Below are 576,716 nucleotides of genomic sequence, written 5' to 3'. Positions count from 1 at the left end.
TATAGCAACATGGATTTAAAATCGTATATGTAGCCCCTGAAAAGAAGTTTGAACATTCCTCATATAGCTAGTGACTATGTGCGTTTGAGCTAAAATTAACACAGTGGTTGTCAACCATATAAAACTGAAAAATAGTCAAGCGTTTAATGCACTCAACAGATTCCTCCCCCTGTTAGTATTTATTTTCAGTTGGTTTATGCCTTCATTAAAATGGCGAATGGAGGAATTTATTACAAACATGTTAAGCATCTATATAATAAAATCACCTACAGTAATTTCCAGTCATTATCAAATATTTTAATTTTAACTCTTCCATCAACTGAGAGCTTAAGCTCAGCACAGTGACAATAAAGACAAAAACAAAATGCTGTGGTTGCCTGAAACCTGAAATTAAAAATAACAGGAAAGGCAGCAGCTGTGGAGAAAGAAACAGAAGTAACAGGCTTAGTTTTCGTTCTGCGATCTGGACCTCAACATCAGGTGAATTTCCAGGTTCTGACCCTGCGTTGTGTCGGCATCTGACATAATTTTTAACAGGCTGATTGCTCATTGGCCAGGGTGTGCACTTGCTGTCCAATTAAGGACACCAGCAGTCTCCCACAACTGAAGGGCCAATAGGAGGCTCTCCAGCACTGAAAGATTGGCAGCCCCACAATCAGAGGTGAGAATTGCTGATGTGGATCGCAGGAAAATTGAAGTGCCCTCTGAAGAGTTTTTACTATTTTTAAATTCAAAAAAGCACAGTTGGCAGGCTGTCGTTGTGCAGGGGCAACTCCACTGGATAGCCAGTGGCTGCAGCTGTGGTGTTTGGCTATGGCAGGATGTGGTTTTCTTATCTGCCACCCTTGCTAGTGTTTCAACCTCAGTGGTGTGGACCTTTAATTGGCCTAATGGGTTACCTGCCACTTGCAAGCTAGTATCCACCAGCCCTCTGATCCTGCCTGACAGGCCCAGAGACTGGACTATAGCAGGAGACTGGCATGCCAGCTGGTAGTAGAAAATTGTGGGTCCACCCAGCTCCAGTCCCACTGCGTCAGGCAAAAATTCTGCCCAACATTTCAGGTTGATGACCTTTCATCAGAACCGAGAGAAGTTAGAGATTAAACTGTTCATAAACAAGTACAAGGGCAGATAAAAGGTGAGAAGGAGCAGAGGAAAGAACAAAGGGGAAGGTCTGACAGGATGGAAGGCAGGAGAGATTCAGCGACACTCTGGATGATGGTGCAAGGCAAAAGGAGGTAGTAATGGGACAAGTAAAGAATCAAAACATAGATCTAGAGAATAATTTAAATATCATACTTTGATATAAAATTGCTCTATTCACCGTAAAAGAAACAATTGCACAGTAAGCACGTTTGGATAGCTCTGTTGTTAGGAGTCACTGACTGCACAGCTAAACGTAAAGATTCTAGTAATTTGAATTTTCCATTTGAGTACTTGGAACAATTGCTACATCCCTTTTAAGAAAACAGCAGTACTTGCTAAGTATTCATGTTATAAATAGCTGCCTTAGTTTCCTCATTGGTTTTTAACATTTCTGGTTTCTCTATCTTTGTCATGATGGTTCTGAGGCTATCAATTCACCTTGAATTTTGAGGGTACAGAATTTAAAGCCAAACTTATACATGTAATTTAAAAATAGCCAAATGGACACTAAGCAAAAGATTATATGTCAAGTGTTCAGCTTTTCTACAGTGCAACATTCCCTCAATGTGTTGTTGCCATGTCAGCTCTGTTGTCTATGTATGACTGGCAGACAGAATCTCTTTCCTCTCACAGCGGGTACCCCAGGTTTTACAAAGTGGTCCCACCTAGAAAATCCATCTTAGAACCTTTTGGTTGTTAAAAAATACAAATAAATTAGGATAATAAAATAATAGCCCTGGAAAAATATAATGTATTAAAAAGGATGAAGTAAATGTACTGCCTTAGTTACTAAGGAAGAGTATTCTCAGCCTTTAGACAAACACAGACTTGAGGGAGTTGAATTCTCTTTCCTAGCAAGCAGGCAGGCCATCATCCTCCCCAAATAAATGCCACAGATCGAATTATGCCAGAATGGGAAGGAGGAGAGTGAAAAGGCTTATGATTCACATTCAATCTAATCAATAGAACAGAAATCCTGGGATATGCTTATTTATTTAAATATTTAATATTTAAAACACCTAAAGCCCAGAGGTAAGTGATTTACAACTCCTCAGACTATGAAATTGTTTCTATTCTAGACTATCCCCATCAGTTTAGAATACACAATAAATCAAATCTGTGTCTCATCATATCGGATACAGCTGATAGAACCCACAAAATCCTTTTCCAGCAAATGTGTTTTGGCAAGGTGGCTCCTGTTATTGTGCAACTGTTGAAGCGTTCACTTTACATCAGCACATAATTTGGACCAGTGCTACCCATTAGTTTTAGTATATTTATCATCCTTCATTTAACCGTTCTTCATACATTAAGAGTGGTTGCTAAATTTTAGATACACAGTAAGGCATCTTTGTTGAATTACGAAGAAAACAATGAATCCAACCACCCAGAGGGTGGTATTTAATGCAGGCAACGGGGTTCTCGCCTGCCGGCTGGAGAGGCAGTGAGAGTGCTGCCTCGCTTCTTTTGCAAAGGCCCGCTGGTATTGAGTACCTCTAAGTCCCCAGCAGCAGCCCTTCCCCAAGTTCAAGGACCCTTGGAGTGGAAATCCTGTGTCCCCCTGCCCCCCCACCCAACCAACCTGAAAGTGACCAATCAGAGGCTGGCTGCTGCCAATTGTGGGCAGCGCCACCAGGGGAGTGGTGATAGCTGCCAGTAATGCACCCACTAGCTGAGGATTGCCAAGGGACCAAGGCTATAGATATGACGGCGGGATGGAGGTTGCACAGTGAGGGTCAGTGGGGAGGGGGGTGGCTCCTGGCATGGACCCCAACCCAACCCCACCCCACCCCCCTCCCATGATGGGTGCTTTTGAATGAGAGATCCCCGCTGGGAGCCCACCAGCAGCCCCAATAGGATTTGCGTGGTGATTGCCTTGCCCACTGGCAGAATGAGGCCATTAAGTGGGCATCAATTGCTCATTTAACAGCCTCAATTGACAGCAGGGTGGCAAGGCCATACATGAAATTTCCCACCCCAGACTTAAATGCCTCACCTCAAAGCTTGCCTCAGGGGAGGGTGTTTACTATCACAAAAGATTACAGGAGGTACTGATGAGGAAGGCTATTCACTTCATCTGGCTCATCCTTCTTATGATTTCCCCCATTGCAGCATCCATTGCCTCTTGAATGACTCTGCAGAGTTTTGTCTTTGCAAACCTAAGCAGAAGACCATATCAGTTATTGATCACTCTTTAGAGAAGTTCTTCCTGTTCACTAATCCTGAATTTGCCTTTTACTGATTTGTATCTTTTCACCCTTTTTCCTATAGTCATGGTATATGGAGAACTGAGATACAATGGCTTTACCCTTTCTATCTTCCTTGTTATCTTAAAGTAATTAGATCTAGCTAAAGATCTAGCACAAGCACATGTATGATGGACCAAATGGCTTCTCCCTGTTCTATCATTTTTATGATTTTACAGTTTTTAATACCTTGAACAACATCCCATCAGCTCATTTTCAAATGCTGGTCATGAAAATAATTATTTTAAATTGCCAATAGACATCATTTTTCATTTCCACAAAATGCTAGGGACACAGCTGAAGACATAGTTCAGCAGGAAAAACTTTGAGGTAGGATAGAGTTAAATCCCATTTGTTTGATATTTGGGAGTTCTTAAGAAAGTAGGACTGTTTCACTTGTCTGAAGAATACTTATAATTTGGTAAGCAAATAGAGTCCAATCTGATTATTTGAAAAGATTTCAATATTATTTCTTATGACAGCACTGATGTACAAGTCTTTATTAATTCCTTCGGGCAAAGGTCCTGAAGGAGAAACTGGATCAGATAAACTTCTGACTGAAGTACCTTAATGACAGAGATACTGTCAAGTATTCAAAAGAGCCCTTGAGTTGCCAAATCTGGGAAAACTGTAGTATCAATAATAATTTGGTCATTCTTGATTATGAGACTTCTTGACAATATAGGAACTTGTGAGGATAATAAAAGATCTCCTCTGCAAAATGGCTGTCAAATTTATTGGAGTTTGGGATTACAACTAGAAAGTTCAGAGTTAATAAGGCAAAAAAGTTAAAAGTGAAACATATCATAGTAAACATACCGAAGGCTATATTGTTTTGAAAGATGGTTCAAAGTTGGGTTAAAAGTAAACATATTCCAGTCTTGATGATGGAATAGATCAAGTTTTTGTTTTTCTGATGTTGAGATAGGAGGGAGGCAGATTTATCCCAGGAAGAAGTAACTCAAACAAGAAAGAGACAAGGATGATTACTGAGAAGACTGAGTAAGAGAAACAGACCAATTAATAAACAGATATAATTCCATGCAGGGGAAGAAGCTCAGAGAACTGGAAAACTCAATTTCAGCAAGAAATTTAGCAGCTGTAATAAGTTAACTCTATACATGAATTCTCAAAGTTTTAGATTGATAAAGTAATATGAATTGATACTAGGGCTAGAAGGATTAAATTATAAACACAGGTTGCATAGATTAGGTTTGTATTTCCTCAAGTATAGAAGATTAAGGATTCTGATCCAAATAAATATGTAGTCACATAAACAACAAAGGAAACATTAAAAGTGTAATAAACCATTAAACTTAACTGTAAAATTAGTCATTGAATATTAGAAATTTCTGCAGGATGTTTTCCTCATAAAGGTACATCAACCTCTTGAGCCTTGGGTTTGATTACTGAAGCTGAGCAGTACGACAAATTATCTACTTATTGACAAAATAGGCAAGAACTGATATTTCAGTATATTCCTTCAAGAATAGCATTCTACCTGATAACAGACAAATAATAAAACGTAATTTGCATTTATTTAATGCCTTTCATATTCTCAAGCTGTCACAAAATGCTTCATAGTCAATGAAATATAGTCACTTTGTAATGCTGATAAATACAGCAGCCAAATTGCGCATAGCAATGTGCCACAGATAGCAATGAGATAAATGACAAGATAAGCTGTTTTTGGTGGTGTTGGTTGAGCAATAATTGTTTACCAGTCATTGGGAGAATTCTGCTCTTCTTCGAAAAGTACCGTGGGGTCATTTGCATCCTTCCGACAAGTCAGTTAGGCCCAAACTTGGGAATTCCAAGGCCTCAAACATCTGAATTTTTAAGGAAATTCTTGAATCATTTTGTTTTATAGAATGTCTCTTCCTTGATAAATTGGCTTCCTTGGCTTTGATTCTAAATCATTCAATGTTCTTCATGACAGAAAAATTAACAAAGTGCATTTGAGGCAAGAAAGATGAAAAATTAGGAACTAGCCTGCCTGTTTAACATCTGTATTTCACAATTGTTACATCTAAGAAGTTTGGAAACATGACTTTTTTCCTGAAATGTGGATAAAAGTCTGGAATACTCAGTCATCATCAGTCGCTTTAATTTTGTGCATCTCTTGAAGACTTATATTTGTGAGCTTGTTCCAGTACATTGCTAAACTGGGGCTTCTCTGTTTCAGATTTTAATGGATTTAATACTCTGCTGCTGGGATAATTTTCTTTTCATTGTTCATGGGATGTGGGCATCACTGGTTAGGCCAGCATTTATTGTCCAATTGCCCTTGAGTCAGAGGACATTTAAGGGTCAACCACATTGCTGAGGGTCTGGAGTCACATGTAGGCCAGACCAGGTTAGGATGGCAGATTTCCCTCCCTAAATAGCTTAGTGAGCCAGGTGGGCTTTTATGAGAATCAGCAATAGTTTATATTTAATTCAAATTTCACCGTCTGCTGTAGTGGGATTTGAACCCAGATCTCCAGAGCATTACCCTGAGTCTCTGGAATATTAGTCCAGTGACTATACCACTATGCCACTACCCTTTTAAAGGAGCCAGATGTTTTGATTGTAAATTTGGGAGCTGGCTTATCAATGTCGATCTCCCTAAATCCAATCTATATTCGGCCAATAAAGATGCAGTGAAAGAGACTCACCCAAAAGAGACAAGGCACTTCCATGCAAGAAGTGTAGGATAATCAGAAAATTATCCAGGGCCATTGTTGAGAATCTGGTAGTAGCTGGGTATAGAGCAACACTGGCAAAGATATTGGAACAGGTCACCAGCTCAATCTCTTATAGCAGGCTAGGGAGCATCTGTGGAGAGAAACAGACTTAAAATTTCAGGTTGATGATGACTCTTCATGAGAACTGATGAAAGGTCATTGACCTGAAACGTTGGCCGGAATTTTCTGGCCTCTCCCTCCAGCGGGATCTTCCGGTCCCACCGAAGTCAATGGCCTTTTGAATGGCTTGCCCCTGCTGCGATGGGGCTGGAAAATGCCACCTGTTAACTCTGTTTCTCTCCATAGGTGCTGCATGACTTGCTGAGTAGTTACAGCATTTTTTATTTTATTTCAGATTTCCAGAATCTGCAGTATTTTTCTTTTGTTCAATCTCTTAGTTGATGGAATAGTTTTGAAGTGTAGAAAACACAAAAAGAAAATCCATCTGATCAAAATTGGAGCTAAAGTTTAGATTTTACTAAATCGGTATCATTTGACTGAATTCAAATGAATTTACACTTGGAAAATCATTAAAAGCTCATTTGTAATATTGAATAGGTTAAGCAACAGATTATTCAATATAATTTTAATGCAAATATCTAGATTCAATTTATTTGCTTGGAGTACAGACATTCCCTGTTTCATTCCCCATTGTAATGCCTTCACCAATCAGAGTTGACCTGCCTGGTTTTAATTTGAGCAAAAGCTTGGCAATTAACAGCTTCCTGGTGCATTCTCCATGGCAATGCCTCTACCAATCAGAGTCCACTTGCCAACCAATTAGCATTCTCTTCTCATGGAGTATACATTGTTGTTCCCATCGCTATTGGTAATCTTGCGAACTGTCCTGATGAGTGCAAGACAAAAAGCTTTGACAGTATGTCTCTTTTTTCAGAAACACTCAATTTATTTTTAATCTTCTCCTCAATCTGGTGGTTTAAAATGATGGCAGATATTTTTTAGTTGAAGATGTCTACAATTTGTTGACTGAATACAGCAGCAATGGTAACCATGAATATGTAAAACTATGTTTCCAAGTTAAAAGGCAGTGATATTTTGTTCTGTTCCAACACATTCTTTTGATTCTGGCCTTTTTTATATTTCCCTTCTCTGCACTTCATAATCAACTGTAGACGTGTGCTTTGGAATACTTTTCCTGAATTCCTCTGCGTTGCTTACTTACTCTCCTTCAAACCTATCTCTGTGATTTTGCATCTTTAACCCTTCTTTGCCATTGCCCAGTTATTTTTACCTTGGTGTTAGGGATGTTTTATTATTTTAATATATTATAAGAACTGAGCATTTTGTTGTGCTTCTCTGCTGCACTTGCTGGAGAGGTGTAAAAAAGTAAGCAACAATGGCTGCTTACAGTTGAGCATGTATTGCAATACACAATTATATTAGAGGGGGATCAATGTAAGAAGAGATGTTATTAAGTGATACTAACTGTTTCATACATAGCACTTAAGTAGGTTAATTCTGTTGCAATCTGCATTTAGATTTTGGGGAAATATTTTTTGGCAATGATACTTTGATACAATAGTTGTGATCCAATAGTTGAATGTTACGACAGAGACTTCATGTTCTTTTTTTTCATGATGTTTGTTGTCTTTGTGTAAGGCAAATCTGATACACATGTACTTAGTCGCTCCCTTGTTGCAGTTTCTAATTACCCCAGAAGAATTTGTAGAGAACTTGCCAACTGGAGTTTGGAAGTGATCAGAGAGGGTGAGAATAAGGGAGCAGGGGTTGGTGTTGGTGAAACTGTATCTGTTTCAATCAAATCCACAACCATTGTTCTTTAATTAATTTTTATTAAAATTGAAATGGTGAAGAATATGCCCACACATTTTCTGCATTACATCTTTGAGCTATCATTGCTACTCTGAGGTAAATGGAAAACTTGGCCAATGCTCCCAATGGTAAACCTATTCCATGACTGCAGCAGTGGATTAAGTATTTCTAGAGTAGGTGCCCGGAACTGTTTCAATCATTGTAAGAAGGTCACTCAAGGGTGTTTTGCAAAGAATGCCCTGGAATGTGTTAATGTTTAGAAGGAGTTTTTCAAGCAGAACAGTTAGACCATTGGTGGAAATGGTTAAATTGGTGAATATCTGAAGCTGAAATGCAGAACTATTGAGAGTTGTGGCTTTAGCACATCGTTAAACTAAACAAGATAGATCAGATAGATGATTTCTTTCACAACTTCGAGATGTTCTAAAGTCCTTTGCAGTCAATGAAGTTCTTTTGAAGTAGAGTTGTCAACCTACTGTGGCTACAAGGGCAGGTCAGAGGTTAGGAATCCTGTGGCAAGTAACTCACCTCCTGATTCCCCAAAGCCAGTCCACCATCTACAAAGCACAAGTCAGGAGTGTAATGGAATACTCTCCACTTGCCTGCATGAATGCAGCTCCAACAACACTCAAGAAACTTGACACCATCCAGGCCAAAGCAGCCCGCTTGATTTGTACCCCTTCCACAAACATTCACTCCCTCCATCACTGATGCACAGTGGTAACTGTATGTACCTTTTACAAGATGCACTGCAGGAACTAACCAAGGCTCCTTAGGCAGCACCTTCCAAACCCATGACCACTATTGTCTAGAAGGACAAGTTCAGCAGATGCATGGGAACACCATCACCTGGAAGTTCCGCTCCAAGTCACTCGCCATCCTGACTTGGAAATATATTGCTGTTCCTTCACTGTCACTGGGTCAAAATCTTGGGACTCCCTGCCCAGCAGCAGTGTGGGTGTACCTACACCACATGGACTACAGCGGTTCAAGAAGGCGGCTCAACACCACCTTCTCAAGGGCAATTAGGGATGGGCAATAAATGCAGGCTTAGCGAGAAACACTCAGATCCCATGAATGAATAAAAAAACCCTAGAACTATAATTTCAAACAGTTTTATCAGAATTAAGTTACTTTGACATTGGGTTTAATGGAGTATTAATGTCATTGGTTCTTGATGCATGGGTCTCACATATGCTGGTCACAATCCCAAAGTAAACTTGTAAGAGGAGGCTCTTTTTTTCCATAGGTCTTGCCTCCAGTTGGCCTTTGAGTGTCCAGCAAATTTACCACAGAGCTGCTATTGTGAAACTATTATAAACCAGCAGTCCCAACATACTAAATCCAGTATAAAAACAGCTGATGCTGATTCTTTACCAATATAATAGGTGTAACTGTGCTGTGTTGATAGCCCCATTCTGATTGAAGATGTGGCAGTCAGTCATGTTAACAATAGCATCAAAAACTTCATTGTCAATCCTTCCTTTATGAGTCATACGCCAACATATTCAACTCCGCTGGGAGGTAGCAGAGTCTGAGTTAAAACAAAGATGAGAGCAGCGGGGGCGGGAACACCTAAAAGCAGCTCAGGTTACAACATCCTTGATATTGACAACTGTAAATTGTCTAAAAATTAATCTATGCAACTATTCATTAAGTTGTCTCCACAAAATTAAAGTGAATGAATTAGCACAAAAACATTAATACAAAGCTGAATGTATGAAAAATGTTTTATTATTTTGACCTGTTTTTGACTGAAGAGAAAGATTTGCAAGTTTTTAATACCTATTTTGGGACCCTGCTGTAAATTTGGTAAAGTGTGCTCCCAGGACATAACTGCAGGCCAACTTGACCAATTATCCTGAGTCTCTGACCGCAAGCAGCATCCAAAAGCCCAATTCGTATCTAAAGCTCACTAGTTTTATACTCATTAGGTACAAAGCTCAACTTTCAATGAGCTTTGGGTGGCATACCCTTCAAGATGCCAATTTCACACTGTTTTCTGGCACTATCCCAGTTTCTCAACCAGGTTGCCTTTCTTAGGGTGATCCTGCCTGCAAATGAAGACTCTGTTATGTTGTTCCTTTGTCATTCCATCACACAGGTTAGGACAGCAGATTTCCCTCCCTAAAGGGCATTAGTGAACCAGATGGGTTTTTACAACAATCGACAATGGTTTTGTGGTCATTGTTAGACTTTTAATTTCATATTTTTATTGAATTCAAATTTCACTGTCTGCCATAGCAGAATTTGAACCCTGGTCCACAGATGATTACCCTGGGTCTCTGGATTACTAGTCCAGCAACAATACCACTATACCATCACCTCCCTTGGGACTCACTTGGCGATTTTACTGCAGCTAATAGGTGTAACGCCCCACTATTGTGCCTGTAACTAGTAGTAATTCTATAACCTGTTGATATTCACCCTGTAACTAACTAAAATCCCCCTGCACTGCACAAGGTGCTGACTTCCTCTGCACTCACCCATTTTTAAAAGGCCTGTTCTCTGTTTCTCCTTGGACTCTGGTTCCACATGAAGGTCACAACGCTGCATTGGGAATCTCAGTTAGAGCTGATCTGTACTTGGACTCCACCGGTCAAAACCAGTGACATAGACCAACATGAGCCAAACTGAAAGATTGCGCATAGGGCTTGGTGTTTGCAGCACTTTTCAAGGGCACATTGTCCTTAATTCAGCTCAGCATCAACATTTCTGAACCACACTCAGACCTGATGAAGGAAGGTTTTGTCACATTTGTACAAATTACAGCACAAAGAGGAGAGTCGTTCCCCCGCCCCACCAAACACCAGGCTGGTTCTTTCTCCATTCCACCACTCCCCCCTCTGCCCCGGCACCACCTCCCAACCCCAACATAAGATCGTATTATATTCTGCCTTTTCAAATATACATTCACTTTGAAATGAAGGCCAGGATTTTACCAGCCCCAGGAGGTGCGGTGGGAGGCAGGGGTCGGACAGATGGGTTGGAGCGGCTCCCCAATGCGGTCCCAAGGTTGGGGCATTTTACCGACAGCAGGACCAGATGTGGAGAGGCTGCTCGCCTCAAGGAGGCCTGCAACTGATTTATACTGCAACTGAAGGCTCACACCTTCCAGTCTCCAGATTATCAGAAACCAGATGTACCCCATCAAGATGCATTTTGGGACCCTGCAGAAGTACTGATGCAATAATTCTGTGGGAATTGCCCTGGAAGTTTGAACTTCCCAGTGGGTAATTCCCCTGCTCCCCAGGAATCCTCCGAGAAAGCCTCCAACTTCGAGTTGCAATTGGAGATGTTGGATAGCTCTGATATACTTACCTGGATAGTTACCCAGGAAATGTTAGACAGAAAAGTCCTAACTCCTGGGTAACATACAACTGACACCTCCCCCAATTCTTCCCTTGATTCTCTGACTCCCCCGATGCCCCCCGACCCAACCTGACTATCGCCCCATCACCAAACTACGCCCCCCCTGTACAACACCCTCCACCCTGACCTGACTAGGCCACCTCCCACCCGACTCCCCCCAACCCACCTCAACCGCCTTACCCAAATTCCACACTACCCAGCTGCCACTCTATCCATCTGCCCCCTACCCACCTACACCCTATCCAGGTGCCACCCAATCCACCTACCCACCCTATCCACCTACCACTTTTCTCAGCTGCCACCCTACCCAGTTACCCACCCATCCACTTACACACACCCATTCACTCACACACTCACCCACGAACACACTGAGAAGCTTGGGGACCTTTAAACACTTACCAGAATACAGCAGCTAGTGCTGTAAAATGGAGGCATGGGTCCTGTGCAGATCCTCTTTGCTGCTCTTTGCAAAGATTCCTGCCTTGAGAGCGTTCTGCAGGATCCTCCATTGGAAGATGTAGCCTTTTCAACGTCTGCAGGCAAGTGGGTAGTTTTATTTTTGATCAGAGTCGGACACAGGGGTTTCGGCTCTGTTAGAAAATTTTGGGCCATAATTAAAGGCCATTTTACAGTGTTGGGGCAACCCCTAGCTAAATGTGGGTGGCATCCCAGTGACAGCTCAGAGGGAATGCTTTAATGGAACAGAGAAGGGGCAGGGGGTGTGGAAGGCAACACCAGGAGGAAGGAAAAAAGACAGTGAAGTGCCAACAACCTCCCCAGACCTGTTAATTTTTAATTGTTTTTAAAGACTTATCTGCTGCAGGCCCAAGGCCTACTGCATTCCCCGGCTGTGACCACCTCTGTCAGTGGTGCTGCTGAGGCTGCAGAACTGCCGGCACTGTGATTGGCTCGGCAGAATCAGGAGCACACCCGCCATACTTCATTGTAGGGCAGGCCCACAGGCAGCCAATTAAGAAGTTACCTGTGGTCAAATTACTGAGTAGGCCCTGCTGCCAACACATGTGGGATTGAGATCCGCTTTTTACAGGGTCATTAGTGTCCCCTGTAGAGGGCATGGAGATTAAGGTTTGTGGAAGACTGCTCCAGTCTTTAACTGTTCTTGGGGAAAAAGGAATTATGAGAGCTGGGAAAAAGAAGGTCCTGACGTCACTCGTAAAATTCAGCCTGTAAAATTTAGTCTGTACCTCAATGGCCACATACGCTAAAGTATCCCCAAGGTCTAACAGTCCTCAGTTCAAGAATTCCCCCTCCCCCACCCCATACCCCTTCCTGTGAGAATCCTTGGCTTCCATTCCCTCGTTCTACATTTGCCCATCGATAGAACTGATCTTTCACTATTTCCCTACACTAAGCCACCTGGGTTTCACTGACTCCTTTATTGATTGACTGCTCTTCTCCATGATGCTCCTGGCTCAGTGTGAAATGAAGCTCATGTGTCATGGAGCGGAAGGAAGTCAATAAGTTGATCTCCGCAGCTGCTGGAGGCATAGCTGGGAAGAGGTACAAGATTCCAGAAGAGCTCGGAACCCTACTCCATGGCCTCAGAATCTATGACACAACACTTTTATGATGAGCCCATAATTGTACATTCTAGAACACCTTTTTAAAAAATTCATTCATGGGGGGTGGATTTCGCTGGCTGGGCCAGCATTTATTGCGCATCCCTAGTTGCCCTTGAGAAGGTGGTGGTGAGCTGCCTTCTTGAACTGCTGCAGTCCATGTGGTGTAGGTGCATCCACAGTGCTGTTAGGAAGGGAGTTCCAGGATTTTAACCCAGCAACAGTGAAGGAACGGCGATATATTTCCAAGTCAGGATGCTGAGTGACTTGGAGGGGAACTTCTAGGTATTGGTTCCCATCTATCTGCTGCCCTTGTCCTTCTAGATGGTAGTGGTCATGGTTTTGGAAGGTGCTGTCTAAGGAGCCTTGGTGAATTCCTGCATTGCATCTTGTAGATGGTACACACTGCTGCTACTGTGCGTTGGTGGTGAAGGGAGTGAATGTTGTGGATGTGGTGCCAATCAAGCGGACTGCTTTGTCTTGGACGGTGTCCAGCTTCTTGAGTGTTGTAGGAGCTGCACTTATCCAGGCAAGCGGGGAGTATTCCATCACATTCCTGACTTGTGTACCTTGTAAATGGTGGAAAGGCTTTGGGGAGTCAGGAGGTGAGTTACTCGTTGCACGATTCCTAGCCTCTGACCTGCTCTTGTAACCACAGTATTTATATGGCTAGTCCAGTTCAGTTCCTGATCAATGGTAACCCCCCAGGATGTTGATAGTGGGGGATTCAGTAATGGTAATGCCATTGAACATCAAGAGGCGATGGTTGGATTCTCTCTTGTTGGAGTTGGTCATTTCTTGGCACTTGTGTGGCGCGAACGTTACTTGCCACTTGTCAGCCCAAGCCTGGATATTGTCCAGGTCTTGCTGCATTTGGACATGGACTGCTTCAGTATCTGAGGAGTCATGAATGGTGCTGAACATTGTGCAATCATCAGCGAACATCCCCACTTCTGACCTTTTGTAGCTATGTTCAGATTTAGGTTGCTAGCTTTTGCATTAGCTTTCATGTGGCCTGCCCTTCCTATGCTGGGGCATTTTCTAGTTCAGACCTAACTGTGGTATAGTCCCAGGTTTTATAAATAAGTTTGGCTATCCGTACAGCACAAATGTGAATAATAAATAGCAACCATAAAAAATATTACAAGTCAGTAACATATCCCAGACTCAAATTTCGCTTAAGTGCAGTGGTGCAAACACAGTCTGCACAGCTGTAATTCCATTTTCCAATGAGGTGATCAGGGCTTCACCCTATAAAATTGGAACATGCACGCAACAAGCCTATTTAAAGTTTATATAGTCCATTAGAGGCATGTGATTACAATCTAATTAAAACAATCAATCTTCAGAAAAGGAGACTTTAAAAGCAGAGTTGATGAGGTAAGTTAAAAAAAATTGGAAATGTGTGATCATTAGTCAGTACTAAACACACAAACATTTCTAAATGCTAATTTTTCTCTGATTTAATGGTTACATGATGTTAAATTTACCACTGCCACCTTTAGTATGTTAATGATCTTGTTGTGAAGTTGTATGGCATAGATATCTTTGAACCATAAAATTTACAATACAGGAGGATACAGATATATAGAGGTAGTAATATGTTCACCATATTCTGATAAAATAGTGTGTACAGCCACTGTCATCATCAGTAGTAATTTCTAACATTACAAATTTGTGCAATAACTTGCAACATGTATGCTGACAGTTTTTAAGCATCATTTTTGAATATAAAATGTCCTTATTTATCAAACTTTAAAATTAACAGGTTTAAATAACTCAAACTTTATGGGGATATGAAGAATCTTCAGATGTGCAGCTTTACTTCACAGATCCATTAAGGTAGTTGGAGCAATCTATTACAAGCTTCTCTTTTGAAAAGTGATGCTTTGCAGGCTTACCAACTGGAAGAACAGTGGAAGTGACTGAATAATGTGATATAGAGGAGCATTGAGACATCCTGACACTTTCATTTCCCAGAGCACTCTTTTCAAAACATACCTACTCTTCCAGACAATAACTATATACACTGTTCAAGTAGAAGCATGTTGGTTCCTTTTTCAGTGTGCAAGAACTGATAAGGAATTCATTCACTGATTCATTGTTGAATAACACAGTACCTGGCACAGACAGTGATTTAAGATGAGCTCTCCTCACTAATTCCAGGAAATAAATTATCAGAATCAGCACTAATAACTTGTCCAGAAAAATATTAACCATCTACAATAGCTATTATTATCACCAAGCCGATTGTATTGTTAATTAGATTTTTGTTGTTCATTTGATGATTGTTCCTTTGTTGGTTGCTGGCTACCATACACACTGACCTTGCTGTTACAGCATGATGCTCTGTGCCTCTAGCTTTCTTCTTGTTCAGCCAGGCAAGTGGTCATATGAAGTGATGTGGTTAAAGTGTATTATTTTCCAACTTTGCTCCCACAACCCCAAATGGAATGGCTATTCATCAGTGTCCTGTCAGAGAACTGATCAAATTTTTGTTTATGCAAAAGGGTTCAAATAGTACACAAACTTTGCAGTCAGGCAAGCCTTTAAAGTTTATTTTTAAAGCCTGTTCTTGAAATCCCTCTACCACCTCTTTTATTAAAATACTTCTTTTGTTCAAAGTAATGTGTTGGCTTTTTTGAAGATATGCTCCATAACTTCCGAACTGTACAACAAAATGATCTTTTTCCATGTATTGATCATGTCCAGGGAGTGCAGTGAGTGGCATGTGCAGCATTTGAGGGCTAGCAGGGCCAAGATATGTAAGTAAAATGTATCAGGGGAAACAGCAGGACCAGCAATTAGGGAACCAGATGATCCACTGGGTCTAAAACTGAATCTGTGCATCTTCTTCAAACCTAAGCCGCTGGTTCTCCAACTCAGAAACCAGCAAACCTCTCTTAGCTCTAAAAGTAAAGAGCTCAATATCACTAAAGCTCCCCCTCCCCTTTTTTCCACCTCTGGACCTTGGATTTTGGTCCGCTCCTTTCCATTCCTGACTTCATTCCAGTTCCTAATTATTCAGCTTTGGCTCACAGGTCTTGCTGTGCTCTCTGCCCCTCTGCTTTTGGGCCATGCATGACACTCGCCCACTTTCAATCTAGGACTCTTCCCATCCTCAAATTGCTCAGTGATTCCATTTCAAATTACAGACCATAACTTCTGCCTTATCCCTTGCCCATGCTCACATTCCTGTATGTTGCAATGATTCTCAGTATGCTAGCACTAATCGGGTTGTAAATCTGGTTTAATAGCTCCATCCCTTGGCAGGCTTTCGCACACTACCCCTTACAGATATTATAGCATCTCCCAGATAATTTTACTTCACCATTGCCATTTCCAACTCCAACAAGTGTGTTTCACCTTTTATCTTGCCAGAGCCCTTTTTAAAAGAATGCTAAAGATACATATTCATAAAATCAATAAAGAAACATGGACTGTTTTCACACTGAGTAAGTGAGGAGAGACAGGAGGAAGGGTTACCCTACAGAAAGATTGAAAAAAGAGTCAGAGATGGAAAGGCATAGAGACAACAACATGAGAAAGGACATGATAGCCATACAGAGAGGGGCAGGGAGAAAAGAGAAAGATTGGGCAACAAATACAACAAAGAAATACACAGGGAAGAGCAAGTAACAATTTGAAAATGGAAGATAAACAAGCTGTCATAGAAAAGATAACACAATTTTAAATCTTTAATTTTGTCCATGACTAACACCAAAAGAGAATTAGTTCTAGTATAATCATGACAGGTCAGCACTTCCTACCTGTAAAATAAAATTTCTAGAGGAATTGACACCTTAGGTAATTTATTTTAAATACTAGAAAACCTTCCAGTTCAATCCAATTATTTCATGTTGTATTTGTACAATGTTGATGTTTGACCTCATCCTTGCAGTTTTCTGTTGCCAGTTTAATCAACATTTGATTGAACATTGTCAGATTACATTAATACAGTGAAAATATAATGTTGAAAAGGGAAAAAAGTAGCTTAAGATAACTTCAGTAGTTAAAATTTGAATGTGGGTGGGAATGGTCAGATAATTGCTATTCATTCTAGGTTGGTAGGATTTGGCCATGACGTAAGTGCACCTGTGCTGTTATTTGGGTTCTGAACTGGTCTCAGTCACAGACTGAGGGCTGAAATTTGTCACAATTAATTTAGAATGTGAGAATTTTCTCAGGGTTAGTTTACAACCTGATGTCAAGAGATACAAAGAAATTCAATGTCCTTTTGGTTAGTTAGTTAGTCACAGTCTCAGTGGGGCTCAGACATTCGGCATTTATATTTTTTGTTGTCTCGACCCTGATAAACTGACAAGTTTATCACCATAGATTTAGAGCCTACAGTCTGTCATCTTCAGGCTATTTAATTCAGTGATTTTTCACAGCAGCTAACCAAAAACAATAATCATCTGAATTTGAATGAATTTCTGATACTATGATTGGGCCTGAGGTATGTGGGGAGGGTGTGGGGGAGGCAGGGGGATGGCTGTGGGAAGTGGAGGAGGGTGGAAGGTAGGCTCCTGAATAGTTTCAGTAAAAATGAATTTCCATGGAAGATATTTCAAAAAGGATATATCTCCACTGTACAAATGCTATAAAGATATTGATTCACTATTGCTTTCCAGTTTCCACTGACAGTAAAGATGTTGACTGCTTATGAATGGGAACTAAACCTATGACGTAACACTACAAAGAATGGTTCCAGTGAAACATGAAACAGACACCTATCAGACAGCATGTTATAGCATTGAAAATGGACTGGTTAGAATTAGGTCAGCCCTGTGGGGATGACATATCACTTAACAATGAAGCTTGTGTTCCAAACTCATGCTTTTTCATCTGGGGCCACATCTGTCAGCATTAAGATAAGGAAATTAAGTTTACAGCCTCTGAGCTGGTTATTTTTCTCTGGATACAGCCTTTATATATTCCCTGTAAAATGGCATTTTACAACTATTGGATTTAAGTAAAATAAAACAGAAAATGCATAGTATAGCTGTCAAGTCCAAAGGCAAATTTGTGTTTTGGTAGCTTTTATTTTTGCCTTTTATTGCAGCTGAAAACTGAAAGATAAGCAATCATTTTAGAACACTTAGAAAGCTGGAGAGGAAAAGGGATGATAGATACAACAGATGTTCCACCATACAGTGAAAGGTGATTGCTAAATCATCTGCAAACGGATTAACAGAAAACTGTTAGATGATATAAAACATCATTTCAGTGAGGCAATGGAAAACATTGAAAGAACAAAAGGTGTACAGAGTTAAGATGATGAAAAGTCAAAATACTAGAGGACTACTCAAATGGAATGGTGAGTAAATGGATTTAATTCGAGAAAGAGAAAATAAAATTGGAAATTCAGGAGCTTGCATTTATATGGCACCTTTTATATTCTTTTTACAACATATAAAGCATAGCAAGATTCCCACAAAAACAGAAAATGAGATTAATGAACATTTAACCTAATTTGGTGGCATTTGTTGGAGGATAAGTTTTGGACAGGTTATTCCTCTTCAAAAGCAAAGTACTGCAGATACTGGAAATCTGAAAGAAAAACAGAAAATGCTGGAAATACTCAGTAGGTCTGGCAGTGACTGTGAAGAGAGAAACAAAGTTAACATGTGAGGTTGTGATGAAAGGTCAGGATGGATGAGCAAGCTAACCACAGCACCATGGTGCAGGAAGCCATGGGACAGTGAAAAGGAATGCCGTTGTATTAGGGCATGGTATAGTTAGGAGGATAGACACTGTTTTCTGCAGCCGAGAGTGTGAGTCTCGAAGGCTGTGTTGTCTGCCTGGTGCCAGGGTTAAGGACGTCTCCTCTGGGATGGACATGAACTTGGAGTTGGGGGGAAGGATCCAGTTGTCATGGCTCACGTGGGTATCAATGACATAGATAGGACTGAGAGAGGTTCTGATGAGGGCATATGAACACCAGGTGGCTAAATGAAAAAGCAGAACCACAAAGGTAATAATCTCTGGATTACCACCTGAACCAGGAACAAACTGGCATTGGATAAATAAGATCAGTGAGTTGAATGCATGGCTCATAGATTAGTGGGAGAAATGGGTTTCAATTCATGGGGCACTGGCACCAATAATGGGGAAAGAAGGGAACTGCGCTGCGACTAGTGTCCTGACGAGTTGTATAGCTACGGCTGTACAGAGGGCTGTAAACTAAATAGAGTTGGGGGGTTGCGGGGGGGTTCACATGGAGGAAGATTTGGAAAGTTAAAGAGAAAAGACAAGGCAATAGTGCAGGATAGCAATAAAGGTAGTAGTAACCAGAGTGTGACAGGAAGGGACAGAGAAAAGTATATCGATGTGGTATGGTTATTCAAGAAAGAAGGAAGGGATAAATCAGGGAACTGCAGCCAGTCAGTCTCACCTCAGTGGTGAGGAAACTATTGGAAGCAATTCTGAGGGAAAGAATTAATCTATACTTGGAGAGGCAGGGATTAATCAAGGACAGTCAGCATGGTTTTGTTAAGGGGAGGTCATGTCTGACCAATTTGATTGAATTTTTCAAAGAGGTGACCAGGTGTGTAGATGAGGGAAATGCATTTGACATAGTCTACTTGGACTTCAGCAAGGCTTTTTATAGGGTCCCACATGGGAGACTGATAACGAAGGTAAGAGCCCATGGGATCCAAGACAATTTGGCAAATTGGATCCAGAATTGGCAGCGTGGCAGGAAGCAGAGGGTGATGGTCGAGGGGTGTTTTTGTGACTGGATGCCTGTGTCCAGTGGGGTTCCACAGTGATCAGTGTTGGGTTCCTTGCTGTTTGTGGTATATATAAATGATTTAGACTTGAATGTAGAAAGGCTGATCAGTAAGTTCGCGGATGACACGAAAATTGGTGGGGTGGTAAATAGTGAGGAAGATAGCCTTTGACTACAGGAGGGTATAGACGGGCTGGTCAGATGGACTGATCAGTGGGAAATGGAATTTAATCCGGATAAGTGTGAGGTGATCCACCAAGGTATCGGGACAGGTAGATAAGATGGTTAAGAAGGCATATGAGATACTTGCCTTTATTAGCCGAGGAATAGAATAGAAGAGCACGGAGGTTATGCTAGAACTGTATAAAATGTTGGTTAAGCCACAGCTAGAGTATTGTGTGCAGTTCTGGAATCCGCATTATAGGAAGGATATGATTGCACTGGAGAGAATGCAGAGGAGATTTACCAGGATGTTGCCTGGGCTGGAGAGTTTTAGTTATGAGGAGAGATTGGATAGACTGGGATTATTTCCCTGGAACAGAGGAGATTGAAGGGGGACATGATTGAAGTATATAAAATTATGAGGGACATAGATAGGGTAGACAGGAAGGAACTTTTTCCCTTGGTGGAGGGATCAATAACCAGTGGGCAAAGGTTTAAGGTAAGGGGCAAGAGATTTAGAGGGGATATGAGGAAGAATTTTCTCACCCAGAGGGTGGTGGGAATCTGGAACTCACTGCCTGAAAGGTTGGTAGAGGCAGAAACCTTCATAACATTTAAGAAGTGTTTGGATGTGCACTTGCGATGCCGTGGCATACAAGGCTATGGGCCTAGTGCTGGAAAATGGGATTAAAATAGGTAGGTACTTGTTTGACCGGTGCAGATTCAATGGGCTGAGGACCACTATGACTCGATGAGAATCCAATCATAAGAGTGCACCAGCAAATATGATCAGAGTAGGGGAAAATGGCTTTAAACAAACAGAGGGGAAGGACGGTGTAGATGAAGAAAGATTTAAAAATTCAAAGATAAAAATTGAGGCAATAGGAAAGTATATCAATGTGGGTAGAGACAAGCTGAGTGGGACAGGAAGGGACAGAGAGTTTAACAGTAATAGTCCATCAGAGAGTAAGGTTTATGCAGCGAATAGTAGTGAAAAAATAAAATTGAAATCACTTCATCTGAATGGGTGGTGCATCCGCAATCTGATCACTTTGCAGCAGAAATAGAGATGGTTTAGATCTAATTGCCAGGACAGAGACAGAGGGCGGAATTTTCCATGCCCATTGGTGGCGGGCATGTTTGGTGGCGTGAGTGGACAATATGGCGAGAAGGCCAAAAATTGGTTTCATGATGTCTTACAACCAGTTTGCAATCGACCGCTCTGTCTGTCAATGGCGGGCCTCGTTTCCTGCAGTTGGACTTCGGAAACTTCATTGTAATGCATCTGCGCATCATTATAAGCCCAGCTCACCAGAATCATCCTCCCACGTCAAATTTACTGCCCACATCATGAAAACACACCAGTGCACAACATGTCTTGACAAGTGTGATGTGCAGAAGTCGGGACTTACTGTCAGGCCCTTGCTCACATCGTGGATGCCCAAGGAACAGAAGATGTTGGAACCTGACAGCAACGGGACCCTGGAGGAACATCCGTCACATGCTGGGTGGGCTCTGATGGACATGGCTCCGCCGCGAGGCAGCTCATGGAAGGTAGAAAGTCACCATTGAGGGTTTGCTTTGGGACTTCAATGTCTTGGCATGGTCTGCAACAGATGATCATCGAGGGGGTGGAGAGGAAGGTCTGGCTGTGAGTGGGAGGGGAAGATCTACCTGGGGGTGGGTGTGGGAGCGGAAAGTCTAGGTTTGACTGGGAGAGGAAGGTACATTGGGGGGATGAATTTGGGAAGGGGAACGACGGTGTCAGGTGGGTGAGGTTGGGAGGTGGGATCGAAGGTGCCGTGGGGGAGAGAGTACGGGGAGGAGGGGGTAATGGCGGAGAGTACGGCAACGGGGGAGGTAGGTGTAAGTGGGAAGGAAGCTGGAATGGAAGGAGTTTGGAGGGGGCAAGGAGTCCAGGGGGGAGGAAGGACTCCAGATAGGGAAGGAGTAAGGATGGAGGAAGAGGTAAGGATGGAGGAAGGTGTCAGGAAGGGTCAAGAGTAAGGGTAGAGGAAGGAGTCAGGTCAAGAAGGGGGAAGGAGGCTGGGGGTTTGGGGGGGGAGTAGTAGTTCCAAGGGGGGAAGGAATTCCAAAGGGGGAAGGAATTCCAAGGGGGGAAAGAAAGAGTCCGCTCGGCGGGGGTGGGGGGATGTCCAGGTGAACATGCAAGGAAGGGGTCTGTGGAGTCGATGACTGCCTCCTGGGGAGAGAACTGAGGGTGGGCATGGTAGGAAGGAAAGGTGAGAATGACAGAGGGCAGAGTGAGGTGGTAGGGTGGGTGGGTGAGTGTGCGATGGTATTGGTAGAAGGGACAGCGAGGGTAGTTGGTGGTGACTCAGAGGCAGACACGGATCCTGGAGTTGGGAAGGAGGAGGTCAGGGAGGTTAATGTGGATGGGTGTTGGATTTTTGGGAAGGCAGGGAACATGCAGGTTCACCTGAGCATCCATGAAAGAAAAGGGTTGTGGCTGGTTGGTGACGCCGGGGGTGTTGACAGTGATGGGGGAAAGGAAATGGGTGATTGGGGGAGGGGAAAGGGTGGGGGAACCTGAAGAAAAATGTTAGACGCACTATGCTTGCAAATCTGAAAGTGAAATGAGACTCGTGCTGGGCATGAGTAGGTGCTGCCTGGGAGTGTGATCAGTGGGTGGGCGGAGATGTAGATCAGCTCAGATGGACAACTGAAAATGAACCCCAGCAGGCAGCATCGAAAATGCTCAGGACATTGAGATGAGAGTGACGGGGGGAAGGATCTGCATGCATGGGAGAGTGCTTGCACGAGGCTCTGAAATGCCCTGCCTCTCCCTCCAAAATCACATGTGGGCCAGCTGTGTGCAGCTGAATTGCTAATGGTAGAGGGGGGTGGGTGGGGGGAATGCAGGAGGATGATTTGTGAAGACTGTAAATGAAGCTGGAAGACACAATTACACATTATTCAGCTTATAAAGTGAAAAAATGTGTTCACCCATGCAAAAACTGATCAGAATTTCTTAACTTTTCTTGGCCTTACACTTCTAGGTGCTGCCCTGACACCGGCAGCAGGGGTGGAGACAGCCTGTGCAATGGTTGGCCCTGTTGTCTCTGATGACCGGCATGGGTCCTCTGGAAAGCTGAGGCCTTGGTGGCCCTGGCTTGCCTTACCTGTCCTCCTATAGGCCAGATGCTCCCTCTGTGGCTACAGAGGATGAGGTTGAGGGGGTCACAGGCAAAGGGTATTCAGAGGGAGCAGACAGCCTCTGATTACTGAGTGAATGACCCAGGGGTGTCCAGCTGTCACTCCTCCTGCCTTCGGGTGCCCAAGGGTCCTGGCCTGACTCCTTGAGGGGAAGGAGCACCTGGAGGGACATTGTGGTACCCCATTTCCACCTCATGTTGCCACTACAGGAACTCACCCATGGTTACTGTGATGGAGCGCAGGTGAGTGCACATCTCTGCTTTCTGCCACGATGTCCATTGCATCCGCCATCCTCCCCATACAGACTTCCATACGTGCACATGTGGGCACCACTTCATCAGCGAGCAGGCAGACCCACTCTTCCGACTCACGTGCCACTCTGTTGAGAGCTTCCAACAACTCTGCGTGATGTTTCCCTGCCTCCTGCTGACTCTTCATGATGAGTTGGAAGGCCAAATCCAGAGGCTTGTAATCTGACTCGGACCTCACAGATGCTTCTTCCCCAGCAGTCCTCCGAATGCCGGGGAGCTCAGCTGAACTTGTCTCCTGCTGCTGCGGACACATGTTTGTGCAGTGACCACCAGATTGTGAACCTGAGCCTGCTCTAGATCCAGGTCCCACTGAGGTGTGTGTTTCTGCGCTGTTGGAGGGTCTGGGTAAATGCTGTGATAGGTCTTCCAGGCTGCTTATTTCTAGCTCTTCAATGGAGGAGGAGTCCTCTTGGCTGGAGGTGAAGGGCTGGCTGGCTGAGGGTGTCAGTTGCTTGGCAGAGCTCCCTGTGAACCAAAGTAGAGATCATTAGTGCATAGCAGCAGAGTCAAAAGCAGGAGAGAGAGCACTCACAGTTGCGTGACAGAATTGAGAGAGGGATGATATGGCGCAGGATCCTCATGTGGGTGTTTGCCACTGACCTCACCGTCACCGCAGGCATGGTCCATGTCCTCACCAGTCAGCGTGATGGTAGGCTCCTCAAAGTGAGCGAGGGGCCTAATGTGGGCTGCTTCACCCCTGGTCTGGGGCTCTCCCTGCTGCTTTGAGCCAGCTTCTCCTGTATGAAAACAGATCGAGAGAGTGTGAGCAGGGCACATGGCACTGCATGGAATGTTTGTGTGGTGAGCGGAGCTATTGACGGGATGAGGACATGAGCTCCAGAGGATATGAGCCTGATGGAGATGTGAGGGTGTGTGCGAGAGTTAGTGGTGTTGTCTGTTGAGGTGTGAGATCCCTGTGGATGTGTGATGGGTTTGTGAGTGTGTGATTTGAGAGTGATGAGAAGAGTAACTTACCCTGGCGGAATGGAGGAGATCATTCATCCTCGTTCGGCACTAGGGGGTGGCTGTCCTCTTTTGCAGGGCATTGGCACTGACCACTGCTGCCACCGCCTCCCATGCTGGATTGGTGACATGGCCTGCAGGTCTTTGTCCAGAGCGGGGGTAGAGGACATCACGGCAGACCTCCATGGTGTCCAAAAGGTGCTCAAGGACCACGTCACTGAATCCAGAGGCTGCAGTCTTCTTGCCTTTCAGGGCCATGTCTTCTGTGCAGCAGTCCTGGGCTGGAAGCAATGAGAGGTGTGTGCACGGCTGCACTTTAAATATGGCACCCGGTGTGAGGAAGTGGCAAGGTGACAGTATGGCAGGCAAATACGAGCCTGCCCTTTATCGAAATGGGGCGTGTTTCCCGGGAATGCATGATTAATGAGGCGGGATTGGGACAACATGGCATGAAAAGCAACCATTGTGGCTGACGGGTAAAATGTTCCTTTTCCCGCCCACTTCCACACTTTGTGCAAATCTAGGATGATTCCGCCCAGAGTTACAAGGTGCCAAGGTTTGGAAATAAATATTCCAAGGCACACAACATTTCATAAAGAGAGGCAGGATGGAAAAGGAGGAGGGTAGCCCTGATATTAAAAGGTGACATAAGGACACTAGTGTGAAAGGATCTTGGATCAGAAAATCTGGAAGTAGAATCAATATAGGTAGAGATTAAGAACAGCAAGGGTCAGAAAACACTGGTAGGAGTAGTTAATAGGCCTGTAACAGTAGTTATATCATTGGACAAAGCATTAAACAAGAAATTATTAGAGCCTGTAACAAAGGCAATGTAATAGTTATGAGGGACTTTAATCTTCATATAGACTGGACCAGTCAAATTGACAAAGTTGCTCTGGAAGATGAATTTGTAGAAAGCTTTCATGACATTTTCCTGGAGCAACAAGTTGTGGAACCAACTAGGGATAAAGCTATTTTATTTCTAGTATTGTGCAATGAGGCAGGGCTAATTAGTAACGTCATAGTAAAATATCCACTGGGAAATAGTGATCATAATACAACTGAAGTCCACATTAAGTTGAAAGAAATACTCCAATCATAAATGACATACTCAATCACAAACATGGATTTTAAATTTGTAGCTAAAGTAAACATTGGTCCCTTAGAAGTAGAGACAGGAGAAATTATCATGGGGAATTAGGAAATGGCAAATACTGAACAAATATTTTGTTTCTGTCTTCACAGTAGAAGACACAAATTACATTGCAGAAACAGAGGGTAACCTAGGGGCTAATAAGAGGGCAGAAATTAAGGTAATTACTATCAACAGAGAAAAACTCAAGGGACTAAAGTCCAACAAATTTCCAGAACTTGATAGCTGTAGATATAGTGGATGTTCTGGCTATGATTTTCTAAACTTCCCCAGATTCTGAAATGGTCCCAACAGATTGAAAGTTAGCAAATGTAACACCGCTATTCAAGAAAGGAGGGAGAGAGAAACAAGGAACTAGAGGTCAGTTAGCCTGGTATTAGTCATTGGCAAAGTGCTGGAATCTATTATTAAGATGTCTTAACAATGCAATTAGAAAAGCATAGTTAGAACAAGTCAACATGGTTTTACAAAAAGGGAACCCTGTTTGACAAATATGTTAGAGTTTTTGAGGGTGTAACTAATAGGGTAGATAAAGGGAAACCAGTAGATGTAGTGTACCTGGATTTCCAAAAGGCATTGGCTAAAGTGCAACACAAAAGGTTACTACAAAACATAAGGACTCATGGAGTTTGGGGTGATATATTAGCATGGATAGAGGAATGGTTAATGGACAGGAAGCAGCGAATATGGATAAATCGGGCATTTTCAACTTGGTAGGCAGTGATTAGTGGAGTGTTAGAAGGATCAGTGCCGGGGCCTTGGCTATTTGCAATCTATATTAATGACTTAGATAAAATGACAGATTGTAATGTATCTAAGTTTGCTGATGATACAAAGCTAGGTGGGAATGCAAGCTGTAAGGACGACACAATGAGGCTGCAAAGAGCATAAGAAATTGCTTAGGTTTTGTATTAACTTTTTGTGTGGCACTTTAGCAAATAGGAGTAGGCCATTTGGCCCCTCGAGCCTGCTCCACCATTCAATAAATCATGACTGATCTGATTGTGACCTTAACTCCATTTTCCTGCCTGCCCCATAAGTCTTGATTCCCTAGTCAATCTAAAAGCTGCCTAACTGAACCTTGAATATATTCAATGATCCAGCCTCCAGTTCTCACTCGGGAAGAGAATTCCAAATGATAACAAATCTGAGAGAAGAAATATAGACAGGTTAAGTGAATGGATAACCAGATGGCAGATGGAGTATAATGTGGGGAATATGAGGTTATTCAATTCCTGCATAAAAATAGAAAAGCAGAATATTTTTTTAGAAGTTGTGAAACTTGTAAATATTGATATTCAGAGAAACTTGGGTGCACTCCTACAAGGAACGCAAAAAGTTGGCATGCAGATACAGCAAGCAATTAGGAAAGTAAATGGCATGTTCGCATTTATTGCAAGGGAATGTTTAAAAAATTCATTTATGGGATGTAGACATTGCTGGCTGAGCCAACATTTATTGCCCATCCCTAGTTGCCCTTGGGAAGGTGGTGGTTTTCTGCCTTCTTGAACCACTGCAGTCCATGTGGTGTAGGTGCACCCACAATGCTACTAGGGTGGGAGTTCCAGGATTTTGACCCAGCGACCGTGAAGGAATGGTGATATATTTCAAAGTCAGGATGGTGAGTGGCTTGGAGGAGGACTTCCAGGTGCTGGTGTTCCCATGTATCTGCTGCCCTTGTCTTTCTAGATGGTAGTGGTCGTGGGTTTGGAAGGTGCTGTCTAAGGAGCCTTGGCGAGTTTCTGCAGTGCATCTTGTAAATGGTACACACAGCTACCACTGTTTGTCAGTGGTGGGGGTAGTGAATGTCTGTGGAAGGGGTGCCAATCAAGTGGGTTGCGTTGTCCTGGATGGTGTCAAGCTTCTTGAATGTTGTTGGAGCTGCACTCATCCAGGAAAGTGGAGAGTATTCCATCACACTCCTCTCTTGTGCCTTGTCAATGGACAGGCTTTGGGAGCCAAGAGGTGAGTTACTCGCCACAGGATTCCTAGCCTCTGACTTACTCTTGTAGCCAAGTATTTATGTGGCTATTCCAGTTCAGTTTGGAGTACAAGAATAAACAAGTCTTGCTACAATTGTACGGGGCTTTGGTGAGATTACACCTGGAATATTGTGTACAATTTTGGTCTCCATATTTAAGGAAGGATATACTTCACTGGAGGCAGTGCAGCAAAGGTTCACCAGATTGCTTCCTGGGATGAGAGGATTGTTCTATGATGCGAGGCTGAGTAAATTGGGTCTATATCCTCTGGAATTTAAAAGAATGAGGCATCATCTCAGTGAAACATTTAAGATGATGAAGGGGCTTGGCAGGGTAGATACTTAGATGTTGTTTCTCTTGTCTGGGAAATCTAGAATAAGGAGGCACAGTTTCAGGGTAAGGGTTTGATCACTTAGGACTGAGATGGGGCACTTCGCCCAAAGGATTGTGAATCTTTGGAATTCTCTACCCAAAGGGTTGTGGATGCAACATCATTGAATATATTTAAGGCTGAGATAGACAGATTTTTGGTCACTCAGAGAATCAAGGGATATGGGGAGCAGGCAGGAAAGTGGAGTTGAAGCCCAAGGTCAGCCATGATCGTTTGAATGGCGGAGCAGGCTTGATGGGCTGTCTGGTCTTCTGCTCCTATTTCCTATATTCTTATGCAAGACCTGCTGAAATTTTCTATTCCTCTTCAAATATTACTTTGGGATCTTTTGCATCTATCTTGGCAGGCTTATAGGATGTCGGTTTACCATCTCACTTAGAAAATGGCACAATCAACATTACAGTGCTCCTCAGTACTGAATTAAATTGATGGCCTAGATTATGAGCTCAGGTTCTGGTACACGGACAAAGAAGTTTCAAATAAGATAATTATATGCTAATATACACTGCAATTTCAAGTCCCTGAAACCTAAGAAGAGCCTTTAAGAAGAAGTAATGATGTTTGAGCAGACCTTTTGCAAATCAGATAATACACTTAGCTTTTACTCACAATGTACTTTCTCTGCAGCTATCTACAGGCCATCTACATTACTGCCTTTAGCATAATTTTTCCAAGCTATTGACCAAATGTTACTATGCAGCTGCTTCCTTCCTTCTGTGTATTCTTGAAAATATGAATGGACCATTTACTTTGTTTATTAGATTAGGAGTCCACATTCTCTGAAATGTACTGTAATAGATTAAAGCAAATTTAACAGGCAATTAAATGAATCACAAGACTTCAACAGATTGTTCAACATGACCTTGTAAGTACTTTGCTGGTGCCATTCTTATATCTTTGGCCAAACGAAATGGGCTATAAATCTGTTAGTTCTCAGCTTAGAAATGACGGTAACAATGCAGTTGGTTATATCATGCACATAAATCAGGAGGCGTCTACTTCCTCTGCATAATCTGAGCATGCTGCAACAGGTCCAATTTCTACCCCAATGTGTTCCCCATCAGCACACTACATTCTAGACATAGAAAAGTGCAGGGTTGGAAAAGACTATACAGTCATTTGCTGGTCAGTTCCAAAAACAGATGGCACTCAATTATCCATTCCCTCAAATGTTTATTGAATTGTCCCATAAATTTTCCATCGTATCAACTACGACTGCTCCCACAGTTCGTTTTGCATGCTCAGTAACCTCTTTTGTTCGATCTAAGTAGTCTTTGCCCTTTTCCTCTTCTGAACTTGAAACATATCACTGATTTAGAATGTGTGGCAAACTTGAATATAATCTTATTTGATCTTAACTATTTGCATAAGAATCCTAAATGGTTAAATAACTTCTCTTTTGAACTTTCCCTTTTTAAGAGCAAGCAGAAGCTCCTGTACCATACTTATAGCTCAACTATCTTAAGTTAGGTATCATTTTGTTTGCTCATGTTAACTTGTGGGACAGAGGGCAACAACAAATGACCTTTCATAGGAATTATGTACTAATGCAAATAAAAAAATCACTGTACCAATCTCTTAACTCCAACCTATCTGATAGATTAATCCTTATCATTTCCTGCAATTTAAAGGAAAAAACAAATTCATCATCTATGTCCTAGAAGCATGAACACCTGAAATATACTCTATGAGCTCATGCAAACATAGAATAATGCTCAGAAAACAGGAAGCTTTATCGCTGCTATCCTAATATTGTGAAGGCACAACTTGTGAAATGAAGGAGATGTGCCAACGTTTCTTAGCAGCTTGAACACCTACCTGATGAGGAATGTTGTACCCATGAAGGTTAAACCATTCTAGCTACTACTCTGTAGTTTTGCATAATATTTCTCACATAATTGACATCAGCAACATTTCGCAGGCAGCTTTCAAAACCCTTAACTTATGTAAATTTAGAGTAATTATATATTTGCTGGCTGGCTGAATTAAACTGATCCTAAATCCTAAACCATAAAGTGAACCATAATATTCAAAGATAAATAGAATTTGCAATTTATACTGAGATGTATTGAATATAAAAGCAAGAAAGTATTGTTGAATACAAGACAAGGTACAGCATTGAATGCAGTTCTGGGGAATCCATTATTGGAAAGCAACTTTCAGACTTGATTATTCAAATGTCCTGTTGTCCAAAATGCAGCTGTACATATGTTGCCCCACACTAAACCCCACTTAACCATCACCCCCATCCTGTGGACCTGCACTGGCTCCCTATCCTCCAAAACATTTTAATACTCATCTTCAAACTTATCCACAGCTTCACACAATCTTACCTCTGAAACCCCTTCCAGACTTTCTCTCCCACATTTGTCAGTCACCTGACTCTGACCTAGTTTGCAGCTCACCCTCTATTGCCCACCAATGATGGGAGAGGTTTCAATCATTTCAGCCTCGTCTCTGGAATTTCTTTCTTAAAGCTACACAGAGCAGCCTGCATGTATATAGCATTTTGCATATCCTGTTAAAAGCACTTCTGGATTACTTTTAAAATGTAATCATTGTTGTGATGTAGGCAAAGGTATCATTTTTTTTTTTAGCCATGAAATGCTGACTTAAATTCTCGTCAAGTTTTCCAATGTAAATTAATTTATCTGTATTGATTTTCCAGTCCCGCTTTCACTTGGAAGTACCTGCTGAAAGGGATGTTTTTACCAAATAAGGCATCATCATGGACTGGTATCATACGTCACATTTTCTGTCATAACCACCATAACAACATTGGACATATGGAATGCCTACAGCTGTTCAGCGATGTTGAGGCTGCTGGAGACCTTTTAAAAGTTAAAAGGCTGCCACGGGGATTGCATTTGAGAAAGGGGTGATATAGTTGCATTTCCCTAATGACAATTTGCCTCGGGGCTGTCAAAACCAATATGTTTCTCCCTGGTCTGAAGGAGGAGGACAGTCATTTTAGATACTAATGTGCCAGAGTCATACAGCCACAGAAATTCTCTGCCTTCTGCCCCCAGGGGCTCCTGGAGCAAGCGGCAACCATGCTGCAGATCCCTGAAAAAATATAAAGTAGGCTGACCCTGAAACACTCCATGGGGTTAGAAGGGCAGACGTCTGCTGCAATAACATTGCATTGGTGTAATTGTCACAGAGGAAACAAATAAGTCTTTCGATGTAAGACAACATATAGAGAGGGAGAATATATGCAAAATGGGAGTAGAAGAAAGCTTTAAAGAGAAACAACAAGGACCATGTGTAGGTCTCTCAGATATCTATAGTGGGGGATCTGTTGCTGGTAGGCCAGGCTAGACAGAGGTGGCAGATTTGCCTCCCTGTTGGACATGAGTGTGCCAGTTGGGTCTTTATGATAGTTCAGCAGTTTTTATTGTCATTTTCCTAGTGCAGCCCACAATTTGCTGTTCTTATGACTCTGTCCATAACAAATTCTGCAAAGCAACTATATAAAGTTGCAAATTCTCACCCACTTTGCATAATGGCTTGTATAATCGATAAGGGACAAGAGCAATTGAGTCAAAGGATTTATTTCAGACCAGCAAAATTTTAAACCTTAACATCTTTAAAATGGAATAATCTTTTAGTAAAGAAAAGTAAAGCAAAGTTTTAATGAAAGATTTTATGAATTAAATAACAATGCAATTTAGTGGAGGTGCATCAAAGGATCATGAGAAACTGGCCTTCTGGCTGACTCAGTTATAGAGGCAATCTATGTGGCTTTTGTCAATACTATTGCAATCACATTTGGACGATGGTCGCTTTGAGAAACTGTTATATATATTTTGACACAATCAGAAATGCGCTGTTGGCCATCTGCAGATGTTTGACCCGAATATCTGCGTGTATGTGCCCCCAGCATAAGTTTTGGGATATGCCCTCAGGAAAGCTGCATCAGAGTATTCAGATTCAGGGGGAGATTCCCTACTTAGCATAAACTTGGTCAGTACCTGCCGGAACGGGTTATGAGATGTTGGGCAGATACAGCAGCATCAGCAAGCTATGAAAGACTTATCGCCTTCTTGTAAAGGAAACCAATTTCTGACAAGAGACACAGCATTTCTGCAGGGTTGTGGGCTAGGGAGCAGCTATATGGCCCAGCCTACACTGAAAAGTGGGCTGGTACACATCACACAATCCTAGAGTTCCAGCTGTCCAGTGTAACCTAGGCCAGGGCCAAGGAAGTTCCTGACCTGATCATTTCTTCCCCTAGTCATGCTCCATTCAATGTCAGGAGCCATGTTTGATGCAGATAGTAGTTTCACCCCAAACAGGCTCTCCACCTCCTCCCCAGAAACTCAAGGAGCTCTTCTCCTGACCCCATATTCAAAGAAAGTGGGCGCTGGCAACCACTGCTATCTCTCCCCAACCACCATCAATAGCCCCAGTCCCTGGGCCCCAACATTATCTTCCCAACCCAGTCACCATTACCTTCTTTTTCCACCAGACTCCCAACCACCATTACCTCTCTCCTCCACCCCCAAATCTGACCCACACCATTACCTCCAATGGCCCACAGTTACCTCCCCTCCCCAATCTTCACATTTACTGCCCTTTGGCCGATTGGATCCAAATAAAAAGTTACTCTCTTTAACAAAATTTAATTCTGGGCTCACGGTTAAATGTAAACAACATCTCAGAGCTAAGAATCCAACTTTTTCTATGTATGTATGCAGCATTTTAAAAACTTCAGCAAAGTATAAATACGCTGTTTTCATTCATTTCACAAGTTTGGTGTCTGTATTCTGTTAATGACAGAATGCAAGCAGATCCCAGCATCTGAAACACGGAAATCAAATCCTCTGCAGGCAAATGCACTTAATGTTAGGGATAGAAAAGGGAATCTGTTATTACTCGTCTCAACAAGACAAACACACAGCTGTATTTATACAGCAAATCTGTGCACAAAGCGTGTGTAATGAAAGGCAGAACAGCAGTGCTGGTTTCAGCAGAGGCCAGCAGTCACACGGCGATTGAATTTCAGTAGTTTCTGCACTGATGTGGGAAAATATTTCCTTTCCCTCCTGGCATTCCTACAGGGAGAGAGATCTCTATTAACTGAGGCTTGGGAGACACTGCTAAATAGAAAGCAATTATGTTGGTGATCAAGTAGCTATTCATACTGTCCTGATCAAACCTTTTGGATACGATTGACAGGAACCGAACTCTCAACTTCACCCATAAATAAAATCTCTGCTGCCTTAGAAAACTAGACCCACACTATCTTATATAGTTGTAGTTGCGGCTTGATAGGGTTAGTAACATAATCAAAAAATACAGCGATTCAGAGAAGCACAAGCGCAATAAGCTCAAATCTCATTTTCAATGGTTTGGGTCATCCAGCAACTTATGATACTGGATATATGCCAAATGCCAGACTGCCTTATCTTATTTGTTGTATCTTAGAAATATAGAAAAATAGAAGCAGGAATAGGTCATTCAGCCCTTCGAGCCTGCTCCGCCATTCAATATGATCATGACTGATCCTCTATCTCAAAGCCATACTCCTGCTCTCTCTCCATGCCCCTTGATGCCTTTAGAGTCTAGAAATCTATTTCCTTCTTAAATATATTCAGTGACTTGGCCTCCACAGTCCTCTGCGGTAGAGAATTCCACAGGTTCACCACCCTCTGAGTGAAGAAGTTTCTCCTCATCTCAGTTCTAAATGGCCTACCCTGTATCCTGAGATCTTATTGTAGGTCTGTCACTTTCTCTCATAAAAACTAGTTGCACCATGTAATGTAGAATATGTTATTTTACTGTGTGTAACTGGTGTGGCTATTTAAGGCTACAAGCTCTAATTGCTATATATGTGCAGCCCAAGGTCAATTACAAGTTAATTGCTCTTAGGTGGTTTTGGGTGACCATTTCTGTTGCTGAAGAAATTTCCTCTGAAATTGGCCAATACCATGTAAATATTTGGCATCATTTTAAGGTTTAGAAGAAGTTATCAGAGAATGGCCAAGTTTCTTTCCATTTCTAACACTCTAATGCAATATAGATATTTGCATGTGTGTGAAAGTGTAACATTTGAAATATGACAGATCCATATCCAAACTTTTATAATCTCTTGTGCCATTGTCCATGAGCAATCTGTGTGGTCTGGAATATGGTTGTGCTGCTTGGCTCCTAACTGGCCCTCCATGTAAATATTAGTTGCACACTTCCTATACACATTGATTTTATTTTCTGATCACAATTTTTGAGTTTTTTTCATTTCCATCATAACTATGTTAATTAGTGATACAAACCTCTGTAACTTATACATCAAGACTAGGCATCGCACATCCTTTATAATATTTAGCCTTGTAGGCTTCCACAATTAAGAAATGCTGTTGTCCTTCCACTAATGGATCTTCCCAACATTCTGTCCTGGATTTCATGGTCAGCAGCTGAGGGTCGGCCCTTCCACTGACCTCAAAGAAAACTGCCGAAAAATGTAGTGGTCTCGAAGGTGCAGGTTTTCCTTTTCTCAACATCAGATTGAATCTGGCATCAAGAGGATTTCCAGAAGCAGTGATGTCATCAAACAGGGTAAGCAACCAATCACACTGAAGTATTCTCACCCACAGCAAAGGAGGAAGTAAGATGTTCTGAATTATTGCCTTTTAATTAAAATTTTAGAGAATGAAATAATTGGGCCATATGCATGGGATTAAAGTAGAAACTGAAATATCATAAATGTAAAAATGCAGAGTTTTTAATCACAATGGAGAAATTTGACAAATATAAATTAAGTGTTTCAGGGACAGTGAGGTCATTCAGTACTAATTATGAACTTAGTACGCTGTTAAAATCCAGGTAGATCACATTCATTAAGATGTAGCTTTTTCATGGGTTTTTCCAGCGACACAAATAGTGTAAAAGGACAAGTTTTGATCAGTTCAGTTTCTAATTGATTGTACTCAGGGTTAAAGGAGAAAACAGTGCACCCCATAGGAAAGTGTAGAATCACTGACAAACACTTCTGGAATTCCATATTTAACCGTGTGTGTGCGCGGATTCAAAATGTTTCTGCAATGTTCAGAGCTTTCAGTTTCACCATCATTATTACTGCAAAACCCATGCCTTTATTTTTCTAACCCATTTCTTGCCTGGAGTATGCTAAGTGTGATTAGAGGCAAGTTACACACGCACAAACACACACATCCTGTAGCATTGTTCAAAGTAAATCGAAGGACATACTGGTTTATCCACAAAAATGTGATGGGGTAAACGTTGCAAGAAGTATTTGCGATACTAACAGGAAGTGCATGCAAGATTCTTAATGTATTATAGATCCATATATTTATGCTTTAATGCATTTCTGCAAAACTTAACTTCTGGTCAATTTTCCAGTATTAATTCCAAATCCACATTATAATGGAAACTGCATATTTAAATTTATCAAGGTTAAATTTTACCTTTATACCAGTGGCGATATGATAATTGAAATGGATGGAGTATATAAAATGGCTGTTGTATTTTACCCAAGTTAGAATTGTTCAGGTCAGGTTGGCTTTTATTCAACTGCATGAAAAATATTCTAGAGAAAGTTAGCAGCAGTGACTGAGGATGACATAGAAAAAACTATAAATGTAAAACTGAACATCGGTCATCGGAAACGTGAGCTCTGGTATCAGGTTTATACCATACCATTGATGAACTCTAACAACTAGACAACCAGGGGAATTTGTAGTAAACTTTAGTTGCTGGTAATAAAAAAACGTTCTGCTCTCCTCGAATACCGTCTTCAATTGACTCGAGCACACGATTAGTACAGCTAACTATAATTCTTTATGTTACCGAGAGTTTTTCTGCAAATGTTCTTTCATATTTTATTGACACAACTATTGCAAACTAACGCCAAGAAGAAACATGACACGCGTCTGACCATTTTCTAAAGTTTTACGATGACTTGGTGCACCGGTCAAACAAATTCAGTGATTTAAACTTCAAACTCTCTCATGTGCGCGATAGCACAGACGGCCAGTCGCCGGCGCTAAAGTAATCCCTTCAACAGGCGCCTGTTTAACAGCAGCAGAAGTTCGCTGCAGAATGCCGGCGGCTGCTATTCCTTCCCACGCTGCTCTGTCGCACGCGTGGGGCGCACAGCCTCGCTAGCTGGCGCCTCTTCTGTCTCATGTTTCTCCCCATCAGTGTCAGGAAACCTGCCCTCAGTGAACTTCTCCATCTCTCTTCTGCTGCTGCTGAATTTAAAATCTCGGAACAAGTTAACCGGGTGAGACCCGAGTTTAGGAATGACTATACTGTTGGCAATATTGTTGGACACATTGCATGTTTTTAGGACTCATTTGTCCAGTATTTTATTAGAGACGTTACCAAATTGCAAATAACCGAGTTAACGCTATCTCAAACATTTATATGACGCTGACATTAACTTCTAGGCTAATTTTTAGGATTCTTGTGGCACCTATCTCAAACCTGCAATGTAATAAAGCCCTTAAATGTGCACTGTTTTCACTAAAAATGGGTTCAAAACCCCACCCGGTGTACTGGCTCTCCTTAACAGCATTGCGGGTGCAGCTACAGCACACGGACTCCAGCGGTTGAAGAAAGCGACTCAACACCATCTTCTCAAGGGGCAATTTGGACTGGCCAATAAATGCTGATCTTGCCAGCGATGTCCGCATGCCGCAAAAAAAAACAATAAAACAAAACTCTGCATACGTACAGCGCAGGTGGCGGAATTCAAAGCATATTTATGACAGTCATATCACTGATCAGTAGAAATATATTTTAAATTTTGTTAAAGCAGATCTGATTGATTTCTCCAGGTGGCGGTTTGGAAACTCCATTGCAGTTCTCTAGTGGCAGTGTATTTTTGATTGTTCCAGAAATTGTGTCTGTTTAGAAACTTTCCGGAGCAATGCCTCTCTTCCATTTAAAATCAGTGGTCGAAGCTAAGAAATCTCCAAGTTGCAGTTCGATAGAAGCTGTACCTTCAGCACAAAGCTGGTCTAGACCACCACAGAAAGTAAATAGACTTGATGAGAGACAATAAATACATTGGCATTTTTATGAGCCTCTGTGTGACTCTAATGTGCTTTTTTTGCTGGTCACATCAGAATACCATATGCTTGGAGGCAAGGAAACTGCTGGCATATAAAAACAAATAGTTTTTAGATAGTAAATAATGTAAAATAAAAACTCAATGTGTTACACAGAAGGTAGAAACAACGTGTTGCACATACCATTAAATGCAAGAACAATCTGAGCATTTCTAGTAACATAAATAGGGTTTAAATAAGTTCCACTCTCTGGTCCTTACATTTTACATGGTTTCTGAGATTTGTTGGCACTTTAAATCTTGCTATCCCCATACCAGTAAATATTCTGTATAATACTATATCAAGGTAAATTCAAATGAGAACAATTCTAACTAAGATTTTAATTTTTTTTTACCCCTTGCTTTGATTAGAGCTGATGGTTCCTTTTGTATTGAGTGTCAGATTGCTGCAACAGGTGTGAAGGCATTCATTGGGTGTCTGGGATTATTTCTCCTTGGTTGTAATGTTTCACACACAGCTGGCATTGCTACTGCACAAAAATATATAAATTTACACTATACAGTAGTGTCTGGACACCTGAGGATTGGAATGGAGGTCTACTCTATTTATAGAACGAGAGATAACAGCTGATCAATAAGTTATTAAAGATCCCAATTGTGCTCCCCCCCCACCAATGGTTAAATTGGTAAAGTCAGTGTGTACCCGACCACAAAGGGTCCAAGTTGCATTCTGTGTTGCGGACGCTGGTCGCAGTCGGAGTGCAGGCACGGTTGACCCCTGTAACTTGGGAGGGCGCAATTCTATAACCACTGCGCCGATTCTATGTAGACACTGGTTGTTGCAAGTCATCAGTGGATCGCCAGACCAACTGCGAAACCCTTCATCAGAGGGTCTGCCAAGCAGTGATGAGTGAAACAAAACCGGGCCCGGGCGAGCTGTCAATCAAAGCGGTCTCAGGAGATTTGAGACCTGCTGTCGAGCTGGCAAACTGATACCGTGGGAAAGCGGCCCGCATTTCTAACCGCATTTTAGCCAACACGTCTCTCAGAGCAGGAAAGGCTTTGTACAAGAAGGCGAGTTGTTAAACCATGAAGAGATCTTTGGAATTCAGCTCCTCCGACAGCGAAGTGGACATTGAAGAACATAGGTAAATCGTGAATTAATTCATCATTCGCTGAATTGTAATTTAGATACTGAGCAGTTAATGCGATGCATCATAGTGGCAGATCATGATTAAAATGAGTGCTTTATTTAACAAGCTGCCTGAACAGAGATATTAATGACAATCTTATTCTAAATAGGAATATGAAAGAATCTGTGTTACCATCGACTTTCTCCCAGAGCCAAGCAAGAAAGAAAAGACGAGGAGTACGTTTACAATTTTCCTACATTACACTTTCCTCTTTCTGGCTGTGTTATCGAGAATATAACTTCTTGTACAATTGTCTGAAGTTGACCTTTCGTTTAATTGCAGATCGTTGAGAAACGTCGCAGAGATCGGATTAATAACAGTTTGTCGGAACTTCGCCGACTGGTTCCCAGTGCCTGCGAGAAACAAGTAGGAGGACTTAACCTTACTGTACTGGAGTAAGCAGGATGCACTGATAGTTTAATGGAGGGTACACTTAGTTTAGTACAGTGATAGATAATACAGTGACAGATTAATACAGTGATAGTTTAATACAGTATGAACTGTTAGTTTAATACAGGATACACTGAGTTTAATACACTGATAATTTAATGCACTAATAGTTTAATACAGGATACACTGATAGTTTAATAACGTGATAGACTAATACAGTGATAGTTTAGTACAGTATGAACTGTTAGTTTAATACAGGATACACAGTTTAATACACTGATAGTTTAATGCGCTGATAGTTTAATACAGGATACACTGATAGTTTAATTCACTGTTAGTTTAATACAGTGATAGTTTAATACGGTGATAGTTTACTATAGTATGAACTGTTAGTTTAATACAGGATACACTGAGTTTAATACACTGATAGTTTAATGCACTGATAGTTTAATACAGGGTACACCGATAGTTTAATACAGTGATAGATTAATACAGTGATAGTTTAATACAGTATGAACTGTTAGTTTAATACAGGATACACTGAGTTTAATGCACTGATAGTTTAATGCACTGATAGTTTAATAGACTGATAGTTTAATGCAGGGTACACAGATGGTTTAATACAGTGATAGTTTAATACAGTATGAACTGTTAGGTTAATACAGGATACACTGAGTTTAATACACTGATAGTTTAATACACTGATAGTTTAATGCAGGGTACACTGATAGTTTAATACAGTGATAGATTAATACAGTGATAGTTTAATACAGTATGAACTGTTAGTTTAGTACAGGATACACTGACTTTAATACATGATAGTTTCATGCGCTGATCGTTTAATACAGGATACACTGATAGTTTAATGTACTGATAGTTTAATACAGGGTACACTGATAGTTTAATACAGTGATAGATTAATACAGTGATAGTTTAATACAGTATGAATTGTTAGTTTAATACAGGATACACTGAGTTTAATACACCAATCGTTTAATGCACTGATAGTTTAATACAGGGTACACTGATAGTTTAATGTACTGATAGTTTAATACAGGATACACTGATAGTTTAATGCAGGGTACACTGATAGTTTAATACAATGATAGTTTAATACAGTGATAGTTTAATACAGTATGAATTGTTAGTTTAATACAGGATACACTGAGTTTAATACACCGATCGTTTAATGTACTGATAGTTTAATACAGGATAGACTGATAGTTTAATGCAGGGTACACTGATTGTTTAATACAATGATAGTTTAATACAGTATGAACTGTTAGTTTAATACAGGATACATTGAGTTTAATACACCGATAGCTTAATGCACTGAGTTTAATGCAGGGTACACTGATAGTTTAATACAGTGATAGATTAATACAGTGATAGTTTAATACAGTATGAACTTTTAGTTTAATACAGGATACACTGAGTTTAATACACTGATAGTTTAATGCACTGATACTTTAATGCAGGGTACACTGATAGTTTAATGCAGGATACACTGAGTTTAATACACTGATAGTTTAATGCACTGATATTTTATTACAGATACACTGATAGTTTAATACACTGATTAATACAGCAACACTAATAATTTAATACGGTGATAGATTAATACAGGATACTCAGTTTAATACAGGGTACACAGTTTAATACACTGATAGTTTAATAAAGGGTACACTGATAGTTTAATAAAGGGTACACTGATAGTTTAATAAAGGGTACACTGATAGTTTAATACAGGGTACATTGATAGCTTAATACACTGATAGTTTTATACAGGATACATCGATAGTTTAATGCAGTGATAGTTTAATAAAGGATACACTGAAAGATTAATACACTGGTAGTCTCACACAGGATACACTGATAGTTTAATACAGTGATAGTTTAATACAGGGTACACTTGGTTTATTAAGGATACAACATAGCTTAATATAGGATGCACTGATTGTTTAATACAGTGACAGTTTTATACAGGGTACAGTGACAGTTTAATACAGGATACACTGATAGCTTAATACTCTGATGGTTTCATACAGGATGCACTGATAGTTTAATACCATGACAGTTTAACACAGGGTACACTGATAGTTTAATACAGGGACAGTATACAGGATACACTGAGAATTTAATACAGGATACATTGAGAGTTTAACCCAGTGATAATTTAATATGGGGTACACTGTTTGCTTAATACAGGGTACACTGATAGTTTAATACAGTAACAGTTTTATACTGGATACACTGATATTTTAATACTGGATACACTGATTGTTTAATACAGTGACACTTTACTACAGGATACACTGATAGTTTAATAGAGAGATAGTTTACTACGGGATACACTGATAGTTTAACACTCAGTGCAGATTTTGTTATTGATTGGGTAAAAAACAGGACAAATTTAAAATTATTTGAGGAAAAAAATCTGATTGCACAGGGGTAAGGTGTGTACATTGGATTCCCCAAAACTGGCAAAATATGTTCACTCATCTTACAGGGGTCAGCAAAACTGGAAAAAGCTGAAATATTGCAGATGACAGTTGATCATTTAAAAGTGCTACATACAAGTGGTGGAAAAGGTGAGCACAACATTGAGTGTTTTTTTTTTTAGCAATTAAGTTGCCTAAAAGTGTGGGCTGAAGAATATAGCATCCGACCTGTTATTGTATTTATTCTGCAAATTTCACAGTGAGTGTTTTTTTTTTATGTTTGCATATTGCTAAGATTATAATATGGGAATTATTTTGTGAGGCTTTGCTCCAGACCTGAGTGAAGTCTTCCTGGCAGCAAGTGCAGTTAGAGGAGAGAGATCTACAGACCTTGAGCCCTAATGTTAACCTGCAATGAAGCTCCAGGCCAGGAACTTTGCCCGAATATTATGGTTGTAATGATGGTGAAACCGTCAGCGTTCGCCTTCTTTGCTCCGCTGAAGCTCCTCTCCAGCCTGAAAATGCGAAGATTAGTGCAGAAATCCAGAAGTTGTCAGAGCTTCTTGGGTTTCCCATAGGACATGCTGCTGAACACCCACCACAGTCACACCCCACCACCTCCCCCCACCCATCCCCCCAACCAACTCCCCCCCCTCCCCGCCACTGGGTCACTGCAAATCATCCAACTGACCAAAACTTGCTCCTTTATGCCATTAATCTCACTCTAAAAAACCTTGGAAAAGTTACACCTTGTTGCATGAGATGTGACTGGGTTTTCAGCTGGAAACTAAATTAGCAGTTCCTGCTAACCGCCTTCACTGGCCTCAGAATACTAATTTTCTATTTGTGGAATGTCAAATTTTTCCATTAGGGTAAAATTTACATTTTTAAATATAGTTTTTAAGAAGTGCATTTGATATTTTAGCATCTACCTTAATCCCATGTGCATGGCCCAATCATTTATTTTGCTATCTTTAACATTTTATTTAAATGAGGAAAATTCAATGCATTTTACTCCCTGTTTGGAGCCCATGAGAATATCTCAATGTGATTGGCTGCTTACACTGCTTGATGACAACACTGTTACTGGATTCCAGGAGATCCCCTTGACTTGGAGTCAGATTCAAACTGAAAGGGGAATCCATGCCACATAGATTGCTAAATATTTTTGGGCAGCTTTCTTAGAGATCATTGGTGAGCACTGTTGCTTTGCTGCTGTTCCCAAAATCCAAAACCTTGCCCTGCTAAATTATACCCTGGATTTATAGCCCAAGCGGACTTTGTGGTCCACTTGTGTGAAGCCTCCTGGAGAAAGCAAGTCTCACATTGCCCGAGTTTCACACTGTATGGAGCATAACTGCTTTGCAGTATTAAACCGAGAAACACCTGGGCATTTTTCAAATTCACCTAGAGTTGAATGAAAGTTTCAGAGGTCATGGGTATTCCTTTCCACAATTTTTAAACCATTGACCAGAAACTTAACTGGTCCAGCCAGATAAATAATGTTGCTGGGTCAAAATCCTTGAACTCCCTCCCTACTCACCAGCTTCTCAAGGGCAATTAGGGATGGGCAATACATGCTGGCTGTGCCAGCGATGCCCACATCCCTGGAGCAAAACTAAAAGTAATTTGTTTCCACTGAGATTAGAGGTTATATCTGCGCATCTGTGCCAAATTTGGTGGGAACTCCAGGCTTTAAATTTGAATAACTGTGTGGGAGCTCTGTGTATGTCTCTAAGAAGACAGAATGCTGTTGGAACCAAGCAGCATAAGCAAGGCACTGCCAGGTTGGAACCAATATTGTAGCTACCTGTCTGAGATCAGTAGTCTGACATTGGTAGCTGCAGTATTATTGCGAAATAAAAGCCAAATCTGTCAAAGAATACATTTGTAACCATTTGATTATCATTTCTGTGGTTAAGATTTGGCAGTTAAATGATCAGTTTACATGTAATTCCCATTAATATAATGTACAAAACAAGTAAAACAATATTAAGACAACCTGCAAGTATATCTATCTATGACTATAACATTTTGTTTTCCTACTCATTTGAAAGTATATTAAAACTGCCAAATTAGCATACTGTTAATTTGTTAGAGTGGGCAACACCTTTGTGATAGCTAATGTGGAAGATTGCCCATGTATGTCCTGTCCACAAAAAGCAGGACAAATCCAATCCAGCCAGTTAAAGCCCCACCAGTCTACTCTCGATCATCAGCAAAGTGATGGAAAGTGTTGTCAACAGTGCTGTCAAGTAGCACTGACACAGCAATAATTTGCTCACCAATGCCCAGTTTGGGTTCTGCTAGGGCTACTCGGCTCCTGATCTCATTACAGTCTTGGTCCAAACATGGAGAAAATAGCCAAACTCAAGAGGTGAAGTGAGAATGATTGCCGTTTACACCAAGACAGCAATTGACCAAATGTGGCATCAAGGAACCCCAGCAAAATTGAAATTAATGGGAATTAGGAGGAAAACTCTCCAATGATCGGTGTCATACCAGCACAAAAGAAAATGGTTGTACTTGTTGAAGGCCGATCATCTCAGTCCCAGGACATCACACCAGGAGTTCTTCAGTTTAGTGTCGCAGGCCCAACCATCTTAAGCTACTTCATCAATGGCTTCCTCCATTATAAGGTCAGAAGTGGGGATGTTTGCTGATGATTACAAAGTGTCCAATACCATCTGTGACTCCTCAGGTACTGAAGCAGTCAGTGTCCGTATGCAGCAAATCCTGGACAACATTCAGGCTTGGGTTGATAAGTGGCAAGTAACATTTGTGCTACATAAGTGTCAGGCAATGACCATGTCCAACAAAAGAGAACCTAACTATCTCCCCCTGACATTCAATGGAATTATCATCACTGAATTCCCCAGCTTCGCTATTCTTGAGGTCAGCAGTGACCAGAAACTGAACTGGACTAGGCATATAAGTACTGTCGCTACAAGAGCAGGTTAGAGGCTGAGAATTACATGGCGAGTAACTTGCCTCCTGAATCCCCAAAGTCTGTCCACCATCTCCAGTGCACAAGTCAGGAATGTGATGGAATGCTCTCTGCTTGCCTGAATGAGTGCAATCCCACCAAAAGAAGTTTGTTATCATCCATGACAAAGCAGCCTGCTTGATCAGTACCCCATCCACCACCTTAAATATTTGTTACCTCCACCACTGGCACACAGTGGCAGCAGTGTGTACCATATACAAGATGCTCTGCAACAACTCACAAAGCTCCTTTGACAGCATCTTCCAAACCCACCTCTACCACCTGGAAGGGCAAGGACAGCAGATGCATGGGAACACCACCCCTTCAAACCACACACAATCCTGGCTTAGAACTATATCGCTGTTCCTTCACATTCACTGGGTCAAAATTCTTGAATTCCCTTCCTTACATGACTGTATATGTGCCTACACCAGGTGGACTGCAGTGGTTCAAGAAGGTGGCTCACCACCACTTTCTCAAGTGCAGTTAGGGATGGACAATAAATGCTGGCCTTGCCAGTGACACTCCCATCCCTTGAAATAATTTTTAAAAAACTGGTGGTTATAATTATGATAGTCAGGTAGTGAATTTTATACAGTTGCTCAATTTGTGTGGTGTGAGTGACTAACCATTAACTACAGGTGTTTTAGATTATATATATAATATATATATTATATTGATTATAATTGAGGCTTATTGTTGTAAATACTTTATCTATTGCAAGCATGAACAGGCCATTCAAACAGTGGTTTACTATTGAACCCTAAAAGCTGCCATCAGCATTTATATGATGATAATCTTGGGAACTACATTTATGTTAAAAGAACAAAATATTAAAATAGACACACATGTCACATATTCAATCCCTGGTCTGTGCTGAGTTAGTTGGATAATTGTTAAAATTGTCTTCAGCACCGCTGGACTACAAAGCAGAAGACACTCCTGATTGTTATCCCATGACCTGTTGTAGAAAGTGCTTGATTGTCATCATGTTCACTAATTGAGATATTTATCTTCTGTTGTTTCTGATCCTGCCATATACTCTCCATCACTAACTAAAATACAAGCTTTACCTTCTGACTGGAATTCAGACTCATGTGGACTGACTTAAGTTGATTTAGATATTGCAGTAGTCTAAACATTGCCTTGATGTATTAACAGTAATTCTTCAGAGCTTGCAGTTTGTATTAGGCAGCCAAAGATGCCAATGTGATGAAGTGATTCAACCTGTTGCCATTCTTGTATGCATTTTGGTGGTTCCACACACAGGATTCGATTGTAGCATCATGATATGGATGAGACATTTAACTGAGATTCTGCCTGCCTTTCTGTTGGCTCTGGTAGACACTAAAGACCTCAAACACTATTTGAATTCCCCTGAGCTGCAGGCCAACATTCCTCCCTTAACCAATATCACCACCAAAAGGCTGATTAACTGGTCATTCAACTCATACTATCTGCAGGATGCTGCTTGTTCAAAATAGTAATTGTAGTTTAAAATATAATTTGCGTGTGAGGAGCTTTGAGATGTTTTCGCATGGTAAGATTAATTTCAATGCAAATTTTATAAGCATAGCAGAACTTGGGCACAGGGTGGAGTGGAATCTCTTGTGACTCATATAAACAGCTTTTATGTATGGTTGAAGTGCTATGGAATTAGTTTTTCTTCTATAAACTCATTTGAGCATGCCTTTCAACTTGCTGAACAATATACAGCACATGGCTGCATCCCATTGTAACTATGGAAAGGGTACACCAAACATTTGCTGGAATGATACCCAGAATGAAAGGGTGTAGTTATGAAGAAAGACTTAAAAACTGGGGTGTTACTCATGCTAAGAGAAAAAGTTAAAGGGAACCTAATAGGTCTTATCAGAATTATGAAGGGTGAATCATGGAAGATTATTTCCACGGATTGGCAAATCAGTAACAAAAAGTTTTAAATTCAGGATTATCATTAGAAAATGAAAAGGTAAGTTAAAAAATGGTTTCACACAGTGTGGTACTAGAACATGGAATGTTTCACCATTGAAACATTTGAGGCAGAAACTAACGTCTCTTAGAAGGTATTTGATAAATATTTAAAGAAGAGAAATAGAAAAGTATGTGGGGGAAAGGCAGGGAGATGGGATTAGATCAGATAGTTCCAACTGAAGAGTTAACACTGACAAAGGCACAACGAACTGAATAATCTCTTTGTGTGCTGTGATTTCTATGGGACACACATAATGTTCATGATGAGCAGTAACCAAATTCATTGTTGGGTTTAACAAGCATGAAATAAAACTTATATATTTTGCTGAAGCTTACTGTCAAGCAATGGTAGCAAAATTTTTAAAAATGTACTTTTGGAAATGTATCTGAGCATATGTATGTGAGATTTTATGTATGTGTAATATATATGTGTTCTCCATGGACAAATATCTACTGTCACTAGTCAGCTTTCTTATTAGACAGAAAACTATCAATCAATGTCCAACAAAAGAACAATTATATGGGATCTAGTTGTCACGGCAATTCCCCATTCTCTGTACTCGACCTTGGCCTTGACTACATCTCAATTACGTTTTCTTCATTCATGGATCTCACACTGTCTCAGCCTTGCTAATATCAATCCTCCTCTGTTATGTGGTTAATCCTCCCCTGAGTTCCAGCATGGTGTCCCTCCCATTCCCAGCTTGTATGTCAGCCCTTTCTTCTCCCTGCTTCAGACATTATGCCCCCTCCCCACCACCTCTTGCTCCACTGTATTCTTTCTCCTCCTCCAGTTCAGTTTTGAATCTTGGGATTCTCTCTTTAACAGCCTAAGGCTATGCTCATTTTTTCACTCCAGCATCAGACTCTCATCCTTCCCTAGGTCTGTTTCCTGGTTTGGTCTCTATCTCTTGTTCATAATATACAGAAGAATCAGACGGGCCGTGAATATGGCCCATTGATTTCCAAGATAGTTTATAGGAGGGCCGTTTTCTGCCTTTTTACTTTGGCCACTGGGAAAATATAATGCAAATTTGGGTGTGATTCCTTGCTGCGAAGTCACATAATTACTCCAGATATGGATATTTCTTGTTGAGGTACAATTCTATGGATGCCAGTCCCCTTCATTTACTTCACTTACTGTTTATATGTGAATCTTGACAGTGAGCATCTGCAGGCTACTTAGTCGCTACTGATCATTACACCCAAGCCTGGGCTTCTGCTCAATCGATATCCACAACAGCCAGCTGGGATGATTGGATGGCTTATTTCACCACTTTGTAATTTGAGGCCCTGAGGATAATTATAGTGTAGCTGCTCCTCAGACACCTGTTCTCTAAATAAATCTGTAAATCAGTGATGGAGTATGGTACAGCAATTTGTCATTGACAATTGAGTTTTACATCATCCTGCCTTTTAGTTTGTTTCAAGGTTAGAATATTGTCACATTGTAATTGATTTTATTGCAGCAAGATGTCTTGCAGTTTCTAATTTCACTATTTTGAATTAATAGGTTATTTTGAGACTTCGGCATTTGCCACAGATTACCGGATTCTGGGTTTTCGGGAATGCTTATCTGAAGTTGCCAGATATCTCAGTGTGACTGAGGGATTAGATCATTCTGATCCTTTGAAAGCTCGCCTGGTGTCACATTTAAACACATGCGCATCACAGAGAGAAGTTGTAATTGTCGAGAATAGCCATCAGCTCCTGAGTGCCGGATATCCTCACCAGCTTGCACTGACCTCTCTATCTCATTTCAGTGTTGAAGCTCCTGCACACAGCTTTCCTCCTGCAGAACAGAGTCATCACAAAGAGTCAATGCTCAGCAGTATCCATCTCGAACAGTTAAATAAATTGTCCCCCACAGGTTGTGTGGTCCCCATTCTGACAAATGCTGCACATTTGCCATCTTCAATGTTTTCAGTTTCTCCTCTGTCAGCCATACAGTTCCCATTTTCCATGGATCCTCTGCCTGTACTGCCAGCTGCTGCTGCCCGACCTCCAGTGCAAGCTGTAAAAAGTGGGAAACACTTCTGGACTACAGAAGTGGGGGCTTTTTAATTTGAATGTGTGTTTATTGTTTTAGAAGGTCAAATGACAAGATTTTACAGATATCACATTAAAGTTTGCATTATGCATACAATTTCATGTACACTTCATGATATGGTAACTACGGCTCTGTTAAAGTCAAACCTCTTTATTATAAACTCAATGCAAAGGAAAACAGATTTTATTTGGGATCATCTCATCAATCTTTGGCTTACTTTAAGGACTTTTAATGGTGCCTTAGCTGACAGCAGGGAAACATTAATTATAACAAAAAATTGCAATAATGAGTTTCAAATGTATGTAATTTATTATATATGACTGGAAAAGTCTTACTTTTTATATTGCATGAAGTGATGACTCGTGAATTATTAGAGTTTGATAAGAGCTACAATTAAGAGTGTTCCACAGCTCCATGTGTAATAATACTAACCACTGCAAAACAACAAGTTCCCAGGTTTGGTTCCTGTCTGAGCTGAATTACAATAGGCCTCCTGTCCCCTGAACTAGGAAAGGGAAAAGCCAGCAGTTTTCAAACTCTGAAGCCATGGGGGTGAGGTACCAGAGGGTTGCTGGTTACTATGAAACTTCCTTCTTGTGAAATACTGCCTTCATGAAGGAAGAAAATACAAAAAATTACAGCCAGATGTTAAACTAATTGCCTGGACTGGTATAAATACTATTTTAAGAGAGCTGAATATACCTACCATCTGACATTTACTAATAGGGGTTCCACGATCCTCATTGCAAACTTTGCAACGTCCAGTTGAGGTGTCTATCATTCACGTGTTGAGACAAGGGTACCCTCTAGTGTTCCACTTCCTTACTGCAAGTTTGTCAACATACCTGTCCCTATTTGGAAATTTAAGCTCAGCCATGTAGTGCAATTAATGTTCTGAGAGCTTGCTATGAAAATGTCCTTCCTCCTTGGTCAAGATTAACCCCCCCAATGTATGTAATGATTGATGATAAACACACTGTGTCCATTGGTTAAAGTTAATTATCACTATATCTAATGATGAATGTTAAACCCTCTCCCCAGTGTTTTTAACAACTAAAGTTAGTGCCACCATAGTCAATACTTGGTATGGGTGTATCTAAATAGCTACTGAATAAGTCTATCCCTGATATCACAGGAAAAATGATTTTCTTTTGTGAAACCACAGAATGGAATTGCACTAAATTTCATAGCACACATGCTATTGTGCAGTACCCAAATAATGTCTGCAATTTTTAACTCTCATGCACAACAGTGTGATGAAAGAATATTTATCTTAAATTAGAGGTACATGGGTGATATCTTTAATACCATCCATTGTATTTCTTAAAGTGACTTAGATACAGCGCATGGCTACAAATAATTGGGTCAAAAATTATATCAATCCTCTTTATACTTATGTCCCGACATCACCATGCGTCAGTCCGATCTTCAGTTTGGCGAGCACGCACTGGAGTCGGCTGTGCGCCAGCCGAACTGTCAAAGGCCTGTTAAGGCCATTATTTAACTAATTGAAATGAATGTCAGGGCTGCCCGTCCAACCTTAAGGTTGGCGGACAGACGAAGAGCCCAGGCGGCCTTTGCATTTCTCACGAAACCTCATCCACGGGCGGGATGAGGTTTCATGAAGGGTTTATAAATTAAAGTAAATTTTTTATTAAAATTCATAAACATGTCCCAGCTCATATGACACTGTCACATGAGGGGATATGTTTTTAAACATCTCTTGAACTGAACTTAATCTCCCTGAGGCACGGAACTACCTCAGGGAGATTCCTGCGCTCTTTTGCGCGCATGCACGAAAGAGCACAGGCCTCAACTCTCCGTCCTCCCCCCTCCCACACAGGTAGCGCTGAGCGCTTCCAGGTGCGCGTCACGCTGGGCAGGCCTTAACTGGCCCGCCCACGTAAAATGGTGGCACACAGCCGATCGCGGGCAGTGATCGGCTCTGCACCCGCCCGCACCTGCTCCTGACTAGCCCTCCCGACGGGGGAGAAAATTCTCCCCAATGTTTCAGGTGAAGTTCTGATGAAAGGTCATCAACCTGAAAAGTAACTCAGTTGCTTTCTCCACAAGCCTGATCTGCTGAGTATTTCCGGCATTTTCTGATTGTAGTACTGGTTTGAGCCTGCCTGACTTCATTCCACACAGGATCTTTACAGCCAGCAGATAGAGAGACTTTCATCCCAATTGTTGAGGCTGGATTGGAGCCAGATCCTGGAAGTGAAAGTCCAGTATCTACGCACTGACTGGCTCTGCTAAATTTTTTTAAAAATTGTTAACTCCTTGAACTTGAGAGGAAATGAATTCTTTGTTGTTACTGTGGAATGTGTGACATTTTTTTTCTGGATTGCGATCATTTCAGTGCGCCAATTGACTGAACTTAAAAAAATACTCATGCAGTGGCACAAAATGGTACTTTACACCCGAAAACAGATGCATGTCATGCCTCCCTAGGTAACAGCAGTACACACACACAAAATTATAACTCTCATATTTTATGGGGAAAATTTCATTTCTCCAATCCCAACATCAATATTAATACATACACAAAGCAAATATTGGCAAACTTTCAAATGCTCCCAATAAATATTGGTTCACTCCCAGGGACTCCCTGGAAATGCTGATATCTATTCAGGAACTCCCTCCCCCCCCAATATTGCCACACTTCCAGCAATATCTTGAAATATTGATACAGTCCTGGCTTTTTTTGTTATATCTGAGTTTGTCAGGCAAAAAAACCCATTATATCTCAGATTTATCGGTATGCAGCAACAATTGTTATTAAAAAACAAATGTAGAAACCTGACGATCACAGAGACTGGATTTCCTCACATGTCCACTAAGTGCTACATCAGGGCTAGTACTGTGGCCTTCATAGCCTAGGCAACTCAATCCTATTTGTGCTGACATTTCTTATTTTGTTGTGGGGGGACCTTGTTTGAATTCTGTGGATCTGGAGGTTTGAAAAGGCCTGTTTGCCTTCTTTGTGGATAAGTCCTAAATGAGTATATCAAGATAAGTCAATATCAGCCATTTGGGATATGTGCTATAGTATTAACCTTCATTGCCCACAAAAGCAAAACCTTGCCCTAGTCTAGAGATTTCAGTTCAAAATGTATGATTTAAGGCCCAGTGTTCAAGAATAACCTGCTGATCAATGCATCCCCCTTCCATTCATATCGAGTATATGAGTAAAAGTTCTATTTTCTGACAAAACACAAATATTCATGTTGTAGGGTAAATCTTATGAATGTGTGTTACTGGTACATTCCTGGAAGCAGTCTACATTAATCAAGTGGTTATTTTTGAATGTTTCTAAAGCATTTTCTTCTAAATAAAAATGATCTTGACAAAATTCATCACATTGTATTTTATTTAATTAAAAAATTACTATTGTGATATTGTGGATGAGTAGTCAGTAGTTTGGACTATCATACTAATGCATTGAATGTCACCAATGGTAATTTCTAGGCCATGGGCTTTAAATTTCTTCCTTGATGCATAAATTCCTTTATAAACTGTTTATTCTTTTGTGGGATGTGGACATCACTGGCAAGACCAGCATTTGTTGCCCATTCCTAATTGCCCTGGAACTGAATGGCTTGCTAGGCCATTTCAGAGGGCAATTAAGAGTCAACCATATTGCTGTGGGTCTGGAGTTACATGTAGGCCAGGCCAGACCAGGTAAGGATGGCAGATTTCCTTCCCTAAAGGACATCAGTGAACCAGATGGGTTTTTATAACAATCCATAACAGTTTCATGATCACCATTACTGAACTTGCTTTCAATTCCAGATTTTATTGACTGAACTTAAATTCCATGGTGGGATTTGAACCCGTGGCCCCAATGCATTAGCCTGGATCTCAGGATTAATTAGTCCAGTTTCATTACCATTACACCACCATATGCTGTTTTCAAAGTTATTCAAAAGTTTAAAAGAAATAAATGAATTAACATCAGGCTTAAAATAGCTCACAAAGAACTTTTAGCCGACCAGTACACAAGGTCAAAGTAAACCCAGTGATGTTTTGTACATGGAAATCTGGTGTACGTAATTAAGTCTAGTTATTGTAAAGTTTCTAAAATAAATGGATGCTCAGTTTGTAATACAATATTCCAGTTCCCATTTGGCATCATATCATCTCCTAATGGTAGTGGTTTTAGAACAGACCTAGAAACTAATTGAATGGAAGATGCCAACATATTTGGCACCTTGATACTTAATACATTTTACAAAAAGAATGGGTTGTGCACTATGGCCCTGACATTTACTTGGAGGCGCAGTGGGTGTGGGAGTCCGATATCGCATGGGAAATGGAGCAGTTCAGCACGTCTGTATGTGGCATGTTAGCACAGCGCCTCATTGCACGGGATTTTCTGTGCCCGCTGGCGTCAGGCATGCTCGGCGGCATGAGCGGATAATATGGTGAGAAGGCCAGAAATCGGTTTCAAGACATTGTGAAACCAGTTTGTGATCGTCCGCTCAGCCCATCGATGGCGGGCTGTGTTCCCCACTATCGAACGTTGGGAACCTGATTGTAATCCATCTGCATATCATTATCAGGCCAGCCCACCAGAATCATCCCCTCCACTGTTGGATTGTCCGCCCACATCGGTGTGATTGCACGCCGATGCAGAACACGTCTTGACAAGTGTGATTTGCAGAAATCTGGGCTTACTACCAGGGCTTTGCTCACCTTGCAGACATCCAAGGAGCAGAAGATGCTGGATCCCGACAGCAACTGCACACTGGAGGAACGTCCATGGCATGCTGGGTGGATTCTCATGGACATGGAAGTTGGAAAGTCATCGTTGATTCTCACAACGGATGAAGGTCGAGGGGGTGGGCGAGGAAGGGCTAGGATCGACTGGGAGAGGAAGAGGTGTCAGGATGGGGTGAAGTTGGGAGGCGGGAAATGAAGGTGTCAGGATGGGGTGAGGATGGAAGGGGGAAGGAAGGTGACGGGGGAGGTTGGGAGGGGAGGTGTGTATGGGGGGAGGAGGGGGTAATGGGGGAAGACAGCAACTGGGGAGGTAAGGTTAAGGGAGGTGGAAGGTGTAAGGGAAGGAATTTGGTGAGGGGGAGGAGTGTGGAGAGGGGAGGGAAGCAGTGGGGGGGGGGGGGGGTGGGAGGAAGGAGTGCAGAGACAGGAGGGAGTTCAGTGGGAGGAAGGAGTGCAGAGAAGGGAGGGAGTATGGCTGGAGGAAGAAGTAAGGTTGGAGGGAGGAGTCAGGAAGGTGGAAGGACTAAGGGTGGAGTAAGATGTAAAGCTGGAGGAAGAAGTAAGGGAGTCTGATGGAGTCAGGAAGAGGGAAGGAGTAAGTGGGGGTGGAGTCCGGGGGGGCGGCGGGGGAGAACCAAGGGGGGAGGGAGTCTGGGGAGCGAAGGGGTTCCAAGTGGGGAAGGGGTCCAGAAGTGGGGGGGGATGTCCAAGTGAATGTGCAAGGGAGGGCTCTGATGAGTCCATGACTGCCCCCTGGGGAGAGAACTGAGGATGGATGTGGTAATGAAGGTGGAGGAGGGAATGGTGAGAGAAAGGTTGTGGCTGGTAGGTCATGGGGTGGAGGTGGAGGTGATGCTGCAGGGGTCAAAAGTGATGGCCAAAGGAAATGGGTGACTGGGGGAGGAGAAAAGAAAAGGGAGTGCACGGGGAACTGAATACACACCATGCTGTCTAAATCAAACGTGAAACGACCTCGTGGTGGGTGAGATCAGGAGCTGCGTGGGAGTGTGATCATTGGGTGGGTGGAGATGCAGGTCAGCTCAGATGGTCAGCTGAAAGCGAATCCCAGCAGGCAGCATTGGAAATGCTCAGGACATTGAGGTGAATGTCATACGTGATGGATCAGCATGGGTGGGCTCTGAAAGGCCCTGCCACACACACACGTTTCCCTCCAGAATCACTCGTTGGCCAGCTGCTCCCTCTGCGGTGACAGAGGCTGAGGTTGAGGGTCTTACAGACAAAGTTCGAAGGAGAGGACAGCCTCTGAGATTCCTGAGTGGATGACCCAGGGGTGTCCAGCTGCTGCTCCTCCTCCCTTCGGGAGCCCCAGGGCCCCGGCCTGACTCCTTGAGGTGAAGGGGCACCTGGAGGAACATTGAGGTGTCCCGTTTCTCTCTCATGTTGCCATTGTAGGAACTCACCCATGGCACCTGCGATTGTGTGCAGGTCTGCACACTTCTCTACGTTCTGCTGGACCAGGGTCTCCATGGTGTCCGCCATCCCTCCCATGGAGATCTCCATGCATGCACATGTGGGCACCAAGTCATCATAGAGCAGGCAGATGCACTCTCCAATTCACATGCCACTCTGTTGAGAGCTTCCAACAGCTCTGCGTGATGTTCCCCCACCTTCACCAGATTGATTCCAGAGATGCGGGGCTTGTCTTATGAGGAGAGAGTGAGCAGTTTAGGCCTATACTCGCTAGAGTTTAGAAGGATGAGAGGAGATCTAATTGAGATATATAAGATGCTAAAAGGGGATAGACAAAGACGTGGAGCGGATGTTTCCCCTTCTGGGGCATTCTAGAATGAGAGGCTGTAGTTTTAGGCTAAGGGGTGGTAGATTTAAATCAGAGATGAGGAGGAATTACTTATCTCAAAGGGTCGTGAATCTGTGGAATTCATTACCCCAGAGTGCAGTGGATGCCGGGACGCTGAATAAATTTAAGGAGGAGATAGACAGATTTTTAAGTAGTAGCGGGTTGAAAGGTTATGGGGAGAGGGCGGGAAATTGGAGTTGAGGCCGAAATGAGATCAGCCATGATCGTATTGAATGGTGGGGCAGGCTCGAGGGGCTGAATTGCCTACTACTGCTCCTAGTTCTTATGTTGTTATGTTCTTATGTTCTGCTGACTCTCCACGCTGTGTTGGAAGGCTAAATCCAGAGGCTTGTCATCTGACTCAGACTTCACAGATGCCTCTTCCCCTGCTGTCCTTCAAGTGCCGGGGAGCTCGGCCGGATCTGCCTCCCCCTGCTGCGGACATGTCTCTGTTCAGTGACCACCAGATTGTGAACCCGAGCCTGCTCTAGACCTAGGACCCACCGAGGAGTGTGTCTCTGTGCTGATGGATGGTGTGGGTAAGCGCTGTGACAGGTTTTCCAGACTGCTTATTTGTTCAATGGAGGAGGTGCTCTCTTGGCTGGAGGTGAAGACGTGGATGGAGATGAGGGACTGGCTGGCTGAGGGTGTTGGTTGCTTGGCAGAGCTCCCTGTGAACCAAAGTAGAGATAATTAGTGCATGGCAGCAGAGTCAAAAGCAGCAGAGAGATCACTCACAATTGAGAGAGGGATGATGTGGTGCAAAATCGTCATGTGGATGTTTGCCGCTGACCTCACCGTCACTGCAGGCACAGCCCATGCCCTCGCCAGTCAGCATGATGGCACACACCTCAAAGTGAGTGAGGGGCCTAACATGGGCCACTCCACCCCTGGTCTGGGACCTCTCCCTGCTGATGTGAGCCAGCTTCTCCTGCATAGAAACAGGTGGAGAGAGTGTGAGCAGGACACATGGCACTGCATGGAATGTTTGTGTGGTGAGCGGAGACATGGACAGGGTGAGGACACGAGCTTGAGAGGGTATGAGCCTGATGGAGATGTGAGGGTGTGTGTGAGAGTTAGTGGTGTTGTCCCTTGAGGTGTGAGATCCCTGTAGATGTGTGATGGGTTTGTGAGTGTGTGAGTTGAGAGTGATGAGAAGAGTGAGTTACCCTGGAGGAGACCATTCATCCTGTAGCAGCACTGGGTGGTTGCCCTTTTTTTGCAGGGCATTGGCACTGACCACCGCTGCCACTGCCTCCTATGCTGGGTTGGTGATGTTGCTGCCCATCCTGTGCCAGAGTGGGGCTAGAGGACCTCACGGCGAGCCTCCACTGTGTCCAAAAGGTGCTCATGGGACACATCACTGAAGCGGGAGGCTGCAGTCTTTTTGCCTTTCGGAGCCATCCTGTCTCCCATGCGGCAGTCCTGGGCTGGGGGCACTGAGGGGTGTGCGCACAGCTACACTTTAAATGTGGCGTCCGGCGTGATGAAATGGCGAGGTGATGGCATGGTGGGCAAATGAGAGCATGTTTCCCGGGAATGCATAATTAATGCGGCAGGTTTGGAACGCTACGGCTTGAGAAGCTGCCACTGCCGCCAGCAAGTAAACCATCATTTTACCCACCCGCTACTGCACTTAGTGCAAACCTGGGACAATTCTGCCCATTATTAATTTACTTCCAGGTTTGGCATTGATTGCACAGCTATAGATGTGATATGGACCTGCATGTCATGATCTGAACTCCAGTACTTTTAGGAACAATCCAAAGATACAGTTTGAAGTAGTTAGGAGGTTTGGCACAGAGACAGTAATTTCATAATGGACTCAGGATGCTCAAAGGCTGGGCCTTGCTTGAATGATACCTTGCTTGATATACTGCTGGGGTTGTTGAAGAGCAGGAGGGAAATAATCTTCCCAGCAACAGGAAAAATCTGTTACTGACCCAAAGAAAGTGTGGCTGCAGGTGGCTGTAGAAGTCAGCAACAACATTGTGCCGCAGTCCTTGATTCAGCGTAGGAAGCTCTTTAATGTCACAGCAGTTCAGGAAAGGTAAGTACAATGGTACTTGCACAAACATACTGCTGCGCATGTCACCCCTTCTCCTCATTTGCCTTGTCAAACCTATTTCCTCACATCATCCCTCACACTAATTTAACTTGCAAGTGCACCCATTGTTTTCCTATCCATGCACTTCCTCAAATCCTCATTTATTCAACAAACATTGTCACTCACAATTGAGCAATTTCATATCTCTCCATGTAGCAACCTCACTGGCTGGGGGTTGCTAATCATGGCTGAGATCATGGTAATACAATGGGGCAAGGAAAGGAGGCAGGTTCCAAGGATTACCTCAACTGGCAAAGGGATTGAACCCACACTATTGGCATTATTCTATACCACACGCTAGCCATCTAGCCAACTGAGTTAACCAACTCATCCCTGATTGTCACTCCCACCAAATGCACTGCTCCATCAGGTGAACACATGCCCTTACATTCACACACGAGTCTATTCTTCGTCTGTTTTGAAGAAAACACATAACACCAGAGGTGGTCCTCCATAGCTGACAGCAGAGGAGGAAGTGGGAAAGGTCAGTGGTAATTTAATTGTTGGAGGCGGAGAGCCAAGACCTCCCAGATACTTGGTGACACAATTAAACATCAGCAACCAATGTGTCATCTAACACTCAATCATGTTGGCTTGATTTGAACAGTGAGTGAAAAATAATCATCTTCATAATGAGAAGTTGCAACATACTTAACATGTCAGTACTAATTCATATCTTTTCTTTCCGCCAGCACCTTCATATGTGCAGCAGGAGTCTACGAATCTCATGGATGATGAATCCTCAGAGAAGCTGATTCCTTCTGAGGTTGCACCATCACAGGCCACCTGTTTACCATGCAGCAGCACAGATACTTACACTTCAGTGGGACCAGCTAGACAAGTAGTTGGGTTTTCACCTGGTGACTTACACATCATATAAGTGAGCAAGAACAGATGATAGCGGCAGGGACAACTTTGGAGAATGTCGGAGAATGCACCTCTCTCCAAGTTCTGCTCAGCTGGACACAGATGCTGTATCCCTGGGGACCATCGCTGAAAAGGATAATCATTGAGCAAAAGAAGAGAATGTGCAATGTACTGACAGGCCATCCAAGCATACTGGCTACGTTTACAGAGGGAAGCAAGGAGTCCACCTCAAACATGAATGGGTATTGCTGGGCATTATGATAATGTCTTCTTGCATGGGTAGAGTGGTCAACTCCAAGGACCATCAAATGCTGCAATCAAATGAGTTCATCCACACCCTAACTACAGCCGTGTACTCTCTGGAGGCCAACATGTCTGCAATGTTCCCTTCAAGCTGGCTGGAAAGTACTGTGCTGCAAAATACCCTCTATTTTTTTTTGTGTGTTGTATGGCACTTTAAAATTTTGCACAGCCATGCACGAACAGTAGCTTAAAGAGGCCAACTTGTGCTTGGCTTACATGGGGATTTTTGTATTGCTGAATGGCCACATGGTGGCAGAGCTTAGAGAAAGCATTACCGTGCAGTGAAACAAGCAAGTGGCGCACAACTAATGTTCACTTTCAGCTGCATATGTGCACAGCTAGGTTGCGCAACCACCACAACTTAAAGAGAACTTAAAGGGAAAATTGCATGTCTGCCACCTTAAATAGGATGATAGCAAACTTAACCTTTTCCCTGCAGTGCTGCACTGATATGCACCAAAGTTCCCTGCAGCAGTGAAGCATGGCTGGCCCAAGAGACGAATGATGGCAAAAGGGAACATAGAAGTGAAAACTCTACGCAAAGTGCTTCCACTCCTCATCTATTTCACTTCTCAGTCAGTCCCTGACATATTGCCTGGTGTCCCAAAAGCTGAGTCTGTCCTTGAAAGGGTGCTGGTGGAACTATCTTTAGTGGGGCCTTTAGTTACTACAAAACCCAGAAGTCATCAACCAAGAGCATCTTGTCAGCTTGCCTCTTCATCTGCTGAAGCCACAGGTGTGGAAGCACATGGGAGTGTTAGGACAAAGAACGGCAAAACAATGTAGTTACACAAGGCTAGGCATGTGGATGAATAGGAAGTGTTATGCTGTGAATGTGTTTTTTAGTAGAATTACATACATTTTATACTTTTGCACCACTTACCCATATTGCCCATTTTTGGTTGTTGAGTGTAAGACACCTTTTAACTTAGTTGATTACATTAATTGACAGAGACCAATTGGGGATGTGCAAAGGATTGGTCGGTTGTTTGCTGGAATGCTTGGTGTCAGCTACATTGGAGGGGGGCACAGGAAGGGTGACAGTTGCATGTGCTTCTGACATCAGCCTGCTGATGGCTTGTTTGATTGCGCATCTGGTGATCATAGGACATTCATTGTAGTGCTGTTAGGCTTCATTGACCAGGTTTTGGTGCGTGTCATCAGCCAAATTTGATGTACCCTTCTTTCCTCACAGCTGCCACTTAACAGCAGTTGCAAATCCAAAGACATCAGGGAGCTTTAACTGCCGCAAAAGCATTATGGCAGCTCCATGGGAATCTTAAGCACGCCTGCAGAAATATCTTCTAGCTGCACATCAATGGAGTGGAGGCCCTTGTGGTTCACAAATATTCCTGGTTGACCTGTATGAGTGCAGATTGACACGTGAGCAGTTGATGACACGCTTCCCTAATGGGAAGTCAATCAGATCTGCAAACCCAAGTACCCTCATTCTGACTGACATCATTGGAGGGAAAGTTGACATAATTGCTGGCCCTGGCAAAAGAGTGCATCAGGCACATGTGTTATGAGAGCAAGGTTTTGTAAGATGGTTATGTTTCAAACTGTCTCTTTAATCCAAGGTAAAAATAGAGTAATGAAGAGGCCTAATCTTTCTGCCTGATGAAAGGCCTATGTGACCTTGTTGTCATGGGGACTGGGGGCACAGGTCAAGTCCTATTTGAAACCCAAGTGTTAGCTTTCACATCTGGACACTAAGTAAGGAGCAACTAACTTTGCTATGAGCAGACTTACAGACTCTCAGGCAGTCAGATTCAGAGACCCTGGACAGAGAGAGAGAGAGAGAGTCCCAGCGAGAGAGTCAGGGGAATAGCAGTTGCTGTGAAAAACAGGGAAAAAGATTGTTCTCTGTTAGCCACCAGGACGAATGTTGGTGGGAGCTTGTTCTCTGGTCAAAGAGACAGGACTGGTAGAGATTTGACAATGGCATGGCCGGGGAAGGTGTTTCCAGAGTGGGCCTTACTGCTCGAAGTTGGTTCGGGAATCCTCAGAAGACTCAGGGAAGCGACTTTTGACAGACACTGGATATTATGACTCAGTGAAACCAGAAGAAGCAAACCCATTGGAGCCTGGAGGCAACTTTGGACTGGTCCCTATAAAGACTACAACTCTGCAGTGAGTAGGTTACAACCTATAAACATGGAGTGGGATTTTTGTTTGTGTTAGGAAGTTGGGTTACCTTCTCTATAGCTTAGTTTAGTTGCCTATTAAGTAATGTTTAGTTTATGTTCATTTTAGTTTATTTGTTAGAGTAAAAGTCTTAAAATGTGAAACCTTGTCATGTGATCCTTTGAGTCGATTACTGGAAATTCAGATCTTTTTAAAAGTTATCGGTTTCTATGGGGATCGTAAAACCTGTCTTATGTATTTATGGGCTGCTGGCTGGGAGATCCTTGGTATATATCCGCTGGAGCCCTGGATGGATCTGTGCCAAAAGAATTTGAGGGAGGTGGTGACTTTGACAGCCACTGGTAATGTATGGCCACCAGGTCCAGCAGGGAGTGGGTCCTTAAGGTGTCAGGTGTCTGCCACTACCTGATACAATAGCCTGAACCTCTTGAATCACTGCTGTTCAATGTGTCAAGGATACTCAGCCTCCGCCTGTGTGGTGGGCTGTGCCTCCTATGAGCAGCATCGCTCTCTGCTGCTCTGATCTTTGCTATTCAGCTAAAGGTCTGATACTGCTGGCACTGCTGCTGCTACTGGTCTCACTGCTCCTTGGCTGAGGTCCAATCCAAGGCAACCAAGGTGCCACCCATCCTGATGTGACTCAGAAAACCTCTAAAATGTAGAAAGTAAACAGCAAAATTACTGTGAACAAACCCTTTTCCACTAGTGGGTAAGGAAGCAGCTGTGAGTATTGAGTATTTTATTGCAGTACTTCCATGAGCTTTAATCAGCTCCCTGAATTGCCTCTGTGTTCTCACATTGCTTTCACTGGCAAGTTTCAGGGAAATCCTTGGAAATTATTTTAAAATTAAAACTGCATTGAAATATCATTCTAACTGAGCATTAATATATGTTACCAGGCAAGCCACCTCTCCAAAGTGGTTTGTGTGTAAGCAATTTAACACGTCCAAGTTAATTGTGTAAGTCAGAAAGTTGGAGCTCCCAATTTTGCAGCTTTTAACTCCCATCTACACCATGCACGCCTCCAGGTTAAAATTTTCCTCCTGTTTGCTATATTTCCTACTTCATGAGGTTGCCTTTTACTAATTCATCTTCAATCTTTGATTGATGTCCAAAAGCAACGTTCGTTAACTTTGTGCTTGTGATGCTATGTGGCTAAAATCACATAATTTGTCTTGTGCACCGACAATATTAAAGTTAGATGATTTAATTATTTCTATGTGGGGGTGGTTGTGGGGAGGTGTAATTTGTTCATTATGTTGAGAGATGTCAGTTCTGTGGAATGGATCAGGTTTTGTATTCAATATTAACATCCCAGACTCCTGGATAGAATGCAGCACAGCTTAGGTAGTTTAGTTTCCATACGTTATGCATTACTCTCTAGCTGAGGCGATGGACAAAAAGCCTTTTATCAAATGTTTGCTTATAGAGCTCTGTAATCTTAAAGAAACTTCACATCACAATTGACCACTGAAACAAGCATGATACAAGCAGAAAGTGAATTATCTCCAATATTTTCGCCTGCTTGACACCTGCTAATGTTAACTTTGCTGTCAGATTAAAAGCAGAAATCTTTCTATTCATATCTTATCACTCACACATTGGTATGCAATTATGTTGTGCCTCCATGCCACCAATAAAGAGATTTTTAGATTATCTTTGGTAATTAACAGTACCTAAAAAATCACCTTTTCCAGTAATATGTTCAAGAACCCTATTTTTTAAAGATATTTATTATCTATACTCAGCCTCAACTTTGAGAACTGTTCTATCTTTTTGCCAATCAAGAGCCAAATAAGGCAGTGGGGGTATAGGTCAGGATAACAAAGTGATTTAATCCATGACGGCAGAAATGGAGAGGCTTCTTTGACAGCACAGAGCCTTGCTAGATGCAGGTGGAGTAAGATACAGAGCCTTTCTGTTTCTCCCCCTTTCTCCCTGCTTCACTTCTCTTCCTCCCTTCTCCACAACTCTTTCTTTCACTGTCATTCACTTTTGTTTCCCTCTCTCCTGCTTCACTTTTGTCTCTCTCTCTGCTCCTTCACTTTTCACTCTCTTGTTGATCTAACAGAACCCAAAGGCATAAGTTGGAGTTGTTGCTGCATCACAGAGAGTGGAATGGAGCCAGGGTTGGACAACAGACATAACACAAAGAACAGGAGAACAGGCTGGGGCCTCAGATGCTTCAGAGTATGTAATAGCATCCATCAGGAGCACATAAAAGATTACATGAAGGAAGAAACAGTCCATTTACGTGTGCACTGAATATCAGGATGTACGTAAGTCTCTCATCGACATAATTGTATCTCTCTATATAAGTAGGTCTTTGGCCTTAAATGACTAGATTACATAAATTACATCTCAATAGTAGCAGTATTTTCGCATATATATTAACCTAATCTTCATGGTAATTACACAATTGCCTACTTCCTGATGGATTCTGTCTAACATTGAGTACATATTTCACATTTATTTCCTGCCATTCTTTCCGCCACTAAATGTTTGCCTGTCAAATTAATGAGTTGAAGGTTATAAAATTGCATAGCACCTACAACACAGAAACAGGCCATTCAGCCCAACCGACCTATGGCAGTGTTTATGTTCCACACGAACCTCCTCACAACCCTCTTTTTGTAACCCTATCAGCATATCAGAAATCAAATCGAAAATGCATGTCTAATAGATAATTTAATGTATTTTGAGGAGACTGTGCATATAGCAAACATACCTGAATCATTCATACTGAAGACATTCTGGAATAAAAATATTGACTGGCTTGGCATTTTAAATTGCAGGGCCCCATTATTTCTAAATCCAGTTCTGTTCTGAACAGGCTACCAAGGTTGAAGACAAGAGGGGTAATCGTGCAAGCCTGCCATGCTAATGAATATAAATTGGGAAATTGGGGCCTAGCGTCATAACCCCTCAGACCTGCAGTCCTTTGTAGTAAGCCTGTACCCTGTTAATGGAGTCTTGTGAAATTATCACTTATTTGTTATTCTCAGATACTATAGAGGACATTATAGATTTTTTCAGTGATTCAGCCTTTCTGGACAGGAACATGAGTCGGAGTGCTAATATTTTATCTTTTTTTAAAATTCTTTTTCATGGGGCATGGGCGTCACTGGCTAAGTCAGCATTTTCTATTGCCCATCCCTAATTTCCCTTGAGAAGGCCTTGGTGAGCCACCTTATTGAACCTCTGCAGTCCATCTGGCGTAGGTACATCCACAGTATTGTTAGGGAGGGCGCTCCATGATTTTGACCCAGCGACAGTGAAGGAATGGTGATATAGTTCCAAGTCAGGCTGATGTGTGGCTTAGAGGGGAACTTGCAGGTGGTGGCGTTCCCATGTGTCTGCAGCCTTTGTCCTTCCAGATGGTACAGGTCGTGGGTTGGAAGGTGCTGTCGAAGGAGCCTTGGTGAGTTGCTGCAGTCCATCTTGTAGATGATACACACTGCTGCCACTGTGTGTCAGTAGTGGAGGGAGTGAACAGTGAAGTTGGTGGGGTGCCAATCAAGTGGGCTGTTTTGTTCTGGATGGTGCCAAGCTTTTTGAGTGTTGTTGGATCTGCACTCATCCAGGCAAGTGGAGAGTGTTCCATCACATTCCTGACTTGTGTCTTGTAGATGGTCGACAGGCTCTGGGCAGTCAGGAGGTGAGTTAATCTCTGCTGAATTCCCAGCCTCTCACCTGCTCATATAGTCACAGTATTTATATGGCTGGTCCAGTTCAGTTTCTGGTCAATGCTTACCCCCAGGATCTTGGTAGTGGGGGATTCAGCGATGGTAATGCCATTGAGTGTCAAGGGGCGATGGTTAGATTCTCTCTTGGTGGAGAGGATTCCCCCGATTCCCATTGACTTCAGTTTTACGAGGGCTCCTTGATCCCACACCCTTTCAAATGCTGCTTTGATGTCAAGGGCAGTCACTCTCACTCACTCACCTCTTGAGTTTAGCTCTTTTGTCCATGTTTGAACCAAGGCTGTAATGAGGTCAGGAGCCAAGTGGCCCTAAACTAAACTGAGCATCAGTGAACAGGTTACCGCTGACTAAGTGCAGCTTGATAGCACTGTCGATGACACTTTCAATCACTTTGCTGAATAATAGACTGATGGGGGGTAATTGACTGGGTTGGATTTGTCCTGCTTTTTGTGGTCACGACATACCTGGGCAGTTTTCCATGTTGGTGAGTGGATGCCAGTGTTGTAGCTCTACTGGAACAGCTTGGCTCAGGGTACAGCTAGTTCTGAAGCACAAGTCTGCAGTACTATTGCCGAAATATTGTCAGGGCACATAGCTTTTGCAGTATGCAGTGCCTTCAGCTATTTCTTGATATCACATGGAGTGAGTTGAATTGGCTGAAGACCGGCATCTGTGATGCTGAGGACCTCTGGAGGAGGCTAAGATGAATCATCCACTCGGCACTTCTGGCTGAAGATTGTTTCAGCCTTGTCTTTCGTACTGATGTGCAGGGCCCTTCCATCATTGAGGATGGGGATATTTGTGGAGCCTCCTTCTCCAGTTAATTGTTTAATTGTCTAGCACTTTTCATGACCAGATATGGCAGGACTGCAGAGTTTAGATCTGATCCATTGGTTGTTGGATCACTTAGCTCTGTCTATCACATACTGTTTTCACTGTTTGGCATGAAGGTAGTCCTGTCTTGTAGCTTCACCAGGTTGACACCTCATTTTTAGGTATGCCTGACGCTGCTCCTGGCATGCCCTCCTGCATTCTTCATTGAACCAGGGTTGATCCCAGGCTTGATGGTAATGGTAGAATGGGGGATATGATGGGTCATGAGGTTACAGATTGGGTTGAGTACAATTCTCCTGCTGCTCTTGGCCCACAGTACCTCATGGATGCCCAGTTTTGAGTTGCTAGATCTGTTCAAAATCTATTCCATTTTGCAAGGTGGTAGCCCTACATAACACGATGGAGGGTATGCTCAGTGTGAAGACAGGACTTTGTCTCCACAAGGACCGTGCAGTGATCATTCTTACTGATACCGTCATGGACAGATGCATCTGCGACAGGTAAATTGCTGAGGATGAGGTCAAGTAGATTTTTGTCTTTTGTTGGTTCCCTCACCACCTGCTGCAGACCCAGTCTAGCAGCAATGTCATTTAGGACTGGTGGACATACAGATCATACCCAGGGATGGTGATGGTGGTGTCAGGGACATTGTCTGTAAGATATGATTCCGTGAGTATGACCATGTCAGGCTGTTGTTTGACTAGTGTGTGGGGCAGCTCTCCCAATTTTGGCACAAGTAAGTAATGTTAGTAAGGAAGATTTTGCAGGGTTGACAGGCTGGGTTTGCCATTGGTGTCGTTCTTGGTGCCTAGGTCGATGCCGACTGATCAGCCTGGTTTCATTCCTTTCTGTAGGCTTTGATACACTCAGTTGTTCAAAGGGTTTGGTGTCACAAGTAGGCCAGGCCAGATAAGGACAGCAGATTTTCTTCCCTAAAAGGTATTAGTGAACCAGCTAGGTTTTTATACCAATCAATGAGAGTTCAATGGTCATGATTATCGAGACTAGCTCACTATTACTGAGACTAGCTTTTAATTCCGTTTTATTAACTGAATTTAAACTTCACCAGCCACTGTGAAACTGTTGGGATTTGAGACTGTGTCCCCAGACCATTAGTCTGGATCTCTGGATTACTAGCCCGGTGATATTACCACTGTGCCATCTCCTCTAAAGTGGATTCAAGTGATTCTCCCTATCATTGTTTCAAAGGATCCCCAACAGAAAATAGTGTGAATGTACCAGTAGTTCTAGTGTTGTACCATGAGATGTCTCTGAACTACTGTGTGTTGCAGTAAATAGGAATAGTGATTGTAAGTAAAACCTTTCATATGTTTGGGGATCACGTGACAGTACAGACGAATTAGTCCTAAGTGCGGGTAATCTTAGGGGTGGAGCTTTCTAGTTGTGGACCTGGTTCAAGCATGTAGCTTCATCAGGAGCTCTGTAAATAAAGTTTACTGTTTCTAACAAGAAACCTGTCCGGTACACCAAGTTTATTACAATTGGCGATGAGGATATACAGTTCCGATACTGCATGTTGCCTCCTGAGTGTGAGTATATCGATTTTTAAAGGAAGAAAGAAAAGTATACTCACTAATCATGCCACTCTTTGGCAGAATTGACCTGTATGGCTCGCCCACGGAAGACTGAAGCCACTACATAGATCCTAGGTTTCTACTTTGTGGTGAATGGAATAACAGCATAGGAGAAGCAGAAAACAATTCTTCCAAGTGTCTGCAGGAGCAAGACATATAACCTCATCCATAGTCTGATGGCCCTGAATGCGCCAAACTCCAGATCCTTTAACGAGCTAGCTGGTAGACATAGTGAAGACACATTTTCAGCCATCAATGATTATGCAAAGATTCAAGTTTAACTCCAGAGTAAGGGCTTCAGGTGAGTCAATCGCAACGTATTTCACGAAGTTAAAGCAGTTGACTGAGTACTGCGACTTCGGAGATACTCTCAATGACATGTTGTGAGATCGTTTGGTTTGCGGCGTACATGATGATGCCATTCAGTGCCGTTTACTTGCAGAAGTTAATATTGACCTGAATCGTGCCATGGAAATAGCACTAGCAATGGAGAGTGATGAGAGGGACTTGCAGGCTTTGCAGAGTGTGCAACATGGCGCCATTTTTCAGTTAGGGCGGGAACCTACTGCCAGGCGTGGCGCGGAAACCAGGGAGACATCCGCGAAGCAGGAAACAGTCACTACCCCTCGAAAAACACAAAGGAATACTGGAAGCATCTCATCAGCGATTCAGAAATTAATTTGTTATCGACGTGGGGGCAAACATGTTCCAGAAATCTGCAGATTTAAAGAGGCAGAATGCCACCACTGTCACAAAAAAGGGCTTGTTATGAAGCAATGCAGGGCAAAATAAAAACAGTCAATCAGGAAGCAGACCAAGATGATTGAAGTGCACAATATAAATGAACCAGGAGCTGCTGAAACTGATATCAATTCCCTATTAAACCTCAAGGCAGTGAAAACTGAACCAATCACAATCACCCTTCAAGTAAATGGGAAGCCTCTAGTCATGGAGATTGACCACAGTGGTGGGAGAACACATCTTTAAGTACCTAAGTGAAGGTACCCAGCCACTGAATCTGGAAAAAGCCATGGCTCAGCTGAAGATGTACACTTGAGAGGCAATACAGGAAAAAGGCATCGTCTCTGTACCTGTGTGCTACTGGCAACAGACAGCCCAGCTGCCAGTGATTATTATAACAGGTGAAGGACCTAACCTCCTGGGCTGTGATTGGTTAAGAGAGTTTAAGCTCAACTGGTCATAAATTTTTCAGGTTAGAACAGGAGGAATTCCTGAGTTGTTAAAAAAGTATGACAGCGTATTCTGTGATGAGTTGGGTAAGATAAAAGGCCTACAGGCAAAAATATATGTGGATTCGCAGGCAACACCCTGATTCTTTAAGGCCAGATCTGTGCCCTACATCCTAAAGGAGAAGGTGGAAGCAGAATTGTGCCACTTAAAGGAATTAGGAATAATCCAGACAGTCCAATTTTCAGAACGGACAACACCCATAGTCCCTGTGGTGAAACCAGACCAAACCATTCACATTTGCGGAGACTACAAATTAACTGTGAACAAGACTGCTAAATTAGATAAATACCCTATTCCAAGGATTGACAATTTGTAAGCTAAGCTTGTTGGAGAAAAATCCTACACCAAACTGGACTTGAGCCATGTATATGATTATAATGGTTTATAACCATTATAACCATAACACGCACAAGGGCCTGTACCAATATATGCCCCTACCCTTTGGTGTATCATCTGCCTGTGCGATTTTCCAAAGAGCCATGGAAAATCTACTACAAGGACTTCCCAAGTTGTAGTGTAGCTGGATGACATCCTGATCACAGGATCAATGGAAGCTGAACATATGGCCCACCTAGAAGAGGCTTTAAGGAGATTTTTGGAAGCTGGTGTACGACTGAAAAGAAGAGAAGTGTACTTTCCAAGTGACTGAAGTCATTTATTTGGGTCATCGAGTGGATGCCCAAGGGTTGCATCCAGTAGAGGAGAAAGTCAGGGCAATCAAGGAGGTGCCCTCTCCTACCAGTGTCACTGAACTCAAGTCTTTTTTGGGCATGATAAATTATTACGATCGCTTCTTGCTAAATTTGTCTACAGTTCTCCCCTTTACACTTTTTATTGGAAAAGAGCAATAGATGGACATGGAAGGCGCAACAAGAAGAAACCTTCATAAAAGTCAAGAAACTTTTACACTCATCATGTCAGCTACAACTTATGACTCATCAAAAGAATTAAGATTAACCTGTGATGCATCTCCCTACGGTGTAGGAGCAGTATGGTCACACTAGATGGAAGATGGTTTCGAAAGGCCAATGGGATATGTCTCCAGAACCTCTCTACAGCCAAGAAGGGTTACTCACAACTTGAAAAAGAAGGCTTATCAGTAATATTTGAGTGAAGCAGATAAAGAATTGGACAAACCGGGATCCAATTTTATCAAGATTCCAAGAGCAGTCATTGCAAAGATTGTCAAATGCACCAGTCTCTGAAGACATAAGACTAATCTATGCCCATAAAATGGAACTAAGTTGTCAAAATGGAATCTTGTTGCGGGGAGCAAGAGTTGTTGTCCCTTTGCAAGGAAGAGAGCCACTCATGTCAGAGCTTCACAGTGCACATCCAGGCATTTTGAAGATGAAGATCTTGTCGCGGAGCTACATCTGGTGACCAAGTATAGACAGGGATGTAGAAAAATTTTTTAGGTACCATGTTTTTAGTGATCATCGACGTGCATTCTAAGTGGATGGATGTGTATGAAGTTAGATCACTGACTTCATGTGCAATTATTGAAAAGCTGCTCCAATGTTTTAGTGTACATGGCCCACAATGTTTTGGATAATGCCACTGCTTTCACTAGTATGGAATTCCAGAGATTCATGAACTTAAATTGGATTAAACATGTCAAAACAGCACCGTATCATCCCTCATCCCGTGGGTTACCAGCAAGAGCAGTACAAACTTTTAAAACAGGAATGGAGAAATTATCCGTAGGAATGTTAGAAACACAAATTTCACAATTTCTTCTCAACTATCGCAAGACTCCTCATGCAACTACCGCTTCAACACTGTCTGAATTACTGATGAAATGCTGCTTTCGTGCAAGGGTGAGTCTGGTGTTCCCTAACTTAGAGCGGAAGGTAGAGAAGAACCGGAGTAGTCAGAAAGTGAATCATGATATTCACAGATCAAAAATTTACTGTGGGAGAGTCAGTTTTGTGCAAAATTTTGGAACTGGGCCTAGATGGGTTCCTGGTATCATTGGGCAGAATCGTCCCAGATTTGCAGTGTGCGGTAGCGAGTGGATAAAACATTGCTGGCCACAATGGTGGGTTTTCATGCCGTATCGTCCCAAACTCACCACAATACTTATGCATTCCCGGGAAACACGCCATTTTTATGGTGGGTGGGCTCTCATTCACCCACCATGCCATCACCTCGCTGCTTCATCATGCTGGGCGCCATATTTAAAGTCCAGATGCACGCACATATCTCAGTGCTTCCAGCCCACGACTACTGTGGGGAAGATGTCCATGAAAGGCAAAAAGACTGCGGCACCCATGTTTAATGAAGTGTCACTGGAATACCACTTTGGACACCATGGAGGCCCGCCGTGATGTCCTCTAACCCCCATTCTGGCCGCAGGATGGGCAGCGGCATTACTAATCCAGCATGGCAGGCGATGGCAGCAGTGGTCAGTGCCAATGCCCTGCAAAAGTGGACAGCCACCGAGTGCCACTACAAGATGAATGGTCTCATTTATCCTGCCAGGGTAACTCACACTTCTCATCACTCTAAACTCACACGCTCACAAACCCATTACACATCCACAGGGATCTCACAACTCAAGGGACAACACCACTAACTCTCACACACACCCTCACATCTCCATCAGGCTCAAATCCTCTGGAGCTCACGTCCTCATTCCTGTTCATGGCGCCGCCCACCACACAAACATTCCATGCAGTGCCATGTGTCCTGCACACACTCTTTCTATCTGTTCCCCTGCAGGAGAGGCTGGCTCACATCAGCAGGGAAAGGTCCCAGGCCAGGGTGTGGAGTGGCCCACATTAGGCCCCTCACTCACTTTGAGTAGCGTGCCATTGTGCTGACTGGCGAGGATGTGGACCCTGCCTGCGGTGACGGTGAAGTCAGTGGCGAACACCCACGTGAGGAACCTGCACCACATCATCCCTCCCTCAACACAACTATGATCTCTACTTTGGTTCACAGGGAGCTCTTCCAAGCGACTGACACCCTCAGCCAGCCAGTCCCTCAGCTCCATCCATGTCCTCATCTGCAGACAAGAGGACACCTCCTCCAGTGAAGAGCTGGAAATAAGCAGTCCGGAAGACCTGTCAGAACACTTACCCACACCCTGCACCACTGCAGACACACCCACCTCGGTGGGACCTAGATCTAGAGCAGGCTCGGTTTCACAATCTGGTGTCCGCAGCACGAGGAGGCAGGTTCAGCCGAGCTCCCCGGCACTCAGAGGACTGCTGAGAAAGAGGCACCTGTGAGGTCCGAGGCAGCTGACGAGCCTCTGGATTTGGCCTTCCATCCCATCATGGAGAGTCATCAGAAGGCAGGGGAACATCACGCAGAGCTGCTGAAAGCCTTCAACAGAGTGGCAAGCAAGTCGGAGGTGTGCGGTTGCCTACTGTCTGATGAAATGGTGCCCACATATGCATGTATGGAGGTCTCCATGGAGAGGATGGCAGACGCCATGGAGACCCTAGTGCAGCAGAACGCGGAGATGCGTGCACTCCATCACGGTATCCATGGATGAGTTCCTGGGGTGGTAATGCGAGAGGGAAACGGGGCACCTCGACATTCCTCCAGGTGCTCCTTCCCCTCAAGGAGTCAGGCCGGGGCCCCTGGGCATCCGAAGGGAGGAGGAGCGACACTAAATGCCCCTGGGTCATTCACTGAGGAATCTCAGAGGCTGTCCTCTTCCTCTGAGTCCACTTTACCTGTGAACCCCCCACAACCTCATCCTTTGTCACCACAGAGGGAGCAGTTGGCCTATGAGTGATTCTGGAGGGAAAACTGTGTGTGTGGCGGGGCCTTTCGGAGCCTCGTGCAAGCACTCTCACACGCAAGCGGATCCTTCACATTTCACACTGTCCTCAATGTCCTGAACATTTTCAATGCTGCCTGCTGGGATTCGCTTTCAGTTGTCCATCTGAACTGATCTGCATCTCCGCCCACCCAATGATCACACTCTCATGCAGCACCTGATCTCAGCCATTACAACTCTCGTTTCACTTTTGATTTGGACAGCATGGTCTGGTTTCACTTTCTCGTCAGCTTCCCAGTCTTTTCTCCTCCGCCAGTCACCCATTTCCTTTCCCCCATCACAGTTGACCCCAACCCGGCATCACCTTCCACCTCGCCTCCGTGACCTACCAGCCACAACCCTTTTCCTTCTAGGATGTCCAGGTGAATGTGCACGTTCCCTTCCTTCCCGAAAATCCCACCCTCATCCACATCCACCTCCCTGATCTCCTCCTTCCCATCCCCAGGGTCTGTGTCTGCCTCCAAGTCCCCACAAACCACCCTCACCGACCCTTCTATCGCTATCGTCGAACCCTCACCCTCCCACCCTATTGCCTCGCTCTGCCCTCATTAATTGTCACCCCTCCTCCATACCACACCTCCCCTCAGTTCGCTCCCCAGTAGGCAGACATGGGCCTATCAAACCCCTCCCATGCACGTTCACCTGCACATTACTACTGCACACACCTTCCCCCCACCTTGGAACCCTTCATCCCTTTGCACTCCATCCCCCCAGAATCCCTTACTGCCCCGGAACCCCTTCCCCCTGGAACTGCTCCCCCCGCCCCCAGTCCTCCTTCCCCCGCCACTTGGGCCCCCCACTTCCTGACCCCTTCCTCCACCCTTACCTCTTCCGCCACCCTTAGCCGCCCCTTGACTCCTTCCTCCACCCTTACCTCTTCCGCTACTCTTAGTCCCCACCCTGTTCCTCCAGCCTCACTTCTTCCTCCACCCTTACTCCCTCCCCTCTCCACACCCTTTCCTCCCCGTGGACACCCTGCCCTCTCCGCATCCCTTCTTCCCCCTGGACACACTCCCCTCTCCGCACTCCTTCCCCTCTCAACACTCCTTCCCCTCTCCACACTCTTTCCCTTACACCTACCTCCCCAGTTGCCATCTTCTCCCTCGTTACCCCTCCTCCCCTGTTCTCCCTCCCCTTCAACCTTTTCCCTGACATCTTCATTCCCCCCTCCTAACCTCCCCCCTGACACCTTCATTCTCCACTCCCAACCTCACCCCTCGACACCTCTTCCTCTCCCAGCCGATCCTAGACCTTCATCTCCCGCCCCCTCGACCGTCACTGGTTGTGAGCATCAACTGTGGCTTTCCAACTTCCGTGCGCTGCTTTGCAGCAGAGCCATATCCATGAGAATCCACCCAGCATGCCATGGACATTCCTCCCATGTGCTGTTGCTGTCGGGCTCCAGCATCTTCTGCTCATCGGATGTCTACAATGTGAGCAAAGCCATGGTGGGTAAGTCCCGACTTCTGCATGTCACACTTGTCAAGGTGTGTACTACACTAGCATATTTTCCCACTGACATGGGTGGACCATCCAGTGGGGGGGATGATTCCAATGGGCAGGCCTAATAATGATATGCTGATGTATTACAATGAGGTTCCCGATGTCTGATGGTGGAGAATACAGTCCGCTATTAGCAGACTGAGCGGGCGACCATGAACTGGCTTCACGCCCTCATGAAACCAACCGCACTAATATGTCCGCTCACACCATGGACACTGGCGGGCATGGAAAATCCTGACCATTGTCTCTGAAACAGGACCATTGTCATACCAAGTGGAAGTGGAAAACCAGATTGTTTGAAAATATGTGGATCATTTACGAAGTAGAGAGACGCTTCAATAACCAGTTACTCCACCTGAAATTGATCCCTGAGGTGCCAGATCGACATAGAATAGACATACCCAAAGTCTCTGTTGAAGCAAATAATTCTAAACTGCCTTTGTCTAAGGATGTTCCTGATGCAGCAGTTCCTGATCAAGTCAATCCAGTGGAAGAATCAAGTCTACCCGAATCAGAAAACCACCTCAGAGACTTAATCTATAATTGCATGAATTGTGTACATTTGTATATGGATTATGGATTAAGATATTCTTGTAAATGAGAGATATAAAACAAAATTAAAGGGGGAGGAATGTGGTGATTGTAAGTAAAACCTTTCATACTGTTTGGGGATCACGTGACAGTACAGACGAATCAGCCCTAAACACAGGTAAACTTAGGTACGGAGCTTTCTAGTTGTGGACCTGGTTTGAGCATGTAGCTCCATCAGGAGCTCTGTAAATGAAGTTTACTGTTTCTAACAAGAAACCTGTCTGGTACACCAAGTATATAACACTAGGTATGACAATAGATCTAGCAGCTGAAAAACTATAAAGGAACTAATTGAATGAACAAATACAGTTAAAAAAAAATCAAATTTTTTGTCATATGCTTCAGGGAAATCATGCAATTGCGATAGTCATCGCTTAATATCTTTGGAAATACATTGGAAATGAATAGTGTTGTACTTCTTTTATGAATCAAAATTACAAAACTAGCTGATTAACTTAAACTTTTGTTTCTTCTCGTTTCTTTAACACCTATTGATAGTACTGGAACAACAGGAGCTGACCCATCATTGGGAAAAGTGGTTAGGAAAAGTTACTCCCTACAGTGGGAGGAGCTAAATTAACATCAGCAGATAATACTGACACTAAATCTCAAGACCATTTTTTGCTTATACTGCAGCGTATTTTGGCAAAGTTAGTATATCTTAAAGGAGCATGAGCTGATTAGGTTTTCAAGTAGACTGTGTGTAGTGACAGGATCACTGCACCCGGCCGAAAAATTTCAAACATTTAAGCAAAAATGACCATAAAAGCAAAACAGATTTCAGAAGTGCAAACTCATTTCTGGTATTCAGTTTTGCAAACTTTAGTTCTGGGCAAAGTGAGTAATTTCTGGCTATTTCATAAAACAAGCTGGTTGCTGCTTGGTATTAATCTGAAATTTTGGTGCTGCAACAACATCACTTCATGACATCATGAGTTTTTAAATCAGGTCTGTCAACACCAGCTCACTCAATTCCAGTAAAAATGCCAATTATTACAAAGATTGTGCAAAGTCTAAGAATTCATCTCAAAAAGTATAGTAATTAGCAAGACAAAGTATCACTAAATCAAAGTCAACCAGTAACAAATTCAAAAAGAACAACTTATATTTTTATATAAACAAAATACTACGGATGCTGGAAATCTGAAGTGAAAATAGAATATGCTGGAAATACTCTATAGGCCTGGCAGCATCTGTGGAGAGAGAAACAGGGATAATGTTTCAGATCTGTGACCTTTCATCAGAACTGCAACAAGTCAGATATGTAACATGTTTAATGAAAGTACAGAGGCAGGGAAAGTGGGGAGGGGAGAAAACGATAAAAGATTGGAGATACTAAATGACAAAAGGAATGATGGTGCAAGGCAGAAGTGGGGTAGTAATGCAATATGGAATCATAGAATGGAATCATAGAACAGTAACAGCAAAGAAGGAGGCTATTCAGCTCATCATATCTGTGCTGGCTCTCTAAAGGAACAATTCACCTAGGACCATTCCCCCGCCTTCTCCCCTAGCCCTGCACGTTCTTCCTTTGCAGATAATAATTCAATTCCCTCTTGAATGCCTTGATTGAAACTTCCTGCACCACACTTTCAGGCAGTGCATTCCAGATCCTAAACACTAACAGCATAAAAAGTTTTTCCACACGTCACCATTGCTTCTCTTGCCAGTTACCTTAAATCTGTGCCCTCTGGTTCTCAATCCTACCACCAATGGGAACAGTTTTTCCCTATCTACTTTGTCTAGACCCCTCATAATTTTGAATACCCCTATCACCTCTATCAAATCTCCTCTCAACCTTCCCTTCTCCAAGGACAATAGTCCCAGCTTCTCCAATCTATCCATGTAACTGAAGTTCCTCATCCCTGGAACCAGTCTTGTGAATCTTTGCTGCGCCCTCTCCAATGCCCTCACATCCTTCCTAAAGTGTGGTGCCCAGAACTGGACGTAATAGTCCAATTGAGGTTAAACCAGTGTTGTATGCAGGTTTAACATAAATTTCTTGCTTTTGTAATCTATGCTCCTAATGAAAAAGCCCAGGATGCCGTTTGCTTTATTAACTGTGCTCTCCACGTGTCCTGCAACCAAAGAGGACATTGTGCAGAACATTTCACAGCTCCCTGGTGGTCTAGTGGTTAGGATTCGGCGCTCTCACCGCCGCGGCCCGGGTTCGATTCCCGGTCAGGGAACATTTGTTTTTGCGTTTTTTAAACATTGGTGTGATTCGCTTCATCAGTCTGAGAGTCGGAGGATTTCATACTTAAATCTGAAGAGAGAAGGAAAAAATTAAAACGTGTTCACTTCATAGACGCGTTGTGTGTTTCCCAGAATTATCTCTCTTTGATGCCCAGAATCGATGTTAACTGTTATCTTTTCTCGCTTCTAACTAAAATGCACCGGGCACGAGCACGAGCTACAAAATAAACCGATACTTTCGAAACAAATACAAACATTATGGAACATATGAACAAATAAAAACGTCATTCCCTGACCGGGAATCGAACCCGGGCCGCGGCGGTGAGAGCGCCGAATCCTAACCACTAGACCACCAGGGAAGTTGTAAACTCGCCGTCATTCTGTTTCCTGGAGGCTGTTTGGCGCGATCCCGTCCGTGCCGCTGACGGTGGGGGGGGGGGGGGGGGAGGGGTGGCAAGGGGGTGAGGGGCCGGAGCCAACTGAGCTGGGTGTCTATTGGCCGGCTGTTATGATTGACGCCTGGCCAAGCAGGGGGGAGGCGGGGCCAACCAGGTTTATATAAGCGCGGGGGTGCAAAGGAGCGCTTCATGAGTCTTATCCGAATAGTCGATATTTTTTGTTGTCGAGAGCGATTTGTGCCCCGGTTTACGGTTTCAAATGGGTCCTGTCGCCTAGCGTTTACTTTCTTCAGTCATCGCACTTGGGTTCCTGTTTGGTGTTTTTAAAGGTACGTGGCTAGGGTGAAGGGCCCGGGCCGGAGGGGCGCTCTCTGGGCTGGAGCACACCCCACCTGCCGTCTCCTAACCGACTGTACCCGGCCCCTCTGGGCTCTGGCCGCCGCGGCCTGGGCGACCCAGAAGCTCCTGCTTTTGTCCTCCCTGTCAGGCTTCTTGCCCACCAGAAGGCCTGTAAGGGTGCGGTCCTGATCCCACTGTTGGCCCTGAAGTTGCTCACCTCCCACCTCAGCAACTTTTGTTTTTCCAGCCTACTCAGCCTTGCGATTGACAGCTGTGCTGTGCACTCAGCTGTTGCACTAGTGTTGGTCATGATGTATAGAAAAACTGAGCTGTCAGATTGTCGTTAAGTTTAGGAAAACACACATGGCGGCGATAGTTTGCAGGCAGTTTTGAACACACGGGCGTTGTTAACTTAACAGTGACTCCCCTAAAATAGGTGACACTCTAGTAATGTTATGCTCTGAATGATGTTTGGCCGTCTCTAGGGTTCGTAGGATGCTACTTGGGCCAAGAATCTGTTTATAACTTGCAGACTCTTAACAGTCCCTGCTTAAGCCTGCCAGAATTTGCAGCTGAACAGATATCTAGTAGCTTGAATAATAATAATAATCCGTCTTTCCATACTTCGATGGAACTTTGTTTTTGTAAAATTGTTTCCTGGATCAGGATTAATCCTGAATGCCATTTTCTCCAAATAAATTATTATAAAATCTCAACTAACGTTCAGTTACTGAATAACCTATCATGATTTTTAGGAATTTCCTGTGGTACTAATTGTGGATAATTTGGGTTATCGACTGGTTGTGACATTTGGCTGTTAAGCAAGTCTGCTATTTTAAGGCAACTAATCAGGTATAGATGGGGGAAAGGGTATCAATAGCTTTTGACTAAGTTATATGTAGACTGTCAGATACTGATTGAAATTTGGACTAATTTCAGTTCAATCTGTAAACTTTTCTGTATTTGCAAAATTCTTATGTTAATTGTTTTAAGTGTGCTGAATATTCTCAGACTTTTAGTCTCCTTTTTATATAAAGACTTAAACCCTGTGACTGGCTTAGATGAAAGTCAGTCAGATTTTAGACTAAAATATATTCATCCCTTGGTAGGAAAGGCTTTATTTAATAAAGGTGATCTGCAACATGGTCTAGTATGTGACCAATCGGGCTGGGCACTTTCTCTACACTAGAATGGCAACCTGTTGAACAACCAGCTGGGTTTACTGTTAGAATGCTAATCTGTCAACCTTAAAAATACTTTTTATTGTTTCCTATTGCTATTTCAGGGTTATCATCCAGATACTAGTTTGAAAGATTGCAATGGCATCCATTCCTTCAACTGGCTCCCTTGCAGCAACCCATGACTATTACAGGAGTAAGTAATTCTACTGGAAAATGAGCCTTTTTTGAGGTTGGAGTAGAAGGAGGAACTATTAAATTACAGATAGCTGATTGGCAGGTTGCAATTTGGGCTTATGTCCAACAAAAGCAGCTGTAAACATGATGAGTAACAACTTGCAATAAATTCATAGCAATGATTTTTTCTTTTCCGTGAGCTTACTAAATTTGATAACTGTTTTCTGAACTGTTTCTATAAACCGCAAGGAGAAAATAATTTTAATACTGTTAATATCCAGCAGGATTGAATCTATAGTTCAAGATTTTTTGCTTCAGCAGTTGTCTAACTAGATTATAAGCATAAACTTAACTAGGGCATATGTTTCAAACTGGGGCCCATGAGGAGAATTTTATTTTTTAATTAGCCTATTACTGTTATTGATAACTGGTATATTCCATAATTGCTTTATTGCTAAGATAGTGGCACGCCCCTTTTAAAGGAAAGTGATTTCTGAAAGTCTTGTTGTTATCCCTGCAAAAAAAAAAAAATTGGTTAATGGTTACATTCTTGAGGGCAATGTAATTTTTCAGTTGAAATTATTTTGCTGTTTTAACAGGTGGTAATGGTCTTCCAAGGTCCTGTACATAACTTTGTTCCTTTTCTGCTGGCCTGCTAAATGGGCTAACAACTTTTTTAAATAATTAAGAATTTTGTATGCACATGATTTCAATTCACTAATTATAGTTGGCATACTACACATGAAAATTAACTTTGCTAACAAGCAAGCACTGTAACTTTATCCCTAAAGTTGAAAGCTGTATTTCTAAAACATGGCTTTGAATCAGAGGCCCCTCAATCCCCAGAAGGTCCAGAGCTGGGGAAATCCTGAAGGGCCTTTGCTCTTGCATTGTTATCTGACTTTTCCATAGTTTCTGTATTAGCTTGTATTTGTAGTATTTTATACTCATGGGAATTGTTCCTTTTTTGAGTAGGGTGATGCCTTTCAGCATTCAGGAAAGGGTACATGTTTGTCAAGGCAAACTTAAACTATGTTCTAAACATGCTAGATAGGCTGGGAATTGAATTCCAGAAGCTTACATTAGTTCTACAAACTATTATGATAATTAAAATACAAATCTCTTTTGCCAGGGCGCCTTGGTTCTGCTTCCAGTAATAGTTCATGTGGCAGCGCTGAACACATTGGAGAAGTGATTCCACACCATCCAGGTAAGAGGATTTCTACTAAATACTTGCATAATGCAGTGTGTGTGCCCTTGTCCTTGCAACAAATCTCCTCTTGGATTCCACTCAAACCATTTGCAGATAATTTAAATTATGCTACCAATAGCCCAAACTGCTTTTATCTAACTAGTTGGTCTTGTGGTGTTGATCAGATTTCATAAAATTTAGCCTTTATGTGCTTCAGGTGATTATTGAATCACAATGTAATCTGGTCACTTTTTTAGTCACATTTTATCTACTGTTATATTGAATTAGTATTTGTAGTGAATGAAAAGTTGGGATACATTGGCTGGAGCATAGGAGTTTTTAGCAAATTAGGCTGTGCTTCTGGGAGTTACAGAACTGAGGGTATGGTCCCACCACAGACAGCAAGCTACATTATAGAAATGGGCATTTATAATAATGTGACCAGTTTGCAGTCAAGTGCAGGGAGAGCTGTAGTTATATTGGGTTGTTTACATAGGCTTGCATGTCCTGTTCATCACCAAGACACAGCATCCATGGTTAAATTATCCAGTGTCAATTGTGGGGGGGCTTCAGTATTATTGTAACTTGTGCTGCATTAATTATCTCTCAACCTGCGCATCTAGAAGTTTAGTCCTGAAATGGTCAGTGCTCATTTACCTTGAACCTAATTGAGTCCATGCCATGGAAGCAAGTTATTGTCAAGTCTTAAAACTTGTGTAGCATGCACTGTTGCTATCAAGAAATAAAGTTTGAAATTAGTGTTTAATTTAGTTGTCACTAAACCATACTTTCCTTTATACATGGCAGAGCTTTCAACAAAGCCTGTGCTTTTGGACATGTTTTGTTTGGCCTATATCAGAACACAGCAGATATTATTAGTTGGTAATTTCATGTTTACAGGATTACCAAAGTCTACAGCGGGCCAATGGTGGATCAGTTTTTTCTTTGGGAAAACTCAGAACCACCCAGTAATGACAACCCTGTCGGAGTCCTCTGAGAGGTAAGATATATCTGTACAATATAATCAATAATAAAGGAAGGTGGTAAAGTACAAACTAATTGTGTAATGAAGAATGATATCCTATCATTTTCTTTCAAAGATATGTCAAGTGTGTATAATAAATGCTGCAATAATTTTCTTTGTCTTTCCAGTGGCAAGATAAACTGTATCCTGCCTCAAATGGTGAGGAAACGACATGCCAGTGAGCCCAGCAAACCAACATCTTAATAATTTGGCTTCAACTTCTGAAGAAGACGCTAGGAATTTCAGGCGTTCCAAAATATTAATGTTTAAAAATAATGGCTGCTTTAAGTTTCTAATACTTTTTTAATAAAAACTATTCCTTGTTTTTTCCATGTAATCAGTGGGAATTGTTAAGTGTTTTGCATACTTGAGCATCTAATAATAAATGAAATACTTTAGCAGCCCATCTGTCTGGGTTTACATTCACTTTTTTCTTTTGCTGGCTGACCTTGCCAGCCAAACAAAATCAGTAAGTTCTAGATGAATATCACATTTATAGACATGCAGTTAAAGCTTGGCAAGATGATAGTAAGCTTCTCAATAATTTGGCAAGTTCTAAAATCATAACTGCTAATCAATGACAGGTTACTTTTAAAGTGAAATTAAAATTTGGTAAGATGTAAAGATATGCAAGTGATCTGGAAGTCAAACAGTCTAACACTGCCAATGCAGTGAAGGGGTAGAGCAAGCATACATATGAAAGATGACTCCATGTCTTCAGACAATGGCCTGGAAATTCCAAGTGCCTATTAATTATAACACCCTGATCATCCAGTGCAAATGATGAGGTCCAAAGAGCCCTATTTGACCTCTGACCTAAAGTGCTGCAGGAGAACCTTGAACATGAGTGGTACAAGATTGGGCTGCTGCTAGTGCTGCAGTATCCCATAGATAGATGATAGCCTAATGCACCTTGATCAAAATAATGTGTCAATTATGACTTTGATTAAGGCTGTTTTGGTGCTGTGTTCTCAGAAAGGATATGGGGCTAGATCATGGGAAGTCAAGGAGGTTTAGCTTGGGCAAGGAACAATGAGGCAGTTGACCAGATCGTATCATGACCAAAAAATCTGCAATAGGAAAGTGAGTCTTCCAATCGTTAGGTTATAGCTTTACTTTACCTAGGATTGTGCACTATCATATGGTGGAAATGGCTTATAATGGGGTACCTAGTTTGGTGCTTGAGTGGAGAAATGAGCTGCCTCTTACATAGAGATAAAAACAAAAAACTACTGCGGATGCTGGAAATCCAAAACAAAAACAGAATTACCTGGAAAAACTCAGCAGGTCTGGCAGCATCGGTGGAGAAGAAAAGAGTTGACGTTTTGAGTCCAATGACCCTTCAACAGAACTGAGTGTAGTTAGGAGAGGGGTGAAATATAAGCTGGTTTAAGGTGGGGGGGTGGGGGGAGAGAAGTTGAGGGTGGGCCCTTTTGCTGCGCACAGCCCATTTGTTACACCTCAATTTCTTTAAGATTCTTTTACGTGTGCACTTTAAAAGGACCACTGCTTATACACAGCCTGTTTGTCTCTGCTGCACCACTTTCCTGATTGTTGCACACTTGTGCAGCTTAAGAGGTATATTGAATACCAGATACATAAATATTTAGCTGCTGTCTCCCAGAATAGCTGATACAATTTTAAGTGCTTTTATGGTGGGTTTTTCAGTTCATTTTGAACCGCAAGACCAGCATTGCTCCTGATTTTTCCATCTCACTGAGCGCAATGCCTGCTGTTTGTCAAAAGGTCAATGTGAGACAGCACCAACAAGGCTTGAGAATTCTTGATTACCCTCAGCAATGTTTAGCTGCAAGTCCGTAATCTGTGTGTTGGCTGCAGGATCATGAGGCAGTAGTGTAGACTAGGGCCACCGTGGTGTCAAGTGTTCTGGTTGAGTTTCTCCATGAGGTTCCTGTGAGTTTCTGGACCAGGTTCACTCTGACTTTTTCTTTGTTTATAATTAGACTGGGGTGTAAAATGTTGAATAAATGTGAGTCAGTCATTTTACATTGTTTACTACTATACATGATTAAAAAACATTTTGCATGTCAGTTTAGCTCAGTAAATGAATCTGTTTCCTGTAAGAAAGACAGAAACTCAGGCCCTAACTAGGGTAAAGATAATCACCAGCCTCTTCTCCAGTTGTCTTAAACCCCTCTCACTTCATCAATCAATGCAAGGAGCTAATGGACTTTTTTGTCACCAGGCTTGATCACCCAATCAGCTGCCCCTGCCACATCCCCCCCTTTTACTAGCCCACTGCGCCAAGCTTCAAGCTCCACCTGCCCTAGCTCTGAACTCACATCTTTCTCTAGTTTCTCTTCTGTCTCCCCTCATGTCTCCAAACTCATCATGTCCATTTAAACCACCTCCTGCTCCCTTGGCCCTGTTCCTACTAAACTGCCGACTGCCTAATTTCTCCTACTGGTCACCATATTACTCGATATTGTTGACCATTGTCTCTCTTTGCATTGTAATCCTTAAATCTGCTGTCTTCATCCCTTGCTCAAAAGCATCTGTTGACCCCACTGTGCTTCCAAACTGCTGATCTATCTCCAGCCTCCCTTACCTCAAACCCTTGAATGTGTTGTCTCCCAAACCTGTGCCCATCTTTCCTGGAAATCCATGTTTGATTCTCTCCAATCAGTCTTCCACCCCTGCACAGTACTGAAATGGCTCTTATCAAAGTCACAAATTATGTTCTATGTGATTGAGACAAAGGTGAACTTTTCCTCTTTGTCCTTCTTGACCTGTGTGCATCCTTTGATGTGGTTGACCACACCATCCTCCTCCAATGTTCCTTTATCATCATTCAGCGGGGTGGAGCTGCTTTTGCCTGGTGCCATTTTTATCTATCTAATCATATCCAAAGTTCTTTTTTATTCGTTCACGGGATGTGGGTGTTGCCGGCTAGGCCAGCATTTATTGCCTATCCCTAGTTGCTCTTGAGAAGGTGGTGGTGAGCTGCCGTCTTGAACCACTGTAGTCCATGTATGTTCTGTAGGTACACCAACAGTGCTGTTAGGGAGAGAGTTCCAGGATTTGCAATGGTTTCTTGGCAACTGTTTGAGACTAAACCAGATTGCTTGCAACGTTGATGCCATATTTGACCCTAAGTTGAGCTTCCGACCATGTATTCGCACAATCACTAAGATCATCTATTTCCACCTCTGTAACATTGCCCGACTTTGCCTCTGTTTCAGCTCATCTGCTACCGAAATCTCATTCATAACTTTGTTACCTCTAGACTTGACTATTCCAACATACTCTTGGCTGATCTCCCACATTCTGCTCCCTGTAAACTTGAAGTCGTCGAAAACTCTGCTGCCCACGTCTTAATTTGCATCAAGTCCAGTTCCCCTATCACCCCTGTGCTCACTGAGCTACACTGACTCCCGGTCAAGCATCATCTTGATTTTGAAAATTCTCATCCTCATTTTCAAATCCTTCCATAGACTTGCTCCTCCCTATTTCTAATCTCCTTTAGCCTCACCATAAGACCGTAAGACATAGGAGCAGAAATTAGGCCATTCGGCCCATCGAGTCTGCCCTGCCATTCAATCATGGCTGATAAGTTTCTCAACCACATTCTTCCGCCTTCTCCCCGTAACCTTTGATCCCCTTACCAATCAAGAACCTATCTATTTTGGTCTTAAATACACTCAATGACCTGGCCTCCACAGCCTTCTGTGGCAATGAATTCCATAGATTCACCACTCTCTGGCTAAAGAAATTTCTCCTCATCTCTGTTCTAAAAGGTCTTCCCTTTACTCTGAGGCTGTGCCCTCGGGTCCTAGTCTCTCCTACTAATGAAAACATCTTCCCCATGTCCACTCTATCCAGATCTTTCAGTATTCTGTAAGTTTCAATCAGATCCCCCCCTCATCCTTCTAAACTCCATCGAGTATAGACCCAGAGTCCTCAAACGTTCCTCATATGTTAAGCCTTTCATTCCTGGGATCATTTTCATGAACCTCCTCTGGACCCTCTCCAGGGCCAGCACATCCTTCCTGAGATATGGGGCCCAAAATTGCTCACAATATTCTAAATGTGGTCTGACCTGAGCCTTATAAAGCCTCAGCAGCACATCCCTGCTTTTATATTCTAGTCCTCTCGAAATAAATGCCAACATTGCATTTGCCTTCCTAACTGCCGACTCAACCTGCAAGTTAACCTTAAGAGAATCCTGGACTAGGACTCCCAAGTCCCTTTGCACTCCAGATTTATGAATTCTCTCCCCATTTAGAAAATAGTCTATGCCTCTATTCTTCCTACCAAAGTGCATGACCTCACACTTCCCCACATTGTATTCCATCTGCCACTTCTTTTCCCATTCTCCTAACCTGTCCAAATCCTTCTGCAGCCTCCCCACCTCCTCAATACTACCTGTCCCTCCACCTATCTTTGTGTCATCTGCAAACTTAGCCATGATGCCCTCAGTTCCTTCATCTAGATCATTAATGTATAAAGTGAAAAGTTGTGGTCCCAACACTGACCCCTGCGGAACTCCACTAGTCAGCGGCCGCCATCCTGAGAAGGACCCCCTTATCCCCACTCTCTGCCTCCTGCCAGACAGCCAATCTTCTATCCATGCTAGTACCTTGCCTCTAACACCATGGGCTCTTATCATACTGAGCAGCCTCCTGTGCGGCACCTTGTCAAAGGCCTTCTTGAATTCCAAGTAGACAACATCCATTGGGTCTCCTCTGTCTAACCTACTCGTTACCTCCTCAAAGAATTCTAACAGATTTGTCAGGCATGACCTCCCCTTGATGAAACCATGCTGACTTTGCCCGATTTTATCATGCACTTCCAAGTATTCTGAAATCTCATCCTTAATAATGGACTCTAAAATCTTACCAACGACCGAGGTCAGGCTAATCGGCCTGTAATTTCCCGTCTTTTGCCTCACTCCCTTCTTAAACAGGAGGGTTACATTAGCCATTTTCCAGTCCTTTGGGACCCTCCCTGACTCCAGTGATTCCTGAAAGATCACCACTAACGCCTCCACTATCTCTTCAGCTATCTCCTTCAGAGGTCCAGGCAATTTATCCACCTTCAGACCTTTCACAACCTTCTGATATCTGCATTCATCTAATTCTGGCCTCTTTAGCATTCCCAATTTTAATCGCCCCACCATTGGTGGCCATTCTTTCAGTTGCCTAGGTCCTGAGCTCTGAAATTCCCTCTCTGTCTCTTTGCCTCTGCACCTTGCTTTTCTCTTTCATGACACTCCTTAAAACCTACCTCTTTGACCAAGCTTTTGATCATCTGACCTAATATCCCCTTAAGTGGCTTGTTACTTTTTTGTAATACGGTTTTATTATGCTATCGGCACTATGTAAATTTAAGTTGTTTCAAAATGCATCTTAAGTTTGTGTGTCAATGTAAAACTGGAGCGGATTGACTTTTGACATGCCCTGTCTGGTGTTAACAGAATGATAATGTCCTCAGGATCTGTAGCCTTGTGTCTTGTTAACAATGTGGCTGCCCCATGTTTAAAAGGGACCTACTTTTTGAATATGAAAATCAAGGATCCACGATGTAATCAAGAACCCAATTGTCATTTTCAGTTGGAATAAGCACTGTGCAGGCTCAGATCAAATCCAGAGGCAATGAAATTGAAGATGCCCAAAGGTAAGTTTAAAATTAGTTTTGTGAGACTCGAAACACTACAAAAATAAGCAAGGTCACTGCTGTCCTGGGACACCTGTTCCTGCAATCCTGAGTTCCAGGGTAGCAGCCAGAGCAGTCTCAATCAAGTGAGCATCAGGGCACCTGTTGGGCACCCTACAGCTCATATAGTCCAATGCAAAGTCTCCTTATTTTGAATGTGGATGACTTGCTGGCAACAAAGTCTAAATCAACTCTTGGGAGTGCTGCATTGTTTGAAATTGTTTGGTTGTGACATTAAACTGAAACCCCATCTGCCTGTTCAGTCAGTTGTTAAAGATTCCATGGCAGTATTTGAAGGAGAGCATGGAGTCTCCAGCCAAACATTCCGACTTCAAACAACACAATCACAAACAAATTAACTGCTTGCTGCAGTTGGTGGGATCTTTCTGTACACAAAATTACTTTTGTATTTACCCACATAACCAAAATGTACAGTGTGTTTCATTCCTTACGAAGCTTTTTCAGAAGTTTTATAGACATGATAAGCTGTTATATAAACAACCTTTTGTCAACTTAAATGAATCTATTCCATGATTTGTGGATTAAGGAAATCACACAATACTAACATGTTTCTGTTTAAATTTTGTCAAAGATCCATATTCTAAACTCCATGTCTATTTGTACACAGTATTGCTTATCAGCTGAAATACCACATGACTTGTTTTAATATAATGGAATTATTTACTCTGGTCTGAGTATCTTAATCAAATATGTTTTCTGCATTGTGCAAAATCTTCTGTTAATATGTTCACAGGAGAACTGTTGATTCTGTTTGGAAATTAAGACTAAGGTTACCTCAGTGCAACATCTTGGTTTACTACAGGAATACTGGATACTGAATCCTCAATTGTATTTTGATAAAATTCCAAATGGCTCATTTGTCCCACAGCTCTGAGTCTGCAGCATTTGTAATGCTCAGATCCTTTGTACTTCAATTATTTGGTAAAATGGGTGCCTAGCATAAGTGGCTCAATGGTGGAGGACTTGCTAAATGATTTGTTCTAAGAAGTTTACATTATGTTATTGTGACAGTTATATTTATTATTTTGAGTGATCATTTTATTTTTGTGAGCCCAGTGTCTTAACTTTTTTTAGGCGTTGAATGTTAAGTTTTTTCTGGCTAGCTTGCTGTTTTGGCTTTAGAACAGTGCCATTCTAAAGTCACTCTGTTTCTATGCAGTTCCCATTTCAGTTGGGGAAAGAGCTGGAGGAATAAGGGCATTACTGTAGGCTTTGAATATATCCAAAGCTGCCACCAAAATAGCTCCATGTTGGCCTTTTGTGGTAAGCCTTGTCTTGTTGATCATTATTTTCCTCGTTGAAGCATTTCCCCAGTACTGTCTCAATTGTGGAAATACAAGTTATCCTGTCATTATATCAGATGCTAATCTATCAGGTCCTATTATTTCCTAGATAAAAACAAAAAACTGCGGATGCTGGAAATCCAAAACAAAAACAGAATTACCTGGAAAAACTCAGCAGGTCTGGCAGCATCGGCGGAGAAGAAAAAAGTTGACGTTTCGAGTCCTCATGACCCTTCAACAGAACTGAGTAATATTAGGAGAGGGGTGAAATATAAACTGGTTTAAGGTGGGGGGGGGGGGAGGGGAGAAGTTGGGGAGGGGTGTGATTGTAGGGACAAGCTAGCAGTGATAGGAGCAGATAATCAAAAGATGTCACAGACAAAAGAACAAAGAGGTGTTGAAGGTGGTGATATTATCTAAACGAATGTGCTAATTAAGAATGGATGGCAGGACACACAATATATCTCTGAATGCAAAAATTATGCCTGAGATACTGTTGGTGCATTTTTATGCAACATTTTGCAACTTTTTTCATATTGAAGCAATAATAATGTGGTACAATGGTTGTATAGTGTTGGTGTTCAATAAATAATATTATGTATTAAGCTTTTAGTGTTCATGCTTTTTTCCACACAGCATGTTAATGTGTGTACCTCACTAAGCAGAGACTAAGTCCTCCCACAAAATGGACTGGAATGAATAATTGGATGATAGATTATTCCCATACACTGATTAATTGTGAGCTAGGAAAAATTGAGCAGAGGCTTGGAAATAGTTTGTCTCATAAATCCACTTGGCCCAGAAACAATGTGAGAAGGAGTTGGAAATAAAAATAGATGATAGCTCATGGTGTCATCATTTAACTATATCTGTATAGTTTGTAAAGATGGATACCAGCAGAACACTGTAGAATGTGATCTGTAGTTGATTGTTGCAAGTTAACTTACTTAGTTGGTAGCATTCTTACTTTTTGAGTCAGGCGATTGTGGCTTCAAACCCTAGTCCAGACCTTGACCATGTAACCTAGACAGAGACTTTAATATGGTGCTGAAGAGTGGTGGATTGTCACAAGTCATCTTTTAGGTGGGATTTTAAAAATATATTTCACAGGATGCAGGTGTCGCTGGCTAGTTCAGCATTTGTTGCCCATCCCTAATTGCCCTTGAGAAGGTGATGGTGAGTCACCTTCTTGAATTGCTGCAGTCCATGTAGGTATACCCACAGTACTGTTAGGAAGGGAGTTCCAGGATTTTGAACCAACAACAGTGAAAGAATAGTGATATAGTTCCAAGTCAGGATGATGTGTGGCTTGGAGGGGAACTTGGAGGTGGTGGTGTTCCCATGCACCTGCTGTCCTTGTCCTCCTAGGTAGTGAAGGTGTGCATTTGGAAGGAGTTGTTGAAGGAACCTTGGTGAGTTGCTGCACTGCATCTTGTATATGGTACACACTGCTGCCACTGTAAGTCAATGGTGGAGTGAGTGAATGTTTAAGATGGTGGATGGGGTGTCAATCAAGCGGGCTGCTTTGGCCTGGATGGTTGCGCTTCTTGAGCGTTGTTGGAGCTGCACTCATCCAGGCAAGTGGAAAGTATTCTATATCATCCTGACTATGATAAATGAAGGCCTGTCTGCCTGTTCTGTCAGTTCAGTTAGGCATAAAAGAGCTAATGGTACTATTTGAAGAGCAAATTTTCTACCTTAACCAATTCCACCAAAGATTTGCCTAACTGGTTATTCACCTCCTTGCCCAAAATAGCTGGTAATATTGCTTACTTGGCTGTCTGGCATTTTTTATAAACCTGGTTTTTCATCAGCTTGGAGTTATGCTAACCTGGATGTAGACAGTGTGAGACTACTAGAGATGGTCTTGGATATCTTGGCCTTAATGGGCTTGGCAATCAGATTTCCCTGCATTGATGCCAAAGCAGTAGCAAAGCAATACAATTTGATAAGATGCATTGCCAGGCCTGGTACTGAGCTATATACAATATTCCAAGTATGCTCTTTTTCCCATCTGGAGCAGCAATCCAGGTGCTTTCATGGATCTGTGCATCATTGAATTAAGGAGGGAAAAATGACCCAAGATTGTTTTCATCCTGATTGTTATCCAGTTACTTTTGCTGGAAAGTCTGTTTGGCCAACACAGGATGGGACTTTAATGTGATACATTCCATGGTCGATTAGTCTGCACTTGGAAAGGTTATATGTAGAGCAGTGTTGTCTAATACTCTTTCTACTTGCCACATGGCAAATCGGTCACAGACTTTTTTTTGAGTTATGCAGTACTGAGTTGTGTTAAAGTAGCAGTGATAAGTCTGATTATGGGTGTCACTTACTAGACCGTTATTTGTCTTCCATCCCTGATTGAACAAGGAAGAGAATCCAGTGACACAGAATGCCAACTGAAGAACTTGGTATTGTTCTGCTGGTACTTAGCAGTTTTCACAAAACAGGTGAGGTACACGAATGAAGCACAGTGCTGCAATGACTGCCAATGAGGGTTGAAATGTATAATTTTGGCAAGCTGGGAAAAATGTGTTCAACTTTCATCTTAATAGATCTGTTGAAATGAGAAATTGAAAGGAATAGGATGCTATTGGAGTATAAGGAGAGATTACAGGAGGTTGACCATAAGCAAAATGCCCATTAAATGTATGAAACCGTCAGGTGACCAAATGTAAACAAGGCAAGAGTCAGAACACAAAAGCCAATATTCAGAAATGCGTTGATTCTTTTCTCTTCCTGAGTCTTCTAATATACCAACTCTGATAAAATAGAGACAGTTTACTCTCGAAGAAATTTGTTTTTTTAAAAAAATAAATTAGAACAGAACATTCAATTAACAGATTGTCACCACCCTTTGAGAATGTATACAGCAAACTTGCTTTACAGAACAGTTGGATTGCAAAACCCTTTAGAAGTTGTTCTGGCTCTGGCAGTGAGTGTATCAATCTGACTGTTTAAAACCTCAAACCTAATTTCAAAAGATTGTGCATTTGTTTTATGAATGTATATATTTTGTATGGTGACCTCATCATCCAAAGTCTGGCAAGCATCAAAATCCTATTGGACAACATTGACATAGGGAATGGCTACTAGATGAAGAGGCAGTGGGCTACAGTCGACCATGGGGTAGTAACCAGTATGAATCAGTCCATTCGGGGTACAAAATTAGGGAGACAAATAAGATAAAGATAGCTGACGGTATAATACATTATTGAAATAAGAATTTTTATGTGATTGTTATTCCAGCGTGTCCTTCAACAGGCATGAGTTACCCTTTGCGCTTAGTAACCTTTGTTCCAGATTTAGAGCTTTTGTCAACAGCTGGTTGTACGCATGCACGGCGTCAGCATCTTCTGTTCTTTAAACCCGTTTGCCAAATGAATATGGAAATGAAGAGAAATTAACCGAAGCGGGCGGAGAAACTGACGAGCAGCGCCGCAGCTTGTCGCTGGGGCAGTTTCACATAACCATTGGCTGATCGGGACAGGCTCCATACTTTAAACCAATCGCAGAAGACTGGATTTAATAAACTCGGTGCATGACATTTTGAGACTGAAAAATAAAGCAAAAAATAAAAAAAAAATAAAAACGGGAAGGGAGAAGCTTACATTGCATGTAAAAGAGAATCAACACCACAGAGAGAGAGAAAACAAAAACTTCGGGAGCCTAATTTTAAATGGGTGAGATGTAGTTATAGAGAAACGATCGGACGGAAACCACGGGCTTAATTAGTAATCACGAATTGTAGCTCGATTTTATAAATGCAGACCGAATATCGCACACCTACATGGGGGATGTGCTCTCCAAAATGGGGTTTGGGGAGGGAATTCGAAATTGGATCCAACTGCTCTACACTAACATCAGTAGCGCAGTCTCAATCAATGGGTGGGAAACAGATAGCTTTCCGATTAAATCTGGAGTCAGGCAGGGCTGTCCTCTCTCGCCTGTCCTTTTCATGTGTTGCATAGAACCCTTTGCTGAGTCCATCAGGAAGGATCCAGGCATAAGAGGAGTGACGATCCCAGGCAGTGGAGGCACTCAGGTAAAAGCCTCCCTGTACATGGACGATGTCGCCGTCTTCTGCTCGGATCCGCTGTCGGTGCGCAGACTGATGCACATCTGCGACCAGTTCGAACTGGCCTCGGGAGCCAAGGTAAATCGTGGGAAGAGCGAGGCCATGTTCTTTGGGAACTGGGCTGACCGATCCTTTGTCCCCTTCACTGTCAGGGCTGACGGCCTGAAGGTGCTGGGGATATGGTTCGGAGGGACCGGGGCATGCGTTAGAAACTGGAAGGAGCGAGTGGCTATGGTGAAAAGGAAACTGGGCATGTGGGAGCGACGCTCCCTCTCCATTGCGGGAAAGAACCTGGTCATCAGGTGTGAGGTACTCTCGCTGTTGCTGTACGTGGCGCAGGTCTGGCCCATTCCAGACTCCTGCGCGATGGCGATCACTCGAGCCATCTTCCGCTTTGTCTGGAGGTCGAAAATGGATCGTGTCCGCAGGGACGCGATGTACAAGCCTCTAGATAAAGGGGGAAAAAACGTGCCCAACATCGCCCTCATACTGATGGCCACCTTTGTGTGCGGCTGCATCAAGCGGTGCGTAGACCCTCAGTACGCAAACACCAAGTGTCACTACGTGCTGAGGTTCTACCTGTCCCCGGTGTTGCGAAGGATGGGTCTGGCCACGCTGCCGCGGAACGCTCCAAGTAGTTGGACCGTGCCGTACCACCTGTCCCTGGTGGAAAAATTTATGCAGAAAAACACCTTTGACCACAAGTCCATCAGGCAGTGGTCAGCACGTAACGTCCTAGAGGCCCTGAGGGAAAAGGAGAGGGTGGACCCTGTGGGATGGTTCCCCGAGCAGACTGTCAAAGTCATTTGGCAGAATGCCTCATCGCCAGAACTTTCCAACAAGCACCAAGACGTAGCTTGGCTGGTGGTGAGAAAGGCCCTCCCCGTCAGATCCTTCCTACACGCCAGGAGGCTCACCCCCTCTGCACGTTGCCCTCGAGGTGGCTGTGGTGGGGAAGAGACCGTTGTTCACCTCCTTGTGGATTGTGCCTTTGCAAAGAAAGTCTGGAGAGAGATGCAGTGGTTGCTGTCGAGGTTCATCCCGAGCAGTTCTGTGACACAGGACTCTGTGCTCTACGGGCTGTTCCCAGGGACACACACCGAGACAAACATCAACTGCAGCTGGAGGATCATCAACTCGGTGAAAGACGCGCTTTGGTCTGCCCGAAACTTGTTGGTCTTCCAGCACAAAGAGTTGTCCCCGACCGATTGTTGCGGACTGGCACAATCCAAAGTCCAGGACTACGTGCTGAGGGACGCACTAAAGCTTGGGGCAGCTGCCGCAAAGGCGCAATGGGGAAGGGTCGCTGTCTAAGACCTTTCTACCACAGCGCACCGAGAGACTGGGAACTGTTTAGAGCCCCTCGGGCTGTACAGATCAAAATGAAAGGCTGTAAATGATTGTAATACTGTTTGTACTGATGCACCTGGTGATACATTTTGTAAAAGTTTAACCTGGGTTGTACCCTTGTAATGTTGTTTTTGAAATGGTTTGGAATGTGATTGAAGATATTTTATGAATAAAGTATATTTTTACAAAAAAAAAAATAAATGCATTAATCAAGTAAACTAGTCACTAGTGATTGTAAAGGCGTATTTGTATGTATGTAATATTGGCCCCTCTTTATATTAAGTGGCTATCCTGCTGTGGATTTTTATCGTCAAGTTCTGTTGCTCTTTCAATTGATGTGTTTTTTTTTATAGTTTGCAGCTGTTGGTTTGATCCATAACTACTGCGCCTCCTAGTTGCCTGCTGGCAAAGAACCAGCTTCACAGATGTAGGCTGTAGTGTAGCTGTTTTTTCCAAGGCTTTCTCACATTATACAGATTGGAGATTCGTGTGGGATATGCTTTTGTTCACTTTTGTACTGTATGTATGATAAGTAGAATTGTGTTGGAGTGGAATTGCCTCGGTTTTTAATTTTCCGGTGACTTCAGAACGTTTGCACTTCGATTTCTAATCCTGCTATTAGTGAAAATCAGAGCTTTATTCAAAACCATCAATTAATATTTTAATTTTAAAAAAAATCTTACGTTTTGCACAATAAAAACAGAAAATGCTGGAAATACTCAGCAGGTCATGTGGAAAAGAGAAACAGAGTTAACGCTGATGGCCTGAGTATTTCTGATTTTCAGCATCTGCAGTATTTTGCTCTTACACCTTGTTTTCTTTCTAGCTGGGGTTTGCTGGGGTCAATGTAATGACAATAGAAACCATCCTATTAGCAAGGTCACTGATAAAATGCGTCAACTTCCGTTTCATTGTAGGTGACTCCAGGAATTTTAGCAGGATTGAATCCCGTTTCCTATGGAAACTATAAATTGCTGGACAAGATATCGAAGCAAAAGCAAAAGCAAAGCAATCACAGAGAACGTCTGATAAAGGGGCAATTTACTGAAAATAAATGCTGGCTGGTATTTTGAAAAGAAGCGAGTAGACAATTGGGCCAATGAAGGGACCAAGTGGGGTCAAGTTTCTGATGCCTCCGGGATAGAAAACAGAAACTAGGAACAGGAGTAGGCCATTCAATATGATCGTGGCTGATCCTCTATCTCAACTCCATATTCCCACTTTCTCTCCATACCCCTTGATGCCCCTAATATCCAAAAAATTATCAATTTCTTTCTTGAATATACTCAGTGACCTGACCTCCACAGCCTTCTATGGTAGAGAATTCCACAGGTTGACCACCCCCTGAGTGAAAAGTGTTTCCTCATCTCAGTCCTAAATGGCCTACCCCGTATCCTGAGACTGTGGCCCCTGATTCTAGACTCCCCAACCAGGGAAAACATCCTCCCTGCATCTAGTCTGTCTAGCCCTGTTAGAATTTTATACATTTCAATCAGATGCCCTCTTATTCTTCTAAACTCTAGTGAATAAAGGCCCAGTCAAACCAATCTCTCCTCATACAACAGTCCTGCCATCCCCGGTATCAGCCTAGTGAACCTTCGCTGCAGTCCCTCTACAGAAAGTATATTCTTTCTTAGGTAGGGAGACCAAAACTGCATGCAATAATCCAGGTGTGGTCTCACCAATGCCTTGTATAACTGCAGTAAGATATCCCTACTTCTGAACTCAAATCCTCTTGCAATGCAGGCCAAAATACCATTTGTCTTCCTAACTGCTTGCTGCACCTGTCTGTTCACTTTCATTGACTGGTGTACAAGGACACCCAGATCCCTTTGTACATCCACATTTCCCAATATATCACCATTTATATAATACTCTGCCTTTCTGTTTTTCACACTGAAGCGTATAACTTTACATTTACCCACGTTATACTGCATCTGCCATGTGTTTGCCCACACACACAACTTATCTAAATCACCCTGTAGCTTCCTTGCATCCTCCTCACAACTCACAACCCCGCCCAGTTTTGTGTCACCAGTAAATTTGGAAATATTGCATTTGGTTTCCTCATCCAAGTCATTTATATATATCGTGAATAGCTGGGGCCCAAGCACTGATCCCTGCGGTACACCACTAGTCACCGCCTGCCATCCGGAAAAAGACCCATTTATTCCCACTCTCTGTTTCTGGTCTGTCAACCAATTTTCAATCCATGCCAGTATATTACCCCTGATCCCATATGCTTTACTTTTGCCCACTAACCTCTTATGTAGGACCTTATCAAAAGCCTTCTTGAAATCCAAATACACCACATTCACTGGTTCTCCCTTATCTATTATACTAGTTACATCCTCAAAAAACTTCAGTAGATTAGTTAAGCATGATTTCCCTTTCATAAACCCATGCTGACTTTGCCTAATCCTGTTAATGCTTTCCAATTGTTTTGTTACCATGTCTTTCCCCACTGATGTTAGGCTAACTAGTCTGTAATTCTCTGTTTTTTCTCTCCCTCCTTTTTTAAATCGTGGGGTTATATTTGCCACCCTCCAATCTGTCGGAACTGCTCCAGAGTTTATTGAATTTTGGAAGGTGATCACTAATGCACCCAATATTTCCAGGGCCACTTCCTTTAGTACTCTAGGATGTAGATTATCATGCCCTGGGGATTTTTCAGTCTTTAACCCCATTAATTTCTCTAGCACCATTTTTTTTACTAATACTGATTTTCTTCAATTCCTCCCTCTCATTAGACCCTTGGTTCCCTAACATTTCTGGGAAATTATTTGTGTCCTCTTTTGTGAGGACAGAACCAAAATATGTGTTCAATTCTTCTGCCATTTCTTTGTTCCCCATTATAATTTCCCTTGTTTCTGACTATAAGGGACCTACATTAGTCTTAGCTAACCTTTTTCTTTTCACATATTTATAGAAGCTTTTACAATCAGTTTTTATGTTCCCTGCAAGTTTACTGTCATACTCAATTTTCCCCATCTTGATCAATCTTTTGTACACTTTTGCTGAATTCTAAACTGCTCCCAGTGCTCAGGCTTGCTGCTTTTTCTGGCAATTTTATATGTCTCCTCGTTGGGTCTAATACTATCCCTAATTTCTTTTGTAATCCATGGTTGAGCCACCTTTCCTGTTTATTTTTGTGCCAGACAGGAATGAATAATTGTTGTAATTCATGCATACATTCCTTAAATATTAGCCATTGCCTATACACCGCCAACCTTTTTAGTAAGGTTCTCCAATCCATCATTGCCAACTTGTGCCTCATACCCTCGTAGTTCCCTTTATTTAGATTCAGGGCCCTAATTTTGGATTAAACTTCTTCACTCTCCATCTTAATGGACAATTCTATCATTTTATGGTCGCTCTTCCCCAAGGGACTCTGCTCAACAAGATTGTTACTTCACTACCCCACCCTTCCTGCCATCCATCACTCAAACCACAACCTTGTGCTCATGTGTCGTTTTCATTTCAGATACCCAAGTAGTTGAACCTGGCCACATTTTGGAGAAACACCAGGAAGGCAGCGATGGTGAAGACACAGCATTGTCACTTGATTTTACAGTCGCAGCCACCAGCTCAGATATTGACATTATGTGTACCTTAGAGGATAAATTAGAGCTGGAATCTGCACATGGTGAGATACCAGGCACATGAGTGGATAGCAGACAGGGCAGGGGACAGGGATAGCTTAGGTGCCAGTCTGTCGGAGGACAAGGTCACACAAGGGCTCTCCTGCAGAGGATTTAATTGTGGACTTTGATGGTGCAACTTACAGAAGAATGCCAATGGGCCTGGATAACAAAATGCTTGGTTCAGTGGTCATGGTCAATGTCAAAGATCATGGAGGAGTCCAACACCTACTTGATACAGAGTTTTGTGCAGGTTGGACTCCATCCTTTCCAGCATAGAAATAGGTGTCTAATTTTGTTTGCACAGTTGTGGACCCAACCAGGATGTTGCATCTGTTGTCCAATGTTGCAGCTTCTATTTCAGCACAAGAAGAGGCCACCTTATCTCTGAGTGCTGCAGTGGAAGCTCAGGTTACTGTCATGTAAGGTCAGCTTGATACCATTGTGTCTGTGGATTACTCTGAGCAATGAGGTTTGCAGGATATCATAAGAGTCCAGCAATGTGTCCTCCAGCATATTGCAAGGATTGCTGAGGTGCCACCCCGGGAATTCATTTATAAATTTTAATGGTGGCTTTTATTTATGCAATGTCATCAAGTAGGCCCAGCTTCAGGGAATCAAGGAATCAAATAAAAAATTCATAAGGAATTGCTTTACTCAGCTGGTGGTGAGGTCAGAATGACTGGCCTTGATGTCAAGGTAACATTTGACCATGTGTGACACAAAAGAGCCCTAGTAAAATCAATGGGAATCAGGGGAAAATCTCTTCACTGACTGGAGTCATGCCCAGCACAATGGAAGATGGTTGTGGTTTTTGACAGCCACTCATCTCAGCCCCAGAACATTGCTGCAGGTGTTCCTCAGGCCTGTGTCCAACCATCTTCATCAATAAGGGTAGAAATGGGGATGTTTGCTGATGATTGCACATTTGTAACTGCTTGGACAATGAAGCAGCCTGTGCCATCATGCAGCAAGACCTAGGCAACATTCAGGCTTAGCTGACAAGTGGCAAATGACATTCATACCACACAAGTGCCAGGCAATGTCCATCGCCAACAAGAGAGAATCTAACCATGTCCCTTAGTGATCCACATCATTACTATCACTGAATCCCCTTCATCAGTATCTGGGGGTACTATTGACCAGAAACTTAACTGTCACAGAAGTACTGGGGCCACAACAGCAGGTCAGAAACTTGGAATTCTGTAGCGAGTAACCCATCTCCTGACTCCCCAAAGCCTGCCTATCATCTACATAGTACAAGTTAGGAGTGTGATGGAATACTTTAATCTCCACTCACCTGAATGAATGCAACCTAAAAAACATAATAGAAGGTCAACACCTTCCAGGACAAAGCAGCCCACTTATTTGGCACCCCATTCACCAGCTTAAACATTCACTCCCTCCACCGCCACTGCGCCATGGTGTCATTGTGTACCATCTACAAGATACATTGCAGCAACTTGCCAAGGTTCCTTCCAAACCCACAACCTCTACTACCTACAAGGGCAGAAGACACTTGGGAACACCACTACCTACAGGTTCCCCATCCTGACTTAGAAATATATCATCATTCCTTCACTGTTACTTGGTCAAAATCCTGGAACTTCATCCCGAATAGCACTGTAGGTGTACCTACACCACAAGGATTGCAGCAGTTTAAGAAGATGTCTCACCACTAGCTTCTCCAAGGCAATTTGGGATGGTGAATACATTAAACAAAGAATGTGGAACTTGTTACCATAGGGAATGATTGAAGTGAACAGTATGGATGCATTTAAGGAAAAGCTAAATAAGCACTTGAGGGAGAAGGGAATAGGGGGTTATGTTGATAGAGTTAGATGAGAAAAGTTGGGAGGAGGCTAGAGCTGAGGCTAAACGCATGAACTGGTTTGGCCAAATGGCCTTTTTCTGTGCTGTGGATGCTATGTACTGTTATTGAAAATATTGTTGACAATAAAAACCGGTACATGTCCCTAAAGGGCAAAAGCTCCACTTGTGTGGTTAAGCAACCATGGTCAACCAATCAGGTAAAGCTACAAGAAGAGGTTTACACAAATGCAAGTGGAAATATAGCAAGCAGGGTAGGTCAAGAAATCAGGTTTACAGACCTGCACACCTGATTCACAGCAACCTACATTTTATTTTCAATATGTATGAATATATAATTGCATTTCACTTTCCGTTAGTTTCTTGCAATTGAAATAGCAGAAATCAAAGTGCTGAGTGTGGGAGTTCTTTTAAAGGTTCCTATAGCGCTCCACAATTTAGATGAGGAAGACAAATTTATGAGAGGTCATCTAACTCAGGGCTACATCTGCACCTTACATCATAACCCCAGTGTGAACATTAAAAGCACTCTGACCATTCCACATTGGCATCTCAGAGGAGATCTGCCTTCACCAACTTTCATGAAAAAGGCTCCTGGTTGACCCTGGCAACTTCAAGTAAAAGGATGACTCGGTCTCACTGCAAAGATCACTACAGCAAAAAATTTTTAAAATACATCAACGGCAGGATCTTCCGGTCGCCGACGTGTAAATTAACGTGGGATGACGTCGGGTGGAACTCCCGACATCACCCCGCGTCATTTCCATTTTCAGGTCGGCAGGGGTGCAGCTGAGTCAGCTGCGCACCCGCTGACCTGTCAACGGCCTATTGAGGCCATTGAAAAAGAAATTAAGTTCGTTAATGGACCTGCCCGTCCAACCTTAAGATTGGCAAGCAGGCTGGGAGATCTGGCGGGCTTCAGAAAAAGCATGAAACCTCATCCATGGGCAGGATGAGGTTTCCTGAGGGTATTTAAATTTTTAAGAAAGGTTTCAATAAAACTTATGGACGTGTCCCAACTCATGTGACAGTGTTACATGAGGGGCCATGGCAAGGAACATTTTTAAACATGTTTATTAAAAGTTTTAAATCGGAGCTGATCTCCCTGAGGCAGCACTTAACCTCAGGGAGATCTGTGCGCTCTTTCGCACGCATGCGCGAAAGAGCGCACTCTCAGCTGAGGGAATTCCACCCCCCCCCAAAATCCACAGATGGAGCGCATAGCCCTTCCTGGCCGACGTCACGTAAAATGATGGCGCGCCCCCAATTGGGGGCATCAATCAGAGGTGTGGCTGCCTATGCCCTCTCCTGCACTTCCCCCCTGACAGGGGAAAAATTTCCCCAAATGTTTTCAAGACAACCCAGGAGACATACACCAGTCGGCAAATTTACGGTCCAAAAAAGTAAAAGCAAATGATAGGCATGATAGCAAGGGGCAATATCTCCCTCACTTTCTATTTAGAAAGGAGGCAAAGGAGGGTATAGAACTTTTTCTTGGAAACAGAGGATGGGAAACTGAACTCGTCAGCATCCCATTTTATGCACTAGTGAGCTCTTAGAGTTCCAAAAAGGCACCATGGCTTGCTGGAGGCCATAATGGAGAGGGTGTGAGCGTGTATGCCGTGGATGCCTGCCGGAAGTGTGCAGAGCAGCTGATAGTGCCACCATTTTGGAGCTCAACAGTCCAACCAATGTCCTCTCTTCATCTTGCAAAACAAAACACTCATTCAACGGTAAGAAGGATGTGATTAATGTGTAAAATAACCAGCAAGTTCAGGCAAGGAAGAGGTACAATGGGCAAGATTTTACGCCGGCAAGATTTTACAGTCCCGCCAAAGTCGATGGTCTTTTGAATGGCTTGTCACATTTTTATGGCCCTGCCCCTGCTGCGACGAGACTGTAAAATTCCACCCACTGAGTTACAAAGCAACATTCTTGCTGATTGGTTTACACCGCTGCACCATTTTTTTTCACACGAGCAGCATCTTGCCCTGAACTGCTCTGTTATTTTTAGGAACTTGTGTGGATTTGCACACTAATTGCCCAATAAACTCACCGCAGAAATTTAGGGCTCATACTTAACAGCCTAAGAATCCTTGAACGATGTGATAATTGTTAATACAATGTCAACCAACCTCTCCCACCACAATGAGGGAACTCTTTAAACTGTTGAGTATCATTCCCACACATTATAAATACTTTTTCGAGATTTAAAATTTTTAAATGTTATAATTTCTGTCCTTAATATTTTTCTTTTTTCTCTTTCTTAATCTAATCTTGCTTTCCCTATCTTTTACTTCTCATCCTGTACCTGATTTGACTCTAATTTAGCCTCTTTCTCTGTTGTTCCTCTGTTTCTTTATCAATCTTTAAATCTCATTGGTTAAGGAGGTAGGCTGTTGGCCTCATCAGTCACTTAGGTCCCAGACTAGGGCCTGAATTTTCAGCCCGGCGGGCGGACACCATCGGCTGGCCCGGGATCAGCTGGGAAACAGACCGCCAACCGCGATCAGCCCCCGATCGTGATTTCACGCTAGCTGGCCAATTAATGGCCAGCCAGCGTGAAGCACGTGCTGAAAAGCTCAGCGCTGCTGAGATGGGGGCGGTAGGAGGTTGGGCGATGACATCAATGCAGGTGCGAGCGAGTGCTGAGAGAAAGCTCCCTGAAGGCAGAGAGCTGTCTCACGGAGCTGCAGACCTGAAAAAGTTCCAATAAAGTTTTAAAAAGCAGAAAAAAAGTGTCCAAGCATCACAATCAGGCACCTGAAAATGTAGGTGATAAAAATGCTGCCCACAGAGTTTTACCCTTATTTTACTTCATAACGGAAACCTCATCCTGCCCTTGGATGAAGTTTCGTGAAAAATGTAAAGGCTGCCTGGCCGATTCGCTCCTCTGCCAACTGTAAGGTTGAACAGGCGATGAAAAATAGCAGGCAATTGTGCCGTTAAGGGGCTTAGTTGCCCTCTTAATTGTTGGCGGGTGCGCATCTGACTTTTGCACACGCCCGCCAAGCAAAATATCGCACGAGTGCACGATGACGTCGGGTCACTTGCCCACCCGATCGATGTAAAATTCAGCCCTAGATGTCCATTATCAGGGTGAGTTTTCAGCAACTCAGGACAATAACATTTTGAGCTGAAGGGTGCACAATAAAGTCTAATGCACAAGCCATGAGATGCCCCACTCAACAAGATTTGGTCCATTGTTTCAGAAAACTGTCCCCAGCACACTCTGGAAATTGACTATCTTTACTACTTGAGCTATTCTGCTGTTTCCAGTCTATGTGAAATTGAAAACTTCTATTGTAACCACATTGTTTTTGCTACATATTTCCTTACTTTCCATATTTTTATATTCGCCACTATGCCACTACTAGGTTTGTAGATAATTACCACCAGAGACTTGGATCCTTTGCTGTTCCTTAGTTCTATCCATAGTGTTTCTACTGTCTGATCATTCTTACTGAAATCTCTTTTTTCTACTGCTGCAATTGTGTTTTTTTTTCAAATTGCTAATCCCTTTCCTTTCCCAATTTTCCTGTATTTTCTAATCCTGAAGCCTGGAATACTTAAATCCCAGTTGTACTCAGCTTCCAGCCGAGATTCTGTAATGGCTGCTAGCACTTAAACTTTAAGCTGATTTTGTGCTTCTCACTTATGCTATGTGTGTTTATTTACAGAAATGTTGTTTAAGTAACTGTCCCCAGCTTTTCCATCTGCTCTGATGGTACTTTTCTTGCACTTTCTGATTTACCACACTTTTGTTGCTGGTATTCTGTACATTATAATACATGTAATTTAACATGTTTTTATTTTTCACTTCTGCTTTTGTAATGTATATTTTACTATTACTTCCTGTAATCATTTTTGTTCTTGGTGTGTTCGTGCTACCTTTGTAGTACCACTTGTTGTACTCTAACCTTTGCTTTCATTCTTTTTTTTTTGTTACCTTCAGGTTACTATTATTTCCACCTACACCCCTCCCACCCCCACAACTCACTTTTATTGGTTTAAAGTTCTTTCCGTTATTTATCTTTTCTTTTAAAACCTTGGTTCCAGTACTTCAGCCTGTCCTAACAGTACAGCTCCTTCTTGTCTCATTTCTGGTGCCAGTGTTTCACAAACTGGAACCTCTCCTTCTCACTCCATTCTTTCAACCACATGTTCATTTTCTCGATCTGTTTCTCCCTGTGCCAATTAGCATACGGTTCTGCTGGTAAACCACCCTTGAGGCCCTGCTTCTTAACTTAGCACCTGGCTCCTGGTACTCCCTGAACTGGACCACCTCCCTGGTCTTTCCTATATCATTGTTTCTGACATGGGCCACAAAGCTGGTTCTTCCTACATCCTTTCTATTCCTTACCCTGACACTGGGTGACTCTCATTCGTGACTGCAGGGGATACACTTTATCCTCCTAATTATCAAATCCCCTATAACTACAATCTTTATATCCTACATTTTCCCCCAACCCCACACCATCTCTCTGGACTGCAACCTGCTGCATGGTGCCTCGGCTAACATTATGGTTTACATTCTCCTCACAGCTTTCTTCCTTATCCCCATGTAGCAAGCACACCCTACCTGTTAGGAACAGTTTCTGCTGTTACTCTTCCTCTGCTTCTGCTAATTTCCTCTTATCCTGCTGATTGTCAGCCACACACTCTGTTTTACTCTATGTGGCACGACTATTCTGGAATAAACTCAATATTCTTCCCCCTTCCTTATCTGTTGGAGTGTCTCTAACCCACGCTGTAGCTGAATGACTCTTAGCCAGAGTGATCCAAGGCATATGCAAGATGTGTACAGTGGATCATTGTTGGATGAGAGTAGGTTGACTGAATTAATTCTGTAAATGCCTCTCAAGGACAATTGTTTTACAATACAACAGGCTTCCAGTGCACTGCATGTCAAAATTTTAATCTCTTTCAAACACTTTAAGCATGAGGTTTTCCAGAAGTTTATGAAGATATATGACTGCACTGCTTAACTAAATAAAACTTAAGCCTTTACATTGGAGCTGATAAACAGAGAAGAAAGATTTAAAGGTCAAATATCATTCCAAATTCTTCCGTCCTACTGACTATACAAAACAAATACTTTTGACAAGTGCTTATACCACAGAAACAAACACTGTGCCATTTTTGTTCAGTGCTTCCACACATAAGAAATCCTTCGGCACCTCCGGAGTCATTTACCAACGTCCCTTATCTGAAATAGACCGTGAAGCATTATCTCATCTAGTTCATTGGGTGCATTCTTCCTCATGGATTAATGTCATGTCATGACCTTTAGTAAGCATTAAGATGTTTACAAATAAATACATGCTTTAAATGTGCCAATATACTTTTAAATTACAGAGACACAGTGACAAGAAGCTAAAAAAAGTAGAACTTACATAAGCATAGATATTTTCAAGTTACATTCCTATTGTATAGGTTCACTGAGTTCAGGCAGGCTGGTTTGTGCCAATAACATTGCTTACACAACGGAAACAGAACATAGTTATGCTGTACTCATTGCACACACGCAGCTGAAATTGAATTGCTTGCTTGTGTCTTCATTCTTAAAGGAAAATGGAACCTCATTTTTTTTCCAGTTCTTAACACAAAAAGGGATGTTGCTGTATTAACAAACCAGAAATAATTGCTTTCATTGAGATTTTCCTTGAAGCTACTCCTTTTCTGCACTGTAACTTTGCAGAAGTGAGTTGGAAACCCCATTTATTCATGTAAATCTGGCTTTCACTGCAGTTCTGATATAATTATGGTAGCAGTATGGGAGCAGCTCTGAGCAACTTTCCAGAAAATGTACATTTCTGAAGGAACCCTGTCTTCTTGAGCAATGGACTCAGGAGAGCAATGCATCATCAAGGTCGTCATAATAAACCCTGAAGACCTCAAGCAAACTTATATTTTATTCACATAATGTTTAAACACATGTTTCACTATGGCTCACATATACATCATCCTCAACAATAAACTTAAGCAAAAACAATAGTCCCTAAAACAGTTTGCATTTCACTCCAATAATAATAAAAGCTCTCAGCCTCTTGTGCCCTATTACTGAAAATCAGGAGATTTTAGTTTAGAAAAATCCAGAGAAAGGTTTTTATCCTTCCCTTCAGTATATTTCTCTTCTCATCTTCACTCTTCTATTTCCCTCTCGTGTTCCTTTCTATTGATATTTCTTTTCTTCCCTGCTTTCTCTTCTCCTTTACCCCCATATCGTTCACCATTTATTCTTTATTGCTTAGCTTCTCGCCTTGTATTTACCTCTGCCTTGTTCCTTCTGCTTCAGCTCTTCTGTCCGTGTTTCTCTCTGTACCATCCCACTATGTCTCATAGCTGCTCTTTTTTGTGTTTTGATATGCTCCATCCCTCCTTTTTTTTCTATGTTCCTTCCCTTGTCTCTCTCACCTTGTTTGTGTAGCTCTATGTCACGTATCTGTGTGTGTATGTGTGTGTGTTCCTTCCTTACTATCACCTTCCCTTCTGGGTTGTTCTCTGATGCTTGGTTTAATTTCTGTCCTTCCATTTTGTTCTTTCACTCTTGTTATGATGACGGGAAACTGTGACTCAATGAAATCTACCTATACCTTTACCAGCTAACCAAATACATAATGAACTGTTTAAAGAGGACCTGTTTTCTTCAAAAAATATAAAGAAAGACACTGACCAAAAATGGCTGCCATGAGTCACCTGATGTCTGGAATTATAAATCGACCTTTTCTGGAAAGTTACTATATGGATTGTACTGCAGACATGTTGTTCATGGAATTCTACACCTGGGGGTGTCAAGGTCCACTTCAAAAAGAGACTCTTGAAAGGAAGGCATTAAAAATGCAAAGTGCTGGACTTTAATCAATGGTAATTCTGTCAAGACAATGGGAACTGTTAAGCAGCTACATACCCAACAGACACTCAAAATTCCCTGTGGAGGATGAAATAATCTCATCTGTTGGTTTCTACTCTCTTGAAATTTGTCAAAAGTTTCTGAGATGAAAGATCAAAAATGTGATTACTTGTTTGACAACAAAGACTGCAACACATGTTAATCGAATTCCTTCTTGGAATATACAGACAGGATGTTTAAGAATTTGTTTTGCCAAGCCAGAAACAGAGAAAAAAAATCAAGTCATCTGGAAACACTGTTGAAGGGAGCAATGAGGAATCTCTTTCTTTCAAGCTAAAATTGACTCCAGCAAAGTGCAGTTACCTGAGCTTCAAGTCAACGCCAAGATTTTAAGGAAAACCAGCTAACTTCAAAAGCTGCAACGTTCAACAATCTACACTTCAAGGTCAAGCAAAGGACTTAATCGTATGTTATTTTAACTTTTATTTGGACTATAACTTTTCCTACTTCTGAGATCTGTGTGTGCATGCATCTTTTATTATTTTTTCTTGGGCTTAGTAACTAATAAACTTACTCTTTCTTTGGCTCAAGAAAACCTTGTTTGGTGTGTTCTTTATTAAAAAGTAAATACATTTGGATTAGAAAAGGCATCCAAGGGGAAGAGAAATGTAAAACCCTTCTTTGTGACTAGCCAAGGGGGCTCAATAAAGGGGGAGCCAGTCCACTCCTCCTCATTCAGCCGTAACACTCTTCTTTTCCCATTGTTTTTTTTTCTGGTTTGCACTTTTATTTTGGCCTTTTCTGGGTCATACTGCTCCCCCTCTCCTACCTCAGTTCATTCTCTAATGCAGTTTTCTGCCTCTCCATCTTTTCTGTTGGCCTTTTTGGTTTATTTTCTCATTTGGCTCACTTTCAATTGATCATTGGCACCTGTTCCCGTCCACCAGGGCAAGGGGCCCATTATGATGAAACACTTTGGAATTACAAGGGCAACGGAGGACAATTTTGGCTGGGCCAGTAGAATGGCATCAGGCATAAGCCGAAAGCAATCAGGACAAAATACCACAACAAATGCGATCCTGAAGAGAACAGCACCGCTAATAAAGGCAGTCCTGTCAAACTAAAATAAGTTTTGTTTTGGAACATGATCCATTTTTCATTGGTGATGATATGGTGTCCAACAATATCCATCAGTCATAAAAAACTTCAAGCAAATCAGTGGACACAGCATGATTATGTTTCTAGGTCACCCAGGCTGCATAAGGGTTTTGGGTAAATCAATTAAATAATGACCGTGTAATGGAGTATTTTAATTTTCTAGGCATTCAATGGGCAATCCTTCTAGTATGGAGGAAAGGACAGTGAAAGATTTGAAGATATAATAAATGTGGTATAACATCTCAATGTATTAGTGAGAAAGCTAGGAGTAATCATGCACTGGAGGTGGTTTTTGGTAATGAATTGGTATCAGATCTCCATGTCAGCAGCATCTGGGCAACAAGGACTATAATAATATTAAGTTTAGGCTAATCGACCAAATTAAAGCTGCTGAAAGTTTAACTATAGTACCAGATTTCAAGAGGGATGAGGTTTCGTAAAAAATGCAAAGGCTGCCTGGCCTATTCACCCGCCCGCAGGTTAATTAATTGCTTAAGGGCCTTAATAGGCCTCTTAATTGTCACTGGGCGTGCTGACGACTCTCGTGCGCTCCCACCGACCGAAAGGTCGCGAGAGTGCGCGATGACATTGGGACGCTCGCCCGACATCATTACACATGATTTTACGCCCGATCGGATCAGGTGCGTGCCCACCCGATGAACGTAAAATTCAGCCCCAGGAGTTATTCTGATAGGGTTAGATGAAGATGGATGGGAGGACACTTGGTGTGAGGTGGGTAACACTGGCACAGACATGTTGGGCTATGCTGTACATTCTATGTAACTCGCTGCATTTCTTCAACAGTGCTACAGAATCTTAATAGCCTTCTATTAACACAGCTGATCGAGGTTTGCAAAGAAGGATTGCATGACTTGCATGAATGATTGGAACTAGGCAGAGATAATAGTGGCACTGAAGGAAAAGGAATGCCTTCAAAACCATTCTTATGCAAAAGAAAGCTAGATACGTGTTGAAGGAAGGGCACATAGTGAAACAAAGCCACATTGGCAAATGGCTCATGTTTAAAGTCAAATTGGAATTAAGCAGAAATATTTTTACAAGCATAAAATATAGTTCTCAGGAGAACAAGGATAGGTATCAATCTAAAACTCAAGGCAACAAAAGTTATCAGAACAGCCAAAAGACGATGGAAATGAAAATGGTGGATAGTTGTGGTAATAATAGCAAGGTCACTTTCAGCAATGTTAATAGAAGGCTATTAAGATATTGTAGCACTGTTGAAGAAATGCACCGAGTTACATAGAATGTACAGCATAGTCCAACATGTCTGTGCCAATGTTATCCCCCACACAAGTGTCCTCCCACCCATCTTCATCTAACCTTACCAGAATAAGTCCTTGGGCTGAATTTTACATTCATTGGGCGGGTGCGCGTCTGACCTGATCGGGCGTAAAGTCACGTGTGATGACCTCGGGCAAGCATCCCGATGTCATTGCGCACTCTTGCGATCTTTCGGTCAGTGGGCACGCGCGAGAGTTGGCACCGCGCCCGCTAACAAGTAAGAGGCCTATTAAGGCCCTTAAGCAATTAATTAACTTGTATTTTTCGCTGCCCGTTTGACCGTTCGTTTGGCAGGCAGGCAAATAGGCCAGGAGGCCTTTGCATTTTTTACGAAACCTCATCCATGGGCAGGATGAGTTTTCCAATGGTAAATAAAAAAAAAGAAAGTATTTTTCAACTTCATTTTAAATATGTCCCTCTTCATGTGACTGAGTCACATGTGGGGACATGTTTCTATCATCTTTTAAATCTTTATTTGTCTCCAGTTCTTCAGCCTCCTGAGGCAGCTCCGTGCCCTAAGGGACCTTTCAGTATGCGCTCCTGCACGGATGTGCAGACTTCCATGCTCGCCGGCCTCCTGCCCCCACCCCGGCAGCGCTGAGCATTTCAGCGCGCCTTTCACGCTGGCTGGCTGTTAATTGGCCAGCCAGTGCGAATTTGCGGTGGGCTGATCACAGCTCCCAGACCCACTCACAGTGCCCGCCTGACGACCTCAACATTCAGCCCCTGAAGTCAGATTCAGGTGGACTGGTAGAATATGGCAGAAGTTTTAAAAAGCACTTTGTTCCTCTGTTGTTTGAGTCAGTGACAGTAACAATAGTTCGATTCAGAGGCAGACTGCTCATTATCTCCCCAGCCCAGCTGCACTGCTGGCTTGATCTTGGAAGAATGAGTTCCAGTGACAGAATCAGCTGTTGAGATACCACAAACTTTTTTCCTGGTGCTTAAAGGTCAGGCTTTTCCAATATCCTATTATATTCTCTACAATTTTCCTGTAAGCCCCTCTTCATATTCCTGCTTATTTTGCTGTATATGTGTGTCAGTGAAAGTATATCAAAAGAAGCATTGAAACAATAAACCACAAATAATGTTTGTGAACTAGTAAAGAAAGAAGGAATCAGCATAAAATCGGTAATTTGTCGAGAATATGTACCCGAAATCAGGAGCCGGAGACTGGATCCAAATTGGGCCTCAGCCCTCATCTTCATAATACTGGCAAGCTGGGCAATCCGTCGGCTGCCTCAGTGCAGTTTGCCAATTGTTAAAAAATTCATTTATGGGATGTGGGCATCGCTGGCTAGGCCAGCATTTATTGCCCATCCCTAGTTGCGCTTGAGAAGGTGGTGGTGAGCTGCCTTCTTGAACTGCTGCAGTCCCCTTGGTGTAGGTACACCCCCAGTGCTGTTAGGGAGGGAGTTCCAGGATTACAAAACATTTCAAAATGGCCACCACACAAAGTGCAATAATATTCAAATTTTTCTCATGGATCATGTTGCACCCTGAGGTACTTCAATACAATCAAAGGAACATTATAGACATTTTAAAATGATCATAACAGGCAGTCAGACAGTGCAATGATATTTAAGTTGTCTACAGAGATCATGTTGCACTCTGAGGTGCTTCCATAAAATTGTGATATAGTATTCACTCCATACATTCAATGTGAGTCATACAGCCCAAGGGGTCTATATAATTCGCAGTGCCTTGGTGCACTATGGCTGAAAGGCCTTAGACAGCGACCTTTCCCTCATTGTGCCTCTGAGACGGCTGCCCCAAGCTTTAGTGCATCCTTCAGCATGTAGTCTTGGACCTTGGAATGTGCCAGTCTGCAACACTCAGCCAGGGACAACTCTTTGCACTGGAAGGCCAACAAGTTTCGGGCAGACCAAAGAGCATCTTTCACCGAGCTGATGATCCTCCAGCTGCAGTTGATGTTTGTCTTGGTGTGTGTCCCTGGGAACAGCCCATAGAGCACAGAGTCCTGTGTCACAGAACTGCTCGGGATGAACCTCGACAGAAACCACTGCATCTCTCTCCAGGCCTTCTTTGCAAAGGCATATTCCACAAGGAGGTGGACAATGGTCTCGTCCCCACCACAGCCACCTCGAGGGCAACGTGTAGGAAGGATCTGATGGGAAGGGCCTTTCTCACCCCCAGCCAAGCTACGTCTTGGTGCTTGTTGGAAAGTTCGGGTGATGAGGCATTCTAAAAAATGACTTTGAGAGTCTGCTCGGAGAACCACCCAACAGGATCCACCATCTCCTTTTCCCGCAGGGCCTCTAGAATGTTATGTGACGACCACTGCCTGATGGTCTTGTGGTCAAAGGTGTTTCTCTGCATAAAACTTTCCACGAGGGACAGATGGTATGACACGGTCCAACTACTTGGAGTGTTCCGTGGCAGTGTGGCCAGACACAACTTTGGGATGTGAACCGGAGGAGACAAGAATAGGCCAACAGTGATTCACAGTATGGCTGCAATTCTAAGGGCAATTGTTCTGATCCTCTTAGCTCCACTTTAAGGTAAATGAAAAATAGAACTTACCTCTTCCTTGGCCACTGTCTAGGGTACCTTAGGCCTGCAAAAATTGAAGGAGCATGTAAAGGGCATGCCCTGCCCATTTCTTGCTGAGGTTGGCATTGGCGGGGGGTCTTGAAACAGGCTTTAGGCCCTTGATTAGCATAGACAAAGGTTCTAGCACCTATTTTTAGGCAGAAGCCCTGGGCACTCAGACATCGGCAGCTGCCAATTTGGCAGCTGATGTACTTCTGGAAGGTTGCACCCAGACATTTATTCTCCTAACATGCTTTTTTGCGTGCAAAAGACAGTTGCATGGTATGGATGTAAAAAAAAAAACTTGCAATTATATAGCATTTCTCATGACCTCAGGATAAAGCCGAGCGCTTTACAGACAATGTAGTTTTGAAGTGTTGTCACTGCTGTAATGTAGGAAACAGAGGAGTCAAATTGTGCATAGCAAGCTCCCACAAACAGCAATATAATAATGACCAGATAATCTGTTTTTATTTTGTTGAGGAGTAGGTTGAGGAATATTGGTCATTACACTGGGGATAACTCCCCTGCTCTTCTGTGAAATAGTGCCATGGGACATTTTCCATCTACTTGAGAGGGCAGACTGGTTTAATGAATGGAGACCATTTTCTCCCTGCTACTAAATGCGTCCCCACCATTTACTTCATCTGAGAGAGATTTTGAATGCTGGACAGTTTATGACGCTATTAATCAGATATTCAAATTATTATTTCCTATTTCCTGACTGAATTTTTCTTTGATTTACCAAACGCCATCAGCAATTTTGGGGAGCATAACTTAACAAAGTTAGCTGGTAAGGCTTGACGTCTCAAAAGAACTGTTAAAAACTTACACCAGAATTATCCTACAGAAATAGTGGGCAGAATCTTGTTGAGGTGTCAGGGGTCACTCCTGCTGGCAAGAGACCTGCACTGTCTCTTTTCAGGAAGGCCTGCTGAACCACAAGCCAATCAGGCAGTGACGAGGCCAGTGGCGAGGCCTTCCTCTGGAATCAAGATGCTGGGGGGAAGAATGGGAGGGGCGGAGTCTTGCCTAACGAGCACTGCCGGCCAGTAAGTAAGCTCTTGTGCTCAGCAGCACCACTGGGTTGGCCGTGGCTGCTGCCGGAAGGACAGGCAACGGAGTTCCAGGATCGTGGGGCAACACAGGCCACAGGTAAGTAATGTGGGATATGGGGGGGAAGGGGGAAAGGGATGCAGGGGGTTTGGCAGCAAGGGCCGTGGGGCGGCTCTCAGCAGTCACCACCCCCCTTCCCTTTGTCCAGTCCCTCAATGAGGCACTGAGTGCCTCAGATTGAGGGACGAACCCCCTCAGAGGGTGGCTGCATGGTTTTAGCTGTTGTGCCGGCCACATGGCGACAGGCCCGCCTGCAGCTGGGTTAATACCAGTGGCATTGGGAATGAGGCCCTTAAGTCGTCATTAATTGGCCACTTAAAGGCCTCAATAGGTGGTGGGGTGGGGAGGTCGACCATGGGCTGCCTTAATTCTGGTGAAGGTGGGAAGGGGGCGGGTTTCCAGTACACTGCCATCCCACCTAATTACATGCCCTCCCTGTCTTCAAGCTCACCACTAGTGAGAGTAGAAGATTCTGCCCAGTGTCATTCCCTTTAATGCACAGTCCTCCATGAAATGAATTTGCTTTAGTTTCAACCCGGGCCCTGGAGAGCAAGAGTCCACAGCATGAATCTGTGCAGAAATTGCTCTACTCCCTATGCAGTGGATGAAGTGGGAAAGAAAAAGCTATTTTGGCCACGTAGAGGTGGTTTCCTCAGGTTAAGATTGCCATAGGGCAAGTTATTGTGCAAAATTGGATAGACGGTCCATCCCTCATCAATGTAAGAACAAAGTATGCAAAAAAAAACCAAAAACTTATTTGTCGTGTTCACCTTATTCCTACCTCGTAAAATCTATTCATCAAGGGCCCTACCTCACTTATTTAGTTTATCAAATTACTTCATAAATACTCTCTGAACCCAAAAGGAGCCGAGTGAAATTCCCACTATCCGACCCTGACTAAGTGTGATTCATATGTCACTGGAATCACCCACCATCCCCTCAGTCCTCATCCCAGCCGCAGCCGATTTTTCTCTTCCTGTTCCTGAAGCTAGTGGATTGCCAGGGCACAGCCGACACTGGAGGAGTGCACATCCCTAATGACCAAGTCAGCGACAGACTCAGTAATCTGATGCCTGATCGAGGCCAGTCTGCAATGCTCCACAACACGTTCCCCAGCCACTTGGCTCAGCAGTGGAACCAAGCACAGAGCAAATATGCTCCTGGGCGTTAGGGTTCATCCTGCCTGATTACAGGTTACCTCACACACGAGTGGCTTAATTGGTAGGGGAAGCCTTTGCTGTGGGGAAGTTATTGGTGCTATTCCACCTTTTTACTTGGTTAGACAACAGCAGTAGCTCTGTATACACAGGAGGGGCCCCCCAGTCTTGGTTTTTTTCTAATCTGCACCTCAGAACATAGACAAGAGGATTTCTCCTTACATTGGGAAAAACTAAAATTCTAGCATACATGGGCAAAAACTGTGTCGGTGTGTATTTTCACCTTTCCTTTTAATCTCTTACTCCATAAGTTTTGTCTCAGGGATAAGGATCATGTGGGAAAATAACCTGTAGTAATTTTTGCACCATTTTCTCCCCACACCACCACCCACCCGCCTAAATGCCCCCATTCTCTAGTGGATAACATTAAGTGGGTAACAGTCTTTCAAGCTGGGCTTCATAGCTGCAAGGAGTTAAAACAGAGCGGTCAGCAGCGTGTTATTCTCCAGATGCTTCATCACACCCTTTGCAATAACAAACACATTTTTTACTGCAACAACACCCAGTTATACAAGGTAAAGTAACAATCCTGAATTTGGGGGTGTGGGGGTGGGGTTTGCAGCATGTAGTATTCTAAAACTCCGTCTTTTCATATCCATGTTATAATGATATTGAAAGTTTGGGACTATATGAGGCAATGTTTTGTCATTCAACAGCTATAGCTAAAAAAAGAGATTTGACAGGAGCATTGTTAGGTACTCGCCAGCTTTTTCTAGTGCAACAAGGCATAGCCTGAAATATGGTACCAGCCAATAGCTGAATTAACAGCTCGTTATTTCCCACTTCTGGTTATGGTTCAGGCTTTTACCTTAAAAAGCGTGCAAGAAAAATCCTAAAAGTCAATAACTCCTTTAAAGAGAGAGTTTTGGAACAAACTTGTGTTCAGGATCTGGGATCGGTTGGAGTGAGTCACAAGGCTGTTATTAAACTCAAGAAATCCTTGTAAAATTACCCAGTATCCATTTCAGTGGCTCATCAAACTCCGTTTCACCTGGAAATGTCCCAAGGATACAGCCGCTGCATAATTCTCCACCATTCAATCCATCTGTTACGGGCAATTACAGCGTCCTCTTGGCCAAAATCATTAAATGAAGGTCACCACAAAACAAAAATACTCCCTAACAACTTGATCCTACAACACTTCCAATAATACCTTGTTATGATCCCTGCTGAAGTTACCCCTGGACAAGCCTGATCCTAGAGTGGAACCCAGTTTGATAGATCCTAACTTTTATTTGTTTGCTTAGATACGTGGAGAGTAGCTACTGAACAGAGTCACAGGGGTCAGCTGATGCACTTTTTACAAAACAATAAAACATTTATTCAACAAGAAAAGATGAGCTATATTACAATACTCCTTCACCCACAACTATACCTTTACAGATGTGTACATATTTGTAAGGATCACACAAGTTACAAAAGCTATCTTATACTTTCATGTTCACAATAAATACAGTCCATGTAAACCACTTGGCACCCTGTGGTCAGGCACACCACACTCTGAAACCAAGTGACAGATGCCACCTCAAACAGATGCTATGCATCTCTCCTCAACTCCCCCCAGATGCTTGTTACACCGTGAACCAACCAGTCTCTCTGAATTCCGTCTTTCACACGAGGGTTTCCAATCTCTACTCTCGAAAACCTCACCTTGGAATCTTCTCCCAAACCAACTTTTTCTCTCAGCCACCTTCCATAAGGGTTCACCTCCAGGGTTTCGAACTCTCCTTCTGATGTTCCTCTTCCGTGGGTCACCACATGCATTCAAGCTGTCTTCCATGCACACTCTCTCACCAATTGAGCTTTAACAGTACACCACTGCTTCACATGCCCATTGCAAAGAATTACAGACCTTCAGTTGTCTCTCTGAACCTTCTTGCTTCTTGCAAGCTGTTCCCTCTTTAAATCTGAAGCTTAGAGCCTTTCTCTCTGCCCCTCACTCTTAAATTCACTTAACAGGGCCTTTTCCCACGTTCCTGTCCTTCCTTAGACGACAAGGTCTCCTTTGGACTTTCCCCTCTTCCACTCTCCTGGATTTTTGGGGCTTTTCTTCACTTGGGACCTTTTTGTTCTTTTGGGAAATCAGCAGTTCCTTCTCCCAGTGTCCAGTCTCTCTGGGGTCCTGGCTTCAATTGAACTTAAAACTGCTATTTCTTTAGTTCTATGTGTATGTCTGTGGGAGGAACCTGCCTATCTGGCCCCCTTGTTGCTAGGAAACTGCACTATTCTTTCTACTCTTGTGTGTTTGCTTTTACTTTATAGAGGTCGTAAACTTCTCATTAGAAATGCAAGTAGCCTTTTAAAGTGAAACTAAAACTCCATTTAACCTTTCTTAACACACAGATACAGAAATACAAATCAAACTTAAAGTTTAAAGCTAAAACTCATTCCTAACACCCACAAATATAAATATAACTTACTTAAACCAGCTCTATTTCCTAACAACATACAGAAAGTAACCTTTCATCCTTGTGCATTCTTTTAGTGCCTGTCTTGCAGGTACCATTGCTTGGCTTAGCACTCCTATGTAGTGCTACTCCAATGGCTGCAGCATGGGTGCTGGAAGGTGTTGACTTTCACTGGGGAAGACTGCAGAAGGTCTTGCAGAACAACCTCAAACAGCTCTGGAACTTGAGTATTGCTGAAAAAAGACATTTTGTCAAAGTCTTTTGTCTTGCACTCATCCGGACAATTCACAAGAATACCAAAGTCATGGGAAACAACAACTTTATACTGTATGAGAAGAGAGTGCTGATTGGTTGGCAAGTGGATTCTGACTTGAACGGCACCACCTCAGCATGGGTGGCTGCAGTCTGGGCTGCAGGCAACAACAAAGACACTGGCAGAGTAACAGGGGTAAGAGCATGAGTGTTGTCCTCTTGAGGGAGGACATCAGGTGTGTACACCACAGAGCCAGCGCTACTTCCCATCAGGAATCATAGTAAACTGCTGGAGCATAGAGAATGCTGGCCTATGTGGCAACCTGCAAGCCCCTTTGCACACTTATGTCTGCATCCATGATGGCAGCAATCTGAACCTGCATGGTGTCATGACATAGTTCCTCCATGACGGTATCACAAATCTTTAAAGACATACTTTTTAAAGACTGCATTTTATAAAATAAATAGATCTGGAACTTAAGATGGCTCCTCAGAGCCACTAGGCAGTTTTGTAGATTAAACCATCTTATCTCTCAAGAAGACAAAGGTACCTTTTCTGATATTGAGTCACAGTGGTTTCGATTAGGAGATAAATAAAATTCCATCAATACTTTTATTGTAGAAAGGCAAATTTGCCCTGTCAAATCTAAAGGCTTTGGCTGCCTAAAAAAAGACACAGGTGGGAGAAGACATTACACTATTAATTAAATTACCACAATCCCTTATTTGTGAGGTCACATGATACAGCAGCCATCTTGGCTCCCTGCTAAAGATATAACAGAAAAATTCAAACTGCTTTTCAGAGACATCTTCAGAGATGCAGCCAGAGGTCCATCAGAGAGAGAGGGTCTGACAGGTAATGCCATCGACCACTGCACCCAGTTAAGTAGCAAAGTAACTGCCTACAATATCTTGAAAGAGAAACCAAGCCCCTCCCTCTCTCATCTAACCTGTTCCATTTGCAAGCCTACCTGTGAAAATAACCTCTGGGTATATCAACTCTAGGAACCATCACAACTACTGAGAAACGTCTGTATTTCGAGACCTTCACTTCAGCTAAAGTAACAGCCCTACTATGAAACATCAAGCCTGCCCCAAAATAGAAACTGAGTTAAATTCCATTTTTATAATTGCTGTTATACCTTCAACTGTACAAGTTTTTGTGTGTGTGATAGTGTAGGTAGGTCATGTGAGTGAGATTTCACATTTTTGTTAATCTTGATCTGGGGCAAGTAGTGAGAAATAAACTGACCTTCTTCCTTTTAAAAAATACAAAAGCTTGCTGCTGTGTTATTTAAATTGACTCAATCACTCTGAGGGTGGGAAAATACACGCATTCACATATAAATATCTTTGAGCGCGGGTAGTAAAAGATAACACCTTAAAAGTGACAATGGCTATAAGCTGGACTTGCCCAGCAACAGGGATCTCATGACCTCAGTCTGAGCTTCCACTGCAGCACTGAGATGTTGGGTAGCTTCTGTCTGTGCTACAATGGAAGGTGGGACAGAAGTCGCCCAGTTCTGACTTTTGGGTGGACCTTCATTTAGACGGCAGGAGCTCCAGATGAAATAGAGAAGGGCCCAGATTTTCACTGCTGGTTTGGGTGCACAGAGAGAGGAAAATTCCTGGCTGTGCGAAACCGATCTTTAAAAGTGACTGCCCGAACTTGCGATTTTTGGTCAGGTGAGGGGATGGAGAGGGTAGTACTGGATAATGCAAAGACTATGGGGCCCTGACAATATTCCGGCAATAGTACTAAAGACTTGTGCTCCAGAACATGCCACACCCCTAGCCAAGCTGTTCCAGTACAGCTACAACACTGGCATCTATCCAGCTATGTGGAAAATTGCCCAGGCATGTCCTGTACACAATAAGAAGGGCAAATCCACCCTGGCCAATTGCCAATCAGTTTACTTTCCATCATCAGTAAAGTAATTGAAGGGATCATTAACAGTGCTATCAAGCAGCACTTGCTTAGCAATAACCTGCTCACTGATGCCTAGTTTGGGTTCCACCAGGGCCACTCAACTCCTGACCTCATGACAGCCTTGGTTCAAACATGGACCAAAGAGCTGAACTCCTGAGGTGAGGTGAGAGTGACTGCCCTTGACAGCAAGGGAGCATTTGACAGAGTGTGGCATCAAGAAGCCCTAGCAAAACTGGAGTCAATGGGAATCAGGGGGAAAAATCTCCGCTGGTTGGAGTCATACCTAGCACAAAGGAAGATGGTTGTGGTTGTTGGAGGTCAGCCATCTCAGCTCCAGGACATCACTGCAGGAGTTCCTCAGGGTAGTGTCCTCAGCCCAACCATCTTCAGCTGCTTCATCAATGACCTTCCTTCCATCATAAGGTCAGAATTGGGGATGTTCGCTGATGATTGCACAATGTTCAGCATCATTCGCGACTCCTCAGATACTGAAGCAGTCGATGTCCAAATGCAGCAAGACCTGGACATTATTCAGGCTTGGGCTGACAAGTGGCAAGTAACATTTGCGCCACACAAGTGTCAGGCAATGACCATCTCCAACAAGAGAGAATCGCCCCTTGATGTTCAATGGCATCACCATCACTGAATCCCCCACTATCAACATCCTGGGGGTTACCATTGACCAGAAACTGAACTGGACTAACCATATAAATACTGTGGCTACAAGAGCAGGTCAGAGGCTAGGAATCGTGCGACGAGTAACCAGCTCCTGTCTCTCCAAAGCCTGTCCACCATCTACAAGGCATAAGTTAGGAGTCTGATGGAATACTCCGTACTTGCCTGGATGAGTGCAGCTCCCACAGCACTCAAGAAACTGGACACCGTCCAGGACAAAGCAAACCACTTGATTGGCACCACGTCCACAAACATTCACTCCCTCCACCACCAACGCACAGTAGCAGCAGTGTGTACCATCCACAAGATGCACTGCAGGAATTCACCAAGGCTCCTTAGACAGCACCTTCCAAACCCATGACCACTACCATCTAGAAGGAGAAGGGCAGCAGATAGATGGGAACACCATCACCTGGAAGTTCCCCTCCAGGTTACTCACCATCCTGACTTGGAAATATATCACCGTTCCTTCACTGTCACTGGGTCAAAATTCTGGAACTCCCTCCCTAACAGCACGGTGGGTGTATCAAGGCAGCTCACCACCAGCTTCTCAAGAGCAATTAGGGATGGGCAATAAATGCTGGCCTAGCCAGCGACGCCCACATCCCATGAATGAATAAAGAAAAGTTGTTGCTGGAGCATGCTACGGATGTCTGTCACCACCTCACGGCTTAGCATCAGTCACCTTCAGCACTGGTTCTCTGTCACATTGAGGAATGATGTCCTGGGTCTGTATACTCTTCCCAAAGGGTAGAACCTGGTTGGCCAATCTTTCCTCCTTCTCCTTTCTGGTGCATGTACAGCAGCCTCTTCCTCCTGACCTCTGCCCTTCCTCTGACGTCTGGCTACTCACTGTGACTGGCTTCAATGGCCTCGATGTGCTAAGGTGCCTGGCCCATCTGCTATGTCCCTTCGCACAAAGTGCTATGAGCCTTTCTCCAGTACAAAGTTCTTCCATGTGCCCGGGTGCATGTGTCAGCAGGGGCAAAAATAATTGCCCTGTGACACCAATGGCCTCATCCTTTTATTGCCTTGGGTTAAGATAAGACTTGGAATTTGTTTTGTGCCACTTTTGGGGCTGGGAATAAAATTTCAACGCAAATTTCACAGGGATACCCTACCTGACCATAGGGGCCTGTCCCTTGGTTATGCAAAGAAATACACCGAGTTCAGACCTGCTCTCACCAGGCCTACTTTGCACACTTCAGGATCCACACTGCTAGGCTACCAAAACCTGACTTGGCTGGAGGCAGCTGCAGATTTAAATGTCCAGCTGCATCTGTAAAACGTGCATGTGTGAAATGCGCCCTTCCCCCATTCCCACCCTTGTGTTCAGGGGCGAGAATTGCGAGTTTCAACCAGTTCTGCTGATCCCTAGTAGCGAAAGTCTGGGCCAAGGAGTTTGTCAATGTGTTCACATTGGGGTCAAATGAAGCTGTCGGTATACATAGATACATCTGCAACAGGATTTCTGCTGGCCTGCCAAAGCTATAGTGGCTGACCAGTAAAACCCACAAGGGCACTCCTTGTGCAGTTACCTGAATCCAACTGGTGCATCTCATTACTGTTTGTTTTTAAGATGGCTCGGGATAAAAATTAAACACGCTGCTTGGTTTTCCATGACCTCGAACACAGGTTGTGAAAAACAATTGTAACCTTCAAATGAAGCTGATTAAACTGTCAGGGCAGAACACAGTCTCCATTTTAAAATCGATCATTCGGGCTTATTTTTATATTTTCATTATGAATTCTGTAGTCATATTTAGAAAGGAAGATTCCTTTGTAAATTTGTCGCACTGTAGTTGCACTCTGCTGCTGCTGCTGCATAGAGAGTTTCCATAAGTGCCGGCATTGAAATTTACAATGAAAAGAAATAACAAAGCATGCACCCAAACGTGAAATTCAATCCTCAAAGCATCAATAAAAATCCCAGAATGTATTTAGCAAAATGGAATTTGGTGTATTCACTGTGACTCAGTGTACGTGATGTTATCCCCTAAATGGTCTAAACATCCTCAGTTAAAAAATAAGAGAACTCCCACTGACTTGCTGTGCGCTGGTAAAACTGTGAACAGAAGGTCAAAAATTGCATTAATGTTTACCTGCTTGCATCATAAATGGTCATTTGCAAGCCAATGAAATAAACTTGTAAACTTTCAAGTATTTTGCTCCAAATAATGCTGAGAAATATTTCCTGTTTTGTTACTTTCATTTAAGTATCTTTCAGGTTCTAAGAGTCCCAGGTTTGAAGAATGTAATGCTGCGGGCAGCGGTTTATTTACTGTACAGGAAATTGTTTTCCCTGATGAGAAAATAAAGGCCAGTTGTACAATCTGTCACTGCTATCCCAGCCCAGCATCAATTTCTGACCTGGGAACATAATCCTTCTTAGACCTCCACCTGGTGGCAGCGTTATGTAATGGCGAGCTATTCAGCACAGCTGAGCCCGAGCTTGAGCCAGCTCCATCTATTCAATAAGATCATAGCCGGTCTTCTAAATCAGCTCCACTTTCCCACCCTATCCCCAAATCCCTTGATGACCTTACTGCTCAAAAATCTATCGATCTCAGTCTTAAACATGCTCAATGACTGGGCATCCACAACTCTCCGGGATAGAGAAAAGATTCACAACCTTCTGAGTGAAGAAATTGCTTCTCATCTCAGTCCAAAATGTCTGACTCCTTATCCTGAGACAACGACCTGCTAATTTTAGACTCTCCAGGGGAAGGCTCTCAGCATCTACCCTATCGAGCTAATATTTTATATGTTTCAATGAGGTCCAGGAAACTCCAGGAAAGATCGGCCCATTCCACTCAATTTATTCTCATAGGACAGCCTTTTCAACCCAGTACTCAATTCATATGACAACCCTCTCAACCCAGGAGTCAATCTACTGAGCCTTTGTTGCCACCCACATCCCCCCAGCTTTTCCCCATAGCAAGTATATTATTCCTTAGGTATGGAGGCCAGAAGTGTGCACATTTTTCCAGGTGGGTTCTCACCAAGGCTCTGTTTAACTGCAGTAAGATTTCTTTACCCTTATACTTCAACCTCTTTCAATTAAGACTAATATACCATTTGTCTTCTTAATTGCTTGATTTACCTTGCTAACTTTGTGATTTGTGCACAAGAACTGCCAAACCCCTGTGAATAACACTTACTAGTCACTCACCTTGTAAAAATATTCTGCTCTTCTATTCCTCTGACCAAAGCCGGTAATTTACACTTCCCCAATTTATACTCCATCTGCCCTTATCCAATCTTCTTACCCAATCACATAACTGGTCTGTGTCCCTGTGCTGTCACTTTGCATCTTCCTCACAGGTTACTTTCCCACTTAGCTTTGTATTGGCAGCAAACATGGATATATTACACCATTATTGTAAATAGCCAAGGCCCAAGCACTGTTCGTAGCACTCCACTAGATTACAACCTGCCAATCTGAAAAAGTCCTGTATGTTCCTACTCTGTTTTCTGTCCGCTAACCAATCCTTAATCCATACTAATATATTACCCCTAATCTCATGAGCTGTAATCTGGTGTAACAACCTCACTTCTTATGAAAAGCTTCTGAAAATCCAAATATACTACATCCACTGATTTCCACTTATCTACCCTGTCAGTTACCTTATGAAAAACTCTTAATAGATCTTTCATAATCTTTCCCTTTCATAAAGTCATCAACTGAACTCAGGGAAGTATGGATTAAAAAAGACACTTTCCGACACATATTGAGCAGTCTACATTTTCAAAAGCCTAGAAATGATTACTGGGGATGTTAGTTGACAAGTGCTTATCATGTGTGTGGTATTTCTCTAGTCATGAGATTTTGACGAAACTGCTAACTAGTTGGAGTTTTTTGTGAAGGGAGGGGAAAAACTGTTTGGGGTAGAAAATTGCCTCAGTGGTGGTGGAACCTGGGTGATATTGGATTGGCATTGACTGCAATGGAACTGAACATCAGAAGCTGAGTACAATGGGCAACCAATTCAATACCAGCTGTTTTGCACCACCACTGAGATACATTTCTATCTCCTTCTGCCTAACCTATGATAGAAAGCACCATAGTAAATCTGCTGCTTTAACAAAAAAGTTGCTGTGAGTACAAAATCAAGGTGGGGACCTCAGGTATACAAGCAGAAAATGTTGGAAGTACTCAGCAGGTCAGGCAGCATCTGTGGAGAGAGGAACAGAGATAATGTTTCAGGTCTGTGACCTTTCAACAGAACCTGGAAAATTTAGAAATGACAAAAGGTTTCGAGGTGCAAAGGGAGTGGTGATGGAACAAATAAAGAAATAAAAGATGTGTCTAGAGGAGGTGTGAATGGCAGGATTTTGAATAGATGTTGTCCGAAAGTAAAGGAAAGGAAATAAGAGAGAAACAGGAGAGGAAAAATACAAACCAGCAAAAATAAGGAACAAAATGGGGCAGATGGGCTGAATGGCTTTCTATATTGTAATTTTTCTGATTCCATTATGCATATCATTTTCTTAAGTTTAGGTTTTGAAACAAACTTAAAATAAGCAACTGGCTTTGATGGTCAATAAACAGTTTAAGTTACATGGACAGTTACCTTTTAATCCCATAGAATCATAGACTAGTACAGCGCAGAGGGAGCCATTCTGCTCATTGGGCTAGATTTTGCCTCAGGACCTTGAATTTGGGAACAAATGAGGACACCAAGTCTGCATTTGCTGGTAGCGAGGCCGGCAGAGCAATCTTTCCGGAGGTGGCCTCCTTATTGGCTACTTCCTCACTGTCCTATTAAGTCTGGTGGGTGGACTCCTGAAGCTGCTGGCCCAATCAGTGGGGCCTGCAGCTCTTAAGTCTTGGCAGCTCCACTGGAAAAGGTGGATGCTGGTCAGGCAGGCCGGGGACCGTGAGGGTGCCTCAACATGGAGGCACCCTTGGAGGTGAAAGTGCAAAACGAAAATTTCAGAGGGGCCAAGGCGTTAGGGCAGTTGGAGAGGAAGGCAAATCTCTCCAGGAAAAGAGATTGGGCCAGGGGTGTGGCCTTTCCTGATGCCGTCCCTCCCGCCCGCCCTCTTTGGGACATGAAGCCTCTGGCTCCAATGACCACCTCCCCACCACCCCCCCCCACGCCCTAGCTTTCCTCAGTTGGCGGCCCCGCACTTGGCGGGAGGCTGCTCTGCAAAACCGCTTCATCTCAGGTGATTTAGGTGTCATATTGTAAACGTACTGGCCATGCTCCCAACACCACTGCCTGGGTCAGCACTGAAGACAATGAAAAGTAGTGGGCCTGGGACCGGTGCCGGGAGGACCCCACTAGTAATGTGCCTCCAGGCTGAGCCTTATCCATTAAATACAACTTTTTGACCGGGGGTTTGGAGTTAATTCATGTTTTAAATGAAGATGATGAAAGACTCTGCCACAAAAGACACAGCAGAGGAAATGAGTAATTCAAAAGTGGTCACAGCTGAACTGCAAAGGGAACAATTTCGTAAATTGGTCTGGATGAGATTACAAAGTAAGGGATTGGCAGAGCTGTGGAGGTGTTTATAAACAAGCTTGAGGGATATGAGTCAGAAATTACAGCACTGAATGAAGCCATTTTGTCCACCACACCCGATTTAATTTAATTTTCAGGAGGCAGTTAATAAGGTGCTGCATGTGAGACTTATAAAGAAGGTAAAATCATTCAGTAGATAGCCTCTCAAACAAGACTGATTTTTGCTTGAAGGTGTCAAATTGGCAACCACCTTTATGAGGCTGCTACACCATGGGCAGAATTTTGCCCTTGATGGGCGGGCGGGCCTGACCGACTCGGCGGTGGGCAGGCAGCCGATTGCCGCCGCCGAAACGGGCCCCGCCGCCATTTTACGTGGGCGGGCCAATTAAGGCAAAAGAGCGCACATCTCCCTGAGGCAAAGTGCTGCCTCAGGGAGATCGCTGAAAGGCTGTGAAACGTGAAAAATAGAAAAATTAAAAAATCATTAACATGTCCCCCTCATGTGAAAATGTCACACGAGATGGGACATGTTAATGAAATACACAAAAACTTTATTACACATTTTTAATTCTGATATCAAACCTCATCCTGCCACTGGATGAAGTTTGTAAAAAAATCACTTACCCGCCTGCCCGTTGGGCCGACCCGAAGTTCGCACAGGCCCCTCAAAATCCTGGTCAATTGGTGACTTAATGGCCTTAACAAGGCCTTTAATTAATGGCGGGCGCATGTCGCGCTGCATAGCGCGTCCGCTGACTGAAACATCGCGATGCCGTTTGATGATGTCGGGACGCTCGCGTGACATTTAAGCGCTGACATGCGGGCTCCGCCACCTGCACATCAGCCAGAAGATTCAGCCCCATGACTTCCAAGTTTTAAACAGGAACATTGGCTGGGATTTTGCAGCCCTGCCGTGGTGGGACCCGTCCATTGACTCTTGGCGGGACCGGAAGATCCCGGTGGTGGGCGGGACCAGAAAATCCCGGGGAACATTCACTCCATTAAAATCACTCATTGCACGGAAATTAAACATACCTTTATTATGGGAATTACCAAAATTAACAAAAGCCTTACACTAATAGAACATTTACCCTGAGTTGTTTCTTTATATACAATACTTTTACTAAATACTAATGATGAACCTAAATCAGTTTACGAGGTATATACGACACAGAAATGATTCATTCAAGGTGAATTCTGTTGCGTTATGAAAATCAACACAAAGTGGTACAGAAAATATTCCAACATGTTCAATTAAGCATTTAGATTACAGCATCTAATAGTATTCTTACGTTGAAAGTGAATAAATATTGCACAGTTTCTCATTGTTCTATTTACTTAAAACAGCTTAATACAAGGACAAGTGTTGGCATTGCTGAACTAGAAGATTACGGCAGTCAATCACAGGGAGAGAGTAGCGTAGTGGTAATGTTACTGCACTAGTAATCCAGAGACATCTGTTCAAATCGAGTGCAGCGGGTGGAATTTAATAGTCAATTAATAAATAAATCCAGAATAAAAAGCGAGTCTCAGTAATGGCAACTATGAAACTACCAGGTTGTCCTAAAAACTCATCCGTTTCTCTAATGTCCTTCAGGGCAGGAAATTTGTTGTTCTTACCTGGTCTGGTCTACATGTGTCTCCAGGCCAAAAGGAATGTAGTTGGCCTCTTGAAATGGCCTTGCAAGCCACTCAGTTAGAAGATGGCTCACCACCACCTTCTCACCGATAATTAGGGATGGACAACAAATGTTGGCCTTGCCAATGACACTCACATCCCAGGAAAGAATGAAAGAAAAATCCTGCTAGTGGATTACTGGGCAATAATAATAGTGAATGGTAGTGAGTTATCTGGGGGCATTCTTGTACAAATGCAATAATAACCAATATACTGTATTGTAACCTCTCCAGTCCGGAACTCCAAAACTTGGAAACACCTTTTGTCCAGAATTTTTTTCACCAGGCCCCGCAACTCTCAGACTCATCACCCGCGGCACTGCAACAGCCCTGGACCCACTGGATCAATGCTACTAAACAGCAAGGGATGAGTGGGCCCGGGATGTTTGTGCATAGGCAGAAGCAGGCAAGTGTAACTCAGACACTGACTGACTGACGTGCCCAGGGTGTGGGGAAAACCAGCAGGTCATGTGGCTGAGCTGGGATGGGGAGTGGCAGCTTCAAACTTAATTGTGTTTCTGCTCCTGTCTGCCTGCTGTACAGGCTCCTAACCCCAGATTGGTGACTCTGCTTTGCAGACACTTGGTAACTAGGCCAAAATTGGGGAAGATCTTGAGATAACTATAAGCATCTTCAAACATATACTATGAGTGCATTGGGATATACAATCCTTAAAGAACAGGAGTGTATTGCTTCACTGTTGACAATGCTCAATTTTATTCTGGGCACATGTGCGTTAGTGCATCAGCTCATATTTTCAAATGAATGGATTTGATAACGTGCGCTTTTGTAGCTTAACACAAGTTTTGGCATGTTTTATGGCTCAGGTACATATTTATACCTGGTACACAAACTTGTGGTTGGGATAGTAACGTTATTCTAGAATCTAGAAAATTCCAAAATCCAGAAATTCTTTGGTCCCGAGCATTCCAGATTGGAGAGGTTACAGTGATTTAGCAACAGTTTCTCTGTAAATTACAATTGTTTATCCAGTTATTGACATAACAAATTTACCCTCATTGGCTGGAATATCAAACATGGCTTTTTTGAGGATAAGCAGAAAAAAATAGCATAAATTAAAAATATAAAAGCTACTGGAAATCTGAAAAAAACCCAGAAAATACTGCAAATACTTATCAGGTCAGGCAGTGTCTGTGGGGAGAGAGAGAGAGAGAGTGGGAGAGAGTTAACATTTTAATTTGATGACTTTTTTATATAAAGTAAAATGAATGCTATTTGATGGAATATCTAAGGTGCCAAATACTTTAAAAGAACAATTACATTTACAGTTTTCTTGCAAAGATCTGCTTCAGGAACCTTTAAGATTATTAGACTATTTCCAAGCAAACAATATCTGATAATGCTTATATTCTAAGATTTTGATGATATGTAATTTCAATATATTAACATTAAAATTTTTTAAAGTTGTAAAACTGCTCTAAACAAAACAGGACTAAAACCATTTTAAAAACTAAGGGTGATTTTTGAGTAGTTAACATTACTGACTGAACCAGGTTAGTGAGGACACTGCTCCCATTCTTGTGTAGATTTTTGATTTTAGTCCATTTGAAATTTAACACTTGTAGCTTTGGCAGCATTATTTAGGTTAACAACAATAACTTGCTTTTATATAGCACCTTTAACACAGTAAAATTTCCCAAGGCACTTCATAGCAGCGTTATCAAAGAAAATTTGAAACTGAGCCACATCAAGAGGTATTAGGGCAAAACCTTGTTAAAAACAGGTACATTCAAAAACCATCTTAAAGGAGTAAAGTGAGGCAGAGAGGTGGAAGGGTTCAGGGAGGGAAAACTACAGAAGTTATGGCCTGAATCTTCCGGTTGGCATGCGGGCCCCGCTTGTCAACGCGTAAAATGACAGGCGGTGATGTCGGGCATGCATCCTGACATCACCGCGCGGCATTCCGAGCTTCAGTTTGGCGGGCGTGCAGCCGACTCCAGTGCACACCGGTCAAACTGTCAAAGGCTTATTAAGGCCATTAATCCCCTCATTAAAATCATTAACAGGGCTGCCTGTCCAACCTTAAGGTTGGCGGGCAGGCAAAGAGCCCAGGCAGCCTTCACATTTTTCATGGAGCCTCATCCACAGGTGGGATGAGGTTTCATGAAGGGCCTATAAGTTTAATAAAAATTTTTAAAAAAATTCATTGACATGTCCCAGCTCTTGTGACACTGTCATATGAGGGGACATGTCCGAATAACTTTTTTCTCTTGATTTCAATTTTTCATAATCGAAATAATCTCCCTGAGGCAACTCCGTGCCTCAGGGAGATTTCTGCGCTCTTTCACACACATGCGTGAAAGAGCGCAGACCCCGACTCTCCCTCCTCCCCTTTGCCCACATACATAGCGCTGAGCGCTTCCGGGTGCACGTCATGCTGGGTGGGCCTTAATTGGCCCGCCCACATAAAATGGCGGCATGCAGCTGATCGTGGGCGGCGATTGGCTGCGTGCCCTCCCACGCCCACTCCTGCCCAGCCCGCCTGACGGAAAGTTCTCCCCTATGGTCTAGGCAACTGAGGGCACGTGCACCTACGTTGGAACAACTGATATCGCAGAAGCTTACAGGTACCAGAATGGAGGGGCACAGATATCTTGGAGGGTTGTAGGGCTGAAGAAGATAGCAGAGATAAGGAGGGGCTTGAACATGGAGGAATTTGAGAGCAAGGATGAAAATTTTAAAATTGAGCAATTGCTTAAGCAGGAGCCAATGCAGGTCAGTGAGCACGGGGGTGATGAGTGAACTAGGCTCGGTGCAATTTAGGATACTGTCAGCAGAGTTATGGATCGCCTCAAGTTTACAGAGAACAGAAGGAGGCTGGTTAGGACTGAATTGGAATAGTCAAGCTGATTGGTAACAACAACACAATTGAGGGTTTCAGCAGCATATGAACTAAGGTAGGGGTGCAGTCGGGTGATATTACGGAGATGGAAATAGGTGGCTTTAGTGATGGTGCAGCTATGTAGTTGGAAACTCATCTCATGTTAAATATGACACCATGAATGTGTGCAATCTTGGACAGTTGCCAGAGAGAGGCATGAAATTGTTAGCTAGGTAACTAAGTTTATGGCAGGGACCAAAGTTAAGGGCTTCCATCTTCTCAATATTTAGTTGGAAGAAATTTCTGCTCATGCAGTAATAGATGTTGAACAAGCAGTGTTCAATTTAGACACAGTGGGGAGGGGTTGCAGGGTGGGGGGTATGTGGGTTTGAGAGAGGTGGTAGTGAGATAGAGTTGGATGTTATCAGCGTACACGTGAAAACTAAAGCTGTACTTCTGGATGATGTTACTGAGGGGCAATATGGTGATGACAAATAGAAGGGGGCCAAGGATGGGCCCTTGGGAGACACTGGTTAATGGTGTGGGAGCAGGAAGGGAAGCCATTGCAAGTGATTCTTTGGCTATGACTGGATGGACAAGAATGGAACCAGGCAGTTCCACATAGTTGGACAACAGTGGAAAGGTGTTGGAGGAGGATGGTGTGATCAACCATGTCAAAGGCTGCAGACAGGCTAAGGAGGTTGAGACGGGATAGTTGCCACTGTCACAGTCACTTGGGATGTCATTTTTGACTTTGTTAAGAGCAATTTTGATTCTGTGGCAGTGAAGAAACCTGATTGAATGGTTTCAAATATGGAGTTCTGGGAAAAAAGGCATGGATTTGAGAGGTAATTACATTTTCAAGGACTTTGGTGGGTAAAGGAAGGTCGTCGATGGGTTGGTTGTTTATAAGCATGAAGGTGTTAAATGCTGGTTTTTGGGGAGAGAGACAATGATGGCAGATTTGGAGGAGAGTGGGACAGTACCTTGGCACAGAGAACTGTTAACAATATCTGTTAACCTGGGAGTCAGGGAGTGAAGCTCGGTAATCAGCAGTTTAGTTGAAATATAGTCAAGCAACCAGGAGGTCAGACTCATGGACAGAATGTAAAGAGAGAGAGCATGATGAATTGAGCTGGAGGCCGAGAGTCATTTGGTTTAGAGGCTGAGAAAAACAGCAAAGGTAGCTCGGCGAAAAATATTATGGTTCTTGGGTGGGTGGGAGAGAATGAGGATTTTAATGAGAGGTGAGAGGGATGAAAGAAGATGAGATGCTCAAAGGAGGAAAAAGTGTCAGTCTAAGGAGATACACACACACAAATACATGAACACATTTGCAAAACATACACTTACGTGGAAACACCTGCATGTACATTCGCTTACAGACACCCACACTCACATACTTACATTCACTCACTCACATAGGCACTCTGTGCATTTTACTTGAATTTTAGCTCAATAAATATGATTAATAGTTAAATAGCAAAAATTTTATATAAAACCATGTTGGGACTGATTATCTTGCTGGCTCCTTCGCTGATGCCAACTTGGCAGGGTGTGTCCTCTGATTGCCCCATACCTACACCCTGGTCCCAGTTAATTTCCAATACTTAGACCCACTGCAATAGTGGTCATCCTGGGATACCCACCTATGATGGGAAGCCCACCTCAGTGGAGGGAGGACAATGACAATTTAAAAATGTTGGTCTTTACCTTACAACAATGCTGTATGTCAATTGACTAAACTTTTATTATAACAAGTGACAATTTAGTAAAACAATTTTTGTTTAACTTTACTCAAAGAGGAAAGTATACCCCTCCACCCCTTAAATGTTCCTTTAAGGAGAAACTTTCTTTATTTTTTTCCCAAATGCTGTAGCAACTACTTGGAGCAATGATTAGATAAAGAGAATGTTACTTTCAAGAGCTTTATAAACATGAACCATGTGAATTCTGTTACAGCAGTAAGAAGTTATATTAGTTGTCTTGTAAAATGGCAGTGATGCCATTAAAGTTTAACCCACATGTCTATTAGCCCTGGAATGCTTAATACTGGATTAGGAATTAAGGATACTTAAAGTCCATATGCAATTCCAAGCCAGTGGTTTTACAACGTGATAATAATTGAAAGGAACTTCTCATTTCTAGTTTTAACAGATATGTTTTATGTTGGTAGAAAAGCAGATATCACCTTCATAACTGTTGAAGGGCACCAGTATTTGTACTAATGCCTTAAATGATGGGCGATTTTGTGCTGTGCTGTTCCAGCACTGAAGCATTATCTCATACAATTTTCCAGGACATCCATCAGGACAAGGCATTCGGTAACCTTCGGAAATCATGCTCACTACTTCTTGGTTGTCCAAACCTGCAGCAATGTGATTTATGTTAAAAAGATTGATCTTAAAAGATTTTTTTTCCTAATATTTTTCAGTTTACAGAGACTGTACAACAAAATTGAAAGCCTACCCGGATATGGTGTTCTACCATGAGTGAATATTTCATAAAGAAGAACGCCAAAAGACCAAACATCTGATTTCACAGAGAAACGTCCAAATTCAATAGCTTCTGGGGCTGTCCATTTATATGGAATTGCAGTTGATTGTGACATATACACACCCTCCTAGATTTAAATGAAACAATAGAATGTTACATATAAACAAGAGTGGGCCAATTTTCCCAATAGCTGCCTCTTATGTCATAACTGGATTTTAGTACTGAAAACATATAACTTTATTACAATCAGATTCCATTTGTCTTAACTTCATGCCAAGCAGTATAATTGAAATATAAAATCAGCCATATAAAAAACTTCCCACACATGAAGAGTGCATAATTTAACTGTACTCCAGGGACATGAAAATCACATACCAACTTGTTTTCAGGTTTCAGCTATAACACACTACAACCACTAGGTGTTACTGATATTCCAGTGTCTGTTATGTGTAATAAACTTCAGTGAACAGTTTGGAAAAATTGTGTTCTCCATCTTTAGTTGCTTTCTCATCTGGTTTCCCTTCATCACACACTGCTCTTTGGCTCAGATGATTAGCAGGTGGGTTACCAGGTACATGTTTCTAACAAAATATCCAGGCTTCTAATTGTCCTCTCTGTGTTAACAATTTATTATCACCTTATGGTTGCTTACAGTAAAGTTAGCATCTAATTTCCTGTCACGTTAGTACCTAGTGCATGGTGTGTACAACAAGGAAATACGGTTATTTGCAACCCTGAACTTGCCTCTACCACAGTGGGAAATTACATACGAACATACGAATTTGGAGCAGGAAACATAGAAACAGAGAAAATAGGAGCAGGAGTAGGCCATTTGGCCCTACGAGTCTGCTCCGCCATTCATTATGATCATGGCTGATCATCCAACTCAATAGCCTGCTCCCGCTTTCTCCCCATATCCTTTGATCCCTTTCGCCCCAAGAACTATATCTAACTCCTTCTTGAAAACATATGATGTTTTGGCCTCAACTACTTTCTGTGGTAGCAAATTCTCATTCTCATCTCAGTCCTAAGTGGTATACCCCGTATCCTCAGACTGTGACCCCTGGTTCTGGACTCCCCCACCATCGGGAACATCCTTCCTGCATCTACCCTGTCTAGTCCTGTTAGAATTTTATAGGTTTCTATGAGATCCCCCCCTCATTCTTCTGAACTCCAGCGAATATAATCCTAACCGACTCAATCTCTCCTCATATGTCAGTCCCGCCATCCCAGAGATCAGTCTAGTAAACCTTCACTGCACTCCCTCTATAGCAAGTACATCCTTCCTCAGATAAGGAGACCAAAACTGCACACAATATTCCAAGTGTGGTCTCACCAAGGCCCTGTATAATTGCAGCAAGACATCCCTGCTCCTGTACTCGAATCCTCTTGCTATGAAGGCCAACATACCATTTGCCTTCTTTACTGCCTGCTGCACCTGCATGCTTACCTTCAACGACTGGTGTACGAGGACACCCAGGTCTCATAACACATTCCCCTCTCTCAATTTATAGCCATTCAGATAATAATCTGCCTTCCAGTTTTTGCTACCAAAGTGGATAACCTCACATTTATCCACATTATACTGCATCTGCCATGCATTTGCCCACTCACTCAGCTTGTCCAAATCACACTGAAGCATCTCTGCATCCTCCTCACAGCACACCCTCCCATCCGGCTTTGTGTCATCTGAAAATTTCGGGATATTACATTTAGCTCCCTCATCTAAATCATTAATATATATTGTGAATAGCTGGGGTCCCAGCACCGATCCTTGCGGTACCCCACTAGTCACTGCCTGCCATTCGGAAAAAGACCCATTTATTCTTGCTCTTTGTTTCCTGTTTGCCAACCAGTTTTCTATCCATCTCAATACACTATCCCCAATCCCATGCGCTTTAATTTTGCACGCCAATCTCTTATGTGGGACTTTGTCGAAAGCCTTCTGAAAGTCCAAATAAACCACATCCACTGGCTCCCCCTCATCAATTCTACTAGTTATATTCTCGAAAAATTCCAGTAGATTGATCAAGCATGACTTCCCTTTCGTAAATCCATGCTGACTCTGTCCGATTCTGCCACTATTTTCCAAGTGCTCAGCTATTAAATCTTTTATAATGGACTCTAGAATTTTCCCCACTACCGACTGGTCTATAATTCCCTGTTTTCTCTCTACATCCTTTTTTAAATAGTGGGGTTACATTAGCTACCCTCTAATCTGTAAGGACTGTTCCAGAGCCTATAGAATCTCAGAAGATGACCACCAATGCATCCACTATTTCTAGGGCCACTTCCTTAAGTACTCTGGGATGTAGATTATCAGGCCCTGGGGACTTATTGGCCTTCAATCCCATCAATTTCCCCAACACCATTTCCCTACTAATACTGATTTCTTTCAGTTCCTCCCTCTCACTAAACCCTGTGTTCCCCAACATTTCTGGCATGTTATGTCCTCCTTTGTGAAGACAGAACCAAAGTATGTATTTAGTTGGTCAGCCATTTCTTTGTTCCCCATTATAAATTCCCCTGTTTCAGACTGCAAGGGACCTACATTTGTCTTCACCAATCTTTTTCTCTTCACATACCTATAGAAACTTTTACAGTCAGTTTTTATGTTCCCTGCAAGCTTACTCTTGTACTCTATTTTCCCCTTCTTAATCAATCCCTTGGTCCTCCTTTGCTGAATTCTAAACTGCTCTCAATCCTCAGGTCTGTTGTTTTTTTCTGGCCAATTTGTATGCCTCTTCCTTGCATCTAATACTATCTCTAATTTCCCTTGTAAGCCATGGTTTGGCCACCTTTCCTATTTTACTTTTGCGCCAGACAGGAATAAACAATTGTTGCCGTTCACCCATGCGCTCTTTGAAAGTTTGCCATTGCCTATCCACTGTCATCCCTTTAAGTAATGTTTCCCAATCCATCATAGCCAACTCGCGTCTCATACCATCGTAGTTTCCTTTATTAAGATTCAGGACCCTCGTCTCAGAATCAACTACGTCACTCTCCATCTTGATGAAGAATTCTATCATATTATGGTCGCTCATCCCCAAGGGGCCTCGCTCAACTAGATTGTCAATTATTCCTTTCTCATTACACAATACCCAGTCTAGGATGGCCTGTTCTCTAGTTGGTTACTCAATGTATTGGTCAAGAAAACCATCCTGTATACACTCCAGGAATTCCTCCTCTATGGTATTGTTACTAATTTGATTTGCCCAATCTATATGCAGATTAAAGTCACCCATAATTACAGATGTTCCTTTATTGCATGCGTCTCTAATTTCCTGTTTAATGCCATTCCCAACATCACCACTATAGTTTGGAGGTCTATATACAACCCCCACTAACTTTCTTTGCCCCTTAGTGTTTCTCAGCTCTACCCATACAGACTCCACATCGTCGGAGCTAATATCTTTCCTCATTATTGCGTTAATTTCCTCTTTAACCAGCAATACAACTCCACCGCCTTTTCTTTTTTTGTCTGTCCTTCCTAAATACTGAATACCCCTGGATGTTCAGTTCCCATCCCTGGTCACCTTGCAGCCATGTCTCCATAATTCCGACTATATCATACCTGTTTACATCTATTTGCGTGGTTAATTCATCCACTTTATTGCGAATGCTCCTCGCGTTAAGGCACAAAGCCTTAAGGCTTGTCTTTTTAACATTGCTTGTCCCGTTCCCACTATTTTTCACTGAGGCCCTGTTTGATTCTTGCCCTTGATTTCTCTGTCTATCACCTTTCTTATTCCCCTTTCTGTCTTTTGTTCTTGTCCTTGATTGCCCCTCCTCTGACTCCTTGCATAGGTTCCTATCCCCCTGCCATTTTAGTTTAAACCCTCCCCAACCACTCTAGCAAATATTCCCCCTTGGACATCAGTCCCGGTTCTGCCCAGGTGTAACCCGTCCAGTTTGTACTGGTCCCACCTCCCCCAGAACTGGTCCCAATATCCCAGGAATCTGAAACCTTCCCCCTCACACCATCTCTTCAGACATGTATTCATCCGATATATCCTGCTATTTCTACTCTGACTAGCACGTGGCACAGGTAGCAATCCTGAGATCACTACCTTTGAGGTCCTACTTTTCAACTTACTTCCTAACTCCCTATATTCTGCTTTTAGGACCTCATCCCTTTTTTTACCTATGTCGTTTGTACCAATGTGTACCACGACCACTGGCTGTTCACCCTCCCTCTTCAGAATGTCCTGTAGCTGGTCTGAGACATTCTTGACCCTAGCACCAGACAGGCAACACACCATCCTGGAGTCTCATTTGCAGCCACAGAAACGCCTATCTATTCCCCTTACAATTGAATCCCCTATAACTATTGCATTCTCACCCTTTTTACTCCCCCCTGTGCAGCAGAGCCAACCGTGGTGCAGCAAATTTGTCTGTTGCTGCTTTCTCCTGAGAGGCCATTCCCCCCAACAGTATCCAAAGCAGTATATCTGTTTTGCAGGGGAATAGCCACAGGAGATTCCTGCACTGCCTGCCTAGTCCTCTTGCTCTGCCTGGAGGTCACCCATTCCCTTTCTGCCTGTGGACTCTTAGCTTGCGGTGTGACCACCTCTCAATACATGCTATCCACGATACTCTCCGCCTCGCGGATGCTCCACAGTGTTCCCAGCCACTTGGAGTAGGCCACTCAGCCCCTTGAGCCTGCTCTGCTATTCAATAAGGATCACCGCTGATCTGAATGTAACCTCAACCCCACATTCATGTCTACACCCGATATCCTTTCACCCCCTTGTCAAGAATCTATCTAGCTCTGCCTTAAAAATATTCAAAGGCTCTGCTTCCACCAGCTTTTCAGGAAGAGAGCTCCAAAGACTCACTGCCCTCTGAAAGAAAAAAATTCTCCTCATCTGTGTCTTAAATGAGTGACCCCTTATTTTTAAACAGTGACCCCTAGTTCTATATTATCTCACAAGAGGAAACATTCTCTCCACATCCACCCTGTCAAGGCCCCTCAGGATCTTAAAGGTTTCAATCAAGTCCCCTCTCACTCTTCTAAACCCCAATGGATACAAGCCTAGTCTGTCCAACCTTTTCTCAAAAGACAACCTGCCCATTTCTGGTATTAGTCTAATAAACCTTCTCTGAACTGCTTCTAATGCATTTACATCTTTCCTTAAATAAGGAGACCAGTACTGTACACAACACTACAGATGTGGTCTCACCAGTGCCCTGTACGGCTGAAGCATAACCTCCCTACTTCTGTAATCAATTCCCTTTTGCAATAAAAAATAACATTTTATTAGCTTTCCTAATTACCTGCTGTACCTCCATTCTAGCCTTTTGTAATTCATGCACTGGGACACCCAGTTCCCTCTGAATCTCAGAGCCCTGCAATCTCTCACCATTTAGTTAATGAGCTTTTTTATTCTACCTGCCAAAATGAACAATTTCACAATTGCACACATTATACGCCATTTGCCAGAACCTACCCACTCACTTAGCCTATCTATGTCCCTTTGTAGCCTCCTTATGTCTTCTTTGCCATTCACTTTCCTATCTTTGTATCGTCACCAAATTTAGCAACCATTCCTTTGGTCCCTTCATCCAAGTCATTTATATAAATTGTAAAAAGTTGAGGCCCCAGCACTGATTCCCCTTGGCACACCACTCGTCACATCCTGCCAACCGGAAAAAGACCTGTTTATGCTGACTCGCTGCTTCCTGTTAGCTATCCAATCTTCTTTCTATGCCAATATGTTACCCCTACACCATGAACTTTTATTTCCCGCAATAACCTTTGATGTGGCGTTTTATCAAATGCCCTCTGGAAATCTAAGCACAGTACATCCACCGGTTCCCTTTTATCCACAGCACATGTGACTCTTTCAAAGAACTCCAATAAATTGAATAAATATAATTTCCCTTTTACTAAACCATGCTGACTCTGCCTGATTGCCTTGAATTTTTCTGAGTGCCCTGCTATAAAATCTTTAATAATAGCTTCTAATATTTTCCCTATGACAGATGTTAGGCTAATTGGCCTGTAGTTTCCTGCTTTTTGTCTCCCTCCCTTTTTGCATAAAGGAGTTACATTTGCTATTTTCTAATTTAATGGAACCTTCCCCGAATCTAAACCTTTCATAATTGTTGAATCGGTGCAAAATAATGGAGTACACAAAAGCCAATGCTTTGCGACCTAGGGGAGAATTTTCTCCCTGTCGGGGGCGCTGGGCGGGAGTGGGCCCGCAGCCAATTGCTGCCCACAATCAGCTGCGTGCTGCCATTTTATGTGGGCGGGCAATTAAGGCTCGCCCAGCGTGACATGCACCCGGAAGCGCTCAGCGCTACCTGTGCAAGCGGGGGGATGGATGGAGAGTCGGGACCTGCGCTTTTTCACTTGAAAAAAAAGAATAAAAATAAATATTCAGACATATCCCCTCATGTGACAGTGTCACATGAGCTGGGACATGTCAATGAATTTTAATAAAAATTTTTATTAAACTTATAAACCCTTCATGAAACCACATGCCGCCCGTGGATGAAGTTCCATGAAAATTGCAAAGGCCGCATGGGCTCTTCGCCTGCCCAACAACCTTAAGGTTGGACTGGCAGCCCTGACAATGACTTTACTGAGGTGATTAATGGCCTTAATAGGCCTTTGACAGTTCGTTGGGTGCGCAGCCGACTCCAGTACACGCCCACCGAACTGAAGATCGGAATGACGCGTGGTGACATTGGGATGCACACCCGATGTCACCGCGCGCCATTTTATGCATCAACATGCGGGGCCTGCCCCCGCACACCGACCAGGAGATTCTGCCCCTAGATGCAGGAGGTCAAGCTGAAATCTAACAAAGCCGGATTCTTGTTTTACAATTTCTGTGTTCACGATCTCTAAAAAAGTAAAAAGCGAAGGAATGAAAGAATAAATTAACAAACAAACATGATCCTCAGGATACTGCAGAGCACTTCATATCCAATCAGATATTTTTGCTGACATTGTTATGAAATCTATATATTGACCATTTCATTTCTAAATCAGCAGGAATATGAATAACCATTGATTGGTTGACACTATATTTGTGAATTGATAATTTTATACAGTTGTTGGATGACAGTGGCATTCAGCAATTTTCAGCTGAGCCTGTTTTCTGAACTTAAGGAGCCCCTCTGTTCCCAACACTCGTGGTTATGTCCCTAACTCACCATACTAATGGGTTCCTGTTTACGGTTGCCCTTATCTTGTCACTTGGGGCAAATGTTGAGTTCATCTAGGTGCTTCACATTGATGAACAGAGATAGGGTAAGTGGCCAGAGAGAAATAACAAGAGGAAATGAGGAGAATGAGAGAGATATCACTGTGGTGGAAGGCCTTAAGGATCTAAGCATGTCAGCTTGTGACATGGCAGCCAATCCGTTACCTTAATTGGTGTGTAAGGGACAAAGGGATGTGCCTGCCTGAAAGCTTTCCATGGGCTAATGCACTTGCTCAAGTTCCATTACTGTGAAGTTTGATGCTGCACACAATTTTATTTTGAGTAAATAGCCATACTATGTATATAAGTAACCAGATTATTATATGCTATAATGAGAGGCTGGAGTGCAAAGCTATGCACATTGGAAAAAATAAAATGACTTTGTGGAAGGGAAATCGTGTTTAACCAACTTATTGGAGTTCTTTGAGGAAGTAACATGTGCTGTGCATAAAGGGTGGATGTACTGTACTTAGATTTCCAGAAGGCATTTGATAAGGTGCCACAACCAAGGTTATTGTGGAGAATAAAATCTCATGGTATGGCGGTAACGTATTGGCATGGATAGAAGAATGGCTTGCTAACAGGAAGCAGAGAGTAGGCATAAATGGGTCTTTTTCAGGTTGGCAAGATGTAACGAGTGGTGTGCCTCAGGGATCAGTGGTGGGACCTCAACTGTTTACAATTTATATAAATGACTTGGATGATGGGATGGCTCAGATGGTTGCCAAATTTGCTGATGACACAAAGATAGGTAGGAAAGTAAGTTATGGAGAGGACATAAGGAGGCTACAAAAATATATAGATACATTAAGCAAATGGCAAAGTTCTAGCAAAAAGAGGGAAAATGTGAAATTGTTCATTTTGGCAGAAAGAATAAAAGAGAAGCATATTATCTAAATGGTGAGAGATTGCGGTGCTCTGACGTGCAGAGGGATTTGTGTGCCCTAGTGCATGAATCACAAAAGGCTGGTATACAAGTACAGCAAGTAATTAGGAAAGCTAATAGAATGTTATCACTTATTGTGAAGGGAATTGAATACAAAAGTAGGGAGGTCATGCTTTAATTGTACAGAGCACTAGTGAGATCACATTTGGTGTACTGTGTATAGTATTGGTCACCTTTTTAAAGAAGGATGTAAATGCATTGGAAGCAGTTCAGAGAAGGTTTACCAGACTAATGCCTGTAATGGGTGGGTTGTCTTATGAGAAAGGTTGGACAGGCTAGGCTTGTATCCGCTGGAGTTTAGAAGAGTAAGAGGCGACTTGATTGGAACGTATAAGATCCTGAGGGGTCTTGACAGGGTGGATGTGGAGCGGAAAAATCCAGAACTAGGGGTCACTGTTTAAAAATAAGGGATTGCCCATTTAAAACAGAGATGAGGCAACATTTTTTTCACTCAGAAGGTCGTGAATCTTTGGAACTCTCTTCCTGAAATGACGGTGGAAGAGAGTCTTTGAATATTTTTACGGCAGAGGTGGATAGATTCTTGGTAAGCAAGGGGGTGATAGGTTATTGGGGGTAGTTGGGATGCAGATTTCAAGTTCCTATCAGATCAGCCATGATCTTATTAAACGGCAGAGCAGGCTCGAGAGGCTGAATGGCCTACTCCTGCTCCTTGTTCGTATATACTGAACAGAATTTTTTGTGCAATAGGGGTGGGGCAAATCTTCAGTGCCAGAAGCCAAAAACTGGCACTTTAGTATATAGTATTAATGTCACTTCAGGTACACAATAATCTCAGCAAAATACACCACACTAAATGATTGCATTATTGTCATTTCCCATACCAGCTAATCTCAGTCTGAAAATTTTCAATTTATCTAGCATCTGTGGCATATGTAGAAGAGAGCTCCAAACTTCTAGCACCCTTTGTGTGTAGAAGTGTTTCTCAATTTCACTCCTGCAAGGTCTGGCTCTAATTTTTAGATGCTGTCCCCTAGTTCTAGACTTCCCATCCAGCAGAAATAGTTTCTCTCTAGCTACCTTATCTGTTTCCCTTAACATTTTGAGGACTTCAAGCAAATCAACCCTTAAAACAGGTGAAAACATTCCCAGTTATTTATGAGCTTGTTAATTTGACCATAGGTTGACATCCAATCATTTCCATTCTCACTATTGTCAGTGAACTTCATTCCCAAGCACTGTAGTTTACGAGAGTGCATTACTTTGCATGCCTTCTTTGGGCTTTGAGACAACCTTCATTTCAGGAGTGAAATTAAGAAACACTTTGACACATAAAGGGTGCTAGAAATTTGGAGCTCTCTTCCACATATGCCACAGATGCTAGATCGATTGTAAATTTTCAGGGGGCTTTGAGACAATCTTCATTCACATGTCTTTTAAGATACTTTCTCCCTGTGTTACTTACCCCTGTATGAACTACCATCGTGGCCTTGTTGCTTTCAGTACCCCTGTTAACCGTCTAAATTCCAGGGAATACAACCCTAGTTTGTGCAATCTATCCTTGCAATTTAATCCTTGGAGTCCTCTAGATATAAAGGCTAGCATTTCAGTAGATCGGTGTACCTGGACACAAATCTCTTTGGATCTCCACTGTTTCTAACTTCCACCATTCCAAAAGTGCAGAGTTCTTTCCTTTTTAGGTCCTTCTTAGGGCTTATAATGAAATCCATTTGCCACAGTTTTGCCGATTTACTTTATCAATATCTTATTGTAATTTTATGCTTCCATCTACAGCAATCAGCACAGTGGGAAGAATTATGCAGAATGGCTTGCAATGTGATAGTTATTTTAATATTCTTGACAACCAAAGGCCAATATTGTTGATAATGAAGGCTGTTCATTACTTAGCAACTTTTAACTCAAGTTTGTCACATGGGGGCTTTGGAAAAGAGATATTACAGACTAATTCTGCTCTAATGTACTCAGTCACAGGTCAGTCTTGGTGCAGTACATCCTCCATGTAAAAGTTTCCCCTTTATGTCACAGGTCCAGCTCACAGATTGGCTCTGAATCTTAAACATTTGCAGGAGGAAACACCTCTTTTGCACTGAATCATGAATGAGTACTGCTAGGACATGTGCCTTATTTGCTATAATCGTAATCTGCATTAGGGATTTGCTGTCATTAAAGGAAAAAGAGAAAGACAAAAATAGCCTTCAACCCTTCTGTAAAGTGGTCCCAAAAGTTTGTGTCTAGTTTATAGTTGATATCCACCTTGATCTTTAGGTGCCAATATGCCATTGGAACATAAACATCTTGTACCTTCTAATTAAGCTTCATGATCCCCTTAGTACTGCACTAGGAGCTGCATATCCAACTGGTCAGTCCATTGTTCACAACTGTGAATCGAGCACACTAGATTCCCAAAGGCGAGTCTATCAACTACACAATATAATCAGTCAAAAACCAGCACTGGGATACTATCAGAAATGCTCAAAACAGATACTCCAAGATTATCATTTACAATGCTGCTTAAAATATCAATGTTGAAGACATCAACCAGGATGCATGACCGTGAACAGCAACATGTTTCATTTTTCTTTCAAGAGAGGTGGGTTCATTGGATCTCTTGTTTATCCCTGCACAATCTTAGAACTGTTGTGCACATTTCAGATAAAATCCAGGATTCAGCTATCTGCCCCCGGCTTCAAGATTCTTCATAAGGGTTAGACAACAATATTGTTACAATAACAAATACCAGGCACTATCTAATGCTACAGAATGAACTAAACTCACAAACGAAAAGATAGGAAGAATACAGAGGGATAACTTTGACAAAAGTGAAGTTTTTAGGTCACAAAAATAGAGTGATTGTAAGGGATTCTTTGCTTAGGAAAGTGTTTATCCATATGCATCACAAGGACAAAAGGCCTATGTGTTTACCAGTTGCTGTGGAAAGGCTACAAAGGATACTGAAAACAACAAGGTTGTGATGGTTCACACAGAAGCAAATAACACAGAGGGAAGGTATCTTAAAAGACATGTGAATGAAGATTGTCTCAAAGCCCAAAGATGACATGCAATGTAATGCACTCTCGTAAATTCCAGTGCTTGGGAATGAAGTTCAATGATAATACTGAGGGTGGAAATGATTGGATGTCAACCTATGGTCAAATTAACAATCTGTCATAAATAACAGGGAAAGTTTTCAGATTAAATTGAACAAAGAGATTTGCTGGAAACATTAAGCAGCAGGCAAAAAATCAATTAAACTAGGTGATTTGGAGGGAAGGCAGAGTGGTATCCAAATCCCAGCCAGGATGGTTAACAGGATAAAAGATGTTGGAATTGAGGGATGTTGTGGCACTAACTTACTATACACATGGAATATTAGAAACATGCCTAAGCCCAGAGAATGGAAATAATATTAACATTCAGAGATATACAGTACAGAGACAGAACAGAGTAACCAGAAAATGAAATGGTGCAGCCATAAATGTCAGCAATTAACTAGGAGGTATATAGTATAAGCTATCTAAGGAACATCAGAATGTGCATTTTTAATGTGAAAACACTAGGAGCATGCTACAGAACCCAAGTCAATATAAGGAGGACAATTTGTTCTAAGAAGAGGTAGTAAGTGCCTTGACATAAACTAAGGGAACGCAAGCAGTCTAGTTTAGGGTTGGTAAACATAATTTGTTACTGCTTCACCCCCACTGTGTAGTAGAAGCCATAAAAGACTGTTTACATCTTGATCTGATATTCATAAATGTGTCAGACAGCACAGAAATTGGGGTTTGTAGCACCTATAGATGACAAAAAATATACAGAATACAGGTAATCATGTTTAACATGATCTGAGATTTGGACATTTCAAAGGCCAAGAGCAAGGTTTAAAATTGAGGGAATGGTGAAGTATTAATGCAAATAGGAAAAAAAAAACATTTCAGTAAGCGTCAAGGGCAAGTACATATCCAAGGTCTCAACTGAAAAATATCACCTAAATTGACTAACAAGCAAATTAAAAGTGAAATAAAGAGAAGAAAAAATTCTACAAATCTTGCAGAGAGATCGGGGAAGGACCACCCAGCAGCTCATTAAATGAGTGAACAGAGGGCCACAGACACCTGGTTAATATGCAGAGTTGCAGATTCAGAGCCTGTTATTTCTGTGCCACAATAGAACGAGGGACATCATCAGAAAGGCATCAACTGGATTTGAAACGGAGGAAAAGCATGAAATATTCAAAACGATTGCTTCCTTAAAAAAATTATGAATAAAATACCCTTCCCAAAAAAGGAGAATCAAGGCAAAATTCATGTGCTTTACAATTGAGAAGAAAGAACATGGCAAACCCTGCAAAGCTGACTTCTAAAAATGTATTTTATGAAGTTATACACGTTTACTGTTTAAGTTACATCAACAATTTGGATTGAAAAACTCAACAGAAGTTGATAAAAACTGCAATTACCACCAAATTAGATGGGGTACTGAAATTAAAAGAGACAGCTCAAAATTTATAGGATGAGTTAAACTGAATGTCTGAGTGGTGAGAACAATGTCAGATGAAATTTAATGCGGAAAATTGTGTGTACTGCACATAGAAAATCTTGGCGACAGTAGTATTCCATCAACTGAAGTATTGAAATAACAAATTATTAAGCTGAATGAGACAGAGGAGTCTCAATTGAATTGATGGTAAACACGTCCAAGCAAGTCCGAGGATATTTGTGGTCAAACTGTACAATTCACTGGTCAGACCACACATCAGGTACTGTGTCCAGTTCTGGTTGCAAAGTAGCGATGGAGATGTTCAAAACCAGAGAAGAGCCATAAGATTCATCTCTAGGGGTCTCAGCTTCAAAGAAAGACTGGAGAGGCTTTGGCTTTCAAGCCTTAGAAATGATGAATTGGAAAGATGGACTTATGGCGGCATATGAGAGAGTTAAGAGAATGCAATATTACTTAAACTCCATGAATAACACAAAGGGACAAGGGATCACACATCTCAAAATGTAATTTTTACACAGATGTTAGGTAGAAATTCCTCACACAGAGAATGAAAATCACTTGGAATGAATTTCAGGGAAAAAACTCTGGAATCACTTAAGGAACAATTAGAAATAGAAATATCGGGACTGTAGGGCATTGCTGGATGGATGAATGGCCTTCCTCATCCATAGGTATCTTGTGATCAAGCACAAAATTCCAAATGGTGCAAAGGCTCCAAGCAGAATCTATATTGGAAACAGATTTCACAGATCAGCTTCAATGCATATTCTTGAATGTAACCTAATTAGATTTTTAGCCATTTCTGGTGTGTTGGTCTACGCATATTCATTACAGTCCAATCCAGAGGAGATCAACAAGTCTAATATCCTCTTTCTAACATCAGCAAATTTAGAATTATTCACTTGTGATATGAAAAGAAAGCAACATTACCTTTACCACTCTGGCTAGTCCAAAGTCAGCAATCTTGCAAATGCAATTATCTCCAACAAGCACGTTTCTTGCAGCCAAATCCCGATGGACATAGTTTTGGGATTCCAAATATGACATCCCCTCAGCTACTTGGACTGCCATGTCAAGTAGTTGCTCCAAACCTAAATACAATGCTTCTTTGCCTGATAATAGTTTAAAATGAACAGGAGTAAGGATGCAGAGAACATAAAAATTGATGATGTCAAAAATCATTTAACTTTTATTGAAGTACCTTGATTCAGATTTTGGATAAATCTTCCTATCAGGAAGGTTCACATATGAATATGCTACTCATTCACACAACAGTCTATTATTTCAAGGCTATTATTTCACAGATGTGTGTAACAGCAAAGAACTTGCACTACATTTCTGTGTGCATTAAGCATTTATACTTCTATTACCCAAGGTCTATTACCCAATCCTTGCTATAGAAAACACATTTTAGTTCAAAAAATACCACTTACTAAGAAGCCCAAATAAAGAAGACACACCTATAATTTATCAATTGGAAGTAAGTCAGAACTAAACAAGTCTGCGGGATGTCTTTCAAGAATTTTCGGCCACATGACTTTCTTCAATTATGTAAAATCATTGTTGCAGATGCCCTTTAGTTTTGCAGTGTAATATGGAATCATGGATTAAAAAAGCACACAATCAGCCAATTTGTGCCTTTGCAAACTCTTTGAAAGAGCTGTCCAATTAGTCCTATTATGAGTACAATAAATACAAATTGTTTTAGTGATAATGGATTTCTTTCAGCAAGTGTCAGAGTTAAGGAAGCAATGCAAAAGTCTTTATGACCCCTCACAGGAGACCTAATTAAAGCAGAAGCTCAATAGTTCCAACAATTGAAGTCACAAATGGATTATTATTAAGCAAGATAATAGGAAGATTAGCAAAGGCAATTGTTCTAATTTATCTAGTCAGGTTCCTCAAGGCATTCTTGCTATTCAAAATATTCACTAATGACCTCAAAAGGAATTGTAAGTGAGAGCATTAAATTTGCAGGAGACACTGAGTTGCAATAGGAAGTTTGCCAGAGACAAGTCGAGAAATCACATTTACCCCACAAATTTTAGAGGCAGGTCTGGGGATGAGTTATTTGATTTTGCAGGCAAGTTCCTAGGTGGTATTGGGCAGTATTATGATTGTTTTGCCACATGACTGGGCTTATGGACATTCAAATGCATTAGAAATATAGAAAATAGGAGCAGGAGTAGGTCATTCATCCCTTCGAGCTACTCTGCTCTTCAGTATGATCATGGCTGATGTTTTATCTCAACGCCATACTCCTGCACTCTCTCCATATCCCTTGATACCTTTAGAGTCTAGAAATCTATCTATTTCCTTCTTAAATATATCCAGTAACTTGGCCTTCACAGCCTTCTGTGGTAGAGAATTCCGTAGGTTCACCATCCTCTGGGTGAAGAAATTTCTCCTCATCTCAGTCCTAAATAGTGTATCCCGTATCCTCAGACTGTGACCCCTTGTTCTTGACCACCCCCAGCCAGGGGAAAGATCATCCCTGCATCCAGTATGTCCAGCCCTGTCGAATTTATACGTTTCAATGAGATCCCCTCTCATTCTTCTAAACTCCAGCGAATTTCTGAAATAAAAACAAATTGCTAGAAGCCTTTAGCAGATCAGGAAGCATCTGCGTAGAGGTGGCAAAACAGGTCAAAACGCCTCAGAGCGATGACCTTTCATCAGACCTAGGTGCTACCTAATCTGTTAAGAGCTACCAGCAATTTTTGTTTTTATTTCAGATTTACAGCATCTGGCCTATTTTGCATCTGTTTCAGAGGTCATATTTCTGGTTTGGGAGAGACAGCGTAAACTGCTTCAGGGCTCGCACAGTCATTGAAATTATATTTCCCCTTTTGTTCTTCGAGTGATAATCTTCAGTCTGTGCCCCTTGTCACCAAGTAACCAACAACAAAACAATGCCCCATTAATTACCCTCTTATAAGCTGTCAGGGTTTTAAAAAACCTTGTTAGACCTTAGTCTTCTCTGTTATAGTGAAAAAGCTCCAATTTTCTAATCCATAACTATAATCTGAAAGATCACAGGTTGATCTTTGCAAACAAAATGCTTTCTGAGGACTTGTACTGCTGGCAACAGTATCCCACAAACATTCCATTAGTGTAAGTGGCTTTCACTTTTACAGTGGTAGAGATTGCAGCAGAAGTAGTAATTATTATCTTGAAGGTTTTGTGTTTCAGTCTCTTAAGTAGTTTAGGTAGTTCTTCTGGATGTCTAGTTTGCTTCAGTCCCTTTGGAGATATCAATATCAAATCAAAACAGGATTTCAACAAAGAAAAGGCCCACTTACGAAAGCACACTCTTCACTATCCCAACATATAAATTCAGCAGCTGCATCCCTGAGTCAACTGACTGTAGCTTCAAGCTCCTGGAGCACAATTTCATATGTGCAGCTATGGATAAGGCCCCTACTCACTAGCTAAGGCATACCTACATCACACTGAAAAAAAAATGCCAAAATACTGGACAGGTAAAAATGAAAAGGATGTCTACTCAACTTCTTAAATAATTTAGCAGACTGCCATTTTTCATTATTTCAGTTACAATGTAGAAAGGGTCAGCCGTTGTGCAGATTGCGTACAGTGACATTACATATGGATGATGCAGATCCTTCATGACCTGTGTCTCAATTTGGAAATCTTTCCGATTCATTGCACCTGGAGAAAAATGTATGTAAGATTGTAAGAATAGATTTGATGAAATATTAACATTTTTTGTTTACTACACCTTTGTACTTTATGACATTTTCACAAAAACTTTTCACCAGTTGTTAGGCATAATTACTTCGTAGTTAAAGCCATAAATATAGGGATTTCTTTTGAATCGTTTAAATAGATTTAATTTTAGCCTGTGACAGTTTTAACACCTTCGTTTGACAAGCATCTTTCTGGAAAAGAAAACAAAGATCCACCATCAGTGTAATCCAAAAGTAAAATCTGAATATAAAAAATGACACCACTGCATCTATGGGAAGAATATTGCCGTCAGCGTGCAGGAGTGGGCCCGACATGCTGATGTGTAAAATGACACGCAGTGACGTGGGGCCTTTGTCCCGACATCATCGCGTGTCATTTCGATAGTTCATTCGGCGGGTGCGCGCCAGAGGTGGCTGCACACCCGCCAAACTGTCAAAGACCTGTTAAGGCCATTAAAAAGCAATTAAACTTGATAAGAACGCTGCCCGTCCAAACTTAGGGTTGGTGGGCAGGCGAAGAGCCTAAAGCGGCCCTCGCATTTTTCAGGAAACCTCATCCACTGGCGGGATGAGGTTTCCTGAAGGTTTTATAAAATAGTTAAATAAATTTTCCCAACTTCACAAACATGCCCCAGCTCATGTGACACTGTCACATGATGGGACATGTTTAAATGAATTTTTACTTTATTTATTAAAAACTTTTATAATCCGTTCAATCTCCCTGAGGCAGCTCCGTGAGCGCTACCGGCCATGTGTTACGCTGGGCGGGCCTTAATTGGCCCGCCCAGCATAAAATGGTGGCGCGCAGCCAATCGTGAGTGGCGAAAGGCTCCGTGCCCGCCCCCCGCCCAGTCCACCCGCCATAGGAAAAACTCTCCCCCATGTGTCTAATTTCTAACAATTTTTTTTGTAAATATGTTAATGATTTTAGTACAAGTAGTACAGAGAGAATCTTTGCCATAAATTGTTATTTTATCATTTCATACTTCATCAGAAATAATCTCAGTAAGGACAGAGATATGGGATATTGATAATTACAGCTGAGCACCTGGCACCAGTACACGGATCATGATGGGTGCTTCACATGCTGTAGTTTTTATGATTCTGTATACCATTATCTGGATTCAGGCAGTAGAGATAAACTGAACTATATGAGTGATATTTCAAAAGCCAATGCACATTTCCCACTTCTCCCAATAATAGTTTCACTATTGGTCTCCAATTATATTTCCTCTTTCCCATTTTCAGTTGGTTATTTCCTACCATTTAATGGCATACCATAAATTGTGGGTAATTGCTTGGCTTGTCTGTCTCCATCTCCCTCTTCCTTCTTATTCAGTACAGCACATCCTATCTGAGGGTGACTATTTATCCGTGGAGCTCACGAGCACGAATCAATGCCACTATTTGGTGGTGAGAGCAGAAAACAAAAAGATTGCAACACTAGGCTGCCTTTAAAGCCAATTTACTACTTTTGGCATTCTGGCATTTTATTTTTCCCTATTTTACTTCTTCAGGTTTTCCCATCCGTTACCAACTCTCTTGCTTTATAGCCAACTACTAGGACAAGTATGAAAACAGTCAGGGTAATTTGCCCTTCAGTTATTTCTCCATCCCTCTAAGATCTAATATAACCTTTGCAATGGAGCATTACAATCTAATTTCTGCAGTGGGCTAGAAGGACAACCTCCAGTATGCTAATCAGTCAACAAGCATGGCATATGTTACTGAAGGACTTTTATATATGTGATAATCTTGTTAACTTATGAACTGAACATGGGGCAGAATTTTCTGCCTGTCGGGCGGGTGGGCCCGACCCAATCTCCGGCGGGCGGGGAGCTGATCCCCGACAGTGAAGCGGGCCCCGCCGCCATTTTACGTGGGAGGGTCAATTAAGGCCCGCCCAGCGTGACGTCCAGCGGGAAGCGCTATGCGCTTCCTGTGCTGAGGGGGGCTTGGGGGGGGGATTCCCCAAAAGCGAGAGTGCGCTCTTTCGCGCATGCGCATGAAAGAGCGCACATCTCCCTGTGGCTAAGTGCTGCCTCAGGGAGATCGCTGACACTTTTAAAAAGATTAAAAATAGAGAAAAAATTTCCTTAACATGTCCCCCTCATGTGACAATGTCACACGAGATGGGACATGTTCATAATTTATATAATAAGTTTATTAAACTTTTTAAAACCCGACATGAAACCTCATCCCGCCGGTGGATGAGGTTTCATGTTTTTTCTAATAGCCGCCAATAGGTTGGACGAGCAGGTCCTTTAATTGTATAAATGATCCGGTCAATGGCCTCAATTGGCCATTGACAGGTCAGTGGGCGCACAGTTGATTTTGCTGTGCCCCCACCTTCCTGAAAATTTCAATGGGCCGGGATGATGTCGGGGGCAACCCCCGACATCATCTCGCGTCATTTTATGTGTCGGCGAGTGGGCCCCGCCCCCTGCTCGCTGACCGCAAAATCCTGCCCATGGAGGTTAGTCTAAACTAATGTTGGTGACTTCTGTCAACTTTGGATATTAAGCAAAATATCAATTTGCAATAGGGAGAGCAAAGCTGAGGTTGCATTATTGTGATGCATTGAATTGCCTTTGTAGCCTCAGATGTTAATTCTGTCAGGTTATTATTGTCTATATAAGTGCTTTGCAAACTATTAATGTCAGATATTCAAATGCTGTTATTACTAATAAGGGAGGGCTGTTTCAAGATTTCATGGCTTGATTTTGTTTTCTGTGTGTTTGGCAAGAAATTATAACCCACTCTTTCAGTCACTTACATGGATCCTTGTAGGGGGTTGATAGTGTAAATGTTAATGTAATTTGAACCAGTTCATGTCTGAGACTTCAACCAAGCAAAATGTACACTTCTAAGGCTTTACCCAGAAGTGAATGGTAAATTCCCAATGGTTCTATTTCAGCTTTAATGATTTCTTTATCCCAATATTTGCACAATATTATGGCACAAGGAAAATTAATAGTTGTTAAATTATGCAGAAAAAATGCTGCAGTGCCACAAGAAAGTATTAGCAAGATAAAAGCAAAAAACTGCGGATGCTGGAAATCCAAAACAAAAACAAAAATACCTGGAAAAACTCAGCAGGTCTGGCAGCATCTGTGGAGAGGAACACAGTTAACGTTTCGAGTTAATGTTCGAAACGTTAACTGTGCTCCTCTCCACAGATGCTGCCAGACCTGCTGAGTTGTTCCAGGTATTTTTGTTTTTGTTTTGTAAAGTATTAGCAAGGATTGGCAAGTAAGATAAAATGAGTGGAAAAAAGTGTTATGCAAATTATATTGCACATTTCACAATGGAAAACAGAATGTATTGCAGGAAACAATATCCATAAACTAAATCACCCTCTCTCAATCTCCATTGCTCTGATATTGAAAGGAAAACATGCCACATAACAAGATAGTACACCACATGACATGAAACAAATCACTACATATGAAGAAGCAACAATCAAGTTATTCAGGAAGAAGTGTCTGGACAGTGGAGATTAGAAGGGTTTGGCACAATACCCAAATAGATGTCTAAGTATGTGTTCGTACTGTGCTATCTGCTCTCTTCTCTGACAACAATCTAGTGGTTGATCTGGAGTGCATCGTCTAACCTAAGAACCAAATGTTACCACTCCCGCTTGAAGTAAACACTAGAACAGATGCAAGCAGAAGCAGCACATAAGAAGAAGTAAAGGAGGAAACTTAAGTTGCACAAATAAAGAGAGAAGGCAGCGGTCCAGGAATCTGAGTATCCTCCTGAATTGCATACAGATCTGAGTAGGCCTGTTTTGCATTGGATGGTGTTGACTAAAAAGATGTGCCTTAAACAGTCACTTGCTCCCTGACATATGCCATTAAAAATTAATATGATTAAGTTGAATCAATGGTTGTTTACATCAAAAGGTGAAGCCAAACTACATTTAAATTGTTCCCTGCAAGTCAGAAATAGCAGTTTTGAACATGTTGCACGCAATCTCGCCACACTCCAACTCTGATTAGAATTGAGAAATTGAAAAGGGGACGGACATGCAAGTTCAATATCTTGATTTGCTAATGCGCAATCAGATTCACAAAATAGAAGAACGTTCAACGTAAACCAGTCACACTAGCAGTAAAGATGCAATGAAACAAAAAAATCTAAAGTGAATGTTTTGCCACTGGCTAAAATGAAACAACTCAGGATAACCCTTTTGAGTACCAAATGTCCTTTGGGCCTTGCACATTTGTGAACTGCTAAAAAAGGTTTTTCTGAGTGCGTGGCAACATCAGTGGCACCTGCAGTGAAGACATTGGGCCTGAACTTCCTTGCAGTGGCAATCAGAGTCAGGAGCTTGGGGGAGGGGGTGGGTCGGGAAGACAGGGGAGGTCGCCAGTTGGGGAAGGAGGGAGCCAACAGTCAGGAGTGAGGGTCGGACAGTTGGCAGGTGGGGGGGGTCAGGTAGGCCCTGGGAGGGGGGGTAGTCGGGGGTTGGAGAGAGTCCTGGGTGGAGGCGGAGATCCATGGGGTGGGGGTGGAGTCGGGGGTTGGTGGAGAGTCCCATGGTGGGGGGGGGAGGGTCGGGGTGGTATTCGGGAGTTGGGGGAGTCCTGTGGGGTGGGGGGGGGGGGGGGGGGGGGTAATTGGGGGTGGTGGTGATGGTGGTAGTTAGGGGTTTGGAGGGATTAACAATTGCTGTAACACAGTTGGAACCATTCAAAGTTTGCGATTTAAATCACGTTTTCAGATGGTTCCCAGTGCATGGCAGTTGCCCAAAGTAAGCTTGCACTTCTCGGGCAATTGCCATGAAAACCTTACCTGGGAACATCTGGGGAGTGTTCCCCAGTGCATCTTTTGGGTAACCCCCAGTTACACTGCCCTGGTACTTAGAAGTTATGGCCCATTAAGAGGCACAATAAGACCAGACTTCAATAATTCACTTCCACTGCTTCTAGGTCCAAGGAGAATGGTTTTAGGCAAAAATTAGAAAGGGACTCCAGGCATCACACACAACCAGTATCCGATGCTAATACAGATTAACGAGCATTAGCTGTAACTTTGTGGAGCAGCCAGGAATCAACAGTTCTGTGCCATCAAGTGATAATAGGCACCATCTTTCAAATCAGTGCCTGTAGAGTGACTTCAACAAAGGAGATTCCTGTCACTGATAGTGATATATTAAGGTTAGTCCCAGGTCCATGAAGTGACTGTTCAGTATTTCCTGCAGAAGCTAGTCTGCTAGGACACCATCTGTACCCTACTCCTCCACCCAAGGAAACAGCTAGTAGTAATGCATATCAACAAGCAACACAGAAAAGTTAAACAAATTAACCAAACATAAGTAGCAACTGAAGGAAATCATTTTTGATGGTATACAAACAAGATGGTAGATGTGCAAAAGCAAAAAAAAGTGACCCCTGAGATGCCCCATTGGGTACCTGGAAGTTCTCTATGACACGGTTACCAATAGTACATTGCAAATTGCTAACTGTCTCTGAAGGTTGTTGCTGATCAGGTGACATTTAGCAATTATACCATTTCTGGTCTAGTCTCTTTTCTCACTGCTGTCATACCCTGGTAGCTGAATTGTCACTGTACCCTGTGCCTGGGGTAGTTATGTGGCTTCTATGCCCTCATGGTCCGAGGACACCTTCTTAACTCCAAAAGCTCTGCAGTGCTGCCACATCCAGTCGTGAATGGTGGTGGACAATTAAACAACTCACTGGAGGAGGCGGCTCCACAAATATCCTCATCCCCAATGATGAGGAGCCCAGCACATCAGCGTAAAAGATAAGGCTGAAATATTTGCATCAATCTTCAGCCAGAAGTACCGAGTGGATGAACCATCTCGGCCTCCTTCAGATGTCCCCAGCATCACAGATGCCAGTCTTCAGCCAATTCGATTCACTCCATGTGATATCAAGAAATGGTTGAAGGCACTGGATACTGCAAAGGCTATGGGCCCTGACAATATTCTGGCAATAGTACTGAAGACTTCTGCTCCAGAACTTGCCACACTCCGAGCCAAGCTGTTCCAGTACAGCTATACATCAAATTGCCCAGGTGTACCCTGTCCACAAAAAGCAGGACAAATCCAACCTGGCCAATTACTGTCCCATCAGTCTACTCTCGATCATCAGTAAAGTGATGGATGGGGTCATCAACAGTGTTATCAAGCGGCACTTGCTTAGCAATAACCTGCTCACTGATGCTCAGTTTGGGTTCCGCCAGGGCCACTTAGCTCCTTACCTCATTACTTGGCTCAAATATGGACAAAAGAGCTGTACCCCCGAGATGAGGTGAGAGTGACTGCCCTTGACATCAAGGCAGCATTTGTCTGAGTGTGGCATCAAGCAGCCCTAGCAAAACTGGAGTCAATGGAAGTCAGGGGGAAAATTATCCGCTCATACCTAGCACAAATGAAGATGGTTGTGGTTGGTGGAGGTCTATCCTCTCAGTTCTAGGACATTACTGCAGGAGTTCCTCAGGGTCGTGTCCTAGGTGCAACCATATTCAGCTGTTTCATCAATGACCTTCCTTTCATTATAAGGTCGGAAGTGGGGATGTTTGCTGATGATTGCACAATATTCAGTGCCATTCGCGACTCCTCAGGTACTGAAGCAGTCCATGTCCAAATGCAGCAAGGCCTCGGCAATATCCAGGCTTGGACTGGCAAGTGGCAAGTAACATTCATGTCACACAAGTGTCAGGCAATGACCATCTCCAGCAAGAGAGAATCTAACTAACCCCCCCTCCCCTTGACATTCAATGGCATTACCATCGCTGAATCCCCCACTATCAACATCCTGGGGGGGTTACCATTGACCAGAAACTGAACTGGACCAGCTATATAAATACTGTGGCTATAAGAGCAGGTCAGAGGCTAGGAACCCTGCGGCGAGTAACTCACCTCCTGACTCCCCATTGCTTATCCACCATCTACAAGGCACAAGTCAGGAGTGTGATGGAATACTCTCCACTTGCCTGGATGAGTGCAGCTCCAACAACATTCAAGAAACTTGACACCATCCAAGGCAACGCAGCCCGCTTGATTGACACCCCATCCGCAAACATTCACTCCCTACACCACCGACAGCAGTGGGAGCTGTGTGCACCATCGACTAAATGCACCGCAGGAACTCACTAAGATCCTTAGACGCCTCTTCCAAACCCATGACTGCTATCACCTAGAAGGACAAGGGCAGCAGACACATGGGAACACAGCCATCTGGATGTTCCCCTCCAAGCCACTTACCATCCTGACTTGGAAATATATCACCGTTCCTTCACTGTCACTGGGTCAAAATCCTGGAACGCCCTCCCCAACAGCACTGTGGGTGTACCTACACCACATGGACTACAGCGGCTCAAGAAGGCAGCTCATCATTATCTTCTCAAGGGCAATTAGGGATGGGCAATAAATGCTGGTGTAGCCAGCTAAGCCCACATCCCATGGATAAATAAAAAAATTTATACCTGCCAGTATCTGTTATATTCATTATCTTCAGGTAGAAAATTGTTCTGAATTATTCACTTCTTTCACTGTTGTGACAATAATTCCAAAACTTTCTCTTAATAATTAATCTCATTGGCCGGATATTTACCAGTTCTTTGTCAAAGAGCTGGGAGGCAGGGATACTGGAAAATGGCATGACTGTCGAGGCTGATGTCCTCCAGCTACCATGCCATTTTTCCAGAAATGGGGAAGTTGGGTAAACATTGCCTCAACCTGGGAGCGCAATTGAGCCACTTAAGTAGCCAAAAAAAGGGTAATTTCTAACCTCCGTGGGCATTCAGCTTGCATTGGTGGTGTGGGGTGCCACCACCACATGGTGTCCAGTCCAGTGAAACATGGTGGCCTCACACTGCCTTTTTGGGCAAACTATGACCCATGGAGGCCCCTCCCCCTCCTCCCCACCGGCGGCAAAGGTCATTCCTGCGGCAATGGCACTGCCTTTGTTCTCTCATGACTATCCCCCCCTGTCACTGCCCGCAAGATTGCTGGGGCTGCTTGCCTGTCCCTGATGAGACGCCCTCTCCTTAGAGCTCCAACCTCAGCAATGGTTACTACTAGCAGTGGTGCTGCTGAGCTGCCGGATCTCTGACTGGGGCTTCTGCGGACTACACAAAATCCAGCCCATTGGCTCCATGACTAAGTGAAATGCTCATGCCGAAATTTAACTGTTACACTACGGAATGCTGCATGAATTTCTAATTAATGATTTAAACAACGCATTGAGAAAGAAAGCCAGTTTTTAGAAATGTTTCCACTGATGTTAATTAAGCAATGTTTGGAGCAGAAGAATGGTTCGAGCAGGTCTGAACATGTATAAACAATTTGTTGGCACTTTGTAATAAAATTAAATCAGGTACTTTCCAGCAAAATCAGCAAAAAACATGAAAATAGGCCCGTGTATTGCTGCATCCGAATGCAATGAAGCTTTAATTTATTAAAACATCAATGGACCGGTTTTTAATGACAATATTTGACTGGAAATTAAATTAAATTGAAATAACTGGGTAATTTCTTACAGATAATGCTAAAAAGTTTTGAAGAGGAATTAAAGATTTAACAGCTTACAAAACTGCTTAGAACTTGGTTTAATTCTTCAAGACAATGATCCGTTATCTTTAAAATACACTTAGCGGAAAATCAATAACATTTTCAAATACGACTTCAGTGCATACGTTTGTTGAAATGGGACTTTTAAACAAGGGTCTTGTAGTAGCTAGGGTGCCCAAATTGCTTTGTGGATCTGTATCTATTTACTAATGCCAAGAACAGACCTACAAAATTCAAACATGATAAACACCAACAAATAAGCTATATAAGCATAGATAAGCACAAATAAGGGACTTGACAGGGTAGACACCGGGAGGATGTTCCCACTTGTAGAGGAGACTAGAGCTAGGGGACATAGTTTAAGAATAACAGTTCTCCCTTTTAAGACCGAGATGAGGAGAATTTATTTTCTCTCAGAGGACAGCGGAGGATGGGTCATTGAATGTATTCAAGGCAGAGCTAGACAGGCTTTTGATGGACAAGAGAGTCAAGGGTTATGGCAGGCAGACAGGAAAGTCGAGTTGAGACCACAACCAGATCAGCCATGATCCTTTTGAATGGTGGAGCAGGCTCAAAGGGCCGAATGGCTTACTCCTGCTCCTAAGAAAGCCAGTGTTACCTAAACTATAAGGGTTGAACTGCCAGGCTTCAGAGGCGGCATATGGCCCATGGACTGCAGGTTGGGCACCCCTGCCCTATTTGAACCAACCACTTTAATGTTGAAGCTTCTGTGCTATCAGATCTCACTTCAGGTGCATGCATCCTTACCAACGTGGACTGTTTTGATGGCTACTTGAACTGTTTTATTCCAATATCCAGCATATACTTCTCCAAAATGTCCAGAACCCAGCTTTTTCGTAAAAGTAAACTCTTTCCTTGGTCGTTCCCAGTCATCCACAGTCAAATAGGACAAATCTCTTATATTTGGTCGATGTTGCTTCAAGTATAAAATACACACAAGAAGGCAATGAACATTTCTTTCAAGGGTTCATACGTATTGATTGTCAAAACAAAAAAGGATACTTAATTCCTCAACAATTGGCTTGCCAGTCACTTTTATGGGCTAATTGGGATATATTTTCTGTCTGCTGCTGTTCCTGAATGAACACTAGTTTTCTCATACTAAAATTCCTCTGAACACCAATTTCATCGCAGACATTATTCCATTTAAAATAAGTAGAAATGATAACTGTAGTAAGAAAAATATGCATCTTGAAATTAAGCGTTCATGCAGGAATAGTTTTGGTTGGAATATATTCACAAATACTTCATTTAAAGAACTTACTTACGATTTACATGTTGGCATTTTGCAGATTTTAAAAAATGAATCAACTGCCTTTAGGCATTATCAGATACTACACAAATATGAGGAAAAAGGAGAGTACACTTGGTTTTCTGCTTCCGCTGTTTATTTGCAATTTCATTGGAACCTCAGTTCAATTGGTAGCAGCCTCAACTTTAGGTCTTAGGTTGTAGGTTCAAGCCTGTTCCAGGTCTTGAGGACATAACGTAAGCTAATAATTCAGCACTAAAGGCGTAGTTCATTCTTGAAGATGTTGTCCTTCAGCTGAGATGCTAAATCAAGTGTCTGTTAAGGTGGACATTGACATTACTCTGGCACTACACAAAGGAGAGCGTTCTATTCACAGGGCTGAATTCTCCCCCCGCTGGGGGGGAAGTTGATGGGCAGGCGCGTACGGGCGCGCTTCCGATTGGCGCCCCCAATCGGAGGCGCGGTGCCATTTTACGTGGGCGGGCCAATTAAGGCCCGCCCAGCATGATGTCCACAGGGAAGCACTATGCCCTCCCTGTGTGGGCGGGGGGGACTTCCTAAAATTGAGAGTGTGCTGTTTCGCACATGCGCACGAAAGAACGCACTCATCTCCCTGAAGCTAAGTGCTGCCTCAGGGAGATCGGCTCGAAATGTAAAAATGATAAAAGTAGAAAACTAAAATTTCCCTTACATGTCCCCTCGTGTGACAATGTCACATGGGTTGGGACATGTCCACAATTTTTACACAATCTTTATTAAAAGTTTTAAAACCCTACATGAAACCTCATCCCACCCGTGGATGAGGTTTCATGTTTTTTCTAGTTGCCGCCGGGGCTCCTGGCCTGCCTGCCAGCCTTAAGGTTGGACGGGCAGGTCCTTTAATTGCTTAATTGATCCTGTCAATGACCTCAATTGGCCATTGACAGGTCAGCGGGCGCGCAGCTGATTTTGCTGCGCTCCCACCTTCCTGAAAATTTAAATCGGGCGTGGTGACATTGGGAGTTCCCCCTGACGTCACCGCGCGTCATTTTACACGTCGGCCAGTGGGCCTCGCTCCTGCTCGCCAACTCATAAAATTCAGCCCACAGAAAGATCTCACCAACAGCAATTAAGGCTTCATTCCATTTTTTTTGGATTGTGCAAAAAATACTAGCCAGGCATTTCTATCTAAAATTTCTCCCACGACTGAAATAAAGCGACCTAACTTTTATTGCCGTTTGTAAGATCCGGCTGCGTGCAGGGTATTTGCTGTGTTTTCTTATATACATTGTGCATTGGACCTATCTTATGAAGAATGTGAAATTGAAATTAACATGGTGTGATGAACTGACTTATGTATCCCTAGGTATGGAGCCTAGTCTGTCAGAAGCAAAATGACAGGCTGCACTTGCGCGATTTCCTGATATATGAGGCTCCATGCTGTGAACCTGCAATTAGAAAACTGGCCCACAATGTCAGGCAGTGCAATTGTTTTATATCAAGAAAAGGCTTGCATCCACAGAACACTGACTTCAGCCGCTTTTTGGCTTTCAAGCAAAGCTGTGTATTGCTCTCTTATTTGTAAAAAGCTTGAAGCTTATAAAAGAGACAATATGGATAGATTTTACTTAAAATCAACTTACTTTCAACAGACAAGGTGTAGTTAATCGGAGACCTGATCGAAGGCAATTTAATTTGTAGTATTCCACGAGTTCTTTCAGACTGGAAAATCGTATGATTGTATTCAGGCAAAACTGTTCAGTTTTATCTTGCACGACTCGATAGTGTCTTACAACGGCCCCATCTCGTACTGAAGAGGAAAGAGTAAAATTGGAATTCTATACGATATAGTAAGACAAAGAAGATTGTGAGAACCTGGCCAAATAATTTAACTGAACTCATTGGAACTCCAAAAACAAAAATAAATGGAAGCTTTCATTTGCCATTAGCCACTGCAGTCTCCCTGATTCAAATTCTAAAAGCCCTCTGCTTTTCCGTCTGTATTCACTGAGTGGAGTCATTGGACCAACAGTCAATAATGAAAGAAAAATGTTAGAAAAGAAAGTTAAGAAGTTGCACCCACTTGAATCAACAATAACTTGCACAATAAGGCAACTTTAACGTAGTGAAACATCACCAAACATTTCACAAAGTTTCAGTTGAACCTGGCACAATGGAGTTTTGAAAGTCGTCAAATAAGGAGGTTTTTAAAGATGTGAAAGAAACAGACTGGGTATAGGATGGGTAGAGTATGGCCTTGGAAGGATTTTGAAATAATGTACAGTTAATCAAAGTCAGGATAGGGGTGAAGGATGAATGGGAGTTAAAACAAGATTGAATTCCGGGGTTGGGTTTGTATGAGTTAGAGTTTATGTAGACCAATGAGGAAAGCTTTAGAGAAGCTAAGCTTGTAGGTGAAAAGGGCATAGACATGGGTTTTACTGGAGCTGAAGTAAGGATGGATGGAGATGATCAATATTAGGGAACCCAATGAAAGCAGTCTTAGTGATTGCTTGGAAATAAGCTCAAAGTCAAACAGGGCTAAACAATTGAGCACTGTTGAGTATAATCTGAATCGGGGTTGGGGTAGCTGAATTGGTGAAAATGTGCACTATTTTTGGCAATTGAACAGCAATGGCTTTGGTTTTGCCAGTGTTAAACTACAGGACATTTTGGTCATCCATGAGTTAATGCTGGGCAAGCAGCTGGATGGAATAACAATGCTATGGAGTCTGGTTGCTGCTGGAAGGCTTATTGCACTAGCAAAGCTGAATATCACCAGCATTCAAACAGAAGCTGATTCCAAGCTTATTGATGTTGCTGAGGGCAGCACTTGGATCAAGAATAGAAGATTTCTAATGATGGGACCTTTAGCCACATTGGAAATGGACATGAAGGCCCAGAAGGAGAAATCATTCCTAGAGATGTATTGGCTTAATTGGACCAAGTAGGAATGAAAACATGGAAGGATTGTTACACAGATGTAGACGAGAGGTGGTGGAGGAGTATGGGCAACAGGGTTGAAGATAATGGAGAAGTTGAAGAGGTTAAGAAGCGATATTACAGTTCCATTACAGTCACACAGGATACTGGCAACTTTGAAGAATTCAACATCAATAATCAGGCAGTTGAAAAGGTTTGGAAAGGGAATGATGTGAAAAGTGTGCATGGAGGTGGGCATAGATATCCAAAGTGAAGTTTTTAATGGGTTTTGAGCCATTTCTCAATCTCAGCGACTTTATCGTTTTTTTTCAAAATTTTGGCCCAAATCTTATGGACTCTGGATTGTTGGAGACATGTACAACTGTGTGTCAAGACCCTGTGGAAGTCCTTCCCATGGGCAATTCCCCTGATTCCTGGAACCCTCGGTGAATGTTTCTGACTGAGTTAGCATTGGAGACTTAGGACAGATCCACGGTACTTACCCTGGATAGTTACTCAGGAAATGTTAGACAGATTAAAACCTGGTCTAACATCTGGTTAACTCAACAATTGACCACCCACCCCCTCCGACAATCACCTCACCTCCCAATTAATCCCGACCTGAGCCAACAAACCCCCCAGTCAGATCTGTCGTCCCTTCTATCCCCTCGACCCCAATATCCCTCCCCTACCAGTCCTGACTTTCCCCAACCTAACCCGACCACCTCCCAACTGGCCCCGACTACCCGCAGTCCCTTCTACTCCCACTGACCCCACTACTTCTCCCCCACCAGTACTGACTACCCTCTGACCTAACGCAACTACTCCCCTTGCCAACTGGACCCGACTAACCCCCGACTTGACTGGCCCCCAACTAGACTACCCCCAATGCTACGCGACTACCCTCTCACCCAACCTGACCACCCATTCACCCACCTACCCACCTCACTAATCTCCCACCTACCAACTCATCTACCTACCCACCTACCCACTCACCCACTTACCCATCTACCAACTCACCCACCTAGCCACTCATGCACCTACCCACTTACCCAGTTACCCACTCACTCACCTCACCCACCCACCTATCCATCTCATTCACCTACCCACTAACCAACTCATCCACCTACTGACCTACCCGCCTTCCCACTCACCTATCTACCCACTGATCCATGCACCAACCTACCCACCTACTCACCCATTCACTAACCCACACTGGACCGTTAAACTTACCAGACAGAATTTGGCAGCTAGTGCCATAAGATGGGTTGAGTCCTGACTTCTCCCAACTCTACTCTGCTCCAACAGTGTTCCCTGGGGTACGCTGCGCTGTGCATTTCTGTGACAGGCAGGATCGGAAGATCCTGGAAGAAATGTGTAGCAGCATCTACTTACATGAACAGGTCTTGATATTCTGCCTTAGGATATCCTCACCAATGGGACAAACAGCCCTTTACGTAACCAGCAAATAAGAAATATAGGCACAAATAGGATTGAGTTCTCTGGGCTTTGAGAGCTTGAATCAGCCTTGGGAGTAGCAAGTGGCCCTGGGCTATAGGTTGAACACCTTGCATTATGCTTCACAAAAATAAAAATTTTGTTCTGGCTCTGTTGAGAGAGGAAATGAAGATGCTGATTGTAGACTGTTCCTGTGCAGGAAATCTGGTTCAGGTTTAACCACAAACTGACTAGATATGTGGTTTTGACTGACCTGTTGCAAATGATCAGCAGCGGTTATGAAACTCAACCATTACTCCACAATAAAGATCCAAATAATATTTACAGCAACTCCTAAATTTCTCATGATATCTAATAAAATACATTAGGTGATATCTAGTGCATGAGTTGGTAGAAAACATTGTTTACTTGTATAAAATGCTTACCAGATAATGCATGCCCATTTTCTTGATTTTCACTTTCACGAATAAGGAAAGACCCAGTTTTAGTTTGGGTAGACAGAAGAATAACTTTTGCTTCAGATCGGCTGAGTTTCCCAGCATACCAGCTACAAAAAGAATGGTATATAAAGTCCAGCAGGAAAAAAAGATAGGATTGTCAATAACCCGCAGCAGGGATGTAATTTGCTAATAAGCACTCTGAGTGTGTAAGGCCCACATCAAGAGTGTGTATTCATAACGTTGATGCTAGTTGAAATTTAACTGTGTGATCCTGGTCATTTCTTGATCTCTGCTAAGTCAAGAATTAAATTGTTTCCAACTATCTTGCATTTTACTCAGGCTATTGGGAAAGTATTCATTTTATTTGCGCTGGTTTAATGTAAGATAACTTGAACAGGCTAAACGTGATGTCATATCATTAGAAATAGACTTACAAATGTAAATTCCAACACCATCTGCATTGAGCTCTTTGTAATGTTGGGGTTTTTAAGTTAATCATTCCTCAGGTGAAACTTTGAAGTTCCAATCTTAGTGGGACTCAGGACTGAGACATTTTTAATTATTCTTACACAATTCAATCTAAAGAAACAACTCCAAATTTTTGCTGTTTGTGTGATGTTACATAGACTGGTGTTATGGGTTACATATACTTAGACTGAAACCACATTACAAAATTATGAACATGAAACTATATCACTGAAAATATTCCTGTCAGATCTGACCTTTCAATCTGATACTCCCTCTTCATTAATTAAGAATCCCTAAGAAAATAAGAAATAGGAACTTGAGTATGTCATATGACCTTTTGAGCATACTGTGCCATTCAGCAGGATCACGGTTGATTTTCTACCTCAAATTGCTTGTTGTATTGCACAGGAAGAATTTTCCGGTCGGTGAGCGGGGGCGGGGCCCGCTTGCCGAGGCATAAAATGACACGCGGTGACATCGGGCGAGCGTCCTGACGTCACCGCGCGTCATTTAGATTCAGTTCGGTGGACGCGCAGCCGCAGAACTATCAAAGGCCTATTAAGGCCATTAAGAAAGTAATTAAAGTTGTTTACAACGCTGCCCGTCTAACCTTAAGGTTGGTGGGTAGGCGAAGAGCCCAAGTGGCCTTCGCATTTTTCATGAAACCTCATCCACAGGTGGGATGAGGTTTCATGAAGGGTTTATCAATTAAATAAAAATTTTTGAAAAAATTAATGGACATGTCCCAGCTGATGTGACAGTTTCACATGAGGGGACATGTCCTTAAAAATTTTTTTTCCTTTATTAAATTTTTCAGAACTTAAACTAATCTCCCTGAGGCACAGAGGTGCCTCAGGGAGATTTCTGTGCTCTTTCGAGTGCATGCACGAAAGAGCACAGGCCCTGACTCAGGGAATCCCCCCCCGCGCCCACACAGGGAGCGCTCAGCTTAATTAGTCCACCCACGTAAAATGGCGGCACGCACCCGATCAGGGGCGCTGATCGGGTTCGCGCCTGCTCCCGCCCACCACCGCACAACCCCCCCAACGGGGGGAAAATTCAGCTCCATGTTAACTTTCTACAATTCATGTAGAAGGACACTTAGGTCCTTCAGAATGCAAACATTTCCCAGTCTCCCACCATTCAAAACATTTATTGTTTTTTACTTTTCTAATCAAAGTGGATAACTCCACACTTCGCCAAATTGTATTTCATCTGCCATGTTGTTACCTACTCACCCAACCTGTCCATAACCCTCTGGCCTGTTTGCATCCTCCTCATTACTTACTTTCTCATCTAACTTTGCATTATCAGCAAACCTAGACATGTTATACTCAGACCCCTTATTTGAGTAATTGATATAGATTGTAAATAGCTGAGGCCCATGTATTGCTTCTTGTGGCACCCATTGGATACACCTGTCAACCTGAAAATATCTGTTTATTCCTACTCTCTGTTTTCAGTCCACTAACCAATCCTCAATCCATACTATTACCCCCAATCCCATGAGTCCTAATCTTGTATGCCACCTAATCGGAAACTTTTTAAAAATCCACATACACTGCATCCACTGGTTTCCCTTATCCATCCTACAAGGTCTAAGTTACAGCAGTGGCTACCTTTCAAAAGGACTTAATTAGCTACAAAGTCTTTGTGAAATTCTGTCTTTTACTGGGGCATGAAAATTAAGTGGATGTTCGCAAGGGTTCAAAATACATGCGGGCAGCAGACGAATTTGCCCTGGAAACCTCACAAATAGTCCTTGAAAACTCAATGACCAGAGTGAAATATTCAAGAAATGTCACCCCTGTGCATTTTGATTGGAGGAGCAGCGAGCATGGAGACAGAATCTGTGAGGAGCTGTTCCTCCAATCACAGATTCTGTCTCTCCCATGTTGCTGCTCCAACTCCTCCAATCACAGGTTCCCTTCCTCCTGCTCTTTTTTGTCTGATCTTGTTTTTTTACCTTGGTGGGGTATCTGGTTTTTTTGGGCAGCTGCACAGCCTGAATATTGGACAGGATTCCATCCTAGGCTTTGGGCATCCACCCAGCAGCTTGTTGAGTCCTTCATCTTTGCAGATGGCGAGCTACAGATAGTGGGGGATGATACAGGTCTTCCTGTCCTGGGTCGCATTGCTGGCCAGCTCTGGGATCTCAATGGTGGGAGCTCCGGCCTTGACATGCTCGGCATAGTGCTTGCATGGCAGCTGGAGGATGTGGCCGATGGGGAACTGGAGGAGTGGGTCTTGGCTTTGGACTGAGCAGGTACCAGCCACTGGGGCTGCTGTAAGGTAGGAGCCTTCGCAGCTCCACAGTCTCTCTGTCCTGCAGCTATCCACTGCCAGCGGAAGCTCGCTAGGCCCCAGCTCCAGGCCCTGAGGGACTTACCTATAACTGTGTCCAGGCCTGGCTTCAGTGGGGGCAGGGCAGTACCTTGGGAGTGGCTGACATTGGTGTGTGTCTCCCTCCTACCCCAATGGGGGGTGGAGAGTGGTAATAGGGTATTATCCTGTGGCTGTTTTATTAAATTCTGTTCAGTAATTTGGTACCTTGAACTGATATTTCTAACAAAGTGTCATAAACCAGAATCGAGTGCCAACACACAGCACAGTGAGGAAACGCTAACGTAAGTTGTCAGTGAAGCTCAGTGGGCTTACAATTGAAATTCTTTATTAGATTATAACATTGAATCTCATTCCTTATGTTAACATTCTCAGTAGATTTACACCCATGCTCTTTCTCTATAGATCTAAGATTTATGTTTTATTGCATCAAATAGTTAGAATTTGAGATGAATCTGGTCTTAATTTATTAATGTAAATAGGGAATTGTACTTAGAATCCAAATGTGAGAGAAAATACCAAGAAACTGAGGAAGAATAGTATCCTGCACTTCTTATACGCAAATGAAAAACGAACCCCTGGAACCCAAAAAGTACCCCAGAAACTTAAAAAGGAACCCTCGAGAAAATATCAAGAGCCCTCAAAAAAAATTATTTTGACCCCTGGCCTGTGACTCCTGCTGAAAATGCATGGGGGCTAAATTCAACGGCCCGCGAAAATGAGAACATTGCTTCTGATGCATGCAGCGGGCCAATTTTGTGCTGCCTGCAAATTTACACGATTGCAGTGCGCAGCCAGTATTACCCATGGTGCTGAATGGCTGCACACCTCAGCAGAAGGCCCAAAATCGTGAGAGGCTAGCAGCAGTTAAAGCTGGCTCGGACCTCTTAGAGGGTAGGTTCGCTTTGGCTTCAGGAGGTGCTAGAAGTCATTTTATCACTCATTCTGACCTAGGAAAGGCACAAGTATGGCACAACATGGTGAAAGAGGCTGGGCTCCAAGTTTTCTGATGCTAACTGGGAATCTTGCTTTATCCACATGGGGCCAGGAGACCGTTCAGAAAAGTTCTCAGGAAGAAATGGGAGAAGATAGCCGTCTAGGTCAATGGCAGAAGCTAAGCTCTCAGGGCCTGGAAGCAAAGCCACAAAAAGTTCAATGACCTTACCAAAGTGGTCAAGGTCAGTGAATGTACCTTCAAATCACCAACTGCACCACTAACCTCAGACACTGCTCAATACACCATACCTCCATCACTCACCCACCAACAATCTCTATCAATCAGGACTTGTACATAACATTTATAGCTTCTCTTCAGCCTCACATACATATCACTGATAGAAACCTCACATTCATATCTCACAGCCTGTAAACATGTCTAGCTATTCCACTATGACAGCCAGATTAGCCAAGCAGATTGCATGATACTTAGCGGCACACTTTTCTCTTTTTCAAGACAAGGTGGCTCACAATTGGAGGCAGCAGGTTTTTTTAAAAATTCCTTTATGGGATGTGAACGTCACTGGCAAGGCCACCCATCCCTAATTGCCCTTGAAAAGGTGCTGGTGAGCTGCCTCTTGAACTGCTGCAGTCCATCTAGCGTAGGTACACCCAGAGTGCTGGGAGGAAAAGATGGAGCTACATGTCCTTACTGCTATGGAGGAAATGGTGCTTTCCATCATTAGAGCAGAGTCATTGCTGAGGCTGCAGCCAGCAGTAGGGTTGAAATGATGGAAGATGATGGTGTCTTCATATCTAATCCTCCTCCTATTTCACTTCCTCCTTATTCCACAATCTTGCCCGATCAAGCAGGTTTCTTTGTCCTGGATGGTGTAGAGCTGAGTTTTGTTGGAGCTGCAGTCATCCAGGTAAGTGGAGAGTATTCCATCACACTCTACCTGTCCTGTTACCTTCAGGGATCTGTGAATATGCACTCCAGGATACACTTCTTGACATCCTCCCATTTATTGTGTATTTTCTTGCCTTGTTTGCTCTTCCCCAATGCAATATCTCACACTCCTCCGGATTAAATTCCATTTGACACTTTTTGGTCCGCCTGATCAGCCCATTGACACCTTCCTGCAGTCTCCAGCTTTCTTCCTCACTATTAACCCCCAGGGCCAACTTCACCTATCCCAATACTCCAAAGGCAGAATGGATTAAAACCCAAAACTGAACTAAATCAATTCACAGCCTCTCTGTCAAACAAATCCAGGAATTAGATCTTGGATAGATATATACCTCCATACTCCCTCCGTTTCAGGAGGTAATCAGGCAGAAACAGCCACAAACATCACCCTTGTCTCCAATGCATCCACAACGGAGATGCATGTTTGCAACTTAAAAGCTACGAAAAATATGTGAAATCACTTACGATTCTGTGGCTAAACTTTCTTTCTTAGCAACATAATTATAAGGGATATATCCTGTGCGCTCGCCATTGGAACAGTTTCGTTTCCTTGCAAACCACCAAGTTCCAGAAGAACGATCATCGTCGTTAAGGATTTCAAGTTCCTCGCCAGCTCTAAAAGTCAGTTCGTCACTTGACCGGGCGCGAAAATCGTACAGTGCCATGTAAACGGTGTGTCGGGTCTCCAGGGAATCAGAGAACAGAGAAGTTCGAGGCGATGGTAAATCTTTCTCCCTCTCTCCCTCGGAGTTCCCCTCTGAAGCGAAGATTACATCCCACACCGAATTTAAACAGGGACAAACCCTTCGCAAGGCTTTGGCCATGAAGGTGGAGCTGGAGGTGATTATCACAGCTCTCCTCCTCCACTCCTTCTCACGCCGAGGGCCATTCCCCAAATGGAAACTTCAGTATTTTTCAACCTTACTTCCTTGCTACTTTCATTTATGTAATACATGAGTTTTGTTAAAAATAACGCTGTGCCGGTTAAACCACGCCTCGTCGTTGAGCTGCCAGCTCATGTCCATTCTTTGTGGCGATACGGAAACCAACCGAGCACTTCATTGCTAGTCTAAATCCAATTAGTGTGAAGGCAAAATAGAATGAGGAACATGAGATGTATATCTTGGTATAATGTGCAAGATGTGTTACTGTACTAAGGCACCAGCCAGTCCAGTAATTTGGATAATATTTCTGCACCCATTCACTGGGTTGGTCAGTTGGCACAGGAGAGGAAATGCACCTCAACACTCTGACCTGTGCCCGCACCCCCCAATCTTCCCTAACTTCAACATTTGGCAGCTAGCTCTACTTCACTCCTAGCATCATCATTCTTCACTGTGCCTTTCTGAATCAAGTCAGCTCTGGTTTAGTTGGAAACACTCTCGCCTTTGATTCACAAGGTTCTGTGTTCAAGTCTCATTCCAGAGCTCGAGCATAACAATCAAGGCTAACACTCCAGTGCAGCATTGAGGGAGTCATGGGTGCTGTCTTTCTGATGAGATGTTAAAGCAAGGCATCACCTGCCTGCTCTGGTGGATATAAAAGATCCCATGTTACTATTACAAAAACAAAAGCAAGGGGGTATCCACAATGCCCTGGCCAGTATTTATCACTCAAACAACATTGGAAAAACAGATTATCTGGTCATTATCACTTTGCTGTTTGTGAGAGTTTGCTGCGTGCGACTGGTTAATCTGGTGCATCTAGTGTCAGATGAAGACAGCATGCTTTGCACTTTTGTGTGCTAGGTTGCGTCATTTTCAGCCCACATTGCTGGCGAACAGCAATGTGAAAAAGATAGTCAAATGTGTAAATCCGTCCCTGTCAGTACACAGCCTCTCCATTGGCACGTCCTCAGCTGTGCCGCCTCATGGCAACACACCATAACTGGGTCCCTCGCGGCCCCTGACTAAAGCCTCAGAGGAACTTGGAGGAGGTTTGGCCCTCAGACATGCAGTAAGCAGGCTCGCCGGCATGTGGACATGGCCTGGCACTCATGAGCCAAACTATGGACGAATAGCTCCAATGCCTTGTAGATACCTCGGGAGAGTTGAAGGTTAAGGGAGTAAACCCTGACAAAAAAATCAGGAGTGGAGCTCAAAGGCTTGTTTGTTGTTTCCCTTGTTATGAATGTCTAATTTTATGATTCATACGTTTTATGAGCATAACTTTTATTTTGGGAATTGAAATTATTAACTGTGGGATAAATGAAAACACTTAGGTTTGAGAGTGACAGACAAATCATAGCGTGCCCTATGTTTATTTACAAAGGTCATAATGGGACTTTTGGAAGCTAAATATTAGGAAACTTTTCTAGGCTTCTTGCTGGGGGCAGGATGTCTACAGCTGTCCCAATAAGGGGTTTAAGTTATTCCTACAGTTTCCCAGAATAAAGGGAAGATTTGGGAATTGGATATAATTAACTAACTTCCTGTCTGGAATATCCCAGGTGCACCACATTGCTATGGAAATAGGTTATGCATGGAGGTGCCCTTTGTTTTTAGTTCATCTTTGTGATTTTTCACGGAAAGAGCAATTGGTGATTTGGAAGCCACAGGGGTCAGAAGAGAGAAGATTGCCAGCAGTTGGTCCTTTAAAGTAGCTGGAGCCAGTAGCAAAGCACTAGAACCAGTAGCAAAGTATTATCAGGAGTCAAGGGTGCCTTCTGATTTGAAGTCTCTAAGCAAGAATGCAGTCAAACTCATGCTTGAGTTATGCAGTCCACAATTGTGACGTATTGTAGGAGAGTTGGAGGGTTCACCTAGCAGATGCTAGTGGAAGGACTTCCCAAGAAATTTTATACCTGAATAGCTAGAATAGGTGAACACTAACGAGAACCAAAGTGAATTCCTGAGAGCTGTGGCATATCTTGATTTGATCTCAAGGAGAAATGAATGAACCCTCAAGACCCTGTACAATATTGAGGGAACTTTTGGGTGGAAGTACAAGTGTTTATGCTGTTTTGAAATTTTCAGGTTTAAAGTAAAATATAATGTTAAGTTAGTAGTGCTTGCTTTGTTTGAGCCTTGTACAGTAAAAGTTTTTGTTCAAAAAGTGAAATCGTGTGGCATAGTTCTTTCAGTTAATAGCTGGGAGTTTGGATTTCTTTTTAAAAGTTACTGGTCCCTACTGAGATCGTACAGTCTAAATATGTCACCTTTCTGGCAACTCCTGTAGCTAAGCTGGTGCCAAATGTAGTGCTTTGCATTCCTTTGGAGTCAACCAGGGAGGCTGAAAGGAGGGACAATTTGGACAGGCCAGGGTCTCCATAAATTTTGCCCAGAGGACACTCCAGGTCGCTGCAGAGCGTCAACACAACATGGGACACAGCAATTTCGAGTGAAAAACCCAACTGGATTGGTACAGAGAACAGGTGCTTGGGGCTGCCTCCGATGACGGGAGCGACCATTGTAACTCACTGGTCAGCCACCTCCCACCTCAAGTTGGGAAGCCCTCGAATAGTAAGTTGCTGACTCAACACAATCTATCTGTTTCAATGGGTGCTTGGAGCTTAGAGTCCCTGCTCAACAATTGGATGGAATCCATTGCACCAAGCAAACAAACAGAAAGAAGATGTCAATACTTTGATTGGCAAGGTGGAATGTTAGGACCATATGCATGGGACTGACAGATGATTTGCAGCTGGTCAATAACACATGCACAAGAGAGCTGTGAGGACATGAGACTCGATAGGTTGAACATGGACATAGCATCCCTACAAGAGACTAGGCTTGCCCAGAGTGAATCACTGAAAGGAAAACATGACACATTCACCTGGCAGGAGAAGAGTTCAGAAGAAATGCATGAGCAAGGTGTAGGCTTCGCTGTAAGAAACTCACTACTCTCAATGTTAGAACCCTCACAAATGGTTCGGAATGTGTTCCCTCCATCTAACTCACAACTCAAATAGGGCCAATTAACCTCATGGGTATCTATTCTCCAATGTTGTGCTCCACTGCAGAAACAAAAGTCAAGTTCTATGAGGAGACTGACGCTGCTATCAGCAGAATCCCTAAGTCAGAACATGTTTACCTACTGGAGGATTTCAATGCAAGAGTGGGCGCAGACCGTGAGGCATGGCCCTCCTACCTCAGACATTATGGTCTGGGAAAGATAAATGAGAACCGGCATAGACTTCTTGAGATTTGCTGCCACCAAGAGCTTTGTGTAACTAAAACCTTCTTTCAGAACAAACCATGCCACAGGGTGTCCTGGAGACACCCAAGATCAAGGCATTGGAACCAGCTGGATCTGATCGTCACCTGACATGACCCTCTAAACAGCATTCTCAACATACACAGCTACCACAGAGCTGACTGTGATACAGATCACTCCCTCGTGTGCACTAGGATGAGGATGCAACCCTTGAAGCTTTTTCATTTAAAGCAGAAATGCCGACCTCGTCTCAATATTCACCATATTCTTAAGGCGGAGGTAGATAGATTCCTGAGTAACAAGGGAGTCAAAGGTTATTGGGCGTAAGTGGGAGTGTGGAGTTGGGGCCATGATCAGATCAGCCATGATCTTATTGAATGGCAGGGCAGCCTACACCTGCTCCTAATTTGTCTGTTTGTATGTTTGCACCCACATAAAAACCAACAGTTCCACGGCTTAATTGAACAGGCTCTCTCCGGCATTTTTACACACAATGCAGAAGCTAAATGGAACAAACTTTGAGACACCATCTATAACACCGCACTCTCAACATATGGGAAGCAAGAGTGGAAAAATGCTGACTGGTCCAAGTTTAACATCACTGTGATAGAACCTGTCATTGAAGCCAAGCAGTCTGCTCTCATTAGTTACAAGAGAGGTCCAAGCAATAAGACTCTGAATGCACAAAAAGCCACTCAAAGTAAAGTCCAACAGGCTGCTAGGCAACCCACCAATGGACTACTGGCTACAACTTTGCCAGAATATCCAGATGTCCTTTGACACAGGGAATGTCAGGGGCATGTATGAAGGGTTCAAAAAGGCAACAGGTTCATCAGCAATGAAAATGGTTCCACTGAAAGAAGACATGCGAGGTGATCAACGACTGCAATAAACAGTTGGACAGATGTGAGGAACACTACCTTGAACTGTACTCTACAGAGAACACTGTCACTGAAGAAGCTCTCAACACCATAGGAAGCTTGCCTGTCATGGTCAAGCTGAATATTGAATCCAGAGTGGAGGAACTTAGAAAAACTATTGACTCGCTCGCCAAGGGCGAAGCTCCAGGTGCTAATGATATATTGCCTACATTCATCAGGCACAGTAAACCAGCACTCCTGCAGCACCTCCACAAGCCTCTGTCTCTTTTCACTGGAGGCAGGGGGCAGTGCCCCAGGGTATGAGTGATGCAAAGATTGTGACCCTGTACAAGAACAAGGGTGAACGCAATGATTGCAGCAACTATCAAGGTATCTCCCTGTGATTATTGTGGGAAAAGTATTTTCCTGTGTTGCCCTAGCCCACTGCAGATCTTGGCTGAATGCATCTGTACTGAAATCCAGTGTGGTTTTAAAACTGCAAGATCTACAATTGATGTGATCTTCTCAGTCTGGCAGCTACTAGAGAAATGCTGTGAACAAAGGAGACAGCTATATATTAACATCATCAATCTCACCAAGGCATTTGACCATGTGAGTGGTAGAGAGGTGGTCTATTTAAGTTGCTGGAGAAAATTGGATGGCCGCCAAAGCTGCTCAGTGTGATCCAAGACTACATGATGGTTAAGGTAAAGTTCTTTGTTCATAAATTTACAATTGAGCAAGCTGAAGAATGTCAGATCCAATATGGCAGATGATGTCAGTACTCTGGCCTCACATCAGAAGTGTTTCACCTGCAATATCAGATTGGCCTGCTCTCTAGGCATCCAGGACATTTACCAAAATGATTCAGGAAGCTTTGTATATTATGTAAACACCATCTAATATATGTCAGGGTCGTATGGTGGTTTCAAATCCTCTTGTGAAGTTGGTTTGCCCCAATAACTAACTCGCCACTTGATTAACTTGCCTAGCAACCGATGGTGCTAACAGTCAGGAAAGACTCTGTAGAGCTCATCTCTGTAGGTGCTGGTTTGCTCTCTTAAGCTGATAGTTAAGTTTAAGGCCTCTTTTGGGGTGGGTGGGGGAGTTAATGTATTCCACATGTGAATTTTTTGACTACTGAGAACGACTTAGTATTGAAGCTGCACTGCTTTTGTCTGGTTTGGATACAGTTTATTCTAGTTATGCACAGTTTGCCTTGTGCTGGAGGAGGAGGGCACAGTGTGGGTGACCATACACGCAGTAGGTCTTCAGGTAGCACATCTCACACACTTTAGCAAGGAGCAATGTGTGAGGCATTTGCGCTTCACTAAGATGGTTCTCACTATTTCAACCACACCTGGAGCTCCAGACAAGTGTGTGAATGTTTCCTGTGACTGGCAAGGTCACCAGCTGATGTGAAACTTGCCTGCAACAAACCACATCAAGGCCAGCACTGAGAAATTTTACAGCCAGAGCACCACTTAACTCATAGTGGTAATAGTGCAAAGTACAATTATTTGTCTGTCCAAAGTTTTAATTTTGAACAACTTTACAATGTCTACGAAAATATATGGCTGAATGATCTGGCTGATGTGTGGGTGCCGGAGCCCGTACGTCAGCGCTTAAAATGTCGCGCGAGCATTCCGAAGTCAGCGCGCAGCATCGCGATGTTTCAGTTGGCGGACGCGCTATGCAGCGCAACGTGCGCCCGCCATTAATTAAAGGCCTTTTTAAGGCCATTAAGTCACCAACTGACCAGGATTTTGAGGGGCCCGTGCGAACTTCGGGCCCAACGGGCAGGCGGATAAGTGATTTTTTAACAAACCTCATCCAGTGAGGTTTTAATGTTTCACAGCCTTTCAGCAATCTACCTGAGGCAGCACTTAGCCTCAGGGAGATGTGCGCTCTTTTAATTGGCCCACCCACATATAATAGCGGCGGGGCCTGTTTCGGCAGCAGCGATCGGCAGCCCGCCCACCGCCGAGTCGGTCAGGCCCGCCCATCAAGGGCAAAATCCTGCCCATAATTTCTCTTCATCTGAAACTTAGATTTCTTTGACTACTTCAAGGAATAGACTGGAGTTGATGTGCCTCAGTACAATCACAACATGCATTTATGGTGTGCATTTATATTGAGGAAACTCCAGAGCTTAAGGCCCAGGCAGCTGAAGGCATGGCTGCCACTGGTGAAGTGCTGAAAATAGGTGCTGCATGAGAGGCCAGAATCAGAGGGCTGCAGAGAACTTGGTGTGTTGTCGGGCTGCAGAAAGTTAAAGAAATAGGGAGGGCTGAGACCTTGGAGGGATTTGAAATCAAGGATGAAAATTTTTAAAAGTTGTTAAACTGGGAGCCAATGTAGGACAACTAGATGTGGGGATTTCAGTAGACTTCTTAATGGGGAGAAGGTGATTTTAGTTTAGCTTGTTTGGTGAACTGGGTGGCTTTTTAAAAATTAATTCACGGGATGTGGGCTTCGCTGGCTGGGCCAGCATTTATTGCCCATCCCTAATTGCCCTTGAGATGGTGGTAGTGAGCTGTCTTCTTGAACCGCTGCTGTCCATGTAGTGTAGGTACACCCACCGTGCTGTTAGGAAAGGAGTTCCAGGATTTTGACCCAGCGACAATGAAGGAATGGCAATGTATTTCCAAGGCAAGAATTTTCCCATCGGCGAGCGGGGACGGGGCCCGCTCGCCGACACGTAAAATGACGTGGAATGACATCAGGCGGAATTCCCGACGTCGGCCCGCATTGTTTCCATTTTCAGGTTGGCGGGGGTGCAACCGAATCAGCTGCGCACCCACTGACCTATCAACGGCCTATTGAGGCCATTCAAATTAAAGCAATTAGTGGACCTGCCCGACCAACCTTAAGGTTGGCCGGCAGGTCGGGAGCGCTGGCAGCCACCTGAAAAAGCATGAAACCTCATCCACTGGCAGATTGATGTTTCATGGCTTAATAAAAAATTAAGATTAACTTTTACTTAAAGTTATGTCCATGTCCCAACTAACGTGACATTGTCACATGAGGGGACACGGATGGTAAATGAAATTTTCGAAAGAATAACTTTTTCATTTTGGGAACTGATCTCCCTGAGGCAGCACTTAGTCTCAGGGAGATCAGAGCGCACTTCCACATTTGCCATTCCCCCCCGCCCGCACAGGGAGCGCACAGCACTTATGCGCGGACATCATGCTGGGTGGGCCTTAATTGGCCCGCCCATGAAAAATGGTGGTGTGTGATCGGAGAGCTGCCTGCCCACACCCGCTCCCGCACTTCCCCCTCAACGGGGGGAAAATTTTGCCCCTAGTCAGGATGGTGAGTGACTTGGAGGGGAACTTCCAGGTGGTGTTCCCATCTATCTGCTGCCCTTGTTCTTCTAGATGGTAGCGGTCGTGGGTTTGGAAGGCGCTGTCTAAGGAGCCTTGGTGAATTCCTGCAGTGCATCTTGTAGATGATACACACTGCTACTACTGTGTGTCAATGGTGGAGGGAGTGCAAGTTTGTAGATGAATTGCCAATCAAGTGGGTTGCTTTGTCCTGGAAGGTGTCAAGCTTCTTGAGTGTTGTGGGAGGTGCATTCACCCAGGCAAGTGCGGAGTATTCCATCACACACCTAACTTATGCCTTGTAAATGATGGACAGACTTTGGGGAGTCAGGAAGTGAGTTACTCGGTGCAGGATTCCTAGCCTCTGACCTGCTCTTGTAGCCACAGTATTTATATGGCTAGTTCAGTTTAGTTTCTGGTCAATGGTAACCCCTAGGATGTTGATAGTGGGGGATTCAGTGATGGTAATGCCATTGAATGTCAAGGGGCAATGGTTAGATTCTCTCTTGTTGGAGGTGGTCATTGCCTAGCACTTGTGTGGCACAAATGTTACACATTGAAACCCATGACTGTTATTATAACTGGGTGAGGAGTCGTTGAATGGCTCCCCCATTTGCCCTCATCTCGTTTGAACGCAACAGGTGTTTTTTGTTTCAACAGGATATACCTGCCAATTGCTTTTCTTGAATTTAACAAAGAGAGAGGTTAGCTATATTATACTTAAACTAATCTAAGTAAAATAATGAAACACACACCGACTTTCACGCACGCACACACAAATACAGATTACAGAGTGGGGAAGGATAGGTTGGCCAAATTAGAGTCCATTAAAAGAAAGTGAAAGAATATACAATCTGTAGTTTGGTGTCCGGGTTGCTTCAGGCTGAATTCAATGGCCTCAGTACTTCTGATTCAAAAATGTAGATGACCAAGTTGGTTGTTCTTTTGAGGATGGTCGTGCTGGGTTGGATTCTTTTAAGAAATCTCTGTCAGCAGCAGGACATCCCTGGATGATCACAGTCAGCAAACATGGCTCAAAGTTTATCAGGTAGATTGGAGATAAAAGGAGTCAGGAGAAAGCCGCTTGTCCTCAGGGCTGTTGAGAAAACATGTGCTTAAATCATACAAAAGTTTAGCTTGTCATGTGACCTTCCTTCTCCAACTGCCAGGGCGATTAAAAAAAGACGTTGTCCATGTATTCAAAAGGTGACTTGATCAGCTCATGTCAGGAAGCTAACTTAGCCAGGGTCCCATTGTCCAAGTGATTAGTCTTAATGGCCCATCTTCAACAGTTGAATCCCTTAGGTGATTGGCATAGATGTTTTGCTAATGAGACAGGAGATGTGAGCTCTTCACACTTCCCTAAAGTCATTGTCTTTGATTGGTTTTGCAGACAGACTGATTCCAAGCAATAGTAATGCAAGTTGGGGTTAGCCATCTTGGACTGTGAGTTCACGTCACTTTAGTCTCTGTGATTTCAAAAAGCCTGTTTTTATAAGTTCAATTCACATTTCCATCCAATTGATTAAAAATGATTATTTGGCATAAAGCACATTTTCATGACGCCATGTTTAAGAGTGTGAAAACCAAGTTACTGAAAAACTTGTGCTGCTAGAGTCTTTGCTTGTCCAATATAGAATACATATTAATGCTCGTTGGGACACATACCACTTACCCAAGTCCCTTTCAGGTCTTAATAATAAGCCAGAGGGCTGGTCAATTATTAATGCACTGCAATTTTGAAATTACTGAATTTTAATCTGAAAACTTTGCATTAGTCATGAGTTCCAAGGAATGAGTTTTTGCAGCTAATATATCATTTTTAAAAAATATTGTACTGTTCACAATTTAGGAGCACAATTCAAAAAAAAATTGCACCATCTGCAGTGTTACTGTTGCTAGTGCAAAACAAATGTGAAGCAAGATTTGGAAGTTTTTTTTGCTGTCTGACACTGACAACATACATAATCTACTTTTAGTTCCACCAACCATAAAACTTAGCAGACTACCAGCATCAAAGATATTATTTGCCTGTTTAGTGAAGGAAATTGAAGAGTATGAATTGTTAGATGGCATTATCGATTTTTAAAAAGTGGTTTCCTCAAAGTTTGCAAGGTCATATTTTGCTTGTACCTTCTTACCCATTATTATTGCCCATCATGGCTCGTTTCCATGAGCAACATAGCTCAATGACTGACACTATTACAAAGTCCGGGGACTCTGTTAAAGATCAGTACAGAACATAATGACTCCAACCCTGTGGTAAATGTAAGTGGTACTGACTGCAATTAAAAAAAAATCAGATCATCAAGTGTCTAAGGCAGACATTAGCAGGTAAGGGGCTTTCACTTACATACTTATTCTCAGATATACCAAAAGCAGAATAGACTGGCAAATTAAACAAAATATGAAAACTACAGGAAGTATGAAAACTACACTTGAGTAAAGACCTCTATTGGTGACTGTAGTGGGCTTGTAATACTCCAAAGATAAAGTTCTTTGTTCATAAATTTATAATTGAGCAGGCAGAAGAATTTCAAACCTGTTGTATTCCACATTTTAAAATGATTTAAAAATTTGAACATTAAAATTTTGTTGGTGATATTAGGAGTGGGAGATTATCATATTTTAAAAATAATTCTGTCTGCTATTTTAACAAACATTGGCTCTAATAGTTAGCGGGCTGTGCGTTTGGAGAGGGGACAATGAAGTTATTGATGGGAAACCCGGAAGTCCTGTAGTTTTTCATTGCAGGATATCTGCTACAGTTTTTCTTTTAGTTCTTCATGCAAAAGCCATCATGATAGATTGGCTGGCTGCCTGTCAGGTGGCAATGCCTACAGCACAAGGGCACATCCATTCAGAGAGCAGATGAGAGTTTGCAATTGGTAGGAGATAGTGGTGGTAAGGAGGAGGCAGAGATTGCAGCGGAGCGAGATGGCGGTAGGAGGGGGAGCAAGATGGAGGTTGAGGGTAAGATGGCAGTCAGGGGGCGTTAGTGACCATGGTGGTGGAAGCAGGTAAGCATGTTAGGCTTTGCGGGGTGCTGGGAGAAACACTCCTGCTCCACCTGGCCCACAAGCACTGCTGTAGGGGCACTTACCTTTTGGTTACGCTCCTTCTTGCCTCCTTTTGCCTGTCAGGTTTCATGAGATCTGGGAACCTTGGTTGACATTAGTTAAACATAAAGAGAAATGTTAAAATGGAGGCATGCAGTATCCTTAAAATCTATTACCAACCAGCAGGCCTGCTGAGAGCGGATTAGTTGCCCATGCCCCACTGCTCACTTCCGTCCCATCTCTGTTAAAACCGGAAACAGATGGGTTTGAAAGTTTAAAAATAGTTTCTCCTGACCCAACCCATTTATGGGAATTAAAATTACCCCATGTTTCTCTTTATTTTTAACTAATGTCAACCAAGGTTCCCAGATCTCATGAAACCTGATACGCTTTAAAATAAATGAGCTAATAACTTTGTTAAAACAGCAAATTGAGAAATTTCATACAGATGTATTAAATGCTTTCCCACTAATATAGCCAACAATAATTTCTAAACTGTTTTCCTTTAAACATACAATTGATTCGCTATTACATCATAAAAAGCAAATTAAATTCTTTTTCAAGATTACTGTTTACTAATGAGTTCATTTTAACGTGAGTATGGTTTGCAGAGGCTGGTGGGATGGGCTGGGAGGGGGATAAATTGTTTTCTCTTCATGTTTCGAATGAACCTTCAGGGTGAGTTTAATGATCCTGGAGTACCAGCAGGAAAGCAGATCGGAGACAAGGCCAAAATTTTGCAACACGCACTTATCTTGAGTGAGACTCCCTGCCGGCAACTCAAAACAAACTTTGGCACTTGGTTGGGCAGTGGAGAGCAAGGATATTAAATAAGAGGCAAGAGGGGTGAAATAAGGCAAGATGCTTAAAGGAGAGGAAAGTGCCATAGGAGTAGGTAGTAGGAGTGATTTGTGTTAAAACCCACACCATATCTGTGACGGTCTGGGAGGTACAAAGAGGGTAGAAATATAATATCAAGTCTAATTTTCACTTTTGGTGGGTACTAGGTACACCATGTATGTAGTGATCACCTGATGTTTGCAGTGAGAGGCCTGAGCTTTTTTGGTGGACTAGCCTTGTTCACATCTGATTAGTGAACACTGAACCAGCATTCAAAGGTAGCTGACCAATCAGGGAGCAGTGGCTTATTCAAAAATATGTTGAAGGAACATTTTCTTGGCCAACAGTTATAAGTCAGCAAATACATTCAAAAGAAAAACAATGCAGTACAAAAAATGTGTTTTTTTCATGGATTCTCAATTTTCTTTTTTTTGAAATTGTCTACAAGTCTTAAGCTTGTTTTTAAGCAGGTCCTAAAACGTTACATGTCCATGGGATCTGCCCTTTGCTGTTTAAATTGCTGGCAAACTCAGGAACTAAGGCTTTTTAAATGCTTTGAACAGTATTGCTACATTCAGTTTTAGAAATAAAAATATGTTCAGGCTGTCAAAACGGACAATTGCCAAGAAGTTACGGCTTGTATGACATACTTCTGTCCTCTATTTGAGCAGAAGTGCTGATCCGTTTCTTTAAACGGAGTACCATCTGTGTTAAGATAACAGACAAAGGAAAATCACAAAAATAGTTTGCTCATTAATGTTGCCAACAGTAATTTCTAACCTAATATAACTTTAAGGAACTAGACATGACACATGAAAGCCACAAATGTTTTATGGTACCAGAATAGCTGCAGTCTGAAACAGATCGTTAATGTGTTTCACAATGCAATTATTGATATTGGTTAAACTTGTATTCCCTTTAAAGAAATCTTAGATTGTAGATGTAAGATTTGCTGTATTTTTATATTCTTTGGCTGTTCAATTACTTTCCTTTCAGTGCCTAATAATATTTACTAACAAAACTTACTCTTGCTTCTATTGAACAAGCACTTAATGCTTTTATATGACATTCCTTCTCCGCTATCCTAAAGTAGGCACCTTCTCATTTATTTTTAACACTCCTGATGGATACGGCACAGAAGAATATCATACCACTATTATAAGCTTTCACCCCAATTTTGCCAACTGTAATTTGATGCAATTATTTCACTGTCAAGTGTGCTATTGCAACAAAATTTAAAAAAAAATTCCATTGTTGCAAAGTATTGTTTTAAGAGTTGATTCATATGCAGTTCCATCTGGCATTGCACTAGTAGCAGCAACATTTATTGTGTCTTCACTGAGCTTCATGTTGGTTTTTGTAATAACATGTAGCGTACAATGAATTAAGTTCATCCAACAGAGTACTAAACGATGGTCGGTTTTCCTCTGACTCGTTCCAGCACCTAAGCATTATTCCATATATGTCTTGAGCACAGTTTTTCGGACAAGGCATTCTATACCCGTGGTTTACTTGATCCATGACTTCCTTGTTTGTCATTCCTGCAAAATAAAATTAAATTATAAACACAATGCAAGGTCTTGATTACCAAATGCCTTTGAATTTTTAATGTACTTACGCTCGTAAGGTTCTTTGCCATAAGTCACTATTTCATACAGAAGAACACCAAAAGACCATACATCTGACTTTACTGAATATCTCTGGTAGTTTGCAGCTTCTGGTGCTGTCCACTTTACAGGTATTTTGGTCCCAGCACGGACATGATATACCTCATCCTGTTCAATGAAAACAAGGGATTTGTTATAACCACAAACATGATATTAATTTCTATTTTATTTTTCATACAATGAATATTTAGCAATGATTTGTATATTAAAGTAAACAAATGGAAAATCATTGGACATCTTGCAATTTTCTGATATAGATTCCCAGTGAGTAAGAGCTCCATGCCAGGCAGCATGGATCTGTACAATTTACCCTCTTGAATGGACTTGTCTAGGGGGGGTCAAACTTGGTGAAACTTGTAAATATTGATATTCAGAGAGACTTGGGTGTACTCATACAAGGAACACAAAAAGTTAGCATGCAGATACAGCAAGCAATTAGGAAGGTAAATGGTATTACTGGGAATTATAGTACAAGAGTAACAAAGTTTTGCTACAATTGTTCAGGCATTTGGTGGGACCACACATGGAGTAGTGTGTGTAATTCCGGTCTCCATATTTAAGGAACGGTATACTTACATTGGAAGCACAACAGTAAAGGTTCACTAGATTGATCTAATTGAAACAAGATTCTGAAGGGGCTTGACAGAGTAAATGCTGAGATGTTGTTTCCCATGGCTGGGGATTCTAAATCGAGGGGGCACAGTTTCAGTATAGGGGGCCAACCATTTAGGACTGAGATGGGGAGAAATTTCTTCAAGAGCTGTGTATCTTTGGAATTCTCTACCCCTGAATATATTTAAGGCTGAGATAGACAGATTTTTGGTCTCTCAGGAAATCAAAGGATATATTAAAGGAAATCAAGGGAGGGAAAGTGGAGTTGAAGACCAACATCAACCATGATCATATTGAATGGAAAAGCAGGCTCAACATACCATTTGGTCTTCTCCTGCTCCTATCTCTTATGTTCTTATGTCAAAGTGAATGGACCCTGAGGGCAGGTACATGTTCTGTTCCTTTATCACTAAAGGTCCAACAATCCAGTAGGGATTTTTTCTCATCTCAATTCTCCTTCTAGGCACTAATTATGTTGGGGGCAGGGGAAAGGAAAAGCTGGTTGTGTTTTTATTTCTTTGAGTAACAAGAAAATGCTGAGGAAGTCACTTACTTGTCTTCCCACATACTGTCATGCTGTAGTTCCTGTGGCAAGTACACGCGACCACCATTGAACTTGTGAGTAAAGGAATGATGAGTTCAATGGGGTAAGCAGTATTATATGCAACATGCATGATCTATACCAGCTTGGCAGAGTGTTAGGGAAATGATGACGCGTTATACCATCACCTATTTTAACTCATTGGGCCAGATTTTTGCTAAGGAGGTGGGGAACTTGAGACAGGAAGTTTCCCAACTTGGCAGACTGTCTCCATATTAATGGCCCCGCATGTATTATTTTCATTTGGGGAGGCGGGGATGGGGCCAATCACGGAAGTTGAGGTTGGCAGGTTAGAAGGTCTACTTGGTTCTCTGGGACATCGTCCCAGTTGCATTACAGACTGTTAGACCCTCTAGCCCTCACTCTTCACTCCCCCATCCACTCTCCATACCCTCCTCACCAAATATTTACTATGTTCTGAACCAATGAACCAAATAATAAAATGGCAAGTCTTAAAATGCTCATGAAAGAAACAACCCATTCAGAAATCTTCTTGAAAAGAAACTACTGCTTTTACAACCTTATGTCAGACAGAACCATACATTGTTTCAATAACAGTTCAATAACAGAAGTCTAACCCCACTTCACACCTTTTAATCTTGTCCAAATAAACATACAGACATTGGAAAACAGATCAAAGAAAGAGTAACTTATTATAACCTCATAAAGATGTTAATCAATCAAAACTAACATGCCACTTCAACCTATGTAAACAGATGCCATTAATGAGCCCTGGAGCTAAGCCAAGCATTAATAATGAGGCCATCTGGAGAAACAGTTCTGTTTCTATTGATAATGTTGCCAGATAGCCTCAAAAGCAGCAGTGGTCCTAGTACTGAACTCCCTCCTCTCTGAAAAAAACAGCCATTCACCCCAATTCTCTGTCCTCTATCCCTTAGCCAATTTCGTATCCATGTTGTTATTGGCCATTTAATCCCATGGGGCTTCAATTTTGTTAACAAGTCTGTTATGTGGTACTTTATCAAACGTTTTTGGAAGTCCATATATACAACTGCGAATGGAGTTAAAGAGAAGTACTTCACTGACCATCCTGACTGGACTTAGGGTACGTGGAAGGCTTGGAGGTTTCTTGGGAAGCTGGAAGCAGCTTCAATAAGTGGAAAGAAAAGTTTATTTCAGAGAATATAAGAACGAAAAAGGTGACAATTAGAAAAAATGCCAGGCAGGGGAAACCTCTTTGTTGTAAAAACGACAATATGTAGCTATATTTAAACTATATTGAACCAGTTGAAGGATATACCAGCTGCAGAATAATTACTCACTGGAATCAACAAACTGCTTTCAGTTGTCATATTGACTGTCTTCCCTTTGTCGGCTGCTGTGTATTTAAAATTCCGTATGCCAGCCTTAGATAAATTGGGGGCAATTTTAACTCCTTCCCCCATGATGGGCGAGGTTAGAGTCGAGATTAAAGAGTTAAGATTGTGTATTGTAATCTCAAATCAGCTGCACACATACCTGCTGCCGTTTTTATTGTGGTGCGCTGTGTGGCATATCGATGTCCCCCATTTTGAGAGGCGGCCTCTTCATTGTAATATTTAACGCAGGCTTCCAGGAGATCAGGGGTAGCATAGTTCAGATGGAGATTAAAGTGCCCTGACTACCCTAAGGGCTTGCTAAAACTTAGGAAACGCAGCAGGTAAAGTGAGATGGGAGCAGCTGGATCAAGCATGTATGTGTTTTTTCATATGATTGCTTATGTGCCAGAAGGAGCAGAAATGTTCTCCACGATCCCTCATGCAAATCTTCTGCCCAATCAGCTGATCCCTCCCTCATGAAACCTGCAATCTCAAGCATTCTGCTCCGCAAGTGCATTGGCCCCTGCTCCCTCCATTTTGCCGGCCTGAACCACTCACATTGTGGGTGCAGATTTGCCCCCAATCTTTGTGCCTAGAAACAGAAGTGAGAACATAAACACAGCTGCAGGCACAAGAGGGCCTGCATGTCAGATTGGCTGTCGGACTGAAGACAAAAACTACCCAACTGTTTGCAAAGTGTTTGTTTGGTTCACTGTCAGAACTTTCTCTTCTAAAGCCAAGTTGTGGGCTTACGATACACTCCAGGATTTCAACATTAATCTAGAATGACATTCCAATGCAACACTGAGGAAGTATCACATTCTTTGGACAAGATTTAACCCAAAGTCCAAAGTTCTATATGATAAAGAGACAGAGAATAATCATTAGCTGGAACAAACAGCTGAAGCATTCAGCACTATCCCATTCCATGCATAACAGACAATATTGTGTTCTGTAATATTCAGCATGTGTTTACACTTCATCTTAGAAACAGATGTTGCTAACAGAAAACAGGATTCTCAGAACTAGTTTGAGACTGGATTGGAGTGTTTATCTGTCACTTACCCGGATTAATCTTGCTAATCCGAAGTCTGCAACTTTGCAGATGAGCTCTTCTCCAACAAGAACGTTTCTTGCAGCCAAATCCCGGTGGACAAATTTCTGACATTCTAAATAAGCCATTCCATCAGCCACCTGGCTAGCTATGTACACATGGTGAGTCATTGTTAATGTTTCACCTTCATCACCTAGAAACAAAAAACTCAAATATAACATCTACAAAAGTAATTTCATTTATAAAGGCAGCAGCTCTCAAGAGCTTAGGTAACACAACAGGTTAATATAAAAAACTTTCACTCCTGGACTGAGTTAGAATTCAATCAAGACTGATGATCTTCTCTGTTCTATCTTAAGGGTCAATTCAGTTTCCAGGTTGGGGGTTAAGGCATTTAAGCTGTGCTACACATGACCTCTGATAGCACTCAAAGCTGCTTTTGTACAGGGCATTCAAACAGCAAACAATCAAGCTGATAACATCAGTGATTCTAAGAGAAAGTTGGGCATGAATTTGGCAAGACATTCTATTGAAAGATATAGGTAGGTAGTGTGTTGTTGAACTCTAGGGTCTGCCAGAAGGGACCAAAATGGTCTTTACCAATCTTATCTATGTTCCTATGTAAGTTGGAAATTCAGCTGGACAATGGTCAGAAAAATTGTCAACATTCATTTTAATGGTGGAAAAATCTTAAGCAGCATTTGCCTGAATTTCTGATATGTGTTGCCAGTGGGCGAGAATCCCTAAGATCCCTTGCCTCAATGAGTACAATTCATGTGGAGTGTCGGGGGGTGGGGGGGTGACCAGAGAGATATTTCAAACAGAAATTTAAATCTGTTATTTCTCAATGGTTTATGAAAGACAAACTTAAAAATGGTAAGTGCAATGCTCAAGCATGCTGTTCTTTTTGATAACTGGTGTTGCTTTCAAGACAGTTGCACTGAAGCTAATGCACTTTCCTAAAAATAAGACACACAAGGAACATACTGTTGCTAATTTTAATGATTTTTTAAAATCCTGAGTACATTTAAGCTGCTTTGTCCATTTTGTCACAACTTGATTCTGACTATAAACTTTTATATTCTCATAAAGTCGCAGGTGATTTTGCTACAAATGGAAACAAAATTGTTTTGAATGAACTGAGTGTCGTAGCTACCATTCCTAGAATGAAGAATATGGTCTACTACATTTCATCAAGCTGCCAGCACCTGGTGCACTTTCACATGCAGCTCCTCCTGGCACCAGTACAACAATGTTTAAATGTTTTAAAAATGTACCCTTCGCTGAAGGTTCCTGGGTGAAGAAGGCCTCCAGGTACTCTGTTGGTCCTTAATCAATTTGTCCGAGGGCTCAAAATAGGTATCAAGCCATTCATTTACATCGTCAGACACTGACTTCTGCAATTTAATGTGGCTTTCATCTATGGTAAGGGCTTGGTGCACATTCCAAAACCTAGTAGTTAAAATAGTGCCCCATATTGACAATGTCAAGCTAGTGGGCGCTGCCTCTACTTTAATCCACCACACACGCCCCATTCTCATCAGGCATAGGGGTGGGGGACGGAGAAATAAAATGACCTCTGTGATTTCAATTACTGGTAAGTGTTAGAGTATGCAACATACTAACAGACATATTCATTATTATATAAATGGACTGAACTACTAAGGTAAGTTTGTCCTATTAACAGTTCAGGTTGCATTTTGTTTAAAATATATTTTAATATGTGTGTATATATATATATATATATATATGTATATGTAGTGATTGTAAGTAAAACCTTTCCTACTGCCTTTAGGGATCACGTAATTGTACTGACGAATCAGCCCTAAGCGCGGGTAATCTTAGGGATGGAACTTTCTAGTCATGGACCTGGTTCAAGCATGTGGCTTCTTCAAGAGCTCTGTAAATAAAGTTAACTGTTTCAAGTAAGAAACCTGTCCGGTACACCAAATTCATTACAATTGGCGACCAGGGTAAATAGCTCCGCGTTGCACCTCACCTCCTGAATGTGAGTACATCAATTCTTAAGGAAAGAAAGAAAAGTATACTCACCAGTCATGCCTCTCTTTGGCAGAATTGACCATTATGACTCAGCCATGGAAGACTAGAGTACATAGAGCGCCTAGGTTTCTATTTTGTGGCGAATTAAATAACAGTGGAAGAGAAGCAGAAAACAATTCTTCTAAGTGTCTGCGGGAGCAAGAAGTATAACCTCATCTGTAGTCTAACGGCCCCGAACGTGCCCAATTCCAAATCTTTTAACGAGCTGGTAGACCTCATGAAGATACATTTTACACCATAAGCCATCGGTGATTATGCAAAGATTTAAGTTCAACTCCAGAGTAAGGGCCCCGGATGAGTCAATCGCAATGTATATCGTGAAGTTAAAACAGTTGACTGAGCACTGCAACTTCAGAGATACTCTCAATGACATGTTGTGAGATCGTTTGGTTTGTGGCATACAAGATGATGCCATTCAGTGCCGTTTACTTTCAGAAGTTAATATTGATCACGGAAATAGCGCTCTAGCAATGGAGTGTGCTGAGGGAATCACAGACTTTGCAGAGTGTGCAACATGGCGCCGTTCTTCAGTTGGAGTGGGCACCTACCGCTGGGTGTGTCACGAAAATCAGGGAGCCAACTGCAAAGTGGGAAAAAGTCTCTACCGCTCGACAAACAAAAAGGAATACTGGAAGCATATCGCTGGCAATTCAGAAATTAGTTTGTTACCAATGTGGGCTAACCACGTACCGGAAACCTGCAGATTTAAAGAGGCAGAATGCCACTACTGTCACAGAAAGGGGTATGCTATAAAGCAATGCAGGGCGAAACCAAGACAGCCAATCAGACAGCAGACCAAGATGATTGAAGTGCACAAAATAATGAACCAGAAGCTGTTGATACTGATATCTATTCCCCTACAAAATGTCAAAGCAGTGAAAACTGAACCAATCACCGTCACCCTTCAAGTGAATGGGAAGCCTCTAATCATGGAAGTTGGCACAGGAGCATCGGCCACAGTGGTGGGAGAACACATCTTTAAATACCTAAGTGAAGGTACCCAGCCACTGAATCCGAAGCAAACCACGGCTCAGCTGAAGACATGTATTGGAGAGGGAATACAGGTAAAAGGCATCGCCACTGTACCTGTGTGCTATAGACAACAGACAGCCCAGCTTCCTTTGTAACAGATTGTTAGGAAATAGTAAGCTTAAGTTATACTTGTATTTGTGGGTGTTAGGAATGAGTTTTACCTTTAAAGTTTAAGTTTGATTTGTATTTCTGTATCTGTGTGTTAAGAAAGGTCAAATGGAGTTTTAGTTTCACTTTAAAAGGCTGCTTACATTTCTAATGAGACATTTACGATCCCTATAAAGTAAAAGTAAATACACAACGGTAGAAAGAATAGTGCTGTTGCCTAGCAACAGGGGGACTAAATAAGCAGTTCCTGCCAAAGACACAAACACACAGAAGAAAGACAGCAGTTTGTTTTGAAAGCTGTTTGAATTCAGTTGGTTTGAAGGCAGCTGTGAAGCAGAGCAGCTTAAAAGGGGACAGATAGCAAGTCCCAAGCGAAGAAAACCCCAAAAGTCCAAGGGAATGGAAGAAGAGATAGTCCATAGAAGACCTTCTAGTTAAAGGAAGGATAGGAACCTGGGGAAATATCCTGTTACGTGAAGTTAAGAGTGAGGGGCAGAAAGAAAGGCTCCGAGTTTCAGATTTAAAGTGAGAACAGCCTGCAAGAAACAAGAAGGTTCAAAGAGACAACTGAAGGTCTGTAATTCTTTGCTATGGGCACGTGCAGCAATGGTGTACTGTTAATGCTGAGTTGGTGAGAGAGTGTGCATGGAAGACAGTTTGAGTGCATGTGGTGACCCAGGGAAGATGAACATCAGAAGGAGAGTTCAAAACCCTGGAGGTGAACCCTTGTGGAAGGTGTCTGAGAGAAAACATCAGTTTGGGAGAAGATTCCAAGTCGAGGTCCTGAAGAGTGGAGATTGGAAACCCTTGTGTGAAGAGCGGAATTCAGTGAGTGGTTGGCTCACGATGTGACAAGCTTCTGGGGAGAGTTGAGGAAAGATCCATAGCATCTATTTGAGGTGGCATCTGTCAGCTGGTTTCAGAGTGTGGTGTGTCTAACCACAGGGTGCCAAGTGGTTTACATGGACTGGGTACTTACTATGTACATTAGAGTATAAGGTAGCTTTTGTAATTTGTGTTATCCTTACAAATCTGTTTACATCTGTAAAGGTATAGTTGTGGGGTGAAGGAGTATTATACTATGTTTCATCTTTTCAGGTTGAATAAATGTTTTATTCTTTTGTTAAAAGTTCATCCACTGACTCCTATGCCTCTGTTCAGTAGTTACTCTCCACATATCTAAACAAACAAATTAAAGTTAGGATCTATCAAGCTGGGGTTCCACTCTGGGATTAGGCTTGTCCAGGGGTAACCTCAGCTTGGATCATAACACAGGTGAAGGACCTAATCTTCTGGGCCGCAATTGGTTAAAAGAAATTAAGCTCAACTGGCCACAAATTTTTCAAGTTAGAACAGGAGGAATTCCTGGGCTGTTAAGGAAGCATGACAGCATGTTTTGTGACAAATTGGGAAAGATAAAAGGCCTACAAGCAAAAAATATATGTAGATTCAGAAGCAAAACCCCAGTTCTTTAAGGCCAGACCTGTGCCTTACACCCTAAAGGAGAAGGTGGATGAAGAATTGTACCGTTTAGAGAACTTAGGCATAATCCAGCCAGTGCAGTTTTCAGAATGGGCAGCGCCCATAGTCCCTGTGATAAAACCAGATCAAACTATTCGTATTTGCAGAGACTACAAATTAACCGTGAACAAGGCTGCTAAATTAGATAAATATCCTAAGAGGATTGATTTATACGCTAAGCTTGTTGGAGGAAAATCCTACACCAAACTGGACATGAGCCATGCATACCAACAGCTGGAGCTGGACAGCACATCTAGAGGGTATGTAACCATTAACACGCACAAGGGCCTGTACCAATATACGCCCTTACCCTTTGGTGTATCATCTGCCTGTGCAATTTTCCAAAGAACCATGGAAAGCCTACTATAAGGACTTCCCCAAGTTGTAGTGTACCTGGATGATATCCTGATCACAGAATCAATGGAAGCTGAACATTTGGCCAACCTAGAAGAGGTTTTAAGGAAATATTTGGAAGCTGGTGTGTGATTGAAGAAAGTATACTTTCCAATCGACTGAAGTCACTTATTTGGGTCATCGAGTGGACACCCAAGGGTTGCATCCAGTAGAGGAGAAAGTCAGGGCAATCAAGGAGGTGCCCTCTCCTACCAATGACACTGAACTCAAGTCTTTTTTGGGCATGATAAATTATTACGGTCGCTTCTTGCCAAATTTGTCGACAGTGTTAGCTCCTTTACACTAATGAGAAAGAACCATGGAAGGCACAACAAGAAGCCGTCTTCATAAAAGTCAAGAAGCTATTATACTCATCATGTCAACGAGTACATTGTGACCCATCAAAAGAATTAATATTAACCTGTGATGCATCTCCCTATGGTTTGGGAGCAATATTGTCACACAGGATAGAAGATGGTTTCGAAAGGCCAATAGGATATGTCTTCAGAACCCTCTCTGCAGCCGAGCAGGGCTACTCACAACTTGAAAAAGAAGGTTTATCAGTAATATTTGGGGTAAAGAAATTCCATCAATAGTTGCATGGCCGACATTTCACCATAGTGTCAGATCACAAGCCACTACTGCGTTTATTTAGTGAAGATAAAGCAGTTCCTCTGATAGCCTCTGCCACAATTCAGCGATGGTCCTTGATTTTATCTGAGTGTGCACAATCCGGGTGTGCATACAGCAAATGCAGATACCCTCAGTCGTCATCCATTGCCAGATAGCATTGTACATGCTCCAGTGCCACAAGAAGTTGTGCTTGTGTTGAATTTCCTGGGCTCCTCACTGGTCTGTGCAAAGCTAATGAAAAATTGGACAAACAGGGATCCAATTTTATCAGCTATTGCCAGGATCGTTGAATGCACCAGTCTCAGAAGAGATACAACCATTCTATGGCCATAAAACAGAGTTAAGTTGTCAAGATGGAATCTTGTTGTGGGAAGGAAGAGTCATCGTCCCTTTGCAAGAAAGAGAGCCACTCATGACAGAGCTTCACAGTGCGCATCCAGGCATTTCGAAGATGAAGATGCTTGCGCAAAGCTATATCAGACGGTCAAGTGATGTAGAAAAAAATGGTCAAACACTGTCTCCAGTGTCAGTAACAACAGAAGTTGCCTGTTTCAGCTCCACTGCATCTGTGGCAGTGGCCTGGTCAAACCAGGGTTAGACTACATATAGGCTATGTAGATCCATTTTTAGGTACCATGTTTTTATTCAGCAGTGATGCGTATTCTAAGTGGATGGATGTATATGAAGTGAGATCACCGACATCGTGTGCAATTATTGAAAAAGCTGCTCCAATGTTTTAGTATACATGGCCCACCAGAAGTCATTGTTTTGGATAGTGGTACTGCTTTCACCAGGACGGAATTCCAGAGATTCATGAGTTTAAAAGGTATTAAACATATTAAAACAGCACCATATCATTCCTCATCTAATGGGTTAGCAGATAGAGCAGTACAAACGTTTAAAACAGGAATGAAGAAGTTATCTGAAGGAACATTAGAAACACGAATTTCACAATTTCTTCTCCACTATCGCACGAGTCCCCATGCAACTACAGGTTCAACACCGTCTGAATTACTGATGAAACGCCATCCTCGCATAAGGTTGAGTCTGGCGTTTCCAAACTTAAGAGTGGAAGGTAGAGAAGAACCAGAGTATTCAGAAAGTGAATCACGATATTCACAGCAAAGCTCAAAAATTTACTGTGTGAGAGACAGTTTTCGTGCGAAATTTTCGCACTGGACCTAGATGAATTCCTGGTATAATTGCCTCTGAAACTGGACCTTTGTCATAACAAGTGGAAGTGGAAAACTGGATTGTTCAAAAACATGTGGATCATCTAAGAAGTAGAGAGACACTCCAACAACCAGTTATTCCACCTGAAATTGATGTCGAACTTTTAATCTATGAGGTGCCAGATCGGCATAGAATAGACATACCTGATGCATGTTGAATTAATCAATCCTGAACTGCCATTGTCTAATGATGTCCCTGATGCTGCAGTTCCTGATCATGTCGATCCAGTGGGAGAATCAAGAGCTATGTTGCTCTAACCGAATTAAGAAAACCACCTCAAAGACTTAATCTATAATCGAATAACCTGTGTATATATGTATATATTAGGGATTAAGATATGCTTGTAAATAAGAAATGTTAAAAGGGGGAGGAATGTAGTGATTGTAAGTAAAACCTTTCCTACTGTTTTAGGGATCATGAGATTGTACTGACGAATCAGCCCTAAGCGTGGGTAATCTTAGGGGCGGAGCTTTCTAATTGTGGATCTGGTTCATGCATGGAGCCTCTTCTAGACCTCTGAAAATAACTGTTTCAAGTAAGAAACCTGTCCGGTACACCAAGTTCATTAAATATATATATCTCACACACACACACACACACACACACACGAGCTGGACAGGATGTGCTGACAGGTGTCAAAAGCAAATGGACTATGAGGGATCTTTTCCTTAGACACTCAAATGTACTTCAATTCAATTCCATGGTTTTCAGTACATGAGAGGGTCCATGTAAAGTCATTTCCTATATAATGTACATCAAAGACTCAGTCAAAGTTACTGAAAAGAATACAATAATTTCAGATGGCTTTTGGTTTGCTATATAACAGTGTTTGCGCTATTTAAGTCTAGAATTGCATTTACTTGACGTACCTCTGTAGCTTTGTGTATAATGACATTTGTAAAGAAATTTGACTAGTAGTTTTATTCTTATACATATGCCTGAAATTGTTATATTATTGCCTTCTGGAATAGATGGGAGAAGGTGATGGATTCTCATGTGGTTCTTCATGCAACAGATGTAATTAGTCTCTTATTACACTATTCCCCTCATGCTGTAAGGATGTAGATTTCAGTTCATAGCGGGCTACCTCTGGTATAGAAAACATACTATCAGCACCAGGCACCCCTAATCATAGCACCATATTATCAACACTGGAAGTAAACATTGTGTGGGACGAGCCAGTTCAAATTTCCTTATTCATGCTTATTGAATTATTACATAAAACAAATATTTTATCACTGCAAAAATATGGTCTTCCTGCCAAGTCTCAGTGACAGGAATAAACTGGAGTTCCTTCCTCAACTTGTTAAATGGGGAAGTGAAGCCGGAAATCTATCACTTAGCTGCAAAGTTGTGGTGTAACAACATGTTGCAATATTGTCAGCCACAAGGCTGGAAATTAAACTAGCTCTGTGGCAAACTTAATCGAGAGCATTTTCCCGCTAGTGTCCCATCTCCCAGCTGTATTAAAATTCACTACATTCTCCGTTCTCGTAATGAGTTAACTCACTCTCTTTCGACCAAGCTTCTCTTGACCATTAACAGCTGAGATTCTGAACTAAGGAGATTTTCACATCCAATTTTCAAGCCTGAAATTGAATTCAAGAACTGAAAATGGAAAAGTAATAAGCACATCATAATTTACTATTCTTGATATATTTAGCAGAGCTCAGAAGCATGGCTCTAAAAATCCATGGGGTAGAGCAAACTGGTGTAGGCAATGAAATGCACTTGGCATACTCTAGAAAACCAGTACCAATTATGTGCTCAGAAAATAAAATTAGGCAGGTCTCAGGTGACCAGTAGGCAGTAGATTTAAAAAAAAAAGGCTTTGTCTGCCCGTTGTCTAATATTTTTGGTGTGAACTGTATGTGATATGCAGGCAGAAATTACAACTCCAAACCCCATAAGATTTACCTTCCTGGGGCAAGCTGATAAAAGTCTACAGCACTTGTAATGGAATTCAGACACAGGAAAGTAGGTTCCCCCCATTGCCATACCCTCCCGCCCCCAAGTGAAATCTTGGCGGATGGCCAGTGGAAATGCATTCATGTTCCACAAACCTATTAAACAAAGTTGCCTGGTAGACCAGGCAGGACACTCAATCCACAGCTGTCTGCTGGCAAAAATGTTCCTTTTTACATTCAGTATTTCAGTCTATCATAATTTTTGTCCCTTTTTCTTTCATAACAGTAACAGATCTTTGTCTACATAGAAGTTTGAAATTTTCTCTCTGGCACTAACCATTAAGCAACTGAAACCAACAACATAGTAGCTCCGTGCGGATGGGGAGATGGACCCCTGGTGCAGTGATCAGTTGTGCTCGAGTGGCCTGGCTTGGGTTAACTGCATCAACTCGGGGACGCTGAATGTATCTGTCATTTCCCTAATAACCCTTTTCCGTGATCAGTTCTTCAGCTAGCATCGGACCTGTGAGCGTGCAGCCTAGGAGATGAGTGACGCTGATTTGGAGCCATTGCCACTCAACAGGAGGCTTTTGCACCAGAATGTATCTATACAGGAACAGATTGGCCAGCAAAAGCTGGTGGTCTCCTTGGCCTAGAGCTTTACATAGAAACATAGAAAATAGGAGGAGTAGCCATTCGGCCCTTCGAGCCTGCTCTGCCATTTATTATGATCATGGATGATCATCCAACTCAATAGCCTGCTCCCACTATCTCCCCATATTCTTTGATCCCTTTCGCCCCAAGAGCTATATCTAACTCCTTCTTGAAAACATACAATGTTTTGGCCTCAACTACTTTCTGTGGTAGCGAATTCCACAGGCTCACCACTCTCTGGGTGAAGAAATTCCTCCTCATCTCAGTCCTAAATGGTCTACCCCGTATCCTCAGACTGTGACCCCTGGTTCTGGACTCCCCCACCATCGGGAACATCCTTCCTGCATCTACCCTGTCTAATCCTGTTAGAATTTTATAGGTTTTCTGGGAGCAGAGAGATAGCAGGATATTAAGGTTGGCCGAGTGTCTGCTGACAAACTGTGATTGCCCGGGATTGGAGAACTTCCTAAGACCTTGTATTTGCCTCCTGTCCATTCCCCTTAATATACCATCGATGCCTGGTACAGAAGATAGTCTACGGGACTGTCATAATCGTCAATTTAGACATAGTTATTGGATGTACCTGTGCTGGGGAAGGAGCATGAAGACCTATGGCTCCTTTTTCTATCTTTTTCTTTTTATTCTCTTTGACTGTGATGTTGCAGCTGCACTATAGCGACATGGGTTGTTATATTGCTATGTATTTCTTTCTTCCTTTCTTTTTGAATATGCATAACAATTGTACCTGTAGCGAATTTCTGTAAGAACAATAAAGCGTACTAATTAATTGATCAGCTGTGCATGTCCAGTTTAGAGAGTCTCAATCTGGCAGAGAGCTCGGAGGGACCTTATTCCACAGAATTGGTAGTCTCCTAAAGATAAAGATTTTCTATAGGGGATTCATAAAATCAAGATTCATTACTGCCAATGTATATCTTTATTTTAAAATTGCAATAATTCCACCTGTTGTGGAACTGAATGAAATTCAGAGGCGGAGCCAAGTATAGTCAATTTTTGAGTTACATTCGTGACTCATTCAATCAATCAGGCCATTGTCAATTTTGTAGACCAATCTCACTCAGTAAGTTTCTCTCCTCCCATTATTAGCCAGCTCAACTATACATTGAAAACATATATCACAAACAAAAGCACTTTATGGGTCAGACGATTAGAATTTTAAAATGAATTCTGCATAAATACAATATAAATTGTCATTAATATTAGCTTAAATCACAATGAACCACTTCATCCAACTAAAATTGTTCTTAAATATAGTTTCCAATTTTTAAAAAAAGGCATTATTCCTTTGGAGGGTAGAGAATTTCATTATCATGCAGTGAAATATTTGACTTAAAATCTGTTCACGTAGAATCATATATATAATCTTACAGTACAAAAAGAGACCATTGTGCCTGTGTCAGCTATCTGAAAGAACTAGCCACTTAATCTAATTCTCCTGTCTTTTTTCATTTTTCAAATACTAACCCTGTAAGTATTCTTGTAAGTTTCCTTTGGTCATGAGTTCTGTGACAATGTAAATAGGTTCCTCAATCGAACAAATGGCATATAGCTGGATTAGCTTTGGATGTTTGATATTCTTCATAGCTTTTACTTCTTTAACAAACTCGTCCTCGATCATATCATCTGTGTAAATAAAATGCCTTATTCAATATTTTAACTGACTTCCTTTGTCAATTGCTAAAATATGCTTAGTGCTGTGAAGAATGATATATACATTATGTGAATTGGATGCAACAGTTTGCTAACCATAGGTCATGAATTAGAATATGAAGACTGCACACCCACATAGCAAATTCAGTAATCCTGAGCTCTCATGGGATCTCACTACACAGAAGCAGAGGTGAAAAAAAACCCTATGTCTGATTCTCAGACTTGTGCTCTCATTGAACACATTTCTGCCTTGGAAGCATTCGGGTAAGCTCTTACCCTTCAGAAACAAGTACTAATTCTCTTTCGACAGAATTATCTTGTACATTTAGCTAAAAAAAAAGTGAAGATCACTGCAAGGCCTACAGCTGACTGAGTGTCTATTACAAGGTTGTGACAAATTCAGGGTGACACGCTTTGGAAAACATTTTAAAGCTGCAGGAGAAAAGCACAAGTGGCTTGTGAATTCCATCTGATTCCACAAATGCATTCTGAAACATCTTTATTTATTTTAATATACAGTTTTATTCCACACTTTGACAAGTTTTTCTGTTTTAACAACATGAGCTTATGGCCCTGAAATCAATGTGGGACACTACTACAAATATTTGGCACATTCATTTGAGATTGGTTACCTTACTATATTATCTGAGGCATTAAAATTGCAGAGAGTGGAATTTTAAATGTTACTGCAATAGCATCTCATAGCGTAATTTCAGGGACTACATCTTTCTATCACCATTTGCGATTCATTCTCACACCAGTATCATTATTGATAAGATTGGCTCCACAGTTATCACATGAGTGAAAAAACCTTTAAAAATATTTTTTGCTTAAAGAATATACTGTAGCACTTCCAAACAGCCAAGTTCACATTCAAGCATTCAGTGCTCTTCTACTACATTCCTGCGCGCAACTTTTGTACCAGCGTTAATGTATTTAAATAAAATTAAAATTAAATGCAAACTTTGCTGATCAAATGTGCTACTAAAGCGGGGTAACTGGAATAATTCAATATTAAAACTGTTATTAAGATGTGCATTAAAAGCTTTAAAAATAGACAAATGTAGTTATGAGCATTAACAGTTTTAAGTGTGGTTCAGAGATCTCTTTCTAAGCATGATGGGAAATATAGCCAACTCATAGGCATGATGGGTGTGATACTGTGGGAACCCAACTAATAATCACAAGTCATAAAAAATTATTGACCTTCACAGGATGGGTAAACAAATGTTAGAGTGATAAGAGCACAGACTGGGAGGCATTAGAACCGAGGGATTTCCCAGCCTCCCAGTGAGATAACAGAGACATCTGCAGCCTGAATAATTCTGCTCATTAGGTATGTAACTGGAGGTTGTACTTGGCAGTATAGTGAAATGTGATAACTAAAAGTTGTAAATATGCCAGGCAGCCTTTGTATCAGGGAGACACACTGTAGAACCAGGCTGTGTCCTCCCAACATATGCTTGAATAGAACCTTTGCTTACTGGAAACTCACAGACTTGAGTAGTCTCATCTTTATGCCACAACACTACCATCATTTTTTCACCTTGCCTCTGGAACTATTCTTCTTAAGTGAATCTAGAGGGCGAGTGCTGACAGACTTTGCAAAATTGTCAGCAAAGATCTGAAAATAACTAAAAAAAACCTACCATAGTCAGTGATGATTCTACCAGAGTGGAGTCATATAAATTTAAACACAGAAGAATGATTTTTCAGCCCATCATCACCTTCTGAGAACAACTGAGGAGAGGCAATAAATGTGGCAAGGGCAGCACCACCCTATTCCACACCCAAACTATCCACTCTAATCCCATTTTCCTTCCTTTATTCTAATGTTTTTTGGTCAAATGCTCAGCTAACACCCTGTTAAACTGTTACTGAATCAGCTTCAATAGTTTGGGGTAATCAATAACCTTTATATAAAAGAAAGTTCTACTAACTCCCTGGTTTATTACACTGCTGGGCACCATCATTTCCAAATTCTCCTCCAGGCTGCACACTATTCCTGATCTGGGATATTTAAAAAAAAATTCTTGGTGTGTGGGCAGTGCTGCCAATGGCATATCTACTGTCCACCATTAGTTGCCCTGAAAAGGTGATGGGCCTTCTCCTTGTACAATCACATTCCTTGCAGTGTTGGTGCTCCCCACTGTGATATATCATGGGGCGGAATTTTCTGAGCCTGCTGGCGGCTGGCGTGATAGGTGGTGTGCATGGGAAATATGGCGGGACCCACTTCGTGGCGGCGTGAAGGCAGATCGCAATCTTCCGCTCAGCCCGCTGACAGCGGGGCCACGTTTCCCACCATCAGTCAGCGGGGAGCTAATTGTAAGACATTAGCATATAATTAAAAGGCCATCCCGCCAGGCTCTTGGAACCCCGCCGTATCATCCGCCCACGTGGGTTTCACAACAGCACACAGGCGACGTGCACTTAGCAGCCTCCACTTTGGGGGAACTGAGGTCAGTGAGCAGCAGTGTTCTCCACAGCTCGCCTGTTGTTTACAGGCCTTAGGGGCGTCAGGGGGCGAGGGAAACTGATGCGTGGCCCCCCAGGCGGCTGCTGGGAAGGGGGGGGTGGGGGAGGAAGTTCCCGGGGGCAAGTTTATTATTTAAATTTATTATTTAAATGGAGAGAAACTTCAGAATGCTTCAGTGCAGAGGGATCTGTGTATCCTTGTGCATGAATCGCTGAAAGCTAGTATGCAGGTACAGCAGGTAATAAGGAAGGCAAATGGAATTTTGGCATTTATTGCTAAAGGAATAGAGTATAAAAATAGGGAAATGTTGTTGCAACTGTACAAGGCATTGGTGAGACCGCACCTGGAGTACTGTGCACAGTTTTGGTCTCCTTACTTGAGGAAGGATGTAGTTGCATTGGAGGTGGTTCAGAGGAGGTTCACTAGATGGATTCCAGAGATGCAGGGCTTGTCTTATGAGGAGAGATTGAGCAGTTTAGGCCTATACTCACTAGAGTTTAGAAAGATGAGAGGAGATCTAATTGAGGCATATAAGATGCTGAAGGGGATAGACAAAGTTGACGTGGAGCGGATGTTTCCCCTTGTGGGGCATTCTAGAATGAGAGGCCATAGTTTTAGGCTAAGGGGTGGCAGATTTAAATCAGAGATGAGGAGAAATTACTTTTCTCAAAGGGTCGTGAGTCTGTGGAATTCATTACCCCAGAGTGCAGTGGATGCCGGGACGCTGAATAAATTTAAGGAGGAGATAGACAGATTTTTAATTAGTAATGGGTTGAAAGGTTATGGGGAGAGGTGGGAAATTGCAGTTGAGGCTGAAATGAGATCAGCCTTGATCATATCGAATGGCGAAGCAGGCTCGAGGTGTTGAATTGCCTACTCCTGCTCCTAGTTCTTATGTTCTTAAGTGCTGGCCAGCTTTGGAGGCGACTGCTAAGGGGGGCGGCGGTGGGTGGGGGGGTAGTTTCAGGGCAAGTGCTGGCCAGTCTCAGAGGCGACTGCTGAGGGGGGGGTCAAGTGATGCCCTGGCACTGCATCCCGCACATAGACAATCGAGGTGGGGGGCAGGGTAAGCGAGGGAAATGGCCATGCATTAGGGACACCTGTATAAACTGACCATGCCTCTGCAATTAAGACAGATCAGGCGCAGTCACAGTGATATGATTGGGGTCAGGCTCCTAACCTGCGCACTCATGTCAACAATGCAGAGGCACCAAATGGCCATCAAGCACTCCAGACCTTACCCCTACTGCCACCCTCTCCCGGCACACACTTTATTGGACCGTGGAGCAGTTGGACTGCATACGTTGTACAATCTCCTTACCAATGCTGACCATGTGGAAGTCACTGCTGGAGGTGCTCAGAGCTCCTTGCAATCTCAGCATCCTGGTTTTGGACCAGCGTTCCCCATGTCACAGGTTGACAGGGCAGCCATGCAGCACCCCCGTCTCTGGCCATCCGAAGAGCGACCAACACTCTCCGGGAAGCATTAAGGGGCGGTCACACAGAGAAAGGTGCTAAGTACAGACATGATAACCACGTCTCTCTCTCTTTCATGCAGCAGGAGGACAATGTCAGGATCATGGATCCTGGTGACCTAGCCATATGCCTGATGGCCTACAGAGACCATAGAAGATGCAGGAGAGAGCGACTGAGGCTCCTGGCTGCGCAAAGGCAGGAGCAGCAAACTCATGAAGAAGGGGCAGCAGGGGTTCCTGCACATACTGCCCAGGAGTGACAATGAGTCGTGGCTGGTCGATGTGATTGACTGGGTGTGATTGACTGCACTCATGTGGTGCTCAGGTTTCTATCGCTACACTCAGTGGACTTCTTCAACTGCAAGGGCTTCCACTCACTGAATGTGCAGCTGGTATGTGACCACCAGAAACGCATCCTGCAGGTGAGCGCACGGTTTCCAGTGAGTGTGCACGACGCCTACATCCTGAGTCACTCGCAGATCCCTGCAGTCTTCCAGGGTCCACAGAGGCTGCAGGGTTGATTCCTTGGGGACAAGGGCTACCCGCAGGGGCTGTGGCTGATGACACCCATGCAGCGGCCTCAGACTGCAGCAGAGTGACGGCATAATGAGGCTCATGCAGCAACTCACAACTTGGTGGAGCAGACTATTGGGATGTTGAAGATACGGTTCTGGTGCCTGGACCGTCTGTTGGAGCCCTGCAATACAGTCCACAGAGGGTGTCACACATCATCGTCATCTGCTGCGCCCTTTACAACCTGGCGCTGCAAAAGGGTGAGGAGCTGGCTGAGGAGGAGATGGAGGAGCTGCATGTGTCCTCCGATGAGGAGGACGCTGACGGGGATGAGGGTGAGGGGGTCCTTGGTAGTGATGACGATGGGGATGAGGCCCTCGCACTGGCTAGGTGAGACAGGTGTACTCGGAAGGCCCTCATAGCTGCCAGATTTGTGGAGGATGATGACAACATGCAGCGAGGTGACCCCGTACATTCGCACATCGCATTTGTGAATGTTTGACTCCAGTCTGGCTTATCTCAGTGCCAATACCCTCTGTGAGCATGTTCCTGTTACGGAGATGCAGTGAAGGCCCTAATAGTCACTCAATCGCAGGAGTATGATGGTGACATGCAGTGAAGACACTCCACAGATCTTCACATAGCCTCTGAGAATGTCTGACTCCTGTCTGGCCGAGGGCAGCTTGCTTGCGCTCCATGATCAGGGCCATCTCAGAGACGCAGCCATGAAACTTTAGATGAATCTTTGCTGTGTCCACCTTCAGCACCTCAGCCCTTCAGGAGCTGGTGCACAACATCATTGTTTGCATGTGCTGGTGTGATGGGGGCCAGCCCCACCTTAAAGGTGCTGAGAGCACACAGAGTGTATGAGAGAACTCTGTGGTGCCTGCCCATTACATTTTGGCAGCAATGGCCAGAACTGCTGAGGTGCAGGCATCAGTAATGTTTCCAGGGAGTGTGAGGCCGGACCATCACTTTAGTCTGAAGGCTGCACAGAGCACAGGGAAGAGGCCCTGGACTGAGACACCTGCCTTTATCTTGTGCAGAAAGGTTTCACATCTGAGTGACAAGAACACTGCTCATCAGAACAAGGAGCCATAGGCAGGGAGACATTCTTGAGAGTTTATTGACAATAGTGAACATTATGTACAAGTGATTAACACCCGCGCACAGGCTGCGCAACTAATTCTCCTTAGCATTCCTAGCCCTGCCACTACGTCTTGATGCTTCCCGGACATCCACAGCGGAGGTGGAGGCAGCCTGCTGTGAGGTCCTGTCTGTGATGACTTTGGCGGGCGTCCTCTGGAGGGCCGAGACTTGGAGGGCCCTGGCCTGCTTTCGGGGTCCTGCTGTGTGGCAGTGGCACCCTCCTCAGCCTGTGGAGCTGGATCTGCAGAGGTCACAGGAAGAGGGGAGTGAGATGGGCCGGTCACTCCCAGAGTCACCTGGGTGGATGGCCCTGAAGCGTGCACCTGCTGATCCTCCTCCCTATCGGTGCCCGAGAGGCAGCTGGAATGAGGAGCGGTAGCTGGAATGAGGAGCGGTAGCTGGAATGAGGAGCGGTAGCTGGAATGAGGTTGAGCTGCCGAGCAGCTTTCTCGTGTACACACAGTTGGAGGCCAACTATGGCATCAGCGATGGAGTTAAACCTGTGCAGCAGTGCAGGAGTGACATCCTGGACCAAGGTCTCCATGGCGGCCGCCATCCTGCCAGTGTTGACCTCGATGCGTTGCAATGCCGGCGCTATCACCTCAGCCTGAAGACAGACGAACTCCTCCATCGTGCCTTGCAATCTGAGGAGTGCAGCGGACACCCTTCTTGATCCCTTCCCGAGTTTGCCTTTGCAGCTCCAGAAACTGTGACATGGCCGAGTCCAGAGGCTCGTCATCTGACTCGGGCTTAGCAATGTTCTGGCCTCCAGCAGTCCTCCGAGTGCCAGAAACCTGGGAAGTCCCTGCCTCTGCCTGCTGTGGATCAGACAGTGCGATGTGCTCACCAGATTGTGGTCCCGAGGCTACTTTAAAGCTAGATCCCACCGAGGTGTGTGCCTCTGCGGTGATGGAGGGTGTGGGTGAGCGCTGTGATGGAACTTCAGTGAGGGTGCCTTCAGATTCCTCTTCAGAGGTTTCTTCAGGGCTTGCTTAGAGGCTCTGGGTCATGGACTCCGTCTGTTGCTTCCCAGATGTGCCTATGAAAGCAAGGGGAGATAATTAGTGCATGGCAGTGGCCTGTGAAAGAGGACACATCACTCACAGCATGGTTACCTGATGGATGTTGCACTGTTGGATCCTCACTTGGTAGAACAGCACCGACCTCACTGTTAGCACAGGACAGGTCCCAGTCATCGCCGGCCAGCTGGATGGCTCAGTTTTCAAATTCTGTGAGAACTTTGAATTCTGGCATCCCTCCACCTGTCTGCGACCTTTCCCTCCTGTTGTGAGCCAGTTTGTCCTGCATGGATAGAGATGGGAAGAGTGTATCAGGACGCCTGCCGGGCCAGATAATGAGTATGCCTGACCTGTGTTGGTGGTGAGCGATCTCATGTACGGGATGAGGACAATGATGGTGTGTGTGAAAGAGTGAATGGTGATGTCCCTTGAACTGGCAGTGAATGAGGGCCCTGTGGATGTGTGGTGGGTTTGTGAGTGTGTGAGCTGGGAGCGATGAAAAGAGTGACTTACCCTGGTAGAACGGAGATCATTCATCCTTTTGCAGCACTGGGTGGCTGTCCTCTTCTGAAGGGCATTGGCGTTGACCACCCCTGCAACCGCCTCCCAAGCCGGGTTGGTGGCAATGCTATCCATCCTGCGGCCAGAGCTGGGGGTAGAGCACATCCCGGTAGGCCTCCATGGCATCCAGCAGTCACTTGGGGGACCCATCGTTGAAGTGGAGGGCTGGAGTCTTTTTGACTTTGCTGGCCATGTCTTCCAGGCAGCGGTGGTGAGCTGGTGGCGATGAGCGCTTTGCTGGCGGCTTCCTTTTAAAGATGGCGGCAGACATAGTGCAACAGCGGGGTGATGGCGAGCGGGGAAATGAGAGCCCGCCCGCCATGGAAACAGCGTGTTTCGTGGAAGTGAAAATATAATGAGACGGGCTCAGGAAGATACCGTGTGAAAACCCGCCATTTTCATCAGCGGGTAGGAGTCCATTTTACCTGCCCACTACCGCACTTAGAGCAATTCTGGGAAAATTCAGCCCGATGTTAGATGCAGAATTCCAGGATATTAACACAATGGCAATGAAGAACCAGCAATGTACCTCCAAGTCAGAATGATGTGTGACTTGGAGAGGACCTTCAAGGTGGTATTGCTCCCATAACATTACTGCATCATCCATCTCAGTGGTAGAGATCTTGGGAAAGGAATTCTGTCAAAGTAACCTTGGAAGTTGCTGCAACAATGCATCCTGTAGATCGTACATACTGCAATCAAAGGACACTGGTGATGAAGGGTGTGGATTTAGGGGGAAGTGTAGTGGTATTGTCGCTAGACTAGTAATCCAGAGACCCAGGGTAATGCTCTGGGGACCCGGGTTCGAATCCCACCACGGCAGATGGTGAAATTTGAAATCAATAAAAATCTGGAATTAAAAGTCTAATGATGGCCATGAAACCAATTGTTGTAAAAACCCATCTGGGTGACTGTTGTTCTTTAGGGAAGGAAATCTGCCATCCTTACCTGGTCTGGCCTACATGTGACTCCAGACTCACAGCAACACGGCTGACTCTGAAAAGGCCGAGCAAGCCACTCAGTTGTATCAAAACCGCGACAAAGCCTCAAAAAACGAATGAAACCGGACGGACCACCCGGCATCAACCTAGGCACTGGAAATGACAACGGCAAACACCGCCCTGTCGACCCTGCAAAGTCCTCCTTACTAACATCTGGGGCCTAGTGCCAAAATTGGGAGGGCTGTCTCACAGACTAGTCAAGCAACAGCCTGACATAGTCATCCTCACAGAATCATATCTTACAGATAATGTTCCAGACATCACCATCACCATCCCAGCAGAGGTGGCGGCACAGTGGCATACAGTCGGGAGGGAGTTGCCCTGGGATTCCTCAACATTAACACTAGACTCCAAGAAGTCTCATGGCATCAGGTAAACATAGGCAAGGAAACCTCCTGCTGATTACCACGTACCGCCCTCCCTCAGCTGATGAATCAGTGCTCCTTCATGTTGAACACCACTTGGAGGAAGCACTGAGGGTGGCAAGGGCACAGAATGTACTCTGGGTGGGAGACTTCAATGTCCATCACCAAGAGTGGCTCAGTAGCACCACTACTGACTGAGCTGGCCAAGTCCTAAATGATATAGCTGCTAGACTGGGTCTGCGGCAGGTGGTGAGGGAATCAACAAGAGGGAAAAACATACTTGACCTCATCCTCATCAACCTGCCTGCTGCAGATGCATCTGTCCATAACAGTATTGGTAGAAATGACCACTGCATGGTCATTGTGGAGAAAAAGTCCCACCTTCACGTTGAGGATACCCTCCATCATGTTGTTTGGCACTACCACTGTGCTAAGTGGGATAGATTTCGAACAGATCCAGCAATGCAAGACTGGGCATCTATGGGCATCTATGGACCATTTGCAGCAGCAGGATTGTACTCAACCACAATCTGTAACCTCATAGCCCGGTATATCCAACACTCTGCCATTACCATTTAGCCAGGGGGTCAACCCTGGTTCAATGAAGAGTGCAGAAGGGCATGGCAGGAGCAGCACCAGGCATAACTAAAAATGAGGCATCAACCTGGTGAAGCTATAACACAGGACTACTTGCGTGCCAAACAGCATAAGCAGCAAATGATAGACAGAGCCAAGCGATTCCACAACCAACGGATCAGATCTAAGCTCTGCAGTCCTGCCACATCCAGTCGTGAATGGTGGTGGACAATTAAACAACTCACTGGACGAGGATGCTCCACAAATATCCCCATCGTCAATGATGGAGGAGCCCAGCACATCAGTGCAAAAGATAAGGCTGAAGCATTTGCAACAATCTTCAGCCAGAAGTGCTGAGTGGATGATCTATCTCGGCCTCTTCCAGAGGTCCCCAGCATCACAGATGCCAGTCTTCAGCCAATTTGATTCACTTCATGTGATATCAAGAAACAGCTGAAGGCTCTGGATACTGCAAAGGCTCTGGGCCTTGACAATATTCTGGCAATCATACTGAAGACTTGTGCTCCAGAACTTGCTGCGCCCCTAGCCAAGCTGTTTCAATACAGGTATAATACTGGCATCTACGCGTCAATGTGGAAAATTGCCCAGGTATGTCCTGTACACAAAAGGCAGGAGATATTCAACCTGGCCAATTACCGCCCCATCAGTCTACTCTCAATCATCAGTAAAGTGCTGGAAGGGGTCATCAACAGTGCTATTAAGTGATACTTGCTTAGCAATAACCTGCTCACTGATGCCTAGTTTGGGTTTCACCAGGGTCACTCAGTTTCTGACCTCATTACAGCCTTGGTTCAAACATGGACAAAAGAGTTGAGCTCAAGTGGTGAGGTGAGAGTAACTGCCCTGCCCTTGCCACAAACATTTACTCCCTCTACCACCGACAATCAATGGCAGCAGTGTGCACCATCTACAGGATGCACTACAGAAGCTCATGAAGGCTCTTTAGGCATCATCTTCCAAACCCATGACCGTTACCATCTAGAAGGGCAAGGACAGCAGGTACATGGGAACAACACCACCTGGGAGTTCCCCTCCAAGCCACATGCCATCCTGACTTGGAAATGCATCGCCTTTCCTTCACTGTCGCTGGGTCAAAACCCTAAAAGCACTGCGGGTGTACCTACCCCATATGGACTGCAGCGGTTCAAGAAGGCAGCTCACCACTATCTTCTTAAGGGAAATTAGGGATGGGCAATAAATGCTGGCCTAGCCAGAGACAACCACATTCCGTAAACAAATAAAAAGAAAAATAACTGGCATTTCGGGCTTAACAATACCACCCACCCCCCCCGACCATGCCAGATCACAAAGGTTTTAAAGTAACTGGCAGTGTTGCCCACACCCTGAGAAAAAATATAAAAATACTAACTGATACTTGATGTACCACATTTAAAACATTTTGACCCTATCATATGGGGGTAATCTTAATGTGCTCAGTCATAAAGAACAGATGAGGGGGAGAATAAGTTTTATTTCATGGGTGTTTTACAAATGGTTTTCAGGAACAATAAAAAGTAAGAAATGTATTTCCCCTTGGCACTATTATTTCATTCTGCTTCTAACCTACATAGTTTTCAGTAATCCTGCTAAAGTCTCTGCTACTTAACTGCAAGATTTCCTTCTAAAGCTTATGTGAATTCTAAAGTACAGTTTATAAAGGGATAATTTTGCGAGGCGAGACGCTTGTATTGGAGCCTATAGACTGAAGTATGATTTGGAGTTAGGCTTTTGGAACTATAGGGCTGATTATGTGACCTGCATTGTAGCTAGCAAGACTCCACACAGGATCTACAATGTGAGTGGAGCCTCAGAAAATTACCCTGAAACTGTCACTTCAATTACAAATTACACCTTATATCAGGTTATTCACTTCCCATAGGGAAAGAAAGGATCTTCAGATTTTAGAAATCTATAGCTAGCCTTTTCTCTTCAACACTAATTGTGAAGTATAATACTCTTAAGAATTTGTTTTTCCAACTGCATTTTTAAAAATTTACACCCAAGCCCAAATTCTGGACATCACACACCTCATCTCATAAACACATCATGCCACAAACCCTTTTTAAGCATTTTGATTGCCACGTGTTGATTTTCCTTCCAAACACCTTCCCAGACTTCGCCAAAGTGACCTTCTCCCAGTTTTCTCAGCAAAGTAAATTCTTCCCTGGGCCGTTCCCATTCATCAGCTTTATAAACATTCTGCAAGTCAAAATAGTCATACACTTTTAATATGTGCTTTTCAAAAACAAACCTTTCTTAAATATTTATTTTTTTAAAATGATAGGCACTGTGAGACTCTTATTCAGACTCTAGAATATGAACATTTACTCAAGTAGATTCCAATTTAATAATATCTGGAAGCCATTATAAATTCCCACATTTAGTAGTAAGGTAAATCTGCTTGCAGATGGGGAAAATAGAATATTTAGGTTATCTTATAAGTGACTTAGGGCTCCACAAATGAGTTCAGGCATCACTATAGGCATCGTAATCTATGGGGATATTTCAGTGCAGTACTGAAGTTGTGTCTTTGGAGACGTCAGGGGCAATTTTCTTCTTTGGTGTGCATGTGAATACTTTATTCCCAGCAGCCAGTTGCCAGGAGTATAGCTGCAAGTTTCTTAGATTGGCGATTATGCTCTGGTTACCAGCCTTAGTTTCAAGTGCCAAGTTCTGCTGGGGTGAGGGGGGCCTGCACGAGATTTGCATTTGGGGCAGAAAGTCTGGGTGATCTGTGGCCTTTACAGGCCCAGAGCTCTGGAGTCTAACACGAAGCCAGGCTTGGTGGAGGGGTAGGGCGGGGTGAGGGGGTCACAGAAAAATGACCCTAATATCTGAGACCTTGCTTACCGACTCAGGTAGAGGTAAAAATCCCATGGTGTGCCCTGAAGAAAAGCAGAGAATTCCTGTGTGTCCTAGCCATCCTTAAACAAATACCATCAAAAAGCAGACTACCTAGTGATTCATTCATCTGCTGTTTGAGAGATGTTGCTGTACACAAATTATCTGACATATTGGGCTGCATAATAACAGTAACCACAATTCAAAATGTATCGATTTTTGTGAAGCATAACTTACTTCCACAGGGAGGGAAGATCCACGAGTAGGTTGGGTACGTAAATCAAAACCCAGATGGACAGAGAAGGTGAAGGTCATGCGCGGTTAAATTCCTGACCTGTACCACAGTTGCCATTTATTATTAGTCACACACTGTCCTGTACAAAACCATTTCTGGAGTACATTTAGAAAGTTGAAGATCTTATTATTTAGCAATTGACAACTTGATAGATCACAGGTGATCAGCTGACCAGGAATAGCCAGGTTGTGTGCGAATCAGTATTTTATATAACGCTATGAAAAATTTACCAAAATGTATGTGTTTCTTTACTCTGAAGTTTAATTTTTTCTATGCACCTTGAGACAGCTACCACATTAAAGGCATAATATAAGTGAAATTGTTGTTGAAATTTTGGAAACCATTGCAATCAAGCAGGCGATATCATTCGGCCAGAAAGAAATACAAAACAATCGTTCCATGGTTTCCAGATAACATATTGGTGATAATGTCACTTTAGATAAGCAATCACGACACATTCAGTCATTTTAATTACCCACAGGGAAAAGGCTCCCTGAATATAGTAAAGTTGCACATCGCAAACTTTTTTGAACAGTTTTCTTTTATGCAGCATGAGCTCCCAGTACACACCTTTGCATGAGGATTTGTTAATGGAAACCCAAGGATCTTCCAATTTCTTTTGCAGAATTCCAAAAGATCACTAATTGTTGGAAACATTTGATTCTCATAAAGATAAACCATTCCGTCAGGTGAAGTAAATATCCGAAAGTGATGGACTTTATCATTTAGAGCTGCAGGTGAAAAAAAAATTTTAAACTTAAAACACATGACTCCTTGCCCCATGTTTCATGCTTTATAAGTGGACCAGCACAATGAGTGGCAGGAAAGGGGAAAGTCTGGACTGAAGATTGCTCTGTGACCATCAGCAATGGTGTTCTGCCTTTCACTAGTATGTGATTTTGCCATCAGTTCATCCCTTTTCCCTCTAAAAGTTGTAACATTTTCCTCCAATGGGCTTATTTGTCTGTGCAGTAATATTGTAATTCTCTGGGTACAAAGTAGTTTTACATAGTAACCAAAGCAGATCCTTGTCCTTGTTGAGAATGGATACATTTATCCAGTTTTTGATGTCCATTACAAGTAAGTTCTCACCATTTGAGCTACCATGTGCCACAAAAGCATTATATTCGTTTCAATATGTGTGAATTGCAGGGGCCATCAATATGTTCCTTACAACAACCAGATCTTAATTTTTAAAAAATCATCCGATGTTCAATCCATTAATATACAAGCCTTGATTTTAACCTCTTGTACACAGGACATACATGGGCTTAAAATATTGCAGAGTGGCACTTACCAGATCCACACTACAGTGTACACACACCATGTTAACAGGTGAATTTCAGATGTCTCAGACAGGTGAGAGATTCATTGGGATCCAAAGGTAAGGGTTTAATGATGCCAGTCAGGCTGCATGAGGTGATATCTATGGGGATATCTATCGGATATCTGTTGCTGGCTTTGCCAAGGAAATCCAGCACCTCTGACAGCAAATCCAAAAGAGGGCTGAGTTGGTCAATTAAATTAAAAGCTATCGCACAAGTACAATAAGTAATCAAAAAGGTTGATGGAATGTAAGCCTTTGTTTATTAAGGAATGGGTAACAATTCTGGCCTTGCCAGCAATGCTCAGATCCCATGAAATTTCTAATTTCTAACACCTTTGTGATAGATAGGGAGACAGAGTGAGAGAGAGAGACAGACAGACAGAGAGAGAGGAGATAAAGAAAGACACCAAATAAAAACAGACAGTTCCTTTCCTCATACTAATTTTATTGTTTTTTTAGAAGCTTGAAGTTAAGGCTTCTCAGCGAAACATATGACCTAAGAAGAGAGGGAGGAGAGAAGAGAAACAGGTAGAGATGTAGGGGGCCTCGGGCCTCATGTTGTCCACCTTTTGGTGGATGAGGGGAGCAGGTGGGAATAGGAGTGAAGTAGTTGAAAAATTAACAGGGAGGTAATTGACTGCTGAGAAAAGGTTGGAGGGCAGAGAGAGGTTGAACGAATAATTCTAGGAGCAAGAGGGATGGAGATTGATGGGAATGAGGGGGTAGTAAGAAAGGGAATGGGTAGTGGAAAGATGAAAAGATAGGGGGTACAATGTGAGAAAGAGGATGGTGCAATAGTGCCATTGCAGTGCCTCAGCTAGCAGGATGGTGTAGTTAATATCAGCAGAGAAAATGTACAAGAGAAACAAATAAGACTAAGCTGACAAATACCCACTCCCATGGACCTGATGGCCAACATCCTAGGATTCGAGAAGAGGTGGCTGCATGCATTGTTATGATCTTACAAAATTTCCTAGATCCTAGAACGATCGGATAGGATTGGAAAGTAGCAAACATAACACCGCTATTCAAGGAAGGTTAGACTCCAACATTTTCTTTATCACTGATGTCAGGTTAACAGGTTTATAGTCCCCTGTTTTCTGTCTCCCTCCTTGTCGGCTCTTAGTTCCACTCGTTTCTCTGCCAATATTAATTATACCATCCTGCCAGCTAAGGCACTGCAAAGGCACTGTTGATGAGGGTATAGTGACACCATGGCAAGTTTACATTATAAAATGTAAAAGTTTACAATGGAAATATAAAAATAAGGACAGAACGAATGACTTTTAAAATGGAAACCAAACTATATCTGCACTCCATGTCCAATTCTCCAGGCTTGCTTCACCTGAAGGTTACGCTTGATTTGGATCCCCATGTGCAATACCATGGAAGAGAAACTAACAATCTGAATTGTTACGAAAGTATAATAATTTTCATGATATTATTCTGGTTTATTGTCTGGTAGGTTTATGAGTGTGAGTATAGATGGTTCTGTCTGTGTGATTTAATTACATTTGGAGTCAGGGAGACTGCAAGCTTGAAATTATCAAAAGCAGGTGTAGAAATGTACTTGAAAAGCTAATGAGTAAACATGGATGCTGTCTTAGGATATAAGGTGTGAAGGAAATCTACATTTTTAGATAAGTAAAGGGGTTGTTTGGATTGTAAAGGGATGTTTATAACTAGCAAGATAAGCAAGGCTAAGACACATAAAATGTGTTTATTTTTCCTAAAGGTTACTGACAATATTGGCAACATGAAAGATTTTTATATTATGGGAAAGGTAAAGTTCCAAAAACAAATGTAATAATGGAATTTACGTATTAAAGAGAGAGAAATATATATAAAGGAGAAAGAAAGGCTATGTTGGGGGGCCATGTGAGATCTAACAGGAGTGTGTGAAACAGCCTTCGGGAGGTCTTCAGCCATTTGTGCATAAGTTTGCTGTGTCCAGTAACTAAAGTTGGAGACAAGTTTTTGGAATTCCACTGTCAATGGGTACTATGGTAACTTGTTGGCTCATTTTTTTAAAATTTAAAATCTATTTTGGACTGTTGCCTTAAAGGGGTTGTGTAATTTAGAGTCAGGTTAATTAGGAATTTTAGGATTTGTTATCATATTAAGTAATTGTAGTATTATGTATGTGCTTGAAATCTTTTCTTGTGTTAATAAATATTTTAATTTAATTTTTAAAATCTCTAAATGTCTTAGTAGACTCATTGCTTCTGAATTCAGTACACACATCTCATAATAAATACAAATTGCAAAACAGTTGTGACAGTGTGGCCAAGTTTCTCTTGTGGATTTGGTCTCCCTGGCACACATCATCTGCCACATTATAACAAAATACTGTACAACCATGTCCAATATGTGCATGAAAAAGTTAAAGAATATCAAATCAATGTTGCTCTTAAAAAGTTCAAAATCTGAATAGGTAGCTTGTTTAAAAATACAACTATACAGATTGAAAAAAGTATTGAATATACATATAGAAGCTTAGCAAAATGTATTGATATTCTCAACTAAACCTGCTTGACTTCATATTTACTGCAATATTAAAGTAGAACACAATTTTGAAATCTGGCCAAGATCATAATGTTTAATCTATTTACCAAGGTAATCTATTTACCACTTTAGAAAGCAGGGATATGCTAATTTTTTGTGGGTAATTGAACTGGATTTTCTCACTGAGTTATTAAATATGAATCTGTCGGCTTTTAAACATGCATTATATCGGTTTACCTAGTTTGAAATTATGACCATGAAAAGTCATTGGGTTTTTGAGCCTGACGGCCCTGTTCAGGGAGGTAGAATAAAACCAGGCAGGTGCATAAACCATGAAGAAAGCTTCTCAGGCACTTGCCCAAGGGGAGGGGCTGCAAAATGTGGCCAATGACCAATTGGTCATGGCCATCAGCCTGCTTTAAAATCCTTTGAAAACTTGGGCAAATTTTTGGGGTCCAGGTCACAACCTAGGCCTAGATGGGCTTCACATCCGGCTTTCAGTAGGCCAGATCCACTCAGCATACTTCCCTGCTATGTTGGTGTCAAGGTGATTTGCAACCTGGGAGACCTCAGCCATGTCTCTATTATTATGGTTTATCTGATGCTAGCCTAATTTTAAGGGAGGTCTTGTGGCACAGTGGTAGCATCCCGGGTTCAAGTCCCACTCCAGGACTTCATGGCCATGGAAGGTGCGTTCACGATGTGGCCAAAAGAGGTTGATTATTAGCCTGTAAATCCTTCCCGATGGCAGGTGGTAAGAGAGGAGCATTTCCTGGTCAGCCATACTGCAGATGGCAAGGGCAAACAATTGCAGTACTTTGGCAAGCATAATCATGGGCCAATCCAATGGAAGACCATGGTCACGTGCCTGGAGGAGGAGTCTAATTTTGCAGCCATTCTGCCAGAGCCCCACCTCTCTTAGAATGGAAGTGAATTTATACAATCAATTTGCTTTATGCAAGAACTAACATTTTTAGGTGGCCATTGGGTTTTTAGCTATGTTGTTTTGAATAATGGTATCAACTGTAGGCATCAGTCATCACTGATAACATAATGGAGGTCTTTTGCCAACACCAAAAATGTCCACCTCTCTGTTTTGCAATGGAAAATAGAGAAAGGAGGCCGAGTGCTGTTATTTTGTTGAGGTGCACTTTGGGAAGATTCACTTGGATCTTGAATGAGTCTTGGTCATTCAGTAAAACAAATGTATAATAACAGGGCACACGATTTACTCTAATGTAAAATAAACACACATTTCAGCAGGGGTTAGCTAGCAGCAGTCAGGAGTAGGAACTCTGGTTGATGTTTTCAATCATTAGCCCAGAACCCTCACTATTAGATTGATTGAGATTGAGCAACTCATCATAAAGTTGGGATCAAACCTGAGGCTACTGAATCTCCAAGCTCAGTACCACATCACATCACCACTGACCCATTGAATCGCTTAACTTTCATAGAAGCTTTGCTTTACACTTAATCAAGTTTTCCATACCTGATATTGAATAGTCACTGTTAGCAGTCTCACTTTTACGGACTAGGAAAGTTCCATTTTGATTTTCTTCAGACTGAAGCAATGTTTCTGCGTTGGCTCTTGATATGTTTCCAAAGTACCACCTGATTAAAAAAAAAATCTGACTTTTATTATATACTACTAGCAGATTCCCAATGGAATTGTTCCTGGTGTGTTGGACGATATGCCACTTTATATAAAATGTCTTAACAAATCAAATGTTGTTTCTGTGAAATTAGTGTTATAGGGTAAGTTTTATCACATTTATAGAAAGCGTGTGCTGTATATTTTATTTGTTATATACATATATATTTACAAAGCAACATTTTTATTGCAATACTGGCAGGATCGTGAATAACGTGATATCTAGGGATACTAGGATCATGAATTATCATAATTCCTGACAGCAGTTGCCATTGAACAGCACAGAAACAGGATGATGACCCATCAAGTTTATAATGATGTTTTTCTCCATGTCAACCATCTAATCCAAACCTATACTCTTGCTTGCTCCCTTATCCTTTTGTATTCCTCTTTTTTTGAGCAATCCCAATCTCAATGATTTAAACTGTTTTGTTTAAACCGCAGGAGTCAGTGTTAAGAAGTATTTTCATATACTGCACCAAAGGTGCCAAATTGTGTGCGGTCCTGCAATGTGGACTCATCAATGACACCTTGCATTTATGGAGCACCTGTGATGTAGTAAAACAGTTTAAGCTGTTTCAGAGGAATGTTATCAGACAAAATTCCAAATTACCTAGCAGGTAACTTTATCACACAACGGGACATTGGACCGTGCAGGCTGGGAGAATGCCAAATTACTTCTCTATTCAGAATTAGTTCACTGATCTCAACTAGGGTGACAGTGATAGTGCCAAAACACAAGGCTGAAATATTTGCAACAATCTTCACCCAGGAGCGCAGAATGGATGCTCCATCTCGGCCTCCTCCTGAGGTCCTCAGCATCACAGATTTAAGTCTTCAGCCAATTTGATTCACCCCACATGATATCAAGAAACAGCTGAAGGCACTGGATACGGCGAGGGCTATGGGCCCTTACACATTCTGGCAATAGTACTGAGGACTTGTGCTCCAGAACTTGCCACGCCCCCAACCAAGCTATATAACTACAGCTCCAACAGTGGCATCTACCCGGAAATGTGGAAAATTACCCAGGTGTATCCTGTACACAAAAGGCAGGACAAATCCAACCCAGCCAATTATTGCCCCATTGGGGAGATACTCTCGATCATCAGCAAAGTAATGGAAGGGATTGTCGGCAGTGCTATCGAGCGGTACTTACTCAACAATAACCTGCTCACTGACACTCAGTTTGGGTTCCGCCAGGGCTACTCAGCTCCTGACCTCATTACAGCCTTAATCCAAACATGGACAAAACAGCTGAACTCAAGAGGTGAGGTGGGAACGATGGCCCTTGATATCAAGGCAGCATTTGACTGAGTGTGGCATCAAGGAGCCCTAGCAGAACTGAACTCAATGGGAATCAGGGGGAAAACTCTCCACTGGTTGGAATCATATCTAGCACAAAGGAAAATGATTGTGATTGTTGGATGTCAATCATCTCAATCCCAGGACATCGCTGCAGTAATTTCTCAGGGTAATGTTCTCAGCCCAACCATCTTCAGCTGCTTTATCAATGACCTTCCTTCCATCATAAGGTCAGATGTGGGGACGTTTGCGGAAGACACACAATGTTCAGCTCGGAATTCTGCAGAGATTAACTCACCTCCTGACTCCCCAAGGGCTGTCCATCATTTGCAAGGCACAAGTCAGGAGTGTTATGGAAAACTCTCCAATTGCCTCGGTGAGTGCAGCTCCAACAACACTCAAGAAGCTTAACACCAGCCAGGACAAAGCAGCCTGCTTGATTGGCACCCCATCCACAAACATTTGCACCCTCCACCACTGATGCACAGTGGCAGCAGTGTGTACCATCATCAAGGCTCCTTTGGCAGCACCTTCCAAACCCATGACCTCTACCACATAGAAGGACAAAGCATCAGATACATTGAACACCACGACCTGCAAGTTCCCCTCCAAGTCACTCATCATCTTGACATATATCGCCGTTCCTTCACTGTCGCTGGGCCAAAATCCTGGAACTCTCTCCCTAACAGCACTGTGGTTGTATCTACATAGCAGTGGTTCAAGAGAGTGCCGCACCACCATATACTCAAGGGCAATAAATGCTGGCCTGGCCAGCGATGCCTTCGGCCTGTGTGCAAAAAAAAATCAGCGTGGTAAAAAGAATGGGCACTTGGCATAGTCCCAGAGGGTCATCAATCCTGAAGGAAGTAAATTACAACATGATTCTTACAGAAGAGGGCCAAGAGAAAAATTCACAGAAAGAATCTGAAGGGAACAAAATGATATCTGAACCAGCAAAAAAAATGCCTGGTTGTCATAATAATGCTCTGGTGAAGCAGCTTGGGATGTATTATTATGTTAAAGGAATTACTTAAATGCGAGTTGCTGTTGTTGTAGTGAAGAAAATGCTGGATAAGAAATGTTGATCTCTCTCTTCCTCATACGAATTGAATTAAAAATTAACAAACCAAAGATTTGAGGGAAGAAGTTCGTGTAGAGCCACTTCTCACGGCACTTTGCAGACTTATGTTGATTGCCCATGACCTGCATGGTATTCTTCATTGATACCAATGGAGAAAGCCACATGAGCTGGGCAGGTGCCGGGCCTGTGGCATTGCCTGCCCTGGTGACTCATGGTAGGTCTGCACAGTACTAGCGCTATGCAAACAAATTTCTCGCACTCATATTCTCAGGCAATGTATGATCTGGACAGGCCGCCTTTGACTGATTGGCATTGAGAATAGAATAAGTTACATCTGAAGAATACGAGGCATGAATTCCAGTCTTGTTCAATTTTATTGAAAATTAGATGAGGAAGAAGTATGGCTGGGGTTTTCCGGCACTGCCATGGCAGCACCTACCGCGGGGGATGCGGCAGGCCAGCCAAAAGCCCATCATCTTTCGGTAGGACCGGAAGATCCCGGCAGCAGCCGGGGTTGGAAAATCCCAGCCTATGTGTTTACTTTTTTACTGAAAGGTACAATGAATCTAATTTTGGACCTATTTTCTGTAATGAGGCCGACGGTGTAATGCAATTTTCCACAAGCCCTTTCTACATTATTTGACAGGGTCAGCTCATTTGTATACAATGTAAAGCTAACTACTTTATATTCTTTTCTGATAGTGTCGGGTGGGAAGGTTCAGAACTTTGGGTGCAGCAGCCGCTAATAGACTCTGGCTCCTTGGGAGGAGTGACAATTCTTCCAGCAGGTGAAGAAAAGAAAGATTTGGATTTATATAGCATCTTTCAGGACCACAGGAGCACTTTACAGCCAATAAAGTACTTTTGAAATATAGTCACTGTTGTAATGTAGGAAACTCGGAAGCCAGTTTGCACACAGCAAGCTCCCACAAACAGCAATGTGATAACGACCAGATAATCTGTTTCTGTGATGTTGATTGAGGGATAAATATTGACCAGGGCACCAGGACTAATTCTGTTTTTGTTTTGGATTCCAGTTAATTCTGTTTTTGTTTTGGATTTCCAGCATCCGCAGTAGCTTTTAGCTTTTTGTTTATATCTCTGTGTTTAATTGACTGCCACCTCTCTTCAAGAAGTGCCCTCTCTGAAGAAGTACGGTTCTGTTCTCCGACAGGATTTCCGCCTGTCTCTTCTGCCCTGCTCACCTTCATTGCTTTCCATTTCTCTCCTGGTGTTTGACAAGGTGTTTACTAAAACCCGCTTTCACAGCCATATTTCCTTTCTCAGTGACTGTCTCCGTCTCCGACTGAGTGTCCTGTCTTCCATTCTTAATTAGCACTTTTCTTAGACAAATATCACCACCTTCAACACCTCTTTGATCCTTTTGTCTGTGACATCTTTTGATTATCTGCTCCTATCACTGCTTGCTTATCTCCACAATCACCACACCCTCAACTTCTCTCTCCCCCCGCCCCCCCACCTTAAACCAGCTTATATTTCTCCTTTCTCCTAACTATGCTTCAGTTCTGCCGAAGGGTCGTGAAGGCTCGAAACATTAACTGATTTCTTCTCCACCGATGCTGCCAGACCTGCTGAGTTTTTCCAGGTAATTCTGTTTTTGTTTAGGACTAACGCCCTTCTCTTTTGCAAAATGGTGCCATGGAATATTTTACATCTGCCCGAGAAGACAGACAGGGCCGTGGTTTAACATCTTATCCGAAAGGTGACAATGATGGCAGTGGTGTCCACTTTGATCCTTTGAGGCCAAACTACAGAAAGCCTGTACGGCCATTGGGGAAGGCGAGGGCCAGTCAGATAAGAGATTGTAATTGTTCTTTTAACCAGTCCTTTCTGTTGGGAATCGACTCTCATTAATTAATGTATGGCGCACGTAATCTATTGGAAATCCCCAAATAGAATTTAAATACTTTTGTGCGTCTAATAAGCTTTGCAGGTCACTTATGCACAGATTCCCAATGCTGTTCATACTAGCCAGCTACATTGGCCTGTGCTGAGATAATCAGGTAGACTGTGGGCTTCAGGCCTGTGTATACACAACCATTATATTACTGATCCTACCTTTTACTGTTCCCTCCATGTTTATGACTTTTTGCATATGACACATACGTGGGTTTTAGGCTCATTTTAAAACGGGAAATGATATGTTATGTGCAAAATTATGGTAAATAACATTTTTTTTAGGGGGGGGTGTTTGTGAGAAGAAGGCAACCACTAGATCATTAAGCAAGACAAATACCTTTCAAATGTATTTTATGTTCAGTTTGAAGCAATTCCATTATTTATTTTTTCATTTTGTTGGCTGGAGCACACCTTAAATTCATTCATAATATATTGCTGATCTTTGCATCACAATTGACTCTGATAAAGCACATTCCTGGGGGTTTCATCATGTGACCTCCCATTCACCCCACCCAGTCAAAAAACATTTTCCTCTAATCTTCAAAATTTTTAAAGCTAATCAAGTAAGGTTCAAATAAGATTTTTTTTAAAACCCACACCATTTTAATGCCCCTTTTTCTTCTAGGCTGCTTGGAGCAGCAGGATATTAATGTTTAATTTGTGGGAACTCCAGGACAATCCTGATAATCCTACAGCACAAAAAGACTTTCATTCCTTTTCAAAACTCCTCTAGGAGAATATTGTGCTCATCAGTGCTGGATTCCCAAACACTTGGACCTTGGATCATTTGGAGTAGAATTTTCAAGGGTCTGTGTAGGCGGGTCAGATCGGGGAGCACCCGAAAACAAGAGGGAAACCCTGTGGTTGGCTCCATCGCCTGTTCCCGCCTCCACAGGATTCTGTAGGAGATGGGGTGACGGTGAAACTGGTTACATGACTGGCTGAGGCAGGTACTGGATGGGGCTTAATTGAGGGTCCTTTCCTGATACCGTTTGGATTTCCCAGCCAGCGTATGGGGTACCTATTGAGCCAGGAGGTTGTTGCAAACCAGTGGCAGCCTCCTAGCGGCAGGGCAGGATAGTCATAGGAGCTAGGGTTTCCAATCAATGGAGAAGTTGCCGCATTAATACATGTCTGCAAATATGGCAGTGCCTGTTCCAATGCGGGGGGGTGGGGGCAGAGGTGGGCGGGTGGCGCGGGGCCCTTCCTGTCCGACAGCACTAACCCTTTTGTCCCTTCTTATAGCCCCCATTTGTGGCTGGCGACCGGGAATGGAGGGGTTCTCCCACTTCCCTCCATACTTCCGCAGCGCCCAAATCTGAAGCTAGGGCTGCCAATTTTTCCGTGCTGGGTGGCCTCCTAGTAGCTTTCCAGATTCAGGAGCCCACCCACTCTTCTTAATTGAGCCAAGGCCCTGGAGGTGGCCACTTAATTGGTCACCTCCTTCAAAATCTCCCTCGGAGTCCTGCCACTGGTATTTCTATTTAATCTGTTGGCAAGATTGGGACATGGGAATGAAAACTCTACCCTTTGTCTCTGAGCCAGAAAGTTGTGGGTTCAAATCCTACTCCAGGAATTGGGCACATAATCCAAGCTAAGCTTTCGGCACTGGAGGAGTTCTGCACTGTCAGGCTGTCTTTTGCACATAATGTAAAACCGAGGTCCTTTCAGCTAATTCTGGTGTCCATAGTATTTTTTTTAAAAAAGTCTTCCAACAGCATAGCCAACAAATTTTGTTTTTGATTGGTTACAGCACAGAAGGAATCCATCCAGCCTGTCATGTCCATGCACCGGCTCTCTGCAAGAGCAACTCACCTAGTCCTACTCTCCCAACTTTTCCCTGGAGCCGTGCAATTCTTTTCTCTTATGCTACCAGTCCAATTCTCCTTTTGAATTCATGATTGAATCGAATCCCACCCCACACTCAGTGCATTCCAGATTCCAACCACCCGCTGCGAGAAAAAGATTTTCCTCATGTTGCTGTTTCTGTTTTTTCCCAGCACCTTAAATTGGTACCCTCTGGTTCTCAATCCTTGTGCCAACAGAAACAGTTTCTCCCCATCTGCTTGGTCGAGACCCTTCTGATTTCGATTATCTCCATCAAATCTCCTTTTAATCTTCTCCTCTCCAAGGAGAACAGGCCAGCTTTTCCAATCTATCCATGTAACTGGCGTTCCTCAACCCTGGAAACGTTCTTATGAATCTTTTCTGCATTCTCTCCAATGCCTTCATATACTTCCCAAAGTATGGTGCCCAGAACTGGACACAATATTCCAGCTGAGGCCGAACCAGTGTTTTAACTGAATTTATCTCATTTCTATTTGTGGAATTATGTTGTGAATAGATTGGCGGCTGCAAATGTCTATGTAACAAGTGTGACTGCATTTCAAAAGCAATTTGTATAAAGCGCCTCAAGAAGTTTCTTAGAGACATGACAAGGCATTATATAAATGCAACTCTTTCCTTGGTAACCTTAAATACCCTCATTTCACACATAGTACAGCCAGGTATAAATTCAAGTTCCATTTGCTCTCCCAGCATTTGCGAAGGAGAGAATTCCTCCGATTGCTATATACCAATGAACTGGTATATGAACCTGATTCACATTATGAACTGGATTGTCCTGCTAAAGTCTTCATTCTTTACCTTCCAAACATTTCTTACATTCTTCCAATATTACTCATAAAAATGAGCAGCCAATGTTTCCACATTCTTCGAATATTAAACATGGCTTTTCACTGTCCAAATATTACCTGATCAAATATTTAGCATTTAAAAAAAACTTCTCATACTTTTAAACCCTAGATTCATTTATTTAAACTTTAAAACTACAACATTGGGTTGGATTTAATGAAGGTAACAGGCCAGCCAGTGGGAGCCCTGTATATCACCGCGTTTCGTGAAGGCCCTCCAAATTAGGTGCCACCCAGACACTTAACTGGACAGCGGCAGGCCTTATGAAGGACAAGAAGGGTGGAAGCCCTGCCCACTAAGAGCTGCCAGCCTCTGACTGGCCTGCACATCTTAATCGTCCACACAGGAAAGTATAAGCGATTGAAAGCAAGCACAAGTTCAACACCACCGACAGGGGTAATAGTGAGCTGGCATCTGCCTTCTGTCAATGCATTACTGTTATAAATACAGGGGGCTCGCTTGAGCTAATCTTTTGCATGAGCTGAGTTATGTAAATGAATGATAGCAGGGGTCTTTCAGTGCAAAACTATCAAAAATCAGTTGCATGTGAATTTCCTCATATTTAAAAAAAAAAGTGCTGTGTCATTTACTGAAAACTTCCCGGAAATTCTGGGTCGTAGTCTTCCAAGTTACTTTTGAACTTTCATTTGTTCAGTCTATATGAAGAGTAAAAGTGTCCATAATTGTTGCATTGCCTTTGTTACATATTCCTTCTTTGATTAATATTCTGTCCAACAGTATAGCTACAATTAGGGTGCTGAAACTACTACCATCAATGTTTTCTGACCCTTGTTATTTCTTATTGCCACCCATACTGTTTCTACTCCCACTGATCTGAGCCAAGATCCTTCCTCACTACTTTCCTCATGAAATCTTTTATTATGAAGGCTAATCCCACCCCCGCCACTTCCTTCTCCATTTTCTTTGTGCTTTCAAAACATTAAGTATCCTGGAATACTTAGCTCCCAACTTTGACCATGGCCGGAATCTTCGGGTTGGCGTGTGGGGGCGGGCCCTGCTCGTCGACATGTAAAATGACGCGCGGTGACGTCAGGCGTGCGTCCCGATGTCACCGCGCATCATTCAGGTTTTCAGTTTGGCGGGCGCGCACTGGAGTCGGCTGCATGCCCGCTGAACTGTCAAAGGCCTGTTATGGCCATTTAAATGTCAATTAAAATAGTTAACAGAGCTGCCCGTCCAACCTTAAGGTTGGCGGGCAGGCGAAGAGCCCAGGCGGCCTTTGCATTTATCATGAAACCTCATCTGCGGGCGGGATGAGGTTTCATGAAGGTTTTTAAACTTTAATTAAAAATTTTTAAATAAAATTCATAGACATGTCCCAGCTCATGTGTCACTGTCATATGAGGGGACATGTCTTAAGAGTTTTTTTCTCTTCATGTACATTTTTCAAAATCAAACTAATCTCCCTGGGGCAGCTCTGTGCCTCAGGGAGATTTCTGCGCTCTTTCGCGCACATGCACAAAAGAGCACAGGCCCTGACTCGCTTCCCCCCTCCCCCCACCACCCCCCGCCCACCGCCCACTCAGCCTGCCAATCCGATGCATCAAGAACCTGTGAGCATTCCCATCATCCTTCTAGACACCGCCCCATCAGAGTCCTCATGAGTCCTCTGCAGCAATATTCATCTATGACCATGTCCTCTAGCGACCTGGCACACCCGACATTTCTTGTTTAAATAATGGGAACCATTCTGATTTTGTTTACTTCTGCAGCAGGGAAATAGGTAATATTTGCTATACTCTAAGCTCATCTTTGTGTTATGCTGTTTTTAATATTACGCATATGCCTCAATTGAAATAAACTATTTCTTTATTGTTATAATATACAAGCAGACCCCCCTGTGTTGCTGATTGACATTCATTTGGAAGGTACAGCTTTATTGTACCGTGTGATATACAATGCGCTTTTGAAATCCGGTGGCCCAATTGCTATAAATAAGCACATATGAGATTGGGAATTTATCACACTGTCACCCAAATCATTGAGGAAAGCTGCCATTTTAATTGGTGATTATGTTGGTTTCAGGACTGTCAAGTGGGGCATAGTTACATTATAAAACTCAAGCACACCATTTTAACTGAAGATTGATGAAGCCCTGCTCGGTATAGGACATGCCAGTAAAAGCTGGCCACTCAATCCATTAAACCGATTGCTGGGGTCTGTTCCCTGGGGTTTATGACTGCGGCCTCCTCCTGGATACAATCCCACTCCTGTCCACCAACCTCCTTGTCAGGCCCACTGTCTTCAGATGGGATTCCCACCTCTCAGGTTTTGTGCTGGCTGGGGGATGCCAGAGAGATTGCCACCTGCATAAGGTTCTACCCTCACCCCAGGTTAAAATTGGGGGTTTCAGGGCAGTACTAAGGGAGCACAGGTGCCGACTTTCAAATGAAACATAAAACTGAGGCCTGTTTGACCTCTTAAATGGATATAAATGATCCCATGTCATTATTTGAAGAACAGTGAAGTTTCTCCAGTTTCTTGGTAAATATTTATTCCTCAACCATCAACATTATAGCAGTTCATCTGGATATGTTGTTCTTTGTGGAACCTTGCTGTGTGCAAAGTGGCTGTCACATTTCCCGACACAGGTATTACACAGTGACTTGAAAAGGGCTTCATTGAATGTAAACTCCTTTGGAACGTTTTGGGGTCATGAAAGGGACTAAATAAATACAAGTTTTTTTTTTACATGTTCAGTAGTTTCCATTCACACACACAAACATATAAGTCATTGCCCTTTTTAATTGGATAAGGCTCAATTTTTTATTGGGGCAGATGTTGTGCCTGTGGAGTTGGGGTGGATAGCAAGCCTCCAGGTTATTGTAACTCCCAGGCCTCATTAATATTTGAATTTCAGACTGTCCTCTCAATTCTACAGAATTGGGCAGCCTGCTCATGTGATGTGCACAACTTCCAATGACTTCCTCAAATTTACTCGAAGTGCGGAATAGGGTGGCAGACATGAGGTTTCCTTTTTTTGATGCACGCTGGAGGTCCTAATGGAGGAAGTGCGGGCCAGAAGAGAAGCACCTAAAGAAACACCCTCAAGGACAGTCAAGTGTAGAAACCACCATCTGGAAGCTGGCAATCCAAGTAGAAAAAGGTCTTGTGGTCCAGTGTTCTGCATCCTTTAATACTGCTTCAGGAGTTCTCTCAGACACCAATTCCACTCAGTCTTGTTTGAGGCCTAAGAGTAGACACAGCATCTGGAATTTGAGTTAAAATGCCAACTGGATTGGGGCCATCCTATGCCAATGCATTGTGATATGAGGAAAGTTTTTATGTGCATGATGCACACACAGCGTGCTTCCAATCTCAGCTAGGCTACTGGAACAAAGACATCCCCTACATGTTCCAGTAGCGACTATCAACAAAGGAATAATGCAAGCCTTGACACAGGTTGTTTCGTCATGTGTTCAGGATCTAGATGGGGTTATTTGGGGCTTGTCTATTCTCCCAAAGTAAGCTGCTCAAGACTGTGGCTTATTAAAGCCATTACTGTTTATTTACAGCAGCTATATACATATTGGGAAATCTGCATGAGGTTGGAACTTCTGCTCCCTCCAGATCTCTGTTACTCAATCAGGTGATTTTACATCACCATTACATCAGCATAATGTGTTTCTGATGTTAACCCTTTACTGTATATCTCCCCCCTCAAGTCTTTATCCCAAGTATATACACCCTCCTACATCTCCTTCCAGAGTCTCAGACTTCATAGGGTTAGTCTCTGAGGTGCTTTGACCAATCCCCCTGATCTTGTTCTGATCGCTTTCTGAGGTTGAGGACATTCTGCACTCTCCCTTCTTTCAGTGTGAGTGTCCTTCTCCTGGGTGGCTGTAGAGCTTTGTCTTGTTTTTTCTTCTTTCTCTTCAGGATCTGAGTAGGAAGCCCAAGTTCCTATTGGCTTTCTTTCCAAGGATATTAAGGCATCGCAGTTTATATTATATTTATATTTCCCTGATCTGTCTCAATCCTGCATGATCTCAGTTGAGCTCGCTCGATTATTATGTCTTCTTTCTGTTGGTCTTGCACTCATACTCTTTCCCCGAGCTTCAGCACTGATGACTTTAACTTCTGGCAGAGAGCACGAAACTTATGAGCCGGTTTGTTCCTGTTCTTCCTCACACTGTTTCACCCTCTTGTGGTCGTTTGAGGTAATATTAGGCTTTATTAGTTTTCATTGCAGAGCTGGAAGTTGTGTTCTCAATCTCCTTCTCATTAACAACTCTGATGGTGGGAAACCATTTTGTAGCGGTGAGGTTTGGTAATTCAGAAGAGCTAAATTAAGATCTTCATTCTTCTTCATCAAGTCTTTTATGGTTCATTCACCTCTCTTAGCTTCTCTATTTTCTTGAGGCTTACAAGTTGAGCTGATTATGTGATGAATCCGTATTCCTTCGTAAAATTTTGGAACAATTCATTGGCAAATTGCGGACCATTGTCTGACAGCACAATGTCCAGAATACCACATGTTGCATAAATTCTCTTCAGTGAATGAATGACTGCTTCCACTGTGATTCTGTGCAATCTGTTCACTTCAATCCACCTTGAGTAGTAATCATTGACAAAAGGAACTACTTGCCTTTAAAAGCAAATAAATTCATTCCCAGGCACTTCCATGGCCTTGATGGAAAAGTAGGAGGTGATAGTGGTTCTTTTTGCTCTTGGCTGTTCACTACACACAAGACAATTGGAAATCATTTCTTCCATAGAACAAATAATGCCTGGCCATCAGACTGATTATTGGGCTCTCATTTGACATTTTACTATCCCTAAGTGACCTTGGTGAAGTCTTTGAAGAATATCAAGCCAAAGTGTTCTTGGAATTACTATTTTGTCATTAATAACTAGGAGACCATCAATGATTGTGAGGTGCTTTCTCCCTTCAATGTACTGCAGTTGTACTGAATTATTAGGAGTATAGTCTGGTCATCCTTCTACACACCACTTTCTTAAGAGGACACATTTTTGCTGCTGTACTTGTTTATCACCTGAAACTTCTTTGTGGTAGCTGGTAGGTGTTGAGAAATGAAAGATGTATATGCTTCCATGTTGGTGAAATGCAAATCCTCTAGATTGGTTCCTTCAAGTGGTATCCTGGATAGTGTCTCTGCTGTCATCTGGTACTTCCCTTGAATGTACTCTGTTATGGGGTCATAGCTCATTAATCTTAATCTGAACCATCTTTGCAATCTCTTTCATGTTTAGAAGAGTGACTAGTAGATTATTAATTGGTCTGTTTCAATTTTGAACAGCAATCCCATTATGTAGCCCAAGAATTTCTTGCACGTCCATGTTCCTGTCAATGCTTCCTTCTCAATTGTAGCATATATCTTTTATCTGTGTCTGCGTGACCTTGAGCTGTAGTAAACTGGCTTACATTCACTGTCTGCCTGTACTTGAAATAATACTGCATCTAGACATGTAAACGATGCATCTGCTGCTACTATGGTCAGAAGTTCTGGGTCGTAATGTGCCAAAATTTCAGAGGAAATTAATTTTTGATTTTATTAAAAGCATTTTGCTGGTCCACATTCCAGCAGCAGTGTTGACCCTGTCTCAGCAGCTGTCTTGAAGGTTCATTGCCCTCTGCCAAATTTAGTAGGAACTTGCCTACTTTGTTGACCATCCCAAAGAATCCCTGAAGTTCAGTAACGTTCTTGTTTTGTGGAAAACTCTCTGATCATCTTTGTTTTTTGTGTGTCGACTGTTATTCCAAAGGCTTGTACAATGTGACCTAGAAATTTAATCATAGGTTTGGCAAACTCACATTTTTCATTCAATGTTAGGCCTGCATCCTGTAAGAATTTCAGGACTGCTCTAACTCTACGGTCATGCTCTTCTGTCATGGAGCTGTGAACAAGTATGTCATCCATACGGCATATTACTCCTTCCATGCCTTCTAGGGTTTGAGATATTGTTTTCTGGAAAATTTCAGGAGCATAATCAACTCCAAATGGTAATCTATTGAAACAATAACAAACAAATTACGTCATAAAAGTGGTCAGCAATCTGGATTCTTTGTCCAGAGGCAAATGCCAAAATCCACTGTTTGTATCTAATTTGGTGAAAAGAGTACTGTTGGCTGGTTTGGTAAGACTCTCATCTACTGAGGCCATTAAGTGGCTCTCAAGTTCCACTGATTTGTTTAGTGGAGTTAAATCCACACAGAATCTTAGGAGCCAATTGGCTTTGGGACCAGGACCATTCCTGAAAACCATTTTGTTGGCATGGTGACTGGTGATACAACTCCTTCCTGTTGCATCTTCTCAATTTCCTCCTTGACTTTGTCCAAGAGTGCATGAGGGAGGCTTGGTATAAAGAGGCAAATTGGTTTAGCATCAGCTGTTAGGGTAATATGGTACTTGGTCTTCAATCTTCCCAAGCCTGTAAATAATCTTGGAAATTTATCCCCGAATGTACTGCTGAAGTGCTCACCAGCAACTTCATTAACTTTATAGATTAGCTTCAATTTTAAGAATGCCTTCCTACTCAGTACAGAAGATTCTTGATTCTGGGTGACATACAGAGGTTCAATGATTTCTCTATATTTGTACTTCAATTTTGACATGTGTTGGCCAATGACTTGCAGCATAGTCCCATCTCGACCCTGTAACTTGACAGACGAAGGCTGTAGCATAATGTGCTTAAGCCATTTTACTTCACTGGATAATACTGAAGCTCCTGCCCCTGTGTAGTTTAAACTCTGTGGGGTGTCCATCCAATTCAAGTTTAATACCCCAGTATTTCTTTTCCTGTTTCATTTACTTCCCCATGGAAATTTATTTCCTTTCTCTGTGGTTCTTCCACTTCTTGTATGTGGAATATTTTTTCCTTCTTTTTGTAGGTTGTCAGTGTTTTAGATCAGCAATTGGTTTTAAATGTTCTATTTTTCCACGGTTGTGGCACTTTGCTCTCCCTTCTGGGAATTCTTCCCGCTTGTGCAGTGTCTTCCCCGCCATGCAGAGCTTTTCAAGATGGCAGTTGAGGCACTTTTCCCTGTTTTCATGGACTTCTGCTTTGGTGTGCTTCCCTTTTTATGGCCTACAGACTGAATGACTTCACTTATTCTTTTACATGGGATCTTGCCTTTCCATGAATGGCAGAGAATGACTAAAAGGTTAATCAGGGGAAAGAAATTAGAGACCAAAAACAAAAATACCTGGAAAAACTCAGCAGGTCCGGCAGCATCTGTGGAAGGGAGCACAGTTAACATTTCGAGTCTGCATGACTCTTCAACAGAACTGGTTGAAGAGTCATGCGGACTCGAAACGTTAACTGTGCTCCCTTCCACAGATGCTGCCGGACCTGCTGAGTTTTTCCAGGTATTTTTGTTTTTGTTTTCGATTTCTAGCATCCGCAGTTTTTTGCTTTTACGAAAGAAATTACAGTATGAGAGGAAGCTAGCTAGAAAAGTATAAATGGATAGCAAGAGTTTCTACAGGTACTTAAAAAGGAAAAGACTAAGTAGAGTGAGTGTTGGTCCTCTAGAAAGTGACAGTGGGGAGTTAATATAAGGAAATGGTGGAAGAAATGAACAAATATTTTGCTTCTGTGTTCACTATAGAGGATATAAAAAACATTCCACTACTAGCTACAAATCAGGAAATGAACGGGAGAAAGGAACTTGGTGAAATTGAAATCACTAGGGAAATGGTACTGAGCAAATTGATGGAACTGCGGGCTGACAAGTCTCCGGGTCCCGACAGACTACATCCTAAGGTCTTAAAAGAGTTGGCTAGTGAGGTAGTCGATGCACTGGTGTTAATTTTCCAAAATTCACTTGATCCTAGAAAAGGTTCCGTCAGATTGGAAAGTAGCAAATATAACCCCTTTATTTAAAACGGGAGGGTGGCAGAAAACAGGAAGCTATAGGCCAGTTAGCTTGGCGTCTGTTGTGGGGAAGTTATTAGAATTGATCATTAAGGAGGTTATAGTTTGGCACTTAGAAGAGCTCAAAGCAAGAGTTAGCATGGTTTTGTGAAAGGAAAATCATGTTTAACCAATTTATTGGAGTTTTTTGAAGGAGTAACATACGCAGTGGATAATGGGGAGCCTGTAGACGTACTGTACTTTGATTTCCAGAAGGCATTTGATAAGGTGCTACATCAAAGATTATTACAGAAAATAAAAGCACATGGTGTAGGGGGTAACATATTAGCCTGGATAAAAGGTTGGCTGGCTGGCAGGAAGCAGAGAGTATGCATAAATGAGTCCTTTTCTGATTGGCAGGATGTGATGAGTGGGGTCCCACAGGACTTTTTACAATTTACATCAATGACGTAGATAAGCAGAATGAAGACATGGTAGCTAAATTTGTAGATGACACAAAGATATGTAGGAAGGTATGTTATGAAGAGGACATGAGGAGGTTGCAGAAGGATGTAGATAGGTTGCGTGAGTGGGCAAAGATCTGGCAAATGGAGTTTAATGTGGGAAAATGTGAAGTTGTTCACTTTGGCAGGAAGAGCAAAAAAGCAGAGTATTACTTAAATGGAGAACAGCTGCATAATTCTGAGGTGCAGAGGGATCTAGGTGTACATGAGTCACAAAATGTTAGTATGCAGGTATAGCAATAATTAAGCAGGCTAATGGAATGCTATCTTTTATTACAAGGGGGATTGAACATAAAAGTAAGCTTCCTTCCACAGCTTCCAACCTGATAGTCTCCCAACCTCGGACGGCCCGCTTCTACCTCCTACCCAAAATCCACAAACAGGACTGTCCCGGCAGACCGATCGTGTCAGCCTGTTCCTGCCCCACGGAACTCATTTCTTGATATCTTGACTCCATTCTCTCTCCCCTTGTCCAGTCCCTGCCCACCTACATCCGTGATTCCTCTGACACCCTACATCATATCAACAATTTCCAGTTCCCTGGCCCTAACCGCCTCCTCTTCACCATGGACGTCCAATCTCTCTACACCTCCATCCCCCACCGGGATGGTCTGATGGCTCTCCGCTTCTTCCTCGAACAGAGGCCCGAACAATCCCTATCCACCACTACTCTCCGTCTGGCTGAACTTGTTCTCACACTGAACAATTTCTCCTTAAACTCCTCTCACTTCCTCCAAAGAAAAGGTGTGGCTATGGGTACCCACGTGGGCCCCAGCTATGCCTGTCTCTTTATGGGGTATGTGGAACATTCCTTGTTCCAGTCCTACTCCGGCCCCCTCCCACAACTATTTCTCCGGTACATCGATGATTACTTTGATGCTGCTTCATGCTCTCGTCTGGACCTGGAAAAATTTATTAATTTTGCTTCCAATTTCCACACCTCCATCATTTTCACATGTCCATCTCTGACACTTCCCTTCCCTTCCTTGACCTCTTTGTCTCAATTTCTGGTGATAGGCTGTCCACCAATATCCATTACAAGCCTACCGACTCCCACAGCTACCTCGACTACAGCTCCTCACACCCCGCTTCCTGTAAGGGCTCCATCCCATTCTCTCAGTTCCTTCGCCTCTGTCGCATCTGCTCTGATGATGCCACTTTCAAAAACAGTTCCTCTGACATGTCTTCCTTCTTCCTTAACCGAGGTTTTCCACCCACGGTGGTTGGCAGGGCCCTCGACTGTGTCCGGCCCATCTCTCGCGCATCCGCCCTCACACCTTCTTCTCCCTCCCAGAAACACGATAGAGTCCCCCTTGTCCTCACTTATCACCTCACCAGCCTCCGCATTCAAAGGATCATCCTCCGCCATTTCTACCAACTCCAGCATGATGCCACCACCAAACATATCTTCCCTTCACCCCCCCCCCCGGCGGCATTCCGTAGGGATCATTTCCTCCGTGACACCCTGGTCCACTCCTCCATCACCCCCTACACCTCAACCCCCTCCCACGGCACCTTCCCATGCAACCGCAGAAGATGCAACATCTGCCCCTTTACTTCCCCTCTCCTCACCGTCCAAGGGCCCAAACACTCATTTCAAGTGAAGCAGCATTTCACTTGCACTTCCCTCAACTTAGTCTACTGCATTCGTTGCTCCCAATGCGGTTTCCTCTACATTGGAGAGACCAAACGCAGACTGGGTGACCGCTTCGCAGAACACCTTTGGTCTGTCCGCAAGCATGACCCAGACCTCCCTGTCGCTTGCCATTTCAACACTCCACCCTGCTCTCTTGCCCACATGTCCGTCCTTGGCTTGCTGCATTGCTCCAGTGAAGCTCAACGCAAACTGGAGGAACAGCACCTCATCTTCCGACTAGGCACTTTACAGCCTTCCGGGCTGAATATTGAGTTCAACAATTTTAGATCATGAACTCTCTCCTCCATCCCCACCCCCTTTCTGATTTTCCCCCTCCTTTTTGTTTTTTCCAATAATTTATATAGATTTTTCTTTTCCCACCTATTTTCATTATTTTTAAATGTATTTCCATCCATTGTTTTATCTCTACCTTTTAGCCTTTTTCAATTCCTTCACCCCACCCCACCCCCACTCGGGCTATCTGTACCTTGCTCGTCCTGCTTTCTACCCTTAATTAGCACATTCCTTTAGATATTATCACCACCTTCAACACCTCATTGTCCTTTTGTCTGTGACATCTTTTGGTTATCTCCACCTATCACTGGCCCTGTATCCAGCTCTACTTGTCCCACCCCGCCTTAAACCAGCTTATATTTCACCTCTCTTCTATTTTTACTTAGTTCTGTTGAAGGGTCATTCGGGCTTGAAACGTTAACTGTGTTCCTCTCCGCAGATGCTGCCAGACCTGCTGAGTTTTTCCAGGTATTTTTGTTTTTGTTTTGGATTTCCAGCATCCACAGTTTTTTGCTTTTATAAAAGTAAGGATGTTATGCTTCAGTTATACTGGGCATTGGTGAGACCGCACCTTGAATACTGTTTGCAGCTTTAGTCTCCTTATTTATGGAAGGATGTAAATGCATTGGAGGCGGTTCAAAGGAGATTTACTAGATTGATACCTGGAATGAGTGGGATATCTTATGAGGAAAGGTTGGACAGACTAGGCTTGTTTCCACTAGAATTTAGGAGAGTGATGGATGATCTGATTAAAATATACAAGATCCTGAATGGCCTTAACAAGTTAGAGGTCAAAAGATGTTTCCTCTCTTGTGGGTGAATCCAGAACTAGGGAACACTGTTTTAAAATTAGGGGTTGTCCTTTTAGGACAGAGATAAGGAGAGTTTTTTTCTCTTGAGGGTTGTGGACTTTGGAACTCTCTGCCTCAGAAGGTGGTGGAGGCAGGGTCATCGAATATTTTTAAGCAGAGGTAGTTAGAATCTAGTTAGGCAAGGGAATCAAAGGTTATTGGGGTTAGATGGGAACGTGGAAATCGAAACACAAGAAGATCAGCTATGATCTTATTGAATGGCGGAGCAGGCTTGAGGGGCCAAATGGTCTACTCCTATTTCTTTTGTTCTTATGAATGGTACAGCAAAAAGGCAAATGGTCTGTACATTTAGTAAACAGTTAATATCCAATATTAGTTCATTGCCGAGAAATTAAATGTTGGAAACACCAGCTTTAAAGTTGAAATATAGTAAGTAATCTTTTAAAGGCAAGAAAGGAGACAAATAATATTGTGTTTCAACAACTGCAAGGAGACGGGGGAAACCGCACTTTCAAGGAACTAGAATAGGAAGTTGCAGGAAGCACAGTAATTGATGAAGATAAGATTACAGTGGTTTTCAAGGAGAGAGATGGTGCCTCAAAAGAGTAAATCATTAACAATATCAATGAACATGGAAGTAAAGAAGGGAGTTGAATGGGAGGTCACATTGGGAATGTAGTTGATTTTCTACTGGCAAATAACTTTAGTTAGCACTTATTCAAACAAAAAATGCAATACTACACTTTAACACCAAACTACCTATAACTTGGACTGCCACGACCATAAGATCAGATGTCGTGTAGGAAATGCAAAATTCACCCAAATGAACTGTAAGGTTAGATTTAAGGCACATTGTTGGGAAGACTGGATAAAACTTTACACCTGTCTTGAAGTATCCAAAGTGAGAAGCTGTTCCAATCCTTAACATCAGGTGCCCCTCAATTTAATCAGTAAAAAATTAAAATAGCGTGGAACAGAAAATAGCTATTGATTACACAAACTCTGACTTGCTGTTTTCTAACCCTTTATGATGTTGTAAAACACAAATGAAGTGAAAAAAACCAGTTGTTTATTAGAAAAATTCAATTTTCTGACAAATCAAGGTATATAATAAATTTACGAAATTTGTTCATTTGCATAATTTTTATTCTTATTTCCACCATTTAATGTGGATTTACATCTAATGAGGAGCCTTAAGAATAACTTCCCTTGTCTAATTTCATGATCATCTCCTCTCGTTGTTACTCCTCTTCCGAAATCAGTGTAATACTGGATTACTGTTCCTGGAGTTTAAAATTCGCTTTAAGTGACATTGTAGGCAGACAGACAGACAGACACACACACAAATATTATCTGGACATCATCACATAGCAAGCTGTCAAAGCAGCAATGTGGATGCTAAATTTCTACAACAGTGGCCAGTGAAGGACAACAACACAGACAGATCCCATGAATTTCTATACCTAATCTGTGTGAAAGGTCCAAGGCAACAAAAATGCCAGTTTCTGAGAAGATCCCTAGGATAACAAAGCAATCACTGCAACAATTTTCTATTTTATTATTCACCAACAACATTTTTCTCAGTTAGGAAAGGTGACACGCTGTTGCATATGGAGGGGGGAATGATTTTGCATAGTTTGAACAAAATAACAATTCTTTATTAGTTTTGAGGTTGAATGCATAAAATTTGCCTGGCAATCACATTCTGTAAATCTGCCTTAATTTGCATATAGTCTATCATTTAACCCAATAGCCCACAAGGCATGGTCTTATATATTGGAAAGGTTCACTTCACACCTCTACATAGTGTTCAATTGTATGTCTGCAGTGCTAGGGTAACATCATTTTTGAAGTGAAATTTTGTGCCCTAGATTAGTTAACCTGGAGATTATAAAGGGGAATGACGGTTGTTTTATGGTTGCTTCCTTTCTGGAGCAGGTAGCTCAATGAGAGATAAATTTAATGTCTGCCATGTTGAACACTGGGGAATGTTTGTGTTGCACTGGATCGCACAACTTCTTCACAGTTGGCAGTTCATTTTATTTAAGGTACTGGGCGGGCAGTCCAAAGGCCTTTCAACTATGGGATCTGGGTTTGAATTCAGTCCAGACTGATGGAGATGAAAATCTCCTGCCTGGTGATTGGAAGAATCCTATTTGAAGTTAGTTTGAGCAGTTTCAACTTACACTGTTGGGCATGGATCTACAACTCAAAACTAGCACTTTTGCCTATCTCACTTGAGAGGGTTGGTGTGGAAAATGGAAAACCCAGGACTAACCTCCCTTTATTCCAATGAGCACGCCATTTCTCCACGAGATCAGGTGGTGATAGTAGTGTTGATCCAAACATTTTATTACATTACTGGAGCGATGTTACAGTCTCAGTACAGTGGCTTGCTAAGAGCCAATTCTGCCAGAGTTCTATCCAACAATCTTTTATTAAGCAACAGATTAACTGGTCATACATATCAGTTGTTTGAAAGACTTTGCAGTGCACACATTGACATGCTGCATTTGCTTATATTATGGTGACTGCACTTGAAAAGTAATTTGCATGGTATGCTTTGTTTACCTGTGGGCGCAATCTGAATGTTAAACCCAAAAATGTATCCGCTCCACTCCTATTCTGCGAATCTTAAATTACATTAAATTTCTGGCAAATCTCTTGAGAATACACCCAAACGCAAACAGGGTGCATATCAACATTAATAACCAAGGCCCAAGGAAAGCACCGAACATACACCAAATAATTCTTTTTCAAATATGAAAATTTAAGTTAACCATCATTCATGCACATTAGGCATAGTATGGTGAAGAATCAGGAAAGCATTTAAATTTTTAATGTGACATACTTATTCCATGAAAAATGCATTAAAAAAGACTGCAGGTCTTAATGATGATAAATCTTAAAAGCAACCAGTTTCAATAAATCCCCAGAAATGAATTTGTTTTCTTCTGTCCCTAAAATCTGGTTGTAATTTGAAAGAGAATCTCTGGGTAAGTGCAATTGCAGGAAATGTGTGTATGAGGTGCCAATACATCAACCAGAACAATTTACATTTTACCACGTTAAAGTGCTACATAAATACCTCAAGGTGCTTCACAGAAGTGTATCAAACAGAATTTGACACCTAGCTACAAAAGGGGGCATTATGGCAGATAACAAATGTTTGGTCAAAGAGGTACACTTTAAGGAATGTCTTAAAAAGAGGAAAGAGAGGTGGAAATATTTTGGGAGGGAGTTCTAGGGTTTAGGGGCTTGCTGGCAGAAAGCACAGCAGCCAATGGAGTTTTTAAAAATTCTTTCATGGGATGTGGGCATCACTGACTAGGCCAGCATATTTATTGCCCATCCCTAATTGCCCTCGAGGAGATGGTGGGGAGCCACCCTCTTGAACCAGTGCAGTCCATGTGGCGTTGGCACACCCACAGTGCTGTTACGATGGGAGTTCTAGGATTTTGACACAGTGACAGTGAAGGAACGGTAATATAGTTCCAAGTCAGGATGGTGTGTGGCATGGAGGGGAACTTGCAGCTGGTGGTGTTCCCATGCATCTGCTGCCCTTGTCCTTCTAGGTGGCAGAATTCACCAGTTTGGTAGGTGCTGTCAAAGGAGCCTTGGTGAGTACATCTTGGAGCTGGTACACACTTCTGCCACTGTGCATTGATGGTGGAGGGAGTGGATGGGGTGCTAATCAAGCGGGCTGCTTTGACCTGGATAGTGTCCAGCTTCTTGAATGTTGTTGGAGCTACACTCATCTAGGCAAGTGGAGGGTGTTCTATCAGGCTCCTGACTTGTGCAATGTAGATGGTGGACAGGCTTTGGGGGGGTCAGGAGGCAAGTTACTGTCTGCAGAATTCCCAGCTTCTGAACTGCTCATACAGTCACAGTATTTATATGATTGGTCCAGTTCAGTTTCTGGTCAATGGTAACCACCAGAATGTTGAATGTTGACAGTGGGGGATTCAGCGATGGTACTGCCATTGAATATCAACGGGAGCTGGTTGGATTCTCTCTTGTTGGGGATAGTCATTGCCTGACACTTGGGTGGCAAGAAACATTTGCATCACATCAGACCAGGCTTGAATATTGTCCAGTTTTTGCTGCATTTGGGCATGGACTGCTTCAGTATTTGAGGAGTTCTTAATGGTGCTGAACACTGTGCAATCATGGAACATCCCCACTTTTGAGCTTATGATGGAAGGAAGGTCTTTGATGAAGCAGCTGAAGATGGTTGTGCCGAGGACACTACCCTGAGGAACTCCTGCAGTGATGTCTTGGGACTGAGATGACTGACCTCCAACAACCACAACCATCTTCCTTTGTGCCAGGTATGACTCTGACCAGCAGAGATTCCCCCCGACCCCCCAATTCTCATCGACTCCAGTTTTGCTAGTGCTCCTTGATGCCACACTTAGTCAAGCTGCCTTGATGTCAAAGGCAGTCACGCTCACCCTTTTTTTTGTTCATGGGATGTGGGCAATGTTGGCTAGGCCAGCATTTATTGCCCATTCCTAATTGCCCTTGTTCAGGGGGCATGTAAGAGTCAACCACATTGCTGTGGGTCTGGAGTCACATGTAGACCAGACCAGGTAAGGGCAGCAGATTTCCTTCCCTAAAGGACTTTAGTAAACCAGATGGGTTTCTTTGAAAATCAGCAATGGTTTCATGGTCATCATCAGGTTTTTAATTCCAGATTTTTTTAATTGAATTCAAATTTCACCATCTGCCATGGTGAGGTTCAGACCCAGATTCCCAGAGCATTACCCTGAGTCTCTAGAATATCAGTCCTGTGACAATATGCCACCACCTCACCCCTTAAGCTCTTTCGTCCATGTTAGAGCCAAGGCTGTATTGAGGTCAGCAGTGGTCCTGGCGGAACCCAAACTGAGCATCATTGAGCAGGTTGTTGCTGAATAAGTGCCACTAGATAGCACTGTTGAAGACACCTTCCATCACTTTGCTGAGTGGGCAAGAATTAGAGGAGCGCAGATATCTTAGGGAGTCGTTGAGCAGGAAGAGGTTACAGAGGTAGGAAGGAGCGAGGACATGGAGGGAACTTCGGGCAGGAAAATTATGATGGGCAGAGATGTATTTAGGCAGAGGGATCAATAGATGATCGTAAAAGATGAGGAGGTTTGGGCACATTGCACTTAAAAACAATATGCATTTATATAGTATCTTCAACATAGTAACAACATCCCAAAGACTTCACAGGAGTGAAGTCTTGGACTGACAAGCAGCAAGTAACATTAACGCCACACAAGTGCCAGACGATGACCATCTCCAACAAGAGAGAATCTAACCATTGGCCTTTGATATTCAATGGCATTACCATCGCCAAAATTATGATTATCAACGTCCTGGGGGTTACCATTGACCAGAAAATGAACTGGGCTAGCCATATAAATTCAGCAAAGGAGGACCAAGGGATTGAATTCAGCAAAGGAGGACCAAGGGATTGACTAAGAAGGGGAAAATAGAGTACGAGAGTAAGCTTGCAGGGAACATAAAAACTGACTGCAAAAGTTTCTATAGGTATGTGAAGAGAAAAAGATTGGTGAAGACATATGTAGGTCCCTTACAGTCAGAAACAGGGAAATTTATAATGGGGAACAAAGAAATGGCTGACCAACTAAATACATACTTTGGTTCTGTCTTCACAAAGGAGGACACTAATAACATACCAGAAATGTTGGGGAGCACAGGGTTTAGTGAGAGGAACTGAAAGAAATCAGTATTAGTAGGGAAATGTTGGGGAAATTGATGGGATTGAAGGCCGATAAGTCCCCAGGGTCTGATAATCTACATCTAAGAGTACTTAAGGAAGTGGCCCTAGAAATAGTGGATGCATTGGTGCTCATCTTCCGAGATTCTATGGACTCTGGAACAGTCCCTACAGATTGGAGGGTAGCTAATGTAACCCGACTATTTAAAAAGGGAGGCAGAGAGAAAACAGGGAATTATAGGCCAGTCAGCCTGACATCGGTAATGGGGAAAATCCTAGAGTCCATTATAAAAGATTTAATAGCTCAGCAAGTGGAAAACAGTGGCAGAATCGGTCAGAGTCAGCATGGATTTATGAAAGGGAAATCATGCTTGACAAATCTACTGGAATTTTTCGAGGATGTAACTAGTAGAGTTGATGAGGGGGAGCCAGTGGATGTGGTTTATTTGGACTTTCAGAAGGCTTTCAACAAAGTCCCACATAAGAGATTGGCGTGTAAAATTAAAGCGCATGGGATTGGGGATAATGCATTGAGATGGATAGAAAACTGGTTGGCAGAAAGGAAACAAAGAGCAGGAATAAACAGATCTTTTTCTGAATGGCAGGCAGTGACTAGTGAGGTACTGCAGGGATCGGTGCTGGGACCCCAGTTATTCACAATATATATTAATGATTTAGATGAGGGAATTAAATGTAATATCTCCAAATTTGCTGATGACACAAAGCTGGGTGGGAGGGTGAGCTGTGAGCAGGATGCAGAGATGCTTCAGTGTGATTTGGACAAGCTGAGTGAGTGGGCAAATGCGTGGCAGATGCAGTATAATGTGGATAAATGTGAGGTTATCCATTTTGGTAGCAAAAACAGGAAGGCAGATTATTACCTGAATGGCTATAAATTGAGAGAGGGGAATGTGAAACGAGACCTGGGTGTCCGTGTACACCAGTCGCTGAAGGTAAGCATGTAGGTGTAGCAGGCAGTAAAGAAGGCAAATGGTATGTTGGCCTTCATAGCCAGAGGATTCAAATACAGGAGCAGGGATGTCTTGCTGTAATTGTACAGGGACTTGGTGAGGCCACACCTGGAATATTGTGTGCGGTTTTGGTCTCCTTATCTGAGGAAGGATGTACTTGCTATAGAGGGAGTGCAGTGAAGGTTTACCCGACTGATTCCTGGGATGGCGGGACTGGCATTTGAGGAGAGGATTGAGTCGATTAGGATTATATTCGCTGGAGTCCAGAAAAATGAGGGGGATCTCATAGAAACCTATAAAATTCTAATAGGACTAGACAGGGTAGATGCAGGAAGGATGTTCCCGATGGTGAGGGAGTCCAGAACCAGGGGTCAGAGTCTGAGGATACGGGGTAGACCATTTAGGACTGAGATGAGGAGAAATTTCTTCACCCAGAGAGTAGTGAGCCTGTGGAATTCGTTACTACAGAAAGTAATTGAGACCAAAACATTGTATGCTTTCAAGAAGGAGTTAGATATAGCTCTTGGGGCGAAAGGGATCAAAGGATATGGGGAGAAAGCGGGAGCAGGCTATTGAGTTGGATGATCAGCCATGATCATAACGAATGGCGGAGCAGGCTCAAAGGGCCGAATGGCCTACTCCTGCTCCTAGTTTCTATGTTACTAAATACTGTGGCTACAAGAGCAGATCAGAAGCCTAGAATCCTGTGGCGAGTAGCTCATCTCCTGACTCCCCAAATCCTATCCACCATCCATAAGGCGCAAATTATAGAATACTCTCCACTTGCCTGGATGAGTGCAGCTCCAACAACACTCAAAAAGCTTGACACCATCCAGGACGAAGCAGCCTGCTTGACTGGCACCCCATCCACAAACATTCATTCCCCTCCACCACTGACGCACCGTGGCAGCAGTGTGTACTATCTTTAAGATGCACTGCAGGAATTCACCAAGGCTCCTTAGACAGCACCTTCCAAATGCACAACCACTACCATCTAAAGGACAAGGGCAGCAGACACATGGGAACACCACCACCTGGAAGTTCCCCTCCAAGTCACTCACCATCCTGACTTGGAAATATCTCACCGTTACTTCACTGTTGCTGGGTCAAAACCCTGGAACTCCATCCCTAACAGCACTGTGGGTGTACCTACACCACATGGACTGCAGCGAGTCAAGAAGGCAGCTCACCACTGCCCTCTCAAGCGCAATTAGGGTTGGGCAATAAATGCTGGCCTAGTCAGTGACGCCCACATTCCATAAATGAATTAAAAAAGGACCACATTTGACATCGAGCCACAAAAAGAAATGCTGGAAGGTAATCAGAAGTTTGATTAAAGAGGCACATAACTCATTTACACCCTAAATGCAGCAGCCTTTTACACTGCTTATTGGACCTGTGCCCATGTTGCATATGTCTCTGATGCAAATACACAGGAAATTTCAGACTACTATGGGCTATAAACATTCCTCAGTGTGGCAATCAGCGTCAGCTTTCCACTCCGTGCCCAATTACTTACGTGAAATTTCTTCTGTGCCTGTCTTGATCGACCTTCTGACTCAGGCCGGGCGAAATCCAGGCAGCGCAGCAGTCCCTGAAGCCCAGCGTCGCCATCCAGCAGAGTCGGATAGAAGAAGGACATGCCCCTTTTTTACAACACTGGCTGTCTTAAACCAGTAAGGTTAAAGGTCTGATCGAAACTGACAGGCCAGGGAGAAGGTAAATGCCTAAGGTAAGTGAATAGGCTTTGAGGGCTGCGGGGGATTGGAGGTCAGGTGGGGGTGGGCATGTGTGGGTGCTGGCTTGGAGGGGGACGGGGAGTTGGACATCAGGAGGGTGGTGGGAGGGGTCAGTCCTTGGTAGGGTTGTCTGGTCAGGGTAGTGGCTGCGGGGGGATGGGTGGGAGGTGGGTGTACCGTCAGGTTGGGGGGAAGTACGGGTGGGGGCAGGGCAATGGGACAGTGGGTGGGGATGTCGGGTTGGGTTGGAGGGAATCCAACCGGGAGTCAGAGAGGGTGGGGAATACTGTCTGGAGGGCGGGGTAGTTGTGGGTGCGGGGAGATCACTGGGTGGGGGTATTGGTGGTGTGTGGAGTTTCCTGGGGGTCAGAGGTGTGCCAGGAGTCTCAGGGAGGGTGGCAGCCAGTCTGTTTCTTTACAACAGTTATCCAGAAATTAGGAGAGGCTTTAATTATTCTAACTCTTTCTGAGTAACTATTTGCATTACACAGTCCGAACCATCCGAAGTTTGTGATTTAAATCGCATTTTCGGATGGTACCCAGTGCAGGGCAATTGCCCAGAGGAAATTTGCACTTCTGGGCAATTGCCATGCAAACCCTCACCTGGGAACTTCCGAGAAGCATTCCCCAGCGCATCTTTGGCGTCGCCCCCAAATCCGACAACGTGGAGCCAGCCATATGATTGCAAATCTTTCTTTCTGCCAATTGTGGGGGGGGGTCAAGTATTTGGGACTGAATGACTTGGTTCAGTAATTTATAGACTATTCAGCAGGAAATAGCAGCACGTGGTGGATTTGCCGATAAAATTACTTACGGCTCATTTGTAAAATTCTCAATCACTTTCACGTAGTTGGTAGGAACCAAGCCCTCAGCCACGCGCACTCTGGAGCCGGCCGCTTTCTGGGCAAACAAATATTCTCCCTCATCTCGGATGACTCTCAGCTTCTCTCCCCTTTTCAGCGACAACTCTTCAGGCGACCTGGCCTCGAAGTCGTACAAAGCAGCGTAGACGAGTCCCGGTTTAGGGGGCAGCTCCGGGGCTGGGTTTGACTGCGGGGGGAGCTTAGACTCCAGGTAGGGACCCGAGATGACAACGATCTCCCGTCGACTTTGGGAAGAATCCGAGGGAACAGGTTTGGGCCAAATGCGGTCCCACAACCTCTGCAGACAGGGCAGGCAGCTCCGCAAGGTCGTTTCCATCACATTCAGTCGCCAGCCCCTATGATGTGATTTGCGATGTCCATGGAACTGCTCTAAAGCTTACGTGGGTTCTAAAAGACCCGTGGCATAGGGGGGGAGGACAAGGATCCAGTAACCCTGATCGGGGCTTTTTCCTCTTGTTGCAGAAATTACATTCGACTTCTATCCACATTTATTCAATATCTGGGGGGGAGGGGATGGTTCACTTCCTGCAGATACAAATCAGGTGGAACCAGTTTTCAAATATCAGCCGCAGGTATGCGGAAACCACTCAAAATCATAGCAATCAGGTTAAACCCCCAACGGTATCTGTTTGCGGTTAGGATGAATTTCCGCAGTAAAAAAGACAGTTCTTGAAGCTTTTGCCGTAAAACTACCCAAGTTCAGGGCAAAAGGGGTAGAACTCACAGCTTGTACTCTTAGCAGACACCCCTACCCACCCACCCACCACCATCATCATCATCATCATCATCATCAAAAAAACCTATACTTAACTGTGCCTGATGGAATATCTGAAATAAAACAACTGTCAAACACTATGCTGAGGTGAGGTGCTCGGAATCCCTGCCTTTTCCTGTCAGGCTGCTGTAACCTTCTCCACTTTGCCAGTTCTTCATGCTTTCCTTTCTTCATGCCTGCCCCCCACCCCACCCCCCGTTATTCTATTCAGATTTATGGGGAGATGGTGGCGTACTGGACTAGAAGTCCAGAGGCCCAGCATGGTAGCTGGTAGAATTTGAATTCAGACAGTAATGGTGACCGTGACAACTATCATCGATTGTCATAAAAACCCATCTGGTTCACTCATGTCCTTTGGGGAAGGAAATCTGCTGTCCTTACCTGGACTGGCCTACATGTGACTCCAGACCCGCAGCAATGTGGCTGACTCTTAATTGTTCTCTGCAATGGCCTAGCAAGCCACTCAGCGCAAGGGAAATTGGGGATGAGCAACAAATTCTGACCAGCAATGCACACACCCTGTGAAAAAATAAAAGAAAAGGTGTCTCTTTGTATGCCTTTTCACTCTTTTTGATTTCTCTCATTGTGCTGATATCACTTATGCCACTTAAGCACTTTCTAAGTCATTCTTTTCTCCGTGTGCCTGTTCCTTCCCCTCCATCCACCATTGCACACACACACACACCTCTTCTGCTTGTTCGTTCTTAAAATACTGCTTATCTGAAGTACTTTATAATTCTAATGCAGGATCCATACCTGAACATGAACTTCTTTATCCTCCTCAAAGATGCTGCTTGACCTGCTGGGTGTTTTCAGCATGCTCTGGTTTGGTTACAACATTTGAAGTATTTATATTACCTCCAGCACTGAAGGTGGGCAGAGGTGATGTTTTTGCTCATAAGTCTGTAAATAATATATCTCAAAAACTAATAGACAGATTTCAATGGAACGTGGTAAAGATAGGATATAGCCCAAGGAAGAGCTGATTAATCTTTGGTGAAGATGTGGACCTGGATATGGATTCTGGAATTTTTCTTAAAGGATCCATTAACAAGGGCGAATTTACGTCTTTGAGAATGATGTGGGTTGATTTAGAATATTGCGGATTGTCTCAGTTGCTGTGGTGGAATTTGTGACAGCTAGCAAAATGTAAGCAGCATTTTCAGAGCAGGTTGTTGGATGTGGATTGACCTGAAGCCTCCTCCATGAGATGGAAACTCTCATAAAAAGTTTTTTTATCAGCTTTGTAGTTACGGAGCTCTGTGATTGTAATAACATTGAGTTAACACAGCATGGTGGAGCTTTGTGCTTCACTGAGTGTCCTTTTCACTTGTTATATTGTGGTCTGCCATTCTAATGAAGGCATGAAAATACAGAAGTTACAGCACAAAAATAAACCCTTCAGCTCAAACAATCACATCAATGAGCAAATAGTTCAAATCACAATTACACACCCTGTTCAATAACTTTTTATTTCTTTATCTTTGGTCCACATATCCAATCTAATCTTGAATGTTCACATAGCTTCTATCTCAACAACTAATCCTGAGAGAGAATTCCACAGTATCGCTACTCCTGGTGTAAAGCAGCTCCTCTTGCTTCCTGTTCTATTACATTTAATCTTGTTTCAATAGTCTTCACCCCCACCCCCCTTCAACCCCGCAAATATTTCAGCTACTGGAAACCATCTATTCTCTTTCACAATTTTATTTATTTCTACCCCATAATCTGCATTGCTGTAATGAAAATAGCTACTGTAATCTCTCTTCATATCAGAATGTTAATGATCCACTCTGTGTTCTCTCTAATGCCACAGTATCTTTCCTATATTGTGGAGCCCAGTACTGCACACAATACCATAACGAAGGACTCATTACAGTATTACATAGGCTCATCATTGCTTCTTGTCTTTTATGTTCTGATCTCTAGAATTCCATTAGTTTTTCTTTTTGAATGGCCTTATCGGCCTTGAATGTGCTGTGAGCCTTTTATCTCCAAATCCATTTGTCCTATTCAGAGTAGAGTGATTTTTTTTTTATTAAGATGCATCACCTCATGCTTAATGATGTTGAATTCATTAACTACTTTGTAACCCATCCCCCATCTCATCAAAATAAAAACAAAATACTACAGGTGCTGGAAATCTGAAATAAAAACTGAAAACGCTGGAAAAACTCAACAGGCCCGGAAGCACCCATGGAGAGAGAAACAGAGTTAAAGTTCTGAGTCCGTGTGACTCCTCGTCTTTGTGCTAAATGTCGTTATGCCTCCCTTCAACTAGGAAGGAGTTAAATCTCTTGGGAAATAGCATCCAAGTCCGGGATCAAACATTCTACCTGTCGTAACTATTCATATGAGTTGTTTCAGTTGCTTCTCAATTCTACCTTTGTAACTTTTTTTTATTACAAACAATTTAGTGCCACGCCTGACTATCATTTTCATTTGTTTCTTCACTGGCAAAGTACTCATCCAGTATGGGCATGTCTCTCCTGTTACAACAAAGAGTATGAATAATTATGAATAATATCACCTGGGAGATAGTTAGCCTAAACGGATACATACCTTCACTCAGGGATATAATTAAAGAGCCACAGTCATTCTATAACATGTCCTAAAACATACAAAGATTATGGCATGACTAGATTGGTAATTTTGAGGCAATTATTTTATTGGTCGGTAAATCAGCCACCCATCAATCAGCTTAGAATATTCATTTAAAAAAGTATCTCAAATCAAACGCAAAAGACACTCAATGTTGTACCCGCAGCAGCAAGCCTGTGCAATATACAATTATTACTGCTGTCAGCACAGCAGCATTGAGTTGTTTGCAAAACTTGCTTATATTCTGAAGAATAAAGAAGCAGCTTTCCACCTGGAAGTTCTCCAACGGGATGACAACATCTCTTTGAGGGTTAATATTATCAATGATGTTAGGCATTTCATTCCTGCATTTTTAAGAAACTTTGTTGCAATGGATAGTGGAGTGGTCAGGAGACAAACAGTCAGTTCTTTTACCCCCTCTTGTTATTTATTTTCCATTTTAACAAGTTACCTTTCTGGAATACTACTCATGCATATTATTAGATTCCCCTGAATTGGAGGTCTCTATCCACTGCATGGTAGTTAAACATAATTTGGAAATCTACTAAATCCAAATGTATGATTAGGGGAGGGCCGGGGGAGGAGAGGCATTGAGGTGGTGAGAATATTTCCTCAAACAGTCATAAACTAAAACACAGTTTACATAAGTACCTTCAGGGGTGAATAGGCCAAATTCAAAAATAAAATGATATTGCTTTCGTAATAATGTCGGCACTGTCTCTTAAATCAAAAGGATGTGATTTGGATTCAAAGTAAAATAGATTTCCAAACCTCAAATGACAAAGTAATTAAGGGTGTTAATATGTTACACATACTGGCCTCAAATTAGTATGTGTTTAAAATAAAGCGATTCCTGCAGACGACAATTTTTTCAAATTTGTTTGTGGGATATGAGCATCGCTGGCATGGGAAGCATTTGTTACTCATCCCTAATTGCGCTTGAGGAGGTGGTGGTAAGCCACTACCTTGAACCGCTGCATGGCCACGTGGTGTGGGTACACCCACAGTGCTAGTAGGGAGGGAGTTCCAGGATTTTGATCCAGCAACAGCGAAGGAACAATGATATAGTTCCAAATCAGGATGATGTGTGGCTTGGAGGGGAACTTGAAGGTGGTGGTTTTTCATTGTGAATGCTGCCCTCATTCCTTCAGGTTATAGAGGTCGTGGGTTTGGAAGGAGCTGTTGAAGGAGTCTAGATGAGTTGCTGCAGTGATGGTACACTCTGCTGCCACAATTTGCCAAATGGTGGAGGGAGTGAATGTTTAAAGTGGTGAATTAGGTACTCATCAAGTAGGCTGCTTTGTCCTGGATGGTATCGAGCTTCTTGTTTGTTACTGGAGCTGCACTCATTCAGGCAAGTGGAGAGTATTCCATTACACTCCTGACATATGCCTTGTAGATAGTGAACAGACTTTAGGGAGTCAGGTGGTGAGTTACTCACTGCAAAATTGCCTGCCTCTGACCTGCTGTTGTATTTATATGGGTGGTCCACTTCAGTTTCTGTTCAATGTTAACCCCTAGGGTGTTGATGATAGGGGATTCAGCAATGGTAATGCTGTTGAATGTCAAGGCAAGATGGTTAGATTCTCTCTTGTCGGAGATAGTCATTGCCTGGCACATGTTTGGCATGAAAGTTACTTGCCACATATCAGCCCAAGCATGAAAGTTGTCCAGGTCTTTCTGTATGTGGGCATGGATTTACTGCCTGCACCACATCCTTTCTCAGTGGCTAGCTTGTGATAAGCCTCCACAGCTGAACAGCAAACTGATACTAGGAGGATTTGATCTTTGGGCAAGCAATGTAGACTGTCACTGACTGAAATTGTACTTCAACATGACTCACTGCCTTCAACAGAGGAGAGGGCAAATCAGAAGATAAAAATCAAAGTATAGAATGTTTTAGGCTCGCAGCTCACATGCTGATTGCTTTCAATCTCAATTAGATGACTGGGTCACAGGTATTACTTGCACATGCTAGCAGTGACTCACTGAGCATCAGGTCTTGGCATATCCATCCAGTGACCCAAATAAACGTTAGATACTAATATCCCAATGTAACCTTATCTTTAGCATATTTTCTCTGATGACGAAGGACAGGCATTAGCTGAAGAAGGAAAATATAACTGTAAAAGAAGCACATCTGTTTTTGTTTTCAGGTATCAGAGGTGATTCTACAGCACTGAAATGAGTTACAGGCAGAGAACATCAATTGAAAACCAAATATTCCATCAGAAACATTGAGCAGTGCAACAAAAAAGTATATTATTAGGAAATAGAAATAGTTTAAGTAAGTTATATTTGGGCGTGTTAAGAATAAGGTATATCTTTAAGTTAAGTTTAATTTATATTTCTGTATTTGTGTGTGAAAAAAAAAAGTTGAGTTTTAATTTCACTTTAAAAGATGCCTGCATTTAATAAAGATTTTATGAGTCTTGAATGGGGAGTTAAAGCAAACAAGGTAAAAAGAAACTGTGCTGTTGCTTAGCAACAGGGGTCCAGAGAGGGAGCCCCCCCCCCACACACACACACAGAGAGAAAACTAAAGAACAACAGTTTCAGTTCAGTTGAAGTCAAGATTCCAGAGAGGCTGGACAGCAGAGGGACAGATAGCATGTCTCAAACTAAAGTTGAAGCCAGCTGCCCAGAGAGGCTGGACAGGAGGAGAAAATCCAAGAGGACAGTCCAGTCAAAGGACAAGGACAGGAATCTGGAAAAGGTCCTGTTCTGTGATAGTGAAAGTAAGGAGCAGAGATAAAGGCTCCAAGCTTCAAGCTTAAAGGGAGAAAGTTGTAGGACGTAGATTTAAAGCGACATAGGCAAGAAGCCATAAGTTCCAAGGAGACAGCCAAAGGTCTGTAACTTCATGTGAAGCAGTGGTGTTCTGCTGGCATGGCTGAGTCAGTGAGAGAGAGTGAGTGCAGGGAAGACTGAATGCACATGGAAATTCAGGGGAGAGGAACAGCAGAAGGAGAGTCTGAAACCCTGGAGGTGGACCCTTGTGGAAGGCATCTGAGAGAAAGCATTGTTTGATTGAAGATTCCAAAGTGAGTTCGTGGAGATTGGAAACCCTTGGGTGAAAGACAGTTGGCTCATGGTGCGACAAGTGTCAGGGGGCAGGGGGTTGATGAGGGATCCATTGGGGTGACATCTGTTACTTGGGTTCAGAGTGTGGTGTGTTTGACCACAAGTCACCTATTGGTTTACATGGACTGTGTACTTACTGTGAACATTAGAGTATAAGGTAGCTTTTGTAACTTGGGTTTTCCTTACAAATCTGTATATATCTGAAAAGGTATTGTTGTGGGTGAAGGAATATTGTAATATAGTTTATCTTTTCTTGTTTAATAAATGTTTTATTCTTTTGTTAAAGGTTCATCACCTGACTCCTGTGACTCTATTCAATAGCCACTCTTCACGTATCTAAACAAAAAATAAAAGTTAGGATCTATCAAGCTGGGTTCCACCTTGGGATTTGTCTTGTCCAGTAGTAACATCAATTGGGATTATAACAAAGTGGGGGCTCATCTGTGATTTGAGATCTGGACAGTGGGTGGTTGGACGCAGAGTAATTCGTCCGGGATTATCGTTATAAAGTGGGACCTCTTGTGGGATTGGAAATCCTTGAACATTGGTGGGATCTGTGAATCTTTTCAATGAGTACGTGGAGGTAAAGAGGTACTGGACATAGGAATTGGAGTTGTGAGGTGTATTGGATGGGTTAGAATTCGAAATCGCTTTGGGGGTTGCCAAGACTTTTTTTTACAAATGGAAGATGTAAAAATGACTGGTTGACAAAAATTAACCAAGAGTACGCTAATGGAATTGGCAGGTAAACTGGAGTTAGGATTACCCGTAGGGGTGAAGAAAGCAGACATAGTTGAGGTAATAGCATGGCATTTGAAATTGGAAGGAATACCAGAAAGACCATGTTCTCCAGGTGGTGAGTCAATTGAATTGGTTAAGATCCAGTAGTGAATCAAGCAACTTGAACATGAAAAGAGAGGTGTCAGCTGTGGCTCAGTTCATAGCACCCTCGCCTTTGAATCAGAGGGTTGTGGGTTCATGTCCCACTCCCGGAAAAACCAAGAACTATGATTGTACTCGAAAGAGTTGCAATCCGTGACTGTTGATAACTCGAAAGAGTTTGAACATGATAAGGAACTGAAAAAATTTAAATAGGAGGCGAAAGAAAAAGAAAGAACTGGAATTGAAAAGACTAGATGCAAAAGAAAAGGAAAGAGAAAGGGCAGGAAAGGAAAGAGAAAGCCTGGAAAAGGAAAACGAGAGGGTATTTCAAAGGGAGCAAGCAGATAGACATGAGAGAGAAAGGGAGGGGGATAAGATAAGAGAACTTGACCTCCAGGGGGAGAAGTTAGCAATGTGGGAAAGAGAGAAGGAACGAGAAAGGGAATACCAGCTTAAAAGGCTGGGCTTTAAAAAAGAGGCCTCAGCTGCTGAGGAAGGTTCTGTTGGTGAAACAATCACCTTAAACCCAAAGCCCAGTGGGGAGTTGTTCAAATTTGTACAAGCCCTCCCCAAGTTTGAGGAAAGGGATGTAGCGGTATTCTTTATCTCGTTTGAAAAGGTGGCTAAGCAAATGAAGTGGCCAAAAGAAAGCTGGACATTGCTCTTTCAGAGCAAGTTGGTGGGTAGAGCTCATGAGGTTTATGCATTGCTGTGTCTGTGGATTATAATGCAGTACAAAAGCTATACTGAGTGCATATGAGTTAGACCTATATTGAGATTGAGAGGATAAAGCAAAGTGATTTTGACCATTGGATATGGGCATTAAAGGTAGAGACAACATATGCAGCTCTTAGAGAAATAATTCTCTTGGAAAAAATTAAAGATTCACTTCCTCTTGTAGTTAGAACCAATGTTGAAGACCAGAGAGTTAAAACAGCTAGATAGGCAGCAGTGATAGCTGATGATTATGAACTGGTCCATAGATCTAAACCCTTTATCCCTCATCCCCTCAAACCTGAGAAGGATAGAAGATGGGAAGGTGAAAGAGAGGCAAGTAGCCAGGGAAGAGAAGGGACAGTTGGGAATTCACAGGAAATTTCTCCTCAGACCACAAAGGAAGGGGCTGAGGGTGGAAGTTACATTCAAAGGCCTAAGCATTTTCATTGTAAAAACGTGGAAAATCTTTGAGCAGATTTGTGGATACTAAATGGTAGACCTATTGCAGTAGTAGGAACACCTAAGGAATCCTCAGGAAAGGTTGCATCAGAAAAGGAAATGGTTGTTAAAACTGTAGCAGGAGTGCAGGTGAATTCTGTTGCTTCAGAACATACAGGAAAGGGGGATATGGTTCAGGATAGTCCAGAGAATTCTTCATTGATTACTGGTGAAGGATGTCAGACTATTAGATATTCTGGATACTTTGTCTCGAAGGGAGAACTGTTCCTTTACTCCTCCAACAAAATAAGTAAACAGATTAAAATCTTGAGAGATACTGGGGCAGATCACCGATGGTGGCTGATGATACAATTTGTGTTTCAGATAGTTTAATAAAGGAAACAAGTATTAAGAAGGGGTATTTATGGAATTTATGAACCTGTTTCTTTGTGTAAAGTCAACTTACAAAGTCACTTTGTAAATGGAATTGTTACGGTGGGAATTATTCCTAAATTACCTGTTGAAGGGGTAGATTTTATTCTGGGTAACGGAGACAGTAATGTGGCAATGACTGTATTGCAACAGGCATTTGATCATGTTGATCTTAAGCTTCAGAAAATGACTGTGGCCAACAATGAGATACTTATTGCTGATAACAAGCAATTGAAGGAAAACCTGATTAATGTCGAACATCAACTTTCACATACAAAAGAGGAGTTTGCTAATGAAAAGAGAATTGGTGAGAACAATTGAGAATCAGTCACAGAAAGTAGAATACTTGACGGAGGACTTGAAATATCTAAATGATAAACTTGTAGAAACAAATTTAACAAAGATCAATCTTCAGTTAAAACTTGATGAACTTCAAGCATCAGTAGTTGCTATGAAGTATTGTGGAAAATGCCCTGAATAAGAAAAGGAAGTGTTGGTAAATCTGAATAACTGGTTGAATGCAGAATTAAAAACCAAAACTAACAACTGTTAGAACTTCACTGGGAAAAGAGTAATGAGATTTTTGAATTCAGAAGCAATCTAGAGAAAATGAATGCAATGATGTGTGGTTTGGAGTGTCACAGTTCTGAAGTTGTTCCTGTGAATAAAAATTTCTTGCTGAATTGTGGTCCAACTGAGCAAAGAACTGATCCAAGTAACATTACTGGTGTATCAACTTCAGTAATGGACAATATGAAAACAACTAAAGTGCCTGCAGAATTGAAAATTGAGAAGTGTCAACAAAAAGGACAAAGTGCGAAATGACCTTTGCAGGTCAATGGCCAGAGACACTGATTTACAAGTGCTTGCCGGCGCTAATACACAAAATACAGCAGTTGGAATCCAGGCAAGTGGACAGCTTGCAAAAGAGCATTCAAAACCTGTAGACGAGAGGCATGATATAGTTCATGGATTATGCAAAAGAGTCGAAGGGTTAGAACAAACTATGAAACACCAAAGGGAGAAGATAATGGACACTGCTCAAAAAGAATTGGAAAAGACCTGTTTGAAGGATTGGGAGAAACAACAAGATCACAAAAAGTTCAAAGATCAAACCAAGCAGGAGTATGAAACCCTTCTGTGTGAACATAAGAAGCATCTCAGCAACATCCTTAAAACAGCAAAAAGAGATTTTGATCAGAGAAGAGATGTTTACTCACAAAAATGCCTATTTGATTTTGCTATTCAAGTTTGGAAAAGGAGCTTGAGGATGGAATTACACTTACAGCAAATGAAAAGGATGATTCGGCTGTGGACTTAAATGAAACATTCTTTGCTGAGTTAAAGACTGGGAATAAGAGGAGAAAAAAACATAAGAGTTGAGTTATGATGAAGCTATGATGTACAAATTCTGCTAAACTTGTTATAATTATGGGCTTTGATTTGCTTAAATCTTGTCATTGCACGATATAACATTTGTGGTTGTGAAACGAGATGGAAAGTTTATTTGTATAACAGATAATAAACTATTTTTGATGTTTATAATGTTGTTTGTGTGAGGCAGATGTAAGGCCATTATAAAGAAACTTTAACTGTTGTGAAGCTCTCTTTCTTTCAAGGGAGAAGGCATTAGGAAATAGAGATAGTTCAAGTAAGTTATATTTTTATTTGGGTCAGTTAAGTATAAGTGAGATCTTTAACTTAAAGTTTAATCTGCATTTCTGTGCTTGTGTGATAAGAAAAGAAGTTGAGTTTTAGTTTCATTTTAAAAGATGCCTGCATTTTAGTGATGATTTTATGACTCTTGAAGGGGAGTTAATGCAAACTAGGTTAAAAGAAACTGTACTGTTGCCTAGCAACAGGGGTCCAGAGAGAGAGCTCTGCTGCTCCCCCACCTCACACACAGACAGAGAAAAGTAAAGAAAAGCAGTTTCAGTTCAGTTGAAACTAGGATTCCAGAGAGGCTGGACAGCAGAGGGACAGATAGCAAGTCCCAAACTAAAGTTGAAGCCAGCTGCCAAGAGAGGCTGGACAGGAGAGGAAACTGCAGAAGCAGGTTCCAGAAACTAAAGAAGAAAGTCCCAAAATCCAGGGAAGTGGAACAGGGAAGATCTAAGAGGACAGTCTAGTCAAAGGACAAGGACAGGAATCTGGAAAAGATCTGTTCTGTGGAAGTGACAGTGAGGAGCAGAGAGAAAGGCTCCAAGCTTCAAGCTTAAAGGGAGAAAGCTGCAGGATGCAGATTTAAAGTGATATAGGTGTGCGAGAAGCCAGAAGGTCCGAGGAGACAGCTGAAGGTATGTAACTCTTTACTACGGGGATGTGAGTCAGTGAGAGAGAGTGCGTGGAAGGAAGTTTGGATGCACGTGGCAATCCAGGGGAGAGGAACATCGGAAGGAGAGTTTGAAACCTTGGAGGTGGACTCTTGTGGAAGGCGTCTGAGAGAAGCTTTGTTTGGGAGAAGATTCCAAAGTGAATTCTTGGAGAGCTGGGATTGAAAACCCTCATGTGAAGGACGGAGTTCAGTGAGGCCAGTTGGCTCATGGTGTGACAAGTGTCTGCGGGAGCTGATGAGGGATTCATAGCATCTGTTTAGGGTGGCATCTGTCACTTGGTTTCAGGGTGTGGTGTGTCTGACCACAGGTTGTCTATTAGTTTGCATAGACTGTGTACTTATTGTGAACATTAGAGTATGAGAGAGCTTTTGTAATTTGGGTTATCCTTGCAAATCTGTATATATCTGTAAAGGTATAGTTGTGGGTGAAGGAGTATTGTAATATAGTTCATCTTTGCTTGTTGAATAAATGTTTTATTCTTTTGTTAAAAGTTCATCACCTGACTCCTGTGATTCTGTTCAGTAGACATTCTCCATGTATCTAAACAAAAAATAAAAGTTAGGATCTGTCAAGTGGGTTCCACCTTAGGATTTGTCTTGTCCAGTAGTAACATCAGCTGAGATCATAATAGTATACACTTGGTGCAATTTATTCCCTATATTAGTTGGTTTATACCTAAAAAATTAAATGTTGGAAACATTAGTTTCAAAGATAAAATATAGCAAGTGAACTTTCAATGAAAAGCAAGGAAGGAGACAGATATTTTGGTACATTGATAATTGCAGGATTAACCACTGATCTTAAAATAACTCATTATGAGCTTTTATCAAACTGCTGAAAATATACAGTATAAACTGATATTCATACGGTTTTAAAGTCTTTCCTGACTCTATCCTAGTGATCCAATATCTGTCAGGGCCTTCTGTCATCCTGCCCTCTGATCATTCTTCTACCTAAAATGGTGGGTGGATCCTGTAATTGCAAATTAATGATATCCATATCTGATTGTTATATCCCTTTGTGCATCTTTTCATTCATGCCTGGAATAGGCGATCAGCAAGATTAAAAGCAAATTTAAATGCTGTTTTAAAAGAAAATTCCACACCTGAGTGAAATAAATCCAAATCACAAGAAAAACAATGGATATAACAAAGTAAAAATGAAAATTATTTTGCAGCTATGGCAAATGAATTAGACTTTCAGAAGCCGCTATAGCAAAATCTGTGCACCTTCCGAGACCGAAAGAGAGATATGCATATTTAGGCTGTTAAGTAACATTAAAAGGAGTACACTTCATTTACACTCTTAGTTTAATTGTGAAGCCAAATACTCTGTTTTTTTTTAAAAAAACAACATTCATTCAGAAAGATAAGCTCAATGTTCACCTGCACCCATTTTGGTGCATGTGTTGGCTAATCAAACTGCCTACGGTAGGCTCAATTACCTACCCTTATTCTTAAATAAATGGAGAGGACACGAGAGAGTAATGGTGGCGGGGTGGGGAGGGTGGTGGGAAAGAGAAATTTTTCCTCTATATTGCCTGGGTTTTGTGAAACAATGTTCTTTGCATAATACACCTTTCATTTGTAAATTTTTGGTAACACAGAAAAACTTTCCCCACCCATGCAGCAAAAATAGCATTCTGCAGTAAAAGCAGCAGCGCTACTGTGAACATGGAGTACAATAAAACTGGCGAGACGTATTTGGCTTCACTGCCCAGTCACTAGGTACGAATATCGCAGGAAACACAGTGGGGGTAATTTCCACTTTATCACCAGAACATAAAACCGGTCTTGTAGGCCGTGTGTTGTAGGAATGATCTGGTTTTCCATCAGATCAATGGAAACCAAAATTTGTGTGCTTTTCATAAAGGGCGCGAGAGCCACAACATCGATTTTACTTTCTGGTGGTAAGTTGTAAATTACCACCAGCATCTCCACTTACTGAAGGAGAAAGTGCCAGCCCAAATACAAATGTGCCCAGTGGCTTGAACTGGCCTCGGTTTCTTCATGTTGAACGTTTCCGAGTGGAAAAAAAAAACTATAAAAATAGCACAAAAATCTAATAAATAAATGAAATAATTAGGTTTTTCTGCAAAAGTTCACAATTCAAATATTTTCTTACTGGGTAATACAATAGTGGGAGAATATGATACTTGACAAAAAGAGCAAAAATACATGTTTTTAATTGAAGTTTTTTTTTCTGACTGGCTGAGTACATACAGTGTCACGTAGCAAGTTTCACTTCATACACAAGTGAAATTACAACTTGATGAACAGTGAAAACAGGTACAAGCCATACGGGTAACCTTCCAAGTGCATGCAGGCATTGGGGACAGAACCAGATGTGCTGATGTGACTTTCATTGAAATCAATCGCCTGCAATTTTCCAGTGTGTGGTGGGAGCAGGCATAAGTCCCTGCTGGCAACACATAACTTGGAAAATGACCCCCTAGACCTGGAACCAGGGCAAACGATTCCCTTATTTATACATTATATCATACAAGGATACATTTTCCACTTTGTGTTCTTGGCTTTATGCCTTGACCACTGGGCGCAAAATTCAAGAAAATAACTAGCTCAGCCCATGATTTTCAATAAAGGCTTGCACTCACATGATTTTTCAATACGTGTTGGGTGGTGAAGAACCCACAGAAAATTCACCTACTAACTTTTAAAACAGTACCTGTAATTTAAAGCACCCAATCTAATCAACACACATTACAATGTAGGACAGTCCTTACAACATAACTGGTGATCAGTATGATGACACTTAGCCTATTCTGAGTAATGTGCCTATGCCCTCTGAAAACATTACTGGAAAAAGTTAACAGTTTTCACCTTAACCCTAGTGTAGCAAGTTGTACCTTCCATGGTATAATTCATTGAAGTTCCAACTGAGGGCTGGGCAAAATGTAACAGTGTATACAAATTGACAAGTCCAACAAGTCAAAAAAAAAGGTACAATGTATAAAATTCAAGATGTAATACCTTTCTAACTAATAAAAACTAAATATTTAGCACCACAGTGATGAGAAATCCTTTGTTCTGAGGTAACCATGAAGCACCTTGACATTTGTATAGTTAAAAAGTTGTGTTTGTAGAAATCCCAATATGACACTCACTATAAAGAGAACATGTTTCTTTAAAACAGTGCACATTGTAACTGGCAGACATGAGTAAAAATTAAACACTTGGACTATTTCAGCTTAACAATCAATATGTCCATGTTGACTGGGTGAGTCAGGCTTCTGATGGGTCGAGATGGCGGGGAGGGGAGCGGAGAGGGGGGAAGAGATGAACTGTTACAAAAATACAAAATTATTCAAACAATCGCAGATGCATTCAGTGCCTGGATGTCAACAGAGTTGATATAATCTGTTGATTTTACTTATGTATATTTTAACTGGTTGTCTCTGTTGGTTCACTCCTCACAGACAGGACAACATTCACCTTGCTTCTTTACTGGTTTGTTGCAGTTCTGAGGGCAGGTTGTCACCACACATTTGGCCTCTGTATCCTGCAAGTATCAAGTAAAAATATTATGTGTGTCTCACAGAAGACTAAGGGCTAGATTTTTAGAAACAGGTTGGGATCAGGGTCGGAGGAGGGCGGGTGCACAATTTAGCACCACCAGCCTCCGTGTTGGCTCCCTGCCAGGGTCCTGATCCTGTGCCATTTTGAAAGAGGTCAGCTTGGTATTGGATTGGCTACACTTAGGTTAATTACAATTTAGGTTAACTGGACTTAATTAAGGGGCCTATCAAGGACTTTTTCCCATGCCAACTAAGATTTCCAATCAACAATAGGGCAGTCCATATCCAGGCCAACATGGTGGGCTCAGGATTGGGGGGGGGGGGGGCTTTTTTTTTTATGCGAAGGACCCTCCCCATACCTGTAATGGCTGCTGGGCCATAGCTGCAGCATAGTCCATTCCCTGGCCCCCTCTCCACGATCATGGCCGGGTAGCTGTGTGTCATTTTAAAACACAAAATAAACGTACCTGCCCTTGTCCAATGTTCCTCCTAATCTTTCACAGCTATGAGCAGCTGCACGGTCTCTTTAAGATTGCCGTGTGGCCACACATGCACTATTCTTAAAGGGCCTGCTTCTAGTTTGCAGCCTGCTGGTCCCCTGCACTGAAAGTTCTGGAGTGCTGTGTGGCAGTGCGGCATCGAGGAAATGTTGCCCTTGGTTGCTGTCTGTATCCTTACACAGCAGCATCCTCAGCTGGTGGGTCTGCCAATCACTGAGCGCGGGAGGGCCTCCCATTGGCTCTTCAACATTGGGAGCCTGCCTGGCATCCCTGATTGGATGGCATCCCTGATTGGATGGCATGCCTGGTCTCAGGCCTTTAATTGGCTTGGAAAATTGTGGTGAGCATGTCTAAAGCACGCAGTGTGGGGTCGGGACCTGGAACTAGTCTCCATGGGTGGAATTTAATGAGTGCGATGGGGGTCTCGCCCACTGGTTGGAGAACCGGTGGGAGCCCCACATCACTCTCTCTGGGAGGCCTGTGCAATTACCAGATAATCAGGCACTTACATGGACAGCGTTGGGCCCCCCACTTGATCAAGCCCCCAAGCAGAGTAGAAATCCTGCCTCCCCCTCCCCCCAAGAACTGTTGGTCAATCAGAGACAGCGCCATCAGGTTGGTGAGCACCTGCTTTCACTGGTTGAATACCTCTGGTGAGGGTGAGGGTGGGGGTGGGGGTGGGGGTGGGGGTGGGGCTGGGGCTGGGGCTGGGGTGGGGTGGGGCCCCTCCCTCCAACCAACCTGCCAGGTGCTTGATTTGGGTGAGTCAGGAAGGTGGTGGTATCTCCACTCCATACATTCGTGCCCAATCAAACGGACCCCCACTTTTGGCATTAAATTCCACCCCATGTCTGGTTCCCAACCCGATTAAAAATTCAGCCTCAAGTCTAGCATTGATTTTTTATATATTAATCAGCATATACCCTAATTCCTGTTTATGTATTTTATGAAAAATCTTACCTCTGCACACAGTTCCTGTCTTCTGCATGAAATTTTCCGTTCTCACATTTTAAATTACACTTATGTACCAATTTCTTTCCATTCTAAATTCCTATTCACATTTGGGATTTTTAATCAAGCTCCCCGGCCCACTCAAACAAATCCTCTGATGTAATTGGCTGACCCTGCCTCCCTCCTGATTGCTGGTCTCTCTCAGTCACCCCTCCCTCCTGCTTGCCAGTCTAATCTGACCTTCCCTATCAGGACTGTGATTCCCCTGGTCTCTCCAACAAGGCCTTATCACAAGCCCCTGCTCCGTCCACCCTACAATCTTTCTTGGTCCCCCTCCCTCCCGATTGCTAGTCTTACACACCAACGCCCTACCTCTCCTTCCAGTTATCTCTCCCTGCATTCCCTCCCTCCCGATTGTTGGTCTATCTCTCTCTCTCTGTGCTGGAAAATGGAATTAGGCTGGATGGCTCGTTTTTTGTCTGTCACAGGCATGATGGGCAGAGTGGCCACCTCCTGTTGCCGTAAGTTTTTCTAAATTTTCTAAATATCTTTAAAGGAGGAATATATAGGGGTGTAGAGAGAAGACGGGGAAGTGGCAGTACATAGATAGTTCCTTAGGAGATCCAGCATGGGCACGATGGGCCAAATGGCTTCCTTCTGTGCCCTAATGATTCCATGGTTCTATGACTTCACAACCAACATTTCATCAGCTTGTCAATCTGATTGACTGCAGGGTCAGTGCAGGAATAGAGAAACGATAGAGGTCCTTCAGTTAAATTCGGTAGGACCTCCCTGATCCTGCAATGTCAGACATTTCCATGCGACCAGACTCCTTCCCTGCCTCTCCTTAAACGTTGGGGACAATGTGTGTCTGCGAGAGAGATTTTTTAAATTCTAATTTGAATGTTTTTGTGTGTAAAAAAACAATTAATTTTGAATGCAAATAAAGGTAGTTCAAGAGAAACCGCTCAGAAGGGAGGTGGTGAGAGAAGAGAAACTGAGGATTCCTTGGGCCGTACACTACCTGAATTTGGGAGGTGTGTGTGGGAGTGCCGAATAGAAGGTGAGGTTAAGGGTGAGGTTAGTGATAGAGGATCAAAGTGAGGACAAGGTACATTGATTGAGTGGGCGATTCATAGAGCAAGATGTAAAGTTAGGAGCAAAGGCTCTGGTAAGCATTTGGGAAGAACAATTAGAAGGTGTTTTCTGTTGCTGGGCAAGATTCTTTGTAGGAGACTAGTTATTTGTCAATGGTTATCTTCTCTTTCATGGTCAGAAAAAAAACTGGAGAAAATGACTAGCATGTTTTCTCTTTTTTTAATGCTACTTCCAAAAGGTGTCACACAGAAATTGCCGTTTATGATGCCTGAAGTGCAGACACACCGCAAACTTTTAAACAGCAGCGATGGATTAAATTCACAAAGGACTCAGAATGTATTCACCCCCGAAAGAGGTTTTCAATCATGCTCTAGGTGCAGCATCTCCGGCAAGGCCAGTTTTTATTGTTCACGCCTAGATAAAGCTGAGTGCTTGCTAGGTCACATCAGAGGGCAGTTAATAATCACATTTTGTTTTCAGATTCTTTAAAACCAAATTCAGACCCTCAAACTGTCAAAGTAGAATTTGAATTTCCATTCTCTGGGTTACTAGTGCAGATCTCCGGATTTCAAGACCGCAACACAACCACAACACTATCATATCTATAATCAAAATTCATTCACGTAAAATGCCTATCTGATGAAAACAACACAGAATTTTAGATGGCACCACCCCTCAACTATTATTACCAACACCAGCATCAGAAATACATTTGTGAAGTGAACACTACTTTTTATATGCATTTACGGGTGAATTTAGAGGTTAAAAAATCCATTAATGTCTGCTGAAAATCCATTAATGTCTGCTGAAAATCCATTAATGTCTGCTGAAACAATCACTAATGGCGGGAGCTTGGGACCGGAAATTCCCACCAATAGTCAACGGAACTTTTGCTGATCTGTCAAATTTTCTGTCTTGCCCATGAAGATTCCCATGGCAGGTGGGACTGGAAAATCCTGGCCTAAGCATCTGATTTAAATTTCCCAGTTTAATTAGTTCCTCTGGAGGTAGGATGTTCCCTTGTTCTACAGTACTGAGTTAACTTATGTCTTGTTCAGTAAATTTGTGCTGCGCTACCTCATCATTTTGGTGGGGACGCTGGTAGCGAATTGACCACCCTTTATCAAAGTGCCCAACCTTTCCCCCACCAAAGTTCAATTTTCACCCCCATAAAATTGAGGACACAGATAGATGCATTTGGTTCAATGTGCAATGGTGCTATTCTCGAGTTACCTTTAACGAAATAACTAGGAGCTTACAACTTTCAGAGATTCATTTCGTACCTTACAATGGCACAACGTGCATGGATCTTTCTGCCAATGTTCATCTTCGCGTCTTACATTCCCATCCTCGTCAATGCAGCCTGTTAATTTCAAGTGAGCTTCGAGCTTTTCTATCTATTTTTTTAAGAAAAGGTTTGTGTTTAAGGTTGACAACAAATTTTTTGCCTTGATTTTTCCAATATTTTCAGAAGCACTAATTTTCTTGGATGCATCCCATCATTAACGCTATTACACAGAGGTTAAGTTGTCATTACAAGAACCCAGGATTATTCTCTCCCCCTACATCGTCACCCCAAATTAGGTTGGCTAAATCAGGCGAGAATCCAAAGACTGAACAAAGGAACTTTCTGGTCTGTATAGCCGAGGCTCAGTGCTAGCTAGATTCAACACCACATTACTGCTGTATCTACTCAATGCTGCAAGGAAACTCAATTTGAGCTTAAAATGAAAACACCATACTTTTCAAAATAAAAGTTGATACTAATGAAAAGCAAATAAAACTGAATGCACGGTACTATGTCAGTACTTCAAAACCCCACCCTACCCCAGAATGAAGGAGGTCTTCTTGAAGAGTCACTTAAGAATTATGTAATTTTCAGGTGCATTTAGGAGTATAAAAGACCCCTGTGATGCAGTTGGCTGGTGCGTTATAGTAACTGTGGGTTAAATAGCTCTCTGTACTGCAGGCACAATAATTGAATACTGTGACTTCAGTTATGTACATTTGAACTTAAAAAGCAGAAAAAGGACTGCAACTGCTGCACAGCAAGCCGTAGCTTGCTGCTTGGGGAGAAGTCAGAACAAGTTTATAGAATAGGTCAGGGTGTGTATTCCATGAAGTAATGTGGTTCTAATGTCAAAATTTGAAAAGACCGATAGCCAATTTGTGTTCGAAATCACAGGTGAAACAAGTTATACTGGGGTAAGCAGATACATGTAGGCAATTCGTAAGTGAGCAGGAGTTTCCAATTTTAGCGTCACTGGTAATCCAGTTGCAAATTATGCTCTAAATCACAAGTTTTGAGAAGAATTTCATCCAGAAGTTTCTGCTGAAATTTATTTGCATTTTACTAAATGTAAAGTCTGCCATGAACCAGTGTAATAGAGCATAATTTGAAATAAAATTTTACATTCTAAAAATATTCCTTGATATATTTAAGAGTGATAACCTGGTACAGCTCTCTTAATACAGCTGAAAATGGGGTTATCACAAAAATTAAGCATTTTAACTCGAGTGTCTAGTCCACCATCTCTAAGTAACACAATTTTAAGAAACTGAAAATGATTAAAAAAACTATACAGAACTGTTTATGGGATACTTTAGTCAGTTTCTTAGTAAATTTAAAAAAATAAAGTTTTAAAAACATGCCTATACTTGTGCCAAAAGAAAGCAGATTAACTTTAAGAGCCTTCTCAAAGATACACAGTCACAATTAGCAGAAACTTGCTATGGTGATTAATTTGATCTGGGCCGTTGCCACCTTTGTGGGCACAGCCAGTTTCTTGTACAACGTTCCTTGTACAAAAATAATTTTAAAGACGGTTGGTGTGATATAGAATGGAAACAAACAAGAAGCTACATATATTGTGCAAACTATTTTTAGATCTTACAAGTGAAATCCAAACAGTAATATAGTTTACAGAACACCTGAAAAAATCCTACCTTTCTCCTCAGGTTTTCTAGTTCAGCTCCACAATTGCCAAGCTGTATAGCGGAGGAGTTGGAAACCTTTTCCTGAACTTTCCCATCTCTAAAGGAAATGACCATATAACATCTCAAAAATGGAGAACATATCAGAAGCATGATGCAAATTAGAAAAAATGGACCCAATGCCAACTGAATAGTAAGTAATATTACATAATTTATATATTTTACATTTGTATTAAATGAAATAGGAAGAGATACGCCTTAGGCGATCTCCTTCCTAATAAATTACATACCTTTATATTTCATGGCCACTATAGCCGAGAAGTTACTGTTGATGTTGTTGAACAACAAATGTAATGGCTTTATATGGCATTTCTCCATTTACTATTTTAATGGAGGCATTGACTCATTTGAAATAAAATCAATGCTTGCATTAAATTGCACAGGAATATGAACATGGTAACTGCTAATATCTGGCTTTATTTCTCCAATATTCTAACCAAGCCCCATTGTCATCTTTCCTCAGATAAACACTGTGTTTACTCTTTTACAGCTAGATTTGAACTATGATTCCTTTCATCACTGCTGCTTTCACCTTTTAAGAACGGGATTAATTTGGAACAGCTATTGCAGGATGATCTCAATGAAATAGATGATTCTGCAGCTGAGCTTCAACAACCTGTGTGCATTTTAAATTTCATTTGCACTTGTGTTACTTGGAGATAATGTTTTATTTCATTGTCTAGCAGCATTGTGGAATAAATATTGCTGAAGTAATCTGAAATTTACTTCCACAGCACAAGTACTGGCACACTTAATTAACTCCCCGACACAATACCAACCAGCATTGGTACCACTATACAATGTACAATGTAATTAGTGGTATCCTAAAGTTCTGCTAAATTTTAATTTTTTTTCTCATCCCAGCAATATATGGTTTCAATGCTATAATAAAAAAAGATAAGGATACAGAAATTTCTGCATTGGGAATGAAAGTTAATTTTTTGTTCAAAGTACAAAAAACATCTAAGATTAAAAATTCTGAAAAAGGACACAATTAGTCTGAAATAAATAAAACAAGCTGAAGAAATAGAAAGAATGGCGCAAAAAGCATCAGTACTAAGGTACAGTATTCATTAATCAAATGATGAAGCAAGCACGTTTGCAGAATAACTGATAAATAAATAAAAAAATCATGGGGTGTAGGCATCACAGGTAAGGCATTTGTTGCCAGTCCCTAATTGCCCTTGAACTGAGTGGCTGGCTAGGCCATTTCAGAGTGCCTGGAGTCACATGAAGGCCAGTCCAGGTAAGGAGGCAGATTTCCTCCTCTAAAGGACTTTAGGGAACCAGATAGGTTTTTACAACATTCAATGATAATTTCATGGTCATTATTATTGAGACTAGTTTTCAATTCCAGATTTTATTATTGAATTTAAATTCCACCAGCTGCCTTGATGAGATTTAAACCTGTGTCCCCAGAGCATTAACCAGGGCCTCTGGATTACTAGTCGAGTGACCTTACCACTATGCCACCATCTCCCCTTGAATAAGGGATGTAGTATAAGAATAAGGGATGTAGGGATGCATGGATAAGGATGTAGTGGTAGGAGGAATAGTGAGGCCACATTCTTTTTGGTAAACCACAGTGTGAATGGGGTTGAGAAGCAAAGGGATCTAAGGGTCCAGAGACACAAATCACTCCAAGTAGTAAAATCAGAAAATGCTAGAAAAACTCACATCTTTTGTTTATTTACTTGTCTTATCACCACTCCCTTTGGTCTCACGCCATGAACTATTTTGTCATCGAATCTCTCCTGTCCTCCATCTTATCACAGGTTTTCCCTCTTATTCTTTTCCCTCCCTGTCCCCCTTCACTTGCTCTGAACCTATTATATACCTAACCTTTCCCAGTTATGATGAAAGTTCACAGGCCTGAAACTATGGGTGGGATTTAAGGGGCCTGAAGGAGGTCTTGTCCACAGATTGGAGAAAGTTCCAGACCGGGGGCCCAACGGAGCTAAGTGCCCATCAGACACTTAATTGGTCACTGTTGGGCTTTCCCCAAGATTAAGGACCCCAGGGGCAGAAAACATGGCTGTTGACAACTGACAGCCAGGGGCAGAAACAGAAGCTCTTCACTGCTGTTAGCGCCACCGGGAGTGAGGGAAGCTGCTGGTAATGCACCGACCAGAGGCCCAGGATCAATTAGAGACCCCACGCCAGTGGCGAGTGAGGGTGGAATGGGGGGGTCACGGGGAAGCAGCCCTGGGAAGTGAGTTTAGGGGGGGGTGGGGGGGGGTGGCTGGGGGGTCGATGGGGCAGGGGGGTGGCTTTTAGTGCCCCCACTCCTTCCTGAAGCTGAGTCCCTCGATCAGGCTCTGAGAAACGAGGACCCTGCACCACTATCCCCCCTGCACCCTGCAGCACTATCCCCCCCTCACCAGGAAAGCTGCAAGCAAGCCTGATGGGGTTTGCTGGGTTACCTTCAGGAGGCAGTGGAGAGCTTGTGGCAGCTCCCATCTAATTCTTGAGCCACCATTAAATTGTTGGGGGGGTGGGGGTGGGGTCAGGGATAATTGGCATCAATTGGCTCATTAATGAACTTCATTGATACCCCAGGATTTCTGCATCAGGCCTTTCCCAACCCCAACTTAATTAGGAACTGTTTTCCTGATGCTCGGAATCCAATGTGGGTACTTTCATCCAATTCTTCCGGCATGGTCCAGTTAAATCAGGTGACCTGTTTCTGTGCTGCAAATTCTATGTAACTGACAGGATAAGTAACTTTTCCAGATTCTGCCATGTTCTGGGACACGAAACACATGACTGTGCACATATTCTATCAGCCACAGTCACTGCATAGATAGGTGAAAACCTGCAGTAGTGTTGTTCACAAGTCACATAAACTGGCAGAAGAATAAAATTGGTCCTACTTTTGTTTTTACAAGAAGCTGGTTAATTTTTAAACAAAAAGCATTTTAAGATTTCTGGTAGAATCTGGTATTAGAAGATTTACTGCTGACAGATCCTATCTAAGGCATACAATTCTCCTAGTTTCATTTTACATGCTTAAATATATCATCAATTTTTCAGCAATGTCAGGCTAAAAAATTGGGGGTGCTGTGGGTCTAAAAGGTTCTACTCAGTTAGATTCTACCTATTTCAGGGATAAGAATATATACAGTAAAACGTCTCCAAAACTTAATGGACGTCCAAACAAATAGGGGACAAAATGGTGAGTGGTTCTCAGTTTTCTTTGTGAAACAGAATATTTATAAACTGCAAATATAAAGAAAATGCAAATACTGCAAATCTGAATTTAACCTCCCTGCCCACCTCTCCCCACAGAAATTGTGTAGACACAAAGCAGATCTGTTGGCATTTGAAAAGAGAAAAGCCAATTTAATGTTTCCACTGTTAAGTCCCTTTATCAGAACTAGGAGCTTGGAGTTATTTAATGGAACTGAACAAAGAACAAAAGAGAGGAGAGGCGAGGTTAGGAATAGGTTGAGTGGCTAAGAAGGTTTTTTTTTTGTAAAATGAAGACTATTTTTGTAAAGATTTCTTTGTAAGGTGGCCCACTGAGGGATGGAAGGATAAAATCACAGGTAGCAATAATGAAATGATAGAAATATTAAATAATTACTTTGTTTAAGTATTCACCAGGGAAACAGATCTGGTGGCCATCAGAAGATGAGAGTAGAAATGATGTAGCTGCATTTGGAATAAAGAGAGGAGCTTTTTTAAATAAAATAATCAAACTTAAAGAGGATAAAACCTCTGGCCCAGACAGATGTGTCATTTCAAAACAATCCAGGGAACAGATAGCAGAGGCACGATTACATATATTTCATAATTTGTTAAAAAATGTAATGCCAGAGGACTTGCTGATAGCTGGTACTGATATTTCAGAAGGGGGATAGAGCAGGGAACTACATGAATGGTAGGAAAAAATAATTGAATCATTAAGAGAAAATAGAAAAACATCTGGAGACCAAAAGTATAAAGGTGACTAGTCATCATGGATTTCAAAAGGGAAAGCTTTGCTCGAGCAACCTCTTTGAAGAGGTAACAGAGGCAGTAGACAGGGGTAATGCAGTAGATGTAATTTATCTAGATTCTGAAAAGCCTTCCAATAAGTTACCACATAATAGATCAATAAATACGGTTAGAGTATGCAGAGTCAGGGGATAAGTAAGAGAACGGTTAGCTAGCTGACTTCAAGATAGAAAGTTGAGAGTATGGAGTAAAGGGTGGTTATTCGAAGTGGTAGAAGATGGAAAGTAAGATCAGTGTTTGGACCACTGTTCTTACAATTTAAGTCAACGATTTTGCCTTGGTATCAAAAGCATGATTTCTAAATTTGCAGATGACATCAAATTTTGGGGTGGTGGAACAGTCAATACTGAGGAGGACTACAACAACTACATTTGCAGAATGGGCTATAATTGGCAAATGAATTCGACGTGGATAAGTGGGAAGTATTACATTTAGTTAAGAATAATAGGAGGCCACATAGTACTTGGAGAGTAAGAATCTAAATGAGGTAGAGGAACAAAAACATCTCAGGGTACCAACATACAAATCACTTAAAAAAAGCAAGTTAGGTCAATAAGACCATAAGAAAAGCAAACCAAAAGGATTTATTTCCACAGGGCTAGAATTGAAAAGTAGAGAAGTTACGCCAAGCTTGTATTTAACCTTAGTTAGGGGAGTACTGTGTACAATTCTGGTCACCATATCATAAAAATAAAAGGACACAGAGGCACTGGAGAAGGAACAAAAAAGATTTACAAGAATAATACCAGAAATGCAAGTTATACTGATCAGGAATGAATGAGAAGGCTGGGTCTCTTTAATCTTGAAAAGAGAAGGCTGAGGGGTAAGACCTAATAGAGATCTTTAAACTTGTGAAATGTTTTGATAAGTAGACACAGGAAGAGAATTTCCACTTGTGGTGAAGAGCAAAATTAGAGGTCATTAATATAAAATAGTGACCAAGAGATCTAATAGGGATTTCAGAAGAAACTTCTTTTCCCCGAGAGTGGTGGGAGTATAGAACTCGCTACCACAGTAAGTGGTTGAGCGAATAGCATCGATGCAATATGGGGAAGCTAGATAAGCACATCAGGGAGAAGAGAATAAAGGATTAATCGTTTGAGGAAGGTTGAATGAGTGGAGCATAAATGCCAGCATGGACTGGTTGGGCTGAATGGCCTGTATATTCTATGTAATTCGATGAAAATTAATTGACCTTCATTTCAGTGAGGCAATAAAAAGTTGCAAACAAATTGCATCAATCTTTGTGTTCTGACCTGCACCAGGTAACACAATAAGTATTCAACATTTTTATTATGTAACATACAAAATGGTAACTTTCATTAACTTTTAAACTACATTGGTGAATTCAATTTCCATGCTTCCATTTGGGCATCCTCATTCAGGAATTGAGAATTGGAGGTAGGGTTAAAATACTGTACTGGCAACTTTCTACACCACACTCCTTTTGTGTGTTGTTCGATTGGGAGGGCAGGATTGCTGAATGTGTGCTTGAATGTCTCATATGTAAAAATATGTCATCTTTAAATATCAGGATAAATTGAAGGAAATTGAAAAAAAAATGATGACAGATTGAAGCCACTAGAAAGTAATGGAGGAAAAGAAGAAATTAAATATAACTGAATGTAAGCAAGACAATATACAACACTGAACTATAATGAAAAGAGTGAATAATAAGTTGACATCAATTGAATCATTTGTTGTGGCTGGCACAGAGTTAAACTTATTACTCACTCATTTAACATTGGCATTAAGTCATGCCCACAACACTGGAGTTAAATTCCCTTCCAGAAAGGTTTCCTCAGAAATAGTTACCTCTTGCTTTGTTTCGTCACCCGTTTGTGGTTGGCAGATTTGTCTTCTGGGAAACTAAACTCTTCTGAACGCTTGCTGCGGAATCTTTGTGACAGAGTGTTGAACTGTCCCCGAGTTGTACAATCTAGACAAATAAAAATATTACACTGCATTGCTCTCACATGTAACAGTTCCCGTTTTGTAAAATAACGATGCCCTTCGTTCTCTCCAAGGGTTATTCAAAAAATGTCAAAAATCAAATCCTTTCAACATGTATATTTAATTTAGAGATTAATTGATTTTACTGACACTAGAGTGCATTTTCCTTCTTATGAATCAATGCTGTGAAGGACTATTGACAACTTTGTACATTTGGTTTTCCACTCTGCCCCCACTAATTCATTAGGAACAGATTCCCTATTTTGTAAATATTTTTCCATACTACTCCTCGTCTCCTCACATCACCGGAGCCAGGAGACTGAATTTGCAGTTCTGGAGCAGGATGCTCAGTGGTGCGTCATAGCAGTTCAAGAGTGACTTCCTTTCCTACTTTCTACTTTTGCCAGTGTGAAGACATTTAACTTCCATCAGGTGACATTCAATGTGGCTGAGATTCAAAGCTTAAGACATAATGGATCTTGCAAACCTATGTCCTATAGCTCTGTGGTACAGTGTGATGTTACTGCTTAAATAATGCCTGGTTATTTCTGTTCAACATTTATTATGAAGTATATGACTTATATTTTTAAATTTTCTTTGCAGTACCAGGAAGAACTTGCATTTATAGAGCACCTTTAACATGAAAAAAAAAACATCCCAGGGTGCTTCAGAGGAATAATCAAAAAACAGACACCAAGGCAAAGAAAGAGATATTTGTATAGACGACCAAAAGCTAGGACAGAGGTCGGTCTTCAAGGTGAGAAAGATGGAGTGGTTTAATAAGGGGATTGCAGAATGTGAGGGAGAGGCAACTGAAGACAAAAGGGCGGAATCGTCCCAGATTTGTACTAAGTGCAGTAGTGGACATTTTGCCCGCTGGCTGCCACAGCGGCTTTTCATGCCGTATCGTCCCAAACCCGCTGCATTCATTATGCATTCCCGGGAAACACGCTGTTTATCCATGGGCGGTGGGCACTCATTCACCCACCATGCCATCACTTCGCTGCTTCAGCATATCAGGCACCATATTTAAAGTCCAGCCGCACGCACACATCTCAGTGCTTCCAGCCCACAACTGTTGCAAAGAACATATGGCCCTGAGCTTGGGAAGGGTGACCAAAAGCTGAGGGAGAGGTTTTACGGAGCCACTTAAAAGAGGGCGAACAGTCTGACAACAGAGGCGGAGAGAGGTGATGGATTTGTATTTGCCAATACTCTCCCAGCTAACCTACCATTCTACACCCTACTGGGTCAACCACTCAGTAATGACAGAGACTGATCCCTCCCTCCGAGTCCCCTTTGTCTTTAAGCCCCTCAACCTGGTCCTCTGTCATCGCAGAGGGAGCAGCTGGCCAACGAGTGATTCTGGAGGGACAAGTGTGTGTGTGGCAGGGCCTTTCGGAGCCTCGTGTTGTCCCATGCACACTACTTCACGTATCATACTCACCTCAATGTCCTGAGCATTTTCAATGCTGCCTGCTGCGGTTCACTTCCAGTTGTCCATCTGAGCTGACCTGCTTCTCCGCCCACCCAATGATCACATTCCCATGCAGCACCTGATCTCAACCACCACGACTGTCGTTTCACTTTCGATTTGGACAGCATGGTCTGGATTCGCTTTTTCGTCAGCTCCCCCATCTTCCCCCCCACCAAGCCCCCGCATCACCTTCCACCTCCCCTCCGTGACCTACCAGCCACAACCCTTTTCCTTTGGGGATGTCCAGGTGAACGCGCACATTCCCTTCCTTCCCAAAAATCCCACCCCCATCCACATTCACCTCCCTGACCTCCTCCTTCCCACCCCCAGGATCTGTGACTGCCTCCGAGCCCCCACCGTCCCTTCTACCGCTACTATGGATCTCTCACCTTCCCACCTCATACTGCCCTCAGTCATTCTCAACATTTCCCCATATCCCGCCCATCCTCAGTTCACACCCCAGGAGGCAGTCATGGAGCCATCAGACCCCTCCCTTGCACATTCACCTAGAGATCCCCCCACTCTGGACCCTTTCCCCCCTGCAGCCCCCCATCCCCTTAGTCCTCCCATCCACCCGACTTCGCCCCACTTTCCTGACTCCCTCAGATACTCTTAGTCCTTCCCCCTACCAACTCCTTCCTCCAGCCTTACCTATTCCTCCAGTCTCACTTCTTCCTCAAGCCTTACTCCTTCCCCCTTTCTGACTCCCTCAGACACCCTCAGTTTTTCATCCAGATTTACTCCTTCCTCTTTCCAACTCCTTCCTCCACCATTACTCTCTCCCCTCTCTGCTCTCCTTCCTCCCCCAGACTCTCTCCCCTCTCCTTACTCCTTCCTCCCCTGGATTTCTCCCCTCTCCTTACTCCTTCCCCCCTCTGAACTCCTTCCCTTACACCTTCCACCCCCCTTACACCTACCTCCCCAGATGCCATCATCTCCCCCCGTACTGCCTCCCCCTCAACCTCACCCCCCGACACCTTCATTCCCCATCTCTCAACTTCACCCCCCCACATCTTCATTTCCCCTCCCAACCTCAAGCCCCCCCCGACACCTCTTCCTCTCCCAGTCAATCCTAGTCCTTCCTCTCCCACCCCCTTGACCATCATCCGTTGTGAGCATCAATGGTGACTTTCTAACTTCCGTGAGCTGCTTCGCAGCAGAGCCATGTCCATGAGAATCTACCCAAAATGCCATGGACGCTCCTGTAGGATCCCATTGCTGTCGGGCTCCAGCATCTTCTGCTCCCTGGATGTCCGCGATGTGAGCAAGGCCCTGGTGGTAAGTCCCAATTTTTGCACGTCACAGTTGTCAAGGCATGTTCTGCATCGGCGTGTTTTCCCGCCGGTGTGGGCAGGTACTCCAGCGTGGGGGGCATGATTCTGGTGGGCTAGCCTTATAATGATATGCTGACGTATTACAATGAGGTTCCTGATGTCCGATGGTGAGGAACGCGGCCGCCATTGATGGGCTGAGCGGATGATCGCAAACTGGTTTCACAACGTCGTGAAAACAATTTTTGGCCTTCTCATCATATTGTCCACTTATGCCACCGAACATGCCTGATGCCAGCGGGCACGGAAAATCCCAGCCACAGTAGGAATTTGAAGGTAGAATTGGATGCATGAGACCAGAGTCTGAGGGACAGTCAGCTCTTGGAGGAGCTTAATAAGAGAAGGGCGTGGCCATGAAGAGATTTAAATTTGATGGAATCAGTAACTCATTTAGGTAAGTGAAGGTAGATGAGGAGGACTTGGTGCTTGGCAGGATATGAGCAAGAATTGTTCTGGATGATTTGAAGTTTAGTAGGGTGTAGAATGGTAGGTTAGCTGGGAGAGTATTGGCAAATACAAGTCCATCACCTCTCTCTGCCTCTGTTGTCAGACTGTTTGCCCTCTTTTAAGAGGCTCCTTAAAACCTCTCCCTCAGCTTTTGGTCACCCTTCCCAAATATCTCATTTGGCTCGGTGTCAAATTCTACTTGATAATGTTTCTGTAAAGTGCTTTGGAATGTTGTACTATATTAAAGATGCTATGCAAATGCAAATTGTTGTTGTTGACAAAATCATTATTGATTGCTTTAAGAGAGACACATTGTTTTTGTTGGAAAGGGAGAAAAGTAGAACGTAGTAACAAAACTCAGATGCAGTTCACATCATGTGAAAACACAATAATACTTTGCATCTCAATTTAAACCAAATTTGTCATTTGGCAAAACAGTCTGGTAAATATTTTATTTTCAAGAGAGAGTCCCTTCAAGTCTATCCACGCTCAAGGCTACCCTCCCTGTTCAAGGCTACCCTCCCTGCTCAAGGCTATTTTTGCTCTTGCCACTAGATGGAGGCAAAAATATCACCAAGCTGGATGTGTTTTATGTTCCAATTGGCTTCCATCCCACAAAGCCAGCAAACAGCTGACACTTTGTCCAAAATCATGTGTACGTTTGAAACTGGGAATTATTGCATGACACAATGCTTTAATTTAAAGTTTATCAAGCCAATGTTTACTCTATAGAATAATCAAGTATTACTCCAACATTCCTTCAAGTTATTCTGTTAAAGTCATAAATGTTTCTTGGCAGTGTAACACTGTTAGCACTGGGGCTGTATATAAAAAGAAAACTTATTCACAAAGAAGAAATGAACTTCTGTATGATACAACTGAATGGACGGGAGAAGTTTATAGTTCAATAAGTGATGGAGCATGCTTTCCAAAAGCTATTATAAATGATCATAAAAGTAAAATACTGCGGATGTTGGAAATCTGAAACAAAAACAGAAAATGCCGTTTTAGTTCTGAAGAAGTCATATGGACTCGAAACGTTAACTCTGTTTTTCTCTCCACAGATGCTGTTAGATCTGTTGAGTTTTTCCAGCATTTTCTGTTTTTGTTATAAATGATCATGATGTTTTAACTAATGAATTGTATTATTTGTGTTTTATCATTTACTGAAGTCAGAATCCTCAGTGTTAATGAGATTCTATGTACTTTGGAAATACAGCAACAACACTAGGTAATATTTTGAGAATATAGGACTTAGGAGCAGGAGTGGGCCATTCAACACTTCGAGCCTGCTCCACCATTCAATAAGATCATGGCTGATGTGGTTGTGGTCTCAACTCCACTTTGCCATCTGCCTCCATAACCCTTGATCTCCCTTGTCCATCAAAAATCTAACTCTGCCTTGACTAAATGGCAGGCGGTGACTAGTGGGGTACTAGTGGGGTGCTAGCAGGGATCAGTGCTTGGGCCCCATTTATTCACAATATATATCAATGATTTGGATGAGGGAGCCAAATGTAATATTTCCAAGTTTGCTGACAACATAAAACTAGGTGGGAATGTGAGTGTTAAGAGGCTTGAAGGTGATTTAGACAAGTTGAGCGAGTGGACAAATGCATGGCAGATGCAGTATAAAGTGGATAAGTGTGAAGATATCCACTTTGGTAGGAAAAACAGAATGGCAGAGTATTATTTAAATGGTGGTAGACTGGGAAACGTTGATGTACAAAGGGACCTGGGCATCAACGTACATCTATCACTGAAAGCAAACATGAAGGTGCAGCAAGCAGCTAAGAAGGCAAATGGTATGTTGGCCTTCATTGTCAGAGGACTTGAGTACAGGAGCAAGAATGTCTTACTACAGCTGTACAGGGCCTTGGTGAGACCACACCTGGAGTATTGTGTGCAGTTTTGGTCTCCTTACCTAAGAAAGGATATACTTGCTATCAAGGGAGTGCAATGAAGGTTCACAAGACTGATTCCTGGGATGGCAGGATTATTGTATGAAGAGAGATTGAGCTGACTATGCCTGTATTCATTGGCGTTTAGAAGAATCAGAAGGAATCTCATTGAAACGTACATCCCTGGATGCAGGGATGATGTTTCCTCCGGCTGGGGGTCTAGAACAATGGGTCACAATCTCAGGATATGGGCTAGACCATTTAGGACTGAGATGAGGAGAAACTTCTTCACTCAGAGGGTGGTGAACCTGTGGAATTCTCTACCACAGAAGGCTGTGGAGGCCAAGTCACTGAATATATTTCAGAAGGAAATAGATTTCTAGGCTCTAAAGGCATCAAGGGGTATGGGGTGAGAGCGTGAGTGTGCCGTTGAGATTGAGGATCAGCCATGATCATATTGAATGACGGAGCAGACTCGAAGGGCTGAACGGCCTACTCCAGATTCTATTTTCTACGTTTCTATGGCCTGCTCTTGCCTCTAAATTTAATTAAACAATATTCTCCCTATTCATTTTTGAATTATTTTCTCCATTTCTTCAACTGGTGTACCCATGGTGAACTGAATCAACCCGATGTCTTTTCCATTGTATGTGAGATCAGCTTAGCCTCCATTCAATGACCCTCTAATGACCCACCTAAGCATCCATAATTTGCTGACATCCAGCCACTTCATATGTTCTGTCCGCAGAATATGAAACCCTCCCACCTACTTATAGCATTGTCCTAAGGCTACATTTGAAAAAAAAACAAAATTACGTGTACTAACTATAGGTGAACATTACAATGAGCCACTCATTTTAAAAAGTTCATGTTTATTGAGTCTTACCTTCACAACAGTCCTGCCACATTCGAAGGTCAATCTGTGGAATTTCCCTGCAGCTGACAAAGCCCTGAGGATAATTTGACACTCTAAACACATCTGGTTGAACCTGCTGGATGTTGTCTCCATTATCACACATAACTCGTGCAAGTGAAGCTTGTTTAATCTGAGTTAACTGGGTTGCAGTGAAGACTCCCGGATTTTCATACCAGAATCTGAGCAAACATAAAAAAATTTCCAATTGTCCTCAATAATTCTCGCAGCATGAAAAGACAGCTAACATTGTTGGACTGACAAGCTTTTGTCCATAGTTAGAGAGTCACAGCAATTAACCATTCATCTCACTGACAATCAAAGGCTAGTGCTATTGACATGATGGGTAAATTTTCCTGACAGATTTTAATTGATATATTAATCCCATCGAGAGGTAGTTTTGCCTAAACTTACCTAGGTAAAAGGTTACAACCTGTTTACTGTAATACTAAACAAACATTAGGAGATCAGTTTTTGAGCTGCCATGATGGCCCAGTTAAGACCCATAATTTGCTGGTGTAAACTCACATCCACCTTGTTGTATGGTATTTCAGATTGGACTCTTTCGCAGAACACGAAAGCCTCCAACTTCAACTATTCACAACAACATTGTTCTAAGAGTATTTTCAGTGATAATCCTGAAATACAACACTGACTACACGCATAAAGGTAGTTTATTGGCTGTAAAATACTTTTGAGATGTGTTGAGATCGTGTAAAGTGCTATATAAATTCAAGTCTTTATTTCCTTGAAGGGACCATGCAGTGCAACACAAAGGGCAGAATTTAGCCCTTGTCGGGTGGGCTCGGGGAAGCCGCCCGCGATCGAGGCCGGAAAGCGATTTCATGCTTGCAGGCTAATTAAGGCATGCTCAGCGTCAAACGCGAGCAGCTCAGCGCTGCCTGTGCAGGGCAGGGCAGGGGGGGGCTATTGGAGGACGGCGAGCAGGATGAGCGCAAACTTCGCGCATGTGCGCGAGTGCGCGCTTGAGAATCTCCCTGAGGCACAGAGCTGCCTCAGGGAGATGAAGAGTTTTCAATGAATAAAATAAAGATGTGAGAAATATTATAAAACATGTCCCCTCATGTGACTCTGTCACATGTGTAGGGACATGTTATAAGTGAGATTTAAAAAGTTTTATTTTATTTTTATTTGATGTTGGAAACCTCATCCCGCCCGTGGATGAGGTTTCCAAAAAAATGCAAAGGCTGCTTGGCCTTTTCGCCTGCCCACCCAACCGTAAGGTTGGACAGGCAGCAAAAAAATGTAACTTAATTGTTACTTTGGTGGCCTTAACGGTCTTTTTAATAGTTGGTGGGCGCGCTGCCGATTCCTGCGCACGCCCGCCGACTGAACTATCGTGTGACTGCCTGTTGACGTCGGGACGCTCGCCCAACATCAATGCGGATCATTTCACGCTTGAGCGGGCTGGGTGCCGCTTGCCTGCCGAGGTGAAAATTCAGCCCGTAGTCACACAGACCCAAGAATACCTCTCTTTACTGTAGTCGGTGCTGAGCTAGTAACAGAGGCACTCACGGTTTTCCTCAGCAGGCTGGGTAAGTGTGCCTTATCAGTATCTTATGATCGCTTCTGGGAATATTTGTGTAAGGGAGCTCTCAGTGAGTACAGAGCCTGATTTGGACATGATTCTCATATCCCCCATGTCAAAGAATTCAATAAATATCTTAAAAAAAAAAAAATGGATGCAGCACAAGAGAGGTGGGGGTTGGGGATGAGATTGGAGAGAAAGTGGGAATAGAAATTGTAAATGTGGTGCCAAAAATTAAGCTTGTTTAAAAGATTACATTCTCTGTGGAAAAAAGGCAATACTGTTAATGTAAATATTAATGGTGATGGATGAGCTACAATGGACTGAATAGTATATTATTTCCATTTATCTTGTGGTTTCCACTCATTGTTTGGAAAAGGTACTTGAGTGAGACACTGGAGGGCCACCAGCAGTTGTACAATCATACCCTAAGTTTCCATGGCTTATTTAAAATTTGTGAGGTTAAGGTCATCCTGTGAAACTATCAACCAGTTTCATAAAGCTTCACAATGATTTCAGGGCACATCAATAGATTTCACAGGGCTTCAGACTTCTTAGAACATCACAAACTTTGAGAAACCCTTGTAATCCATTAAAGCACATTTTTTTTTTCAGTTTCTTCTAAGTGTTCCTTTTTTTTCACTTGCAGTTTATATGTGTAAAATAATCCCATATTTTTTCAGCTTGTTTTTGATCCCTTCAGTATCCTTATACAAACATGACAACAGATTCTACAAACAGGCAAAATGTACAAAATACAAAAATGCAAAATGTAGCAGGCAGACAGAAGCACAGCTTTATTTGGGATCGACAGACAAACATGTTAAATAGTGCAGAACCCCCCAGTTAACACTTGCAAAAACTAATCCAGCCATGGATTACTAGTGGTATGAAAAATCCAACTGAAAGCAGCTTCTGTGTGCCCAACATATATAAATTATATCCTTTATCCATTGATTAGACTACATAACATGACAATCTGGATATTTACCTGTCTCCATCTCTTAGTCTACGGAATTGAGTACTAAGCAGGCATAGCAGCACAGGTCCCACTCTTGTGCCAGGTATCAAATCTTCTACCATCAGTGCAGGCCAAAGGTCTATATTCCGTGGAGAACCATACAACCTACAACAGTAATAAGGTCAGCTATTGGTAAGATAAATAAAGACTTCTGTTGGTATAAGTTACTCGCAAACGAAACTGAGCAAATTCCAATGAGAGATAAAGGGCCAAATCTTCCGCAGATCGGACGTATGACCAAAGATTTGGAGCAGGATCCTGCGGAAGCCCCAATGCGCTAACCTCCGTGGGAATAGTCGAGAAGTTTGAACATCCGATGGGCAATTACCCTGCTCCCTTCAGACTTCAGACAGTTCCGCCAGACTTACCTGGATAGTTACCTAACAAATGTTAGACAGATTAAAACCTAGTCTAACTCATGTGTAACTCCAGAACTGACCCCCCAGTCACTCACACTGACCCCTTGCCTCCCTTCACTGCCCCTGCTGAACCTACGACTACCCTCCCGACCCCTTGACTTCCCCCAACTACCCTCCTGATCCCCCAGCTACCCTCCCAACCCTGACTACCAGCTAAACCCCTGATCAGACCTGACTACCCCCGACCATCCCCAGGCCTGACTCGGCCCGACTAACAACACCCTCCCCAACCACCTGACTATCCCACACTTACCACTTCCCCCCGCAACACCACCGACTACCCCCCAGCCGGATCCAACTACCCCTCCCAACCACACTATCCCCCCACCACCTGACTACCCGACCCGACTAGCCCCCAACCCACCTAGCCCCCAACTCACCTACCCAGCTCAACCCCTTGCCACCCCGACCCCTCCCCCACCTGCCTCCTCATCCCACCTCACCTACCCTACCAACCTACCTATTCATTCTTTCATTCATCCAGTCACCCATTCACTAACATTCATCCTATTCACTAACATTCACACTGGACCTTTAAACTTAAAAAGCAGGCATGTCCTGTCTTCCCACCAGCTCTACTCTGCTGTGATGGAGCTCTCTAAGGGGTGCTGCACTTCCCATTTCTGATAAAGCCAGGCTCAGAAGACCCAGCAAGAAATGCGAAGCAGCATTAAGGCAGGGGAACGTTTGAACAGAGCAGCAATCCTACAATGATTTCACTTCCTCAGAAGAAATGGGCCATTGTTTATCAAACATGTCTTACTTTGTTATTATTGATTAAAGGCAGTGCAGTACAAGGCTTTAGTCTATCTTGCCCTTTTCCTGTCTCACCTAGAGTTGAGTTTCAAGCTCCATATTCTTTCTAGCAAAAAGACTGCCTAATTCGACCATTGTGAAAGTGCTCACACATCTGGGTTTACCTCACGTGACCACTCCTGAAATTGTCATCCACACTTTGTCACTCCCCGGATCAACTTCTCCAATACTCTTGGTGTCAGCCTTCCAAAGATCTACTCAATTACACTCCAACTCATCCAAAATTCCACTATCTGCATTCCAAGGTGCTTCTCATCAGCCTCATTTTCCCCAACCCCAAGGACTGAAATCAGAATCCTTAGCCTCAATTACAAATTCCACCAATTGCCTCACCCTCATCCAGCCTCTACATCCAAGTGCTAGCCCTTATCTGACAACCATCTCCACCTTCGCATCTTTTGTCCTCTCCATTCCACCCTCACTATCCAAATCTCTCTCGAACCTGTATTGTTGTTACTGTTAGGAACAATGTATAATGTTAAGTATAATTTATATTTGTATTTGTGTGTTAAGAGGTGAAACATGGTTCTAGTTTCATTTAGAGTTTTTTGTGAGCTGGGTGCTGGGAAGTCTGGTGACCCTGTTTTGTATAAATGCATTTTTAATGAGGTTTTAAAATCCTTGAAGTGAAGAGCTAGGTTATAGAGGGATAAGTAGTTTAATGAATTTAGAGGAAAAAACAAAGTAGAAAAAGCTGTGCTGCTGCCTAGCGACCCAAAGACGATACAAAGACGCAGGGAAATACAGAAGGGTTTGTACGATACAAAGACGTAGGGAAATACAGAAGGGTTTTTCAGTCAGTGTGTGTCTACCAGAGAGTGAAGGCAGAAGCTCTAAGCTCTCTAGTAAGAAATCCTGCAAGACTGCTGGGGAATCAAGTTTGGGGAACTCGTGCTTTGAAGTTAAAGTAATAGGGAGCTTAGCTTGTGGATTTTTTTGGGGTGTCTCAGGAAGAGGCATCAGCTGAGGGAAAAGCATCTAGTGAATGCTCAGAAATCTGCTGGAAGAAAACCATTTGCAACTGTGCAGGCCCAAAAAAAGAAGCTGTGATGTTGAAATAATGGTAAATCTTCACTGGAGTTTTGTGTCTGTAAGGGTTTTGCTGAGATAAAAGAAGTGCTGTGAGTTTGAATCATTTTCGGGTGTTTGTACTGAAACCTTCCTCTCCCTTTTGTCTAGTGCAATATAGTTCATTTGTCTTGTTTAATAAATGTCTAATTCTTTGTGTTAAAAGTATACCAGCAGACTCTTGTGAATGTGTTCAGTAACTGACCTGCACGGTTTCCAAAAAACATGTTCAGATTTATCAAGCCAGGTTTCATTCTGGGATCTGACTTGTTCAGTATTAACATCAGCTGGGATCGTAACATTACCCTACTCCCCATCTTCCCAAACCATCTATTCAATAATGCCTCCAGTCACACCATCTAAATTTCTATGATTGAGTCGTTTCTGTATTCACTCTAAATTATTGCTGCAGGTGTTTATAAATACAATAAAAACAGAAAATGCAGTAAATAGGAGGAAATATGAAGAAGAGTCATATTGGTCTTGAAATGTTAACCTTTTTTCCTCTCTCCACAAATGCTGCCAGACTTGCTGAGATTTTCCAGCATTTTCTGTTTTTATTTCAGATTTCCAGCATCCACATTATTTTGCTTCTACTTTATAAATGCACGTTGTGGGGCTGTTCATTCTACATCGAAGATTTCATTTTATATTTATTCTGTTATATGAATCCTGGTATTTTAATGGAAAGTAATATTTTCACAACAGAATCAATTGTTCCTCTAATCTTGCCATGTTTTCACATCCCTTCTGGCCACAAATGATCAGCAAAAGGCTTTAGATTCTTCCCTTAACAGCACACCTTAATGAATTTCAAAAACCAGAATACTGCAGATGTTGAAAATCTGAAATAAAAATAGAACATGCTGGAAATACTCAGCAGGTCTGGCAAAATCTGTGGAGAGAAACAGAGTTAACATTTCAGGTCGATGACTCTTCATCAAAGTTTCAAGCTTAGCTGAGCTTCCGCAACACATCTCTCTTTTCAGCAAAATTCTAACTAGCTCCAAACTAAAGTGGCAATTTTTCCTATTTACATAATAGGGTTAATTAAATAATGATAATTAGATAAAACCCTTTTGAGGCATTAACCACTCCATTAACACTAGGCAAATCAAATGAAAATGAACCCCATAATGTGAATGCGTGGTCAGTTTCAGCTCTGAAGAATCGTCTATACATTAAACAACCACCTGTCTTTTCTCTTTATAGATGCAGACAGACTTACAGAGAAATCTGGTTATGGAGAAAATAGAATTTGTCATTAAAGAGGCAGATAAAAAAAAATTTTCTTTCTCAATAATTGCCAAATCTGTAAACACTAAAAAAAAAAAACGGTCTCTATTATCACTCCCTGCTTACTCTGGCCATAAATCTATCCTTGGATACAAGTTCATCATGATTAAAACTTGATTTGCAGCTTTTGCCACTCTCAGGGTATTGGAGGCTTGTGGGTCTGGGAGGGCTAACACGATGAAGATCAGTGGATCACCTGGTCTTTTCCTAGCCATCATTGTCATATGTCTGTTACTTTTAAAATTGGTTAGTTTGGGAGTTTTAACTGAAAGGGCCAGATGAATGCAGCATCCTCTGACAATGGCTCTTTCACTGTTGTACTTAGTTGTGAATTCACAGAGATGGGAGACTCCATCGTCCAAAGTGAAACAGGTGTGCAGTGAAGCGTTGATTCTTGGTCAACATCGATCAGTAGCAGAAAACTGCAAATAATTTTCTCCAGTTGGGTAATTCCACCCAGTGTCGCAATGAAAGATAACCCAGATGGGAAATGGAAAGATACTCATGTGAGAAATTTAGTTTGGGTATTAATATAGAAATTATAGCTGACCCACGTAGAGTAATGCTATATCCAACCTTAGTGCTTTTGAAAGTGCCTGATGGGAAAGCCAAGTTAACTTTTTTGTTTATTTTAGTAGAATTAGGAACCAGCCCCACAAATTATGCTGGAAGAGGTGTACTTATATTTTATTGTCTGCTTACCTTTCTAGTTTTTTTCGAATCTCTGGATTCTTGATCTCATTTTTCAAATCTTCAAAGTCGTGAGCAGATGTGAGGTTACAGAAAACCCTGTAGTCATTGTATGGAGGTATTCCATGATCACGTCCACGCTGGATATTCATTGCTGCTAAATCCAGGGAAACAGCATGCACCATGGAAAACAACTTTTCCGTGAGCTCCAGGTTCAAAAGTTCAGTTGGAACTCTCATTTTTCCAGGGACAGCAAAAAGGCCACGAAGAAGTGGGTCGATGCCACCCTCCTGAATAAGTCTGAATGGCGAGAAGAAGGCTTTATGCAATGGAAGATGGCCTTCAGGAATTGGCTGGAAAGATTCATTCAGTCGATACAGAATTGGATTGATGAGTGTGTGACCAAAGCGAAAAGCTGCTGTGGCAAAAGCATTGACAATACCTGCATTGATATTTGGATTGTAGCCCTTGTAGTCACCTAGTATTTTCATACCAACATCTCCTAGGATTTTGGATAACCAATGTGAATATGTGATATGCTGCATTTGAGCGGCAATAATTTTGCGTGCTTCGTGATAGATGGTATCGCCATCCCAATGTGGATTGAGTTTCAGTAGCTCTGTTGCAATTCGGTTGTGTTCACGGAACCACAGTGTGTGTACTGCTGTCAATGCAATATGCTCATTGGATCTGTGATCGCCTGCAAGGAAGCATGGAATAGGGCTCTCATTTGTATCCCTCATGCACTCAGTTGGTGGGCCTGTTGCAAAAGGCAACAAATGTTTGCCAGATTTAGGCACAACCTGACCGGCCTTTAATAGACCGCGTTGATTGGTTAGATCCCTCACCTCACGGGCCTCATGCTCTGTACTTCCGTAAACATTAGATGCATCAATGTAGGACGTCAAGTGATTAATCTGTTCTCTTGGGTACACAGAATTCATTAACAAGGAGGTCATTCCACTGCCACAAACAGGACTAGAGCGCACAAAGAACATACATCGGCCATTCCTCACACGAGGATCGTCATCTGGGATCAAAATTGGAAAACATGGAGGATCATTGGTGCAGAACTTGTTGCACGGCTCTCCGTCAGAAAACCGAGACATACTCAGTGCAGCCACTGTTAAATCCAAATCATGATCTAGAAATTGGCCCCACTGCATTAGTAGGTGTGTATATTGGTCATCAGGAGTGATTGTTTCAGTGCCGACCACTGTTGTGGAAACCAGACGAGGCAATGGAAGAGGGTGCCTACTGTCCTCCTGGTTCAGATTGGAACCCCTTGGAAGGTTAAATCCATTTTCGTACACGGGCTTTAGAAGTCTTTCAAAAGCAGTAAGCGATGCTCCCCACATTGGATGCTGCAGGTTATTACAAGTGCCATCATGTGTTCTATATTTTTGGTGAAAACAAATGTCTATACAGTCAGGGGAACGTCTGTGAGTAGTACATCCCGAAATATTAGCAATCATGTTAAGGTATCTTGGAGAAACCAGATCATTATAGCGATAACCTAAAAATGAAGTGTCAAATAAAACAAAATCAGAACCAAATATAATAACTTAGCACAGACAGTGTTTTAAATGATTCTAGGCACATGAAATTCTCTCACAACATGGGGCAGAATTTTACATTCTCTCTCACCGGTGGTTTATAGGCAGGAGGTGAGAGTAACATTTCTCAGGTGGCCTTCCCACCAGGTTCCCATCCACCCCAAACTCTCCACAATTTTATGCTTGGACGGGCGGGGGCAGCTGGCCTTGCTTCAGTTGAGATCCTTTACTGGTCCATTATTGATCACTTAAGGGCCATTTCCTGCCCAGCTTCTATTTTGAGGCAAGCAGGAGGAGCTCTGGGGTGGGGGGTAGCCCGACAATAAACTGGGTTCAGGCCTTGGGCAGGAAGTGGGGGGTTGGGGGGGGGGGAGGGAACGCCTCCATCAGCAGCGTCCTCCCACCCCTCCCATCATTAAGGTACAGTCCCTGCAGGAATTCCCTCTCACCCGGCCTCTCCTCCAACGTCCCCTCTGTCCACCCCTATGGGCAGCAGCGGTTCAAGAAGACAGCTCACCACCACCTTCTCAAGGGCAACTAGGGATGAGCAATAAACCCTGGCCCAGCCAGCAAAGCCCACATCCCGTGAATGAATAAAAGAAATATATATATATAAGAAGGCAGACTTTAATCCAAAGGATAAAAAAGTTATAGAATAAACTGATCGGGAAGGCTTTCAAAATGGATAATATAATCTGCATAAAAAGATAATTAGATAGGAAGGAAACAAAAACGTATGGTGAAACAGCAAGAAGTGAAAGAGCTTGTTGGACCTACTGTCTTTTTCCTATTTCTAAAACCTTTCTTTTCTCTGTTGTATTCAATATCAGGCATGTTCAATTTTAGATTTTTTCATTTGCATCTTTTCTGTGGCTCTTTGCTGTCTTATTTAACAACCATCATGCCTTTTTGTTCTTTTGATGCCTTCTCATTGCCATATTGAGATGGTCTTTGCAATATCAATCGCCATGTTTTTAAACCCCTTCCAAATTTTTCTAATAACATTTTTGCAGCCATTCAACCTATTAACACTGCTCAGTGATAGGTTGCCAACATGTCTGCCCCTTGACTTATACATGTTCTGTTCCCTTCCCTTCTTCATTTTATTTAGTCCTATTAAGGGTGTTACTTAGCTTCAAGTTACAACTGATGACCTGAAAATATGACCTTTTCCCTATGCAGGTAACGACAATCCTCTTGTGTATTTCCAACATTGTTTTTATTTTAAATTTTCCTTTCTACCGCCTGCAACAAGATTTCTAAGCTTCCTGGAAAACGACAGTACAATAAAAAAGTTTTCATACTATTGTTATTGTAACTCAGTTCTGGTAAAACTCTAAAAACACTGTTCCATATCAGATACGACGCGTCATGTAATAGTATTCAAGTTATGATGCAAATAACAAACTAATGCACAGACACTGCCACCATCACAAATTTGTTTTAAATGAAGGCTGTTGTCACATACTTGTGTTATTGAGGTTCACAGTTAGGCCTTGCTGTACATGCTCCTGAATTAATTGTAGTGTTCTCTCAAAGATTTCACCCGCTCTTGCTGCTTCTACAGTATAGGGGTCCCGTGGGTAACGGAATAGGGCCAGTAGGTCATTTGGGGTACGTGGACGCCTGTCAAATACAAGGTAGAACTCAAATTCTGAAATGTTTGGCTACTGGAATGTTGGAAAGTTATTTGTAACAAAAACTAGAAAACCGTTGATACATTCTTATTTACCAGTTCAAAGTATGCAGACAGATCGTCCGCACTACCATTAACAAATAGGCATATAAAGTTTGAGAATAGATAATGGTTGTTTCAGCCCAAGACCTCGAATCCCAGCTACCCTGACAGAAACTTCGGGGGGAACCAACTACCAGATGGTTCAATTAGTCCTAGGCCATATATAACACATGCCTTACCTCACACAGGCTCCACAAATTCCAACCCTCCATATCTGACTGTTGGAGGGGCAGTGGCCAGAAGTATACCCTGGTACACACACTAGTCACAGCCCTGCATCCAGCCATTCTGGATGGCACTTTGCAATATTGCTGGGATGATGACTGGTCTTGTAATCTCAGAGGATGACACCTCAGAATTTACAGAGTCTGCCTGCTGAAGAGGAGGTCACCACCACCACTGCCCCACCTTGCCCCCAAACCCCCTCCCATGAGTGTAATTCTTGGTACTAGCTGCAGGCAGGTGCATTTCGCTTTGCCCACTTGGTGAGGAGGATCCTTCCCACAATATATGTGGCTGAAGCACAAGTGCAGCATATCCCAATTTCAATAAGTGGGTTTGGTCTCTATCTTGAACTGCAGTCATGCCAAGTAATTTTCTGGCCCATTCTTGGATGCGCACTCAGCACAAATTCTCACAGCAATTTACCCACTGGCCATGGTGATGATCTGTTAACAGAAGTGTTCTGGTTCTGATGAATGCTCCAGTTAATTTTTTAAAAATCAAGAATAAACTGTCTTGGTTTTATCAGAATTGATAAATTAGGACACTTGGCAAGGGAAATGAATCAACAAATTTCTAAAGCCTGAATTTTCAGCTCAGCGGGCACGGGAGCGGTTGGGAAACAGACCGCCGACCGTGATTTCACTCTGGCTGGCCAATCAACAGCCAGCCAGCATGAAGCGCGTGCTGAAAAGCTCAGCACTGCCTGGGTGGAGGTGGGAGAAGGGTGGGCGATGACGTCGACACGGGCGTGGGCAAGCGCTGACAGAAAGCTCCTTGAAGGCAGAGAGCTGCCTTAGGGAGCTGAAGGCCCAAAACCCAGGAAATAAACTTGTTAAAATCAGGAAAGAAATGTCCAAGCATTAGAATCAGGCATCTGAACATACAGATTATAAAAACGATGTCCACAGATTTCTATTTTTATTTTACTTAATAATGGAAACCTCATCCCGCCTTTGGATGAGGCCTGCTGACAAATGTAAAGCCGCCTGGCCGATTCACCTGTCCGCCTACTGTAAGGTTGGACGGGCTACGTAAAATGACAGACAATTGCGCTGTTAATGGGCTTAATTGCTCTTTAATTGTCAGTGGGTGTGCTTCCGACTTTTGCGTGCACCCGCCGACCGAAATAATGCGCGAGCATGGGATGACGTCTGGATGCTCGCCCGACATCATCTTGCCCGATTTCACACCCGAGCAGGTCGGGCACGCGCATGCCCGATTAGCGTAAAATTCAGCCCTAAGTATTTGTTTCTGCGCTCCGACTCTTGCCTTGTTTACACTCTGTCACCTGCCATTTCTGAACACGTTTAATTGACCTTTGGCTCATGGCCAGCCTCCTGTAATCTCTCCTTTTACTCCAATAGCATCCTATTCCTTTCAAGCACTCGTTTCAACAGATCTTTTAAGATGAAGGTTCAACACATTTGGATGTTGCTGCTCTGTCTCAGTTTGCCAATATTACGCATTTCAACCCTCACTGGCAGTCAGCCATGCAGCACTGTGCTTTGCTTATGTACCCCACCTGTTTTGTGAACACTGCTAATGACCAGCTAAACAATACCAACCTCTTCAGTTAGCGTTCTGTGTCACTAGATTCTGCAAGAAAATTTCGAGAACAATCAGACTGTTGTCATTCTGAAGGCCGGCCCTGCTTACAAAGTGCTTCACAAAGCGACCCCGCAGACCTAAATGTATCATTGAGAGGCAACCAGAGAGAACAGGAACAGAGAAAGTCACATGCGGCCGAGTATTTTTCTTGTTACTTTTGAGCAAGTGGTCCTTCTGCTTCCAAGTCATTAGAAACCCGACAACTAAACTATATCCTGATAAACATAGTTGCGGTCCGACCGATACATGACTCCTGTCTAACAGCAACGTGGTTGATTCTTCCTTGTTTAATTAGGGACGGAAGACAAATAGCGGCCTAGCGAGTGACACCCATCGTCAGAACTTTAACACAAGTCAATATTGTGTGGCTGTAAAAATGATGAGCATCAATTTGCCACTTATCTGTGGCTGATTTGCTACATGTGGTGAGTGTGTTGATCAACACTGGTCTAGTGAATGGGGGATGTGACAACTATGGAACATGCTACTAGCAAATTTAAATATTGGTTGAATGTTTCAGGCTGATGGCCAAGAAGTGAGGTACATGGATTGGCAGAATATGATGAAAGAGTGGAGAGTAAGAAAGGCCCTTTGGGTAGTGCAAGAGTGTAATCTTGCAGTAGTAGTCCCAACAACATAAAAGAACAAGAAGTTTAAATACGTTACAAAATGAAATAAAGGGCACATAACAGTCTCGGAACTGAACTGTAAACAGAAGTTCTTGTGATTGTGATGTTTTGGTGGCTGGCAATAAACTGGAGGCTAAACTAAAGAGGCAAACCAGAAGAAATTAGATAGTTGGAGAGAGTTTGGAGTTTATTTTGGTGTACCAGATAAGGGGAAACCAGTTTTGTAACATAGGTGGATTTGTACTGAAAAAGTCATTGCAGAAGGGACTTGCATGGTTAAAACAAGGGTACTAGCTATAGGGGTTTTGAACAGTGACAAGGTGATATAAACATTTGAGTAGACGTTCCCACAGGTGGAAAAGTAATCTTGAAAATCTTTTTAGGTCTTTTGGCCCCATACTCATTGTAATGTACATCAATCAACATAAAAGCCACATTTCTGTATGGAGATACTTTTCAGAGAGAAATGTTTCTGAAACCGACCAAAAAGGCACCAGATGTATAAGTAAAACTATGGAAACTAAGCAAATGCATCTCAGGCCTGAATGATGCTTCCTGGGTGTGGTAATTTTTGGTGAGAATTGTTTTGCTCAACTAAGAGCAATTCCCACAATATTCCATTGCTATCATAAAGGAAGCTTTTCAGGCATCTTCATGATGCTAGTTGATGATTTCTTGTGGGTGGTACGGTGGTACGAAATTTGAGAAATGCGTGATTAATAAGATTAGGATAGAATTTGAAACTGGGAATCAGGCTTGTGGAGATTTGGGATTTATTGATATAGATGTTAAGCAAAGTGGGCCTGGAATAATTTTAAATCAACAATCTCATTTAGAGAATGTTACTGCCACACCAATTAATCATGCTAGGTTATCACAAAAAGAAAAGATTGCTTTTACAGAAGAAATAAAGCAATTGCAAATCTTGATTGGTCAGTTGAACTGGTTCAGCACTCAGACTTTTTTTTACAAGAAACATCTTGACTCACCAAGATTTAACAATAGACGATTAGACTTGAATGCAAGAGCATATGGCAGGGGACTTGAATAAATACGCATGGACACTTAATATACCCAACAAAGAAACTGTTCTCCATCATGAGGGACTCAACAGTTTTGATCTAAGCATTAGTCGAGTGAATAGTTTCTGGTTAAGTAAAGCAAAGTTTGTTGCTAGCTAACAAACCCAACACAGATAATTTGGTTTCTTAGGGCAGAATTTTCCCGTTGGTGTGCGGGGAGCTGGCCGTTAAATATCGGGAGGTTTTGGTACCCCAGGATGGGAGGAGGAGGCCCCACCACATGACCAACCGTGCCGGGGTGGAGGTCCTTGAGGATGGCAGCAAGGCAATCATCGGAAAAACAAGGGGCACAGTGGCTCCCTGCTCTACCCTCCTGCCTGGCCTGCTCACCAGCAGCGCTCTGGGGAGCCCTTCCACTGGCCATGATTCACAGCCTTTGAAAGGCTGCAGCAACTTTTTAAAACAGGCCGCCGGGTCGCCAATGGACCCAGTGGTCATTGCAGTCCCGCCTCTGCTCGCTCACTCTCACTGTCCTCAGGAGCCGCGATTCACGCTGGGCGGGCCTTAATTGGCCCGCCTGCGTAAAATGGCGGTGTGGACCCGATCGTGGACGGCGATTGGGTCCGCGCACACCCGTACCCACTCCTGCTTCTCCCCCCCGCCAACCAGAAAATTCAGCCCTTAATGTTTATATTGTTGCTTATCGGTCTTCTGGAACTGGGGCCTGTTTTGCTGTGTAGGAGTTCAGTAGTAGACAATATTTTAAAGGTAAATAAAACATTTAAAACATAAAATCTGGAGAATGCATGTGTATGTCGCCATCCTTAAGTTAACCAAAGAACATAGGGCAAAATTTTCCCCCCTTTGGTGGGGGAAGTTCAGTAGCGGGCTGGAGGCACGTCTCCGATCGGCGCCCCCAATTGGGGGCATGCCGCCATTTTACGTGGGCAGGCCAATTAAGCGCTATGCACTCCCTATGTTGGGGGGCGGGGGGGGGGTGGGGGGGAGATTCCCTGAGCCCAGAGTGCGCACTCATCTCCCTGAGGCTAAGTGCTGCATCAGGGAGATTGGCTCCACATTAAAATATGTTAAAAATAGAAAAAAAAATTTCCCTGACATGTCCCCTCATGTCCCCTGTCACATGAGTTGGGACATGTCCATCACTTTTAGTTACACTTTTATTAAAAATTAAAAAACCCACATGAAACCTCATCCCGCCCGTGGATGAGGTTTCATGCTTTTCCTGAAGCCCGCCAGGGCTCCCGGCCTGCCCGCCAACCCTAAGGTTGGATGGGCAGGTCCATTAATAATGTTAAGTACTTTGTCAATGGCCTCAATAGGCCATTGACAAGTCGGGGGGCGCACAGCTGATTCGGCTGAGCCCCCGCCGACCTGAAAATTGAAATGAGGTGGGGTGACGTTGGGAGTTGTGCCTGACATCATCCCGTGTCATTTTACATGTCGGCAAGTGGGCCCCGCCCCCCCGCTCACTGACAGGGAAATCCTTGCCGTGAATTTTGTCACCTTAGTGATGCTTCACATGCTAATCACCCTGATGGATATTCCAGTGCAATTGGTTTCATAACATTTTGATGGGTGAGAATGAAAAATATTTTTCTTTAGCTTGGGGAGCTAAGAAACTAAAAAGGGTTGTACTTCAGCTGCTGAAGTACTGGCCCTTCTGGAGACAGTGGATATTGGATTCTATTTATCAAATATTTTAAGTGAGATTCTATACAAGGGCATACTAAAGATAGTATACCAATTAAACATTATGCAGATAATCCTTCTGTGCGGAATAATGTGCACTATGAAAAGTGAGTGAGAAAGGGTTACAGATTGACACTGCTGGTTTGAAAGAAATGCCAGAGAGAAAGGAAATCTCTAAATTAAATGGGTGATGCAAGTCATAAACCATCTCATTGTATTGAAAAATGTGTGCGTGAGGAAATTCTTAGGGATCCTAGAAGAAGGGGCATCTCAAAATGTGATACTTTATACAGAATATGAATGTTTTTTATTTAGCTAGCTTTAAAATTTGGTTGTGCATATTTACTTTAATTTTTATTTAAAGAGTGAGAAGGGAATGTGTTAGTTGTACAGGTTGAGTATCCTTTATCCAAAACCGTTGGGGCTGATTGTGTTTCAATATTTGGATATTTTTGGTTTTCGGATGTGATATGCCTACCATACGGATGGTAAGCCTAGGCCTAATTATATTACAATAGCCTAAGCCTAGGCTAGCTATAGTCTACAAATACTAGGTTGAAATAAAATTTCAACACTTTGTCTTTCGGCTTCTTTAAATTGTATATGGTGGCGATACCTACGCCATACTTCTGAAGCAGTTAACTTACATACGTACTGCGGCCAAGTTTCTGCAAAATCTCCACTTTCTTAGCAATTGATAACGAACTATGCTTCCTTTTCCTTTTCTCACCGTTACCCATAAGAGTATCTGATGGACTTTTTGACATGTTCACAGTGGAATCAAAGCACTAAATAACCACAAAAAAAACAACTGGGCTTCTCATGCTAAAGGTTGAGTCTGGTTGGTGAAGTTCATGTCGGCCCAGGTCACAGACTTCCCATGCTAAAGGTCAGTGAGGTTCATGTTGGGTCTGTTCAAAAAAAACGTTTGATTTTTGGATGTACGGATAAAGGATACTCGACTTGTACATTAATTTGTTTAATTGTATGCAGGTGGTGGACATTAACTTGAGCCTCCTACTAATAGACAGAGACTAAAACTTTGGCTGTTGGGTTAGATGGTTGACTTGTACGGTGTGACTCTGTAAATAGATATTAAAATGTGTGAAGATTGGCTCCACCATCCTTCACCAACTGCCTTTCTGGGATAAAACATTAACTGCTTATTGGAGGAGTAAATTGATACACTGAAGATCCTTGAGCTGCTTAAACTGAGATTGATGCCAATTTAGATATTGAATTAATTTAATTATTTTTGATCTTTGGAACTTTGGTGCGGAAGGGATCTGGCTGCCAGTGGCTCTGTTGATTGGGTTTGCTGTCTGAGGCCAATCATTATTGTTGGCTTACTTCCTCTTCCAAAAAGACCCGTTTTCTGCCTCTGGAAGGTGGGGTGTAGGGAAATTACGATGGCTTGGCAACTAAGAATATGCCCCAGATAATTATTTTCAAACCATATCATTTAGTTCTTTAGCATTTTTTTCATAAAAGAAACATCTTGACCTCCAATGATTTAAAGTAGACTATTAGACTAGTATGTAAGTACATATGGCAGGGGACTAAAATCAAATGTACGCCTGGCTTAATACCCAACAAAGAAACTGTTCTCTATCATTAGGGACTTAGTTTAGATTTATGCATTTGTTGAGTGAGTCATCTCTGGTTAAGCAAGGTCAGAGCTTGTTGCCAGATAACAAGCCCAACACAAAAACATTGAAAAACTAAAGTCTCTAATTGTTGTTTATCGGCCTTGTAGACCTGCATTTTGAACCTGTAGAAAATGACTGTTGAGAATCCAACACCTTTTTAATACATCAACTTCATAGGAAGTATAAGAACAGGAGTAGGCCATTCAGCACTTTGAGTCTGTTCCACTTAGATCAACAGTTTCTGGGAGGCAGTGATTCCAAGTTTTCCACTATACTTTGTATGTAGTGCTTCCTGACATCACCCCTGAATAGCCTAGCTCCGATTTTAAGGTTATGTCCCTTTGCACTGGACTCTCCCATCAGAGGAAATGGTTTCTCTCTATTTACCTAATCACTCTATTAATTATCTTAAACACCTCAGTTAGATTATCTTTTAATCTTCTACATTCAAGGGAATATGGACCTCGTCTATGCAATGTATCCTGATAATTTAGCTCTTAGCCTGGGTATCATTCTGGTGAAATGCACACATTTATCCAGATCCACTTGTAAAACATTATTTCATTGTCACTGTTGCATTGATGTGAAAATGTTGATGAATGCACACTTTTCATTGCCTTCCCAAAATCTTCCATTAGTATATAGTGCCATGGCTTCATGTAAGGACTTAGGCTCAGAGATAAAACTGAGAGGATTCCAGGGGTTTTGAGACAGACAGTTAAATGGTTGAGTTGCGTTTAAATAAAATTCATGTGAAAGTGGCTCACAGCTGAATAAACAAAGACAGTGCTCAGTCACTTTAATATGTTCATCACGTGGCTCAAACATAAGGAAAAATGTAATCAGGGTCCAAACCATCACACATTTGGGGAAATTTACATGGCTGTGGTATAGCATTAATACTCATAACTGTATATTTATAATCATAAATAATCTCCACATTTTTCACATATGAAAGAATTTATGTACGTGTTTGACTGAGTTGGAAAGAGACTTAGAGATTATTGCATACTTACTTGTCAAACAAATCCCTTCGCGTTGAATTAATTGCACTGTCAATGCTGTTTATAGCTTCCTGGAGAGACTCTTCAACAAAGGTATCGCCAGTTCGCCCACCCTCTGGGGCTGAAAACCAAAGCATCAAAGATACATACATACAAAGACATTTCTATTTAGTTTCTTTTCCTATAAAAGGACATTATAAAGGGAATATGGCCATCAGCATCAACTGCAGTGCTACACAACAGATGTTATATAGCTACACACACCAGCCATCTAGCAGCATGTACAATGTTTCAGTTCTGGGGCCCACATTCATGGAAATTAGTGGAGCAGTTAGAAGTCTGACAGTTAAAGTATTCAAGGGAGTCCTTGAAATTGAAAGGCAAAGCTGCCAAAGCACCCAAGACTATGATAATAAATCAAGTGGGAGCGTGTATAACAGGCTAGAAGTTAAATTGCCAAACTTTCTGGATAAACACAATGCTTTTGTATCAGATGCCTCTGTCTACTATTTTAACAATAACAACTTCATAGGAAGCATAAGAACAGGAGTAGGCCATTCAACACTTTGAGGCTGTTCCACCATTCAATTAGATCAACAGTTTCTGGGAGGCAGAGATTCCCAGTTTTCCACTATACTTTGTATGAAGTGCTTCCTGACATAACCCCTGAATAGCCTAGCTCTGATTTTAAGGTTATGTCCCTTGGCACTGGACTCTCCCATCAGAGGAAATGGTTTCTCTTTATCAACCCATCAATTTAAAAACATTAAGGTCTTCTTTAAAACAGCGATAACAGAAGGTACAAATATATTAGGCTAATATTATTAACAGTGATTTGTAAACCAAGAAATTTTGGTCAATGCTACTTATTTTGCTAGGGAGAGATAAGACAGGAGTTTACCTGCTTGGGATTTATTACATCAGGCAGTAGGATGTGTAAACATATACAATGAAGTGTTTCAGTTACATGTTGTAGGGTGTGTCAAGGGAATGGTGAGATACTAATTATCCTGTTTGTGACATTTCAGGCTTTGGGTAAGGAAGTTACGGTTTGCATGGGTCTCCAATTAACTTCCGCAGCCTTGAAATAGGCTGATAATTTGTGCCAATAGAAGATTTACAACAGGAGCCTGTACAACAGGCAGACAAGAGCAGAACCACAGCAAAGTTTGAAGCCACCAGTCACCTTCCCAGGTGACCTCCCAGTATTTCCTGAACTCAGGCAGTCACTGTGTTACACTTGCCTGCCTCTGCCTGTGCCAAATTGGCACAGACATTCCGAGCTCGCTCGGCACTCACTGATAAATGAGTTTTCTAATGCCTGAGTGCAGTACTTTGAAAACATGGAAACAATTTTATTACTGCTTTGTAATGTCTTGTCACTGCTTTATGTCTCAGGTACATATTTATATCTAGTTCACACAGTTGTGGTTAGGCATTCTAACAGAAAGTTCTGAAATCCAGAAGTGCCTTGGTCCCAAGCATTCCGGACTGAAGAGGCTACAGTGTACCAAAGTGATGGCCAAGATGTCAGGACTCATTAACATTAAGGTTATATTCATAACTGCCCTTGTGACCATTTGACAATGCAGTATATGGTCTGTTGCACAAATAGTATGCAGGAAAGTCAAGGAGGAGTGGCCAATTGGCCCACGGAATCTCGTCCTCCCAGTATTCGGACTTTCTCAGGTTAGCATGAAACTTTGTATTCTATACCCCTGGAGCCTACTTCTATATTAACCTGTGGTATCTGTTCTACATTTGGCCAAGGTAAGGAAGATCCCCGATGGCTCACTGTCTCTCCCCATCCTCCTCCACTTCTCTATGCCTCATTTTAAAACATGTTTCTTTCCATTGCAAAAAATAAAATATGGAAATCAATATAACCGTAACCAATTCTGTGCCACGAGCACTGCTGAGAAACAACACCTCTGTCTACAACAGATTAAAATATGATAATTGCAATAACATACCAGTGACAGTTAACAACATATTACTGGAGATAAAGCCAAATGCATTACGGGCAATGCATTCATATCGGCCCTGATCTGCTTCTCCAACATCTCGAATAATCAGAGCTCCCTCTGGAGTGACAAAGAACTTTCCACTGTCTGTGATTTGTACACCATCCTGTTTATAAAGAGAGAGTTGAAAGTAAACCAGCTTTGGGAACATAAATATTTAACCTATTTCATCTTCTGTGAACTTCTGCTCTTTGCTTTCTCTGGAAATACACACTGCGGCTACATCTTTCCGAACCACTTCTCATTTTGAGTATTGCTGAAAAAAGACATTTTGTCAAAGCTTTTTGTCTTGCACTCAGCAGGACATTCACAAGAATACCAATATCAGGGGAAGCAACAACTTTATCCTGTATGAGAGAGTGCTGATTGGTTGGCAAGTGGACACTGATTGGTAGAGGCATTGCCATAGAGAATGCACCAGTTAATGGTGGCAGCTTAACTGGTGCATTCTCCATGGTAATGCCTCTTACCAATTAGAATTCACTTGCCAACCAATCAGCACTCTCTTCTCATACAGTATAAAGTTGTTGCTTCCCCTGACATTGATATTCTTGCGATTGTCCTGATGAGGGCAAGATGAAAAGCTTTGACAAAATGCCTTTTTTCAGCAATACTCGAGTTCTGTACTACCAAATGATTAGTTCTCATTTTAAAAACTAATGTCTAACCCATCATTTGTTGGTGCTGAACCACATAAATTCAACCCATGGCATGATTCCATCATTATTTTATGTTAAATGTTTAATTTTCCCATGGGCTCAAGGTGAGAATGAGGGTTGCACCAGTCAGCTCTGGTATTCTGAAAACCATGTAGTTGGTGTCAAACATTTGCAATTCTTAGGGAAACAATGGCTGAAATTCTGCGATGGGGAGGGTATAATCTGGGGTGAATTACTACAAGCATATTGTGGAGGGGTGAGGGTGCTTTTGTCGCAGAAATTTAGCGTGAACCCAGATCTGCCAAGTTTAGGTCCCAATTGTCCACTGTCAGAAATTCTGAAAGGGAGCAGATCATTAACATACCAGTTTCCTTCTCCATGTCCCAGCAACAGTTTGGGCGGGGAAGGTGTCTGATAGTGTTCCCAGGTGAACCCATGAATTCCATTCAGAAGAAAGCTCGGCGGTTTGTGTGCCTGCGAGAACAGATATAGCGCTAGGTCTTCTGAAAGCCTGACGAAGTTGCAATGTTAAGGTAACCCTGAAGGGATTGATTGCCTCCATTTCCAAGCCATTGCAGGCCAAGGATAGTTCTTGGAGAGAAAAAAAAAAAGGCAATGTTGAATGTCCTTTTTGGAATAATAAGGGCTTCCAGAGCACCACTCCAATTGGAGCAGTGGGTGGCTGCTCTGAATTTCTATTACTTAGAATGACCACCTCTGTTGTGCCTCTTCAGTTGTGGACTGCCTAAATAGTATGATCCATCCCTCTGATTTTTTAAAATTCATTCATGGGATGTAGTCATAACTGGCTAGGCCAGCATTTATTGCACATCCCTAATTGTCCTTGAGAAGGTGGTGGCAAGCCACCTTCTTGAACCACTGCAGTCCATGTGGTGTAGGTACACCTGCAGTGCTGTTAGGGAGGCAGTTCCAGAATTTTGACCCAGCGACAGTGAAGGAACAGCGATATATTTCCAAGTCAGGATGGTGTGTGGCTTGGAGGGGAACTTCCAGTTGGTGGTGTTCCCATGCGCCTGCTGCCCTTGTTCTTCTGATGGTAGCAGTCGTGGGTTTGGAAGGTGCTCTCTAAGGAGGCTTGGTGAATTCCTGCAGTGTATCTTGTAGATGGTACATAATGCTGCCACTACGCGTTAGTGGTGGAGAGAGTTAATGTTTGTGGATGGGGTACCAATCAAGTGGGCTGCTTTGTCCTGGATGACATCAAGCTTCTTGAGTGTGTTGGAGCTGCACTCTGTCAGGCAAGTGGAGAGTATTCCATCACACTCCTAACCTATGCATTGTAGATAGTTGACAAGTTTTCAGGAGGTGAGTTAATGCTGATCTGCTCTTGTAGGCACAGTATTTATATGGGTAGTCCAGTTCAGTTTCAGGTCAACGGTAGCCCCCAGGATGTTGATAGTGGGGGATTCAGCAATGGTAATGCCATTGAATGTCAAGGGGCGATGGTTAGATTCTTTCTTGTTGGAGATGGTCACTGCCTGGCACTTGTGTGGTATGAATGTTACTTGCCACTTGTCAGTCAAGCCTGGATATTGTCCAGGTCTTGCTGCATTTGGACATGGACTGCTTCAGTATCTCAGGAGTCATGAATGGCGCTGAACATTGTGCAATCATCAGTGAACATTCCCACTTCTGACCCTATGTTGAAAGGGAGGTCATTGAGGAAGCAGCTGAGATGGTTGGACCTAGGTCACTACCCTGAGGAACTCCTACAGTGGTGTCCTGGGGCCGAGGTGATTGACCTCCAACAACCACAACAATCTTCCTTTGTGTTAGGTATGACTCCAACCAGCGAAGACTTTTCCCCCTGATTCCCATTGAGTTCAGTTTTGCTAGGGCTCCTTGATGCCACACTCGGTCAAATGCTGCCTTAATATCAAAGGCAGTCACTCTCACCTCAACTTTGAAGGTCAATGTCCTTCACAGTAGTTAGGCAGATGTCTTGCTCTGTTGTACTTCTAATTGTTGAGCATAAATATGGATTCTGTACTATTTGGTGCCATATTTCTGTTGGCCCCAGTGAAGTTGCAGTGCTTTGACTATACAATTTTGGCCTGAGCATATTTGCCAAAAATCACACCTTTAATTGGCAGAAAGAATAGAAGCTGTTGGAAATACAAGGCCGTGGAGGTCTACTATTGAATGCCAGTTGGGCAATTCTGCGATTTGGGAATTATTGGGCATGCTGGGCAACTCTAGTTGATTCTTCAATGGGCATTCAACTACAAAGCATGGAATAATTACACGGTCTTCCTCACCATATCACCGAAAATGACGGGATATGCTTGGTATCAGATTTAGAATCCATTATTTCCTTCATCAGTAATTTAACTGGCATTATCGAAAGCTTTAGTAAGATATTCCCTTGCCTTCCATTGGCTTCAAAATTGTTAGGAAGATAGGGATGAAATGTGTGTTTTCGGATTTTCGGGAAGAAGTAATTCCAAGAATAACTTACTTCTTTGCTCAAATTAAGACAGGAACTTCATCCTAATAATCTTCAGAAAAAGACCTAATCCATACCTTGGTCCATGTAATGATGGGGTGAGGTTCTCCTTGTGCAGAGCATTGAACTTCCACATCCTGACCAGTTTCTGCTGTGGTGTCGTATGGTGTGTGAATAAACACAGGTGTCACTGCCCAGGGAGAAAGCACAAATCAGAACTGAATTTGCATCAAGTTCAATCTACATTGCTCTACACAATTTGACATTAATATTTCAAAAGACGACAATAGTTTCTGTACAACCTAATTTCTACTGAAGTAGCACAAAATACTGTAAAATCTTTTTACATTTAAGAGTGTCAAAAATTCCAATATTTTTGATAGGAATGGTACAGTGGTTTTACGCACAATAAAGATCCATAGAATTTTATGGCTGTATCTGTAACTGATCAACACTTTCATAGAGCAATTGAACTGGTTCTAGAGGTTAAAGATCATTCTAGGTTGTGTTACTGGAGAATAACTCGTTACACTATAGCACTAAAGACTAAATGATAGAAGTCTCAGGTCTCACCTAGTGACTCAACAGTCAGTTGTACTGGCACGTGTCTTGCCCCCACAACACTAATGGCATGACATTCATACTGGCCTTGATCATGGGCAGCAACTCTCACAATACGCAGTGTTCCAGTAGATAAAACAGTGTGTCTTCGGTCATTGGGCAACTGACCACCTGAATGAAATGGGCAACCAGAGGGTTGGGAACTGACTGTAGCATTGATTTTAGTTGAAAATACAGTGCACTGAAAGCCAAGAGGTATTGATCAGTTGGACTTTCTCAAAGGCTGAACTGCTTAAGACAGTGGGTAAAGCTCAGCCACCATAACAAGTTTAGTGTTTGGTCCTTGCTGAGTTAGCTGAGGTCATTACTGGCACTAGAATTATTCCCAATGCACTTGGAATAAGGAGTTCCCACCTCTGATCGCTGTCCAGCAACATCTACTAGAAGTGGCTTAGGCATCAAGCAGACAGGATCAAGCTTGGCTGTGATGTCCTCTATGACCAAATGTTCTGACAATCAGTTGTATGGATTCATGTCTGAAGAATTACGATAAGGGCAGGGAACTGGAGGGTGATCAGCAATCATGAAACCATTACCCAGTGAGAAACCAACAAAAAGAGGGAATGGAAACAAAATGGTAAAAAATGAGGGGGAAGAAATAAAGCTTTCAAAGAGCAGAGATGACTCAGAAAGGGAAATACATCTCTACTTAGAAGATAGCTAACTGTAAAGCAGCTTACTTGTAAATAGAATTGTTCAGTATGTATTTTCCATGTAACACTGTGCAGGAGAGAAATTCAATATTTAATACTGCACTGGGGAGGGAGCCAAGATCGCCTCTATACAGTACAATCTGTGTGACTGTCAAAAATACAACAGAACTGCATGTAGTCTAGTTTTCTCTAAATTCTTAGCTGAAAGAAAATACTTAAATAGCTCATTTATTTTTAATGTATTACAAATCATATATCTGATGTGTACCTCCTGTCATTTCTTTCTTTATAAATTCTTATGTCAACATTCACAATGGAAACTGACTAGTTAAACTTGTTATCCTCCAACTATACCTCACACCCTCGAAGCTAAGTGGGTGTATGGCCATGAAACAGTCCAAAACTTACCATGCAGCATTCAAACAGGCTGTTCACAAGAAGTGGTCCCTTTAAGATTATGTGGCCTCATGGCAATCTTAAAGGGACTGGGTAATGCAACAAAAACTAAAATAGCTGGAAAACCTCAGCAGGTCTGACAGCATCTGCGGAGAGGAATACAGTTAACATTTCGAGTCCGTATGACTCTTCATCAGAACTAAGAAATATAGAAGCGTTAATTGTATTCCTCTCCGCAGATGCTGTCAGACCTGCTGAGTTTTTCCAGCTATTTTTGTTTTTGTTTCAGATTTCCAGCATCCGCAGTATTTTGCTTTTATCTATGGTTAGTGCAACAAATGGGCCACACACAGCAAAGGGAAATTAGAAGGAACATTGCCTCCCACTAAGGGTTTTCTGTCTCCATGTGCATGCTGCATGACAGATTGACTAGCAGCAGAAAGAAAATGATGTCTTATGCATTCTGACCTGATCATTCACCAAGGAAGCGATTAGCCATCCCTGTGAGATGATCTATGAAGATATGAAACAGCAGTCTACCTCTTGTGGGGCATTGTCAGTGCAATGAAGGTGACAAATGCCCTCAATTTCCACAGCTCTGGTTCCTTCCAGCCAAAAACTGCAGAGCACTGTAACATCAGCCACAACGAGGGCCTGCATACCACAGGTGGTAGATGTCCTCTTCTGCATTGCACCCGACTTCATTAACCTGGAAAGATTACACTTTATTCTTGACTCTGAGTGCCACATCCCAAGTGATCGACTAGCACAAACAATACAAAACAAATTGGGATGTTCCCAAAACGCTTCAGATTGGACATTTTGTCAGTTTTTTGAATTTGTGAGTGAAGCTTCTAAAAACAAGACAGTCTGCTGTTCTTTATCATCTGTATCTGAGCACAGGATTTGCCCAAGAGCAGTCAGATGCTCAATGGCTCAGGAAATCATGAGAATTAAACCTTGTGGCCTTAAATGAGACACAGCAGTTACACAGATCTGGATTGTTAACAATCCAGAATAAAACATTGTCCATATATTTAGTACTGCATGGGGAAGAGTGGAAGGGGGGGTGGGGGGGGCCACAGGGAATTCTACTGCCATGTACCCCTTCCTCCTGTGCATACATGAGCCACTATTACTATGTAAATGACCAGAGTGCCACAGCAGTTGGGAATAGAGAGTTGTAATGTGGGTGGTTCCCAATGTTTCTGCAAGAGAACACAGGAACAGGTGTGATCTCACTGTAGAGCAGCTGTCTCCTGTGAAACAAGGTTTGAAAACCAGGGGTCATGACCTTCCACCAGCAGGCTGTGATATCCCACTTGTCAGTAGCAAGTCCCTCAAGATCACAAAAGAAAGGAAGGCTTGGATTTACATAGCACTTTTCGTCACCATTGGATATCTCAAAGCACTTTACAGCGAATGGAGGTACTTCTGAAGTGTAGTCACTGTTGTAATGTAGGAAATGCCATAGCCGATATGCGCGCAAAACAGCAATGTGATAATGACCAGATAATCTGATTTTTTGTGATGTTGGTAGAGGGATAAATATTGTCTTGGACACCAGGGATAACTCCCCTGTTCTTGGGCAAAATGGTACCAAGAGATTTTTTACGTCCACCTTAGCAGGCTGATGGGGCCTCAGTTTAATGTCTCATTCAAAGGTTGGCACCTGCCACAGTGCAGCGCTCCCTGGAGTGTCAGCTTTAATTTTTTACTCAAGCCCTGGAGTGTGACTTGAATCCGGAACCTTGTGCTTCAGAGGCAAAAGTGGCACCAACTGAGCCACGATTGACATTGTAGCGGAAGGAGCTACGGGGAGATGGGCATCAGCTGCAGGAAGCCTGTAAAATGAAATGACACATCCGGTGCGAACTCCTGGAAGGCGGTTGTTCAGTGTCTGTCCAATTATATCCAAAATGCTGCTGAATGATGTCATCAGAAGACAAGGAGCCACCCGAGAGGTAAAAGATCAGTGTTTTATTCACTGTGCTAACCTGTTCCCCCTTTCAGCAATATTTGTCATCTGGTAACTGGTGCCATCTTTCAGAAGTAAGATGAGTGCTTCCTGGAGTCTGTCATTACTGTAAAAGTGGTTTAATTGTAAATAGAACCATTCAGTATGTATTTTTCTATGTAACACTGTGCAGTAGAAAAATTCAATATTTCATATTACACTGGGGAGGGAGCTAAGATCTGCTCTATACAGTACAATCTGTGTGGCTGTCAAAAATACATCAGAACTGCATGTAGTCTAGTTTTCTCCAAATTCTTAGCTTAAAGAAAAAACTTCTTAAATAACTAATTTATTTTCAATACATTACAAATCATATCTGGAAACAGGCTACACAAACTTGTTACCCTCCAATTGCACCTCGCGCCAACGTTCCCCTGAAGCAGAGTGGGTGCGTGGCTGTAAACAGCCCGAACCTTACCATGCAGGGTTCAAACAGGCTGGGGTCAAACATTCCTGTATTAAAACAGTGCTACACTTCAAAATTACTTCAGTAGCTGTAAAATGCTTTTGGATGTCCTGAGATCATGAAAGGTGCCATATAAATGCAAATCTTTCTTTCACATGAGTTCCCTATATCACAAAATTTTCAGAATCGTTTCTTTGAAATAAATAGGACACATTATAAATGGCAAGTCATTCTGGCAATGCTTTACCATTCAATCTTATGAGGTAGTTTAGTATCCCTGCAGTGTTGTTATTTAATAGGACTAATAATTTTAACAATGTCAACTTTTTTATGTATTTCAATTATCTATGTCATTTCACCGGCAAACTTTTAGGTACAAAAGTTGAATAAGTTAAACTTTGAAATCAATATCCATTGCACTTGAAAATAAACATATTGGAGACCTGCTTTAGTCCAGGCAATTACTGGGGCTGGGGTTCCCTCTGCAAGGCAGTAAAAATCCACAGCAGTTCCTTCCACCACAACCTGATTGCTGGGAATCACAGAGAATCTTGGACCATCTGGAGAAATAAAAAGCAGAACAAATGACAGTTAAACATTAGTGAGTGTGGAAGACTGCCAATTGAGCAAAACATTGCATTCTTTTGATGTTGAATTTTGCCTAACTATACAGTTGTATCTAATCAAATTTAGAAAGTTACTATATATTTTTATAGTTAGATCAGAATCAAAGACCTAGATATTATGCTGTGGTTCCGGTGTAACAAGGTTTCAAGCATTCGTCCGAAATTTGCAGGTAACAGTTAAAAGGAAATCCAAGGTGAAGGCATAATTTGAATCAGGGTAAACGATGCAGCACCCTGCACCTAATCCCTATCATGTGGCGGCAAAGTGCACATTATGCTGTTTGAATGGGTGCAAGATGGGCTGCCTTTTTTTTAAGTCACTCTGGAATACTCTCTCCATAAACCAGTGATGCAGCATATCTACAATAAACCTCAGGTGTAAAGGCTGAACTGCCATGTTCTTGATGGAATTTGGTTGCTGGCCAGATTGTGGCAAGAGGTATAACTCAGTCACTGCCTCCACAGTTTGTATAGAACAAATTCAAGCAAATCTGTCTCTGTTTTTATTTGTGATGGGAGAACCATGAGTGAGCATTCCTCTTGTGGTTCAAGCTCATTGACCTGGCATCCATCTATTCTCCTGGAAACATACAAATTCCATGATCCCAGTGGAAAAACCCACCCTCTACATTTTTGCAGCTTAACCAAAATATGGCAAGATCACCTCGCAAAGTACAAAACCTTTGAGTGAACTAAATGGACAAAGATAAGGGGGAAAAGAGAGGAAGCACATAATCTTCTGACTTTCTCTGGCCCATTAAAATTTCCCTTCTGCATTGAACAGCTGCCCGGTAATCCTGCAGGCAGAGGACATAGAAATGAACAAATCCAGATATGGTGTAAATGCTGAAAATAGCATGAATATTAATTTTAAGTTTGTGATGAAGCTGCTACCTCACCTGCCGCTTCTTTCACCAACTGGAAATATGGCCAAATGTAATTTCTTTGCCGATTTTACTTGCTGCTACACACCAATTATACTTGTTTACGGAGGGCAATGTAACAAAAAAAAAAATCCCACTCGAATCTTTTCCAGGCAGCATATTTGTTCAATATCCAGATGCTCAACTTTGCCATGAGCAATATTCAGGAGGATGTCCTCACTATGGAAACAGGCTGGACTATTCTACAGATCATGGAAATATCATAAAGGAACATCAATATCATGTTGCGTCTTAAACGTTTGTTCCAAATCTAAAAGCAATAAACACTCCAGGGTCACATATTGTGAATCTGCCAGGCCATTTTTCAATAAAGGTCTCTTGCTACATCTGGAGAAATTTCTGTTCACTGCACACTTAACCCCAGTGAGATGTACTAATGCTTTATTCTGCAGCATTTTTCTCCTCATGATATTCTAATATGAACATTACATCTGTCACCATACAGTTCTCTCATTTACAAGAATTATGTAAATTCTAACCTGTTTCCACAATTATTCTTTTCATTTCATACCTACTCAGTTCTGGATCATCTAACCTTCAACAGAAATAGAGTAAATCTTTGCAGTTCTGGACATGAATCTATTATCGCTCCATTCCCATGTCTCCTGGTGTGATAATGTAGATGTGATTGACACAACAGAGCACCAGGCTTTCCATTATGGTCATTCTCCCTCTACCCCCTTCACAGGAATAAACCCTGATAACCTTAAGACTCTGCTGCAGGTTGCATGTGAACCGGGCGGTAGAATCGTAGCAAGCTGACTTAGAGACATAGAGGGACCAATTTAAACTGTTTTTGGCTCTGGTGAGACCACATCTGGATTAGTGCGTGCAGTTTTATTCTGCCTATTTCAGAAAGGATACTCAGTTATTGGAAGGTGTACAGAGAAGAACCACATGTCATATCTTGTAACTTTAGTGAATAATATATGAGGAAAGATTGACTACCCCGGATCCATTCTCTCTTGAACAAAGATGGAGAAAGGATACAAGTTTTTAAAATTATGAAAGGTTTAGACAAATTAGATACAACTAAGGTTTTCTGTCATGTATAGACTTTAAATACAAGGGGTGCAAATTAAGTACAAAGAACTTTCATATGTTTTCAAGAAGGAATTAGACAAGTTAAACTGGAATACTCAACTTAGCATTCTTGTCAACAGATGGGATTTAGGGTTATTAGAAATGTACCAAGAGAATATGGTGTGTGGACAAGTGGGTAAGTTGCACCAAAGATCTTCTCTTGCCTGAAACTCTTACTATGGGGTGGATTTTACAGGACGATGGATTACCTGCCCCCTGACTGAAAAGCTCATGGGCACCCTGCCAACCAAAAAAATGCTGCGGGCAGCCTTAACTGATTTAGAGTGGGACTTCAGCCCCCATCTGGGTAATAACATAGGGGTGTAAAATTCACCCCTTTATTATTACATCCACAATCACAGGAAGTGAATAATATGGAGCCAGAATTTCCTGGATCACACTTATGGAAAAATTGTGCTGAAAATGACATCAGACAAATTTCAGGTGCAATGAGACGGCAAGCACTTTGGTTAATATAGAGCAGGACTCAAAAAGCATTTATTTAAAAAGAAAATTGGCATTAAACTCCAGAAATTTTGAGTTACATCAGTTTCAGCTGATTTGGGTCGCGCTGTGCTTAAAAGCTAAGGCATTAACTTATGTACATACAGCAACAGATTACTCATGAGAAACCCGCACAGGCTGGTCTTGCGCATGAAGTTTTCATATGTAAATGAAATGGTTTTGGCAGAGATATCTCAAAAGTATTATAAATTACTGAGGAAATTCATGCATAGCAAAGTTTCCTTGATGTAAAACTGATTCAATTCAATTATATGTGAATGCCCTTGAAATAAAAGGGTGTAAACTCTTACACCTGAAACTGTGCCAGAAATTCCAGTTCATATTGTGCTAATAAAGGACAAATGGTATAAAACAATGGAAGAGCAGGACAGAGACTCAACATACAAATAGTCAGCCCCAATGCTGTAAACAGCCAACCATTGTGACATGCTTGTAACCATGTAAAGTTTTACAAACTTTCATTCAAATTAGGAAAATAATTGGTCGAAGCAAGATGGAACCGATATTAGAAAGCTAGTTTTAAGTAATAATTCTGGGTGCTAGGTCTGAATTTAGTTGGGCACAATAATGAAGCTGTCCATGCCATCTGGGAAGCTCAGCTCAGCAGGTTTAGTTGTGTGGGCAAGTGTCAGGCAAGGAGACAGGAAACCTCCTATGTGGGTCCCCCTGGGCCCATCGGAGGCATCCTGCCTCCAGCTCCTCCCTACCACCCCCCCAAGGTCATTCCCCCCTTTAACCTTCCCACATGGCCTCTTGAACCCAGCGCCACCAACTCCCCCCTCACCCCTGCCGCATCCTCCTACCTTCCCTCAAGGGGACTCCCCATTGCGGAATTAACCAGGTTCCTCAGCATTGTGACTGCCTGTAGTCCCAGCAGTGGCCACAGCTCCCATCTGATTGGCTTAAAGCTCTTAAAGAACTTCAACTCCCGAGAAAGGGACGGAAGTTTCTCCTTAAAGCAATTAACGCTGCTCCCTGCATTAAATTACTGCAGGGCAGATGTCAGGATCGTGGACGAGCTTTCCCCCCTACCCCTGACTTTTTAGCTGGGGAGGGATGGGGAGAAGCCAGGCCTCTCTGGTACTGGTACAATTTCATTGTTTTATTGCTGGTTTCACGCCACAAGGCAGCCTACACTTTGCTGTAAAACATCGAAAAAAGAATTTGATGTCACAAGATGAATTTCAATCTTCATGAAACTGAACTGTGGTTCATGGCTACTTTATCAGAATTCTTTAGCTCAGAAATTATTCAGTGTAATATCAGCATATTAACACGTTCACTTGACATTTTCAAAATAAACAGATTAATACTTCCATTAAGTAGCAGAGAAAAGAATGTCATACAAATATGTCAAGCATTCGTACACTAATATTTGAAGAGATAAGTTTCAAACCTTTGGAATGTAATCCTCATCTCATCAGCATGCCCTTCTTATTACATCAACAGTAATGTTTGCTGTACAAAGTGTTTATTATGTTAGCTGGAACTGAATTTAAACAGAAAACCACAAATTTTAAACATTTGTATTGCTTTGCACACTAACGTATAAAGCACTGATAAAAAATCACATACGCCATTACGCTGTAGGTAAAAGGGCTCCAAGGCTCTTAATAATGTAAAACCTCACCATCTACAGAACTTGCTGCTGTTTTATATAAGAACTGGTCTTTTTAGCATAAGGTTCTAAGAGAACAATTGGGAAAATCTAAAATTATTAGCAATAAACACAGGTGTGTCTACATTGTAGATTTAGACCCTCTGGAATATGTCTTACTAAAAACAACAGATATGCCAGCCTGGATTTCCTGGACCTCCCCCAATATTTTGCTTTAGGGGATTTGAGTTCATTAAAAGGGTCCACTTGGTAAGCTTCAGCAGGGCTCACTCGGAGCACTGAGTGGCTCAGAAAATAAACTTGATCAGAAGCTGGTTCTTTCTCCTGCGACGGTGAGTCCCAGGTGTCTGCTGCAGTAAGTCTCCCACAATCCACAACTCCAGTATAATGGACTCCCTGAAAATAGATTACCAGCCTGCCTTTCACATGCAAAATATTCAGGGCTGCAAAAGGGAAAAGTCGCAGCCCAGGAGAGATGCATTCAGATTGGAAAATACAGATAGCTGAAACTAAGGATGAATTAAAGGTTTCACATTTATTACTTTCTAATGCAGGATGGATATGGAGTCATTTAATCAACCAAACCTGCAGTACATTAGTGTTTTGGACACAGAACACACTAATAAGATACCCCTCCTGCAGTTCACTCATGAATTGTTATAAGAATTTATAATTACTAGACTAATGAGCAGTTGTATGATCAATGGAATACTGCACATTAAGGAGAAACAGCCAAAGTGTGCTGTGCCCCTGGACTGCATCGCTACCCCAACAGATGTTTTCTCAAATTCAACAAAAATCCATCAGTCAAAAAGTATTTTGGCTGCTACCAGTTTTATGATCCCCGTGGAGACCAACAAACCAAAAGAACTGAATTTACCGAACAACCCCAATGAGAAAACCAATGGACAAGATTTCACTGTAACAATCTAACCCAAAATCAACATAGACACAAATTGACAGACAAATTGCAGTCAATCATAAACTATAAATTACACGTTAAATGGCAGATACAATTAAGACAGATCTTATGAAATTACTCAGCAGTCCACTCCACATATATGTCATGAATCTCAGTCACAAAATCCTTCAAAACTCTGGGCAGAATTTTCTGCCTGTAGGGTGGGTGGGCCCGACCCGACCCAATCTCCGGCGGACGGGGAGCCGATCCCCACCGGAGAAGTGGGCCCCGCCGCCATTTTACGTGGGCGGGCCAATTAAGGCCCACCCAGCGTGACACCTGGCGGGAAGCGCTATGCACTTCCTGTGCGGGCGGGGTGGGGGGGGGGGATTCCCCAAATGCGAGTGTGCCCTCTTTCACGCATGCGCATGAAAGAGCGTACCTCTCCTTGAGGCTAAGTGCTGCCTCAGGGAGAGCGCTGGTACATGTTGCAGAACCTCAACTCTGCTTACAACAATCTAGATGGTTGATCCACTAATGGTATCTTCAAGTAACACAAACAGCTGCAGCAACTGTGTATTTTCCCATTCCCAGCTCCTGGATGCAGCTTCAGCCTTCTTCAATCTGCCTGTACTGCACCACCAGGATCATCATCTGAGCTTTGATAGCTGTGTCCCTTAATCTGGTTTCAACCAGTTTCAGTTTCCACAAGAAATTTGGTTTTGAATCAGTTTCAGTCTTAGTTTTCCTGGAAACTGGAAGGTTCAATTTCCTTTTTCAGTTTCCCTTTTCAATTAGGGTCTCTCTCAAAAAAATACAAGCTTTGAAACCATGGATTCCATCACATCAGCTATAGGAAAAAGTAAGACTCAATGCTTTGGGAGGTCAAAAATGAGTGAATGTAATAGTTTTTTTCAATTCTTTCATGGGATATGGGCTTTGCTGGCTAGACCAGCATTTATTGTCCATCCCTAATTGCCCTCAAGAAGGTGGTGGTGAGCTGCCTTTTTGAACCGCTGCAGTCCATGTGGTGTAGGACACCCACAGTGCTGTTAGGGAGGGAGTTCCGGATTTTGACCCAGCGACAGTGAAGGAACGGCAATATATTTCCAAGTCAGGATGGTGAGTGGCTTGGAGGGAACTTCCAGGTGGTGGTGTTCTCACGTGTCTGCTGCCCCTGTCCTTCTAGATGGTAGTGGTCATGGAAGGTGCTATCTAAGGAGGCTTGGTGAGTTCCTGCAGTGCGTGTTGTGGATGGTACACATTGCTGCCACTGTGTGTTAGTAGTGGAGAGGGTGAATGTTTATGGATGGGTTGCCAGTCAAGTAGGCTGCTTTATCCTGGACACCAGTTCTGGATGGTGTCAAGCTTCTTGAGTATTGTTGGAGCTGCACTCATCCAGGCAAGTAGAGAGTCTTTGATCATACTCCTGACTTGTGTGTTGTAGATGGTGGACAGGCTTTGGGGAGTCAGGAGGTGAGATACTTCCCGCAGAATTCCTAGCCTCTGACCTGCTTTTGCAGCCACAGTATTTATATGGCTAGTCCAGTTCAGTTTCTGGTCAATGATAACCCCCAGGATGTTGATCATGGGGGATTCAGTGATGGTAATGACATTGAATGTCAAGAGGTGATGGTTAGATTCTCTCCTGTTGGAGGTGGTCATTGCCTGGCACTTGTGTGGTATGAATGTTACTTGCCACTTGCCAGCCGAAGCCTGGATATGTCGAGGTCTTGCTGCATTTGGACATGGGCTGCTTCAGTATCTGAGGGGTCGCGAATGGTGCTGAAAATTTGTAATCATCAGTGAACATCCCCACTTCTGACCTTATGATGGAAGGGAGGTCATTGATGAAGCAGCTGAAGATGGCTGGGCCAAGGACACTACCCTGAGGAGCTCCTGCTGTGATGTCCTGGAGCTGAGATGACTGACCTCCAACAACCACAACCATCTTCCTCTGTGTTAGGTATGACTCCGAACAGCGGAGATTTTTCTCCAATTCCCATTGACTCCAGTTTTGCTAGGGCTCCTTGAAGCCACACTCAGTCAAATGTGGCCTTGATGTCAAGTGCAGTCACATTCACCTCACCTGGGAATTACTTAATAGTTGGCACTTCTTACATAACTTGTCCAAAGCTATTAGCATGAGCATGACCCTCAGAGGAGGAAAGCATCAGCTCTTTCATACTGATGAAACATCATGGTTAGTGCAGCCCCACGCCAACGTTTTGCTACCTACAGACACTCCAGGAAGGGCAATGAGCCCTTCAATCATCAAGTGTGGGACACAGTCAAGTTTACTCAGTTTAGAGGTACAACTCTCAGGTTAGGGGTTAGAGAGCTACCTGTATGAATCCCCTGATTCATTTATGATGCAGCCCTGCCACCTGAGTCAAGGATATAAAACAAATGCTGCAAATACTACGTTTTTCACATAGCTAGGGTGTTGAAGCATATCTCCTGCACTGAAAGGAAAATTCAATAGCAACAACATGACAGATTTAACTACATTTTTAAAAAAGTGCCTTTTTGAGTTAATGGAAAACATTAAACTAAGTTCAAATACAAATATAATTGCATGATACATAATCGTTTTCATATTGTGTGCTAATCCTTTGTTCGATCACTTCAGTTGAAATTTAAATCAAAACTGAAAGCTATTGCCATTACACACAGCAAATAAAACCTAGGTTTTTCCGATAACTTTTATTTTGATACTGATTGGAAAATACAGAGCATTAAAAATTATGATTGATAAGATTGAACTTGAACATGAACTTAATGCATATGACTTCTTGTTGTCCATGATTTAATGGACTTATTTAAATAAATGACTTGACACCTGCAAAGCACACAAAGAAATGCCAGATATGTTTATTCATTAATATCACTGTAGGAATTTCCAACCTTTTATCAAGGGTTCTTTTTAAAAATTAATATTTAAGAACTACAGAGCTTTTGCGTCGCTATGATTTGAAAATGCACCCACCTTCTAAAGTTTAATTAGGTAATAAATTAATAGAAAATTATTTTTATTAGAATTTTTTGAAATAGCTTTTATAAAAAGTATTTCTTCATGAATTTCATTTGACAGTATTGGTCATTTAAATCAATGGATTGTGCTTTTAATATTATTAACAATAGCTGAGGAAGAGTAATAGCTTATTGTGTACCTTGTACAATGATGTGGGCCACAGCCTGGATGGACCCTTCAGTGTTGCTTGCATTACAGTTGTACTGTCCCTGATCCTCAAAGGTGACATTCTGCATGAACAGCCCGCCAGAAGAAGTGATGGTGTACCTGAAGTCATCAGGAATTGGGTTGTTATTACCCTTAGTCCAGATGATGCGAGGTTGAGGATGTCCCGAGACTCCGCATTCAAGTGTGACGCTTTCCCCTACCAATACCTCCGTGTTTTGAGGCTGAATCACAAAAGTGGGTTTTGCTGGAGAAACACACGTTAAATACAACCTTTTAAAATATTCTACCTTAAAGTGTGAGTTAATGTTATATACAAATCATCCAGGTAGCATTATGTTGTGAAAATAACAATTTCTTGCATCAGACAATTCATTAAGTCGATGGAACTGTGCCCAACCTCTGCAAATAGTTTGAAGTAACCTGCCAATCATTGCATATCACACATTGACTCATCAAGACCAAGTACCATCTTCGAGCTGTATAGGGTTAGTGGATGGGGGTTAATTGGGTTGAAGGTGAGGAATATGGTGAGGAATAGGGGAAGGAGGAAGAGGTAGGGAAAAGTGAGAAACAATGAGAGGCAGGATGGAAGGAGAAATTGGGCAGGAATGGAGAAAAATACATGAGCAGGTGTGCTGGGTGCTGGAATAATATCTCAGCATACGAGGGAGATGCTCTGATTTATGAACATGTTAATAAGGCAGTCTGCTTTTTCTACTATTGGGTAAGTTTTGAAACTTGTAAAACTGCACAGAATGCTATCTTTAATAGGCCCCAATTTATCAAGCAATAAATAAGCTCAGATTTTTGAAACAATGAAGAGTTTGTGACATATTTAAGCTTTGTTAAAAACACAGACGGCTATCTGTATTGTCAAGAGTTTTTCATTTTTGAACAGAGATCGATCCCTCCAGGAGTGTGCAAGGTGTTACAAATGTTAGCAAAGCTTCAAGTCGAAACCCCTCATCATAATACCACCTACAGGCTTACCAGTTAATGCAGGTGGATGTGGACACTTCTATAAAGCAACTTTCTGAAAGGACATTATTAACTGAAGAGTTTTCAATACATTTTGAAGTGCATTGTGTATATGTTCTTTTGAAATTCTGCTACGGTACACATCTACTGCATAGCGTAGATTCATGGTGCTTAGTTACATATTTGCTTCACTAACATTAGGCACACAAGTATTGAAGATTACAGATCAAAAAAGTTATTTTGGGGGGAACATTATGTTAGAATAACTGTCAAACAACTGATAATTTTGGCCATACATTAAAAAAAACAAAAGTTTAAAAACGTTTAAAATTGAATCATGTCAGTTTCCCACAAATCAAAGTTTACTCCACTAACATTAAGAAATTAACATTAAGAATGAGAGAGATGCCTTTCACCCTGTCTGATAAGTTGAATGTAATTTCTGATGTGTGTGTTAGTTAATCTCCAATCAATTAGTTGTATATGAGCCTGGTTTACATATGTGCTCATCTTCTGAAGTTTAGGGTAATAGAATAACAGTACTTTATGAAAAATGTTTGCAGTAGCTATTACAAAATTTATGTTTTCATTAATTGAATTTAATTGTAAAGGTAAAAATCTCAAGACTTGCACCACATATTGCTTCACATTATGAGCCAAACAAAAAATTCCAACAGTGAGACAGTAAAAAATAATCATAGATAAAAAGTGGATAGCCTCATCTTAAAATAAAAAGCCATTGACTATCTTAAAGAGATTATGCTATGATCACTTTTCTAATGCTAAATTCACTAATATGAATCACCTTTATTAAATCTTCTGCCGAAGAACAAAACATTATACCGCAAAATAATACCACAAGCATTTAACATGAGTTTTGTTTGAAATGCAATAAAAGCATAACCTTTTATTTAGTATAAGGGAGAATAGAATCAGAGTTATGGCTAGAATAACAAAGGGAGAAATTTTTAAAAATCACATAGGTTTATTAAAATATGGAATGCTATACCACACGTGGCTACTGAGGCAAGGATCATTCATAAAAGTGAATCAGATGACTATTTAGCAAAAGGAAGAATATGGAAGGTTACAGTAGAAACGATTTAGTAAACTCCAGTTGAAAAACTAGCATTGCATAGACATGTGTTGAATGATCTTCTTCGGTGGTCTACTGCTGCTCCTATTTCTTATGATGTTATTATCTTATGATCTAGGATAACGCCTCTTATGGAGAAAACAATAAAACATAGAGTAACAAAAATGCTCAAATGCATTTCTGCTTCCTTACATGGTGTTCCAAAATACCGGAGGATTACTTCATTCGTCTTGACCTCTCCTGCAACATTTTTGGCCATGCACTGGTAGGCACCTTGGTCCGACTCTTTTATGTCCTGAATCATCAGTGTGCCATCTTCCAATAGGTTCACACGATTATCATCTTTCATATCTATCTCATTACTGAGGGGACATAAATAAGTAATGATGATGCAGCATGGGAGCTTGCGCAAAGATATACAGTAACCAAATCTAAAATAAATAGTTCATTCAAGAATACAACAAAGAATTATGAATGCAATACTCAAAAATAAACACAAGCTTCACATTCTTACTGTTCTTGCCCTGGTCATGTTGTGGTTATTTTAAAAGTGACTGTGGAGATGCCTCAGATTTTAATTCCCGGCAGGTTACTCAATGTTAAATGATGGATAATGGACTTGTGGACAAGTGTATACTGCATTTACATGGTTCCTACTGCTAGCAATGAATTAAATATGGTCCAGTTTTCATACAAGCCAGAGCTTGCTAATTTGAAAAAATAATAGGGAACTGCCACAGGGAAAATGTTAGAAGCTATTATTAAAGACGCTAAATCTGGTCACTTCAAAAAATTCAAGGTAATCAGACAGAGTCAACATGGTTTGTTAAAGGGAAATCATGTTTATCCAATTTTTTGGAGTTCTTTGAAGAAGTAACATGTGCTGTGGATAAAGGTGAACTAGTGGATGTACTGTACTTAGAATTTCAGAAGGCATTTGATAAGGTGCCACGTCAAAGGTTATTGCAGAAAATAAAAGCTCATGACGTAGAGGGTAACATACTGCCATGGATAGAAGCTGGCTAGGTAACAGGAAACAGGGAGTAGACATTTCGTGGTTGGCAAGATGTAACAAGCGATGTGTCACAGGGATCAGTGCTGGGCCTCAACTTTTTACAATTTATATAAACGACTTGGATGAAGGGACGGAAGGAATGGTTGCTAAATTTGTTGATGACACAAAGATGCGTAGGGAAGTAAGTTGTGAAGAGGACATGAGGAGGCTACAAAGGGATATAGATAGGTTAAGTGAGTGAGCAAAGATCTGGCAAATGGAGTATAATGTGGGAAATTGTCCGTTCTTGCAGAAAGATTAAAAAAGAAGCATATTATCTAAATAGTGAGAGCTTGCAGAGCTCTGAGATGCAGAGGGGAATGGGTGTCCTAGTGCAAGAATTGAAAAAAATTTGCATGCAGGTACAGCAAGTAATTAGGAAAGCTAATAGAATGTTATTGTTTATTGCGAGGGCAATTGAATACAAAAGTAGGGAGGTTATACTTCAGTTAGACAGGGCATTGGTGAGACCTTTTCGGAGCACTGTGTACAGTGCTGGTCTCCTTATTTAAGGAAGGATGTAAATTTGCTGGAAGGAGTTCAGAGAAGGCTTACCAGAATAATACCTGGAATAATACCCGGTGGCTTGTCTTGTGAGAAAAGATTGGACAGGCTAGGCTTGTATCCGCTGGAGTTTAGAAGAGTAAGAGGCAACTTGATTGAAACATGTAAGATCCTGAAGGGTCTTGTCAGGGTGGATGCGGAGGGGATGTCTCCTTTTGTGGGAGAATCTAGAACTAGGGTTCACTGTTTAAAAATAAGGAGTCGCCCATTTAAGACAGAGATGAGGTGAAATTTTTTCTCTGAGAGGGTTGAGTCTTTGGAACTGTGCTTCAGCTGCCTTTTGAGGAAGAGAGTCTTTGAATATTTTTAAGGCAGAGGTAGCTAGATTTTTGATAAGGAAGGGGGGGGGTGAAAGGTTATCGGGGTAGGCAGGAATCTGGAGTTGAGGTTACAATCTTATTGAGTCGTGCAGCAGGCCCGAGGGGCTGAGTGGCCTACTCCTGCTCCTAATTCATATGCTCGTATGTAATAAATATTAGTTGAACTCTCAGAGAATTAACAGGATATATGGCAGAGGTTTTAAATTGCTACTTTGCACCAGTCTTAATACTACAGACTGGGTTAACCAATACAAAATAAGGTTGAAGCTACAATTAAATGTGTTAAGTAAATGCGGATATAGTCTTTGCTCTATAGGAAATATATGCTCTTAAAAAAGATTGGGCACAAGGCCAGACAGTATTTCATCTCAGGGAGTTCAAAGAAATGGGGACTATGCTCTATAAGCCATGTTTTCATATATTTAAATACCTTGTTGGGTTGGAGATTATTCCCATAGGCTGAAGAGAAACCTGTGTGGTACCAATATTTAAAAAGAGCAATGAATCAGAACTGGAAAATAATAGGCCAACTTGCCTCATTATAGGCAAATTGCTAGAAGAGGCCATTGGAGATGCACAGCACAGTGATCTTAAAACAGGGAGGGTTATTAAGGAATCTGACTTCTAGTAGATTCTGTCTCACCAACTTTGTTGATTTTTTTTGAAGAGGTGAGGTAACAAAGCTGTTGGATGGTGAAAGCTTGGTTTACATTGAGGCCTTGAGTCGAGATGACCCGGGAGGCATTTAAAAATGGCAGGCGGGCCCCGGTTCCAGGATTCCGACCCCATTCCTGATATCTGCAATTTTCAGGAGTGCCTTTTAAGGGTGTGGATTGGTTTGGGTCGTGAGTCTGCAACCTGCATGCCGGACCTGGCAGGCTCCATTGCGGGGACAGGCTTGCCCTCCTCCTCTGCAATTTTCATGGAGTCAGGCTAGGTTTTTTAAAGGGCAGCATTTTCCCGTTGGCAAGCGGGACGCGTGGTGATGTTGGGCGTGTGTCCCGACGTCATCGCGTGCCTTTGCGGGCACTTTCTCCTGAAACCAGCGGGTCGGGCTGGGAATTTTCCCAGCTCCCAGAACCCACCTCGGTGATGAAAATCCAGGCGTGAGTGTCTAGATTTCCAAAATGCCTTTATGGAATTGCTGTACAAAAGGCTAAGAAAAGTTGAGTCTTATGGGCAGATTTTGGATTGGATAAGGAACTGGTTGCATGCACATAGGCGGAAAGCAGCTATTAATGGTGAACTTTCTTATGGGGGCTGAGGAATTGGTGTTGGGGACATTGCTCTTCACTGTTTTTATCACCAATCTGCGTGAAGGATTGGAGAAACTATGCAAAGGGGGAATGGGCCAATGTCTGGCAGGTGAATTTTAATATAAGCAATTATATCAGGATGCACTTGGCTAGGGGTGGCTCCAAACATGTGTACAACATGCATATATGCGTACTGAAGGCTGCTGAGCAGGAGAAAGCCTGGACTATAGGACATAAGTAATTGAAAGTCGATGATCAAAGCCATTAATTAGTCCAACATAGGGTATTAGGATGTACTGCCAGGACAACTAAATATAAAACAAGAAAAATAAGGCCTTCTGCAAAAGGCCTTGGTCAAGCTGCATCTAGAATACATTGTCCACTTTCGGTGCTCTCAGGAATGGGGATATGGACTCCTTGGAAAAGATACAGAGCAGGGCCACTAATAAATGGAACTGGGGAGCCCTTAGTTACCAAAACACATTTAGAGCTGGGGTTTTTTACTTTAGAAAAGTATAGATTTTGAAGTGGGTCTTGAAAATAATAAAAGGATTAGACTTAATTGAAATGGGTAGATTATTCATGCTACAAAGGTTATAGTGGATAAGTATAAGGAGGTTACATGCTATTAGTTACTTCTTATTGCAGAAAGTCATCAGCTTCTGGAGTAAGTTGCAACGGGTGCAGATTTACTGCAAGAATTCCAAAGGGCAGCTGGGCAAGTTCCTGAGCATGATCAACATATAGAAGGTAGTTGGGTCACTGGTCGCTGTGCCAGTTATTCATTGCAGTTGCCTCTATCACCTTCAGGGCAATTTCCTAGAGTTCTTTCCTAAATTGGCCTCTGGTTTTCCCCTGCATTTTGCCCCTCTTGGAAATTTTGTGATGGGGTGGGGAAGAGGAATTGCAGGAGGGGGGAAGAGGAGAGGAGGAATAGGCTGATGGTGTACGAAAGTGACATTATGCCAGAATGGGACAGGCTTGGTGAACCAATTGGTCTTTTCCTATCCTTCAGTTTTATATGTTTGCTTAAGATTCTTAATGTAGTACAGATGAAGAATATTAATAAAGTGATTGAAGATCATGAGTTTAACCAAGCGAAAGGAGGAAGAAGGGAAAGAAATAATCACTGCTATACAAAAGTTGCAGAAACGTGACATTTGTTTAGAAAGGCAAAAATTGTTTCAAAGTGTCCCATCTGCTTGCTACATAACAGCTGAAGTGTATGAAGTATCACACAGCTGTGTGAACTGTTCAATAACCTTATCAGAAAACAAGTTCCATAAATATTCTTGCAGTGCAATAAATGCTTTGGGCACGGAGAGAGGTCTTTGCCCATAGCTCTCTCTATAAATCACCCTGAACCAATATAAACGTGAAGGATGTTTAATTAAGTTGTAATCCATGAAATATTGTGGGGAATAAGCTCAACTTCAAGTTCAAATAGCTTCTTTTACCGAACAGTCTGTGGATATTCTGGAAAATTCAGTTATGAAGAAATATTACCAAACTGTTGACAAAGGAAGACCACCCACAAATTCAAAAAGACAATAAGTGGGCTAATGCGTAACTGAACAAATCTATACCATGTTAACCCCTTGGTAGACTTGGTGTGATCCCCAAAAGCAGCACAAGTTAACAGATAAAGTAGTAACAGAGGACATATGCCAGTTTCTTTTACAAATGTGTACTGAGGCCCTTGTCTACCCGCTTAGGTGGGTATAAAAGATCTCATGATATTTTTCCCAGAGATCAGCAGGGGAGCTCCCTTGGAGTCCTGGTCAGCATTTATCCCTCGACCAACATCACTGAAAAACAGATGACTCGGTCATTTCTCTCACTGCTCTTTGTGTGATCTTGCTGTGTGCAGTTTGGCTGCTGCGTTTTCCTACATTACAATAGTGACGACACTTCAAAAGTATTTAATTGGCTGTAAAGCTTTTGGGGATGTTTTTAGATTTTGAAAGGCACTACACAAATGCAAGTTCTTTCTTTCTTTGTAACATTGTGTGTTGGTATGTATTCTCATGCTGACTTATAAAAATAATCAACTTCTGATCTCTAGAATGCAGTTTTATGAGGCAACTATGTGACTCAAAAAGATAAGGATTAAAATAATTGGGCCAAAGATGTTGCTTAGCAACAGTCGCCTTGTTTTTCTGAATTTATTTTTGTGTAGTATCCTGTGTCTCTTTTTTTTAATTCATACAAGGGATGTGGGCTTTGCTGTCTACACCAGCATTTATTACCCATCCCTAATTGCCCTTGAGAAGGTGGTGGTGAGCTACCTCCTTGAACTGTTGCAGTCCATGTGGTGCACCCACAGTGCTGTTAGGGAGGGAGTTCCAGGATTTTGATCCAGCGACAATGAAGGAACAGCGATATATTTCCAAGTTAGGATGGTGAGTGGCTTGGAGGAGAATTTCCAGGTGGTGGTGGTCCCATGTATCTGCTGCCCTTGTCCTTCTAGATCGTAGTGGTCGTGGGTTTGGATTTGGAAGGTGCTGTCTAAGGAGCCTTGGTGTGTTTCTGCAGTGCATCTTGTAGATGGTACACACTGCTGCCACTGTGCTTCGGTGGTGGAGGGAGTGAATGTTTGTGGATGGGATGCCAATCAAGCAGGCTGCTTTGACCTGAATGGTGTCAAACTTTCTGAGTGCTGTTGGAGCTGCACTCATCCAGGCAAGGGAAGAGTATTCCATCACACTCCTGACTTGTGCCTTGTAGATTGTGGACAAGCTTTGGGGAGTCAGGAGGTGAGTTACTCAGCGCAAGATTCCTAGCCTCTGACCTACTCTTGTAGCCACAGTATCTAGATGGCTAGTCCAGTTCAGTTTCTGGTCAATGGTAACTCCTAGGATGTTGATAGTCAGGCATTCAGTGATCGTAATGCCATTGAATGTCAAGGGGCGATGGTTAGATTGGATGCCCCAGAACAATTGGCATCCAATTAAACAGTAAACACGTTTGTTCCTTGGGTGACCAAAGTGTTGACAGCAAGATTCAACAAACAGCAGATGGGATGATCCTTCTAACTCAACACTGTAACAAATATAATAACATTTGTTGTGATTTATTAATTTGCAGTTTGTGTAATTTGTAATAATGAATTGTCTAGCCAAAGACTACATAGGATACGTCATTTACTAAGAACGTGTCATAATAACAACTACTTACTGTCTGAAATTGTGAATGAACTGGAGCTGCAACAGATTTGCAAGCCTTCACTTAACCAGTTAGGCTCTAGCAAGAAACTCTGCAATCAACTGGCTGATTCTAACTACCTCTTACCTGCTTCTTCAAGGCAGACCGTACAGTGCACGCCTACATTGTCCTACTTGACCATGGACTGTGTCGCAAAGCTCACATCCTGGCCATCAGCAAAACCATCTACCTAGCTTGTGTAACATTGCTCACTTCCATGCCCATCACTCTATCATCCCTTCTCAAGTCCAGATTTGCACTCTCAGCTATTCTGACAGCAGCTTTCTGTGTTTCACTCCATCATTAATGGTGCAGTCTTAAACTTGAGAACAATCTTGCTGAACCATTAGACCTCACCTTATTTATTTCTAGCTGCAAAAACACCTTCAGAACCTACCTCTTCAACAATGCCATAGCCACCTGTGCTAAGTCAGCTAATTCCTGTTTGGTATCAGTATCCTCTCCCCATAAAGGGTTCTTTTGTTACAGGGAGCAGATTATTGCTGCTCCCAATTATTGTGATTGATAGCTAATCTCTTTACAGCCATTCTATTATTGTATCTTTCTCTAATCTACCAGTGAAATTTTAGTTCTTGTCTTAGCAACATTGCCTACATTCTCATGTCACAATTATTTTCCTCTGTTTATTTAAAGTGGTTTTCATACCTCTTGCAATGATTAGCCACTGTGAAATATGAAAGAGTTACCCAAAGTAAACTTAGCCTTTGCTATTCTGGCAAGGTATATGTACTTGACAAACACTTTAAATTATAAGTTCAAGGGCATTTTGACTTCAAAAAGTAATTATACAAACTAAAATCAGTATGAAAGACCCACAAGTGGGCAGTATGATAACACCAAGTAATTTTGCATCTTAATACATGTAGTTACTATTTTTTCTGCAGTCTTTACTGAAGTTGATTCTGATTATCAACCACCACTTATGAATGGCTCCACTTATGTTTTTACACTGATACTCACTTATTGTGCAACCAGATGATGTTGGGCTTAGGGTTGCCCTCTGCCCGGCAGGTGAAGTAAACTGTGTTTCCCAGAGTAACATCCACATCCTGTGGCTCAGAAGTGATACGAGGTCTTTCTATAAGAAAACAGGATTTCTGTTGAGTTCAAATTGTTTCCTTTGAATCAGGAAAAGCCAAAAAGGTAATTGCAAATGTTGTGAGTTGTTATCACTGTGCCGCTGATGGGCACTTGTGTGTAACTGGTCTGCAGCTGAAACTCACGAATGCCTCCTATCCAAAATAATTATTACCTAATAAATCTAAACCCAATGTCCTCAATTTTTTCTTCCTTCAAAATCTGGCAGAGCACAAGAGCATGAAACCACTTTAGACAGCTTTGGAGCATGTACCAGCTGGGATCAGTTGATAGCAACCTCACATTTGAGTCAGAAGGTTGCATCCCCAAGCTTGAAATCAGGATTTTAACACAATCTAGAATGACACCCTTGTTCAGTTTTGAGCATACCGCATTGCCTTAAGTGGCAGTCTTCCAGACGAGATGTGAAGCCAAACTCCCATTTGACTATTCTGCCAGAAATTTACAATCTGCGAATTTCTCCCACTAAACAACATTTAAAGGTGGATTAATATAAACTACCTGAGCAGTGCCTCTGGTCAAACCAGGTCAGCAGCTAAGGCCAGGATTTTCTGTTCAGTATGCGGGGGCTGCGTCCCGACGTCACCGTGTGTCATTCTGATCTTTTGTTCGGCGGGCGCGCACCGGAATCAGCTGCGCGCCCGCCGAACTGTCAAAGGCCTGTTAAGGCCATTAATAAACTAATTAAGCAAAAAGCAAAAAACTGCAGATGCTGGAAATCCGAAACAAAAACAAAAATAGCTGGAAAAACTCAGCAGGTCTGACGGCATCTGCGGAGAGGAACACAGTTAACGTTTCGAGTCCATATGACTCTTCATCAGAACTAAGGATAAATAGAAAAGAGGTGAAATATAAGCTGGTTTAAGGGTGGGTGGGACAGGTAGAGCTGGATAGAGGGCCAGTGATAGGTGGAGATTGCCAAAAGATGTCATAGACAAAAGGACAAAGAGGTGTTGACAGTGGTGATATTAGCTAAGAAATGTGCTAATGGTGACATTAAGGGTAGAAAGCAGGACGAGCAAGGGACAGATAGCCCTAGTGGCGGTGGGGTGGGGGGAAGGGATCGAAATAGGCTAAAAGGTAGAGATAAAACAATGGATGGAAATACATTTAAAAATAATGGAAATAGGTGGGAAAAGAAAAATATATATAAATTATTGGAAAAAGAGGGAATGGAAAGGGGGTGGGGATGGAGGAGAGAGTTCATGATCTAAAGTTGTTGAACTCAATATTAAGTCCGGAAGGCTGTAAAGTACTTAGTCAGAAGATGAGGTGCTGTTCCTCCAGTTTGCATTGAGCTTCACTGGAACATTGCAGCAGGCCAAGGACGGACATGTGGGCATGAGAGCAGGGTGGTGTGTTGAAATGGCAAGCGACAGGGCGGTCTGGGTCATGCTTGCGGACAGACCGAAGGTGTTCCGCAAAACGGTCACCCAGTCTGCGTTTGGTCTCTCCAATGTAGAGAAAACCGCATTGGGAGCAGCAAATGCAGTAGACTAAATTGAGGGAAGTGCAAGTGAAATGCTGTTTCACTTGAAAGGAGTGTTTGGGCCCTTGGACGGTGAGGATGGGGGAAGTAAAGGGGCAGGTGTAGCACCTTCTGCGATTGCATGGGAAGGTGCCGTGGGAGGGGGTTGAGGTGTAGGGGGTGATGGAGGAGTGGACCAGGGTGTCCCGGAGGGAACAATCCCTGCGGGATGCCGCCAGGTGGGTGAAGGGAAGATGTGTTTGGTGGTGGCATCATGCTGGAGTTGGCGGAAATGGCGGAGGATGATCCTTTGAATACGGAGGCTGGTGGGGTGATAAGTGAGGACAAGGGGGACCCTATCATGGTTCTGGAAGGGAGAGGAAGGTGTGAGGGCGGATGCATGGGAGATGGGCCGGACACGGTTGACAGCCCTGTCACCATTAGCACATTTCTTAGCTAATATCACCACCGTCAACACCCCTTTGTCCTTTTGTCTATGACATCTTTTGGCAATCTCCACCTATCACTGGCCCTCTATCCAGCTCTACCTGTCCCACCCCCACTTAAACCAGCTTATATTTTACTTCTTTTCTATTTTTCCTTAGTTCTGATGAAGAGCCATATGGACTCGAAACGTTAACTGTATTCCTCTCTGCAGATACTGTCAGATCTGCTGAGTTTTTCCAGATATTTTTGTTTTTGAAACTAATTAAGCAATTTGACAGGGCTGCCCATCTAACCTTAAGGTTGTCAGGCAGGCGAAGAGCCCAGGCGGCCTTTGCATTTTTCATGAAACCTCATCCATGGGCGGGATGAGGTTTCATGAAGGGTTTATTAAATTAATAAATATTTTTTGAACATTTGATAAACATGTCCCAGCTCATGTGATGCCGTCACTTGAGGGGACATGTGTGTAAATGATTTTTATCTGTCTTCATTTTGAATTTTGAAACTGAACTTAATCTGCCTGAGTCAGCTCCGTGCCTCAGGGAGATTTTTGCTCTCAATTGCGAAAGACCGCAGGCCCCGACTCTGCCTCCTCCCCCCGCCCGCATAGGTAGCGCTGAGTGCTACCAGGCACGCGTCACACTGGGCAGGCCTTAATTGGCCCACCCACACAAAATGGCGGCATGCAGCCGATCATGGGCAGCGATCGGCTTCGCGCCCGATGGGGAGAAAATTCACCCCTAAGTACTGCAATTGCAGTCTAGACCACAGAGTGTGCGAGAGCAATGTCACAGGTGATCAGCTAACATATGGATTGCACCCCTATCTGTAGGGTATCATATTTAAGCATTGTTCCTCGGACAAAAGGAAAAAAAAAATCACAATTGGTTCCAATAGCATTTATGTTTAAAAGTAAACAGTGAGAAACCTATCAATGGGGCACCTACTAATGAGGAGACAAGAGGGAAGCTTTAAATAAAAGAGACATGTTTATGGCAAATTGCAGGGTGAAAAATCTGATTTCTGACCCAAATTTGCCTCAAATCCTCACTTTTGGCTGTAGCTGAGGTCGAAAGGTGTACCGGTGGTCAACCCTCTGCATGGAGGTAGGTTGGATCTTTGCATTTGATAATGAGGCTGCAAGGAGACCCGGCAGCTTCATTGAGTCGAAGGCTTGGTGAGTGCCTTAACACTTACCTTCTGGATCCACGTGCCTGGCTGAAGAGCCTCTGCATCTGGCCTCCAAGTATCCCTCCAGGGATCAGCAGCCCACCTCTAAATGATTCTACACCCCAAAACCCCACACTCTGGCGTGGGCTTGCCTCCTCATATAGCTTTCAGCCACCGGTTTCTGTCTGTCTGTCTTTCTCCCTCTCTCTATAGACTACCCAACTTTGCTCAGTAAATTTAAAGGAAAAATTCATTACGACAAATCTGTCTCTTCACAACACAAGTTGTATATCCTATGTGATGGGAGTGAGACATAAAAATTTGGTTCTTCACAGTGCAAGGATATAAATTCTAGTTACTAAAAAACTTTCCTGAATGTTTTTAAAGAATAATTAGCAGCATGCATCAAAGATTGTTCTTTTTTTTTGCTTAGCTTGATTGTGTTGAAAGGCGATTAATATTCATTATATTTGTGCTTAATATTAATTATAAGGAAACATTAGTGTTTCTCTCTTTCCATATTACAATAATATTGCTCCAGAAAAGTTCAGGAAAAAGGCAATTAAACTTCAGCAGTTCTACTGGACAAATGACACAATTGACATAAACTCTGATGGGGGCAAGCTCAATAAGGCTTTCCTAACATTACCATCAGGGTAAATTTATTGTTGTGTGGACTAGGGTGAACTTATCTTAACTTCCATTCCTTATTCACATTGTATTTATGTAATAAAATATAAGGAGCACTTTTTTAAAAACTGGAATAAGGAAGATGGCATATCGTTGTGACTAATGAGAGGGGACATGAGTCAGCCACACATTGCTGATGTGTGACCATTCACTGTTCACTGAGGTAAATAGAGGAAAATGATAAGTATGGAAGGGGAAAAAAAAAATCACTGAATTCAACACAGCCCAAAAATTAAAGCAGGAATCCTCCCTAGCTGGTATGGTTCAATTACTGAATGGAATGTCTCAGTGGCCACCAGGAGGCCCTGAGCAAGGAAAGACCTGAAAGAAAGGACCATCTCATGTTTTACCGTTTTAAACTATTCAGGCAATTTCCTGACCCCAAATGTATTTTTCTCCTACTTCCCTCCCTTTACCAAGGCTATAAAATTCTTTATTTGAAGAGCAGTTGTCACCACACATTTTCTATTTGAGGTCCCAACAGAGCCAAACCCAGAAGCAGGATGTTAATGCCATAGCTGAGATAAACAGCCGTAGCAAAGCCTGCTTCATGAACTTTCTGGGGGTTCTCACCCACTGCTGGCCTCCCCTGCTCTGAGCAGGTTCATAGTCATCTCAGCTCCAGGACATTACAACAGGAGTTCTTCAGGTTTATGTCCTAGGTCCAATCATCTTCAGCTGCTTCATCGATCACCTTCCCTCCATCATAAGGTCGGAAGTGAGGGATGTTCACCAATGATTGCACAATGTTCTGTACCATTCGCGACTTCTCAGATACTGAAGCAGTCTGTGTCCAAATGCAGCAACACCTGGATAACATTCAGGCTTGGGCAAATAACATTTGAACCACATGGGTGCCAGGCAATGACCATCTCAAACAAGAGAGAATCTAATCATTTTCCCTTGACATTACCATCACTGAATTTCACACTATTAACATCCTGGCAGTTCCAATTGACAAGAAACTGAACTGGACCAGTCATATAAAAACTGTGGCTACAAGAGCAGGCCAGAGACTGGGAATTCTGCAGTGAGTAACTGACTTCCTGACTCCCCAAACCTTGTCCACCATCTACAAGGCACAAGTCAGGAGTGTGATGGAATACTCTCCACTTGCCTGGATGGCTGCAGCAGCAATAACATTCAAGAAGCTCAATATCCAGGACAAAGCAGCCCACTTGATTAGTATTCTTACCACCAACTTAACATTTATTCCCTTCACCACTGATACACAGTGGCAGCAGTATGTACTATGTAAAAGATGGACTGCAGTATCTCACCAAGGCTCCTTTGACAGCGCCTTCCAAATCTGCGACCTCTAACATAGTAGGACAAGGGCAGCAGATGCATGGGAGCACCATCGCCTGAAAGTTCCCCTTCAAGCCACACACCATCCTGACTTGGAAATATAATCACTGTTCCTTCATTGTCACTCGATCAAGATTCTGGAATTCCCTTCCTAACAACAGTGTGGGTGTACCTACACCAGATGGACTGCAGCACTTCAAGGCGGTGGTGGGATGAGCAACAAATGTTGGCCTTGCCAGCAACACCCACATCCCAGGAAAGAATTAAAGAAAAAAAAAGTTAAAATTCTTCCCAAGGAATCAGCAAAGGGATATAGACAGGTTAATTGACTAGGCAAGAGAATGCAGTTGGAAAATGTGGGTAAATGCGTGGTTAATCACTTTGGTAGGAAAAAAAGACGAATGGAAGAACAGAATAAAAACAGTGAGAAACGATTAAATCTTGACATTCAGAGGAATCCCAATGTCCTTGTACACAAACAGAGTCAGTAAGCAGATACAGCAAGTATTGAGGAAGGCAGAGGTATGTTTGGCCTTTATTGCAAGGGGACTGAAGTTCAAGAATGAGGAAGTCTTGCTGCAATGGTACAGTGCTTTGGTGAGACCACTCCTAGAGTACAGGAAACAGACAGTTGGTATAAATGGGTCTTTTTCTGGGTGGCAAGATGTAAACAGTGGTGTGCCACAGGGGTCAGTGGTGGGGTCTTAAATTTTTACAATTTATATAAATGCCCTGGATGAAGGGACTGAAGGTATGGTTGTTAAATTTGCTGATGGCACAAAGATAGGTAGGAAAGCAAGTTGTAAAGAGGGCATAAGGAGGTTATAAAGGGATATAGATAGGTTAAGTGAGTGGGCAAAGATCTGGCAAACGGAGTATAATGAGGGCAAGTGTGAAATTGTCCATTTTGGCAGAAAAAGCTAAAAAAAAGCATATTATCTAAATGGTGAGAGATTGCAGAGCTCCGAGATGCAGAGGGACCTGGGTGTCCTAGTGCGTGAATCACAAAAGGCTAGTATCCAGGTACAGCATGTAATTAAGAAAGCAAATACAATTGTATAATTTATTGTGAGAAGAATGGAAAACAAAAGTAGGGAGGTTATGCTTCAGTTATATAGGGCGTTGGTGAGACCACATCTGGAGTACTGTGTACCGTATCGGCATCCTTATTTAAGGGAAGATGTAAATGCATTAGAAGCAGTTCAGAAAAGGTTTACTATACTAATACCAGGAATGGGCGGGGTTGTCTTATGAGGAAAGGTTGGACAGGCTAGGTTTGTGTCCACTGGAGTTTAGGAGAGTAAGAGGCGACCTGATGAAAACCTTTAAGGTCCTGAGGGGTCTTGACAAGGTGGATGTGGAGAGGATGTTTCCTCTTTTGAGAGAATCTGTAACTAGGCATCACTGTTTAAAAATAAGGGGTCACTCATTTAGGGCAGAGATGAGGAGAATTTTCTTCTCTCAGAGGGTCATGAGTCTTTAGAATTCTCTGCCACAAAAGGCGGTGGAAGATGAGTCTTTGAATATTTTTAAGGCAGAGCTAGAGAGATTCTTGATAAGCAAGGGGTGAAAAGTAATCAGGGGTAGGCATGAATGCGGAGTTGAGGTTACAATCAGATCAGTCACGATCTTATTAAATGATGGAGCAAGCTTGAGGGGCAGAGTGGCCTACACCTCCTCCTAATTCGTTTGTACCGTGTGCGAGGGGCTAAGATCTCACCCTGTATATTTTTTGATATAAAATATATAGAGGTATGCTCATTGCTATCTCTAAAAATTTCAAACTGGACAAGAGTCTAAAATGGCTGAACCTATGCCTGTCTGTGACTCTCAAAAAAAAGGAGCTGCCTGGCAGTATCGGAGAAACTCGCAACTCATTATCTCTGAAGAGCCACTAACGACACATTGTGGGTTGCACAGACCAAATTTGAAGAGAGCTATACAAAGGCCATCTGCATTTCGTAACCCAGGATGGCCAACAGGAGACTGCTTGTCTGCTAAGGCAAAAGGCCCCGCAATCTTCCTTTCAATTCTTAATGGTTGAGTCATTCCATAACCTCAGGGACCCAGATGAGGGATACACATCCTTTGTCAAAGCCAGAGTGGAGAGGTGGGAGTCACGTGATATGGATCAAAAACAGAAAATGCTGGAAAAACTCAGCAGGTCTAACAGCATCTGTGGAGAGAGAAACAGAGTTAATGTTTTGAGTCCGTATGACTCTTCGTCAGAGCTCTGAAGAAAAACACAGTGGGTCTAACAGCATCTGTGGAGACAGAAAAACAGAGTTAACATTTTGAGTCTGTATGACTCTTCTTCAGAGCTCTGAAGAACAGTCATACGGACTCGAAACGTTAACTCTGTTTCCCTCTCTCCACAGATGCTGTTAGACCTGCTGCGTTTTTCCAGCATTTTCTGTTTTTGTTTCAGATTTCCAGCATCTGCAGTATTTTGCTTTTATCCATGTGATATGGACCTCCAGTTTGTGGAACCAGTAATATGGCTTTGCTGTACTGCAAAGTCAGTCTGCCATTTTACCATTTAGCTAGCAGCATCACAGACAAGGAGGTCTGTCCCAGTTGGACACCTGGCCCCAGTACACTGCTTCTACTGGAAAGCCTGTACCATCACCTACAAGACTCAATAATCTCTGCATGCCTATCTCACCGTGTGAATTCAACACCACTGGAAAAGTGAATTATCCAGCATTGGTTTTCAGCTCACATAGAAACATAGAAACTAGGAGCAGGAGTAGGCCATTCGGCCCTTCGAGCCTGCTTCGCCATTCATTATGATCATGGCTGATCATCCAACTCAATAGCCTGATCCTGCTTTCTTCCCATGTCCTTTGATCCTTTTCGCCCCAAGAGCTATATCCAACTCCTTCTTGAAAACTTACAATGTTTTGGCTTCAACTACTTTCTGTGGTAGCAAATTCCACAGGCTCATCACTCTCTGGGTGAAGAAATTTCTCCTCATCTCAGTCCTAAATGGTCTACCCCATATCCTTAGACTGTGATCCCTGGTTCTAGACTTCCCCACTATTGGGAACATCCTTCCTGCATCTACCCTGTCTAGTCCCATTAGAATTTTATAGGTTTCTATGAGATTCCCCCTCATTCTTCTGAACTCCATCCTAACATAATCCTTATCGACTTAATCTCTCCTCATATGTCAGTCCCACCATCCCAGGAATCAGTCTGATAAACCTTCGCTGCGCTCCCCCTATAGCAAGTACACCCTTCCTCAGGTAAGGAGACCAAAACTGCACACAATATTCCAGGTGTGGTCTCACCAAGGCCCTGTGCAATTGCAGCAATATATCCATATTCCTGTACTCGAATCCTCTGGCTATGAAGGCCAACATACCATTTGCCTTCTTTACCGACTGCTGCACCTGCATGCTTACCCTCAGTGACTGGTGTACGAGGACATCCAGGTCTCGTTGCACAAACCCCTCTCTCAATTTATAGCCATTCAGGTAATAATCTGCCTTCCTGTTTTTGCTACCAAAATGGATAACTTCACATTTATCCACATTATACTGCATCTGCCACGCATTTGCCCACTCACTCAGCTTGTCCAAATCACACTGAAGCATCTCTGCATCCTCCTCACAGCTCACCCTCCCACCCAGATTTGTGTCATCTGCAAATTTGGAGATATTACATTTAGTTCCCTCATCTAAATCATTAATATATATTGTGAATAACTAGGGTCCCAGCACTAATCCCTGCAGTACCCTACTAGTCACTGCCTGCCATTCGGAAAAAGACCCGTTTATTCCTACTCTTTATTTCCTGTCTGCCAACCAGTTTTCTATCCATCCCAATACACTATCCCCAATCCCAAGCGCTTTAATTTTACACGTCAATCTCTTATGTGGGACTTTGTTGAAAGCCTTCTGAAAGTCCAAATAAACCACATCCACTGGCTCCCCCTCATCAACTCTACTAGTTACATCCTCAAAAAATTCCAGTAGATTTGTCAAGCATGATTTCCCTTTTGTAAAAATCCACGCTGCTGACACTGTCCAATTCTGCCACTGTTTTCCACATGCTCAGCTATTAAACCTTTATAATAGACTCTAGAAATTTCCCCACTACTGACATCAGGCTGACTGGTCTATAATTCCCTGTTTTCTCTCTAACTCCCTTTTTAAATAGTGGGGTTACATTAGCTACCCTCCAATCTGTAGGGACTGTTCCAGAGTCTATAGAATCTCGGAAGATGACCACCAATGCATCCACTATTTCTAGGGCCACTTCCTTAAATACTCTGGGATGCATACTATCAGGCCCTGGGGATTTATCGGCCTTGAATCCCATCAATTTCCCCAACACCATTTCCCTACTAATACTGATTTCTTTCAGTTCCTCCCTCTCACTAAACCCTGTGTTCCCCAACATTTCTGGTATGTTATTTGTGTCCTCCTTTGTGAAGACAGAACCAAAGTATGTATTTAGTTGGTCAGCCATTTCTTTGTCCCCATTATAAATTCCCCTGTTTCTGACTGTAAGGGACCTACATTTGTCTTCACCAATCTTTTTCTCTTCACATACCTATAGAAACTTTTATAGTCTGTTTTTATGTTCCCCGCAAGCTTACTCTCGTACTCTATTTTCCCCTTCTTAATCAATCCCTTGGTCCTCCTTTGCTGAATTCTAAACTGCTCCCAATCCTCGGGTCTGTTGTTTTTTCTGGCCAATTTGTATGCCTCTTCCTTGTATCTAATACTATCTCTAATTTCCTTGTAAGCCATGGTTTGGCCATCTTTCCTATTTTACTTGTGCGCCAGACAGGAATAAACAATTGTTGCAGTTCACCCATACGCTCTTTGAATGTTTGCCATTGCCTATCCACCGTCATCCCTTTAAGTAATGTTTCCCAATCCATCATAGCCAACTCGCACCTCACACCATCATAGTTTCCTTTATTAAGATTCAGGACCCTAGTCTCAGAATCAACTACGTAACTCTCCATCTTGATGAAGAATTCTATCTTATTATGGTCGTTCATCCCCAAGGGGCCTCGCACAACTAGATTGCCAATTATTCCTTTCTCATTACACTATACCCTGTCTAGGATGGCCTGTTCTCTAGTTGGTTACTCAATGCATTGGTCCAGAAAAACATCCTGTATACACTCCAGGAATTCCTCCTCTACAGTATTGTTACTAATTTGATTTGCCCAATCTATATGCAGATTAAAGTCACCCATAATTACAGATGTTCCTTTATTGCATGCGTCTCTAATTTCCTGTTTAATGCCATTCCCAACATCACCACTATAGTTTGGGGGTCTACATACAACCCCCGCTAACGTTTTTTGCCACTTAGTGTTTCTCAGTTCTACCCATACAGATTCCACATCGTCGGAGCTAATATCTTTCCTCACTATTGCATTAATTTCCTCTTTGACCAGCACTGCAACTCCACCGCCTTTTCCTTTTTGTCTGTCCTTCCTAAATACTGAATACCCCTGGATGTTCAGTTCCCATCCCTGGTCACCTTGCAACCATGTCTCCATAATCCCGACTCTATCATACCCGTTTACATCTATTTGCGCGGTTAATTCATCCACTTTATTGCGAATGCTCCTCGCGTTAAGGCACAAAACCTTAAGGCTTGTCTTTTTAACATTATTTGTCCCGTTCCCATTATTTTTCACTGAGGCCCTGTTTGATTCTTGCCCTTGATTTCTCTGCCAATCACTTTTCTTATTCCCTTTTCTGTCTTTTGTTCTTGTCCTTGATTCCCCCTCCTCTGACTCCTTGCATTGGTTCTCATCCCCCTGCCATTTTAGTTTAAACCATCCCCAACCACTCTAGCAAATATTCACCCTAGGATATCAGTCCCGGTTCTGCCCAGGTGAATCCCGTCCAGCTTGTACTGGTCCCACCTCCCCCAGAACCGGTTACAATGTCCCAGGAATCTGAAACCCTCCCCCTCACACCATCTCTTCAGCCACGTATTCACCCAATATAGCCTGCTATTTCTACTCTGACTAGCACGTGGCACTGGTAGTAATCCTGAAATCGCTACCTTTGAGGTCCTACTTTTCAACTTACTTCCTAACTCCCTATATTCTGCTTTTAGGACCTCATCCCTTTTTTTACCTATGTCGTTTGTACCAATGTGTACCACGACCACTGGCAGTTCACCCTCCCCCTTCAGAATGTCCTGTAGCCGCTCCGAGACATCCTTGACCCTAGCACCAAGGAGGCAACATACCATCCTGGAGTCTCGTTTGCGGCCACAGAAACGCCTATCTATTCCCCTTACAATTGAATCCCCTATAGCTATTGCATTCCCACACTTTTTACTCTTCCCCTGTGCAGCAGAGCCGACCGTGGTGCAACGAATTTGTCTGTTGCTGCTTTCCCCTGAGAGGCCATTCCCCCCAACAGTATCCAAAGTGGTTTATCTGTTTTGCAGGGGAATAGCCACAGGAGATTCCTGCACTGCCTGCCTAGTCCTCTTGCTCTGCCTGGTGGTCACCCATTCCCTTCCTGCCTGTGGACTCAGTCTGTGGTGTGACCACCTCTCTATACGTTCTATCCACGATACTCTCCACCTCGCGGATGCTCCACAATGTCCCCAGCCGCCGCTCCAGCTCCAAAACCCGGGCTTCCAGGAGCTGCTCACCGACCTCTGTGAAGTAATACCTCATTGGACTTTTATTCTGGACTCTGGAACCCACAGGAAACACTATTTCTTTTCTCTGTGGCCTCTGCACTGTAAATCTTTCTTTTCTCTATCCTTCTTTTACTGTGTGAATGCAAAGGAGGCAACGTCGCGACCCTTCCCCTGCATTTGATTGTGGGCAAACAACCAATCCATTGAATTCACCCTATCTCGAGTTTGCTATGGGGTTATTAATAGAAACTATGTCACACCAAAATTGAGGGATTGGGAAATATGCCGCCGTTTCTAAAGTGGGAAGCAAATCAAATCACCTGTTTATGGATGGGTGGTGAAAGGCAGAATTAGTGCTATTTAAATTAACCCCCTTCCTGTTTATAACATGTACATGTTTTGTCTCTGTACCTAAGGAAGGGCTATACTTGCCTTAGAGGCAGTGAAATGAATGTTCATTAGATTGATTCCTGAGATTTGAGGGTTATCCTACTCTCTGGAGTTTAGAAAAATGAGAGGTGATCTCACTGAAACATTAAGATTCTGAGAGGGCTTGACAGGGTAGGTGCAGAGAGGTTGTTTCCCCTGGCTCAGGAGTCCAGAACTAGGGGACATGGTCTCAGGGTAAGGGGCTTGATCATTCAGGACTGAGATCAGGAGAAATTTCCTCACTCAGAGGATTGTGAATCCTTGGAATTCTCAACCCCAGAGGACTGTGATCCTCAGTCGATGAGTATATTCAAGGCTAAGATAGATGACTTTTGGACTCTAAGGGTATCAATGGCATAGTATAAGAGTCTGGCACATAAAGGGTTAACGTGGGACTGAGTACAGTACCGCCCACACAGTGATGTAAGGGAACACATCATCCATACCTAGGGGTCAGTGTAGTGTTGGACAGAGCCATGTGTAGAAGCAAGCATGGAGACAGCTCCTAATCTGGATCTTTACTGGACCGGAGTGTATAGTATCTAGTAGTTAATAAATACTCACTGTTGAACTAACTAAGACTACAAATACCTTAATAAGACCTACCAAACTACACCCAACACCTTACAACAAAAGGATGTGGGGATCAGGTGAGAAGCTGAAGTCAAAGTCAAGGTCAGTGATGATCTCATTGAATGATGAAGCACGCTCGAGGGGCCATATGACCCATTTCTACTTCTATTTCTAATGTTAACAATCATTAATTAGTAACCTTAGCTTCTCCTCTTAACTCAGGTGCCTTACCCATTCCTCAACTTAGCTGCACTTCTCCGAATTCACCCAAGGATGTCAGCCTTTGTAACAGTAATGTGCAAGTGTTAAAGATGATATGGACCAGATCTTCATAAAGACTAATTATCGCTTCCTGGGACTTGTGCTCTATCCCCCAAGCCACACATCAGGCTTTTTTCCTTTTCATTATCGCTGCACATTGCATTGAATTTAAGGATCTACTCCAGATTCCTCTCCTGTGATGTTTCCTGTGGACTATTTTCATTTATTTTTCCCTGTGTAAACAACAGACTAAAGCTTGGGCTTTCAAACTCTGATGTAACTTTGACACCAAGTGTAGAGTTAACTACATACGCAGGCTTGTGATATATAACAAACAATGACCTGGCAATCTTAATATCCATTATGCTAAACCAACCCTGCAACTCTCCCCAGCCTCTGTCTCAGCCGCAGTCTGAAAAATAACCACTCTGTGGCTCAGTCCCAGAAAGACTGCATTTCTGACGATAGACATGAAGGCGACTTCTGCTTTCACCCATGCTCTCAGCTCTTAAAAGTAATTCCATTCCTGGCCTCAGCCCAAGATTTTGCTGCTCCAGTTTGCAAACCAACTTCCTTCCATTGCTGCATGAACTTGAGCCTCATGCTCTGTTCAATTCCAACTCCAACTTGCACTTTGCCCAGCAGATCCATTCACTTGCTCAGTGTTACTTTAACTCCCTGACTTTTGCTCCCCTTGAAGTGTTACATCTTCTACCCAACCGTTGCACTCCCTCTCCATGCCCACGACCACCCATGAACAAACCCATAGGGTATTGACTAGTTAACAAGAATGAAATAATTGAGACGATTTACCACAATTAAACTCCTGTACTGTTACTGTTGTAATCGACCGTCCCTGCAGCCTTCGGGGATGCTCACAGGTAGCAGCTGTCTGGGCGTTACCGTGTTCAGCATACTTCTTCAACAGTTCTGACAGCCATATTAATTCACAATCACAGATCAGTGAATTGGAGTCCAAGCGACTGTAAATTAAAATTATAATAGAAATATCGTAAAATCAATGATAAACAGTTCACAGAGTACACAGGTAAATTGTTTAGGGAGTGTATACACCACTTTGTTAGACATCCAAGAAGATTTATTCCCATCATAAAGGACAGGCAAACTATTTGTGTCACATATAACAACTCAAAGCTTGGTTCTTCTACCAAGTATATTCCATATTTGCTTGTCTGATTGAATTTAGTGGGCCTTGAGGCACTCTTGGGGCAGAATTTCACCCATGTTGGGCGAGCTTGGTGGGGGCGCCCGCGTTCAGGACCGGACTGTGATTTCATGCTGGCAGGTCATTTAAGACCCGCCCAGCGTGAAACATGAGTGGCAGCGCTTAGCGCTGCCTGTGCGGGCGGGGGGAGGAGTGCAAGCAGGGCGAGCGCGACCTTCGTGCATGCGCACGAGTGCGCATTTCATAATCTCCCTGAGGTACAGAGCTGCCTCGGGGAGGTGAAGAGATATGAAAAAGATAAATCAATAAAAATGTAATGAAATATGTCCCCTCATGTGACTCTGTCACATGAGCAGGGACATGTTATTAATGAAAAATTAAAGTTTTTATTTTATTTTTATTTGCTTTTGGAAACCTCATCCCACCCGTGGGTGAGGTTTCCAAAAAAAGTGCAAAGGCCACTTGGTGTTTTCGCCTAAAAAATTTCTTTTAATTAACTTTGTTAATGGCCTTAATAGGCCTTTTAATTGTCGGCTCATGCGCTGCTGACTCTGGCGCGCGCCCGCCGACTGAAATGTCGCGCGAGTGCGCGATAACATCTTAACGCTTGCCCGATGTCATTGCGCGTCATTTTATGCTCGGTCAGATCGGGCATGGCTCGCCTGCCGAGTTAAAAATTTTACCCTTGTCATTTTTCTCTCTGATGGATTAATCCTGAAACAGAATACCAAAACCCATTAGCATCAATACATCCAGATTTGACTATGCCATTGCTTTCCTGTCCAGTCTCCCATCGCCCACCCTCCAGAAGCTCAAGAACATCCAAAACTCTGCTGCCTGTACCCTAAGCTGCACCAGGTCCTGTTTATCTGTCATCCCCGAGCTCGCTTACCTATATGGGCTCCTGGTCTATCAACATCTCGATGTTAAAATTCTCATTGTGGTTAAATTCCTCCATGGCCTTTCCACTCTCCAGCTCTGCAACCTCCTCCAGACTTACAGCACTCCAAGAACACTGGCTTTCTCCAACTCTGGCCAATCATACATTTCTACTCCCTTCACCCCAGCATTGCTGGTCATATGTTCAGATGTCTAGGTCCAAACTTAGGAATTCTTTCCCTAAAAACGTCTCTCTACCATTCCTCCTCACCTTTAGGACTGTCCTTAAAACTTACTTTGACAAAACTATGTCCTAATATCTCTTCCTTTGCCTGTATCATTTTGTTTAATTACGCTCCTGTTAAGCACCTCAGCATATTTAACATAGGAAATTGTGCCATGTAAATGCAAATTGTTGTCAATAACTTGAGATATCTTAAAGATAATAGAAACATGAATTTAAGTCTTATAAATGACTGCTGCAACTCATAATAGCAAAATGTTGAGTACCCCTAAGATAAATTAAAGGCTGAGGTAGGTAAGAGAGTGATGAAGAGAGCATGGAGAGTGTCTGTGAGAGCGAGCGAGAAAGAGAGGAGAGAGAAAAAGAGAGGAGAGAGAAAAAGAGAGAGAGAGAAAAAGAGAGAGAGGGGAAGAGAGAGAAGAGAGAGAAAGAGGGAGAAGAGAGAGAAGGAGAGAAAGAAAGACAAAAAGAGAGAGAAAAGAGAAAAAAGGAGGGAGAAAAAGTGAAAGAGAGAAAGAAGAGGAGAGAGAAAAGAGAGAAAGAGAAAGACAGAAAGAGAGGGAAAAAGAGAGCGAGGGAAAGAGAGAGAGAGCGAGGGAAAAGAGAGCGAGAAAAAGAGCGAAAGTACAATCAGCCATTTGGAGGAGCACAGTTACTTACAGGACAGAAAGGGGATAAAAGGTATAGTGCATGATTAGAGTGGAGGGAGAGGAGAGGTAACAGAGAGAAGTCATACAATCTACTTTAGTGATTTTGGTTGAAAGATAAATACCAGACAGGACACTTGGGGGAACTTTCCTGCCTTTCTTCAAAATAATACAATGTGATCTTTTATGTCTGCCTGAGAGTTCAGAAGGGGCCTTTCGTTAATGACTCATCAGGCCAGATAGAATTGTTAATGATAGTTCACTGATCACCAGAAACACTGCGGAATTTCACAAGGACACTAATAGAACAGAAATTTCAATATAATGTATATTGCTTATGCCTTCATCAAAGTAAAATAAATATATATATACTCTATAGAAGCGTCTTCTCATTGCAGTGCCCATTTTAGATGATAACCAATATTATAATGATACTCTTATCCTATTTGTGCACATTTATGTTCAGAGCCATGTTCTCAATGTGGCTCTGAACATTCAACTTCCCCACTGTAAAGATGGATGTTTTTTATATTTTGGGAATATGGTGGTATTCTGTAAAGGAGGGTGTGTGTGTGTGTGTCCATGATTAATTAAACTGGGGGGAAAGTTAATAAAGACAGCTTGCCTGTGAGAGTTGAGAGATGAAAGGGTAAAGGTGCTAGATGCATGTGTTTGTAATGAGAGGCAATGGTGAAGTTGGACTCACAAGTAAATAGATTGGGTTTTAAAAATTTGCATTAGGAGATATGCAGGGACTTGGCTTCTGAGCTGCTAAATTTCAAGGGGGAGTTTAAAGGACTTTTACAACTTACAAAGGTGTCACAAGTAAACCAGGGAAGATTGACCCGAAAGTGAAAGCAATAGGAAAACATGAAAGATTTTTATATTTTGGAAAAGTTGGGTTCAAAGAGTTGCTGAGGACAATGGAATCTGAGATGAAAAGGGAAAAAGATATTTAAGGAAAGATGTTGAGCTGAGTTGTGGTGGCTGTGTGGGGGAGATGTCCTGAGACAAGCTCTGTGCTGAGAGAAGGTGTGAAATCTGAAACAGCCATCCAGTCAAACCAGAAAAGTCTTTGTTTCAGAAAGTAGTTTGTTTTCTGAGCTTTCATGGATTTCCACAGCAGAGAGGAACTGTTTGAGGATTTGTGTTGTATACCTTTACTAAAGTACCAGCAGCTTTGCCTTGCGATAATATTACTGGATTTTTATAGTTAAAAATCTATCAGGGAGTTGTTGCCAAGTAGTTTACTTGTGTGTTCTGGCCAAGTGGGGTTTTTTTGGGGATGTTTTGTAAGACTTTTTCAACTGTGTAACTTTAATCTTAGGTGCTTAAGATTTTTTTCTTGTTAATATTTTAAAATCCTAAAGGTGTTACTGGAGTTCTATGCTTCTAGGATCAGTAGCTTTTCCTCCTCGTTTTCAAAATACAAAAAAAAGGTTATGATCAGTAAGACAGGTTTTCCTCTGGGATCTGGCTTGCTCAACAAATAACATCAGCTGTGGTCATAACACCACCCTGTTAGTGAAATTACCCTATTTATATTATTGGAAAGTAATGTTCAGTTCTGGTCACCACACTTAGGAAGGGTCCTTGAGAGGATGCAGATGAGATTTACCAGGATGGTTCCAGGGATGAGGGATTTTAACTGCAAGGTTAGGTTGGAGAACCTGAGGTTGTTATCCTTGGGGCAAAGATGATTATGGGGAGATTTGATAGAGGTGTACAAGATGATGACTGGTTTACATAATGTAGGTGAAGAAAAGCTGTTTTCATTAGCTGATTGTACAAGCATTAGGGGACACAGATTTAAGGTGCCAGGCAAGAAATATGTCGAAGGGGCGGGGGGGCAGGTAGAGGATGGATGTGAGGAAGAACTTTTTGAACGCAGCGAGTGGCAATGTACTCACTGCATCTCACTGCCTATGAGGCTGGTGGAAGCAGAGACAATCAATGGTTTCAAAGGAAACTGGATGGGCATTTGAGGGGAATAAACTTGCAGGGCTATGGGGACAGAGAGGGGTCTGTGAGTGGATTGCTTGACAGAGAGCTGGCATAGACTCAATGGGCAAATGGTCTCCCTCTCTGCCAATATGACTCTGATATGATGGCCAAATAACCTGTCATCTGTCAGGCCCAATCTTTGATATGGTCCCCCACATGGTCATGCTTAGTAAGTGGAAAAGAAAGCATTGAAACAAAATCTGCATATCCATTAACACATTAGGACATGCATTACTTTCTATAGAAAACATTTATTCAGCTGCATTTTAGAATTATGTGAAGAGGTAGGTCTTGTGGAAGCTCTTAGACTAGATTGGATACAAACAGGAGGGCTAGTGCTGTCCACATAAATTCATCACCACAAATTTGCACATGGACCCTGACAGTGCTTATTTGGTGGGGGCTCTTCATTTAGAAAACTCAGTTTCAAATAAAGCACAGCATAAAGTGATCCAATTTATTTAGGATGATGTAATTACTCAAAGTTTAGACTAGCAAATCAGGGGTGCATCATCAGTGCATCTCCCACCTCCCATAGATTTCACTCTTAAGTATTAGAGATTGCCTTGAAAATAAATAGCATGAATTAAAATTAGCAGTATTTACAAATGTTCCTAATCAGTTATTTGGAGTCTTATTGGCTGCAGTCGCCAATGACATGGGTAAAACCAGGAAAACCAACATCATAGGTACAAGCAGGAATGAGGTTCTACATAGAGAATGAGGAGCTATGCATTAAATTAAAAAGCAGAACCTCAAGGATGATAACCTCTGGATTATTACCTGAGCCAAGTGCAAATTTGAATCGGGTACATAAAATTAGAGAGATGACTACATGGCTCAAAGACTGGTGTGGGAGAAGTGGGTTCTGATTCATGGGGCACTGGCACTAGTATTGGGGAAAGTGGGGGCTGTACCATTGGGACAGTCTACACCTGAACCATACTGGGACCAATGTTCTAGTAAGCTACATAACTAGGCAAGCAGAGAGGGTTTTAAACTTAATAATGCGGGCAAGGGATAAAATTTGGGAAGATGGGGTAAATCGAAGGTTAGAGAAAAGACAAGAGAGAAAGCTAATAACGCGGGAAACAATAAACAGACAGTGACAGGAAAGGACAGAGAGCACAGGGAGTACAAATCTAAGGGTAAATCAGCAGATAAGGTTAGAGGTTACAAAAATAATAAAAGGACAAAACTAAAGGCTCTGTATCTGAATGCACATAGCATATGAAACAGAACAGATGAACTGAGAGAGAAATAGAAATAAATAAGTATGATTGATAGTCATTACAGAGACATGGTTGCAGGATGACATAGATTGGGACCTGAATATTGAAGGGTATGTGACATTTAGGGAGGGCAGGATGCCAGGAAAAGGTGGAGGGGTGGCTCTGTTAATTAATGATGGTATTAGCACACTAGAGAGGGATGACCCAAGTTCAGGAAGCCAGGATGTAGAAACAGTTTGGGTACAGATGAGAAACGATAAAGGTAAGAAATCACTTGTGGGAGTGGTGTACAGGCTCCTCTAATAGTAACCATACATTAGGATGGGGTATAAAGGAAGAAATAGTGGGAGCTTGTCAGAAAGATACAGTGATAATCATGGGGGATTTTAATCTGCATGTAGACTGGGAAAATCAGATGGGCAAAGGTAGCGTAGATGAGGAATTCATATAATGTTTTTGATATAGTTTCTCAGAACAGCACATTCTGTCACCAACCAATCAATGATCTCACAGTGGAGGCATCCCTAGGTAGCAGTGATCATAGCATGATTGAATTTTATATTCAGTTTGAAGGAGTGGGTCCAAGACTAGTATTTTAAATTTAATTAAGGGCAATCATGAGGGCATGAAAGCATAGCTAGCAAAAGTGAACTGGCAAATTAGGTTAAGGGATAGGTCAGAGATGCAGTGGTGGATGTTTAAGGGGATATTTCAGAATGCACAGAATAGATACATTCCAACGAGAAAGAAAAATTCCAACACCATCTACACACCATCTGTAGTTAAGTAAAGAAATTAAAGAGAGTATCAAATTTAAATAAAAAGCATATAATTGCACAAAGATGGGATGCAGGTCAGAATATTGGACAGAATATATAAAAAAAGCAAAGAATGACCAAAAGATTGATAAGGGAGGAAATTAGAGTATAAGAGAAAGCTAGCTAGAACTATAAAGACAGATAGTAAGAGTTTCTATAGATACTTAAAAAAGAAAAGTTAAAGTGAGTGTTGGTCATACAGAAAATGAGTCTAGGGAATTAATAATGGAAAGTGAGGAGATAGCAGATGAATTGAACAGGTATTTTGCATTGGTCTTCACTACAGGGAATATAAGCAACATCCCAGAAATAGCCGTAAATCAGGAAATGGAAGAGAGGGAGGAAGGAACTCATGAATATTACAATCGCCAGGGGAAGTAATACTGAGAAAATTGTTGGAGCTGTAGACTGGCAAGTCCCCGGGTCCTTATGGACTTCATCCTAAGGTCTTAAAAGAAGTGGCTAGTGAGATAGTTGATGCGTTGGTTTTAATTTTCCAAAACTCCCTAGGTTGTGAGGAAGGTTCCATTTGATTGGAAAATAGTGAATGTTACTCCTTTATTCAAAAAAGGGAGGGAAACAGAAAGCAGGAAATTATAGGGCAATTAGCTTAACATCTGTCATAGGGAAACTGTTAGAAGCTATTATTAAAGATGTTCCAGCAGGGCAATTGGAAAAATTCAGGGTGATCAGGCAAAGTCAATATGGTTTTGTGAAAGGTAAATCATGTTCAACCAATTTATTGGGGTTCTTTAAAGAAGTAAAATACACTGTGGATAAAGGGGAACCAGTGGATGTGCTGTACTTGGATTTCCAAGAGGCATTTGCTAAGCTGACATATCAAAGGTCATTATGAAAAATAAAAGCTCATGGTGTTGGGAGTAACATACTGGCATGGATAGAAGATTGGCTAGCTAACAGGAAGCAGAGGGTAGGAATAAATGGGTCTTATACTGGTTGGCAAGATGTAACATGTGGTGGATCAGTGCTGGGCCTCAACATTTTACAATTTATACAAATGACTTAGATGAAGGGACCAAAGGTATGCTTGCTAAATTTGCTGATGACGCAAAGATATTAGTATAGTATTGATGTGAAAAGGACATAAGGAGGCTACGAAGGAATATAGACAAGTTAAGTAAGTGGGCCAAGACCTGGCAAATGGGGTATAATGTGAAAAGGTGTGAAATTATCCATTTTGGCAGGAAAAATTAAAAAAACAAGCATATTATGTAAATGGTTGTGAAGATTGCAGAGCTGAGAGGATGAGGGATCTAGGGGTCCTGTGCGTGAATTGCTAAAAGCTCGTATGGAGGTACAGCAAGTAATTAGAAAAACTAAGAGAATGTTAACATTTATTGTGAGGTGAATTGAATACAAAAGTAGGGTTATGCTTCAGTTATACAGGTCATTAGTGAGACCATATCTGGAGTACTGTGTACAGTATTGGTCTCCTTATTTAAGGAACGATTTCAGAGAAGGTTTACTAGACTAATACCAGGAATGGGAAGGTTGTCTTATGAGGAAACTTATGGACAGGCTAGGCTTGTGCCCTGGAGCTTAGAAGAGTAGGAGGCTACTTGATTGAACCATATAAGATCCTAAGGGGTCTTGACAGGGTCGATGCGGAGGGGATATTTCCTCTTATGGGGGAATATAGTACTAGGGGGCCACTGTTTAAAAATAAGGATTCACCCATATAGGACAGAGATGAGGAGAAATTTTCTTTTTCAGAGGGGCGTGAGTCTTTGGAACTCTCTTCCTCGAAAGGCAGCGGAAGCAGAGTCTGAATATTTTTAAGACAGAGGTGGATAGATTCTTGATAATCAAGGGGGTGAAAGGTTATAGATGGGAATGTGAAGTTGAGATTACAATCAGATCAGCCATGATATTGAATGGCAGAGCAGGCTCAAAGGGCTGAGTAGCCTACTTCTGCTCTTAATTTGAATGTTTGTATGTACATGGACTGGAGTGGTTCAAGGTAGCCTGCCTCACTTTCTCAAGGGCAATGAAGGCTGGGCAATAAAAGCCAGCATTGCCAGTAATGCTCATATCCCAAACAAATGAAAAAGAACTAAAGCTATATCTAGAGATAACATCAGATGGCAGGGGGAGTGTCTAGTGCTTTCTCTCAGCTCTTCTCCAGTATGCCATTTTGAAAAAATTGTAGAGTCTCATTTATTTAGGAATAAAACAGCATAGTGGAATTAAGTTATTTTTTGAATGAAGAACTCTAACCCACTATTTTAGACTAAAGTAGCATGCTGAAATTATATTTCAGCAAATAAGTTGTTCACCTGAAAAATGTGGGTCGGAATTTTATGCATCACCAATGGAATGGGCTAAAAAGTGTTGGGGCAGGGTGGTGGGGTAAATCGGGTGGGATTCCAGGGGCACCATGCCCATCACCTACCCACCGTCACTGGCATTTTACCTGCAGTGGGGAAAGTGTCAGGCAACCCGCCCACCCTCGGGCCAATTGAGGCCCTTAAGAGGCCAGTTAATGGCTGGTATCATTGATGAGGCGTACCCATTCCATGTGCTGAGGCCACCAGGTCCCGGGAAGTGTGGCAGGGGGGTGAGGGGTTCAGGAACCCTATGCTTAATGGAGGGCCCCCCCAGTGGAAAGTTCACCCCTGCTTGAACTCCCTGAAACCCCCACTCCAGAATCCCAATCGTTGTCCCCTACCTCCTTGTCATGACCTGTCTCACTGGTCCAAGTGAGCCTGCCCCGTCTGATTAGATGGCAGCTCTTGGAGGTGGGACATATTCCCACATGGGGGTGGAAGACATGACCTCAGGCAATTAATTGCATGCCGAATGTAAAATCTGGTCGTGGCTTCCCAGGCTGGAGGAGGCATGTTAACCCCCAACTTTTCAGCTGGCGGACGGAACCCTGCCTCTATGTCAATTCCAGCCCATAATGAGTACAATCTTCATTGTCATACAAATTAAATACCCATACGTTCTAATGGCTACACTCAAATTCATAGCTATAGTTGAAGTACAGCCAATACTTTAAATAGATCCATTTACTAGATTAATAGATGGTAATACTTTATTAGGAAAAAAAAGTTGTAATTCTTCATTTACACATAGTTAACCAAGTTCTATAATTTTATGTGATGAATGTTAAACACTTAGTTTTCCAGGAACAGGTGAGCTGTGATCATTTGTCAGCATGACTGACTGAGTAGATTTTACAAGCCCTCCTGTCAGTGAAAATAGATCAACTCCCAAAGCAGCTGGGCAGGAAATACTTATATTGTTTTATCACCAAATATAAAGGTAGATTAATGACTCCAATTTTGGGGCACTTGGTGAACATATTAGTTCCAATTGGGTTAACTGAGAATAAAGTTTTCTTTGTGGAAATGATTAAACAAAGAGACTAACAATGATTGAATTCCCATTAAGTGATTTCTACTCCACTTATGCTGCTTTTCTATTACAGTACTGCAGTGTTAGTGCTGCTGGCTCCTGACAGACAGGTTGCATGGCAGTTCACCAATGTAAACTTACTGGTTTTGCTAAGGCTGGCCACACAAAATACATGAAATGGCGGCAGCTTTATTTGTAAATTACTTGTAAACCCAAGTAAAACTGAGCCTACAATTCACCATTGGTCCACAGAAGCTGAATCGAGCAGCATGAACACCAGTAAATGGCTCATGGATGCCAGGCTCCTGGAATCAGACTTAAGTGGCTGGCATGTAGCCGACTGTTTTTCCAAGTTCCAGTGCTGATATTATGGCAGCAATGGACCATAACCTGGAATGTCAATAGATCCTGGCCCTACCACTTTAGATCACTGTAGAAGGAAAAGCCTAATCTTCATTATCCACATATCGTATGGAGTCACTTTCAAAAGCAAATCCACACTTTCACTTTCACCTTTTTTGCAGATAATACCCATGAATCAGAATTTCTGAAAGGAGTTTCCCCGAACTTCTGTCATACCTTTGGCACAATAGCAGAAATCCTGGAGAAACTGCGTTTATACAGTTTCTCTGAGATTTCCACCAATTCTTGGCCAATGTAACAGCAAATCCTGTGGGAATCCTGCCGTTCACGGTTCAGTCAGCAGCAGTGCAAATCCAGCAATTGAAACATTCCCGAAATCCATCCTTTATCTCTATTAACACAGTAGTTTTGGAGTGGAGAGGAAATAAAACCCCTTCCTAATTTTGTTTTATTCCCTCTCGTGATTTGGGTGCTGCTGACAAGGACAGCATTTATTGTCCACCCCTAATTGCCCTTGAGAAGGTAGTGGTAGTCTGCAGAGTACATCTGGTGCAGGTACATCCACAGTGTTGTTAGGGAGCGAGTTCTAATATTCTGACCCAGTGACAGTGAAGGAAAGGTGATACAAATTTCAGGTCAGGGGGGTGTGTGACTTTGTGGGGAAATTGCAGATGGTAATGTTTCAATGCGTCGGCTGCCCTTGCTCTTTTGGGAAGGGCTGTGGGTTAGGAAGTTGCTATCGAAGGACACAATGCAATTTCCCCACATCTCTTTCTAAACCCCAACAGAAGGCAACAAGATGATATTTGTCCATCATCACAGTAATGACTGCATTTACTGGCTGCCACTGATTTTGCTTTAGTGTCACACCAGTTACAAATGTTTTTGACTGAAGGTGGGCTTCACTCTTACTGCACCCATACAGGTCAGCTGTACTGTTGTTGAATTGCTTGCTATAAGCCTTCTATCTCAATTTTCAAATAGCCTGCATTTGTTTCTCCTTTGGCGCTGCTATTCTGAAAATTGGACTGCTACGTAAGGAGGGCTGATTTCAGATTCCTTCACCTTGGCACATAGTGAACCAATTGAAGTAGAAAAGTCTTTGAATACAAATGCACTCAAATTCGCGATAGCTTCCAACAAATTTTGTTACTTACAGTCTTTTCAATGATTCAAGTTGGTGGAAGGTCCCTGGATGTATTCTTGATAGTTTATTGTTGTGCAAGAACCTGCAAAATGAAAGAGAACATATTGATTTAAAAAGAGGCACCAGTTAATTTGAGATACATGAAAAGGCAATAACTGTATACATGTTCAGCTCAGAAGAATTATAAATCAGATCTTGTTCCAGGCAGCTGTAGTCTTCTGGATTTAGCTAGAATATTCTCAATCAAAGGCAGAGGTATATCAGAAATTTTAAATAAAGCTGTTTGCATTGTGCTGATTCAAAATAGTCATTTTGGGGGGAAAAAACATGGCAATAAGTATTTATACCAAAAAAGCTGTACTCACAATCTTTCAAGTTTAGGTAGGTCATTAAAAGTTTCAGATTCTAACACTTCTATATTATTGAAGTGAAGGTACCTGATGGACAAAAAAGAAAATTTGATTATAGAAACAACAACAAAAGAAGTGGCTATTCAGCGAGTTCTTCAACTGAAAATATCTAATCTCATCCCACTTTCCTGCCCTTTCCAGCTATTCTTTCATAATCTTTCTTAAAAAATATTTACCCAAATAGCTTTCAAATTACGTTATAGCCTTTATCTCAAGAGGGGAAGGGAGCATTGTCATGTATGGGTCTAGTAATCCAGAGGGCAGGATTAATGATCCAAGACATGAGTTCAAATCCCACAACGACAACTCGGAAATTGCATTCAGTTAACGACATAAATTTGGAGGGAAAAGTTAGTCTAATGAATAATGATCATGAAACTACTAGACTGTCACAAAACTTCATCTGATTCACTAAGGTCTATAGGGGAAGGAAATCTGCCATCCTTACTAGCCTACATGTGACAGGCCTACGTGTGACTCCAGAAGACAGTAATGTGATCGACTCTGATCTGCCCTCTGAAGTGACCTAGCAAACCAGTCAGGAATGGGCAATAAATTCTAGCCTTGACAGCGATGTCCCCATCCCAAGAATGAATGAAAAAATAATTTTTAAACTTACAGCTGTTCCAGGGAAACCAACCCTTTAAACGCTTGTGCCTGAATTGTCTGGATTTCATTTTTGTAAAGGTAGCTTTAAAAAGAAAAGAAAAAAGCTTGTAAGGCAATAATTTATTTAAAATAATGCATTACCAAGTCAGCTATTATACTTATTACAAGCCAGATGTGGAAACAAGTGAATTGTGAAAAATGCATTTCCGAAGGGAATCTGTCACTCACTCTAACTTTGACCGAAGAGCCATGGAAATCTGAAAAACGTAGAACTCCGATTGAAATTCACCCCACAGCTTACCTAGGTAACCATATATTTGATCTCAGTTACACTCTACCTACATCTCTGGGGAGAGTTTCATAAAATCCCATTCTGATTTCTAATAGTGGTCTTGTACAAACTTTGATACTTTTCTCAGCATCCTTGTTTGAGTCACTTCTCGGCACACTGTGCCTTAACTTCTAAATACATACAAGTCAACTTAGAAAATTAGTAAAAGCTGATGGCTGATTTACTTGCTGCACTGCAAGTGTAGCGGGGCTTGGCTTATTCTAACTTAAGCTGCAGGTACACCTGTCATTTCCTTTGTGGCAGGAGCTTGGATGATTTTGCTTCATTCCTTGGGGGAAATTTGGAGATGATTGTGGATATTTACTGATACTCTGCTGTTAAATGCAATAAGTTGTTTTAAATTACATCTATGGTTGTCAAAATAACAAAGAGGCATTCTCTCCTCCAAATTTACACCATTCACACTAATATTTCTAATTCTTGTCCCCACAGTTAATACTGATATTGTTCTTAGATTCTCACCCCCAACCACTTCACACTGGCATTGTTCTTCCCCAATTCTCCCTTCACCCAAAACTGACAGAATTTTGGTCCCTGCAGTAACTAACTCCTGCCATGGTCCTGAATTCCTGATCTTGCAAAACAAACTCCAAGTTTACACTGGCATTCTTTACCCCCTTACCCCCAATTCCTGTTGGTCTACTTCCCCCCATTCCCTCCCCAATTTATCTATATGTCTACCTTATGTTAATTGCATATCACTTGGTGTGTTAAGTGCATTTGCCTGGTGGGTATGAAATATATATAGGAGCAGGCTGAAAAGGGGGGTTGTTGTTTGGAGGTGTATGATATGCAATGTGTGTCTCTGTAAATAAAAGCTTAGGAACATACAGACTAGGCCGTAGTGTTCTATCTTTCACTGTCTGGCTATCCGACTTCTAAAACCTTATCAGTATAAATTGCGAGGAAAGAAAATATTGCGCTTAAGATTCAATCCATCTCAATGCATGTGCATTTACACACACAGCATAGTTACTAGCTCGCTGTTGTTTTTACAGCATGCATGAGAATATTGAGACGACTTGTTTCAGTGCCAAGATATAGAATAGATCTGTTAACACCAATGATCAGTTATGCTTTATGCTGAGTTGGGACTCTGTCCAAAATTTGGTTATGTGCATTCCTTACACACATAAAAACTTCAAGTTTATAGAGAAAAAAAATCCATCTGGAAACAGTGATATGTTTGGCAACATTTATTAAAAAGATACACTTCTGTGTCATGTTTAGTGATTTGGCCACCCAATGATGTAGCTGTTTTGTATTATCCACATTTAATAAGTACATGAATACCATGTCTGTGAAGCAAATACATGAGGTATGAGCTACATATTGAGATCAATATTATCTTACAGCAAATAAGTATTCTGTAAATTTATCCCAATGCACAAGATTACTTCCAGCACATTCAAGTTGTAAAGCAATATTGCAACAGAGAAACAAAGTCAAGGAGAACTGAACCGTGTCTGTCTTATAATAGAAGGTGCAAGCCACAGCAAATATTTCTAGGTGCTTTTAATGTAAACTCACAGATATTTCAGATTTTCCAACTCCTCAAAGGCCCTCCGTGGAATTCCCTTAATCTGGTTATTGTTGAGCAGCCTGCAGAAACAAAAAGATTCAATAAATTGAAATTTTAAAAAATTTCAGTTTGGACATATTGTAAAGCTTGTATTGCTAGTAGATAAAATAAAAGGAGAGGGGGGGGGGAAATTCCCCCTCTAACACTCCTAAGCCTTGAACTTCCAAACCTTTTGCCATTGTGGTCACTTAGATGTATACATTAATTTGCATCTGTCTCAAACTACTGATAGGGAAAGTCTTCTGTTCTGATTCAAGAATTAGGCATCAGTGAGGGCACGTATTCAGAACAGAAATTCCAAAATTCAAACAAGACAAGCTAGTGAATAAAAAATGTAAACATAAATAGGACAGAGTTGCCTGGACATTGTGAGATGGATTACAAAAGTGCAAAGGCTACACATGGCCCACTCACAACTCTTGGTGATCTCTTGCAGGAGAGAGCACAGAACTTCAGAAAGAGGGAGAGAACTGGAGGGGCAGGAGTGTAGTCTAATAATGGCCATCTTGACGACCATTGACAATGTGCGGCCACCTGGTCCACTAGGAAAGAAGTTGTTCCAGGAGGCTACAGAAATCAGCAACGACCTGCCATGAAAGCCTGAGACTCCTGAGACACTGGTACTCACACACACCGAGAGAGCTGATGTTCTGCCTGTAGATCCTGTGTTGGGAGTCTTGCCTCTTTCAAGCTGCATCTCTGTGTCCATCCCATCTGTCCCATAGAGCTGCAGGGAAAGCAGCTACTTGTCCTCTTGTTCCTCACAGGAACAAGGAAGAGCTGCAAGAGCTGTTCTCATGCCACAAAAACAGCTGACAGCAGGGGAGTGCAGAATAAGGCGAGTGAAGCCCAAGACAGGTGAACTGATCTTCAAGAAGGTGGCAATCATTTGCCAAGTAGTAAGAGCACACTCTCAGAAGAAGTGTTGTGATCAGCAACCTCTCACTTAGGGACGGCTGCAGTTATTCAGTTTCACTATTGGAAGGCTTCCCAGTCTGTCAGTTTCACTGAAGTGACACTCCCTGCTGTGCTCTCACCTGGTTGACACAGGCAAGTTCCACACAGTTCAGGAAACCCATGCGCATTAAAGCCAGAATTCTGGGTTAAATCCTGAGTTAATTGGGGATTTAAATATTTTAATTACTTACTCGACAGCTGATCGAGAATTTCCCACTTGCCTACAACTCTGTCCAGGTTAAACCCAGAAGTCGGTGTGATCATGTTGTGTTCCTGAACCAACGCCACTTTTTTGGGTTTTAAAACCCTGCCCATGTCTGAATCCGCCTCCTTTTAGCAGTTAAAGTTCTGCCCATTGATGGTGAGTCTCACCAACGTTTTGTGCCCCGAATTGCATGTGTCTTGAAGATATTATTTCTATTTGGCACTTGATCTTAGTCTTATCTGCTCTTTTGTGTTGGAAATGGCTTAAATTACTCACTGGCAAAAATTCAATACAGAGCTAAAAGCAGTTGCTCATTAACTAAAAACAACTTTACTTACCTACAAGACAATCAGGAGATCTATGTTTCATAAAGAATGACCAGTTTACAATACTAGTACTAGTTAACATTATTCTTAAAAAAGGTCTAAAATAATCTGGAAGTTGCCTTTAAAAATTATTTTCTATGCAAAAGGTTAATCAAAAAGAAAAACTGCACATCTTATTTTTAGTGCAATGCAAGTTGTGAAGATCAGATTACTGATATCAACAGTGATATCTTAGTAAGTAACTTGCTCAGTCTTCAGTTAAAGTCACTGTTTGCAACTATACTGTGATAGTTGTAAAATTGATGCTGACATAGAAACATGACCAAAGTCATGACTAGTAATGGTAGGTTTGGACAGGAAGTAAGTGCCCTGTGTAGGATGATATTTAAGGATGAAAACAGTCATTCAACCCATCCTAATGCATTCATTTACAATGATCCTATTGTATCCTCACTGCTGCACTTAATAGTTCCTCAAATGATGACAGTGTTTTCACCTCCACCTCTCTACCAGCTAGTCCATTTTGCGTAATGATCACTCTGCATGAAGAATGACTTCTGATGTCAGTTCTTACTTTTCACCAGTATGCAACTGCGTTCATTGTCCAATCCTCAACTTAAGCCAAGGTAATATTCCAAATCTATTTTTTCTATTTGTTTAAATACTTTATATCCTGTCATATGGTCCCCCTCAAGTGTCTCCTTTCAAGGTTAATAGGCCCAGATTTCTCCCCTGCTGTTAGGAGGGAGTTCCTGGGTTTTCACCCAGTGACAGTGAAGGAAGTACGATATTTTTCCATGTACAGGCAGTGATGCTCCAATGCAGCTGCTGCCCTCGTCCTTCTAGGTGGTAGAGGCAATGGATTTGGAAAGTGCTGTTAAAGGAGCCCTGATGAATTGCTGCAGTGCATCTTGTAGATTGTACACAATGCTGCCACAGGCACTGGTAATGGAGGGAGTGAATGTTGAAGGTGGTGGATGGAGTGCCAATCAAGCAGGCTGCTTTGTCCTAGATGGTGTCGAGCTTCTTGAATGTTGTCGAAACTGCACTCAATGAATCAAGTGCAGAGTATTCTACCGCTCTCCTTATCGGTACCTTGCAGATGGTGGACAGGCTTTGGGGGGGTCAGGAGGGGAGTTACTCACTGCAGAATTCCCAGCCTCTGAGCTACAGTATTTATATGGCTGGTCCAGTTAAGTTTCTGGTCAATGGTAACCCCTGGGATGTTCACGATGGGGGATTCGGTGATGATAATGCCATTGAATGTCAAGGGGAGATGGTTAGATTGATGGAGATAGTTATTGCCTGACACTTGACTGATGCAAATGTTACTTGCTACTTATCAGTCCAAGCCTGAATGCTATCCAGGCTTGCTGTATGTGGACACAGACTCCTTCAGTATCTGAAGAGTTACGAATGGGACTAACACTTGTCTAGGACTTTCATTACATATAAATTCTGAATGTTGTTGTGGTACATTTTTGGGAAGAGTATATTTTTCATGTCTTCTCTTGAGAGTACATTGTGGAATGTATTGCTCTACTCATAGTAATCAGAGGATATACTGCTTTATAGGGACAAGAACATTTTGCCATGTAAAACGCATGGATCATTCTGCTGCTACAGTATGGTGCAGATATACACATTTTTAACGGTGCAAAGTCTAATTACTGTTAAGTAAACACTTAAACACTGTGCAAGTTCACATGCAAGTCAATTAGGAGACTATAGTGTTGTGGTCCTGGTGTTTCCTGTTATTGGAGAGCTTTTCCTAAAAGCAAAGCATTGCCAATGTGCTATGTCTTAAATATGATGGACAAGTGTGTACATTCTCATGGTTTTTATAATTTGCTGCTTGCTTTCAAAGAAAGTGAATTATTAAACTTACATACCGAATGGAATTATTAACCTCTGTGATAACCTATGACCCAGAAGCAGTACAGTAAGGAAAATTTGTAATTTCCTTAAAATGTCTGTGGAAACTAATTGTTTTAAGATGCTTGTAAAGGAATTTTAAAGAGTTTGCATCAATTGTAAAGGGGTCAATTGTAATTTTCTTGGATTATAAGAAAGTGGTCCATGTGACCTGTGACCTGGAAGCAGTATCAATTAGAAGGAAGTTAAGATACAGAAGTAGTGTATGGGCAGACACAAAAGAGAGACAGGTATCAGCACACAGATGCAGAAAGAGGAACACAATTTGTGTGAGGTAAAGCCAGCAAAGCTCTCTATGAAAACTTCAGTTTTCTGTTTGGCAGTTAAGAAGAAAAACAGAATTCTGGAAGCTCTTGGAGGAGCGATGTGCAAGTGTGCTGGAAAGGGATAAAATCCTAAGAAGTGGTGCGAATAGCTCAGGCATGCAAAAGAACTGAGAGCTTGTACCGGAAGATCAGATGTGAAAAGAGATTTTTGGTGAGTCAGTTGAAAAGGAACTCAGGAAAGCTATGCAATCAAGATTGATGTGGTCAGAGTGAAAGGGGACTTGTAGACATGCACCTTGTCAGTGTTAACTATATCTGGGACCTCAGGCGGAATATTCCTCCCAGTGACTGCAACTCAAGGGCAGAATCAATCGAGTTGGAAAAAGTGAGAGTTTGCATGTGGTGCCATATTTGTGCGGGGAGCGATGTGGGTGCTTGTAGTTGTGTAAGATGTATCTTTATTGTATCGACTATTTAAAGTGAAATTTATCTTTTCATTTGAAGTATCATTGGCCTGTTAACTTGCATCTAATTTGTGATGGTTCTGATTCCTAAAGTTAAAGTAAAAAGTTACAAAAAATGGAATCTTGAAGGTAATTTCTTCACTTGGGGGTCGTTTAGCAACTTTGGTTTGTGGTTCCCCATGGGATCCTAACACCTTCCATAAACTTCATATAGTTTTTATGAAAAGAACCCTGGAGCTTGAAGCTCAGGTTTTTTTTCACAATTTGTAAGTTTGCTGGCTGCAGTAGTGTGAATGTTAACTTCATTAGCACATGAAGGCTTGGATCTGCAGCTGTTCTATGGGTGTTTGTTTTCTTTGTGGCAATTTGGCTGCCATTTACCACAGCATTAAACACAGCACACTGCAAATTTATTTCCAATGAAGTGTCGGCAACAGCATGCAATTTACTTCCATGACCACTCAAATGAAACAAACAGAAAACATTTTGAAGCAGTCAGTAGAAACGGTGGGAGAAGATGATGGTCTGTGGAAAATGACATTCATTTCAACGGACTCTGAATTCTTATGGTTAAAGGTACGGCAGCCAATGGTTGGACAAAGGGAATTTTCCCAAGACAAGAAGAACTATGATAGGGTACTAGAGCAGTATTTTGGATTTCTGCATGCTTCATTCTCCACAGTATTAAAATCAGAGTTGGCTTCGGTTTTTGGCTGCAATTTCTGCGATGCATTTTGAACTTAGAGTTGCGTCCTACCAAGAATAAATTATATATATTGTAGCTTGTACAGAAATCACATCACCTTTCAAAATCCAAAGCTAATACACACATTGCACAAGCCTTCCTGGCACTATATTGTGGAAAACCCTATGTCGGGGGCGGGCACAATTTAGATCATCTGCATACCTGAGCACTTACTCTCCAGGACGCTCCAATTTTCAAATGACCAGGTGAACAACACCGAATGGATTCTCCAAAACCTGCAACAATTGGTGACTTGTAGAATCTGCTGTGGTTAGGGTTAAGATTAAAATCAGATCATCTTGGATCCATTAATACCAGGCAGTAGTATAAGTAGGGCACAAGAGTCAATAATGGACTCTGAATACTTCACTACCTCATGCCATTTACATTTAAGGACTCTCTCCCTCTATGGGCCAACAGTATTGTAGCTTAGAACAAAAACAAAAATACCTGGAAAAACTCAGCAGGTCTGACAGCATCTGCGGAGAGGGATACAGTTAACATTTCGAGTCCGTATGACTCTTCATCAGAACTAAGAAATATAGAAGCATTAACTGTATCCCTCTCCGCAGATGCTGTCAGACCTGCAGAGTTTTTCCAGGTATTTTTGTTTTTATTCTAGATTTTCAGCATCCGCAGTATTTTGCTTTTATCTTAGTATTGTAGTCTAGTCTGGTAATTACCCTATCAGTAAATTGTAGCATGAAACTTTAGTCAGAATTTGGGCTATTATACAAGAGTGCCAACCAAATGATGAAATTTCCATCCATAATACATTTTTTTTTCACTTTCAATGTACAAATTTCTGTTAAAAGCCAAAGGCTTAGAATTCCCTCCCAGAGTCAAGTGCAGAAAGCTGGTAGCTTGTCAGCCATCACTTGAATTTGAGACAGAACCAAGTTTTGACAGCATTCTGCCTTGTTTTTTACCGACCACCATTTTATGTTAGTTGGAGGGAGAGTGGAAGCTGGGGCCTGATGTTGTGGGCTAGACACAACTCTCTCACTTCAAAAGTGCATGTCCGGAGGAGAGGGAGGGGGTAGGTTTACAGGAAATTCTACTTCATATGCTCTTATAAGTGCCACAGCAGAATGCTTGTGAGCTTAGGGAAAAGTCTATACCTTAAGCAGGCAAAGAAGAGATTGTGCCTGAAAATGATTTCTCTTTATTTAAAAAAAACTTAAAGTCAAAGGCAATGGTTTCTTCAGGTGCGGGTGATGGGGGGAGCCTATGGTAGAGTGGTTGCAGACTGATCCTCCTACCCTCCTTGCAGGCACTAATGGTCTATCTTATCTATGGCAATGACTTCAAGGGACATTTTAACCACCAATGGGATTTAAAGTAACCTGCCCACTTCCAATTTTAACAGCAGGGATTGGGATGGTGGTGGTGGGATGGGGGAGGGCGGGGGAAGCGGGTGTGATAAACAGACAACCAGCCCTCCCCAAGTGGCACATTGGTCACTTGAATATTTTAATAAGGCTGCATACCTCAGAATTTACCTCGTTTTCAATTCATCCCTGATTAACCGGATTCCTTGGGCATCGGGAATCTTGGCTAAAAGGGAGGGGAGGTCTGCCGGGAAGAAGAGGTAAGTGCTTTTCCAGCACTGCTTGTGGGAAAAGAACAGGAGTGCTCTATCCCAGCACCCCAAGCTAACCTGCTTTCCTCCCTAAAATCAGACCCCAGCATGATCACTCCTCCAACCCGATAAGGTGCCCTATATCCCCTATAAGCCACTCTGTACCGCACTCTCAACACCCAGTCACCTCATGATCTCTGCCCCTGCTGCACACTTGCTCTTGGGCTGCAACCTATTTTGCAGCATTCTCTGTCTGACAGGCCTGTCAATAAGGCTGGCTTCTGGGCTGGGATCGGTTTTCAATTAAAGCATGCACATCATGGAGTCAAAGCTCCACAGCATTTGGGGAAACCGGAATTTCCGGGATACACAATCTGAATCCTTCGGAGCCCCATCCCCCTCTGCAGTTTTGAATGAGGTCTGTGCTCTGCGGGCAGACGGCGGTTCTGCTCTATTGCACTTTGCACATGAGTAGGACCCCTGGATTTTCAGGCCCAGTATTTTTGTACATCACAAAAGTGTTTTACAAACTCGAGATCAGTACGTACTTTGAATTTGCAGAAACTCAACCATAAGCTTATAAAATATACACCACAAGCTTACAAATGGAGAATTGAAAAGTTTATTTTCAGAGCTCATCAGAAACACTATAAGACTGCCAGAACATTTCTGTACAATAAACAATTCCTCAACGTTCTGCCCAATTAAGCACAAGATTCAGCCAACTCATTTTACTTATTGTTGCTGATGACTAAGCAAATAGAAGCAGATGTATTTACTTGCTATCCTACATCAGCTCAGGCCTGAGAGACGCACTTGTATATGGAAGACTGGTTGAAGTAAGTAATGTTTCCAGTGAGTGCCAGCTGCAAACAGCAGCAGATGCCTTTGGAACCACAGGCACAGCATGGCAGTAAGCAGCGGGTACCTTCAGAATCACATTTTATTCCTCATAAAGACTGCAGGAGAAATGGGAACAGTGCAACTTTTGAGATTTGGCCTCCAGCTGAAATAGAAGTGAATAACTGTATATCGTATTCCTACGTTATTTGTGCTAATTTCCCTCACAGAAGCCATTTTTTAAATACGAAAGATAGTTTCTTTCTGGCTTGTGTTCCCATTTTCTTTAAAGAACAACAGCTTTTCCTATTGCAACCCTCTATGGGCTAGTTGGGTGAATTTGTACCATTTTCATTATAAAAGATGTGATTCAACTGGTTGTTACATTAAAAGAAAAAAGACTTGCATTTATAGTGCCTTTCATAGCCTCAGAATGCCTTTGTAGCCAATGAAGCACTTCAAGTGTAGTCACTGTTGTAACGTAGAAAATGTAGCAATTTGCACACAGTAAGCTCATAGAAACATTAATAAACTAAATGTTCCGATCATCTGTTTTAGATGTTTGCTGAGGGATAAATGTTGGTCTGGACACCTGGAGAATTCTCCTGCTTTTCTTTGAATAATACTGTGGGATCTTTTATGTCTACCTGAGAAGGCAGACAGGACTGCAGTTTAATGTTTATTGAAAAATGGCATCCTTTCAACAAACCACCATCTTTTTAAAAAAAGAAACTTATTTTCTCTCACAACATTTCTCCGGTTTCTCTAAAAACAATCCTGCTGAGTTTTGCCAGCATTTTCTGTTTTTATTTCACATGTATCGTATCTGGATATGTATATTTCTGTGCCCATGTTTATTAGTGGGCGATAAATCACTTCTCTTTGTCCACAACACAAACTCTGCACTTCATTTCTTCTCTCATAGTGCTGTACTGATTCAATCTACCTTGAATAACGGTCTGTCCTCCATGCAGAGTTTATCTTTGTGTTGAAACACACAGCAAACTGGGGTGGCACTTCTCTTATATCAGCCCATCCTTAATTATTCCTGGAAATTTTACATTTTCAGCAACTCAAGTCATTTGCTTATTCTTGGCCATTCATTCTCGGGTAAGGCTAGAACTTGAAATCTCAGGATTGTTCACAGGCACTCTTAAAACATGCCTTTCATAAGTTGCCAAGTTGCTGCTGCGCCCTCAGGTGGATCATATGACCATAGAGATGGACAGTGCCACTGGAGGCCTCCACCAGGGCCGAAGTAGCTGAAACTGACAGGCCAACACACACAGACCTGCAGCAAACTTGATGCCAACATACCCGCGTACTGAGAGACTGCCACTCCGGCCCCATAACCAGGCAACTGCCACTCCTGTGCTCTCACTCTCAGCAGCCACTTGATTATCTCCGTCAAGCGTGTGTGCTACTCTATTACATTGTTACTTGATTCTGCTCAGTGCACTTTGTTGCAGCATGTCCTGACACAAGAGCAGCAAATGCTGTGAATCTCTGGTGTTGAACTTTGCAGTCAGGGCCCATTAAATAAAAAGATTTAGAATCTTGTGTGCCTATTCTCCAGGTCACAATCCCCCTCCCCCTCTGCACAGTCATGTTCCTGGCCATGCGAGTTGGGATTTCAAATCTTTTTAAATTCTGGGCTGTAACATCAGGTCAGATCAGGTCTGCTCTTTTATTTAAAGTCTGACTGAAGGACATTAATAAACCTGTAGCAGTGCCGCGAGGAGAGCTTTGCTGAACTAACAAAAACATATTTTACCTAATTTTGGGAAGTTTTTTTGACTACAAGGCTCTCAATCAAAATAGAATATTCCCCCAGAAACTTTTCCAATTTGCCAAATCCACAAACCGGAGATACGAGGCTGGTAAACACGACCCTCTCTCGCTGTTTAGAATCTACAACTGATAACGGGTAGGATTTTAAAAAACATTTTTTGAAAAGCATTTTCAGATTCAGTTTCTGTCAGGACTTCTGGCCTGTTAGAGATTAAGTAAGCCACGGATGAGGATTCAGGGTAGCAGAGTTATTTGAACCTCAGTGGATGGTCGTTGCTGCCCTTTTGCGAGTCGCCCCAGGCCCAGGGAAAGTCCCATGCTTGTGGTTAAGAGCCACGGCCAACAATAAAACTCGCAAATTTTGTGATGTCGGGAGAGCTAGAATCTCAAGGGAAAACGGCTGCTAAACAGACGCAGCATCCTTCAGGGAGAAGACTTGTGTTTTCTTTAAGCTCACATGAGGAAGGCAATGAGAAACGACCTTTTGTATTCTTTTCCCTTGTCATATTGCTCATTGAAATTGAAAATAGGAGGCTCTTACAAGCAACTGAGGAGAAAAGTGTAGGACCCTGAGGCATGGAGAAATGAACAGGTCACTACTACAATGAGGTTTATCAACCAACTCTCAAACTACTTTAGTTTATGTGTGAAAAAATAATAACTGATCATTTTCATACTTTAGTCCCTCACCATCTGGATACTCTTGGCCTCTTTTGACCTCAACCGGAATTCCCAATGTCCTCCATTGTTCAGCTGCCTCAAAAAAGCTTGGCGTTCCCTTATATTCAAACAACTATTCCCTCAGATGAAAGCAAAATGCTGCAGATGCTGGAAATTTGAAATAGAAACAAAAAATGCTGGAAAAACTCAGCAGGTCTGGCAGCATCTGTAGAGAGAGAAACAGAGTTAAAATTTTGAGTCTGTATGACTCCTTCCCTAAGTAACTTTTAATGGCTTATCATATACACCACAGAATGTATCTAGCAAGGTCCTTCAGGCTTACCACTCTTTCAAAAAAGATTGTGATCTGCTACATATATTCAGTGTTTCACATTGACAAACAAAAACCAGTGCAGATCAGATCTCTTTCCTCTGTGCCATTCCTACAAGAATCCCTACCACTCATGGAGGAGGTCCTGATTACTGGTATACTGTACTGTAGTCAGCAGGAAATCTCATGAGGACCCGAGTTCCGAACTACAGCGTGCGGTAATTGCAATCGTTTTGATTAGTGATGGCAACACTTGAGTACAAGTGCCATTGAGAGGAGTGAATGGCAATATAGAGCAGACAAATCGGGAATAAATGAAAATGAAAAGTAACTGATGGTTTGGGGGGGTGGGGAGGCAGCTAATTGGGAAAGAGAAGCAACCTTAGCTAAGGGAAGGAAAAAGTGTGCCAGCATGAAATAGAGTTGGGGGAAAGTGAAGAGACAGCTTGAAATGAAGAGGGCAAGTCTATTATTAGGACAATTCAATATAAACACGAAATACTATATAAGATCTTGATTAGACCTTGGGGGCAGACAGGGAAGTGGAATTGAGACCACATCAGCCAAGATCTTATCGAATGGTGGAGCAGGCTCAAGGGGCCGAATGGCCTACTCCTAAGTCTTGTGTTACTGGAATATATCTTTGTTGTGAGTCATGAACTATTTTCTTAAATGTCTGCTATTGTTCATCAACCGTCTTTTCTGCTAAACGCCTTTCCCAGTCCATTCCAGCCAACTCTGCCCTCATTCTTTTGTAATTATCCTTATTTAAGTTTAGCACAGTTGCTTCCGACCCAAGTTTCTCATACTGAAACCGAATGCTAAATTCCACCATGTTATGCTCACTGTTTCCTAGGGCTGAAATTTTCGTTCCACGGACGGGCGCGCACCCGACCTGAATGGGAGTAAAATGGTGCGTGATGACGTCGGGCAAGCGTCCTGACGTCATTGCACACTCACATGATATTTCGTTAGGCGGGCACGTGCAAGAGGTGGTAGCACGCCTGCCAACAATTAAGCGGCCCATGAAGGCCCTTAATCAATTAGTTAAAATGAATTTTTCGCTGCCTGTCCAACCGTTTGTTTGGCGGGCGTAAAGGCTAAGCAGCCTTTGGATTTTTGAGAAAACCTCATCCATGGGCGGGATGAGGTTTCCCATGTTAATTGAAAATAAAATAAAAATGTTTAAGTCTCATTTTTAACATGTCCCTGCTCATGTGGCAGAATCACGTGAGGGGACAAGTATACCTTAATTTTAAAATCTTTATTTTTAATGTTAGAAATCTTCAGCTCCCTGAGGCAGCTCTGTGCCTTCAGGGACCATTGTGCAGCTGCTCCCGGGGCACCCCCCCCACCCGAAAAGGGGAAAATCCTCCCCCTAGGGGATCTCTTACTCTGAGATCATTTATTAAACCTGCCTCATCTCACATTACCAGATCCAAAACAGCCTGATCCCTGGTTGGATGCAGAACATATTCTTCTAGGAAACTGTCCTGAATACATTCTATGGTTTCTTGCTCGTGGCTACCTTTTGCCAATTTGATTTTCCAATCTACATGAAGATTAAAGTCACCCATGATTAACGTGCTGCCTTTTTTACATGCCCTCATTATGTCCTGATTTATTCTCTGCTCTACAGTATAGCTATTGTTCGGGGGCCTATAGACTACTCCCACCAGTGTCTTCTTCCCCTCATTGTTTTTTTTACCTCCATCCAAATGGATTCTACATCTTCCGATCCAAGATAATTTCTTGCTATCGTACTTATTCCACCTCATACTAACAAAGCTACCCCACCACCCTTTCCTTTGTGCCTGTCCTTCGGAAAAGTCACATACCCTGGAATAGTTAGTTCCCAGTTTTGATCTCCTTGTAACCATGTCTCCGTAATGGCTATAAGATCATACCCATTAACCTCTATTTGTGCTGTTAATTCATTTATTTTGTTCCAAACACTACATGCATTTAAGTAAAGAATCATTAATTTTGCCTTTTTAGCATTTTTCCCCCTTTTGACCCTATTTGTTGCAGTTTTTTATATTTGTACACTCTGTCCCTTCCTGTCATACTCCGGGTATCATTACTTAAATAACTGCCCTGCAAGGCTGCCACATACTTTTGCTTTTTAAGCCTACGTATCCCTTCTCTAGAACCTTCCCTCCCCTCTATTTAGTTTAAAGCCCTCTCTGTAGCCCTAGTTATTCGATTCGCCAGGTCACTGGTCCTAGCATGGTTCAAGTGAAGCCTGTCCCACCAGAACAGCTCCCTTCTACCCCAGTACTGGTGCCAGTACCCCATGAACTGAAATCCATGCCTCCCACACCAATCTTTGACCACACATTTAACTCGACTTTATTTACCCTATGCCAGTTTGCCCATGGCTCAGGTAGTAATCCCGAGATTATTACCTTGGAGGTTCTACGTTTTAATTTAGCTCCTAACTGTTCAAATTCTTTCAGCAGAACCTCTCTTCTAGTCCTATCAATGTTGTTGATACCAATGTGGATGACGATAACTGGATCCCTCCCCTCCCTCTCCAAGTTCTCCTCCAGCCCTGAGAAGATGTCTTTAACCCTAGCACCGAGCAGGCAACAGAGCCTTCAGGACTCACGCTCACAGCTGCAGAGAACAGTATCTATCCCCCTAATTATACTGTCCCCTACCACTACTACTTTCCCATTTCCTACCCCCCACTTGAATGGCCCCCTGTATCACGGTGCCGTGGTCAGTTTGCTCATCCTCCCTGTAGCCCCTGCTCTCATTGACACAGCTTGCAAGAACTTCGTAACTGTTGGACAATTGCAGGGGCCAAGGCTGCTTGAATGCTATGCCCTGGGTCCCCATACCTGCTTCACCTGCAGTCACACCCTCCTGTCCCTGATCACAGACCAGATTTGAATTACCTAATCTGAGGGGTGTGACCGCCTCCTGGAGTGAAGTATCCAGGTAACTTTCCCCCTCCCTGATGTGGCGCAATGTCTGCAGCTCAGCCTCCAGCTCCTCAACTCGAATCCAAAGTTCCTCGAGCTGCAAACACTTACTACAGATGTGTTCGCTCTGGATCACCTTGGTGTCCAGCAGCTCCAACATGCTGCAGCAGCAACACATCACCTGTCCTGCCATCACTATCGTATTTAATTTCATTAATTAATTAATTGTTCTAGTATCCCTGGTCTTTACACTTTATTGTAATTTTTTTTACACCAGTATTGATCTTATACTTAACAAGCTATTTTTAAGAAAAAGAGAAAAACAGACTAGAGACCTAAACACAAACTAAAGACCTTACTTTTACTTTAAAGACTAGTTATACTCACCAATCCTGCTCACCAAGCAGCTGCTTTCCCTGCACTCGCATCAAGTTGTGGCTCATAATGTCACCCCGCCTCTGGTCTCAGTGCAGGTAGGTCTCTCAGTCTGCACCTTTTATCCTCACCTGCTCACCTCTCACTCAATATTTTGAGCTTTAGGAATAGAATAAACTTTAATCACTTACCAGATACTCACCAATTAACCAGCTTTTTCTCTTGTAGCAGAGCAAGAACCAATTCCTGGTCACTGAAAAAGTTTAGGCAAAAGCAACAAAGCACCTCTTTTCCTTTTTCTGCTTAACTCCCTGAAGCGCTCAACGATGGCACTGTATTGTAAGTCACACTCAAGTAGAAGGAGGATTCTAGGAAGGGGATAAACTAACCATGGTTAACCAAGGAAGTTAAGGATAGTATCAAATTGAAAGAAAAAACATACAATGTGGCAAAAATTAGTGGTCAGCCAGAGGATTGGGAAAGTTTTAAAAACCAACAAAAGATGACCAAAAAAATAAATAGGGAGAAAATAAACTTTGAGGGTAAACAAGCAAGTAAATAAAAATGGACAGTAAGAGCTTCTTTAAATATATACAAAGGAAGAGAGAGGCCAAAGTGAACATAGGCCCCTTAGAGAATGAGGCTGAGGAAATAATAATGGGGAACCAGGAATGGCAGAGGAGTTGAATAAATACTTTGCATCTATCTTCACAGTAGAAGACACTAATAGCATTCCAAAATACTAAATAATCAAGGGGCAAAAAGGAGGGGAGGAAATAAACACAATAACTACCACTAAAGAAAAAGTACTAGGGGAACTAATGGGGGTCAAGGCTGATAAGTGCCTGGACCTGATGGGTTGCATCCTAGGATATTAAAGGAAGTAGCTACAGAGATAATGGATGCACTGGTAGTAATCTTCCAAGAATCCTTAGATTCTGGAAAAAGTCCCAGAGGGTTGGAAAACTGCCAATGTAACAGCCTTGTTCAAAAAGGGAGGGAGGGAAGAAAAAACAGGTAACTATAGGCCAGTTAGCTTAACATGTCATTGGGAAAATGTTAGTCTATTATAAAGGATGTAATAGCAGAGCATTTAGAAATATATAATATAATCAAGCAGAGTCAGCATGGCTTCATGAAGGGGGAATCATGCCTGACAAATTTCTTAGAATTCTTTGAGGAGGTAATAAGCAGGATAGATAAAGGGGAACCAGTAGATGTAATATATTTGGATTTCTAAAATACGTTCGATAAGATGCAGCACATAAGGCTACTTAATAAGATAAGAGCCCATGGTGTTGGGGGTAATATATTAGCGTGGATAGAGGATTAGCTAACTAATAGAAGACAGAGAGTTGGGTTAAGGGGGGCATTTTCAGGATGGCAACCTGTAACTAGTGGAGTGCCACAGGGATCAGTGCTGGGGCCACAATTATTTACAATATATGTTAATGGCTTGGATGAGGGAAGTGAATGTACTATCGCCAAGTTTGCAGATGACACAAAAATAGGTGGGAAGGCAAGTGGTGAGGATGACACAAAGAGTCTACAGAGGGATATAGACAGGTTAAGTGAGTGGGCAAAAACTTGGCAGATGGAATATAATGTGGGAAAATGTGAGGTTATGCACTTTGGCAGGAATAATAGAGGTGCTGGATATTATTTAAATGGAGAAAGACTGCAGAAGGCTGCAGCACAGAGGGATTTGGGAGTCCTTGTGCATGAATCAAAAAACACTAGTATACAAGTTCAGCAGGTAGTAGGGAAGGCAAATTGAATGTTGGCCTTTAATTCAAAGGGAAAGGAGTATAAAAATAGGGAAGTCTTGCTAAAACTATACAAGGCACTAGTTAGGCCACACTTAGAATACTGTGAACAGTTTTGGTCCCCTTACCTAAGGAAAGATTATACTAGCATTGGAAGCAGTCCAGAGAAGGTTCACTCAGTTGATCCCAGGTATGGAGGGATTTTCTTATGAGGAGAGGTTGAGTAGGTTGGGCCTGTACTCATTGGAGTTTAAAAGAATGAGAGGCGACCTTATTGAAACATATAAGATTCTTAGGGGGCTTGGCAGGGTAGATGCTGAGAGGTTTTTTTCCCATGTGGGAGAGTCTAGGACCAGAGAGCATAATCTCAGAGTAAGGGGTCACCCATTTAAGACAGAGATGAGGAGGAATTTCTTCTCTGAGGGTAGTGAATCTGTGGAATTCCTTACCACAGAGGGCTGTAGAGGCTGGTTCATTAAGTATATTCAAGGCTGAAAGAGACAGAGTTTTAATCAGTAAGGGAATCAAAGGTTATGGGGAAAAGGCAGGAAAGTGAAATTGAGGATTATCAGATCAGCCATGATCTCATTGAACGGCACAGCAGACTCGATGAGTCAAATAGCCTATTTCTGCTCCTGCATGTTATGGTTGTTCCAGAAAATTGTGTCCAGTTTTGACTTTCTCTCATGATGGGTGATACAGAGGCCCTGGAAAGGTTTGATTGATACCTAATTTATTGGTACTATATAATCCTTGAAATTCTAATTCTAATTGTAGAATTTGTAACATCTTAAAAATTACTCTTGTGATTCACACTTGGGACATGGGAGTTGCTGGCAAGGCTGGCATTTATTGTCAATCCTGAGAAGGTGGCTGTTGTCCTTCTTTCCGATCCAAGGCAAGTGGTTTGAAACTACTGAGTGGCTTGCTAGACCACTACAAAGGGCAATTACAAGTCAAAAATATTGGTGCAGACTTGGAGTCACATATTGGCCATCCAGCAGACTTCCTTCTCTATAGGACATAACAAGATAACAAAACCGCTTCGTGATCACTTTACTAGTATCAGCTTTTTATTTCCAAATTTATTAAACTGAATGCAAATTCTTAAACTGACATGATGGAGTTTGAACTAACCTTTTCTAGATTACTAGTCCAATAACATAACATGACTATGCTACCATATCCCAATGTCACTAGAATCGTCATAAGGAACATGGAAACAGAAATCTTTGTTAGCCATGGCAGTACATTCAACTTTTTAATCTCAATTTCGCATCCTTTCTCTATATCCTCTACTAAAAGTTACTTTCTAAATTAATATGTCTCACCATCATGTATCTTTAAATAACATTTTGCTTGAACTGAACATACAGAAAACAAATTTACTAACTGCTGATGGGAATAAGACTGTTGGTGCTTTTAAGATCGGGTAAGTTGATATTAGCCCATGTATGTCAAAGTGTTCTCGCCCCACTGAACCTCTTGAAATTAAAAAAATGTAGTAAGTCAAAGTGATGCTCTAGAAAGTTGTTTTACATAGTACAGTATTGTACACTGCAACATAGATTTGCTTTTGGATTTGCTCAGTACATTATGTGATGGAATTCGTGGTTTCAAAGCTTGTACTTTTTTTCAGACAGACCGTAATTGAAAAGGGAAACCGAAGAAGGAAACTGAACCTTCCAGTTTCCAGATAAACTATGACTGAAACTGAGATTGGAAACCAAAACGTTTGGGGAGACCGTAACTGGGTGAAACCATATAAAATGACAGAGTCATCTGAGCTCTGATGATGATCCCAGCGGTGCAAAACAGGCAGGCTGAAGGAGGAGGCTATATCCAGAAGCTGATAATCGGCAAATATACAGTTGCTGCAGCTGCTTGTTACTGGAAGATAACATTGATGGATCTATGTCATCCATATCTCCATAAGCAGAGTAGAGGAGGTTCTGCAGATGGCTGCCATTTTTGGTGAAGACTGTGCTCAGGGAACTTGACTTGGTTGTGCGTTGCTGTCGGCTGGGGAATCAGGTTAGATCCTAGATGAGGAGGAGCTAAAATTCTTCATGAGGAAAACAGAGTTTTGAAGAACTTTGTGACAGAGATTGATGACATATATGCTGAGTGAACTGCTGAGCCATATTGTAAGATCTACCTTAGTTGTATCTGCCATTTACTATGTAATTTATAATCGACCACAACTTGCTTGTTTATTCATGTTTAATTTATGTTGATTCTGGGTTTTAGAGGTTACCTAAGATAGAACTAAGTGTTTGCTTTGTTTGACTCTTGTATAGTAAAAAATCTTTTGTTTTAAACCATGGAATCTTGTGGCTTCTTTTTTTCAGTAGATAAGTGGGATTTTGGATCTTTTTTTTTTAAAGTTACAGGTCTCGACCGAGATCATAAATTAAACATATGAAAATCATCATCAGTGGAAGTTCAAGGTATTATTGATAAATACAGCATTGAGGATCAAGTTGTAGCAATCTCACTTGTTTCAGCAGCAGATAACATACCAGTACTAAAGATGCCATGTACCTTTTAGCAAAACAATTCACCCATCTACTTTGACTGCACAGAAAAACAGCTGGAATAGTTTAACCACATCCATGAGATTTTGTGAAATGCTAGATCGCCACACACACACACGAAAAAAATCTACTTTGAATTTTAGACAGATGAGTTCCGGAATGGTCAAAATAGGTATTTTGCTAACGCATTAAAAGGAAGGAATTTGACCACTGCATTCCACCTTTCCCTGCATCATAGCGCAACAATTACAAGTCACATTATACCTTGACACAGAGCATGTAAAATTTGGTCTTGCATGCCAATTGTTTCATGGGAAATCTATGATTGCCATCTTTTCCGCCAGAATACAAAGAACAGTTTTTTTTCTCAATCCACCACCTAAAGAATACTAAAAGTTATTTGTTGGTTTAAAGTCTAGAGAATTAAGCCACTCCAAACCTCCCATAATCTTACACAACTATGGTTAACCCTCAAAAAAGTTCTGCAAAGAAGTAAATAATTTCAAAGCATTTGTATTCTAGTTTGTTTCATTTAATGTTGGTTACTAAAATTAGGAGCAAAGTGTGCAAATGTTTATATTATTTTGATAATCGTTTTCAAAGATTTTTTAATCTTGATGCACAGCGATGACTTGACTTCCTAGATTCATGGTTAGCTTTTAGTGCTAAGAAAGACTTACTTGACTGTATCTTGTTGGATAACACCATGCTCACAAGGGTCTTTACTTAATGTTTCACCCAACAATTGCACCTCCAACATCGCAGCACTCCCTCAATACTGCGCTCTTCTTCTTGAGCTCTCTTCCCGAAGGCAGGACTAAGCCACACCGCCATGACTCCACCATGGGTAAAGCAAGGAGGCAGGTCCTGAATCCAACCCAGCCGGAACTATATGCTGTTGGCGCCAATTTGATCCACACCAGCTGTCCAACCCGCTGAGCCAACTGCCACCACTTGTCTACCCCCCACAACCCCCCACCCTAAGGAGTACAAGGTGCTATGGCAACATACACTTTTGCAAGCATATTGTAACCTGGAGCTCTAGGTATTGATGGAAGATGCTCCAAATCCTTTCTAGCACATGGATGACCAGGAATCTCTCCCACTCTTAACGCCTGCCATTGGTGTGTGGTGGAAGAACTTACAAGCTGATACTCAACCTGCTTGAGCTGCGTTATGAACATACCTTCCTTGGCCATCAAATCCTGGAGTGGGGCTTGGAACCAGAGCTTCTGACTCAGTGGCAATGCGCTACCCACTGTGCCACAAGACCTCCAGAAAAGTACTGCTTTGCTGGGATTAGATATCAAGTTCTGGTATGGAACTCAAATCCACACAACCTGTTAACTCTGAGGTAAAAGTTCTTCGAATCCAGTCAAGCTGATTCCCACGTCTTCCACAATTTGATGGAGACGGTGGCATAGTGGTATTGTCAATGGACTAGTATTCCAGAGACTCGGGAATGTTCTGGGGACCTGGGTTCGAAACCCACCACGGCAGGTGGTGAATCCAATAAAAATCTGGAATTAAAAGTCTGATAATGACCATGAAACCAGTGCCAAATTGTTGTAAAAATCTATCTGGTTCACTAATGTCCTTTAGGGAAGGAAATCTGAGGGCATTTAGGGATGGGCAATAAATGCTGGCCTAGCCAGCGATGCCCACACCCCATGAATTAAAAAGAAATCCTGATCCAAGTCAGGATTGGAGCTGGAAAAGCACCTTTTTGATCATGAGTGAGGTCATAGAGGCTGAAGATCAAGAGAGGAATATCACATACACTCAAGGGGCACCCATTTTTTCTCAGAATAAAATATTGTTTTTTTCAATTAAATTTGATGATTTGAGCAATATATACTGCAGATTCAAGAAAACAATCAATATTTAACGTTTAAGTATTTAATAGCACCAGTGCTTTTTCTTAGACTTACAGAATTACAAAAATTGGGGAAAAAAATCCAATATTGACATAGGATTATGATTACCCTATTTAAAGCTTAAAAAGAAAGTCAGTGGAAGCATCTTTTCTGCTTAAAGAAATATAATTGATCAGTAAAACCTCATCACACTGGCAACCTCATCACACTGGCAATTCACCTCAGCCCTTGGTCCAGCAACAAAGTTTCACAAATGAAACATTCCAACTCTGGTTCGAAAAGCAGACACGATGGCAACGCCACTTCCACCTTCACCATTTCACCACCCAAAAAAAACTTAAATTCCCGAGCCATAAATCAATACGCCATCCCATCAGGCCGATGTGTATTTTATCACAATCTCTGCAGCTTCTGGTTCAAACATTCATTACATGTACCTAAAACTAACTTGATCCATTATTTAGCTCAGTAAATTTTTCTCAACACACATGCCCAATCATTTCAGTCTTTCTCTAAACATAACTAAATCGTATTCAGAACACTACCATTTCTTTCTCTTTCTGTTAACATAATACGCTGCCTTAATCATTATTTATAAGTGCCTGTTACTTATCTAACATTGTTCGTAAAACCCATGAGCCAACATCTGCTCTATTTCTGCAATAGTAATTCCCTGTTACATCTTGCCCAGCTTAGTGCCTATTTTCTAAGTGAATCGTTTTGCAGTAACAAGCTTAGGTACACCTCCTCAATAAACAATGTTTCAGAGCCTAGAATGTTCTATCGCAAGACGCCTTTCAGCCCATTAAACTGTGGCTGCTCTCTGAAAGAGTTAACCACTTAGTTCAATGCCATTATTCCTTCAAATTTTCAAGTGTTTATCTGCTTCTCATTTCAAAATCAATGTGATTCTACTTTCATCATCTGTTCTGAAATGTCATTCTGTGCTGACAATTGTCCGTCAATCTTTTCTTTCAACTTCTCCCTTGATTCTTTTGGTGATGTCTTAAATTTATGCCCCCTAGTTATGGATTCATTGATCACTAGAAACAATATTTCCATATTTACATTATCAAAACCTCTCAACTTTAAACAGCCCTACATCATCTTTTCTTAACCTTCTATTTACTACATTAAAAAAAAATCCCCAGTTTTGCATTCCGGGTGTCTGTTTAGTAAACCTCTATTTTTTCTTGTTTATAGAATGTGAGCACCACCATATTGCCCATCCCTAATTGACCTCGAGAAGGTGGTGAGCTACCTTCTTGAACTGTTGCAGTCCATGTGGTGTAGATACCTCCATAGTACACCTGGGGAGTGAATTCCAGTATTTTGACCCAGCAATAGCTTAGCAGCGGCAATATATTTCCAATTCAGGATTATTGGGGGCTGTGGGGGGGGGTGGAATATGCAGATATTGGTGTTCTCATGCATCTGCTGCCCTTGTCTTCTAGGTGGTAGAAGTTGTGGGTTTGGAAGGTGCTGCTGAAGGAGCCATGGTGAGTTATTGCAATGCTGTAGATGGTAAACACTGCTGCCACTGTGTGCTAGTGATGGATCGAGTGAATGTTTAAGGTGGTGGATGAAGTGCAGATCAAGTGGATTGCTTTGCCTGGATGCTGTTGAGCTTAAATGTTTTTGCAGCTATGCTCATTCAGGCAAGTGGAGGGTATTTCATCATACTCCTGATTTGTGCCTTGTAGAGATGTTGGCAAGCTTTGGGGAATCAGCACGTGAGTTACTTGCTAGACAATTCCTAGCCTTTGACCTGCTCTTGTAGCTATGGTATATATATATGGCTGGCTCAATTCAGATTCTGATCAATGATAACCCCCAGGATGTTGGAGGGGTTCAGCAATGGTAATGCCATTGATCGCCAAGCGAAGATGGTTAGATTCTCTCTTGTTGGAGATTGTCATTGCCTGGTACTTGCTTGGCATGAATGTAACTCGCCACTTATCAGTCCAAGCCTGAACATTGTACAGGTCTTTCTGCATGAGAGCACATACTGAAGTGAGTGAAATGCAGGACCATGAAGTTGCAGATTGTGGCTGAATACAATTCTGCTGCTGCTGGTAGCCCACTGTGCCTCATAGATGCTCAATTTTGTGCTGCTAAATCTGTGCTGAATTTATTCCAATTAGCACACTGGTGGTTTCACGCAACACGGTGCAAGGTGTGTCCTCAATGTAAAGACAGAACCATCTCCATTAGGATTGTGCAGTGTTCACTCCTACCGATACTGTCATGGACAAATTCATCTGCAGCAGGTGAGAATGATGTCAAGTAGGTTTTTTCCTCTTGCTGACTCCCTCACCATCTGCTGCAGACCCAGTGTGGCAGATATGTCCTTCAGGATCAGCCAGCTCAGTCGGTAGCAGTGCTACCGAGCTACTAGAAACAAAGAAACTAGGAGCAAGATTAGGCCATTCGGCCCTTCGAGCCTGCTCCGCCATTCAATATGATCATGGCTGATCCTCTATCTCAACGCCATATTCCCGCTTTCGCTCCATAACCCTTGATGCCCCTAATATCCAAAAAATTATCAATTTCTTTCTTGAATATATTCAGTGACCCAGCCTCCACAGCCTTCCATGGTAGAGAATTCCACAGGTTGACCACGCTCTGAGTGAATAAATGTTTCCTTATCTCAGTCCTAAATACGGCCTGCCCCGTATCCTGAAACTGTGGTTCCTGGTTCTAGACTCTGCAACCCAGGGAAACACCCTCCCTGCATCTAGTCTGTCTAGTCCTGTTAGAATTTTATAGGTTTCAATCAGATCCCCTCTCATTCTTCTAAACTCTAGTGAATACAGGACTAGTCGAACCAATCTCTCCTCAAACGACAGTCCTGCCATCCCCGGTATCAGCCTAGTGAACCTTCGCTGCACTCCCTCTATGGCAAGTATACCCTTTCTTCGGTCGGGAGACTCAAAACTGCATGCAATGCTCTAGGTGTGGTCTCACCAGGGCCTTGTATAACTGCAGTAAGACATCCCTACTTCTGAACTCAAATCCTCTTACAATGAAGGCCAACATACCATTTGCCTTCCTAACTGCTTGCTGCACCTGCACGTTTACTTTCATTGATTGGTGTATAAGGACACCCAGATCCTTTTGTACATCCACATTTCCCAATATATCATCATTTAAATAAGACTCTGTCTTTCTGTTTTTCACACCGAAGCGTATAACTTCACATTTATCCACGTTATACTGCATCTGCCATGTGTTTGCCCACACACACAATTTGTCTAAATCAGCCTGAAGCTTCCTTGCATCCTCCTCACAACCCCACCCAGTTCTGTGTCATCAGCAAACTTGGAAATATTGCAAAACAAAAACAGAATTACCTGGAAAAACTCAGCAGGTCTGGCAGCATTGGCGGAGAAGAAAAGAGTTGACGTTTCGAGTCCTCATGACCCTTCAGCAGAACTGAGTATAGTTAGGAGAGGGGTGAAATATAAGCTGGTTTAAGGTGGAGGGCGGTGGGGGGGTGGGGGAGAGAGAGGTGGGTGGAGAGAGAAGTTTGGGGGGGGTGGTTATAGGGACAAGCAAGCAGTGATAGGAGCAGATAATCAAAAGATGTCACAGACAAAAGGATCAAAGAGGTGTTGAAGGTGGTGATATTATCTAAGAAAATGTGCTAATTAAGAATGGATGGCAGGACACTCAAGGTACAGCTCTAGTGGGGGTGGGGTGGAAAGACTGACAAGGTATTAGTTGTAGATTTAAAAATAATGGAAATAGGTGGGAAAAGAAAAATCTATATAAATTATTGAAAGAAACAAAAGGGAGGGGGAAGAAACGGGGTGGGAATGGGGGGAGGGGGAGTTTAAGATCTAAAGTTGTTGAATTCAATATTCAGCCCGGAGGGCTGTAAAGTGCCTAGTCGGAAGATGAGGTGCTGTTCCTCCAGTTTGCGGTGGGCTTCACTGGAACAATTCAGCAAGCCAAGGACAGACATGTGGGAAAGAGAGCAGGGTGGAGTGTTAAAACGGCAAGCGACAGGGAGGTTTGGGTCTTTCTTGCGGACAGACCGCAGGTGTTCTGCAAAGCGGTCGCCCAGTTTGCGTTTGGTCTCTCCAATGTAGAGGAGACCGCATTGGGAACAACGAATGCAGTAGACTAAGTTAGGGGAAATGCAAGTGAAATGCTGCTTCACTTGAAATGAGTGTTTGGGCCCTTGGACGGTGAGGAGAGAGGAAGTGAAGGGGCAGGTGTTGCATCTTCTGCGTGGGCATGGGGAGGTGCCATAGTTGGGGGTTGAGGAGTAGGGGGTGATGGAGGAGTGGACCAAGGTGTCCCGGAAGGAACGATCCCTACGGAATGCCGGCAGGGTGGGGTGAAGGAAAGATGTGTTTGGTGGTGGCATCATGCTGGAGTTGGCGGAAATGGCGGAGGATGATCCTTTGAATGCAGAGGCTGGTGGGGTGATAAGTGAGGACAAGGGGGACCCTATCATATTTCTGGAAGGGAGAAGAAGGCGTGAGGGCGGATGCGCGGGAGATGGGCCGGACACGGTTGAGGGCCCTGTCAACGACCGTGGGTGGAAAACCTTGGTTAAGGAAGAAAGAGGACATGTCAGAGGAACTGTTTTTGAAGGTAACGTCATCAGAACAGATGCGATGGAGGCGAAGGAACTGTGAGAATGGGATGGACTCTTTACAGGAAGCGGGGTGTGAGGAGCTGTAGTCGAGGTAGCTGTGGGAGTCGGTAGGCTTGTAATGGATATTGGTGGACAGTCTATCATCAGAAATTGAGACAGAGAGGTCAAGGAAGGGAAGGGAAATGTCAGAGATGGACCATGTGAAAATGAGGGAAGGGTGGAGATTGGAAGCAAAATTAATAAATTTTTCAAGGTCCACACGAGAGCATGAAGCAGCACCGAAGTAATCATCGATGTACCGGAGAAAGAGTTGTGGGAGGGGACCGGAATAGGACTGGAAAAAGGAATGTTCCACATACCCCATAAAGAGACAGGCATAGCTGGGGCCCATGCGGGTACCCATAGCCACACCTTTTATTTGGAGGAAGTGAGAGGAGTTAAAGAAGAAATTGTTCAGTGTGAGAACAAGTTCAGCCAGACGGAGGAGAGTAGTGGTGGATGGGGATTGTTCGGGCCTCTGTTCAAGGAAGAAGCTAAGGGCCCTCAGACCATCCTGGTGGGGGATGGAGGTGTAGAAGGATTGGACGTCCATGGTGAAGAGGAAGCGGTTGGGGCCAGGGAACTGGAAATTGTTGATGTGACGTAAGGTGTCAGAGGAATCACAGATGTAGGTAGGAAGGGACTGGACAAGGGGAGAGAGAAGGGAGTCAAGATAACGAGAAATGAGTTCCATGGGGCAGGAACAGGCTGACACGATTGGTCTGCCGGGACAGTTCTGTTTGTGGATTTTAGGTAGGAGGTAGAAGCGGGCCGTCCGAGGTTGGGCGACTATCAGGTTGAAAGCTGTGGGAGGAAGATCTCCAGAGGAGATGAGGTCAGTGACAGTCCTGGAAACAATGGCTTGATGTTCAGTGGTGGGGTCAAGGTCCAGGGAGAGGTAGGAGGAAGTGTCTGCGAGTTGACGCTCAGCCTCCGCGAGGTAGAGGTCAGTGCGCCAGACAACAACAGCACCACCCTTGTCAGCGGGTTTGATGACAATGTTGGGGTTGGACCTGAGAGAACGGAGTGCAGTAAGTTCAGAGAGAGACAGATTAGAATGGGTGAGAGGAGCAGAGAAATTGAGACGGAAATATTGCATTTGGTTTCCTCATCCAAGTCATTTATATATATCGTGAATAACTGGGGCCCAAGCACTGATCCCTGAGGTATACCACTAGTCACCGCCTGCCATCCGGAAAAAGACCCATTTATTCCCACTTTCTGTTTCTGGTCTGTCAACCAATTCTCAATCCATGCTAGTACATTACCCCTGATCCCAGGCACTTTAATTTTGCCCACTCACCTTTTATGTGGGACCTTATCAAAAGCCTTCTTGAAATCTAAATACACATCCACTGATTCTCCCTTACTCTACTAGTTATATCCCCAAAAAACTCCAGTAGATTAGTTAAGCATGCTTTCCCTTTCAAAAACCCATGCTGACTTTGTCTAATCCCGTTAATGCTTTCCAAGTGTTCTGTTACCACGTCTTTTATATTAGACCCTAGCGTTTTTCCCATTACTGATATTCGGCTAACTGGTCTGTAATTCCTTGTTTTTTCTCTCCCTCTTTTTTTAAATAGTGGGGTTACATTTGCCACCCTCCAATCTGCAGGAACTACTCCAGAGTCTTTAGAATTTTGGAAGATGACCACCAATGCATCCAATATTTCTAAGGCCACTGCCTTTAGTACTCTGGAATACAGATTACCAGGCCCTGGGGATTTTTCAGTCTTTAATCCCATTAATTTCTCTGGCACCATTTTTTTTACTAATACTGATTTTCTTCAATTCCTCCCTCTCACTAGACCCTTGGTTCCCTAACATTTCTGGGAAATTATTTGTGTCCTCTTTTGTGAAGATACAACCAAAATATGTGTTCAATTCTTCTGCCATTTCTTTGTTCCCCATTATAATTTCCCCTGTTTCTGACTGTAAGGGACCTATATTTGTCTTTGCTAATCTTTTTCTCTTCACATATTTATAGAAGCTTTTACAGTCAGTTTTTATGTTCCCTGCAAGTTTACTCTCATACTCCATTTTCCTCTTCTTGATCAATCTTTTTGTCCACTTTTGCTGAATTCTAAACTGCTCCCAGTCCTCAGGCTTGCTGCTTTTTCTGGCAATTTTACATGTCTCCTCTTTGGATCTAATACTATCCCTAATTTCTTTTGTAATCCACTGTTGAGCCACCTTTCCTGTTTTATTTTTGCGTCAGACAGGAATGAATAATTGTTGTAATTCATGCATGTGTTCCTTAAATATTAGCCATTGCCGATCCACCGTCAACCCTTTTAGTAAGGTTCCCTGATCCATCATTGCCAACTCGGGCCTCAAACCCTCATAGTTCCCTTTATTTAGATTCAAGACCCTTGTTTCGGATTCATCTTCTTCACTCTCCATCTTAATGAACAATTCTATCATTTTATGGTCGCTGTTCCCCAAGGGACACCGCAAAACAAGATTGTTAATTAATCCTTTCTCATTGCACAATACCTAATCTAGGATAGCCTGCTCCCCAGTTGGTTATTCAACGTATTGATCTAAAAAACTATCACGTACGTACTCTAGGAAATCCTCCTCCACGGTATTATTGCTAGTTTGGTTTGTCGTCTCTTGGTGATGGACAGTAAAGTTCCCCACCCAGAGAACATTGTGACTTTGTTACTGTGTTTCTTTCAATTGGTATTCAGCATGGAGAAGTGCTGATTCATTAGCTGGGGGGTGGGGGGAGGGTGCTAGGTGGTAATCAGCAGGAGGTTTTCTTGCCTATGTTTGACCTGATGCCATGAGACTTCCATGGGTTCCATAGTCAAATCCCAGGTCTACTTCCACCCAACTGAATATGACTGTGCTGCCACCACTTTTGGTGGGTCATCCTGCTGGTGAGACAGGTCATATTCAAAGATGGTGATGGAGGAGTCTGGAACGTTGGCTGCAAGGTATGTTTCCCTTAGTATATGTCAGGCTTGACTAGTCTGTGGGACAGCTCTCCCAACTTTAGCACAAGATTTCAGATGTTAGTGAGGAGCGTTTTCCAGGCTCAGCTGGGCTGATTGTGCCTTTTGTCGTTTCCAGTCCCTAGGTTGATACCTGTGGTCCTGCTGATTTTATCATTATTTGACTTTTCTGTAGCAGTTTGACATAACTGCATGGGGCTGGCTCGGGAATTTCAGAGCACAGTTAAAAGTCAATCTCGTTGCTGTGGGTCTGGGATTACATACAGGCCAGACAGGGTAAGGATTTCCTTCCCTTAAGTGCATAAGTGAACCAAATGGGGTTTCATTACAAACCAGTGATCACCAGTACCGAGACTATCTTTTTATTCTAGATTTATTAATTAATTGAATTTAAATTTTCCTAGCTGCTGTGGTATGATTTGAATTCAATTCTTGGAGCGTTAGTCTGGGCCTGTGCCCTACTAATCCACTAACATTACCACAATGTTACTGTCCCTGCACGCGTCAGTGGCAGAATTCTTATTACTGTGTATACCTGAGTAAAAGACAATCTTACATAAAAGTCAACCCATGATTTATTGCCTTAAAAGTTGGTCAGTTTTCATATCCCTCATGTAAAAGTCCATCTTCGTGTTCCATGGATCAGGGCCCAAACATTTCAGAACCAAAGAATAATCCTGGAGATGTTTAAAATTGTTTAGAATGGTAAAATCATGAAAATTGTTGAAGTGCATTTCATCTCATTCATGGGATGGAGAGATTCTTCTGGCTTCCAGGTTGGATAGCAGCACATCCTTGTCTCTTTTAAAGGCTCTTAAGTTAATGCTCTTGATGATTTGATCTCATTGCAATTGTATAAATACTAATGAAAATGAGTAAATAAAGGCTTATAACATTTATACATTTAAATTTTGTTTTTATTCATCCAAATTATTGAAGTGATCAGATTATGAATGATAAACCATGTTGTAATTACTACAATTCATTAAAAGTGCGTGTGGGAACCTTTAGATTTCCGCTCCACCGATTCGAGCAGGAATCTCCCCTCAATCATCCAGCAATACCATCTGGGGGTGATTAGTTTCCTAATTAAAATAGGAATATTTGTCAACCCTCTCTGGCCTGGCACGATTTGAGATGAATTATCATCAGTTACTAGTATAAGTACCCCCGAAATTCAGGTGAACCACATAATCTATCAAGATGCCTTCCAGAGAGAATGACAAGTACACAGCTCAATTTAAACTGAGAGTTGTAGCATTTGCCGAGAAGAAAAAATAAACAAAGTTTTTGGAACAATTTATTCTTGAAATATTTTCTCCTTTCTAGGAAATCTAACTTCATTTACTTTATTCCATTAAGTGTTTAGAAGTTGAAAACTGATGATGGAATCTTATCACACAAAGGATGAGGATAATACCGACAACCAACAATTGAAAGTAAGCTTTGGCTTTTTACTTTTTAGTTGATAGAGCAACGGTTTTTTTTGGATTTCATGCGAGATTTTGTTGGTCTTTGTTTCATGCTGTGTGCACCCAAATCAAGCACACATGTCAACCCTTCACAAATATTATTTGTGGAAAAGTCAAAGAAACTGTGTCAGTGTTTTTCACTCTACTTCCTTCTATTAATTGAATGATAATACTTGCTTTCAGTGAAAATCAACACCACCTTGACAGGGTTTATCAATCATTGAATGCCTAGTCTGATAATATGTCTGCATGATTTATTCAAAGTCTGCCTTTCATTCTGGTCCGAGTCGGTGATTCCCTATTGAGAAGTTAACAATTCCTTGAACGCTGAGTTGTTCTTGTCTCCGCTGGGCAATGATTTTTTATATAGGTCTATAATACTCAAACTATTAAGATACTCATAGGGCTGTACTAAACCCCATTACACATATCCTTTGCCTTTCAGCTGGTGTCTAGTGAATACCCTGGATTATTTATTCCAAAATGTTAGAAGTTATCTCTCTCTCTATGTTACTGAAATGACCAGCTCTCTCCATCTGTTTAAAAGGGTAATAACGGAGTCAGAGCCCCTTAAAGTGAAACATTTACTGTTATTTTTCAGATCCAGTCACACTGTAGAACAGCTTACATGCCAACTTTTCCCCAAGCTAAAGGACATATAAAAAAAAATTGACAAGTCACTAATATAAAACAAACATATTCACCGTTTACATTTGAAAATCAATAAATAAGCAAATTTGTGATAGAACATCCTACCTGGGCCTAATATAATCTACAGTCCTGTGTAAATACCAGTTTATGCATAATACAATGTTATTTCTCCCTTACACTCCCCTCAACTGTTACAGCTTCCCTCCCACCTATTTCCCTCTTCCTCTCTTCTCCGTCTTTACCTCATCTCATTGTTGCCCTTCATCTTATTCACCATTTTACCTATTCCTGCCCCCTTCTCTTCATTGTTTCCTTTTTCCTCAATCCTTCCTCCCCATCTTCCACTTGAGCTTCCTCCCACCCCATTTTTTCCTGTTCTTGACCATTTTCACAGAGCCCCCATTGAGGGTTGCTCCGTGCCAGTGAAACTAGGTATTAACTTTTTAAATTGCTCACAGTGCTCGTAATGTATCTGTAGGTATTTTTTTGCATGGCAGATACAATTGCTGATGAGAAAAGCTAATCACTTTATTAAAATAATAGACAAAAGAGCATAAAACACATTAAACCTCGGCCCTCGATCATTGTTCTGACATTCTGTTTTAAAAACAAGACAAAAAGATCAAATCGAAACATTTCTTGAGGTAGAAGCCAGTGCTTTTCTCCTACATGCTTTATTTAAAACTTCCATATATTCTATTTGCCATTAACAGCAACCACAAATTGTATCCTTAGTTGGTAGCATGTTAGAGCCACCAGTCTTAACAGGCGTTCCCCCACCCACCACCCACTGATGATGCTGGAAGTTTATCAATGAATGAATCATTTAAATACACAGATTTACACCTCTTCACTCCTGGTTTGTGACTGTGATGCTCCAATGCCAGGCTGACATGCCAACTTCCATTAAAATTAATGAAGTCACATAAGGAGACTGGCCATTCTCATTAAACATCGTGGAATGGATGAGGAGGGAAGAGAAAGCAAGTCATTAGTCTCCACAGGAGATAAAAGTAAAACTTTAAGTACGTTTTATATTTTCTGAAAGATGAAATAAGAACTTGTTTTTAAAACAAGAGATTTGGAGAAATTTGTTTAGCAGAAATCTCCGGAAAATAACATTCTGCTTTTGGAGTCACAGCAAAAATCAGCAAAAGACCCTATATTGGTCTGCTGTAAAGAGGCCAGAAAGGGAATAAGTAATAGAATTGTATTGTTCTGAAGAATATGAAAATAAAAAAGGCAAAAACAAAATTGCTGTAGATGGCACATGACGGGTCAAAGTCCCACAATACATGAGGCAATTCTTTAGAACATATTGTGAAATAACATCCCAGTGAGATCAAGTAATGTTAAAATCATAATGTAACCTTTAGGAGGCCTCTGCATTAACATTTCATTAACTGCCTTCCTGCAGATCCAGCACACAGAAATGGAAACGTTAATAACATATTAAAAAAAACATATCTGGCAACTGGATTGCACAGTAGGTTAGACACTGGCACTTCACTTCTTATTACCTGAGTTCAAATCTAGTTTGGATTAATTTTGTCTCTCAGCATGGGTCCCAGTGTGAAACCAGTCTGAGTAGTCTCAATCTAGGTCAACAGCATTTCTTGGCAGGCCTAATGACTAACATGGGATAGGGGGGGACGTGGGAGGTGATAGTGTCAGACTGGTGCTGCACGGGGTGCTCGGGATGGGCTGAAGCACATTGTTGCAGCAAATTTAAAAAAGAGCTTCAAGTCCGTATCTGACTGTATTATGCTGAAACTGGGAACAGCTAATTCTGTCAATGGATGTCTGAAATGGGAAAGTGTTCCATTCCACCTCTACACCAGCAGATGAATTTGAGGGAAATAAATGCAGAAAACACTCAGCAGGTCAGACAGCATCTGTAGAGAATCAGAAATTGATGGTTCAGGTCTTACACCCCTTATGAAGACTGGAAGATATTACAGATGACCAATACATAAGAAGGAACTGAATATTGAGAGGGGGAAGAAGTGAAAAGCATCACATGCAAGAAAAGAAATAGAATTGCATGCGATGTGCTCAGATGGACAGCGGAAGTGATATTGGTAGGAGATAAAAGAAGGTATAGTGAGAAAATTTAAAAAACATACATGGGACACAGCAGCTAGAAAAAGGGGGTTGGGTAGTGAGGGAAGTTGGATATCACAGGATGGGGTGGGAGAGGGAGTCATCGAACACCTCAGGGCATGAAAGGCACCATTGAATATCGCAGGTATGGCGGGGGGTGTGTGGTGAGGTCCCATTATGGGGTGTTTAAAAGGCAAGCTTAGTAGACCAATGGTCCTGCTCCTCCTGGCCCACTAGCAGTATAATAAAGACACTCCTCTCTTAGATCCGGCCCTTCTCACCTCCTTTCATTTGCCAGTATTTCTGAGCTCTGGAAATCTGGCCTGCAGGTTTCAAAAATACATCTCAAGTTAAGGATGCCGTGTGCCTCCCGTTTAAAAGATTTTAGTCACCAACCCACCTCCAGAGAGCTAGTTAGATTGATACAATCTCTGTAAAGACCGATAACTTTTAAAAAGATATTCGAACTTCCAGCGACTGACTGAAAAGCTCACCCGACAAGATTTCAAGTTTTAAGACTTTTACTGTAAACAAACTAAAAGCAACATTGACTAAACACTATTTTGTAGGCAACTTACACTCTAAACTACAGAAACATGTCCTCATTAACGCTTTAACATTATTAAAATATCTCCCTCCACGGTTATACTTTATTCTATCTCTTAAGTAGGCACACTATTCTCCCAGAACCAGTCCAAAGTGATTTTTTAACTCCTGAGGGCTTTCTTGCCTTCTTTTCCTTTTCCAGCCAGGTAACTTCTAATCCTCAAACTGGCTTCTACAGCAAGTGATACCCTGGAGATTCCTCCCTTTAGCCAATGCTAGACAAACCTCCTGGTCTTGTTTAAATTGCCACTCTTCAATCCGAGCATGAGCTCCCACCCTCATTCTTACATGGTGAACCACAGAGATTTGAGATTAAAGTATAACCGTTTACAAAACCCAACATTCCTAACAACTTCCTGGGACTCTGGAGACTAACAGTCTATCCACTGTCAGCACAGAAGCTTTGGCTACTGTTTACAGGTATAAAAACACTTCGCATCATCATTCTAGTAAAACAACCTGGGCCCCTCCTTTAAGCTTTAACATCCCAGCCACCAAGGTTTGCTGTCAGTAGAATTCAGAACAGATCACATGATTCCCCCTTCATTCCTCCATTTTACCCTAAATTAAAGAGACAAAAACCTAACAATCACAAAACCGAACAATCTTATGAAACCTCACGTTTGTAACAGGTTGTCCACCTCTTATCACGCTTCTGTTAAAAGGCTGAAAATTCAAAAATAATACCATCAAAGCAGCTGTTAAAAGAAAGTACTTGTGTGTTTCTTTTGAAATGCCATTTATATCAGTCATCACAAGTAATCCCAGGGCAAAATTAATGTTAAGATTATAAACTATTGGATAACAGCAAATCTTTGTGTGTTAAGAGAATATCCACTCATACAGTTTGCACAAGATACCGCTGGGCAGTTTCCTTTTTAAAACAGGAATTCCTTTATGTTTAGGAACCATACTACCTGTGAAAGCAAAGGATATTGAGAGATTACAGAGAATGAGCTAATACCCAACTGATTCAGATGAGTCTGGCACACTTGAAATGGAAATTTGAACTGCTAAATTAACATGTAAATCAAAGTTTTGATTTTTTTTCCAAGCAAAAATTCTGCTTAAATAAATAAAATCATAGCAATATGGAAGGGTAGTGTCCGGGCTGCACCAAAATCTTGGAGACTTTAGTAAAATTAAGAGTTGTGACGCCTACAGAAAAATGTTGAATCCATTTATCCTAATCAAAGCTGCAAATGACATCCTCGTGGCTGTGCCTGGGGTGCAGTATCCTTCCTTATTGTTCTCAACCCTTCTAGCCTTTGACACAGTTAACCATGCCATCCTCTTCCAAAACCTATCCTCCGCTGTCCAGCTGAGTTGGACTCAAGGGGTGAAATGAGAGAATCAAAAGACTTGACAACAATATGATTTGGAGGAAAGATGCAGATCCAATACAGAGCAGGGCTGGGCTCTTTAGGTGGGAGAAAAGGTAACTAATAGTGACCTGTAACTAAAGCTACTCAGAGATCAGCACACACACAAAAGCTGCATAACTAACAACCAGCCCTTGCTTGGTTCCAGTCTTATCAATTCAGTCATGGTCAGAGGGAGATTCTCCTGCATGGGCTTCTCTCCCCACACTACCACCCCTCCCCCACCCCATACCCCGCACCATTACCTCGAATTCCCTAAGCATCTGCCTATGGCTGACTCCTATTTCTCATCCACATGCTGCCCTTCAGAAAAGGACAAACTTGTATTTACATAGTGCCTTTCACGACCACATTGCCTCCCAAAGTGCTTTACAGCAAAAGAAACACTTCTAAAGTGTAGTCACTGTTGTAATGTAGGAAACAGGGCAGCCAATTTATGCACAGCAAGATCCCACAAACACCAATATGATAGTGACCAGATAATCTGTTTTAATTGACAATGATTGGGGCATAAAATTGGCTAGGACACTGGGGATAATTCCCCTGTGCTTCTTTGAAAATAGTGTCATGGGATCTTTCACATCCACCTGAAACAACAGACAGGGCCTCAATTTATTGCCTCATTGAAAGCCAGCACCTCAGACTATGCACTCCTTCAGGACTGCACCAGAGTGTCAGCCTTGAGCTCAAGCCTTGGGAACGGAGTTTAAATCCATAAACTTTCTGACTCAGAAGTGAGAGTGCTACCAACTGATCCACAGCTCTCAGCAACACCAGCCGAGGACGTAAAACCAGATGCTGCATGCAGACTGATAACAGCCAAGTTGATCTCATCGCCACATCCAATGCCTCTGCGTTGTAACTGCTTGTCTGACATCCAGTGCTAGATCTGTTACAATTTCCTCCAATAAAACATTGGGAAGATCAATGCCATTGTCTTTGCCCATGCCCAATTCTAATTCCATTCTCTTACCACCAATTCCAGACCCACCACTGTCTCAGGCTGAGCCAGATGTTTGAAAGCTTGGCATCTATTTTACCCAGAGCTAAGTTTCCGGCCATCACATCCTGCCCATGACTAAGTCTTCCACCTCCCAATGCCCTCCTGGTTGACCCTCAAACTTTCACCCTCTTCAAACTCCAGCTCATTGAAAATTCTGCTGCCCATATACTAACCTGCACCAAGTCTTGTTCACCCACCCCTCCTATGCTCACTGATCTATACCAACTTCACTAATACCTCAAATTTAAAACGTTCATGTTTAAATTCATACATGGCATTGCCACATCCCACTTCTGTAACCACTTCTAGCCCTACAAACCCTATGAGAACTCTATTCTTCTAAATCTCATCATATACGCACTCCTCACTACTTTCACCCCAACACTAGTGACCTGCCTTTAGCCATTGAGGCCCTTACCACTGAAATTCTCTCCTGAACCTCTCTGCCTCTTTATAGCTCTTTCTACCTTCAATACCCTAATTAATATAACTCTTTGAGCAAGTTTTTAGTCACCTCTCCCAAGATCATCATCTTTGGCTTGGTATCAATTTTTGTCTGATTACGTTTCTCTGAACGTTTTGCTATGCTAAAAGGTGCTACATAACTATACGTTGTTGTTGTTGATGCCTGCATGTGGATGTCACTCCTGCAGATAAATCAGTCTGAAGCTGGCCCTGCTCATAACTTTAACAGCATTTAGATGTAAAGCCAAAGGAGGAATATAATTAATAGCTATTTTACAGCTGACCAGCCAAATGGAAGTGACTTCTTCCATTAAGGTATTAGCTACTCTTCTAATGCCTTTCCTTATACTGCAGTATTTTACAAGTTACTCTGCATAACAGGAGACAGTTTCAGGGGGTGAAAAAAACTTTCCCTTCACGTTCTAGGATATCAATGAGTAATACTGAAAAGCAGGATCCTAACTCCTGCACCATTTTGCATTGGAAAAATCTTAGGGAGGCAGAAAAAGCAGTAGAGAGAGTACCAGTCCATGCCAAACACAAACACTATGATGCAGCCAGATAAAGAATGACACTGATATAAATCAATTGAAAGGTCCATCTACTCACTTTGGAGGGGGTGAGTAAAGGGTTGAAGTGCATTGTAAAAATCAAAGGGAACTGAACAAATACAATATATTTTTTTAAATGACCAAAACATGTCCAATGGCTTTTGCCAGGAATTGGTTCTACTGTCTTTGCTTCAAGTATTTTGAGTCTGAAGTTCATTTCATGAAGATCTTCAACACTTTTAAGCTAAGAGTTAACCAATGTTTATTCTTCATGGTACATTTTAAGAAATGCCACTCTTGACATAGAGCCACAGTGCCAGGAACGCCAAACAGGAAACCATATGACCATGTCCCTACCAGTGATTTTACACCAATGTACTTTACTGAAAGACATATGGGAGCACACAAAGAATTGCTGATATGTGCTTCTGGCAGGTGAGGTTCTGCATTGGGAGAATGTGCATTCATCAATTTACCCTTCCATTTAAAATTTCAATCATAGTTCCACTGAGAAAACTTTTTTAAACAATCTGTTCACCCTCAGTTTTCTTTTAAATTTTGAAAACATCAAAAATACTTAATGCTATTGAAGGAAGATATAGATACAGAAATTATTAGCCAACTATATAGAAAGGGGGTGACATGTGGCTGTAGGCATCAAAAGGGGTCGAGACATATTTAACTCAAAAGCGAGAGCTGTTTAAAATCACAAAGAGGACATGACCACTGTAATATATGTAAAGTGGAAATGCGTTTAACTTTTAAATGAAATGATTTCTGTAAATGGATAGAGTGCAAACCTGTTTTAAAACACAAAGAGATGTGACCACTGTAAAATGCCTCAACCGGAGACTCGTCTAGTTTCACAAAGAAATGCAAAGTACTGGAATAGTTCTGCATAGCTTGTAGTCATATGATAATCAGAACACCTAAGTAACTGACATGATTGTAAAGTGTATAAATGTGTAAAACGAACTACGATCGGGGAGGCAGTCTCTCCACGAGCTGTGTCCCCTGTGCGCACACTTGTAATAAAGCCATTGTCTTAAATGCACCTCCACCGTCTCCAGTGTCGCTTGAACACTGCAATGCTATGGATTGTTTAAAAATGTGGGCAGTTGATGTATTGCCATGGAATCTGGAAGGCAGGTCTAGTTCTCCATGTTCGACCAGGTTTTTGAATGTGGCTGTGGTGTGATCTGGAGGTTATGAAGGCATTGTGGGGTTGCTGTTGCAAGCTTCCTTGCAACTTTATTAGCCTTTAATCCTTTATTCCTAGCCTTTATTAGCCGAGGCATAGAATATAAGAGCAGGGATGTTATGCTGGAATTGTATAAAACGCTGTTTAGGCCACAGCTAGAGTATTGTGTGCAGTTCTGGAATCCGCATTATAGGAAGGATGTGATTGCACTGGAGAGAATGCAGAGGAGATTTACCAGGATGTTGCCTGGGCTGGAGAGTTTTAGTTATGAGGAGAGATTGGATAGGCTGGGGTTATTTTCCCTAGAGCAGGGGAGATTGAGGGGGGTCATGATTGAGGTGTATAAATTATGAGGGGCATAGATTGGGTAGACAGGAAGGAACTTTTCCCCTTGGTGGAGAGATCAATAACCAGGGGGCATCGATTTAAAGTAAGGGGCAGGAGGTTTAGAGGGAATGTGAGGAAGAATTTTTTCACCCAGAGGGTGGTGGGAATCTGGAACTCACTGCCTGAAAGGGTGGTAGAGGCAGATATGCTCAACATTTAAGAAGTATTTGGATGTGCACTTGCGATGCCACGGCATACAAAGCTACGGGCCTAGTGCTGGAAAATGGGATTAGAATAGTTAGGTACTTGTTTGACCGGTGCAGACGCGATGGGCCGAAGGGCCTTCTTCTGCACTGTAGACCTCTATGCATGTATGACTCTATAACTAACTCAAGGTGAAAGGCACAGGCAGAAAAAGAAATGTGGAATAAGAGGTATTTCAGACCATAACAAATAAACAGTGGACTTAAAATAAAGTGCAATCAGTGACATTGGTCAAATGAGCCGCGTGAATGCACACACAGCTGTGAGGAAGAAAGAGGAAAAAAATTGGTTGGTTGTTTTTATTCCCAGGAACACTTCATCAATCATCTCCTAGTCAGTTCAAGATGGTTCAGTTGTTATCCATTTCACTGGAAATGTCAGACTTGATAAACAGCAGCAGCGTTCGTTGGAGAAGGATAAAAAAGCTTTAAGATATATAAAAGTTTCTTTCCTTGTGGAATTACCAATTATAATGTTTCTCTGGGTGAAGCACCGAGAGAAACAACTCAACACAACAGAATATCTCACCATCAATATACTCATTCAACCCTATAAATCAAAGGGTTGTAATTATAGCCCAAGATTTCACATGATACAGTTTATAGCTGTCTTGGTCAATTGATATCTGCAGTAATATTAGCTTCAAAAAGGCCCACGGAGATAGTAATAGCTACGTCGATAAAGCTAGCTAATTCAATCCAAATTTACTGTACAAAACTTGTCAAAAACGAATGGCATTTATATTCCAATTAACCTTTTCAAGCTGCCAGACTTTCTGCCATCTGCACAACTGCTACTAATAAAAGATCCAGCCTCACTAGTCAGGAGAGAATCCAAACTCCAGCAGAACATTAAATGCCACACAATGATTTTGCATTGATCTTGTAACCAACCCCAAGTACACCAAACACTCAAGATGGTTTAATTGTCAACATAAATTTCCATGTTCAAAAACTCTACTGTAAGCCTACATGGGAGAGTAAAATGGTTCTGGAAAATAAGGCATTACTCACAATGTGTTCAGATTCCTCAGTCTCCTAAAGGCTGCTGGACGAATTTCCTTAATACGATTGAATCGTAGATCTCTGCAATATATAAAAAAAAACACATTTTTTGCATGAGATGAGTGATAAACACAAGCATCTTTTTACTTAATTGGGCAAAATTCCACCACATTTTGGCAACTAAGAGAATATTAGCAAAAGGGAAAGCACACAGCATTGGAGGTAATGGTGATATGGGTTGGTAATTGGTTGGGAGATATGAGACAGAAGGGAGGGACAAACACAGTGTCTTATGATTACTAGGATGTGACATGTGGTGTTTCCAGGAATCTGTTCAGGGTCCTCAGCTTTTTACCATGTATATTAATGACTTGGATGAAGGGATAGATAGTCATATATCCAAGTTGGCAGAAATCAAGCAGGCGCAGCAAGTTGTGTGGATGGGAAAGGAAGTTGCAAAGGGACACAATCAGACTAAGAGAACGGGGAAACCTTTCGCACATGGAGTTCCATATTGGACCCAATGAACAGATTTTTGTAATGTTAGTAATGTTTAGGGTGTTTGTAATGGTTAGAATCTAGGAACTGTAGCTTAAAAAAGGCATTTGAGTGTCCATGTACATAAATTACTGAAAGTTAGTGCACAGGTACAAAAAAAAATCAAAAAGACTGAAAAATTGTTGGCCTTTATCTCAAAGGGCTGGAATAAAAAGGGCAGAAAGTTGTGCTTCAGTTATCCAGAGCTTTGGTCACACCCAACCTATTTCATTTAAGGCACCACAGGATACAATGGCATTGCAATGCAGTGCAAATTCACCAGTGTACCTGGGTTTAAAGGGTTACATTACGAAGACAGATTGCATAAACTTGACTTCTATTTCCACAAGTTTAACAGATTGAGGGGTAACCTAATCAATAAAATGATAACAGGATTCAATAATGTAGATAGAGGGGTCAATTTTAACCCCCAGCTCCTCCATTGAGAACACGACTGGAAGGGCTTAAAATCATCTGAGCCCACTTATTAGCCGCAGGCTGCAACTTCCCACCTTTCATCTTCAGTGATTTCTGCTGCAGGGAAGCAGGGGCCCAAGTCATTGTCCTGATGACATCTTTGATACTACAACAGCATTTTAACTTAGTTGGCTCCAACAGCTGAACCATGCAGTAGTCCTGGATGGGTCAGGATAAGTTAACAAGTTTTGCTTTTACATGGAACGTTACAAGCCGTGGTGTCCACGAGTGTTTTCCTGGGCCCTGCAGAGGGTCTTTGGTCTCCCCAGCACTGACTTTGTTTCTCTTTCTCCTGATCATCATTGATTTGGCAACTTCACCCCCCCTTCTCTCCCCATCACCCAGGCCCTTGTTGTACATACCACATGCCAGGAATCGTTCCTTCGATCTCTGACAGCATCTAGTTTTCACCACTATTCCTCTTGATACCATCATCTTTCCTTTTGGCTTCAGACAAGTGATATTGATTTTTTTTTTTAAATTGAAGGCCTTGCTGCTAAAATTGGCCAGGTCTCACTTCATTCATCGGTTCTCCCACCCAGACTGATCCTGCTCAGAGTTAAAGCTGAGCCCAGAGACATTACTCCCTCGGGTGGGAGAATGGAGAACATGTGGACACAATCTTAACATTAGAGCAAGGGCATTCTGGAGTGAAATCAGGATCCATTTTTTCAGACACAGGGTAATGGATATATGGAATTCAAAATGCAGCGAATTCAATTTTTCAAGAGTTCGAAGGATTTTTTTTTATTAGCTACGGACATTAAGGCATATAAATCAAAGGATAATAAATGGAGTTGAGATGCAGGTCAGCTATGATCTAATTGAATGGTGGAACAGACCCGAGGGGGTGAATGGCCTACTCCAGTTCCTATGTTGTAAACGAAGAAAGACTTGAATTATACTACGCCTTTAATGACCACCAGATGTCCTAAAGTACTTAAAGCCAATGAAATATTTTTGAAGTACAGTTACTGTTCTAATATAGGAAATGTGGCAGCCAATTTGCACACACGATCCCACAAACAGCATGGTGATAATGACCCGATAATCTATTTTTGTGAAGTTGATTAAGGGATAAATATTGGCCAAGATACCTGGGATAATTCCCCTGCTCTTTTCAAAATAGTGCCATGGGATCTTTTACATCCACTTGAGGGCAGATGGGACCTCAATTTAACATTTTATCTTAAAGACAGCACCTCTGACAGTGCAGCAGTACACTGGAGTGTCAGCCTTGATTTTCGTGCTTAAGTCCTGGAGTGGGACTGACTCAGAGACAAGACTTCTAACAACTCAACCACTGCTGACACAATCAACACATGTTACAATAAAGATAACCAAGTCTTTCTCTTCTCCAACCAGACCAAAATTTTGCCTCACTTAGAAGTCCATTCACTTCATTACTACCATGTGTAATGTGCTGTTAGTAAAATCAGTGAATCAACTTCATCTTTCCAGAAGAGATCAATTATCTTTTGAGTGGCAGAATGAGTGAACATTGTAGGCTGGAGAAATCACTAACACAGATAAACCATGAGGCTTTATAATAAATATGAAAAGATCACCTATTGCTCATCATGTGTCAGAAGGTATACTACTGATAATACTGGGAATGCCAGTGACATCATAAATATATTCAAAACAGATGTGTTTAGAATTTAGCTATCCATAGCGACTGGAGTAACAAGCCGTGTACGTTCATCTCCCTCAACAGTGCGCATGAATAAAATAACAACTGTCTCATTTCTTATAACTTTTCTTCTCTTCTTTCCTTAACTAAGTCTTCATCCTTTACCTCATTTTATTCCTTATTTTTTTGTTTTGTACTATGTTGGGTCCTGGGTAGAAATCTACATTGTTTTGGGTTAAATCCTTATTCTATGTTAACCTCCAGGTGTAACTGTGACCTTCACCTTTAGCATGGCCTTTTGCTGAGATTATTTTCTCTGCTGGATTGCCTTGGTTTCACCACTTGGCTTCCTCCTAAGGGCTCTTGCAGAATCTGCTCCGGCTGCAGTCGATGGGGGTCGATGTCAAGGAGGAACTCCAAGAGGTGAAGAGCCAGCAAGCCTCGCTCTTTGCCTCGGAGGCCTCCAAGATCATCTTCCGTTCCAGAGTCCGCTCCGTGGAGCAGGATGAGACGTGCTCATGTTTCTTCTTCCAAAAGGTACACAGAGAGAGCTCTGTGATCAGCAGCCTGAAGGAACAAGACAGCTCAGTAAAGTCATCACGGTCCGACATTTTGAGGATCAGCAAATCCTTTTATGCCGGATTGTATGACGTGAAGCCCACAGACAGCACGGCCTCCCAGAGCTTCCTGTGCTCTATCATGGAGGTCTTAGACGACAGTACACGGGAGAGCCTGGACAAACCGCTAACTCCTGACGAACTGACTAAGGCCCTTGAGTCCTTCGAGAAGAGTAAAACTCCTGGAAGCAACGGCTTGCCGGCGGAGTTGTATTCGGCTCTGTGGGACTGGATCGGCTCAGACCTGCTAGAAGTGTACGAGAGTATGCTCCTGGCCGGCAGTATGTCAGAATCCATGAGGAAAGGCATTATCACCCTCATCTACAAGCACAAGGGGGGAAGGGAGGAAATTAGAAATTGGCGACCCATTTCACTGTTGAATGTGGACTATAAGATTCTGTCCAAGGTATCGCCAATCGGGTCAAATCTGCTCTGGAATTGGTTATCCACCCTGACCAGACCTGCACTGTGCCGGGCAGGAAGATCTCTGACAGCCTCGTGCTGCTCAGGGATACGATTGCCTATGTGCAGGACAGGGGTGTGGACACCTGCCTCATCAGCCTGGATCAGGAGAAGGCCTTTGACAGAATATCGCACACCTACATGGTGGATGTGCTCTCCAAAATGGGGTTTGGGGAGGGAATTCGAAATTGGATCCAACTGCTCTACACTAACATCAGTAGCACAGTCTCAATCAATGGGTGGGAATCAGATAGCTTTCCGATTAAATCTGGAGTCAGGCAGGGCTGTCTTGTCTCGCCTGTTCTTTTCGTGTGTTGCATAGAACCCTTTGCTGAGTCCATCAGGAAGGATCCGGGTGTAAGAGGAGTGACGATCCCAGGCAGTGGAGGCACTCAGGTCAAAGCCTCCCTGCACATGGATGATGTCGCCGTCTTCTGCTTGGATCCGCTGTCGGTGCGCAGACTGATCCACATCTGCGACCAGTTTGAATTGGCCTCGGGAGCCAAGGTAAATCGTGGGAAGAGCGAGGCAATGTTCTTCGGGAACTGGGCTGACCGATCCTTTGTCCCCTTCACCGCCAGGGCTGACGGCCTGAAGGTGCTGGGGATATGGTTCGGAGGGACCAGGGCATGCGTTAGAAACTGGAAGGAGCGAGTGTCTATGGTAAAAAGGAAACTGGGTATGTGGGAGCGACGCTCCCTCTCCATTGCGGGTAAGAAGCTGGTCATTAGGTGTGAGGCACTCTCGCTGTTGCTGTACGTGGCGCAGGTCTGGCCCATTCCAGACTCCTGCGCGATGGCGATCACCCGAGCCATCTTCCGCTTTGTCTGGAGGTCGAAAATGGATCGTGTCCGCAGGGACGCGATGTACAAGCCTCTAGATCAAGGGGGAAAAAACGTGCCCAACATCGCCCTCATACTGATGGCCACCTTTGTGTGTAGCTGCATCAAGCGGTGCGTAGACCCTCAGTACGCAAACACCAAGTGTCACTACGTCCTGAGGTTCTACCTGTCCCCGGTGTTGCAAAGGATGGGCCTGGCCACGCTGCCGCGGAACACTCCAAGTAGTTTGCCCGTGCCGTACCACCTGTCCCTCGTGGAAAAATTTAAGCAGAGAAACGCCTTTGACCACAAGTCCATCAGGCAGTGGTCGGCACGTAACGTCTTAGAGGCCCTGAGGGAAAAGGAGAGGGTGGATCAGGTGGGATGGTTCCCCGAGCAGACTGTCAAAATCATTTGGCAGAATGCCTCATCGCCAGAACTTTCCAACAAGCACCAAGATGTAGCTTGGCTGGTGGTGAGAAAGGCTCTCCCTGTCAGATCCTTCCTACACGCCAGGAGTCTCACCCCCTCTGCACGTTGCCCTCGAGGTGGCTGTGGTGGGGAAGAGACAGTTGTTCAGCTCCTTGTGGACTGTGCCTTTGCAAAGAAGGTCTGGAGAGAGATGCAGTGGTTTCTGTCGAGGTTCATCCCGAGCAGTTCTGTGACACAGGACTCTGTGCTCTACGGGCTGTTCCCAGGGACAAACACTGAGACAAACATCAACTGCAGCTGGAGGATCATCAACTTGGTGAAAGATGCTCTTTGGTCTGCCCGAAACTTGTTGGTCTTCCAGCGCAAAGAGTTGTCCCCGACCGAGTGTTGCAGACTGGCACATTCCAAAGTCCAGGACTACGTGCTGAGGGACGCACTAAAGCTTGGGGCAGCTGCCACAAAGGCGCAATGGGGAAAGGTTGCTGCCTAAGACCTTTCTGCCACAGTGCACCGAGGGGCTGGGAACTGTGTAGAGCCCCTCGGGCTGTACAGCTCAAAATGAATGTCTGCAAATGATTGTAATATTCATTGTTTGTACTGATGCACCTTGTGATACATGTTGTAAAAGTTGAACCTGATTGTACCTTTGTAATGGTGATTTTGAAATGGTTTGGAATGTGGTTGAAGATATTTTATGAATAAAGTATATTTTTGCAAAAAAACGAAAAAAAAAAAAATTCCTCCTAAGGGCTCTATTCATTCACTGTCACCTGCTGGTTCTCATCCTGCTCTAGATGCTCCCACAGTATTGAATAATCTCTGATTTGCCGTCATTTGCTTGCAACCATGACAAAAGCAACTCCGTGGGCCCAGTCCTTCTTTCTCATTAGCCTTCTGCACAGGTTTTAACTGATGTTTCATTCATGGGTGTTGATGTTAGCCCTTACTCCTTGCCTGGCTGTACTTTTCACCAGCTTCCCAACCCAAACTGTTGTGGTAGCAGTGTAATCCTCATACCTTTTGGTCTCTCCTCCTTACTCCATTGGCACCTTTGAACATCTCATCTTATTCCACCCCCCTTACACCTCCATCAAAATCTCACCTCCTCAAGCCTCACCAGAGTTCCTCCATTTTATCCTTTCCACTTTCAGCCTCTAAATGACTCCCTATTCCAAACTAATTCCTTTCATGTCCATCACTAGAAAGGGAAAAAAAAACTCTTCAAATTGCTCACAACTAGACTTGCAAATTCCCAGTTGCCTAGCATGTGGCCTTCCTTTCACCATATACTCACCAGCTATCACTTTGGTCAGCTATTCCCTCAATGCCACCTTCAATGCCATTGATCAGAGCAAACTTTTCCCCTACTTCCATTAATACCATTCCCCAGGTAATTCACATCTTTGCTTGCTCAAGTTAAAGGGAAGGAGACTTGAACATATCTGGTGTAGCCATCCATCATTAGGTGAAGTTGGGCTATACCAAGTTCTACCTCACCTCTTTCCCCTCTGCGAAAACTGTCGACTACTCCAGGATTATTTTGGAAGCCCCTGTCTTCTTTTCTCTACTATGAAACATCTCCTTAAATCATTCTCCTCTGACCCCTCTGACAAATTAAAATAGCATATGGATGGAAGTCATCCATTCAGCTGCCTCTATTGTTATCTACTCAGGCACTTTCCCTCTCTTGCCATCACCACTTCCTCAAAAAACCCATCAACTTCCCTCTGCTATCCAAATTCCTTCAAAGTGTTGTCATGTCCCAAATCTCTGCCCACCTTTCCTGTAACTCCCTAATGGAATATTTTCAATCAGGTATTTACCCACTCAACACATTGAAACAGTGAGATAGGGATTTGTGTCAAACTTCTTCGTGACTGAACATGGTGCGTTATTTTTCCTTATCCATGCTGTTCCATTGGTCAGTTAGCCATACCATCCTTCTCCAATTCCTTACCAATGTTGACCCATTCAGAGGGACTGTCCTTCATATCATGTAAAAATGGTGTTGGGATCATTGGATCCTGGTTTACATGTACTCATAGATCCTGTGCCTCGGATGGCTCAGAAAACCTCACAGGTAAGATGGTGGTGGGTAGGACTCCTTTGGGAATACAGTGATAAGTATTTTATTAAAGCAGTCACCTGCCTGTCCATTTCCATCAGCTGGGCAGGGTTAAAATTGGCCCTGCAGAATTTACAGCACAGGAGGAGGCCATTCATCCTATTGTGTATCAGATCTTTGAAAGAGCTCCATTTTGTTGCATCCCCTCACTCCGTCTCCATTCCCTTAGATGCATCCACTTGTCGTTCAAAAACTTCTGGAATTTGCTTCCAGCAATATTTCTGCTCGTGGCGAATGTTTTATTTCAAATTAGAGCGGAACATAGTCTGATGTTTCCCCAGTGAATTAGGACCACATTTCTTATTGACATATATTAATGACATAAGACGGGATTTTCCAGCCCCGCCCTTCGCTGGGATTGTCCGGTCCCGCCAATGGACTTCTGGCTTGGCCGTCGAACCTCCCGCCCGTGGGTCCCGCCACGATGGGGCTGGAAAATCCCAGCCACAGACTTGGGTGTACAGGGCATAATTTCAATTTCCAAATGACAGGAAATTTAGAGAAGTAGCAAACAATGAAGAGAACAGTAACAGGCTTCAGGGGACCGTACAAACTGGTGAAATGGACAGACATATGGCAGATAAAATTTAACGCCGAGAACTGTGAAGTGATTCTTCCTACCAGAATGTATGAGAGACAATGTAAAATAAATTGGACAATTTTAAGGGAGGTGCAAGGACAGAGAGACCTGGGGGTGTATGTTTGTATCTTCGAAGATGGCAGGGCAAATTGTGAAGGCTGTTAAAAAGCATTTAGGATCCTTGGCTTCATCAACAAAGCATAGATGCAAAAGGAAGAAAGCTTAAGCTAAATCTTGATAAGGCACTGGTTAGACCTCAGCTGGAATATGTTCAATTTTTGGAGAGATGTCAAGACCTTGGACAGGGTGCAGAAATTATTTACTAGAATGATACCAGGGATGAAAGACTTCAGTTATCTGCAGAGTCTGGAGAAACTGGGGTTGTTCACCCTACAGCAGTGAAGTTTAAGAGGAGATTCTCTAGAGGTATATGGGTTTTGATATAGTAAATAAAGGGAAACTGTGTCCCGTGGCAAAACTGTAACCAGAGGATACAGATCTAAGATGATTTGCAAAAGAACCAGAGAGGAAGAGAGGAAAGATATTTTTACCTGTTGTGACCTGGAATGTACTGTCTGAAAGGGTGGTGGAAGTAGATTCAAAAATAACTTGCAAAAATGAAATTGGATAAATACTTGAAAAGAAAAAGATGGGGAAATTTGGCTAATTGGTTAGCTATATCAAAAAGCAGGCAAAATGGGCTTAATGGCCTCCTTCTGTGCTATATCTTCCATGATTCTTTGACATTTTCTATCCTGACAAACTACTGTATAAAAATATTCTCTTAATCCCTCCCTTAGTTCTTTAGGTGATGATCTTTAAATTTATATCCGTTAGTTAACAACTCACTGACAAATGGAAATAATTCTTTTCCTAATGAAAATTTCTTAGTTTTGAGCACCTCCACTAAATTTCCTCTTCCCTAATAAAGAGGTATCCAGTTTTTCTCATCTCTCCGGATTCCTTCGGTTCTTTTTGCTGGTGCATAGAAATAATTCACTAAAGTTTCACCCCCAACCTATGAAGTGAGAGAGTTAGTGAAGGCCAAGTTTCATTGTGGTTTCTCTACATTAATGCCAAGCCCACCAAAATCCCTAGTAGTTTTTGCTAGTTGCTCCATTCATTTCCCTCCTCTGTGCTCTGGCTAGTTCTTTATTCAAGGAGGCATTTAATTCCAGACAGCAAGGCAAAGATTGTCTCTGATGTTCCGATCAACTGGAGGAAATCAGCCAAGTGGAAAAACATTGCAATACCAATAGAACAATTAAACCAACAGATGTACGTGTTGTATTTTTAAAAATTCATCCAGGGGATCTGAGCTTTGCTGGCTGGGCCAGCATTTATTGCCCATTCCTAGTTGACCCTGAGAAGATGGTGGTGAGCTGCCTTCTTGAACCGCTGCAGTCCATGTGGTGTAGGTACACCCACAGTGCTGTTAGGAAGGGAGTTCCAGGATTTTGACCCAGCAACTGTGAAGGAATGGTGATATATTTCCAAGTCAGGATGCTGAGTGACTTGGAGGGGAACTTCCAGCTGGTGGTGTTCCCATCCATCTGCTGCCCTTGTCCTTCTAGATGGTAGTGGTCATGGGTTTGGAAGGTGCTGTCGAAGGAACCTTGGTGAATGCCTGCAATGCATCTTGTAGATGGTACACACTGCTGCTACTGTGCGTTGGTGGTGGAGGGAGTGAATGTTTGTAGATGTTGTGCCAATCAAGTGGGCTGCTTTGTCCTGGACGGTGTCAAGCTTCTTGAGTGTTGTGGGAGCTGCACTCATCCAGGCAAGTGGGGAGTATTCCCTCACACTCCTGACTTGTGCCTTGTAGATGGTGGACAGACTTTGGGGAGTCAAGAGGTGAGTTTCTTGTTGCACGATTCCTAGCCTCTAACCTGCTATTGTAGCCACAGTATTTAGATGGCTAGTCCAGTTTAGTTTCTGGTCAATGGTAACCCCCAGGCTGTTGATAGTGGGGGGATCAGTGATGGTGATGCCATTGAACATCAAGGGGCGATGGTTGGATTCTCTCTTGTTGGAGATGGTCATTGCCTGGCACTTGTGTGGCGCAACCATACTTGCCACTTGTCAGCCCAAGCCTGGATGTTGTCCAGGTCTTGCTGCATTTGGACATGGACTGCTTCAGTATCTGAGGAGTTGCGAATGATGCTAAACATTGTGCAATCATCGGCGAACATCCCCGCTTCTGACCTTATGATGGAAGGAAGGTCATTGATGAAGCAGCTGAAGATGGTTCGGCCGAGGACACTACCCTGAGGAACTCCTGCAGTGATGTCCTGGAGCTGAGATGGCTGAGCTCCAACAACCACAACCATCTTCCTTCGTGCCAAGTATGACTCCAACCAGCAGAGATTTTTCCCTCTGATTACCATTGACTCCAGTTTTGCTAGGGCTCCTTGATGCCACACTTGGTCAAATGCTGCCTTGATTCAAGGGCAGTCACTCTCACCTCAGCTCAGGAGTTCAGCTCTTTTTTCCATGTTTGAACCAAGGCCGTAATGAGGTCAGGAGTTGAGTGGCTCTGGTGGAACCCAAACTGGGCTTCAGTGAGCAGGTTTTTGCCAAGTAAGTGCCGCTTGATAGCACTGCTGATAACCTCTTCCATTACTTTACTGATGATGCAGAGTGTACTGATGGGGCGGTAATTGGCCGAGTTGGATTTGTCCTGCTTTTTGTGTACAGGACATATCTGGGCAATTTTCCACATAGCCAGGTAGATGCAAGTGTTGTAGCTGTACTTGAACAGCTGGCAAGTTCTGCAGCACAATAGTAGTACTAATGCCTGAATATTGTCAGGGCCCATAGCCTTTGCAGTATCCAGTGCCTTCAGCTGTTTCTTGATATCACGTGGAGTGAATTGAATTGGCTTAAGACTGGCATCTGTGATGCTGGGGATCTCTGGAGGAGGCCGAGATGGATCATCCACTCGGCACTTCTGGCTGAAGATTGTAGCAAATGCTTCAGCCTTATCTTTTGCACTGAGGTGCTGGGCTCCTCCATCATTGAGGATGGGAATATTTGTGGAACCTCCTTCTCCAGCGAGTTGTTTAATTGTCCACCACCATTCACGACTGGATGTGGCAGGATTGCAGAGCTTAGATCTGATCCGTCGGTTGTGGGGTAGCTTAGCTCTGTCTATCACTTGCTGCTTATGCTGTTTGGCACACAAGTAGTCCTGTGTGATAGCTTCACCAAGCTGACACCTCATTTTTAGGTATGTCTGGTGCTGCTCCTGGCATGCCCTCCTGCACCCTTCATTGAACCAGGGTTGATCCCCTTGCTTGATGGTAATGGTAGACTGGGGGATATGACGGGCCATGAGATTGCAGATTGTGTTTGAGTACAATTCCGCTGCTGATGGCCCACAGCGCCTCATGGATGCCCAGTCTTGAGTTGCTAGATCTGTTCGAAATCTATCCCATTTAGCACAGTGGTAGTGCCACACAACGCAATTGAGGGTATCCTTAATGTGAAGGCGGACTTCGTCTCCACAACGGCTGTGTGGTGGTAACTCCTACCGATACTGTCATGTCACAGATGCATTTCATTCCTTTTTTGTGACTTTAGGTCTCTGGATTACTCGTCCAGCGACAATACCACTACACTGTTACCTCCTCTAATATTAGGCAAATGAAAGCAGCATTGATGTTACAACTGAGTGGCTTGGTAGGGCCATTTAAGAGTCAACCACATTGCTGTAGGCCAGACCGGGTAAGGACTAAAGATGGGTTCCATAGTCGTCATTAGACTTTTAATTCCAGATTTTCATTGAATTCAAATTCCATTGAATATCCCGTGGCGGGATTCAGAGTATTACCCTGAGTCTCTGGATTACTCGTCCAGCGACAATACCACTATGCCATTGCCTCCTCTAATATTAGGAAAATGAAAGTAGAAAAATACTAACAGAGTTAGTGACCAACACTAACACCAATATAATTATTTTAAATGCAGTAAAATATCCCGATGCACTTCATAGATGTGAAAAACTAGAGATGAAAAGCATTTGAGACTCTGACCAAAAACAGCAGAGATAAAATGTGAAAAAGTAGCAAAGTAGAGCAGTTTAGGGGACTTTGAGTGTACCGGCCCCAACTGGCAGAGGGCTGTGTGGCCAAAGGCAGCGCCAAGAGAGGGGTTATGCAAAGGAATCCATAAATCAAATGAGTGAAGAGCATATTCATGGGCTGAATGAGATTATAGAGGAAGGCTAGGCCAAGACCATGGGGAGCTTTGCAGTTGAGGACAAGGATTTAAGTGGGTATGTAGGCAGATAGGAAGCCAACGAAGGAATCAGCTCATTTTTGTTGAATTCCCCAGCACACTGAACAGGCATCTGGCTCTTATTAGAGATTACCAGCAGAGAAAGATCCTATTGTACCAGTGTCAGGGCTGTGATTTTAAAATGTTCTTTCACAAGTATCAAATTTCACCAATACTTTCTGCTGTGATATTCTATTTATCCCATGAGAGTCAGACAACTGAAAACAAATTACAAAATGTTATTTTGTTGATCCAGTTGGTAGATACGTTCACAGATGAAATACAGTTAATTAAATAGTAATTATCACAATGGTTCACAGAGTTATGTTTGGCTAATGAGTTGCTGAAGGCCCCATGTTGAATCCACTGACTGTACTGCAGTTAACTGATATCAGCTAATAGGGTACCACAGCAAGTGGTTTGAGGTGCATGGAGCAGGGGTAAGGGCTAAAGGAAAAAGAAAATAATGGACAGCTTTTCCTCTTCTAATCCAATTTACAGCAGAGGTCACAAAAACAAAAATACCTGGAAAAACTCAGCAGGTCTGGCAGCATCTGTGGAAGGGAGCACAGTTAACGTTTCGAGTCTGCATGACTCTTCAACAGAACTAAGGAAAAATAGAAAAGGGGTGAAATATAAGCTGGTTTAAGGGGGGGGTTGGGACAAGAGAGCTGGATAGAGGGCCAGTGATAGGTGGAGATAACCAAAAGATGTCACAGACAAAAGGACAAAGGTGTTGAAAGTGGTGATATTATCTAAAGGAATGTACTAATTAAGGGTAGAAAGCAGGACAAGCAAGGTACAGATAGCCCTAGTGGGGGTGGGGTGGGGTGAAGGAATCGAAAAAGGCTAAAAGGTAGAGATAAAACAATGGATGGAAATACATTTAAAAATAATGGAAATAGGTGGGAAAAGAAAAATCTATATAAATTATAGGAAAAAACAAAAAGGGGGTGGGGATGGAGGAGAGAGTTCATGATCTAAAATTGTTGAACTCAATATTCAGTCCGAAAGGCTGTAAAGTGCCTAGTCGGATGATGAGGTACTGTTCCTCCAGTTTGCGTTGAGCGGAGGCTGGTGGGGTGATAAGTGAGGACAAGGGGGACCCTATCATGTTTCTGGGAGGGAGAAGAAGGTGTGAGGGCCGATGCGCGGGCCTTCCACCAGCCTCCGCATTCAAAGGATCATCCTCCGCCATTTCCGCCAACTCCAGCATGATGACACCGTCAAACACATCATACCTTCATCCCCCCCGGCGGCATTCCATAGGGATTGTTTCCTCCGTGACACCCTGGTCCACTCCTCCATCACCCCCTACACCTCAACCCCCTCCCACGGCACCTTCCCATGCAACCGCAGAAAATGCAACACCTGCCCCTTTACTTCCCCTCTCCTCACCGTCCAAGGGCCCAAACACTCATTTCAAGTGAAGCAGCATTTCACCTGTACTTCCCTCAACTTAGTCTACTGCATTCGTTGCTCCCAATGCGGTTTCCTCTACATTGGAGAGACCAAACGCAGACTGGGTGACCGTTTTGCGGAACACCTTCGTTCTGTCCGCAAGCATTACCCAGGCCTCCCTGTCGCTTGCCATTTCAACACTCCACCCTGCTCTCATGCCCACATGTCTGTCCTTGGCCTGCTGCATTGTTCCAGTGAAGCTCAACGCAAACTGGAGGAACAGCACCTCATCTTCCGACTAGGCACTTTACAGCCTTTCGGACTGAATATTGAGTTCAACAATTTTAGATCATGAACTCTCTCCTCCATCCCCATCCCCTTTCTGTTTTTTTCCCCACTCCTTTTTGTTTTTTCCTATAATTTATATAGATTTTTCTTTTCCCACCTATTTCCATTATTTTTAAATGTATTTCCATCCATTGTTTTATCTCTACCTTTTAGCCTTTTTCAATTCCTTCACCCCACCCCACCCCCACTAGGGCTATCTGTACCTTGCTTGTCCTGCTTTCTACCCTTAATTAGCACATTCCTTTAGATAATATCACCACTTTCAACACCTCTTTGTCCTTTTGTCTGTGACATCTTTTGGTTATCTCCACCTATCACTGGCCCTCTATCTAGCTCTCTTGTCCCAACCCCCCCCTTAAACCAGCTTATATTTCACCCCTTTTCTATTTTTCCTTAGTTCTGTTGAAGAGTCATGCGGACTTGAAACGTTAACTGTGCTCCCTTCCACAGATGCTGCCAGACCTGCTGAGTTTTTCCAGGTATTTTTGTTTTTGTTTTCGATTTCCAGCATCTGCAGTTTTTTGCTTTTATATTACAGCAGAGGTCAGTGGATAACAATCAGACTTGAGCTTAGCTGTGATGTCCCCAGTCCCCTGCCCAACAATCACCCTCAAGCCTCACAAGAACAGCAAATTGGTGAATGTACACAGGACTATTGTCTTAAAACAAGAATAATCTATAGTAGAAGTTTGAAATAATCACAGATTCAGACATGTCCAAACATTAAATACAAAACATACAGCAATTAGACAGATTCCACTTTATTTATGGAGACATGTATTGAAGAATCGAGTTTGTCAGAACTCAGCTGGGACCAACTATATCATCAACATCATGCATACAAGAACAGGTCAGAGGCTGGAGACTGTCCAGTGAGTGGTTCACCTCCTGATCTCTGAAAGCCCTTTCACAAAGCCAGAAGCGTGACTAAAACTTATCATTTATCTGGAGGGGTGCCAATATTCCTTCAAACTGCGCAGTAGCAGAAGTTCCCACGCAGGCAGAGAACTAGTCAGCCCCTTTAAATGAGGGCACGTGGACGGCCATGCAAAAAAACTTTAAAGGTTCCACGCCCTTAAATGAATAGGCCGCACACAACAACAACAAAAATTAGAGGGGATACTTATGGGTGCCGATTCAACACTGAATAAACTCAACACCATTTCAGGACATATCAGTTCACTTGGTTTGTGTTCCCGCCACTGAATTCAATGGCCATCCCATCCACCACCAATGCAGTTGACAATGCATCTTCAGGATGCACTGCAACAACTCAATAAACCTACTTCAACAGGACTTCCCAGACTTATTACCAGGGAGAGGGGCTGGATTTTATGGGTGCCGCGGTACCTCTTTATCCAGCTAAAAAGCCCGGAGGGAGGAGGGTGTGTGGTGAGGAGGGCGGGGTCACCCATGCCCCTGACAGCTGCAATTTAAACACTGAGGCCAGCATTAATTGCTTTAAGGTGAGATTTCTGCCCTTTTCTCGGGAGAAAGTCCCATCCTAAAGAGCTGCTAGCTAATTGGATTGGCCAGCAGCTCTGTAGCCCCAACATCTTTTGAAGAAATCATTAAAAAAAAGTCTACTAGAGTTCATCAGATTTGCTGTAAGGTAGCTGGGTGCAGTGTCCACTGCTGAGACTATATGCAGTGCCACCACACTGAGGAGCCCAGGTAAGTCCAGGGTTGGGGGGGTGTGGGGCGGGGGCAGGGACGGGCAGGGGGAGATGCCTCCGATGAGCCCAGTGAATCTGCATAGAAGATTCCCCCCCCACCCCCGCCGTGCCCGACACCAACCTGCGCAGCTAATGCTGGCCGACTTCCCTCATGGCATGGGTCTCCCCCGCCACTGTGGGCAGAATACTGGAAGAGGATGGGGGGGGGGGTGCAATAAGGCCCTTGAGTGGCCATTAATTAGCCACTTAAGGGCTTCAATAGGCCCAAGGGTGAGTGGGCCACCCATCACCCCACTCCCCCAATAAAATTTTAGACAGGTCAGGGCAGGCAGGTAGGTGGCAGAAAGCCCGCTGGATTTTCTGTCCCTCCCCCACCTTCAAACCTGCTGATGGGGAGCGTAGAATCCAGCCCAATGAGTAGCAATATAATTGGGCTACAAGTCACACATCACCCCAGCTATCCTACATCACCCACCCTTCATTGTTGCTGGGTCAATATGCTGGACTTTCCTACCTAACACTATTGCGAGAGCACCAGGGTCGCAGTGGTTGAAAAAGGTGACAATCTAGTACTTTTAACGCAACAAGGGGTGGGCAATAAATGTATCAATGCCAGCATCATCCACATCTTTTGAACAAATCATTAAAAGAGTTCATTAGATTTGTTGTAACCCGGCCTCTGAATTAATTCTATTATTACTTTGCACTGCTTTAGACATTGAGTGATCAATGATAAATGCAACAGTCAATATCCCTGGTCTCCTTCAACCTCCTCCTTGGCAAGGTCTATCCCAACAGCCCACCCAGTAAGAGTACCCATTCCCCGCATTTAAAATTGTTTCATTTGTAATAAAGTATGATATTGAAGTACAGTCAATGCTTCTGTGCGAGGGATATTTATATATAATTATTCTCTATGTTTTACAGATTTTCTTTAACATTGCTATGTTAAAGTCAGATGATGTATTGAAGCATTAATAAAATGGATAAGCAGCCTGCCTACAATTGGTAAAGTAGCTGTTCAGTTAATCGGAAAGAAAATTTAATAATATTTTTATGGCAAAAAAACTAAAACTAATTTGCTTTTTTGAAGAATTCTTTTGAACTTTAAAAAGAATAAAGCAAACTTTGGAGGGATACAGTTTTGAACATGTGTACATTTTGCTTTAATTCTGAAGATAATCTCTTATCACAGGACAGATACGGATGGGTCAGACTACTTAGCTCACCATACCTAATCAATCCAGAAAGGTCTCACAGTTCCTCTACAACATGGCATCTAACTATTTCTTACCATTAAATAATTGACACACAAACACAAGATATCAAAGACAATTGTGATGGAATAACTTGTCATATAGACTTCTAGTTAATCACCAAAATAACAATTTGCTTATGACATGGTATGACATTCTCCTCCTTGTAAAACAGTATATCATCCAATTTACTGTTAGTAGGTCTACAATGTACAAGCATACACGTAGAACGCTATGTTACAGATGCTAAACAACTCTGAATTGCTGAGCCCTTCTGAACTGCAACCTGAAACTGACAAACACATTTTAATCTGCCTACTTTGCTCACTAAACACAGCTGAACTCACTTTGATCTCAATGTCCTAATTAAAATTAGCCTTTGTGCCCTTAAGAGGGTAAAAGATAGATTACATACATTCCTTAGCAGCAGAATAATACATTGTTTTATAATGGAGGAATTGTCATGCTCAATGTGATTTATTGTGGGAAATGTTATAGGAGATTTGCTAGGACACAAAATAAATTTTGTACACAGCTGTAAATTAACCAGCATATGTGACAGGTAATTGGAGTTGATCCATATTGTATAAACACCTGTTGTGAAAACTAATAGTACCCTTAAAAGGTATCTGCTTTTCATACCATCCTATTATAAGGGCTATGATCTACTCCATGCCAAATCTACTAAAATATTGGGTTGGTCTAAGCATCAACAAGGGCAAAGACCATATAAACTTATGAGGCATTTTGGCCAGAGAGATCTTTACCATGTTTAGAAATACACACCTTACATTCAACACAATTATGACAACTCTAAGTTTGAATACGTTAATGTTGCATAATGCAACCATAAGGAACATCAGGAAACAATTTTGCAGGTGATTCTGTCCTCACCAATATTCATAGACACTTTTCAGGAGAAGCTCTCCGAGAGGACAGCAATCAGGAGCTGGAATGCAATGCAATTCTTCCCCTTTAACACAGGGACACTATAATAATTTGATTGCTGCGCTGGTTGAAATTAGTTTAATCACCATGGGTCTGGTATTGAACTGGAAACTATTCTAACCTACACAGTTCAATAATACATTACCCAATATATTTATCTGGGAATTAATTGGAGAAGCTGTAAAGATGCAGGTGCAATCAAATTCAGTTGGCCAAGGCTGCGACTGCTATCCGACCAATCAAAATCAGTTATGATTTGACCAAAAAGATCCAGCAGACGTTGCAAGGAAGCCTGATGTCAGAGCCGAGGGCAGTCTGTGGTAATCAGCTCAGTGTGCATTCTGTGGAGACAAGAAGTCAATCAACCTTGTGATTAGCACAGTGCATTCGCCCGCAGGATGAAACTATGACAATCAAAGTTGTTGCATCTGGCTTGCAATACATGCAAGGTGGGCACCTATTCCAATAAAAAGATAAACAAAAGAATTGAGAACTATGAGGGGTGGAAACCGCAAAGGATCCAATGGAGTAAGAAGTGGTTTCAAAGCAGATGTGTATTTGACTAACTAGCACCCACTCTTGTTCGAAAGCAACATTTCAGCACACCCCACCAAAGATATAAAACCTGGAGCACAAGAACAATCAGTGCAAGCCCATTTGGTTGACAGAAAGGTAAAAAAAAAAGGAATAGAAACAGCAGCTTGATCAACCGAGTGACTACATTCAGTTACGGGCTGATCACCTGTGGTGCGATTGTAAAGGGAAGTTTCAGCCACAATATTATCTGACTCATCCTATATGTCTGAATATTGTACAAAAATTCAAACAATAATCTGAATTTAGAAATTATTTCATAATCCTAGAGTAGAAGAACTTGTAAAAGAACTGGGCATAGATTTACCTTAGAAAGCCAATGTCATTTGTTGAATAAGATTGGCAGCATGCCAGTTAGTTTTAAAATCTTCATCATGGGACTGAGAAGACACTGAACTCAGGTCAGGAACTGGAGTTGAAAAGGAAAATAAACTATGAAAGAGCCTTCAACTATCTCAGTGCAACTTCTTCAGAATTCCAATTTCCCTAAACTTCTTTGCCTCTCCCTTCCTTTGAAAGCCTTCACAAAATCTCTCTTTTTGGCGATGCCTCATTCATTTCTCCCAGTACTGTTAGATGTTTCCTCTCTGTGAAACAACACGAGGTTTACCACATTAAAAAGGCTCAGTATAAATGCATTCAAGGCCACCCTTGTGTACATCTTTGATGATGGATGAAGGGGAAACTGATGGAGAGAATGTCATCTGTTTGTTCACCCAAGTGTTTATACCCATCTTTAGAAGGTGTGAAAATGTGCATGGAGTAAAACAAATATTTTAATTGATAACTTCTTATTCATGTAATGGGCTTAACTTTTACCTTCAGGCAGGAACATGGTCCACCCATGAACAATTGCCAGCCCACCTGAGACTGGAGACTGCAGCAGGGAGACTGGACAAATTTCAATGGCTGGGTTTCGTTAGCATGCCACTTGCTGACCTCCTGACCAGGATGGCCAAGAAGTCAATAAGAGGCAACTGCACTGGCATCAGGGTGGGGTGGGCGGCTGCTGCCTGGGAACCACAGGAACAGTTCCCAGCACAAAGTAGGTGGTTCGGAAAGACTTGGCAGGGAAATCATGGTCAGGAGAGGGATGGGGAAAGAAGTCCAGGGCAGAAGCCTAAAGGAGTACTACTACTCTGCAGCTCTGGCCTGGTAAGGAAACCACCAATATTTGTCCACTCATGCCTCAGGTAAAAATAGCAGCTGGGTCCAATGATGTCATTAGCGTATATTTAAAAAAGGTTTCCTTTGGCTTCTGGCAGGTGCCCTTGCCACTTCCAATTTAAAATTGCAGTTGACAGTTTGTGACTGGAATGGAATGAGTACGCACCTCTCCCCGCTGCTCCATTTTAATTGCCAGTTTTCTACCATGTAAGGGTATATAAAAATCAACTCTAGTAGCAAGTAATGGTCATAGAGTAAGAAACAGACAATAGAAGAACAGAAATTTATAAGCAAAGTTTACTCATAACACATGGGTATAATCCATGCAGATCAAAAATATTCCAGGGCAGTGTTGCCGAATGAGCCATTTTGCTTTATTTTATTTGGTGCTGATTTTGTGTAAATAGCTGCAGTAAAATTTTCCAGAGCTGCAGAAATTTGTTTTTTTTTCCAAATGGCTTGTTAATAGTGTTTGCTCCAAGTCCTTTGTTTCTAAGTCCTTGTAAACATTCAGAACTACATTTTAATACAGTCTGGCAGGCACATTTTCTAGTACCATATACAGGAAATGTTCCATTTTCCACTATGTCATCTTAATCCTTGCTGAAAGATCTGCCAAAGGCAACCAATTAAACTCAAAAGTTTCAAAAACTTAAATAACTGAGACTGCACTGTGTTCCCATTCAGAAGAAAGCCACAAGCCCTGTCTAATCTTATCTACCAGTGAGTTGAAATTGATGCAGAGTCCATATTTCAGGTCGTTTTATCATAAGGCATTCTCACAAGGGGTTATGTTCCGGAGATGCAATAACCTGCCCCTCAGCTAAACATTACTAAAAATAAGATATGTTCCACAGGGGTTAGCTGGGCTTTTGTGGCCAATTTCATTAAAAAACAAACAAAAGAATAGTTAAAATACTCACAACAATAACATAAAATAATGAAAGGACTGGATATTGTGCCCATTGATAAATTATTTTATTTTGACAGTTCGGAGAAGCAGGGGACGCGTGTTTAAACTATGGAATAGGCTAGATGTTCAGTACGTCTCCTTCTCCCAGAGCATAACAAGCCTTGGGAATGCATTGTCAGCTGGTGCCTTTTGATTGGCTGGGTGCCTTTCAAGAGAGTGAACCGGACTGGGTCATGGCTGGGCCAGAAATCACATCATATAGAAAGTAAGTGGATTAACAGTTAGTGTACCCGCAGTCAACGTGATCACCTTGCTTGTTTCTGACTGCCTGAGGGGGGTCGGAGAGGAATTTTCCAGTGCTTTTTTCCCCCCTCATTGGAACAGGGTTTTATTGCCTCTCCCTGGTTGTGGTGGAGGAGGAGGGTGGAATCATAGGATGAAGTATTTAGTCATCATGGCACAGCTAGTAGAGGCGCCAGTGTACCATTCTCCTGTCAGAAAAGCGGCAATTGTCTATGAACACAATCAGGCTGCATGGCTCCACAGTACATGTGGAAGAGTTTGCCTCTCCACTGCTAACTTTACTAGACATTAATGCAGTCATCTGGACTGATTCCATTTCCAACAAGGGGCATTTTGAACTGTATAAAATTACCACCATTACATTGGCCCTCTGAATTGGATTGCAACTTCAGGGTTTAGCACAGGTTAACACAGAAACCCTGAAGGCGCGGTTTGTCATTCACTGCTCCGTCTCATGCTGCGCTGTGGACCTCTAGATCTCTGCAAGGCTTTCTTCAAGGTCAGTGGTAAGTGCTTTGCTTTATCACTGACCCTAAAGCCCAGGGCATTATTTCAGCATTGCCCGTTAAGCTCTCTTTTAAATATTTAAATACTAGCAAAATGAAGCACCAGCCGACATTACAAAGGCCCATTACTAGCAATGAAGGGAAAAATCTTAGACAGGGTGCTTGAGAAATCCCAATAACAAAGCCAGCCTCCTGCTGACATTGCTCATTTATTACCTCAACCTTCTATTACAAGCAAAGTAGCTGCTACAAAAAAGTTTGTTATTTAAAAATAAAAAAAATATAATCTGACAGGGCAACAAATTCTAGCAGTTTCCTTTGGGAGCTAATTATATTGCAGGTTAACAGTAGGGGTGTTACAATACAGATCCATCCAATCAAATAGAAACATTAAACTGTGAGAATTGGGATTCTTTAAAAAAAATCCAATTACCCAATCCCATTTTCACAAATATCACTGTTAGATGAAGGCATTTCCAGGCTGGATGCGGTTACTGCTATAATTCATTTGGAACTAGCTACTCGTCTATTAGCTCTGAATTTGGAATTGTTAGTTTGTGAAACAGTTTCTACTGTTACTGTACAAACAACAGATTCCAAAAAAACACATTCTGCACTCAACTAAACCACATTTCTACAGAATTATAGCGACATAGTTAAAAACTTAGAAACTGGAATGTGGCCTTTTCAAAACGAGCCCTGCAATATGCATAAATATGTAACATGACATTGTTATAGTGTAAAAAAAACTATTCCTGCTCATGAGATTTACATCTGTCAAAGGAAATGCAGGGTTGTAAAGTATCAGCATGGTTCAGTTGGTAGAACTTGGGGTGGATCAGAAGCTTGTGGGATTTGGATGAGATGTTAAATTGAGTCTACCTGCTCAACCAAATGCAAAGAATCATGTGGAATAATATAGTTAAAGATTAGGGAATACTCCTGTGGTCTAATTGAACATTCCTCAGTCAAAACAAAATCCACTGTAGTAATTATAGTTTTGATAAATGCAGGACTGTAGCTTTAAGAATAATCCTGTGTTGTAAGATCACATGATCAGTGTAAACCAATGAGTCAGCTGTGTGAGGAACCTCTAAGCGGGAGCTCTTCTTTAGTTATAGAGTTTGATGCACACATGTAGCTGCTGCTGCCTGTCTTGTAAATAAAGTTCAATGTTTCCACCAAGAAAAGTTGCCTGGAAAATCAACTCTATAACAAACTGACGATGAGGATAAATCAAACCCAGTGCTGTCCCTCGCCCAGTGATTGTGAGTATCTAAGATAACTAAAAAGAAAGGAAGATATACTCATCCAAGATGCCACAGTTTGGCAGAATTGATCCCTTTGAACCAGCCACCGATGACTGGTCTTAATATATAGAACGTCTTACATTCTATTTTCAAGCCAAAAAAATCACGGGGGAAGAAAAGAGGAGAGCAATTCTCCCGAGTATTTGTGGGAGCATGACCTACAGTTTAATTTGAAGCTTGACGGCCCCCAATGCCCCAGGTTCTAAGACCTTCACTGAATTAGTAGACCTCGTAAAGGGACATTTCCAACCCAAGCCCTCAGTCACAATGCAGAGGTTCAGATTCAATTCACGGAATAGAGTCCTAGGGGAGACTATTGGTACCTACGTGGTGAAATTAAAACAACTAATGGAATATGGTGATTTTGGTGGAACCCTGAATGATATGTTCAGGAACAGTTTGGTCTGTGGCATGCAAGAGGATGCTATTCGGTGAAAATTGTTGGCTGAAGTGGATCTTGATTTTAAGAAAGCGTTACAAATAGTGTTTGCGATGGAAAGCGCTGTATGGGATGCACAAGCGATTCAAGGTGCGCAAAATGGCACAGTTTTCCTAGTTGGGCAGTAACGGTCAGCCGAAAATGTTGTGAAAAGCCGGGACTCCATTGCGAAGCAGGAAACAGCCCCTGCTAACCGAAAATTTAGAGGAAACAGCTTAGGAGCAAATTGGGAAACGAATTTTTATCAATGTGGAAACAATCACACTCCTAATGACTGGCAATTTAAAAAGGTGGAGGGTTATTTTTGTCACAAAAGAGGGCACATATTGAAACATTGCAAAGTGAGATTAAAACAGTCTTCCAGGCAACAAATGAAGTCCAATGAAGTATATTGTGTGAAAGAGCCAGAAACAACCAATTCTGACATTTATTCCTTATTCAACATGAAAGTTGGGAAGACAGAGCCAATTACTGTCACACTGCAAGTGAATGGTAAACCCTTAAAAATGGAAGTAGACACTGGTGCTTCTACCACTGTAGTAAGAGAACACACTTTCAGATATTTGAGTAAAGGTGTTCAACAATTAGATTTGGAACAAACCTCTGCCAACTTGAAAATGTACACAGGCGAAGAAATCCAGGTAAAAGGCATCACCAGAGTACCTATTTGTTATAGACATCAAACAGCACAACTACCAGTGTTGGTGTTAGAAGGTAGAGGACCAAGCCTTCTAGGTCGAAATTGGTTGAGGGAAATTAACCTTGATTGGCCAGTGAGATTTCAAGAGGAAGCAGGAAGTGTCCCTGGGTTGGAAAAGGAACAAGGCAAGGTACTTCAGAAAGAGCCGGGAGAGTTCAAGGACCACAACTGGATGAAAATGGAGCGTGTAGCTGTTCAGCAACCTGAAGAAATGAAGACTGACTTAAACAACGACATGGAAGAACAGCAGAAGAAACTCAAGGATGCTCTGCTGAATGACAGATTTCAAGATGAAACAAGTGAGTTTTGTATAGAAAAGGGAAACCTGTTGAAAGACCTTCACACACTACAAAGATCCCTCAGATCACCCTCAGGCCTTAATGTCACCTATTACCACATTTCTTAGCTAATATCATCACCGTCAACACCTCTTTGTCCTTTTGTCTATGACATGTTTTGGCAATCTCCACCTATCACTGGCCCTCTATCCAGCTCTACCTGTCCCACCCCCCTTAAACCAGCTTATATTTCACCTTTCTTCTATTTTTCTTTAGTTCTGTTGAAGAGTCATACGGACTCGAAACGTTAACTGTGTTCCTCTCAGCAGATGCTGTCAGACCTGCTGAGTTTTTCCAGGAATTTTTATTTTTGTTTTGGATTTCCAGCATCCGCAGTTTTTTGCTTTTCCCTCAGGTCAAAGTTGGTACCTCTGGAAAATTACGAGGAGAAACAGGAAGAATTTAATGACACACTGAACAAACTGAAGAGCCAGTTGGTAGAGAAGATGCAGCAATGTTCAAGGTTCCAGGAGGACGCCAACAGATACAAGAAGGAGACAGAAGAGCTGAAGAATCAGCTGAATGAAGCTAAAGAGGCTTTGAAAGCAAAAGTCATAGGATTTTCCAAGAAGTGAGTAGATGATGAAATGAAGGATAGCTCAACTACTGAACTAAGACAAGTTGAGATTTCACCTGCAAGAAGTTTGGCCGACAATGAAAGCCGAGATTAAACTTTGTTATAGGAAGACGACGACAAAAAGGAAGAAGGTTTCGAAAAGACAATAAAAGATGGGGATGAAAAAATTAACAGGTGACTCTTTGGAAACTAAACTTGCTTGTTTCCTATTTCACTACAGAACAACCCCCACACTACGATAGGTGCAGCACCTGCAGAAGTACTGATGAGGCGCTGTCTTTGAACAGGACTAAGCTTGATACTTCCCAATTTGGAGGGGAAGGTGGAGAAAAGTCATGGGAACCAAAAAGCGACTCATAATTTACATAGTTGTGAGCAAAAATTTACTGTTGGAGAAGCAGTATATGTAAGGAATTTTGGTGGAGGACCAAAGTGGTTACCTGGTAAAGTAAGCTCTGTGACCGGACCATTGTTACCATGTGGAAGTGAAGGGCTGGATCACCTGTAAGCATGTAGATCATTTAAGAAGAAGGGAGATACCCCAACAAAATGATGTTCTACCTGTGACCATTGCTGAGCCTGTGGTTCCTGTTGAAGGTGCTCAACTAAGGACAGACATGCCCGATGTCTCTGTCAGAGTGGAAGATACTGAACTGCCTGTGCCTAATGAGGTACCTGATCTTATTGCGGTTCCAGAGAATGAGATTCCAGTCAAAGAATCAGAAGTTATGGAGCTACGACATTCCACATGGATCAGGAAACCACCTGAAGGACTGAACTTGTAATTTCATGACCCGTGTAAATATTGTAATGTCATGAGATAAATATCCTTGTAAATACAAAATGTACAGAAAAGTTAAAGGGGGAGGAATGTAGTAATTATAGTTTTGATAAACGTAGGACTGTAGCTTTAAGAATGATCCTGTGTTGTAAGATCACATGATCTGTAAAAACCAATGAGTCAGCAGCACGGTGAACCTCTAAGCGGGAGTTCTTCTTTAATTATAAGTTTGATGCACACATGTAGCTGCTGCTGCTGTCTTGTAAATAAAGTTCAATGTTTCCGCCAAGAAAAGTTGCCTGAAAAATCAACTCTATAACATCCACCGAAACAGATTACCTGATTGTTCTTTAATTTATGCTTTTACAAACATACATACGAGCATATGAATTAGGAGCAGGAGTAGGCCATTTGGCCCCTCAAGCCTGCTCTACTATTCAATAACATCATGGCTGATCTGATTGTGGCCTCAGCTCCACTTTCCACCTACCCCCAATAACTTTTGACTCCCTTGTTAGTCAAGAATCTACCTACGTCTGCCTTAAAAATATTCAACGACTCTGCCTCCAACGCTCTCCAGGGGCCTTCTTGTCCGCACGATAATTAAGTGTCAATATTTTCCGATCAATTTGAGTCTGTAATTTAGAGATTTTTCATATCCGTTGTGATATTTTAACTAACCAATGGATTTCAAGGCGATTATTCCAGACAGGACTGTGAGGTAAGTGTTTGTTAAAGGTTGAAAGCTGCTATGTGTGAAGTCGTTTCAAATCTTACCAAAAAGTTACTCCCCTCCACTTAATCTTGAAAACAACTTCAAAGTAACAGCATTATTCAAATTGGGACATTTTGTAAATGGCCCCTATGATCAGTTCATTCTGTAGAGTTTTAAAATAATTTTTCAATCTGCTGTGGTAATTGGGTTTCACTGACAAGCATGCTGTATGTCAAGATTTCCTGCATAAAGCAAAATGAAAATAATGTTTTCATTTTAAACAGTACTCTCTTAAAAGTATCAACAACTTGCATTTATATACTGCCTTTAAGTAGAACAAAATCTTAAGGAACTACAGAGGCATAGTCAAAACAAATACTGTCAAAAGAGGAGATATTAGATGAAGTAATCAAAATCTTGCTTAAAGGGGTATTTTTAAAGGAGGGTCATAAAGGACAAGAGGGAAGTGGAGAAGCAGAAGATAGTGATTCTTTCCTTGAAAGTTACTGTTTGCCTAACAATGAATCTGCTGTTCAAGAACACATTTCATCTCTCGATATCTGGTTCATAGGCCACAAAACTTGTGTGAAGGTGCACCTCAAATGGATTTTTACACTAGGTATTTAATTTACTCCAATAGATTTCACATAGGAGTTCCCTTCCTTGCCTGAAGGTACGGAGATTTGCTGGATAATGAATGCCTTATATTGCGGGAAGGGTAGAACACAACAGTCTAACTCCATCTTATCTTCATCTAGCATCTACATGCACAAACTTCCAGCAGAGTTTACCAGTAGTGAGCAGGATAATTTCAAGGATAAGACCTTGGATAATTTTACCCTCCTTCACCCAGAACACAAAGCCACATGCAACACTTGTATTGTCATCCATGTTAAGATCATCTAGCTCAGTGGGGAGAGAGAGAGATGGCTTGTGATCAAACAGTCTCATATTACTTTGAAAACCAATATCAGTCTTGTTTGAGAATTGTAGATCGCCGAGCCCTTCATATATTTAAACAACACACTTTAGTTTAAAATACAGAAACAGTAAAGCACCAGTCAAGCTCTTCAATGTCAAATCCTTTAAAATCTTATTAAGCATTACAAAATGTATTGGCTATTTACTGAACAGGAATAGCATGCACTCTTGCAGCTTGCAGAGATGTAGACGTTTTATTAGGTCAGAGGCACACACAGTTCTTGACTGCCATGACAGCTGAGTGCTTCAACTACTGCTGTAATTTATAACCCTCCCCTACAGGTTTTCCAGCCCCAGCTGTTTTTGGAACAGAATATCATCTGCTATTTGAAGGCGATCATGTAAAAACAAAAATAAATAAATGACAGCAATGAACATACCACATTTCATAAAAAATTATGTGCATATTCTCTGAATTACTCATCAATTCCCCCCTTTCATTACCCAAACCAATATATAAAATGCAGTCAAATGGTCCTGGAGAAGGGCTCTGGCTGTCAGAAGCTAATTGTAATGGTGCTGCTTGTGGTTGCTGAAATTCATCAGGAGAATGGAACGCAGAGATCTGTGTGGATTCTGCAAGCAATACATATACTCTGTGCCGCCTTGCTGGGCTTACAGTAATGAAAATTAGAGCAAATCTTTTGGAATTCTCAAAAATTGAAAGCAATAAAGAGTTCATATCCAAAGCGATTTGGATTTTTTAAAAACCTGTTTTGACGACATTGACAACAAGATTGGAATGTATGCTGCAGCTGGTCCCATTTAAATCAATAGAGACATAAAATTGACAGACAGAATACTTGCACTTTTATCTGGTGCACACAACGTCTGAACACTTAGTAATTACAGCTCCAAATTTTGTTCTGAGTTTCAGTTTTCTTCCTCCAGTTCTTTCCCCCCCACCACTACCCCTCCCCCCACTTTGGTTTTCTTGCTTATACAAAGCTGGCATGGTGGAGCAGCTCAATCTCAAGCAGCTGCCAAAATAACAGCCACGCACTAGGAGGTGCGTAAAGACGGCTGCTGAAACTCTGCCTCTAATCTTTTTCCTTCCGTCGCATTTTCCCTCATTCATAGGGAGGAGCTGGCCATCTACCCCAACTCAACTGCTCCCCACAACCAATGGATAAATCTAATCTGGCTCCTAATCTTCTGTGGCATATGCGCTCCTTTCTGTGGTGAGCTCATCTCAGCCTCCAAAAATCACTCACCACAATTTACCACTGCAGCTTCCTCCAGTCCTACATCCTAGCCTGCACCTTTTGGTCCTCAAGTTTTAGCCTGTTGCCTATCCTCTCCTCCATATGCTCCACCATCAGTAGCGCAGTCTCCTCCTATGTTGGCTCTAGTCTGTGAAGCTCACCTCCTTAAATCATATTACTTATTTCCAAAAAAAACCTCATCAGAACTTTTTGGCCACTTTCAATTATCTCTTCTATGGTTCAGTATCCGCAAAGTGCTTTGAGATATTGTGGGAACTTTCAAATTTGGTGGGTTGTAAAGTATGTTGCATGTGCAACTGACACATTAAAATAATGAAAACCAAATTTGCTGAAAGATATCAGTTTAACTCAATTTTCCCCAAGTCCAATTTCATAGCATTTTCAACACGTTAAATAGTCCTGATTTTAACTTAACTTGCCTGGCAGGAGTGGAGCCAGTTTTGTATTTTGGTTCATCTTGTCCAAGTCTTATTTTGGACTTGACAATTAAAAAAAATAATTAATTCACGGGGTGTGGGCTTCGCTGGCTGGGCCAGCATTTATTGCCCATTCCCAGTTGCCCTTGAGAAGTAGTTGAATGCCTTCTTGAACTACTGCAGTCCATGTGGTGTAGGTACACCCACAGTGCTCTTAGGAAGGGAGTTCCAGGATTTTGACCCAGTGGCAGTGATGGAACGGCGATATATTTCCAAGTCAGGATGGTGACTGTCTTGGAGGGGAGCCTCCAGGTGGTGGTGTTCCCATCTATCTGCTGTTCTTCTCCTTCTAGATGGTAGTGGTTCTAGGTTTGTAAGGTGCTGTCGAAAGAGCCTTGGTGAATTCCTGCAGTGCATCTTGTAGGTGCTACACACTGTTGTTACTGTGCGTTGGTGGAGGGACTGAATGATTGTGAATGTGCTGCCAATCAGGCGGGCAGTACTGGATAGTGTCCAGCTTCTTGAGTGTTCTAGGAGCTGCACTCATCCAGGCAAGTGGGGAGTATTCCATCACACTCCTGACTTGTGCCATGTAGATGGTGGACAGGCTTTGGGGAGTCAGGAGGTGAGTTACTCGTTGCACAATTCCTGGCCTCTGACCTGCTCTTGTAGCCACAGTATTTAGATGACTAGTCCAGTTCTGTTTCTGGTCAATGGTAACCCCCAGGATGTTTATAGTGGGGGATTCAGTGATGGTAATGCCATTGAACATCAAGGGGCGATGGTTGGATTCTCTCTTGTTGGACATGGTCATTGCCTGACACTTGTGTGGTGCGAATGTTACTTGCCCAAGCCTGGATATTGTCCAGGTCTTGCTGCATTTGGTCATGGACTGCTTCAGTATCTGAGGAGTCACGAGTGATGCTGAACATTGTACACTCATCAGCGAACATCCTCACTTCTGACCTTGTGATGGAAGGAAGATCATTGATGAAGCAGCTAAAGATGATTGGACCTAGGATACTACCCTGAGGAGTTCCTGCAGTGATGTCCTGGAGCTGAGATGACTGACTACTAACAACCACAACCATCTTCCTTTCTGCTAGGTATGAATAACATTGCCAACAATGTTACGACTTCAGTTATTAGGATATATTGACAAAATACAGGAAATAATGTTTTCACAAACCTGAACATAATCAAACCGGTAAATTACTAGTGGATCTCCCAAGGTTTTGGTCACAGGAAGCCAAAGGATTTGCTGTTTTGTATGGACTGGAGTATCAGATCATGTAATGGCCAATCCACTCTCTGCTGCTGTTTTGTTTCCCAGAAGTATGAAACAATCACATTTTTTGACACAGGTACTGGAGCTAACACAATATATATTTTCTCGTAACTTTACATGTGTGGCAGAACGATACATTGAATGTTTGGTACACAGACTGTAGTGCAGTAGTGAGTGATGTTACATTCTGAATAGAAATATATGTGCATGAAATAATACATCACTCCAAGTAATTTAGGAACTATAATTATGAAACAGCTGCTAAGAGAGGTCTGCAGCATTTCTGGCCTGTATTTTTATGGCCACAATGCCTAATTGCTGCAAATAGGTCATCCTGAGGTGCATTAGATACAAATGACTAGCTTTCTTTTTTGAAAAATGTAATGCAAATACATCTCATAACAAATGCTATTCTATTATTACACACATTAAAACGATCACATTAAAAATAGCACACTGAACATTCCAAACTTTGGACATTCTCTACTCAAGATTCAGGTTGATTTTCAACAAAGACCATTCTGGTGCTATTTGGCAAGAAATATTACCAATTCACATCTCACCAACTCTTACAAAAAAAGAAATCAAACAATTGTTAAATGGTTGCACACATGCATAAAATGTTCCACCACTTCATAAGTGTCTCTTCATCTTTTAGTTAGTATTTCATTTTAGATATATTCCATTTAGATCATGGACATTTTGTTTTTGTAGTGAACTATTAAATAGTGCCACTACTCACAGATATCCTGCACTATTCATTCAGCATTATTTGGTTCCAAGTAAGGGCTAAGTCAGCAAAAACTCTTGTTGTCATCCAAGATTTCCCTTCTTGTCAAAAATTTATGTATGATAAAATTAAGCAAACAAGTTTTCATCTAGTGCACAGTAATGTAAAGGGTTAACTCGAATGATAGCTCCTTACGCACATGCTCAGTAGCTATGTCATAGTGATGTCACTCACTGAGAGATGAGCTGTGAGTGAAGCATCTCAGAGAGTAGCTCCAGCTATGTCTTGGTCTAATTTAACCTTCATTGATAGCTAGCATGTAAATAAATGTTTTTGAACAAACGTTGCCTCCAGCAAGATCTCTTCAAGAGTAAGAAGCCAATGAATCCAGAGATAAATCCACAATTACAGATGCAATGGGCAGAAAGTGCAGTACAAATTCCTGCTTTATACCTTCCAATCAATTGATGCATTTAGAAAAGGACCAGAATGGAGAAAGAACGCGTTTTTTTTAAAAATCACTGCAGTGGAACTTATTGTAAGGTTTCTAAAAGCCTGACTGTTATCTTTGCAATTTATTGAAGCACTTCACTGAAGTGGGGTCATCACAAAGGAGCTCATTTTGTCTTTTAAATAGTACACTGTAACATAAAAATCAAAAATGTGGAAAAAGTCCAAGCTAACACTAGGCATGTGTTACACATCACCAAATCAGCACAAGGATGACAAAGAGATAAGGAGTAATTTATTGTAAATGGTTATTTTAATCAACCCGACATGAACTGAGAAAACTCAAGTGATCCTGGATCATAGTTGGTAAATGTTATATATGAATCTGCACATAAAGGAAGTCAGGCGAGACAGTGTTCATCTTAACCTGGCTAATGACTCAGACGACATACAGGAAATGGAAATCATGGCACTCCTTGGGGATAGTGACAACAGAATGAAGAAGTTTTATGTGACTGGAACTCAAAATAAACTCAAGATCCTGAGAAAGGTTATAACTTTAAGGAAGGTTTAAAATAAATGGACTAAAGGGAAAGTAGAAGAAAAATTGACCACCTTAAAAAGAATATCCAAGATCTACAAACCAGACTAAGCAAACACGGGTCTTAATTTATTTGGTAATCCATTTAAAGTGAAATAAAGAGGAAAAATGAACTCTACAAATCCTGCAACAAGAAAAGAGAAGGGTCTTACTGAAATGAATAAAGTGTCACACAGAAATACATTACAAAGGAGATTAAGATGCAGTTTGTGGCCTGGAAAGAAAATAGCTTCAGAGGCAAGCAGCAACAGTTAACTATTCTTTCAATACATATTAATAATAACAAGAACAAAGAGAGGAGAATGTTAAAAGTGCAAATGTGCTTGAAACGACGATTAGCACAAGATAGTAAAATATCCTGAAAGATTTCTTCCAAGTATTCACAAAGAAACGAACAATATATTCTCCACAAATTAAGATTACCAAAGGTAAAATTCAGGACCCTGATATAAAGAAGATGGAAGTCCCAGACAAGCTGCAAAGGCTTAAAGAAAATAAATCTTCAAGGATCTGGTATTAATTTCAGAAGACTAAAAGACTAGGAAGGAGATCAGAGAGGCATGGAATCATTATGGGGGCAGAAATCAATGTACACTGGGGAATACCAACAGATTCAAAGAGGGAAATGAACTCTACAAATCTTGCAACAAGAAAAGAGAAAAAGGCTCACCGAGATAATAAAGTATCACACAGAAATACATTAAAAAGTATATTAAGAAACAGAGAGAGGCCGATAAAGAAAATAGCCAATGTGGTGCATATATTCAAAATAGGGAAAGTGACTGAAGGGTAGTGTTGTGACGTGCCAGGTGATATATGCCAGGCAGACCAAATCCATAAGGGAAACTTGGCCAAGCGATCACAACGATTTTGCAATTTGTATTTATTATGCGAAGGCTTATGCACTGAACTCTGAAGTAATGAGTCTACTGCCACCTTTAGGATTTTAAAATTAAGTTAAAACAAAAGGAAAAAAAAAAATAAGCACACACAAGATTACAATTACACGGTTATTTAGTCTTAACAGTTCCCAAAATTCTTAATTAAACAGTCTCCCAACTACACACCCACTTTAAGGTAACAGTCCAAAATAGATCTGAAATTATAAAATCAACCCAGCAAGGTTATCACACTAAGCATTCGACAATGGAATTCCAAAGGCTTGTAACCCAACTTTAGTTACTAGACACAGTAGATTTCTGCTAAAGTGGCTGGAGGCTTCCCCACCCCACCAACCCCAAGGACTGCTTCACACGGTGTACCTTTCAATCTCACATGACCACACCCCCTACATAGTCTTTCATCCCTCTTTATATACGTTTTTTCTCTCTTTAATCTGTAAATTCCATTGTTCTGCAGGTCTTTGGAAATTTACTGTTCCCATAACAAGAAAGATTTTTATATTGTCAATATGGCCTCTTTCCTTTTGGGAAAAATAAACATAATAACCTTGCCCTAGTTATCTTGTTAGTTGTAAACATCCTGCCATCCCTTTGAAGCCCAAACACCTTTCCACTTATCTTAAAATGTGAATTTCCTTCACACCCTGCATGCTGCCAACACCCATGTTTACTCATTTTTACACCTAACTTCTTTTGATAATTTCAACCTTGCAGTCTATCTGACTCTAATTCAATTAAGTCAGTCACACAGTCAAAGTCATCCTCAGAAGCCTACAATAATATTATGAAAAACATTATAGTTTAGTGATGGTAGAAAACATTGGGCACATTCAGGTTGGGGGAGTAGTTAAGGAGAGGGAAGCCTCATTGCTTAGCATTGGGAGCACTGCGGTTTCAAATTTATGTACGACAAATTCGGAAACTCAAAGGAAACTGATCAAAGTCGCAGATGATGCCGATCTTAGGGCCGGGGGGGACGGACGACTAGCCAGAACAATGGCAAATGAAATTTATTGTGCACAAGTATAACGGAAATACGGGTGACAATATATTCCATGAATGGTGTTGAAATAGCTAAGGATGAAGTTGAACGAGACCTGGGATAACATAACACTCGACATGCCCAAGCAGCAATCAATAAACACCACGTTGAACTACATGACAAACAGTGGAATACAAATCAAAGGAATTTGTGATAACATTTTACAGTGTCTGAAACATAGGGGCCTGTTTCAATGTTCTATCTGATCACAGCTCATCTGCACCGCAACCCCAGTTACTCTCGATACCCTTGCCTAACAATAATGCATTGATTTCAGTCTTAACATGTTAATTGTCCCAGCATAGCCTTTGGGGGTGGGGCGAAAGGAGTAGGGGAGAGAGTTCCAGATTTCCACTACTTTTTTGTGTGAAGTGCTTCCTGATTCCACTCCTAACTGGTCTAGCTCTAATTCTAAGGTTATGTCCTTTGTTCTGAATTTCCCCCATATCTATTTTCCCTGTATCTATCTGCCCTATCGAAACCTTGTATCATTTTAAATAATTTGATCAGATCACCCCTCAGTCTTCTAAACTCAAGAGAATACAAAACAATGTATGTATCCTATCTTCATAATTTAACCCTTTAAACCCTAGTATAATTCTGGTTTATCTGCTTTGTATCCCTTCCAAGGCCAGTATATTTTTTGAGGTGTGGCGCCCTCAACTGAACACAGTACTTCAGATAGGGTCTGAACAAAGCTTTGTATAACTGAAGCATAACCTCTTCCCCTTTGTATTCCACTCCCCCTTCAGATGAAGACATTCCAGTAGCAGTTTAGGTTGCTTTTCTGTGCAGAGGCTTTTAGCCAGCAACTGGATCTGGACTTCCAACTCCCCACAATGAACTCTATCTGCTGATGTGTATCTATCTTCTGAACCCCTGAAGAAGCTCACATTTAGGGCTACATTTTACGGGGTGTGGGGGTGGACACCATCTGAGGGTGGGGGGCAGCAAAGTTGGCCAGAAGCTGAAATGGTACGTGACAGCCCACCCCACAGCCATAACACACTGCAGGCAGGCTAACTTGGTGGAGAGTGGGACTTCTGCCCCTCACTCAGGAGGATATCCCACCCAGAGGGAAGCTCCATCGGTCCCAGAGCTGAATAGTGGCTGCTGCTGGGCCTGCAGGAAGAAGGCCCGAGGAAGGGAAGTCTGGGGTTTTAGGGCGGGGAGGGATCCCAGAGCCCGGGAGAGAGGGAGGGAGTGGGGGGGTCCGGATACTGTTGACCAGGTGGCATGGAAGGAAGGGGCTGGGGTGACATCTTGCAGGGCAGTGCCCCCAATGTGTGCAAGGTACCCCCCAAATGCCGTGCCCAGCTCCTTCCCGTTATACCTCACGTAGGCATTTAAAAATGGCCTGCACACTCGAATTGTCTTATGACATGGGCAGCATATTATTCAGGTCAACAGGCTTGTTGACGAGCCCAAATGACTTTTAATTGTTTATTTCCATATGGTGGGCAGACTGTCAGTTCTGGCACCCACCCATCTAACCTATTATGTGTGTGAGCTCAGGGGTGGGCAGGAAGGTGGTGGGCAAAGTACCGGCCCACCCCCACTGTAAACATGCTGGGCAGGGGCACTTAAAATCCACAGTATTTGTAGAGGAGCTATTTGTGTCAGGAATAGATTGGTGCAATGGTTAAATGCAGGTCTTTCATCTATGGAACCTGGGTTCAAATCCAGCCCAAACTGCTGGGGTAAAGGTTTCTGCTATCTAAAAGTTTTAATTGAAATGACTTCGACCAATCTCAATTTAGTTCCTAATGGGAATGGCTCTACAGTATAAAATAGCACTAATATGCATTATGACTTAGATGGATCTATATTGGACTGAGGCACATTGTTGGGATTGCACAGGAAATCTTCAAGAATTAAAGACTAATCCCTCCAAGTAACTCAGGGGAAAAATCATTGGGGAAATATGAAAAAAGTGTTTTAAAAAATTCTTTGAACAATTTTATTGAACAAAATATTGGACTTGGAATAAAAGGTTGTTTGATTGACAGTCAAGAAACGTCCAATCTGGCAATGAAGAGCCTATTCACTTTCCGACTGACTTGAGATGACAGTACAGCATGAGGATGGACATGTTGCGTGATCAATAGTGAGAATGTGTGCACAGGGTGGGTGGAGACAGGTGGTCATGTGATGAAGCCTCCAGGAAGATGTTCAACCAGAGTTGGCAATCCTCGGTCAACGCAAAGGGAGTTTTGTGATCCATCTACCTGTGTTATACCAGATATCAGAATAATCGAAGCTGCTAATGGATGGCTAATGGATGGCTGAAATAATTCCACATCCCATCCCCACCTTGAGGCTAAAGGATTTACAAATTAATTGGACTAGTGTCTAACATCAGGCTCACAGTGAGTAAGGTTAGAAGACTAGGGCTACATTGATTGCAGTACAGAATCATGGAATAAAACTGTAGGTCTGGGTCTTCTGAGTGTGCCAGGGCAGAGAAAATTCTTCTGTTAACATTCTATTAGCTTTTCTATTCATAAGAGAGTAGAAATCTTTGGAGTTTAAAGCAATGTTATATAATAATTATCATCAATATGAAAATGCTAACAGCACATAGATATTTAATTTGCATTTTATTAGTTTCCACTTTTGACAGGTGGCCATAATAAGACAGCACTAAATGCAATAAGTTTCTTAACATTTCAAAAGATCTTGGCTACCAAAAGTTTATTTCAAAAATAGCTTCACAGAAGATTTTTGGACAATAGCCTCCTCAAATTTACAACAAACTGTTTTTCTTCTAAACCTTCAAGTGGCCAAAACATTAGATACAGCTAACCAGATGTTCAAATTTAAAACAAAATGTTTCTGCATAACAGACATTCCTGATGTTGAGATGCTGAACATAGTTATGCCAAGAACATTCCCCAGACAATTTAGTTTAAAAGACAGACCATCTGTAGCATTGTACTCATTGCTTATTTAATTCCTATATTAGTTTCCTCTCAATACATTTGTTTCCTCTCAACTCAATGTATTTCTACTGCCACACTTTCCTAGAGAGTGTAGAGCCTTATCCTGGCAATGATTGAAGAAGAAATTGAGGGTAATAACATAAGAGGAAGAAGAAAAATCAGATGGGTGGATAACATTGAGAGGCTTGAAGAAAACTAGAGAAGAAGCAAGATGATGCAAACAGTCCCATTAAGTGACAACAAGCGCTCGAATGTACAACCAATGGCCTTCGGAACTTTCCACAGCCATCTTCAGAGCTGCTCCATGTTAGTTGGGGGGGTGATACAACTTCCTCATATAGCACATGGGGCATGATCTCTGCAGTACTTGAAAGAGCCTCAGTACTCCAATAGCGCCGATCCTTCACAAATAGCTAAAATACATTATGTACCACACTATCTCGTCAAAAAGAGTGGGCTCTACTGGATTGAGTTTAATGACTCTGGTGAATAAGAAAAAGGTTCCTGAATATAGAATGACACAGTTGAGGAAGAGGCCATCATGCCTGTGCCAGGTCACATCATCATATTAGGGGAGTATCCAGGATGTGCCAGTTGTTTCCCACAACATGTTGGACCTCTGAAGCAGAGTCATGAGCAAGTAAAACTCATGGATCTCCTGGTGCCTGATTCAGAGAGAACTCCCCAGCTATCCATCCTCTCAGATTCAAGCCCCAGTTGGATCACAATCAAACAGCTTTGGGAAATTGGGAAAAGTACATTTGGTTGGTTGGGGAGAAAGTTACACAAAAAGCGAAAAAGTTAAAGTCCTTGTGTAAATCCCAAGTCCTTAGCATGAACTACATTCTAAATGCCCATTTCTGTAGTATTAAAAACAAACTAAAGAAATGTAAACTTTCTACTCAATGGGTCAACAGAACTCACTTTTTCAGTGTATGATTCTTACACAGAGAGAGCGAGCGAGCTCACACAAGCGGGGAATTTTATTTATGAAGCAGGTAAGGTGATCTTAAATCCAGTAGAAATACATATCAGTAGATCAGCCAATGAATAGCATCAAGCACGTGATACTTCATAATTTGGACACATTGGTAATTATTATATACAACCCAACTATCATCTTTTTGTAGGACAGTCGCCATATTGATATACGTGTTTACTGATCTATATTTTCTGCCGAGGATCTACATGGATACACTTGCAAATTACTTCAAGAGTCATCATTTCCTAGTTCTTTCACAAGTGCTGCCCCACCACGTGGGCCTCAAGTTCAGTAGAAAAGATCACAGCAGTTAGGTGACAAGCCGTACAATGGGCCAATCTGAATTTACAACAGTTTTTGTGGATTGCAAGTTAAGTTACAAGTGAACCATGTACAGGCATTTTTTCCTTTTAAAATGGTTGACAAAAGAAAATGTATATGAAGATGACGATTTGTAAGCCTAATAATTGGTCTCTTTCTCAAATCATTTTCCTATGTTTGTTGCAGGTGCCACAGGGATGAGGAAAAGTTGGACAAATTTAAGTTCTGGGTTGCTCTGAAATCTCAGTGCATCAAGATGACTTATAATTATTTATATTTTGGATGGGAAGAGGGTGATAACATTTGAAAGGTAATAAATCTGTGCTAAAATAAAGAACAGAAGATTCCTCCAGTCTATAAAAAAGGAAATAATCTTATATTATGGGCCAGGTAGTGGTGCGGCAGTCGAGGGTGACATAGAAAGGGGGCAGGGGGGATATTTACATGTGTTTTAAGTCATTTACCTGATGGTTTGCATACTGATTATGGATATAGAATCCTATATGTTCAAGCTAATTTTATCTATTCAAGCTTAAAATGCAAGGTGACACCCAGTACTAACAATAGTGCACTATTAGCAAGATGTTCATATGAACATACGAATTAGGAGTAGGAGTAGGCCACTCAGCCCCTTGAGCCTCCTCCACTATTCAGTAAGATCATGGCTGATCTGATTGCAACCTCAACCCCACATTCCTGCCTACCCCCGATAACCTTTCAACTCCTTGTTAATCAAGAATCCATCCAGCTCTGCCTTCAAAATATTCAAAGACTCTGCTTCCACCGCCTTTTGAGGAAGAGAGTTCGAAAGACTCACGACCCTCAGAAAAAAATTCTCCTTGTCTCTGTCTTAAATGAGTGACCCCTTATTTTTAAACAGTGAACCATAGTTCTAGATTCTCCCACAAGAAGAAACATTCTCTCCACATCCACCCTGTCAGGACCCCTCATGATCTTAAAGGTTTCAATCAAGTCGCTTCTTACTCTTCTAAACTCCAGTGGATACAAGCCTAACATGTCCAACCTTTCCTTATAAAACAACCCATCCATTCCTGGTATTAGTCTAGTAAACATTCTCTGAACTGCTTCTAACACATTTACATCTTTCCTTAGATAAGGGGACCAGTATTGTACACCAGATGTGGTCTCACCAGTGCCCTGTACAACTGAAACATGACCTCCCTACTTTTGTAATCAATTCCCCTCACAATAAATGATAATTCTATTAGCTTTCCTAATAACTTGCTGCACCTGCATACTAGCCTTTTGTGATTCATGCACTCGGAGACCCAGATCCCTCTGAATCTCAGATCTCTGCAATCTCTCACAATTTAGATAAGAAGCTTACTTTTTATTCTTCCTGACAAAATGGACAATTTCACATTTGCCCACATTATACTCCACTTACCAGGCCGTTGCCCAATCTCTTAATCTATGTCCCTTTATAGTCCCCTTATGTCCTCTTCGCAATTTACTCTCCTACCTATCTGTGTGTTATCAGCAAATTTAGCAACCATTCCTTCGGTCCCTTCATTCAAGTCATTTATATGAATTGTAAAAATTTCAGGCCCAGCACTGATCTCTGTGGCAGCCCACTTGTCACATCCTGCCAGCCAGAAAAAGACCCATTTATACCAACTCTCTGCTTCCTGTTAGCTAGCCAATCTTCTATCCATGCCAATATGTTACCCCCTATACCATTAGCTTTTATTTTCTGCAATGACCTTTGATGTGGCACTTTATTAAATGCCGTCTGGAAATCTAAATACAATGCAATAAATATTGTACTTAGATTTCCGATGGTTCCCTATTGCTCACAGCATGTCACTCCTTCAAAGAACTCCAATAAATTGGTTAAACATGGGTTTCCTTTCACAAAACCATGTTGACTCTGCCTGATTGGCTTGAATTTTTCTAAGTGCCCTGCTATAACATCTTTAATAATAGCTTCTAACATTTTCACCATGACAGAGGTTAGGCTACCCGGGTAGTTTCCTGTTTTCTGTCTCCCTGCCTTTTTGAATAAAGGAGTTACATTTGCTATTTTCCAATCTAATGGAACCTTCCCCAAATCTAGGGAATTTTGGAAAATTAAAACCAATGCATCAATTATCACACTAGCCAATTCTTTCAAGACCTTAGGATGAAGTCCATTAGGACCCAGGGATTTGTCAGCCCCAACAATTTGCTCAATACCACTTCCCTGGTGATTGTAATTTTCCAGAGCCCCTCTCTCCCTTCCATTTCCTGATTTACAGCTATTTCTGGGATGATACTTGTGTCCTCTATAGTGAAGAGAAAAGCAAAATACCTGTTTAATTCATCTGCCATCTCTTTATATTCCATTATCAATTCCCCAGATGCACTTTCTATAGGACTAACGCTCACGTTGTTAACTCTTTTCTTATTTAAATATCTATAGAAACTCTTACTCTCTAGTCTTTTTATTACCAGCTAGCTTTCTCTCATACTCTAATTTTTCCCTCCGTATTAATCTTTTTGTCATTCTTTGCTGTTCTTTATATTTTTTCCAATCTTCTGCGTAATTATTGGTAGAATTTTGCTCTTGGCAGGTGGGGCTCAGTTGGGAAGCCGACCACCGCCCGCGATCAGGACCGGACTGCGATTTCATGCTGGTGGGCCAAATAAGGCCTGCCCGGCATGAAACCTGAGTGGCAGCGCTCAGCGCCTATGCTGGGGTGATAGGTGGGGGGCGTGAGGAGGGCAAGCGGGCTGAGCGTGAACTTCGCGTATACGTGTGAGTGAGCGCTTGAAAATCTCCCTGAGGAACAGAGCTGCTTCAGTGCGATGAAGTGTTTTTAAAAAAGAAAATAGAGAAAATAAAAATGTAATAAAACGTGTCCCCTCATGTGACTCTGTCACATGAGCAGGGACATGTTATTAATTAAATTTTAATGTTTTATTTTATCTTTATTTGCTTTTGGAAACCTCATCCCACCCATGGATGAGGGGGATGAGGTTTCCAAAAAAACGCAAAGACCGCTTGGCCTTTTCGCCTGCCCGCCAACCATTAAGTTGGACGGGCAGCGAAAAATTTAAGTTAATTAATTAGTTAATGGCCTTAACAGACCTTTTAATTGGTCGGTGGGCGCACTGCCGACTCTGGCGCACACCCAACAACCGAACTATTGCGCAACTGCACGTTGGCGTTGGCATGCTCGGCCGATGTCAACGCGTGTCATTTCACGCTCAAGCAAGTCGAGCGCGTGCCTGACTGCCAAGCGAGAAGTTCTGCCCTCTATGATTTTCTTTAAGTTTAATACTGTCCCTAACTTTTTTTAGTTAACCACGGATAGTGGGCCCTCCCCTTGGAATTTTCCTTTCTCATTGGAATGTATATATTCTGTGTATTCTGAAATATCCCTTTAAATGTCTGCCACTGAATCTCTATTGACCTATCCCTTAATCTCATTTGCCAGTTCACTTTAGCTAGATCTGCTTTCATGTCCTCGTAATTGCCCTTATTTAAGTTTAAAATACTACTTTTGGACGCACTCATTTCTCCCTCAAAATGAATGTAAAATTCAATCATATTATAATCATTGCTACCTAGGGGTGCCTTCACTAGGTAGTTATCAATTCATCCTATCTCATTGATCAATACCAGCTCCAGTATAGCCCACTCTCTGGTTGGCTCCAGAACATGCTGTTCTAAGAAACTATCCCAAAATGAACTATGAACTCCTCATCTACGCTATCTTTGCCTATCTGATTTTTCCAGTCTATATTTAGATTAAAATCCCCCATGATTATTGCTGTATCTTTCTGACAAGCTTCCATTATCTCTTATTTTATACTCAGTCCCACTGTGTAGTTATAATTAGGGGGCCTGCACACCACTCCCACAAGGTAACTTCTTGCCTTTATTGTTTCTCATCTCAACCCAAACCACTTCTACATCCTGGTTTCCTGAGCTTTGGTCATCTCTCTCTAATGTGCTAATACCATCATTCATTAACAGAGCCACCCCTCCACTTTTTCCTAACTTTCTGTCCTTCCTAAATTTCATGTACCCTTCAATAATCAGGTCCCAATCTATGTTATCCTGTAGCCATACCTCTGTAATGGCTATCAGACTGTACTTATTTATTTCTAATTGCGCGATCAATTCATCTGTTTTGTTTTGAATGTTACATGCGTTTAGATACAGAGCCTTTAATTTTGCCCTTTTATTATTTTTGTAGCGTCTATCCTTATCTGCTGATTTACCCTTACTCTCTGTCCCTTCCTGTTATGGTCTGTTTATCATTTCCCATATTAATGCCTTTCTCTCTTGCCTTGTCTCTACTCTTTGGTTTACCAAATCTTCCCAAATTTGATCCCTTGCTCCCATTATTCAATTTAAAACCTTCTCTTACTTCCCTAGTTACGTGGCTCGCAAGGACACCAGCCCCAGCGCGGTTCAGGTGTAGACCGTCCCAACAGATCCCACTTTCCCCAATACTAGTGCCAGTGCCCCATGAACCAGAATCCACTTAGTCATAGAGTCATAGTGTTTTACAGCAAGGAAAGAGACCCTTTTGCCCATTGTGTCCACGCCTGTCATCAAGCCCCTATCTACTCTAATCCTATTTTCCAGCACTTTGCCCATAGCCTTGTATGCTATGGCTTTTCAAGTGTTCACCTAAATACTTTTTAAAATGTTGTGAGTGTTCCTGCCTCTACCACCCTTTCAGGCAGAGTTCCAGATACACCCCCATCCTCTGGGTGAAAAAATATTTCCTCAAATCCCCTGTAAAACTCTTGCGCCTTACCTTAAATCTATGCCCCCTGGTTATTGACCCCTTCACTAAGGGGAAAAGTTTCTTCCTATCTATCCCCCTCATAATTTTGTACACCTCAATCAGGTCCCCACTCAGCCTTCCCTGCTCCAAAGGAAACAACACCAGCCTATCTAGTGTCTCTTCATAGCTAAAACGCTCCAGCCTAGGCAACATCCTGATGAATCTCCTCGGTACCCTCTCCAGTGCAATCATATCCTTCCTATAGGGTGGTGACCAGAACTGCACACAGTACTCCAGATGTGGCCTAACTAATGCTCTATACAGCTGCATCATAACCTCCCTGCTCTTGTATTCAATGCCTCGACTAATAAAGGCTAGTGGCCCATATGCCTTCTTAACTACCTTATCTACCTGTCCTGCTGCCTTCAAGAATCTATGGACATGCACACCAAGGTCCCTCTGATCCTCTGTACTACCTAGGATCCTACAGTTCATCGTGTACTCCCTTGCCTTGTTAGTCCTCCCAAAGTGCGTTACCTCATACTTTTCAGGATTAAATTCCAATTGCCACTATTCTGCCCATCTGACCAGCCCATTTATATTGTCCTGTAATCTGCTTTCCTTCTCGCTATTTACCCCACCACCAATTTTCGTGTCATTTGTGAACTTACTGATCATACCTCCTACATTCATGTCTAGATCATTAATGTACACCAAAAACAGCAAGGGACCCAGCACTGAACCCTGTGGTACGCCACTGGACACTGGCTTCTAGTCACAAAAAACAACCTTCGACCATCACCCTCTGTCTCCTGCCACTAAGCCTATTTTGGATCCAAATTGCCCTGGATCCCATGGACTCTTACCTTCTTGACCAGTCTCCCATGTGAGACCTTGTCAAAAGCCTTACTGAAGTCCATGTAGACTACATCAACTGCATCTACACACCTAGTCACCTCCTCGAAAAATTCAGTCAAATTTGTTAGACATGATCTCCCCTGGACAAAGGCATGCTGACTATCCTTGATTAATCCTTTCCTCTCCAAATGGAGATTAATTCTGTCCCTCAGAGTTTTTTCCAAAAGTTTCCCTACCACTGATGTTAGACTCACTGGCCTATAGTTCCCTGATTTATCCTTATCAATCTTCTTGAATATTGACATTAATTTTTAAATCCTCTCTGGACACAGGCGAGGTGCCAAAGGACTGGAGGACAGCTAATGACAGCCAGAGAGGATTTAAAAATTAATGTCAGAGCCCCTGAAATCTCTTCCCTTGTCTCCCACAGCAGCCTGGGATACATCTCATCTGGGCCTGGGGATTCATCTACTTTTAAGTCCGCTAAAACCATTAATATGTCCTCCCTCTCAATGCTAATTTTTTCAAGTATATCACAGTCTCCCTCCCTGATTTCCATACCTACATTGTCCCTCTCTCTACATTGTCCCTATCTATAGATGCAAAGTACTCATTTAAAACCTCACCTACATCTTCCAACTCCTCACACAGATTGCCACTTTGGTCCCTAATTGGCCCTACTCTTTCACTGGTTATCTCCTTGCCCCTAATATACTCATAAAACACCTTTGGATTTTCCTTTATTTTATCCGCCAGTGTTTTTTCATGCCCCCTCTTCACTATCCTAATTTCTTTTTTAAGTAACGCCCTGCAATTTCTATACTCCTCTAGGGCTTCCGCTGTTTTGAGCCCTCGGTTTCTACCATAAGCTTCCCTTTTTTGCCTTATCCAGTCTTTGAGCCATGCATTCATTTCTCTAATCTTATTTATCCTATGCCAATTTGCACGTGGCTCAGGCAATAATCCAGAAGTTATTGCCTTTGTGGTTCTGCTTCTTAATTTGGTGCCTAACTCCTCGTACTGACTATGCCGGGCCTCCCTTCCTCCTGCCTATGTCATTGGTACTTACATGGACCACAACCACTGGATCCATCCCCTCCCACAGCAGGCTCCTCTCCAGCTCTGAACAAATGTCATGAACCCTGGCACCTGGACTCTCGCTCCTTGCTACAGAAAAGAGCGTCAATTCCCCTCACTATACTGTCTCCTTCTACCACTACATTCCTTTGTACTCCCCCTCACTTTAATGGCTTCCTATACCACAGTGTCATGGTCAGTCAGCTTATCCACCGTGCAGCCCCCACTCTCAGCCAAACGAGCTGAAAGAACCTCAAACCTGTTGGACAATTGCAGAGGCTGACACTCCTGCACTGCTCCCCTCTGGATCCCCTAACCTGCCTCAGCAACAGTCACACCCTCCTGTCCCTGACCATCTTCCAAATCAGAAGATCCTATCCTAACGGGATCCTGACTGCCTCCTGGTACAAAGTGTCCAGGTAACTTTCCCCCTCTCTGATGTGTCGCAGTGCCCACAGCTCAGCCTCCAGCTCAATGACTCTGAGCCGATGTTCCTCAAGCCGCAGACACTTACTGTAGACGTGCTTGCCCTGGACAACACTGGTATCAGGAGCTCCCACGTGCTGCAGCCATGACACATCACTTGTCCTGCCATACTTATCTGCTCTAATTAATTACTTAAATTATTTTATTCAATTATTTATTTTCCTTTATTTATTTATTAATCTTATCACAAATCCCTGTACTATTTTAAATCTTAGTAATGGAATAGACCTTGACCACTTACCAGATACTCACCAAACAGCTAGCTTCTTCCCCTGTAGCAGAGAATGAACCAGTTCCTACAGGGTGAAAGAGCTTGAAAAAGCAAAGGAGCACCTCCCTCCCCTCCTCACCAAACTCACACTCTGTTAAAGTTGCACACTCAGTGCTAGTCCCACTGAGAATGTATGAATTGATATGTTCTAATCAAAGGTCATCTTTTCACCCACTGTTCTAGGTGGTGGTTACAGTCCCTGGGTTCTCTTGCTCTGCTAGGTGGTGGTTACTGCCTCCAGATCCTCTTTACACCTGGATGGTGAACCTACATATGTAGGTAATGGTGAATAACAATCTGCATTAGATAATTCATCTCTTGTCTTCTGAAAATGGATAAATAAAAAATATGAAAAAGAATATGTGGGCTCACAGTCCCCATGAGAAATTACTGAATCTGCCACTCCTACATGTAGTTCATCTGCTTTTTCATTTTTCCTGCATACAAGTGATGCAATGCTGGATATCCCTACAGCTTATGTTACAACAAAACAATATCCCATTGCCTGTTAAATGCCCTACAATCAGAGCTGTTTGAGAGGTCAACTTTCTTTAAGATATAAATCTCCTTATGCCCGTTTTCTAGGCACATCTGATTTACTAAAATTTCTTTGGTAAAACAATTATGAAAATAACATGAGCCCACAGAATTGGCAACAGTCCAATTTAAGGAGGCAATGTGAAGTCAACAGTTAACACTTGAGCATCAGGAAACTTGTTTTTACCATGAACTCCAAGATAAACTGACAAATCTATTTAGAGAAAAGCAGGTTTGTCATTGCATCACGGACAAAGTTAAAATCAGCTTGTCGTAAAGGATTAAATTTTATTCCGAACAGCAGCAAAAATTCCAAAACATGTCCGTTTATAGCTGATAGCAAAGACGCATGGTTTGAAACTGGCACCAGGAGGAGCGTTTCTTCCACTTAGCACTGGAGGAAATTCACTTGCAACATTTAAATGGAATTTACAGCTGTGGTTTAAATGAACTTGAAAGAAAAACATGTTAAGATTGTAAAAAGGAAATGCAGACTGGGGCACAGGCAGAGTGGAGACCAGGAAGAGATAAAGCAGAGACTGTGGAGAAAGAGGAACAAAACCATAGCAAACAGTTTGTAAAGGATGATGCAATACCCTGGTGTATAGTGGCTAAAGCAGCTTGGACTTGCCTCAAAATCTGACATACATTTGGCACAATAAACAACCCACACTCACCAGTTCCAAATCATCACCAGAGTTAGCGACCAAACTCTGGTGGCAGGCTCAGAAAAAGCCTACCTGCATAAACTCTGATTTTCTTTAGCCAGTCTATCGAGAATCAATCAAGCACATTCTGCATTTAATTCCCACATGTGTATAGCATGTATACATGTGCACGGTATTGTCATTTTTCCTTAAAGCCATGAATGCCAAATTGTGTTTTTATTAAATGTTACTCTGGTTTTTGAAATGTTTGAATTCTAGAAATTTGCACATTTTAGCATTAAAAATACATGACATGGAATTTACGGCTTACAAAAGGCCATTTGGCCCAACTGGTTGAGGTCAACGTTTGTGCTCCATATGAGTCTCATCCCATCCCTCTTTATCTAACCTTATTAGCAGATCCTTCTATTCTTTTCTTCCTCATGTACTTACCTCACTTTCAATAAATGCATCTATACTATTCACGTGGAAGCACATTGCAGCCACACTCCGAGTAAGAAGTTTCTCTTGAATTGATCATTGGGTTTATGAGCGACTATCATATTTATGGCCATGGTTTTAGTTTGCCACAACATTTCATCATTTATAGGATTTGCACAGATATGGACAATCAAATATTTAACATAATTAACAGTGAGGATCTCACCGTTTTGGAAGATCACCTCATGGGAGTGATATTTGCTTATCTCAGTGGTGACATGTGCCTCATAACCACACATATTTCTAATAACCTAAATCTTTCGCTGTTTATTTGGTAGACAGTCTATACCTAAAGGATTTTTATGATGCTCATATTATATATAGGTATAACTCTTACTTTCTTCTTTCTTTGGAAAAGAAGTGTCAAGAAAAAGGAGGAGAAAAAAGGAGAGAGAAAAAAGAGAAACCTTTAATTATATAGTGCCTTTCCTTTTGCAGGATGTCCCAGGTACTTTATTACTAATGAATTATTTTTGAAATGTAGTCACTTTTGTGACATAGAAAACACAGAGTCAATGTGTACTCAGCAAGATCCCACAAATAGCACTGAGACAATGACTAGATACTTTTTTAAGTGATGTTTGTTGAGGGATAAATATTGGCTAGGAGACTAGGTAGATCTTCCTTGTTCTTCTTTAGCAAGCAGCATGGGACCTTTTACATTCACTTCAGGGGGCAGATGGCAACTCAGTTTAACATTTCTCCCTCAGTACTTCAAAGGAGTTTCAGCTTAGATTATGTACTAAATCACTGTAGTAGGACTTAAACCCACAGCCTTCTGACGTAGAGGCAAGGAGCTGCCACTGAGCTAAGGCTGAAAATCTTATCTTTTGAAAGGAAGGGAAAAACAAGAAGATTTCAGGATTAAGGAATATATGGGAAGTAGCAAGTAGCTTTAAGCATGTAGCAAAACTGGAGAATAGAAATCGGGTTTAGCAGCAATGGAAGGGGAGGGAATGGGTACCAATTTAGGATGTTAAAATTGGGGTAATGTTACTTTGAATTACTTGTTGAAATTTGAAGACTGGGAGAATTGTGGAGTTTAGAACTGTAGAACGTTCTGGGATTTGAAAGCTCTGATAAAAAGGTTCATACGGTTTGAGAGAACCATGGGTTGCATGGAAGCAAGGTCATGTGGTCTGGATAGACTGGAAAAGTAAGATGGGAGGAGGGCTAAGAATTTGAACGGTGGTGTGGCTTGATAGAGAAGTTGGGGGCCGGTTACTGTCTGTGTACCACCAAAACGAGTTTTAGGACATGTGAGAACACGTGCTTCTGAAAGTAGCGAACGGGCAGGGAATCTTGGATTTTGAAACTATTGGCGGTCACAGAGTATCGGATGAGATCTGAGAGGTGTGGGTGCATTCTGAGGAGGATTCTTGGATGTCTCAAGAAGAGTTGTGGGCTCTGGCAATGGTAGAAAAATAAAACACAGTGGTCTTGGGACCTCTGAGCAGTGGAGTAACATCTGGAAGCATCGAGACAGGGAGACTCAGGATGAGAAAGCAGTGGGAAGGGAAAACGGTAAACGAGATTGGTGGGAATATATTCAATAATAACTTTCAAAAGGAAATGGGATAAATACGTGAAAAGGAGAAATCTGCAGGGCAATGAGAAAGAAGGGGTGTTGAACTGATTGTAAGCTTCTTTCAAAGAGAGGGCACAGACACAATAGGTGAAAACGCCTCTTTCAGTACTGTATGTTTCTGTTAAAACAGGTATTCGCAAACAGCCAGTGCTCTGAGGAAAGGAGGATTTTTTTTGTAAGTGGTTGTGGGTAAGGGCACTGGGGTTTATAACAGAGATGGAGGGGGGCTCAGGAGAGAAACCTTTGGATGAGAGACTGGCTTTCGGGCTCTCAGATGGTGTATTATGGAGAACAGCATCAGCTACCATGCAGACAAAGCTGGAAAGGAGTTGAAGCAAGCACAATAAGTTTTTTCTTCTTTAAAGTGTGACGTGTGAAGGAAAATAACAAGTGATGTCAGTTCCTGAGGCAATTGAAGAATTGTCTCCTCCTCCTGCATAAATGTACCGTCCCCAGTTATGTCAGTTACAATTCAGAATCCCTTCCCCCATGCTCTTCCTGTATTCAGCTAGACTACAACAAGTTGGAGTTATTTATGAATTGAAACCTTAATGTCACTTTTTCATCACGCATGGACTAGCTGACATAGCATAAAATCACCTAAAATTGTTTATTAGAAAATATGGAATGTCAATCATGCTCTCACTGTCATCTCAGTAGAAAAATACCACACCACTAACTCTTCACATAGACTGCACTACTGTCCAGTACAGATAAAATATACCTGCGTCCAAAACAGGAATCACCTTTTAAGGTGTTTACAGATCTGTAATGCAAGGTTAACATTTGCTATTTCTATTTCAGATTCCCAGCATTTTCAGTTTTCCACTTTTTATCTGCATTCATTTAAGGACAACTTCATACCATTGAATATAACTGTGAATACTGGTCAGATTCTTTCTATCCTCATCTTAGAGGGGTATGAACACTGCCAGTTCCTGTTATGCAGGTTTTGTGTGGGCATTGATAACCCCAATTTCACCAAATCCATCTACTAAAAAAGGCCTGGGAAAAAGGTAGATTTTACTGGTGGCTGGGGCAGTGAATTGGCATTTGGTGTTGTCACTGGCTACCGGGGACCAACCCATTAGAAGCAAGTGGCGCTATTGTCCCTGTAAGGCCAGTATTAAAAAGATTTCTCCACAGAACAAAGGAATTTTTTGCATGGACACCTCAAGATACATCTAGCCAAGGCCATTTCTTAGAAAGTTAAGTTTACTCTATCTAAAAATGACATAATATAAAGGCAAAGTCAAATTTCCATAACCATCTCATCTGTTTGGGAGAATTGTTTAGACAAGATATGCTCAATTACCCCATTGGGGCTATATCCTTGCATATTCCATCATGAAGTAAGAGTAAGGGAAAATACAGCAAAAACATAATAGTATATAAGAGTGAGGCATGGGAAAAAACATACTGTCCTGCATAAATGGAAGCTTCCAATGAAAGCAGTACCCATAAGGTTTAGAAAACTTTTAAAACCACATTTCCTTGGACTCATCAAAAGTAATACCTTGAATGTTTTTTTCAATTCATTCATGGGATGTAGACATCGCTGGCTGGGCCAGCATATATTGTCCATCCCTAACTGCCCTCGAGAAGGTGGTGGTGAGCTGCCTTCTTGAACCACTGCAGTCCATATGATGTAGGTACACCCCCAGTGCTGTTAGGGAGGGAGCTCCAGGATTTGGACCCAGCGACAGTGAAGGAATGGCGATACATTTCCAAGTCAGAATGGTGAGTGGCTTGGAGGGGAACTTCCAGGTGGTGCTGTTCCCATGTGTCAGCTGCTCTTGTCCTTCTAGATGATATCAGTTGTGGGTTTGGAAGGTGCTGACTAAGGAGCCTTGGTAAATTCCTGCAGTGCATCTTGTTGATGGTACACACTGCTGCTACTGTGCGTCAGTGGTGGAGGGAGTGAATGTTTGTGGATGGGGTGCCAATCAAGCAGGCTGCTTTGTCCTGGATAGTGTCAAGCTTCTTGAATGTGCTGCACTGAAATACGGAACTACAATTATACGCTTAGCAAATCAGATGTGAAAGCAACCAATGAATTAGTCAGCATGAGTCCTTTACCACATACATCCCTGTGAATCAATGTCCTGGAAACACAGTTCTCTATAGAATCATAGGAATTACAGCAGAGATGTGACCACTTTGCAATTATCACAGTGATGTTCAACTCATGTACTCTAACAAAATTAGCTTTTTATATTCTGCCTTTTAAATTATATATCCAATTCCCTTTTAAGATGATTTTATAGTGTCTGTCAGTGTTCCATATTCCAATAACTGTAAAATAAAACAGCCTTTCTCAGAGATGGTGCCCTTACCTTACCAGTTCACCAACCAGCCTTTCACTATTTGCCCCCTCTAAACCAGTTAGTTTCCAAAAATTCCAAGGTGTTGATCGCCTGCACTAACTCCAGCAACTCCAAACGGTAAACAAACACAGCTCAGAAAGGTGGTGGATACAAACATATAGTGCTGTCAACCCTTACCAGAAATATTATTTGCCACAAATGTATGAATTTTGTTGTCAAACTTTACAGAAACAGTGCTGGTGAATTGATAAAGTATCCCACTTAAAACAACTTACAGGTGGAGGTAAATCCACATGTACGTATTGTGCTTGTGCCATCACTAAGGCTGCCTATTTCCACCTCTGTAAAATTGTCCGACTTAGTCATTCCCTCAGCTCATCTGCTGCTGAAACCCTCCTTAATGTCTTTGTTACCTCCAAACTTGACTATTCCATTACCTTCCTGGCAGACCTGCTATGTTTTACCCTCCATGAACCGGAGGTCATCCAAAACTCTGTTGCCCTTGTCCTAACTCATCCTAGTCCCATTCACCCATCGCCCTGATGCTCATTGACCCCTACTGGCTCCCCGTCAAGCAAAGCCTCAATTTTATAATTCATACCCTTGTTTTCAAATCCCTCCATAAGCTCATTCTCTCTATCTCTGTTAACTCCTCCAGCCCTATAATCCTCCAAGATATCTGCGCTCCTCTAATTCTGGCCTTGTGAGCTTACCAGATTTTAATCACTGCACCAGTGGGGCCATGCCTTCAGTTGCCTCTCCATTTTGTTTTCTTTCTTTTAAGATTATTCACATTCTTTATGACCTACCTTTGATCTAAATATCTTTTTTTATTCTTTGATGGGATTTGGGTGTCGCCAGCAAGACACCATTTGTCGTCCATCCCTAGCTACTATTGAACTGAGTAGCTTGATTAGGCCATTTCAGTTAAGAGCCAACCACATTGCTGTGGGCCTGGAGTCACATAAAGGCCAGACCAGCTAAGGGGCATTAGTGATGCAGATGGGTTTTTACGACAATCTATGATAATTTCATGTTCACCAATACTGGATTAGCTTTCAATTCCAGGTCTTACTCGATTTGAATTCACAAGAACACAAGCAATAGCAGGAGTAGACCATATGGCATGTCGAGCCTGCTCCACCATTCAATAGGATCATGGCAGACCTTGGGCTTCAACTCATTTTCTCGGACGCTCTTAATTCCCTGAGACACCAAAAATCTATCAGGGCCTCAAATATATTCAACGATGAAGCATCCACAACCCTCTGGGGTAGAGAATTCCAAAGATTCACAACCCTTTGAGTGAAGTAATTTCTCCTGAACTCAGTGCTAAGTGATAGATCACTTATCCCGAGACTGTGCCCAGATGTTTTAGTCTCCCCGACCAATGGAAACAATCTCCTAGCATCTACCCAATCAAACCCCTTCAGAATTTTGTCGGTTTCAGTGAGACCGCCTCTCATTCTTCTAAACTCCAGAGAATATAAGCCCAATTTATTTAGCCTCTCATCATAGGACAACCCCCTTATCCCAGGGACCAATTTAGTGAACCTTTCCTGTGCCGCCTCCAACGCGAGCGTAACAGTACAAGAATTTCACCAGCTGCGGTGGTGGGATCCCATATGTGGTGGGATTTGAACCATTGTCTGCAGAAGAATTGACTGGGTCTCTGGATTACTAATCCAGTGACATTACCACTATGCCACCATCGTGTGACTCAGTGTAGGTTTTGCTTTATAACATGCCTGTGAAGTACCTTGCATCACTTATTTACATGAAAGGCATTACTTAAATGCAAGTTGTTATTGCTGTTGAAACACCTGGAAACAAATCAGTTTGGCAGAAACTTCACTCCTAGCTTTGCTATAAGAGGACAATTAAATTATTTTTCAGTGCGCTTGTCACCACCACACATATATATAATCTTCCTATAGTGGGACAGAACTCAGCACTATGCAGCTAGGAAGAAGAGGGCAATGAGCAGGAAGAGAAGAGTGGAGAGAGGAGAGTCAAGGTATAGCTGAAGATTATCTTTAAAGAGTGTTTTGACATTAGGATGAGTAGGGTCCAGGCAAAGTGGTTTTAGAAAATAAATCCAGAGGGAAGGGTGAATTAATTGACTACACTTGGTCACCAGAAAACAACGTGCACCATCTGGGTTTATTTAAAAATGACAAATAGTCAAACCCATTCTTTCTTCTGAAGAATGGACTTTGATCACGGCCATTTTTAAACGCGACGCAATTGTCAACAACATTAGCAGACAAATGATTACCACATTCCTGTGACACACTCTGTCCACTATTAACGATAGCATTACCTGTTTAAAATAAATGGGTTACTGTCTACAATAATGTTGCAGAGAAATGCACATTTTTTAAAACATAAGTTTTATTGTGATCAAGGCGAGGGATGTTTATGGTGTGAAATACATCTCTCAGCACTTTGAAGATAGCAAGTATTCCCAGGTCACCTATGTTATATCCCAATACAGAATAAACTCACTCAGTGTGCTTCAACCCAACATCAAGCGTACCTACTACTGTATCAGCGTGGCAGTTTTCCACTTGCCACACCAACCACTCTTGGCTCTGTCAAAGTGACATTGAAAACAATGTTGCGCTATTTGGCAATCAACTTCCCAATGGCCCAAAGTAACTCTGTTGTGCCATGTCTATATTTCTTTGCTCTGTTCAATTCAGTAGCAAATTATAAAGAACACACTAAGATACTGTAATATGGTCTTATTTCCCAGCCATCCTTTCTTCCTCATGAAATACGTTTAGATAGCTACACAAAAGATATTGACCACTATTATTCAATTCAAACAGCACACTTGATTTTGTTGACAGTGATCAATTTTGTGAGGCAGAGCTCCAGACATGACACTCTATTCCTCTAACCTTGGATTTCTCCTCACTATGTCCAGTTTACCATTAGGGCCACGGACTCAGCCAGTGCATTCCTGTCCTGTGCAAAACACTTCCCAGTTCCCCCGTCTTACAAATTGCTGGCTTTCAAAACCCTCTTCCTCTTTGACCTTGCCTTGGTTCTCTGCCAGAGCCTCTCAGTTTTCCTTCTCTTGTCCCTTGAGCCCATGGTACCTTTTTCCTTCTAGTGTGTGATCTGGGATTTATTGGCACAGATCTTTCAGTCTCCAGATCATCAGAGACTAGAGGTACAAGCCAAGATGCACATCTGAACCTAGCGGAAGTCCTGACGTACTGACTTCTATGGGAATTTTGAACTTCTGATGGGCAATTACCCTGCTCCCTAGGACATTCTGTGAATGTCTTCAGCTCTGAGCTCGAGAAGGAGACTTCAGACAATTCTGTGGGACTTACCTGAATAGTTATCCAGGAAATGTTAGACAGAAAAGTATTTTTCTAACTCCTGGATAACTATATAACTGACTCCACCACCCACCCCACCAATCACTCATACTGACCACACCCCCCCTCAAATATCCCCTGACCCTCTGACTCCTCCTCGACCAGCCCCCCTGACCCCAAACTACACAACTGCCACCCCACCCATTCACTAACATTCACACTGGACCTTCAAACTTACCATAGGGTAGCTAGTGCTGTGTAAAGGGTGTGTGTCTTGTCTTCCCCCTGCCCCCCGACATGCTACAGCGCTGCGATGGAGTTCTTTGATGGATGCTGGACTCCGCATTTCTGGAGAATCCAGGCTCAAAAGACCCGGCAAGAAATCTGGAGCAGCATTGAAGTGTGGAAAACTTCAAGGGGTGTGGCAATCCAAAGATAGCTGCCGCTCTGCGGAAGATCTGGGCCGTAGTAATGATCTCTGTAGAGACTGATAACTTTTGAACTTCCAGTTAATAGCTGAAAGAATGACACGACAAGATTTCACATTTTAAAACTTTTACTGTAACAAATGACAAAAAAAACGCTATTGACTAAACCCTGTTTTCTTATTGGAGGCAACTTATACTTTAAACTACAGAAAGGAACGTGCCCCTGTTATACTTAACACATACCACACTCTCCAGAGAATGACAGCCCTGATGACAAACAGTCCACAGTTGCTCCCAGCTGCCAATGGGTTCGCATTTCCCTGTTTTGCAGAGTAGTAACTTCGAGGGAACGCCTCCAGGCACTTCCCTTAGTTTTCAAGGAGTTTCCTAAATCCACTACCAGCTGTAAAGCCTGTCCCAGTGATTCTTCCCCTGGCAATGTCAGGACAAATCTCCCAGAAGCCTTAGATGGCGGCAGGATGGGTCTCTTTGACTAGAAACCATCTCCTTCCTGCTCCCAGTTATCATCACTCGCAAAGCCTTCCCTCTGTTGATCACATGGAACTGCTGTCTGTGATATTCATTGATTTGTAGGGAAGCCTGTAGCCTGCAACCAAATCTCAAAATAGCTTCCTAAGCACTCTTCCCCATAGCAACGTGAAACACATTAGCCTTGCATCCAAGTAGAAATGCTGATTAGTTATTCTTTCATCTTAGAAGTAGATAAACAGTTTACAGTACAATTGTTTACAACCCGATACTTTCTGGGACTCTGGGAGTTTCAGAGTCCACCTATTGTGAACTCAGAGACTGCTGCCATTGTCTCTAACCGTGAACAACCCACACCATTGCTCCAGTAGCACACTCTAGGCCTCCTTTTGATCTTTAACCACCCCAGGCCTGTTGTCAAGCAGACTTTAGAACAGGTGACATCCTCTCTGCCAAAACATAATCTCATAAACCTCATATTTGTAACAATATATGCAAGAGCTTAGACAAACGCAATTTCTATAATACTATAGTGAAGTACTGACGGTCACTGGTGGTTGGAGCAATTAAGGGATGAATTAAAACCCACAGAAGGAAGAACGTTGCACAACATGAAAGTGCAACTTCAGCCCAGTAATAACATTGGCTTACATGCAAGAAAAAGAAATAGGATGTATTTAAAGCTGAAGAGAGTATCATAGCTGATCCATAAGTTAAACTTAGACAACTGCAGGAGCTAAATGTATCCATTGATGTGTCCCCTGCCACCCTAGAAGAGATAATGTTACTGCAGCTATTTTCTGGACTTGCATTACTGGATGACCTCACTCTGCCCCAGATTTCGCAACTTTGATATTGGCAAGAACCCAGGCTAAAAACGGTCAAATTCACAAGTACAGAATTCCATCATACTGAAATTGATCAATGCCATGAAATGCAAATAACTTAAAAACAGATAGAGCAAAGAATTATAAAAATGCATAATTGATATGTTCAACCTCTTCACATTTAATTTATGCACAATAATATATGGTCATTGGGTGTTTCAATATATTAAAAGATGCTTTAACAAGCGAAAACTGGACAATAAGTCATGATGGAAGTGGCAGGAGAGAAAACATACTTCTATACTTTAAAGTATACAAATGAGGTTAAAGGTTTTATGGGGGCTTTTGAAGATGAAGGATAAACACAGCCTATGAATGGCTTGGGAAGAAAAGTGCAGGCTCAGTTGGCTGAATGGTCTGTTTGGGAAGGAGAGGGAAAGAACCTGGGAAAAAAAAATCAAGAGCGCAGATTACAAAATAGGTTATAAGCCTGGAGGAAGTTGCAGAAGGAGAGTGGACCAAGGCAATGGAGTGATTTGTAAAACAAGGGTGAAAATTCAACATGCTAGGGGTGGGAACCAAGAGGTGGCTGGTAACACAGGAGAGGGTGTAGTGAAGGAGTCTTGGCTAAGCTGAATGTTAAATCAGGGAGAGCTTAGAATGTTGGGTCATTAAAGGAATTGAGTCTAGAGTTGGTCAGGACTGATGTAAGCGATATTACAAAGCTGGAAATCAGTCATCTTGGTCATGACAGCATCTGTGGAGAGAGAAAAAGAGTTAATATTTTGAGTCCGTATGACTCTTCTTCAGCGCTAAAGACTTCTCTTTAACTCTGAAGAAGAGTCATACGGACTCGAACATTTAACTTAGTTTCTCTCTTCACAGATGCTGTCAGACCTGCTGAGTTTTTCCAGCATTTTGTGTTTTTATTTCAGATTTCCAGCATTCGCAGTATTTTGCTTTTAGTCTTGGTCATGACCCTCTTATGGAGTTTGAAGCTTAACTCATGGAAGCTGCACATCATTGCAACTTTAAAATTGGAATTAATTTTTTTTGATACATTTGTTCTTCCAACAAGACCATAAGTAAATATCTCAGAATAGGGAGTTTCATTCCTGCAGAACTTTCTAAAATAAGATGCGTTTCAATGCAACATTAACTACTTCCATTGCTTACCTTCAACCCATTCAGCATAGAAGGCTATAATCATGGTGCTGTAAATGTATTACTTTTTAAGTGCCTATAGACGCATATAGTAACAAGGGAGAAATAGTTGGCCTAAATTAGATGGTTCTGAATACCTTCAGACCAGCTCCACAATATGGAAAGCAGATTGAAAAGAACAATCTGAAAAATGAGATGCAGCTTGTCAAAGCTGTTAACAATTATTGCTCTTCAGAATCCAAGAAACCTAAGTAAGGCAGCAATTTTGTTCAGTTACCAATCCATCTTCAAGATGAATGTTGGGGGGAGGGGCTGTTGCAGCGGGGGCGTTATTCCTATCAACTCTAAATCTTTCGTACTTGCGCATGTGCCTTCTGGAACTTGTTGTTTTACATCAAAAGGATAATGCTCAGATCAGGTTGATTTAATAGGGGTGCTAGCCTCCATTGCAACTTGTCAAAATGAAACTTATAAAAGCTCAGAAACAAGGTTGATTTTCTGTTGTCCAGCTCACCAATTTCCTGCAGCACAATGTGAATTGCAACTGGCTTCATTTGCAATTAAATTGCAAATTCAAACCAAACATGACCTTGATTATCCGATGTAACCTTTTGTGCTCAACTGCAGAAAGACAAGCAGACCTCAAAAAGACAACAGTTTAATTTGTTAATTAGAATTAACCATTGAAAAAGACTGCATTGCCTTCATTAATTTACTGGAATATACTAAAAGGTAACCATTATGAATTTTACACAATTTTAGAAGTAAAAAAGATTATGCATTTTTAAAAAGAAAGAACACCTTTCATGACCTGACCTGAGGATGTCCCCAGGTATTTCACAGCCACTGAAAACCTTTTGGAATGTAGCTACAATTGAAATGTAGTCAAGTACAGCATCAAACAACAAGATAATGATCAGACTACTTAATTTTGGTGATGTTGGTTAAGGTTTAAATATTGGCCACTGGCATCAGCTGTAGCTCACAGCTCCAAGTCACAGGGTTCAAACCTTGGCTGACACTCCAGTGCAGTACTGAGGAAGCTGTCATTTGAATGAGAAGTTAAACCTGTCTCCTTGAGTGTATATGAAAAGATCCCATGGCAGCATTTCAAAGAAGAGCAGGAGAGTTATCCCCGCTGTCCTGGCCAATATTGATCCTTTAATCAACAATCACACAAACAAAAACAAATTAACTGCCGCACTTCCTCCATTGCAAAAGTGACTACCAGAACATCATTGGCTGTAAAGTGCTTTCAGACATCCAGTGGTCATGAAAAGCTCAATATAAATGCAAGGTTATTTTTAAATAACCTAGAACTTCTCTACTCTTATGTGAATAATGCCATGCATTCTTTTACATCCACTTTGGAGAGCAGAGGGGCTTCGGTTTAACGCCTCATCAGAAAGGTGGCACCTCCAACAGTGCAGTACTCCTTCATTGTTGTACAGAAAATCTAGACTCATCCAGTCTGATATATGTGCTATCGAGTGGGGCTTGAATCCACTACCTTCCAATTCAGAGGTATAAATGTCACCACTGAGCCAAGGCTGAAATCTTTATATAGCATCTTATCTTATCTAAGTTTTCAGAAACAGCAATAAAATGAGTCACCAGATATTCTTGTTTTGGTGTGCAGTGAGGGAGAAATGTTGTTTAGGGCTGCAGAAAAGCTCCATGATCTTTAAAAGAATTGACAATGGAGGAAAAAGCATAGATAACTGAAGGTGTCAAATAGATTAGTGTTGCAAATGACAGATATATAGTATCATGTCACTGCCACTAGATGTCCCTACCATGCTTTGTGATCATAGTTTCACCATCTAATGAAATTGCTGCAAAAACATTTAATTTTATAAATCTAAACCACTGATTTTGATAACCATTTGTAAGGTGCAGCTGTTGAAATATGTCAAATGTTTGTTCCTGAACTTGATAGTAAAATTATGAAAAGAAATCGTTTAACAGCAAGCATTTTAAAACTCTGTTAGAAGTACTTTAGACGTATTTTTCTGTTCCTAAAGCCTGCTGCAAAAAAAGGCCACCTCGTTTGTATAACAAACTCTGTGTCAAGCAGTTTTAGGGTTAATAACATTCATTGCACCATTAAAGCCTGGATGGAAAAACAGTAATTTAAGGTGAAAAGCAGCCCAATTGTGTGAATTAGAAAAGCCTCTTGGCTATTCAGCAACTCTAATTGCTTTCTACAGATGGCCTCAATTAATGACATCAGTCCAAGGGACAACAAAATGAGCAATGGAGGGGGTCAGATGTCTAATCTCTTATTCTTCTGGCCTCTCAATGATGCAGAACATATTTCCCGATAAACACACATCACCAAAAAGCAATTCTTCACTCCAACATTCTCTATTCTTTTCAATTGACCTGTATAAGGTAGCACAAGCTCCCAAATACTCTGAGTGAATGAATGGAAATATGATGGTCGAGTAGTTCATTTTAACCTGCACAAGGCCCAGTAATACCATCTTGCATGTGGAATCAGAGTCTTGCCAGATACTCATTTTAGCAAATCTCTGCACATTCAATAGACAGTCAGCTGTGCAGGCAGAATAACCAGAAGCCAAAGGCACAGGTCTCTGTGTAATGTAATAGCAGCTTCCAGTCAAAAATTTCTTCCCAAAATCCTGTGTGTTTTTCTTGAGGGTTGTGGAGGGGGTGATTGCAAGAAAGAGAAGCAGAACACAGATCTAATGGTGGTTGGTGAGCCGGGAGATATAAGGAGCTAAATGACAGCATAGATGGCAGATAGATGTGGGGTCAAAATGGTCAAGAGTGGCAAAAGAATGGAGAGGCTGAAAGAATGAATAGTGGGAGACGAAGGGTTAAAGAGCAGCATCAAGTCAGAAGAGGAGTCTCAAGGCAATGATAGAGGCAATACCCTTTGTTACTGGACCCATAGCCTTTTTTTAAGGAAAGTAGTTTCTGAAAGATTTTTGAAATCAGTGATTTTTTAAATTCTAAAGGTGATTGTAAAACTTATCAGATTAGTTCTTGATGTGATGTTAGAGCTTGATGTGTTTGGAGCTGGGAAGACTACTTGGTTGTGTGTTAAAATCAGCCAGATGTAAAGTGGGAGAAATTGGATAAGATGGATGGATAAGTGTGATTGAGAAGCATGACTTAAAAAGGTACTACAGAAAATTTACAGGAGTGTTCCATTCACAGCAGTGCATTAATTATATAGATTATGTATATTATAAAACGTCAATTTGCCCTGACTCCTTTAACTTCATTAGTGACAACACATTGCACAAGTAAAAGATTATAAAGAAAAATTACAATGAGTAAACAATAGCCAGCACAGTCCAGTTCAGAAGAACCAAGCAAAAAACTAAATGACACACACACACAATAAAATCAAAGGCACCTAGTGAAAATTCCTGCTACTCATTCCAAACACACCCACCACAATCCATTCCCAAGTATAGGCTGTTGTCAGAATGTTTTCACTGGTCTTTACATTGCTCTCAGTTTAGCACACAAATGTTTCTCCTCCATCCCCTCCCCCAAAGGCAACAAATGCTTGCTGGAATCAGATTCCAGGAATATCGGGTACAGTATCCAGAAGGCATTCTTCACGTAGAGGTTTAAAGTGAATGTCAGCGGGCTACTTGATTATGGGGGAAATCACTGCTGAACCTGACCTCGTCTTCACCCAACGCTCACAACCTCAGGAGGAGTCACAGAACTATAAGCATCTGGAACTCAAAGCTAATTTTTCCCTTTTCTTTCCAGCCCAGGTTTACTGAGGTCAGTAAACATTCCACCACTGCCCTGGCTGTGATTAGCTAATTCAGCAAAGACCGGGGATTGAATTTATGACTTGCGTGATCCCTGTGAATCGATTGTTCATTGTAAACCAAATGGAGTTGGCTAAATGATGTATTAATTTGAAGCCCAGATACTTATCTGGAATAATTATTTACTTTCTTTTCTTTTAAAAAAAGGCCCACAAAATGTTCTCTTTCATCAGCCTGCAACATCCTGAAGAGCAGAAAGGTGACTTTCTCTCTGATCTCCATCACTGCCATCATTCAAATGGTAATGGGGCAGAATGCCCTGGCCTATTAATAAATGGCATAGTTTGCTGGGAACAACTGTTCTGTACTGGACAGATTTGGAAGAAGTCTGAACAGTTCCTAATAGATCCAAATAAAATTGAAAATTAGGGGTTTGTTGCTCATTCCAAACATGTCCAATTGTCTTTAGCACAACCAGAAACAGTTACTGAATTGATAAAAAGAAATAAAACTGTACAATTTGAATCTAACAAATATATTCAACCTGAAATCTCCTTGGGAGAAAAAAATAACACCTGTTACACTTATAAAGAATGGAACACTCAGCTCACCATTGCTGGAATATTCTGTTTCCCTACCTCCTCCCACAATGCAACAACTTTTCATAGAATACTCCATTTTATCCATTTCATACTGCTGGGCTTGCATCCAGAAGCAGCTCTGACCACAACACTCTTCATAGCCCTTGCCAATGCTGCTGTGTGGCCACCTAGTGGGGACTGAAGTGCAACCAGTAGTCGAACCCCTGCCAAGTTTTCCTCCTTTCCATTGGATATACACCCTTGATCCTGCTCAGATCTGTGCTTGACAAGATCAGCAGCTCACCATCTGGGATAAAGCCAGGGTATGAATCTCAGCCATGGCTAATGTTTGAAACCATATCTTCCAGTTCATTGAGTGTTGTGTCAATTCACTGTGCCACCCAATGGTCACCAATTTAAATGCAGCAGTGTCAAGGAAGTAACTGTTACATCATCATTGCTGACGGTCTTGCAGAGTACACGTCAACCGGCATAACACTAACAATGTCCACTAGGGCGGAAATTCTTTACAAAATGGTGGGTTCATAAATAGTTATGTGACATAGCACATGGATGAATAGGTTCATTAAAAGACATTCACATTCTTATTTTCATTTAATGGTCAGTCATGAAGCCTTAAATGCAAAGTTTCCTGCAGTATTGTTTACATGCTTCACACTATTCAAATACGATCAAGCCTCTCAAGCAAAGGCTCCTTCTGCTTTCTTGGTAGACATTTGCCAAACTGAAACCCGAATCTAGGAACTCTTCCAACCAAGAACAGTGTGCATCAATTTTGTAGAAGTATTCTGAAATAATAAACTTCGGATTTTGTTAGAATGCCTTGCCAAAATCAAAATCTAGCACTGCAGCTTACAGTTAAGTCCAGCTGATGGAGTACTGCCAAGACACGTTTTACAATTCCAATGGTACAGTCCAAGAGTTAGGTTCTCAAACTAATTCTCAATTCATTTTTCCCAGTGGAATGACCTTTTCTTTCTTGCACTTGTTAAAAATATAAAATAAATAAACAACCTATAATCCTAACATATTATGGGCCATTTCACAAATTAAATACGCAAATTCAGCTTCCTGAGCTATCAAATTGAAGAGAATATATATTGTCTGAGACCAATAAATAACTAATGTCCTTGTTACAAATAAGGTTACACAATAAGCTATTATTAAAGTCTGGATAATAGATAAATATCGTACTTAAGTGCAGGATGGATTTCAAGTATGCATTTCAATTACAAAACAGTTACAATTTGGGATGCAGCCCATAGGAGAGCTATTGATTATGTTTACCTCCTGTGAGTAAGGCTCAAATTTGTGTGGATTCTACATTCAGGTAAATATGTTATTTTCAGCAATAATAAATAGATTTTGACTCAGAAAAAGGAAATCAAAAAGCATGTATAATGTTTGTAAGATTAAGAGTTGTCAGCCAGGGTATGTCCATTAAAGAAGAATTGCAGGATGCTCCTCACATTTCAGAAATTAATTACTCAATATAATTGGCCAATCATTGTATGAACAAAATATCTCATGACTGAATCAACAATCTAGAGCTTTGTGCAGGAATGGAATTCTGGTTCAGCAGGGAACAATGCATCATAAGTGAATGTTGGTCGGGCTGTTTAAGCAAGTTTAGTATCAGTGTCTAACAAAACTTTAAAACAGGAGGGTTGGAAATTGGACTCAAAACGCACAATGGTTGAGAGAAGACTGCTCTCTGTTATTTTGGTGAAGCAGAGAGAAATGTGCAGTGCCCAGATGTTTACTGCTTCTGTGCTGAAATGGAGCATTGATGGAATATTTTACAAGTCAAAATGTTTTATTTAGGACAAAGGGTATGTTGAGTATGAATTAATCAGAAAAAGAGGCCCTGATGTTAACAGGGAGCAGGTGTCAGGGGGTTGGGGGAGCAGTTTTGGAATTGGGAAGAACAGGTTTCCCTCAAATCCTGCTGAATTTAATGGCAGAATAGGATTACGATTTTTACATGGTTGGCTGGTTGTCAGACACTATGCCTGTGGCGCCAGGTCGCAGTCTAGGGAGCAGAGGAGGGAGTGTAAATAGGGGGTCAGGGACATTGGAGAGGGACTGTGAAGATTTTGCAGAGGGAAGGAGGATCATTGAGTCCTATGAAGGAATGGGGTCAGCAGGATTGTTAGGAGTAGCACTCCTGCTCCTTCTGGCCCTCAAGCAGCACTGAAAAGCACTCACCTGTTTCATGCAGTAGTCCTCGCCTCCCTTTAGTTGTCAAGTTTTGCAAAGCGCAGGAAACCCAGCTGGCCAGTATTAAGGCTGAACAGAAACAAATCTGAAGTACACAGCCTCATTAAGACATTTGAATGAGTGACCCACTTCCTGGCAGCAGGGTTGGTCACCCAGCCACTTCCTTCCCACCCAGTCTCCATTAAATGTAAGTGGGCAGGGTCAAGGGGAGTTGAGTTTGGGTTTGAGATTTTGTTTTACATTTTTATGTCCCACCAACCCAAATCCAACTGCTTTTGGCTGGGGAGGGGGAGGGGCAGGGGGGGTTAAAATTACCCCCATAAAGTCTCATCTGACACTACCCACTAGTAGAAACTGTATTACAAGCATAAATGTATAAGAAATACCCCTGCCACAACGAAAGAAAAATAATAGATTTGACTAGATCGCAAAGGCCAGGATTTCATGATGGAGATAAGGTAAAAGGAAGGGGGAGAAAATTGAGTCTTGCATGAAAGACCATTGAAATAAATGCAATGAAACTATTTCTAGATGAGCACACTAAATTAGCTTGAAAGATTGCAGAGGGAAAGTATTCGAGTTGGATACAGTTCACAAATGGATATACAGACCATGTAACAATAGAAGGGATTTTATACGGTTACCTGAACAGTGCAGAAGTATTCCCAAAAAATAATAATTTCTTCATCTCCAGCCCAATTTTGTCCCCTCCTCTTTTAATGATGATACTGGGTTATGAGTTATGGGTTCAACAGTCCTCAAAGACCTCATTTCAATGATCATCTTTTACGCACAAGAGAAAGAAACAGAGACATATAGCTCCTTATCACATCTTAGGATATCTCAAATAATTATTCATCAAACGAATAATTTGAACTTTTATATTTGCCACATGCAAGGCTTCGATTTACTTAATCATCCCAAAGATGTCACTTCCAACAATGCAGTATTCTCAGTATTCTGCACTGAAATGTCATTCTACACTATGACTAAGTCCTCGAGTGCAGCTTTAACCCTTGACCTTCTGACCCGGAGGCATGAGTATTACTAAGTAATAGTACATGAGTATTAGCAAACCTGGCAGAGTGCTACCTGGAGCTGGAAATCAGGAATGGGAGCCTTATCTAATTTTAATTCTTCCAGGCCGCCGTGTCCACCCTCCTAGACTATTGCCACCCTAACTGAGGTCAACTAACTGGTCAAACAGACCTGGGACCTTCCTGACCTGTATCGTTCATTGCCACATTGAGCAATTTTTATGACCACAGCCGGTGTTAATTGCCATGCAAACCAAATCCAGAGGGAAACTTGGCTTATGGGCCACAACCTTTTCTTTTGTATTCTAGTTACGAGAAGGCAACATACCAATCTCAGCAGTGAGTGGTCCAGTAACACTTTTGCATTTTTAAAAATTAAAAGTAAGTTTTATTAACAAAAAAAAACTTAAACACACAAGATTACAGTTACACAATTAAGGTTAGTCTTACAAAGCATTCCCCCAAGACAATCTACTTGGTCAAACCCACAAGTAAAAACTTTCCAGGCAACACTCCCTAATAGATATTTAAATATGGAATCCAGTAATATCACACAAGGCAGACTACTGTAGCTTCAATAAAAGTGTACCACATGACCTGTACCCCCTTTCACTTTACTACGGAATTTAATTCAAATAAAACTGATTGCTGCAACCCAGGACTTCGCAACAGCTCAAATAGCTCCAGCTATCTCCAGCTTAATGGCTCAACAGGTATCCAGCTCAATATCTAAAAATCAGCTGTCCACAGTAACTCTAATATCCCTTTTTCCCCTTTCATCTCAATCCCATTGTTCTCACACCCCTTTGAAACTCAAACCCTTCCAAATAAAAGATATTTAATGTTTCCATCTTTTCTTTGCTTTTGAGTCAATAAAAACACAATATCCCCACGACTCCTTCTAAGTGCAAACATTTTCCTTGTTACCTCTGACTCCCCTTTGAAATTCAAACAACCTCTCAACTTATCTAAAAATGCATGTTAGATCTAACCTATTTACTTGTACCTCAAACTTAACACCTTTAACCTTTTCATGTTTCCAAACACCAGACAGCCTGACGCCATTCAACCTCTTGCCCAGCTTAATTAAATCTCACACGCACAGACACCCAGCCTTCTTTACAGAATAACACAATATTCCCCAAAATATAAAAAAACTTCATTCTCACAGCAATACATTTACCACTGGGGAAGATGCAGTTAATAGGTTTAATCTAAGTATATATAACAGATTAAGAATTGTAAGGTAACAGGATATATTGAAGAAATTGAAAAAAAATCACATTTGGATTTTCTACTTAAAAACTCGCACCCTTTGTCCTCAGTTTCCAGAGATCAGAAACAGATTTGCTCGTAAATATGACATGTCAGATACAAATCTGCCATTGATTTCAGTTGGTAATTGAATATCCCCCAGCAAATTAATGGACTTGGGCGTTGGTCTGTGTAAACCTGGAGAGAAACCGTCAATGCTTCAATTGAATAGAAAAGGCAAAAATTGAGTTCATTGTGCAGACATCAGGGTAACAGCCCTGCAATTAAATCATATACATGAATGTTTCATTATTTTTATATATTTTGTCTCTAACAATGTTTTACCTATCACAATTTAAAGTCTTGACAATACTTTTTAAAAATACACAAGTTTTTCCTGCTGTTCTGACCTAGATAATCTGTCACTTCCCCAGGATAGGATCTGGAGATTTTCAAGCAGCTGTCAATCTAGAGAGATTCCCCATAATAATTACCCTAGGATGTGCCTATTTGAACCATTTTCCCAGGGAAACCAGGGAGTGCCTGAACAGTGATCTTAAAAATAGGACAAAAAAGGTTCACAGGGTAATTACATAGGAGGAAGGCCGTTCGACTCATCTTAATTCATCCTACCTCCCTGGCCAAATATAGCATCCAATCATTTCTTAAAATATTCCAGGCCTTCTCTATGCCAACTGCAAATTTATTCCATATGTTGGTCACACTTTGTACAAAGGAGAATTTCCTGATATCAGTCTAAAATTAGCTATTAGAAGTCTGAACCCGTGTCCCTTATTTCTATTTCTAGTTTAATAATATTCCCAGTTACCTTTTTCTATATCATAACACACACACACCCCACACGTCTTTTTTCTAAGCCGAAAAGCACCAGCTTATTCAGTATTTCCTCATGCCTTAAATCTTCAACATTCCTTTCTGCAGCACTTAAATTTCACTCTTGTTTCTTGGAGACCAGACCTGGACTGTATTCAAGTACAGCCTGATCATCATCTCCATTGGACACAATATGCAATTGAGGTCTCTCAGCAAGGCTTCTCCTGACTAATGCTCTACACCCTTGATAATATAAGGCAGCATTCAGTGTGGTTTGTTGAATACTAATCTGCAGTAACAACGCACACTGATCTTCAAATCTACCATAACTCTTAACTCATTTTCAACTTCATCATCAACTATTGAACTGAAGAAGACTGCTGGAAAGTCTGTGTTGAAGAGGGAAAACAAACAATTAGGCGAGAGCCAGACTGAGCTCAGTTGCGATGATCTTCACTGCTGTGTGGCCTGTAGACAACAATTAGGCTCAAACAAGAAAAATGGATGAGCTATCAGAGGGCCATAGCACCAAAAGAACAGGACCCCAACAAAAGTCATTACCTTTAGGGTTGGGGGTGAACAAATTAATAAATAGAGGATGCATAATGCCACAATAAATGGTCACTGCTCTATGGCCTGATCAGATGATTAGTAGCACCGGGAGCAAATTAGACTCAATGTTTGGATTGATTCATAGATGAGAAATATTCTCAAGCTACAATGGCTCATTATGATCAAAAAAAATCAGTGGAAAGGAGCACATGCCTGTTTAAGCTTTACTTGTAATACCAGCCATCATAAAGATTGTTACATGTGCAGTGAAGGTATGTTTCAGGTTTTCACAGCTTGTGCACTTCTGCTGATTCCTGCACTTAAAAGTCAAGGGTTTTTATTAAAAGTAGAAAAATAAGCAATTGTCAGGCACCCTGAAATTAATTTAATTCAATTCCCAGTTATTTAAATGTTCAAAATAAAGAATCAAATAAAACTTTTGTGCAAACAGTTATCCAGACTTCAAGCCTGAACAATGATAGTCCAGTACGCTTTCAAAGTGACTGATAATCCCTACAGTTCAGTTGCTTTCATACGATGCAAGACCCACGCTAGTGTTGCCAATTCCCGATGGAAAGATCTCATGTAAACCTGCTGTAACTTGAAGGTAAAGCTAACAAATTCCCCACGGCCGGCTGGTTAAAAAAACAAGGGCAACACAAGTTAGTTTTGCTGCATTATCAATGAACCACATTATTCATTTGACAACATCTTAATTTTTTTAGAAATTATATAAATATCCAAATGTTTTCCCTCAGATGCTTGATGTATCTTTGCATTCGGTGAAGTCAAACCATGGTTTGCATACCATCATAACGGCTGCAAAATTAGTCACCAACTAGCCTGGAGCAAGTTGCTTTACTTGATAGTTGAAAACAAAGCAACGCTCCAGTTTGCAAGTAAAATCCTAACATTTATCACACCACAATGCAGTCTACACTGAAGATTTCACATTTGTTTCAAATTTCCACTCTTCCATCATCTTTACCTAGTCCATCTCTGGCTTGTGCTTAATGTTATCAAATAGCAAATCAATTCCCACAACCTACCAAAACACTTCTTCAAATGAACAGCACATTACTTGTGTTTCCTTCAACCTAGTTTACTATATTTGCTGCTCACAATAATGTGGTCTTCTCTGTATTGGGCAGACCAGAGATTAAGTGATCACTTTGATGAACACTTCTGTTCTGTCTACCCGCATGACCCTCTGGTCCCTGTCTCGTCACTTCAATTCTCATCACATCCCCACTCTGACAGCTTTGCCCTTGATCTTTTACAATTCTCCAGTGAACCTCAGCACAAGCTTGATGAATAGCATCTCATTTTTCTACAAGGCACTTTGCAGTCATCTGGTCTTAACATTGACATTAGAAACTTCAGACCTCAGTGGTTCTTCATCTATTAATCCTCGCTCTGTCTTTCTTATAAGCTTTTAATCATATCTTCCATATTAAGGAAGGACTCTGGTTTTTCTTTTATTACAGATGCTGCCTGATCCTTTGCATGTTTCTAACATTCATTTTTGTTTCCCATTTTCAGTATTTCTTTTGTTCGATTCTTCATTTGTTTTATTTTTCCTACTTCACCCAACTGTTACCAAAAGGCATAATTTCTATTTTATTCATTAATAAAGTTACACTCTGTAGTTAATGCTCAAGCCAATTTCACCGAATTCTAGAACTTTTAAAACATTTGCGTGCCATGTCAGTACTCAACCCACGATTCTTCCAGCTGTAATAAAAGTTTAAAAAGTAAGCCAGGAGTGGGTGAGGGGGTGGGTGCTGGATTGAACAACTTTTCCATTGTTAATTCAACTCCAGGAATGTATTCATTTTCTCCCAACTAATTGGCAATTTGGACACGTAGTCAAGAAGCTACTATAGAGATTATGGTTTGGAAGGTGGTTGGCATGAGCAAACAGAAAATGAATGCTGTCAAATACTTAAACATTACTATTAAGTCATAGAAGTAATCGTAAATAACAGAAAAACTCGTTCTTGCCATTAATTTTGTGGCTCGGTTTTCCTCCATAACTTTCATAGCTCGGGCTGCTTCAGTTTGATTTCTTGAGGCTTTGAGTTTTTCTCACCATCTTTGTATGTGGCTCGGTATCATATTTTTCTTATGATGCTCCTGTAAAGCACCTTACCTTTCATTACATTAAAAGGTGCGATGGTTGTTGTTCCTCCACCACCTCAAACTTGCCTCCATATCTCTCGACAGTTCTTTCTTATTCTTTGCCCACTGCTGTCACACTAACCCTACAGCTTTGATTTCTCTCTCTCTGTAATTTCTATACTTGCTTTCAAGATACTGGTCTCCTCCCATGTGTCAACACCACAGCAGTCCTGCCCACACGGAAACCAAAACATTTCTATGTTTGTCTTTGCCAAGCCAAAATTATTTAATAAATGTTGACACAGAACCAGAAAAAAAATATTTGCAGTTCATCTGGTCCCAAATCTAATATCTCTAAATCCCAAAATCTTCTACTCTAGCTACCTATTGGGGTATTCCATTCCACACAATGCCAACCATAGCATTAAACTAATTCATTTTCTTCTAAATGTGACCCTCTAGCCCCTCATTCTAATGTTAAACACAGTTAGGATTTAACTTGCATCCTCTCTTCAGAATTTGCTAAGGTACTTTAACCTTGCTCTTTTTTATACCAGTACAATACTCAATACTGTGAAGATGGATGTTATCTTTTTAAATATTTTTAGGAATATGGTAGCATTCTGTAAAGAAAGCTGTGTGTGAGCGTCCATGGGTAATTAAACTGGGGGGAAGTTAGTAAAGACAGCTCATCTGTGGGAACTGGGAGATGACAGGCAAAGGCGCTAGATGCATACATTTGTATGAAAGGCTATGGTGAAGTTGGAATTACAAGTAAATAAGTTGGGTTTTAAAATTTTCATCAGGTGATAAGTAGGGACTTTTGACTTTTCAGCTGCTAAATTTCAAAAGGGAGTTCAAGGGACTGTTACAACTTACAAAGGTTTCATAAGTAAACAAGGGAAGGTTATTAAATTTTATTTGACCCGAAAGTGGAGGTAATAGGAAGGCATGAAAGATTTTTATATGTTGGAAAAGTTGAGTTCAAAGAAGTGTTTAGGACACTGGAGTCTAGGGTGAAAGGGAAAAAAATATATTTAAGGGAGCTGTTTAGTTTAGGTGGTTATGTGGGGGAGATGTCCTAAGGTCAGCTCTGTGCTGAGAAAAGTTCTGAATTTGAAGCAGCCATTCAGTTTCAAGCCAGAAAAGTCTTTGTTTTCAGAAAGCAGTTTGTTTCTGAACTTCCTTTGGATTTCCACAGCAGAGTGGAAGAGAGCGAGAAGTCATGCGGTCTACTTCATTAAAGTAACAGCAGTTTTTGCCCTGGGTAATATTACTGGATTTTTATGGTTAAAAATCTATAAGGGAGTTATTGCCAAGTGATTTACTTGTGTTCTGACCAAGTGTTTTTTTTTTGGGGGGGAGAATGTTTTGTAAGACTGTTTCAACTATGTAATTTTAATTTTGTGAATTTAAGTTTTTTTTTTCTTGTTAATAAATGTTTTAATTTTAAAATCCTAAAAGTGTTACTGGGATTCTATGTTTTGGGATGAATAGTTTTCCTCTCATTTTCAAAATACAAAAAAAAGGCTATGAGTTTCCCTCTGGGATTTGTCTTGCTCAGCAAATAACATTAGCTGTAGTCGTAACAGTACCAGACTTTTCAACCTCTTTTCATAACTTGGATGTTGTAATCTGGGTATCACTTTGGTTGTCCTTATTTGTCCCCCATTGCTTCCAATGCCTAAATATCCTTGTTCTGGTGCAGCCACCAAGACTTTACACATACTCCAGATGTGAAAATACCAGTGCCTTGTTTAGACTGTCTGTTATAGAGTTGATCTTCAGACACCTTTTCTTAGTGGAAACATTTTACTTCATTTTCAGCAGCAGCAACTACACATGTGCATCAAACTCCATAACTAAAGGAGAACTCTCTTGTAGGGGTTCCCTGTGCTGTTAACACATTAGTTTACACAGATCATGTGATCTTACAATACAGGATTATTCTTAAAGCTACAGTCCTACATTTCCCAAATCTATAATTATTACACTATCATTTTGCAATACCCATCTGACTATATAACCAAAGGTTCAGTTGGTCCCTCTTATAGGGGCCACACTGTATATAAAAACAAAAAACTACTGCGGATGCTGGAAATCCAAAACAAAAACAGAATTATCTGGAAAAACTCAGCAGGTCTGGCAGCATCGGCGGAGAAGAAAAGAGTTGACGTTTCGAGTCCTCATGACCCTTCAGCAGAACTGAGTATAGTTAGGAGAGGGGTGAAATATAAGCTGGTTTAAGGTGGGAGGGGGGGTGGGGGAGAAGTTGAGGGGGGGGGGGTGTGGTTGTAGGGACAAGCAAGCAGTGATAGGAGCAGATAATCAAAAGATGTCACAGACAAAAGGATCAAAGAGGTGTTGAAGGTGGTGATATTATCTAAGAAAATGTGCTAATTAAGAATGGATGGCAGGACACTCAAGGTACAGCTCTAGTGGGGGTGGGGTGGAAAGACTGACAAGGTATTAGTTGTAGATTTAAAAATAATGGAAATAGGTGGGAAAAGAAAAATCTATATAAATTATTGAAAAAAACAAAAGGGAGGGGGAAGAAACGGGGTTGGGATGGGGGGAGGGAGTTTAAGATCTAAAGTTGTTGAATTCAATATTCAGCCCAGAAGGCTGTAACGTGCCTAGTCGGAAGATGAGGTGCTGTTCCTCCAGTTTGCGTTGGGCTTCACTGGAACAATGCAGCAAGCCAAGGACAGACATGTGGGCAAGAGAGCAGGGTGGAGTGTTGTGGTCACAAACTGTATTGTTGGTTTCAATTAGCTATTCACTAATACATTCAGATCCCATTCCCATGCTGAGCCCTGCAGCTCGGGTCATTGCTTATTCTCCTCCTCTAGTCTCATTATCTTACTGTGGCTCACATCAAATGTAATTTGGTACTCAACAGCCCACTTTCCCAAACAATTCAGGTCCCTGTGTATTTATCTTGCCTTATTGGAACCAAGATATGGGTTTGTGAGGCCTGCGTTCTCAGCACATTGCTGTATGGCTGTGAAACATGGACCGCTATCAAGAAAGGAAGCTCAAAAAATTTCATCTTCACTGTTTTCAGCACATTCTGGACATCTCATGGAAGGACAAAATCATGAATGCAGCAGTCTTCTCAAAGGCAAATCTCAAGTATGTTGATACTGATCAAGCAGAGGCAATTTCACTGGCTCAGGCACGGTTGCAGGATGGAAGATGGTTCCATACCTAAGAGTTTTCTGTATGGCGAGATAGCTGGAGCCAAACAACCAGTAGGGTGCCCAAAGCTCTGCTTTAAGCATGACACGAAGGCCCTAAATATTCTTGTATCTGGGATACACTAGCTAACAATAAAGGAAAATGGTGACATCACCTGTGGGCCAGCATGTGCCACATGAAGATCAGTGGCTACAGTGGCTTGGTAACAGGTGCCAACACCGAAAACAACAGCTCACAATGACACCCGATAACCACTTGACATGCAGCACTTGTGGCAGAATCTGCCTCTCATGCATCATCTTCAGCCATCAGTAAAAGTGCACCTTATGAAACTACCCCATCCCCAATGTATTTGGATTTGCTGCATGTCCATTATCTTAAGTAGGCGGAAAGATGCAGATGATGACAGTCTATGTGAACTTCGGCCCCCACCTCTCCAGGGCCAGTGCAAGGGTGTTTGCTGCCGTAGGCGAGCCTTCAGGTTGACGCCCACCCCCATTCAACTTTTACCCTAAAACGTGCAAAATCTGCACATTATTCAGGACGTTTAAATGAAATTGAAATGATACCAAGTATTATACATATTACAAAGTCAAAACCAGCTACAGAAACCAAGCTGCTTGCACTGAACAACACAGTGCTTTTATTAGCGGCCTGCACCAATAGGCGTTATAATTCAGCTTCTCATGTAAAGTTTGTGAATGATATTGGCACCATGGAAGACCTGGCACTCAACCTTTTGCAATAATTTATATAAATGTACGCAATATAGGTTAATTATGATTGTTGCACATATACCAAATATCCACACATTTTATTGAACTGTATTTATATCAAGATATCCGTGCGTGAAAGCATTGTGACAAACACATTACACACAGCTGTATGCGAATTTCTATGGCGTAGGTGGGAAAACACATTTTTTGGTTTAGCGAGCAAATGTTACAATACATAATTAAACACGAGTTTCCTTTTCTGCATTCACCCTAACCAAAATAGATGCTTTGTTTCCGAAAACCTATTGCGAGTTTTTGGCTCTGTCCTAAGATTAGCTGCAAAATATATAAGCAATGTTACGACATGGTGCAGATGGCCCTAAGATCTTCGTACTGAAATAACAACTTTCACATAGCAACTTAGGAAAAGTCTGCACTTGAAGTGAAATTAGTCCTGTGGAATTGAAATTATTTAAATAAGTAATAAACGCTGCCTCCACATTGGGAACTCAAACTCTGCTGTGTGAACACACAGGAGCAATGAGTGGGCTGTGGGTTAAAGCTCTGCTGTCTATTTCTTTTAATGACTGACTGGAGGTTAACGATCGAGAGAATATTTGCAGTAAACCTTAAAAACAAATCGATGACCCGATCAGAAGTGAAGTGATCTGAACTCCTGCTCGCGCCCACTGCAGTCGGATTAACATTTGCTGCTCGCGCCCAATCCCTCAAATGAAATTCAAACCCCACCAATCCCCTTGCAGCCCTGCCAAAATCCCAGCCAATCCTGGCTTTTTCTTTTCAGTTTAAGTAAATTTGAATTTGATTGGGTAGCACTGCGCTGGATGTGATGTCACTGCATGGCAATGCCTTGTGATGATAGGAGTTGGAGTTTCTTTCCCTTTTGGTTGCTAATGACGAATTATGGGATTGATTTGTTTAAAACATCATTTTTAAATCTCCCGGAATGCTTTCTTTGACCACTGGGAGACCGATGCCAAGCTTCGGGGTTTCCGGCCAGCTTTTAGTTCCGACTTTTTTAAAAAGCGGGCAGTTTTTTGCCAGCCCCCAGCCCCCTCACAATTCTTGCCCTAAGTGACCGCATCGTTTACCTAGTGTTTGGGCTGGCCCTGCACCACTCCCTCCCCTATCCAATTTGGTGTAATCTGCAAACCTAAACAGCTTTGTTTCTGTGGTCTTTGTTTCCAGTTTCAAATTATTTCCAAACACTAGATGGAGGTGGTACCACCTTAAACTCAGGAATAATAGCATAGTGTTACTGCACAAGTAAGTCAAAGGCTGGATGAAGGCTTCAGAGTCATGAGTTCAAAGCCCCCCATGGAAGTTCAGAATTTAAATAAATAAATCTGGGATAAATAGCTAGTCTCAGTACTGGTGACCATAAAACAACTGGAGTGTCATAAAAAAACACATCTGGTTCACGAATGTCCTTTAGGGAAGGAAATCTGCTATCCTTACACTGTCTGATCTAGATGTGGCTCAAGCCCACTGCAATGTGCTTGACTTGAACGGTCCTCCGAAATGTCTTAACAAGTCACAGGGCATCAAACAGCTACAAAAAAGGTCTAATAATAAAGCCAGTAGAACCATCTGGCATTGACCTTAGCACTGGATACAAAGGTACACACAACCCAGTCAACCATGAAGAGGCCTTCTCACCAACAACCAGGGACTTGTGACAACATTGGGAGAGTTGTCCCATGGACTGGTCAAGGAATAGCCTGGAATAGTCATATTCAACAAAGCATGTCTTTAAGCCAATGTCTCAGACTTCTCCATCACCATTCCTGGCTATATCCCTTCCCAATTGCAGACCCACTATAGGTCATGGCACAGTAGCATACGGTCAGGAGGCAGTGGCCTGGGAGTCCTCAACTCTAGACTTCAAAGTCTAAAGGTATCAGGTAAACATTGCAAAGAAACCTCTTGCTGATTACCGTCCACTGCCCTCCCACAACTGATGAATCAGTACTCCTCCATGTTGAACATCAATTGAAAGAAGCACTGAGGGTAGCCAAGGCACAGAATAAACTCTTGAGTAGGGACTTCAAATCCATCACTAAGAATGGCCTTCACAGCAGAGTTCTGAAAGACACATCTGTCAGATTGTGGCAGGTGGTAAGTAAATAAACAAGGGGAAAAAAACTTACTTGACCTCACCCTCACAAACGTACCTGCTGCAGATGTAACTGTCCATGACAGTTTTGGTAGGAGTGACCACAATTCAGGCAACAATTAAAGTCAGACCTGCTGAGTTTTTCCAGCTATTTTTATTTTTGTTTCAGATTTCCAGCATCCGCAGTATTTTGCTTTTAACAATTAAAGTCAACTGTGTTCACACTCAGAACACCCTCACTGTGTTATGTGTCAGTATTACTGTGCCAGATGGGATAGGTTTAGAACAGATCTAGCTGTTCAAAACTGGGCATCCTTGAGACACAATGGGCAATCAGCAGCAAAACTCAATCACAACCTGTAACCTCGTGGCAATCCAAAATATCCCGCACTCTACAACTACCATCACGACAGGAGGTCAACCCTGATTTAATGAGAAGTGCATGAGAGCATACCAGGAGCGGAACCAGGCATACCTAAGAATGAGGTGCCAACCCGTTGTGACAACATAGAGCTACTTGCATGCTAAACAGTTGAAGAGCATGCTATAAACTAAGCTAAGTGATCCCACGACCAACAGATCAGATCAAAACTCTCCAGTCCTGCCACATGCAGTCGTCAAGAGTGGTGGACAACTAAACAACTAACGGCAGGAGGAGGCTCCACGAACACCCCCATCCTCAACGATGGTGGTACATCAGTGCAAAAGAGAGGCTGATGCATTGGCAACCATCTTCAGCCAGAAGTGCTGAGTGGATGATCCATTTTAGCCTTCTGAGGTTTCCAATGTTCCCTCTAACTTCTGTTTGCAGTGCACTGCAGGCTTGTTGCATTACATCATCCTTTTAAAACTGCTGCACAGCCACGCATATGCACATCCTAAAGGGAATGCTGGTTGTGTGCAGCCTGTTTGCGAATGCTGTGCAGCCATGTAACTGTGTAGTTTAGAGGGAACATTAGTCTCCAGCATCACAAATGCCAGTCTTAAGCCAATTCAGTTCACTCCACATGATATCAAACAATGGCTGAGTGCACTGGATACAGCAAAGGCTATGGGCTTGAAAACATCCCAGCTGTAGAGCTGGACACTTTTGCTCCAGAATTAGCCTGTACTGTTCCAAAGGCCAGGACAAATCCAATCTAGCTAAATACCACTCCAGTCGACATTGCAATCAAGCAGCATTTACCAGTAATTAGTTTAGGTTCTGCTAGGTCGACTCAACTGCAGATCACATAGCTCCAAATATGGACAAAAGAACTGAATTCCAGGGGAGGTGGGAGTGACTGTGCTTGACAAAGTAACATTTGACCGAATGCGGCATCAAAGAGCCTTAGTAAAATTGAAATCAATGGGAATCAGGAGGAAAACTCTCGCTGGTTGGAGTCATACTAACACACATTACGATAGTTGTGGTTGTTGGAGGCAAATCTTCTTAGTCCCAGGACATAGAACCAGGAGTTCCTCAGGGTAGTGTCCTAGGCCCAATCATCTTCAGCTGCTTCATCAATGACCTTCCCTCCATCATAAGGTCAGAAGTGGGGATGTTCAGTGATGATTTCACAGTGTTCAGTGCCACACGTGACTCCTCAGACAAGCAGTCCATGCCCAAATGCAGCGAGACCTGGATAACATCCAGGCTTGGGTCGCTAAATGGCAAGTAACATTCACACCACACCAGTGCCAGGCAATGACCATCTCCAAAAAGAGAGAACCTAACCATCCTCGCCATGATATTCAGTGGCATTACCATCAATGTCCAGGGGGTCACCATTGACCACACACTTAATAGAACCAGCTTTATAAATATTGTGGCAGATGTGAGACTGGGAATTCTGCAGCAAGGAACTCACTTCCTGAATCAGCAAAGCCTTTCCACCATCTATAAAGCACAAGTCAGGAGTGTGATGGATTACTCTCCACTTGCTTGGGTGAGTGCAGCTCCAACAACAGCCCGATTGGCTCCCCACCCACCAATGGCAACTGTGGCAGCAGTGCGTACCATCTGCAAGATATACTGCAGCAAATTGCCAAAGCTTCTTCAACAGCACCTTCCAATCCCGCCATCTTCGTCCCCAAGAAGGACAAGGGTTAGCAGGCGCATGCGAACACCACCACCTGCAGTTCCCCTCCAAGTAACACACCATTCTGACTTGGAACTATGTCACCGTTCCTTCACTGCCTCTGGGTCAAAATCCTGGAACTCCCTCCCTAACAGCACAATGGGTGTACCTACACCACATTGACTACAGCAGTTCAAGAAGGCAGCTCACTACCACCTCAAGGGCAATTCGGGATGGGCAATAAATGCTGGCCTTGCTAGTGATGCCCACATTCCATGGATGAATTAAAATAAACACGCCTCCTTAACTTTGCCTTCTTATCTTGCATGGTACAGTATCAAAGCCTTGCTGAGATTTAAATATATCACAGCCACTGACTATCCAATGTTAAAAGATTTGTTATTTCCTTGAACAACTCCACTAAGTTGGAAGGGAGTCCCAAGAACTGGACACACTCCCTCCGCTCAACCCCACATCTCAGAAGTACACACACAAGCAGGCATGCTAAGTACTGCTCCATGGAAGGAACAGACAAGCAGAAGCTATCTTGGACAGTTTAAAAATTAAAGACTTTTGGATGTTATCAGTATGTTTCCAGGAGCAATAGAAAACTCTTGCTCCTTATCCGATGCTGTTCGGCTTCTCAAGTTCGAGATTACAGAAAAGACAATAGGGAAGAAGGAAAATGGAAGAAAAGGGGAAAATTATGACTTTGAAATGTTACTATGTGAGGGGCGCTTCTTCTATGGACACGCACAGAAAAGGACCCCCTGTTTTGACTTTTAAAATGCAGTATAAACTATCCAAAAGAAGAGCACAGTGTATTTTATTAGTACCATGCACAGTAACATATAACTTTCTTGAATGACAAGTACAGAAAAATTCCAAAGTCTAGTGATGATGGGTGTAAGTAAAAGAGTATGTAGATTGCTGGTGGTCTAATGACTCTCCCATTTCAAAAACCAATGGTTTACAAGTGAGATACTGAAGGAAAAGGGAAATAATTAAAAAGATACATTTTTGGGCTTATTAAACAATGTAAGGAGTGTGACTGAAGTTGGAAGGATACCTAAAACAAGGTACAGTATTTGAGATCTTATTTGCATTAACTCTCCAATCCAGTTTTAATCACTATGTTATAGCTTAGCCATAAAGTAGTGATTAAAACAGGAGAGCTAATACAAATAAGATCAAAAATACTGTATTGTTTAATAGATGTACTAGCTTTGGAAATAGAAAATTGGCATTCTTTAAATAATAGATGAACAATAATTTGAGCAGAAATCTCACACCAGTCATTGGCCAGCTTTTCATAAATTGACACTAAGGTCTACTTTAATCTAAGGAAGCACAGCACAGCAGATGCCATGTTAGCTCTTCAACTGGATCTATGTACCCCAATTCAATTTCCCTACCCTTTTATATCCTTCCTTTTAAAATATTTATTCAATTGTCTTCTTAATGATTTAATAGGCTTTAGCTAACTACTGAGCTATATTCTAACAATGCTCAGTGTGAAGTGTCTCCCAAATTTTCTCTTGTGCTTTTAGAGTTCATTTTGATTTTATTACCTAGTAACCAACAAGTTGCCACCTTTCACTATTTACTTTTCATCATTTTGAAGACCTCTATTAAACACTCTGCCCTTAATTCTGCTGATCCAGTCAAGAATAGTCAATTTTTTGAACCTAACTATAACCTCCAATTCCTCATCATGTTCTAGTGAATTTTCATCATACCCTTTCCAGAGCTTGAGTACCCTTTCAATAATGGAGCGATCAGAACTGCATGCTATACTCCAGTTAATTATGTTCATCATAATTTATTCTTTGCTCCTGCTGCAAAGGTTTAAAGAAACAAGAACAGTTATCTTATGGGATAGTACAAAATATGATCAAGTTGTGTAGAAGATATATTTTTTAAATGTTTTAATTTTTTTGTGCTCAAGCTGAGGGGTCTATTTGAGGAGCAAAACACTTTTCTGCTTTCAAGACTTAGATTTAAATATTCCATTGGTGTAATTTTAACACTGGCACTAATCCATTTAAAATAAATACATGCCTTTCAAAATTACCCCTAATGAAAAATTCATAGTTTAGTATTTTCACCAAGCATCCCTAGGTCAAGCATAACTTGAGCAGAGTGGATCTCTTTGTATTCTTCCCGAACAATTCACAGAAGCTTAACCCAAACTTTAAAATCCAACCCCTATTCAAGGAGTCCAATGTGCTTGCAGACACATCTGCAAGAGTAGATTGGGATAGTTTAGCCATCAATTTCCCTTTTAAGATGATTAAACAACCATGCCTAGTCAGCTCAAAGTACTTGATGAGCTACAGATGTTGCTTCTACTGAAATATGTAAAGCAAGACCAATCTGTTCACTTCTGTGGCAAGATGGAAGTCAGAGTTAGAATGTCCCCTGACCTGATTGATTGCATGTTATCCATCAATTCGACAAAGGGTTAAAAAAAGCTGACCCTGATTGATTTTTAAGGTCATTTTATCATAAAAATCATCTTTAAGAACAGCCACAATTTTTCCTTAAAGTTTTCCATTCATCTCTCCCATGAGCCACATTCAAATGAGCACACATAACACTGATTTTATGTCCCTTTAAATCCTTTGGTAGGTGTTTTTTTTAAGTCCTAATAAAGGCTTTATTTAATTTGAAATATTATTCATTCATTTACAATGGAATGCTGGTCCAACACAGGGTAGAGTTCAGACATTATATCCAATCAGCCTGCTTCAGCCAATGACCTCGCCAATGTAAAACCACATCACAATTTCCGTGGCCACAAGTGTGTTCCTCAGGGCATCCTTTACAGTTATTTGTTTGTAACTACCAGCCTTAAATGACGCTACAAGACCCTTGAAACTTTCAACAGCCACTTGGGATTTCTCCAGGAGTTGGTGGAGTCAGCTCCACATGAGCATATTTCCAGAAGGTAGCCAGACGTGGTTTAGAGTAATTAGCAGCAGCCAGGGTGAGCTTGGAGCTGCCGGTCACCACTTTCTGCGCCAACCGCCACAGCCATCTTCACAATGTCACCTCAGGAAAAGGCCCACAACTCTTGCAATTTAGATAGATGATAACTTGTATTAATGCAGCACCTTTAATGCAGTAAAGCACTCCTAGGTGCTTCACAGCAGCATAACCAGACAAAAAAAAAAATACCAAGCCAAGGTGCTTTACAGTATCTACTTCAATGCAAGGTGTCAAGTGAATAAAGCTGATGAGTTGAGGATACTTGGAAGTATGATATCATGGCTATTACTGAAACATGGCTGAAAGCAGGACAGGAATGGCAGCTCAACTTTCCTGCTTACAGGTTTTTCCAGATAGGATAGAGTGTGTCATTAAAAAAAAAAGGATTACAATATTGGTTAGCAAATAATCACCATGCTGAGGGGGGATATCCTAGAAAGATCAACAAATGTAGCCGTGTAGGTTGAACTGAGGAACAAAAAAAAGACAATCACATTGCTGGTAGTATACTATAGACTTCCAAGAGGACAAATGTCTCAGCAAATTGCTGAGAAGTGCAGGAACAATGGAGCAGTAATACTTGGGATTTCAACTACCCTAATATTAATTGGGATAAAAGCAATGTGAAATATATTAAGGGTGCAGAATTCTTAAAATGCATCAAGAGCTTTTTTGCCTGTACAGAGAAGGGGTAATTCTGGGCTTAGTTTCAGGAAATGAAGTTGAACAGGTGGAAGGAGATCAGTGAAAGGGCATTGTAGTGGTAGTGACCATCATTCAGTTAGATTCAGCCTACTTTTGGAGAAAGGACAAAGATAGACCAAAAGCAGAAGTTTCAGTTGGGGAAATGCCAATTTTACTAAGCCAAGATGTGATTTGGCAAAAGTGGACTAGAAACAGCTGCTCATGGGCATGTTTATTAATGAATATTTTGTGTCTGTCTTCATAAAGAGAGAGATGACATGGACATTGCAGCTAAGGAGAGGAGAGTGGGGAACAAAATTCAAAACGTCCAAAAAAATACAATCCATAGAAAAACAAAAACTCAGCAAGAAAGACCCATCCATGGCTCACTCAGGAAGTTAGGGATAGAATAGATTAAAAGAAGAGGCTTACAATGTTGCAAAAAACAGTAATAATTCAGAGGATTGGGAGTGTTTTATAAACCAGCAAAGGGCAACCAAAAAGTTGATAAAAAGGAAATAATATAGAATGAGAGTAAACTGGTCAGTAATATAAAAAGAGATTGTAAAAGCTGTTATAAGTATATAAAAAATGAGTAGCTAAAGTTATCACTGGTCCTTTAGAATTAAAGGCAGGAGAAATTATTGTGGGGAATGAGAACATTGCAGAGGCGTTGAACAAATATGTTGTGCCTGTCTTCACAGTAGAAGACACAAGTTTCATTCCAAGAGTGAGGAAATTAATATGAACAGAGAAAAAATATTGGAGAAACATGGACTAAAATGTGACAAATCCCTGGGACCTGATGGCCTACACACTTGGGTTCTAAAGGAGATGGTTGCAAGGAGAGCAGATACGCGGCTGTGATTTTCCAGAATTCAGTGGATTCGAGAATGGTCCCCTCAGATTGGAAGTTGGCAAATGTTATTCCGTTTTTCAAGAAAGGAGGGAGAGAGAAAATAGAGAACTACAGGCCAGTTAGCCTATCAGTTGTTGGGAAAATGCTTGAATCCATTATTAAGGAAGTGCTAACAATGCACTTAAAGCATGGTATGATTAGTAAAATCATGTTGACTTGTTCTAAAGTGAAATCCTGTTTAGCAAATGTATTGGAATTTTTGGAGGAATTTTGTATTTTGGGTTTTTGTAACTAGCAAGGTAGATAAAGGGGAGCCAGTGGATGTAATATACCTGATTTCCAAAAGGCTTTCAATAAGGTGCCACAGAAAATGTTAATAGGCAAAATAAGTGCTCATGGAGTTGGAGGTAATATATTAGCATGGATAAAGGATTGGTTAACATATAGGAAGCAGTGAGTGGACATAAATGGAACATTTTCAAGTTGGCAGGGTTTTAAAAAAATTCATTCATGGGAGGTGGGCATCGTTGGCTAGGCCAGTATTTATTGTCCATCCCTAATTGCCCTTAAGAAGTAGTAAATAGTGCAGTACAGCAAGGGTCAGTGCTGGGGCCTCAGCTATTTACAATCTATGTTAATGACTTAGATGAAGAGACAGTGAGTAATATACCTAAGTTTGCTGATACAAAGCTAGGTGGAAAGGTAAGCTGTGGAAAGGACCGAGAGGGGCTGCAAAGAGATATAGACAGGTTAAGTGGGTGGGCAACAAGATGACAGATGGATTATAATGTAAGGAAGTGTGAAGTTATTTACTTTGGTCAAAATATTCAACACTTCTATTTTTTTTTAAAAGGTGACAAATATGTAAGTGTTGATGTTCAAAGAGACTTGGGTGTACTCGTACAAGGAACACAAGAAGTTAACAGACAGCTGCAGCATGCAATTAGGAAGGCAAATGGCATATTGGCCTTCTTTGCAAGGGAATTGTACAAGAATAGATACATTTTGCTAGAGTTGCACAGGGTTTTGATGAGACTACATCTGGAATAGTGCGTGCACTTCTGGTCTCCACATTTAAGAAAAGATATACTTGCATTGGAGGCAGTACAGCAAAGGATCACTAGATTGGTCCCTAGACCGAGAGTGTCCCGCCGAGACGGCACGAAGAAGAAAAAAACCTAAAAGAAATTTGTTTCTTTTCCATATTTTCTTGTATAGATTCTGTTTTTTTAAAATGGACAACTGGCTGGACTGATAAAATGGCCACCGTGGACCACATGATAGTAGTTCAGGAAGTTTCTGAGCAATTTAAAAATGGACAAAGACTAACACATCAAACCCCTGGAATGTAACACCCCTTGCATTGTATAAACATTCCAGCCAAGCCAACTCAAAGGATAATAGGTGAGACTCTGCACCAATCAGCTATGGACAAAGGCAGAGCCATTTGTGACTCCTGATCACCAAACGTTGTTCTACAGTTATCTGCTCAAAAACACAATGGGTTTTAACAAGCGGCCTCACTAGCTGAATAGTTTGACCTGAAACCACCCTGTCACATGACCAGAGACTTGAGCTGTTTGAATTGCTTTATTTACACAGCTTTTGAGTTCCATCGTCAGTTGCTGTTTAACCTCAGAAGAGAACGAGGACTCCAGGTGAGCAGCCTGCCTCTGTCTGCCATTTACCATCTAACAGAGAAGCAATGGAACCAGAGCTTTGTATAGGTTTTAACTTACCTGGCCCTTGTCTGCACTGTGTACTACTGGAACATCTGAACTTCTGCATCTATGCCTAGAAAAATAATTCAACTCTACGTGCCTTCTTCCATCGTGGAAATCATCCCTTCTGGAAAAGCGAATCACCCTGCAACAGTTTCAGCCTACTTACCCCTGAAGGAATGCACCATTGGACTTTTTGATTCTGGACTCATGTGAAGCCATAATTCTTACTTTTATTGTGGTCTTTCCCCGAATCCTTTTCTTTCCCTTATCCCTCTTTTATTGTATGAATGCAAAAAGGGGCAGGCGTTGCGAAACCTCTTCTTGTGTTGCACGCGTACATAACATAAACTACCCCTCTTATTTTACCTTATCTCGAGTTTGCTGTGGGGTTTTTAAAATAAATGATTGGATCACTTCAAAACTGAAGGGTTGGGGAAAATACACCACCACTTATAAATGGGGAAATCAAAAATCAAAAAAACACCTGTGTACGAACAGATAGCGAGTGGAGAAATCAGGGCTGTTCTAAATTAAATCCCACCCCCACTCCCCTGTCTGTAACAAGAGGGTTGTCCTATGATGAAAGGCGGAGAAAATTGTGTCTATTTTCTCTGGAGTTTAAAGAGTGAGACGTGATATCATTGATACATACAAGTTTCTCAAGGGGCTTGATAGGGTAGATGCTGAGAGATTGTTTCTGATGGTCAGGAAATCTAAAATGTGGGAGCACAGTCTCAGGATTAGGGGCCGATCATTTAGGACTAAATGGGGAAATTACTTCAATCAAAGGGTTGTGGACCTTTGGAATTCTCTGTCCCAGAGGGGCATGGATGCTCTACCATTGAATACATTTGAGCCTGGGATAGGCAGATTTTTGGTGTCTCAGGGAATCAAGGGATATGGGGATTGGGCAGAGAAGTGGAGTTAAAGCCCACGATCAACCATGGTCGTACTGAATGGCGGAACAGGCTCAACGGGCCATATGGTCTACTCCTGCTCCAATTTCTTGTGTTCTTATGGATGGTATGAACACAGTGAAAGAGGAGTATTAAGGGGTTTAGCAACTTTGAAAGTGGATAAATTGTCAGGCTCAGATGAAAAGTATCCCAGGCTGCTAACAGGAGCAAGGGAGGAAATAATGGATGCCTAGCTAGTCATCATTTAGCAATCCTCTCTGGCTATGGGGTGCTGGAAGACAGGAGTATTAATTACAAGCCAGTTAGCCTAACCTCAGTATTAGAAAAAATTCTGAGGGACAATATAACTCGAATTAATTAAGGCCAATGAGCATGGATTTGTTAAGGACATCCTAAACAGTTTTACAACCAATAAAGTACTTCTTTTGATGCATAGTCACTGTTGTAATGTAGGGACTGCAGCAGCCAATTTGCACACAATAATCTCCCATACAGCAACGTGACAATGAGCAGTTTTTTAGCAATGTTGATTGAGGGATAAATATTAGCCAGGACACCAGGGATAACTCCCATAATCTTCTTAAAAATAAGGCCGTGGGATCTATTACATCTTTGAGAGAGCAAGCAACATCTCGTTCCATGTAAAGGATGTCACCTTAAGAGTGCAGTACTTAATTGGAGCGTTTGTCTGAAGCTTTGTGCTCAAGTCTCTGGTATGGGACTTGAACCTACAATCTTTTGGCTCAGAGGAGAGAGACAGCACCCAACAGAGACACAGCTGACTCCTGGAGGAGAGAGGGGTGAAGAGGTTTAGGAAAGGTATTCAAAAGTTTAGGGCTAATGTTCCCTTTAAGTTGTGCAGGGCATGGCCTCCTAGCAATGCTGATCACAGTGCTCAGGACCACCAACAGATGCATGTGTGCATGGCCTCATGGCAGTGCAACAAGCAGGCAGTGTACAGCAGAGAAATTTAAAAGAACATTGCTTAGGGCCCAGGCAGCTGAGGGCATGGCTGCCATTGTTGAGACAAAGCAAGTTGGGCTGGACAAGAGGTCACAATTGGATGAGCGTTTTCAGAGGGTTCTGGAGCTGGGGAAGATTACAGCAATAGGCTGAAGTGATGCCATGGAGGGATTTGAAAATCAGAATGGGCCAGGAAGAAGATGGAGAATGGCAAATGATTATCACACATCCAACCTCTCCTATTTCAGGGTCTCCTGATAGGTGTATACCCACATTTGTCTCTAATGATGTGCACGGCTGTTTTGGCACAACTGTAGACTTGTTTCTATCCAAAGCAACACCAGGCCCAAGCAAATATTTACAGCATATCATAGAACTTACAGCACACATAGGGAGACCATTCAGCCCATTTCAGCTGTGCCAGTTCTCTGACCCATAAACAAATACATAAAACCAATTTCCTGCTAAAATTACAGAACTTAAAAGCAAGTGTAGCATGCTCAGGAAGACACATAATGCTGCTATAAGTGCAATGCTTGTAATCATGGAGTTAAAAAAAACACAACCAGCGCCAGGCAGAAGACTAAATAGAAGCATTGATGGTTGACTCATAAAAAGCTAGACTATTACATATATTGAACCAAGGCAGCAATTTGTGTTAGACAAGCAGCATGTGGTCATGCTTGGAACATGTAATGATGCAGGAAAGGTAAATATTTTTAAGTATCTTCAAAGATAATGCATTTGCTGAAGTGATTAGAAAATATTCCCGGTGCAATACCATCACCACAAAATTTCATCGCACAAAGAATGAAGTAAATTGCAAATCCACTGACATACACGTGGAGCGCACAGTATTCACAAGCCATCATGGCACCACTGCATACTATGGAATATTAATTTCTAGGATGTGACAAAAGTGTTATAGCATTTTAACAGGCCTCCAGAGCTCAACCCTTATGTTTGGGTTGGGATAGGGGTCCTTTGAATTTGATTGCTCACCAAAATATAAAAGATTCAACAACAATTTGTATTTATATAGAACCTATAATGTAATAAAACATCGAGGTATTTTACAGGAGTGTTATGAAGCAAAATTTGACACCAAGCCACATAAGGAGACATTAAGTGAGATGACCAAAAGCTTAGTTGAAGAGGTAGGTTTTGAAGGAGCATCATAAAGAATGAGAGAGAAGTAGAGAGACAGACAGCTTGAGGAAAGGGATTCCAAAGATTATGGCCTTAGCAGGTAAAGGCACAGCCATCAATGGTAAAGTTGAGGCTGCACAAGAGGGCAGAATAGAGGACTACAGATATCTCAGAATTAAGGGCTGGAGGTGGGGAGCGGTTAGAGGCCATAGAAGGATTTGAAAACAAGCATGAGAATTTTAAATCGAAGCTTAACTGGGAGCCATTGTCAGTCAGCAAGAGCAAGGGTGATGGGTGAACGGAACTTGGTACAAGTTAAAACACAGGAGCAAAGTTCTGGATGAACTCAAATTTACTGGAGGGTAGAATGTGGGAGGCCAGCCAGGAGTGTTTTGGAATAGTCAATTCTAGAAAAAAGAGGCACCCGGTCAGTGAGGGGAGACTTCAGCCCGAGTGAGACAGGAGACCGAGTGAGTATATTTGGGAATTCGGTTCAAAGTGGGAATTCAGTGCATAGGGGGAAAGAGGTGCTTTCGGTAAGGTTTACTGCAAGAAGTAAAGTGTTGCAGGTTCCTCTCCAGCCCTGAGCAGATGTCCCGAACCCTGGCACCAGGCAGGCAACACAGCCGTCTGGACTCTCGCTCTTTGCTGCAGGGAACGGTGTCAATCCTTCTGACTATACTGTCCCCTACTACACTACATTCCTTGTAACTTCCCCCCCCACTTGAATGGCTTCCTGTACCACGGTGTACCAACTTGCAGTTGGAGGGGAGTTTGGTGAAGGGCGGGGAGGAGGTGCTTTTCTTTTCTTCTACTCTTTTCAGCCTCTAGTATTTGATTTTCACTTTGGTGCAGCAGAAGGAACAGGTCAATCAGTAACTGGTATTATTAGGTTTATCAATTTTGTAAGTACTGTATTGTTTTTTTCAGTATTGTAAAGTTTACTGCCAGTGCCAAAACCTATTGGGAGGAGTTTATTAATGAAAATTAATTAATTAGCAATTATTAATTAATTAACACATATTGGAGGTGGCAGGGGGGTGACCTGCTGCAATTGCAGGATGTGGGAGCTTCTGGATACCAGTGTGATCCAGGACAAACACATCTGCAGTAAGTGTATGCGGCTGGAGGAACATCAGCTCTGAGTTATTGAGCTGGAGGCTGAGCTGCAGACACTACGGCATATCAGGGAGGGGGAAAGTTACCTGGATATGTAATTCCAGGAGGCAGCCACACCCCTTAGGATAGGATTTTCTGATTTGGTCAGTGGTCAGGGACAGGAGGGTGTGACTGCATGTGAGGTAGGTCAGTGGACCCAGAGGGCAGGAGTGCAGGAGCCTCAGCCCTTGCAATTGTCCAACAGGTTTGAGGATTTTTCAGCTTGTTTGGATGAGAGTGGGGACTGCAGGGTGGATGAGCTAACTGGCCATGACACTGTGGTACAGGAAGCCATTCAAGTGGGGGGTGGGGAGTTACAAGGAATATAGTGTAGTAGGGGACAGTATAGTCAGAAGGATTGACACTGTTCCCTGCAGCAAAGAGTGAGAGTCCAGAGTGTTGCCTGCCCGGTGCCAGGGTTCGAGACATCTGCTCGGGGCTGGAGAGGAACTTGCAGTTGGAGGGGGGAGGACCCAGTCGTCGTGGTCCATGTTGGTGCCAATGACATGGGCAGGATAAAGGAGGAGGTTCTGCTTAGTCAGTATGAGGAGCTTGGCACCAAATTAAGAAAGAGAACTTGAAAGGTCATAATCTCTGGATTATTACCTGAGCCACGTGCAAATTGGCATAGGACAAATCAGATTAGGGAGATGAATGCGTGGCTCAAAGACTGGTTTGGGAGAAGTGGGTTCTGGTTTGTGGGGCACTGGCACCAATACTGGGGAAAGTGGGATTTGTACCGTTGGGAAGATCTATACTTGAACCATGCTGGAACTGGTGTTCTTGTGAGCCGCATAACCAGGGAAATGGAGTGGGTTTAAACTGAATAGTGGGGGCAAGGGATCAAATTTGGAAAGATGAGACAAAGCAAAAGAGAAAAAGCATTATTACGGGAAATGAAAAACAGACTGCGACAGGAAGGGACAGAGAATGCAAATCTAACTGTAAATCAACAGATGAGACTAGAGGTTATAAAAAGAATAAAACGATAAAACTAAAGGCTCTGTATCTGAAAAACCGAAGCATTTGAAACAAACAGATGAACTGAGTGCACACAGAGAAATAAATAAGTACGATTTCTGAGTTCTGAAGGAGATAGCTGAAGAGATAGTGCAGGCATTAGCGGTGATCTTTCAGGAATCACTGGAGTCAGGGAGGGTCCCAGAGGACTGGAAAATCGCTAATGTAACCTCCCTGTTTAAGAAGGGAGTGAGGCAAAAGACGGGAAATTACAGGCCAATTAGCCTGACCTCGGTCGTTGGTAAGATTTTAGAGTCCATTATTAAGGATGAGATTTCAGAATACTTGGAAGTGCATGGTAAAATAGGGCAAAGTCAGCATGGTTTCATCAAGGGGAGGTCATGCCTGACAAATCTGTTAGAATTCTTTGAGGAAGTAACGAGTAGGTTAGACAAAGGAGAGCTAATGGATGTTATCTACTTGGACTTCCAGAAGGCCTTTGACAAGGTGCCACACAGGAGGCTGCTCAGTAAGATAAGAGCCCATGGTGTTAGAGGCAAGGTATTAGCATGGTTAGAAGATTGGCTGTCTGGCAGGAGGCAGAGAGTGGGGATAAGGGAGTCCTTCTCAGGATGGTGGCCGGTGACCAGTGGAGTTCCGCAGGGGTCAGTGTTGGGATCACAACTTTTCACTTTATACATTAATGATCTAGATGAAGGAACTGAGGGCATTCTGGCTAAGTTTGCAGATGATACAAAGATAGGTGGAGGGACAGGTAGTATTGAGGAGGCAGGGAGTCTGCAGAAGGATTTAGACAAGTTAGGAGAATGGGAAAAGGAGTGGCAGATGGAATACAACGTGGGGAAGTGTGAGGTTATACACTTTGGTAGGAAGAATAGAGGCATAGACTATTTTCTAAATGGGGAGAGAATTCAGAAACCTGCAGTGCAAAGGGACTTGGGAGTCCTAGTCCAGGATTCTCTTAAGGTTAACTTGCAGGTTGAGTCGGTAGTTAGGAAGGCAAATGCAATGTTGGCATTTATTTCGAGAGGACTAGAATATAAAAGCAGGGATGTGCTGCTGAGGCTTTATAAGGCTCAGGTCAGACCACATTTAGAATATTGTGAGCAATTTTGGGCCCCGTATCTCAGGAAAGATGTGCTGGCCCTGGAGAGGGTCCAGAGGAGGTTCACGAGAATGATCTCAGGAATGAAAGGCTTAACGTATGAGGAATGTTTGAGGACTCTGGGTCTGTACTCGATGGAGTTTAGAAGGATGAGGGGGGGATCTGATTGAAACTTACAGAATACTGAAAGGCCTGGATAGAGTGGACATGGGGAAGATGTTTCCATTAGTAGGAGAGACTAGGACCTGAGGGCACAGCCTCAGAGTAAAGGGAAGACCTTTTAGAACAGAGATGAGGAGATACTTCTTTAGCCAGAGAGTGGTGAATCTATGGAATTCATTGCCACAGAAGGCTGTGGAGGCCAGGTCATTGAGTGTATTTAAGACCGAGATAGATAGATTCTTGATTGGTAAGGGGTTCAAAGGTTACAGGGAGAAGGCAGGAGAATGGGGTTGAGAAACTTATCAGCCATGATTGAATGGCGGAGCAGACTCGATGGGCCGAATGGCCTAACTTCTGCTCCTATGTCTTATGGTCTTATGATTTGATAGCCATTACAGAGACATGGCTGCAAGAGGACATGGATTGGGACCTGAATATTAAAAGTGCATAGGACATTTAGCAAGGACAGGAAGTGAGGAAAAGGTGGGAGGGGTGGATCTGTTAGTTAATGATGGTATTAGCACAAAAGAGAGGGATGACCCAAGTTCAGGAAACCAGGACGTGGAAACAGTTTGGGTACAGATGAGAAATGGTAAAGGCAAGAAGTCAAATGTGGAAGTTCTGTACAGGCCCCCTAACAGTAACCACATGGTAGGATGAAGGATAAAGGAAGAAATAATTGGAGCTTGTCAGAAAGGCATGGGAGGAGGGGATGGGGGGAGGGGATGGGGAGAGGGGAGGGGGGAGAGGGGAGAGGGGGGAGGGGGAGGGGTAGGGGAGGGGGGAATTAGAGTGGGAGAGAAAGCTAGCCAGGAATATAAAAACAGATAGTAAGAGTTTCTATAAATGTTTAAAGAAGAAACGAGTTAACAAAGTGAGTGTTTTGGTCAATGATGGAAAACAAGGAAATGGCTTGAATTGAACAGGTATTTTGCACCAGTCTTCACTATAGAAGATACAAGTAACATCCCAGAAGCAGCTATAAATCAGGGAATGGAAGGTAGGGAGGAACTCAGGAAAATTACAATCACCAGAGAAGTGGTACTCAGTAAATTATTGAAGCTGCGGGCTGACAAGTGTCCGGGTCCTGACGGACTTCATCCTAGGGCCTTAAAAGAAGTAGCTAGTGAGATAGTTCCAAAAGGCATTTGATAAAGTGCCACATCAAAGGTTATTGTGGAAAATAAAAACTCATGGTATGGGGGTAACATATTGGCATTGATAGAAGATTGGCTGGCTAACAGGATGCAGAGGGTAGGCATAAATGGGCCCTTTGCACATTGGCAAAATATAATGAGTGGTGTGCCACAGGAATCAGTGCTGGGACCTCAACTGTTTACAATTTATATAAATGACTTGAATGAAGGGATGGATGAGATGGTTGACAAATTTGCTGATGACACAAAGATAGGTAAGAAAGTAAGTTGTGAAGAGGACATAAGGAGGCTACAAAAATATATAGGTAGGTTAAGTGGGTGGGCAAATATCTGGCAAATGGAGTATAATGTGGGAAAATGTGAAATTGTCCATTTTGGCAGGAAGAATAAAAAAGCATATTATCTAAATGGTGAGAGATTACAGAGCTGAGAATCAGAGGGGTCTGGATGTCCTACTGCATGAATCAAAAAGGATTTGCATGCAGGTACAGCAAGTAATTAGGAAAGCTAATATAATGTTATTATTTATTACAAGGGGAATTGAATACAAAAGTAGCGAGGTTATGCTTCAGTTATACAGAGCACTAGTGAGATCAGATCTGGAATATTGTGTACAGTATTGGTCACCTTATTTAAGGAAGGATGTAAATGCATCAGAGAAGGTTTACCAGACTAATATCAGGAATGGGCAGCTTGTCTTATGAGGAAAGGTTGGGCAGGCTAGGCTTGTATCCGCTGGAGTTTCGAAGAGTAAGAGGTGACTTGATTGAAACATATAAGATCCTGAGGGGATAAAAGCAAAATACTGTGGCTGCTGGAAATCTAGAACAAAAACAAAAATACCTGGAAAAACTCAGCAGGTCTGACAGCATCTGCGGAGAGGGATACAGTTGACGTTTCGAGTCCGTATAACCCTTCATCAGAATTAAGACATATAGAAATTAGATGAAACATAAGCTAGTAGAAGGGGGTGGGACAGGAGAGCTTGATAGGGGGCCAGTGATAGGTGGAGGCCAAGAAGAGACTGCCAAAGATGTCATTGACAAAAGGACAAAGGGGTGTTGACGGTGGTGATATTATCTAAAGGATGTGCTAATGGGGACATTAAGGGAAGCAAGCTAGTGGCAGATGGCCCAGCGCGGGTGGGGTGGGGGGAAGGGATCGAAATGGGCTAAAAGGTGGGGATGAAACAATAGATCGAAATAAATTTAAAAATAGGAGGGAAGAGAAAAAAATAGTTGTAAAAAAAAAAAGATGTTATTGGAAAAAGGCGGATTGGAAAGGGGGTGGGGATAGAGGAGAAAGTTCATGATCTGAAATTGTTCAATTCAATATTAAGTCTGGAAGACTGCAAAGTGCCTAGTCGGAAGATGAGGTGCTGTTCCTCCAAGTTGCGTTGAGCTTCACTGGAACATTGCAGCAGGCCAAGGACGGACATGTGGGCATAAGAGCAGGGTGGCGTGTTGAAATGGCAAACGACAGGGAGGTCTGGGTCATGCTTGCGGACAGACCAAAGGTGTTCCACAAAGCGGTCACCGTAGAGGAAACCGCATTGGGAGCAGCAAATGCAGTAGACTAAATTGGGGGAAGTGCAAGTGAAGTGCTGCTTCACTTGAATGGGGTGTTTGGGCCCTTGGACGGTGAGGAGGGGGGAAGTAAAGGGGCAGGTGTTGCACCTTCTGCGGTTGCATGGGAAGGTGCCGTGGGAGGAGGTTGAGGTGTAGGGGGTGATGGAGGAGTGGACAAGGGTGTCCCGGAGGGAACGATCCCTGCGGAAAGCCTCCAGGGGGGTGAAGGGAGATGTGTTTGGTAGTGGCATCATGCTGGAGTTGGCGGAAATGGCAGAGGATGAGCACGGAGCCTGGTGGGGTGATAAGTGAGGACAAGGGGGGGCCCTATCATGGTTCTGGGAGGGAGGGGAAGGTGTGAGGGCGGATGCGCGGGAGATGGGCCAGACACAGTTGAGGGCCTTGTCAACCACCGTGGGTGTTTTGGAACTGTTTTGGAAAGTGGCATCATCAGAACAGATGCGACTGAGGCGAAGGAACTGAGAGAATGGGATGGAGTCCTTACAGGAAGCGGGGTGTGAGGAGCTGTAGTCGAGGTAGCTGTGGGAGTGGGTAGGCTTGTAATGAATATTGGTGGACAGTCTATTACCAGAAATTGAGACTGAGAGGTCAAGGAAGGGAAGGGAAGTGTCAGAGATGGACCATGTGAAAATGATGGAGGGATGGAAATTGGAAGCAAAATTAATAAATTTTTCCAGATCCAGACGAGAGCATGAAGCGTTCAAAACACAGCTCCAGCAATCCAGAATAAAACAACAACACCACAAGATTTTTCTAAAAATTGTACACAGCCTCAGAAATAACATGCTCATGCCTCAACATATACAACAAAACAGAAATCTCATGACATACAGGTCAGGATCACAGCTTGAAAGCCTACACCATAAAACTTCCTATTCAGCAGCTGAGGTGATATGCCCCCCCCACCTTCACACCAACCCTACAAATCCAACTATCTGACCAAAGTCCAAACAACTCTGTCTTCATTGTACTTTCATGTACTTGTCCTTTTTGAACTTTGTGGGCCTGAAAATTTGCAAGGTGTTTTTTTAAGCATGGTGGTTCTCTTTAGCATCAGTAGCTTAACTGAGATACATACAAATTAATATAAGATCAACAATATAAGATATTCAACAAGAAATCTAATAGAAAATTCAGAAGAAACCTCTTCACCCAAAGTGTGTGGGAATGTGGAATTCATCACCGCAGGGAGTGGTTAAAACAAATAGTATAGATACATTTACAGGGGTAGCTAGACAAATATATGAGAGAAAGGAATCGATGGTTACGATGATAGATTTGGATGAAAAAAGATGGGAGGAGGCTCAAGTGTAGCATAAACACCAGGATAGACTGAATGGGCCGAATTGTCTGTTTCGGTGCCATATGTCCTATGTGAATTCACTAAATGCCACATCTACAGGTTAAATGTGGTTCTCCCAAGGTTTCATGGTACAACTATGTTACCCAGTTATAAATCAGGATATCTCTGCCATCAAACATGTAATAATGTTTATTACAACCATTAGCTAGTGATACAACTACTGGTTAAACTGTTTTTTGGAATGTATATAGCTACAACACTGGCATCTATCCAGCTATGTGGAAAATTGCCCAGGTATCTCTGGTACACAAAAACAGGTCAATTCCAACCTGGCCAATTAATGCCCCATCAGTCTATTCTCGATCATCAGTAAAGTGATGAAAGGGATCACCATCAGTGCTACCAAGCAGCACTTGCTTAGCAATAATCAGCTCACTGATCCTCAGTTTGGGTTCTGCCAGGCTCACTCAGCTCCTGACCTCATTACGACCTTGGTTGAAACATGGACAAAAGAGCTGAGCTCCAGAGGTGAGGTAAGAGTGACTACCCTTGGCATCAAGGCAGCATTTGACCCATTGTGGCATCGAGGAGCCACAGCAAAACTGGAGTCAATGGGAATCAGGGGGAAAACTTGCTGCTGGTTGGAGCCATAACTAGGACAAAGAAAGATGGTTGTGGTTGTTGGAGGTCAACCATCTCAGCTCCAGGACATTACAGCAGGAGTTCCTCAGGGTAGTGTCCAAAGCCCAACCGTCTTCAGCTGTTTCATCAATGACCTTCCCTCCATCATAAGGTCAAAAGTGGGGATGTTCGTTGATGATTGCACAATGTTCAGCACCATTTGTGACTCCTCAGATACTGAAGCAGTCCATGTCAAAATGCAGCAAAACCTGGACAATATCCAGGCTTGGGCTGACAAGTGGCAAGTAACATGGGTGCCACACAAGTGCCAGGCAATGACCATCTCCAACAGGAGAGAATCTAACCATCGCCCCTTGTCATTCAATGGCATTACCATTGCTGAATCCCCCACTATCAACATCCTGGGGGGTTACCATTGACCAGAAACTAACTGGACCAACCATATAAATACCATGGCTACAAGAGCAGGTTAGAGGCTAGGAATCCTGTGGCGGGTAAGTCACCCCCAAACTCTCCAAAGTATATCCACCATCTGCAAGACACAATTCAGCTGTGTGATGGAATACTCTCCACTTGCCTGGATGAATGCAGCTCCAACAACATTCAAGAAGCTTGACACCATCCAGGACAAAGCAGCCCACTTGATTGGCACCCAATCCAGAGACATTCAATCCCTCTGCCACCAACGCAGTGTGTACCATCTATAAGATGCACTGCAGAAACTCATCAAGGCTCCTTAGACAGCACCTTTCAAACCCACGACCACTACCATCTAGCAGCAGACAGATGGGAACACCATTGACTGGAATTTCCCCTCCAAGCCACTCATCATCTTGATTTGGAAATATATCGCCGTTCCTTCACTGTCACTAGGTCAAAGTCCTGGAACTCCCTCCCTAACAGCACTGTAGGTGTACCTACACCACATGGACTGCAGCTGTTCAAGAAGGTAACTCATCATCACCTTCATAAGGGCAATTACAGATGGGCAATAAATGCTGGCCTAGTCACCGACACACACATCCCATGAATGAATGTCACACTTCAACATTAGAGAACAGACCCAAAGGGTATATAAGGATCTTTAAATAATACATATTTTAAGGGGAATATGTAGTTTTATCAATATTCTATCATATTTGTGAAAACTGGGTAATGTTTTCAGCTGTCTTTGTATGTTGATTACTTAACAACCATTCGAAACATTGTGAAGGAAGTATTTTCTATTCATTCATGGAATGTGGGCATCGCTGGCTGGGCCAGCATTTATTGCCCATCCCCAGTTGCCCTTGAGAAGGTGGTGGTGAGCTGCCTTCTTGAACCTCTGCAGTCCATGCAGTGCAGGTACACCCACAGAAGTTCCAGAATTTTGTCTCAGCGACAGTGAAGGAATGGTGATATATTTCCAAGTCAGGATGATGAGTGACTTGGAGGGGAAATTCCAGGTGGTGGTGTTCCCATCTATCTGCTGCCTTGTCCTTCTAGATGGTAGTGGTCGTGGGTTTGGAAGGTGCTGTCTAAGGAGCCTTGGTGAATTTCTGCAGTGAATCTTGCAGATGGTACACACTGCTGCTACTGTGCATCAATGGTGGAGGGAGTGAATGTTTGTGGATGTGATGCCAATCAAGTGGGCTGCTTTGTCCTGGACAGTGTCAAGCTTCTTGGAGCTGCACTCATCCAGGCAAGTGGGGAGTATCCCATCACACTCCTGACTTGTGCCTTGTATATGGTGGACAGGCTTTGGGGAGTCAGGAGGTGAGTTACTTGTTGCACGATTCCTAGCCTCTGACCTGCTCTTGTAGCCACAATATTTATATGGCTAGTCCAGTTCAGTTTCTGGTCAATGGTAACCCCCAGGATGTTGACAGTAGGGAATTCAGTGATGTTAAAGTCATTGAACATCAAGGGGCGATGGTTAGATTCTCTCTTGTTGGAGATGATCATTACCCATAAGTGGCAAATGTTACTTGCCACTTGTCAGCCCAAGCCTAGATATTGTCCAGGTCTTGCTGCATTTAGATACTGAAGCAGTTCATGTCCGAGTTGTTGTGAATGGTGCTGAACATTGCGCAATCATCAGCGAACATCCCCACTTCTGATCTTATGATGGAAGGTCATTGATGAAGCAGCTGAAGGTGGTTGGGCCTTGGACACTGCCCTAGGGAACTCCTGCGGTGATGTCCTGGAGCTGAGATGGCTGACCTCCAATAACCACAGCTATCTTCCTTTCTGCTAGGTATGACTCTAACCAGCAGAGAGGTTTCCCCCGGATTCCCATTAACTCCAGTTTTGCTTGGGCTCTTTGATGCCACAATGGGTCAAATGTGGCCTTGATGTCAAGGGTAGTCACTCTTACCTCATCATGTTGTCTGTACTTAAATCAATGATATTTGCAATTATATATATCCCTTGTAATTTTTACCCCAGAAGTAGCCTCTTGCAGTTTTGCTTTGCCTTGGCGTATGCATTGTTTATCGGGATTTCGAAAAGCCATGTCTGAAATCTATTTTAATTGGGGACACTGATTAATTCGGACTTATCATTTTAAATCTTCCTCTGAACGAATTTGGATATCAAAAGATGCTGACAGACCGCTAACCTTTGTTCTCGTACTTTACTGTTCTGCAATATGGATTGGGCTCCACCAAGGCACTAGCCGAGGACTCAGTATCACATAAAATTGTCACCCCAAATGCAAGATCAAAGTCAGAGAATAGTACTCTATCTGTTTAAAAGCAAGGTTGAGTAGTGTAATCTAGAATTGATTGGTGTAATTCCTGACAACTTTCTCTCAAAAGCTATGAAATTAAATGTTTTTAAACCTGTGAACCAACTGAGAGTTTCAGAGTACATGCTGGTATCCTATACATTTTCCAGTAAAAGCCCAACAGTAAAGTGTTGCTCACTGGCCTTCATACTTTGGGTATTGGCTCCTGTTAGCCAAGGAAAGCTGACTTTTGTATCAAGCACAAGAAAGAAGTATCAAGAGAAAGCTCAAGTCTTGTTCGTCTTCTTTCAGATCACCAGGATTCATTCAATCACCCATCAATAATAAATGTCTGGAATGAATGAAAATTGCAGCCCTATTTCTACCAATATGATCTCTTAGCAGCACATTTCATGAAACTAGTCATGCATGAACCCCAGAAACATACAAAACAGCAGCTAAAAAACACAAATGTGAGACACTAATCTTTCACAGGCATTAACTTTGAATTTCTGGGCATGTTAGCTGACCAGTGATTGCAGCAATGTCCCAACACCATAGGAATAACATTCGAATGGATAATCCCTCAAAGGAGGGGAAAGCTGATGGTACACATATGGTAAACCTTATTCAAAGGAGGGGAAAATTAATGGTACATATCTGGCAAAGCTCAATGGAAAAAAGGAGGAGGATCCAAAACAAAATGTCAAGAAATAAAACGCTCCCAACACTACTTCTACTACTGTTAAAGTAACTGCATTCATGGCTAATCCCCTTTTTAACCTCCTGGATGCTAAAAGGAGAACGCATTACTTAGTATTTTGAATACAGGCATATTTTTTAAAGAAGGAAATTTTAATTTTGGTAACTTTTTTTTAGTTCATCCATCAGTTTTAACGTCTCCTCTAGCATCTTCCTAAACTACGATAAATGTAAGTCGTCCCACTATATAACCACGGTCAAATTTCTACGACTGAAGTCCACCCACTTGAATCGTTCAGCAAAATTTAGCCTAAATCCGAGCTAATTTTAAAAATATACCTTGAATGCTTTTTAATTGATGCACGAAATTCAGGGTCTGCCGCTGATCCGAAATCAAATGAGCAAAACAGGCTGCATGGAGCACAACAGGCTACTTACAAAATAGTTGTCTGTGCAGAAACCTCGGGGACATTTTCCAGCATTAAATGCATGCACCGCACGGTCGTCCGAAAGCAAAGACACCGGCTTGGACAAGACGAACACAAAGGTGCAAAAAACAAAAAAACATTGACTAAAAACACGGAACATTTTGCCAGCATGATGAAGCGGCGCCCGGCGTACTCTTATCCGAGCGCCAATGCTCAGATTCAAGCCCAACTCAACTTCGAGGCAGGAGCCTGCAGGAGGCACGTGTACCCTATCAAACCAGTCAGTTTCAACCCGGTCATTTCAAGACGCCACTCTCACACAATCCTGTCTCTGAGAGTTATTGAACGAATGCATTATTATATGCAGCACTAATACTATCGTTAGTTGATGGGTAAATATATTAGGCTATATTTACATGCCAATTACAACTTACAATATTTGTGACTATTTCTTTATTTTTAATCTTATACAGTTTTCAGAAAAAGCAAACGTTGTGAAGATTAACATAGTGAAGGAGATAAATGCATTTGGCCCTGCATATCATAATGTTTTCCTTGTTTTTCTTTAAATTTGCTCTTAATTTTAACAACTTGGTGTGTTGGTAAATTGCAGCCCCATAAGTTTGCTTAAAGGAGCCGCCTAGTGGTTGAAATGCTTATGCCCCTCCAAAAATAAGGCTGTTCGCTATACGCTAGTTTTTTAAAAAAATCTTGTATGAATTCTCTAAAATCAGCGGTCTACAGAACTGAATGTAAGCATGAAATAGTTAATGAAAACACACTTTTGTAAAATAAAAATTTCCGTACGTTTCTTACAATTTTAAAGGTATATAGTTACTAATGATGAGATTCAAGTTTTGTAAAAAAGATACAACATACGTAACTTTTTTTAATCCTCTCTGGAACGTACACATACAAAGAATTATAAACAGAAATCTATTTTTTGCGATGTTGGTCAAGGGAAGAACTATCTACCGGATGGTCTAATTGAAGTGTTTAAGATGATTAAAGGGATAGGGCAGTTATAAAGAAACCGTTTCCTCTGGTGGAGAATTCCAACAGAAGACGACATAATCTTAAAATTAGAGCCAGGCCATTCAGGGTATCAGGAAACACTTCACTCAAAGGGGTAGTGGAAATGCGGAAAAATCTGTTCAAAGTAACAGTTTAAAAAAAAACAGTACAGCACTTGAAGTAAAATAAAACTAAAGCAAAAGTAAATTATTGCGGATGCTGGAGATCTGAAACAAAAAACAGAAAAACAAGAGACTCTTTCCGAAGAAGTCATATCGGACTCGAAACGTTAACTCTGCACATCTCTCCACAGATGCTGCCAGACCTACTGAGTTTTTCCAGCACTTTGTTTTTATCCAACAACATGTTTTTTTTAAATTCTTTTACATTTAGTTTTTGAAAATAAAATTTGCATGGCAAGTTGCTTAAAGTGTAAGCTGATAATACTGCAGCAAGGGACCTCTAGCAACTAGGACCTGAGTGGACAGCACAAGCCGTCCTTAACCAAATCAGATTGAAAAATTGTTCAACAACACAAGGACTGAGGTGGTGGTGTAAATTAGAGTAGGTGAATTCAATATCAAATTAAGTACAGAAAGTGAAATGAGAAGTAAAGAAAGATAGGCGAAGTAAAACTGAAAACAAAGTTTAAAACAAATACAATTTTTAAATCCCTAATCATTAAAACCCGAAAGAACCAGACTCTGCACTTGTAATAGTTAAATTTCACTGTCGGAGGTTGACACTCACCACGTCACTATGTGTTGAATTGGACAAGACTATGGCATGTTTAGTTCTTATCTACCATCCAAGGACAACAACTTAACACCATTCAATGCGTATTAGTAATGAGGGAGATAGCGAGATATCATTTCCACAAAGCTGACTATCTTGGACAACTGGATTTTTTGCACAGAGATAAAAACAAAAAACTGCGGATGCTGGAAATCCAAAACAAAAACAGAATTACCTGGAAAAACTCAGCAGGTCTGGCAGCATCGGCGGAGAAAAGTTGACGTTTCGAGTCTTCATGACCCTTCAACAGACACAGTTCTGTTGAAGGGTCATGAGGACTCGAAACGTCAACTCTTCTCTTCTCCGCCGATGCTGCCAGACCTGCTGAGTTTTTCCATGTAATTCTGTTTTTGTTTTGGATTTTTTGCATTTAACTGTGCATCTGCGCTCACCTAAAGTTGCTGTAGCATTTATGCACAAATAATGACAAGTGCCATTAACCTCATCCTTATTTTGGCAGAAAAAATTGTTTTTCATAGAATTCTACAAGCCCAACAACAGTAAACATGATACTTTATACAGAGAATTTTATGTTAACCTCTCTGTTCTAATGAAAATCTTCCAAATTTTAAAGCTTTCCTTTACAATAAAACCTTCATGCCCAGTATTATTCTGGTCCATCTTTGCTATATTCTTTCCAAGGCTTTAATAGTTTTCCTACAGTGGGGTACCCAAAATTTATGCAATGCTCCAACTGTGCCCTAGCCATGAAGATAAATTCCTTCCTTTCTATATTCAATGTCTTTAAGATAAAAAAAGGCCCAGAATACTATGGTCATTTCCACCTGCACACCCACCTTAAAGATCTGAGTAACTACAATCCTAAATGGATGAAGGGATATAGGAAAGGTGTAGGAGTGTGATCAGGACTATTCGCTCCATCAGAGGCTAAACAACATGTACTGGCTGAATGGCCTGTTTCCATGTGGATCTCTATTCCTCCATATATTGAGACTTAGCAGACAAATTTTATGTAAAAAAAAGGAATCAAATTTTGAATGCACACTTAAACATACAATGGACCACATTTGCTCTGAGCTGTTACTGTTCTGTCGCCATAACTTTGTCAGAAATGCAGTGGAAACACCGTTTACACAATAGGGCTTTACCATAGTTCTGCAAATATATGGCAGTGCAACTGGAAAGGTACAAGTAAATTCCAGGCCAATGGCTTCATAAGATACATGAATACACACCTACACCTAACTGCATAAATATGAATGTACTTCTTGAGAAAACATATTTCATTTGCTAAATTTCTTTTAACTGTTCTTTTACCCTAAAATGTCACATTTCTGTGCATTGAATGGCACCTGCTATTTATGTGCCCACTCTGCTAACTCATATCCTTCTGCTTTCTTCCTCACTTTGCTGTCTACTAATTTGGTAACTTTAGCAAACTTCAATAGCTTCCTTCTTGCGTCCATATCCAAATAATTTATTTAAATAACAGAGAGCTCCCAGCACAGATCCTTAGGGCAAACCATTACTCAACAACCTGAATGGTCACTTACACCTACTCTTGACTATATTTTCCTGAGCCTCTCCAGCATGGAGGTACAATCTCTTTTAATGTCACATGCACTGTAAAAACAAGCTTGTGAAATGCTAAAACCTGAGACAAAATTCAGATAAAATTTTAAACAAATAACTCCAAGGACAAAGTTGATTTACTAATATACACTTGTATTCATGGCCTGGAACTTCTGCTCAGTCATAACATTGGCAGAAATTCAGCATAGCATGACTTCCACATACAAGGATGTACACCTGAGCCAATTTCCAGTGTTAGATAATTTGATTAATTTTAGTAGGTTTTGTGGCCTCTGATGAAATTTAGTGATGGGGAGGTCATAAGTTAGCTGTGTACTCAAAAGATTGCCAGTGCATAGTGTGACCAGCTGCTTTTGTGCTTCCAATATGAAATGAAAATTTGTTTTAATAAAAAGACATTTTTACCCATTAAACTTTAAATCCTGTTTCTCCTGTGCCAAAAAATTCGGGATGTCAGGGACAAAGAGGCAAATCTTGCATTCAGTGCTGCTATAGCACAAACCATTGAAATTACATCTGCTGACACATTTTTATTCTTTACATTTCAGGTCTATCTCAATGTGGGTCAATCTATTGTACTTTACCTCTAACTTTTGATGGAACTCAGGCAGCTGTAAAGATGCACAGGAATCCAAAATTGGTCCTAGTCCTAGTTCCTAACCAAATTTCTGCTTTAGTTTTGATCTAAGAAAATAAAAATCAGCAAAGGAGGGGTGGAAAACAAAATCTAAAGTAGATACATCCAAACTTTCTGGCTTTGGAGTTGCTTAGGTATATATAATAAAGCCGTATGGGTTGCATATGAAGTATAAATCAATGTTCCTCTGAAGTTACATACATATTTGTAATAGTGAATAAGATGCATAATGATTTGCGACTTGTTTACCAATGAGGCAGAAGAGCCAGGAATCCTTTCCAAGTTGCCAAAAAAATGAACTTGAATCAAGGCAAACCAGCAAGTAAAAACATAACCAAGTTTCTGGACATGGTGGAAATAGGCTGCAAATGTCCATAAGTCAGTTTGCACACTACACTCCTGGTCTAAAAGTGTGTGTTTTGAAAATTTTAACATTGAGGAGATAGAGTTGCCTCTGTACAAACTTTTATTGTTTTATTTATTGCAGAGAAATGTCTAAACAAGTACTTGCGTACATCAGTTCATCTACCAAGCAATCTGCAAAAATATGAAAATATTAGAGCAGTAACTAATTATATTTTTTTAAAACATTTTTTAAATTAAGAAGCTAATCTGAAAAGAATTTCTAAAGTTGCATCTTAACAATTGCATTAAAAAAACAATTTTGGCATATAAAGCACAGAAATGTACTTAAAATCTACCATCTTTAAACTAAACAGTATTAAATATTCAACTACTAAGTTATTACAAATTACAATATTTCGTTATATGGACAAGATACAAGTCACTGGAAACAGTTTTACAGGGATAGTCATTTTACATTTTTCTAATCATCTTGCATGTTGTTTTAAAGAAATGCTTGCCATAAATGATGCAGTAATGTACAGCAGGGCCAAGCATAAAGTTTTGCAAATACTCTACACGAATAATGCTAGGATTTTTTTTTAAATGAAACTAGTCAATTTAGTAGTAAACTATTAATAGGAAATTGCTAATCAACCAAGTCTGTAAAAGTGCTCACTTATTTTTTCATTGCAGTATATGTCCCCCTATATTTTTCAAACTTTAGCTTATGTGCAATATATTACAGTTATTACTAGCAGTCATTTCCAAGACTTATTTATCTCTGTAGTACAGTAGGTATAATTTTAATGGTTCAGGTAAAGGCAAACTGAGGATTTTTTCTCGAAGCAGATTTAATGGAGGCTCAGGTTTAAAGTCGTTGTACTCCTTTTCATCATCATCTCTCCTAACATCTTCCATGTCCTCCCCATTATTATTGTTGTTATCAAAAGGATTTGAAATTCGACTTGCAAAAACCTGCTTATCAACAAGAACGATTGCATCCATGCGCCGTCTGCGGATCCGCCTTCTTTTAAATCTGGAAAGGGCCTTTGGAGGAACTCCGCCATTTGACTTGTCCTGATTTATTGCATTTTTAAGAGTCCGACGAATGCAGATCCGAGTTAAGTCTTGGAGAGTTCCAATGCTAACTGAAGCTGTGGAATCACAAATTTTGAAGTAATGCACATGTCTATTTCTTTACAATGTACATTAGTATAGAGTAAAAAATTTCAAATTTTGCATTAGTATATTCTCTACACAAACCCCTAACCAAAACTGCTACAATGAAAATGGATAATTAAGGAGATAAAGAGAGAAAATGAACATTTTTTTATTTACTGTACGTTTCATTTGATTTGGTTCACCTCACCTAACTGATGAATATTTCTTGTACACAATGCTAAGGAGAAGTGCACAAAAAGAAGCCAGCAACTAAACTTTCAAGTTACATAATATTGAGGGGTTTTTTTCTGTTTGATAAGTAAGCAAACTTAAAAAAAATCGAGAATGACACGATCTAACACAGGAATTCAAAATCAAGGGGCTTCAATAAAGCAAGTCAAGGTAAACTATTTCCTTTGGTCAATGAATTGGTATCTAAGGGCATAAAATTTAATATCAGCAGCAAAAGAACAAAAGGAGCTAGTTAGGAAAATTATCTTTGTGCAGATAGTTGTCAGGACAAGGAATTTTCTACCAGAAAACGGTGATGGAAGCAGAATCACTAAGTTTTTAGGACAGATGTGAATAAATATTTGAAAAATAAAACTTAAAGGAGTACGAGAAAGTGGCAGGGTAATTGATCTAAGTTTAGCTTTTCATAGAGTCATACAGCCTACTGAGAACTAACATCTCTATGATTTTATGATCCATAACATTCAATTAAAGGAAACAAAGCCTTAAAAATATAAGCAGCTCAACAGTGGTTAAATAAGAGCTGCAAAAGACCAGAAAGGATTCCAGATAACAAGTAGAGAAACAAAAAGTGTGAGACAGTGAGGAATTGGAGCTGGAAGGATAACACAGGCTGATGATGCTCATAAACCAGGTTTCTCAATTCAGCAGCCTTTTAAGCAACTTGCTCCCAGGTGACAGTAACATTTTTCAGCCCTGGGTCAGGTGCACACTATTCCTTATACTATGGAAAACCCTTTTCAGAACACTCCGAAAAATACAGCAGTCCGATTATTTTACCACTGGATGCTCCCAGATGCAAGGTTTTTCTTCATTCTTTTGATTGGTTCTCCACTTATCTATCACCACCAGCATTATTGTTAGGCTCCCACTCCCAGCAATGCCCCCTCCTCCCATTTCTCCCAACACCTCAAATTTAAAATTCTTATTTTTATGTTCAAAAGCGCTTTAAAGTAGCCTCATGCCTCTCCATATCTAACCACCTCCAACCCAAAACCCAACTCCAAATCTGGCCTTTTCTAGAACCCCCACCCCCATCACCTTAACACTAATTGGCAGCCACATCTTCAGCTGCCTAGGCCACATGCTCTGAAAATTCCTGCTTAAGCTCCTCCGCCTCTCTCTTCTCTTTTACGACTCTTCATAAAACCCACACTTTAACTCACCTTTTGATCACTCCTCCTTCTTTGGTGCACCCCACCCCCTGCACAGTTAGACCTCTGTGCAGTGCCTTGGGATTTTTTTTCTTGAAAAAGGTGCTATAAATGCAAGTTGTTGGTATCACTCACTGCAGTACCACAAAGCCATCAGAGGAGCCTAGGTACAACTTCCAGGATATCAGCAGCTTCTTTGCTCTCTTTGCCAGCTGATAATAAGCACCAAACTGCGACATGCCGCCTCCTTCATTTTAAAATGGAGAGTTGAACCTGCAGCGCTTAAATGTAGAGTACTACTTTAAAGAAACAATTGCTATGCAAATTTCATCAAGTCTCCTGACCCATACATTTGGTTTAAAACTTTTATCAATGTCACTAAAGATTGTGTCACTTTCCTTAGGTTTGACCTTTTACTGCTAGATTTAAAATCAAATCTGCTACTAATTGGAGAAAATCCAACAAAACTGATATCTGCTAACAGATTTTCTTCTTTCAAAAATTTTTGGCATCAAATGAATACATTTATCCAACTTCCAACAAAAATGATATTCCCCCAGTTGTATGGTAAATACTGTTAAAGCAGGCATTTTGTTTTCTCTCTAGTCCCTTCCTACCCTCTGATCTTAATTTATACAGATCCTGTGGCTTCCAATGTGAGTTGCTCCAAGAGCTCTGTTAATATTGCTCAAAACTGGAAACTTGGAGACATAACAGCATTCTCTACAGGACCCCTCACACCTGGGTTCTGCTTGTTGTCTTCTCAGAACATTGCTACAGGATCTGAGGAGAATGGGGGTAACTGAACCTGACCCTCTACTTCTCTCTACCCCAGTGTCCCATTTAATGAAAGCAATCTCTTAAAAAATATATTTTTTTCTCCACTAGGTTTTTCTTAGAAGAGATAGTCCTAATTCCCCACGAGACTAATTGCTAAAGGCACTGTGTCAGGTAGTACTAATTTATAGAGACCATAAGTTCCAATTTGATTCTCAAGAGTGCTGTTAGATGGCTTCACTTGGGGTTTCACATGGAGCATTCTAATTAGGTTCTGCATTCCTAGGCAAAGGAGGGGAAAAACATCAGCCAGGACTGGATTCCAATGTGACGCTCTTCAGAATCAAATTTACAAAGAAAAATGATGCAGGAGCAAAACACTGCAGATGCTGGGAAATCTAAAATAAAGACAGAAAATGTTGGGAGTACTCAGCAGGTCTGGTAGCATCTGAATAATGATTACTTTGCTCTGGTAAAGGCTGCTCATGTCCACGAAACCAAACTCCAACAAGTGTCGCTCCATTCAGGAGAGGAAGAAAGGATTAAAAGTCGATTTTTCCTTTATTTTAAAAATTATCCACTCGCTCCCGAAGGTGTGGTATCTATTGAGGTAAGATTCTTTGCAAACCAGGAATTCTCCAGGACACCATCCAAATGTCCATTATACATGTGTCAGCTTTAACAGTTAGTGTCAGTCAGCTTTAACAGTTAGTGTCAGCCAGCTTTCTATTGAAGGGGCTGCACAGCTAATCCTGATCTTGATGTTAAGTGACAAACTTGCAATTGAGCAGGGATTTCTGGATTGTGATCAGGGCTGGAATTTTGATAGGTTAGACCCTACAAGTGTGCAGACTATTTCAGCATTTCTAGTACTACCCAGCTAAGATCGTTAACTCAATCTGCACCACAAATCACACCTAAGAATTTTCTGGTATGCTGTCTCACTATCTCAGTGGATAAATATTACTTGAAACAATTCCTTTGTCCTTAATGGCTAGAGACTATACTTTGCAAGGTTTTGTAGCATAGTTGAACCATGGGATACAATCATGCAAACACTTAATGCATTTGTTTGAAATTCATCTATTCCAGCAGAGTCACAAATGCGTTTAAAAGAACACCTTCACTAAAATAGTGGAGGCAGTAATTTCAGACTAATAGGTTAAGTTTTAACACATTAGTGTTCCACAGCATAATTTCATAGCCATCATCTTATCTCACATGTTCTTAAAAGTGGTACTAATGTAAAAACATTTACTTGCAAGGGATACTATTTTGGGGAAAAACACATTATAAAACAGTATAGAAAAGAGGAATAGGTGAAATATGAAGCTTATTCTACCGAAAGGAAAACTTATATTGGTAATTCAGAAGAAATGTAATCTTCCTCACTCCATGTTCTCTACTCTGTAAACCTAAACAAACCATAAACATGTTCATAGATCAGACAACTTGAATGAGTGACCAACTGGTCTCGCAACTAATGCAGTCAAAACAAAAACAAATACATGTAGAAATAAATGCAAGTTGCATTTGAAACTAAATTTAAGAAAAAATGAATTCAAAAGGACTACTGATCAATCAACAGCTGTATATAACAGCATAAAAATGCAATTCTATTTCTTTTTGAATGGAATGATGTAATCAGTGAAAGGCAAACTTAATTATCGTATTTTTCAAGTTATGGGAAATATAATAAACTAGCTGTAAAGTTTAATATAACCATTACTGCTGTAAAACCTCAGGTGCTTCCCAAATAGATAGCACTAGAGAAAAAACTAGTATATTAGTGAGTTAATCTACATGGCAAAAATATCGCAAGTCCACATAAATCTCATAGAAAACATCTGCGCACTTTGTAAATCTCAACGGTAGAAAGATACTCTGAATTAAAAGCCTTTGAGGTTTAGTATGATGCAAAAATCTGACACAAACACCAATACAGAATTATGTAAATGTGTGTTTATATTTACAATTTACAAATTTATTTAAATGCCAGACATTCACCATTGGGGAATATGCTTATAGGCAAGCAACTGGAAAACAGATTACTGAATACACTACTACATTTACTAAAAAAAAATTCTCATTAAGTATACTAAGTTCCTGTTAAACTTATCATACTAATAAAACTTACGTAATTGGACTGTTCGTACTTTCCCAGCATCTGTGTTGCAAGGTTGGATTAAAGGAGCAAAGGAGACAGCCAAGATTTTTTCAGTTTCCCAAGTATTCAACCCTGTACGCGTTATTTTAGTTAGCTGTGTCAAATAATTTTTAAAAATTAAGTTGCAAGTAGGAATAACAATTATTAAAACAGGAATTTTCAAAATGTGACATAATCCCAATTGTTGAAATGAAAGAATCTATACTTATATAGCATTATTTTACAGAATTTTACAAATGATGGAAAAATCTTGGGAAAATACGGCCCAAATTCCAGTAAGCGTGACTAGAAGGTGAAGCTCAGCATTAGTAACAATTTCAAAAAATTATTCTAATGTATATATATATATATATATATATGTATTTGTTTTAGAGCATTGAACTATACTTTCAAAATGCTATTAAAATATTTGGCTAATTACAAAATATTTATAATATGTACGCTAATAAGAAGAAAGCAACAGGTCCAGCACAGGGACGTAGCACCTCGTTACCTGTAATGTCATTTGTTGTAATGGAATCAATTGACTAAAAAGAAACAGCACTTTATTACATCCCAAGATGCTTCAGAACTAAAAAATTACTTTGAAGTACAATCAATGCTGTTACCTAGACAAATACAGCAAGCAATTTCCATGCAGCAAGTGCCATACAAGAAATTAAACAAATAACTAGTTCTTCTGTTTTGGATGATGATTCCTATGAAAATCGGTCTTGAAAGAAATAACAGCGGAGCTGGGCCAGAGATCAAAAGTCTCAGTAACATTTACTAACAAAGGGAACTGAAATTTTAGAGTTATCCAACATATTCTACAGATACTTTTAAATAATGTTTTGGACCCTGATTGCTGGATTACCTCTTTAGCAAACATTATGTGCCCACCAAGTTCCAGAAAAATCATTATTGGCCACCTCAGTTTCATTATAATTACTGTTTTATTTTAGAGAGCATTCATGGAGGTAAATTATTTACATCAATTTGAGTAATTTGACTTTAGATTTCTATGCCGATAGTGCATCAAAATTCAAGCTTCATGTCACTTGATCACAATGTTTTGACTAATCTAAGAACTAATTTACAAAGTTAGGCTCCTTGTCTTGAACCTAACTGCTGGGAGCACTTACCAGAAAATTCAAGTGCATACCCCACAAAAGGACAGGTTGGGAAGGTAGGTGATCAGCAGTTTAGTGGGAGTGTGATCAAAAGAGCAGGAGGTAAACCTCATGGGCAAGATGAACTTGGAGAAGACATGAGGGAGATAAGAAAGGAGCTAAAGAAAGATATAAGTTCAGGACTAGGGCAGGGAGAAACTTGGGGGAATTTTGGCTTGGTGGGGAAGGGGTGTGGAAAGGGCACTCTATTTTATTGACAAGTCCATAAGCTCCTCCACATTGTTTTGCAGATTGGGGGTGGGGGGGGAAGCAGGAGAGAGGAGTTTGTTTTGAAGATGAGGGTGTGGGGGGGCAAGAGAGAGGAGTTTAAGAATATGATTCACAGTAAAGAAGACAAGCTAGGGGATATCAATACAATCCAGGATCATTCTGAGAGGTGAACAGTTTTGGTAGAGGATAACAAGGCCCAAGGATACTTACTGTGGTCCAGATAGATTTGGATGGTTAAACTAGTTGTGTGCTAGACACATTCAAATCTGCATTCTATGAAGTTGTGGGAGTGAAAATGGGCCACGCCAGGAGGAACGATCTGATGGGAGAGAATAAAGGGCGCCAAAGGCATATATGGAATGAGTGAGATGGAACAGGTTGACAGCTGTAGAATTATCATGGAGAATAGTGAACCAAAGGTTTAGACAATTGGAAGTTTGAAAATGCAGTTATAAAGGACATATCAATGTAGGGGGGGGCTATTAAAAAGCATTTTTCTTCAGGAGCAAATGCAAAGTGAGATTCAATGGAGATAGTGGCACGTGAGGGGTGAAGATACAAAGACGTGATCAGAGATGGCTTCATCAGTGATCGATTGCAAGGGTGTAGAGGTCACGTGAGATGGCATGGTTGAATATGATTTATACAGCAAACATTGAAGACATATCATTGGTTATCTGAAATTAGTCTGCTTTAAACTTACCTTCTCTTCCAATGGCATGACAAGGATTCCACCAACTTTAATTAAATTTCTCATGTACTCTTCGTGATCCTTCTGAACTCCTGCCCCACAGTAGACTCGGTCATACTGATGACTATCTGAAGCAATCTCCAGGCAATTACCCACCACGAAGGATGGCTCACAGAATTCAAACCTAAATTTACAAAATCATATCACAAGTGTGAAAAACTGTTTTAGTTCACTTGACCACTATAATAAATGAATGTTTCTTAGATTTACAAGGTGAAGCTTGTCATGTGCCGATTTGTTGGGACTTCTTTGTTCTTCATGCACAAGTGATTTACACATGAGTATAGCTGAACAATGATCGAAAGGATACTAAAATAGAGTGCATAAACGGCAAGTAAGAATGCAGGAGACACTAGTCACATAAAAGTTAAAGGGAATGGGCAGACATGCAACAAACAAAATTCAGTGAAAATAGATGGAAAGAGGCACATTTTAGGAAAAAGTACATGGAATAAAAATAAATCTGAAATTGTAAACTCTGAATGAGAAAAACAGAGATCATGGAGTGTACATAAGCAGATTTTTAAAAGCAGAACTGCAGATGAAGGAGATGAAAAGGATTTTAAGTTTTATTTAGAGTCAGTGAATGCAAAAAAAAGTATGACAAAAATGTGTAAACTCATTGGTTTTGCCACCATAAGCTTAAATTAGGACACACTTTTATTGGTGAGTTTTCCTGGTGTGCTTACACATGGAAAAAAGACAGCATGTTCTTCAATATTCTACAGGGAATTCTTTTAATCCAATCCAGGAATACTGCCCCATAGATAATAATATCTATACAAGCATAACATGGAATACTGTTTATGGATAATGGATGCAGGTTTGCTAGTTCTCAGAATGGCCATCACAAAAGTAGGTCCACATTTTGTAAAAAGCACGCAATTGCTGGCACTGAAAAGTCAAAGAATTTATATCATGAATCATAAAAAAACAAGGTAGCAATTGTCCAATGGCCACCAAGAACCTTTGTGCTAATATATAAACACTATTTATGCTGGGTGCATAGAAAAGATACAAGGAGATGGCAAGAGGACATGAATGGGTCTCTTGTGCAATTAATAGTTTGTTTCCAACACAATATATAATTTCAACATAGTGCGGAACAGTCAGTATGTAATCTGCAGTTGTGAAATTTTAATTGCTTCAGACCAAACAACTTTAGGTTTGGTATTATTTTGCCTGAATTGGAAAAAGCTATGTTTTCTTCCTCAGCATCCAATCAATTACAAATATTTAGCTTGAGGTCTAGAGTACTTACTTATCAAAGCTGTCACTTGTCTTGATGAAGTTCTCAAGTTTTTGGTTAGCATATTCCACAACATCAACATGTAGCTCTATTCCATGATTTACTCCAAAGGGGCCTGCAAGCAGAAGCTTAATAGTTAATGAAAGTAACTGTATGCAGTAGAGGAAATTTAATTTTCATTTAGATTTAATACAGAATTTTATTTGCTAAAATTGAAAGCACTTAATGGTATTCTTTCTAAGATCAAACTGGCTCGAGATGCTTTAAAATATACTTAGTGATACAGGTTATATTCAAATACTAAAGTATACGAAAATAGAAAATAAGCTACAAAATATCCATGGGTCATATGAATAGAATGATTTCCTGTGATAAGCTTTAAGAAAAATTACAGTTTAAAAATACAATTGTAATTGAGTGGGAGGTGGTGACATACTGGCATTGTCACTGGACTAGTATTCTAAAGACCCAGGGTAATGCCCTGGGGACCTGGGTTCAAATCCCACCACAGCAGATGGTGGAATTTGAATTCAATAAAAATCTGGAATTAAAGGTCTGATGATGACCATGAAACCAGTGCCGATTGTCAGAAAAACCCATCTGGTTCACTAATGTCCTTTAGGGAAGAAAATCTGCCGTCCTTACCTGGTCTGGCCTACATGTGACTCCAGACTCACAGCAATGTGGTTGACTCTTAAATGCCCTCTGTACAAGGGTAATTGGGGATGGGCAATAAATGACAGCCTAGCCAGCGACGCCCACATCCCATGAACAAAATAAAATGAGCAAGTGCATAGCATACCAGTCATAATACAACCAATTTTGGCTTTTAGCAGTCTAATGAGATTATAATTTTGTTATTTAATCCATGAGCCTTTGACATGTATAGTATGTTTGGTCAGGTATTCAGCAAAATTCCAAGTGGCACAAAAATTACAGCAAAGATTATCACACAGTAATGATTATATTAGGTCTAAGTTAAATACTGGTTTTAAGCAAGTTCAAACCATCATGATCCCTGTCTTGCATTTACAAAAAATAGGTTTACTTTTGTGATTGTTATTGCAAAACACCCAAATGTCATGCATTACACAGGACCTACAGTTTCAACTTTGGCAATACAGAAATGAAAATTTATCATATATTTGAAGAACAACAACTTGCATTTACAATGCACCATTAACATAGTAAATTTCCCAAGGCACTTCACAGGGAGGTTATCAAACAAAATTTGACTGAGCCACATAAGGAAATAAATGTTAGGGCAAATGACCAAAAGCTTGCTCAAAGATGTCAGTTAAACAGTGTCTTAAAGAACAGTAGAACACTAGAGATGTGGAGAGGTTTAGGGAGTGAATTCCAGAGCTTAGGACCGAGGTAGCTGAAGGCACACTGCCAATGTTGGCGGGATCAAAATTGCGGAGGTACAAGTGGCTAGAATTGGAGGAGCACAGGTATTAGTGTTGTAGAGCTGGAGGAGGTTATGGAAATAGGGAGGGGGTAACACCATGGAGGCATCTGAATTATAATCATGTCATCGCCAGACCGAGCACAAACATGGTGGATGAATGGGACTTGGTGTGAGTTAGGATATGAACAGCAGAGTTTTGAATGAGCTTAAGTTGTGCATATGCTTTTTCACCCTGCATAAAATGTTAACCATAAACTGCTTCATGAGATCATTTGTTCCCCTTAAAGGGTCATAACAAACTACAGTATGTTTTCTTCATACTACACATAGCTTTCAAGGTATGTCACTGTACTTAGTGGAAACCTTAAATAAACTGTAACCGTCTTAACTTATTGGCTCACCTAAAATTAAGCCAACCATTGTACTCAAATAGCCAGTACCACTTCCAAGGTTCAAAAAGGACAATCCCGGCTGTAGGTCCAGTGCTTCCATTACCTCAGAGTAAATGCAGGGTGCAGACAAATGGATATTACCATTTTTCCAAGCCAAGTCTTTATAGGCATTATCTTTGTAAATTTCCAAGTAATAATCAGCACGATCTATGGCTCGGAAAGCTTGCTCTACCACCTCTGTTCGGATGTAGTGTGCTTCTTTTAGATTGTCGATTAAATCATCATTATCTTCACCAGCACTCACAGCACCTCCCATCTTTCTCAACTGTTAGAACTGCACATTAAAGTTAAGAAATGTGAGATACTATACAAGATTAAAAAAAAGCATCATCATTATTCTATATGTCATGACATGAATGTTGAGAAATGCATTTCTAAAAAGCAATATTCGCTACATAAATGTAACTAAATTTAAATTGGAGTTTGCTAATATAGTCTTCAAATCCCATCAAATTGCAAGAAGTTAAAATTACATAGATGAAAATCTCTGTGCCTTTGTTTCTATTGAGAAACATACATGGGGGTTTTGCTGAACTATGTGAAACATTATAAACCTGTGTATGAATCCTAGTAAAGCAAATGGTGGCAAGCAGGTTAAAATACTTTGCTGTATTCTTATATTATATTATCTGCTATGCTAATTTAGAATTCACATTACAAAGATTTACAGTTTATAACACTCTCTTAGTGGTAGGCTTTAGGCAACCTTCTTTACATCTGGTTCTTAAGAGACTGATTATATTTACAGCTGGTTGCCAGCAAATTGAAATCTAGTGCCACTAAATGGCTTAAAAATGCACTACACTAAATGCTGGCACAACTGGAAACATATTGCAGTGTCAAGGAATATCCCAGAATGCTTGCTATTGCTCATAAATAACCCACATGCATTGGGTACTGGAATTTTCAAACTACTCAGAACAAATAAACAAGATTTTTAATTGATATTAGCAAGGAAAGCAGCAATCTTGTAATGCAAACCTTTCCCCCTAACTGCCTAATATTCACCAGTAGTGATAGCTGTAAAAATAGGTTGATAACCTATGATCTAATATTGGATTAGCTGTCAGCACCAGAGAACCCATTGTCATTGACTCTGGATTCCCACCTTACATCACGTCACACAATTCCAGCAATTATTCATGTAGTAACTCAGTTTTTTATACTACAGAAGTTGCATTACCTACATAAGCAAGTATTTTTATTTTATTTTAATAATTTTTGTCCCTGGTCTATTATATTTGTTTTGCTGTTTTGCTTGCTACTTACAGCAGCAGATAAAATACTTCAAACTATAATTTATGCTGCCTAGCAGTCTAATGCACAAGAACACTACTTAATGCAGTAATACTCCATATAAAAGTCAGAGGATCCTAGGTTCAATCCCCACTCTACGCAGAGTCAGCTAGCCTTAGGAAATGGGAGAAAATTAGCCAGGGCTCCACTTCTTGCTTATTATTGTGACCTCAGCCAGAAAGTTGTGTGTGTGTTCATAAGGATCAGGCTAAACTACGATACCTTTCACAGGCAAACGCCTGCCAAAATTTGCTGTTTCAGTTCATACCTGAATGTGCTTGTGGGACAATACCAATCAGTTCCCTTCAGGAGAGAGGAGGGACAAAATTAAAAATAGAACTGCTCTGTCGACTAAAATAGACATACAGAGGCTGAAGCACTCCTATTTGCAACTTTTGTTTAGATTGTTGCTAGTCGGTCAGACATCATACCAGGCTAGCCACAGAAGATGCTGCCATAGCACTCTCCCTTCCTCCAGCTCTTGCACTGTCTGTCCACTGTGACTCTTCTATTCAGGTCAGGGTCTTCTCACATGCGTTCTCACCATGTTCCTCGTGGTCTTTTCCCAACCGAACTCATTCCATCACCTTGCAGAAATATCGATCTTTAGCCATATGACAGACGTTCCCCGCCCAAAGCTTTCTTGTAAGAATATGGTCTGTTACTCCATCATGTCACTTCAGTATTGGCCACTTGGATTTCCTGGCTTATACCCAACATCTTCCTTCCACACCAGTCTCCAATCTTTGTTTCTGTCATATTGTTGCTAAAATACTACAAATCATATTGTATTATTTCAGTTTATCCATGCAGTATTTCTGCATTATTTCTTATGTTTATTTTCAACAACCTATTTATACAGGGGCCTGGCTGGTGCTACAGGTTAATTATTTAATCTGATCCAGCAACAATAAAAAATTAAGTAACAGCATTCTTGATAAACAAATCAATCCAAAGGGCTTTTAACAACAGGATAATCTGAGGTAATCCAAGCAAGTAGATGGTCACATTACAAACAACTCAAATATTTACACTCAGTTTCACTTATGCGTGCCAAAACATTACAAAAAACTGCAAGACAGTTTGCAATGTAGTCGGGACTTAGGAACAAACTGCAAAGAATCACATGAAGGCTACAAAACAAAAACAGCAGTGGAGTATTCAGCATGTGGCATGGAACTTACTAAATTTTAGAAGTTTCTCGAATCAGTTAGAAGCGAATGTTTGAAATGTATGATTTGATAACTATGCTGGTAAGCCGATTTAAAGGCTTGCTTATCCTCTACATTTGAACTGGTTTTGCAATATACAGCATTATTTATTGTTGGAGTAGAAAACAATTAATGTCCCTCTCTCTTCTTCCCCCACTCCATCCCACTCAGAACCACCCTTCAACATCATTTTGTACCTGAAACTTAAGCAAGCGACCCAGTCCCAGGCCTCCGCCAGCATATTTCCCCAAATGGCTGTTGGAAGATATGCAAGAGTGGCTCAATCACAATTTTTTAACCTGAACACATAAATCACCAAGCATCCATTTATACTTGCATCTTCACCTTTACACCATAACCAAGATCACAAACACACCAAGGCAGTGGGAAGTGTCTAAAAGTTACTAATCTCTTCTACTTAAATAAACCATTATTGAGTATTTCAACTGAAGATAAATTTCACTGCGACTGACAGAAAAAGTCACCGATAGAAAAGCTTTCATCCGTTAACTGCTAAAATGTTCTGCCAGCAACACAAACAAAGGCTTTTAGCAAAGGCTATAGCCTTATGAAGTAACCAAGTGTCTTTTAGTTACATGGTTCAAAATCTGGAGTGGTTTCATTTTCAAACAAAAGGAGCTTTATTGCAGTTTTAGAGCAAACTAGGTGGAAACTAACAAACGTGGATTCTATTGGTTCTGTTTTGCTTAAGTTTGCAACTATTATGCTACACACCAGAATGCAGATTTCAGCAACTTTAAAGCCACCCTGACCTCAAAACTGCAGTATCAGGATGTAAGCCTCAGCATCATATTTTACTTCCGCCCGTAACCCTATACACAAAAGGAATATATGGACCAGAATAACCTTCAGATAACAGTATTAAAGTCAAGATTAAATACTTCTTTATATCAGTTGCTAAAACCACATAACATGACAAAATTAAATACAGGAGTCTCTATGATACTATTCCTTTTTAGACATGTTGTGTTTTTGCTCTCACTCTTTCTTGAACGATAAAGCTGTGTGAAACATTTCCACAGCACGATTCTCAACATCATCCATGCCTCACATTATACAACACAGGAAAGTACAGGAACTGAATAGACTGCAGTCTAACCAGTCAGTCCCAAAACCAGCATTTTTGAACCATTCACCTCTTTAAATGTCTATCAAAGTCTCCTTTAAAATTTTCAACACTATGTGCCTTCAGAGACATGCTACTCCCTACATTCATCATCATGTGGGAGAAGTAGCTAAATCTAAATTGCCAATGCACCTTTCTTCTTCTAAACTCGACTCCATGATCTAGAGTTCGTGGCAATCACAAGCATACTATTTAGGCCAATTTATCCATTTCCTTAAGCATTCTTAAAGTAACCTCTCCGTATAGCTCAGATGCCTAAAACTACACAATCAGGTTGATGGATCCCTTTCTGAACAGTCTTCAATCGGGATATTCTGCTGTCGTAGGGCACAGTTTGTAAATGATTCTAACCCCATGCTGTTGTCAATATGACGATGATGATGATGATGATGTTGTTACACAGTCTACCCGATATTCTCTGTCTGGCCTGTCGGTGGCGCTGTGCCTCACTTGTCTCGAGCCTGCCGCTACAACCCGACACAGCCGGAGCTGCCGCAACGACATTTTCCCCGGAGCCGTCAGGGTTTTAAATCCTCTTTTTTTATTATTATTATTATAATTTACTCTTCGTGTCGCATCGCGTTTGTTGAGCAGAGGGCGGGCACAGGCTCGCCGCTTACCGAGTCGCGCTGTCTGCGCTCTGTTTTTGTCAAACTGCCGTTCAGCACTCAGCTCACTTCACCATGTAAACACTAAGCGGTGACGTTTCAGGAAGTGCGTCAGCCGCATGCAAATTACATGCAAATAAACACGAGAAGCGCTTGCGCAGTGCGGCCAGCCAGAAGAGTTAATGTTTGATGGATAATGTGACTGCTGGACTGTGCTCTCTGTTACACGAACTTCTCAACCTAACAAAGCTGTCAGACCTTGAAAGTCAATTCACCCGAAGGGATATTTAAACATTTCCAATATTATTTGTGAAACATTTCATACTATTAAAGTAGAAAATTTTTATTGTTTTTCACAATTTACTAAGGGGATTCTGGGATTTTTACTAATGTTTTGTGAATGATATTCTGCATTAATATATGGCAACTGAATAAATGGTACTGGTTATATGATTTTCAAGGATTTTTTTCAATAGTGTTTTTAAGGTACTGGTTATCTCAATTATGAGCTTCTATCATTAATATGCTTTATACAAATCTAAATGCTAATCATCCAGATTATGGTCTTTTTTTATTCATTTGTGGGATGTAGGCATCAGTGGCTAGCCCAGCATTTATTCCCCTATGTCAGAGGGCATTTTTAAGAATCTGGACATGTAGGCCAGCAGATTTTCCTTCCCTAATGGATACGAGCGAACTGGATGGGTTTTTACAACAGTCAATAATGGTTTCATAGTCATCATTAGACTTTGAATTCCAGATATTTATTGAATCCAAATTCCACCATCTGCTGTGGGATTTGAACCCAGGTCCCCAGATCATTACTCTGGGTCTCTGGATTACTAGTTCAGTGACAATACCACTATGCCACTGCCTACCCCTTGTGAAAACAGTGAAGGGAGCATAAATTCACAGTAACCACATGTGTTGATGAATATGCATGTCAGTATGTGACAGACATTGTTTTGTGTTTAATGACAGCAGAGCTTCTCTGCTTTCTCATTGTAAGTCTTTATTAAGCTGATCTCAAGATCTCTGCTTACAGAGACTGGCAGAGGTCACTGACTACAGAAAGCCAGATGAGACATGTATACTGTTGCATTTCAAAACCCAAACAGCCTCCTTTTCATACCAAACAAAGATACAAACATCCCCTTTTCTGAGCGAACGAAGGTCAAATTTGCATGCATGATCATGTGTAACTGTGAGTTACCCAAGTTACCCATTACGCACCTACTGCTCTCATGCATTAATAACTGTTTGTTCTACTAGTCAGTCTCTGCTGGGTTCTACTAGTCAGTCTCTGCTGGGTTGATGACTCCCAGATCATGTTGGGCTGCTGCTTCTCGTTGAATCTGGAAAATTTCACATTTTCAATGTCCTTTTTAGCTTCTGTTTTTCCATGAGTACATATTTATGCTTCAAGGCATCTTTCAGGGTCGTAACTTCTTTGCGTGCCTTTTCTGCCTGCTGTTTTGCCTGGCTCTACATCTGATTAAGCTTTTTCAACTCGCGCTTTGTTTTGCCAACTGTGAAATTGAGGGTCATCATTTGTTCCTGGTACCTTTGTGTCATCTCTGAAATTTGTTTGTTCTGATCTTGTACAGTTTGGTTCATTGAAGACTTCAGTTGATCATGTGTTTTCAACAGTATATACTCAGCTTTAATCTTACACTTCAAATCTTTCAGTTCATCTCTGGTGTGAACATTTTCCTGTAGAACTTCTTCATTTACCTTCGGCTGGTGCATTTCGTTGCACTGATGTGGTCAGCAACCATCTTGTGGTTTTATTGATTATTGTCTCCCTCTCTCTGGGTTCTTATGCTGTCCTTCCTCTGTTGACACACTCAGAGTTACCACTCCACGTTTTAGACTTGCTTCAGCTGAGATGAGTAGTCGTTGCATCCCGTCTATGATCTGGAACTCTAGATCTTCCTTCTTTGCATTGCATTGAGCTGTCAGGCTAATTTTCCTCCTGGCATGAGTATCATGCCATCATATAGCCTTAGCCTTACTTTCAAGGGTTTCATTTTCAGATCGCCATGTTGTGCCACCTGCAGGTCTGTGAATGTCATTATGTTGCATGATGCACCAGTATCTATCTGACACTTTTTTTTCACTTGATACTCTCCTCCTACAGTCATCACTGTAACAGTCACAAACCATTTGACCTGTTTTATGTTGTATAGTTCTTCATCAGACTCTTCTGCTAATATCACTCCAGTGGCAATCTGTATAAACTTGTTTTGCTTTTTTCTTGCCAAACACTTGTGTGTGAAATGATTCTGCTTCTTGCAGTTAAAGCACTGCTTTCTCCACACTGCCCTCCACAGTATTAGCATCCTGCCCTTTGTGATTGCTCTGCTCTTTCAGCCTGGAATGTGTCTCAGCATGATGTATCTCCTGGTTCTGTGCTGCCATACATGTGCTCTAGCTAATGTTTTACAACTTTTGCATTTCTACATATGTCTATCGTTTTCTTGAGCATCAGTTTCTCATCTTTCAGTAGACTAGCTCTCATCAGGGTAGTGAGGGGTGGGGAGGTCTCGTAGCCTAAGACTAATCTATTTTTAATCAGATCACCTTTTAGCTATCTGAATTCACAGGATTCTGCAAGCTGTGTTACCGCAGTCACATATTGTTCAGTGGTTTCCTTTTCACCTTGAGCTCTAGTGTTGAATACATAGCATTCATAAGTGACATTCACTTGGGGTTCAAAGCATTTGTCCAAGGCTTTCATAATCTCTGCCATTTTTTTTCTTTGTTCGTCGGTTAGATTTAGAGCGGTTTACATTTTGTAGCATTCCCTCCCCAGCTACTCTTATTGGTTCTGGTTTGCTAATTAAGTCTGTTACGATCTTGAACTTTTACCATTGCAAGTGAAAAAACTGCCAGTTCTTTCACATATTGCCTTTCAATTCGACAGGAGCTGGGATAGGAAAGTTTCATGCCATATTCACTTACCCAGGATTTTACTTGCAGCCTTCAGTTTGTTTACTTTTCCTAATCCTTTTTCAACAGCTTTTAGCAGATTTAAACATTTCTGTGTTCCTCCCTGAGCTGTGTCTTCTCTTCAACATTTCCAAGATTTTTAAAGCTCTGTTTTACCTCCATTTCCTGACACCATAGGAAGAATTTTCCCCCCGTTGGGGGGCAAGTGCAGGAGCGGACGCGGGCAGGCATTGCCTCCAATCAGTGCCCTTGATTGGGGGCGCACTGCCATTTTACGTGGGCAGGCCAATTAAGGCCCGCCACACGTGATGTCCGCCAGGAATCGCTAAGCGCTCCCTGTGCAGGCGGGGGGTAATTCCCTCAGCCGAGAGTGCGCTCTTTCGTGCATGCGCACTCAGGGAGATCAGCTCCAAATTTTAAAATGTTAAAGAGACAAAAACAAAATTTCCCTGACATGTCCCCTCATGTGACACTGTCACATGAGTTGGGACATGTCCATTACTTTTAGTGAAACCTTTATTAAATATTTAAAAACCCTCATGAAACCTCATCCCGCCTGTGGATGAGGTTTCTTGCTTTTTCTTAAGCCTGCCAGGGCTCCCGGCCTGCCCGCCAACCTTAAAGTTGGACAGGCAGGCCCATTAATTATGTTAAGTACTTTTTAAATGGCCTCAATAGGTCGTTGACAGGTCGGCGGGTGCACAGCTAATTCGGCTGCCCCCTGCCGACCTGAAAGTGGAAATGATGCAGGGTGATGTTGGGAGTTCCGCCTGACGTCATTCCGCGTCATTTTATGTGTCGGCGATCAGGCCCCGCCCCCCGCTCGCCGACCTAAAGATCCTGTCCCATGTTTCATGTTTAATGACTGCAGAGCTTCTCAGCATTTTATCATCGTAGGTCTTTATTTAATTGATCTCAGGATGTCTGCTTACAGAGACTGCCTCATGGCAGAGGTCACCTGACTATGGAAAGCCAGATGGAACATGTAGTACTGTTTCAAAACCCAATCAGATATTGTCTACCACAAGCATCAGATATATTCTTGGTGAGTTCTCACATTGATCCCTCTGATATTGCTGATCTTGCTGCTCTCACAGCCTGCCCACATACTGGCACTAGTCCTTCAAAGTTTCTCTTAATTAAGCGATCATTGTCATCCATCGGGTGTCAGGGATTTCCTGCAATTCTTCAAGTGAATCTTCAGTGTGCCTTTGTTGCCAATCCCACTTTCTTTTTCTAGTTATCCAGAAATCACCTGATTTGTTATTTGTACATCCTAACATGCTTGAGTGATAGCGCTGCAAGCATATTCCAGCACTACATTTATCAATGTGTCGATGTCCTGCCACCCAATACAAAGTAAGGTAAGAAGATGTCCAATAAAACCTTTTTAGCTGTGGAATGTGTTTGTATAAAGGGTCCATATCATATAAGGCTAATAAACCTTCATTTCAGTGGTAATCAGGGCCATGGAGAAAGATCATGGGCCCTGGTTCTTCTCCTGTTTTCCAGACCCGTTATCTCCACGTCCCCCGCTCCCCACCCTTTAACCCTCCCCCTCACATTCTTTGGGCACCCAGAATTGGTAACCATAGTGACAGTGGGGTTGAACTGTTTCATATAGGTTCGGAAAACTTGTAGGCGTTTGTACTCTATGCCTTTATTTCTAAAGCCCATCAAAAGCTCAGGTTCCAGTATGACAAACTTTACAACCATAACTTTTTCAGACAATTGCACATAACTTGGTCACTCATATTATGCAACCAGTTCCACTTCTTTGAACCTGATCCTATGCAAATATCTGGTCAGCAACATCCAAAAGACTTGAACCTCACAAGCTGCTCAAACAACTATCCAATGTACAAATGAGAATATCTCGAACTAACAGTGATATATTCTATTCACACATCCTGGTTTCATTTCCAAGTTTAAACATGGCAAAAACCTTTCAATAAATTAACACCAACCCATTCATTTGCAATAATGTACTATTTCTATCCACACAAGTGGGCTTTGTTAACAGAACATTTGAACATACGAATTAGGAACAGAAGTAGGCCACTTGGCCCCTTGAGCTTGCTTCACCATTCAACAAGATCATGGCTGATCTGATTTTAACCTCAACTTCACATCCCTACCTACCTCCTACAACCTTTCATGCTCTTGCTTATCAAGAACCTATCTATCTCTGCCTTAAAGATATTCAAGTACTCTGCCTCCATCATCTTTTGAAGAAGAGAATTCCAAAGTCTCACAAACCTCTGATGAAAGAAAAGAAATTTCCTCATCTCTGTCTGAAATGGGTGACCTCTTAATTTGAAACAATGACCCCAAGTTCTAGATTCTCCCTCAAGAGGAAACATCCTTTCCACATCGACCTTGTCAAGTCCCCTCAGGATCTTATATGTTACAATCAAGTCACCTCTTACTCTTCTAAACTCCAGCGGATATAAGCCTAGCCTGTCCAACCTTTCCTCATAAGACAACCTTCCCTTTCCAGGTATTAATCTAGTAAATCTTCTCTGAACTGCTTCTAATGCATTTACATCTTTCCATAAATAAGGAGACCAATACTGTACACAGTATCCCAGATGTGGTCTCACCAATTACACTTTGCATTGAGTATTAAATATTTTCCCATTCTAAATTGAAACTAACCACATTTACAAATTCTCAGCATGGAGCACATAATAAATAGGAGAGCAAAGTACTGCAGATGCTGGAATTCAGAAATATAAACAGAAAATGCGGGAAAGACTCTGAAGGCCAGGCAGCACCTGAGGAGAGAGAAACAGAGTAAATGCAGTGGGGTGGGTGGGGGGATGGGGGGGTAGGGTGGGGAGGGGCGGCAGGGGACGTGGACAGCACGGCTTGCCCCCCCTCACAAACAAAGTCAGTGCAGAGATGACATGCTTCATGCCGACCTGCCCACCAGCCATAAAGCGCGGCAGGGCGGATTAATGAGGGCCAAGTGGGATTTCCAGCCCTCCCTGGGGAAGAAGTCCCGCCCTGTGGAGCTGCTGGCCAATCTGATTGGCTGGCAGCTCCATTAGTCTTGGCAGCGCTAGGATGGCATCAATGGCCACTGCTGGGACTGCTGGAGAAGAAAGGATCCCAAGGCCTTGGATCCCTGGAGCAGGTAAGTCCACGGTCTTGGGCTGGGAGGGTTTGGGTAAGTTAGGGAGAGGGGAAAGGTGGGGAATGCGGTGGGTTTATGAGAGGGAGTGGGGAGGATGGGGGGTTTCAAACTTAGGAGGATTCTCTGTGATCAGCAAAGAGTGGCCCCTGAAGAACAAACTTTCCCTTCCTTCCCGCCCTTTAAACATGTAAGTGAAAACATCAGGCTGCCCGGTTCCAACCTGCTGCCCACGCTAAATGTTTTATGACATGGGCAGCATATTATCAGGGTTAATTGGCTTGTTAACAAGCCTAATTGACACTTGATTATTTATTTAAATATGGCAGGTAGGCTGCCGATTTCAGTGCCTGCCCACCCGCTGTATTATGGGGGTGAGCTCAGAGGTGGGTGGGAAGGTGGTTACATGCCCCCTGCAGAAAACACACCCGCCAGGGGCACTAGTTCTGATGAAGGGTCACTGTCTGCTGTTTCTTTCTGCACAGATGCTGCCAGAGCTGCTGAACATTTCCAATACTTCCTGTTTCTATTGGAGCAAAAATAACCCATTTCGCCAGCCTTCAATAAAGCATTCAGACTCTTGTGAGCCTCTTGTTCCCCTTCAGCAAGAAACCCAGCAGCAGCTGCCTGAGATCTGGTGGGCACAACATTAAACATAAATTTCAAAAAATGTTAAGGCATGTAGAAACCAGAAACAACTTGGTGAGCAAGAAAAAACATGTCAAAGCAATAAATCGATAATTTTTATAAAGAGTAATTAATAAAAATGACCATTAAAAAGTGCCAAGCAGCAGAGCTAAATAACAAAACCATTTTTGAATTTTTGCTTAAGAAACAGATCTAGAGAGAGGCAGACTAGGTCGCATCACCAGGGTAGGGGGAGAGGACCAGGGCTGAACTAAAGATTTGGGTTTAACTAACACTGACTTTGCATTCGCCTCTGGTGGCACACACGCCAAGCTTGCCTTGGTGGAGTTCATAGACAAGTGAGGGCTGGAAGCAGGTTGCCTTTCAGCCTGGGTTTTCCTCGTCCCCCAGAGCGGTTTGTGGATGTGTGTGTGTGTGTCTGTCCAGCTCACTTCCAGTCTCAGGGTTCTCACTGTCATACACATTCACTCACTCACTCTCTCACACACACTCACTCTCATACACACATACACTCACACACTTACTCACTCTTACACATTCAATCACTCACTCCTTGCAGCTTAAGTGAAAAAGCCCAAGCTTCTGAAGTTTCTCTTCCTAACTCTGCCTCCTTGGCCTTCAGTGGTGAACCTACAATGCACCTTTTCTATTATGTTTAAATTCTTTCTATTTAAGGGTGCTCACAACACAGAAATCCCAAATACAGTCTAATTATGGTCCAGTAAAATTCCAATGTTACCTCCTTTCTTTTATATTCTAGACACACAAAGGATTTATTTATCTATTTTTATGACCCTGTGTTCCTTCTTTTTAAGAACCTGTATATCTGCACAATAAGATTCACCTGCTCCATTCAATGTCATACTTTTTTGTTCCTTATTTCTTTTCCCTATCCTTACTTCCAAAATCTATCACTTCACATTTTTCTACATTGAGCAATCTCTGACCCTTTCTATATCCTACTCATTGATGTCCTGCTATGATCTTTCACAACTCAACCCCAGAGTGAGGTTTGGAGAGAGGTCGCAGTTGCTGATGTGATGTTAACTAAGGTGTTAACTGTGCTGCCTTTGTGCTACAGCAACATTTCATACCTTGGCTGGAGAAACTATGGCCTGGATTCAGCTTAAGAAAAAACATTGATTTTTAGGTGGTGTAGAAGTAGCGTGGCATTAAAACCGTATGGAGGGGACCTCAGTCTAGCTCTATAAATAGCAGCTGTGATTTCCCTCACATGACTTTGTGGTGAGCCCAACCTGTCAGCTGGAATTGTGCCCTGTGGAGATGGTGGCCAACTCAGGAGGGGAAGGAAAGGGCCCTGAGCAGCCCATGGACCTTGCCCTCTCAACCTCTTCCCTGAGTCCTGAAGTCCTCTCCAGTCCAGTCCCTCAATGATGGTGACTGTGGCCCAGAGCCTTTCCTCTCCCAGGCTCTTCTCTGGGTCCTCCCCTAAGTTCCTCAGGACTCAGAAAAGAGCTTGGGAGGGGTAGGGCCTTCGGTGGGAGGGGGTGAGAGGGGGGCAGTGGGAGCATGGGGGGTGGAGGGCATGGGTAAAGTAATGGCACTTAGCATGCATTCCAGCAGCCTCCAGGCTCCAGCCAGGTCTGAAGAAGAGTGAAAATGAAAAAAGCAGTACACGAGTCCGACAACATCCAAACAGAAGTACTCGAGGAGGTAGACAAGAAAAGGAGGGACTGGGAAATCTGGTGCATCATACTCGGCCAATGATTTCTGCAGTTCAGAACAACAACAATCAAATATAGACTATCCTGTCAATCGGAATGGTCTACATGCCAAACTGGCTGCTTTGGTCACTGACCATCCAGATAGGCTACTCAGCCAATGAGGCCGGGCATCCCTAGAGCATGAGCCCCAGTGCTTGGCACCATGTGCATCCCCTTTTCCTGGGCACTGGTGGCAACCTTGATACCATGTTGATTCCAAATGTGCTTGACAGTCTACCTATGGGTATGTTGGCTGCCAGTATATTAGCCATCACTATCTTATTGATACTAACATCAATAGCTCCATACCATTAGGTTTTGGCAAGAGTGATCGATGGCCTAACAAATGGCTTACCACAACCTGTTCTGCTTCTTCCCATATGGTGTACTGAAGATGCACAAATCTTCTGCAAGGCCATAATCGCAAGGAATCTCAATGCCCTTCTGAAGGGGCAGGGTTATCTGGGTCACAGTCCATTTTCCTGTTTTTCTGTTGTGCTCCCACTGGAATAATGGTCAGAGTCCCAAAAAAGAGCCAAGCAATTTTGGCCCAAGTTTTTTTAAAATTCATTCATGGGATGTGGGCATTGCTGGCTAGGCCAACATTTATTGCCCATCCCTAATTGCCCTTGAGAAGATGGTGGTGCGCCACTTTCTTGAACTGCTGGAGTTCATGTAATGTAGATACACCCACAGTACTGTTAGGGATGGAGATCCAGGATTTTGACCCAGTGGTAGTGAAGGAACAGCGATATATTTCCAAGTCAAGATGATAAGTGGCTTGGAGTGGTACTTCCAGGTGGTGGTGTTCCCATGTGTCTGCTGCCCTTGTCCTTCCAGATGGTAGCAATCGTGAGTTTAGAAGGTGCTGTCTAAGGAGGCTTGGTGAGTTCCTGCAGTGCATCTTGTAGGTGGTACACACTGCTGACACTGTGTGTTGGTGGTGGAGGGAGCGGATGTTTGTGAATGGGATGCCAATCAAGCAGGCTGCTTTGTCCTGGATAGTGTCAAGCCTCCTGAATGCTGTTGGAGCTGCACTCATTCAGGCAAGAGGAGAGTATTCCATCACAGTCTTGACTTGTGCCTTGTAGATGGTGGACAAGCTTTGGGGAGTCAGGAGGTGAGTTTCTTGCTGCAGGATTCCTAGCCTCTGACATTCTCTTGTAGACACAGTATTTATGTGGCTAGCCCAGTTCAGTTTCTGGTCAATGGTAACCCCAAGGATGTTGATAGTGGGGGATTCAGCTATGGTAATGCCACTGAATGTCAAAGGGCGATGGTTAGATTCACTCTTGTTGGAGATGGTAATTGCCCGGCATTTGCGTGGCACAAATGTTACTTGCCACTTGTCAGCCCAAGCCTGGATATTGTCCAGGTCTTGCTTCTTTTGGATATGGACTGCTTCAGTATCTGAGGAGTCATGAATGGTGCTGAACATTGTGCAATCATTAGCGAACATCCCCAATTCTGACCTTATGATGGAGGGAAGGTCATTGATGAAGCAGCTGAAGATGGTTGGGCCTAGGACACTACCCTGAGGAACTTCTGGAGTGATGTCCTGGAACTGAGATGATTGACCTCCAACAACCACAACCATCTTTCTTTGTGCTAGGTATGACTCCAACCAGCAGAGAGTTTTCCCCCTGATTCCCATTGATTCCAGTTTTGCTAGGGCTCCTTGATCCTGCACTCCATCAAATGCTGCCTTGATATCAAGGGCAGTCACTCTCACCCCGCCTTACCTCTGGAATTCAGCTCTTTTGTCCATATTTGAACCAAGATTGTAATAAGGTCAGGAGCTGAGTGACTATGGTGAAACACAAACTGTGCATCAGTGAGCAGGATATTGCTCAGCAAGTGCCACTTGATAGCACTGTTGATGACCCCTTCCATCACTTTACTAATGATCGCGAGTAGACTGATGGGGCAGTAATTGGCTGGGTTGGATTTGTCCTGATTTTTGTGTACAGAACATACCTGGGCAATTTTCCACATAGCTGGGTAGATGCCAGTGTTGCAACTGTACTGGAACAGCTTGGCAAGTTCTGGAGCACAGGTCTTTAGTACTATTGCCAGGATATTTTCAGGACCCAGAGCCTTTGCAGTATCCAGTGCTTTCAGCGTTTCTTGATATCACATGGACTGAATTGAATTGGCTGAAGGCTGGCATCTATGATGCTGGGGACCTCCTAAGGAGGCTAAGACGGATCATCCACTCAGCACTTCTGGCTTAAGATTGTTGCGAATGCTTCAGTCTTATCTTTTGCACTGATGTGCTGGGCTCCCTCATCATTCAGGTTGGGGATATTTGTGGAGCCTCCTCCTCCAGTTTGTTTAATTGTCCACCACTATTTACGACTGGATGTGGCAGGACTGTAGAACTTAGATCTGATCCTTTGGTTGTAGAATTGTTTAGCTCCGTCTATCGCTTGCTGCTAAAGCTGTTTGGTACGCAAGTGGTCTTATGTTGTAACTTCACAAGGTTGACACCTTATTTTTAGATATGCCTGGTGCTGCTCCTGGCATGCCCTCCTGCACTCTTCATTGAACCAGGGTTGATTTATGGTAATGGTAGAGTGGGGGATATGCCAGGCCATGAGGTTACAGATTGTGGTTGAGCATAATTCTTCTGCTACTGATGGCCCACAGCGCCTCATGGATGCCCAGTATGAGTTGCTAGATCTGTTCAAAATCTAACCCATTTAACCCACACAACACGATGGAGGGTATCCTCAATGTGAAGATGGGACTTCGTCTGCACAAGGACTGTGCGGTGATCACTTCTACTGATATTATCATGGCCAGATGCATCTGTAACAGGCAGGTTGGTGAGGATGAGGTCAAGTATGTTTTTCCCTCTTGTTGGTTCACTCACCATCTGCCGCAGACCCAATCTCGTAGTTATTTCCTTTAGGATTTTAGGACTCAGTTTGCTCGGTCTGTAATGGTGCAACTGAGACATTCCTGGTGATGGACATTGAAATCCTCCACCCAGAGTACATTCTGCACCATTGCCACCCTCAGTGCTTCCTCCAAGTGGTGTTCAACATGATTCGGCAGCTGAGGGTGGCGGGTTGGTAGAGGCAATACGTGGTAATCAGCAAGAGGTTTCCTTTCCCGTGTTTAACCTGATGCCGTGAGACGTCATGAGGTACGGAGTTGATGTTGAGGTCTCCCAGGGCAATTACCTCCCGACTGTATACCACTGTGCCATGACCTCTGCTGGGTCTGTCCTGCTGGTGGGATAGGACATACCAAGGGATGGCGATGGTAGTTTCTGGGACATTATCTGTAAGGCTTGATTCTGTGAGTATGTCAGGCTGTTGCTTGACCAGTCTGTGAGACAGCTCTCCCAATTTTGGCACAAGACCCCAGATGTTGGTGAGAAGGACTTTGCAGAGTCGACAGGACTCAGTTTGCCGTTGTTGTTTCCGGTGCCTATGTCAATGCCGGGTGGTCCGCCTGATTCATTCCTTATTGACTTTCTAGTGGTTTGACACAACTGAATGGCTTGCTAGGTCATTTCAGAGGGCATTTAAGACTCAACTGCATTGCTGTGGGTCTGGAGTCACATGTAGGCCAGACCAGGGATGGATGGCAAATTTCCTTCCCTAAAGGACATTAGGTGTTTCACAACCTCCTATGCTAGAATGTTGCACTAGGCCCATCCCAGTACAATGTTATAAGTTTTGCTGGGGAGAAATTGGAAAATGGAATAATTCAACAATAAGCAGTACTATGTGACTTCTTAATTTGCACTTGACTTTGAAATTGTGGGACAAGTCTTCAAAATCCAAGAAACTCGAGTGACTCTTTTGTGGGGTGTAAAAGACTGATCTCTTTGAAGCAAGGGTATGTTTGCAAAAACCAGTGAGAAGAGAATTTGAAATCTCAGAGAAGCAACCAGGAGCCAGATGGAAAAAGACCAACAGTTTGATATCGTTGAAAGAAATGAACAATTCTGTCTATATTTAAAAGTTAATTACAAAGTATTAGCAGGTTCATAGAGCTGCAATCTGCTTATTATTTTGTCTGTTTGAGGAGTTATGTGGAAGGCTGTCTACTATAATTACAGATTTGTATTATGACTGTTCCAATTGTACTTGTTCATCTTTTACAAAATAAATTTGCTCAATATTTTAAACCTAAAACAAGATCTGATATGACGTGGTGTCACATTCAAAATATAAGATGCAGATCAAAGTAAAATAAGTGGTGTAGCTAAAAGCAAGTATCAAATATAGTTTCCTGTTTGGTTCTTGAGTTTGTTACCAAAAGATGACTTAGATCTTAAAGCAAGGATACATTCTCCAATTGTTTAACTACTGATACTCAATCATCAGCATTAACTCAGACACTGGAACAAATATAAACCTGGGTTAGAAGGCTAGAAAAGGCCCACAATTGTAACAATGTTAAGAACACAATTACGAGGAAAATCAAACCAAGTTTATAGGGAAAATTCCCATTTTTGTAGAATTTATAGGTAATCTGTCATTATCTAATGTCACCAAATTAGTGCAGGTTTAGGTTGATTCTTGTTTAATCTATTTGAAAATCATTTTAATAGAATTTTAGTTTGAAAACTGTTTAGTTTATTTCCTCCCAAATGCTTTTCAAGGGAATTCCAGTTTAAGATGAGGAATGTGTTAAAAAAAAAGGATTTTATTTTTGATGGCGTATCATTTAAAGCAAAATTATATAATTCATATAAAATTATAATAACCTTTCTGTTTGTGATATGTGAGAAAAACAAAAATAACCCAAATTATATTTCGCAAATCCTGCAATTCCACAAGAAGTGCAGAAATTTACAGGGCTATGGAGAGAGACCAGGCGAGTGGAACTAACTAGACAGCTGTGTCAAAGAGCTGGAACTGGTGGGATGGTTTAAATGGTTTCATTCTCTACTGCATCATTCTATGGTTCTATGAAATCTTAGGACCAAGAAATGTAGCTGCCTTACAACCTCTCAATGTCTATCCTGTCAAGCCTTCTCAGAATCCTGTATGTCTCAATGAGATCACCTCTCATTCTTCTAAGCACCCAAGAGTATAGGGCTATTCTGCTCAACCTCTCATCATAGGACAACCATCTCATCTCAGGAATCAAACTAATAAACTTTCATTACACTGCCGTCAATGCAAGTAAGGAAACCAAAACTGTGCAAAGTACTCCAGGTGTGATTTCACCAAAGTTCTGTACAACTGCAGCATGCTGTACTTGCATGCTAACTTGCCATGTTTCTTCTATTAGGACACTCAAATCTTTATCTGATTGTCTATGGTTAAAGTGGAATTTATTATGGGAAAATACTCAGTCTTTCTGAAGTTTGATGACTGTCTTCATTACTGCCAATCTCCCTCCAGCATAAACATGTTCTAATTTTAATTTGATTACATAACATTCACTGTACTGCAAAACTGATTTGTGAAGTGCTTTGAGTGCAAATCATTTTATTTAATTTCCTCTACTAATAAATGGGGCACTGCATAAACCCTTAATACCAACGCCTAAATCCCCCTCTAACACTGAGGGATTTTAAAAAGGTGAAATGTTTATTCAAATCTTCTGTTTCTCAGTACTGTAAATTATTAAGTTGTTAAATTAAACTTAGTTTTCTATAGCATTTCTGCCTTCAAATGACATATCAGACACCTTGTTCAACAATTGGAGAAAGTGGACATTGAGCATGAGGGAAAAAAGAAAAGGAGCTAAGGACTGGACCTGAAAACACAGGACAGACTTTTCAGAGTGGCGGGTGGGCGCGATTGGCGGGCCCAGGATCAGCCTGCAAAGGGGCTGCCGCCCGCGATCGGCCCACGAGCGCAATGTCACGCTGGCTGGCCAATTAAGGCCCTCCCGGCATGAAGCACGACTTCCCAATGGTCGGGAAGGGCTGGGCGCGGGCAGGGGCGTGCCATGCGCCGGTTTCAATGGCGTCCTGGTGAGCAATTTAAAAACGGCACCAGAGCCCCTCGAAGGCTGCCGGTGAAGGAGCATACAGTCTGCGTTGCAGAGACGGTACTTATGGCCTCTGTTGTGGCTGGAGATGCCAGGTGGGAGGGCAGGTCGGGTGGGCACTTGGACCCCGGCTTTTCAGATAGTGCATCGCCGTGCTCCTGGAGCAGGTGACTGCCAGGAGGGACACCCTTGTACCAAGGGATGGAAGGAGGAGGCCACCACACCTGATGAGGAAAGCCTGGGAGGAGGTGGCAGCCTAGGTCAGCAGCCATGACGTGGTGTGGCGCACATGGGTGCAGTGCCGCAAGAGGTTCAATGACCTGCTGCGCTCAGGAAGAGTGAGTGTCATGTTGGCATGGATCAGTGTGTTGAGGTGTTAAGGGCTGGCTGTCCCTCCATGGAGCTCAGGGGTGTTAGAGTCTGAGTGCCAACTAACATTGACACCAGAGCTGGTCAAGGGGTTGAGCCCTGGCTGCTTGACTGAGTGCCTTGCAGCTCAAGGGCCACGACTCGGATATGCCCTGCAAGGTGTTCCTCAGGTGGGGTTGGCCAGGCTACAATGGCGCTGCAGGTAGAGAGTGGACTAATCAATGCTCCTCTGATCTTTCAGGAGAAGACGAGCCATAGTCAATTGGAGAGGTCACAGAGAGGTGGAAATCCACCTAACCGATTGCTGCTGACCAGAGTCAAGCAGGTCGCCCTTGATCTGGAGAGCTGGCACACTCTCCATGCAACTGACCGTGGAGAGGCTGGAGTGTCAGCGAAGGTAAGAGCGCAGTGCACAGAAGTGAGAGTTTCAGATTGTGCAACCATTCTATTGTGGTCTCTTAATTGATGGGAGCTTCAAACCTGGAGTCTGCATTATCATTCAAAGATGATGGCACCATGATGCTGATCTCCAGCCAGGCACCTGACTGACCCGCTGGCACCTTGATGGCCACATGTGGGCAGTTGATTGCACCCTGGATGTGGGGGATCCCAGCAAATCACTGCAAACCCTCTGGCTCGCTCAGCCTGGCTGGCCTCATCCGTACGGTAATGAATAAATGTCATTACCCGCCTGAACAGAGCTTCTGTCATCAGCTTGACACAACTGTGATTGGAAGACTCCACACAGATCCCCCACTAACCCCTGGAAAGAGCCGGAGGCATAGAAGTTGAGGCCACTGTGACCTTCAGAGCCACTGGCCTGGGGTGTCCACCCACACAGTTGGAGGTGATCTGAGGCCCAATAATCTGACAAATGGAGATCACTGTCTCCCTGGAGAGGCGGAGCCTCCTTCGGCATTGCACCTCGGAAATATTGAGGTAGCTGCATCACTGCCTGTAAACCCTGGCAGCAAGGTAGTAGCATCTGCTGCTGCCCCTAACGTCTTGGGCTACCTGCTGGCCCTGCGCCCCTACGCCCCTCTCCTCCCGCAGGTCAGCCCCCTGGAAGCTGCCTAGGTCCATCTATGTGATGTGGGTTGGACTTGGCCTCCTCTCCCTTCTGCCCCTCTCTTCCTCCTCAGAGGAGGTGCCCCCAACGAAGATGACAATCCCCACTACCAGGCCAATGGAAGGCTGTCTGATACCTGGAAGGGTCCACACAGTCTGAATCCTCCGAGGGCCTTGGAGACACCAATGAGTCCTGAAATGAAGCCTGAAAATGCTAACAAAGAAGCCCCGAACAGAGATGAAATTGCCAAGTACCAATAAACAACCAGCAGCGAACTATATCCTAAACTCCTCACTACTCACACTGGCAATGCTGCTGACCCTTTTTACCCCACCCTTGGATGAGGTTTTGCAAAATGTCGGCTGCCTGTTTTGCCCGTGTAATGAGTGCAAAATTGCACAGGCAACGTGAAATCTTGGTCAATTTCCTTTTTAATGGCACGTGCCGGCTGACCAAAATAACGCGCAAGCGCGGGATGACATCGGGACGCCCGGCATCATCTCACACGATTTCACGTCCGATCGGGTCGGGCGCGCACTCGCCCGATCAGCGTAAAATTCTGCCCATAGTCAAGGGTAGAGGTCACAAACTTCCATAACATAGATGGTGCCAGTGCTATGGATATCCAAGGTTTTAAAAAGTCAGCCGGATTGCTTTCAGCCACTTCCGGCATTGCCAGTGTGGTGTCCTCACTGTAAGGGTAATAGCACAGGTGTGCCTTGCATACACTGGAATCATGCAGAGTGGGCAGATTGTGACTTCAAACAGCGTCTAACAGTAATTTAGTGCAGAACCTGCCATTTTGGATCTTGCAGATTCTGTTAACAGCCTCTGTTACATACTCCCTGCTGAACATGCATTCCTGGCAACACCCAGCCCCAGCCCTCTCACCCCATTAGTATTATTTAAAAGGCTCACCATGGTGCTTCCAGTTGAAGTGCTTTTAACTTTCTGCAGAGTGGAAATATTGTGCCGAGTATTATTGGATGAGTTTAGAAAAGTTTTTGGATTTATGAGGGAGTGACACTGTTCTTTGACAAGGAGGCCAGGGGAGTTTGAAGGCCTGTCAGGAGAAAGCCTGATTTCAGTAATGGGAGCTATATTTTCAGTTCCCTGTGTTTCAGCACAACTTAGAGATGGAGGACAGGCAGCAGAGATGGGGAGATGGATGCAGTGGGAAGAGGGGGATGGCTGTCAATAGAAGGCTGTACCCATAAAGGGTACAGGCAGCAGCTCTCCTACCTCCACCTCAGCCTTGAACAAGGCAGCTTTGAGGCAGCTACATTTCACGAAGAAGGCAGTGACTCAGCTGTGCCACCTCCTGCAGCCGCACAGCAGGATGAGGACAGTGCTGGCTGTGATAATGAAGGTAAATGTGCTCCTCGATGTCTATGTCAGCAGATGCTTCCAGGTGGAGCAGGTGAAATTTCCTACATTTCACAGTTCTTGCAGCATTTTGGCAACATGGAAGTAACTGAGGATATAAGAAATAGAAGCTGGAGGAGATAATTTGGCCCTTTGAGTCTGCTCCTGCATTCAGCATGATCAATGCTGATCTTCTAGTTCAACTTCACCTTCCCTAACCATTCCCATATCTCTTAATAAGGACATAAGAGGCTCTGTGTAGATGGAGAGGGGCTTCATCATCTTTTCTCTTACCAGAGATGGCTGGTGTGGATCAGATTGGTGTCAACAGCACAGGATTTAATCCCTGTTCTGGCTGAGATGGATTTGGGACCTGCCTCCTTGCTTTACCTGTGGTGGAGGTTGTAGAGATGTGGGCTGGACCTGCCTTCAGGCAGGAAACTGAAGAGGAAGATCTGCAGCCATTACAGCAGTAGTCTGAGCCTGCATGGCAACAAGGAGGGCTTGCAGGGCAACAAGCATAGATTTCATACCTCAATCTGAGGTGTTGGGTGGCTTCTGCCTGTTCTGCCATGGAAGCTGAGATATCAGCCACCAGACACTGCATCATGGCTGTGTCTACCAATTCCCTCGTGGAATTGGCCATAACTTCCATACTGGAAAGAACGGGCTCCAAGCTTTGCGTGAAGTCCTGTGCCAGTTATTTGGAGCTGGACTCCTCCATTCTTCTAAACATTGGGAACAAGTTCAGTGGCCAGTCTGCCAATGCGGCAAATAGGTCAATGTGCGCATCCGTCAGCACTCTCCTGTACACTGTTCCATTGCAGTCCTCTACAGCAGAACTCAGCTGTGACCTTGCCTTCCAGGGAGCTGGCACACATACTGAACTTTCTCCCTGGCCTGGATGCAGCCCACTTGTGCCGATTACTCCCTATGTGCTAATCCCAAATCTATACGACTCTCTAACATATGCACAATGCTAGCATCTGAGCTGATGGAGTGTCAGATCAAGTGACAGTGCTTCTTCGTTAGAGGTCTAGTGTAACTCTAGCCCTTTATGCTGAGGCTGCACTGGCTGACCAACTGGCAGTTCTTGGGTATCTGAAAGCAGAAGTGCAGAAGGAGAAGGTTAGGATGAGGGAGAGGGATGGTGGGGTCAAAAGCAACAGGTCCGTGGTCACATCTTCTGCAGCTGGAAACTCATGCTAGATAGCAGAGAGAGAAGTGGGATTTGAGAAGCACATACCGTCACCCAGAATGTTCTTGGTGATGCTGGATGCAAAGGCCTCAGTCACTGCCATGATGCGATGTCCCTTGTGTTGTCATCCAGTTCAATAATAAAGCTGAAAAGGCAAAGATCCTAACACTGAAGGACACCACTAGTAACTGAAGTCTACGCAGATGCATTACCATTAATGACAAAATGCAGTTCAAAAGAATGCAACCAAGTCTTAATCCAGCACACATTAAAAATATTAAACCTTATGCTGGAGAGAGACTAGCAGAGTCCTGAGTCTTATAAGATTTTTAGAACTCTCATTTACAGAAGCCACTAAGTTTTCAAAAGGCATAATTGTCAGCTGCTACTACCTCAAATAGTGTTGGAGCTTGCAAATGAAATACCTGCTTTATTTACCTGACTTCCTTTTCTTCATTTTTTTCTTGATTTATTTCTCTTTTGCTTATTATTTCACTTTTTGCACTCACCAGTATCTCCCCTGCCAATGCATTAGACTGAAATAAAGTTTCACATTAACTGATCCATTTTGCTCAGTGGAAGTAAAACTGCTCTATAACATACAGCGATGATGGAATATTGCTATGGAATAGCAGCAAAATCCATTCCATTCATATGAAAGTCATGTTAATGGAGAAGGAGCTGACAAATAGGATTCTCAAATATTTGTGTCAGATGGGACTGAACCTGGCAGATAGATTTTAGATTCTATGAGGGTAATTTTGACTATGAGAGATAGTATATAACAGGCAATATTGAATCATCTGCCTGGTTACATGTTTCCTGATTATTATTTCCATTGAAGCTGATGGGGATAAAAATCAGCAGAGATTTATACAGGGAGGACTATAACGGATTTATAATCTCACTTATTTTATATTATCTCCCAAATTCAAAATTACCCCAAATAAATCGAAGAAAAAGCATATTGAAAAATAAAAAATAAATGTGTACACAATGAAAGGTGCAAAGGTTCAGCAAAGGTGGAGAGAGAAGATTATCTGGCTCTTGTACTGATCATTTGCTGAATGTTTCTAATCAATGCTGTAGTCAACAAAACAAATTGAATACCTGTATTACGATTCTGCCTCAAATGTTTGACAATAATTTGAAAGAAGCCACATTTGGAATAACATATAATTGAAAGTGTATCACCTGCAAAAGAATGTCAATGCATTGGAGAAAGAGAGAAGAAAGACTTGATTTATGTAATACTTTGTTACATCTCTCAGATATGCCCTGATGCCCTTCATATACAATGAATTACCTTGAAATGCTGTTGTGCAGACAAATCTGACAGCCATTATAGATATAACATCCCGCAGACAGCAATGAAATTAATGCCTTTTTCATCTATTTATGGTGGTATAGCTTCAACAAGGAACATTGATCAATACACCACAAAAACTGGAAATTCTTTGAATAATACTATGGGACTTTTAATGCCTACCTAGAATGTAGCTTTAATGCCTCACCCAAAAATGACACCATCAATAATGCAGCACTCTTTCAGTGTTGTATTAAAGTTTCAGCCTAGATTATGGGTTGTATTTACATGTGGGCTTGGGAAACCCACCCTGTGCACTTTTGCACCTTCCAAAATGCACAACTGACCCATTTGCGACATTGCCTTGGATTTTGTCTTTTCACACAAGGCTTGGGTTCTCAGTGCATTTAGCAAGTTATGATGGAATGAATGAAGAATGTGGGTGTGGAGGTGGGTCGGTTAGAAGATCCACCTCGGTTTTCCGGCACAGTAGCCCAGTCCCTAACATTGTTAAAAGGCCCCCTAAACCTCATCCCTCACTCACCTCCCTATGCCACCCCTGCCCCCTCAGGTCACATGCTACCCTATGCCCTCTCACCTACCCAACCCTCATGCCACCCCAAGGCCCCTCAGATTTCCCAAGCCACCTCTATGCCCCCATGTACCTTCCATAGTTATTCATCCAGTATCCACTATGTACAGGCTTCAGGAGCCATGCAATAGCAATAGGAATTATTTTGAAATCATTGGGAAAAAAAAAATCCTCTAACAATCCAATAAAACCCTGAACTAAAGCTTGCTGTAATTGAGACGGGAAGAAAAAACCTACTCCAGTGTTAAAAAAAATTGTAGTCCCTCATGGGTCAATTAGGTTTGTAAACAAACAAGAGACCACATCAAAGGCTTATTCTATTTTAACAGCTTCTTAAAAGTGTCAGTCATTCTTGGACCACCTGCTGAGCTGAAGCAATTACTAGGTTTTGAAACCCAGTCAAGCATTCACAATAGCTACAGCTGTCATTACAAATCCTTCCAGCTACATTGCTTGAAAGACAGAACAGAATGATGTTCCATTTCTATTTCAAAGCAGAGTGGCTGTCAATCATGGATAGAAGCAGATGCAGAGATTTTTTTCAACTCTTATAAACAGAGTTTTTTAACAGCCAGATCTGTTAGTCAATGAAAGTCACAAGACAAAACATGACAGCAAAGGCTGACAGGACTTGTGACTAAAGTTTCAAACTTGGTCGTTTCTCTGTTTTCCTGCTCTTCTACCTTCTCTTGGTCATTTGTGGTGAAGTTGGGTTTGAATTTTTGTGTCAGAGATGGAGACTGTTCTCAATCTCCTACTCATTAGTAATTCTGATGGCGAGAAATCATTCTGTAGTGGTGAGGATTGATAACTCAGAAGAGCTAGATTATAGTCTTTGTTTATCTTTAATAATTTGTTAATGATTCATACCCCTCTCTCAGCCTCTCCATTTGCTTGAGGATAGCAAGGTGAACTGGTTACATGAACAATGCCATATTCATTTGCAAAATTCTGGAATTTCTCATTTGTGAGTTGTGGTCCATTGTTAGACACTACAATGTCTGGAATGCCATGCATTGAATAAATTCTCTTGAGGAATTGCTTCTGCCGTGATACTATGCAATCAGTTTACTTCAATCGACCATGAATAATAATCAACAACGATAAGGAAGGTTTTCCCCTTAAATTCAAATAAGTCAATTCCCAGGCTCTCCCATGGCCTTGATGGAAATAAAGAATGTAATAATGGTTCCTTTTGTTCCTGGCTGTTTATGGCATAAGTAATATAGTTATAAATCATTTCTTCTGTAGAGTGAGTAATACCTGTCCACCAGACTGCTTGTTGCGTCCTTGTACAACACTTTGTAATTCCTAAATGTTTAAGGTGAAGTTATTGAAGAATATCAAGTCAAAGAGCTCTCAGTATGACTAATCTTTCATTGAAGATGAATAAGTTGTCAATGATAGTGAGGTGCTTGCACTGTTCAAAATACTGGCATAGTATCAGATTACTGGGGATATAGTCTGGCCATCCTTCCAGACAATATTGTTGGATTTGAAGACATTCTTCATTCCGTTTCTGGGCTTGCTTTACTACCTGCAACTTTCTCGTAGTAGCTGCTAAGTGCTGAGTGATTAATGGTGTATATACTTCAACCTCCTTGATGCAGTCTAAATTCCCTTGTTCAGTTCCTTCTGATGGTGCTTGTCCGTTGTTGTTTGACATTTTCCTTTCACATACTCAGTCATGTCGTCATATCTCATCAATCTTAATCTGAACAGCTGGATTCCGCCAGTATTTTTTCAATTTCTTTCATGTTCAGAAGGATGACCACTGGTTTATGGTTTGTTTCGATTGTGAAATGTAATCCTGTAACATAGTCTGAAGATTTTTCACATGCTCATGCTGCTGTCAAAGCTTCTTTTTTTATTGTGGCGTATTGTTGTTCCATTTCTGTCAGTGACCTAGAGGCATAGTAGACTGGGCTAATCTTGTTGTCTTTTTGCAATTGAAATAGTACATCCCCCAGGATCTGTCGATGATGCATCCGCTGCTACCATGATGGGTAAGTCTGGGTTGTAATGCGCCAAAATTTCAGAAGAGATTAATCCTTTCAAAAGCATCTTGCTGAACCACATTCCAGTTCCACTGTTGACCCAGGGCAGAATTGTCCCGTTGGTGGGACATGGCGCACGCTGACACATAAAATGACGCGTGGTAACTTTGGGCGAGCGTCCCGACGTCACCGTGTGTCATCGCAATATTTCGGTGGGCAGGTGCACAATGTTCTCGGATGCGCGCCCACCATTAATTAACGGGCCCCTTAAGGCCCTTGAGGCACAAATTGACGGTGATTTTTTGGGGCCTGTGCGATCTTCAGGTCATCGCATGGGAGCAATGGACAGGCGGGTAGGACACATTTGTATAAATCTCATCCATGGACGGGATAAGAGGGGTCAGTAGGGTCGCGAATGCGCTCGGTCAGGTATTTATTTTTGAAAGTTAATGATACTTGCCTGTGTGAGCAGAAATACTTCAAAACTCATACCAGCTGCTTGTTCAGGACTCACAACCTTCAGGTCAGCACTATGCAGTGAAGATCCTTTTTGGGGCCTGCAGGTTTCAGGAAGCCTTCTCTTAGCCTGGGAATGGAAGTTGTGCTCTCCACTGGAGGCACCTCCTCTGAGGAGGAAGGGAGGGCCAGAACGGGGAGGAGGCCAGGAGTGCACATTCAGCCTCCAGGGGAGCCACCTTTGGGAGGAGAGGTGCAGAAGGGCCAACAGGAAGTCCAAGGTGGAAGGGGCCACAGAAGATGCCACTATCCTGCTGCCAGGGTATACAGGCAGCAAAGCAGCTACCTCAATATGTCTGAGGTGCAGTGCTGAAGGAGGCTCCATCTCTCAAGGGGACAGTCAACTATATCTGTCAGATGATAGGCCCTGAGATCTCCGCTAACTGTATGGGTGGACATCCCATGCCAATGGCTCTAAAGGTCACAGTTGCCCTCAACTTCTATGCCTCCGGCTCTTTCCAGAGCTTGGTGGGTGACCTTTGTGGTGTCTCCCAATCAGCTGTCCACACTTATGGCAAGCAGGTGACAGACGCTCTGTTCAGGCGTGCATTGACTTTCATCCACTACCGCTGGGACAAGGCCAGCCAGACAGAGCGAGCCAGAGGCTTCGCGGCCATTGCTGGCTTCCCCTGCGTCCAGGGTGCTATAGATTGCACACATGTGGCCATCAAGGCGCCAGCAGGTGAGCCCAGTGCCTTCATCAACAGGAAGGGATTCCACTCCATGAACGTGCAGATAGTGCGTGATCACAGGATGCTGATTTTACAAGTCTGTGCAAGGTACCCAGGCAGCTCCCACAACGCTTACATCCTTAGACACTCCCAGGTGCCAGAGGTCTTCAGTGCTCTAGCCCAGCTGGATGGATGGCTGCTGGGTGACAAGGACCGTCTCCTCAGAAGGTGGTTCATGATGCCTCTCTGCCATCCAAGAACAGGGGCTGAGTAGCGGTACAATAGGAGCCACGCCTTCACAAGGGCTGTGGTGGAGAGAACCATTGGTATTCTTAAGATGCGCTTCCGATGCCTGGACCATTCAGGGGCGCACTCCAGTACCCCCCAGATTGTGTGTCGCTGATAGTGGTTGCATGCTGCACTCTCCACAATCTTGCACTGGAAAGGGGGGGAACGCTGTGTGAAGATGTAGACACACTTGCTGCGGCTGCACACGATGAGTCCAGCAGTGAGTCCGGGCATGTGCACGCACTGGGAAATGCTGAGGTGGTAGACACTGACCCGGGCTACTCCAGGGAGGTAGGGACACCCAGGAGGCTTTAATCCAATGGACCTTCAGCTAGAACACCACAGATGGACCTCCAACAAAAGCCTGTGCTGCAGGCTCCATACTCGATAGCTGAGTGATACATCTGCCTGGATAAGAACATTAACTAAGGGCCAAGTCAATAAAGCTTAATGTAACACAACCCACTCATAACATCATGGGTAAACATCCACCTGCAGAGGAAAAGAAACACACTCAGCCATGGTCACATGTATAAATTTAATGATAAAACAAAATGATTTTGAGTAAACAAACTGACAAAGGTGTTAAAGAACACTCCAACTAATCATGACCTCATAGCGGGGCAACACAAAAGCGCCAGTGAGAAACCTGTGGTGTGCCTAAGGTGCCTTAAATTTACACTTTCGGAAGCTACCTCTTGGTGCTGTCCCCTCACTGGCACTGATATCTAAGACAGCCTGCTCACTGTGCTGTCCTGTTAGCCTTGATGACCTTGGCGGATGTCCTCTGGCCCGTGGAGCCTGTGCTGGGAACTTGGTGCCCAGGCCATCTCCCACACTGGCACTGACCAGCTGAGGTCAATGCTGATGTGAGGGCTTGCTGGTCTGCGCGCATCCCCAGGAATGATGGGTCTCCTGGAGGAGCCTCTCCACGAGATTCACCACTCTCTTCATGGAGGACGCATGGCGCAGGTTCATGAGGCTTATTGCATTGGCAAGGGTCTGCATGGATTCCTCCACCACGGAGACCAAGCCAAGCATAGCCTCATGTATCTCCGCCAGATCGTCCCACACACCCTGCTGGACTTCCAGCTGCCTCATGGACGATTCCAGAGGCACATCAACAGCCACTGACTGAGCATGTGCCTGGTCCCCTTCAGTCCTCTGACTGCTGGCATCATGGGCACTCTCTGTCTCTGCCAGCTCCTCCAGCGATTGTGAAGTGCCCTCACCGCTGTGCCCCGGGACACTAGCCAATGATCTAATTCCCACCGAGGTGCCAGTACCAGCGCTGGTGCCTGCCTGGCAGAGATGGTGTGACGCTGGTGGGCCAGGGACCTCAGGACCCTCAGGTGTGAGAGGGGGGCCCCTGTGCCTCCTCCTCTTGGACCTGATCCGCTGATGCTGAAAGGAAGAACAAGGACATTGGATCAGTTAACGTGGAGACAATGTCAATGTGCATCCCTGTCCCCCGGATCATTATGCGCTCATCCTTCCATAAGCAATGGTCAAGCCATGTTGCAAACTTCAATCACTGAACATTCAGCACTGCCATGGCTGCTGGGACACACATGGTAACCTCAGTGCTGGGCTAACATACCTGCCCGTGGCACACCAGCCTCACCGACACCAGGGGACCTGGGCGCATGGCGCCTCTCCAAATCTAGGGCCTCCTGCTTGAACCTGGAAATGACGTCCTACTGTGCCGGACCTCCGCCAGTCCTCACCTGCTCAGCAGCACTATGAGCATTCTTCTCCTGAATTCATTAGTGCAACTTGTACCTGGAATCCCTTTGCTGCCGTCCCACCCCAGCCAGAGTGGGACATTGCAGGGCTTCTGTGCCTCCTCACCCCACATCTGCCACACACTCACACAAAGATGCCAGGCCTGTCCCCCACCCGTACCCAGCCCCCCACCTTGGCCAAATGCAGCCTACATCACATTTGGCACCACACGGTCCAACCTTGCAAAGCAAGGAGACACAAGCATGTGGACCGCAAAGGGCAGCAGATGGATTGGTGCCCCGTCACCTGGAAACTCCCCTCCCAGCATGTCAGCACCCTGACTTTAACATGTTTCACAGTTACAGCACTGCGCCTAGCTGCAGATCCCCCAGGTTGACCCCAAAATAGTAATGTGGGTGTCGCTGTTCTACATGCTGCAGGTGCAGAACTCATCTCTTCACCACCCTCTCAGGGTGACCTCGGCATGGGCAATACCTGTTGGCCCACCCAGCGAAGGACACATGCCGTCAATGATTCAATGCAGTAATTTCACTCAGAGTTGCAGGGGGGTTGCGGCCAGGGGGGAAAGCCTACCTGCTGGATTCACTGACCAATGGCAACATGGTACTCACCCTTCTGGAGTGCAAAAGGCTGTTATAGCGCTTGCGGCACTGGATCCACGTGCGCCGCACCACATTGCGACACCTCCTCCTAGTTTGGTCCCAGTAGAGGGGCCTCCTCCTCCCATCCCTCGGAACGAGGACCTCCTGCCGTGTTTCCACCTCCTCAAGGAGGGCAACAAGGCAATTGTCGGAGAAACGAGGGGCACGGTGCCCCCCTGCCCTACCCTCCTGCCTGGCCTGCTCACCAGCGGCGCTCTGGGGAGCCCTTCTGCTGGCCATGTTTGACAGCCTTTGCAAGGCTGCAGGAGGACTTTTAAACAAGCTGCCTGGCCGCCCTTGGACCCGGCGGTCATAGCAGTTCTGCTGCCGCCCGCCCACTCCCGTTTTCCTTGGGAGCTGCGTTTCATGCTGGGTGGGCCTTAATTGGAACGCCCGCCTAAAATGGCAGCGTGGACCCGATTGCAGGCAGCGATCGGGTCCGCGCCCGCTCCCTCACAGCCTGCTCGACAGGCAGAAAATTCTGCTCCTTGTCTCAAAAGCTTACTTAAGGGCTCATTGTCCTCTGTTAAATTCGATAGGAACTTACCCACTTGGTTCACCACCCCTCGCTATCTTTCAAGCTCAGTCATATTCCCGGGTAGTTGAAATTCTCTTACAACTTCCATTTTTTGCGGGTCAACTGTGATTCCATTAGCTTGTACTATGTGACCTAGAAACTTAACCAGGTGTTTGGCAAACTCACATCTTTCACTCAGTGCATCCTGTAAGGCACTCGGGACTGCTATGAACCTGTGATCATGCTAATCTCTTGTGGATCCATGTATGAGTATATCATCTATTTGGCATATTACTCCTCCCATGCCTTTTAAAGTGTTGGAGATTGTTCTCTGGAAAATTTCTGGAGCAGACGCAATGCCAAAGGGCAATCTATTGAAACCATAACGACCGAATGGCTTTGTAAGTGTGGTCAGCAATCTGAATTCCTTGTCCAGAGGCAATTGCCAAAGTCCACTGTCCGCATCTGATTTGGTAAATAAAATGCTCTTGGATAGTTTTTCTAGGCTCACATCCATGGAGGCCACTGGGTGGATCTCATAACCCGCTGCTCTGCTTAGCTAAGTTAAATCCAAACAGGTTCTTATGGGGCCGTAACAATACTTGAACACCATTTTGTTGACATGGTGACCAGTGAGATAACCCTTTGTCCAAGAGTGGGTGAGGGACTTTCGTTGGGGCAAAGAGGAAAATTGGTTTAGCATCAGCTCATAGGGTGATGTGGGACTCGGTCTTTAATTTTGCCAGCCTTGTAAACAATTTTGGAATTTGTTTCAGAGTGTAGTGCTGTAATTCTCATCAGCAGCTTCGTCCACCTTATAGATTAATTTCAGTTTTAGGCATGCCTTTCTGCTTAGTAGAGAGCATTCTTAATTTATGAACAACATAGGGAGGTTTGCGGATCTCTTGATCTTTATATTTCAGTTTTGCCATGAGCTAGCCTTTCACTTTTAGAAGTAATCCCTCCAGGACCTTGTAATTTAATTGATGAGGGTTGCAATGTAATCTGTTTGAGCCATTTTACTTCATCTGATAAAATAGAAACCTCTGCTCCTGTGTCGAATTTAAACTTTGTGGGGTATCCATCCACTTCAAGATTAACATTCCAATACTTATTTTCAACGTAATTTATCGTTCCTAATTTCTGTTCTTGTCGTTCTGCCACTTCTTGTGCATGGCTCTGCTTAATATTTTCTCCCTCTTTTTACAGGTTGTCAGCATTTTCAAGCGACAAACAATTTTGAAATGGCCTATTTTTCCACAATTGAGGAACTCTGCACCTCCGCCCCCTTACTTGACATACTTCTTGCTTGTGCAGCTTGATCCTGCCACACTGGAGACGTTTTAAAATGGTGGTAGGCGCTCTTTTCCCTGTTTTGGGGGGCTTAGGCTTTGGCACACTTATCGCTTCATGGCCTGCGAATTGAATGGTCTCGCTCCATCTTTCCCCACAAACGAACACCCGACTCTGTTTTCTAAGTTCCGGTCACCTTGCAATCTGCACTGTTCTCACCAGTGTTAAATCCTCCCTTGTCTGTAAGGTATCTGGTAATGCTTCATTTACAATGATCATGAATCAGCTCGTCTTTTAATATTCTGTAAACGCAGTTCCTTACCAGCCTATAGAGATCATTGATAAATTAATCCATGTTTTCGCCTGGCCTTTGTTTTCTTCTGTTAAACTTAGCCCTCAATTATTACATTCTGATGGATGCTGAAATAGGAGTTGAAAGCTTGCATAACTTCTTCATAAGAAGCTGAAGTCTCATCAACCCCCTGCCTGAATATCATGTCATCAGTGATAGATCCTACAGCATATAGTGGAGTACTGACCTGGTCCTTCTGGTCTTTTTAATGTAATCCTGAAGCAGTTCTGTAGCTTGTGAACCTTTTTCTCCAGTTGTCCTACTTCTGGATCTGCTGTGGGCCTTCCACTCTCTGAAATGGTTCTGGGAATGGTAGGGTGGATTCCATGTTTCTGCTGAGTCCGGGCAATTGTTCCTGCTTTTGATCCTGCTTCTCCACTGCTGCTTTCCGCCCCGGGCCTGTGGTCACAGCTTGTCTCTGCCGCTCCCGCATTGTTTTGGCATCTTGGTGAGTCTTGGAATTTTTTTCTTTTCTCCTTCCTTTGAGGTTCTCTTTTCTTGCCAGCCCTGTAACTTCTTTCAGTCCTTGCTGAGTCTTCTACTCGCTGCCACCATGTTCTTCTGTATGGTAGAGTTAAGAGGGGGTTGGGAATTGTCTAGTCTCCCAAAAGTATGCTGCTCGAATCCATAGTCCTTTCAACCAGAACCATTTATTTACTGCAATTATTTACAGATTTGGACCTACACACGAGATAAGAGCTTTTGCTCTCTTCAAGATTTTGCTTACTTCTCAGTCATTATTACGTCAACATCATGTATGCTTCTGGCGTTAACCCTTTACTCTATACTGCCCATTCAAATTCTGTTCTCCCTTGAAGGGCCGCAGTAGTCATGAATGAATGTGTCATGGAAGTTTCCCAGATCGCTAAAATTCATGTACATGACTGCCAAATAAGCATCACATGCAATTTGAAGATTCGTCGAAAAGTATTTCTTTCTGTTCATGTATGTCATACGATGGTTCATAGGCATGTGGAGGGTTACGTGGTTAAGGGTCATGAGACCTGAGGAATTACAAGCTTTTCTGCTGCAGCTGCAAAGGCAGATGTTAAAGCACAGTTTATCATACATTAACTCATACATATATTAACCCAAGATATATCTCCAGATAGGAAACAAACATATCCTGCTCTCAACTTTACAAATAACCAAAAATAACAACAAAAATGTACCAAATGAAAAATTCTAAAATTCTAACAACCACTAAACAATCTGAACAGAATTTGATAGTATTTACTTACTGCACATTCCAACTTTGAAACAAAGACAACATTGCAGTCTGTAACCTAATTCTGCACGAGGACATCCCTAAAAAATGATGGAAAAAAGTGATTTTTTTTTTCAATTATAGTAAATTCTGATTTTTTAAAAAGACATAGAGCCTGGAATATCCTTTTAAGTCTAATTATATTCCTGTTATAGTAAGCTGTGATTTTTTTGTAAAAATACATCAAACCTGGAACTGCTTTTAAGTCTGAATTATATTTCTATGTGATTGAAGTTTTTTATTTACTTTTCTCATTGGAGAACGAGGCGTGGTGGTTCTACTGGTGAAACTTCCGTTAGATCCCATTTGCAGTCAAAAAAAGAACTGAAGGTAGCCCAATGGCGGTGAGGAGGGAACACTAATATATTCCAGGAAGGTAAGTAATAGGAACACAAGAAAATTCAGAGGAAAGAAATGTCACTCAGCCTATCAAGTCCACTCCATCCAGAGACATTTATGAGTATCCTATCATGGACTCCCTTCCAGTCAAACTGTTGATCCCTAATCTTCACAGAATCACAGAATTTTAATGGCACAGAAGGAGGCCATTCAGCCCATGTCTGTACCAGCTCTCCAAATGAGCATTATAACCTAGTGCCATTGCCCTGCTTTTCACCCATACCCTGCACATTGTTTCTATTCAAATAATCATCTAATGCCCTCTAGAATGCCTCGATTGAACCTTCCTCCAGCAACACTTCCAGGCAGTGCATTCCAGACCCAAACCACTTGCTATGTGAGAAAGTTTTTTCTCATGTCACATTTGCTTCTTTTGCAAATCACTTTAAATCTGTGCCCTCTCGCTCTTGATCCTTTTACGAGCGGGAACAGTTTCTTCCTATCTGTCCAGCCCCCTCATGATTTTGAACATCTCTACCAAATCTCCTCTTGACCTTCTTCTCTCCAAGGGGAACAGGCCCAATCTCTCCAATCTTAATAACTACTTGCATTTTTATGGCACATTTAACATAGCAAAAATGTCCCAAGGCACTTCACAGGAGCATAATAAGCCAAAAAGTAACATCAAACCAAAGGAAGAGACTTTAGGACTGCTGATTAAATGCTTGGTCTAAATGATAGGTTTTAAGCAGTATCTTAAAGGAGGGAAGCAGGTTTTGGCATTAAGTTTCTTTCCTGACATCTCCTGAAAAGCCAACATCAATTAGTGTTGTTAATGTTGTTGCCATAACCTTGAATTCTGCTTTTCAAAAGATAGTGACCCAGTTCCTTTGTAAAAGATGCCACATGATGCTGAATGAATTAATCAATTAATTTCTCATGGGAAGAAAATCTCTAAATTTGCTTGAATCTTCAAACTTTGGACTCGGTCACATGTTTCTTGCCTGAATTCTCTTAACAGAGTAGCTTTACACGATAAGAGGGATCTGCTTTCACTTGAAGAACAAGGACTAGTATACATAGTTGAATCACTCACCTTTTGCCTTTCTGATTTGCCATAAACTTATAATTGGAACTAAAAGATATGAAATAACCAAAGTCTAGGTTTTCTTCATGTGTTTTATTATTTTTGCTTACACCTCTGTTAAATGCTATGTTAAAATATTTATGGATACATTTTACAGAACATCATTTATTTCATAATAAATTAATATTGCAACATGGTTGCATCTATCAGGGGGTGGAGAGGGAAAGAAAGTGAAAGAGACCGACAGATAGATCGTCTCTAGTACTTACTGTCAATAGGACCACTTCCCTTTAGTTATCATTATTAATTTGGCTATTTGACTTATGCAACTGCCTATTTTCACCTTCAATGTCATCTCTTCACTTCCTCAACTGATGGGCATTGATACTAACTGAAATATTCAACAAGGGCTAGGATTTAACGGCCCCAATGTGGCATGCCTCCCCATGGTGGATGCAGCAAGCCACTTAAATCTCCAGCGACAGGGCTGTAAAATTCCGGCCCTAATTAGGGTTTTATTGTTCTTGGTGATTCACCTTGTTGCCAAACTTAATCTATATCGATTGGGTAATTTATTTCTCCAGAAAACACTGAACCTAGGAGACAATAACCACAAGGTGTCAGTGTGTTAAAAAAAAGTGATGAGCGTTCTGAAGTCAAACCCAGTTTCTCAACTCTGTGCAATTTTAATAGTTGCCTAATGTTTGCCGAAGTATATAAATGGCATTTTGTCTGATTTTATGTTCCCTTTAACATGGGGCGAAAATTCATCACACCAATCAAGCAGAAATTTTTGCGTTCATCAGTAAAAAATAAAATCCTGCAGATGTTGGAAATCTGAAACAAAAGCTGAAAATTCTGGAAGCGCTCAGTAGCCAAAGAATAAAGAAAAATAACAGCGCAAAATCGAAGAGTAATTTTAATAGGGATGGAAACAATCAGTCTTTTAGTGATTGGTAGTTTAAAAAAATTCAAAGCTACTATTGTCATAGAAATGGACATATGATGAGGCAATGCAAGCTAAGATTCAAGCAGGCTTGTAAACACAAGAAGAAGCCCAATGAAATGTACAATGTAGAAGAGCCTGAAACAACAAATTCAGACATTTACTCGTTATTTAATCTGAAAGCTGGAAAGACAGAACCAATATTTGTCACAGTGAAAGTAAATGACAAACCTGTTAGAATGGAAGTTGACACAGGAGCTTCCGCTACAGTAATTGGGGAACATACCTTCAGGCATTTGAATAATGGTGAACATCAATTAAGTTTAGAAGAAACAGATGTCAAGCTAAAAACATATACGGGTGAAGACATTCAAGTAAAAGGCATAAACAGAGTAGTTGTTCACTATGGAAGCCAATCGGCAAAGCTACCAATGTTAGTATTGAGAGGCAGAGGACCAAGGCTTCTAGGGCGAAATTGGCTAAGGGAAATGAACCTTGATTGGCCACTGAGATTCCAAAAGGAAGCTGGGAGTGTGCCTGTTTTGAAAAAGGAGTGTGTAAGGACTCAACAACCTGAAGAAATGCAGGCTGTCCTAAGCCAAAACCTGGAAGAGCAGCAGAAGGAACTCGAAGAGACCCTGCTTGATGATAGAGTTCAAGACGAGGTGAGCAACCTTCGAAGGGAAAAAAGAAAACCTGTTGAAAGACCTTCACACACTACAAGATTCCCTCAGGTCAAAGTTTGTACCTCTGGAAAAGTATGAAGAGAAACAGAAAGAATTCAGCACTTCTCTCAACAAACTGAAGAATGAGTTGGCAGAGAAGACACAACAATGCTCAATTTTCTGGGACGCAGCAAACAAATACAAAAAAGAGATGGAAGAGCTGAAGAATCAGCTAAATGAAGCCAAAGAGGCTTTGGAAGCAAAAGCCGCAGAATTTTCCAAGAAGCAGACAGATAATGAAATTTTGAGAGACACAGACACTGAGCTCATACAAGTTGAGCTTGCATCTGAGAGAAGTCTGGCCAACAGTGAAGTCAAAAAGAAGGCTGAGGTTAAAGTCTGTGCTAGAAAAAAGGGAGGTAATCTATTTGGGTTACTGGGTAGATTCACAGGGTTTCTACCCAGTTGAGGATAAAGTGAGAGCATTAAGAGAGGCACCTGCGCCAAAGAACGCCTCAGAGCTCAAATCATTCCTAGGAATGATCAAATATTATGGGCAGTTCTTACCCAATTTGCCTACAGTGCTGCCCTCCCCTGGATTCTCTACTCAAAAAGAACCAACATTGGTCTTGGGAGGTGCCCCAGAAAGAAGCTTTCGTAAAGGTGAAACTATTGTTGCACTCGTCCAACCTATTAGTGCATTATGACCAGATGAAAGAATTGGTGCTGACATGTGACACATCTCCCTACGGAGTGGGAGCAGTGGTCTCTCTCATCGGATGGACGATGGCACGGAATGGTCAATAGGTTACATATCAAGGACACTCACTACAGTGGAAAAGGGATACTTGCAGATAGAAAAAGGCCTATCCATCATTTTTGGTGTCAAGAAATTTCACCAGTATGTACACGGCCGTCATTTTACAATCGTTTTAGACCACAAACCATTGCTAGGATTGTTTAGTGAGGACAAGGCTATACCACCCATAGCCTCAGCAAGAATATATCGATGGGCTTTAATTCTGGCAACATACGAATACACTTACGTACATAGGACTGGCAATCAAATCACAAACACCAATGTCCTTAGTCATTTGCCTTTACAATAAAATGATGAGCATGTTCCACTTGCACAGGAACTTGTTTTGGTCACAGGAGCCCATAACTGATTAAATGAAACCGTACTTCAACAGAAGACATGAAATCACCAGCCAGGGTGGTATCTTATTGTGGGGAGCACGAGTGATAGTTCCTCCAAAGGGAAGGGAGCCACTTTCCATTGAAATACACAGTGCCCATCCAGGAATTTCCCAAATGAAGGCAGTGGCACGCAGCTATCTATGGTGGCCTGGGATGGATGGCGAAATAGAGAGTTTAGCAAAGCTCTGTGTCCAATGTCAGCAACTGCAAAAGATGCCAGTGACAGCTCCGTTACACCCATGGGAATGGCCAGGTAGACCCTGGGTGCGGTTGCACATTAATTACATTGGACCTTTCCTGGGAACAATGTTTCTGCTCATTGTCGATGCCCATTCAAAATGGTTGGACGTATATGAGGTGAAGTCACCAATGTCGGCCGCTACAATTGAGAAACTACATCAGAGTTTTGCCATTCACAGACTACCAGAAGTAGTCGTTTCCGATAACGGCATGGCATTGATGAATGCTGAGTTTCAACGGTTCAGCCTTAACAGTATCACTCATGTGAAAACTGCACCATACCACACTTCCTCAAATGGACTGGCTGAAAGGGAGGTTCAAATATTCAAGGCAGGCATGAAAAAGCTAACTGGTGATTCCTTGGCAACCAAGCTAGCACACTTTCTTTTTCATTACAGGACCACCCCTCACACCACAACAGGTGTCACACCTGCGGAGTTATTGTTGAAACGTTGTCTCAGGACGAGATAGAGTTTAATAATGCCGAATTTAGAGGGGAAGGTGGAAAGGAGTCAGTGAAGCCAGAAAACTAGACACGACTGGCATAGTCACGAGAGGAAATTTATTGTGGGAAGGCCGGTATACATGAAGAACTTCGGGGAAGAACCATAGTAGTTACCGGATGAAATAAGTGCGGTGACTAGACCTCTATCTTACCACATGGAGGTGAAAGGCTGGATAATTCGTAAATATGTGGACCATTTAACGAAGAGAGAGACAAATCATCAAGGTATGGTTCCACAAGTGATCATGACCGGGTCTGCGTTTCCTGTTGTGGATGCTCAACTCAGGACTGACATGTCTGATGTTCCTGTAAGAGTTGAAGATACAGAACTGCAGGTGCCCACCGAAGCTCCTGATTTTCAGGCAACTCCGGAAAAGGAGGTTCCTGACAAAGAATCTGAAGTTGTGCAGCTGCAACGCTCCACATGTACCAGGAAACCACCTGAAAGACTGAATATGTAAATTCCTTACCCAGTGTAAATATTATGTTGCCTTGAAAAGAATATACTTGTAAATATGTTATGTACAGCTGAGTTAAAGGGGGAGGAATGTAGTAGTTATGGTTTTATTCGGTGTGCAATGTATCTTTAAGAATGATACTTGTTAAGGAAGATCACATGATCTGTAGCAACCAGAGTAGTGCAGGCTACCTCAGTAGTCAGTGTAGAGATAGAGTTGGAGTTGAAAGCACACGTGTATTTGCTGCTGAATATATTGTAAATAAACTTAATGTTTCCACCCAAGAAGTGTCTGCAGATCAAATCCATCATTAATAATACAACTCGGCCACCCTATAACACACGGCTTTTCAACCGTACCCGCCCCCATGTTTTCTCCCTTCCCCCAGTACTTTATCCAATAGCCACTTCCCATACATGAATCTGGATAATATGTGCTCTCAGGCTAGCTGACATTGAGGCACATTCACAGCAATGCTGAGCCAGTCATCCAAATTACCTGTACGCAATTTTTCAGAAGAGGTGGTTGGTTATCAGTCAGGAGTAAGAAACCTAGCCGCTTCTTTCCCCTCCTGCTTTGCCTGTTGACTGAAAGGCTAATTGTAGGCTAATTGCATTTAAATTAGTGGTTCAATGATCATGGGAAATAAGAGCAGCTAATTTCATAATTTGCTGTTCTCCACAATCACTTTACAGCTCATCTTTTTTTGGTCGCTGGTCACTTCTCTCCACAGATGCTGTGCTTGACTTGCTGACTGTTTCTAGCATTTCCTGATTTTGTTTTTAAATTTCTAGGATCTGTAATGTGTTGCTTTCAAAACTCTCTCACAGTGTCCCTTGTGAAATGGATATGGGGGAGGCAGGTCACCTTGGATGCGGTCAAGCAAGCGTGCCTGAGTCAGAAATGTAGTATCTGGGCTGATTGTAAGTGGTTGCCAGACGCCAGAGACAGAAGAATATTTACTCTCCCCCCCTTTCTGATCAAATCCTTTGCCACTTTCAAATTGAAGGCAGCCATTGGCAAGTTTAATGTAGCAACCCTGCTGAGCAGGATAGTTATAGAGCTGAGGGGTGGAGTCTGGTTGAGGTGTCGGGGGCCGTGCCTGCTGCCTGGGGAGCTCATGAGAGATCTGCGCTGCCCCTTTTCGGGAAGGCCTGCCGTACTACACACCAGGCAGTGGTGAGGCTAGCGGCAGGCCATTCCCTGGAATCAAGACCCCAGGGGCCAATCAGAGGCAGGCCTCTCTTGTGCCCAGCAGCGCCACTGGGGTGGCACTGGAGTCCCAGGATCGTGGAGTGACCCAGGCCACACGTAAGTAATGTTGGGGGGAGGGGTTGTTTTGAGGGGTGGGGATCACAGGGAGAGGGGTGCAGGGTGTCAGCAGCAAGGGCATGCGGATGGCTCTCAGTGGACCCCCCCCCCCCACCCCTTCCTGATGCCCAGTCCCTTGATCAGGCACTGAGACCCTTTGATCGAGGGTCCACCCCCAGAGATGACAAGCAGCCTGCACGGTTTTAGCTGCCATGCACGCCGTGTGTCGACAGGCTCACCAGCAGCTGGGTTAATACCAGCAGCAGCGGGATGAGGCCCTTAAGTGGTCATTAATTGGCACTTCATGGCCTTAACTGGCGGAAGGCGGGAAGGTCGACTATGGGCTTTCCCAACCAGAACTTTATTCTAGCAGAGGTAGGAAGGCGGCAGGTTTCCGGTACATCATCAACCTGCCTAAATAAAGACCCTTCCCGCCTCCAAGCTCGCCACCAGTGAGAGCAGAAGATTCCAACCAAGTCTGGCAGCCATTGAAGGTATCAATCCTGAGACTTGAGAGTTGTAAATGGAGCCTTAAACAAAAAAAAAAATCTGCAGGGAACAGCAAAGTAGGTGATTGTAAAATCAATACTACAGAAACAGCAAGTCCAAAATATCAGCAAACTCAGCTTTCAAAAAACATCAACCCAGAATTTCCTCAAAATTACTTTTAAAGCTGTTCCACTTTTATAAAATGTGTGGTATCCCCTAATGGCCTCCAGAGGGAGACACACACATGTTTACAGGATCTGCTTTTCTCCCATTCACATTGAAATTCCTCGGCCCAACCATCTTCAGCTGCTTCATCAATGACCTTCCCTCCATCATAAGGTCAGAAATGGGGATGTTCGATAATTATACACTCATTCACGATTCTTCAGATACTGAAGCAGTCCGTGCCCACATTCAGCTGGACAACATTCAGGCTTGGGCTGATAAATGCAAGTAACATTCGTGCCACAGAAGTGCCAGGCAATGACACCCCATGACATTCAAGGGCATTACCATCTCTGAATCCCCCTTCATCCACATCCTGGGGGTTACCATTGACCAGAAACTGAACTGGAGTAGGCATATAAATACTGTGGCTACAAGAGTAGGTCAGAGGCTGGAAATTCTGTGGTGAGTGACTCACCTCCTGACTCCCCTAAGCCTGTCCACCCTCTACTAGGACAGGTCAGGAGTGTGATGGAATACTCCCTGCTACACCGAAGGAGTGTAGCTCCAACACATTCATGGAGCTGAACATCATCGAGGACGAAGCAAGCTCCTTTGTTCGTCACCCTATCCACTACCTTAAACATTCACTCCCTCCATGACCAATGGACAGCTGTAGCAGTAAATACTGCACTGCACCAACTCACCAAATGATCTTTGATAGCACTTTGCAAACCTGTGAGCTCTAGCACCTAAAAGGACAAGGGCAACAGACACATGGCAACGTCATCAGCTGTAAACTCCCCTCCAAGTCACTCACTATCCTTCATTGTCACTGGATCAAAATCCTGGAACTCCCTCTGTAACAGCACTGTGATGTACCTACACCACATGGACTGCAGCGGCTCAAGAAGGCAGCTCACCACCACCTTCTCAAGGGCAACTAGAGATGGGTAATAAATGTTGGCCTTTCCAACGATGCTCACATGCCATGGCAGAATAAAAAAGCAGTCATAGTTGAACTACCTTAAAACTCCTGTGCAGCATTTGAAAAGAGTTCAGCTTCAATTCAGCAACAAACTGAGGGGACACACAGGTAATAGAGCAACAGTTCTTGGCTCTTTCACTTCGGGCTCCGAAAGGGTCACTGCAAGTCTTTGCAATATTTTTACTGGGCTTGGAGAGTCCAATGATTGCCAATGCCTTACCCAGCGAATGCTGAATAAAGCTACAAAAAATTCCACGCACATATCAGGGCAGACAAGGCAATACAATGCATACCTTTGCCTCAAACGTAAAAGCCTGGAAATTTGAAATGAAAATAGAATACTGGAAATATTCAGCAGTCCTGGAGTCCTCCCCCACAGAATGGACCCTTTTTCCCGCTTTAAGAATCCTTGTTCCACCTAGACCTCGCCCCTCTGACCCTCTCTAGGGCTGGAATCATCCCAGATTTGCACTAAGTGCGGTAGTGGACGGGAAAAAGAACGTTCTACCCGCCGGCCGCAATGGTGGCTTTTCATACTGTATCGTCCCAAACCCATCTCATTAATCATAAATCCCTGGGAAACACACCAGGTTGCTAGTGGGGCGTCCACTCATTTGCCCGCCCCACAGTCACATTAGGCCTTCAATAAACTGGGCACCATATTTAAAGGTTGCCCCTGCAAAGATCTAGCACTCTTCAATGGATAGGAAGCTGCTGCAAAGTCATGGCAGCCGAAGGGAGGAAACATGCTGTCCCCAGATTTAACGATGCCTTCCTCAAGTGCCTGCTGGACGCAGTGGAGGCCCACTGTGAAGTCCTCTACTCTGCTCTGGGCAAAGACCAGCAAGGAAAGCCACTAATCCAGCATGGGAGGTGATGGCAGCGGTGGTCAGTGCCAACGCCCTGCAAAAGAGGACAGCCACCCAGTGCAGAAAGAAGATGAATGGTCTCATCTGTTCTGCCAGGACAAGTCACTCTTCTCATCACTCTCAACTCACACTCACAAACCCATCACACATCCACAGGGATCTCACACCTCAAGGGGCAACACCACTAACCCTCACACACACCCTTACATCTCCATCAGGCTCATATCCTCTGGAGCTTGCGTCCTCATCCTGTCCATGGCTCCTCTCACCACACAAACATTCCACGCAGTGCCATGTGCCCTGCTCACACTCTCTCCATCTGTTTTCATGCAGGGGAAGCTGGCTCACAACAGCAGGGAGAGGTCCCAGACCGGGTGGGGGGGGGAGGGGGGGCGGGGTAGAATGGCCCACATTAAGCCCTTCAATCACTTTGAGGAATGTGCCATCACGCTGACTGGTGAGGACGTGGACTGTGCCTGCGGCAATGGTGAGGTTGGTGGTAAACACCCACGCGAGGATCCTGCACCTCATCATCCCTCTCTCAAGCAACTCTGAGTGCTCTTTCTCCTGCTTTTGACTCTGCTGCCATGCACTAATTATCTACTTTGGTTCACGGGGAGCTGTGCCAAGCAACCGACACCCTCAGCCAGCCAGTCCCTTAGCTCCATCCAGGTCCTCACCTCTGGCCAGGAGGACAGCTCCTCCAGTGAAGAGTCGGAGATAAGCAGCCTGGAAGACCTATCACAGCACGTACTCACACCCTCCACCAGCGCAGAGACACACACCTCGGTGGGGCCTAGATCCAGAACAGGCTCAGGTTCACAATCTAGTGGTCACTGCACGGACACTTGTCCGCAGCAGGTTCAGCCGAGCTCCCCGGCACTCGGAGGACTGCTGTGGTCTGAGTCACATGACGAGCCTCTGGATTGGGACTTCCACCTCATCCTGGAGAGTCAGCAGGAGGCAGGGAAACATCACAGAGAGCTGTTGGAGGCCCTCAGCAGAGAGGCACGCGAGTCAGAGGTGTACACCCGCCTGCTCTCTGATGAAGTGGTGCCCACATGTGCACAAATGGAGGTATGGAGGTCTCCATGGGAAGCATGGTGGTTGCCATGGAGACCCTGGTCCAGCAGAATGTGGAGATGTGTGCAGATCTGCACTCCATTGCTGCAGCCATGGATTTGCTCCTGCAGTGGCAATGCAAGACGGTAACAGGGCACATCCACGTCCCTCCAGTTGCTCCTTCCCCTCAAGGAGTCAGGCTGGGCCCTCAGGTACCCTGAGGTTGGGGGGGGGGGGGGGGGGTGGGGGGGGGGGGGTGGTGGCAGCTGGACATCCCTGGGTCATCCACACAGGAACTTCAGAGACTGCCCTCTCCCCCTGAGCCCCCTTTGCCTGTGACTCCCTCAACATCGTATCTGTCACCGCAGAGGGAGCAGCTCGCCAACAGGACAGCCAAAGCTAGCCGGGGCCCTCAAGGCCTCAGCTCTCCAGAGGACGCAGGCCAAAGTCATCAGAGACAACAACAGGGCTAACCATTGCACAGGCTGTCTCCACCCCTTGATGACCATCCGTTGCAGAACATGGCCAAGACACTGATGTCCCGAAGCAGACCCTCAACGGTGACCTTCCCCCTTCTGTGAGCTGCTTTGCAGCAGAGCCATGTCTATATAAATCCTCCCACTATGTGATGCACATTCCTCCAGGATCCCATTGCTGTAGGGCCCCAGTATGTTCCGTTCCTCGGATGTCCGCAGTCGTCCTCTGGCGTGTGGAGCCTGTGTTGGCCCTGCCTGAGAGGGAGCTGCCAGTCCCACAGCTTCAGGAAATGTTTAAAAATTCAATAAAATTTTTTAAAAAATCATTGACATGTCCCAGCTCATGTGACAGTGTCACATGAGGGGACACATTTTAAAAGTTTTTAATTTCTTTATTTAGATGTTCAAAACTTAAACTAATCTCCCCTGTGCCTCAGGGAGATTTCTGCACTCTTTTGCTGGCATGCACGACTCAGGGAACTCCCCTGCCCGCCCGCAAATGGAGCGCTCAGTGCTCCTGGGTGTGCATCACGCTGGGCTGGCCTTAATTGGCCCATGTAAAATGGCGGCGTGGACCCGATTGGGGGGCGCCAATCAGGTTCGCGCCCGCTCCCACCTGCCCTCGAAGAACCCCCCCCCCCTAACGGGGGGGAAATTCTCCCCATGTTGACAGTGCAGGTACCACTGTCAGTGATCTGGTACAGAAAGTACTCAGCACCTCCCCATGAGCTGCCTGGCCTTCTCAAAGGGAATGGGGTACTTTAGATTGGAGAAACACCTTCTGGTGATCTGCCTCTGATGTACGGTATGCATCAATTTGCCCTGCAAGAAGATAGTAAAGATAGCAGCTGAGGATTGTGTATGAGAGAGGTAAAGTAGGAAATATGGGGACAAGAGGCTGTTAAAGCAGAAGAAGGGTTTTTGGGATTATGGATGTAATGTAATTGCTGGAAGTGGTGGGGGCAGGGTGGGTGGGCTGGGTAATCATACTGCAAGATGTCAAGTTGGAGTTTCTCTTGACTTAGTTCAGCAAGTGTTTCTTTAAAAGGATGTTGGTTCCCAGGGTGGGTAAGGAGGAAATGATATTCAATAAAAAAATCCTGGAAATAATCTGCAGGTCAGGCAACATCTGTGGGGAGAGAAACAGACCACAATTCAGGTCATCACCTTCATTCAGAACTGGAAAATGTTAGAAATGTTAAAGCAAGTACAGATGCAGGGAAAGGCTGGGGTGGGGTGCGTCAGAACAGATGTGACAGGGACAGAGAAACTGAGAGAATGAATGGAATTGTTACAGGAAGCAGGGTGAGACGAAATGTGGCTCAGGTAGCTGTGGGAGTCAGTGGGCTTATAGGAACATGGCAGTGAAGAGGACGATGCCAACCAGGAGTTGCAGCTGCCATCTCTCATATGCCAGGTCTCTAGCCATTCCCCTCATATCATCACACTAGAAAGTGAGAGGCAACATCAAGCTACCAAGTTAACCCTTTCAGATGAAGTCAAAAACAACTGCAAATATCTGCAGGCTGAATTCAGAAATTAAAACTGCTTTACAAATTGTTTGCCATCTTCAGGATGTCTTCAATGATCAGCAGACACTTTTGTGTCAGGAATTCCTCACTTCCATCACAATGCCTTATTAACCCAGTCAAAATCCATCCACTTGCACAGAGGTAACATTGGGCCCAAAGAGTCATGCATCTGTTTTCATAATGTTCATGTTTTCCAGCTGTCAATCCATGGAATCATGCAACTGGCAACAACCAAAAGCCAAACAGGACAGATTTTTTAAAGAACTGGTGGCCCTGAATACCTGTTTTTATTGCTGCTGGCCTTCTTGGAACAAGTAAGCTCCCTCTTCCAACTGACTGCACTGTGATTCCAGTCATGACATCATCCTTTATGCACGCACATTGATTCACTTTAAGCTGCTGTTATCATAATGCCAATATTTTGCACATGACACTGCTATTGCCAGTCAGCACATGTGTAAAATACTGGGACCCACTTTGCGCCTGGTTTTAAAGGGATACTGACTGTACTATTAGGGTATAAACATGAGACAGCAACAATTCTCCCAAATCGCCTGCAATATAAAAAGAAATTAATAACATTGGAGGGAAGCGGTGACCCACATTGCAGGTAAATTGAGGAGTCATTTCTTCTCTAGGCATTTGTCATTTTATTTCCAAGAAGCTTTGGTGTTTTCACAAGAAACAGCACTTCTAATCAGATAAAAAAAAGTTTTAAAATATGTTCTACTTGTAGAAATAATAGATAAAGCCAAGCAGAGTCGCTGGTTGATCACAGTGGATCTATAATTATTCAAACTCTTCTATATACTTCAGCACATATTCTAGGCTGATCCTCTGGTGGAGTTCTGAGGGAGTACTGCAATTTGAGAGATGACACATTATACTGAGACCCCATCTGCACAGTCCAATGATTTAGATGGACATGAAAGACCTGAATACACTATTCAAAGAGGAACATGGAGGGCATCTGGTGTCCAAAACCAACAATCACGTCTAAAAATATTGACAAAAACAAAATAATGGCCAATCATTCTAGTTGCTGCTTGGAGAATGTTTATGTGTACAATCAGCTGCCATGCTTTTCCATTTAACAACAGTGACTGCATTTCAAAAGTAATTCATTTGTTTTGTGAAGTGCATTGAGATGGCCTGAAGACATGACAAAGTGCTAGATAAATAAAAGTCCTTTCTTTTTAATGTTTAAAGCTTTCCTGAAATTGTGACATTTTTAAAAGTTGTCCTCACTGATCGATAGTAGTCATTGTTTTCATACTCAGTACTCTTATTACATTTGGCATTAATTCCCAATCCTAGTCTAATCTAAAACTGATTGTTATGGAATGTTGTGTTAAACTTAGTTACAATTTATAAACAGATATGCATATTAACAGATTAGGTGTAAGTGAGAAGGCTGGTGCTACTGCTGTTTGAGGCTTTTCCCATGAAAGCTTGACATCATTTGCCATCTGTCAACTACAACTGATGAGCATATTAAAACTATTTTGATTGATCTGAAGATCTTGCTTTCATAACTCAAGGTTTTTTTGCATTGGTGCTTTAAATAAATCATAGAAATGAATAAGGCATATTTACTGAAATCTGGGATTGGATGTACAAATGAAAGTTTTAAATTTTTTATATCTTAAATTTTTAATTTTTAATATTTAATTTTAAATTGAATTTCTACAGATAAGTAAGCTCAGCAGAGAACCAGGTGGGACTAAATATTAAGAGTTTTTGCCAAGAAGTATTTTTCCAGTTGTGTAGGTTACAAAAGCCACAGGAGCAGACTTTTCATTTTAACGGCTGATAAATCAAGGATTCAAGTGTGACCGCCAATCAAGGTTTCTCTCAAAAGACAAATTCTTCTAAAAGGCCATGTAGTCACAAAGTATGGTGAGCTTTAGTGTGCCATGCCACTACCTAATGGGATGTTGGTTTATGCCGGTAATTCTCTATATAGTGAGTTACTGATCTCACCTGAGGGAGATGGTAAGTATATGGAAGCCAGATGCTTCCTGAGAGATTGAAAGAAAGAACTACTTACATCGATATCATACATTATCACGCTTCTCGGAAATGTCTTAAAATACTTTACTGATAATTAATCGGTTTGAAAGGCAGTCTTATTATGTAAGCAAACGTATCAGGTCTTTGTGCACAGAAAGATTTCACAAACAGCAATGAAATAACAGCAATGAAAGGTAAGCTGGTTTAAAGGTTACCTAGTAGTGGCCCAGATTTTAACATGGTGTTACTGGCCTTTTTCAATGCCAGTAAAGCCCATTTTCTTCCATGCTGCCATTTTTAAAAAAAATCATTAATGCTGAGGACAACTGAAAGCAAAAATCACGTTTATCACTACATCATCTATAATGTAATATTTTCCAAGGTATTTGATTCAAAACAGCATTCACATGGTTGTGTGGTAAAGATATAAAATATATATTATCACAAAAGTGTTTTCATGACAATGTTATGAATTTCGAAAGAAACTATTTTAAGGTTACCTATAAAAACCTTAAACTGATTAAAAAAAACTGAAACAAAATGGATTCTGATGTTTGTTGGGAAGGTGTTGGTTACAGAATGATGGCTCTTAAAGAAGCCTTTGTAGTCTTCAGTAGATTAACTGTAAGTCTTTTATAACAAGTAGACTATTTACACAGGTACAGTAAAGGGTACAGGCTAGGAGCTATCTCCATGTTTAGGTCCTTACACTTCTCTATTCAACACTGCACTGGCCCCTGGGTCATGTGCCTTCTTACATCACAGCGTGGGTGGTACTGTACTCAATCCCACATTAACCCTGTAAGCGCTAGACCCTTATACTACAATTGTCACATTTCTTCTCTTGTGGATTTGACCCTTATTACCCAGATGTGTACCAGAATATGTTTACCTCAAGAGTGTCCACAAAAGACATTTGGAATTTAATGGGTCCTCAAACAGACAATGGCTAAAATAGGCCTCAGGACTGGTCTAATCAGTTTCCTTATTTGGAACATGATTTGGTACTGTTGAGATAGTGGCCTACAAAAGGCAGGTCCACAGAGGCCCATAGGGAAACATCTTCAGAGAAGCAGACATGAGCTTCAACCCAGGGAGATAGGGGGAGACATCCAAAAACAGCTAATGGCGTGCTGTAAGTAACTGGGTAGTTTGAAAGTGCTGCACCTGCAAGACCAGAGAAGCAAGAAACCTTCACTCCTCCCTGTAAACCTGATTCCATCTACTAAGCTACCTGTGAAAGCAACATCTGGAGAGTCAACTTTAGAATCCATCGCAGCTGCGGAGACAATCCTACAACCTCAAAACCTTCACTTCAGACAACACACCTCGATTTTAAAAACCACCAGGCCTGCGTAAAGCAATAAAGACTGAACTGATTATATTCTTAATAAGTATTGTTTTATCTCCACCTGTCACTAATCTTTATGTGCATATGTGGTAGTAACTTTATATGTTCTTAAGTAACTTCCAGAGCAATGAAGTGAAATAAACAAACCCTTTTCCTTTTTAAGTAAAAAGGCTTCGCTGCTGGGTTATTTTAAATTGAATTTCTTACTTCATGGGTAAGAAAATACACACACACATACAAAGACATTGTTCACAGGTGACTTGGGGAAACACCTTTAAAGCATTGGCGACAAAAGAATAATAAATATATATACATACACACAAATATATATATAGTTATAGTAGGTATTTTGTTGCTGGATTAACAAATTACTGTTAATAAATGCTAAAAGCATGTGTCTGCTATTTTAATAGAAGTATTAATACATTAATTGTGTTAAATGCGTTAACTCTTCTTTTAAATTAGAACACAGAGGAATGCCATACGAATGTGTCGAGTATTGATTCGCTAAAGTTACTAACAGTAATCCCCAGCCTATATAGTTTTTGTGTTTTTGGCATTTCCTGTGGTGAAGCATGCACTTGAAGGGGATGGGCCCTTTGGTTAGTTAAGGAGCCTGAATTGGGTTCACATTAGAGGACATTTGCTTCAAAAGAAGCCACTCTCCTAATTTACAGAAATTGGCTTGTGACCTATTGCTCTGTCTGAATTACTAACTGCTTTGCATGTTTTCATGTCAGTTGCGAATTTGCAAATTGCTTTATTAATCCTCTTATCCTAATCATTAATGAAGGTGGTGAATAACAATTATCTTGACAGGGAACTCAGTGGAACACCGCCTGCAATCTTTCTGTATTCAAGTCCACTACAATTAATGACAATCCGCTGCCTAGAATATTTTATCCTGTAACCTATTCAGCATAATATATGTCCAATAATCCAACGACTCGTCCCAGATTTGCACTAAGTGTGGTAGTGGTTGGGAAGCACAGCATTTTACCCGCTGGCTGCGATGGTGGGTTTTCACGCTGTATTGCCCCAAACCCACCACATTTCTTACGCATTCCCAGGAAACACGCTGCTTCCATGGAGGGCGGGCTCTCATTCGCTCGTTCACCATCGCCTCGCCGCTTCATCACGCCGGGTGCCATGTTTAAAGTTCAGCTGCGTGTGCACATCTCAGTGCTTCCAGCCCACAACTGCTGCAGGGAAGATGTCCAAGAAAGGCAAAAAGACTGGAGCCCCCAGTTTCAGCGATGTATCACTGGAACCCCTTTTGGATGCTGTGGAGTCCTGCCGGGATGTCCTGTACCCCCACTCTGGCCGCAGGATGGCCAATGGCATGACCAACCAGGCTTGGGAGGCAGTGGCAGTGGTGGTCAGTGCCAACGCCCTTCAGAAGAGGACAGCCCCAACCCAGTGCCGCAAAAGGATGAATGGTCTCCTCCTTTCCGCCAGGGTAAGTCATTCTTTTCATCACTCCCAGCTCACACACTCACAAACCCATTACACATCCACAGGGCTCTCATTCACTGCCAGTTCAAGGGACATCACCATTCACTCTCTCACACTCACCGTCATTGTACCCATCCTGTCCATGGGACCACACCAGCCACACATGTCAGGCATACCTATCAACTGGCCTGGCAGTCGTCCTGCTTACACTTTCTCCATCTCTATTCATGCAGGACAAGCCGGCACACAACAGCAGAAAGAAGTTGCAGACCGGTGGAGGAATGCCTGAAATCAAGGTCCTCATGGACTTTGAAAACAGAGCTGGCTGGCGATGATCTGGACTGGTTCAGCATGACGGTGAGGTTGGCGATGCTCTACCAAGTGAGGGCGAGCAGTGCAGCATCCATCGGACAACCATGCTGTGAGTGATGTGTCCTGCTTCATAGGCCACTGCCATGCACTAATTATGTCCCTTTGCTTGCGCAGGCACATCTGGGAAACAGCCGATTGAGTCCATGATCCAGGGCCTCCAATCAAACGCTGAAGAAATCTCTGAAGAGGAATCTGAAGGCACCCTCTTTGAAGTCCAGTCACAGTGCTCACCCACACCCTCCACCAGTGCAGAGACATGCACTTCGGTGGGACCTAACTTCAGAATAGCTTCAGGAGCACAATCTGGTGAGCACATCGCACTATCTGGTCCACAGCAGGTGGTGGCAGGGACTTCACTGGTGTCCGGCACTCGGAGGACTGCTGGAGGCCAGAACGTTGCTGAGTCCGAGTCAGATGACGAGCCTCTGGACTCGGTCATGTCACAGTTGCTGGAGCTGCTCGGGAACATCAGGAAGGGATGTCCACTGCAATCCTCAGTTTGCAAGGCACGATGGAGGAGTCCATCCGCCTTCACTCTGAGGTGATAGCACCGGTATGCCAACACACTGACGTCAACCCTGGTAGGATGGCGGCCATCATGGAGACTTTTGTCCAGGATGTCGCTCCTGCACTGCTGCGCAGGCTCAACTTCATCGCTGATACCATAGTTGGCCTCCAACCGTGTGTACACGAGAGGGGTGCCAGCAGCAGGATCTCACTCCAGCTACTCCTTCTCCTCAAAGATTCAGCCTTGGGCCCTCTGACACGCATAGGGAGGAGGATCAGCAGGTGCACACCCATCCAGGTGACTCCGTAAGTGTCCGGCCCATCCGAATCCCCTCTTCTTGTGAGCTCTGCAGCTCCAGCTTCACAGGCCGAGGAGGGTGCCATTGCCACACAGCAGGACCCCAAAAGCAGGCAGGGACCCTCTAGATCTTGGCCTTCCAGAGGACACCCACCAGGGTCATCACAGACAGGAAGTTGCAATCAGCAGGCTGCCTCCACCTCCGCTGTGGATGTCTGGGGAGCACCAAGTCATAGCGGCAGGGTTAGGAAAGTTAAGAGGAACTAATTGCACAGCCTGGGCATGGGTGTTAATCACTTGTACATAATGTTCACTATTGTTCATAAACTCCCAAGATATCTCTCTGCCTATGGCTCCTTGTTCTGATGAGCAGTGTTCTTGCCACTCAGATGTGAAACCTTCCTGCACAAGATAAAAGGCAGGTATCTCAGTCCAGGGTACCTTCCCTGTGCACTGTGACGCCTCTGGACCAAAGTGATGGTTCAGCCTCACACTCCCTGGAAACATTACTGATGCCTGCACCTCGGTGGTGCTTGTCATTGCTGCCAGAATGTAGTGGGCAAGTGTCACAGAGTTCCGTCATCCTCTCTGTCTGCTCTCAGCATCTTTAAGATGGGGCTGGCCCCCATCTCTTCAGCGTTTAGGACCAGTGATACTTTGCTCCTGAAGGGCTCAGGTGCTGAAGGTGGACAAAGGATCAAATGCTTCTAAAGTTTCAAGCCTGCATCTTTAAGATATGACCCTGATCACAGAGCACAAGGGAGCTGCCCTTGGCCAGACAGGAGTCAGATATTCTCAGACGCTATGTGAAGATCTATGGAGTGTCCTCACTGCATGTCGTCATCATCCTCCTGCAATCCAACAACTCCACTGCGTCTCCATGACAGGAACATTATCACAAAGGGTATGTGCGCTGCCATAAGCCAGACTGGAGCCAGATGTTCACAGATGCGATGTGAGGATCTATGGGGTCACCTCACTGCATGTCATCATCATCCTCCACAAATCTAGCAGCTATGATGGCCTCCCGGGCATGCCTGCCTCGTCTAGCCAGTGCAAAGGCCTCATCCCTGTCATCGTCACCTTCGAGGACATCCTTACCCTCATCCTTGTCAGCGTCCTCCTCATCGGAGGAGACCTCCAGCTCCTCCATCTCCTCTTCAGCCAGCTCGTCTCCCCGTTGCAGTGCCAGGTTGTAAAGGGTGCAGCAGACAACGATGATGCGTGGCATCCTCTGTGGACTAAATTGCAGGCCTCCACCAGATCGGCCCAGTGGAACCTCATTTTCAGCATCCCAATGGTTTGCTCCACCAAGTTGCAAGTTGCAGCATGAGCCTCGTTATACCTTCGTTCTGCTGCAGTCTGAAGCTGCCACACGGGTGTCATCAGCCATGGCCTCTGCAGGTAGCACTTGTCCCTGAGGAGCCACCCCTGTAGCTTCTGTGGACCCTGGAAGACTTCAGGGATCTGTGACTGACTAAGGAAACCGTGCGCACACCTGCAGGATGTGGTCGCACTCCAGCTGCACATTCAGCGAATGGAAGCCCTTGTGGTTGATGTAATTCACCGTGTGTTGCGACGGAGATCTGAGCACCACATGAGTGCTGTTGATCGCACCCTGAACCTATAGGAAACCCGAGATCTGGGCAAATCCAATCACCCTTGCATCCTGGCTGTCCTGGTCCCGGGTGAAATGCACAAAGTTGTATGCCCCTCGCAAAGATGGTTTCCGTGACCTCATGGATGCATTTGTGGGTGGAGGCTTGTGAGATCCCACAGAGGTCACCTGTGGAGCACTGAAAGGAGCCACTGGTGTAGAAATTGAGTGCCGCTGTCACTTTCAGGGCCACTGGCAGTGGATGCCCTCCATGTTCCCGTGGCGCCAAATCCTGCAGCAGTAGGCAGATGTGACCGACCAGTTTCCTAGGCAAGCGCAGTCTTCAGTGACACTGGTTCTCAGTCATCTGCAGGAATGAAAGGTGGCGTCTATAGACCCTGGGTGTCGCTAGGCATCGACTACCAACGGCTCGCTGTGGCTCTTCAGTGGCGTGTGCAGGAACCCCAGCTGCCCCTTCTTCCAGAGGGTGCTGCTCCTGCCTCTGCGCAGCCAGGATCCTCAGTCGCTCTCTCCTCTGTTGTCTTCACTCTCTGTAGGCCATCAGGCATTCAGCTAGTTCACCAGTCTCCATGATCCTGATGTACTCCTCCTGCAGGATGAAAGAGAGAGACACGTGGTTAGCATGGGTGTGCTAAGAACCTGTCCTGGTTAAGTGTGAAGGCCCCTTAACGCTTCCCGGAGAGTGCTGGCCACCACTTGGATGGTCAGAGATTAACGCGCTGCATGGCTGCCCGAGACCCCACCCACCTCCGGCCCACTCATGACCGATTGGCAGCAGCTTTGCCCCTTAGACTGCATGCTGTGCTCTCAGCTTGAGTGTAGGCATTCTCCTAACCCACACTGCAAGGTTGCACTGTTAGCTTGAACCATGGAGGAGATTGGTGCAAACCAAGATGCTGACATTGCAAGGGGCTGTGGGCGCCTCCAGCAGTGACTGCTCCAGTGCCAGCTTTAGCAAGGAGATTGTACAACGTGTGCAGTCGTCCAACTGTTCTTCAGTCCATCAAAATGCTCATGACTTTGCAGTCTGTGCTGGGGGTGGTGAAAAGCTCTGGAGCAGTTAGTGGCACTTTGATGCCTCTGCGTTGCTTGAGTGGGCAGACAAGCTAGAGGACCAACTCCAAACATATCAATGTGGCTACGCCTGAACTGCCTCAGTTGCAGAGGAATGGTCACTTTATAAGGGTTTCCCTAATGCGTGGCCACTTCCCTCACTCACCCTACCCCCCACCCCGTCCTGAATGCTTGTGCGCTATTATTCAAGGGGTGCCCTTGACCAACCCCCCCAAAGTCACCTCAATGGCAGGGATGACCTTGCCCCACCCCGCCACAATGCGCCTCAAGCTTAAAGTTCAACAGGCGACGCTGGCGAGCGCTGCACATTGTTGCTGTGTTACTCACCTCTGAGTTCCCGTCAAAGTGCAGGCTGTCGGCGGGTTTTCTAACTGGTTTTCATGCCGAGGTGAAACCGATCGCACCATATTGTCCACTCACGTCACTGAACACGCCCGACACCAACCGGCACGGAAAATCCCGACCGATGTATAACAATAATCTTACCATGGAGCTCTGTGGAATGCCACCTGTAAGCTTTCTGTATTCTAGTCGACTACAATTAATGACAACCTGCTGCCTAGAATATTTTACCCTCTAAACTATTCAGCATAATATCTGTCTAATAATCCAATGAATTGTCCTGGATTTGCACTAAGTGCGGTAGTGGGCGGTAGCGGGCGGGAAAAATGAGGCTGTAATGGCAGCTTTTCACACTGTATCATCCCATTCCCACCTCATTCATTTTGTATTCCCGGGAAACATGCCAGTTCACTAGTGGGGCAGCCACTCTGCTGTCACCTCAGGCCTTCAGTAAACCAGCTGCCAAATTTAAAAGGCGCATCTGCCCAGAGCTAGGACTCTTCAAGAGATAGGAAGCTGCTGGGAACTGATGGCTGCCAAAGGGAGATTTAGTGATGCCTCTTTTGAGTGCCTACTGGGCATTGTGGAGGCTTGCTGCAAAGTCCTCTATCCCCACTCTGGATGAAGACCAGCAGGCAAGGTCACCAATCCAGCATGGAAGGTGGTGGCAGCGGTGGTCAACGCCAACACCCTGCAAAAAAGGACAGCCACCCAGTGCAGAAAGAGGATGAATGGTCTCATTTGTTCCACCAGGGGTATTCACTCTTCTTATCAGTCTGAACTCACAAACTCTCAAACCCATCACACATCCACAGGGATCTCACAACTCAAAGAAAAACACCACTAACCCTCACACACACCCTCACATCTCCACCAGGCTCATATCCTCTAGAGCTCATGTTCTCATCCTGTCCATAGTTCCACTCACCACACAAACATTCCATGCAGTGCCATGTGTCCTGCTCACACTCTCTCCATCTGTTCCCATACAGGAGAAACCTGCTCACATCAGCAGGGGGTGGGGTCCCAGGCCAGGTGTGGAATGGCCCACATTAGGCCCCTCACTCACTTTGAGGAGTGTGCTGTCACATTGGCTGGTGAGGATGTGGTCCGTGCCTGCGGCAATGGCAATGTTGGCGGCAAACAAACACGTGAGGATCCTGCACCTCATCATCCCTCTCTCAACGCAACTGCGAGGGGTCTCTCTCTTGCTTTTGACTCTGCTGCCATGTATTAATTATCTCTACTTTGGTTCACAGGACCGACACCCTCAGCCAGCCAGTCCCTCAGCTCTGTCCAGGTCTGCACCACCATCCAAGAAGACACCTCCTCCATTGAAGAGCTGGAGATAAGCAGCCTGGAAGACTTGTCACAGCACTTACCCACACTCTGCACCAGCGTAGAGACACATTGTTTAGTGGGACCTAGATCTAGAGCAGGCTCAGGTTCATAATCTAGTGGTCGCTGCACAGATATGTGCTCACAGCAGGAGGAGGCATGTTCAGCTGAGCTCCCCAGCACGTGGAGGACTGCTGTGGAGGAGGCAACTGTGGAGTCTGAGTCAGGAAACGAGCCTCTAGATTTGGCCTTCCAACCCATCGAGGAAAGTCAGCAGAGGGTAAGGGAACATTACATAGAGTTGTTAGAAGCCCTCAACAGAGTGGCATGCGAGTCGGAGGGGTGCGACTGCCTGCTCGCTGATGAAGTGGTGCCCACATGTGCGCGTATTGAAGTCTCTATGGGAAATATGGCGATTGCTTTGGAGACCCTTGTCCAGCAGAACGCGGAGATGCGCGCAGGCCTGCACTCCATTGTGGTAGCCATGGGTGAGTTCCTGCAGTTGCACCGTGAGAGGGAAATGGGGCACCTCAACCTCTCTCCACCTAGAAGAAGTGGTAAGCCTAGAAAAGTTAAAAATTTCTGATCACAAGTGGTTGCATGGGTGAACACATTTTGTCACATTATAAGCTGAAAATAATTTCACTTTCAATGAATAATGTATGATGGTGCATTTCAGCTTCATTTACAGGCTTCATGAGTCCTCCCCCAGTATCCCCCCTACTCATCCCCCCTGCATGCAGCCTGACCACGAGTGACTCTGGAAGGAGAAGTGTGTGTGCGGCAGGGCCTTTCCGAGCCTCATGCAATCATTCTCCCACGCATGTGGAGCCTTCCTCCATCACACTCATCTCACTGTCCTGAGCATTTTCAATGCTGCCTGTTGGGGTTCTCTTTCTCTTGTCTGTCTGAGCTGACCTGCCCATCCACCGATCGATCTCCAATGCAACACGTGTGCCCATCCAACATGAGGCTCCTTTCACTTTCGATTTCAGAAGCATGGTGGTTAAGAATGTTTTCAGCTACCCCCTCCTTTCCTCTCCCCCAGTCATTGGTCCTTTCCCCCATCACTACTGAGCCCCCCCCTGCCCCCGGCATCACCTTCCAGCTCCCCACTATCACCTACCAACCAGATGCCTTTTCTTTCCAGGATGTCCAGGTGAACGTGCATGTTCCCTATCTTCCTGAGAATTCCACCCTCATCCAAATTGACCTTCTCAAGCTCCTCCTTCCCACCATCAGGGTCCGTATCTGCCTCCGAATCCCTATCAACCACCCCCACCATTTCTCCTACTGCTACCGTCGCACATTCACTCTCCCACCCTACTGGCTCACTCTGCCCTCTCTCATACTCACCATTCCTTCCTACCACACCCACCCTTATTTTGTTCCCTAGAAGGCAGTCATTGACTCTGCAGACCCCTCCATTGTATGTTCACTTGGACAGCCCCCCCTTTACTCCTTCCTCCACCCTTACTCCTTCCTCCATCCTTACCCCTGCCCTCATCCTTATTTTTTCCACCACCCTTACTCCTTCCTCCCCAGACTCCTTCTTGCAATGCACTCCTTCCCTTTTTGAACTCCTTCCTCCCACTGGATTCCTTCCTCCACCTGGAGTCCTTTCTCCCTCTGGATTCCTGCCCCCCCCGAAAGTCCTTCTTTCCCCCGAAGTCCTTCACCTCCTCCAAACTCTTCCCCCTTCTGAACTCCTTCCCTTACACCTTCCTCCTCCTTTACATCTACCTCCTCAGTTGCCGCATTCTCCCCCATTACACCCTCCTCCCTCTGTACTCTCCCCCTCCCAACCTCACCCCCACCCGGCACCATCGTTCCCCCCCTCCCAACCTCACTCTCCTCTCCACCCTGCCCCTGGGTACACCTTCCTCTCCCAGTCAAACCTAGACCTTCTTCTCCCCCACCCGATGATCATCTGTGGCAGATCATGGCCAAGACACTGATGTCCCGAAGCAGACCCTAGACATCAATGGTGACCTTCCGCCTTCTGTGAAATGCTTTTCAGTGGAGCCATGTCCATATAAACCCACTCAGCATGCAGTGCACATGTTGCTCCAGGGTCCGGTAACTGTAAAGCTCCAGCATCTGCTGCTCCTCTGATGTCCACGATGTGAGCAAGGCCCTAACAGTATGTCCTGACTTCTGCATTTCACACATGTCGAGACGTGTTTTGGGTTGGCATGTTTTCCTGCCGACGTGGGCGGTAAATTTGACATGGGTGGGGGGTGATTCCGATGGGATGGCCTTATAACTAGATGTAGATACATTAAAATTATGTTCCTGACATGCGGTGGTGGGAAGGAGGGCCCGCCATTGATGGGTGGAGTGGACGATCAGAAACTCATTTCACGATGGTGCCATAGTGACGGTTCATGCCCGCCAATGACGCCTGGCTCTAACAGGGATGGAAAATTCCAGAGTATGGTGCAGTTTTGGAATATAGCTATACAGTTGGAATACAGTTTATCACTAAAAATAAATATTTTTAAGAAGGATGTCAGTCCTCCACTCATAAGTGACCTGATTTTAAATCGCTTTAAAAAACTACGCAACCATTTAATAGTTTCATTGGCATAAACTCGCCAGTTTCTTCATAAATTAAATACTTTATGATATGAGAACATCTGTAAAACATGCCTACTCTTGCCTGTGCACCTATGAAAAGGAACAAAATTTGAAGCGCTTTCCTGAGCCAGCCCACTCACTGGAATTTGGACATGGAGGTGTGATAAGTCTTTGTGGGTGGGGCCTGGTCTGGCAAATTGAATCGTGAACCAGTAAAAGTTGGCAGGAAACTTGCATTAAATGGATTTGAACGTAACTCACTTAAGCTTAAAATTCTCCAATTTTTGCACTGCTTTAGCTATTCCTCCTGGATTGCACAGAAATTATTAGTGGAAACACTACCCTAACATACATAATAATATCAACCCATCTGCCATTTTTTTTACTACACAAGGCACTTTCTCATAGAAATCCCTCAGGTTGCTAAGGGAGGATTTTAAATAAGGGAAGCCATATTAGGAATCCCTAACAACGGATGAATTCTCCAAATGATCATAAATCATATACTTTTAATGCATTCCTACAACTGACCTACAGGCATGCACTGTCAGCGTCACTGGACAGGATTCAGGGATCAGAAACAAGGTCACTGGTTTATTTTTTCCATTCCCTATCCAGGGCCACTGGGGACAGTTGTCATGCTGCCCTCCTGGCTGACATTAGCTAACTCAGCAAAGTTAATCTCTCTGACTTCTGTGGTTCCATTCCACAACCTGCATTTACGTAATAGAAAGTGCATTACGATCAGCTGCTTTAGGTTTTAGCATTTGATGCATTCATCAAGCGCTTTGGTGTTTGTTAGTCTATTTCTAGAAACTGCCCACTTGAAAACGAACACAGACACCAAAATAGTAAAGCACATCTTAGCTTATTTAGTGCTGTTAGGTAATTCATGCCCAAAAAAATTCCATTGTACCTAAAACCTGGCATGACCTGAAGGACCCCAGTTGATATCCAATAACAGGAGCCAATAAAATAATAGTTCACTTTACTACATTTTATGTCTTGGGTAAATGAGTTTGTTGGCCACCGAGCTTTAACTGCACGCCTTCCTATGTTCTCATCAATTGCTGCTTGCAATCAATAATGGGGAGAGACTGATGTAAGAATAAACAGTAATGGTTTATTGAGACGTAGGGCATAGCACCAGATCATACATGATCATTCAGAAACCTCCAGACCTAGACTTAAAGTTCCCAGTTGCCTGCGCTGTACAATAATTCATCAGTGTTGTCACATGATCAGTACATTTGCATTCTCTTAAAGGGACAGGGTACCTCACTTTACCACACTACATAATTGCTAAAGATGTGTTTGGTTTAGTGAGAGTCCCGTCTGATTCTGTAGCATGATCTAGCACACCCATGTGTGGAAAATAAATAGTGCTACACTTGAGCAGTTCCACCTGATGACAACAAAGAAACAACATTAAGCACCTTTATTATAACTTGCTCTATGGTGTTCCTGATTTCAGAACCAGCCATGGTAGACTTGGAATAGGCACAAAGGCTTTGACCTTTAAGGGGGTCAGCTGGCACAGAAAGGGAGCACCTGAGCCTAGTAGTGGGTGCCAATCCCTGCAAGGCCGGGGACTTGGAGGCTGTCACTGCTCCCCTGCTTATGCCTTGAACTAAAAGTGTAGGTCAGGTCCTCATGACATAATTGGACCTGATCTGAATATTTAAAGTAGACTTCCTCTTATTAATCTGCTCGCCCGCTCAAAAGAGCAGGTTAAGATCAGGACATGGCTAGAAGTGCGATTGGAGTGGTTAAGTGACTGACCTTATTTTAACTGCTCCCCACCTGCCTGAGTTCTGCCGGGTGGGGGCAGTTAAAATTGGAACTGCAGTATCAGCATCCAGGACAACCATATGCAGAGTAATGCTCCACCTATTCAGCTTCAGCAACTTACTGTACCTCAATTAACATTCCCAACAAACAATCAGTAACACTTTTTCTATTTCCCTCACCAGCCATCCTGCTCATTGATGTTTCATGGACGTGCTAGGTCATGTTACTTATGAGGATGGCCCGCAGCCAGACTCAGATAGTTAGTGGTTTATTTATACTATGTAGAATGTATACTGAGTTGGCACATCTTCCCTGAGTGCTGCAAGTCTGCTGTAGAGTCTCTAGCACATGACTGCTGATGTCACAGGTACCTCATAGTCTACATCACTCATTAGCATATCTATCCTATTAACCCATTACACTAAACCTCTCCCCAAGTATACTACTTATGTTTTCAATAACAGTGTTAACTATGTCCAAACTATTGACATTGACTGGGATTTTCCACCCTCATTCGCTGTGGATGTGTTTGGTGGCAAGGCTGGAGAATCTCGTGAGAAGGCCCCTAGTCATGTTTCCCGACAATAGAAATCCAGGACACAATTGTCCACTCCTCCCATCATTGGTGGGCCGCATTTCCCATCATCAAATGTCAGGAATTTAAATTTAATAAATTTACATAATAATTATTGTGGCCCCATGTCAAATTTAAATCCCACATCGGCGTGATTTCACAACGGCATGATTTACAACTGCCTTTCAAAGGCGTAAACCTGGTGACCTCAGCTTCGAGTGCACACAGCCTTGCCCAGCGCTCGCGATAATCCCAGCGGCTCCGCGGATTTGTTGGGGGGTGGGGGGCACAGTCAAGTCACCGCAGCAGCTTCTTCATAGCTGGTTTGTGGTGAGGGGGCAAAGTCGACAATGCAAAGGGGGAAGAGTGAGAAGGCAACCTCGGAGCAAGGGCGACAGTGCAAAGGGGGAAGGGGGAAAAGGTGACCCCGGAGCAGGGGTAACAGTACAAAGGGGAAAGGGGGAGAAGGTGACCTCAGAGCAGGGGCTATAGTGCAAAGGGGGAAGGGGAAAAGGTGACCTTGGAGCAGGGGCAACAGTGCCGGCGGAGGTGGGGGGGTGGGGGGGTGGGTGGGGGGGGTGGCGGGGATGTGTCATGGCAGCACTGGCTGAAGTTTGAGCACCAACACATACTGGAGTAGGGGGAAGGAAACGGCCAGGCTAATGCCAAAACATGTCAAAGATGAGTACTCCACTGCAGCTGAGAGTGTCTGGCTTGAGCTCAATTGACATGCTTGGAGTCAGGCTAATCAAGCAATTGTGCCCACTCAAGCAGCACTTATTCTTCACACTGCCAATGATTGCTCCTCTACTGTTAAATCACGTGCACACTTCAAACTCGAATGAGTACCAAGGTGCTGCCGAACCATTGCGCGACAAGGGGAGTCTGAAGATCCTGTTGGGAAAGGTTGCCAACGAGCACTGACAGAGGGGTGCGCTCCTAGTCCCTTGCATTATCTTTCAGTTGATATTGAAAAGTCACCCCCATGGTACAGGCAAACCGTGAAGCCTTGGAGTGCAGGTTAGGAAAATGCCTGAGCCTGAGATGTTGAGTTCAGGATGCAGTTGAGTGGCCGAAGCTGCTGCCACTTGGTCATGTCGTGTGGGGTGGTGCTGGGTGTGGGCATAGTGACCAATCATGTGCACTAAACACCGGGCATCCATGTGGTGGCCTGGGCTCCTCGGTATGTGTTAAGCGGCTTTGAGAAGCAGCCGCAGGCGGTGACTTGACCAACAGTGGTCCTCAGAAGATAATTGCTGACTCTTGCAGCTCTCTCTTTGATGCTGCAGTGAGGAGGCTAAGAGGAACATGGAGCCTGGTGATCTGGCTGTCTGCCTGATTGCATATAGGCAGGAGGGAAGAAGGAGAATAATGGGACGGAGGCGCCTGGCTCACCAAAGGGAGGAGCAGAACCCTGAAGGCTCCTCCACACGCAGAGGATGAACCTCACAGAGCCGTTGTTCGTAGGCGCATCGCTAGACCCAGGATCTACAGACTGTGCATGTTCTACCTGCAGATGAGTGAGAACTGGTGTCGCCGATGCCTGCGCACGTTGAGGTCATGCACATATGTCACTTTCTGAGGGTTTGGCACCACAGGGACTCAGAGGGTATCTCCTGCCATTGGCAGTTAAAGTTACCACTGGGCTCAATTTCTACAGCAGTGGCTCCTCCCCGGGCTTCACGGGGCATCTTATGGAGATCTCACAAGCCTCCATCCATAAATGTGTCCTGGAGGTCATGGACGCCCTTTTTGACAAGGCATGCAACTTTGGCAATTTCGATAGAGATCAGGCAAGCCAGGAAGCAACAGCGCTGGGATTTGGTGAGAATTCCAGATTACCACAGCCATCGACTGCTGGCCCAGACAGCGAAGCCCACATCCCGTGAATAAATAAAAAACCCCCCACCTCCCTGGCAATGAGCAGTCCAATATATGAACCGCAAACGGTTTCCACTCTCTCAGTGTTCAGCTTGTCCGCAACCATAACAAACGGATCATGCAGGTGTGTGCAAGATATGCCAGAAGCTTCCATGACTCATACATCCTCAGCAGGCCTCAGATCCCTGACATCTTCCAGGGACCACACAGGATATAGGGCTGGCTCCTCGGGTCAAGGGCCACCCACAGAGGACATGGCTGATGATGCCCCTGCAACGGGGCCTCAGACTCCTGAGAGAAGGTACAACGAGGCTCATGCTGCAACCCGGACTTTGGTCGAATACGACATTGGCATCATGAAAATGAGGTTCTGGTGCCTGGACAGATCTGGCGGAGCACTGCAGTACACTCCCCAGAGTGTGTAACGCATCATCATGGCTTGCTGTGCGCTACACAACCTGGCGAATCAAAGGGGGAAGGACCTGGATAATGAGGAGATGCAAAAGCGGCACATCTCCTCCGATGAGGAGGAAGTCGAAGGGGGTGAGGTCCTGGAAGGTGAGGGTGCAGGCGATGAGACCATTGCACTGGCCAGATGAGGCCAGTATACTCTTGAGGTCCTCATTGCCACAAGATTCCGGGAGGATGATGACGAGATGCAGTGAAGGCACCCCTGAGATCTTCACATTGCATCTGGGAATGTCTGACACCTGTCTGGCTAAGGGCAGCGCACATACGCTCTGTGAAGAGGCTCATATCATCGAGACGCTGCTGAGATACAGCGGCAACATGGACTTTAAGGCAATTTGATCCTTGGGCAGGCTTCATCACCTGTTCCCTTCAGCACAACACCTTCACCTGTCTGGAATGGTGTTGAGATGGGGGGCAGCCCTGCCTCAAAGGCGCTGAGAGCACACAGGGAACATCACGGAACCCAGTGATGCTTGGGTACGAGGTTCTTGCAGCAAACACAAGCTGCACGGAGGTGCACACATCACTAATCTGGACAATGATTTTGAAGCCGAGCAATCATTGTGCTCAAAGGGTTACACTCTGCACAGCGGAGAGCCCCAGGACTGCGACACTAGCCTTTGTTTTGTGCAGGAAACAGGGTTTCAAATTTGATTGACATGAACACTGTTCAACATAACAAGGTGCCATAGACAAGTAGACATTCTTGGGAGCGTATTTACAATGGTCAACATTAAGTGCAAGTGATTACTACCTGTGTCCATGTTGTGCAACTAAATTTTCTTGACCTTCCTAACCCTGCCACTACATCTTGGTGTTCCCCTGACATGCACAGTGGAGGTCGAGGCCGCCTGCTGACTGTGATAACCTTGGTGGGCATCCTCTGGAGGGCTGCTTTCGAATTCCTGTTGTGTCGCAGTGGCATCCTCTTCCGCCTGTGGAGCTGGAGCTGCTGGGGTCACAGGAAGAGGGGGTTCGGATTGGCCGGACACTCCTGGAGTCACCTGGGTGGATGGCACCGGGGTGTGGACCTGCTGATCTGCCTCCCTGTGGGTGCCTGAGGGCCCCTGGCTGACTCCTTGAGAGGAAGGGGCAGCTGGAGTGAGCTCGAGATGCACCGCCCCCCTCCCGCATTGACACTGATGGATGCCTGCAAGGCCTCAGCGATGGAGTGCAGCTATTGCAGCAGTGCAGGACTAATGTCCTGGACCAAGGTCTTCATGGCGGCTGCCATCCTACTATTGTTGACCTCGGTGTGTTGGTATGCCGGCGCTATCACATCAGGCTGAAGGCAGACGGACTCCTCTATCATGCCTTACAATCCGAGGAGCGCAGTGGACATCCCTTCCTGATGCCCCTGAGCTTGCCTTTTCAGCTCCAGCAACTGAGGTATGACCGAGTCCAGAGGCTCCTCATCTCACTTGGACTCAGCAGATTTCTGGCCTCCAGCAGTCCTCCGAGTACCAGAGACCTGGGTTGTCCCTCCCTCTGCCTGCCGTGGATCAGGATTGTGACCCCAAGGCTACTCTAGAACTAGATCCCACCAAGGTGTGTATCTCTGCGCTGGTTAAGGGTGTGGGTGAGCACTGTGACAATGTCAGTGTCTACGGATTCCCTTCCATTGGTGTCCTCAGGGCTGGAGCCAAGGACCTGGCTCGTGGACACCATTGGCTACTACCCAGAGGTGCCTGTGAAAGCAAGGGGAGATAATTAGTGGATGGCAGGGGCCTGTGGATTAGGGGAGCTCATTCACAGCATGGTTGTCTGATAGATGTTGCACTGCTGGATCCTCACTTGGTTGAGCACCGCTGGCCCTCCATCAGCACAGGAAAGTCCAAGACATCATTGGCCTGCTGGATGGCTCTATTTTTAAACTCTGTGAGGATCTCGATGTCGGACATTCCTCCACCAGTCTGCGACCTCTCCCTTTTGCTGTGTGCCAGCTTGTCCATCATGAAGACAGGTGGAAAGAGTGTAAGCAGGACACCTGCCAGGCCAGATAATAAGGAGGCTTGGCATGTGTGGGTGGTGAGTGGTGCCATGAATGGGTTGAGGACACATCTGCAGGGCAGATGAAGGTGTGTGTGAGAGAATGAGTGGTGATGTCCCTTGAATTGGCAGTGAGTGAGATCCCTGTGCTGTAGATCTGGAGAGGGCATCAGCCGTGGTTTGCAACTTTCCTGGAACTTAGATGGCTGTGTATTGATAACACATCAAGCGAAGGTGAAACTGTTAAATGCATAGGGGCATTGTAATGATCTCCTTGCAATTCGAGAAGGTAATAAGGATTTTGTGGTCTGTCTCTATGTGGAAGGGCAAGCCTATCAAGTAATCCGAGAACCTCTCGATGGTCCATGTGACAGCCAATGCTTCCTTCTCAATGGTGGTGTAGCATTGATTGGTTTCTGTTAACGCTTTGGATACAAAGTATATTGTTTTCCTATCGCCGGTCTTCTGGAGTTGGATAAGAACAGTACCGAGGCCAGTGGAGGAATTGTCAGCAGGTGGACAATGTTGGATTGTAATGTGCCAGCACATCTGAAAAGACTAGCCTGCCTTTAATACATTGAAAGGCATTGCTTTGTTCAATGACCCAGCACCATTGCTGGCCTTTCCTCAGGAGATCCCGTAGAGGTTCTGTGATGGTGGCTAAGTTTGGGATAAACCTGCCCACCTGTTTTACCTTCCCTAGGAACCACTGGATGTCTGTGATACAATTCAATTGGGAAAAGTCAGTAATGGCCTTTGTTTTGTGAGGGTCCCCCATAATCCCCTGCCTTTGGATGATATGTCCCAGAAATTTGATTGTGCTCTTGGCCAATTCGCACTTGTCATTCAACGTGAGACCTGAGTCCTGGAGGGCCTTAAGAGCCTCTGAGACCCTGTGGTCATGTTCTTCTCTTGTGGAGCCATGGATAAGGACATCATTCATGTGGCAGATGACTCCTTGTTTGCCTTCTAGGATTGTGGACGTGGTGCATTGGAATATCACTGGGGCTGATGAGATGCTGAAAGGAAAGCGATTAAAACCAAAAAGGCCAAACATCATGATAAAAGTTGCCAGCAGCCTGGACTCCTGGTTGAGAGGTTTTTCCCGAAACCCACTATTAGTGTCAAGTTTAGTTAAGAGGATGCTTTTGGTAAGCTTCACCAGGCTGTCGTCCACATACACAATTGGGTGGACTTCCCTCCGGACTGCTTTGTTCAATTGCATGAAGCCCACGTACAGCCTGAGTTGACCGTTTGGCTTTGGAACTGTCACTAGCTTGGAATACCACCAAGTTGGCTGTGTAACCAGTGAAATTACACTCCTGTGCAGCAGGTGGTCAAGTTCCTCTTTGACCTTCAGTAGTAGAGGATGTGGTACCCTGCTGGGGGTGAACAGGCACAACAGCATGGCATCTGAGAGCAGCGAAATGTGATATTCATTTTTTGGCTTATCCAGGCCCTGGAAAAATCATGGGAATTCCTGGTGGAATTCAGTCCTGTTGTCCGGTTTAAGGACCTCATCTACTTTTTGTAGGATGCCCAGTTGTATGCACACATTCCTGCTGAGTAAAGAGGTGCTTTGATTACACAGAATATAGAGGGTCTCTGTGATCGGTCACCCCTTGTAGCATAGAGTGGCTGTGAACTGACCTCTGACCTGCAGATTAGTTCCCCCTGCACCTTGGAGTTTGATATTTGGTGGCTGCATAGGAACTGTGTTGAGCTGAGCTAAATAATCAGCCAGAATGGACATCCCAGCACCTGTATCAAGCTCAAAGTGAGTTTTGAACCCTTTGACTTCTGAAGTGACAGACCAGAAATCTTGGCAATGCTCTTGTACTTCTCCCAAGAAGTCTGAGATGGCATTTGTCTGTTTGTGGTCTATATCCTGGGTGATCTATGAGCTGTAGAACTGCTGGCAGTGCCCTGCCCTCCCGAGGAAGCACTCTGCACCCCCTGCAAGGCCATCTTGCCGTCTGTGTAGTCTCTTTGTGCCACAGCATAAGAACTTCACAATGACGGCAGTACGGTTTCCAGTGGTCAGTTTGGTGATATTCTGCATGGGTGGGGCTATCGCATTTGGGGCTAAATGGTGAGTGGACCTTGTCAACACCTCGGTGTGTCAGAGGGTGATGGGCTGAATTCATCTGCTTGGACTGGTTTGAATTGTGCCATGAAATAGCCAAGCGAGAACGCAATCATCTGTCATGGACTCCTGTTCGCCAGAACTAGCTCCCATGCACAAAGTGGTAAGAAGTGATTGGACCAATTGCCTTGGTTTGTGGGACCTGTAAATGAAGTGCATTCACCCAGCAGCAGTATCCAGAGTTGAAGTAAGAAATGTGTTGAAGGCTTTTAAAACAGAAGTCTCGTCAAGCCCCTGGCTGAAAAGGATTTAATCAGCGATGAGCTCGACAGTGTAAAGGAACAAACTGACCTGGAGTTGCTGCTCTTTGGTACGGGGACCTGAGGTCACTTGATACCTCAAGAGGTTATTGTGCCACATCTTCTAATGTCGGCATGTTTGCGGGCGCTTGAGACTTTCGAACGGGCAGGTAGGGGCAGTGACTGCTTGTCGAGTGCTGCAATCACTACCCTTTTCAGCTAAGTCTTGCTTTGGCAAGATATCGGTCTGATGAGGGTTCGTTGCTGTCGTGGGCTTTGGTTGTTCTGTCAATGGCACCAACTCTTGCTTAGATTAGTGTCACTACAGCTGCTACCATGTTCCATGGATGTGCTAGGTCATGTATCTTATGAGGAAGGATTGTAGCTGGACTCAGATAGTTACTGCAAACTGGCTTACTGTTTACCATATATACAAGGTGGGCTACTGAGTAGGCACATCTCCCCTGAGTGCTACCTGTCTGCTGTACAGCTAGTCTCAAGCACATGAGTGCTAATGTCACGGGTATATCATAGTCTATATCGCTCATTAGCATATCTATTCTATTAACCCATTAGACTACGATTGAGAACCAAATCGGGGACAATTATGTTCTGTAGGGCACTGCTATTAGGGATTGTATTACTCCCCTAGCTCATTTCACCTCAGACCCCCATCATCAGCACCAGGGGAAATTGTTATCTTAGCAGTTTGGGCTGAATTTTAACCCAGGTTCTAGATAATGGCCACCCAGTTCTCCACTTGTCATGCCTTTAAAGAGGCATTGTTGTCCTTTTATTGCATAAGTGGAAATATTGCTTGCAACTTGCTAGTGTTCCCCCAGACAGTAAGCCAAAATAAACTAAGTTGAATGATCTAGATTCAACTTTAAATATAAACCTAACAATGCGGAATGTAAATCTTTCCTTTCTCTATCCCTCTTTTACAGTATGAGTGAAAAGGAGGCAACGTTGCGACCCTCCTCCCATGTTTGAGTGAGTGCAAATAAACTAACCATCTGAGTTCATCCTACCATGAGTTTGCTGTGGGGTTATTAATAAAAATTGGATCACACCAAAACTGAGGGGCTGGAAAACAGACCACCACTTATAAATGGGGAAGCAAATCGAAACACCTTTCTGTTTACAGACGAGTGGTGAGAGGAGAAATCAGGGCTGTTTAAATGAATACCCTCTCCTGTCTGTAACGCCTCTGAAAAGGAATGTATATATATAAACTAGCCACTTCTATATTGGTGAACTTGGGGACTAAGTTTGAGATGTGACTGTAAGGCTTAACTGTGATTTATTTTTAACAATGTATGAAAAATGTCCGCTTAATGATAAACAGCTTTAATGGGTCTACAAGCTTAGTGTTGTTTTCAGTTCTGAAAGCAAAATTACATTAAACTAGAAATTACTGTTACAACATTACCAGACAGTTTAACACATCTGTATGACATCCTGCTGCTATTTAACAAAACAGTCAACCTGTTGCAATAAATGGGTTGACATCGCCATTAAAACAGCAAGCAGAGGAATGACATATTAACATATTCAGTTTTGGTGCACTAACATTGGCAACAATAATTTCTAGATTATTAAAATAAAAATAATTGCCAGCATAATTGGACAGGGTAGAATGGTCAGTTTTTAAATTAGAATTAAAAACTAACTCACAACATGAGCTTTCTGACTGGCTACCTTAAAAACCAACTGCAACTGTTAGGGGACTGGATTGTGACATTATGTGGAGTGTGCATTCCCCACGTGTGCATAGCTTTCTGCTGTAGGTTACCATCTATTAACATCCATTACCAAGACAACCTGGTGCCCAAATACCTATAGTCCTAGATCTGTGGTGCCTGGTAGGACTGCTTATAATAATACAAAAACATTAAAATGATACGGCAAGCTGGTCATAAAGAATTCTTATACAAAATATACTGGAAAAGTCCCTTGAAAATAACATGCAGTTGGCAAAATACTATATTCAGCATATTTCTGCCTTCTAATATTTGTGAACAGAATTTGTAACTAAATAAGCAGGTCATCACACTCAAGTTAAATTTTTAGTTTATATACAAAATGTTATTAAAACTCTTCGAAGGTTTGCTTGCTGTATCTCAAAAATCTGAAGGTCATTTGGTGACTTCTTCTAATTTACTTTTCTCTTACACTACATGCAGACCTTTCCACTTATCGCTGGTAAATAAGCGAATGACAGTTATAATCTATCCATAATATATTAAAAATTGTGTGCCAGTAAGCACAGACATCGCACTCCAGGCTTTGCACTTTGTGAAAGTTTAAATTATCCTAAAATGCTGTTACATCTGATATGAACTTCTAACCTTCAGCATGAAACTGACAGCACATTTCAGTCTGTGAAGTCTCTTGGCCAAACGACAATTAAACTACAGAGAGGGAAACAGTTAACAGTGGGAAATGTGGCGGGTGTCGTGACATAATTAGGTAGGGAACAAAATTTCAGTTTCCTGATGGTAGGTTGAGATAGGAACATAGGAACATAGGGACAGGAGAAGGCCATTCAGCCTGTCGAGCCTGCTCCGCCATTCAATACGATCATGGCTGATCGAACACTTCAGTGCTTTTACCCACACTATCCCCATAACCCTTTACGTTATTGTTAATCAGAAATCTATCAATCTCTATCTTAAAGATACTCAATGACTGAGCTTCCACGGCCCTCTGGAGTAGAGAATCCCAAAGATTCACAAACCTCTGAGTAAAGAAATTTCTCCTCATCTCGGTTCTAAGTGGCTTCCCACTTATTTTGAAATTGTGTCCCCTGGCTCTAGACTCCCCAACCAGGGGAAACATCTTACCTGCATCTACTCTGTCTACTCCTTTAAGTATTTTGTAGATTTCAATGCGATCACCTCTCATTCTTCGAAACTCTAGAGAATACAGGCCCAGTTTCCCCAATCTCTCTTCGTAAGGCAGTCCCGCCATCCCCGGAACAAGTCCGGTGAACCTTTGTTGCACTCCTCCTATGGCAATAATATCCTTTCTGAGGTAAGGGGACCAAAACTGCACACAGTACTCCAGGTGCGGTCTAACTAAGCTTCTTAAAATTGAAGCAAGACTTCAAGTACTCCTGTGCTCAAATCCTCTTGCAATAAAGGCCAACGTTCCATTAGTCTTGCTGCACCTGCTTGTTTCAGTGACTTTTGGACAAGGACACCCAGGTCCCTTTGTACATCTACAATGATGTACAAATGAGATGCAGAGATTAAATCAGCAGCATGCCAGTGGACGCTTGGTCCTATTTGCATGACTTGAATACTCATCATACTAAAGCTTTTTGTAATTATGTCCTATCCTCAAGATTAAATCAGCGGCAAATGGGATCTCATAGCACCCGGTTCACGTTTGCTTTAAGGTGGGGTGCAACAGTCAGCTTTGTGTAGTCGTGTCTGAGGTCAATGGTTTTCCTTGTTTAACTCTGCAGAGGGGAGCCGGAGAATGACAGCTGGGGGTGGGTGTGAACTGGGGCCGGGGGGCATGGGGGAGTGGAAGAGGGATCCAAGGGAGGACAAAGGGTAGGGTCTTAAGCAGGAGGAGAGGATGCAAGAAAGGAGGTTCTCTTGGTGGTTAACAGTAGAGGCCATAGCGCCAGCAGTAGGCAGCACCAGTGGGGAAAGCTGGTGAGGGTGTAGCCATCCAGGGAACCCGTCATCAAAGATAGGCACTGGCACGTCACTCCATCCCCAGGACCCGCAGATGTTGGAGAAGCAATGCTAGAGACAACTGAAGCTGTCCTGGGAAGTGGTCACTGAAAAATGTGGGATTGAGCAGCAAGCCTTGCAGCCACGTGGATTTGGTGGTAACCCCATGCCAGTGGCCCTCAAGGTGACTGCGGCGCTCAATTGTTTTTGCCACAAGTGCTTTCCAGGGCTCTACAGGCGACATGTGTGGCACACGCAGGCTGCCACACTTGGGTGCGTAAAGGAGGTGACCAATTCCCTCTTCCATCATGCGAATGAATACTTCACAGATGAGGACAGCTCAACGGCAAGGGCATTGGCCTTTGCAGCAATTGCTTGTTTCCCTAGAGTTATCCACTGCACTCATGTGGCCAATTGTAGCTCTCTGGGACCAGCCAGTGGCATTTGTGAATCGCAACAGATTTCACTCTCTTAATATGCAACTGTTCTGTGACCGCAGCCAAAGAATCATACATGTTTGTGCTAATTTCTCAGGGAGCTCTCATCATGCATTCTGTGTAACTCGCAGCTCCCGGAGCTTGTTGAGGCCCCAGCCCAGATTGACGGTGGCATCCACCAATGAATGCTGCCCCTGCCCCGTGGTCACACGTGGCTCCTGTGCATGCTACCAGAACATTACATTTTAATTAGACTAGCCTGGGAGCTGCCACCCACTTTTTGTTCTGCTGTTGGGAATGGCGCACCACAGATAAAATACCGCTCATTAACTCTGTTCTGCTACCCACAGATTATGTTCGGCCTGATGAATATTTCTAGCATTGTCTGCTTTTTATTTCAGATTCCCAGCACCTGCAGTGCTTGGCTTTTGAATAATTAAACTATGATTTGACTTGAGCCTATATTTATTTAACAGCTAGAACTTTTGAATCTAAATAGGTACAGCTCTATTGTAGTGAAGCAGTACAATGTACAATGTACAAAGATGCGGTGATACTCTTATGCTTACAAAACAGCAGCCCATCCAACTTAGACTGAGCATCACCAAGGGAGATCTGCTGGCAATATAAATAAATGATATGTCACTGTGTGTGGATGTCATACTCCAGGAAACACACTCTGTTATAAATGAAAAGCAATTCTAAATATCGATGCTTCAGTGAAGCTATCTGAAACTGACTAGCATATTTCAATTTTCAAAATTGTGTGACAGTTGAACTCTGGGAGACCGAAGTGTTGCTTATTTATAGCAATTAGACTTTAGAGTCTTAAAAGGTGAAAGCCCAATGACAGTTTAAATCTGGCACCAAGTCAAGAGAATCTCCAGGTGTTCAGCAGCTGTAATGTCCTTAAGCAAGGCAAGCAGCCAATTACATTGAAGTAACTTCATAAACAGCAAACCAGGAAAGCACTTTATCCTTCATTTTTAAATTAAATTTTCAGATAGTAAAACAAATGATTATGATTACATAAGAACATAAGAAATGGGAACAGGAGTAGACCATTCGGCCCCTCGAGCCTGCTCCGCCATTCAATAAGATCATGGCTGATCTTCTTTTGTTTCGATTTTCACATTCCCATCCAATCCCGATTGATTCCCTTGCCTAACAAGAATCTATCTACCTCTGCCTTAAAAATATCCAATGACCCCGCCTCCACCACCTTTTGAGGCAGAGAATTCCAAAGTCACACAACACTCTGAGAGAAAAAATTTCTCCTCATCTCTGTCCTAAAAGGGCGGCCCCTAATTTTAAAATATTGCCCCCTTGTCCTGGGCTCACCCACAAGAGGAAACATCCTTTCGACATCCACCTTGTCAAGGCCATTCAGGATCTTCAATCAAATCACCCCTCACTCGTCTAAACTCTAGTGGAAACAAGCCCAGTCTATCCAACCTTTCCTCATAAGACAACCCACTCATTCCAGGTATTAATCTAGTAAACTTCCTTTGAACCGCCTCTAATGCATTTACACCCTTCCTTAAATAAGGAGACCAAAATTGCACATAGTATTTGAGGTCCAGTCTCACCAATGCCCTGTATAACTGAAGCATAATATCCTTACTTTTATGTTCAATCCCTCTCGTAATAAAGGATAGCATTCCATTAGCCTTCTTAATTACTTGCTGTACCTGCATGCTAACTTTTTGTGACTCATGTACTAGAACACCTAGATCCCTCTGCACCTCAGAATTATGCAGCCGTTCTCCATTTAAGTAACACTCTGCTTTTTTATTCTTCCTGCCAATGTGAACAGTGTCACATTTTCCCAAGTTAAACTCCATATGGCAGATCTTTGCCCACTCATTCAACTTATCTATATCCATCTGCAACCTCCTCATGTCCTCTTCACAACAGACTTTCCTACATATATTTGTGTCATCTGCAAATTTAGCTACCATGTCTTCACTCCCCTCATCTAAGCCATTGATGTAAATCATAGAAAGTTGAGGCCCCAGTACTGAGCCCTGTGGGACTCCACTCATCACATCCCGTCAATCAGAAAAAGACCCATTTATGCATACGTTCTGCTTTCTGCCAGCCAACCAATCTTCTATCCATGGTAATATGTTACCCCTTACCATGAGCTTTTATTTTCTGTAATAATCTTTGATGTGGCATCTTATCGAATGCCTTCTAGAAATCCAAATACAGGACGTCTACAGGCTCCCCTTTATCCACTGCGCATGTTACTTCTTCAAAAGCCTCCAATAAATTGGTTAAACATGATTTTCCTTTCACAAAACCATGCCGGCCCTTCCCTATTGCCTTGAGCTGTTTTAAGTGCCCAGCTATAACCTCCTTAATGATCAATTCGAATAACTTCCCCACAACAGATGTCAAGCTAACTGGCCTATAGTTTGTGTTTGTGCTGGAACTGTGCTTAGATAGAAGTTTAAATATAACAATATAAGCCAACTTTAAAAGAAAAAGAAAAATGTGGAACATTTTTATCATAGTTGAGAAATTTGACACCCCACAGGGGAGGTCTTGTGGCTCAGTGCGTAGCATCCTTGCCTCTGGTCCAGAAGATCCAGGTTCAAATCCTGCTTCAAGACTTGATGGCCACAGGGTGCACAATGTGATCAAACAGGTTGACTATCACCTGTTAATCCTTCCAAAACATCTGATGGCAGCTGGTAAACACAGAAGCATTTCCTGCATTGCTGCAGGAGGCAATGGCAAACCACTGCAGTACTTTGCCAAGCATAATCATGGACCAATCTAATGGTTGGGATGAGACCCAACTTACCTCCTCGTGGAGTTGGGGCTGGGAAGTGCTGATAGGCCTCAGGAGTTTCGCACATGGTCAGGCTGGGAGCAAGTGGCACATGCACAATCCAGAGGTAAAGGGCTGGGCCACTCTGACAGCAGCATACCTGTGTTAAAAGTTGAGGGGAAAAAAAAGGTCATGTCACCAGGAGCAGAGTGACATAGGAGAGAGGAGTCCCAGACAGAGGACAGGGAGAGGGGGCTGCCAAGTTTCCACTTAAACTAAGAAGAAAAAGGAGCAGAGAATGAAGTTCTAAGCAGAAAACAGGCTGAGGTTGGCAGACTTTAAGTGGTGAGGGCATTCATAGAGGGCTCAGGAGAAGTGAAATAAAAACAGAAAGTGCTGGAAAAACTCAGCACACCTGACAGCATCTGTGGAGAGAGAAACAGAGTTAATGTTTCGAGTCCAGTATGATTCTTCAACATGGATTCTTCTTAGCCTCAAAACGTTAACTCTTTTTCTCTCCCCACAGATATTACCAGATCCGCTGAATTTTTCCAATTAACGGCCAGCCAGCGTGATACGCATGCTGCAGCGCTCAGTGCTGCCGGAGTGAGGCTGGGAGGGGGGCAAGCGCTGAAGTTCGTGCATGCGTGGGAGTGTGTGCAGTAAAAGCTCCCTGAGGCACAGAGCTGAAGATTTTTAACTATAAAAGTAAAGATATTAAAAATAATGAAAACATGCCCCTGCTCATGTGACTCGGCCACATGAGCAGCAACATGTTAAATACGAGTGTTAAGATTGTTTAATTTTTTTTAATCACTGGTCAAAACCTCATCCTGCCCATGGATGAGGTTTCACCAAAAATGCAAAGGCCACTTGTCCTTTTCGTCTGCCTGTCAACCGAACGGTTGGATGGGCAGCGAAAAATTTGAATCAATTAATTGATTAAGGACCTTAATAAGCCTTTAATAGTTGGTGGGCGCATTGCCGACTCCCACGCGCACCCACTGACTGAAATGTCATGCGAGTGCGCAATGACGTCAGGATGCCTGCCCAATATGATCGCACTTTATTTTACGCTCGGGTTGGGCACGTGCCTGCCCGATGAGAGAAAAACTCTGCCCATGGAATCTTGTGACTTTATTCTCTTAGCAAGTGTCTTGGATCTCAAGCTTTGTCTACTTTAAACAAAAAGTTGCTGGTCCTTGCCGGACCATACCAAAAACTTGTGGATCTGGTCCAGGATCATAACAAATCCATGGTCGCCAATGCCCTCTTAGGGCATGGTACCTGAAGGAGGAGGACATTCCACAATTATAAAATTTGCTTCTGAGGGCCAGTGAGGCTGTTGAGCAGTAATTACAATGTTAATATCTGTTAGAAAACCAATTACACCGGATTCAACAAGATCAAGTTTTTTCAAGGGTTTTTACAGTGAGAGGGCATAAAAATGGGGGATTTTATCAATTCACTGATAGCTTAGGGATTGCCCTGAGAGTACCTCCACAGGCACCCTCTGGGGCACCATTGAATCACTGACAGCAACTTCTGGATCTCTGTGTTACTCTGCATGTGTGGAGTCCTGATGTTGCTGTCAATTTCAGTGGAGTAATGATACCGAACGTTGACAGTTTCACTGTCATTACCCAATTTCCACCGCATGGGAAATACAGCACAATCTGGATATTATTGGTAAATTTCTGACAGGATTTTCCCACTTGTCTGATGTAATTTTGATGTATACATATTTTCCTGGTGTTAGGGGTTAATTCTACATGAAGTTGTGCTTGGATTTCATTTTACATTAAACACTCCATTTTGTGGCTAAAGGACATTGGTTGAAATGGTCAGCAACTGAAGATTGTCAATCTCAAAACAACGCAAATCTCCAAGACCTTTTAGCAAAGGTGGTATTGAGCTTTGTCATATAAAATAAATCCTGAATCCTGTCTAGTCTTAAACCTTCTACAATCCTACCACTTAAACCACCCACATTTCAATGAGGCAATCATTTAAATCAGGCAAATAGTGCTAACCATTTTCCATTACCAGAATTGCCAATGACAAAGTTGCTGCTTACAGTGTGCTGGATATTTTGGACAGAAACAGGTGTTCAGTGAGTAGTCACACCTTGACTGCAGTTACTTATTGTACTAAATCGCTTCTAAATTCTGTCCACTAATACTGAATGTGTTTGAAGAAATTGTGGACACAAGTAATTGACGAATACATGCACAGGGGCAGTTTTCAAGCTTCAGTTACATTGTCTTAAATAGTTGATAAATAGAGGATTTCACATGCTAAGGTGGTAACTGAAAGCCATGTTCACATTTGCTACTTCCTGACATAAGTAAGTCTATGCCTAGAGTTCTTGGAAGCAATTTGTAATTAAAGCTACTCCTTCAGTTCTGCTCACAAACAACCAAGATTCATACAAGCCATTTAACATGTACTGAAGGCAAATTGTATTAGCACCAACATGCCCGTTCCAAAGGGTGAGGAATTCACCAAGGCTCCTTAGACAGCACCTTCCAAACCCATGACCGCTACCACTACCATCTAGAAGGACAAGGGCAGCAGATAGGTGGGAACACCACCACTTGGAAGTTCCCCTCCAAGTCACTCACCATCCTGACTTGGAAATATATCGCCGTTCCTTCACTGTCACTTGGTCAAAATCCTGGAACTCACTTCCTAACGGCACTGTGGGTGTACCTACACACATGGACTGCAGTGGTTCAAGAAGGCAGCTCACTACTACCTTCTCAAGGCCAATTAGGGATGGGCAATAAATGCTGACCCAGCCAGTGAAGCCCACATCCCGTGAATGAATAAAAAAAAAATCTATCTTTTTAACAGCTATATTATTACCTTTTCTGTACACTTAAGCAGTCAAGGTAACTGTTTGTTATGTCTTGAGACTATATGAGACCTTTGGCTGCTAATACCAAATCTGTTGAATTAAAATACTGAAAGTAACCAAGAGTGAGATATCATACTTCCACCATGAGTTAACGGCCTTTAGTTGAAGGTCAAATTACATACCATTATCATGGGAAATAGGAAGATAGCAGGTTGCCCACCCTGTTGCTACTGAGCTCATCAGCTATAATATGAAGTCTCCCACAACCTGCGCTTCACCATTTGTGTTGTCTGTGCATGTCATTTCCTCAAATAAACCTAGTTAGATTCTATGGGTAGAATTTTCCCCCTGTCAGGGGGGGTTGTGCGAGGGCAGGCGCGGGTGGGCGGGGACCCAATCGGCACCCCCGATTGGGTCCGTGCCGCCATTTTACGTGGGGGGGCCAATTAAGGCCCGCCCAGCGTGATGCGCACCCGGAAACACAAAAGAGCACAAGAATCTGCCTGAGGCACAAAGGTGCCTCAGGGAGATGAGATTTAAAAATTTTAATAAATAAAAAAACATTTAAGACATGTCCCCTCATGTGACAGTCATATGAGCTGGGATATGTCAATGAATGTTAATGAAAACATTTATTTAATTTATAAACCCTTCATGAAACCTCATGCCGTCTGTGGATGAGGTTCCATGAAAAATACGAAGGCAGTCTGGGCTCTTTGCCTGCCCGTCAACATTAAGGATGGACAGGCAGCTTTCCCAATAGGCTTAATTAGTTAATTAATGGCCTTAACAGGTTTTTGACAGTTCGGCAGGCATGCAGCCCGCCAAACTGAAAATCTGAATGACGCGCAGTGATGTCGGGATGCACGCCCGATGTCACCCCATGTCATTTTACGCCTTGGCAAGTGGGTCCTGCCCCTGAGAGATTCAGCCGAAGATTCAGCCCTTTGTCTATGACTCTCAGTCCCTGTCACAGAGGCAACAGCTTCAATCTTGCCTCTAGCAGCATTTCTAACCGTGGGTTTCCCTCGCTCTCCTATTAAAGAAATGCAAATAAACAGGTGAAGCCCCGAGGACAATAACCGCCTATGTTTTGTTGCAGATCGGAAACCTTAAACAAAGGGGGAAAAAAGTCCCTTAATAATGAGTAATTCTTACCTAACTAAGCCCTGAAGCAAACAAAGTATGTCAAACAAAGAGAAACTGTTAAGAAAGACAGAAGAGTTTCACCGTGTAATTCACAACAGGACAAAGCAGCTTACTTGATTGGCACCCCTTCCACAAACGTTTACTCTCTCCACCACTGACGAAGAATGGCAGCAGTGTGTACCATCAACAAGATGCACTGCCAAACCATCCAAACCCGTGACCACTACCAACTGGAAGGTCAAGGGCAGCAGACACATGGGAACACCACCACCTGGAAATTTCTCTCCAAGCCACTCACCATCCCGACTTGGAAATATATCGCCATTCCTTCACTGTCGCTGGGTCAAATTCCTAAAACTCCCTAACAGCACTGTGGGTGTACCTACACCACAGGGACTGCAGCAGTTCAAGAAGGCAGCTTACCACAACCTTCTCAAGGGCAATTAGGGATGGGAAATAAATACTGGCCTAGCCAGCGACGCCCACATCCGTAAATGAATAGTAAAAGAAACAAT

General features: G+C 42.6%; 6 protein-coding genes and 2 non-coding genes across 11 annotated transcripts; 3 read left to right on the top strand and 5 right to left on the bottom strand.

Annotated features, from left to right (window-relative positions):
• Window positions 1–37,556: 37,556 nt before the first annotated feature.
• LOC144689167 (hairy/enhancer-of-split related with YRPW motif protein 1-like) lies at window positions 37,557–48,145 on the top strand. The gene is made up of 5 exons (XM_078556292.1): window positions 37,557–37,918; window positions 38,073–38,139; window positions 38,246–38,329; window positions 40,863–40,944; window positions 47,268–48,145. Exons 1-5 carry the CDS (start codon window positions 37,860–37,862, stop codon window positions 47,816–47,818), a joined length of 843 nt encoding a protein of 280 aa, XP_078412418.1. The 5' UTR covers window positions 37,557–37,859; the 3' UTR covers window positions 47,819–48,145.
• A 27,019-nt stretch (window positions 48,146–75,164) lies between these two features.
• On the top strand, window positions 75,165–75,236 carry trnae-cuc (transfer RNA glutamic acid (anticodon CUC)). Its single transcript has one exon. It is a non-coding gene; the product is annotated as a tRNA-Glu (tRNA).
• A 294-nt stretch (window positions 75,237–75,530) lies between these two features.
• Window positions 75,531–75,602, bottom strand: trnae-cuc (transfer RNA glutamic acid (anticodon CUC)). Its single transcript has one exon. It is a non-coding gene; the product is annotated as a tRNA-Glu (tRNA).
• A 175-nt stretch (window positions 75,603–75,777) lies between these two features.
• LOC144688514 (pancreatic progenitor cell differentiation and proliferation factor-like) lies at window positions 75,778–79,955 on the top strand. Its single transcript, XM_078555176.1, has 5 exons — window positions 75,778–75,970; window positions 77,266–77,354; window positions 78,468–78,545; window positions 79,428–79,527; window positions 79,680–79,955. The coding sequence occupies exons 2-5, from the start codon at window positions 77,300–77,302 to the stop codon at window positions 79,753–79,755; spliced, it is 309 nt and encodes a 102-aa protein (XP_078411302.1). The 5' UTR covers window positions 75,778–75,970; window positions 77,266–77,299; the 3' UTR covers window positions 79,756–79,955.
• Window positions 79,956–123,389: 43,434 nt separating this feature from the next.
• Window positions 123,390–166,033, bottom strand: LOC144688512 (protein-tyrosine kinase 6-like). Of its 3 annotated transcripts, XM_078555171.1 has the most exons (9): window positions 165,523–166,033; window positions 160,326–160,447; window positions 157,164–157,330; window positions 155,037–155,205; window positions 145,530–145,688; window positions 142,950–143,131; window positions 129,357–129,510; window positions 129,079–129,255; window positions 123,390–125,197 (listed from the first exon to the last, which is right to left on the bottom strand). In XM_078555171.1, the coding sequence occupies exons 1-9, from the start codon at window positions 165,879–165,881 to the stop codon at window positions 125,187–125,189; spliced, it is 1,500 nt and encodes a 499-aa protein (XP_078411297.1). In that variant the 5' UTR covers window positions 165,882–166,033; the 3' UTR covers window positions 123,390–125,186. The 3 variants fall into 3 exon arrangements, with proteins under 3 accessions (XP_078411297.1, XP_078411299.1, XP_078411300.1); XM_078555173.1 differs by lacking the exon at window positions 145,530–145,688; XM_078555174.1 differs by lacking the exons at window positions 123,390–125,197; window positions 129,079–129,255; window positions 129,357–129,510 and adding an exon at window positions 141,873–142,744.
• A 9,703-nt stretch (window positions 166,034–175,736) lies between these two features.
• On the bottom strand, window positions 175,737–239,470 carry srms (src-related kinase lacking C-terminal regulatory tyrosine and N-terminal myristylation sites). Its single transcript, XM_078555170.1, has 8 exons — window positions 238,905–239,470; window positions 211,386–211,507; window positions 206,632–206,792; window positions 204,983–205,124; window positions 193,581–193,739; window positions 182,565–182,746; window positions 178,919–179,075; window positions 175,737–178,841 (listed from the first exon to the last, which is right to left on the bottom strand). The coding sequence occupies exons 1-8, from the start codon at window positions 239,288–239,290 to the stop codon at window positions 178,636–178,638; spliced, it is 1,515 nt and encodes a 504-aa protein (XP_078411296.1). The 5' UTR covers window positions 239,291–239,470; the 3' UTR covers window positions 175,737–178,635.
• A 12,936-nt stretch (window positions 239,471–252,406) lies between these two features.
• LOC144688513 (peroxidasin homolog) lies at window positions 252,407–482,175 on the bottom strand. The gene is made up of 23 exons (XM_078555175.1): window positions 481,953–482,175; window positions 383,141–383,212; window positions 344,856–344,927; window positions 342,984–343,055; window positions 342,320–342,391; window positions 341,965–342,036; window positions 330,867–331,036; window positions 316,934–317,051; window positions 309,747–309,916; window positions 307,452–307,724; window positions 299,025–299,141; window positions 295,062–295,220; window positions 294,566–294,678; window positions 291,312–291,468; window positions 289,351–289,459; window positions 281,222–281,379; window positions 278,210–279,713; window positions 273,879–274,013; window positions 271,312–271,520; window positions 265,132–265,255; window positions 259,270–259,357; window positions 257,607–257,720; window positions 252,407–253,758 (listed from the first exon to the last, which is right to left on the bottom strand). Exons 1-23 carry the CDS (start codon window positions 482,111–482,113, stop codon window positions 253,663–253,665), a joined length of 4,335 nt encoding a protein of 1,444 aa, XP_078411301.1. The 5' UTR covers window positions 482,114–482,175; the 3' UTR covers window positions 252,407–253,662.
• Window positions 482,176–486,390: 4,215 nt separating this feature from the next.
• Window positions 486,391–501,407, bottom strand: LOC144688509 (protein-L-isoaspartate O-methyltransferase domain-containing protein 2-like). Of its 2 annotated transcripts, none has more exons than XM_078555168.1 (6): window positions 501,318–501,407; window positions 496,993–497,317; window positions 495,193–495,295; window positions 493,884–494,055; window positions 491,769–491,892; window positions 486,391–487,441 (listed from the first exon to the last, which is right to left on the bottom strand). In XM_078555168.1, exons 2-6 carry the CDS (start codon window positions 497,297–497,299, stop codon window positions 487,059–487,061), a joined length of 1,089 nt encoding a protein of 362 aa, XP_078411294.1. In that variant the 5' UTR covers window positions 497,300–497,317; window positions 501,318–501,407; the 3' UTR covers window positions 486,391–487,058. The 2 variants fall into 2 exon arrangements, with proteins under 2 accessions (XP_078411294.1, XP_078411295.1); XM_078555169.1 differs by having other exon boundaries at window positions 501,049–501,348.
• Window positions 501,408–576,716: the final 75,309 nt, after the last annotated feature.

This window comes from Cetorhinus maximus, chromosome 13, assembly GCF_964194155.1.
Source record: "Cetorhinus maximus chromosome 13, sCetMax3.hap1.1, whole genome shotgun sequence".
NCBI classification, from domain to species: domain Eukaryota; kingdom Metazoa; phylum Chordata; class Chondrichthyes; order Lamniformes; family Cetorhinidae; genus Cetorhinus; species Cetorhinus maximus.
Note: the sequence above shows the minus strand (reverse complement) of the source record. Positions and strands in the feature narration are given on the sequence as shown.

Excerpts from the sequence above, each read along its gene's own strand:
- LOC144689167 (XM_078556292.1), top strand. The coding sequence starts at position 37,860 with ATGAAGAGATCTTTGGAATTCAGCTCCTCCGACAGCGAAGTGGACATT. Across the intron at positions 37,919-38,072 it reads GTGGACATTGAAGAACATAG|GAATATGAAAGAATCTGTGT; the intron begins GTAAATCGTGAA and ends TATTCTAAATAG. Across the intron at positions 40,945-47,267 it reads ACATACAAGTGGTGGAAAAG|GTTATTTTGAGACTTCGGCA; the intron begins GTGAGCACAACA and ends TTGAATTAATAG.
- LOC144688514 (XM_078555176.1), top strand. The coding sequence starts at position 77,300 with ATGGCATCCATTCCTTCAACTGGCTCCCTTGCAGCAACCCATGACTAT. Across the intron at positions 77,355-78,467 it reads AACCCATGACTATTACAGGA|GGCGCCTTGGTTCTGCTTCC; the intron begins GTAAGTAATTCT and ends CTCTTTTGCCAG. Across the intron at positions 78,546-79,427 it reads AGTGATTCCACACCATCCAG|GATTACCAAAGTCTACAGCG; the intron begins GTAAGAGGATTT and ends TCATGTTTACAG.
- LOC144688512 (XM_078555171.1), bottom strand. The coding sequence starts at position 165,881 with ATGGCCAAAGCCTTGCGAAGGGTTTGTCCCTGTTTAAATTCGGTGTGG. Across the intron at positions 160,448-165,522 it reads GAAAGTTTAGCCACAGAATC|CTGGTATGCTGGGAAACTCA; the intron begins GTAAGTGATTTC and ends TTCTTTTTGTAG. Across the intron at positions 157,331-160,325 it reads AAATGGGCATGCATTATCTG|TACGAGATGGGGCCGTTGTA; the intron begins GTAAGCATTTTA and ends TTTCCTCTTCAG.
- srms (XM_078555170.1), bottom strand. The coding sequence starts at position 239,290 with ATGGAAACGACCTTGCGGAGCTGCCTGCCCTGTCTGCAGAGGTTGTGG. Across the intron at positions 193,740-204,982 it reads AATCAAAATGCTTAAAAAGG|ATGATATGATCGAGGACGAG; the intron begins GTTTGTGGCATG and ends TTATTTACACAG. Across the intron at positions 178,842-178,918 it reads TGGCAAAGAACCTTACGAGC|GAATGACAAACAAGGAAGTC; the intron begins GTAAGTACATTA and ends TTTATTTTGCAG.
- LOC144688513 (XM_078555175.1), bottom strand. The coding sequence starts at position 482,113 with ATGCTGGCAAAATGTTCCGTGTTTTTAGTCAATGTTTTTTTGTTTTTT. Across the intron at positions 309,917-316,933 it reads ATCATCTGGTTGCACAATAA|TAATGAGATAGATATGAAAG; the intron begins GTGAGTATCAGT and ends ATGTCCCCTCAG. Across the intron at positions 279,714-281,221 it reads TGTGAACCTCAATAACACAA|GTTATCGCTATAATGATCTG; the intron begins GTATGTGACAAC and ends CTTCATTTTTAG.
- LOC144688509 (XM_078555168.1), bottom strand. The coding sequence starts at position 497,299 with ATGGGAGGTGCTGTGAGTGCTGGTGAAGATAATGATGATTTAATCGAC. Across the intron at positions 495,296-496,992 it reads AATGGTTGGCTTAATTTTAG|GCCCCTTTGGAGTAAATCAT; the intron begins GTGAGCCAATAA and ends TTCTGCTTGCAG. Across the intron at positions 487,442-491,768 it reads AGTACGAACAGTCCAATTAC|CTTCAGTTAGCATTGGAACT; the intron begins GTAAGTTTTATT and ends GTGATTCCACAG.